This window comes from Camelus ferus, chromosome 20 (genome assembly GCF_009834535.1).
Source record: "Camelus ferus isolate YT-003-E chromosome 20, BCGSAC_Cfer_1.0, whole genome shotgun sequence".
Lineage (NCBI taxonomy): Eukaryota > Metazoa > Chordata > Mammalia > Artiodactyla > Camelidae > Camelus > Camelus ferus.
In genome coordinates this window covers 25785497-26294505 of record NC_045715.1, presented here as the reverse complement: position 1 = coordinate 26294505, position 509009 = coordinate 25785497, and the positions used below count along the sequence as shown (strand labels likewise).

General features: G+C 41.8%; 6 protein-coding genes and 2 long non-coding RNA genes across 14 annotated transcripts in view; 4 read left to right on the top strand and 4 right to left on the bottom strand.

Moving 5' to 3' along the window:
- Positions 1-1112: 1112 nt before the first annotated feature.
- On the top strand, positions 1113-37661 carry KCNK5 (potassium two pore domain channel subfamily K member 5). Of its 2 annotated transcripts, none has more exons than XM_032462999.1 (5): positions 1113-1688; positions 31066-31177; positions 32185-32351; positions 32638-32806; positions 34917-37661. In XM_032462999.1, exons 1-5 carry the CDS (start codon positions 1503-1505, stop codon positions 35783-35785), a joined length of 1503 nt encoding a protein of 500 aa, XP_032318890.1. In that variant the 5' UTR covers positions 1113-1502; the 3' UTR covers positions 35786-37661. The 2 variants fall into 2 exon arrangements, with proteins under 2 accessions (XP_032318890.1, XP_032318891.1); XM_032463000.1 differs by lacking the exon at positions 1113-1688 and adding an exon at positions 2315-2401.
- On the bottom strand, positions 24989-27684 carry LOC116658267. The gene is made up of 2 exons (XR_004313565.1): positions 25645-27684; positions 24989-25188 (listed from the first exon to the last, which is right to left on the bottom strand). It is a non-coding gene; the product is annotated as an uncharacterized LOC116658267 (long non-coding RNA).
- Positions 36871-92543, bottom strand: LOC106730378. Of its 5 annotated transcripts, none has more exons than XR_001366837.2 (7): positions 92405-92543; positions 77688-77897; positions 56151-56268; positions 53591-53983; positions 50892-50995; positions 43204-43367; positions 36871-37570 (listed from the first exon to the last, which is right to left on the bottom strand). It is a non-coding gene; the product is annotated as an uncharacterized LOC106730378 (long non-coding RNA). The 5 variants fall into 5 exon arrangements; XR_004313563.1 differs by having other exon boundaries at positions 53591-53863; XR_004313562.1 differs by having other exon boundaries at positions 77753-77897.
- SAYSD1 (SAYSVFN motif domain containing 1) lies at positions 92222-98467 on the top strand. Its single transcript, XM_006190620.3, has 2 exons — positions 92222-92516; positions 97733-98467. The coding sequence occupies exons 1-2, from the start codon at positions 92316-92318 to the stop codon at positions 98075-98077; spliced, it is 546 nt and encodes a 181-aa protein (XP_006190682.1). The 5' UTR covers positions 92222-92315; the 3' UTR covers positions 98078-98467.
- An 11358-nt stretch (positions 98468-109825) lies between these two features.
- Positions 109826-141730, bottom strand: GLP1R (glucagon like peptide 1 receptor). Its single transcript, XM_032462998.1, is given in 14 exon segments — positions 109826-115210; positions 116640-116681; positions 117572-117631; positions 117633-117711; positions 118007-118095; positions 118215-118284; positions 118826-118886; positions 123228-123387; positions 123900-124053; positions 127473-127579; positions 127912-128030; positions 133386-133493; positions 134224-134320; positions 141612-141730. Coding segments are annotated over 14 exon segments (1392 nt in total). The 5' UTR covers positions 141690-141730; the 3' UTR covers positions 109826-115042.
- An 18414-nt stretch (positions 141731-160144) lies between these two features.
- DNAH8 (dynein axonemal heavy chain 8) lies at positions 160145-379556 on the bottom strand. The gene is given in 96 exon segments (XM_032462995.1): positions 160145-160566; positions 163518-163639; positions 173483-173672; positions 173764-173916; positions 177547-177703; positions 185309-185469; positions 191272-191373; positions 193212-193328; positions 200737-200892; positions 201266-201418; positions 204095-204168; positions 212023-212225; positions 213815-213933; positions 214186-214307; positions 217812-218002; positions 218103-218355; positions 220012-220117; positions 222222-222404; positions 223893-224048; positions 227945-228100; positions 229604-229775; positions 230572-230699; positions 231866-232003; positions 234977-235192; positions 235708-235875; positions 237599-237775; positions 238902-239005; positions 240662-240780; positions 242604-242830; positions 243926-244090; positions 245340-245493; positions 247338-247468; positions 249329-249451; positions 251322-251514; positions 252753-252772; positions 252774-252917; positions 256856-256918; positions 256920-256966; positions 260553-260766; positions 262749-262871; positions 263620-263754; positions 264221-264363; positions 268408-268645; positions 269943-270083; positions 270172-270413; positions 270543-270789; positions 272838-272999; positions 274468-274602; positions 275454-275561; positions 275655-275741; positions 276972-277159; positions 280387-280565; positions 281935-282107; positions 285230-285454; positions 288232-288393; positions 288739-288843; positions 289797-289899; positions 291061-291224; positions 292623-292776; positions 294876-295075; positions 296610-296850; positions 297014-297151; positions 300355-300455; positions 303933-303995; positions 305256-305369; positions 306349-306453; positions 308442-308677; positions 311251-311377; positions 311934-312130; positions 313596-313791; positions 314750-314825; positions 318851-318957; positions 320858-320973; positions 321794-321929; positions 326109-326228; positions 327042-327158; positions 327549-327629; positions 330338-330525; positions 333548-333683; positions 335006-335125; positions 335745-335844; positions 337241-337317; positions 339036-339233; positions 343721-343867; positions 346994-347095; positions 349633-349740; positions 355466-355579; positions 357594-357770; positions 361704-361867; positions 362366-362555; positions 363317-363468; positions 368583-368667; positions 371130-371264; positions 371375-371870; positions 373806-373834; positions 379418-379556. Coding segments are annotated over 94 exon segments (14196 nt in total). The 5' UTR covers positions 371828-371870; positions 373806-373834; positions 379418-379556; the 3' UTR covers positions 160145-160278.
- Positions 379557-386398: 6842 nt separating this feature from the next.
- Positions 386399-415396, top strand: GLO1 (glyoxalase I). Its single transcript, XM_032462997.1, has 6 exons — positions 386399-386590; positions 405902-405984; positions 408139-408279; positions 409361-409428; positions 410102-410191; positions 413147-415396. Exons 1-6 carry the CDS (start codon positions 386507-386509, stop codon positions 413233-413235), a joined length of 555 nt encoding a protein of 184 aa, XP_032318888.1. The 5' UTR covers positions 386399-386506; the 3' UTR covers positions 413236-415396.
- Positions 415397-431378: 15982 nt separating this feature from the next.
- Positions 431379-509009, top strand: part of BTBD9 (BTB domain containing 9) — a 206959-nt gene continuing 129328 nt past the window's right edge. Inside the window, exons 1-7 of one of the 2 annotated variants that reach the window (XM_032462991.1) lie at positions 431407-431529; positions 444504-444640; positions 458800-459011; positions 462297-462660; positions 463751-464015; positions 471534-471753; positions 474561-474680. In XM_032462991.1, coding sequence (XP_032318882.1) covers positions 458827-459011; positions 462297-462660; positions 463751-464015; positions 471534-471753; positions 474561-474680 — 1154 coding nt within the window. In that variant the 5' untranslated portion in view covers positions 431407-431529; positions 444504-444640; positions 458800-458826. Of the gene's footprint in view, positions 431530-444503; positions 444641-458799; positions 459012-462296; positions 462661-463750; positions 464016-471533; positions 471754-474560; positions 474681-509009 lie in introns of both variants that reach the window. The other variant, XM_032462990.1, reaches the window with a different exon arrangement.

Genomic DNA, 509009 nt, shown 5'->3' with positions numbered 1-509009 from the left:
TGTATTCATTTTGAATCCTGCCCCTTACTAAATTCATTGATTAGTCCTAGCAGTTTTTTGGTGGAGTCTTCAGGGTTTTCTATACATAATACCATGTCATCTGCAAATAGTGACAATTTTGCTTCTGCCCCTCACCCCCCTAGTTTGTATCCCTTTTCTTTCTTTTTCTTGCCTAATTGCTCTAGCTAGGACTTCCATTGGGTGTGTGCTTTTGACAAATTCATAAATTCATTTACTCCATTGCACAAGTGTTTACTATGTAACAGGCACTGGAGATACATCATCCAACAATCCAGACTTTGCCCCCAGCTGGTCATCATTTCAGTGTTATACAGTATATTAGAATTACATAGTATATCCGAAGGAATTTAGTGCTAGGAAGAAAATAAGGCCAATAAGGGGGATAAGGAGTGTGTGTGTGTGTGTGTGTGTGTGTGTGTGTGTGTGTGGTGGTGGTGGTAGTGAGTGTTTGCAATTTTAAATACGCTTGGGAGTATGAAAGAGGTCAAGTGTTTCCTGTAGAGTCGAAGTTGTTTGTGGTTGTGGGGAGGTGTATGAACAGTGAGTGCTGCTTCTGACTGCTCTTTCCCCAATGTGTGTGTGTGTTGCGGGGGGGGGGGGGGGGGTGGTCTCACCAGCGCCAGTGAGAATGGGGTGAGAGGGTGGAGTTAAGCCCTTGTGGCTGGTTTAGTTCCTGATAACCTCTGATTCTCTACAGCCTCTCCAGTCCCTTTCTAATGTCCTTTCCCCAGTCTTACAAGAAGGTGTGTGAGACAGAAAGAGACTGAGAATCAAGCTTTCTTGGCAGAAACATCAGTATGAAAATTGACTTGCAATGAAAGTAACAATATTGATAACTTCCTGACCCCAGTCATTAGGTACACATTCATTTTCGTTAATACACCAGCACTAATAAAAACTCAAGTCTCGGCGACCACAACCCCTGGGACAGGCGGGGCGCGCAGCCTACCCTGGCTGCGGCCGTGGGGAGCTCAGCGAGCCCTGGGCTAGTGCCAGCGCGCACCTAGCGGTGACTCTGTGGCCCGCGGCGGGGTCTGGGTGGGGCGGGGCCTGCACAGGGGCGGGCCCCCAGCGGGCCCCTCCTCCGCCAGCAGAGCGCGCAGGGCTCGGGTTAAAGAGGCGCGCGGAGGCGGGTGCAGCTCATACTGCTGTGGCGCGCGGAGCACTGTCCCACGTGTCGCCCTTGAGTGCGGCTCCGTGTTCCTCCAGTTCCTTTCGCCTCTGCGATCCAGGGTGCCCCTTCGGCCCCCTTGGTGTCTTCCCACCCCTGGCCCACGTGAGAAGGGTCCGCACAGTTCCCCGCACTCAGAGGGCCAACTTGGAGGAGCAACTTTGTCAGTGGAGCGGCGCCGGAGGGTACTGGGCACTGCGCATGCGGAGCTCCAAATTCAAACAGCTGTTTCCAGAGGCTGCAGGGCCCGTGGACCGGGCGCTGCTGGGGTTAAGGGAGGTTTTCTACAGGAGGCGGCCTCTCGAGAACCATGGTGGACCGGGGCCCTCTGCTTACCTCGGCCATTATCTTCTACCTGGCTATCGGGGCGGCGATCTTCGAGGTGCTGGAGGAGCCGCACTGGAAAGAGGCCAAGAAAAACTACTACACACAGAGACTGCATCTGCTCAAGGAGTTCCCGTGCCTGGGCCAGGAGGGCCTAGACAAGATCCTGCAGGTGAGTCTCCGCCACCACCCCTGCATACACCTGAAGCTGGCTGGAGGTTTAGGAGTGCTGAAGGGGAGCCCCTCACAGCTTTGGATGACCCTAAATCCCTGTGGGTGGTCCTGGGGGGTGACGGGAGAGGATGTCTCACCATGAGTATGACTTGGTGAAAATCTGTCCTTCAACGCGTGGACACAGGAGTCACCAGTGAGCACGGAGACTCTTTGGCACCCAATTTGTCCGGAGGGAAGAATTTAATTTAGCTTTGACCCTCGGTGAACCAAGCCCCGTGGCTCGGTGTGGGTGTGCGGGTACCTCTCTGGTTGGAGGAGGCTGTGGGGCTGATAAAGGCGTTATCTTTCCTTGGAGACGCTCTTAGAGTTCGGAAGCCCTGCGTGGTGCCAACCCCTCGCGTCTCCACCTCCCTTCTCCGGGGCACCCGGCCGGCTTCTTTCTTGTTTTCTTCACCAGCCCCGAGGACTTGCGCGAGGCTCCCCCTACCCCGCAGGGCTCAGAACCTGGGTCCCGGACTCTGTCTGGCCTGAGACCCTGCGATGGGGGCTGGTGGCTGGAATGCTGGGGACGCGCGCAGACTTCCGGGAAGGCTTATCTCGCGGAGACATCCCCGAAGGGCTTGGAGTTAAACTGTGAAAATAACAGGCTGAACAAAAGAACAAAACCCGAGGATGGGGGCGTGGGGAAGGAGAGGTTGTGCAGAATGGAAGGTGGGTACATGTTGGCATTGGTTCATATACCCTATGGGTGGCTTTGGCTTCACTTGGATAAACTGTGGGGCTGACCTTGGGCCAGTTTGGCGACCGAGGTCCTCTATGTCAGTTTCTAGGAGGCTCTTGGCCTCAGCCATCCTCCCTTCTTGGCTTGCACTAACCGCCTCTCTCCAGGGGAACGACCAGACCCCAGGTAAGAGCAGTTGAAGGCTCTAGCTTGTGAGGTGGAGTAGCAGTAAATTGTCCAAGGTATTACATTTCTCTTGGGGTAAAAGATGCCAGAAAGGAGGTTTAAATGAGGAACAATATTTAATCTACGGCAGTTCCCCAATACCTTATGGCTGGGTAGTTGTCTCTAATTTTCCTGGCCTCAATTTCCCTATGTGTAAAATGGGAACGAACCCGTCTTCGTCTTCATCTCTCTTTCTTGCCCTGGACTGTTAGAAGCATTGGAAAACGTGAAGGCATCTTATCTGTGGTATTCCCTTTCTGCCCCCAAATTGATATACATTCCAACAGGTGAGCATATAGGTGCCTATTGGCAGCCAAGCAAATAAAAGACTTGTTCTCTCTGGGGCCAGTGGAAGGGGAGATTTAGGCCCACAGGTAGGGTGTTAGTGGGGAGTCTCCTGTCTGGGAGCAGTTCCCGGGATACAGGCGCGCGTGCGTGCGTGCGTGTGTGTGTGTGTGTGTGTGTGTGTGTTTGGGAGGGGGGATCATTTTATAATTTCCCTTGAGGAAACAATTCCTCTGGAGAACGAGCTGTTGTTTAGTTTGCTCCAGGGCTTTGTTTACAGGGGAAGAAGGCAGGTGGCGATGATAAAGAATCTGAGCTGCCCTCGAAGTGTTTCCCTCTCTGCTGCTCCTCCGCCACTGCGGGGGAAGGAAGGAAAGAATTCAAGGCTGAATGTGGGAAAATAAACTTCAAAACATGAGGAGAAGGGAAAAGGAGGGGGGTTGGGGTGAGGCAGCCGGGTGCAGCTGGTGGTTATAGCTTTGGAGATTAGACAGCTTTCTTAAGGTGTTGGAGCATGCAAGACACTTGGTATTTTGAGGTCCTGTTAAACCCGCCAATGATTACCACCCCCCTCACCTCTGAGCCGGCAGGTAACTTTAGGAAAAGGATTTGGGCATCAGGCCAGTCTGATTTGGAGATGTTTATGGACAGGCCTGTCCCCATCTCCGGCCAAAAAAACTCTCAAGCCATCTCCAACGTGGTGAGTCCCCTCCTTTCATAGGAAAAACCCCCAGAAATGAAAACGGAACAGTGGAGGCATTTTGCTAGCATCATTTTCAGTCTGCAGAAACCTGCCTTGCTCTGCTTTTTGATCTGCGACTTGGAGGCGCTCAGGAAATTGGTTTAAGGAAAAACAAAAACTCAAAAATCTTCTTTCCCATCTGGCTACTCTGGCATTTTCCACCTGAGGTTCTGTGTTTTATCAGGTTCTGAATCACCTTTGTAATTCTAAAAGGGTCCTTATTAGGAATTCCTGGGGCGGGAGCCAGTTCCTGGGAAGGGCTGTTGGAACGGAGGAGGGTGCAGTATAGTTTGGGGTTTTTCTTAGAGTGGAAATTATGTGCCTGCTCTCAAAGGCATGAGAAAGGGAGTTAAGACACCTTTCTTTAGCTCTTTGGAAATAGTCCCTGAGTTGTCAGGTGCTTCCTTCTTGTTCTTGCTGTGGTTGATCAGAGGCGGAGGCTGACTTTCAAGCGCTCAGTGCTCCACCGGCCTCGGACCACATGGTCACCCTCCTTCCTGCCTTCAGAACCATCTTGAACCCTTGCTCTCAAGGCTGCTTCTCCCGGTTCAGTGCCCTGCTCCCCTAGTCTCTTCCTAAATAGCAGAGGCTCCCCTGAGGAAAGTTGGCATTGACTGAGTGCCTGGCAAGTTGGGCGGGCGGTAATCTGCATTTTATGACAGAGGCCACAGGCTGCTTTTGCCATTTACGGATCAAGCCATCAACTTTGCTTCTTTTTCCTCATCAGCAAAATGAGGGTCTGTAAATGAGGGTCAAGTAAAGTGGAAGCACTGGGCAGGTGTGACTGAGGAGGGCCAGCCCATCTCCCCTGGTGCACACACTGAGGACACGTTGACCGGGACAACTTGCTAAGTGTTGCACCTGCATTCATCAGGTACTCTTTACAGCAACCCTCGGTGTTCAGATAAGGAAACTGAAGCTCAGGGAAGTTAACAGGAGGGTACAGTCTGGGTGGGACCTGGGCAGTCTGCCTCCAGAGCCTGTTCCTTGTACACCCTTGCCTTCCTCCTTGGCCATGTGAAATTGTTGAATGGTTGGTCTGTCAGTGAACTTAGTAAATTGGTTCAGCTGGACTCTGGTCTGCTGGGAAATTCTATTTTCTATTTCCCCTGGAACAGGCACGGGCACGCAGGCGTCTCCTGTGTTGTGCCTGGCTGAGCCAGCGCCTCCTCCCTCCAGAAGTCCACCCCACCCTGCTTCTCATTTGGAAGCACAAAAAAGCAGAGGGTTGGGATGGAGGAGAACTATGAACCTTTCTCAACCTTCACCTCTGGTGTGCCGGGATCAGAAATGGGAAGGATTTGAGGGCTCCAGGTCTGCCAGAACTTTGAATAAGCACTTTCCATACATTCTTTAATTTAGCCTTGCTTACAACACCCTTTTATAGATGAGGACAGTGAGGCTCAGAAAGGTAATATAATTTGCCCAGGATCTTACAGGGCAGGGTCAGGTTTCAAACTGAAGTGTGTTATATTCCAAAGTAGATGGGAATTCGCCAACAAGCGTTTATTTAGCACCTGCTGTGTGCTGGACAGCGGGCAAGGCATTGCAAAGCTGAATTAGTGGAAGAAAGGAAAGGGGAGAGGATCCTAGCAGAGGGTGGGGAGGGACACTGCAGGCTTCATACTGCGTCTCTTCAGTCCTTTGTCTCCTGGGGGTGCAGTAGGGGTCACCCTAGGCCCTGCCTTTCCCTGGGGTACCTTATCCCTAACTGAGTTTTCTTAGACTGCTCACATAGCTGACCAGTTCCCAGAAGGCTCTTGGATCCCGCGGGCCTCCTTCACCTAAGCCCCAAACTGCGTTATCCTACAGGTTTTCCGTGTGTGCCAAATCTCTCTCCTTTTATTTTCTGGACCCTTCGTACTGCCCCACACATACTCCAGTCTATAGTAGTAAGGCTAATCACAATTTTGAGGTTCTGACATTCTGTTATTAACACCAATCCTCCTCCTAAATTTAAAAAATACGACTGTGGGTCATATAGTAGAATTACATCCGACCAGAATGCTCAGAACAGGCACGTGACTTGACTGTTTTGGAGAACTGAGGGTTAACGTGAGAACCCCTTTTGTTTCCAGCCTTGTTGGAAATTGTAAAGCCCACTGGTCCGCTTAACAGCCTTTGTAAGTAAAAGGAACACAATAGATCTTTTGATTATCCAGGATCATGGAGGCCTCTGGGTCATTCGTTAGAAACTGAACTCTCACTGTCAAGGACTGCAGAAGTGGAAAGTGGAGAAGCTGGGTTTTTGAGAGGGAATGGAGGAAAGAGCTTCCCTCCTAAAGGCTTATTTTCTTACTTAAGTTCTGCTCAAAGTTGAAAGCAGCCAACCAAAAAAAAAAAAAAAAATCTCAAATCAATATATCTGCTTTAGTTAACTACTCCGGTTAGAGGTTTAACAGTGAAGGTGAATTTTTATTGAATCGTTTTGAGAGTTTTACTGGGGCCCTTAGGACGGTTACAGATGGCATGGTAATAGAGACTTACTGGGGGTAGAGATTAGCAAGTGTTGAAGGGTTCTAGTGAGGGTGGGGGAGTCCTATAGGAGGGGTGCAAGGGAGGTGATGACGGCTGCTTCTAAGTATTTTCCTGGGGGTTTGCCCTATTTACATTCAGGCGTTTAAAAGAAACACAGCCCTCTGGTTTGGGATGCTGCGCTTGGCTGGCTCTGACCTCAGGCCAAAAGCTTTCATCTTGAACTTAGTTGTTTGCTGTTAGATTGGCCTCAGCCTCTGAACTCTGCCTGTGTGGTGGGGGAAGACGGGGAGGGGGGTGGTTGTGGAGGGCAGGGGGCAGGGAAGTACAAGGCTTTGGGGAGCAGGAAAGCCGGGTTCCTGAGATAAGCCCCCAAGAGAGTCTTTGTACAGGTGGAGATGCTTGATCCAAGTGGTTGACAGGAACTGAGTGTCCTGATCTGAGGTGATAGTGAGGTAGGTGAATCTAGGAATGCATGTGAAATAGGTTCACGTCCCGATGTTCCTTTTGGGGAGTGGAGAAGTTGGAGGAGAAGTTCCCTGGAGATTTCACAAGGGTCCCCTGGTCCCTGGTCATAAGATGCAGGAGTCCTGGTCTGTCTGTCCTCCCCAAGGATGAGTTGACATGGATAAGAGGACATTCCTCCCTCAGCAGGGATCTTTCTCCAAGTGCCACTTGACTCACCACTGCAGGCCCCTTGCTGTTGCTGAGTTACCATCCGAGCAGTATATCGGATGGCCGCTATGGGTGGCCTCTGAAGACATGCCGTAATATCACCCTCATAGGTTGCTTGGAATAGTGCCTGGCATATAGTAAGTGCTCATGAAGCATTAGCTGCTGCTGCCACTGACCTCTTCTTAGATGGCCTACTATGTGATGGGGCCATCCATGCCCAAGTGTAGTGGGCATAGAATGGGGAAGACCTTGTGAGAGCAGAAGAAATGACTTTCCTTTTTTGATCATAGTAAAAAATAATAACAAAGTTTACCATCTTCGCCTTTTCTGAGTGCTGTTCGGTAGCATTAAGTATATTCATCTTATTGTGAAACAGATCTCCAGAATTTTTTCATCTTGCCAAACTGCAACTCTACTAGACTCATTAAACAGCCCCCCACCCCCACCCCCCATCCCTGGTAACTACCGTTCTTTCTGTTCCTGTGCGTTTGACTACTTTAGACACCTTACAGTATTTGCCTTTTTGTGTAAAGTGGTGCAACCACCACGGAAAACACATCAAAATGGGAACGACCATAGGATCCAGTAGTCCCGCTCCTGGGTCTGTATCATGCAGATTTGTAAAAAGCTAGACAAAGAAGGGACGGTGGTGGATCTTTCTTGGTCACAGCCCTCAGGGAGGTGTAAAACTGCCTGATGGTCCTGGGCTGCAGCCGCAGAGCAGAGGGGTGAGGGTCAGACGATGAAGCTCTCTGGGTTTAGCCAAAGAATTTGAACTCACCAGATTTTTGCAATTTTCATGTAGGGGAGTGAACACATTTCATAACATTTTCTCTTATTTCACAGCTGTTTGCAACTTAAAAGAAGTGGAATATTCTACTCTAAATTAACGGCATTTCTGTGGGCTGATCCTGTTACCCCTGGGTGTTTTGATAAGGGTGCCTCCTCCCTTTCCCCTTCCGATGTGATGGAGTGGGGGTTTTTCCGCCAAAGCCCACACATCTCACAGCCCCCCAAAAAGCCCATCCACACTCCCTCACACCCATCTTCCAGTCAGGGCACCTCTCTTCCTTCCATGAGCCCCATTTGGAGGTCCAGGTATGGGTCCCCTCCATTTGATGACCTTCCCAGATTGTACCTTAGTTGCCCCTTTAGGTAACAGTGGGGACGGTGTACTCCAGCTCTGCACAGCTGCCTGAGGCTTCTCCGCTTGTTGTGAGCAGTTAATCTGGTTCCCGAATCTCAGAGACCTGGGCAAAGTTAGGGGCTCAGAGAGGGTCCTTCTCTGTCAGCTGTCATTTCTGTGTGTGCTGAAGCCTCAGAAACCAGATGGGGTTTTAGTCCTGGGGAGCTCAGTCTAGCTGGGGAGAGAAACGGGGCCATGGTGGTGAAATGAGGGGAAATACAGTCCTGGTGCTGAGTGCTGAGTTGCAGATGGTGAGGCTGGTGAGACGGACGAGGGTCAGAGGGCCTCAGAGGATTCAGTTCCTGTTTGCTGAGGCTTGTAGAACTCCTTGGCCTGTAGGGGATCTGGCTCTGAACAAAACATAGCCCCTGCCCTCAGGGAGCCCCTAATCTCAGAAGGGAAAGGTAGGGAGCTTGCTACCTGAGTGATGTTGGTAGGTACACCTGGAGGTTCCAAGCGAGTACCACTGAGAGATTAATTTCTGCTCTTGAACTTAAAGAAGCGGGGATCTGAGCCAGGCTGGAGGGACAAGCGGCCTGAACAGCAGTCCCTGTGAGCTCTCTTCTCATACCTCCTGGGTGCCAGGCGTTGTGCTAGTTCTTTATCTGCATCTCATTGAACCAGTCCTGTGTGTTAGGTGTTATTGCTCTTCCTGTTGTCTAGGAAACTGGAGGCCAGGGGCCTGGGGCTACATGGCTTTCTAGAGGCTTAGATCCCCTCCCCCAAACACACACAGTCCCCACCGCCTTGCTGACTTTAGAGCTTGGAGCCTGATCATGAATGGAGATAGAGCCAGGAGGTGGATGTGATGGGAGTGGGCTGGGATTGGGGGCCAGGGTAGGGGTGATTCCAGCTACAGTTACTGAGCACTTGCTCATTCACAGGCAGAGGGAACCAATTACGTGTATCATCTCATCATCCTCACAGCAACCCTCTGCTTCAGGGACTCTTAGCGGCACTGCACTGCCGGCTGGGGAGCGACAGAGTAGACCATACAAGTTCAGTCATTTGCCCAAGGCTGCAGAGTAGAAGAATGGGGGTTTGAACATTCTGCTCTAAGTGAGGTGGAAAGATGGAAAAAACAAGGAGCAAGGGCCTAGAGATGGGAAATTACAGGGCATGTGTGGTATCTTCAGAACCTTGGGGTACATCGGGTGGATCTTGGGATGATTAATTAGCTGTTATGACCTTGAGCAAGTCAGTCTCCTTGTCTGTGAAGTGGGGCAGTAGCACAGTATTGCCCTCCTGCCTGCAGAATCTATATAAACACAGTTGACCGAATGCCTGGCACATGCAGCTGGTGATCTGCTGTGTGTTAGCTACTGTCCCAGTACCCTGTCTCTCGAGGGGGGGGGGGGGCGGGCTGTTCCTGACACCCACTTCAGGCCTCACCACACATTGAGCTCCCAATCTGGAGATGGAGACTCATGATAAAACCCACCGGAGTCACCCACCATTTTCCATATCCTGCAAGTTCACCCATCACCCTCCCCTCAAAAGAGTTAATGGTCAGCACCAGAAAACTGGGAAGGTGTATTTCCTCTTCCCTTCCAGCAGAGCCCTGCTCCCTCCCTTCCCCTGGAGAAGAGAGCAAGGCTTTGTGTGCTCTGTCCTGCTTGGCCTTGGTTAAACCTTTTCCCTTCTGGAAGATTCTTGGGTCTGGATGGTCTCACGGGTGTCCTCCCCTGGAGGGTGGTCACTCAGGATGTGGGGTCAGAGTTGTGCCCTCCTTGGGGGCAGACACCCCCCATCTCCCCTTTCAGTGGGCCCTTGGTAGCCAGGTCACTTTGATTGGCTTTGAAGTGTCCATTCTGTTTTTCCCCTCCTCTATCTAAATATTTGGGTTTCCTGCTGAAATATTTAGGCAGGATTGTGTACTTCTGGCTGTTGTCACCTCCCATGGCGCACTGTAATCTGGCCACAGCTGCCTCGCCGGCCCCTCCCATTAGGGAGAGGCTTGCCCCCAGGCTAGATGAGAAACTGTGGAGGGGGGTAACCTAGGGGGCAGGGCCAGCTTGTCTGTTCCTGTAGCCTGGTGGCTGGCCCTGTGGGGCCCAAGTAGGGAGGACACAGTGGAGTCCCTCCCTTTGTGTGACTGCTGCTTGGGGCTGGAGCTGGGGCCGGGACCCCCTTCTGTCAACCGCTGTGGGGGGAACAGCTGACTCTAACTGGGCTCTGATTCTCCCCACAGTCTGGTTTGTGCTGTGTGACCCTGGTCACATTTCACCTCTTCATACACCACTTCCTTGGAGTAAATTCGTCCATTCATTCCAGAAGGCTTGGATGACCTGTTAAGTTAGGCCCAGCCAGACTGCGGGAGCTCTGCGTGGGCGGGGCCCATCTCCCCAGCCTTGGCTCTGCACTCCCAGTTCTTAGCTCAGTAAGCGGCTTGCTCAGAATATGTCAGTTGGCCTCCAGTGCCCAGCGGTGTGCCTGGCTCTGGGCGGGGATGCCAAGAGCCACATGGACCTTTGGGTTGGAAGTCTATTCAGGAGGGGCCTAGCAAGGCCAAGGTGGTTACCTGGGTGAACTGAGCCAGGTCAGGCTCTGGCCCCAGAGAGCAGAACGCCTTAGCAAAATTTACTCCTATTTCCCTTCCAGCGGTTGGGGGTTGGGGGGTGGGGAGCCAAGTTGCCAGGTGGTCAAGGACAGGTTTTCAAGTCACACTGCCTTAGCAAGCTGTGCAACCAAGAGCATGTGGCTTCATCAGCAAGTTGGAGCAATGATGCCCATCTCACTGGGCATGGAGATGGCAGGAGAACACGCGTGGAGGGCACATTTGCCATGGCTTCCAGCTCTTGAGTTACTCTTTAAGACCAGCTCACTGTTATCTTCTCCTTTTGGAGTGACTTTACAAAACAAGCAGCTTCCTCTCTGGGTCTGTTTATCTCCAGGAATCCCCTTTCCTCCTTTCCCCTGGGAATAACGTGTAGCAGGCCTGTCTTTCCCCAGAGTAGGTGGTTTCTGCTTCCAAGGAACTTGAGACATAGCAGAGGTCCAGTCCTTCTCCAGATATTTTCCAAGCACATCCTATATTCCAAGGCATGTGTGAAACCTGCTGCAGAGAGAATGAGCCATCCCTGTCTTTGAGGGAATGTCTTCAGACCACACACTGCAGAAACCACCAGGGCATGGGGATGTGCTGGGGGAGGGAAGCAACACCCCGCCTGCCCCTTCCTTGTGGGAACTGTCGTTTGATCTTCAGAGCATTCTGAGGAGGAGGAGGAGGAAGGCTGGGCTGTTTGCAGGGGATTAGGGCGTGTCCCTAGCCCTTTGGCGAGACCAGAGCCTGCCTTGGGCCTTGTTGGCCTCAGGGGATGGAGCTGGGGTGTTGCACAGTGTTGCCTGCAGCACCTGGGTGATCTCTAAGAAGCTTGCAGATTCACAGGCTTTGCACCCTCCCCAAATCCCCACCCTCGGCCTTGCCATGGGTCTCTGCAGACCCATTCACCTGGGGCACCTTCCTATGACCTCTGTGAGGTCTGGTATTGAAATGTCATCCCATTTGCTAGATGGGAAAACTGAGGCCTGATGAGAAGCTGGGAAGGACTATGTCTAGAACCAAGCTCAGGTTAAACTAGTTCTGCTTGCCCAGGCACAGAGCCTTTCTTCACCGCACCGTTTGTCACCCCACCTCTAATTCCCTTTTGAATGGCCTTTAAATCAAAACCGTGATGTGCACAGCGCTTACTCTATGCTTGCGCTGACCTGGCCTGCCTGATTTCTGCAACACCCAGCTCACCCTTTCCTTGAGACCTGACTTCCCCACCCACTGGTGAGTTTTTCTGGGAAAAGAAGCAAAGATTGAAATTGTGGTGAATGCTAGGCTTAGAAAGGAGGGTTTTTGGGGGGCCATCCAGAGCCTGGGGCAGAAGTGATCTGATGGTTCCCCAGGGAGTTTCTCCATCACAGGACCCTGCTCCCAAGTGTTTGAGCCCAAGGAGCTGTTGTTGGCTGGTTTCTTGGGAGCCCAGAGCCCAGCCACGTTGGAGGCTGGCAAGGGTGGCTGATGGGGGAGGAGGGTCAGGCTCTGGGCACCACTCCTGGCAGCAAATCATAAAATGTGAGGCTGGAGGGAGCTTAGTGGTTATCTAACTGGCCTCCCTTTACAGCTCTGGAGCCAAGGCCCAGACCTTGGGAGGTTATATAACTTTCCCAAGGTTACTCTGCTCACCAGGATGGGGAAGTACAATAAAGGAGTAGGTAGAGCTAATTGGGGCAAGTAGGGAAGGCTTCTTGGAAGCAGTGGCCACAGGAGGTGGAAGGTGTTCACTGCCGCAGCAGTCAGGGATCCCAGTGGAGTCAGATTAGGACCCCTGACTCAGAAATCCCTCCATGGCTTCTCCCCCAGATGGAGCCAGTCCTTGCAGTGGCCCAAGTGATTTGGACTCTGCTCCCTGTGCAGTCTCGGCTCTTTCTGAAGCCCTACCCTTGACCCCAGTCAGCTACTGTACAGACTGGAGGCCCTCCCCTGAGGGTGAGGAGGCATTTTAAACCCCTGCATGCTCATAGCAAGTTTCAACTTTTACCAAGACTCAGGGCTAGGTCCACTGATAAATTACCCTGCGAGTGGTGGCAGAGGGAGGCGTTCCAGCAGTCACACAACAGCAGTGACCCTGGCTGGCACCTGGTGAAGGGGAGGCAGGCAGGAATCATTGCCACACCATGTGGACTCCCAACAGTGGGAAGATAGGCATTGAAGGGAAACTCATTTTGCAGATAAAGCAACTGAGGCCGAGAGATTAAATAAATTATTCATGGTCACACCTATGCTTCGTGGCCTGAACCCAGGCCTTCCGAGTCCGGCAGTAGAGCCCTGCAGAGTTGCCCCATGTAGACTCCCTGGTGTCCTCAATCAGCATCTGCCTGACAGTACTAGGCCACCAGCCCCTCCTTGAGACTTGATCTTCTCCTTGGGCCCCCTTGGCCCCAGCTCCTCGGAAGTGCTCCGTGCATGCTTGCTGGCTGAGCCCTGCTCTCTTCAGCCTTTGTGGGTTCTAGCACTATTTCCTGACCGTATTGACCATATATAGTTTGGTTTGCCATTTTCAGCATGAAAAGTTTTAAAGCAGGAAAATCTGGGTTAGGTAAGTAGGTGGCACAGCTCAGAGTAGGGGCTGTCACTTCCATCCCTGTCCCCCAGACCCGCTCCCCTGTCATCCTTACAGACCTATCATACCCTGAGCCTTCACTGCAGGATTTGTGAGTCAGGGAACCAAGGGACCAAGCCCTCAAGAAAGAATCAGGGAGCTGGAGGGGGAGGCGCAATTTGCCCCTTGGCTATGGGGTTCCTGTCTGAGTCCCCACATTACCTGCCGCCTCCCTGGCAGCTAAGCCTACGCTTGTGACACTTCCTCGCCTGGCTTCCCCAGGGCTGACCCCTAGTAGGACTGCGGTCTGCACCTTGGTAGGAAGCCACTTTCATCTCGCCTTGCTCCTGAGGTGTAAGCGCCGCTCAGCTTGGCCCGCAGGACTGGGACAGAGAGTCTGGCTCTTTTGCAGCATGCCGGGCCCCGGGGACCCTGGGGCAGGCCCTTCTTGGAATTGAACGTTTATTTTGGCTTGGGTGCCCCTGGTGTCAAATGCAAGGTTCTTGTTCCTCCCGTGCCCTCAGGTTCAGGATGGCACCTGTTCATAGAACCTCTGGAGGAGAAGGAACGGCAGCCCCATTCCCTCCCCATAGCTCCTGTTCAAATAAAGCTCTCGCCTCCTGGGTAGTGGAATGCATCCTGACAGTGTTAGCTTTGGAAGGGTGCCATCCCGCCCCCTTTGGAATAGTGGTGGAAGGGCTGCCTTTGGCCCAGGGAGAGTGCTGAGTACGCTAAGCTGATTCAGTCATGTCTTGTCAGCACCCCCTGGGGAGCAGGAAAAGGGAGGGTGTCCTGATTATCAGCTTTTCAACACCCCACCTCCACCTCCCGGACTCTAGCCGCAGCCCTGAGATCTACTGATGAGTGGTCCAGTGACTGGGGACTAGAAGACAGCCCAGGTCTTGGGCCTGGCTCAGCTGACTTGCTGTGTGACTAGGACAGGTCACTGTCCTTCTCTGAGCTAAGGATTTGCTCACTAAGGCCAATTAAGATTCTTACTGAGCTCCAGCTGTGTGCCCAGTGCTGGATGAAGGGTTGTGGGGATTGTGAGAAGAATTTGACATTTTCCTTGTCTTTGAGGTTGGGGTGGGGCCCTGCAGAGTAGATTAAGGATTAGTATTAAGTAGGGCTGCGCCATGTTGTAGGGGCTTAGGTGCTAAAAGGTAGAAATGTCATAAGCTGGGGCTATCAGGGAAGGCTCCCCTGATCCTAGGGGTTGCTTTGCTTTGAGCCCCATCATTCTCTGGGCACTTCCTTCCCCCTAGTGTTGCACTGGGGATTTTTCCTTGTCTGCACTCCTCTTCCCTCCCTGCCACCGGGCCCTCAGCTGTGCCCCACTGGATCCCAAACCTAGCACTGTGTAAGAGGGTAATGATTAATAAACGTCCCACACCATGAAGCTGTATCTCTCTCCTCTGGCCTCTATCCCACCAGCCCCCAAAACCCAAAGGTAGGACTATCACAGTTCACCTCCAATCTGGAAAACTCCTGTCCCTAACCCTTCCAGTGGGGGCCATGCCCTCACCCTGCTGCCCACCATGTGCCCAGTGCCCCATTACCTGGGGACACTCTGTCCTCTGTTGGGACAGATCGATGGGTTCTCTGGGGAGGCACACCTGCCTGGACCCAGGGCTGTCTCCTCGCCACCACGCCAGGGCGACCTCTGAGTCATGGGTTGGGGTGGGGGCACTTTTGGGTCCTGTTCTAGAAAGTTCCTGTCTCCACTGAGCCAGGGTTTCAGAGTTCACAGGTCGCAGTTTTGGCACGCCCTCTCTTTTTGGAATGCCTCAGGGCTCAGAGCTGCCTGTGGTCAGATCCACTGCCTGTTTTCACCTGCTCTGTTGGGGTCGTTGTGTACATGCCTTTAAATCTCCCCTTCCCTAAGCCGGTTTCCGTCTTGGTACATGCACTTCACTCCCTCCACCGCCCCCCGCTGCTCTGCACACAGTTTAATCCCCGTTTATTGACTGATCTGCTTGGTGGGCTGTGTCTGGCCTGTGGAATGGGAGACCCTCAGACAGACCAACAGGGCACCTGCTGCCAGGCCCTGGGGTGAGGGTGGGTTCTCAGTGCTTCAGTTTGGAGTTTCTCTTTGAAGTTTCTCGGTGGGGCTGAGCCATGAGCCAGACAGACTGCAAGTGAGACAAAAACAAGACGGGGGCTGGGGCAGTGGGAGACTCTGGTTTCACGGGTGGTGCTGCGTTAGCGTTGAATCATAGAAACTCGATGTAAAAACAGAAGGCAGGCAGCACTGAGTTGGAGGCAGAGTTATTGATGCCTTTTTCTTCCTCTGCCTCCCCAGTTTTCTGAAATGCTGTTATATTGCTTTTAAAACAAAGAAATCGAGTTTTCTGAAAGGGTAAGATATACGCGTATAGCACCAGCCATAAAATACTGGATATTTTTAATGTTTGAGGCACACAAAGCACAAATAAATGTGGTTTTAACGGAGCATACTCTGAAAACTGGAATCATTTCTGAAATTGCTCAGCAGTACACTATTATTATTTTTAAACTTAACTGCAGGAGAGGTGACTTCCTGGGCAGCAGTGCTGTTGAACACTTTGAGGGGAAGGGTCTCCGAGACTGGGGAAACCAGGCGGGCTTTCAGTCTGCAGACCAAGAAGTCGGAGATTGGACATGATATGACAGTCACCAGGAAGAGAGTGTGGCTCCCCGGGAGAGGCCTGGCAGAGCTGGGGGAGCTCCAGGGCTGCCCCTAGTGTTGGGGTCAGCGTCCCCTACAAGGGAGGGGGTCCTTCAGAGACCCACGGACAAGTATTGTCTTGGCCTCTGTGTGCACTCCGCTCTTCCAGTTCCCACGGGGGCCCAAGAAGACATGCTTTGTCTCTTGGCTTAACAAAAAATGCAAGCACACGTAAGATTTGGGACAGCCCAGGACTGTGCATGTAATTCAGAGTCAAGAGGCTGCTGCTGACCCCGGCCCAAGGCTTGGGTGAACCCGAGGGTCAGAGGTGGGGTGGGGGCAGGGAGGCAGACCCTGCCTAGGTAGGATGTGTTGTGTTTGACTGCATCAGTATGGTGCTTACCACCCACGGGTCGCTAATTCATTTTATTTTAACATGATGTTACTGTTGTGGTTGTTTAATTTTTAATTAAAATTAATAAAATTAGAGTTTAGTTCCTCAGTCACACTAGCCACACTCCAAGGGCTCAGAAGCCACAAGGGACTGTTCTGTTATAGAACATTCCATCAGCACAGAGAGTTCTATTGCGCAGCGCTGGAGTGGTGATGGGATCTGTTGAGGCTTCTGACGCTACAGCAGCTTCTCTGGGTGTCTAGTCAAGTTCCATTCCTGCTCTGGAGTGGGTGAGGGTAGAGCTGGCCGGCAGCCTTGGAGCAGGGAGGGTGGTGCGCTAAGAACCTGCAGGAGGGGTTTCCCCGTCCCACCCAGTCCCGCCCACTGGGAAGCTTGCAGGCTCCTGAGGGAGCATCCCCACCTGTCTGGTTCATAGGAAGCATGGGTCTGCTGGGGTCTTTTGACTGCCCTGCCCGCTCAGTCCCATCAGACAAGGATGAGTGTGTATTTATTTGATGGGAGTTGATTCCTAGTGTCCCATGTCCTGCAGCACTGGTCAGCCTTGCCTTTCTTGGAGCTGGGGCCAGGCTGTAGAAAGTGGGTCATTTTTTCATGCATCTCCAATTGTCGGTCAGAGTCTCAGGTCCTTATAAGTGCCTGTTCTGACTCCAGCCCCTCAGCCCACCCCAATCCCCTGGAGGAAAGCCTGTTCCTTAAGGTTCAGGGTCACCGATCTGATGAATCTGTGGACCACATGGGCACATCTCCTTTGGGGTGAAAACTGAATATATCATCCTGCCATAAATCTAGAAACAGTGGGAGGAGGGGTGACTGATGAAATCTGTGGGTTACTTCTAGGGTTACATGGTGGGGGTCCCAGGCCAGGGAAGGTAGAAGACCCAGGAGTCGGGGTAGGGAGGAGGGGTGGGCAGTTTTCAGAGCAGGGGAGCATCTGACTGGGAGGTTGCTCTGGTCTAGTGTGTTAGTGTCTTTGAGCCTCCATTTCTCCACCTGTGTTTGGGTTTCTTGTCCTGCTTCGTGCCCAGTTACCTGAACTTGAAAGGGGGCATGGCACAGACCCCGAGACTGTCCTGGCCTCACCATTGGCTTGTCTGCTGCTTTCTTGTGCTGTCTTCCTCTGTAGTGTAACTCCTCCCAACTGCCTGCATATCGCTTGTTAGGTCCTTCTGGACGGGGCCTGCGCCTTGCCCTCCCTTTGCTTTGCCCACAGCGTCAGGGTACCTGGCCGGTGCCTGGCAAATACCTAAGGAATCAATCTACCTGACTGAGTAGTGGGAGGAGGGCTTGTCCAGGACTCTGGTCCCATCTTTCCTTGGGCTAACTTAGGTCGGGTGGGTGGTTCTGTATGAGGGTTGGTGGCTGATGCCTGGCCAGATGTAGCAGGCAGACATGGACCCAAAGAGGGGAGTGTCCCAAGGTCCTGAGGTGGGAGTGAGGGTGACAGAGCCCTGTTCCCATCTTGTCCTTCTCACCCTGCTCTTCCTGATGCATGGGGAAGAGGGCAGGCTGTGTCCTGGAAGCCCACTGCCAGGTCTCTGGTTTAGCCCTCAGCAGCCCAGATCTGAGGCCATCGTCAGCAGATGTGAGGGTAAATGAACCTCCCTTGACCAGCCTGAGAAGTGGCCACCCCAGCTGCTATTCAGTGTTTCTTGGGAAACTGGGTTCCATGAGGGGACAGGATGCAGCCACTTGAGGAGTGGGTCTCGCTCCCCTGCTGACCCTTGTGTGACTTGGAAATCTGGTGGCATTTGCTTTCCTGTATTTGAGCCTCCCCTGGCCACAAACAGTGCAGTTTTAAGCAAGAAAATGCTCTTGCTTGAAATCCCACCCTGGTGAAGGAGAGCAAGAGAGGACGTGTGTGGAAGGCATGGTCCCGGTTCTGCCTCTAGAGTGTCACCACAGGGCTGTCTCAGAGTCTAGTGTCTCCCTCTGCACCATCAGGAGAGTTTCCATTTCCTGTGGCCCAGCCTGCCCTGGTCCTGGGCCCCAGGCTGAAGGACAGGAGGTTTTTCTAACCCCCACACCCTCCTTCACTTCAGCCCAGCCTGTCTGTGCGAGGAGGTCTGGCGGTACTTTTCCATACCTTCAGCACAGACAGCTCTGTGTTTCCTCACCCTGGTCATGCCCCAGGCAGCCAGGGATGGGAGCTGGGTGGGGAACTGCCCCTCAGGGTGGAAAAGGCAGAGGTGGCTGTGTCTTGGTGCTTTTGTGACAATCTGGGCAGCAAAGGCTGGAGGGGGGCACACATCACACATACCAGGCTCCCTTCCGTTTCCCACACTGTTGGGGACTCCTTTATGTCTCACCTGTATGATCTCCAAATGCGGGCCTTGGCGACCAGAGCCCCTGGTGCAACTGGTATAGTGAGAGATCAGTGTCCAGGAGTCTGGGGCATGGGGAGTCTGCCCTTTAGGGAAAAACCCCTCCTTGCATCTGGCTCAGTGATTTTTCACAGTTGTCAGCATCGTGGTCTTGGCTCTTGTCTCTAATTGTGACTCAGTCTTCCGACAGGATTTGATCTGGGATTGAGGGCCATAGAGGCAGAAGGCTCCCCACTCCGCAGAAAGTACCATCCATCCCAAAATGCCCAGGCCAGTTCACTGGTGGTTTCTTGTACAATTTATTCCAGAGGCGATGGAAGCCAGCTGTTGTCCGTCCCCAGCTGGAGACTGAACCAAAGGAAATGGGCTTGGACTGTAGCCGGAGGGATTTAGGTTAGAGTCAGACAATAAGGAAGGGTTTTGTGACAGGTGGCTGGCCCTCAGGAGGACCCTGCAGGGGACTTTGTGGAGAGATGGGGGTTAGATCATGCTTGGAGGCAGCGGGGCCACGTTTGAGTGGGAATGAGGTGGGTTGTAATAAACAGGCAGGGAGTGGAGAGACTCAGCTGCCACCCCCTCGTGCAGGAGAATTACCACCACCTAGTACCCTTCTGGGTTTGTTTTTAGGGTTTTGTTTTTTTTTTCATTAGTGAAGAGGTTTACAATTTAACCATCTGGTCATCTTAAACAAATTATAATAAATGAGTAGGCTTAATAATCCCTTATCATTGGAACCCTAGCCTTCAAGGATGGGCAGTTACTTATTACCCGGAGCCGCCAGCCACAGGTGAAGGGAGCGGGAAAGGAGGAAGGAGCAGATGAAGAGGCCACTTTCTTGGGGCCCCTGGGTGGGGAGAGTTTGCTGGTGGTCTGGGGTGCAGTCCTCTGCAGGGTGAGGTGAGGATATCGGCCACACCCTTCTCTCAGGCGCACAGGTGTACCTGGGAGGGATGAATGTGGCACAGTCAGGGGCAGGTTTCGTCCCATTGGTGGGGAGCCTAGGGGTGTCGGTTGAGGGAAGCCTTGTCCTCAGGATCCCAGCAAGGGAGCCCAGGGCAGGCAGCTGTGTCTGGAGGGACAGAGCTGTGGTGGCCCCGAGGGCTCAAGAGAACTTCGTGGAACAGAGCATTCTTCCTTCCCACTGCTGGAGGAGCCGCAAAGCAGGGGCATGCCCGGGAGGACCTGTGGCCCTCGACCCTGACATCCCTCCTGGGCCCCCACCCCTCGCCACTCGCCTGCCTCCTTCCTCCAGAACTATGATGGTTCCAAAGTCTGCCATGCAGCTGACTCACCATGTCTAGGACTTCTAGGGGCTCTGGCCTTGCAGACAGATGAGGTGGTGTGAGGTGAATAAAAGACATTGGGGCAGAGAAACACAAAGCCATCAAGCCGGGCTGCCGGCACCTGCCAGGACTGCCCACCTTGTCCAGCCAGAACCCACATTAAATGTAACACCAGTGCCCACCTTTGCGCCCTGGAAGGCATGGTTGTAGACGGCATACATCTCAGAGACTTGGTTCTTCATTTGGCAAATACTGAGTACCTGCTAGTGCCAGGTTCTGTGTGGGGATGAGGGATGAGTGAAATCTCTGCCTTGAGAGCTCCTAGTCTGGGGGAGGTAAATAGTCAGCCAGATAACAGATACCTAATGGCATGTCACGGGGTGGTAAGCACTGTCCCAAGCCCTGATCTTGCTGGTGACAACTAGCCAGTTCTGTGTCCACAGCTCTGGAGGCCCTGTGCCTCCGGCACAAACCTTTGGAACAGAGGTGGCCTCCTCTTCCCACTCTTCTTCCCAGTTCACTTTTCCGCCCAGTGTACACCCTGTTCGCACAGCACTGAGCCGTGCATCGTTTCACGTAATCTGCACCCCAACCCGAGAAAGTCTTGGTACCTTCCACTTTCCAGAGACAGAAAGTGAAGCTCAGAGAGGTGAGAGGACATGTTCCAGGTGACCCACTGGTGGATGGTGGAGCCAGGAGTTGAACTCCCCTGTGAGAGCTGCAAAGCCAGGGCCTTTTCCCCTCTTCCCCTGTGCTGTCCAAGGAGGGTCCCAAACTTGACGTTTGTGATTTTGCAGTGGATAAGCCATCCCAGATTTGTTGTCCAGGCTAATGTGTGGACGAGGGCTCTGGAGGACAGAAAGCAAGCTGGTGCAGCGTGGGGCCACTGAGCTGCTGATGAACCAGATCTCCCTAGGTCATCAGCTGGGATGGAGAGATGACAAGTCAGCAGGCGGCCTCCTTTGTGGCCTGCTTGAGGGCTGTTTTTAGAAATCTTGAGGGGCTGGTGACTTCCCGTGTTTGCTCCTTCCACGCCACTGCCAGGTTGGGGTAAACCTAAGGTTTCTCCAGGGGAGGGGGGTTGGCAGGGTTTACAAGCACACGCTCATCCTAAATCCTAAATAATCTCAAGATTGGATCCATGGGTATGACTGCACACCCGTTTATAGCCTGCATCACCTCACACGTGTCTGCCTGTCTGTTGTCACCCTCCCTGCTCCACTTCAGTTGGCATTTCTTAGCAAGGTCCTTGGAGGGGGGGATGGATGGTCTGTTTGTTTGGTGAAAAGAGCCCTCAACTGTGAGTCTGGCTAATTCTTCTCCGTGCTTTGTCATCAGCTTGCTGTGTGACTCTACTGTATCACTAGCCTTCTCTGATCAGCTTCCTCATCTACAAAATGGGAATAATAATATCCATTTTACCTGCCTTGCCTACAGGGTGTCAAATGAGATTAGGGCCAGAGGAGTTGTAGGTATAAGAGGTGCCTATGGATGAGGTTTTGGCAGGGAGGAGGGAGAGGCTGACTCTGTCATCCTTAGCCTTGTTACAGAGGAGTTGAATGGGGCCCAGAGAGGTTTGCTGGCTTGCCTGGAAAGGAAAAATCCAGGAGGCGAATCCTCTGTAGGGACCTCTCACTCCCTAGTGACCCACCCCCTGTGGGGAACATGCACACCTGGCATGTTCGTGGGGATCCTGGCTGATTACTTTCCTGCCCTTGAGTTGTTGACTCCCTAGTTGGGAGATGTCTCTTGGCATCAGTCAAATCAGAAAGATGTGAGACACTCCAGGACCTGGATTCTGGGGGCAGCTCATGATTCCAGGCCCCAGGCCGAGCATCCCAGACAGGAAAGAGATACCAGCACAGGGCTGTGGGCCGGGCCGCAGCCATCCCAGAGCAGGGCAGTGGCTGTGAATTGAGGGTAGAGAAATTGCAGGTGGTTGAAGGGTGGCCCTCTTGTCATTTTAGCCTCACTGGACGTTCTACCTGTCCCAAGTCCTTCAGAAGATGAGGCAGGGGGTGAATTTTGTGTGTGTTTGCTGGGGAAGGGTCTCTAGCCTGCTCCCCGGGGCCAGCTCTCAGGCAGCAGCGCTGTAGGGCCCTTGACATCCCCTGCATCTGCACGCAGAGGGATTTCCAGTCTAACTCATGGGTTCAGCCCTCCAGGTGCCTGAGAACTGACATCCCATCCTGAGCTCAGACCCCACCAGCCCTTCTCTGTTTGCTTTAGCCAAACCCGCAGCCCTCCCAGGTCAGTCAGTCCCTGCAGGGCGCTGCCCTGGCCTCAGCTCTCATGGGAGGGACTCCCGCTGCCCTGGGGGTTGGGGGGATGTTACCGTCCCAGCTGAGAACAATGGGGGCAGGGTCACCTGCTTTGTTTTCATTGTCCCTCCTGAGTGCAGACAGGGCTCCCGGGCCTGAGAAAGTCGGAAACCCAGAGGTTTCTGCTGAAAAGGCGCTCACCTCTGGCACGGGCTTTCCCCATGAGCGTGAGACCTCGCAGTGCCTCTGAGCTCTGCAAAGACTGCTGAGAGATGGCCCAGGAGGGCCTGCGAGGGGAAGCCCAAGGGTGGACGGGAGGACAGTCGTGTCCACGGCTGCTGTGCTGGCTCCAGTGGCCGGGCTGGGCTAGACTTTCCCCATGACCAGAAGGGAGGGCGGTTTGGGTCTAGGAAAGTGGTTTTGAAATTGGCTGTACAAGGTATTAGTCACCTGGGGCAGCTTAAAAGCATCTTAGTTCTCAGTCCACACCCCAGGCCACTTCTGTCTGAATCCCTGGGGGTAGGACCCAGGCATGATGATTTCCTCCAGCTGCCCCAGATGATCTGCATGTGCAGCCCAGGTTAAGAAGCAGTGGTGTAGTGACCCCTGACGTGTGTGTTGGCGATGGGGGTGGGATACCACTTTCCACCTTGCCTGATGAGGGTGCGTGTGTTTCTGGGGTTGGGGGTTTAATCTAGGTGTGACCGACACTGCAAGGGACTGCATTTTGTACACTCAGGTAGCCTGGCTTGCTGGGGACTCAGGAGGAGCTGGAGCTGGTTGGCCAGTGAGCTGAGTCCTGAGAATGAAAATACATTTTCTCGAATGTGCTGTGGATTCCCCGGGAGCTTGGGAGTTGCTGAACTGGGCCCAGAAGCATGGTCTGGGCAGAGGGAAATGTGAATTGTAGAGAAGTGTCACCTGCCCAGGCAGGGGCCCCGTAGTCACGGGCCAACCTCCTCATTTTACAGAGAAGGCAAGTGGGCAGGGGGGCAGGGCTTCCTGGAGAGCTTAGCAAATTGGCCGAGCTGAGCTGAACCCAGGTCTTCAGTCCCTACATTGACATCCTAGCATACCAACCAGGTCTCCAACAATTTGTCCGTCTTTCTTCTAAAAACATCATAAATATCCGGGTAGGCACTGGCGCCTATCTGAAAATGCAGATAAGCAAAACAGGTTAACAAAGTCCACATGGCAAAAGCCGAGAGGTCTGGTCTTAGCTGAGACGCGGTGAGGCCCTGCCCCCTCTGGTCCCTGCACCTGCCCCGCAGACACCTGCTCCCTGCCTGGGAGAGACGGGGCCCGGGTGAGCCGGGCTGCAGCTGGCACAGGTGTCAGGGTGGTACCATTGGGCCCTCACCAGTGCCGTGCTCATAAACTGGGCCTGCCCTCCAAGCCACACCTGGTTACCTGGGCTGCGGGGAGGGGGCGGGGGAATACCAAGGATGCCTTCTCCTTGCGGGTGCATCCTCCCTCCTGGGTGGATGGGGAGCTGGAAGGCTGAGCCCAACGCCCACACTAGGCAGTGGGTGGCTGAATCACCTGCGGAGCTTGTTAAGGAGCTTGTTAACTGCATGGCGCTCAGGTCACCTGCACGAAACTCCTGTGAGTGGGGCACAGGCAGTGTATTTATTTAAACTCAGGGTGGTTCCATTGGGCAACTGGGACCGAGAGCCCCTGCCTCAGGGGCTAGGTGGTTTCTGAGGTCTCTGAGCCTCAATTTCCTCAGTCTGAAAACAATCCCAACTTCCCTTCCCCACCCCCAGTTAAGGAAGGTTTGAGAAGCTGAGTCAGCCTGAGAGGGAGAGTGAGAGGCAGTGAAGATGACTGAGGGCTTGGCCAATCGTCTTCGTCCTCTAATTTGTCTTGGGAATAAAGAGGTGACAGGTGCTCGCCTTCTCTCCAGGATAAATTTGGATCTGCCAACAGTTCCCCAAAGACGATCAGGTGGAGGGCCAGCCACTAGCCCCCGGGCTCCCCGCTTCCCCCGTCAAACCGCTGCAGGAAGCCCCAGTACCTGGGATCTGGGGTCCTCCCCCTCCCCTCTTTATCTGTTCATCAGTTCGTGGTGTTAAAGAATTTGAAAAAGATGGTTCTAAACAAGCCCCAACTCTAAGTATATATGCTTGAGAAGTGCCTGTGGTATGTTTACTAATCTCCACTTCTGTCTGTTCTGTTCAGAACCACCTCTCTAACTCCCTGTGGGGCCTTGACCCCACCCTTGGCCCCCTGCCCTGAGGGGCTTCTTTCTTAGAGACTAGGTAAACAGACAGACATAGACACACAGGGAGAGCCCAGCCCGGAGACCAGGGGCGGGTGGGCCTTGACTGCATTGTGGGAAGCTGGGAGCAGCGTGGTCGGGGCTTTAGGGCTGGAGTTCAGAGACGCTACCATGCCAGGCCTCAGCCTCACTGGCCAGCACAGTGTGGGAACCAGTGTGTGGCATCCTGCTTTGCTTGGCTCTGCGGAAAACCTGCCAGGGTGGCTGGGAGCCTCTGGCAGGCAGAGGTCAGGGGAGATAGGCCTTCTGAGGGATGGAGTGCCACGTCCTGGGTGTGCCTGTTTCCCTGCCCTCTGCTGCCTCAGAGAGAGCCTTAACACACACCCCGACCCCCAGGCCCCCTGACTCCAACTTTTGGGGCCCGGGAACACCTGCCTGCTGAGCCCCAGTTCCCCTGTACCCCCCATGAATTTTTTTGGTCCTCTCCTGTGGAGAAGTCACCCCCATGCCCTGAGGGAGCAGACCTGATGGTTCAGACTGAGGAGTTGTCCTTGTTAGAATAGGAACAGGTGGGAAGAGGTGAGGAAGCCCTGGGACAGAGTCCCTGTCCTCACCCAGCCTGTCCTCCGGCTGCAGAGAAGTAAACCCTCTGCCCTTTGATTTACCTTTGGGGACGAGTGATTTCCCCCAGGGTCTCAGATTGCCGCTGGGTCTGGTTTCCTGAAGGACACACATAACGAGCAGTCATAACACTGGTTGTAGGTACATTTATTCAGTGTTTACAGCATCCTAGGTACTCTTCATGTGTTTGGAGTAGGGGTTATTTTTGGCAGATGGAGAAACTGAAACTGATAGGCTAAGTTATTTATCCAGAGACTCGATACCAGCAATTGAGAGAGGATCCCCCGCAAGTCACACCCAGGTCAGCCCCACATTTCCATGAGCCTCCACCTGGAAGAGGGACCAGTTTGGTTTGAGAGAGAGCCCTGCTGTCCTCTTCATATTCCTTTTCCTACTCTCTGAACATCCATTGGCCCCTAGGAGAGGTTCCGGAGGGGACAGGCCTCCCCTTCCTGCAGGAAGGACAGTCCCTCCAGTCACCCCAGGGATTCTTCCAGCCCCACTGCCACGCACTCTTGGATGAGGGGGCTTTCACCTTCCTCCCTCACCTCGCCCCTTCCCAGCCCCTAACCCCTAGGACTTTCAGCCCCCTGGCCCTCTGTTCATCTCAGCCTGGTGGACCACCCCCTCCCTCCCCATACCAGTAGGATGCTGGTGGTTCCAGCAGCCCTGCATCCAACCCCTGACCTCGCCAGCTCCACTCTTGCTGGGGTCTGACTCTGCCTCCCACCCTCTTGCTGGATAAAGGCTCGCCCCTCGTTGCTGATGAATTTAAGTTAAACCCACCTGCAGAATAATGCCGGGAAGGTCCTGAAGGAAGGACGTGAGAAGGTGAGTCAGTCGAGGTCAGAGTATTCCCTCATTCATTCAAGTTCATTTACTCACTTATGTGACAAATGTTTTTTGAGCACCTACTATGTGCCAGGCAGTGATCTAGGCTCTGGGAATGCCGCAGATAAACGTCCAGCCCTTGTGGAACTTACCTTCTCAGGTAGTCTGCATTCCTGCAAATCTTTTTCTTGCATTTGCCTGGGAAGTTGTGTTCTAGAGACCTGACTTCACTCCTGTAGCTGAGAAGCCCACCCTGCAGTGCCCACCTCTCCCCAGCTATGGACAGCACAGGGGTTAAGAGCCAGGCTACCTGGGTTCACCCCCTGGCCCCAGCACTGCCAAGCAGTTTACTTCATGAGTCTCTGTGCCTCATTTTCCTCAGCTGTAAATGGGCTAATAGAACCTACACTACAAGGTTGTAAAGACTCAACAAGCTGAGCGATTTAAATGCTCTGACGGGTGCCTGTTGTAAAATAAATGCTCAAATATCAGCTCCTATCCAAATATGAGCTGTCACCAGCTATGACATGAGGAGTAATAAACCATGCCCCACCCACTCTCAAGGTGGCTGGGAAGGTCAGGTGAGGAAGGATAAAGGTTTTTCCTAGGCTGCCTCGCACCGTGCACACTCCACGATTGGCCTCGTTTCCCTTCAAGACCAGAGGGACCAAGTGAGTGGAGGTGGGATGTGTAAGGGGTGGATGCAGCCGGGATGGCGAGGAATGTCTCTAACACACCAGGGGTCCAGTGAAGGCTGGCATCCCAGAGCATCCTTGAGGCCGCATCCTATGTAGCAAGAAGGGGCTCTGTGATCCAAGTGTGAGGTCTGACCCAGGAGCTGGAGGCAGGGCAGGGAGTAGCCCTGTGCGTGCCACTCAGCTGCAGTCCCCAGGCAAGGCCACCACCCTGACTGGTTTGCCCCACCCAACCTGATGAAGGACAAGGCTGGACCTCAGCCCCACTGCCCATGTCTGCAGGTGGGCACCAGGTCCTGGATGTGCCCTCTCTGGAACCGCCCACTGGGTGGGATGAACCTCCAGGGAGGGGAGGCCTGGCAGCTGTCTCTGCACAGGAAACCCCGGGTCCCCTGGAGATGAGGTGCCCTGGTCAGGGCAGCCCCTGAAGCCAAGGCCGGGGCATGAATGTTGCCTCCTGGAAGGCTCGAGTCCTAGTGGATGGACTGGTTTTAGGGCACTGTTTTTCTAGCTGGTGCAAGGGGGTGGAGGTGTGAACTGGCCTCCTTCCTGCAGCCTGTGTGGGGCAGGGGTAGGGTAATAGCTGCCAGGACCCAGATGGGCCCAGGCCCCGCTCCTGGCGTCCTCACTTAACGTCCTGACCTATGGCTACTTACTTAACCTTTCAACCTTAAATCCTTGTTTGCAAAGTGGAAAAAATTATGGTGTCTTCCCAGCATTAAATGAGCTGAAGGCATATAAAGTGCTCAGCACATCTGGTGCATAGTAAGCCCTCAGTAAATCACAGCTGCTTTTCTATGAGAGTGAAAGGCGGGGAGCTCTGTTCCATCCCCAAACAAAAGCCGGGCTGTGTGTGGGATCCCCCTCTCCCGTCACTCTCCAGGGTTATGTGGAAAGTGAAAATACTGTCATGTGTGAATTGGGGAGCCAAGGTAAAGAACCCTGTGAACAGGGCCACCTCCTCCCGAGAAAGCTGTTTCCCTAACCCCCGGGGGAAGACAGGATGCTGTATCTAACGGTTCTCCATGACTGTTCCCCTCACCCAGGGTGACCTCAGTCCTGGGTTACCCCTTTATTCTGGAAGACCTCCTTCTCGACTGGCGGGACCCTGCACCTGACCGTAACCTATGTGGCGTCCTAACCAGAGCCACAAGCTACATGGGGTGGGAGCAGGGAGCAGGCAGCCCAAGTTCATTCACTTCCAGACCTCTGCTCCCCAAGCCTAGCTTTCTTCATCTGTCAAGTGACTTCTGCCAGTATCGCATGAAGAGCCAGTTAGAAGATACGTGCAAAAGCCCTGGCAAGAAATGTCTGACTTACAGCGGCCCTGAAATCCTGCATCTCTCCCCAGCACTGGGATGGAGCCAAGCCGATTCCCAGGCCAGCTGTTTGGGACCCATAGGTAGTGAGAAGGGTCCTGGGGGCGTCCGGGGCAAGGAAAGCAGTGGAGGGAGGGAGGTGGAGAACTGTGCTGACTTGCAAGGAACAGTCTAGAACCCAACCCAGTTCTCCCACTTAACCTCTCAGCCTCAGTCTCCTGACCCGACAGGACGTGACTACAGCCGCTGGACTGCTGTCAGGGCAAGTGGTGCTTCTGGTCTGGGGGGCTTGGGGCTCTTCAGAATGCCCCCTTCGCCTGTCTCTCTCTGCGTGACCACAGAGAGATGATGGAGATCAAGAGGACAGTGCACGACAAGTCACAGATCGCCTTTGGCAAGCCAGTGTGTGTCGGTGGGAGCATTGCGGCATGGCGGATGGGGCTGCCCTGTGAAGTGCAGGGCATTTCGCCTCTCTGGTCCCCGCCCACTTAATGCCAGCGGCACCGCCATCAACCACCAGAGTCGATGTGTGGGAGGACAGGGATTTCGTCACTTCACTGCTCTATCCCTGGTGCCTGGAACAGTGCCCGGCACTATGAGGCTCCCCATCAAGAGAGCATTTCAAAACACTTCCGGAGGGAGCTGCCACCCTAGTTGAGAACCCCTGTTCCACTCTCACCTTCCACAGCCCTGATGTGTGCTGTTCACCTTGGGCCTAAACACTGCATTATCGGGAACAGATGCCTGCCAAGGGCAGTCCATTCAGAGGTAGCTTGATACCAAAAAAGCCACCCGGTCCCCTCTTGGATCTTGGCCCACTGGTTAAATATCACGAAGCCGACACCCAGAGTGAACACACTGCCTCATGTGTGCCGACCTGCAGAGGACAATGAGCTCCTTGCCTCCCGGCCCTGAACAGATAAGGTTTTGACACTGAGACTGTATTTACTTTTCTTTCGGCAGCAACCCTAGTATTTGTTGTTTTGTGGTCAGCTGAAACCCAAGGACTTTACCCTTTGACCCTGTACTGGTTGATCTCTTCTGACCCAAAGTGTAAGACATGAAAAATGTAAAAGACCTTAGCCATATCTTGTTAGTTTGGGCCCATTTTTCCAGTCCAGATGAGTCCCAAACTGCCATTGCAGTGTGTTTGCTATTGTCCCATCCCAGCCTTGTCACAATTTTAAATCCTGTGCAGATCAGATTGGTCATCCATCTGCATCCATTAAAATGAGGCCTAGGCTTTGGCATGATAATGGAGACCTCAGGCCAGGTGGATAGTGATCAGTACTTCTTGGGGTTGTTTGTTTGTCTTTCTGCAGACCAAGCTCCACCCAACGTTTCTCTGTCTGGTCATGTGAATATCTTTAAGCCCATCTGCTCGGCCTCCTTGCTGCTATCCAGATTGACTGCATTCCACCAAACTTCAAGGCTTTGCAGCCTCTTTGGAGGGGGAGATGCACTTCGCTGAGCATGACTTGCTCTGGTGAACCTGTGCTAGTAGCTTTCAGTGCCCTCCACTTCCTCTTGGGATGCGCCAGACATTCTGCTGTCTCCAAAGGGGAGTCAGCAAGAGTTCAGGTTTGAGCTCCCTTTGTAGGAGAAGGAGGGCAACCTGCCTTCCAACATCTTTCTGTCCCCCGAGATTCCACAGGGACGATCAGGGTGGTGCCCTGGTCATATCATTCCTCTGTCTGGGGCCACACACCCTGACGACCCTTCTCTACCCTTTCCCCCTCGAAGATGGATGTCCGAAATAACAAAGGCGGAGGCCAAAGGGAGCTGAGCAGGCCTGCTTTCCCTGCCATCTGTTTAACATTAACACCCGGGGCCCTGGGACTTTTCATTCTCCTGCTTTGAACATAAATTTCATGTTGTAGAAAACCTTTGGGGTGGACCTTCAGCAGCAGACCTGTAGGCCTCTTCATAGCTGAACGTCCTGGTGCTTTGGCCAGCTCGACGGCCGCGCTCTGAGGGCAGGTGGAGGCGGGGCAGTGAGCCGTGTGGTCTGACGGCCTGTCAGAGGAGCACGGTCATGGAAAATTCTTGACAGTCGAGTCTGCAGATCCGTTTACATGGCCTGCTGCTGCCGCTGCGAACTGCACATTCCTTCACAGCAACCCCCCTTCCCTCTTTTCCCACCAAACTTCAATCAGGCCACAAGGAGTTCAGAACTGCTTTTTCCTTCTCCCTCCTGCTTCCATCCGTCACTCCTCTGTCTTTCCTTGGGCCTAGGCTTGAGATTTAGAGGGGATTTGGCTGAGTTCCTGGTTTCTGGGCTGGATGGCCCATCCTGGGCTCTCCTTGGGGGCAGGGGGACCCCAGATTTAGAGTCCCTTCTGGTCCCTCCTTGGGAGCCTTCTTCTGAGGTCTGGGCCCTGCCATTAGTGGGTGGGTTGAACAGAGGCAGCACCAAAGGATAGGGTAGAGGCAGGGTCTGGCCAGGTGCAAACAGGTTTGGCAGCTGTCAGTGTTCCTGGAACAGATAAGGAAGGCCTCCCCAGGGCCGCCTTGGTAACCTCTCACCTGCTGCCCACAGTTGCTGGGAGCTCTGTGGGGACCAACAACACGGTTTTGAGTCACTCTGAGAAGTACACACCACCTTCTGATGATCTGTCCTGGCCCAGACGTGAAGTTGCTCAGCCCAGGGCAGAGAGAAAGAGTGCCAGAGAAGGGAGGGAAGGGGGAGCCTGTAGAGGGAGAGGATAGAGTCCCAGGCATGGGAGCAAGGAGTCCAGCTGATGTGTCTGCCCTGGGACGGCAGATGCAAGAGCTCACTGAGCTGACCTTAGCAGGCATCCTGGCTGAGAGTGAAAGGCATGTGGGGGTCCCTCCTACACCAACCGTGCAGTAGAACACTTCTCTATGGAGGTCCTCCTGGGTGTGTGCCTTCACATCTGCCTTCTTTCAAAGGCAGAATAGTCTAGTGCAGTGGTTCTCAAAGTGTGGTCCCTGGACCGTAACATCAGTGTCACCTGGAAACTCATTAGAAATGCACATTCTCTGATCCTTCCCAGACCTACTGAATCAAATTCTGGAGGGGTTGGGGTGGGCAGCAGGCTGTATTTAATAAGCTCTCCAGGTGATTCTAGTAAGTTTGAGAAGCACTGGCTCAGTAAGAGAAGGGACTTTGGAGCCAGGTTGCCGGGGTTCATATTCTTATCAGCTGTGTGCCCTCGGGCCAATCAGTTAATCCTTCTGATCCTCTATAAAATGTTTCATCGCCTATACATCAGAGACAGTAACTGCAGCTTTGTTATTGTTATTGTAACGATTAAATAAGAATGTTTATGAGGAGGCTCATAAGGTGCTGCCGGTTAGAAAGCATCTGTAGGTCTGACCTTCACTGTGTCTCCTTTTAGATAGTATCTGATGCTGCAGGACAGGGCGTGGCCATCACAGGGAACCAGACCTTCAACAACTGGAACTGGCCCAACGCCATGATTTTTGCAGCCACGGTCATCACCACCATCGGTAAGTCTTCTGGGACCTTTAGCACACCCACTTCCATGCCCTAGCTCCCCAGAACCTTGTAAGAGTCCAGCTCTGGTCACATGGCCTTGTTGAGATGAAAATCAGGCCAGTTGCACTCTGTCCTTTTGACACTTCCCTGGGGATTTAGTAAGTCCTTGGTAACTGGCTGTCCTTGGGAGACTGTTTTCCAGAAGTCCTGACCTGGGCTCTTGGAGTAGAAACAATACAGCTTGATAGCCAGAGCCGTGCAGGTAGCTGAACAGGTTGCTCACTGCACAAACCCAGCCAGTGCTTGCTCACCAACCCAGGTGTCTGTATTCTGGTTATCTGTGGCCGCATAACTAACCACCCCAGAAGTTAGTGGCTGAAAACACAGCTTATAGTCATTCGCCATTGTGTGGGTTGACTGGGTTCAGCCAGCTGGTTCTTGTTTAAGGTCTCTAATGTGGCCGTCAGGGTGGCTGGGGTTGTGGGCATCCAAAAGCCCAGTTGGCTGGACGTCCAGGATGGCCTCTTCTATGTTTGATAGTTGATGCTGGCAGTTGGCTGGGCGCTTAGCTGGGGATGAAAACACAGTGGCTTGGGCACCTCACAGTATGGCAGCTGGGCTCCCAGAGGCACAATCCCCAAAGTAAGCATTGCACAAAATCAGTTAGTACTTAGCAAGCACTGACTTGGGCCTTCTAAGTTGCACAGTGGTTCCATGTGGACTCATGGAGAACTTGCTAGCGGTGGAGGCTTAGTCCACTTCAGGGAGCTCCCAGTCTGATAGAGGACATAGCCCACACCATCATAATTGCTACTAATGATCATGATCATACTGCGGTCAAGGGAAATTTCATTTATTGTGTTGATAGTAGATCAATGTCAAATGATCTCAGAGAATGGGCTCTTCTCAAGCCGGGTGTCTGTGTGCATGTGCGTGTGTGTGGTGAGGCAGGGGCCACTCCAAGTCTGGGTCCATCACCCCTGCCGTGGCCTGTTGGCCTCACTCTTCTTCTCCTCAGGGTATGGCAACGTGGCCCCCAAGACCCCCGCTGGGCGCCTCTTCTGTGTCTTCTATGGGCTCTTTGGGGTGCCGCTCTGTCTGACATGGATCAGTGCCTTGGGCAAGTTCTTCGGGGGACGTGCCAAGCGGCTGGGCCAGTTCCTCACCAAGAGAGGCGTGAGCCTGGTATGTCTCTAAGCATAGGTGCTGGGCAGAGAGGGGGAACCCTGGCAGGTGATGGGAGGGTGGGAGGAATCCAGGAATTGGACAGAGGTGTCAGAATGGAGGGCGAGAAGGCAGCCCGTTTCAGAGCGCCCTGCCCTCCTGGGCGAGGCTGGGAACGTCGCTCACTCCCTATGCATTGAGCCTCCTTCCAGTCTCGGTGCCCGGCCAGCCTCCCCTCTGGGTGCCCCTGCTGGGTTCCCCTGGTCTCCCCCACCGTCTGACGTGGTCTCCCCACCCACCCCTGCAGCGCAAGGCGCAGATCACGTGCACGGCCATCTTCATCTTGTGGGGCGTGCTGGTCCACCTGGTGATCCCACCCTTCGTGTTCATGGTGACGGAGGAGTGGAACTACATCGAGGGCCTCTACTACTCCTTCATCACCATCTCCACCATCGGCTTCGGCGACTTTGTGGCCGGTGAGTCCTGCGCCTGGCCTCTGCCCACCCTCTCTTCCTCTGCTTCTCCTGCTGTTTTAGGTCAGCTGACCTTCACTGGGGACCCTGCTAGGCATTCAGGATTCTGGGACTCCACCCAGCAGGGTCCTTACCCAGCCCTGCCAGTTGCAAGAGGAAGCCAAGGCACAGAGCAATTGCAGAAGTTGTCTATTTTCCTTTCTTGGAACTTGGCTTTTTCCTCCTCCTCCTTCATGTTTGGTATACGCTCCCTTCCTCTCTTCTCCTCTGTCTCCCGAGCTTAGTGCTTAGGTGCACTGGGGGCTGGGGGCGAGGCCTTCTGCCTGCAGGGTTTGTGCCTGTTGCCCCGAGAGTCCCTGGGCCGAGCCAGGCCCGCACCCACCCCCATGTCCCCAGTGCCTGCCTTCCATCACTCACAGTCGCTGAGAGAGCCATCATGGACGCTTGGCTCAGAGGCCCGAAACTGCTCTTGCCACAGGCAGCTTAAGGACAGGAGAGGCCTGCTCCCAAGCTCCTCCCTCCCACTCTTCCCCTACTTAATCCAGGCGGGTGATAAGATTCTTTGGGCCCTTTGTACTCATGCACTTGGGCCTTTTGTCTGTACTCACGTGCCGTGCTGTGGCCCGCACAATGTCTTGGTTCTTAATCTTCTCAACACCTCGTTTGGTTGCATTGACGCAGTGTTTGCTCTCTCATGCCTGCTGCCCTGCCCAGCTGACCTCAACCTCTGCTCCAGGACCTCTGCTCTCTCCCCCTCCCCCTTCGTAGGGGGCAGAGCCAGGTCACTCCCCTCCTGCTCCAATGTAAGTGCAGACTCAGAACACTGGGATGGGGCAGCCAACTGGGTGGGAGGAGCAGGAAAGAGAGGCCTGAACACTTTACTGACCCTGGCCGATCTGAGTCTGCTGTCCTGGGAGATAAATTTAGACGGAGGCACAACCCTGCCATTGTCCAGCCACTGGGGCCTAGAGCAGGCTAAAGGGAAGCCTTTGTGTAGGAGAAGCACAGAAGCATGTTTAATCGTACTTTCTCAGCTCCAGGAAGACACCAAAGTGCTGCCTCAGTTTCCTCATCTGTAAAATTGGTTTAAAAAAAAAAGTGATGGTGCCTTCCTCCGAGGGTGGTGGACCATCAAATGAGTTGCTGTTCATGAGTGTTAACAGCAGGGCCGGGCCAGATGAGTGTGCACCCTGACTGTCATGGTAACCTGCTTATGAACAGACTGACAGCAGGATGGCCTTCGGGGAACCTCCAATCTGATGAGGGAGGTATAGTCCTTGCCCTAAGGGAGCCCCATTCTGGAAGTGGCCCCCTTCCTCCAGTTCCTTTTCCAAGTTGCTCCCAGTCTTAGGCAGGAAGGGGGACACAGGATACATAATAATACAGGTCAACAGGACTGGAAGTGTCAAGTTAAATCGCAGTGATCCTGGAGGGCAGGGGAGCGGCCAGAGCTGTGCAGGGTGACCCAGGATGGCTCCCTGGAGCAGGTGTCAGAAGCCTGGCTGCGGAGGAAGGGGGCGAGCAGAGGGCAGAGCTCTCCAGACCGTGGGAGGAACCAGCTGGAGGAAGGCAGGAACACGAATGTCAGGAGGCAGGTCAGATGTTACCAGAAGGAGAATCAAGGCTGCCCAGGATATTTCTTGCCAGGAGCAGTGCTCTCAGACACCTCAGCCCCACCGCCTGCCTCATTTATATTAAATCAGTGAGACCCAGCAGTGAGGATGCCAGCCGCCCCCTCATTTAACTGAACTGTAACATCTGTACCCCGGAGGTACACAAAGCAGCCAGGTGTTGGGGTCAGTAAATAATTGAAAGGCCAATACTTATGGCTTAGTTCCTGGCCTGAGTGCTGGCTCTGTTACCAGCCACTCTCCTGACCTTTGACAGTTGAGGGTCTGGGACAGGCACACGAGTGACAGAGCCAAGGTCCTTCAGGATAAAGGGGTGTCCGGGTTCTAGCATAGGCCTCCTTTCTTTCTTGGTACGTCCCTGTTGCTGCTTTGTGTTCCAGTGCTGTGCCCACACTCGGGCGACACAGCTTTGGCCTTTGTGTGTTTCTGGGTCCCCGCTGACCCCTGTTCCTGATCCCCTGGGCTTCCTGACCTGCCCTCAGGTGTGAACCCCAGTGCCAACTACCACGCTCTGTACCGCTACTTCGTGGAGCTCTGGATCTACCTGGGGCTGGCCTGGCTGTCCCTCTTCGTCAACTGGAAGGTGAGCATGTTTGTGGAGGTGCACAAGGCCATTAAGAAGCGGCGGCGGCGGCGGAAAGAGTCCTTCGAGAGCTCCCCACACTCCAGGAAGGCCCTGCAGGTGGCGGGGAGCGCGGGGTCCAAGGACGTCAACATCTTCAGCTTTTTGTCCAAAAAGGAGGAGACTTACAATGACCTCATCAAGCAGATCGGGAAGAAGGCGATGAAGACCAGCGGGGGTGGGGAGCGGGTCCCGGGACCGGGGCTGGGGCCCCGGGGGGGTGGGCTGCCAGCCCTGCCCACCTCCCTGGCCCCCCTAGTGGTCTACTCCAAAAGCCGGGTGCCCAGCTTGGAAGAGGTGTCCCAGACACTGAGGAGCAAAGGCCACATGGCGCGGCCCCCTGATGAGGAGGTCGAGGCGGGGCCCACTGAGCAGGGCTCCCCCACCTCTGAGGTGTTCATTAACCAGCTGGACCGCATCAGCGAGGAGGGCGAGCTGTGGAATGCCCAGGACTACCACCCGCTCATCTTCCAGGACACCAACATCACCTTTGTGAACGAGGAGGCTGGCGTCTCAGACGAGGAGACGTCCAAGTCCTCGCTTGAGGACAACCTGGCTGGGGAGGAGAGGCCCCAGGAGGGGGCCACGGCCGAGGCACCCCTGAACCTGGGCGAGTTCCCCTCGTCGGACGAGTCCACCTTCACCACCAGCACCGAGTCGGAGCTCTCCGTGCCTTATGAACAGCTCATGAACGAGTACAATAAGGCAAACTGCCCCAAAGGCACATGAGGCAGGCCCGGCTCCCCACCCCACCTTCGATGGCTTCTGTTCTCAACCTGGGCGTCCTGCTGTGGCTGGGATGCCTGGCCCCTGGTGGGGGGCAGCCCTGGAACTGGGAGTGGGGGGCCAGGGGCCTTCCTCACCTCCATCCCCTGCAGCTAGACGCTACCAGTCAGACATGGCGTGCCCAGGACAGGGCTCTGTTCTCCAGCTGTGAACGGGCATCCTGGCAGTTGGGGGCGTCTGTCCTGAGCATGGCTGGTGTATCTGATGGTTCAAAGACACACGTGGGTTGGCAGGACTGATCCCGGGGAGGCCTGCACCTGTGCGGGTCTCCACCCTGTCATTCGGTTAAGAATGTCACACGGTTCTCTGAGGCTGAGGGACTTCAGTCATTTGTGTTCACCAGTATTAATGCAGTCCTTCTGTGTGCCTGGCACTGAAGGCAGCATTTTGGAGAGAAGGTGGAGGCGATATAAGACCCCAAGGACAGTGGTGATGTGAGGTGCTGGGCACATCAGTGCCTCAGCAGTTGCAGGGTCCTCCTGGGGCATGAATTTAACCATCTCCCAGTCCCACCTCATCTGCCTGTCACCCCTACTGCAAACCTCAGTAGGGAAGAGGCCATCAAGGGGGAGGGGAGGGGAGCTGATGGGCAGGTGCTGAAACACTCCTGATATGAGGGACCCCAAGCAATTTCCATGTGTGGTCCAGGGTCCCAGTCCTTCCTGTGGACTCACTGGGGTGGAGCCCAGCCCAGAGCCCGGTTCCCTGTCCCAGACACCTTTTGGCCAAGCAATGGCAGGTGCCTTTCTGCCTCCCAGGAAGTGGTGGGAGAGAGGCTGGCAGGCCGGGGCCATGGAGGCTGGGGTTCCTGGAGCTGGCAGCTGGGGGGCTGCAGGAGTGGGATCAGCTCCAGCTCATTCAGCCTCCCCTCCCGGCCCGCTGACTTCTCGCTCCCTGGGCCCAGAATAAGGACCTCACCACTCCCCAGCTCTCTCTTGGCTCACAAGCAGGGACTGGCCAAATATGTGAATCACGCTCCTCCCTCTTGTTTGCTGCTGTTCATTTGTGTGTGTGTGTGTCTGTCTGTCTGTCTGTCTGTCTCTGTCTAAGAAAGGAAAGGATTTGCCATGGGGGGAGCAAAAGATAATGTGAAACTGTACACAGACCGTTTCTGGTGAGGGGCAGGCAGGGTTCTTGGGTTCTCCGTGGTGTGCAGCCCAGGGCCGGCCCACTCTGCCCTGCATGTTTTGTCTTGTTCTTTTTCAAGTGAACTGCTGTTTTTAATAGACCCGGCAGTCTGCTGTTAGCTTCAGAGCTGCAGGGGAGGACAGGTGAAAAGAGCAGTGTCCCAAGGATCGGGATGTCTCGTGTCCACTCTCCTACCCGCCCCCCAGCCCAGCTGGGCCTTTCTCGGTGACCTCGGCCAAGGTCACCGTGTCAGAGAGGGGCAGGGGGCGTGGATCAGCAGGCAAGCACAGTCCAGGAGGGGCCTCCGTTGCAGGCTACTGGATGCTGGGCAGGTGAGCGACCACCTCGACCCAAACACCTCTCTGCCTGTCAGCCCCCTCCTCAGTACTGTGGGGCCAAAGAAGGCCAGAACCCCACCCACCCCCAGCAGTGAAGATGGTGATGGGCGCGGGTATCCATACCTCTGCTCATCCTGTGACCCAGGGGTCTGCAGGTCCGGCAGTGGGCTGGGAAGGACTGGCCTTCTGTTTTTCTGTGAAATATTTTAAGGAGCTCGTCTTAGTTTCCTCATCCCACCTGGCTGGGGTGTGTCTGGCTGTCCTGGAATCACAAACACTGTATGTACATACTGGCAATGATGCCAAATGTAATTTATTTTCACATTTTTTACAATAAAACATGAGATAGACAAGCCAGTCTGATGTGTGCTGGAAGTGAAGGGAGGGAGATAAGGTGGGGGGGGCAGTCTGGGAGGATCTGAGGATGGCCTGAGGGTCAAGGGGAGAATGGAGTGGTCTGGAAGGGAGAAAAAAATGAAAGAGGTGAGGTGGAGAAGGGGCAGGCTACTAAAGATGTGGTCATGGCGGGTCCTTTAAGGGCCTCCCTTTAAGGGGAGGATTTGTCAGGCTTCATGGTCGCCACACTTTGAGATTAACCTCTTCCATGGCAGTGTCAGGGTCCCCTTCCCATACCACACAGGACATTGGTTCAAATTTTGAGTCCACGAGGGAAAAAGTAAAGTTCTGTGATTTCAGAAATGAAGCGTATTTTTCATGAGGGTGTGGCTGTGTTTACAAGGGATCACTAACTGATTAAAATACTAACTGATTCTGTAATGACTTGGTCCCATCCCTTGCTTTGCTAAAACATCCCCGCACACACTGGTCCAAGCTTCTGGTTTTACTCTGGCCCCTTCCAGCTCCCCAGGTAGCCCATTCTATTCACTATCTTTGTTTAGCACTTGACTATCTCACAAAGCCCTCTGACAGGCATGGCTCGGAGCTCTGGGTGGCCCAGGGCACTTGGCCCCCTGTGACGGCTGGGAGGGCATGACTTTCCCACGCACAGCGTCTTGGGGCTGCGCTCCTGGATGACAAGGCACCACCCAGAGGCCCGGGGTAGAGGAGCTTTGGTCCTGGGCCACTGTGGTTGAGATGAGTCAGGAGCTTTGGAGTGAAAGTTCTGGAAAGGGAAGGGTGGGACAGCAGCTGGAGCAGAGGAAGGGGTGCCACAGAGAGGGGCATGGTGAGCCCTCATGTCACTGTCACTGCCCATCACTCACTGTGCCCGTGAGCTCTTGGGGGATGGCAGGTAGAGGAGGTGGTTTGGAAGTCCAGGTAGAGGGCCCTGGCAGGGAATCCCTGCTGTTGAGCCGGGTCAGAGAGACCTGCGGGGGTTGCACTGTTGAACCTCAGAGTTCCATGACTTCTGAGGTGGACACACCCACTCAGGCGGGCTGCTCCCCACAGCCCTCCAGCCCCACATCCTTCCCAGCTACCTCCTAGAAGCCTTCCTGCCCTAGCAGTGAACTGGCACCTGCTCTCCACTGTCGCCATTCAGTCTCCCCATTTATTCCTTCAGCTGATGTTCACTGAGCACCCACTGTGGACCAGGCTCTGTCCCAGGCCCTTGGAAAACTACAGCGTGTAAAATGGACCAAAGTCCCATTGGTGGCGCCTACAGCTTGCTCTCATTTCTGTTTTTCATGGTCTGCTCAGTATTTATGTCCTGTCCATATCCCCAAGGCTCTTTTAATTTTGTCTCTCCTAGCTTACGTCTTTCAATCCTCACAACAGATAATGTTACTATTAACCCCACTTTACAGATGAAGAGACTTGAGGCAAATACAGGATTTTCACAAATTCAAACAGGTATTAAATAACAGCAAAACAGCTTCCCTGACTCACATTTCCATCCCTCATTCTACCCTCCAGAAGTTCCTAGTCTGATGGGGGACACATCCTGAGAAAAGCCAGTCTGATGGAGGAGACAATTCCTACACTCAGAGTCTGCAGTCTGAGGGGCAGAGGAGCACAAGAATAGAAAATAAGGGGGCTGAGCCAAGATGGCTGAGTAGAGAGACTCACAGCTTGCCCTCCCACAAATACACCAAGAATTACATCTACAAACCCATTAAATCACACAGAACACCTACTGAACTCTGGCAGGGTAACTTGCTTCGCAGTACAGAAGGATTCTCACAAAATCTGATAAACAACAAGTTCATACTGTACAGCACAGAGAACTATATTCAATATCTTGCAGTAGCTCCTGGCAAAAAATAATATGAAAATGAATATATATATATATATATATATATATATATATATATATATATATATATATATGTTCCTATATGACTGAAACATTATGCTGCATGCCAGAAATTGACACAACATTGTAGACTGACTACACTTCAACAACAACAAAAAAGAAATAGAAAATAAGCACGAACTCTGGGTCCCAGCTGGGCCTCTGCCTCCTCCGTGCCAGGGCTGATTAAAAGAAACTGGGATGTTTGGGTCTCACTCCCTAACTGGAAAGGTTATCCTCATCATCGAAACATGGGGCAGAGGCAACGGGAGGAAGGCAGCAGGCTGGGCTGCACTGCTCTGGGTGGGGGTCCCCAGGAATGGCCGCCCCTCTGTGGGGGCCCCTGAGGCTTGGACGGACTCAGCCCTGCCAGTCAGCTGTCCACCCCTGAAATAGCAAGTCCCCAATTTCCAAATCCATGCACAACTGATCCAGGATCCAGATGCTGGTTTGTGAACTGCCAGGATGTGTGTAACTAACGTGAGAGCGCCTCCCCAAATCTCTGCCCCTGCTACCAGCCAGGGCACCACAGCCCCTCCCCTGGATCCCCACAACAGCACAGGGCCTGGCACCTGGCAGGGCTCCACGGAGCCCTTGTCTGTTGAATGAATGAATGAATGAATGAATGAACGAGCTCCCCTTAGCTGGTCTCCTTCCACCTGGCCATCACTGCAAGCAGTAGGCTGAAGCCCAGACTCAGATGTGACCCCCTTTATCTCCTGCTTTAAACTCCTCCCAGGGCTCACACTGCTCCTCCTGGTGTAGCCTCTCTCTCCAGCCTCATCTGCCACCCCTCCCCCCACCTCTCTGGGCTCCAGACACAGCGAAGCTTCCTAAATGAGCCAGGCCACCCCATCTTTGCCCATGCCGTTTCCTCTGCTCGGGATGCCCTTCCTCTCTTCCGGCTAGTCTCAAGACCTGGTGAGATTTTTTTTTTTTTTTTGGTGGGGGGAGGTAATTAGGTTTATTTATGTATTTCTGGAGGAGGTACTGGGGATTGAACCCAGGACCTGCATGCTATGCACGCACTCTACCACTTGAGCAATACCCTCCCCGCTAAGACCTGGTGGGATTAAAGATAGACATCAGCTTCTCCTGGAAGAGTTCCATAGTTACTGGCCCCCCTCCTGGATTTGGGTCAGATGTCCCTCCCCTGGGCTGGGAGCCCCTCCCTCAGCCAGCTGGCTGCTTCCACGCTGTTCAAGTTGCCTGTCTCCTGGTCTGGAGCCTCCAGGAGAGCAGGCAGTGGCTTGTTCACCTTGGATCCACACCAGGGGGCCCAGGCCAGCGTGGAGAAGGGCCCGCTTTTCAGTGATTATTGACTGGAGGGTGAGCAAACCAGAGTCCTGTTCCCTCCCATTGTAATTCAGTCCCTCTCTTCCCCAGGCAGAGGCCAAATTAGGAGGCGGGCTTATTCCACGAGGGCAAGTCCCTGCAAAGCTGGGCGGATGATCTTGAGGGGCCTTGTCCCAGGCTGCATTGGCCTGGTGAGTCACCTAATTGTGCCCAGTCATCTGAATCTGGGAGGCAGGTCAGGGACACAGTGCTCCTTACTTTGCACTCCAGGAATCTCCTGTCTAAATCCTCTTTCCCCTTTCCCGACACCTTTCTGTCCTCACCTCTCATTGTCCCCAGAGCAGCAGCGTCCCTTCTGGTCACCACTCCCTCATGATAGCGGGGTGGGGTGGGGCCAGGCACACCCCCTCAGCAGCCCCCAAGTCCCTGTGCTTCCCTGGGGACTACCTGTGCTTACAGTGACCCCTCACCTCGGTTCTGGGCAGCCCAGTTTACAAAGCCCTTTCACATCCATTCTTGTGGGATTACTCAACTACCTGGGAACCACGTGCAATATTTTATTGCCCGATTTAAGGGTTTTTTTCCAAATGAGGAAACTGAGTGTTTGGGTTTGGTTTCCTAGGAGAGCAAGGCCAAAGCCCAGAACTGGGAGATGATTGGAGGAAGCAGCAGAAAGGGAGAGGAAAATACAGGTGGGGACAGAGCATGTGGTAATTAAGGGAGAACCAGTGAGCTAGTTCCATTGTGGGCAACTGGGGCTCAATCCTGCTGGTACCCCCCGAAGAGCCTGTTGAATACACCTCAGAGAGGCAGGAAACCTGCATCTGTCCACCAATTTCCCCCTCGGTGGTGAAGGATGGCCCCAGGGACACAAATCCCCACCCACCTCCCATACAGGCTGGATGTGGTGGACTGTATCGTCCAAAGATGGCCGTGACAACACTCCCATCCCACAGACTCCTTGGCAAAGTGACCTTGCCTCTCCCCGAGCAATCCAGGGAGTCTATTCCCCCTGCACGTGGGCTGCTGGCCCTGGGACTGTTTAGATCAACAGAATACTGTGGAAGTAAGCTTCTGTGATTTCTGAAGCCATGTGTTAAGAGGCCTGGCAGCTTCCCATTTTATGCTCTTGGAGAACCTTGCTGCAAGGTAAGAAATCCACGTCCCCGGAGCCCCACGCTACGGAGGGAATCTGCCCAGCCAAGGAGTCGTCTCGGGAGCTCCAGCCCCAGCTGAGGCTATGTGAAGAGCCCAGATACCCCCCAGATCGCAGAACTGTGAGCCAATAAATGGTTGGTGTTGTTCTAAGCCTCTAAGTTTTGGAGTGGATGGTTACACAGCAACAGCTCATGGGAACACTGGCTGGGCTTACCCTAAGCTAAGTGACCTTCCACTAGATTCCAGAGAAAGATCGGGGGCAGAAAATCAGCGAGGCAGTAAGGTACTCTGAAGAGGGGCTTGGGCAGGATGCACGGGACTGTCCACTGCAGCCACACTGACATCTGAAGCTGCCCGAGGGCTTGGGACATGGGGCCCAACAGCACCTACTGCCCTGAGACTAAACCCCTTTGAAGGGGCAGATTGAGGCCACAGGCCATCAGGCCTTCCAACGCCTTACCAGAACTCCTTTCCTCAAAGATCAGAGATTTTTTTTGTTTGTTCGTTTGTTTGCCTGCTTCAAGACGTCAAAGTCCCTTCTACTTTGGGCTCTCTAGTCCTCTCTGCTGTGTTTGAACAGCACTGGGAGGCTGGGGTCTGCTACCATCCAGCCGTGTGCCCTACGCAGCCATCTCTGCCGTTTATGGGATCCTTGCCGCATGCTGCCTGCAGGCTACGTCATGCCCGCGATCGCAGACCTTATTTAATCCCCACCACACTGGAGTAGTATTATTATCCCCTTTTGGAATCTGAGGCACAGAGTGGTTATGTAACTTGCCCGAAGTCACACAGCTAGAAGCGGAGCCTAGGTTCAAACCTGAGAACCCGGGGCCTATGCTAGTAACACCACAGAAGCCTAAGGGAGCAGGGCTGTCCTGCTCCAGGACCAGGGGCCCAGCCAGGGCGCCCTGGCTGCAACTCCCAGCTAACTCTCCTCTGCAGGACCAGTGAGGTGAACCAGTCAGTACATCCAGCCCTGCGGTGACTATGCAGGAGTCACCAGGGGATTCCTGAGCTCTTTCTCAAGAGATCCTGATTCAGCAGGTCTAGGGTAAAGCCCAGAAATAACCAGGTTCTGGAAATGCCTGGCTGGAGCTCTCAGAGGGCCAGTCTGATCTGGGTTTCTGGCATCTCCTGCCAATCCATCCTTGCCTGTGTTTTCATTCTGCATTGAAATTTGTGTTTACCTGCAGTTATGTTAAACTTCCTCCTCGTTCTTAGATTCCTTCACCTGCAGCTCTGGCCAGCTGAGCTGCTCCGTCTGGGGTGTTGACATCACGATCCATTCAATTCAAATTACCTGTCTTTGCTGAGTCTCTCGTAGGCTGCCTGGAACACCTGATGTTGGTGACTGAGGAGGAAGGGAAAGGAGGAACAAGCAATTACCAACCAGGCGGTCAGGCCCTCTTTCTATCTCTCTATCTGCTCACATTCCCACCCCCAGTGGTTCACTTCAGGGGAAAGGTTCTGACCCTGTTCATGCCAGCTCATGAGAGCCACTGGTTAAAGTTTCAGACATTTTACAAGCTGGCTGCATTAAAAATTAAATTATATGACCATACAGTTACATTGTTTTCAGAGCAAAGGTAATGAATACTCCAAACATCACTTCCTAGTTACTTTACGTGCCACTGTTCATGCTTTTGAGGTTATTGACATCTGTTGGAGGTACATGGTGGAAATATCACATACATCTGTTGGAGGTACATGGTGGAAATATCACGTACAACTATTGGAGGTACATGGTGGAAATATCACGCCACTGCGTTTCTCTTCCCAACTTCACTTTTGTGACATCACGTTGTAGCTTAAAATAGCCCTAGTGGGAGTATTTACACCACAAAAATGAGCAAACACTAGAGAGCCAGATGTTAAACATTTACCAGCACATCACTGCACTGACCTCCTTCTGGATGGGATGTGGGGACTGGGTGGGTGGGAGACAGTGAGGTTTTGCCCACCTTGAAAAGGAGCAAAGCAATGTCTGTGTTTCAGGGGGAACGTAATTCATAAAGTGTTCCCTGCGATCCTGTGGGCCCCTCAGACCATTGCTGAGTAGGGGTGAGGATTCAAGGCCATGGGAGCTAAGGGTAGTGGGTGGGCAGGTTACTCAGGTACCTGCCCCACATATGTACACGGAAGCTCTTGGGTCACGCTCCGAACCGGAGGCAGAAAGGGGAACACAAACCTTGTGCATAGGCATTTCTGCCTACAGCTGGAGTTCTCAGACTGCCCAGAGCCCAGTCCGGGGGATACATTACACTCTCCCAACTGCACTGTGGTTTCAGCCAAGTCCCCATCCCCTGGGCATCCTTAAAATTAAAGGGGAGACCCTCTTGGCAAACACTAGGTCTGCTAACTGGACTAGGGCTATTAGGTGGGTTGGGATCCAGTCTAAGGCTGCAAGGGTCGTACTGCTGAGCAAAAACACCACTGACATACAGGATCCTGCGCCTTTTTTAAGTCAACACAGGAAGGAGTCTAAGGCCTTTCAGAAATTCCCCGCCCCCAGTGCAGGGGAGGAGGTGACTCCATGCAGGATGTCCAGGGCCCCAGTCAGAAGTGGATGCTGCAGTCCAGTGCCCCCAGCCCCACCCCAGAATCCTCCCAGCAGCTGTCCTCGGTGAGCCAGCCATGGTCCGGTCCCCGCTCAGGGCAGGCATTGTCCATGGCCCCCAGGCATGCTCAGGCTTTTGAGCCATGTGTGGTTCTGTCCCTCTAACCACCACCACTTTTTATTGACTGCTTGCTTTGGGACAGGCTCTGTGCTGGGACTTGACAAGAGGGCCCAGGGAAAAGGTTCCTCTTCCTTTGTTTTATTCCACGCCCATCCTCAGCAGGTGTGTTGGTGACAGGAGGTAAAAGGAGAGGTCAGTAGGGTTGGAATGGGGGGATCCACACAGAACAGCAGTCTGTGAGTCCACCTTCTCCAAGAAGCAGATACCACAGCTGGGTTAAACCAGAAAGGATGGTGTTAGGGGAAGGCACCTGTGAGAGGCTGACTCAGATGCAAGTCCCATTCCAAGGGACCAAGAGGGAGGGGAGGTTGGGTGGGAGTGGCCTCAACTGCCACGCAGGCTAAGGGAGGTTAGGCTAGGTTTGGACAACTCCTAGGTCTCCGGAGAACGGACCCACCTTGGTACCCTGCTCAGTTCAGTCACTGGTTGGAACAGTGCATGGCCTGGGCACAAACTTTAGGTCTTTGGTCAATTACCTCCCTGTAGTTAGAGGTCTGCAGGGTGTACTTTCATGGTCACCACCACAATTATGGGGGAGCAGAAAGTATGCTCACATAGAAGTCAGACAGCAGAGAGAGGAGAATGGAGCAGACACACAGAGGAAGGCAGAGGGGCATGTGTGTGTGTGTGTGGTGTGTACATGCGCAGTATGAAGCCAGACAGATGCAGAGAAAGAAGGACTGAGGGAAACAGAAAGACAGAGAAAGAGAGAAGAACAAACACTACAGAGAAGACAGCTGTCTAGCTCCAGCTCTGGACTCTGTAAGGAGACGCTGGTCCCACCTCTGGTCCCTTTGAGACGGCCTGTTGAATCCTGACCACAAACTCCTCTTTCCGTGGGCTAGCTAATGTGGTCTCTGGTTCTCACCATGAAAAGAGCCCTCTCTGTAACATCCTCAATGCTCAACCCGAAGACCTTGGCCTGTCGTCCCAGGAGAAGCACCCCAAGATGTTAGTTAGTGAGAAGTTACCGCTTCACTCCCCTCCACGACTGGCTGGCCTGGTTCTACACTAACCTTCTAGGAGGATTCTCTTAGCAGTCTCTGCCTCTCCCAGGTTTTCTGCTCTGCTCTTTTCCACCTGGCAGGTAACTTCACATTTGTGGCTGCTGGCTTGTTTTCTAGATGTTTCACAGGTGTCTGTCCCATCTTCCCAATGAGAGGGCAGGGCAGGGACTGTTCTTGGGCTGCTTCAAATTCCAGGCTCAGCCCTCCCCTAGCTGCCCGACATTGAGCAAGTCACTTAACCTGTCTGGGCCTCTCTGTTAGTTCTTAGGAAACCTGGGAACTATGACCTACTTCAAACTTTAGCATGTGAGGCCCGCAGCCTTTCTCCATGTTACCGTCCATAGTGGTAGCAGGTACATCCCTATTCATTTGATCACCCTAGGAAATGCTTAACAATAACCCACTGAAGTTCCAGGGATATGAGAGACTGGACACCTCTCATTTTCCAGGTCAGATCTGACTATTTAGTGCCCTCTATTTACTGCTCCCTCGGGGAGATTTCAGGCAGTGACAACCTGAGTTTTACCTGAGATTAGGCCTCATATAAAAAATTACCTACATTCCAATTCTTTGTCTTCCTTAATCCTCTCTCATCAGCCTAATGAAAGAAAACCCTATATTGCTGTTTTACATGTGAAAATCTGGTGGTTCATTGACTGGCTTGAGGTCGCAGGGCTGTTGAGGGGAGGATCCCTACCTCAGGGCAGCCCCCCAGCCTCTGGGCCCCCACAGCAGCAGCAGTGCCAAGTGAGTCAGAGAACCCAGCTCGGTCTGCCTTCAAAGGACCATTCCTGAGATTCCTCCTTAACTGGCAGTGCCCCTTCCACCAGGGTCTTTCTGCCCCTGGTTCTGAGCAAATTCTTTAAGTTTGGTTCCCCTAGAGCTCTCCAGTACCCCAAAACCTACCTCTCAACTCAGAACAGAATGTTACAGCCGATGGGAATTCATTCCTTCAAGGATCTATTGAGCACCTACTGTAAGCCAAGTACCATTTTAGCCACTGAATATTAGTGACAACCTGATGATTAGATTTTAATCCAACCCTGGTTGCTTTTAGAATCACTGGGGCCTTTTTGAAGTGTTACCCGGATCTTACTCCAACCAGTGAAGTCAGAATCTTTGCGGAGGGTGGGGGATGAGGCCAGCTCTCAGAATTTTATTTAAAAACTCCCTAAATGATTCTAATGTTCTCTCAGGGTTAAGAACCTCCGATCTAGGTGAAACATAGCCTCCCTCACGTTACAGAAGAGGGAACTTAGACCCATACATGAGCAGTGCTTTGCCCAAAGTCACAGATCTGAGCCTGGTTCCTCCACCTTCAAACCCCTAGTAACTCGGTCTGAAGTTAATTAGTTAAGTATTTGCTGAAGGCGCCCGTGGATGAATGTGGGGTGAGAGGCAGAGAAAGGTGGTGAGTGCAGTGGATACATATGAGATGCTTTCATTATCCACTGTTCTTCCTGAAGACGAACAGCCCAGGCAGCCAACCACGTGACTTGCCTCCGTAAAGCTGATTGGACGAGGAGAGGAAACCCGAACTAAGATCAACCAATGAGATGACCCTGGCTTGGCATCTAAAATCAGGACATCAAGGGACTGAGACAGGGAGCTGCTGGGAGCTGATCCCAGAGGTCATGGGGGCTTGGGCGTGGTGGCAGGCATTTGGGGTCATGTGAGCCAGTGGGCAGGGAGAGGAAGAAGGTGTGCAGAGAGAAGTAGGACAGAGAAGACACAAATCGAGAGAGGTAGAGACAGGGACTGGGCAGGTCTTGTTTCCCCTGAGAGCTGTACCCTTTCACTGAACCTCATCTTTCATAACTACTGGGCTCCTTGAAACTCAAAGGGCCTTGACCAATATAAGCACGGGGGATGGTTCACACAAAAGCCTATAGGAACCAAAGATGCTTATGTGCCCTTGACTTTGCCCACAACCCCTAACTGTGTCCCTCTGAAGCACTGAGATCCCTGTCATTCAAAGCACTCAGGCAAAGGGTTGGTGTCCACCTCTTGGAGACATTGGTAAGTTGATCTCATAGGTCCTGCTTAACCACATGATTCTGAATTTCCACAATGGGCAGGCAGAGAGGTATTTTAAGATTGTTTATTCTCCTTTTCGGCACCCAGTGCCCTGTGCCTGACACCTGGTCCCTGGCAAGGAAGCCTGTACCCCTGGGGATGGGAGTGGGGCACCCAGTAAACAAAGAACACAGAAAGTTCCTCCGGTCCCTGCCCCCCACATCACACACACATCCCTGTGGTGGGACAGTGGCAGGGGTGTGGAGACAATGGGAACCTATGAGTCACGGGGGTAGGCAGGATAATGTTTCTCCAAAAAGGCTCCCTCTGGCCATGTCCGGAGTTGCTGACGTAGGCAGCTGCCAGGCAGTGACACCTGGAATGACCCTTAGTTCTGGGCAGTTGCTCGCCCTGCCCTGGATGACCTGGGTTTTCTTTTTATCTTTTAATTCAACTTTTATTTTTAGCAAAGTGATATATGCATATAAATACTTTTTAAAAAGCCAAATAATACTACACAGACTGTAAAGGAAAACAGCAATTGCCTGCCTCACCCTTCCCCATCCCCAGTCCCCAGAGGCAACTTCTTTTAGACTTTCCAGCCCTTTCTTCCTATTTTTCTTCTAATTCTTTAAATAACATATAACTAACTTTTAATCCCATGAGTATTTTTTATTATCCTACTTTAGCTGGTAGATTATCTTTCCACTACAAAAGGTGAAGATTAGCTCCATTCCATCCCCAACACACATACTTTTCCCCCATCCCCCCAATATAGTTAGATCTCAATTCGATGTTAACATTTTAACTATGTAAATAGTCATAATGTACCTGGGTTATACCTTTTTTTCTTGTGTAACATTTTGTTTTTCATGCTTTTTGTTTGTTTGCTTAATTTTGTATGTTCCCGTCACTAATTAACTCCCAAGCCCCCTGCTATAATTGTAAAACTTCTTTCAGAAGAATCATCTATCAGTCCCATTTGTTTTTTCTAGGTGAATTGCCTTTAGAGCCAAACATCTTTCTGCTCCTGGCTGGATGGGTACTCTCTGAGAGGATTGCTGCATGGTTAGCATCCTGAAGTGTCCCTTTACCGTTGATTGGGAATTCCCTTTGCTGTCTTCCTACATCAGATTCCCTGCTTTCTGAATCCAATGCCTTCTACCTTTATTTCTTCTTTTGCTGGTGCACTTCCTTCAATAGCTTTCAGAGAAATGGTGCAAGGGAGGTAAAATTTTTGAGACTTTGTATGTCTAAAAATATCTTTATCCTACCTTCATCTTGATTGATAGCTTGGCTGGGTATCTGATTCTAGGTTGGAAATTTTTTCCTTCAGAGTTTCAAGAGTTATTTCCCTTTGTCTTCTAGTTTCCTGGCTGGTTATGGAGTAGTTCAGTGACAGTCTAATTCCTAGGTCTTTATATGTGATCTGTATTTTTTTTCCTCTGGAAACTTTTTAGAATTTCTTTATTTTCCAGTGCACTGGTTGGTGTGTTTTTTCATTCACAGAGCTGAGTCCTCAGGCTCCCCTTTAATCTAGAAGCTCATGCCCTTTGGTTCCTTTCTGTGTTTATTATGTTCTGTCTTTTTGACATGGGCCTCTTAGCTTGGTTCTCTGATTTTCTAATCTTTACTTTTTGTCACCTTACTTTCAAGAGGATTTTGGTCTCTAACCCTTCTACTGATTGAAAAGAAAGTCTTCTACTTTATTTTTATTTTGTTTCTTTTTCTTCCTTTTTATTCAGAGAATTGCAAATTTTCAGAGAAGTTGAAAAAATAGTATACCTAACACTCTTTTCCCTACCATCTAGGTCAGTGCTAGAAGTACAATGTGAGCCACATACCTAATTTTAAGCTTTCCAGTAGCCACATTAAAAAGGTTAAAAGAAACAGATAAAATGAACTTTAATGTTTTACTTATTTTAAAATATTTCTATATGCAGTCAATATAAAAATTGTTAATAAGATATATTTCATTCCTTTTTTTGGTGCTAAGTCTTTGGAATTCGGTGTGTGCTTGTTCACCACCGAATTCACAGCATATCTCAATCTGAATGATGTCAAGTGCTTAGAAGCTACATGTGACAATTAGCTACTGTATTAGATAGTGCAGGACTACACTGAACAATTATTATACGTCTACCTACGAACTGCCTGTATATTTTGGCAGAATCATTTGAAAGAAATTTGTAGACCATGTTAATGGTTGATTTTTAAGTACTTTCACCTGCAGATCCTAAAATCAAGGCTATTCTGCTACATAACCACATCACCATTTTCACATCTAAGAAAGTTAACAATAATTCCCTAATATCTTTAATGTCTTGTCCATGTTCAAATTTCCCCAACTGTGCTCAAATTTTCTTTTATACTGAGATCACATCTAGAGTCATTCGGTTGCTGGGTCTCCTTAGTCTTTTTCAACATCTATAATAGTTTTCCCTACATGGCCATTTTCAGTATCTAGGCAAGTTGTCCTGTAGAATGGCCTGCATTCTGGGTTTGTCTGATTGGTTCTTCATGATGTCATTCAATTTTATTCCTCTACCTCTTGCATTTACTGGAGCCTGGAAGTCAGATTGCGGTAAAATTCAGATTAAATATTTTTAGCAAGGATACTACATAGCTTGCTATCATGTTTTTAATTTTCAAGAGCTATTGCTTATTCTGTGACCATCACTTCCATATAGCATCCTACTCTTGTTTCAAAGGTCACAGTATTTCTCTAGTCTCTGAGAATATTAATTATCTCAAAGAGGCAGAAAGGATTCTGCTTTCTGCATCATCTCTGAGTTAAGGTTGTTTTTGTTTTTTTTTTCCTTATTTGCTTACTCTGGGTTCTCTTTTTATAATGACGCCTCTCTTGTAATGCCCAGTGATTGTTGGTTGTCTATGCATACTTAAGACTAAGGCTCTGATTATGTGAACAGGGCTTGTGCCTAGAAGATTTGGTGACAAGCTAACTTTTTCATTGAGAAACCTTTAAACGTCAATATCTGTAGGACTCTTCTCTTGGGACAATTTCCCTAGAGAGAATCCCTGGAATTTGCTGGGGGATATAAACCTGTTTCCAATGTTCTGATGCTGAATGGGGAAGAGCTCATGGAAACTTACCGTTCAGTGTTCAGACTTGCACTTAATCCCCTGCCTCAGCTGTGTAATCCTCTCTGTTGGTAAGCCAGCCCATTCTCTGCCAGGGTGGAGAAGGCAGTGTCCAGCTGTGCAAGAAGTGGAGGGGGGGATCTGGGGTTATCACAGCTCCTTAATCCACTTCCAACCAGTCCTCTTCAGTTCTCACCCCCAGCACCACCCCTCCCCCCTTTTAGAGAGATCTGGCGTTTCCAGGTGCTGAGACGTTCAAGATACCCACAGCCTGAAGCAGTGGCTTCTTTCTGTTATCCTGCCCATCCTCTCACCCCCACCCCCAACCCCAGGCAGTTAAGGTGCAGTTTCTGCCAGGCTAAGTGATTGTCCATCCCTTTAGAGCTTCCAGAATCTTCCTGACTACTGCACACCTTCACTCTTCTTGTCCTTGTGGGCTATGCCTCATCAGGATCATCTCGGTGGGGTTTAGGAGATTGCAAAGATAAAAAGTGCTCAGTCCTACAGGCTTTCTGTTCAGCAGTGGCCCATTTTCTAGAGGTAAAAATTGAGGCCCAGAGAAATCTGAGGAGGTCCCACACCCAAATTCCAACCACACTAAGAGAGCAGCATGGCCAGAGACCTGGCAGAAGCTTCACCCCTAAAAATCTCTGTTCCGTGGCCTGGCTTCTGCGGTGCAGGGAAGCCAGGACCTTGGTTTTGACCATGATATTAGCATTCTGAAGTGGTTCCTCTACCCCAGTTACATCTCCAGACTCCAACCTTTGGGTCTGCCTACCTGCTTGCTCCCCACTGCCTTCCAGGGCCTGGCCCTCACTCTGTGTCTCTAAACTTCTCTCTTTTGCTGCTTTTATTTCTTTTCTCTTTTTATCTCACTTTCTTATTCTCAGTATCTTTTTTTTCCTTCTTTTTTTCTCTCTCTCCTGTTTCTCTCTTTTCCTCCCCCACCCCAACTCTCTCTCTCCCTCTCTCTCTCTCCATCCATCCCTGACTTCTTCCTTTGGTAAATAAGGACTTTTCAATCTACACCAGCAGTTCTCAGTCAGGGCTGAGTTTCCCAGCTCCCCCAGGAAACACCTGCAGCTGTGGAGGGGGCTGGTGCTGACACCTGGTGGGTAGAGGCCAGGGGTGCTGCCAAACATCCTACGATGCACAGGGCGGCCTGAACGACAAAGGATCATCCAGCCCAAAATGTCAGTAGTGCTGAGGATGAGAAAGCCTGGTCCCCTGTAACCTCTACTGCACACATCATCTCTAGTTCCTCTCAGAGAAAACAGCAGTGGAGAACAGAGGCCCGAGAGGGAGCCACTGCCAGCAGCCGGCTGTGATGAGCAGCCCAGGCTGTGGGCGGGATGCAGCCTTGGGAATCTGGTGTCGGTTTTGGCCTTGTCAGGGTCAGTCAGGGTCAGTCTGGTGGGAAAGCTCTCCTTAGTCCCTTCAGGTGCTGCCGCCAGGTGTTTACCTGACTGCGGGACCACCCTGGTCCTGGCTCAGGAGCAAGTAATGAAAACACAGTCGGCCCACTGCCCACTCCAGACTGGCCTCTCACCACCGCTGTGAAGGAGGGGTAGCTCCTTCTCCTTCTCCTTCCTCCTGGGCCTGTTCTACAGGCATGCCAGAAACCCTCCGAGAATCAGTGTGCCATGTGATGGAGGGGGCAGGGGGACAGGCAAGGGCCGGCTGCCTTCCCTGCCTGTAACCCTACACTACCAGAGCCTCCACAGGCTGTGTCTATTCCCTGAAGTTGGTAGAAATAGGGGAGGGTTGTGGGGCAGGACTGGGGGGATCCTGAGAGTCTGCATTTCTGAGAAGTTCCCATGTCGTGCTGCTGTCCGTGAACCGCGCTTTGAGTGGCTTTGAGGCTCTAGGGGGCCTCAGAGTCCCTCTAGGAGTCCATCTGTCCACTCTCCTGTTCTGTCTGCATGTGGCCCCAGAGCCTGGCTCCTTAATCCAGGAAGGCAGGTCCTTTTTCCTTGCAGCCTCCCAGGACAGCATCCAAGATCAAGGCCCAGTTCATCCCAGAGGCGCCACATTACAAACCTGGCAACTGTGCCCTGTATGCCCTGTCCCTGCCGCCAGCCACCACCTCCTTCCGTCCTGGGCCGATTCTCCATCTTGGCATTGGCGGCTGCTGTGACGCCCTTGGACTAGAGCCACCCCTTGAACTCTGTGTTTTGCCAGAGTTAATTGACTTTAAAACACAAAAGCTGTGTGTGTGTAGGGGGTGCTCCCTGGGCGGGTGTGTTTAGGAAGGTTATGTCATAAAAGTGAACACAGCCTTGTCTGCAGGGGTCTCCTTGTTGTATGGTGTGTGTATATGTGTGTGTGTGTGTCTGTCCATCCTCCGGTCCTTTGGTGTTGATGTTCGGGTGTGCATGGCAGGGCCTCCAACAGCCGCGCGATGCTGTGTGTGTGTGTGTGTGTGGAATGGGGATGGAAAGGCAGGAAGGAAAGGCCAAGGCACCGGCAGCTTCATCCCTGGGCCTCCCCTTTCTCCTGCACTGGATAAACATCTTGTTTGTCCACCGGATAGTAGCCCTGAGGCTTACACTCCTCCTCCTGCCCCACTCCCTACCCCCAGGGCTCAGGACTGGCTAGACCTGCACAGGAAGTCTGGCTGAACCGTAATCCGGCATGGAAAATGCCAAGAAGGAAGGCGCCATGCCAGGCCTGTTGACGGACTGGGCGGGCAGCACCGAGACCAGATGTACCTTCATAGCTTGGAGGCTCAGACCGCAGCCTCCTCACCGCGCTGCTCCCACCTCCGTGGCGCCACCCGGAGCACAATGGGGCCATTTCAGAGTAAAATCTCAGTGAAATCCGTCTGCCCAGGAGGAGTTCTCAAACTCAGCCGGGAAGGCTCTGGGGCTTCTAGCAAAGTGGAACTCTAGTGCCCCATCTTCTCTGCCAGGGTCTGTGGTGACCAGGTGGAGGGCAGGGGACACAGCAGCCTCACAGTTCGAATCCCTTCCCATCAGAGACATCTAGCAAAGGCAGGGGCAAAAGAGAGTGAGCTCCGTTGCTGGAGATGTGACCTGTTCACTTCGAGCTGCTGAGGTTACATATGTCAAACTCTTCATTCCTCTGCCTCCAGGCTGACTGAACTGCGAAGAAAACAAATGCTCCTAGTTTAAAGAGTCCTAGAAAAGTCAACTTTGCAGCTTCTCCACATCCCCAGCTCAGTCAGGACTTCCCTTCCTCTGTCTCTCATTTGGACAGTGATAATTCCTGGGCATAGCTTCTAGTTTCCATGTTTATGAACGAATAGGAGGTGGCTTTTGTCTGTTCCTGGAACAGACAGTGACTAAGGTCATGCAAGTGACAGAAGGGTGTTTTCCAAATGTTATTGGAATTGAACCCCATTCAGGGTCCCTTCCTGCCCACCCCTTGGCCCTCCCCAGCATGGAGGCCCCTAGGGCTCAAACAGGGGCCATGGGACACATCCAGGAAGATGCCAAAGCCTGTTCTCTCTCTCCCTGTCTGGGAGTCAAGACAGTTGTGTGTGTTGGCGGGTGAGGGGCAATGATCCTCTGCTTCTTGGCCTGTGGGCTGGAACATCTGGCAGTCAGCCCCAATTCTCCCCTCTCCCCTGGCCCTCTGGTGTCTTCAGTCACTGTATGCATTCCTAGTCCTGCCAGTTCCTGCTCCCTTGGTAGCCAGACATGGATCAGGGCCTGTGAGGCTGAGAAGAAACAGTGCCAAGGGGGTGGGGCTCACTCCCTGTCCTGGTTACCAAAGAGGACACAACCCCTGGTGAGGCTGTCACCCCGATAGCCTCAGAGGGCACAGCAGGACCAAGCCTCTGAGTCAGGTGAAGTCTGGAGCCCAACCAGACCTCACCTGGCAGCTCAACCCCAAGGTCTTTCCTGACTCATCGCTGAGTCTGGGTCTCCACGGTCCTTGGAGTTTGGACTGTGTTTTTGGCATTTATTGAGATTTGGTCTTGAATGTTTTTAAGACTTCCTCTGAATGCACATGGATGTCTCCCTGCATGTGTTTCTGCACGTGCACACACATAACAGAGAGAGAGAAATGCAGAGAGGGAGAGAAACGAATAGAGGCAGCAAGACAGTGGCAGGGACGCAGGGAGACATGGATACCCTAGCAGAGATCCCCGGAGAAGAAAAACTGTTTTTCCCCCTCAGACTGTATCTCTCCCCTCAGCAGGGCTGTGTCTCCCCTCAGACCAGGGCTCCCTGAGGACAGGGCTGTGTCTCCCCTCAGACTGGGGTCCCTGAGGACGGGGCTGTGTCTCCCCATTCAGACTGGGGCTCCCTGAGGACAGGGCTGTGTCTCCCCCTCAGACTGGGGTCCCTGAGGACGGGGCTGTGTCTCCCCCTCAGGCAGGGCCTCCCTGAGAAGCTGGCCCACTCTGGAATGAGGAACCACAAGCACTCCCTGTATGGATACCATGAGTGTGTGGTGAGCCTACTTTCCCTAAGTCCTCAGAGGCTTCTGCAGTAACGCCCAGGGAATGCTCCTTGTTTCTAGGCCGGAGTTCAGGGAAGTCCAGTCCGGGTCTCCTCATTAACAGAGACAATTTGGATGGACTCGAGGCCTGGGACTCCCCACAGGCCCGCCTGGCCCTGGCCCGCTACCTCCTGCCCTTCCTCCTCTTCCTTCCCTCTTCCCCTCCCTCTGCTGTGGGCAGAGAGGGTTGGAATCAGATCTGCAGCCCAAGGCAGCACCCAACAGAGCAGTCCTCCTCCTGGGGTGTCAGCAAACCCAACTCCCAGGCACCAGCGATGGGCGCGAGGGGCGGCCTGCCTGGCCTCCCAGGTAAACAGCCTCCCTGTGCTCACTGGACCTATGTGGATGCAGAAGGGCAGGCCCCTCCTTGCCTGTCAATGATGCCTCCTTGGAGGAGGATGAGGAAGACGGATCCAGGAATCAGGAAAGATATGGATGAGAAAGACAAGGGGTATGAAGGAAACAGAGGACAAATCATGAGAAGGATGGTATATCGGCACAGCAACTATAAAATTGGATGAAGTGGGCTTTTAATCATCTGTCTTGCCATTTTTGCTTTATCACAGGATGAACAGAACGCCCACTAGAATTTCAGTTTCTTGAAGGCTGGGCGCTAAGCTTTGTTGGCTGTTGCATCCTGTGTATCTAGATGCCTGGCACATAGTAGGTGCTCAATTAATATTTGTTGATTGAGTGACAGATCCTCAGCTGGTGTGGTTTCATGGACTTCGGCCCCTTGTATCATGTTGCTGACAGTTACCGGAGTTTCCTCTGCTCTCCACCCCTACCCGACTCACTCACCCCAGGCGCTGTGTAGGGTGGGCCTGGCGGCCATGAGACCTGCATTCCAGAGCTGACTCTGCTTCTCTCGAGGTGTGTGATTATGTAAGTCTCTGCTCCCCCGTCTCAGTTTTTCCATCTGTGAAATGAGGAGAATGGATTAGTGTAGTGTCTTTCAAAGACCTTTCCTCTAGCCGCTCAAGCAGTGGAGCCCTTTCTTCAAAAGAAATCTTAAGAGAAAGGATTAGCAGACACTAACTACTACATATAAAATAGATAAATAGCAATGCCTCACTGTACAGCACAGGGAACTATATTCAATATCTTGTAATGGCCTAGAATGAAAAAGAATATGAGAAGGAATATGTATGTATGTATGTGTATAACTGAATCACTGTGCTGTACACTAGAAATTAACACAACATTGTTCAATTTAAGAAAAATTTTTTTAAAAAGAAAAAGCTCAAAATATAGAAGAGCTGATTCTAGAAGGTCTCTAAAGGAGGAGGGGAGAGAGGAGCTGGACGCCAGTCCCCTTCCTTCGCACCCTTCTCCTCACAGGTTCCCTGGAGCCCCCTCTAGGGACCCAATAAGCCCTGCTGAGCCCAGTTTGAGAACCCCTGAAGGGCTGTTTTCTCAGAATTCTAAGATCCTGAGGAAGGAGAGAGGAGAAAGCCCAAAAGGTTGGGGCTGACCGTGTCTGCCCACAGGGCCCAGGGGAGTCAGGGTGGATTTCATCGTAACTCAGTCCCCAGGGAGGCCAGAGTGAGGGGCTCCAGTGATTCTGAGGTGGGGCCGAATGTGGGTGTTTGTGGTGGGAGATGGGGGGGCTCCTTCAGCATCAAGCCCAGCCCCAGCTCAGGAAACCCAGGAACAACCAGTTTCAGTCAAAGTTACATACCCTGAAAGCAGACAAACCTCTCTGTGGAGGAGGGAGTCTGGGAGGGTCCTGGCAGCCGGGAGCTCTGAGAAGTCTGGGGAGGTGGACCCCCTCTCCACCTCTGCAGACCTCAAGCTCCAACCTGCCAGCAGATCATCACATGGGTGCCACCGCCCCCTTGTGGTCATGCCCACAGCTGCGCTGAAACATCTGTCCCTCAGGGATGCTCCAAGTGCCTTGGAGATGAACACCCCCCAAAGGCCAGATTCTCTCAGGCTGGGGTCTGGCCTGGGGAACTCCGGGTATCTCTGCCTCTGGCTTCACTTTTTCACTCAGGCTGAGCTTCCCAGAAAACGAAACACCAAAAACCAAAGCCATGTGGTATGTTGTACCCACCTCGGGGCTGGGAATCTAAAGATGAGACTGGGGCTTGAATACTGTGGCCTCCAAAATGCTGTGTGACCTGGGGGAGTCAGATAACCTCTCTGAGCCTCTGCATACTTGTCTATAAAATGAGAATAGTAGTTCCTGCCCTGCGAGCCTAGGAGCTATCGTGAGGGTTTGTGAAACACCCTTTGCATAAAGCTCTGGGCACATACAAAGGGTCCAAAACAGAGAGTCATGGTCAAGAGGGGAGCAGAAAGGGGTGGGGCTGGGAGGGACTAGTCTAGAGAAAGCAGTGCTGGGAGGTTTGCAGGAGACAACTGTGAAAAGAAGAGCGGGAAGGAGAAACACAACCCCGGGTGCCCAGAGAGAGGCCCCAGGATTCCCTACCCCTTTGCCTTGAACAAACTCATCTTGTCTGCAGAGCTCCTTATAGCCCTCAATTCCCCCAGGAGCCTCGGCCTGTGCCTCCAGTCCTTCCTGGGGAGCCTCACACTGACCCCACAGCAGGACACTGTCATGGAGCCTCCGAGCCCTCACATTTGCTGAACAATTGATACACAGGTGCCATTGCGTTTATCCTTCCCAGCCCTGAGGTACATAGAATGAAGATGGCCTTTCCTCTAGTTTCCAATGACAGGTTCCTCATTTCCATCGGACACCACACCTTGAACATTTATATTTCTAGCAACAGTCTCTTCCATGGCAATCTAGGCTCTCTTCAAACTCTCCCAGCCACTACCATTCATTACCCAATTCCAAAGCCATGTCCACATTTTTGGGTACCTGTTGCAGCAGCACCCCAGGACCACCAGAAGCGAGGGGAGGGCCACAGATTCTCCCTCACAGCCCTCGACCCTGCCCATACGCACTCTCAGACTCATTTCTGTGGTTTTAAGCCACCAGTTCATGGTTACCATGTTACAGAAGCCCTAGCAAATGAATACACACCATTGCATCCTCTCCCTGGTTCTGCTCCGGCCCCAGGACAGCCCCTCCCCGCATGCTCTGCCCCAACTCTCTTCTTCCATCTCTCCAGCTGCCTCCATTTCCTCCTGTGACCTCCCTCCTTGCATCTCTGCAGTGGTCCTAAATAGATTCTCAGTCCCCTCAAGGCTGCATGAGTCGGGTCCCATTGGTCTCTTGACAGTAACAATCATAGCTCGCATGTCCCGCCCTTATCATGTGGCAGGCTAGGGGTTAGACGCCTTACGTGCACTCTCTCATTGAATCCCCACATGAGGTAAGTACCAACATTATCCTAGTTTTCCAGGGGGAACTGACCTTCAGAGAGGCTAAGTAACCTGCCAAAGTCACACAGCAGGAACACTGGACCCGGGCAGGTCTCAGTGGAAAGTCCATGCTGGTAACTCCTGTACTTCCTGGCTTCCCACACGTCCTGCTTCTCTCAGAGTCATCATTTCCACTTGAATAGCCTGAGGTCTCTTCAAGTTCACAGTATCTAGAACAAGCTTGACATCCCCGCCCCAGCAACCCTCCCCTTTTACCCCACCTGCCAACACACATAGCAGTTCTTCCTGCCACTTCCTGTAATGGGCTCAGAATCCCCTGGGCTGGAGACATGGCTTCTCCCCAGCCTTGCTCCAAGGTCTCCTAGGGTTTGGAAAAGACAACGGTGATTTTTCCTCTAGGGGATCCCTGTACTTTTTTAATTTTTAAATTTTACTTACTGATTGATTTTTTAAATTTTAAAACAGTAGTATTCACTTTTTTTGGTGTACAGTTTTATGAATTTTAACACATGCCTAGATTCTTAATTTTTTATTGAGGTGTAATTGACATATAACATTATATAAGCTTCACGTGTACATGATAATTTAGTATGTATGTAAATTGCAAAATGATCACCATAGAAAGTCTAGTTAACATCTGTAACCGTACATAGTTACAAAATTTTTTTTCTTATGAGAACTTGTAAGATCTACTCTCTTAGCAACTTTCACATATGCAACACAGTTTTATTAACAATAGTCACCATGCTATACATTACATCCCCAGGACTTTATTTTATAACTGAAAGTTTGTACCTTTTGACCCCTTCACCCATGTCACCCACTCTCCACCCCCTGCCTCTGGCAACCACCAGTCTGTTCTCTGTATCTATGAGCCTGGTTTTTTTTTTGAAAAAAAATTTCCTTTTTTGGTTTTGTTTTGTTTTTAGATTCCACATATAAATGATATCATCCTTTTTTTTTCCTTCTGTAACTTATTTCACTTAGCACGATGCCCTCAAGGTCCATCTATATTGTCATAAATGGAAATTTTCCTTTTTTTAATAGTTGAATAATATTCTTTGTGTATATACCGCATTTTCTTTATCCATTCATCCATCAATAGACACTTAAGTTGTTTCCATAGCTTGGTTATTTAAATAATACTTCAATGAACATGGGGATGCATATATCTTTTCAAGTTAGTGTTTTTGTTTCCTTCAGAAAAGACGTGGTCTTGCAGGGTCTTTTGTAAGTTTTTTGAAAAACATCCACACTGCTTACTATAGTGGCTGCACCAATTTACATTCCTACCAACAGGGCATAAGGGCTCCCTTTTCACCACATCTTTGCCAGCACTTGTTGCTTCTTGTCTTTTTGACAATAGCTATTCTGACAGGTGTGAGGTGATATATCACTGTGGTTTTGATTTGCATTTCCCTGCTGATTAGTGATGTTGAGCTTTTTCTTGTTTCAACCTTTTCATGTTGGCCATCTGTATGTTTTCTTTGGAGTAATGTCTACTGAGATCCTCTGCTCATTTTTTAGTTGGATTGCTAGTTTGTTCATTTTTTGCTATTGAGTTGTATGAATTCTTTATATATTTTTGGATATTAATGTCTTATAAGGTATAAGATTTGCAAATATCTTCTCCCATTCAGTAGGTTGCCTTTTCATTTTGTTGATGGTTTCCTTTGCTGTGTGGAAGCTTTTTAGTTTGATGTAGTCCCACTTTATTTTTGCTTTTATTGCCTTGGCTTTTGGTGTCAAATCCAAAATACCCCATTATATTAATGTCAGAGAGCTTACCACTTATGGTTTTCTTCTAGGAATTTTATGGGTTCAGGTCTCCCATTCAAGCCTTTAACCCATTTTGAGATAATGTTTGTGTGTGGTATGAGATACAGTCCAGCTTTATTCTTTTGCATGTGGTTGTCCAGCTTTCCCAACACCTTTTATTGAAGAGATTGTCTTTCTTGTATATTCTTGGCCCCTTTGTTGTAAATTAATTGACCATATATAAGTGGGTTTATTTCTGGGCTCTCTACTCTGTTCTGTTGATTTTGCTCTAGGATTCTGTTTCATGATTTTATGCCGATATCGTATTATTTTGGTTACTTTTGTAGTTATTTTGATAGCTTCGTAATACAGTTTGAAATCAAGGAGTGTGATGCCTCTAATCTTTCTCAAGATTGCTTGGCCCATTTGGGGTCTTTTATGGATCCATACAAATTTTAGGATTGTTTGTTCTATTTCTACGAAAAAATGCTGTTGGCATTTTGATAGGGATCGCACTGAATCTGTAAATTGCTTTGGGTAGTATGGACATTTCAATCTTAATTCTTTCAACCCATGAACATGAAATATCCTTCCATTTGCTTGTGTCTTCTTCAGTTTCCTTCATCAGTGTCATGGTTTTCAGCATACAGGTCTTTTACTTCCTTGGTTAAAATTTTTTCCCAGGTATTTTATTCTTTTCGATACAATTGTAAATGGAGTTTTTTCTTAATTTCTCTTTCTGACAGTTTGTTATTAGTGTATAGAAACACTACTGTTTATTGATTTTGTATCCTGCAACTATACCGAATTCACTTATTAGATCTAACAGTTTTTTTGGGTGGAGTCTTAAGGGTTTTCTGTGTATAATATCACATCATCTGCAAACAGGGACAGTTTTACTTCTCCCTTTCCAATTTGAATGCCTTTTTTTGCTTGCTTAATGCTCCAGCTAGGACTTTCAATACTATGTTGAATGAAAGTAGTGGGAGTGAGCATTCTTGTCTTGTTCCTGATCTTAGAGGAAAAGCTTTCAGCTTTTCACGGCTGTATAAGATGTTAGCTATAGGCTTGTCATAGACGGCCTTTATTATGTTGAGATGCATTCCCTCTACACCCACTTTGTTGAAAGTCTTTATCATAAATGGATATCTAATTTTGTCAAATGCTTTTCCTGTATCTATTGAAATGATCATATGAATGTCTACGTTTTGTAATCATCACCTTAAACAGGATACAGGATAATTTCAATGTCCTAAAGAACGCTCACCTCTGGAAACCACTGATCTGTTTTCAGTCCTTCATTTGTTCCCTGTGGCTGCTATAACAAATCACCACAAACTTGGTGGCTTAATGCAACAGAAACCTATTCTCTCCCAGTTCTAGAGGCCAGAAGTCCATAATCAGTATCACTGGGCTGAAATCAAGGTGCTAGCAGGGCTGCCTTCCTTCTGGAGGCTCCAGGGGAGACTCTCTGCTTCTTGCTTCTTCAAGCTTCTGATGGCTGCCAGCATCCCTTGGCTGCAGCCACATTAATCCAATCTTCAAGGCCAGCATCATCCAATCTCCCTCTGTTCCACCTTCATATAGTGTTTTAGTCTATGTGAAACCTCCTTCTGCCTCTCTTTGATTGCATTTAGGGCTCACTTGGATAATCCAGGATCATCACCCCATATCAGGAACTTTAACTTAATCACATCTGCAAAATACTTTTTTGCTGGGTGAGTTAACATTCACAGGTGCCAGGGATTAGGCGGTGGCTGGCTACCTTTTAGGAGTGCCACAGCCTAGCCTACCACATATCCCTACCATCCATTCCAGAGGTCGTATACAGTCGTGTAACCTTTTGAGACTAGCTTCTGTCACTTGGCATAATGCCTTTGAGATCCAGCCAATTTGTTGCATTCATCAATAGTTCATTCTTTTTTATTGGTGAGTAGCATTCCATCGTATGGATAGATCAGAGTTTGTTTATCTGTTCACCAGCTGAAGAACATTTGGATTATTTCCAATCTGGGTGATTATGATTGTGCTACTATAAATATCCGTGGATAGGCTTTTTTTATAGAAACACACATTTTCATTTCACTAGAGAATATCTCTAGGAGTAGGATTGCTAGGTTATGTGGTAAATGTATGTGTAACTAAGAGAAAGTGACAAACCATTTTCTGGAGGAACTGTACCGTCTGGCATTCCCATCAGCAGTGCAGGAGAGTTCCAGTCGCTCCACATCCTTGCCAGCACTTGGTATTTCTAGTATTAACATTTTTAAACCATTTTAATATATAATGATATGTCATTGTGGTTTTAATTTTGTATTTTCCTAATGACTAAGAATGTTGAGCATCTTTTCGTGTGTGTGTGTTTCCTATCTGTGTATTTTCTTTGGTGAAGTGTCTGCTCAAACTATTTTGTCTGTTTTTAAAATTAGGTTGTCTTAATGTTGAGTTTTGAGGATTCTTTATATATTCTTGATACAAGTCCTTTGTCAGATATATGGTTGCCATATATTTTCTCTCATTCTGTGGCTTAATTTTCATTCTTCTTACTTTGTCCTTACCAGAGCAAAAGTTTTAAATTTCACTGAAGGTAAATTTATCTTTTTCTTTTTGAATCATGCTTTTGGTGTCATACCTAAGAACTCTTGCCAAACTCAAAATCACAAAGATTGTCTCTTTTCTTATAAGAATTTTGTTGCTCTACATTTTATATTTGGGCCCATGGGTCATTCTAGGTTAATTTTTATATACAGTATGAGCATACAGATTGAGTTTTTTAAAAAAAATAAAATGGAGTTCCAGTTGTCCCAGCACCATTTGTTGAAAATATACCACTGAATTGTTCTTACATCTTTGTCAAAAATCAATTGATCATATTTGTGTGAGTCTCTTTTGGACTCTCTGTTTTGCTCCACTGAGCTATATGTCTATTCTTTCCCCAGTACCACACTATCTTGATTAATTTAGTTTACAGTATGTCTTAAAATAATGTAATGCAAATCCTGTGATTTTGATTTTTTCATTTCAAAATTGTTTTGGCAATTCAAATTTCTTTACCTTCCCGTATAAGTTTTGGAATCAACTTGTCTGTATCTACAAAGAATCTTGTTTGTGTCTTTCCAATTGTATATTCAAATTCATCTGGAGATAATATCAGAAGTTAACATCAGAAGTTTACAACTTGATATTCTTTTGAATGAGAGTCTTGACCCTAAATCCAGCACTACATCTCCTTATGGCCCCATGTCACTGTCTTTGGCAACACCTTGTGCAGTCACCAGGTCCTATTAATTCATTCTTCCATTAACCATCTCTTGAGTGGACTTGAGTCACCCTTCACGGTCACTGTCAAGGGTTTGCACACCAGGATCCAGACCCTTCATGATCTCACCCCAGAATGGGTGTAGTGGGTTCCTGCTGGTCCTTCCTTAGCCCACACCGCCCCTTCTGCATCTTCCTGAAAACTTCTTTACCTGGAATGCTTCACTGGCTCCACTTTGCCCACTGAACCAAGTCCAGAATCTTTAGGTTGACATTCAAGTTCCCTTTGGTCTGTCTGCTCCCTGCCTCCCAGTCTTCTCTCTTTCTCCACCTTTGAGACACCTTCTTCGTGGTTGCACTGGGAGGAGTCGCCCTTCCCTGTGAGGGCCTTAAGATTTCCCACCTGGGTGTTCTTGTATGTGCTCAGCACAACCCCCTCCCTCACAACCCTTCTCTGACTGTTCACATCCTGCCTGACTGGTATATCCAACCAATGTTATTTCCTGAGCATTTCACTAAAGATGCCCTGGCAGATGGAAACACATCCTGCAGGACATGATAGGTACACAAGTAGCTGAAATGCTAGGTAATTTATGATAAATGCCAGATCATAAGGACTTGAGAATTCAGAGAAGGAAAAACAAATACTTTAAGAGATAATCAGAGAAAGCTTCCTTCAAGGCTTAAACTGAACTCAGCTTCCGCACAGAAGCAGACCTACCTTCCAGTGGCCTAAAGAACGGTGTGTGTGTGTGTGTGTGTGTGTGTGTTAGAGATGGGTGGGCAGGGAGCATCTAGGAACAACACTTCTAGGTTATGAAGAAAGCGTAGTGAACTCCTTGGTGACTAGTAATACTTCTTCATCTGTATAATAGGTAGCTGGCTTAATAAATAATTCTTGCTTTGTTATTCAGAGAATAGAGACTACATCCTCTCAGAATTCAAGAAATTCAGAGAAAGAAGAAAAAAAAAACCAGGCATAGCCCCCCAAAATTTTGTGAAATTAAAAGGAAAGGTATACAGGTAATCACTATTCGATTCTGAAAGGGAAAATGGTTGAAAGAGTTTCAGGAATGAAAATCTAGCCACACAATGGCCAATTACTGCTGCAGGAAGTAAAAAGAGTAAAATGTAAAGACCCTGATGTAGCTCCCTTATCTTTGCATCCCCAATACCTAGAGAAGCAGTAGAGGCGAGTATTTGACTCTCTGTATTTGCTCTTGAGTGATCAAAAAATTCGAATGGAAAATTGATTTGATTTTGGAACCCAGAAATATGCCCACGCAGGCTTATTTGGAAGAAGAGCCATACGACTTCAGCACCGCCACCTTGTGGCAGCATGGATATATTACAAGCTAAACTTCCACAAAGACCTAACTTCCTGAATGTTGAAGTGTCCCTTTACAAAGGCTAGGCTAGCACTTCCCTGCCAGGTTCTCCCCTTCTCCCCAGGGTCTCAGCTAGCAGGGCCCCGATCAAAGCTTCTAAGATGGTTCGTTTCCCAGCTGCCGCTCCTAACGTTGTTGAGGCCTTCAAACTCATTCAAATGCAAAATGGCTTTATCATTTAAGTCTCTAGAGCCCTCTCCAAAATGATTTGCCTTCCAGGCTCTAAACAAGTGTTTTTAACTTGGGATCCAAGGATGGGCTTTAGGGGATGCGTGAATTCTTTGAAATTGCCTGTCGAAGTGTGTAGACATATGCATATGTCTTTTCTTGGGGCAGGGCAGGGTGGTGTCCATATCCTCTGACCAGATTTTCAACGGGATCTGTGACTCTGAAAAGATGACAAAATCCTTGCTCTGGGGTGACCCAGGCCAAGCTGACTCTTAAAAAGAGGACAGGGACTTGCTGTCTAAATAAATGAGGCAGAGAGACAAGACATTATTGAACTACTGAACATAATGAAGGATTTGATCTCCTGCCTCTTCTCCACCTCTCCGCTCTCTACACCCCCGCCCCACCCCTCCTCTCTACCCCTACCATGGGGAGTAAGGAGGGGTTCAAACTTCACTTGCAGATGAGTGATCATCTATCCTTCCAAAGGTTTATGGAGGAAAGGAAGAATTTTATAGCTTCCTGAGGAGATACATTAATCCAAGTTAGCTTAAGGCAACAGAATCAGGCTATTCAAGATAACAGCATTAAAAAAAAAAACAAACACCCTCCTCCCCCTTATTTGTCTCCAGATCAGGTGTCTGAGCCCTGCACAGGAAGCTGACAAATGATTTAGTTATGTTTTCCGTTTGGGGAAAGCGCCTGCTTTTATCTCTCTGATTGCTTTTTTATTTGGCAACTCACAAACTTATGTTTTCCCTAATATAACTGCCTGGCCCCTCTCAGCAGTGCACGGCAATGTCAGCAGGGCTATCTTTCCATTCTCCTCTGGAGTTTAATATTGTTTAAGCAAACTAATTGGACTCGACTTCATTTTGCTGCATTTTCATGTGCTAGATAGACCTAGCAAGCCGCCATTTGGGTTCTGCTTGTTTTGTTCCTTCACAAAGTTTCACTTGTGAAGTTCCCAAGGATACGGTATTGCTCCTTCTCCCCCCTCCCTTCTTTCCTTATGTAAACATTTCTCTTCCTCCTGTATTGGGACAGCACAGCTCTCAATGAGGCGGGATTTATGGAGGTAAATAAGGCTCAGGTCACGTCCTCAGGGACAAATTTTGCACTTCCCTAGCCAGAGCTGCCAGTGAAAGTCATGAAGGTTGTTCACTGTACAAGGGTGCCCGGCCAAGCAGCCAGTGGGGGCTGAAATCCAGCTGCCACTCTGCATGCCAAGCCACGCACCCTGGAGCAGAGCTGTGCCCGTGGGGAGGAAGGGAGGCCTCTCCTTACATGCAAAAAGGCACCATATGGCCTACAAGCAGCCCTTCTTCTAGTATATAGTTGTTCCGTACTAGAATAAAATATATCGACATCCTGGATACCCAAGTAGAAGTCTAGAAACCCAAGCTTGGTCCTGAATATTCAGGACCTTCTCTCTGAGCCTCAGTTGCCCCATCTGTATAATGAGGGTGTTGGACTCAAAGATCTGTGGGGGCGCTTTCACTTCGAACACTCTAACACTATTACCCATCAAATTTAACTAAAGTGATTCCGTCCATCCATCCATCTATCCATCCATCCATCTATCCATGCCATCCATTTCAAGCATATGGACATCCAAGGGGAGGAATGGGGTTAAGGCATTGTAGGAAAGAGATGTGATCTGGTGAGACTTTTCCAGTGTAAGATAAAATTCATATCTTATGGCAAGACAAGAAAAATTTAAACATAAAAAAAAATGTTCTCTGCTCTTTGGCCTCCTCTCTCCCCCCACTGTGCACTGTGTATCTGCACTGTACGTCAACCAGACCTCCCCTATCGGCAGAAATACCTGCTCAACCATAAAGAGCAACATTCTCCAAGCATCAGCAAGACAACTCCTTAAAGATAACATTCCGTCTTGATCTAGTAAGGGGTCACCATGGTGCTTAGATCTGGATTTTGTACACTGTCAACAATACGTCATTTAACGTACAGTCCTCTTTCTCAAAAAACTGATACAACTGTGCACTGACTTCTAATGGGCGGAACAGTTCTCAGAGCTTTCTGAATTGCTGTTCCTGAGTTAGAGTCCTCAAATTTGGCTCAAATCAAAGTTTCCATTTCTTTCATAGATTGACTATTGATTAATTTCATCGACACCACCAAAGTGTACTCTCATGATCTCGAGGGCACATTTCTGCCTGTGACAATGATCCTTTTCCTCCCATCTGAGTCAAGGTATGTCCCACTCCAGGGAGTAGCCATCCTGTCATTAGAGATGCAGTCAATACAGTCAGCCATGCAGTGGGGAAAGCCTGGAGCGTGTGTGGGCTGATCCACCCTCTGGGCCGACAAGACTAAAGAACTTCTCCCTCCCAACCCCTGACCCCATGAGGGGTGGTGGGTGATTTTACAATCAAAGCACCAGCAGCCCAAATGAGAGGCAACACACAATTATAAATACTGGATTGATTTGACCTTGGGCGCCTGCGGAGGGCACAGAGCCACAGCCAAGCATTAAAGGAGGAGGGTATAGGTGGGGTGCTGAGACAGGAAGTGAGAGATGGCTCTGCCAGGGGTTGGGGTAGGGAGGCCCCATCCTGGATACTAGAGCAGGCTGGCCAGGGGTTTTCTGCTCCATTGGAACTCCCTGCTTCCATCTGCCTAATTGATTTTCTCTTTCAAACCCAGCCCTCTGCCAAAGAGGATTTGCAATGGCTGGCAACAAAGACACCTAAAAGTAAACTTAAAATGAGCTGGAAAGCTTTACAGCCTCACTGTAGGGAGTCGCCATTCATTCATTCATTCATTCGGCAGTCTACTTGCGGAAATAACAGTTCTCTACATCACACCCTGCACTGTGCTGGACACTCAATTTGGCTCTTATGGTCCGGGTCATGTAGGAGTTTACAAGGTGATTGATGCTCAAGATTGTATATTAAGAAATTGCAGGAACAAGGCTTCCTGGTGTAGGGACTAAGGAAGGCCTAAGAGAGAAAAGGTCTGGCTTTTAGTCCCCACTCCCCTGCTCCTGACCTAGGTAACCTTCACTTCCTCAGCTGTAAAATGGGTGGTAGAACTAGGTCAGTGGCTTTTCAAATTTCAGTGGGCAGGTGCCTGAGATTCGCAGAGATTCAGCTCTCAAACACGTGCTCAGGAGGCTCAAGTCAGCACTTTAATAGTTCCCAGACCCCCATTCTTGGGGCGGGGTTCTGATGTCGGGGGTCTCTGGACATATTTTGAAAAACTCTGGGCTAAATATTCTAACTAAAGGTTATTCTCTGGGGGTTTTATTATTTACTTAATATTTAATATTTATCATTATAAATATTGTTTATTTAATATTTATTATTAAATTAAAACTCTAATAGCCCAGTGGTAGGCAGGGGTAATCAGACGAAAAAATAAAAGAGCCAAAGGAGATCAGGTAATTTCAGTGTGTAGGGGCTCCTTAGAGGAGCTGAGACTCAAACCATCTCCTTCAAGGTGTGTGAGGCTTGGCTGTCATGGTGGTTCCACCCTCCTTTTACTCCCCAGGGAGAGGAGATGTGCTTTTTAGCTACTGGTGACACTTTGAAGAGCAGGAATACAGCAAGCAGGACACAGACGTTTGGGGATTATTATTTGGATTCACCAGGAGAGTCATCTCTTACCATTAGGAATGGGACCAGTTTTTTGGAATTTGGAAAAGAAAAAGTATTTAAACATATTATATTTTCATAACACTTAGAAGCATGTATCGATTACCCAAACTACAGGAACTAAAACTAAAACAGGTATGTAGTAGGATAATGCTTAAGAGGTGATCTTTAGTTGAATACACACACTTTTTTGTTTCCCAACTGGAAAACTCAAGGTTGAATTGCTTGGTGAGGTTAAGGCAGGAAAGAACTTTAAAAATGGAAAGCACAAGTCTAATATTCAAAGGAAATGCATATTTCATTTTGAAGCATATGAAATGTTCCAAAAATTCCATTCAGTGACTCAGGCTGGAAGTCCTAGACAAGCCCCTGGATTGTTCTGTGTGTGACACTTGTGAAGGCAAGTGTGTATGCGAGGCAGTGCCTTTGCAGAGCTTGGAGACCACTCCTTGGATGGCAGTGGGACTGTGAGTGGTAGAAGAAAACCAGAAGGCATGTATGATTTTACCAAAAACTAAGGATCCAGAAGATGGATATCTATGAACTAGTTGAAGGACCTTTATTCCTGATGACAGTCTAGGGAATCCTCTCCTGGTCTGCAATCTGACAAGGAACATGGATGCAGGCCCCCTACGTGGCTGGCCGCAGGTTAGGAGGTGGTCCAATCCCCCAGGGCTGAGATCGTGCTGGCACTCCTGGGATAGCTTCAGCTATGTCATCATGGTTGAGGGAGAGAGGATTCTAGAACTGCGTAGAGGCAATCAACAGTCACAAGTTCCCTTCTAGATCCAGATCTTCAAGAGAGAAGGATTCACTCAGGAAGCAAATCATGATTTGGGAGACAGAGTACGGACTGGCTTTGTGGGCAGGCCAGTTGTGCAGTTGCACAGAACCTGATGTTCAGACAGGCCCCAGGCTTGGTTTTATGTTCTGCTGCTGCCATCCTGAAATTCTTAATACTGTTCTCTTGGAACCTGTGTTTTGGCTTCATGAGCCCAGGACTCCAGGGGAACCATGATGTGTGGGTTTTGAGTGAGATAAGGTATAAAGCAAGGTACAAGGTACAAGGTACTCTCCAAGAGAACAAGAACAAGAACTTGCTTCAAATGTAGAAAGCAAGCAGTGATGTTCTAAGAACCATGAACGACCAAGGAACTCCAGCATACCCCTTCTTACTCGTGCTATTTCCCTGTAGTCACCAACTACTTACATCAAATTCAATGACACAGAATGAAGGGAAGATAGGGTAACTCAATAGTTCCTTTTCCCATCAGTCCTTCCTTACTCATCAGTAAGGCAAAGGCAGAGAGTGTTTTAGAATGTGCATGAATCAAGAAGCAAAAAATTTACAAAACTATAATGAGGTATCATCTCTCACTAGTCAGAATGGTCATCATCAAAAAGACTATAAATAATAAATGCTGGAGAGGGTGTGGGGAAAAGGGACGCCTCTTACACTGTTGGTGGGACTATAAATTGGTGCAGCCATTATGGAGAACACTATGGAGGTTCCTTAAAAAACTAAAAATAGAGTTATCATATGATCCAGCAATCCCATTCCTGGGCATATATCCAGAAAAGACAAAAGCTCTAATTTGGAAAGATAACAAGCACCCAATGTTCATAGCAGCACTATTTCCAATAGCCAAGACATAGAAGCAACCTAAATGTCCATTGACAGATGAACAGATAAAGAAGATGTGGTATTATACACAATGAAATATTACTCAGCCATAAAAAAGAATGAAATAATGCCATCTGCATCAACATGGATGTACCTTAGATTATCATACTAAGTAAAGTAAGTCAGACAGAGAAAGACAAATATCATATGATATTATTTATATGTGGAATCTAAAAAAATGATACAAATGAACTTATTTACAAAACAGAAACAGACTCACAGACAGAAAACAAACTTACAGTTACCAAAGTGAAAGGGGTAGGGAGGGATAAATTGACTATGGAAAGAAAAAAAAAGAAGCAAAAAACTTAAGGAATGTAGTTAGTTTTGTGCGGCATTTCCACTGTTCTATGCATAAGCTACAAAATGAGAATTGTGTAATTTTGGTGATTCTGCATATGAGATAAATGCTCTTATTTTTGCTTTTAAAACTGCCATAGGATAAAGTAAAGATGAATGGTTAAATTCATGCTAATAATGAAAAAAGTTAATTTTTCTTTGCCTAGATTGACATTAAATAACAAATAAAATACATCATGCCATGTCAAGATATCCCAAAAGGAAAAAGGTATGTATTTTAGTAACTTTGATGGCATTTTTTTCCCGGCTATTTTTTTTTTAATTGAAGTATAGTCAGTTTACAATGTTGTGTCAATTTCTGGTATACAGCATAATAGTTCAGTCGTACATATACATTCATATATTGGTTTTCATATTCTTTTTCATTATAGGTTATTACAAGATATTGAATATAGTTCCCTGTGCTATACAATATAACTCTGCTTTTTGATCAAGGGAACTGTATTTTCATTTTGCACTGAACCCAGACAATTACGTAGTTGGCCCTGGATAGAGGAGACTGACAGGTCCGGGTGGGCCAGAAGAGCAGTCTGGGCTCGGAGGACCTCTCTGTAGTAAGACTTGATGAGCGTGTCTTCCTGGAGTTATCAGTCCCTGGTGGTTGAAACATCGGTGACTTGGTTTTACTTACGTTAATTTCTTTCCCCAGCTGGCAGTTTGCCCCTTCTCTCCAACAAGAGCTCTTTCTGCACCACCCACGATGTACTGGCTGTCACAGACTTTTTGATCAAAAAGAGCAGTTCTGGTTTTATTACATTTTATTCCCCCCACCTCACCCCCATAATTCATGTTCTTAAATTCTCTGCTTATAAGCTTTCACTTCCTCTGCACTGAAGGACCTCCCTCTCCTGCTCCCAATTTATCCTTCTGCAGAGCCGTGCCTCTCTGCATGTCCAGGTCATTAAGAACTTGGGCTTCGGCTGCAAGGCTGTGCTTGCATTTTCCAGTTGAGCACTGATGGAACGCTGTGTCCAAGCGTCATTGTCCAGCTTTTTGGTGCTTCCAGTTTGTGCCTAGCTGACACCTCATCACGCAGTCTGGATTGGAAACGGGCTCGCTGTTTTCCAGCCACGCTTCATTTTGTCCAGGAGGTAGGTGCTGGCTGTCCTCTCTGACTTTTTATCATCTCACTCTGGTCTTCAGGTGTTCCAGCAGCCCAGTGCAATTATTCCAAATGAGAGTTTCATCCACTCTGTACACTAGAGCTTCTTCTGAGGGCTTGGTAAGATTTCTGATAGGCTTTGATTCATTGACTGAACTCAGTATTTCATACACTCCAGTCTTCTCTTGCTCAAGCAATAATAGTTCCCTGCCAAGTGAAGTCTGGAATTCTTTTTCTAGAACATAACAGTGTACAAGCGCTGTCTTCACTTTATTTAGACAATCTTTATTAGGGATTCTTTCCCGACTCTGGAAGTTTATAAAATTAGTAGTGAAAATGTATGACCTTTCCACAGAGTCCCAGCTTTCCAATGAATTCTTCATATTCTTTCTCAGTTCCCAAAACAGCACATTTCCTGTGCATTTGAATTATTTCTTCAAGTCATCTGATTGTATCTTTAAGGCCAGATACTTCCTTAGGGATGTGGGGTTTTTTTGGGGGGGGGGGTCTTGATTCCTCTAAAAGATAATCTTCACTGCCTTGATGTTCTGTTCTTAACTGGATAACTTTTTATTTTGGAAATTTCACAGCTACCGAAAAATTGAGAGATCAGTGCACAAAACACCCCACGTACTCCTCACCAAGATTCACTAATTGTTAACATTTTACCATGTTTTCTTTTTCTTTATGTATGATATATGCTTTTTCCCTCAATAATTTGGAAGCAAATCACAGATATGACACTCTACCCCTAAATATTTCAGAATAAATCTCCTGTAAATAATATTTTCCTACATTAACCATAATACCATTCTCACATCTCAGAAAATTAACAATAATTCCCAAATCTAAAATACAACTCTTATTAAAGTCTCCTTATTTCTCCCAAAAATGAATCTGACAACTTTTAAATCATTTCTTTTAATTCTACCAAGATCATTTGAAACTACTGTGCAATCTGTTATTCCATCACTTTACATCTACTCTTCATGGAAATGAGTGTTTCCCCTAGAAGAAACTGGCAAATGCACCACCCCCAAGAAGACAGTAAAAATTCCATGTTCCCAGGGCACGTTATAAAAACCCAGACTGGCCTAAGTCCCTCAGGCAGAGTGGCCAGTAGCGTCTTGGCATATCAATAAACTCAGGAATTCTTCAACTTCCCGGCCATTAGACAAGGCTGCTTTCCTGCATTTATTTTTCAGTCATATTCTGAAACATCGATACTTCCAAGCTCATTTACCATTAAGCTCCCCGACTCTTTCAACAAATTTAAGTCCTTTTCAGGCATTTTCTTTCTAACAATGGACTCAGTTTCTCTATCACAGATGTCCCTTGTGTAATCTCTCACTATCTTCCATTCTGAGTGTCATTCGGGTTTCTTCAGGAAGAGTTCATAAGGATAATCTTTCCTAAATTCTTGCATGTTCAAAAATGTTTGATTTTGTATTTTGCAAGCTGATAGCTGGGCATAACAATGGTAGATCATACTTGCTTTCCTTTTGAGGAATTTTAGGGTTTGTGCCCCTGTCTTCTAGCATTGAATGTTGACTTAAATAAGTCTGAAGTCATCAAGTCACCTATTTTGGTCTTTTTGCCTGATTGCCCAAAAGAATCTTTATCTCTGAAGTCCAGTAATTTTGCTAGGATATGTCTTAGTGATGAGAATCCTTATTAATTTTTTTTCTGGACTCAGCGGTCCCATTTTGATAGCTAGACTCAAGACTTCCTGGGTTTTTGAAAGTTTTGATGATATCTTTAAATATTTGTTCAACTAATTGTCCAATTTGTTCAAGATTTAAAATTTGATCAGTTTTCTTGGTTTTTCTTACTCTTTTTTGGTAGTATTTTCATATTTTTATTGTGGTATAACTATATACAAGGAGTGGCACAGATTTAAGGGTACAATTTGATGGATAAGTTTTAACATATGTATACATCCATGAAACCATTGCCACAGTCAAACAGTGAACATACTCATCTCCCCAAAGAGCTTCCCTGTACCCTTTATAATCCATCCCTGTGTCCCTTCTCATTGCCTTCTCCATTCCTACGTACCACTGATCTGCTTTCTGCCACTTTAGATTAGTTTGCATTTTCTAAAATTTTATATAAGTGGTATCATACAGTGCATACTTTTTTTTCTTCTTCTTCTACTTTGGGGGGTGGGTCTGGCCTTTAACTCAGTATGCCTATTGAAATTCATCCACGTTGCGGCATGGATCAGTAGAAGTGGTGAGCAGGGGGTTCTTTCCCCATCTCCAAACCCCTCCCCCATCTCCTCTGGTGGTTTCCTCATATGCGTGCATTTCTCAGAATTCAGCTGAAGACTCAAGAGGGCCCTCAACACATCCCTGGCTCTCTCCCCCTCTGAAGTTCCTTTCTCTCTGAAAGCTTTCCCTGGAAACTCTAATCCCCTTAGCTTCTCAGGTCTTCCAGCATCTTCTACTGAAACCAGTTAGGAAAATAACAAGTTTAAAATATTCTCGGTTAATCAAAACAAAACAGGCTGGATGTTTCGTCTGTTTGTTTTTACTGTAGGACTTATGGGAGCCTTTAACATGTTATTATAACTGGTGGAGAGATAAGACTACTGAGAGATGGCCAGGGAGGAAGAAGAAAGAGTCTTGTTTTCACACACGATTCATAGATAGATCAATACAATCGCAATTACCTAAAAAGTGTTCTACATCCAACCTCAGACAAAATACCAACTGGAATGGAGAGAAATTTGTGTGTCCAACGGTGGATAGCTTGAGTGCAGGCAAGAATAAATACGTGCATACAGTGAACAGACCACACACTGGGGAGAGACATCTCGACTAAAGTGGTTATCATTAGGTGGAGTTACGCCAAAGTGCTTGTAATTTGTGTTTATTTTTATTTTCTATCCTTATGATAGAAACATCTGCTGGTTTTTATACTGCTGCAGACAGAGCTGGCTACGTAATTTGTAAGGCCCAAAGCAAAATGAAAATGCAGGGCTCCTTATAAAAAGCAGGAACACTTGCTGTTAAATGTACAAAAATAGAGAGTTTTTTTCTTTCTTCTTTGGTTTCTCAACTAATCATGCTTGGTTTTTATCTGCTATTTAAAGGTCATTCTAAGTAAAGAAAAAAAATAAGGTTTTAAATTATGAGCATGAATTTTACTGTTCTTCACATTGTGCAATGCCAGTTTTAAATGCAGACTATGAAACCAAGAGCCGGGTCCTCTGAGCACAGGACTCTGGGTGACTGTGCAGGTCGTGTGCCCACAAAGCCAGTTTTGGCTGCTCAAAAGGAAGAAGCACGTCTGTTCTACAATTTTCAGGCCGCTGATTTTATGCACTTCAGACAGCACTATTAGGTTTCTGACATTTACAGTGTTTCTCCTGTGGGAAGTTACGGCACATTTTTGACTGACGGAATCCACATTTTAAAGACGATAATGGCCACTTCATTAGAGAGAGAGAGGAGTCAACAAGAAAAATGTTTCCCTTGCACTTCTCGAAGCTGTAAATGTCACTGCTCATTGTAAGGAAATGTTCCTGGGTCCAGGGCTGATAAACCAATCAGGCAGGCTCAGGTTAAGGCATTTCAGAAATGTGTTTGAAACTTGCCTGGCAGCTTCAGGGCTGAATGGACTGCATGAGAGGCTGAGAAATGGTTTCCCTGGAAAGGAACAAAGACACTCTGCCAGCTAGCGGGGCAGGGGAACTCAGGACATCACCTGGGAGAGCCTGGTCCTTGTAGATGCCACACTGGGACAGAGTTAAGGTTGCTTGTCCATCGCATCTTGGACAGATGAGATGCTGGGCTGTGTTTAATAAACCTGTGGGTTTCAGGCACTCAAGCCCAGCTCCTATCTCTTGTTAGTTGGGAGCACCAGGGTGACTAACCTGTGGTATCTGAGCACCCACAGAGGGTGCTATGGGTCTGCTGAGGGCAGGACTTGTTTCTTCCAGTTTGGTGTTCTCTGCTGATGGCTCTTTCTGCTGCCTCTACTCAGACCTGTTTCCTATGTGAAGGCCCCAGCTGCCCCCTGGGGCCATCTGCCAACACTTGCTCTCCCAGAATCTTTAATTTTTTCCGGCTGCATCTGTGGCAGGGATGGAAGTGCTGAGGCCCATCTACCTGGTGAAGGATCTCTTACTGTTTCTGAATCTTTGCTTCCACCCCTCCCTGGCTGATGACCCTGGGCCCTCCTTTTAAAAAAACAGAAAAATACCTTATTAAAATGCCCCCTGGGAACCAGAGAGCCCCAAAAGGGCTCATATGGCTAAAAACCCCATGTGGGAAACTCAGACCTTAGCCTTTCGTTTGTTTGAGCTTTTCTAAGTGCCTCTGCAGAAGCTTCTGGCTCGAGTCTCTGGAGGTGGAGCTGATCAGGTTCTGGATGTCTACATCACACTGCTTCACCAGGTGGTTGCCATGGGCTTTTGTATCATATTCTTGGGCAGCTGTTGAACATGGCCCAGAGTGGCTGTCCACCAGGCCACCACTGAGAGGGCTGTGCTCTGAACCTGGTCCTCAGGCATCACCTGATCCCCCACACCCACCTAGAGGACCTCCACTGATAGGAAGAGCAACCCCATGTTTCCCGGCCACATAGGACATGGTGCAAGTGTGTCGATGTCTGACGCCTTACACAGACCTAACTTCCCACCCACTGGTGCTTCCTTTTTGCTCATGCACAAAACTAGCACTTACGACCCTCATAACATCTTGTTGATAAAAAAAAAAGTAATCATGGCTACAAAGCAATGAGATGATTTTCTAATTTGGCTTCAAGAACTAGCTCTGCAGACAATTTTAAACCAATGAATCTGAAAACATTTGGGAAATGGCAGCATCATTATAATAAAACCAAAGTTCTCAAGAAGACCAGTATTATGGGAACAAACACCGCACTTGCCTACCTCTGCATGATTTTTAAGTCAGAGAATTTACTAGTCACACCTCAGTTACAGTTCTTTAGAATCCAGGATCTTGGCACTAGAATGAACCTGGGAGACCTCCATCAGCACCCTTGTTCCGGGCTGGTGAAGCTCAGCTCCACAGACAGGAGTTACCTGTTCACATTCATGTGGTGAATTTAGGCCAGACCCCTGATGAACACCCAGGTGCTTGACACGTAGACCTGTTTCCCCACAGCTCACTGCTTCCTCCCCTGTCCCCACCCCTCACTGATACACCTCTCTAACAACAATAGTTAACGTTAAAAGACAAACAAACAAACAAACTTTGTGTCAGATACTAAAAGTGCATTATCTTAATAAGCCTTCAAAGAAACCTAATGGTGAGAAGTATCATTCCCATTTCACAGACAGCAAACGAAGGCCCAGAGAAGTTAAATAATAGGGCTAAGCTACAGAATTAGGAAATAGAGGCCCCAGGATCTGAACCCAGGACTGCCCATCTCTGGGCCCCCTGCGTTTTAACAACACTGCCTCCTTTCGTCCCAGTTCCTTCTCCCTCTTCCTCTGGTGTCCCTTAGGAGCTAGGATAAGGCACATTCCACTAAAGATCACCCTCCCTCCAGCCAGTCACTTCCCTTCTTTTTGTGTTTATCAACACAAATAGCTGGTCCTCTCACACGTTTGTTTTGTTGGAGGCCTGCCTTATTCCCTGGGAACCCTGGGAACAATGAGCTGCTGCCCCAGCCCTCCGGGGCCCGCCCCCATCCTGGACGGCTTCCTCAGCTTCCCCCACTCATGCTCACCCCCAGCAGAGACTGCATGGCGGCCCCTCCAGCTTGTCTACAAAGTGCGTCAATCACTTGTTTACTTGCTTTTCCTGCCTGGCCCTGGGGGATCCGCTGGCTATTTCTTCCTTCTGGAGGTTCTCTTGAGGTGAGCTTTGATCTTCAGAGGGGAAGGGGCAACAGGAAGATGGTGAGAGATCCTAGGAGTCTGTCAGCAACTGACTCATTCTGTGAAAAAAGAAAAAATAAATGTTCTCTCTTAAAGCAACGTGAGGATGCTGGTGAGAACTGGGCATCCCTGCCAGTGCCTGGATGGAGGTCCTCCTTTTCTCTGGGACACAGTTTGAAAAGAACTAAAAAATTCCACAAGTCAGAAGCAAATCCCCCCAGGCTGGTCTATACTTAGCTAGCAGTATAATTCGTTGAATAATAAACCAGTGTACAATCTTTCCACAAAAAGCCACAGCTGCAGACCCCTCACTGGAGGGAGATGTTTTTAGATGCGTATCTTCCCTTGGACAAGGCTGCTTGTAAAAACAACCTGCGACACAGTCTGATCTGAGAGCTGACATGGGAACTCCTGTGGAATACCGCCTGGAATTCCACCCCATTAGACAGCTACTTGTTTGGGCTTCTGAGGACTTTTTGGTTCTCAAAATCCATATTAATATGAAAATGTACCACTGGTCAGGGGCACTGAAATATTTAAATAGTCAGGGTTCCAGCTGGAAACAGAAGGGACACTCAAAAATGTTCTCTGACGGTTACCAGTTAGCTCAAGCTACACAATTTCATTGCTTCACAGGGTGGCTTTGCTTGCTAGGTAAATTTTTACTATGAAGTATATTATATGTATCAAAGAATATTTTAAATAGAGTTGAAAATATAGTACATTTAACACCTATGTACTTACCACAAAAATTGAGAAATAGAACACTAACTGGTAACTTACAAGTTCTCCAAATGCTCCTCTCTAAGTAAAACCTCCAACCTCTTCTTCAGAAATAACCACCATGTTGATTTTTGTGTTAATCATTCTCTTGATTTTTTTCATAGTTTTACTACCTAGGTATATATTCCTAAACAATGTTTATTGAGTAGAAGCAAAAATCTAGCTGAGGATGAAAGGGCAATGTTGCCCCTGTTTGACAAAGGTGTCTGGGAGAGAGATACACTGAACAGAGTCTCTGGGTCAGTCCAGTTTCAGTTTCCCCAAGAGTTTACAAGAGCCCCTTCTGGGGAAGTAGGTGGACAAGGTCATGAGTGGGTCTTGAGAAACCAGAGTTGGACATGTGGTAGGGCTGCAGTGGGGGCCAGGCACTGGGTAGCCAGAAGAAATGTGGTCCAGAGTGTGGGCTGCTCTGGGTGTTCTGCTTCACTAGGGTCTACCTGCAGCTCCTGAATGACACCAAAACAGAACACTTCCGTGGGGTGAAATGAGCATCTGCAGTTGACCCAGAAAACAGGCTATGCTGTGGGAAAAGCACCAACCTCCTCAGAAATAATTAAGGCAAGTCAAAAACAGATCATCTCAGTTAGACTCACCCAGGAATTCTACCCTCAATTAAAAAAAAAAAAAAAAAGAACCCACAGCAGTGGAGATCTTGGTGATGACAACTCTCTACAGACCTATCTTTTGAGGCATTCTATTCTAATCTGGACTGGTTGTCCTCCATGCCTGGTACACAACTGTCAATCTGAGGCCACTGCTTACCACCCTTTTGGGTATTTCTTTCACTCTTCTCCAGTGTTGGAGCTCATGCCTTCTGTATTCAATGTCTTTCTCCTTCCTGGCTTACTATCTATTTTGTGTGTGTGTGTGTGTGTGGTGTCTATACTCTAGTAATTCCCCAAGGAAGGACGCATGGGAAGAGAAATTTGTGAAGACTGTACAAGTCTAGAAACGTTTTTATTCTATAGTGCTTTATTCATAGTTGGGCTGAGTATAGAATTCCAGATGGGGGATAATTTCCTTCAGTATTTTGAGGGTGTTTCTCCATTGTTCTCTTGCTTTACGTATTGCTATTGAGAAATCTAAAGCCATTCTGACTCCAGAACTTTGGTATGTATATATATATATACCAAATATATATATACATATATATTTCCTCTGGTAATTTGTAGATTTTCTTCTTTGTCCCCTCTGATCTGAAATTTTACAATGATGTTATGTGCCTTGTGCGCTGCTTCTTTCATTAATTAGACTGCACAATTAGTGGCTCCTTTCCATCTGTTTTGGGAAATTTCCTGCATTATTTCTAAGAGAATAGCCTACTTTTCCCCATTTTCTCTGTTCTTTGTTTTTAGAACTGATATAATTCTCATGTTGGGCATTCATGATGGTCCTCCTTCTTTTTAGTCTGTTTTCTCTTATTTTCCTTCTGTGTATGTTTGCTCTTTTGTGGGGGGGGAGTGAGAGATGAAATTTCCTCAATAGTACCTTAATACCCAGTTATAGTTTTTCATTTTTGCCACCAGGTTTCTCATTTCCAAGAGCTTTTTAAGAGGTCCTTGGATTTTTTTTAAAAATAGCATCCTGTTCTTGTTTCATGGAAGTTCTTTTATTTCTCAAAGTACATTATTGAACTATTTGTGGTATTTCCCTGTATAGTTTTTATTTCCTCCAAATTGCTTTTTTTATTTGTTTGTTTTTTTCTGTTTGTTTTTCTTTTTTATCTCTATCTTCCATATTAGAGCCTTAGATGTAAAACTTCTTCTATGCTCATGATAGAGTGGGAAGGTTAAAACAAGGCTAATTGGAAGTTCTGAGCAGCAGGGGGACATGAGAACTTTGAGCTTTGGAGTAAGGTGATCTGGCTCAGCTGTTTGTTGGAAGAACACCAAATTCTTTAGGCATTTACTTTTCAGACAGTCACATTACCCAGGGAATAGTCTTCTAGAATCCTGCCATGAGGGTGAGGGTCTAGATGCTAATGTACTGAGAGCCAGGTGTGGAAATAACACATAATTATGCTCAGAGTTAGTCCCATTTCAGAGTTCTGTTCTAATGAAGGCCTCAAGAATGGGAAGAATGTCCATACCTACAAAACCTGTTGCCTACCTTGTTACACACCAGGCTTCCTCTTGCTGTAGCAGAAAACTGAGCAGCAAGTGGTGGGGTAGGAAATAAACAAGCACTTGCTAAATGTTTCTCTTATTTAAGCAACATGGTAGGTAGTAGGTACATGTGCTTGAGCTCATTTAAGACCCATAAGAAATCTGCGTTGTAGGCATTGGGGAATTACTGAAGGTTTGTCCCTTGCTTTCCTTCTTGCAGCTGAGTTAACAATGACTACTGAGGATTAAATTACTTGACATGAGGTCAGACAGCTGTGAAGTGACAGAGTTAGGATTCACATCCCAATCCTTTGATTCCAAATCTCTTTTTTATTTTAGTTTAAATGATATTTTTCAGGGAAATGCATGCTGTCATAGGTATCTTAAAAATACATAAAATTCCAAATAAATAATAAAAAAAATAAGGCCACCAAAGCACTGTGCAATACTCATACGGACACAGCATAATTTACCATTTATAATAATAATTTATAATTTTTTGTCTGTTTCTTAATTTGAATCATTTGAGCTGGTAAACCTATTCTGTTTCCACTACATGGCATCAGCCAAGGGCAGCAGGCATGGGCAGGAGTCAGGGTCTGAAAGGAGCAGGGTTCTATACAGACAGTTGCTGTTCAGATTGATATGGTTCAGTACCTTGGAGAGCTCCAAGGTAGTAACACTCTATTGGAGACTCAGCAGAACAGTGGCTGGGAGTTCTTTATAGTTTTGAACGCCTTCCCAAGAATAGAATGTTAAAAGAGACCATACACAGCTGGGATGGTCTCTGTCGGATTCATCCCCACGTCTCCCCAATTCAATGCTTTTTGTGAGAGTAGGTCATTATTCTTACCATTATGCCTTTTCTCAGGCTGTCTCCCCAGCTAGGAATGCCTGGCTAATTTCTACTCATCCTTTAATGTTCCATTTAATCATTCATTTCTCCAAAAAGCTTTCTGAGCTCCCTCTGCCTCCCACCTCAACCACACCCTCTCCCCTCGCTTTCTTCCTTCTCAATCTCTCTTGATCGTTACATATGCCACACTAGATTATAATTGTCTGTCCTCCTAACTAGACTGTTTCTTGAGGACAGGGGCTGTGTCTCAGTTAGCTTTGGTCTTAGTAAATACTCTATAAATATTACATATGTAATAAATTAGTGCATTTTCTATTTGATAATAGAGAGTTATTGAAGATTCTCAACAACTTTGCCGCTCAAAGGATATTTGCAATGTCTGGAAATAATTTTTGTTGTTGCAACTCAGGGTGGGGTGCTACTGGCATATAATTGGTAAAGACCATGGACACTTCCTGACATCCTAGGTGCACAGGACAGCCCCCACAACAAAGAATAATCTGGCCCAAAATGTTATTCGTGCTGAGGTTGGGAAATCCTGTTTTAGAATAATGAAATGGATTTAATCAAACTCTTCTTTAATCAATTTAAGAGTCTCCAGAGAGCAGTGAGTCCAACTGGTTCATTTTACAGACAAAAAACCAAGCTAGTTGGTTGTAGGGCCAGGGCAAGAACTTGTACTGTGGCACCCTTTCCACACAGTTGCACTTGGCTTAATGTTATTTTTTAGCCATCCAGTACTCTGAGTGGGGAAGGGACAGAATGGTTTTCTTAATGCCCACTGTCCTGGGCTCATCAATAGGTTTGGGGGACAAGGATGAGACTGTTTAGACTGGAGAAAAATTTTTGGAGTCACAAAACAGGCCCAGCTAGCTTCATTCCACCCAATCCCCACATCAGCCTTTTTTTTTTTTTTTCTAGAAATATGTGCCACAAATCTAGGGCTGAATGAGAAGAGTTCTTTCAATGGCTCATTTCTGAACAATTCAATCTGCTCCGGGAAATGAGAGATTAGCCTGTGGAAGAGTGAATTATTTTAAGCCACTCTACATTAGAACCAATTAAAGCTCTGGAGGGCTCAGTCTGCCCCAGGAGAATTCACTCTAATTGCTACAAACCAAGGGGATCCAGTATAATTTTTCTCCCATCAGCAAATAGTAGCATTTGGGGAGATGAACTCAATCTCCAAGGGAAGCTTTGAACCAAATGGGATGGTTATCTCCCTCTTCAAGTGCTCAGATTTAGAAAGCTCTTGATCCCAAAGAGTGCTCCAACCATACTTCTCATGAGGCAAATCTGCCATTTTCCCAGCAGTAATCTGCATTTCTTCCATTCAGCTCTGTTGAGTTATAAAAGCCAAATGATTCAGACACAATACACAGTGAATCAGCAAAGGAAGGAAATATAGAAAGAAGAATACACATGTCATCTTGAATAAAAGTGATTTCCAATAAATTTTGTGAATTGTCTTCAAGGGAATCAGCTGAATGTGTTAATCATTTATTGTATATCATAACTGTCTGGCGCATATGTGATTAGCTGGAAATGATATTTGTGGGTCCACTGAGGCTCTGAAATGATGCAGAAGGGTAGCTTGTTTCTGCAGAAACAGCTCAACTTACTTTGCTGAAGTTTGTCTTGGAGCATCAAAGGCTGTTCCTGTGTTGGCTGCTACTGGCATGAGAACGCGATGGTGGGTGGGGACAGAAAAGCGTAACAGGCAGCAGGTCCCAACAAGAAAAAGCTGTCTTTCCACCTCGATTCCTCGTCCTCTTCCTCCCCCCTGCCCCCCACCACACATGAACACCATGGGGAGGAGTAGTTCAGTAACTCAGAATTTGGATTCAAGTAGATCTAGGTTTGAATGACAGCTCTGCTTCTTTTCTGAGCCTCAGATTCTTTACCTATAAATTGGAACTAATAATGCTAATATCCCCAGCTTGTCAAGGGGGCTTACTCGAGATGATGTATATAAAACATACGACTCATGAAGGCACTAAAGAAGGGTTCTATTATCATCACTGGGCTTAGCCTCTGTCTAGGTAATTTTCTAAAGGCAGATAGCTAGGTCCGGGGGATTAGTGAGATGGGAATCATGGGATATGGACTGTCAAATGTAAGAAAAAATATCTGCATCAGGGGTCCACTTTAAGTTTTGAGGTCTAGTGATTTTTCAAAACTCTTTACAAGATGTAAAATGGTTGGAGTTGTGGTTAATCAAATGTTTGAATTACTCAGCTCTGTATTTAAGTTTTTAGAGAACAGGTTTGTCACTGAGCAGGCCTGCACAAAGTCCAAAACTTGCAGTAACCTAGAGTTACAGTTCAGAGAGAACATCAAACAAGAATCACCCTGCTATGGGTTCAAAGAGAGATCATTGCTTCTGCCATGAAAGAAAAAGGGGTTCAGCTGGTGAATCTTCAGTTAGAGTAAATATAGGGTTGGTGATGGGTGTCCTAAGTGCAAAGGTGCCCAAAGGCAGCTCACCATCAGAATCTCTGGGAGAACATTACAAAAATAATATGGGTTGCTATAGGGGATGCACTTGGTGTTACGAGAGCATACCTGAGGGAACCAAACCCTACCTGAGAGGCAAAGCCTAAGAAGCTTCCTAGAGGAGATACTTCAGTCAGGTCCGTGAGATGAGTGGCACTTAGGTAGGTGAAGAAGGGAGGAAAGGATGCCCCAGATAAAAAGTGTGAGCAAAGTTACAGAGGCAGGAAACGACATGGGATGTTTGGGAAATCGTAGTTTAGCATAGCTAAAGAGTAGGGTTTGAATGGGCAGTGGGGAGTAATGAAGCTGGGTCTTGGGAGTAGATTTTGCATAGGAAAAGAAGATGATGCGGTGACACGATGAAAACTCCAATCAGAGAATCACTCACCATGGAAACTCTCTGTCTTTGGCAGCTCCTGGTGGGAAAGGAGACTGAAAGCCAAGGATAAGTACTGTATGGTTTCCCCTATTATTTGCTTCCTCATGGAGATTCCAGATTTATAGAGGGGCTCAGTCCATTGTCCCTAGCAGCTGAATTTCTTATGAGACAGACTAGAATCCCCGATGGCTCCTACAAACAGACTATGGGAGGCTGGCTAATTGATAGGCCTATCAATACTGCATCACAGCAACCTCACAGTGAGGTCAATGGCTGAATAAATTGAACCAAAGCCTATCAAAGCAATGGGAGAAAGAGTTTATTTTGCTGTAAATAAGCTCTGGAGAGTGACTGGAATCAGGAAGAACCTAGGAGGAAAACTTACATGTCAGTTTTTCTGACAGGGAACAATTTTTTTTTTTTTGAATGACATGGAAACAATTTCAATTCAACCATCTCTGATGAATAGTATCTTCCTTAGTGCAAAAACCTACCAAAGTACCAATTCTTCACATGCATTCCAATCTGTCTGGGTTAAGAAGGTCTCCTTTTGCTCCATCTGTTTCTCTCCAGGCCTTTGCTTGCCCACCAAATATGGGCCATGCTGGTTTCATACTCTTATTTGCCCATGTTGACTAAGGATCCACACTGAGCCAGGTACTGGTAGGCACTCCCTATCAGCTCACCTTATCCTGTTATCTGCCTGTGAGATATTATTCCAATTTACAGATGAAGAAACAGAGGGACAAGTGCCTTGCCCAAGGCAAAATAAAAATTAGAAGCTATGTGTTTTTTATTTACTTCTACAGCTCAATGGATTATCACAGAAATTACTCATGGAACCACCACTTAAGTCAAGAGAGAACTTTGTCAACATTCCTTTCCCCTCAAATCACTACCTTCCCTCTACTTCTCTGAAGCCTTTTCTGGTTCCAAACTTCTGCTTTCTCCCTGAGTCCATACCACCTCCCTTAGCCTCTCTCTTTATAGTAAAAGAAACGGATCAATAAAGAGAATGAGGGACTTTCCTATGACTGCATAAATGTCAGAGCTGGGACTTGAACCCATGTGTTTGAAGTCCTTTGTATCTTGGTCAATACCCTCCTCTCAGCTTACCTAAGTACGTTCCATCTTTCAAGGCTGGTCAAATGCTGTGCTCCTCAATGGAGACTTCTGGAGCACCCCTGTCCTCAAGGGTCTTTTCCTCTTCCTGGTCAGTTCCTACCTATCTGTCCCACAGATAAGACACTTAGCAGATAGTATCTGGCATTATTTAGCGTTTCATCTTCCCTATGAGTTTGTAAGTTTTTTGGAGGCCAGGTATCACAACTTACACCTGTTTGTATTCATAGAACCCTGAAAGTGGTCTGCAGAATAAGTGGATTCCTGGGCTCTGGAGTCAGACTCAGGTTCAAATCCTGGTCCTGCTAGTGGTGTGACACTGAATTCTTAATCTCTGTCCAAATGCCTTCCTGAAGGGTTGTTGAGAAAATTAAAGTACATAATGATTTTCAGGGTGTAGCATAGTGCCTGGCACACATTAATCATTCCACAAAGGTCAACCATTTTTGGAATCCAACAAGTATTTACTGTTGACAGTGAATTAGTCAACCGGTTCTCAACGTTAAAAAAAATTTTTTTTAAAGAGAGAACTAAGATAGAAAGTCTCCTTTCCATAGGATACAAGTCTAGAAAAGCAACACACAAGTTAGAAGGAGGCCAGATATTGAGTCGGAATAGCCTCACTCCCCCTCTATCACGTCCATCTTACTACAGAAGCAATAATGGCCCCCCAGCGTGCAGAGCACTGGAATGACTAACAGCTGAGCAGGCGACAACCTAGCAGAGTTAGGGGCCCTGGCTGTGTTCCTGCTGCTAAGTCATGCAGAAGAGGCACCTCTGAGCCTTGGCAGCACCTAATGCTGTTAGAATGAAAGATGAGTCCATTTGGGCCCCAAACTTTGGTGTTCAGGCACTCTAGAAGATCAATGGCTGGAGAGAAATGCGAGGGCTGAAGCAGGAGTTTCCAGGGAAGAGGCTGAGCACCTGTCAAGAATCAGGAAATATACCACTCTGGGTGCATGTGCATATTTTAACCAAACGGTCCATTTCTTAAAAGGACTTTAAAGGGCAAAAGCTTGCCTTCCTTCCAACTTTCCTTCCACACATAACCACACAGGAGCAAGCTCCTCTGAAACACACAACCTATTGCCTTCTTCGTGCCCATTCTCAACTTGCAAAGAGATTCTTCTCCAAATACTTTCAGAAAAAAATTAAGGAGAGTTTTGGGATGGGATTTACATACTGATTATCTTCCGCTGTCATTCTGTGGGCTTTGTCTGATTATCTGCCCTGCAAGGTGCAGGAGGCATTTCTCTGAGCATCAGTGCTAAGCACAAAAGAACTCAAAACAAAACAATGTGAGGCACATCAGGTGGGTGGGTAACTGTCATAACAGATTTTGGAAGCTGAAAGGCATTAAGGAGAAGCAGAAGAGGGTAATGAGGAAGCTTTCAGATAATGGGACCAGGAAGGACTGACTAGGAAAAACAGTAGACACTTCCAAAACACAAGATCCCTATAGTTGGGTGGGGGTTGGGAGGGCACAAAAAAGCAAAACTCAAACCACCAGTAGCTGTCAGGTAAAAGCAAGTTGTGATCATCAAGCCAAGAGCAGGTAGGGGCAAGGGAGTCATGTGGCAACACTTTCCAATGCAAATACAAAAGATAGTGCTATAAAAAAAATGGACTATCACCAGAAACATTTATTGTCCACAGCAATGTCCAGGAATTATACAACCTTATCAGCTTTTCTTCTCTGGCCTCAGTTTCCCCATATTTAATCCAAAGAAGTCATACTATACCCCAATCTGAGTTAGTGACCCTCCTCTGCTCCCTCAGATTTCCATGTGTAACTGTCTATTAATGAGTCTGTCTCCCCAGCTAGACCTTAAATTCCAAGGGCTGGGATTGTATTTTACTCCTCTCTGCATCATCAAAGCCTGGCACAGGGCCTGGCTTATAGCAGGTGTTCAGTCAACATTTACTGATTGAATGGTCCCTAAAGTCCTTGGAGGACAGACTCATGGAATGACTGGATCAGTTGTTCTGATTCTGTCCTCTACAGAGCTCAACAGGAAGAGTGGTCCAGATCACCCTCCCCACCCCCTGGGAGCTGTCCTGATCAGGCTGCTTCTGTGGAAACACTGTGGCCCTCCCCAAGCCTTCTTCTTTTCTTAACTTCTATATTCCCATCTTCAAACATCATTCTCCTTGGTCTGTGCCAGTCTAAAGCTGTTTCACTTGCTTCAAACTTCAGGACAAAGGTCTCTCATTTACTCCCCTTTCTGCAACCAAATCCACAGAGCCTGCTTAGGTCTTTCGTAGGTCTTACCTTAGATTCTCTTCGAGGAAGAACCTGATAATGATTTGAATGGGAGAAGTTTACTAGGGAAGTGATTCCAGGGATCATGGATGGTGGAGCAGGGAAGTGAGACAGGAAATGGAAGCAAGGTGACACAGGATGCTCTAATGAGTAGGTACTGCTGCAAGCAACTGAGGCTCATTCCTCCTGAAGACCCCTTGGAGACTCTGTGGAACATACCTCAGAGTCATCCTGATGAGGAGTGTGGGAGCTGGGGGATTTATCCACCAACTCCCATCCAAAACTGGTTCAAAGTTAATGCCCCACCACTGCTAGTCTGCCTCATGCACTAGCTAAACACAGTCTTGCAGCCAGAGAAGGTCTCCAGGGGCTTGTATAAACAAGCCATCAGACGTACAGCAACAGTGAGATCTGAGCGGATCCGGACAGCAGCACCAACACCTTATGTGACACCTTCTGGCCTGACACCCTAAAGGCTTCCACTTTCTCCTCCCAGTTTGCTCTGCTTGGATTAAAACATAAAGTTCTCCAGTTGGAAGAGACTTCGCAATCATCTACATTAACCAAATCCCTCTTCAGTTCAGAACCCCCTCCACAACATTCCTGACAAGCAGTTAGCCTCTACTTGAATGCTGCTAGTGTCAGGGAACTCACGGCACCCAAATTATTTCAAGTAACTCGCTATTTCTGGAATAACTGAGTTGCTGAGAAATTCTTTTTCAAAGATTCCACATGTCACCTTGTAATTTCCAACTGTTGGCCTTAGTTCTGCCTTTTGAAGCCCCACAAAATGATTCTCCTCCCCCATTTGCAATAGCTCTTTTAATAGTTTCTACAACTAACCAAAGGCTATGTTTTCACTATGACTGTTCTTCTCCAGCCCAAATCATCCACTGCCTTTCCCATTCTTACTAAAATATGGTCTTTAGACTAGTCATTCTCAACCGGGGACAAATTTTCCTCCAGAGGGGACAGTTGGCACTGTCTGGAGACATTTTTAGCAGTTATAACCACCAGGGGGTGCTACTGGCAAGTATGGGTTGTGGCCAGGGATGTTGCTAAGAATCCTAGAAGACACAGGACTGCCCCAACAACAAAGAATTATCTGGCCCTAAATGTCTAAAGTACCAAGGCCGAGAAACCCTGCTCTAGAAACACCATTATCCAGGTCACTCTCCTCTGGATATTCCTAGGGCTTGTCATACACAGCACAGTGCTCAGAACATGACATGTGGCACCTGCAGGAATAGGACCAAAGAGAGCATGACAGCATGGTGGGGGGCCTCTTGCTCTGACAATGGGATTGACTACAGCAGCCGAAGCACCCGCCACATACGACCCTCCTTCCGAGTCTGGGGTCAGGGAAAAGCTCCAAGTACTACTGAGACAAACTGCTCTCAAACCAATGATTAGGAAATAAAAACAAAGATGTAAAAACATACATGCAAATCTAGGAGGCAGAGTTCCTGCTGAGCATTGCCACAACTCTTTAATTATGATAAACTGAATCAAATTCGTTTCAGTTTATTTTTTTACCATAAAGATGTAATTGTAGATCTTTCTATCAAATTTTTGTCACCTGAAATATGATAAATTGTCTTTTATATTTTCATCCATGCCACTCCTAAAAAATCAAATAGGACACACTGATGTTGATCCATTTCTTAACACTTTTTGGATAAGGCTGGGTTGACCAGCTATGAATCCACTTAATTGTAGCTTACATTTATTTATCAGATCTAAGAAAACACCAGGTCTAGATGGTTTTACTACTAATTCTTATCAAATATTCAAGAATCAGTTAATTCCTATTTTATTCAAACTGTTCTAGGAAATGCAGGGGGTGAGGGTGAGATGGAGACTTCAGCTTATTTCATAAAGCTAGTATAATCCTAAAACCAAAACCTTTCAAGAACAGTACATGAAAAAAATTACAGGAAAATCTCATTAATGAACATAGATACAAAATTCCTTAAAAATTACCAAATTGGATCTAGCTTTGAATTCTATATTTTATAAAGTGGCTGAGTTTTGTTTATTCCAGGAATGTAGGATGGTTTAACAGAAAGTCTATTAATAAAACTCACTACATTAATAGACTGAAGAGGTGGGAAGGAGTCAGGGATGGACCACAGGCACACAGAGGAATGTCTTTTTTTTTTTTTTTTCTTTTTTGAGTAGCTTTTTCTGAGTAACAAAACCCACAAAATTTCTGTGATATAAAATAGCACTCTTTTTTCATACATCTTGGGTAAGCCAGGGGCAGCTATTTTAGGCTGGGCTCAGCTGGTTAGTGGATCAGCTGGGCGACCATATCCACAAAACTCTCATTATTCTTGGACCAGCTGTCTAGCTGTTGCAAGTTCACCTCATGGCAGTGCAGAGTACTAAGAGGGCACACTCAATAGGACAAACACACTTCAAGCTCCACTACTTGTATAATGTCTGCCATCAGCCATTTGGCAAAAACAACTTGCATGATTGAGTTCAAAGTCAAAGAATGGGAAAGCACACTCTCCATGGCATGGATACTAGGAGTGAAGAATTCAGGCCAAATACTTAATATATCACAGGGCACATGGGTATTTTATTACTTAAAATTTACAGATTATGATATATACATACACATTACATAAATGTTTATTATGTGTGTGTGTATATATATATGAAACTTGGTATGTGCAACATATTTTTAAAGTTTGGGGGGGAGTTGGGGGGTATTTATTTATTTTAATGAAGGTACTGGGGATTGAACCCAGGTCCTCGTGCATGCTAAGCACATACTCTACCACTGAGCTATACCCTTCCCCCACAAATATTTCATAATAAAACTTAAATTCACACAATAAGTACACTTTGGAATACTTCTTATGTACTAGTCTGATACTCTTATCCAAAAAGGAAATGAAGCTAGTTTGGCAGGATGTATTCTTCACGATCATCTCATTCATCTTTACTTTATCCCATTTTTTCAACCTCTTCAAAAAAGAATTTGAAGAGGTTTACAAAGCACTGAGACAAAAATAAATTGATACTAAATCAGAAAACAAAGCAAAGGGAAAATAAGGTCACCAAAGCAAGATGGAGCCATACATGCCATTAGCACTTGGCATTAGATATTCTCCTTTTTCTCCTCTCATCCTCATCCCACTCTTCTCTACCTGTTTAAGGGCCCCTGGTCTCGGGCTTCTCCTGTAGGGCCCCACCTCCAGCAGTCAGTGTGATCCTTTAAAGATATGTCATATCATGTCATCTCCTACCTAAAATCCTCCAGTTGCTAACTATCACACACAGAACAGAGTATAAAGGCACTTGCTGTTTCCTATGATGGAAACACTCTTCTCCAGATATCTACTTGCCTCCACCGGTCATTTCATTTACATTTAGGCCTCTGCTCAAATGACAACGTGTCAGAGAAGTCTTCCCTGGTTTTTAGCTGTAAATAGCCCCACCAACCCTATTCCTTATTTTACTTTTCTTCATAGCACTGATCAGTACCCGGCATTACATTAAATATAAACATGTAATTATGCATTTCTCTTTCCAATCTAGAATGTTAAGTGCTACGAAACAAGGGGTTTTTTTCACCCCAGTGTCCCTGGTACCATACATGACACATAGCAGGCTCTTGATAAATATTTGCTAAATGAATGAAAGACTCCATTCTAGTTCATCTAGTTTCTTGACTCAAACTCAGCAAGATCCAAGAAATAGTTGCATCTCAATTATGTGAGTGGCATTTAGCTAGATGCTTAGAGTTTTAAAATCTTACAGTCCCTGACCTGAATTATGACCTTTGGGTGAGTGTGACTGGAAGAGAGCACAAGGGAGCCCCCAGCGTACTAGAAACGTTATCTGGGTAGTAGTTATGTAGGTGTACGCATAAATATAAACCTATTGAGCCAAACACTTAAGATACGTATATTTTAAGTTGCACCCCAATAAAAGTTTTGTCTTAAGTTTCTGGCCTATCTAGACACATCAACAGGTAGTTTCCAATGTGGCAGAGCAATGAGAGGTCTGCACAGCCTGCCTGCCATGTTATCCGTTAGAATGCCACCCTCCAAAGGGCAAAGACTGGCGCACCGTTAAAAGGAAAAGGGTAAGCTGTATCCTGCCTTCCTTTTGACGCCAGAACCTCCCACAGATCATGGGCCTTCTTCAAGGTCTGGATCACGGCAGAGCTTCCCTCAGAGGAGCCTGGGCCGAGAGGGGGAACAATGAGACAACCTTTATGCTTTAGATTCTTAACCACGTAGCTTGAGGAGGTGGACACAGCGTCCATACGTTTGTAGGGGACAACTCGCTGTACACACAGCCTACGGAACTTCACAAACAGCGCACGACGGGCCCCGGGCCCTCAGTGCGCACGCGCAGCAGAAAGGGGCCGCTACGCAGGCGCACTGCAGCCTGGCGCCGGGCAAACCGGGTACCGACGCCCCTTGGGCGAGCGCGCCCTCCCCGGCGCGTGCCATGGAGCAGCGGTTAGCTGAGTTCCGGGCGTCCCGGAAACGAGCGGGGCTGGCAGCCGAACCTAGCACTTCGAGCCAGAGAGCACCAACCTCGGGAGAGAAGGCGGAAGCAGCTGCGACTCCAAAAGCAGCCCCAGGCTGGCTAAAACGGTTCCTGGTATGGATACCTGCGAGTGGCCAGGCCCAGCCCAGCTTTACTCAGGTGAGAAGAGGGAGGTCTCGCCTCCGAGAAACTTGCTTCAGGGCCGCCGACGTGGCCTCTCACGTAACTCCGGCCGAGGCCCCGCCCCCGCCAGCAGGTGGTGGCCTACAGGCCCCGCCCCCTTGGGGGAGCGGCCCGGCCCGCAGGCCGCGCCCCCTCCGCTGGTTCCCGGCCCGGTCTTCGCTGGCGGGGCGGGGCTGTTGGCACCGTCCTTCAGCTCTGGGGCGGGGCCTCGCGTCTCCTGCCGCAAGTCTGGGCTCTGATAAGTGGCTTTGACGTTTTCTTTCCAGCCCGCGACCCACGCAGCTCCTGATTCCAGGCGGGAAGCGAGGGTCTGGGGTCCTGGAAGAAAGCTCCTCTGCTCTTGAGTTATTCACAGAGAGTTGAGTTATCGTTGTGCCTCTCCGTGGCTTTGGGAAATCTCTCCACAACCGTGTTGAGCCACAAGCCTCTGCTAATGGCGGGTAAAAGGTCTAATTGTGTACTGATAAAACGTGGCAGTAATTAAGGCGTCTTTTGATTTCGCACCTGGGCCACATTGCATCTAGTCACCCAAATAGCCTGCGCGATTGTATAAAAATGGTATTTGAATACAAAACTCGCGGAAGTGTGGTAACGAACTGCCAGTGGTGGCATGTACTTGTGCATCGCTATTAAACTGGAGAAGTCTGTTCAAGTTCAACAATGAATGTTCAAGGCAAAAACAGTATGTAGATTAGCATGATAGCTTTTCGATAATCTCTTATTCACATCTCTTTGTATCTTCATTGCTTTTGCTCATGAGTAAAGTGGCAAGGTGAGTTGCATGTGAAATTGGAGTATCTCTGTGGGAATACAGGACAAATCATCAAGGGGAAATCTGTAAGGCAATCTGTGACAAGGCCTTTGTACCTCCTAAATGCAAGAAGAGCCAAAAATTCCTTTTGAAAATTAAATGTGCTGGAGCAGAAGTGCACCTTACTCCTCTTAAGAACATTCCTCTTAAGTTCATTTATCATTTCGCCTGCCACATCTGTTTTTAAGGAAATTTTTTTTATTTATTTATTTATTTATTTATTTATTTATTTGTTGGTTGGTTGGTTGGTTGGTTGGTATTGTTTTTGTTTGGGGGGGTAGTAATTAGATTTATTTACTTATTTTAATGGAGGTACTGGGATTGAACCCAGGACCTCATATATGCTAAGCTACACTCTACCACTGAGCTATACCCTTCCCCTCCCCGATTTTTTTTTCTTTTTTAATCAAGGAGAACTTACTGTTACTCAGTTTGGATTAGATATTATTCTCCATGACACATAGAAAGAGAGTGCAGCAGAGTTCAAACAATCCATTTCCTTGCATGCAGTTTGTCCCAGGATGACTTTATCGTTAATTAAAATTCACTGAGCACAATTGCTTAGGATTTTAGAATCCATTTCCTCTACCTTTTTCCTCCCCACAGTTAAAAATAGCATCTAACCCACACAATGAGATTTTAACTGTATGTCTCATTTCCAAAGGTATATGAGATCATTGAATTGGACCCAATGAAACTGAACTTTGAGAAAGTTTCCATTATTAAAAACCCAAAAGCTGATGGCTTGACAAAAGCATGAGAGGAAGTTCTGGACCTCCAGTGCTTATTAATTACTCTGTTTTTCATAAGGGACTCTGTGTTAAGCTCATTTTCATTGACTCGGTTATCATTCCTGGGTTTGCTCTGGTGTGAAATTCTCATTAAATTTTTTTCTCTAATCTACCGCCTATCTCTACCTAATAATATTGGCGGCTCACAGTGTTTTGTCAGAGATTTCTTTAGCCTTCTATTTGTAATTGCTTCTTTTTGCTAGCTATTGATAAGGAAGCATCCACCTCCTCCTTCCCTCACTCTCGAATTTAGCCTGGGGAGAAGCAGTCTCTCCAAATAAAATAGTTCAGTCTGACGTGATTCTGCCACATTAGGACAAAAATACCTATGTGTGTATATATATATTTAAATATATATATATGTATTTAAATCCTGCTGAAACCCCCATCTCCCTCCTCAGACATATCCCATGCCAGCCCCCAGTGCTATTGTCTAGCCTCAAGGTCCATTGCCCACACTCACCCTGCAGTGCCTCCCCTCCAAGCCTTGGCTCAGGTGGGCCCACTGCTCAAATGCTCTCCTTCTTTGGCGTCACCTGCCCAAGCGCAGCCTTTGCATCACCTCCTCAAATCCAGGAGTCATCTTTTCATTTCTCCCTTTTCCTCACCATTATTCATTCATTCAGTAAAATCCTAGCATGTGCTTACTATGTCCCAGCTACTGTCCTTTATCCTGGGAGCCAGTGTTGTAAAGATGAAGCCCCTCTCTCAAAGAGCTGGCCTCTGAGCTGGGGAGCCTGGGGATGGCATGCCATAAAGGAAAAAACAGAATGAAGAATGCTATAGAAGGGGAAAGAAACCCAGGGTGCTGTGATAGTGAATTGGAGGTGAGGGTGTAGAGTGCTACTTTAAATTGGTTGGGCAGGGAGGACCTCAGTGAGAAGGTGATCTCACCATTTTCATGAGAAGGAACCACTCTTGCAGATACCTGGAGACAAGGCCAAGAGCACACGTGGTGATGTTTCTGCTGAGGTTTGTAGAAGAGGGGACGGGGCTTTCCTCTCAGAGGGAACCACAAGTGCAAAGGCCCTGAGGTGGGGAGCAGCTTGGTATTTGAGGCATGAAGTACCTTCCCTAAAATGCGCCATATGTGCTGTGATGACCACAAATGCTTCCACACACAACTTTTACAGCAGCAGGTACACTGGTATTAAAACAAATGCCAAACGAGGCAGAGGGATTTCCCTGTGCCACCTCTCCCTTGTTTGTTCCCTTTGCCAGTTTGGATAACACCCCCACCCTACCCCATCTAACCCTTCCCCTTATCATCCCCCTTAAAGGTCCCTAATTAAGTAAAGGGCTTTGGAGGGAGACCATCCTAGGATCCTAGACCAGCTTCATTTCTGCTCATGACTAGCTGTGTGACTTTAGGGGAGTTACTTAACATCTTAGCATTTCTTTATCAGTAAATTGGGAATAATAATGCCTGCCTTCTGGATTATAGGAGATCAGGCATCTTGAAGGCACTCAGTAAATGGTGGCATAGTCATTATTCTTGTTATACTCCCTCAATAATAAAGTAAATTCAGCTTACTGTGAATTTCAAGTCATACACTTTCAAAATGTATTCTGTAGCCATCAATCCATCATTTCTCTCTGACTTCTGTGTCACCAGCCTAATCTCTGCGTGCTTTCTTGTTGGGCCTCCTGCATGAGCTACTAACAATTTCCCTGCTTCTACTCTTGCAGCACATTCTCTGCCTGGCAACCAGAGTAGTCTGAAATATTAATCGGATTATATTAGTTCCCTGCTAAGACCTTTAGTGATTTCCCTATTGTGCACACTAGTCAAATCTGAAAGGGACATTTATTTAATAAATGTGCGTGTGTATGTGGTGGGGGTTGTTGCTGATGATATGTTAAGGGCCTTTCCAATCTAATTTAAAAGATAATCATTACAATGTTGGTGCCAAAAAATATATAGTTTCTGACAATATAGTTTCTATACAATATAGAATTTCTGAAGCAACAGAAATCAGATGACCTGTATTTTTTATCGAGACTAAATAATATTTGTGGTCCCTTTTAAGTTGCCATGTAAAGAATAAGGGATATAACTGAATAAATGAACTAGAAGTTCTGCTGTGAACTGAGAACCTGTGTGTGGGGTGCTGTATTTGGCTCTGGAGACACCAAAAGATACTCAGTGGCAGCACGTGGCCTCGTGGTAACAACCTAGGGAAACTGTGTGACCTATATGAAAAGAGACACCCTTGAGTGACAAACAGTTTGGTGCTCCATGAGAAAAAGAGCTGGTTAGAGCTCTGGGAGGCAGAGGGAGGCCCCCTCCATGATGGCCCAGGAAGTCAGGCATGCATGGTTCGCCCAGCGTGCTTGCTTGGAGGAGGCCAGGAGCTGAGGAATGGTGAGGAAGCAGAGGTATTCCGGGCCACAGAGGGGCAGTGTCTCTGGCAGTAAGACCAGTTGAACTGGGGCAGAGGGTTCACTTATAGAGCAATTGATTATGGGATCATGTTGTACAGGAAACTTTTTAGACTACTGTTTTAAAAACTGCAAGTCATGACTCACTAGTGGGTGGTGATGTCAATTTAGAGGATCTAGTCCTCTGTTAAAACTAAATTTAAAAAATAGAATAGAAAAGTAGAACTTCATATGTAATGAAGGTATTTGTTGATTTGTGAAAGTTTTTTTCCTTTTATTTATATGTGTGTTTGTGTATATATTTTTATATACATATATATGCTGGGTTGCAGTATAAAATGTATTTCTTATTGGGTCATACCCAAAAAAGTTTGGAAAATAACTGGACTGGAGATGAAGCTCCCTAAAGCTCCCTGAATACCTGTGTCTCCCATTAGCACCCAGAGCAGGGGCCTGTGTTCCGGCATTTCTGTCTGCTGAGTGAAAGCAAGGCCTTGGATTCCAGCCCAAGGAGTTTAAAATTTAACTAGCAGGCAATAAAAATTTGCCTAAGGTTTATGAGCAAGAGGTTGATGGGTGTTTTAGGAGATCCACTTAGCAACTCTAGGTAGGATGGTTTGGAGAGGAAAGAGTTAGGAGGTGGGGAGTCCAGTTAGGAGACCCTGCCTTGGTCTGGGGGGTGTGTAGGATGGTCACAGGGGATGGAAATGTTGTGGCTGTAACAGTGATTTTTTTTTTTTGTCAATATGTGGAAGAGGGTTTTGTTTCCTGTTTCTGGTATAGCCCTCATTTTAGAATCATGTCACTCACAAAAATTTAGCTCATCTAATCAAATCAACAAACATGGATTCTGTATACCGGATCCCCATCGACTGCATTGTCAATTACCCGGGAGTTTCCTTATAGAGCTCATATTAGCTCCTGTTAGCAGCAGACTAATCTGAGGAAATGTCTCCCTCAGATGGGAGGGAATCCATCTGAACGCTGTAAGGTTTTCTTCGGATCACATCTTAACAAGTGCTGATCAGTTTTGAATCAGTCAGAGCACACGAGCTCCTTGGAGACAGTTGTTTTAGAGAGTGGGGCAAGAAAATAGAAACCCACAAGCTGGAAGCCTTCCCGAGCTAGGACAGCTGCCTCTACAGATCGGTTTTGCCTGTCTGGCCCCATTATCTTGATTCTCACCTTGGTTTGTTTGTGTGTCCTAGGGAGCTGCTGAGCCTGGGAGCCGAGCATCCCAGCCACGGCGGAATGCAGTCGCGCCTCCGCCGCCCCCGCGGGACCAGTCTTTCCTGACTAACATCACCTTCCTGAAGGTGCTCCTCTGGTTGGTCCTGCTGGGACTGTTTGTGGAATTGGAATTTGGCCTGGCCTATTTTGTCCTGTCCCTGTTCTACTGGATGTATGTGGGGACACGAGGCCCCGAGGAGAAGACGGAGGGGGAGAAGAGCGCCTACTCGGTGTTCAACCCAGGCTGCGAGGCCATCCAGGGCACCCTGACTGCAGAGCAGCTGGAGCGCGAGCTGCAGTTCAGACCCCTGGTTGGAAGATAGGACCCAGCCGTGCTGTCAGCTAGCCTCCCAGGGCCCTCTTCCCTCCGCGGGGCGTGGACTTGTAGGTTTGATTTCAGGTTCCCAAGACTAAGGACAAACTAAGGACCCCGCAATTCTCCATTCTTTCCCTGGTCTCCTGCTGCAGTTTTATATCAGAACTTCTTTTCGCTTTTGGTGAAACTCCCGGAAAGATACTCACAGTGGGTCTAATGCAGTTTATAAAAATTTACATACTCAAGAAGGGAGACCTGTCTCTCTTTATTTGATAGAGGTGACTTTCAGAGCACTAGAAGTATGTTGGGGAGATAACTGTTTAAAATATCCACCTCTTTGAAGTAATGGCTTGGTGTATCAGGACTACACATTAAATGTTCTCTGTAAGTATTTTCATATCATATTTATAGCATTTTTTTCCAGGAAAGTGTAAGTTGCAAATTTTTGGTGGTAATTTGGGGTGTGTGTGTGTGTGTGTGTGTGTGTGTGTGTGTGTGTGTTTTCCTGCCTTATGTCTTGCTTTTAATGGTTGTGGAAACATCTGCTTCTCAGAAACAGATCCCCATTGCCCATCACCATATCCCACACACCTCGGTTATCCTGCCTCCACTCAGTGAGGGCAGATAAGAGAAGACAAAGTTCTAAGTTCCAGGTGCAGGGAGAAGATTACACAAAGTCAATATTGGTAGATTTGATAAATGGTTATTAATGATGAATTCATCAAGAAAAAATTCTTCAGTACGTATAAAAGTGTTCTGGAGGTGGAATGCTAGACTTACTTACTGGCTGCTTGGGTTATTTCTTATGTTCTGATGGCTTTAGGGTAAGCAGTGCCTTTGACCAGGGGCCTCTGGGGAGAAATTATGTAAACAGTGGTAATCGGCCACACTTTGTGTTCCTTGCTCTTCCAGCACAAAGTTAGAGTGTGGGCTCATTAAAATTGGGCAAAGCAAGCCATTAAATACTTTTATTTTTTTACAAATCAAACTGATTAGTAAGAGTTTTTTAGTTTTTAAAGCAATAGTTTTCTCCAAACTTCAGATTCTAAGACATGAATGATTCTTCAGTAGTTTTTCAACTTCAGAATTCAGTTATTAATTCTTACATGGTGAAAGTAACTTTAATATTTATGAGACAGGACTAAACAATGGAGATCTATTGTTAATTCTTTTTCCATTCTTGCATGATTTACTTACAAAAATCTTAATTTAAATTTAACTTTCATTCCTTGAATGTCAACACTCTACTAGGTACTTGAGATATGATGATGAAAAAAGTAGGCATTTTCCCAGTTCTCAGAGCATATAATGTAACTGGGAATGGGGTGGTGGACAGAATAAAACAAGCAGTGCCAGCAATAGAGTGAGAGAAGTTTTAGTTGTTGGAGGAGCACAGAGGGGATGTGCTCATGAGTCATGCTTTGTGGCCCTTGTTGAAAGTTCTTCTGACTTGCTTTGCTCCTCTCTCCAGCCCTTTGCTGATTGGGAGTTTGCTGTCCCTGAGAGTCATCCATTGAGCAGAAGTTCCCTTTAGTTCATAAGGAAGTCTTTTCCATGAGTCCTGTCTGAGCTGGACTGGTGGAAAGTACGGGAAACAGAAGAATCCCTACTAAACTTGCAGGTTTCGATTGTATTTAAGATACATGATTTTGTTTCCTGATTTATTTTCTTAAGGCCTTCTTCATCTCCTTGTTATTTTACTTGGTCTTTTCCATTTCACAAAAGCCAAATACAAAGAAGAAATATCCCTCCCTGATCAAAGATTCACTGCATTGCCCCGGGCAATAAGTGAGCATTGTTTTAGGAAAGAATTCATTAGCATTTTAAAAATGTATAATTCAAGCTTTTACCTAAAACAAATTACCTGTGACTCTGAATTAGGAATATTTGGTCCAGTTAGCAATCCCAGCAAAGTAGAGACTTCTCTTAAGCATGGAAGAGACTTAACTTTAGAGTGGACCTCACTAGCATTGTTTGAAAATATAGCCGTTTATAATGACATGGAGCCTGGAGTGCCTTAAACCCACCTTTTGTGGGATTTGCTGTGAGCATTTTGCCACTTTCCCTTGCTCCCGTCTTCCCAAAGCTTGCAGGTGATGACAGCATTAACTTCTAGGAAAAGTGGGACGTGAGCCAATTAAATGCCTAGCAGGGAAGACAGGAAAGGATGGTATGTATTTGCTGTTCTTATTAGCCATTAAGCTCTAGGCGCAGTCTTGATTTCCTGAATTTAGAAAGGCCTATTGATCTCAGAATTTCCACTCAGGGCCTGACCATTAGCCCAGCAAGCAGCTTCCATTAAAGGCTGCTTCTGTCATCAGGGAACTTGAAATCCCAGGGATGTGTTCAGACCCTGTGATAGCTGTGTGCAAGGATGAGGTCGTTTTTGTCCGAGTCTTACAAGCAATTTGGTCTTTGCTTTTATTCACATTATCGCATCTTGCCTATTCACAGGGACTGTTAAAGGAGCCTCTACTTGCAGGGCTGGAAGAGACCCCAGAATGCCATCAGATGTATCCCCCTGCCTTGGGCTGGGCTGCATTTATTCCTGACTAAAATTTTTTTCCTAGTGGTCCAGAAAGAAGAATAATCCAGGTACAAGATTCAGGCACATCTTAGGAAGTCCTTTACGAAAGAACTTGAGCCACCCCAGGGTATTTCTTCTTATTCTAATCTCAGTGGACACAGAGCATCGTCCAGACTGGTAAACCATTAGTCAGTCCTCTTAGTCTTCTCTGTTATTTGGGCTAAATCATCCGAACTGTACCTCTGGGACAGTCACTTTCACACGAGTCCTGACCCATTCTGAGGGCACAAGGTCTGGACAGTGGTGAATGTCCAGTTGGTGGGCTGGGATGCCACGGAGCATCTTGCCACCAGGGGGTAGCATAGAGCTGCCACTATAAATCCTGGGTCCCTTCACATCACAGTTAATGTAATGTGGAAAAGCCACTAGGATGTTTATCTGAACCACTTGTGCCGCTTTTTCAGGCATTCTTTTCACTTTAAGATTTAGAGAGGAAAGGGCTCATCAGAGGTCCTGGGAAAGGCACAGAAAACTACAAGAGTGATTTATACACATATTTTAAAATAAAACAGTCCCTCTCTAGACTTAGCAGGCAGTCCTGCTGTCGAGGGGTTAGCTCTGAGCCCCGTAGGGGGAAAAAGACTAGGAACTTACACAGCTGGCAGAGAAATTTGATCCCTAAGCCAAAGAAAGTAAAATTTGAACTGTATGCTTTGGTTTCTGTCACACATACTTTTATTTCACAACATTGGGGCACTGGGCTGGATAAAGACTTGGACCTCACTCTCAGAAAGCTAGAGAGAAGACAAGGTGAGTGCACAAAGAACCAGACTATAAGACATATAGCAAAATACAGAGGCCTGTAAATGTATAAGTAGCGTGTGTGTATGTGTGTGTGTGTGTATTGGGGGAAGAGTCATCAGGAGAGACCATTTTCAAATCTGACTGTTACGCTATGTAGAATTGTCACTTTCCTATGAAAAGCACTGTTTCTTCATGCCATGAATTAATATTTTAAAAGGTGTGGTCTAGGACTACCTGCATTGGAATCTCCTGAGATAATATTAAAATGCAGATTCCACCCAGACTCATGACTCAGAATGTCTGTGGGCAGGACCATGAGAATTTGCATTTTAATAACCTCCCCGGGGTAAACTCCAGCTCACTAAAGATCAAGAACCAATGATATAAATCATAAATGTTAAAATAGGAAGAAAACTTAGTGATTATTAGAAACAAGCAAAGACAGATGGGTGTGTATTTTTAAAGGAGGCAACAAGGTTGCTGTTTTTCAAACTGTTTATTGGAAAGCAAAGCTAGAGAAAAACACACATACGGCTTTTTTTTTTTCACACATATAGCTTTTAAACAATTAGGAATTAACTCCAAAGACTGTATAATAATTAAAGATGCTTTATTTTTTGAAGTCTTAAGAACAATTATTACAAAAAGAAGCACATGCTCATTTTAGAACATTTTGGGAATGTAAGAAAGAATAAAGTATTTTATTTTTATAGTTTTTTGAGGGTGAGGTAATTAGGTTTCCTCATTGATTTCCACTTGGAAGATTTACTGGGGATTAAACCCAGGACCTCACTGCATGCTGAGCATGTGCTCTACCACTTGAGCTATACCCTTCCCCCTTTATTTTTATAGTTGATGCATATATTCTAGAGTTCAAGATGTCCATAGGATATACACTGAGAAAGTCTCCCTCCCACCGTCCTGTTTGTTCTTTCTCAAGTCCACACATGACAGCATGCTATACAAATCCCTTTGCTTTCTTTTTTAGGAATTTAGGCTTTATTAACGTGCATTTGAAGTTTTCATAAGAGAATACCATGATCCAATTTCCATTTTTAAAAGGTCACATGTGGAGACAGGCATTCTCTGTGTCATCCATCCATCCATCCATTCATTTATGGAGCAGTTAATCTTTTTCTCCCCCATTGGTGAAAATGTTTACATATTTTTTATTCAGCTATCTTTTAAGATTTTGTTAACACATACTGACATTATGGCAAAATTGTTGGCTTATGAAGTATGTTCATACATTCTACTTTTTATATTAAAGTAGAAGGTTTTCATTGGGGTAAACCAATAATATTAACGATCATGATAATTAAAAACTAAAGGATAATAATATCCTAAAAGTCAACACAACAAAATTTACAAATATTTTAGAAAAGGAACCAAATAAACTCTGTATCCATTTGTTTTTAGAACGAATACATTTATGCATTCATCAACTTGACAGTTTTGGATAGCACTTTACCAAATACATTTTTTATACCAAATTCATTCTTTCATCAATGAAAGAATTACAGTCCGTAAAGGTCACAAATGAGGCCTAGTAAACTACTAACCAGCACCTACTTTTTCAACTTATTTGACTCTATCATGCCTCTCCCAATCTATTTATCCATCTGTCCTTCTATTATCCTTTTAGCTGTCTTCATGTCATGATTTCTTACGAAAAGAACCAAAAGCCTAACATAGTGTCTGCTGTGGACTTTGACGGAACACCTCATCTTTGCCAGGCCTGGTGCTGGCCTCTGAGCGCGCGGAGATAATGCAGACAAAGTTTCTTTTCTCAAGGATCTTACAGTCAGATTGGGGAAGGCAGCTAATAATCTGACAGTGACAGTACCATGTAGTGAGCCCTTTGACAAACAAGGGCCAGAGCACAGAAAGGGGATATCAAAACACTTACAGAGTCAGGGAGGGCTTCCTGGAGGTGGTGACAGGTCAGTGAATTTGAAGGCACATCAGGTACTTCCCAGGAAAGAAGGCAGGGCAAAGGAAGTAGCATTTCGCTCATAAGAAACCACTTGGGGAAAAGGCGATAATCATGAAAGGGAATAGCATGCATGGGGAAAACAACTGAGGACTTCCATTATTTCTTCCAACTAGTTGTGACATACATATGAAGACTGTTCATTGGTGTATTGATTTTGTACCAGCTCTTGCTCTTTACTGAATTGTCTTACTAATTATAATGGTTTTCTGTTGATTCTCCTGGACTTTCCATATAGGCAATTATTTTCTCTTCAGATAGTGTGAAATTTAGCACCTCTTTCTCCAATTTTTACACTTCTTGTTTTTTTCTCTTTGTTGAATGACATTGGCTAGAACATCCAGAAAAATGTTAAATCAGAATAATAGTGAATAATATCTTTTTTGTGTTCTTGACTTTAATGAGTATGCTGTAGTATTTTCCCCTTACACATGGCTTTGGGGTAAATAGATGGATGGACATATATCTCAAGGAATTATTCATCTGTACTTATTAAATGGTGTTTTTTCCTCTTAAGAATGGATGTTGAATTTCAGGAAATTCAGTGCAGTGGAGATTTGATTATGTGATTTTTTTCCTCTTTGATCAATTAATGTAATCAATTATGTTGCAGATTTACTCATACTGAACCATCCTTTTACTCCTGGAATAAAAGATCCTTGATTGAAATGAACTATTCTTTTAATATACTTATAGGATTGTTTGCTAATATTTTACTTTATTTTTGTGAGATGTTAAGTAATTTTCATGAGATTATAGTATTTTTGAGCAGTTTCTGAGATTTTTAAGCAATTTTCCAAAATTCAGATTTTGGAATACATAAAAGCTTATTTTTATGTCTTTATTATAGATTGTCCCCTTTTGTCATTATAAAAAAAAATCTTATTTTTATTATTGCTTTCTGCCTTGAATTTCTCCTTATCTGATATTAAGATTTGGTCACCTGCTTTTTTGTTTGCATTTGCCAAGTATGCCTCTGTCCACACTTGGTTTTTCAGCCTGAGTTATTTTTAGTAGGTGTGTTGCTTGTATATATGGAATAATTGGGTTTTGCTTTATCATCCATTATGAAAATTTTTTTTAATAATTGAGTTTAGCTCATTTATATTTATTGAAATCTTATTTATATCCTCACAATTTATGTTATGTTTTCTGTTTATATTGCTTCTTTTACTGTCTGATTTCCCTGTTTTGTTTCCTTTTACATGCGTGTTTCTCTTGATAATTTGGAAAGTTTCATCACTTTCAATATATCGTGCCACTCTTTTCTGGCCTGTAGAGTTTCTGCTGAAAAATCAGCTGATAACCTTATGAGAGTTCCCTTGGATGTTATTTGTTGCTTTTCTCTTGCTGATTTTAATATTTTCTCCTTATCCTTAATTTTTGTCAGTTTGATTAGTATGTGCCTCAGTGTGTTCCTCTTTGTGTTGATACTGTGTAGAACTCTCTGCTTCCTGGACTTGGGTGACTGTTTCCTTTCCCAAGTTAGGGAAGTTTTCAGTTATTAACTCTTTAAAATTTTTCTTGGGTTCTTTCTCTCTCTCTTTTCTCTTTCTGGGACCCCTATAATGTGAATATTAGTGTCCTTTGTGTTGTCCCAGAGTTCTCTTAAACTATCCTCATTTCTTTTCATTCTTGTTCCTTCTTTTCTGTTCTACAGTAGTTATTTCCACTAATCTGTCTTCTAGCTCACTGATTCATTCTGCCTCATTTAGTCTATTCTTTGATCCTTCTAGTGTGTTATTCATTTCAGTATATTCTTCAACTCTGTTTGGGTATTCTTTATAATTTCCAGCTCCTTGCTAAAAACTTCCTCCTGTGCATCTGTACTCCTTCTGAGTTCTCTGAACATCTTCACCATCATTGCTCTAAACTCTTTCTTGGATAGATTGCCTTGTGGTTCCCTCTTTATATTTACTGTTGAAGAAGATCTTTTTTGCTAGATTCCAGTTTGTTTGTTTTTTTTTTTTTTGATAGTTGTGTAGCAGTCAGTTGTGGTTTTGTTATAGTTGCGAGGAGAGGTGAGCTCATGGTCCTACTACTCTGCCATCTTGACCGGAAATCCTGAATACATTTTATATCAGTGGAATTTTGTTGAATGAAAAAAATGCTAGAAAACATAATCTGTAGCAGTCATTCTAATTTTGTCTTGTCACATACTCTAAAATATTAGGTTTGTATCAAAGTAATTTGTAACAAATCATTATTTGTGAATGTTCCTTTTGCAATTTTATTAGTGCACCTACAAGTTTACCCTTGTGCTGTAAATCTCCTCACTTGCCTGGGTCTATCGTGGATGTGTTCACAGGAGCCTTTCAGGTGTGCACATCAATGTCACAAGGGAAAAGTCTGAGAACCTGGGGACTGGCAATAAAGCAGAGGTCACATGGACACCCTGGAGCATGTCCGTGAAGAGGAGCCTTTGAACCCCAATTTGTAAATGATATCTGCACTCCTAAACCTTGGAGACATGTCTTTGTTTGGTCAGTGGTGGTTTAGGTGGTTTTACCCTACCAGGCCATAAGTGGTCTGGCCCCTGCCTGCCTCTCCCAGTTACATTCACCTCATTCATGTTCATTCGACATGGGGGTTTGGCATACTTTTTCTGTAAAGGACTAGATAGTAAATAGTCTTCGTTGGCATACTGCCTTTATCATGACTACTCAGCTTGCCATTGTAGAGCAAAAGCAGCCATAGAACATATGTGAACAAATAAGTGTGTCAATAAAACTTTATTTATAAAACCAGGTGGTGGGCCATGGTTTGCTGACTCCTGTTCTAACACCCCAAATAAGCTTTTGCTTTAGGGTCTTTGCTTAGAACTCACTTTCCCAGATGATCCTAGGACTTGGTCCCTTACTCCGTTCAGGTGTCTCAGATGTCTTGTCATCAGAAAGACTCTGTGACCACCCAATCTAAAATAGAACCATACTCCCATATCTCCATTTTTTTTTCCCTTCTCTCCTGTGGTAAATGCTTCATTTAGTTGCTTTATTAATAATATTGATCATGTTTTGGTAAATTCTAGAGAAAAGCATACATGTTTATAGACAGAATATTTTTTATACATGTAGTAGTCCATTTACAGTGGACTTTACAGTAGCTTTGTTATGCAGAGTTTGTTTTTTATTGTATTCCTCTAATGACTGAGACTTAGACTGAGTTTGGCAGTGCCAAACATATATGGTTAATTGGCATGCGGTGATAGGAAAGAATTGCTTTGTTTAGATCCTCATCAACGAAAAAAAATGTTTTTGGCTATTTTGGCTCTTCTTATAGATTATAAGTTCTGCCCCATATGTAATTTTCGAAGAACTATTTATGGAAAGAGGAGAATTTTCTAGACAATTTTTGCATGTTTCCCAGAAGCAGAGGAAGCCTTCAGGTTGGTCCATGCAAGATGACTAGGGGAACTGGGAGATGGTCAGATAGGAAATTCATGTCAGGACCTGATAGCTTTGGAGGATGCAGCTCCAAGGAGGAGAGAGAGATCAGATCCTGAGGAGTCCACACAAGGTGTCCGTGACCTTGCTGCTGCAGACTTAGGAAGTCTACGTCAGTGCACCGCTTGGAGCTGAGCAGAGTCTCTCCATGTGGGTGGCTGACACAGAGGGTGTGTGCTGCATGTTATGGAGGCAACTCCAGGACTGGAGTCTGGGTGGCCTGGCGTGTTCTCAAGGGGTCTGCACCATGGCCGCAAAGCATCTTAAGAGCTGTTGCATTTCTAATGTGAGGAGTGACACTAAAACTAACCCAGTGAAAGAGCCTGAGAGGCAAAGGACCCCTCCTGCTAGAAGAGGGGCTGTATCTGAGAAGCGCACAGGGTTCAAGGCCAGGAGAATGTGGGAGAACTGTGTTTGCAGCTAATGCTAAGACTCCATGGATGTGGCATCTTTTCTGGACTTGTGGCCCCATCATGCTTTGATTGGCAGGTTGATGGTCTTTACTAGTTTCTAAAAGGTGTAAGTACCCTATGTAAAGTGTGTGTGTTATGGATGTTTTTCTTGTTTACTAATAAATTGTACTGAAGGATTATATTGAGTTCTTAATGTAACATGATTCTATCATGTAGTATGAATGCACATAAGATGTCCTTTCATCTGTATTTTTAACTGTAACTTTCCAAAGGATGCTGTTGGAAAGACATTGGTTTAGCTTAACCAGAGTGAGATGTCTTTACTTGGGTGTATGTCTCCTGCAGTTTGGTTCTCTACTTTCTGCTTCCCATACCAGGATTTGAAAGTAAAACACTTGTTTCTTTAAGCCAGAAATGTACATAAATGTTTATAGATTGTTGAACACTGAACCTAAAAGGTAAAATAACCGTGGCCTTTTTGTTGTAGCTATTAAATGTGTGTAGTTATGTTCCCCAGTCCTGAACCGTGTTTCTAATTGCACCTTAGGTCATTGGAACTGAAAAGGCTTCTGTAAACATTTATTATTTCAAGTCCTTGCTCTTTCCCCCTAGAGATATGGAAAGTTTTTTAAAAAAAAAATTGCTTGCCAATCCCCTCCATGTATTACCAGCCTGCTTCAGCCCCAAGGAGCTTCCCATCTCTTGGCATGGGACTGCTCAGTGTTTATTATTCTCAGCTATTGATTTTATTCTTGGAGGTTGTAACACCAATAAATTCTGAAGTCTACTGGTCATACATGAGGAAGAACCACAGTAATTCATTCTAACGCTGGTGCCCTGTATCAGTGGGGGGGAAAATTGCTGAATTTACTCTAGGCTGTGGGTCTTTTTCTCTTTCTAAAATCATTATGTTAGTTAAAATGAGCCTCTGCACCAAAGAAAATAATCTATCACAGCTTGGGATTAGAGAACTCTACAGGGAAAGAGCTCGGATTTATGGAAGGAGGAGCTAATAACATTGGCTAGAGATGGGGCTCCCAGCTTGGCTCGCTGTAGCTTGCCTCTTGTAATTCTCATTCTTTTTTCTACCTCTGCAATTTCCTCCTCGCTTTTACTACGGCTCTTTTTCACATTTAAACAGCCTGCTGTTTTTCATTATTTACTTTCTTATGTTCTGGCCTCTTCATCATCTCTTTCCCACCTAACCTTCCCACCTTTGGGGGACACTCAATTTCTACTTCCTTGTCCCAGTATTGAATCTATTTTCCTATCTTCTCCAACAATCTGGCTAAATTTGTTATCCATTCCAGTTTGTACTGCTGGATTCCCCCCACTATTTCTGAAAGAGAAAGAAAGGCTTTAGAGAGGATAGTGACAGAAGATTTTGGGTTGTGGGGAGATTCCCACCCCTTGGGAACGTCGACACACATGGCACATGAGCTAGATCCTTCACCAATTCTCTGTGGAACTCAGTTCTCCCCACCCATGGGGCATCGGTCACTGGAATGAGGCTTTGTGCTGCATGTGAACGTGGGTGACGCTGGAAGCCAGCAATTCTCATTGATTTCCACCATGGCTGGGCCTCAGCAGAGCAGGCTGCTCCCCTTACCCTTTCTTCAGGCTGGGGTTAAGCCCTGTGAAGCCACAGTGCACCCTTTTCCCTGAGGCTGAATCTGTCTGACTCATACCTCCTACCAATGGGGCGGTCATGATGGGTTTGGGCAGATGTTTTCCTGGGGGTTGAGATGGGAGGAAAACCTCCTGGTTCCATCTTGCTCTGACCAAGTGGCAAAGTGAAGACCCAGAAAAGTGAGACTATCAACAGGGGCGTGAATGAAGTTGCAGGCAGGATTGGGGCAGACAAACCGAAGTGCAGACGGTCTGTCTGCAGGTCTCAGGAACTGGCTGTATTTGTAGTTTGCTCTCTGAGTAAGAATTATGAACATTATGTCTGAAAGGGACAATTCCCACAGCTTGTCTAAAATAAGAGGTTTAAGGAGACCTTCAGATAAGTACACTGATCTTCAAACAAGGGTTACTGAAATGGTGGAGGGATTAGGGACAATCTACCATTCCTCTGCTCTTCTGTAAGAGTGAGTTGCAAATCTGGAGAGCAAGCGATTATTAAAATTAGACAAAAGTTCATTTTTCCAAAGATGAATCTCTTAACAGCAGCTCCATTCAAATTCTGCAGCTGCTTTGCAAACAAGACTCATGCTTTTATGGCATTTTTTTTTTTTAGAAATGGATTTAATGGACTGAGTTCATTTAGACAGGAGATGAAATGAATGAGTGGAATTAGAATACACATCCATTTGGCTGCCAGTCATTGTGTAAGCCACTCGACCACCCAACTTCTCTAATTAAATGACATCGCAGTCCCTGCATAAAGGCTGCGATGGATATATTAGTACTTGGTTAGTACTTTGAAGATGAAAATCACGAGATGAGTAATGAGCAAAGATTTTTCTTCTTGTGGGCTGGAAACAGCATCTTTTGTGTTTTCCCACTGTACCATGGGTCACCTAGGTCGACATTGCAGAAAAACTCCTCCCCGTCAAGGAAGAATGAGAGACACAGTAAGGACAGGCTTTATTTAACTTACAAGGCAAATTAGGAAGGAGCCTTAATCCATTCACATCTGTACAAGGAATTATATACACCATGCACGTTGGCTACCTGTTGACGTAGGTCATATTTTACATGAATTTATACATTAAGAAATCACATGAAAATTATCTTGTTTAAACATTCATGAAGCACAAACATCCCCCGAGTGCACTGAAGAGAGAAATTCAGCTTTGCCCCTCAAAGAAGCTCAGCTCACCTCTCTCTTGGTGCTTCTAAGCTCTGCATCAAACCCCCTCCAAAGCTAATATTGAGGTTTATCTGTGTTGAGGGTGTGATTATTTTTAGTGGGAGGAGGAGGAGCTTAGAAGAACTGTAGATTTGGAAGTAAAGCATGAACTTTTGGCAAGATCCGGCCCTGTCTGCTTTGAACTTTGCCCCTTCCTGACCCCACTGGCTCCCCTGCAGAGAAGCCTAGAACCTAACTTGTTATATGTTCCAAACTTTGCTGGGAGCTCTTTTTCCACCACTTCCAAACATTCTCATTTATATACGTTTTTCTTCTCCCAGGTTGCCTGACATAGAGATAATTAGTCATGCTAGATTGTCCGGGTTGACTAATTACTGATGGTTTTGACAGGCCTGGTTAGAAAGGTTGCATAACCCCAGTGTAAGTTAGGATCCAAGCTGCTGGCTGCAGCACTCCTCCCGTGCCAGAGTGTGGTACTTGGTACATCACTGCCAGCTGCACCCCTAAATTGGTCACGGCTGAGAGAACGGCACTCCCAGCACAACTAGAAGGGTCACCTCTTACTGAGGCGGCAGGGGGAGAAGTGCAGGATGCTCCCTGCAGGGATGGGGGGTGGGTACACGTGGGACTAGGGAGGAGGCTGGATGCATCAAGGGGAAAAGGCCCGCTGCCAGATGGGGTCCTGAAAAACTGGCTCAAGTGGCAGAAGGGGAAGAGAAAACTCTGCTCCGATACATTCAGATGTAGGCGAAGTCCAAGGGACTTCGGGGAGTTCATTGGAAAACAGGTTTGCTTATCTGTGTCCACCAACAGAGCAGGAGTAATTACAGATACCGTGGACACAGTGTGGCATTAAGTGTTTGAAATTATACTGCTTAACAACGCTTCCAGATTTGGCCCTGGGCGTGGGGCCAGAGAGCTGGTTTGAGCTGGCAGGTAACACTGTAGGGCATGGTGGTGTTGCCTGCAGAAGTGTCCCACATTGTGCCATTTTCCCCCCTCAAGAAGACTCATTTCAGCCATGGAAAGGAAAAAAAAAAAGGTTGATACTAATTTGGTTTCTGTTGAATATTTATCATGACATTCACATAGCTGTCTTAGCAGAGTAAGCTGACATATTTTATTTGCGAGTTTTTATAGCGTTTGGCTCCTCGTAGGAGCCAAAAGCAGGGTCAGCACGGTAGATTAGAATCAATTCAGTGGAGGGAAAATAAACCTTTGGAGTATATTTTGCCTTCCCTGAGCACGTCGCAGGCATTAGCTATAATGGGAGCCCTGTCTGCGCATGGAGAGGAAGCATCTATCGCTCAGGCTCCCACCCATCCTCGCCCTGGGCTGTGCGGTCCCCTGACCTTCACAGTGGGTGGGATGCTTTCAGATTCATCATCTCCTAACTTTATGCTGCTACGCATAGGACAAACACACCACACACACACACAGAGTGTTCTCTGCTTCTAGAGAAGAAAGAGATGGAGGAGGGAATGGGGACAGGAGCTGCTGAAACATGGCCCACACCGATGAGGTGACCAAGCCTTTTGGGACGTGGATGTGAACTGACTCTGTCTGCCCTCAGTGGTGGCTGTGCCATCTTTGCTAGGCTGAAGTTGCCCAGTTTGCTAGTCTTCTCCAACTTCAGAGCGTGCTAGAGAGGCAAAACGGAGGGTCAGGTTTTCTAGGTTCTTTTACTCCACTCTGTGTGGCTATCAGTACAACTTCTTAAACAAGCACAGCTGCATCAGAGAAACGTTAAGCCAACCCACTAAAAGAGACTGGACCTGCTGTCCGAAATGGCTCGCTTGCTGTTTCTGTGTATTCACGTGCTCTGATACATTCCATTTCTTAAAGACAAGGATGAATGTGGTACTACAGTAGGTAGTAGAGCATGCCCCCCTCTTCATCTCACCAGTATAAATCATTGAGGAGGTGGCACCTGTACCATCCGATGTGTCTATTTTTGCTGCTGTGTTTCTCTTTAACAGAAACTCCAGATAACACTGCCAACTTTCACTTAGCATATCCTGAATGGCCATTTATGTTTTTCATCTGTCCTTTCCAGAGGCTTCACTGGACTGGGAGGTGGGAGTTGGCCAGGGTCCTAGCCCATTTCAGCCATCATCTAGCACTGTGACCTTGGGCAAATCACCTCTGCAAGCTTCCCTCCTCAAGTCTCTAGATCAGGGCAGAGAGATCTCCAAGGTCTTTCCCTGCTCTGAGTCTCTGAGAACTCCACCGCATAAATTGCATTGAGGCAATAAGCAAATCATGCCTGCAATCTGGAAAGTTGTTTTAAAGGGAAGGCAGCTTTGCAATGTAAGAGGTTTGTTTCAGTTCTGTGATTTAGCTACTCCAAAGATTCAAGTGAAAAGATGAGTTGTCATGATTTAAGCCCCTCACAAGTTCGGGGGGAGCTGGCCAGAGTGCTGAACTCAGCTTCTGTTCATGACAGTCATCAGACCTGGCTGTACAACTCACATACACAGCACCTAACCCTGCTGGTGAGCGATAGTACCTCCAGGACAGAGGCAGGCAAGAGTGTTCTCAGCAAGCTCCAGACTTAGGGCATCAGGCATGTAAACAGCTGGTGGAATTTCGGAGTACATTGCATTCGATAGTTCCCAGATCTGTTAGAACTATATTTAGCTTAGGAGAGTTTGGGAATAGCTTTGGACGGAGTGCACTGCCACTCAAATGAATATTAATAGTGTGGGTCGTGGAGCAAAGAAAATATTTCTTCATTCAGCATCTGGTATGTATCTGAGAAGGAAAAAGTTCCTCAGTATTAAAAGGCTTGGGGTATGGGGGTGTGATGAGCATTCTGAAATCAGGAATCAGGAGTGCTAGTTGGGAAAAGAACTCTGCTTAAAGTGTAAACCAAACTGTCTGAGCTTCCCAAGTGCCTAACTAAACACTTTCTCCCCACAGTTCTTCCCCTCAACAATTTATTTCTTGAAGATAATATCAATCTGACTCTTCCTTTGTTGCTAGTGTATTAATGAATCTCAAAAATCTTGGTTTATCCAAAATGGAAACACTCGCACCAGAGCTTTATCCCACCAATCAGTCTACCAGCACTTGCCCCCAACCCACTCCAAAAAAGAAACCACATGCATGATGCCTATTGGGAAGTTTGCCCTTATTCTGGGGAGGCAGGAATGTCCCCCCCCCCAACCTCCCTACACTTTCTCAGGCAAGGAGGCAGTCTGCACAATTTCTTTCTTTAGCTTGAGGTTCAACTTCCCTATTAACATAGACACAACACTTCACTGACACTGAAGTCTAGAAATTTTCTGCTTGACTGTGTTTTATGTCCCATTATTATTTTCCCCGCACATCACAATCCTCTCTGAGGGGCAGAGGAGGAATATGTCTGGTACAAGACTTTGGGGGAGGGTACCCCATCACTCATAAAGGAGGAGGGAAAGATCAATTCATAAAGGAATTCATCCGAACACTCCCTCTGCCCTCCCAGGAGGCCTAGACTCCCAAGAGTTCTCTTCTGCTCTGGAAACTTCTTTCACATCCGTGAACTCAACTGCCAGCCTCTGTGGAATGGCTGTTTCCCTTTTGTCTAGGTCTCTGCATTGGTGCTACATGCCTTTTCACCAAGCATGGGGCAGGATTGATAGGTTTTCCCAGTTCTAGCCTCCTCTGCCACTCATTATTTATGGGATGAGACTGGAGGCAGGGCAAACATTAAATAGCTCTAAGCATGGATGGATCAAATTAATAACTACCCCACTCCCCCAAACCACATCACAACCACCACAGTGATCTTGTTTCCATCAGGTGGAGAGAAATCAGAACTGCACATTGGCAGTATAGACTATTCACAGCAATAGAAAAAAGTGAATAAAGTATATACAAGCTCCCAAGTGGGGGAATTTGAAGGGAAGAAACGAAGGGCAGGGGAAGCCTGTCTCCATGGTAACAGTAGGGACCAGTGGTTTCCCCAGGAGAGGTTCTTCTCAGTCACATGACCTAAAGTTAGAGGGCACACCCAAACCCATGCAGGGTACATAATCTGGTCACAAATAGAAAGTATTTCTATGGAGAGGTGGAGGCAGCCTCTCTCGGCCCTCTGGGTTCCCAACAGTAGCAGGTAATCTACAACTCCAGTGTGGACCTTCCTCAAGTCCCCCAGATGAACCCCAGCACATTCTTGAGCATCTCTAGAATAGAATTCAGAGCGCATACCAAGGGCTGGACCCCTTGGCAGTGGGCCAGCAATAAAGCAACTCAAACACCCAGGGGAGAAGAGGGGACCAGAAAAGGAAACCTTTGGGTACCTTCTCAGTGTTCATCCTCAACACCACCCACAGCCATTTCTAGAAATTGCTGCCAGGAGTGGCCCAAACAAAGCATCCTAAAGAGAAACTAGGTGGTGATATTGGGGGGGGGCGCGTGGTAGATGAGGGAAACAAGCAACACTGACATGTGTCCAGTGTCCCTTAATGAGGCAGCAGATGGGGGTGGTGACCCCGACTGGAGGTGGCTCGCGTTACCCAAGCTCTGTGTTCAGCTGAGGTTATATCCGCCTCTTTCAGAACCACGTCCTCTTGCAAGCCCCAATCCCACTAATAAGCCATTGACCTTGAGTTTGAGTCTGGGGCTGATCTGCCGCTGTCTGGGGGAACCCCAGGGGCCTTGTGGCTTAACAAGAAGAAATCCTCCTTATTTTAGCAGCAATTGTTTTTTCCTCTCCTCCCGCCGCAGTGATCAAATTAACAGGCTGCTTCTCCTCGGAGAAAATGTGTCCACGGGTCCCAGGAGGCACTGCCCATTTGCCTGTCTGATGGGTTTGGGAAGGGAAAGCGTGGAAGTGTGTGTGTGTGTGTGTGTGTGTGTGTGTGTGTGTGTGTGTGTGCGTGTGCGTGTGCGCGCGCACACGCGCACCTGTGTCACTCCCTCACCCCACCCCGGTCCCCGGGGACAGTCTCTCCCACCTGGGATGGCCACCAGGGAGATCACGTCGAGTCAGCTGCAGGAGGCCTGGCAGGAGGCTGCATACACACTGCTCCCCACAGTGCCCCCGCAGCTCAGGCTGCTGGTGGGACACTTGAAGGGCTTCATGCTGCTGTCCCTCTGGGTGTGCAGGTGCTCAAGCCGCCAACGCTCCCAGCTCTTACGAAACTCCATCTGGACCTTCCATGGGAAAAGGAGGGGAGCAAAAGTCATCATGCAAAGCAACTGCCCACAGAATGGCCCCATTATTACATTAGTAGGGAAGGGAAAAAATCCACTGCATTATATTAAGAGATACAAGGCAAGGCCTTTAGGCACCTAAATTAATATCCCAATAAAATTGTTTATTGTTGTCTCCTATTTTCTGCCTCTTCTCGGGAGAGACTCTGGCTTGATGATCTAATTGGTCTCTTCCATCTCTAAACTCTGTGACGCAGCTGAGTACCTTCCACAGTCCATCACTTTCTTATTTAATGGAAGAGAAGGAGTGACAGAGAGATGCAGGGGAGATGGAAGATGGGTGAGAGAAGAAGAGAGTCTTGACTTTAGAGAACTCCCAATTTCAGCTTGGACCACTGAGAAGAGGGACAGCACACCCCTCATAGTGTCCACACAAGACCCTTCTAAAGTCCCCAAGGGCTTTGGCCCAGACCCCAGTGCCTCATGTGGGAAGAAGAGGGGAAGGGGAGAATGAAGCTGAACTAGTAGCAGCGGTGAGGAGGAGACTGCAGACCAAGGCTTCTCAGCCTGGATTTGAACTAATCCCATCCAGGAACTGGTCCCAACCCACAGTGGGTATGGCCCTAGTGAGTTCAGCCATCCAGAATCCCGGCTATGATGGGCTCAGCCCTCCCCAGCAGGAAAAGCCCTCTCAAGAGGGCTGATGCTTGGGGACCAGTTTGCTGGGGCAGAAAGATGCAAATCCAAGTAACACTGCAGAGCCCCAGTCACTTGAGGGCTTGTGGCAGTGCTGTGTGAGCTGGCATGCGATTCTGGTCCCCTAGATGGGCTGCTAGAACCTGCACAGCCAGCCTAGGGTGTTGGGAGTGCTCTTCCAGGAGGTGTTACCACACACTTGCTTCCCAGAGCTTATCTGATGCCCCCAACCCCTGCCCCCAGGCCTCTCCATGCCAGAGTGTCTGGGGCCTGGGCTCTCACTCCCAAGACTGCCAGCTGCTGTAGGTAGTCGGCTCACTGCCAATGCCCCATCCATCCCTGTGCAAACACCCCTCTTCTCCTGCAGAGCTGTCATCCATCTAGCTAAGCCCAGCAAGATGCCTGGCATGGCCACATGCCATCCCTTAAAAGAACTTTCTCTGCACTGAGTGAAGCTGAGATGGCCTGGAGCCTACCTGCCAGGATGGCCCCCAAGCTCATATATGGTTAGGGCATGCCTGCACACGTGTGTGTGTGTGAGAGAGAGAGAGAGAGATGGAGAGACCCACACACAGGAAACAATACATGGATAAGATGCCTTCTCAACTCAAGTGTGTCAGTGGGTGGGTTGGGGTTTCAGCTGAAAAGACTGCTGGGAATCCTCACTGCACAATTCCAGAATGGCCAATGGTAGTGGCCCACCAGGGCCCCCACATCCCTCCTCAGGCCTTACCTCATTGTTGACAAAGCAGTACAGGATGGCCACCATCAGCCCCTGGAAACAAGAGACACGTCAGCAGGAGGAAGCGGGAGGCAGGCACCCTGCAGGCAGGCCCTAGTCTGAAGCCCCTACAGGCTGTAACGCCAACATCCCCTTCCTTAGACTGAGCAGCCCAGGCAGACCCAGAAATGCGGGTGGTGGGTTTTTTCTCCTTTCCTTTCTAGAGGAACAAGAAGGCACCTCGCTCAGAAACTGCAGAAGCTCTTCAACCACCCTCTCCTGACCCGAGAAAGGACACCACCTCTGATCACAGGGAATTTTCCCTGCCCAGCCCTACTGGTTCACTCAGCAGCCCGGTGCTCCAGAACTGGGATGTGTGGGTGTGTGCGCGTGCGCACATGCTCGTGGCCATTCCATAAGCCTCTCCAGGAGCTGGGGCCAGTTTCTCACATTTTCACACCTCCACTGACACTCGCCCTGCTCAGCATCATCTAACACTAGTGGATTCAGTCTTGGCTTTGGAAACAATGTGACCTGGCCAGTCTCATTTTTCCATCTCAGAGCCTCAGTTTCCCCCTCTGTATAATGGGGTAACCTTGCACACCTCCTGGGATTCTAAGAGGATTAACTACACAATGGGTGTAAAGCATCTGGCAGGGTACCCATCACCCGGTAGCAGCCCAGTGGACAGCAGTTGCAATGCCAGGCTGGGTGCCCATGGTGACGTGCAGGAAGGCTTCTTGTCCAAGATGTTTACAGAGAAGACTGGCTTGGGTGTCGGGACACCTGGGACTCTAGCTCTGGCTGTTCTCCCACCACATAACTTCCCCCCAGGCCTCAGGCTGCCCATCTGCCTGGTACAGGCTGGTCTCTCCCCAACCCCAACTCTGGGACTTCTTTGTCCCAGAGGGACAAGGGAGAGAGGTCCCAGCAGCAAGGATTACCTGGAAGGAGGTGAAGGAGAGCTCTGTGAACAGCTTGACGAAGCGCAGCATCCCCCGGGCAGTGCTCATCCATCACAAAGGCAAAGATGACCTCATGGGTCCCCAGCAGGGGGATAAGCGTCAGCGTGGACTTGGCAAGCCTGAGGGGTGAGGTAGAGATGTCATTCTGGACCCCTCCCACGGACTTTTCTCCTTTCTGTGCTCCCAACCCCTGCCAAGGCCTGGCATCTGGGTCACAGACCCCCTCCCCCAGCAAGTACCCCGGCACAGGCTGCCCAGAGAGGAGGAGGTAGACATGGAGGCCCCAGAATCCCAGGAGTTGCTCAGGTCTGGGGCTGAGGGGAGGGCTTGGGGTCCAAGACCAGCACCCCAGGATCTGCCTCTGCTAGAGAGAGGAACTGGGGGTGCCCAGCAAAGGCAGCTCAGTTACATCACCTGCACTTGGTGTCCGTCTTGCACATGAGATTGGCCTTCAGTTTAGACACCACAATGCAGATGACCCGGACAAAGATGAGGAAGTTCACCTGTGGGGCAGATGCGGGAGGGTGGCTGGGGGCCCTCTCAAGATACCCACTTTCCCCCTGCCCTTCCCCCAGCGCCATTCGGGGCCCACCGTAAGTCCCACCCCCACCGTGTCACTCACCCCGATGGCGAAGAGAATGGGCAGCCGGATGATGAGCCAGTAGTTCATGTTTGAGTTCCTGGTCCAGCAGCTGGAGCGGGACGAGAGACATACACAGGTGCCTGGTTGGCCCCTCAGAGCCCCCAGTTCCCAGTATAGGCACAGGGACACACAGGTACATATGGGCACACAGAGTGATACACACCGAGCCACACAAACACTGCCACCAGGAGCTACCCAACAACCAGTCCCAGGAGTCTCACACACACACAGTCCTAAATATACAAACACACTCAGAGTGATGCACACAGCCCCTCCATGAACCTACAGTCACAGTCACTGGTTGTGTGTGCTCAGCATCATACACAAAGTAACAAGCATTTCACTCATAGTTACTATAGAAAAACCCACAGGAGCTCACCACGTACCCCACAGACCCAGCACCCTTGTCATCATACCATCCAGCAAGGGAGGAGGATTAGAGAACTAAATTTGTAAATTAAGCTCCCAGTCCCTCAGTTTATTCTCTGAACAGGTGGTAGCCGCACAGCCTGGGGGCCCAGGAATCGGCATGGGGTTTGAGGATGGGGCCCTCAGCACATCCCCTCAGCCCCTTAGAGCAGGACACTCACCCCTCATCCTCGTAGAGGTACTTGACAATGCCCCAGGGGATGACAAACAGCAGGGGGACACCTGAGAGGAGAGAGGGAAATGGAGAGAGGGGAGGGGCTGGCAGACCAGAGACACTGCACGCACACCTGGAGGCTTCCTTACCTGGGGACTCTCCCGCCTCCAGCCCCTCTCCTTCCCTGGCTCAAACCACCCTTTCTAAGAGGTAAAGAGCTAGACTGGTCTAGGTGCTTGGGAGAATGAGGCAGGAACACCCATCCCAGTCCCCAGCCTCATCCTCAGAGAGGGCTGCCCACCGCACTGGGGCTACGGGACAGCCCTCACAGCCCCCTCTCCTGTGGGCCGGGCACTCTGCCAGGGCTAGGCCCCCACGCCGGATGAGGCTGGCTATCTGATGCCACCCACCTGGCCGAGATCCACATGCCCCTCTCAGTCAACGCCTTCAGGTCCTAGAAGCCCCTTCAGGCACCCTTCCCTAACCCCCACACCTGCACGCAGCTGGGCAGAAGCCTGGAGCAGGGACAAGGGCCCTGTCCTGACACTGACTGCCCAGCTAACTGCACAGTAACAATGGCTACAGTAACACTTCCCGCTTGGCTGAGGCTTGGTGGTGTGGTTGGCAGCCTCCAGGACGGCCTCCCACCATCCCCACCCCTGGTATTCACACCCTGGTGCGGTCCACGTTCTATCCAGATTGGTCTGTGTGACCACTAAGGCACAGTGGAAGTGATGGCGTGTCACTTCGGAGATTAGGTTATAAAAGGCTTGTCTTCGGTGCTCTCTCAATCTGATCACTTGCTCTGGGGGGACACCAGCTGTGACATGAGGGCACTCAGAGCACCCACAGAGAGACCCCAGTGACGAGGAATGGAGGCCCCTGGCCGACAGCCAGCCTGGACCTGAGCTTCCCGTCAACAACCTCGAGAGTGAGTTTGGAAGTGGCCTCTCCAACCCATTACGCCCTGAGATGACAGCAACCCTGGTCGACAGCTGGACTGCCCCCTCTCTCAGAGGTCCTGAGCCCGAGGCACACCACTCAGCTGAACTCAGAATCCTGACCACAGAAACTGCGAGATATAATTGTTGTTTTAAGCCACTATGTGTGGGATCGTTTGATATGAAACAGCAATGGTTTCCAGTTCCTTGAGGGTAGAGCCTCATTCGTCTTCAGAGCCTCAGCGCCCAGCTCTCCCCGAGAGCTCAGTGCATGTTGGCTGACTTAGCATTGGATCGTCCATCCTCACGTGACAGACGAGGAGATGGATCAGCAGCTCAGGAGGACATAGGTGGGACTAGAATGCAGGACCACAACCCCAAACCCATGCGCACCACCCTCAATGGCTTTCTGCACCAGCTCTTTCCCTGCCTGTCTCTATTGGTGCCTCTCTTAGGGTTAGAGACACATGTGTCTGAGAACGGTCGAGAGTGTGCAAATTAAGGGGTGTGGACACAATGTGTGTGTGGTTGTGGTGGTGGGGTCCACGCGTATGCATGTGTAGCTTTGGGGGTCTCCCCCAGGAGCACATTTCCAGGGCAGAACCCATTCCATTGCCTTTCCTGTCACCATCGTCCACATCCTCAACACATGGATGTCCACCCAATATCAGGTACCGAGCAGCTCGGATGCCTGAGCTACTGTGCTCGACGGTGCAGACAGGCATGGAGGAAGCAGAGCAGCTCACAGCTGACCAGCATTTTTCATCAGATCTCTCTCACCTTGGCCACTGAATTGACACAAACCTGACCTCTCAGCATCTATGATGCTTTAGTAACAGACTTTCATGAGACTGGACAAGGGACAAGTGGCCTCTAAAAGCCCCAGCACATAGCACAGAGCCTGCCACAGAGAAGATGCCCAGTGAGAACGGAACGAATGAATGAATAAGTCAATGTGAGAGTGAGAGAAGGCAAGCTGTCCAGGCAAGAACATGCCATTCCCTGAGCCACACACATGGCTAGAAATCTCTGTCTTGGACATCCCCAGCCAGCTGCTGTCCTTTCTCTGAGGCCCCGCTCCAGGACAGGGGAGCTCACTCATGTTATCGGCTGGACTTGGCGAACTTCATCCTTTCATCAGCATCTCCTTAACAAAGTCTTTAAAAATGCAGGCACAGCTCTGCTGCATGCAAACATTACACACTCCCTGCTGGCTTCATCTTTCTCCCATTTAGAAAATCAACAAGACAGGCTGGAGGAAAAAAGCTTCCAATAAGATACACAGAACTGGCTCCAAGAAGTAATGATTCCCTCGTCCATCACTTGCCTCCTTCCTGTGCAAGGGAGGTTGTGGTGGGTTACGGGGGCACCCGCTGCCCGTGAGCTGCAGCAGAAGCTGACGTGCCTTTTGGGGACTCCCTCATGTGTCAGAGTTCTAATTTTAATTCTTACGTTTGCATATGAAGTTGAAAGGTTTTTTCCCCAAGCATCCCAACTTGGGCTCAGCCTCCTGGCATCACAACAGAGTCCTGGGCTCTCTGTGAATCTCTCTCTCTCTGTCCTTCTGTCTCTCTCTGGATCTCCCCATCCCAATTCCTCAAGAAAAGGATGTTCAGATTGCGAAGGGGGCAGTCCCCCAGGTCCTGCCCTTCTGCCCTCTCAGATTCTGAGCCCTGAGTTGAGGCAGGAGGTGATGGGAAAGGGCTGGCACCCCCTTCCCCATTTCCCACTCGGAGACCTCCAGGACACTGGGTGACCCACCCCCACAACCCTCCACTAACTACCCACGCTCCTCTGTACACACCACACCATGTCTTTGATTGTTCCTGCCCTCAGGTCACCATGGTGACAACACTACCGCACTGATGCTATTTCCCAGAATGGACAGAGTCCCCCACCCAGATGACTGCATTCCCAGAGCTCCCCTTGAGGGCCTATCTCCACCCCCACCCCTAGTTAGCTGCAGGGCTCTCCAGCTGCCCACAGCCGGTTTGACAGCCCCTAGGAGGATGAAGAGGCCTGGGAGGGGAGGCAGGCCAAGAAGGGAGGGGTTGGGCCCTGGGGGAGGAGGGAGGAAGGGTGGGAGCGGGGAGCTGTGTGCAGAGGCCAGGCCCACCTGCCTACTTGTGCAGAGGCCTGAACTTGCTTGGCGGGCCCTCGGGGACTAAAGAGACACAGTGCAGGCCTGAGAACTGTGCAGGGTGGGCAACGGGGCCCAGAGCCTGGGAGGCAGGAGGGCTCATTCCAGTGTCTGCTCTCTGTAAGGCCCTGCCCTCTCTGGGCCTCAGTGCCCTCGAGACACTGATCTGACTAAAGCCCCTTTAAAGGTACTTTTCCACAATAGGGCTACATGGAAGGAAGTAGCTGAGGAGCACCAACAAAAAGGGATGAAGTGTGAGGACAGGGACAGGGAGGCTGAGAGGGCAGGACAGAGCACAGAGCCAGGGGCCAGGCAACCTGAGGCCACTTCCCAAGCAGGCGGGCAGGCCCAGGACAGCCTTGCAAAGGCTCAGGGGCGGGAGCCAGCAGGGGAAGGGGCGCCTCAAGGGAGGAGCATAGCGGTGACTGAGGCAGGAAGTCCCCCTAGGTCAGGGGCAGCCCGAGGCAGGGGAATGTAGGTATGAGAGGAGTGAATGAGTGAGCAGGAGGCCCAGAGGCAGGGCCTGCTCCTCCACCCCAGGGGACACCTCTGTGGGCCCCTCTAGAGGCAGCGCTGTTGCCTCAGTTTCCGGAGTGGCAGGGTGGATTCGAGGGCTGCTGGGGTGGGGTGGGGGGGTCTCAGTCCCTGCCCCATCCCACCCCTGTTCTCATTAGAATCCCTTGTGGCGAAAGGCAGAAGCACAACCAGAAGTGTTCCAGCAAAAAAAAAAGACACATGGTTCTTGGCAAACTTTTTTGGCTAGAACATTTCCAGCTGGGCTCCAGGCACATCCGGGGTCCACCCTTTCCTCAGCTGGCTTCCCGGCAACTGCCTCCCCACCCCACTCCGCTCTCCTCTGAGCCCCCCTCTTCATCATCACGTGACAGAGCTACAGGTCCTTAACCCCCATGCCCAGGGATTCCCTCACCCCCAACCTGGGGCCCGGGACCCTCCATTTCCAGGTGTGGGGCTCTATCTCCAAAGGGTCTTAGGAGCAGGGGTCTTTGAGGACAGTGTCATGATGGCCAATGGTGTGTGTGGTGTATTTGGCCAGATAGAGTGAAGGCCTCTGCTTCTATTAAGGGAGGAGAGTGATGCAAAGGTAGGGGGTTGGACAATGACCTGACAGCCCCAAGGGCAGTGAGGCCTGTCCCCAGGAGGGGGTTCCCTGGTGGCCTCGCCCCTTGGCTCAGCAGTGGGCTCTGAGTACCAAGTTGGACCCCTGGGGGTAGCCTGAAGGCTGCAGTTCCAAGGGAGGGGGTTAGGGTCTCCCATCCCCCATGCCACAGGTCGGGGTGCTGGGAGAGAGGAAGCACAATGGGCCTTACCCCAGCCTATGCTCAGGTAGAGCCTGAAGACGCGCTGCTCGGAGAAGACGGACAGGGCCAGCAGCGTGTACAGGTACACGCCCTCCACCAGCAGCCAGAAGTAATTGGCGGCCACGCAGTACTGCATGAGCAGGAAGACCAGGCGGCAGCCCAGAGAGTCCTGGGGGCAGAGGAAAGGTCTCCAGGGGACAACGGCTCCCTGCTTCTGCCTCTCTCCACTCCCCCCCTGGCCCTGCCTCAGCTGCTAGCCTGCCGTGGTGCATATAGGATGAGAGAGCTAACACCACCCAGCTGCGGCCAGGGCCAAGAATTTGACCTGCTTTAGCTTGTTGAATCCTCACTATCCTGGGTGGAAAAAAACAAACATCATCACCTTAGAGGTGGGAAACCTGAAGCCCAGAGAAGTTAAACGATTCGCCTAAAATTTAGCTAGTAAGTGGCAGAGCTGGGATTCATACCAGGTCTGTTTGCGAAAACCACTCCCCTGAGTCATACTGAGATCTCCCTAAAGGCAGGGCAGTGTCTCTCTCTTAGACTGGGGGCTCCCTGGAGTGGGCTGCCTCTCCCATCAGCCAGGGAGCTCCCTGAGAACCAGCCAGGCCTGGGTGGGGCGAGGGAGCCCGGCCTTCACCATCCATCCCTCCTCGGGCCCTCCCTGGACACACCACACACCTGGTAGGAGAGAAGACCATCCCACTGGTGCTGCTGGGCGGCCGTGCTGTACATCCACTTGAGGGCTGCGTCCTTGATGAAGACGGACAATGCTCGGAGGATGAAGGAGGCAAACAGGTTCAGGTGGATGTAGTTCCGGGTACAGTGCAGGTGTCTGGGGAGAGAGCAGAACCTTCCCTGGCACCATGGCCCACGGTTCTGCTCCACCACCCCTGGTTCTCAGGCTAAAGCACACCTCAGGCATGTGTCCAGCTCTGGGACTGGGCTTCTGTCTTTTTTCCTCTGAGAGTACACTTCTTCCCCATAGCCTTGAAAATCCTTTGGGTCCAGCTCAAGTCCTGCCTGTCCATGAAGCCATCAGCTGTGCGGTTACTGCCACCCCCACCCCCACCCACATTCTGTCCTTTTCTCTGCTGCATCTTCTTTTCTACAAAGTCATGTGCAACCCAAGGGATTCGTGTGAGGACTGCTTTCCCCACTGGGGACTTGTTTGGTTTCTTGATGACAGGCCACATCTAACATGCCTCTGGGCTGCCTTACAGGGGCAGACTACGGTTAAGCGCATGGTAGGAATTCAAAGTATTGGATTCAACTTCAGTATCCTCTCATGCAAAAACATGTAGCAAACTGGAACTATGAGGGCTTTTCTTAACCCAATAAGGGCTATCTACCCAAACAAGGAGCAAACATCATTCTTAACTGAGAAATTTTAGAAGGATTCCCTTTAAAACCAGGAACAAAATAAGGATTATCTAGTCTTAAAGGCTATCACATGTGTTCAACATTGTACTACAGATCTTAGCCACTGTAAGAAGGCAAAGGAAAAATGAATATGAATGAATTGGAAATAAAGACACAAAATTGTCATTATTCGTAGATGATCTTCACAGGAAATCCAAGAGAATCAACACAAATTATTAGAACTAATCAGAGTTCATTCAACAAGGTTGATGATGCATATGTTTATGTACATCAGCAACAATCAAAAAGTAAATTTCAAATGTGCACTATTTTTAACAGGCTACCTAGAAATAAGTCTAACAGAAGATGGGCATGATTTCTATGGCGAACATAGTAAAACTTGCTTAAAATTATTAAAGAAGACTCAAATGACTCAAATTAATGGAATTCACACCAGATTCATGGATAGAAAGACTCACTATCTTGAAACTGTCAATTATCCTCACATTAATTGATACATTCAATATAGCTATAATAAAAATTCCAATAGTGTTGGGTCTTTTTTTTTTTTTTTTTTTTTGATGGAACTTTAAAAAACTTATAAAGAAGAGCCAAGGGCCAAGAATAATCCAGCTACTCCTAAAGAACCACAATGTAGGGGCCCTGGCTATAAGAGAACCAAGATTTTTAAAGAATCTAGAGTAATCAAGGCACCACGGTACTGGTAAAGGGACAGATAACTAGAGCAATGGAAAAAAACCCAGACAACAGAAACGCACCCAGGTACAGATGACCCTTGCCGCACAGCAGAGTAGGCACTGCAAACCGAGGGAGAAAGAAAGGGTGGGCCGTCGATTAACGGTCCTGATGCAATTAATTGTATGTATATATGGAAAAAGGAAATTAAATCTCTTGTTTCCACTAGAAACAAAAATAAATTCCAGATTCACCAAAAAGCCATAAGGGATGTGCAAAACTTATGACCTTCGGATAAGGAGAGTTTTCTTAAACAAGACCATAAAGAAATTTGGCCTTTGGAAAAGAAATTGATAAATTTTTTAATCAGTTGATAACAATGAATTTTTATCAACTGATAACACTTATTGGTAAATTTTATCAATAAAGTCAGACACATTGATGTATTTTATTCCATTAAAATTAAGGACGTCTGTGCATAAAAGACACCATAAAGTGGAAAAAATAAACCACAGACTGGGATGCTATATCCTGAGTTACTATCCAGAATATATAAGGAATGCCTAAAGCAAAAAAGAAAAAGCCAAAAAGCCAATAAAAAAGTAAGCAAAGGTTACAAACAAGCACTTCACAAAATGACACATAAAAAAGCACTAGATCTCTCTAGGAATCGGAGAGATGCAAGTTAAAATCGTAATGAGATATTTTACACACTTCAGATTAGCAACAGTTAGGTCTGAAAATATGAAATATTGGTGAGGATGTTAAGCGAAGGGAACTCTCATGTATTAATGATGAAAAGGCAAACTGGTATGACCACTTTGGAGAGCAACTTCACAACACCTAATACATTTGCAATAGCACATGGTGTTCAGACCAGGCAATTCTACTCAGAGGCACGCGCCCCTGGAGAAATGCACAAGGGGTCATGGGTAAGAGTGTTCTTCATGGCAAAGTTTATAATTCAGAGAAGAAAAAAAAAAAAGAGAAACACTTCAAATGTCCATTAAAAGGATAACAAGTAAATAAATTATAATATATCATACAACATAAACATAAAATCATACAGCATACAACTAAAATGGCCAGGAAAGGGAGGGGACTAGCTTAGTGGTAGAATACATGCTTAGCACTCACGATGTCCTTGCAGGACCTCCATTAAAAAAATTATATGTGTGTGTGTATGTGTGTGTGTATATATATATAAAGAGAGAGAGAGAGAAAGGGAGGCTTTTTTTAAATGAATGAAACAGAACCACCTACACCAACATGAATGAACCTCACAAAAACAACATGGGGCCAAAAATAACATTGTGGAAAAACACGTCCAACACACCAATAAAAACACGCAAAACTCACACTACATACTTTTATAGATACAAATGTGGTATAAGTATAGAGAGATGCATGGGAATTATAAGCAGCCCCTCAGGGTTCCCTCTGGTGGGTGGGCAGGGAGGGTTACCCAGGGAAGCTTAACCATGTGGTAGGCTTTAGTTTGTGTACACAGGTGATTGTAGAATCAGGCACTGGATTTTCAGATCTCTGAATGCTTCCTAATAAAAGGGGAGAATGTTCATCGAGTGAATACGTTTACTGAGCACTGACTGTGTGCCCAGCCCTGACTGTGCCAGGAGCTATGGGGACCGCAGGAGGAATGTCACCTCTGCTGTTCCTGCTGGCTGGTGTCCTGAGCTCCCTGCCTTTAGAATCCCTCCTGCCCTTAAACCCAGCCCTCCCGGACCACAGTGCAGAGGGAGGGGGGAGAGCCTGGTACTCTGGAAAGAATGGCTCATCTAGGTTAGACTTAGGGAAGAACTTGCCCATGGGGGCTGACAAGCTCCAAAGAGGGCAGATTCTCTAAACCCTTGAGGTCTTGTCTAAAACCAGACTGAATTTCCAATTAAGATACACGTGCGCACTGGAGAGGATGTCCCATATTCCTACCATCCATTGTTAAGGTGTGGGGCATGTGCTGCGTGTGTGTGGGGGTGGTGGTGGTGTTTGCTTTTCCTTTTTTGCAGGATTATACACACACATTTAGACAGTAGAGATTAGACTAAGTACACAGTGCCACAGCCTGTGTTTTCAGTCTCACAGCCTACGGTATGGGCTCCCTGGATATCTCTTAGGAGAGGAACCTGCTGCATTGTTGCCTTGGTTTGCTGCCCCCTCCTCTAAAAGCAGCCCCCTTACCTGAAGCCCAGGAGGATGGCCGAGGCGATGACCAGCGCGGAGAAGGAGAGCGCATAGCCCACTGTGTAGATGACGTAAAGGGACAGAAGATGCTCCTCCGGAGAGCTCTGTGTGCACACAGGGGAGACACTGTCCAGGGGCACCAGGGGCGGCCCACAACCCTCCTCTCCCACATCCTTCTTTCCCATGGGGCAGGGGCAGAGGTGGGGCCCCAGCTCAGCCCCACTGGGGATCCCAGAACTAAGAAAGAGAATAACCTATGGCTATGGTCCTTGGATTTCCAGGGCCCTGTTCTAAGGCCGGAGAGGTGAACACACGCCACCTCTGTCTGGAAAGCATGGTTTGCAAAGCCCCCAGAGGCAGGGTGATGGGCAGATGGCCACAAACCAACTCGCCAGATGCCCAGGTCCCTGCTTTCCCTGAGAACCCCTCAACTCACTCGGTCCCCTCGCTTGGACTCCTCGCACTCGGACAGGTCCCTCCAGGGCCGGCTAGAGTTGTCCTTGTGCAGCCACAGGCCATCAGCGGTGCAGAACCGGTACACATGACCCTGCAGCACTGGGGCAGAGGGACCAGGAGCTGAGCCAAGGCCACCTGCCCCTCATTCCTCTCCACCCAACGGGTCACCCTGCTGCCCTAAAATGGACCCCTCAGAGTTAGCAACACCTGCTCCCCTACACACACACACACACACACACACACACACACACACACACACACTCGGGCCTCCCTCCCCTGCCAGATGCCTGTTTGGCCCAGGGACAGGGTCACAAAGGTGACCTGCCAGGCCCATCCTCAGCCTTTTCTCTTCGCCACCCTGGGATGCAGTTTGATGAATTCCTGCTTTGAGGTGAGAACACTAGCCCATTTCCATAAAGCTCCTGAGAGAGACACAGCCCTGCCCTCAGGGACCCCAGTCTGAGGGAGACAGCCCCACCCTGGCTGGCAGTGGCTGCTCACAAGTTTCCAGGTGGAGAGGCAGCTGTAAGGGCAGGTCTGTGGAAGAAGCTCAGTACATGGGTGCCTGAGGGGAGAATTGCCAGCCCCAGGGCTTACCCCCCAGGGCCGAGGAGGGACGTGCCATCTGAGATGGGCTGTATTTTACAGTTCACAGACTGTCAACTCATCCACTGCTGTTATGTCCCTTTACTTCAGGGACCCGTGACAGCCCTCTGCCCTCAGGGTCAGGCATCGGCAGGGCCTGGCAGTGGGACCCTGGTCCTTCCTGAGCCGGCCCCCGTATCCCAACACAGCCTCCCCGCTAACTCTCTCCTTTCTCCGGCTCCCTGTCACAAACCCTGACCCAGGTCCCGCTTTGGGAGATAGAAGTTATCTGGTAATACCATGGGATAAATCAGCTTGCAGCATCACTGCTTCTAGAAGAAACTGCATTTGAAGAGACTTCTCCAGGAAGAGAAACAAAAACCTGAAAATCTAATGGCGGGACTTCCGGCAGTGGGAGGAGCAGTGTCCCAACAGCCCCCGATGTGTTTACGAACATGATCAGGAAAAGAAAAGGCAGAGAAGGGGAGGCACAAGGTCTGATTTTAGCAACCCGAAGGGCCCCCGAATGCCTCTCATCTGCTGCATTGGTGCCTGGAATTCTTCACCGGGGGCTGGGTCCTCTGAAAGGAGGCCAAGACCAGTTTTCAGAGATAGATGACCCCAGAGCAGTAATGGGGACCTGGGCTGACTCCATGGGGAGTGAGACAGATGTCAGAACCTTCTCTGGCAGCCTGTTTGGATGTGAGGAAGTGGAAGACAAGAGGAGGCAGAGGGGCCAGGGGAGGGGAGAGGACACACAGATGGGGCCCAAACCTTCAAAGTGCCATTTCTCCAGGACTCAGCCCGCAGAGCATGACCTTAATAATAGCCACCTGCCACAGCTGGCTCAGGGCCTGGCAAAGAGGAAGCACTCAAACTGCTGATTCCCTTCCCACATGCCCCTTACATACCCTCTTTGTAAGCTGCAGACCCACAGAATTGGGTTTTGAACACCTGTTGTATGCCTGACATCACAACCATCTTACAAGGTAGGCACGGTTAATCCCATTCTACAGATGAAGAAACTGAGCCTCTGAGAGGCCAAGTGACTTGCCCAAGATCATCTAGCCAGGAAGTGGCAGAATCAGGATTCAATCCCCCAGCTCTCTGCCTCCAGAGGTCAAAAGTTAGCAGCTAAACTCCCTGCTAACAGTCATCAATGACGAAGTGCCATTTCTCTGCCCTTCCTCTAGGCTTGGATTTGCCAACAACCAGTGTCCTCCTAGCAGTTCCTCTTGCCAGTGTGGACCCCAGCAGTGCATGCCAGTCTCAGGCTCTCCGTTCAGGGCCAGCTGTGAGGCCAGGGAGGCAGTGTGTGCACAGATGTGTGTGTTACTGGCACAGTGTCAAGGGATCATTGTGTCCCTGAGCTCAGTGAGCCTATGTGAGTGTGTCTGTCAATTACCCTTCATTAGCAGCAAATAGTAAAAGTCAAGGCTGGTTCCTGACCGGGCCTGTGGTCCCCAGATGCCCATCTTGGCTGGACGTGGGGTGGGCCTGGGCACAGCCCAGCTCATCAGCCCAGCTTTATCTGGCCCAGGAGCTGCTTAGTAAATCACAGCCAGGGGCTTGGCTCCGGTCTTGTCAACACCAGGAGGCAGCAGGCCACATGCCAGGAGGCCCAGGGATATTTCATTAAGTCAGACCCTGGTGCTGGAAATAAAACCCCCAATTAAACACTTCCCCTCCCGGAAACTGCAGCGGCGTCTGTAATCAAGCTAACAGCCGCCCTTCCACGTGGATGCGGGCACTCAGAGCTGTGGAGAGCCGCTCATGAATCCATTAACTCCTGCACCTGGCAACAGCAAAGGCCGGCAAGGACTCCTGGGCCCCCATCTCCCAGACCAGGAAGCTGAGATTTGGAGAGGGTGGTCCCAGGCCCTCCCCAGAGTGCTGGAATGAGGGTCAAAGGCAGGGCTCCAACTGAAGGCATCAGCTGGGGGTGGGAGTGAGGGGTAGTGCATCACGTCACAAACCAGAAGGAGCTCAGGTTCTGAACTACAGACTTGAGTTCAAATCCTGGCTCTGCCCTCAACCAGCTATGGGACCTCCCCAGGTCTCAGTTTTCTCATCTGTAAAATGAGAACCATGATAACTTCCTAGGTCTGTGGTGTGAGGATTAGGAGATAAGACAGGTGTTAGGTCTTCAAAACAGGATCACGATGGAAGCCCTGCGGCTGCCCAACCCCGATTCCTCAAAAGGGCACCCCGTCACTGGGGTGGGGCTGGAGCTTAGGACCCCACCTCAGCTGGAACTCCTACGGGGCCACCCCGGCCTCCTGTGAAAGCTTCCAGGCTCAACAGTACTCAAAGGAGGCACCTGTCTGAGTTTCTAAGAATTGTGAGTTATAGGCTATTTTAAAAACATTTTATGGATCTCCTAAAATTAGAACCAAGCTAACAAACAAGTTGGGATCAGGAGGAGGTGCAGCTAATGAGACTGGAATGATTTGTAATAAACAGATCAGTTGTTTGTGGGTAAACAAGGCTGTTGGAGGGCCCGCAGGCAGCAGCAAGCTCTCTGAAGTCACTTCAGCCTTCTGGTTTACACAGAAAATCTTGTGGATGAGAGGCATCTCCTTGGAACACCTTCCTTCCTTGACTCATCAGCTTTCACCATCTCCGTGCAATCCCCAAATCTGAATCAGAGGGGTCAGAATTTAAGGACTTGGCCAGTTTCCCTGGGACATTGTACAGCTCTGAGGCCTGAGGCCTAGCCCCATCTCCAAGGTGGTGCCTGGATGTCCTCCCTCCTTGGAGGGCCCTCCTTCCTCCTCTCCATCTGCCTGTTCTCTCAGGCCTGGCTCCCATGTCACCTCCTTTTGGTAGCCTTCCCGATGCCACACCCCATGCAGAAGAGGGGGCTCTGACCTCCCTTAGCACCCCCTGGGGCCCCGAGCTGACCTCTTCAGCCCCATGGTGAGGGTCACCCCTTCTCCCCAGTGCACACACACTCACACACCCCTAAGGTCTTACTGACAACACTCGCTCCTGACACAATCCAAGCCAGGTGTCTGGTAACTGCTTTGAACTTAATTATTTAATTAATTAGTCCCGCACTCCTCCGCCCTGCTCTGCAAACCCAGGAGGCTGACCCCTGTGGACAGCATCGCTTGGGCTCCCTGCCCTCTGCTGGGTTTGGCCAATGGGAGACACCGGCAGAAGGTAGGAGGGTGGAAGGAGAGAGAGGCCAGGGTATTTCTCTCTTGCTCCCTTCTTGCTTTGATTCTGAGGTTCTGGCAGTGGCTTTGCCCCTCTGTGGCCACAGTCCTGCCCTGCTGGTGACCTCTCTACCACCATGACCTCCGGTGTCATGAGGGCTCCATAACACCGTTCCCGCCCCACTCCGGTCTGGGGATGTTAAAGTTCCCCACTGTTGCAGTCCTTGGTGCTTTACCTACCTCACTGGCCCCTTAACCCCACCCAGCCTCTGTAAGTGGCCCCTCCATCAAAGCCTTTTCAAATTCCCAGCTGAGTGTGTTTTCTGCTGTGACCCTGCCTGAGACCCGTCCCCCTCCTCCTTCTCCCCAACCCTAACTCCCACTGTGTGGTTCTTCCACAGGCTACTCCCTTGATCAGGCCAAGGCAGTTCCAGAACTGCCCCCTCCCCGCTCCCCATGCCCTGAGAGGGGTGAGGGAAGCCGCCGGTGCCAGCCTCAGCCAGGATATGCCAGAAACAGCAGTTATCCTGCAGGAGTCCGGGGTGGTTGTCTCTGCAGGGAGAGGGGAGAGGGAAGCAGAGTCTGTGATCTTGAGTGTCAAAAAAAGGGAGTGAATTAGCTTGGTGAATCCAGGGAGGGGGCGGAGGCGGCGGAGGCTGGCAGGGGGCCTGCGCAGTGGCCGTTATCTTCATGGAGAAAGCAATAAAACCATGTTCACTCATAAACGGGCACCACCAGGACCTATTTCCTGCTCAAATAAAATTAAAGGTGATGGATGGAGCCGCAAGCGGCAGGCAAGCTGGGGGCGGCTTAGTGCTGAGTGATGGGCCCTGTCCTGCACCTGGCTCCCTGGGGTCTAGAGGCCCGGCCCAGGCTGGCCAGGCAACCAGTCCCAAACCTTTGAGGGGCAGGGAAAGTGTGTGTATCGGGAAAGTGGGGGAGGTAAGTCAGGTGGGTGAAAGAAATTAACAGCAACCAATCCTGACACCCCCAATCACCTGGCTTCATCCCATCTCCCACATGGCCAGCAAAGGCAGAGGAACGTCTAGAAATTCACTCAAGCTCACACAGCCACTTAGAACACCAGCAAGCAAAACTATGACTGTAGGACTCAACTTTTTCATCTACGGGGAGAGGGCAGGCAGCTCAGACAGGAGCAAGCTGGGGAGGGCCTGGGGGACAACCCCACCAAGGCTCTGATCACTACTCCCATCTGGGTTCATTGGAGCAGTGAACCCCTGAAGAGTCTGCAGGGGCTCTGTGCCACCACCAGGTAGTGGCACCTACAAACACACATCACACATACACACACACACGTGCGTGCGGGCGCATCAGAGCAATGACACCTCAGGGTAACCCCACCTCCACCCCAAGGCCCCAGGATCTGTTCCTTCCTGACTCCTTTCCTGACTACTAGATGCAGGAGTGCTCACAATTCTCTCTTAAGTCAGACCGCACACTTTCCACACAGACCCCACTTGCCAGCACAGGCCTCAGGCTCAGGTTACACCTAATCCCACCTCCCCGCACCCCACCCTCAAGGACAGACAGACAGACCACCATTAGGAGGCCTAAAGACCCTCTGGGGTGGGGAGGGCTAAGTCTCAGCAGAAAGAAAGTAGCGTGCAGCCCGCCCCAACTCCACCCCAGCTCTCTGGTCTCCTAGACACAGGGGAGGGGAGGTTCATATGCGGAAAAGGGAACTCACCGCTGCTGGCCCAGGGCAGGTACCAGGGGCAGCTGACATTCACGAAGGAGCCCGGTGGCCCATCTGGCCAGCAGGCATAGTCGTCAAAGGTCCGGTTGCAGAACAGTCCTGTTGTGGGGCGATGGTGTCTGAGTCCCAGCCTGGCTGGGGTGCTTTCCCCTACTTTGCCCATTCCCCACCTGGGAGGCTGGTGAGCAGACCTGGGCCAGGCCAGCCTCAGCAGAGGCTTCCTACCTGCCCAGCTACGCAAGGGGACTGGGTCACTTAGCAGCAGTGGAACTTTGAGCAAAGTACTTAAGGTCTCTGTTTCCTTACCTGTAAAATGGGGGTGATCTCTGAACCACAGCGCTTTGTAGGGACAAATGGTATGTGCAGTGTAGATTTCCGAGCATAGGAGGTGCTCAGTAAACCATCCGCATGGGCCAGGTCTTAAATTACAGACCACAGATGAGGGGGATGGTAGCTCACCAGGCCAAGAGAACCTTCATCAGGTCACTGGTGACCGCAGGTCAGAACTGGACCCCAGGCCTAGCTGGCTCCATCCTCTCCTCTTTAAACCACCCCACAAACTCCCCCAAACATATATTCCTATACCTAGGAATAAGTGGGTTAGGCCTCCCACCCCTGCACAGGCCAGGAAGTGCAGAGGAGGATCCAGAATGGCAGGCCAGGGCCCGGCTCCTGCCGGCTCCAGCCAAGGGCGAGGGGGAATATGGCAGCAACCAGACGACACCCCAAGGCACAGAGCAGATGTGGCATCCTAGGGAGGCAAAGGCTGCCCAGCCAGGCTTGGGGGCCTCCCGGGAACAGGCTGGGCAAGGGCCCCACCTGGACTCACCTGTGGCTGGGAGCGGAGCCTCACTCAGGAAGCGCTGGCACTGGCGCCGGTATTCTCGCCATTTCTGCACTGTCTCTGAGAGGGACACAGTGGCACCCTGGGGAGAAGAAAGAAATGGGGGCCCCTTGGGTCCAGCCAACGTCCCTTTTACCTCCTATCCCCACGCACACTTGGTTTCTTGATCTCCAGGGGACCTCTGGGCCCCAAACTCCACCAGGCACTGGCCATCTCTGAAAGGGGGTGACAACCTGAACAGGGGCTCCAGGTGGGTGTTTTCCATCTCCATCCTGAAGGGCACCAGTGCATAGCTTGATGTGTAGTAAGTGGCAGTGAGTGACTACGGAAAGGATGCTATGGGGGTGAGTGGGTGGAGGGGGAGGGAGAGTGTGTGTCTCACTCAGTGTCCCATCTGCCCTCACCCACGAGAGAGAGCTCCTGAGGGCCCTGGGTTCGTGACTGCCATGGGCTCCTTTCCAGCGCCCAGTCAGCCTGCCTGTGAAGTTCTCACACTTTCATCCACCATTCTAGAAGGGGACATGTAGGCCCAGAGTGGGAGAGAGGCTCAGGCAAGGTCACACAGGGCCCCAGGAGCAGAGCTAAGGCTGGGACCCAGAGTGCCCCAGATAGGTGACTTGGTGGAGTACTGGAGGGTGCAGGCCGCAGTGGGATTCAGTGCTGCAGAGCCTGGTAACGCTTCCCTCCAGCTTCCATCCTACAGAATGCAATCACGTTATCTGGGAGGCAAACACGACCTCCGTCGGTCTCCCCCTCACATAACAACACAGATCAAATATTCACTCCAGCTTCTATCAACGAGAAGTTCTAAGGACATGGGGTGAAGGGGTCAGAAAAATCCCAGAACATGGAGATCATTTTCCTGCAATGGGAGGGGTCCCGCTATCTCTGAGTAGGGGGATATGAACCTCAATGTTCAGATAATGTAACAGAATAGGCTTTTTAGCAGAGACCCAAACAGACCCACCCAAATGAGAATTCTCCATTTCCACACATTTTAGTGCACTTCCTTTACATATGTCTTGGGACTGTGTTTCTTTTTCATTTGTATTTTTTCCTGAACAGGCTTAAGATTATAAATATTCCTCATTTAGAGGCTGCAGATACTAAAATGACCAGGCAGCCCCTTGTATAAAATTTAAGACTTATTCATAATTTAAAACAAAATTTCACTTTTTGAAATTACAATAATATACACGTGTGCTGAAATCAAAGTAGCTTCTTTTTGGAAGCCTGCATCCTTGACGGGTGGTGCCCTAAGCACACACTGGATCTGGTTTCTGGATAATCCTGCCCGGATTTGAGCTGAGTGGTGGCTATGAGATACTTCTCATAAAGACACAGGTTGTCATATGCCCATCCCTGGCCGCACAGGAAGCCCCAGCCACATTCTTGGAGTAAGTGTGCAGAGGCCAAGGCAGGAATGCCCGAAGGACAGTGGTCTTCTGAGGGCAAAGGTCAACTGTATTTGTTTTTAAACAAATGAACAAACAAACAAGGAATCAAACAAGCAGCGAAGGCAGGGTCCTGATTTTTGCTACAGCTGAGGGGCTGCAACAGTTTTCATTAGGGCCAGTCCTGGTGGATCACCTCCCCGCCACCACCACACCCCCTTCCCTCCTCCTCCTGTCCCTGAATGCAGCAGCTGCTGGTGGTCAGAGCAGAAGGACTGGGGAGAAACCCTCCCTGATCTCTCTTTCTAGGAAGAAAGTAGGCTGGAAGCAAGGTCACTGCTGGGAATTGGGGCAGAAGGTGTGTCTGGGGCAAGGGAGTAAGGACAAGGAAGCATGGAAACTAGAAGTCTCGATGGGATTGGGGATGGGGGTGGGGGAGTGGGGCTCAAGGCTAAGGACAGCACCGTGAAGGCCAATCTGGCCGCCAACACCCCAGGGAGCTTCCAGATACAGGCAGCCCTGACACCTGCTCTGAGCAGAGCTTCCAACATGAAACTATATGCAGACTGGGGCTCCCCGAGGGCAGGGCTGCGTCTCCCTCAGAAAGAGAGCTTCCTGACACATGGGTCCTCTGTCTTCTTCCTGTACCAGCACAAGTTCTCTAAACACTGCTCACCACACCCCCTCTCCAGACACACATAACACCAACTACCAGGACCTCTGGCCTCTCCCCACTTGGTGTTTATGGAAGTTAATTGTGCCAGGCTCTGGGTGGTGGGGAGGGATGGGGGAACACAGGGAACATAAAGATGAATGGCAGAGCCCTGGCCTAAGACAGCACCATGTCCTCAGGTGGGGTGGGGTCAAATGCTCTGCAGGACACAGCAGAGAAGGCAGGGGATGAAAGTGCTCAGGGAGTGGTTGGGACAGGGCTCAGCGCAGACTCGGGAGCCCCAGGGGACTCCAAGGACTGTGAGCTGGGGGTTAAACAGGGGTGTGTCGGGGAGAGACTGAGCTAGCAAGGGCAGAGGGTGGGCATTTCATCAGGGCAGGGCCAGCAGGAACAGAGATGCAGAGACAGGGACATCAGTGCTCCGGCAAGCAGAGGAAAGCCTTGCACTGAGGTTCAGGAGGATTTTCTGGGCCAGAGAGAGAGCAGTGAACAAATGCGAGGCTCTGGTCTGGGTCAAGGCTGGGGCCACCTGGTACAGCAGGGCTCAGGAGCTCAGGAGAACACAGTTACACAGAGAAGGGTGAATAGCTCTGGCTTTGGGCTCAGAGCCAGACCTGATCCTGGCTCTCCCATAAATTAAGTTTGTGACCTTGTGCAAGAGTTTCAACTTCTAGCCCCAGCTTACCCCTGTGCAAATTGGGGATAATAATAGTCCCCATCTGCCCCGGATTGTTGTGAGCATTAAGTGAGCTGATGCTTAGAATGGCTCCTGGTACATGGAAAACTCGCAGTCAACAGCAGCCGTCCCATGTATGGCGAAAGGGCAGAGTGGAATGGGCAGCTGGGTTTCCCGGGAGTCAGGGTCCCATCCCTCCCTCATTTCAGGATCAACAAACTCCTAACAGGAGGAAATGAGCATACTTTCACGCCAAGGACTGATCGATCATTTTGCTTAATTTGAAACATCTTCCAGCAGCAAACATAGCCGGTAGCAAAGCCCAGTGAGGATGCCCAGGCCTCCAGGCCCACAGGCAGGAAACTGAGGCGGGCACAGCCTCCCACCACCCCACTTCCCCCGTCCCATTTTATCCTCCTATGATGTGAGTCCCTGTCCAGGCCTGGTGAGGAGGCGCTGGGGGTGCTGCATGGAGGAGAGGATGCGGTGGTGGATGCCCCTGCCCTTCAGAGGCAGCAGAGCTGGCCTGGAAAACAGCAGCAGTTGGGGGCTGTGGGGCCAGGGTGAGGGCAGGCTGGCAGTTTTTAGAATCAGGATTTGCCAGGCTTCATGGGGTCTCTCTGATGGGGGCATGGGAAGGCAAATGGGATGATGCTCAGAGGGGAGGTTACAGTAAGGAAGGGGCATCTCTCAGATTCAGGAGTTTGGGGAGGAAGCAGGAGATGAGAAAGAGGACCCCAGGAAGGAGTGGTGTGCAGGATAGAGCACGGGACAGAGTCACGAGTTCTCGGTTTAAATTCCAGCTCTGTCTGTTAATGTGGGACGGATGGGCCACACATTAGTCTTTTGGGGCCTCAGGTTCCTCATCTGTGAAATGGGCATATCATTCTTCTCAAAGACTTTCTGTACAGACCAACAAGATAAAGTAAGTGAAAGCCTTTAGGAAATATCCACCCCAGTACAAGTGGGTGGTGTTTGGAGGAAGAAGAGTAGGAAGACAAGGATGTGGAAAGAGTGGTCACTGTCGAGGGGAAGGGCTTCCCAACACCCTGGGAAGGCACTCCTCCGAATGCTGGCTGCTACCCTGAAAAATCCCTCCAGTTTCATTTCTCAGTGTGAAGAAGAAATCAGATTCTTTCCTTTTTGGGGAACCTTTTTGATTGAGGGGAAGGAGGAATAAGAGGCCACCGAGGTGGGAAAAATGGGAGAGGGCCTCCCCAAAAGAGAAAGAGGGCTCCAATGACACCTCTGAGGCCTCCCGACTGATGCAGCCCTGCACCTTCTCCAGATCCCAGCCTCCTTCCTCTCTGCCTGCCTCCCAGAGCCCAACCATCCCTGATGGCCTCGGGGACCTGGAGGGGTGGCTCTTGGCCTCATTTTTTTTTTCTCAAAGTCTCCCTGAGCCGAAGGGCAGGGAAAGAAAACCACACACACATTCTCACATGCACCAGACCCCTCGCATGTTTACACTGTCACGCACATGTTTACACACTGAGACATGATACAGAGTCTCTAACACGAACACACAGACTGTCAGGCACACGCTGGCATGCGGAGACACTGCTCCCCAACACACACACACCTTGACTGATATACATTCAGTCACACTGTTACACACAGTCACCACTTCTGTCACAAGCATTCGCTCATCCACACACACACACACACACACACACACACTGGCAGACACCCATTCACACACTAAGATGTCTCTCTCTCTCTCACACACACACACACACATCTTCCAATAGACAGTATCACACTTGGGGTCACAAACACGTAGACACATACTGTCAGGCACACAAGGACATGCTGAGACATTTCACACACCAGCAGACTGTCACACACAGGGTCACGTACAAATACAGAGCCCACACCGCTCTCCCGGGGCCATCTCTCTCTCTGTGTCTCTCTCTCGCTATGTATCTTTGTATCTCTATATCTCTGTATCTCTCTATCGCACGTGCACACGTACACACACAAAGGAATCTGCCCAGGGGCAGGCTGCAGCTAAGGAAGGGCCTGTTTTTCCTCAGAGCAATGCACCCGAGGGCAGGATGTGGTTTCTTGGTTGCTCCTGCCCCAGCCCCTACTGGAGTCCATGCCTGGGAGGGAGCCCAGCTCAGAACAAAGTCCATGCTGACCACCGCACACTCTGGACGCCATCCACCCGTCACTAGGGCGCAGAGGCACGGGGCCTCCAACAGCCCCCCTCCAAGCCCTGTTCTGCTGCCCAGGAAAAGTCTTCCAGATTCCCGAAGACAAATGGGTCAGTTCCTCTGAGTGACTAAAGCTGCCATTTCAGGGTGCCAGTGTCTCAATCCTCTCTATAACCCAATGAGGAGAGCTTGTGACCCCTATTCAAGATGAGGAAAAAGGTCCAGGATGGTCAAGTGTCCACCCAAGATCACCAGGTAACTTCAGAGCTGATATTTGAACCCCGTTTTGTCTGGTTCTAATTTTGGATGTCAAGGCTTGCCTGGCTCCTCCTCCAGTAGACCAGCTACCTCACAAGGGTCTTAATGGGGGGGGGGGTCCTTCCCAGAGACAATAAAGGAGTGGCCTAGGTCCCCTTCTTCAGAGGTCAGTTCAGTTACCCCACCCCCACTGCCTGCACCCCCAGCCCCGCCAGCCCAACAGCGGGCGGCTCACCCCTCATCCTCCCTTCAGCCCCACCTGGGTGGGCAGGTATTAGGCACCAGCCCAGCCCGGCACCCCTTTCTCCCCTCTGTGCTGCAACCACTGGGTCACCTTACACAGAAAACCTTCCCTTTCTGAGATTTGCCCTCCCGTCAGTGACACGGAGTGAGTAAACCTAGTCTTGCTGATCTCATGAACAGAAAATAAAACACTACATTCACCATTGTTTAGAGTCTTATACTCGGGCATGAGGTTGTGTCGCAATCACTGCAGTCTGACCTCAACACCCATCACTCAGATCTCCATGCGCCAGGGATGCTCAGGCCCCCCGATGGGGCACTGCCCAAAGTTCCCCATCTCTGCTCAGAGGCTGGCTCATCCTGCCCATCTCTGCCACCCCAGGACTGTTACAGCCCCAGGATATTCGACTTTTGCCCTCGGCCCAGGGCTGAGGAATGATGGGTCAGAAGAAAGGGCAGGTTCAAGGAGCCAGACTCCTCTGGGCAAAGGAACTTTGGAGAGAAGACAGGCAGCCTCCAGAACCTCTCCTCTTCCCTTAATCCAAACCAGGTCTGCAAACTCGGCCTGGAGCAGGATGGAACCAGGCAGCAGAGCCCTCCACCCTCACCCTGTCCCAGCCAGAGGAAGAGGTAAAGATGAGAGAGAAGCAGGTACTGGGTCTGCAGCCCTGGCTCCCCAAAGATCCCAAGTACACCAGGGAAGCCAAGGCCTGGCTGAGGGGGTGGGGGAAAGTGCCGGGGAGGGAGGTGTCTCCTAAAGCAGAGGCAGCAGTTGGGCTGGAGGACAGGGAGAGGGAGGGAAGGAGTCCAGGGGGAAAAATACGTGGGCTGAAGAAGGGCTGGCACTTTAGCCAGGAGGCACATCTGTCCACTTCAGGGTTCTCAGGCAGGTGTGGAGTCGGCCCTCACCAGAGACCCCTCCTCCTGCCTCCCACCTATGCTGGGACAAATTTCAAGCCCACTTCCCAAAGCTCTTGGTTCTTCATGTCTGGGGGTAAGAGTAGGAGGTCACGGGAAGAGACAGATCCCTGGCACAGACAGGCCACCCAAGCCTGTGCCTCCTCGTTACTCAGGCAACTCACAGCATTTTTGGACAACCCTCCTCTCCCAAAGCAGGCTGACCAAAGCCCCCAGCCAAGGAACCTGGAGGCAAGGAAGGCAGAGAGGGGGTGGAAGGGGTCCACCTGTGCTCAGCTCTCCAAGGGTATCTGGGAGACCAAGGTGTCTCCGCATGTCCCAGTATGAGCTCTGGTGTATGTTGACAACCAAGGGGGTCAAAATGGGGGCGTCAGGTGATTGTGTGAGGGGGCCCTGCCTGCTTCCAGAGGAGCAAGGTGCCTTCTACGTGTTTGCTGCAGGGGCGGGGGGGCGGGGCACTCAAGTTCCATCTGGGAGGTCAGGAGGAAGGACAAGCTGCCACTGCAGGGTCCCTGGGGCGATGAGTCAAAGGCTGTGGTGGGGGGCTGGTGAGGGGGTGAATGGAGCTGGGTGTCCACACCCTGGCCTCTCTGCCTTCCCTGAGGGTCTCTGACAGGTAGCGGGGCGGGTGAGGGGCAGGAACGGAGGGGAGGGGTCCGGGTTATGGTGGGAGAGGGGAGTCGGGGTGCTCGGGCTGTAGCCGGGCCGCCAGCACGGTCTGGGGGAGATGGAGTTGGGAAAGTGCTCTGGGGAGATGCGGCGCAGAAGTCAGCGCAGGGCGGCCGCGGGGCAGCTGGTGGCCGGGCGGAGGGGCCGGGGCGGCCAGGAAAGAGGCGCCTCGCCAGGGCTGGGGGAGTCGTCAGCTGTCCAAGCCGCAACCTCGGCCACCCAGCCCAGGGCGCCCAACTCTCCAGGCCCTACTCCCCCGAGGCTTGGGTTCCCGCCGCCCGCGGTCGCGGAGTTTCGCTCAAGTCGTGGCTGCCGCTGCCCCGACTCCGCGCCCGCAGCCCGCACGGCCGCCTCCCGGGTCCCCGGGTCCCCGCGGGTCTCACCTGGGGGCGGGGGCCGGCCCTGCCCACCGCCCCGAGCAGCAGCAGCGCCAGGCGGAGCGGCCAGGGGGCGCCGGCCATGGCGGGGTGCTCAGGACTGGGCCATCGCTGCCACCTGCGGCGCGGCGCGGTCACTGAGCCCGGGCGGCGCGGGCGCCGGGGGAGGAGCCGGCGCGGGGCCGCCCCGCCCGCAGGAGGGGCCGGGCGGGTCCCTGGCTTTCCGTCCCCGCCGGCCGAGGCCCCTAGGCCAGCCCGTCCGGGGCCGGGCAGGAGGTCCCGGACACTGCGCTCCCGGCGGGCGCCGCTCGGGCTCGGGAAGCTCAGGAGTCGGGCCGCCGGCTTCCAGAGCCGCCCCGACCCCGCACTCGGACCTCCTCCCGGGTTCCCCGGTAAGGGAAGCCAAACCATCCCCAGCTGTCCAGGGTACCCCAAAGGAAACTGAGGCCAGAGGGGCGCACGGGACTTGGCCAAGGTCACACCGCCCGTCAGACCCCTTCTGGAAAGTGTAAATCCAAGAGCTGCGAGTGACTAGTCAGAAAGACATACCGGCGGGGTTACCCTGTCCCCAAGTCCTCTCCTCTTTCCCAGGCTCTGTCCTGAACGCAGTCCTGGGACAGCCAAGGTTGAGGGGCAACGACAAATGGGTCAATGGAGCCCTACCGGCGGGTGCGGGTGTGTGTGTGTGTGTTTGTGTGTGTGTGTGTCTAGAGGTTCCCCCCACTCTCGCAGCCCCCATGGCCCCGGCTCTGAATCTCTGGGCTCTTATAACCTCTGCATCTGTGTGCCCAAGGCTGTCCTATGTGCCTGCTGCATCTTTTGTCTCTCCGCTTCGTGGGGACGCTGTATTTTACTTGCCTTCCTATCCACCCCCACCCCAACACAGTGCAGACCAGGGAGCAGGTATGGTTGGGACACAGATTCACCCTCAACCAGGCTGTGGGAAACAGTGCTAAGAAGGTACTGATTTTGTGTTCCCTAAAGGATTGAGGAGTCCCAATAGGAAAAGGGAATTACCACTACCCCCCCGTCCCCCCCCCCCAAAAAAAAAACGAAGTTTGATGTCACTGTTGGGAAGGAGGATGGCAGCAGTACTCAGGCCTGGATCTACCATGGGGCATGTCTGAACCATTCCAAAGGGAAAGGGAGTCTGTTGGAGCAGCTGCTCCTCAGGGAGAGAACAGAACTTTTCAGAACCCAGAGAGAGGTGGGATGTCTACAGGGAGGGGAGAGGGGGAGGTGGGACGAGGCCTCTAGTGGGAGGAACCAGGGGCTCCCACTCAGCAAGAGAGATCTTCCTCTCCAGCAGCTCTACCTCCACTACCTAAGAGTCATTTATTCCCTCCTCTAACCAGAAGCCAGCCTACCAGTCACCTTATGTGCCACTTAGGATTAGCTTGTTCAGCTGCGAGTGACAGAAAATCCCTAATAACAGTGGCATAACCAAGGGCTCTGTCATGTAAAGCAAGGCTGGAGGTTCATCCCAGGGCTAGAGCAGAGGCTCCCTGACCATCAGGGGGCTCTGGCTCTTCCAGCTTCCACCATTCTCATAGTTCAAGGATTCTACCTAATGATCCAAGGTAGCTGTTCCTGCTATGGCCATGATTTTCAAATTCCAGCCAGCAGGAAGGAGGAAAGGCAAGATGAGTGCACCTCCACCCAATGGAGGCATCCTGAGAGAGGCACTTTTCAGTTCCACATCCAATGGTCAGCACTCAGACACATAGGTACACTTAGCTTTGAAGGAGGTTGGGGAGAGTATACTTTATTCCAAACAGTCACTGGCAAGGTTAAATATTAGGGCTTTTATTACTCTGGCAGAAGGCAAGCTATGATAGATGATAGATGATAGATAGATAGATAGATAGATAGATAGATAGATAGATAGATGTATGTATGTATGTATGTATGTCAGGCAAACACCTTGCAGGCTCTGCTACATCAGGGTTGAGGGTTGGAAAGAGGAAAATAAGAGGCTAGAGAAAGTATCCAGACAGAACTGATCCTTTACCATGAACTTATCAACCTCCAAATTACATTTACTCTATAAAAAAAATCTATAAAAAATTGAACACTTGCCGTGAGCCACACACTGAACTAGGTCCTGGGGATAAAGTGATGATGCAGTCTCTGTCATCAGAGGGTTTACATTCTAATGCAGGAAGGAGACATTAAACAAGTAATTATTGGAGCCATTCGTATTACAATTACAGTTGTGATCAGCACTCTTGGGATAAGCAGATGCTGTTGAGGTCCTGCCTCAGTACTTGAAAGACCACTTTCTCTCTGTTGGAGGCAGGGGCAGGAGGATGGCCTTCTCTGTCTGGGGGGAGATTTTTGTGTTCAGTTAGTGCAGGGTGGGTACCTTTTGCATGGATGGGTGGGAGTGGATGGATAAATACCCTAGCTTCTCACCCCTTGGGTGGGACAACTCAGAGGCATGTATCACAGTCTCCCAGAGGTCCCAGTGTGGTGGAGCCCCAGTTTTCCAGAGCAGTAACCTGCTCACTAATGCACCCACTTCCCTGGCCTGTCTCACTTTCCAACAGCAGGGGACTAGTGCCTCCCCGGGGGCACCTCCCAAATAAAACAAACTACTCGTGCTTAAACCCTTGCTGGGAGAGCACAGCTGAAGACAGTAGACAGATGAGGGTACCCAGGGATGGGGCCAGACCCTGAGCCCAGAGGCATTTGGGTGGCAGACTACTTACCTCCCCTTTGAACACGGGGTCCAAAACCTCTGGGTTTGCTCTGATTCTACATCTCATCTCAGCATGTACCATCGTGGATTCTGTCTCCTCATCAGGTGTTCAGCTTTGGCAGATGCCTCCCCCATCCCCCAAGTACTGTCTCTGGGTGTGATGGATGACATTGGGTGCTGTGCTCTGGTGCTTCCATGCATGTGCCCTGCAGCTGCTGGAAGGTTGTGTATTAGACGAGGGGAGGATTTGTCTCCTCATCTTGTGAGGTACGTTAAGTTTCAGAGTAGGTCCAAAGTCCGATTCCCTTTTTTTTTTTTAAACAACTTCTCTCCCTCCTGCCTTATCCAGTCCCCTAGAGAATTAGCTTTCTCAAACCCTTATCTGACCTCATCCCTGAGCCCATCCATTGGGTTTCCCATCACCCAGGACCAAGTCCTCCAAACTTGTTAGCATCTAAGAAAGCTGTTTGGACTGCCTTCAGCTTACCTCTCAACAGGACCTCTTGCAAGTGCTTCCTTCCACCTCTTTGCTTTTGCACAAGCAGTCCCCTCAGTCTGAAGTGTCCTCACCCACCTCACCTGCCTGAGCTCCTACTCATGCTGCAGGACCCAGCTCAGGCAGCCTCGTCTTAGAAAACTCCCTGCATCACCCCGGCCCCTCAACATCCCTTCAAGGCAGCATAGATCCTCTTATCAGCAGTAAGAGCCTTGGAAGTCCCCCCTAAACACGGCTGTCCTCTAGGATTCCCCAATTTCTGCCCACCCTTTGAGCTTCAGTGAAGAAGTCACCCCACCTGGAAACTTTCTATGATTGCCACCCCCACCCCAGTTCCGCAGTCCCTCGGTCACTTGTGCCATCTGGGCACTTGGGAACCCTCTTGAAAGTTGCTGGTTAATTTCTCGGTTTCCCCATGGACTCTGAGCCCCTTGAGGACAGGGGTCTCGTTCCACTCATCTCTATACCCACAGCACCCTGTGTAGTGCTTGGCTCACACTAGGTGCTCAGTGACTCTGGCTTAAAATAACAAATGAAATGTATTGTAGCACTCACCATGTTCTGTCACTGTCTTTATGACTTTCCCTCATTAGACTGTGAGCTAGCTCCCTGAGGGAAGGGAAGTTTCCTCATTCATCTCTGGACAAGCAGTGGCAGCACAGTACCCGGCACATAGTAGGTAAAATATAATGTTTATTGCAATTGAAACACATCAATCCAAGTGCCCATACATTGTAGGTGCTCAAAACCTTATCATAAGAAGGATGGGCTGGGAGAGAGGACAGATGATGTCCAAGGAGTACCATCCTCTCCTCTCCCCACACTGTTATTAGGGTCCCTCGCTCAGGCCTTTCAACTGTCTGAATGTCTGTGTTCCTTCAAATTCATATGTTGAAATCCTGCCCTTCAAGGTGATGATATTTAGAGGGGGGCCTTTGGGAACTGATTAGGTGATGATAGCAGAGCCCTAGTGATTGGCATCGATGCCCTTATAAAAGAGACCCCAGAGGACTCCCTCCTCCCTTCTACCATGTGGGGACACACAGAAAAAAATTGTCATCGATGAACGGGGAAACGGGCTCCCACCAGACACCAAATCTACTGGTGTCAGGATCTTGGACTTTAAGTCTCCAGAACTGAGAAATAAATGTTTGTTTATAAGCCACCATGTCTCTGATACTTTGTTACAGCAGCCCAGTGGACCAAGACAAGTCCCCTAGATCAGAGGGCAGGAAGAGCTCCCCAGGAACCAGGAGCTGAGGGGATGGAACACTGCTTGCTAGACTAACACTAACCATGAACCAAAAAAAAAGCTACCACGTACTGAGCTCCCACTCTGGGCCACGTGCTGGCATTCATCCCAGGTCCACCGGCCCCCAAGGCTGGTGCAGGAGAGGGTACAGGCTTCCTCCGCAGCCCAGAGTTCTGGGTCTGGCTCCTTACCCTCATGCCCAAAGCTTTTCCTGTGGCCGTAAAGTGGGGTACCCTCAGCTTCCACTAAGAAAACTTGGCTTTCAGATCATCTTCAGAAATGGGACTGGGAGTAACTGATGTAAGCACCGGAGGAAACGATGCTGCAAGGCCCCGAACCTATGGAGGCAGATCCCAGAGCAGGCCACCCTACTCCTTTGTCCCTGGCTGCGGGGAACCTCTCCTTGGTAGGAAGACCTGGCCAGTGGGCAGAACAGAGTCTTTCAATGTGGAGGAGGGGGAGGAGGAGAGGAGGGAGGGGAGCACAGAAAAGAGGAGAGGTGGGGAGAGGAGAAAGAGCTGCTAAAAAGGACAGGTATCTCTTGTCTATATAGTTCAGGTTCCTTCCCAAGCTCCAAGTTCCTAAGAAGCTTATTTGTTTTCCAAAGCTCAAGACCATATCCCTCTTATGAGGGACCAGCTGAGGAAAGAGCCAATGTCTTCTAGCCTAGTATAAATACACATGTACACACACACACACACACACACACACACACACACACACACGCAAGCACACAGCTACGCCCAGATCTTAGGCTCTGTCAGTCTTGGGTTCAGATCCAGCTCAGTCACTCACGGAACATTTCTGAGCCTTGGTCTCACAATCCGTAAAATGGGGATAATAATAAAGGCCAACATTTACTACGCACTTGCCTTGAGCCAGGCAGTGTTCCAGGAGCCATGTGAGTGTTTTTCCATTTAATGCTCACCATTGCTGTTGCCTGGTCGTCGCCAGGAGAGTCTGAAGACCTGCTGCTGGGGTAAGGCAGAGAACGCAGGAGTGGGCCCTGGAATCCCTCTTCCGCCTGGAGCCGGGGGAACGTGGCTGCCAGCAGTTCTCAGTGGTGGAGGAGTGTGGTGGGGGGATGTCCCTGGGGCCAAGGGCTCCACCCCTCTGCCTCCTGCTTTTCTTATCAGTCCCTGCCCTCTGCCCCCTGACCCAGCACTTCTGGGAGCAACTCTGGGTTGTGAAGTGGGATCATTTTTATCTCTATTTTATAAATGAAAATCCCAAAGAGTAAAGCAGTGAAGGAACTAGCACAAGATAGGTCTAGAGAGCCCAAGAGAGCTTGGATGTGACCCACCCAGACCCGCACACTGATGGCACAACCCACAGTCACACCAGCAGGACTGTTGGACAATCAGAAGCAGCACTCACCCAGAATCTGGCACTAATAAGTCCTCGGTAGGTGGCAGCGTTAACACCACTGTTATTCTCCAGGGCCCTCCATCTTCCTGGTTGTCATTGCATCAGCTGTGCCAAGTCTCAGCAAGGCAGCAGGTACAGCTGCTAATTCCCAGGGGCTCCAGCTCAGTCCACCCCTTCCTGGTCCAGGTGGCTCCAGCCCAGTCCCCCAGGTCTGGGGAAGGGAGGAGGCTGGCTGGACAAAAGAGACCCTTCCCCCTGTGCAGTGCCACGATCGCTGCCCACACCTCCCCACCTCCAGTCCAGCTAGTTTCCCAAGTGCTGGGGCCTGTTTAGCTCCGGGCAGTCAGCTGGGGAGGATTTATAGCCTCTTGAGCTACAGTGATTATTGCTCTCTTGGGCGGATGCAGCTCCAAGTGTCACAGCATCGTTCTCCTAACTGACCCCTCTGTTGAAAGAGAAGTCAATGGGGATCACTCCCACTTTACAGGGAGGGGAACTGAATCCCACCAGAGTCAGAGGATTTGCTTGAGGTCACTTAGCAAAGTGCTGGCAGGTTCTGTGCACCCGTGGAGCAAGGAAGAGAAAACAGTGAGGTGAAAACAGCAAAATCGGTCTCTCTTCTCCACTTGGGGATTCTGGCCAGAAATGACTGGGCCTCCCTCCACCTCCCCTGGGAGGGATTAGTGTCAGCAGTGGGGACGAGGTGAGAGAAAACCCTGGGGAGGGAGAGAGCCGTGGGGAGAGGGACTTGGTCTGAGAGGTAGGTAGAACCAGCGAGAGGGCAGGCGTTGCCCTAAGAGCCATCTGCTCTCTTTCTTTTAACAAGAAGATTGTGTGGCAGAGCTGGCTAAATGCTCCCCAAATCTGAGCATAGTGTGTGTTAGCTCCTGGGGCTGCTGTAACAAAGCACCACAAACTATAGGCTTCAACAACAGAAATGTATTATCTCACAGTTCCAGAGGCGAGAAGTCTGAAATCAAGGTGTCGGCAGTGTTGGTACCTTCTGAGGGTTCCACGACTCTCTCTGAGCTTCTGGTAGCCTCAGGCGTCCTTGGCTTGTAGATAGATGGCATTGTCCCTGTGTCTTCACATCCCCTTCCCTCTGTGCCTGTCTCTCTGTGTCCAAGTTTCCCTTTTGTATAAGGATGTCAGTCATACTGGATTAGGGCCCACCCTTATGACTTCATTTTCAGTTGATTACCTCTGTAAAGACCCTACTTCCAAACAAGGTCACATTCTAGGGTACTGAGAGTTAGGACTTGAAGATATCTTTTTTGGGGGGGCACAATTCAACCCTTAACATACAGAGACCACATTTCCCAGCCTCCCTTGATGTTTAGTTTGGCCGGTGGATCATGGAGGAAAGTGGTATAGGCCCCCTCCGGGCTTGGTCCGTAAGACCTCCCACACAATCCTCGACACCCTCCCCTCCTCCACTTGCCAGTCAGACACAGATGATCCAGTGGAGAACTCCCAGCCCTGCGACTGGAACCACAGGACAGAAGGAGCCTGGATCCCTGAATGACTGTGGGGAGCAGAGTTTCCTGCTGACCTGCACTGGACTGTCTCTAGTTAAGCCACTGAGATTAAGGAGCTATCTGTCCCTGCAGTTAGTCTACCCTGCCAGACACAGCTGGTGTGTGCCCCTGGGGGCAGAGGGCTTCTGAAGGTCCCCTCTGTCGCTGCCTGAGAGTAAGTGACTGAGACCCCTCCTTCTGGGCCCGTCTCCTCCTCCCCTTTGTCGGGGTGGTGATCCCCTTCACCCCTGGCTGTTCCCACCTGTTTGCCTTTTCTCTGGAGAGAAGGTGGTTAGGACCGAACCCACACTGCCCCTTCACAGAATTAAAGCTCTGCAGTCAAAGAGGAAACGTGCCACATTTCACACGTTTGGAAACCAGGTGAAAAGGAGGCATCATGCAGGTCTTCTCATTGTGGTCTTTCAGTGCCTCGAGGTGGCTGATAAACCCACTGTGACCAAGATGAAAAATGAAACCATCAACCGAAGTCTAAAATAAAAGGTGTCCCCAGAGTTACACGCTGACCGCCCACCTGCAACAGCCTCTGTCTTAGAAAATCTCCCCAGCCGCACCCCCACCCTTCCCCCCAGCTGTAGCATCCTTCAGACAGGCCAGGGCAGGAAATGCTCTGCCGAGGAGCCTGCAGGACCCCAGAAGTTCTCTCCAAAAAGAATGGCTCTGAGCCGGGGTGGGGAAGCTGTCCCTGGCTTTCAGGAGCCCAGATCACCTCCATGGCTGAGTCAAGGTCACTGTAAAACCTGTCAGAGTCCCCCAAGGCAGGGAAGGACGGATGGGATCCTGGCAATGGCCTGACTCTTGCCCGGAGCCTTCTAAATTGCACTGTCTCTGACACACTCAGGCTGGACAAAACCATCTCCCTAGGGTCCTCATAAAAGGAATGTGGGACCCACTCACTCCCTTCTCTTGAATAATAGAAAACAAATGCAAAATGGAAAATCTGAAAGTTTCTGGGCCAGCTCCTCCCAGCAACCTGCACCACCACGCCCCACTCTTGGAATGCAGACTCAAGGGTAAGCTGCAGCCACCCTGGACCTCACTGGTCACACCTGGCATCCAGCCTGAAGAGGCAGCAGCCATCGAGGCCTGCAGGTACTGTGAGTTGTCTCCTGCATCTCCACCGGATCATAGCCTAGCAGTTTCCACTCCCTTCTCTGGTCATTTCTCTCAGCCCCGTCTGACTAGTGATTTGGTAACACTTCAGAATTTGAGACTGGCCTGTGGTTGGGGAGAGCTCAGGGTCTCCCTCTGTTGTTGTGGCCTGACCTCTAGCCCTGATCTCAAGTGGACCCGCAGCTGTGCCCAGCAGGGGACATTTTCCAGGGACCCAGTCTATTTCATTATTTCCCCTCCCAAGGCCAACCAAGAGTCACTTCCTTCCCTGTCCTGAAAGCTCTCACCCTCTATGCACTCAGTGATGCTCTGGTTTCTGGCTCATTTGCCAAACAGGATGGCAAACAAAGCTGATGAACCGACTGGGCACCTGATGGCACAGCTCTCCAGCCCCCAGCCAGCCAGGTGCTCTCAGGGGGAGCTCCTCAGGGGAGTGGGCTCACAGAGTGGATTTCAAGAATGACCGTTTTGCCATATAAAAAGGCACAAACACTTCTCGGAGACAAAAGCTGATGCTGGTGCTGTGAGAGGGGCTGGAGGCCCCAGGGGTCCTGGAACAGGAGGCCGTGGAGGCTCTGGCAGCAGCTGGGCTGAGCTCTCAGCTATGGTCAATACCAGGGCTGAGGCCCCAGAACTCGTGGAGGCAAACTGAGGACAGGAGTGTGTCCCCATCATCAAGCCAGGTTGCTCGGGTCCAGGACGGGAAGATCAAGTCTCTCCTCTCTGCCCATCAAGGGGATTGAGATCATTAACAGTTTTCTAGGGATGCCCTCCTCAAGGACGAGGTTCTGAAGATCATGCCTGTGCAAAAGCAGACCTAGGCGGGCCAGCAGACCAGGTCCAAGGCGATTGTAGCCATCAGGGACTGCAGCAGTTGTGTCGGCCTGGATGTCAAACGGCACAAGGAGGTACCCACCATCATCCGCAGAGTCTTCACCCTGCCCGCAGTCTTGGTAATCCTGGTGCGGTGGGACTTGCAGTGGGACCCCCGGTGGAACGAGATCAGCAAGCCCTGCATGGTTAACACAACACTGTGGCTCGGTGCTAATGTGCCTCATCCCTGCCTGCCTGCCAGCCCGGGCACTGCATCCATCCCTGTCTGCCAGCTCTGCCAGCTCTGCCGAGGCCACTTCCAAGACCCATAGCTCTGACCTCTGGAAAGACACTGTTCCCCACATCTCCCCATCCGGAACTCACTGACCCACACCAGAGTATCCGAGGGTGGCCACCACAGGGTGCTTTGATACAAGAAAAAAAAATCAGTGAATTAAACATGAAAGCAAATCAACAAACAGAAATTTCACAGATATACAGGATGGTCCTAAGGAGCAAGTTCTCTTGCAGGCTCCCCACTACTACCTGGTTGAGGAGAAAGGCCCCGCTCAGGTGTGGGAATACCCGGGCTGTCTCCCTGGTTCTTCGGCTATTTTCCTTTGCCCCTCAAAGCAGATCGCCTCAACGTTCTGAGCCGCAGTTTCCTCACCTGTGTAATAATCCCTACCATTGCCTGACTACAGGACTGCTGGGAAAACCACGTGAGAGGGTGCATGTGGAAGAGCTCTGGAAACGGCCAAGCTCGGACATGAGGAGACTTCAAGGTCATTCCGACAACATTCCTGATGCTCCCCGGTCTTTCCAGCTCTCCTCCTCAAGTGTCCTGTGCTGCAGTCGATCCAGATTTGTTGTCATGGTGGCTGCTGTCATGCTGTCGGCCTGCCTTCGTGCACATCTGGCCTTTACTCCTGCTGTGCCCTCCTCTTGAAATGCTCTTCTCCTTTGTTTCCTTGGGTCAAATCCCATCTATCCTTCATGGCTCGACCGGAATTCTACTTCCTCCAAGGGTGTTGCCCGACCCTCCCAAAGAAGAGGCAAGTCTCTCTCCTCTGCGCTCCTACACCCACTTCATCTTCAACAATGGTCACTCTCTGACCTGCATTGTGGCTATTCTGGTGCAGTCTGTGTCCTCTGCTACAGCACTCGCCTGAGGGTGGGGTCCCTCTTGCCTCTCACCTGAGAGTTAGCCCGGAGCTTGTGCACAAAAGGTGCTCAAAGCCATCAGACTGATTTGCAATGAGTTGGAAAGGACCTCAAGAGGTAATCAATGTCTTTGGGGCCTGGAGGCAGAAGACGAGAGGCCAGGCTCCAGGGAGCAGGTCCATAAACATCTTTTGACAGAAAAGCCTGACTTCCAAGCCTGGCAGTTTTAGAGTATATTTACATGGGAGGCTTTTAAAATAGCAAAACTTTAGATTTATATCTCTGTGAACAGATGTGGAAGGAAAAATCAATTCCTCATAGGATTGGCTTATTTGTTTTTTTATCGCAGTGCTAAATATTATGAACCAAAGTGACAAATTAATACATAAATTGACCTAGAGACACACACTCCAACAACCCAGGACGAGAGTGGAATGAGGACCTTCAGGACCTACTCACGGCTGGATATGGCAGATGCCTGCACGTGATGTGTCCATCAAGCTATAGAGTTTCCTAAAAGATGCGGGAGGCCAAGACAACTCTAAAAAAGCCCAGCCTTTTCCCCAGGAGAGGGGAAACGTTCACATCCTTTGTTTCAGGGGACACAGGGTACGGAAGGCTGGTGCCACCTTGCCGTTGGCTCTGGAGCCTTTCCGGGGCTGTTAGAAGAGGTCAGGAGAAAGGCCTGGCAGCACCCTGGCCCCTTCCTACCCAGGCCCCCTCCAGGACAGAGAACACCACAGACTGGCCCAGAAAGCAGTGCCCTCTGGGGCTGGCGGGGCCCCAGAGCAGGTAACTTTGAGCAAACAGAGTGTGAGCACCACCTCCCTCCTGCTAGAGTCAGGCCCTGTCTTCCAAGGAGCACGCGAAAGGCCAGGGCAGGGCCAGACGAGGAAACGCATCTGCTCATCCCTCAGGCCAGCCATCCCATAGGTTCAGAGGGCCAAGGAGGGACCTGAGGATGGCGCGGGGTGTGGGATTAACCAGGGAACACCACAGCTGACTGCCCGTGGCCAGGCAGAAAGAGCAAGCCTATTCTAAAAGAATTCCATTAATGTGGAAAAAAACTAAAAGTGATGGCTCTCCCCAGGAGAGGGGATGACACATAACCACAAAGCTTCTGATGTGGTCCAGTTAACCGCAGTTGGTTCTTAGCTCTGGGGAGAGAGAGGACTACAGAGTGTTTCCTATTCGCCTGGCAACCTCTCATTCAGTTTCTCTCCGTGATAGACACTGGATGTCCTTTGGGGGGCCAATAGAAGAGGAACAACAGGAAGGGGGAGGATTTGCATCACCAGTAAGGAAGATGAGAACCTGCACCTGACAGATGGGCGTCCTTATCCCCTCAGACACAGGCTGAAGTCCCCAGTCACATGCCTGGGGAGCCTGGGGTCCCAGTGACAGAAACACTCATGACTCCGTCAGCTGGGAGACAGGAAAAGAGCCCCACGGTCATAAACACCATCTTGAAGAGGCTGTGAAGGTGCCAGGAAATTACAGGCTTGTGTGTTGAACACCTGCACAGGGTCATATGAGGGTTTTGCCTGGAAATGGAGAGGAGGTGCCTTAATAATCAGCCCCGGCCTGAGAGAAAAGAAGAGGAGACACTGCTGCTGTGAGGAAAGGCAGGGAGCGGCCAGCGAGCACAGCATGGGTGTGATGCGAAGAGACCACCCCCTGCTCCCTGACGACACCTGTTCGGTTTAAACTGCTTATAAAGAAACAACCGTAATACGGTCAGCTAAGGAGGGCAGCTGTGCGGGCTCCCTGGCTCCTTTTGGGGAGAATGGAACAGATTAGGAGAATCTGCTATAAAACAACAGCTTCTAAGGAACTGGTATGGATTCAGGGCAGATGAAGAACATTTTCATTTCTTGAGCATGACTCCAAAGTATTTATATGCATCTCAGAAGGTTGTATGTAAATCAAGACTTGAGTGTTCAAAGAATGCGGTTCCTTTTCTGCAGTCAAAGCCAGATGCTGGGAGACAGAAGCAACCAAGAGGACTCACTTTTCCCCTGGTGCTGAAAGTACAAAAGTCGCTTCTTTCCTAAGACTAAATACAGCTCTCTCTTTCAAAACTTCTTAGGAATCTGAGGCTGTGAGAAAAATAATCATTAAGAATGGATGCTTTCATATTTCAGTTGCTTTTGTGTTTTGAGGGCTTTTCAATATCTGTCCTGTGGCTCCACACAGCCCCAGGAGGCTCCCTCCCCTCCGGCAGGGACCCTCCTCTTCCTCAGTCACTTGGAATGGACAGAAATCAAACCCTCTCAGGTCTTTCCCATCACTTGGGGCACTGGAGAAGCTCCCTGCATTTCAAGGATGTGGAGTCTGCGCGCAGATGTCAGAATACTCTCGCTGAAGTTGTTAAGGTCCTCGAAGGAGACCATAAAGAGGAAGCAAGAGAAAACATGTTCATGATTTGTTTTCAAATCAAAGCAGTTGGAGAAAGAGGACAAGAGGAGAAAAGGAGGTGTGTGGAGGAGGGAAGGTACTCCGTGGACGCTGTGTGCTGCCCAGGCTCCCCCTCAGGCCCCATGCTCTCCTCCCCCAGCTGCCAAGGGTATTGGCTGCAATGCTCACATCTGCCCAGCCCCTTGGCCCCTCGGCTCAGGTGGGGCGGCCTGCAGGGCCACCCCTGCTCCACAGCTCCCATGGGGTGGCTGGGGCCTTTGCTGCCACTGCATCGCCGATCCTGCCTCCTTCACTCCCCTGCACGTGCTGCTCCCGAGAGCTCATCCCAGGACACCTGCACTCAGAGCTCCAGCTCAGTCTGTTTTCAGAGAATCTGACCTAAGATCAGGGAGGGAGCAACATGTTTAGTGTTTTTAATGCGTGGATAACTTTTTATCAAATACAGAAAAAGCTCATAGGTCAATGTCTCTCCAGCCCCGGATAACCCTTGGTGGATTCCTTATCCATTCAATATGAGGCATGTTTTTGGATGTATGCTGTAGGTCCTAACTTTCCCCCAAGTGCTGTCCTGTGATGTTTTTGTATCTAAAGCAGGATCATTTTTTAAAACCTTAAAAAAAAAAACCCTGGAGATTCTATTAGACACCTAGGATTAAGTCACCGAGTTACTTTAACTGCAAGTGGCTTTTTGGCTCTTATTTTTCACACTTTTGCTCCTTTTTACCTTTTGCTGAAGTGTGTTCTGTAAGATAACATCTTAGTTACTTTCCCTCCTTTTTGCATGTGGAGAAGGAAGCCACCCAACAGGCCAGGGCCAGACCTCGTGTCTTCTCCCTTGGAGTCTAGAGCTAATTCCCCCAGCTCCTTCCTGTTAACAATGCACCTCCTGGTCTAGAATTTTCCAGAAAGCCCAGAAGGAGCATGTTAAATGAACCTACTAATTTCCTTCAAAATTCCTGAATTTTAAATGTGCATTTGTCTGCATGCTATACAAATGCTGACATTTGCCTGACAGTGTCTCTTCCATGCATGCTTTACTTTTTAAAAAAAAAAAAATTTTTTTTAAGCCAGCATTTTAATTCATTTGGGTTTTTTCTGTTTGTTTTTGGTGTGTGTATGTGGGAGGAGGTAATTAGATTTACTTATTTTTAGAGGAGGTACTGAGGATTGAACCCAGGACCTTGTGCATGCTAAACATACACTCCAATGCTTGAGCTATACCCTCCCCTCTGTGTTTTCCTTTCCATCCAAATAACAAAAGCTCCTCAAATTAACGAGTCAGAGAAACATGGACGCACTATTTTCTGTGCACAATTATGAATTTTAGAGGTTTATGCCATTAGACTCTGGCTTTAAAAAAAATCCAATATTGCCTTGCAAAATTCATCAGAGCATAGACTGGAACCATTCAGCATGGGTTCAAATCCCAGCTCTATCACTTACTAGCTGGGAAAACTTGGGTGAAATATTTAGCTGCTCTGGGCCTCAGTTTCCTCATCTGTGAAATGGAGATTATATCAGACCTCATAGGCTTGGTATAAAGGTTGCAAAATTCAATTCATCTCACGTGTTTAGACCAGTGCCTGGCACATCTTATGACTGCAAAAAACTTATACTTTTAATTCAATAAAAGACTTGAAAATTTAAAAAAAAAAAAAGCAAGTAACATGGTGTTTTTAAGTCACAGACCTCATCGTGAGCAATGCTGAGCACACAGATCTTTGAGTCTTTCTTCAGAGACCCTGGCAGTTATTTATAAACATTTGGCTAACAACACAGCTCTTTCTCCCAAATTGTAATGACAGAAGAAACATCCAACTAGACTCACCAGGCTGTAAACTGCTGTATGTTTCAACTCCTCCTGCTTATTATTCACCTCATCAAGGTTGCGTCTGAATCCCCTAGCTTTGCCTCCATACCATCTTTCACACGACTTGCTTTACTTCCAATCTAGTGGTCTTCTCTCTCACTCCAGCACCCACTTCAACCTTGCTGGGTGTAGAGCAATAGCCTCATTGCTGACCGGCTCACTTCCATTCCTGTATCAGCCCGGAACCATCGGCGGTTCCCCACCGTCCTTCCATCATGTTCACAACATGGCCCCTGCCTGACACACCCTCCTTCCCCATCACTAGTCTACACTTACTAGTGAAACGGGCTTACTTGCTGTTCATTCCTTCTTTCATTCAGTCAACACTTGTTGGGGTGCCAAAAAGCCAGACTGTGCTTTCAATAAGCTGGCTATAGAGTGAGGAGACAGACACATGTTATTAATTCCTAGGATGAAAATTGCTAAATTCAGTTGCAACCAAGAAGCAGGAGGAGCAATAAATCCTACCTAGGGGTGGGGGTGGGGGTCATGGAAGTCCTCACTGAGGGTCAAAAACGGATCAGGTGCTGTAGGGAGAACGTTTCTTTACAGCTTCATTGAGGTATAACTGAAGTACAAGAAGCTACGCACGTTCAATGTGTACAATTCGGCATTTTTAGACACTTGTGAAACCATCACCACAATTAAGAGAATGAACACATCTGCCACCCCCTAAAGTTTCCTCCTGCTCCTCTGCAATCTCTTTCTCTTGCCTGCTCCCCGCCCCCCGGCCCCAGGCAACCACAGATCTGTTGTCATTGTAGGTTAGTTTGCATTTTCTAGAATTTTGTATATAAATGGAACTATACTTTATGCACTCTTTTGTCTGGCTTCTTTCACTCCGCGTAATTATTTTGAGATTCATCCATGTCTGTTCATCAACAGCTTGTTTCATTTTGCTGCTGATCAGTATTCTATAGAATGGGTGTACCACAGTTAATCCACCCAGCTGTGGATGGACACTTGAGTCGTTTCCAGTTGTTGGCTATTACAAATAAAGTTTCTATGAACCTTCAGTGGGTAAGTCTTTGCAGGCACAATGCTTTTGTTTCTCTTGGGTAAACGTCTCTTGGGTAAATGTCTAGGGTCATATGGAAGCTATATTTTCAACTTTTAAGAAACCGTCCAGCTGTTTTCCAGAATGGTTGTACCATTTTACATCCGCCTCCAGCAGTGTATGAAAATTCCAGTTATTCTATATGGGAAAGTTTTCCTTGATAAGGGAACAATGTAAGGATGAAAATATGTGTGACGTTCAGGGAACATCACATAGTCCTAACAGCAGAAGCAACTGAGCAAGTTGAGTGATAGGATGGGCAAAAAGGCAGGTCAGCTCATGGCATGGCTCGGTACCTGGAGTACATGTTCCAGGAGATGCAAATTCACTGAAGGCTCTTGTAGAGGGGTTTACACGGTCTGGTCTCTGTCTCTGGAGGTTCCATGTAGTTTCTTATTTTCATACTGGTCTTTCCCTCACACTGTTCCTTTCCTTGGAATATATACATCTATTGTCTTGGTACCATCTATGGAAAGGCCAAGAATGCAACAGAAATGCTACCTTGTGTTCAAGTCCATCCCCCACACTGAGCTTCTTTAACCATCGTACTTCACCCATGGCCCAGAGTCACATTCACATGATAGGTGAGCCCCCTATTCGCCTGAAGTCTCCTTGACAGAAGACAGTGGGGCTTGTTCATGCGACATTACCCTCAAGACCAGCCCCTTTTACAAGACGTATCTTTAGACACTTCTCTTTTGGTCTTATTTTTATGCAAAGTCCAAACTAAAATAACATTTTAAATCAACAAAGGTATAAATCTCGTTGCTCATTTTGCCGAGACCAAAATGAGAGTATGTGGACTGATTCCAAGGAGGAAAAAAATTAACTTTTCTCTCTCCCAGCTTCAGTTGGCTTAACCATCTAGTCCCTGATCCTTTGCTCTTTTATGCTCACCAGGTCTCCCTCACTCAAGTGTGGCAAATGATGTAATTAGTAAAAGAGCAACAATTTTTCTCAGAAAATGGTTATGTGCTTATGCAAGTTCAATGGCTCAAAACGTCTAAGGAAACCATTTAGTAAGCCTAGAGAAAGCTAGCAGAACTGGGCCCCCAGCAGCTCTGCAAAACTATGGAGAGCCAAGAAGTACCCACCATGGAGACGAATATTTTTTGGAGGCACTGTTGGATGCCAGGTGCCCCTCGAACGCTCAGGAAGCCTCAGTACCCATGCCCCTCTCCTCTGTGTTGACACAGAGCAACATAATCAGCAACAGTGGAGAGTTCCCAGGATATGGTATGTGTGTGGCTTTAAAACAGTCTGATCCGTGATCTCTGCTAGATTCACACCTTTCCTATCTCTTTCCCAAGTTTCCCAGAGGACATTCAAGTCATCAGAAAACATCGACAGCAACTGTTATTCTCTCAAAACCTACCATGACATCCAGGAGTTTAGACTATGCAATCTGCCTTCAATAATTTTAGCAACTGGATGGGAACATGAATAAAACGTGCGTGTTTTATTTGGGGGCCTGCAGTTCTGTTTGCTATAATGTGTTTCGCTTCCTCTGTACTCACCCAGACAGGCAGTTGCTTCCTGATTTGAGCTTCAGTCCAGGAGGACGTTTTCCAGAGGATGCTGTCCTTTACTTTGGTGTGCCTATATGCCGAGGGAAGTGCCAAAACACGTGGGCCAGGGGCTCAGTTACTTTATTTTTTAAACTGCTCTGGAAAGTTCTAAGGCTTTGGCATGGATTCAGTATCAGGAGCACACCACAGGCCACTGCCACGATCTGCATTCTAGAATACGTTTTCTCCTGGTGGAAAGCACACTGGACTGCAGCGGAATATCTTCTGGGTTCTTCCCTGGACACCTCGCCTGGGCTATGGCTTGGCCACCTTTGATGAGGGTGACAGAAGGATGAGAGGGGAGCAAGACAACTGGAACAGACAGAGGGAAGGAAGCTTATGGATTTAGCTGCGGGCAGGCAGGAGGAGTCTAGATGGGAAGACCAGTAGCGACACTTTTTCACTATCTAGAAGCTGCATGAGCATTTAATATACGACCTCATCTGTTTTGTTAAATTGACAATTTCCTTTAGCAGGAAATAAAGGTTCATACTGAGTTTCAGACTAGCTACACAGAGTAAGAAATAGCTTCACTTTTAAAGACTTTGCTTTTTAAGGCATTCAGTATGTAACCTAATTTCATTTGATGGAGTTTGTTTTTCCTTCTCCATTTGCTGCCTAGAAATGTGTGCTTCATTATCTCCTGCAGAGTTGGGGCTGGGAGCAGAAAGCTGGAGACTCAGAGCTCTCTGGGTCTCAAAAGCACTTAAAAAATAAAATAATACTAAATAAAATTAAAATAAATTACAAGAGCAGCCATCCCAGTGGATTTTCTGTCTCAAATGCCTCACACCACACAGCTGTAACTCTTAAGGGGTACTGACTAGACCCCTCCAGCTTCCATTTCACAAACTCGAGAAAGAAGACCAAACTCAAAGGAGCAAAGGATAACACGTTAGCATAAACTCAGACATGGGTCGAGTTTATTCAAGAGGAGAGTGGTTTTTCACTTGAGAGAAAAGTTTGCATCTCCTAGACTCCTTTTAGGATGCAACAAATAGACACTTTTAGTTTTTAAAAATTCAATCCTTCCGAAGTGTTCTAATATGAAGACAGGACTTTCTCTTAAAAAAAAAAAAAGAAAGAATTATAATGGAATATGATTGCCTGGAATAAAAAGCATCACTTTAGGATTGTCTTTTTAAATATCAATATGAGGGAAAACACACACACACACAAGCAACTGCAGGACATCAACTGTTTAATTTAGAAAGAGTAATCAAGCAATTGTCAGGGAGAAAAGACACCCATCGCCCAGTCTCTTAACAGCACCGGCTGCCCACATGGCTCCTGGCGCCCTTGGCAAGTGGAAATGAACTTACTTGATGTCACACAGAAGGGCCACACCTCTCAGGATCCAGTGATCTGGGGACAGGACGGTTCGCAGATAGACCACGGTGATGAAGGTCAAGTCCGTTCGCCTGGGTTTCTTGTAAATAGGGCACACGTACAGCTTGGGGTCCTTGGGCGCCGTGGAGTTAATGGCAAAGATGTGCAGCACGGGCAGCTGTGTGAAAAGCACCTTGGGGGTGGATTCTGTGAGCTTCCCGTTCCGTCTGTCCCAGGCTGCTCCGTCCATGTAGAGCCCGTAAATATACACGCCTTCCTGGAAGAGTCAGGCATTAAAGTAACAGGAAATTTTAAAAAACGTAGGTGCTGTGAGATGGGCATCCATAATTTGGAAAGAAAACATATACCAATCTTAAAACGCTACACCCCTTGGCACATTCCATTAGCAAAATGCTGAGTCCAGTGTTCCCCTGTGGCATAGCTTGAGGCCGTGAGCTCCTATTAGTGGTAACTTGAGCCTGGAGGTGGCCTGCCTGGGGCTACAGATTTAGCCAGCAGCACCAAATCACCTCTGCAGGGAGAAGAAAGTCTCCAACAGGTGTGGTCTGGGTCGGTGTAGGATGGGAGCCCGGAGCAGAACTGGGTGCCATGCAGGATTTCAGCCTGCGCTGGACAAGTCAACATGAGGCTCTAACTTTATCTCAGTCAAAAGAACCAGTGAGATTTGTGCGGCCAGGTCTGGTGAGCAGGAGTCTGAGCGCCCCCAGGGGTGGGTGCGGCAGAGCGCAGGAGCGGGTGTGATGGGCGGTGGATGGGTGGAGGGGGACGATGGATGGACAGACTGGTCCAACAGTGGCTGACCTCATCCTGTGTCTCTCTTTCACACAGCAGGACCTGCCCTCAAGGTCCTTACCATTAAATCAGGAGATAGGACACACACACACACAGAACAAGATGTAAAAGACAGGACTTGAGTACCAGCACACACTTGTTAGAGGGGCTGCAGGATGAACAGCACCAGCGGAGGCTGAGTGCAGTGACTTGAGGTGAGAGTCATGTGGGCTGGAGTGCTCGGGGGTCTTGGTGGAGAAGATGGCCTTGAATCGGGGCCTTGAAGGGTGGCTGTGTTCGGAAAGATGGAGGAGAGAGGGTGGGCATCCCAGGCAGAAGCAATACTACAAAGAAAGGCAGGATGGGGATGGGCAGGAAAGCCTGAGCATTTTATTTAGCAGAGGGTTCAATGGTTATAGAGTAAGTGAGGGCTCAACCCTGGAAGAGTCTAGACGCCAGACTGAAGAGCTTGAACTTTATCTCGTGGGCAGCAGGGAGCCGTAGAACACGTATTCAGTAAGAAAAAAAGTCTGAAGGGAATCATGGCGGAGACTCCAATGATCATGTAAGCTCGTAAGATATACTTATATAGGAGACAGTGACCATTTTTCCATTTCCAGTGAGGATCAGCTAAGAGGAAGAAAATGTAGATTATAATAGAAGAGAGGGAGATTAGCGGCACAGTGTTTTCCGGCACCCCATTGTGGCCCAACAGTACAAGAGCCGTACTTTTTGAACCCAAACCTGAAGTACATGATTTGACAGTAAAATCAGGGGCAATCCCAGAAATCAGGTCCTACGATTACCATCGTTATGTCAGCAGGTAACAACTATTACACAAACAGTGCAACTACTCAGGCATCCTCCGACAATAAACTGGATCCCTCCTGGGCTCCTTTCAATCTCAGAACTTTACAAAGCCATAGTTAGAAGGTGCAGTGGATTAAACAGTGTCTCTCAAAGACTCATGTCCACCTGCAGCCTCGGCACGTGACTATTTGGAAATGGAACCTTTGCAGATGTAATTAAGGTCACAGAGGATTAGGGTGGGCCCTGACATCCAATATGACTGCTGTCCTTACAAGAAGAGGAGAGGCCACAAAGAGACACACATAGGGAAGGAGGCCACGTGATGAGGGAGGCGGAGACTGGAGGGCTGCAGTTACAAGTTAGGGAACTCCGAGGACTGACAGCAACCACCAGGAACAGAGACAGAGGCATGGGACAGGTTCTCCCTCAGGGCCTTTAGAAGAAACCAGCCTTGCCGATGCCTTGATTCTGGACTTCTGGCCTCCTGAACTTTGAGAAAATAAATTTCTGTTGTTTTAGGTTACCCAGCTTGTGGTACTTTGTTACAGCAGCCTTAGGAGACGAATACAGATCTCGGTACCGGGAGACGGGAAGCTGCTGTAATAAATGCCTGAACACATGGACGTGACTTTGGAGTTGCATGATGGGAAAAAGCCGAAAGAATTTTGAGGGGCATGATTGAAAGAGCCTGGGTTGCCTTGAATCTAAAGATGTTGGTGGAAATATGAATTTTTAAAAAAGTGGGATTTCTGGGGATTGAACCTGAGACCTCATACATGCCAAGCACACCGTCTACCACTGAGTCATTACCCTCCCCTGAAACACAGAGATGCTTCTGGTGTGATCTCAGACAGAAATAAGGACCATGCGACTGGAAACTGGAAGAAAGGCAGTTCTTGTTACAAAGTGGCAGAAAGGGCCAGACCTGGGAAACTGTCTGGTCCAACTCCCTGCTTTGACAATTGAGGGAATGAAAATCAAAGAAAGAGAAAAGGCGACTAAGATGTTTTGGGCACCTATGTGGGGTCCACCAAGGCCAAATGATCCCACTGAATTCTCACAGACATCTTTACTGAGGTTGAATTACCATCCACATTTTACAGATGAAGAGGTTGAGGCCCAAAAGTTAAAGAACTAGCCTGAGTTCAGAGGGCAGCTAAGTGTCCACCCAGTGGCTCCCAGTGGTGTCTGCCTATCTCAGCGCCCCTGCCCTTCCCCCAGCCAGGCATCCTTCCCCCCCTCCCCGGGGTCCCGCAGCTGGTGGGGACCCTGCTGGAACTGGCCTCAGAGCTCAGGACTGCTAGTCCTGTTAGTGTCTTCTGCCCTGGACACTTGTCAGTTCTGCGAATACCCCAGAGACCTGTGGAAAACCCTTTTCAGCAAACACAAGGATAACTTGTAACTACAAAGACATGCAGTCTGGGGAGTTCTCAGTGCTTGTCATTCATTCCCACTCTGGCAAATGGAAGAGGCTTTAGCACTGAGGTCTCCTGGTTACAACCGAGGACACCCTTGCTGCAAAGCCGGAGGACCTTAACGGAGACCCTCATAGGTCAGTGTTCAGCGGGACCTGAACTTTGAGCCCCCGCTCCAGAGCGGTGCCTGCTCTGGCCCAGTGGCACGTACCGCAGGGGGCGACGTGATCTCCTCCTTGGTCTGCCGCAGAACCTCGTTGTGGATGGTCACAGTGTCCAGGGCCCAGCCTTTGTGGGCGCGGGTCACTTCTTGCCTCATTGCTGTGAGGAAGCCTTAAAAGAAAGAAAGAAAAGAAATGATTCTGATGCCCTGGACCATTCTAGGAACAAGAAGGGGAGTGGTGTTGTTAGCTGCTAATCAGTCTTCAAATGTGTGCCCATCTGAGAAGAGCTGAGATCAAACCTCAGGGGGCACATTTCTTTCAGTGTTTTGTTTCAGTGAGCTAAATACTTCCTGCCAGCTGACAGCGAGACAGCAGCACCGCCTCAGACAAGGTCTTGGTTTAAAATTCTCCTGGGGTTTCAAGGACTCAAGTCTTCTAAGGGCTGTAATCCAGTCCCAGCTCACAGTTCCTATCTGAAGATACAGTGTCTGGGAATAATACTGGAATGGTAAAAATATTTTGAGAACAGCATCCCAATTAAAACTTGAAATCAAACCGTTATCAAGCGTCTGTTTGCTATCACGAAACAATTTCATTTAGTCTAAGGAAATAAGGCATAATACCAAAACAGAACGCCCGACTTTCAATTTGATCAAACGAAGCAATCACCCCGGAAAGGAAAGCTACATGTTTTAATGTGTGTAATACAGTTATTTTAAGACAAATACACGGTTCTGTATATTGTGGCTTCTCTTTAAACTTAATATCTGCAAACCATGCCATTCAATTCTTCAAGAGAAATCTTTCTTGGAGAGTAGCATCTGATGCTTAAAAACTGTACCTTAAATTTCAAAATGGACTTCAAAAATCTTAGGAAAATTTATCTGTGGCCGACATATTCCATTTTGGCCTCAGTGTCCATATTGGAAATCATGAGGTGCTTTACTCACAATCACAAGTAAGTTTTGGAATGTGTATGTCCCTACTACTCCTAGACGGGTGAACTCTGAGGACTTTTATGTACAAACCAACACATGAGTGATAATATTTTATCAGGTTTGAATGGGAGTGGGAAGACTAGGGGGAGCTGTGAGGCTTAATGGCAGGGAGCGAGTTAATATCCCCTAGAACTGGAAGGAAAGAATAGGCCCCTAGTGAGAGAGTCGCGTTCTCTCCCTTCTCAAGTCCCACCCTCATTATTAAATTAGACACTTGGGGAGGCACTCATTCATTCATTCATTCGTTAAGTTTCTTATGAGTGGCCACCATGTACCAGGCACTGCTCTAGATGAGATGACACGAAGATGAAGAGGCAGTCCATGGACCCTGCGCTCAAGGACCTAAGTTTAGAGGGAACGTGGAGGGAGGCAGGACACACAACACACCCATGAGCAGAGAGGTGAGAACAAAGTGGACCAGTTAGGAAGGCAGCTCGGGGAAGGCTGAACTGAAAAGATGAAGTTTCAGGTGAGTCTTGAAAGGGTTACGTGGGAGTTTTCCAGATGGGACAATTCCAGTGAGAGGAAGAGCATGTGCAAAGGCACGGAGGTCTAGGCTAAAGGTTGGGCAATGATGGCAGATCACGTTAGAACAAAGGTAGAGGCGGGATTGTTCACGGTCAGCATTTGGACTTGACTTTGTGGAGGGCAGGAGGCCACTGAATATTTGAAGTCGGCAAATAATCTGGTTGTCTTGGCATCTTAAAAGTTTACTCAGAGCTCTCATGAAAACAGGATTTGGAGTGCTTGCATTAATCCAAAGAAAAGTTGGTCAACCTAATCAGAGTAGCTGATTAAAGGACTTTTATAAATGATTCTTATAAAGCTATAGTTTCATGAAACCGAGAGTGCCTAGTAGGAAAGGATGATTTTATGACCCAAAATGCTAACTACAGGGAGTCGGAAACATTGTAGAAGTCTGCCTGGGAGCAACTGTGGGGCAATGCCCATCCCTACTTCATGTGTGGCGTCACTTGAGATGACCCCATCAGCATGTGATTATGCTGACCTCCGTTTTAAAAACTGGAGTTCCTATTATTTAGCAGTAAACATTTTGTGTGTCTGGTAGTCAATGGTGTATATGACCACAATAATAAAATCCAATTCTCCCTTCTAAGTCACTCCATAAAAATGTCATTTTCATCATTCAACATTAAGCCTGCATCCACATGGGGCATCAGACACCGTGCAACCAAGTAGAGTACTTGGAATGAAACTGACCCTATTTTATGATATCAGTGATCTATGAATCTACAAGGTCATAATGCACAAGAAATGAATCCTCGTCTTAACCATCCATCTGCATAAGTCAAAAAATTGGATTTTTCTATAATATTTTAAGTTCCAAACAAGTTAGAAACTTGACCTCACTCCATATGGCAGTCAGGACAAAGCCACGGGTGCCAGGTGAGGGATGAGGACTCTCTCACATAACACGCCTGTGACAAAGACGGTAGTCATTGGTGGAGAGCCCTGAAAAGCTCTAGTGCAATTAAGGGAACCATCTCTCTTCTCCCTACTTGGGAAAAGGTGTGATGCTGTCTCGCTGACTTCAACAGCAAGCCTCCTAATGTTTAGGAAGCACATGCCAGTAGGCGGAATCTAGAATAGCCACTACCTTGAGCTATTAAGAAAGGAAAATGTTAAACAAATAATTTGAGGCCTGAGAGTGGAGGGTAGGAAACTTTCATGGGCCATTCCCACTCAGAACATGGAGAAGACATGTATTTTTTTCAAGTCTTGATAGCTTTGCTTTGGCTTCCTAAAAAGAACATGATTTTGCAGAATTCAAACTGCAGTGAATCCTATGAATTGTTCATTATTGAATCTAAAAAAGGAATGACCACCTTTCTTGTAGACATAGCAAGTCTAATGGAATCAAAATCTGTTTTCTGAAGCCTATATAATTTTAAAAGACTACTGATAAACTTTTCTTTATAAAAACTTGGAAAGCAGTACTTTTGTCTTGGTACCCATTTAATTTTAATAATTCATAAACTAAGTTTCAATCATCAGTGGTGGGAAAAGTGATTCAGACGTTCATATCTGACTCTGAAGTGAGAAACAAAAAGTTGGGGAAAGTCCTCAACCAAAATAACCTCCTATTCTTCGTGAGATTTAACCACCCACGTGAAAAATGGGCAATTTGACTATTCAAACATTTGAGTGACATGTGGTCTAAATAAGGTGCTTTAAAAACGTTTTCCCCCCTTCCAACTCATACAGTGTAAATGAGTTCTTAAGACACTTGTCAACCTTGTTCTTTTTTTAAAAAATGCACTTTTAAGCTAGGGTTATACTTTGGAAACTTGGGTCTAAAACAACACTTGTTATGTCTTGATTTCTGTAACAGTTGTGACCCAACAGTTCGGCAGGCCAGTTACTGCTGTTTGAGCCGTGCAATCAGTTGGCTTGAAGAAAGCCTTAGAGTGCTTTCAGTATCAACTCAAACAAGGTCTTGGAAGAGATGAAAGAAATAACTAATCAGGAAGGTCGCTCTTCTTGATTTTAAGTTGTATTCTGTAATGATGGTCCTATAGGCAGCTTTTTTTTTTGTTCCTTAATAAATGAACTAGTCCTTATGTAATGGGGCTTAGGTTGGACAGTATTTCCTGTCTTATCAGCTAATAAGCCTCTCACTAGCATCCTGGATGATGAGGAGAAATGATGTTCCTGCCATAAGTTTATGACAGGCAGTTTTTCCCTCAAATGAGAGGCAAATGGAGCTCATTGGTAAGTTAAATAAAAGGTCAGAAATCATTAAACAAAGATGGGGTTGATGCACCCGGTTGAATAAAAATGCACTGGGCACCTTTCCCGATGCTTTGCTTGATGCTGTAAGGCAGGGATCTTAAACCTGGCTGAAAATGAGAAATATCTGGGAAGACTTTAAAACTCCCGATTCCCAGGCCATAGTCCAGGACAATAAAATCAGAATCTCTAGGGGTGGGACGTAGGCATCAGTCCTGTTTTAAGGCAGGCTTCTTAAACGTTAATGTTTTTAGGTATCACTTGGGCAAGGAGCGTTTAGCAAAACACTGGTTCTGATTTGGTAGGTAGGTCAAGGGAGGGGCCTGAGGATTTGCATTTCTATCAAGCTCCCAAGAGATGTCGCTGCTGCTGGCTGGTGGACCACACACCAGGTAGCAATGGTCTAAGGTCCTGCTATCACTGGTCTGTATTAAAAGTTCCCCAGGTGATTCTCTGTGCACACAGGGCTGAAAGCCTCTGCTCTGTAAAAAGGTCTGGATGACAGGCCATGGAGAGATCACTGACCCACATCTGTTTTCAAAACAAATCTTGACAAGTAAGAAGAGAAATGCCCTGTGATGCAAGCCAAATATTAGGAAGGCTGTCAGTAATTCAAGCTGACTCTTTCCAGAGTCCCCTGAGACGTGTGTGTTCTCTGAGATGATCCAGGACACGACTGGCTCTGGGAAAACCTGAGTACAAGCCGGAGAGCCGGGGGCTGATTCTCTCCAGGTTGGGATCAGCTAACCCCGCCACGTCTCACGTGCCTAATATACCTCCCCGCACTGCTCTACCGTCTCCGTGTGCCCTTTACGCTCCCTCTCCCTCCACCCAGCCTCGCACCCCTCCCCTCCCCCCCAAACCTTTCCACTGTTCCCTCTGGAGTGGTTCTGAGGTTAACAAACTCTCCCATATTTTCCACCTCTTCACAGAACATTCTCTCTAACCGTCTCCTTGTTGATAAAGCCATTTTTGGCCCTATCTTACTTGACTTCTGGCAGCATCTGTGAGTCCTTCCTACCCTCCCCTCTCATCTTCCATCACACTGTGCATTCCTGGTTTCCCTCTTCCAAGCTGTTTGGATGTGCGGGGACTATTCACAAGAGTTGGCGTGATCTGGAGGATGGTGATACACAAGCAAGTAGAGCAGAATCCCAGTGAGGATGTGGTTTGGGATGGACAGATGGTAGTACTGGTGAGGTTCGCGGAGGATGGGACAGTCTACGCTGGCAGTTGGAAGCAAGAATCAGAAGCTAACACTGGGATTTCAGATGAGCTGGTCGTTAGCAGAGAGGAACAGCTGTATCTGTGAGAATGGCTGAGGTCAACGGAGGGACCAGAGCCAAGGGCAGAACCTGCCTGGGAAGAGTCCACAAAGTGGGCTGTCAAGCAGCCCTCTGAGAGGTAGGAGCACCAAGGAAGGTAATGGATGGAAGCCAAGGTATGAATGAGTTTCCAGAACTGGCACCCTCCTATAGTCGAGGGAGGGGAATGACGTTAGCGGGAGGGTCACTAGATTTGGTGGCCTCGGAGAGAGCAGTTTCAGTATAGTGAGGAGGCTGCCAGCTTATGAGGGACTAGTGGGTTGGTAAGGAAGGTAACCACGTGCAGAGGCTAGAATTACAAGGGATGTGGTTGTGACTGAAGCTGGTGCGTCTAAGCCCCTTACACACAAAGGCAAGAAGGATAGGCTGTTATTCACTTTGGAGGCATTTCTAAGGTGTCCAGCATAGTCCTTCTATTGTTCTGTGGTTGGGGACACGGCAGGTGAGCGCTAACGTCTAGACTGAGAACCCTGAGGTCCCTTCGCCCAGATTCCCTCAGACATTAGGGGCAGCTCTGGTTCAGCAGCAGTATCTCTGGGGCGTGCTTAGGATTGTCGCGAGGTTAGAAGAAATCCCCCAGTCCCTTCCAGTCCTAAAGTTCTACTAACCCTGGTGCACTTTTCTACCCAACAAACATCCGGCTTTTACAACTATTCTCAAGACAGGCATTCAGAAATTGCCGATAGCTGCCGGTGCTGCCCTGAAAACACACAGGCAAGAGGTTGCAGGTGATTTTCACACGGACAAAAGTGACCCATCTCCTTGCTTCAGCAAAGTCCCCTCTAACTGAAAATCTTGATTTGTATTAGTGAGTAAAAAGCAGTCGCTGATATCTGCTACAACAGACTGGCGTGACTTGTCAAGACACTGAGGAAAACAAAAAACAAGACAGAAAAACTAGCACAGTTTGGCATCCAAATGGCATCAAGCCCAAGACTGAGCTAATAAACATTTGGAAAATAATGATACAGCATGGTTCAGTCTGACACAGAGGTGTGACACCCGGGGAGCACGTCCAGCCTCTGCCTTCCTTTCATTAGCAGCGCCTGTGAGTCATACCGAACGTCAAATGGCAAAGCAAGTCTATCAGTTAAGAGGGTCTGAGAGCCAGGCAATCCCCTGGCTTGAAGTCAGGCTCATTACCACTCATCATCTTTTGAGTTTAAACACATCCTTACCTATGAGACAGACAGACATACAGACACACACACACACACACGTGCACACACACACACACACACACACACACACACATCAGATTCTAAATTACATGGTGCTCTGGGAAAGATACACCTGTGGGAACAAGAGGCCAAATAAATCCTCTGAGAACCCTCAGCAGCACAATCTTAAACAACATGTGTTCCCATGACTGCTAGGAAAGCCCAGTGGGGCACAGAGGTTCTCCCGGGTCCGAGTACTCCCCTGGGAGGCAGATCCAGGCACTGCCCAAAGCTGTGCCACTGAACAAACACTATAGGGTCATGGGTACAGAGAGCCCAACCACTTCACTAATCAAACCTAACTGCCACATGGTTGAGCTCATCAACTGCTACAGAAAGGACTGTGAAGTGGGCTGAGAATACTAGGTTAGGTCCAAGGTGGCTGGCTGACTCAGCGTCTTCAATGTGATGAAACTCCAGGCCACCAAGAGGCGACAGAGCAGGGCACCGACAGCATGAGCTCAGACACAGCGGAGGGGCAAACAAAGCCTGTCAGCTGTCCCTGTGGCACCGCGAACCACAAAGCCACTTGGGCCTTGAGGGGCCCTCACTGGAGGCACGACGGGAAACCCAGCAGACAGTAGTGGACGTCATGTGACATTGTAAGAATACAAAACAAATGGTCACAGGTGAAAAGAACATTTTCGAGTATTTTATATTTTAGGTGATTTTGACTACACGTCTGTGACAAAACTATGGCCTCTTTGCAAACTGTACTGTTTTACTTAAACATGGTTTTTTAATTTAAAAAATCTACTTAAATGTTTTTGAGCCCCTAAAATTACTTCACTGAAGGGGACTGAGTTAGAAGATACAAAGCCCAGAAGATAGATTCATGCTGAGAAATCAAGTGCTGATGTCAAATGGGCACCAGGGAGGCTTCCAACTGGAAAGGACTTAATCTGCTTGCACACCGCCTATGAACATGCATGGGGGTGCTGGAATCTTGATGTTTTCCAGATTTGGCCAGGTGATATGGAACAGAAAGTAATTCGTCTCTCACATCGAGAGAAGGAAAAGGAAGCAGAGAGGTTAGATTAGTATGCAGGGAAAGTTGCCCTCCACTCTTCTGTGCTACAAACGGAAAGCAATCACAGATAAGAGTGTGAGCCTGTTTGCATGCGTATAAAGATGACATGCTTGAGTCAGTCCAGGGCCTTTCAGGACAGGGAGAGCCATGAGAGAAAGAACCGGAGTTCAACTGAAAACAGAAATGAAGGAAAGAGAAAGGATTAGTATTATTAACTAGTAAAGAAAGTAAGAAAACGGAAGTGTACATCTGTATTTCTATTTCTTTAATTGCTTTTCTGGTTTGTAGTATTTTCTTAACAAATAAGAACAATTAAAAATTAGCTTATATTAACATTTTGATATTTTAAATTAAAAAAAAAAAGCCATCACTGAAAGAGATTGTGTGCTGTGATACAGAACTCATTCATGTGTCTCTACGGAAAGCCAGGGATGAACCAACCCCACTTCCTTGGTTTCTAAATATCAAAAATACACTTAACGATCTCATGCTTTTAAAAATCACTGATCCTCACCCCTCCCCCGAACGCCAAGTCTGCGAACACACCTCTCCACCTGGATGTCCTAGCAGCACAAGCCGGCAGATCCAGGGCTCCTTGCCTTTCCTCCCAGCCTGTCCCTCTTCCAGTGCTTCCGTCCCTGATGCTGCCTTCAGCCTCAGTCACTGCCACTGCCCGCTCTGGCACCTCCTCTGCACCTGGGTAAGGCCCCTGGCTCTTTCCCTGGGACCTGGAAAGGGGATCTCATTGCTCTGGATGCCCTTATTCCAGTCGACCCTTTACATCCTCCTGGGATTATCTTCTGATCTTTGGTGATTTGGGTCCGTCGCCTTTATGGTGCAGCCCAAATTTGCCTGGAAGGCTTCATACCCCAGCCTTACTCCCCACCACCTTTGCTCCTGCTTCCTGAGCTCAGGCCACACTGGTCTTCTTTCCCTGGAGATGCTTTGTCTTTGCTCAGGCCTCTACCTGGAATGCTCTTATCTCCAGTCCCTGCCTCTGCAAATCCAACTCACTGCTTCCCATGTGAAGCTCTTTTCAAGCCCTGCCTCGGCAAAATTGATCCCTCTGTCCTCTGTGCTAGTGTGGTGCTTAGTTCTCACTTGGTGGAGCACTTATCACATTAGGTTAGAGTTGCTAATGTGTCTGTCCTACCAACCAGATTACAGGCTCCTTTAGGGCAGGAATCGGGTGCCAACTCTCTCTCTGTTGAAAGCATCTAGCAGAGGCGCTGGCAGATGAAAGGTGGTTGACAATCCTAATCAGGTTAAATGTTATTTCTTCAGGCTCCCAAGCCAGGAATTACCTGGTGACAACCCACTCAAATTGAGGGCTGGTAAGGAGGAAGGAGACTCGTAAGAAGACACACAAAACAAAATCTGAGAACTGTAATAAAAAAATTTTCCTCCCCAAATTCAATGGAAATTCTAGGAGAAAAGTAGATAAGTGAAATCTGGGGGCTGTCCTTTACAAATCTAATGTCTATTGGCATAGTAAGATGCCATGTATAATTTGTTAAGCTCATAAAAACCACCATGGGTAGTGTTTTAAATTTAGAAAATGTTAAGGCATTTGAAAATGCATGAAGTGAATGAATGTATGTATACAGAGGACAAATAAATGTATACTATTTGTTTAAGTATTATTTATGTAAAGAAAAGTGCACAAATCATAAGTTTACAGCTTGATGAATTTTCACCAAAGGAATACAGCCATGCAATCAATATCTAGATCAAGAAGCAGAACATCCCCATACCCCCCGAAGCCCCCTTGTGCCCTTTTGCAATCACTACCTTCTTCCACAAGGGCAACCACTATCCTGACTTTTAACACTGTGGCTCTGCTTTGCCTGTTTTGATTCTTTGTGTAAATGGAATCACACAATAGATATACATTACAATGTGTTCTATTTGACTTTTCCCACTTAATATTACTTTATGAGATTCAAACATATTGCTGCAAATAGCAATAACACACCTTAATCTGTAAGTGTGAATGCTTCCTAAATCATATCACTGATGGAGCTGTGAGGGGCTCAACTGTCAGGAACCCATCATCTCTTCACTGTGGCCAGGAATTACTTGAAGTCAAACTATGCATGTTGTGGTAAGACAAAAAACTGTCCTGTTTCTGAACTTTATGAACCCTATAACTTATTCAGTAAATATTTCTAGAACGAAAAGATAAAGGCAATGGAATCACAAGGCACTTTTTCAGGGGAGGAAAAAAAAACTGAGCAGGGACAGACTCTGGAATTTCATGGAATTAAACTTTTGCCACATGATCGTTTTTGAAATCAGTCTAATTTTCTGAACTTTAGGAAGATTTTGGCATATTTCAGTGCTTCATTTTTGTCATTTTCATAAACATTTAAAGACTAAGGTTTGAACAAAACATTTTTACTATTTCACATTGTCCTAACCACAGACTGATAGGTCGCTGAGTGGGTGAGAAGAAAAGCAGAAGGTTTTGTGCCATATCATGGAAGTGATGTGGCAGAAAGAATTTCAGAACAAATTTGTAAAACAAATACAGAAGGATCATCCGTGGTCTCTAGTCCTGAAAGCACGTGTTCAGCATGCAGCAGGCTGTACCTCTATGTTATTTTATATAACATACATTTATCACACAGGGCTACTATACAACCACCCACATCTTCCAAGTTTGCCTAATATCCCACAAGCACATACCTTGGGGATTAAAGAAACCAGTCATCCAAAACACATTGGGCCTCCCTTCAAATATCCAGGTGGAAAATTGAGCGTTTCTTTCCAAAAGTTCAGTAAACCAGAAGCCCAGTGTGGATGAATCCCAGGACACTCTTTTCCAGATCTGGGGTATACGAGCATCATACATGTTATCCAGAGCATCTCTCAAGTTCTGGAAAAACAAAAAGGTACAGTTAAAATCTAAGAATAAGAAAAAAAATCAAAAAAAGAGGGAAATGACTACTGAGATAATAACAGCTCACCTCACTCATAATGATCGTTCCTTCAATGGCCAATTTTAGATCACTCAGGCTGCTGCGAAGTATTGAGATGACTTTTTGCATCCTGTCAATTTCTTGTCTAAGAAATATGTTCATTGAGTTAAGATGCCCCATCTTTATCAAACGAGCTTTCACCTAAAGCAAAGCATACAGTATGAGGAGATTTTTTAAAAAATCATCTGTTACTTCTCTTCCAATGACCTCTCCCTTCTCTATTCTTTTTCTTCCTCTGGATGTATCTCTACAAGCCCAAATGAACTCTAAAATATCTCTTGCGGAACCGAATTTGCCATTAAATTCCCCATTTGCTGGGCTTCAAAAACTACTGTTCAACTAAAATGATTTATATTTCCTACTGATTGTACTTAGTTGATAATTGGAAATGTACTTTGAAAAGCTGAAATAAAATTGTATGTACCTTTTTTCCCCCCGTTCAGATGATTAAGCACTAAGTGTCAGTTAAATATCCTTTTGCAGTCTAACCCTCATCAGAGTACAGCTTGGAAGACTTCTTTTCCCATAGTGCTTGCAGAGTCGCTGTTAGAAATGTCACAGAAAGTTAACACAGCCGAAATCTTTACAGAACAGTTACCAATAAATATGATTGGCTGCACTTTCCTAAGATCACTGTTGCCCTGGCTAGGGTGACTTAAGGAGAGCCTTTCCTAATCTAATCAATGGAAATATTTGACTTTGTGGGAGAGCCATTAAGCACCTGTCATTTGTTCCTTTTAATATATAATTTATTGACCATTTTGAAGAAATCGATATAAAAGCATCTGGTTGTGAGAACAATAAAATATAACAATTATTGGGAAATAAGCCAATACATACACACAATTCAATTTAGTGACATATGCCCAAGAAAAGATTGACTACAAATACTGGCAAGAACTCATAAGAGATTTGAACTTTCTGCTGGTCACAGTCGAAGAGTTGCCAGAATAGAAGGGGTAAGGATAGACACATGGAGTGGGAGAAAATTCAGAGTGAGGTACCAGTCCAAAGAATCCCCAGAAAGCCGGTAAATGGTAGCATTCCCTGCTGGAGACACCCACTGCCCCTTCTTGAGTCCTGGGATGTTAGAGACAGATGGGCTTCTGGCTCATCCGGACCATCCTCCTCGTTTGACATAACAGGTTTCCTGGCACACTGCAGTGGATGCCTCCAGTGAGTGAGGGATGAGAGGAAAGCAGTGATATAAAACTGAACACCTGGACAGGATGACCTGTGCAGGCAGAGCAAGTGATATTGAAACCTGAGTGAAACATGCCAGTGGAGGTCCCCATCCCATTCCGCACACCAACCTTCAGGTATTTGCCTAAATTCCTGGTTCTAGAACTTCTATTTTTTGCAGGCTCCACTGCCCTGTTCTCATCTCAAGCCCTTCATCCTCCAGTGGCTAAATGGCATGTATCTCATTCCCTTTAAATCATGACTACTCTGGAAATTCACACCTTAAGGAAAAGGGAAATTATGGAAATGCTTGTGTAACACCCACGAGTGAGACATTAAGCCCACACACTGGCTATAATGTCAAATCAATAGACAGGTAGCTTTCAGTATGCTAACAGCCCCAAACAAATCACCTTGCCCTACCTCGGGTTTTAAAAGAGAGACTTTTCTTGCAATAGATACATGCTTAGGAAAAAATTAAGACTCTAGAAAATCTAATTTTAGTACCAATTTTATTTTGAGTATGATTATTATTCCAGCCTAAAATCATCTTTTTATTAATAAGTGAAAGCTCTGCTGTAGTCTTACACAGAATTTTTATTATGTTTCTGAAACCAAGTAGTCTTTTCTACAGTTATGCAGCTCTGCTTTGAAGTACAATTATATTTCAATTATTAAAATTCACTTTACAGACACATTTTTAAGAACACATCTCTTCTGTAAAATAAAAGACACTAAAGAGTAAGTGATCTTGGAAGAGGAAATTCTTTGAGATGTCTCCTAGGACGAACTCCCTCCATCTACCAATCCACTTAGTGACGTCCCTCACACTCAGTCCCTGCTGGGATGTTGCTAGAACAGAGGTCTAGGTGAAGTGGCCCCGACTAACTCTGAACAGCTCAAATTATCCCAAGGTCTTGAAATCCTCCTCTAGTAGTACCAACCTGTGCTCTAGTCATAGACTAAATTTTATTTCACTTTCACATACCAATTTTTAAAATCTTTGAAGGCAGGTATTATGCCTCGTCTGTCTTCTGAAGACCATTTACAATGAATCATAGAAAGCATGTACTTTAATGTTTATCCACTTAAAGAATATTTTTCTCCTCTTACTATAACTATCTCTATGTGAAGTCACCGATTTCAGCATCTTGGCCAAACGCCTTGGTAACCATCTACACAAAGGAAGCAATAATTGTTTTAAGAAGCGAGAAAACTTTTTTTTTTTTTTTTTTTTTTTTATTGTTGGAGGCACTCACTGCAGATGCGGGGCGGTGCTGTAGCCCAGGCAGCCTAGGGGCTCCCAGCTGACAAGTGCATCCTTCCCAGACGCGGAGACACAGGACAGGGTAGACACAGGACCACAGTTACACCTGCATCAGGGCATCAGCCTCTCACTTTTTGGTTGTAAAGCTAAACTTGCTCTAGCCAAGTCTAGGACTCAGATGAAGCACTGACCGTCAGCAGTGAGGGATGGAGGCTGAGAACAGAAGAGAGGAGGCCCTGGATGGCCAGAAGGCACAATCCTGTGTTCTTGCATGAAGGAGGCGGCCAAGTTGGAGGCTGTCTTACAGAACTTTTAGATGGTCCAGAAATTTTACCACAATTAAAGATTTATTTAGATCAGCAGTTCTCAAAGTGTGGTCTGGGGCCCCTGAAAGTCCCTGAGCTCCTATTAGGGGGTCCACAAGGTTAAATTTTTTTCATAGTAATACTAAGACATAACTTGACTTTATACTCCCCTTCTCTGAGGAGTGTACGGTGGAGTTCTCCAGAGGCTACGTGACCCTGGTATCACAACAGATCCAATGCAGAAGCAGATAAGAGGATCTAGCTGCCTTCTAGTAAACTGGATGTTAAAGAGATTTACAAAAATATAAAACAATCCCATTTTTCCCTTTGAATATTTTGTTGTTGAAAGTATACTTATTTCAAAATATGTTATGTTAACATGTAACGGGTTTATTAATGATATTTTACAATAAATTAATATTTTTGAAAAATTTGTTTAAATTTCTAACATATTAAATGTCAGTAGATATGATCCATATAAAGAAGCTATTTGGGGTGCTCAGTCATTTTGTAAAGGAGTCGAGATTAAAAAACTTTGAGAAAAACTGATATTAACAAGCCAACACCTGGGAGGTTCAAGCAGTAGAAAGCTATTGCCATCCAAACTGGGGAGTGAATTCACGTAAACAGCTCACTTTCTGTTACCTGGCTGAGAGGACTAAGAGAATGAAAAGGATGGAGGGCAGGAGACAAAAACAAGGCATCAATTTAAAGAACAGGCAAAGCAGGCTTGAGTAAGAGAGGTGGGGAGAGGTTTCCAGCCTGGAGACCCAAAGACAGAAGTATCCAAAGACAGGAAAAGGGTCTAGAAAAGGCAATTGAGAGAGAAAGCAGAGAAGAAAGGAAAAGTGCAGATCATAATCTGCAACACGCTTGAGCACGGGTGAAGAAGAGAAGACCAGAAAGTAAAAAAAGATTGAGCAGAGAGGAAGGGACTGGAACACACTGTCCCAGGACTGTGCTCAGCTCCGTGGAACACAAAGATGGCCCTGTGCAGCAGGGGGACCGGGGACTTACCTCATGTGGAATGTAGTCAGGAGGCAGCTTGCTCAGCATATCTTCAGATAACCTGTACACAATGGCTTCCCGGGTCTCTCCCATGCCCCCTCCGCTCTCTTTGGGTTGAATGTTGGTAATTGTTTCAAGAACAGCAGAAGCAGTGTTACTCTGATACCTGACAGAGAGAGCGAACTGTTCAGAACTAGCAGGGAAATGCACCTTCAGAGATAATTATCAACACTAAGATGAAATGATGAATCACTTAAATCAAATCCAGCCCAAAATAAAGAAAAAATAAAAAGGAAACTTTACCAGCAACCTACAGGAATGAAAAAACTATAGAGGTCTACTCCACTGCCTCCTGTTGGGACATCGAGAACACCACAGAAGTGAAAGCTCTCCATCTTCAGGGAAAGAGAGCCCACCAGTGTCCATAACATCCAAAGCAGTGCTGTCCAGTCTTGCTCAGAGCTAACTGAAACACTGCATGCTGGACAAGCCCACCTCTTTCATTCTCACCTGCTTCTGGACTGGTTGTAAGAATCTACCATTAAACGATTATTTGTGAGATCAAAGAGCAGCACTCATATTTCTTCACTGAACTATAAATAATTAAAATTTATTTGATCTTTTCTATCTCATTTTTTCACCTTTTCAGGTGTTTTATGGTTTCCAAAGTGATCTGTTGGCATCTATCTACTCCACTTGTCTAGGTGCAGCAACAGTTCTTTAAAAATTCACATATTCAATAAAGATTTACTATGTACCAGGCTCTGAGCTAGGTGCCAGTTACAGTTATGGTAGGTGACTGTCTCATGAATTCGTGTATCTACATTTTCATTGACTCCTGGGGCTGTTTCTTGAGTCAAACAAACCCCAAGTCTAGCTCATTGTTTTATTGCTCCTTTCCCCTCCCCTGACCCGTTTCCTGCCCCATTTCCTTTAACGGCATCAATGTTTGGGCCCAGGTGCCCACCCTACAGATTCAGAGAGAGTGCCTCCTCCTGATGTCATAGTCCCCAGCACTTCTTGGTTTCCAAGTCATTTCTAGCATCTACCTAGAAATTTCCGGCATCTTTATCCCCAGCACCTTCAAATTGTCACAAACTCTTTCGCGTGACGCCCTGAATCTTTGAAAGCCAGTGCGCGTTTGTATCAGCCTCCTGATCAGGTTAGCCCCACTTCAGGCCCCTCCCCTACCATGCTCTAGGCACATCAGACTCAGTTCCCCTGACAAATCCCACCTTTTAATATCTTCATGCCGCTCCTTGAATTGTCCCTTCGTGGGTGTGCCCTAATGTGTGCCTTTTTTCTCTCACCAAGCTGAAGGGTTTCATTTATTTAACTGTTGGTATTTAAGGTGTACAACTCGATGATTGGATAGACATATACACACACACCCCTCCTGCTCACTGTCTTCCTCTTTCCGTGCACTCCGCCCTTCCTGCCCTTCTCCCCACACTGCAGTCACCCCCTCCCCGCCTTCTCTCCAGCCTGAGAACTCCTGCACATCCTTTAAGGCACAGCTCAGATGTGGCTCGTCTCACTAGTTTACTCTGATCCCTAAATTGGAATTTATTGCCTCTTTGCCTTTGTCCTTACAGCAATGTGTATAACACCTCCTGATTTTAGAGTTTACCTTGTCGTACTGTGTAACTACTTCCCTAATAGATGAGGAGCTCCGGGGGCCAGGACTACGTCTCCCTAATTTCTGTGTCCCCAAGCTGGCTGGAGACTACGTTCTCAATAAATACTTGTTTACTGAATTGAGGCCAACTGGCTTGGATTTTATGAAACCTCAGATATAAAAGAGAGCAATTCTCCCATATTTAAAGGGCATGAAAATTTAATTATTTGTTTCTTCTTATGGTAAAAGTATAGTATATTATCATTACTATCTGGTTCCTGGCATCCTCCCATAGACAAAGGGAAATATATGTGTATGTACTCCTCAAAACACAGGAGAATCGGATAGATATAATTTAAATATTAATATATTTAAACACAGAGCTTTAAAATTTAAAGAGAAGAAAATGACAGTAAATTTCCATTCGTACTAAGAAACTCAGAGTTCATTCTTGCTACCTGTTCTAGCCACAAACAAAAAGGGGGAAAGACCCCGTATCTGGGACTCTCAGGAGCTCTCTCTGCTCACCTCCAGCTTGAATCCTCTCTGGAAACATGCTCTGCACCAGTGGCTGGGTGCCAACAGCACACACCAGTGCGGACACAACCTGCCCGCTCTTGGCTGGCGCTGGCCACGTTCACCAGCGCTCCAGGGAAGGACCGATGGGTTTCACCTAAGAAATCACTTTCATGGTGGGTGATTTTATTTTTTTATGAGGTGATCTGAAAATAGTCCTCAGGCTCTGGATGTGAGGACGAAGCCCTGAAAAGCTGACCCATTTTGCGTAAGAGCTGGACAAGCTCTCCAGATCACGTCCCCACCACACCTTTTATTAGGCACAGAATGCTGGGGCTGTACAGGTTCCATTTCTTTTTCTACAAGGTAACTTCATGTTTTGCAAAGGTAGGAAAGGCAGAAGGCTAGTTAGCTAGCTGTAATGGAGAACTGTATCTCTATATGCCTCAAAGCCCAAGGGCTTTCAGGAAAACTATCCCCATAAATGCCATGAGATGAAGAATAAGAAGTCTAATAGTCCATGAGCTTTGGTCTCAAGTTACTTCTAGAAGAAAATTTCTCTTTGGGGTAAATGTGAGAAGCAACTTGTACTGATCTTGTAGCTTTGTGGTTTGGGGGAGATTTCTAGGTCATCTCCGTCAGGTGGTTGAGTCAGGGTCGTGGATAATAGAAATGCAAAACAGCTGAAAAACAGAACGGTCTATAAAATAAACAACCATCTAAAGAGATACTGGTGCACTATCACATCCAAACCAGCCTAAATTTATATACATCTTTGCACGTGAAATGTCAATGAGCATAAATTGTTTAATAAAAATCTGAAACTCAGAAGTCAGCTCATTCTAAAAGGAATACAATTAAATTCATCCTGCATAGAAATGAGTATGAAAGATGTGTTAAGATATTGGATAAATTTCAAAAGGTAGAAAAGAAAGCATAACTGCTAATGAGTGAAAGAGTGAAAATAACTGTTTTTGACATTGAGAGTGTTGAATCTGCAGACTCCTTGGTACCTTGTAAGTCTAGATAATAAAATGTGAATAAACTATGCATTTTTATGGTTCCTGTCACCAAGGCATCTAAGGTCTTGGGAGAGATTTTCCTTATTTTACAGCATTTATTCAGCTGGATTTCCCCCCTCTACTTTAGGGATTCTGCTTTCTCAAGCAAGGATTGAGGAGAAAGACTCATGGCCCCCTTTCCCAAATTTCCCTCCTCCCTCAAATGCATGGATGCTAACTTCAGACTTAGCAGAGTTAGCAGATTTCGATAAGCAGAGACATAGGGTTCTCCACCACAGTCCATTTACAGCCAGTAAGCCTACCTGGAAGCCAGGGTGCTGTTGTATGGGGTGGACAGTCAGGCGGGTTAAATAATTTAGGGTTCCTCTAGCCGAGGACATCCACACAGACTCAGCCAGTGAATCCTAGAGTCCACCCCTCCTCTGGCTAACTGTTGTCTCTGCACAAATGCACTCAAACCTCTCACCTGGGCTCCAGTCCACATGATACACTCTCTCCCCACTCAGGTACATCCCACTGTCTTTCCCAATTCAACACACCCAAACCCAACTCTGTAATTCCCCCTGAAGTGCACTCCTGCTCCAACTCCTCCAACATCCCAGCTCCCAACCAGAAATAACAGGTAACCCTTTACTTCTTTTGTTTCACACAGAACTTGGAGTCACTTCTCAATGGAGTGGGAAGGGTGGCTGGGAGACCAGAGGTAGGTTTTAGCTGGGGAGCTTCGTCCGCTATTGCTTACTGCCTTCTAGTGGCTGGTGGGGGAACAGCGAGCGGTTGGAGCGCAGCCCTCCAGAAGGTTGGCTCAGTTACCAGGAAGAGGGAGGTTGGGGTTACAGTCACCATGTATTTCAGAGACCAGAGAAGAGAAGAATCAAGCCTAGGACAAAGCTCACACAGGGACCGAGAAAACAACCAAACGTGGAGCTTCCGAACAGAGCCTACTGCCTGAGCAGGAGCCAGAAACGGGCCAGGGTCCCTGGAAAGCAGAGGAGGCTAGGGAAGACCCAAGGATGAAGGGGGAAGTGAAGAATGAAGAGAGAAGAGAGTGGGGCCACAGACCTTACGGCCAGCTGGTTGCCTCCAGCAGAAACAAGCCTCCATTTGAGGCAGAGCTACAGCACGTTGTACCCGACCTCACTCAGTGTGACGAGGGACTGCGAGGTCCTGACAGTCCACTCCAGCAGGCCTGCCAGTGATGGCACGGAAGCCTCTGTGCAGAGTTGTGAAGACAGACTTGACAGAAAACAAAGAAGGCTCGCCCTTGTGAGAGTGTGAGATGTCTCTAAGAACACCTTATTATCTAGTTGTGACTTTTGAGCCGTGTTCATGTTTCACGTGTTTAAAACAATCAGCAAAAATGAAAAAAAAAAACCTAAAGTGTAATACAAACAAATGAATGTACCTATATATCACTTGGCAGCATAACCACACAGAAACAACAGCCTGAGCGACTTGAACATAGTGCTCTGTCTACCCTCAGGGGGAAATATTCTGAGGACAAAAAGAACCGCAAAGAAATCTTCACCTCCACTTAGTACGTTTGTTGTTGGTCGTGGTGCTGGTGGAGTAATCTGGAGCAAATGAGTCAACATACTGAAGTTGCTGGGAACCAGAGTGATCCTTATGGGAGAAAGGAGACAGCAACAGGGAAGGAGGGAGGACGAGGACAAGCCCTAATGCGTACAGTTGATACTGGAGTTACTAGTACTAGCTCATGAGGTTTTTAAAAGTACATATTCCTGACCTCTGTCCACTCGGAGGGTCTGCAAGCGCGCGCACACACACACACACACACACACACACGGAGAGAGAGAGAGAGACAGACAGACAGAGAGAATTAGATGTGGTTATATTTGGCTATAGCTGTAGATATATAAATATACAGATATAAATATCAAACATGAAAAAGCAAATGGAACAAGATGTTCACAATTGGTGAACCTGGGTGAAGGGCATATGGGTTTTCACTATACTTGTAGCTTTTCTGACGGCTTATAATAGTTCAAAATAAAAAGTCAAGAGAGAAAAATAGTTTGTCTTTATTATTGCCTCCTATCTGGATTACAATTTGGTTGCCCTTCTCTGAACTTTTTCTAGCTCTGGTTTCTCTCTCTTGAGAGCTGGTGACCAAAACTGCCTGCGGTAATCCAGGCACAGGAATGCCATCCTTATAAGTCAGGGTGAGATGCTTTCACCTCTGTTTTATATACTCCTTGGTAGGATCCTGGAGTACCCACCAGGATCAGATTCTCTGGGTACCAGCTATCAGGACTCCTTGGGTTCTGGCTAAGGATGGAATCAAAGTTTAGAGTCTTCCCATGTGAACAACTTCAATTACTAATTTGTAAGTGCATTAAAACTTATTAGCTATTTTTCTGCCCACTTGCATGAACTCATGAATCTTTCTATAAACCATCCTCATTAGAGGAGGATACTAGGAGAATTTAGTATTGCCCACACAGTCAACAAATATTCCCTGAGCATCAGACGCAGTAGAGCACTGGAGGCACAGTAGTAAAAGTAGACAAAAGTTTCAGACATAATGGAGCTTATGTTAACGATGGCAGATTGACGACTACAGATAAATAAGTAAAAACAGAGTATGTCAGCGCGTGACACAATCTATAGGAAGAAAGGAGGCGAGGAGGATGGAGTCAGGGGTGAGGGGTGGTTGGGGAGTGGCATGCAATTTTAAAATAAGGCAGCCAAGGAAGGCATCAGTGAAAAGGTGACATTTAAACAAAGACCAGAAGAGGTGGAAAGGTGAGCCACAATGATATCTAGGGGGAAGGATGTTCCAGGAAGTGTAGGTATCCTGTGGTGGGAGCCATCTGGACTGAGTGACAGGAAGCTAGCGGAAGCTGGAGCTGAGTGGCACGAGTGAGGGAGAAGGCAGGAGGAGATCCGGCCAAGAGGCAGGAGGCAGATGGGCCTCATAGGTCACCTGTTGGTCATTGTCAGCCTGTGACCTTGACCTGGAGTGAGACAGGAGCTTTATCATTTCCTTCCAATGTGAGACAGTGTTCTGGGCAGAGAGGTGACGTGGTTTGACTCACATTTCTAAAGTCTTAGCTAAAGTGAAAATCCTCTGTGTGCTCTCCTTCAGATACTGTTTAAGTTGATTCTCAAACAGGTCTCAGAGGAAACCTTTTTATTTCTCCACTTCTTTCTTGCCTCCTGCTAACTTATGACAGCCTCTTCAGATAACAGCGAAAGCCACCACCAAAGAGTCACTGTGGTTCTGTCACAGCGTCAGAAATGAGTGTTGGCCATCCGTGGGTCTCTGGGGTCCCATGCCCATGTCTTTGAAGATGAAAAGAGCTGTGGGAGAGATTAGAAGCCACGGAGAAGTGAGAATGAATGTGGGTGACAAAGAGGCCAGGAGGCCACGCCTTGTGCTGGGGTAGGGTGCAAGCTCAGGGTGGAGAGACAATGCAGTGGGAGCAAATGGGACTCTGGGATGCCTGGTAAGGGCTGAAAACCAGAAGGTGGAAATGTCTGCGCCCATCGCAGAGCTGTCAGAAGTGCCACAGCAGGTGGGTGACCAGCAGAGGGGCACAGGGTACTCCTCCCAGGCATCACGGCTTGGGGGCTGCCCCAGGACTCCCGTCGCTTCCATTTCCTGAAACCACTCTGCTGGACATAACTTTGCGGTCTTAGGTTGATGAGCCAGAGTCATGACCACCCAGAGGAGGCTCTCAGCTGGTGCTTCATGGAGCTCTCTCTGCAGAGGTGAGTGGTCTTCTTTTCAGGTACAGGTCTCTGGAGGGATGGGGGTGAGACCTCATCCAAAGAATGTGTTTGAGAAGAGGCATTTCTTATCTCTTCACTCACTGCCTCTTCCCGCCGTGGCCAGAGCAGGGGCCTCACCCTGAGCTGAGACCCCCAGCCTCTCCTCCTGGACTCTGCATCTGTGTCCTGTGTTCCTGTGCTGGCTGCACTGTGCCCACCACAAACAGTTATTTACAGAAGGATGTAGGTGGGCAAGTAAGGGGAAACGGGTGATAAAGGAGAGGATCAAGCAGAAATACAATTCCTCCTCCTCCTCTCTCTTCCCTTCTGGCCCTTTTAGATTCTGTTCATGACCATTTTTTTTCGGAGGGGGGAGGTAATTAGGTATATATATGTGTGTGTGTGTATATATGTACACAAACATATGTATGTTTTAATGGAGGTACTGGGGATTGAACCTAGGACCTCATGCATGCTAAGCATGCTCTACCACTGAGCTATACCCTCCCCAACTATGACCATTATTTTTAATGGAATTTTTGAGGTAAAAGGCAAAGAGCTGGGAGGCTACTGTCCTACCAGTGGAGAGCATCAATACCAATAATACCAACTGGTTTTATGACACGACAGAGGAGAAGGAATTGATGCATAAATTAGAGCTTTAACATTGTCATAAACTCTGGAGCATCAGGATTTAGTGATGGGAGAGCAGGCCAAGATATGACAAAACTGTAACTGGGAGACAGGAAGCAACACTATTTTTCACAGTAAAATAAAAAGAAGGGAAAGGAGACAGATTAAGAGAGAAAATGAAATGCATAGTCTTCGCCAGGCTGGGTTACAAACGATCCTTTCAAATTAAAAAATGCCAGGAACTTACGTGATATCAGCATTAGGGTGAAGCCCAAAGACTTCGGGGTTATCTAGGGATGGCAATGACTGGATATATTCAAAATACTGGTCCAAGGTTTTGCACAAGGGGATTTTATATCCCGTATAAAAACAGAACGATGGTTCAAACATCTTCTCACTGAACCAGACCTATATGGAAGAGAAAACAGGAGGAATAAAATTGATGAACGTCTAAATGAAAACCAAAAATTGCCACTATCGAGGTGATGGGGTCTTCTTATTTCCATTTTAATTGCTTTTTATATTGGGTTTGAAAGTACCTCAACAAAACCACTATAATTATATATGTATTAAGTATAATTTTACATATATTAACCAAAGAGAGAGGCCACAACAAAAAAAAAATAACAAACCTGGGTCTCTGTTTAACACCAAAGAAGATACTTGCTAAGGGTGAAGAGGAGAGAGCCAGCGTGCAAACCCACTATCTGCACCATAATTTGATGACCTTAGAGCCCACTTTTGAAGAGGAGTGGGAAAGTACTGCAGAGCAGGTGAGGCAATAACTACACACAGGAGAGCATGACTGGCATTTTCACTGCCTCCTTTCTCCCCCAAACAGGGCTCATGCTGGGTGCAGGGGCAGTGAGGGGGGGGGTGGCTATGCTCATGCTCAGCGTGGCTATGAGTGCCATACACGGCCAGGAAAACTTCTTGCAGACATCTCCCCTCCCACCGAGCTGGAGCACTCCTTCTGTTAATTAAGTTATGTCCCTGGCCACCAAGCAAATATATCTAACCATCTTATTGTTTGCCTTAAGACATCCCTTTCTCATTCCATATGAGTTGATTATCTGTAAGGTAACAGCAAGAGAGCAAATATATACTTGGTGTGCAGACTTATTCTGAAGAGGGGAAAAAAAATAATGCTGAATGCCCGTGAGCCTGATTTGAGGCAACGACTTCGTGTCAATTGGAGTGATTCTCTGAGTAGCGAGGGAAGTACTGGGATGATGGGAGGAGCAGAACTGCAGGCAGGATGTCCGAGTCACTCAGAGGACTCCAAGTGAAAAGAGATGGGGATTGTGCCTTCCTTTGGGTGGTCACACTTTCTCTAGTGTCCTCCCTCCATTTCCTTCTTCCAGCTTAATTTAGGTCCAGTGATTGCTCTGAAATACCCTGTGTACTGGTTCTCCCTTCCCTTACTCACTGCAGTTCTACCCTATTCAACTCCTGTGCACCAGGCACTGCACTGAGAACAGGAACAGAATGCAAAGATGAGACACACACAGTCCTTTCCTTCAAGGAGCTTGTGACCCAGTAGAGGGATAAGCCAATCACATAATAACCATGATACAAAGTGCGCTAAGTTAAGAGCCAGAGGAAATAAAAATAAGCAAAGTTCCCACGGAGGCTTAAAGCAAGAAGAAAAAATAGCCAGATGGATGTCAGGTAAAGCTTAATCTAGGAGGTGATTTTGGAGATAAGCCTTGTAGGATAGGATTTTGTCAAAGGAACTTGCAACTAGGGAGACCCCACAAGCAAAGGCATAGAATGATGCAAAAATGTGAGGCACATTGGGTAAGTGATGAAATCATTATATTTAAGAGGTAGGACAGGAAAGGTGAAGTGAGGTCATATTATGGATGCCTATGGATGTCAAGGTGAGGACTGGTGTTTAACTTAAGAAATGGGGAGCAGTTGAAAGTTATTAAAAAAAACTGCTATGATTAGGGTCATTATTTACAAAGATTGGGTTTTTAGTGATGTGGATGACTAGGAAGGCAAAGGCCATGGGGTCTTCAGCACACAGACAACAAATGATCACACTGAATTCTGTGTTGCCAGATGACATATGTCTATAAAAGCAAAATGAAGTTTCTTCTTATTTTTCCATTACCTTATTTATATAAATACAAATAGCTGGATTCGAAAACACAAAAACAGTTGAGTCTCACCAAATTTGGAAGACATTTTTGGAATAATTAAAATATAGAAGATGAAGTCTACATGGAATTACTTTGGGAGACTCTAGAAGGTAACCTACGAAGATAAGCAGTCATCCTCCAAGGACAATGAATAAGGTTCTACAATCACTGGCTTTAAGGGAGACACACTGTAAGATGCTGAGAACAGAGAAAACAAACAGGGTTCAAAGATAAGCCCCAAACTGAAAGTTATAGGGACAGAGGATCCGATTTGAAGGCACTGCTTTACAACTGAAGTGATTTTCATTCAGGCAACTCTGGGCAACATGGTCAGGGCAAAGTGGCAGTGGTTAGGAGGTAAGACTGAGGCTGAGATTGAGATAAGGCAGGATACGGGGTCCACGGTGCTTTTCTGCAGCCTTCCTCAAGAAGGTTTCTGCTGCCAAGTTCACACAGTGACTTCATGTCGAAACTCACCTCTCTGGTTACTGAAGGGCCATCTGCAACAGGTCCAAGCTAGACAGGAATGAATGACTGAAGAGAATGAACAGGTGAGGCAGGAGGCTGGAAAGGGTGGAGGATGAAATGCAGATTCAGCGGGAATAAGGGAATGGTGCAGCTCAAAGCACTGAAGGTGGAGCAACTCTAAGGAAAGTGGGGACGGGAAGGGGAGAAGAAGAGAGAAGAGAAGAGGGGGAGATGGAATAAGCCTGGGGGAGCTGTCTAGGGGTAAAAGAATAGAAAGACAGTGGGATGAACTTTTCATTTAGGGCAGTAATTGCTGAGAACAGAGCTCAGAGGAGCCAGAATCGGGTGGCATAAGAGAGAAATACCCAGGTGGAGAGGGAGCCGCTGTTACTCAGGCGCAGCCAATGCACTGGGGCCCGATGAGAACTCTGTGCTTCCAGACCAGAAGGGCCGCAGGACCAAGACGATCGTCCCGCCTTCCCCCAGGACGGGCTCAGGCCCAGAGGATGGAGAATTCTAGGCTTCCAAGATGGGGGTTGGGGTCCGCTGACTAGTCTTATTGGGGTACACAGAAGAAGTCGAGGAGGAGGAGACACAGGTTAGGGTCAGGCGGAGGACCTGCCCAGCATGAGATCTGGAAGATGAAGCAGTCTGAGTGGCAGATGCTTCTTCCTCTCCTCCCCTTTGCCCAGGCTCAGCCATCTGCCTTGAGTGACCAATTAACCACAGGCAGCTCTCAGCTCTGATCCAGACAGCAGGCTCTGGTAGGAGAGCAAAGAGGTCTCTTAGAAATTTCTTTCACTTTGCCAGCCAACAGCAGGGTTCTTGCCACTTCTGGGTAAGGCAGTTTCAATAAAACAGACAAATCGACTAAGACAGTTGGCTAATTAGGACTTTTCTTGAATCCTACTTTTTAGAAAATGAGTTGAAGCTGATATAAAGGGTTGTAAAAAAAAAATTATACCTAATTTTCAGGCTGCGCTCTGAGGTCAGTAAAAATTCAATCCAATCTATGCTATTTTAGATGACATTAACCCGGGGCACATGAAATTCTCAATCTGCTGAGATTAAATTACGTGAATCATCCACAAATACGTATTGAGTGTACCCTAGGCACTGGAGAGACCTGGACGACTTGTTTCTTATTTCAGTGAGTTTACAGTCTAGCGGAGGAGGCAGAACACATGTGTGAGGATTACAAATTCCCTCTCCCACTCATCGAGGCAACCTTCTCCAGTCTCTTCAAATGTCCCAAACTTGCCCTCCCCTCCCCTCAGCTGATGACCTGCATCCCCTCGGCCAGAGATGCTTCTAATTTCACTCTGAACACGGAGACAGCCAGAAGAAAACGACCTCATCTTCCCCTGTCAAATCTACCAGTCTCTGCACCCACGTCCTTCTCCCATCACAAGGCATGGGCTGCCCTCCTCCTATCAACAGGAGAGGAGGGCAATGTAAGGATGGTTTGCAAAACAACCAGTACACGTGTTTGGTAAATCTAAATCAGCACTGGCTGTAAAAACTATCAAAATGAGTAAGCGGGGTAAGGGATGAAAATAAGGTGGAACCAAAATGCCTAGAACAGTAATATGGAAGATGACGGTCAGAGGGCTCAGAATTAAACCCTGTAAGATATGGTTAAATTTAACTTAATTGTTGTGTTAGAAACGTAAGGGCTAGAAATAAAACACGTAATTTTCAAGCCAGTAAAGAGAAGTAAAAATACACTGAAAAAAAAGAGAGCAAGAAAGATGGGGGGAAAAGGCCAAGAAAAGTATGCTTAATGAAAACCACAAAGTAACATAGAAGAAATAAATCAAAACACAGCAGTAATCATAACAACAGTGAAATGATTAATTTGCTCATTAAAATACAAAGACCACCCCCCCAGATTGGATATTAAAAATTCTAGCTATTTACTATTTGTAAGAAATAAATTAAAAACATAATGACACAGAAAAGTTGAAGTAAAAGAAAAAGAATGATGATATAGCAGGTATATTAAAATTAAGTATTTCTAATCATCAAAAGATCAATAAGAGAGTAAAAAGGCAAGGCATAGAAGAACGGAAAAAGTTATTTGCAACCACATAATCAACAAAGAACTTGTATCCAGAATATGCAAGAAACTTCTTACACCACTTCCACCCCCTCCCCTTTTTTTTAAATGGAGGTACTGGGCATTGAACCCAAGACCTCATGCATGCCAAGCACAAACTCTGTCACTGAGCTATGCTCTCACTCTGTAAACCATTTTTTTAAAAAAAACAGCCCAAGAGAAATAGCAGCAAGAATATAAAGCAAGTCACAAACAAGAAAATAAAAACAGTAAATAAGCATGTGAGGGTGTCAAACTCCATTAGTATTTAGAGAAATAAAAATTAAAACCAAATTAAGATACCATTATACCCACTGGAATGGGTAACACTAAAGAGACTAATATCCAGTGTTAGTGAGGATGTGGAGAAACAGGATATCTCATACCTCAATTTGGAAGCCAGATTGACGTGATCAACTAAAATAGGAAAAACACAAACTCTGTAACTTAGCAATTCCATTCCTAATAGAAAGATATATTCATGTGCGCCAAGACACTTGTAAAAAAAAAAATGATCCCAGTAGCATCATTTATAATAGCTCCAAATGGCAACAATCCTAATTTCCACCAATACAATCCAGTGGAATACTATACAGTAAGGGAAATGAGTACATTGCTGCAACATAGATGAGCCCCAAAACATCATATTGAGAAAATGAAAGCAGACACAAAGAAAACACACTCTATGATCCCATTTATATAAAAGTTTAAGAGATGGCAAAATCAAACTACATTATAAGAAGTACATACCTAGATGGTAAAAGTATAGTGAGAAAGAAATAGTTTCTATAAAACTGTGGTTACACTGAGGGAATAAGAAATTGTGATGGAAAAGGGGCATGCATGAGTCTTGGGGAGATGGAAACATTTTAAGCCTATTGAGGGATGTATATTGCTTCTTTAACACATAAAAATTTTAAGAGTAATTTGAGTCTAGTAAATGTACTTATACTATTCATCCTTGCTGTGAAAGCCACAGTTACAAGAGGTAATATTGTCTAGAAAATGTTTATCAATGTGATATGCAGGTCTCACTGGGCACAGAGAAACAAATGAACACTTCATCAATTTTCAATTGTCTGTCCTAATGGAAAGAGATGAGAAAAGTCAACTTTTGGCTTATTCTCCAATCATTTATCTCGGGGCCCCAAAACACCATGAGACTTGTGCTCAGAGGAAGAGCCAGAGATATTACACCTAGTGTTTTTGTAGACGAGGAGGTGGGGAGATACCATGCACGTGAGCAGCTAATCTATACAGGAGAGGATTCATGGATCATTGACAGCTGACTTTTGCTCTGTTCTGGACCACAAGTAGATTGCTAGTTAGTTTGGTTTTGGTTTGGTTTGGTTGGCTGATCCTTTTCAGCAGCTCTGTTCTAGATTTTTTTCTCCTTAAGTTTGGCTTACGTATTACAAACCAAAAATATTCTTGTTTAATAGAAAGATGCAACGAGATGTGTCTCCATTCTTTTTTTTTCTCTCTAAATTGACTTACTCTAGCAAAGCAATTGAGCAGACGTTTATCGAAGTCATCGGTGACTCTGCCTCCATATTGTACTTCTCCAATCATGTACCGAACAGTACTCCACGACACACCCTTTATTAAAAATAAAAAAGGATTATTCATTGTCAATCCAAACAAATAATTCTAAACATTTCTGGTCTTTCCCTGGAAGAAAGCTCTGGAAAAGGAAGCACTAGCTAGACTGCATTTAAAATTACTCATTATCTTATATTAATAATTCTTTTGCTCTTTCATGACTGGAACTGCTATGGTTTGTTCACCAAAGAAAAATCTACAAGACTAAACATTGGTGAATATATTGCTCACTGATTATTTAAAATGGGGGGGGGGAGGCTATTTTTCAGTCTGTGGATATAATTACCTATAATACTCATTACAATGATGCCAAACTGCTAGAGAACAGAAAGTCACGTTTAGTGAAGAAAGGAGAAAAATCAGGTAATCAACATTTTAATATGCTTTCTTAGTAATATATTTTCTGAACAACTGAATATATATTTTCTGAGAACTAGGAAATTATTCATTCACAAGATTTTCCTACAGTGCAATCCTTTCCTGTCTCATTATATGAGCTCTGACTACATCAAAGTATTCATTAATTTCCATAGCAATCTTATACTAGCAACACATTTCTGATAGTAGTTTTTTATTAAAAAAAAAAGTTTCAACACATTTGGGATAGGAGACGTAACGATGCTTGACTTTTATTTACTTTCTTTTGGTTAAAATGTTATTTATCAGCTTCATCGCCTTTCAAAGCAACTATTTCAAGGTAACTGTCGTCTGTATATACCTAAATGATAAATAATCACAGAATATGAACCTATATAATTTTTCATCAAAAGGTCATACTCAATTTAATATCCCTTTGTAATTTCTGGGGAAAATGATGGTCTGATTCTAGATTCCCCCCCTACTAAGATAGAAATCCATCATGTCCCACCATCATCAAACTGATAACTGCAGTATCTAGGATTATCTTCAAGATGTACCATGAGAAGGAAGAGAGGGAGACATGCCAGGAAACTTGTATTTACTGAGCCCTTACTAAGCACCGTACGCTGTGCTTTCACAAATGCTGACTCATTTACTCCTCATGGAAACCATGGCCATGTTATAGATGAGGAAACGGGCCCTGAGAGGCTCATGCACTTGCTCAAGATCATAGAAGAAAACAGATTTCCAACTTCTTACGACACACGTGTGAAAGGGCAGCTGGGAGTGTGCTCTTGCGTGCTTAGCTGAGGAAGTCCCTTGTCCTCTCTTGTCTAGTACCTCATCAGTAAAATGGGGATACTAGTAATGCCTTCTGTATCCACCTCACCGAGTTGTGGAAATAAAAATGAGACCCCGCACACATGAGCGCTTTGAAAACGGTGAAGTGCTACACACGGACCAGTGGCCGTTGTTAGAAATTATTGCTCTTTATCTGCATGAGCTTAACTGTCTGTTAAGATGAGACTTCAGGTTCAAAAGAACTTTCACGAGGACTGGGAGGTAATATTCTCACTTCTGAGGATTCTGAGGAAGCGTGAGTGAGATGAAGGAAGGCATGCTTGATTTAAGGTGTACATTCTCTTGGGGTGCACTGAGGCGCTTGGGTGTGATACGAGGGAGGCTGTGGGGTTTCTCACCAGTGCTCTGCCTCTGTTGTGCAGGTGCAAAGCAGAGCGAGAAGGGTGGGGCGGGGGACACAGTGTGAGATGGAGGGTCCCAGTGCACTCCCATGGACAACAGGGGTGTGAGTGGAAATGGCTGGACCAGTAAACAGGTGACTGGAATGAGCAGTCCCTTTTGGGGAGGTGGGGGGGACCTCAGCAGGGTCACTGCATATCACAGACTGGGAATATCTGTAGAACCTTGATGTAAGGACAGCAATAAAAATAGAAGAAAGAAACAATTTCACTCACTTTTTTAATATCACATTCATCAAGGTGATTCTGAATAAACTGAACACTGGCTGTAAAGTCAGCAGAATTGAATTCGTAGGGAATATTCCATCCTAACGGACCAAATTTGCGTCGCTCCTTAAAAACACCGAAGAAAAAGTACTGAGTGAGATTTTAAGATTGTATACAGCTGATTCTTTTTGAAAAATTATTATTAAGACATAAGGTACAGCACAATTAAGGTATGGTATCGAAATAAGTTGATGTCATAAGACAACAGTATAGGATTTTGGATATATTAACCATTAGGAATATTATTCCATGGCTCTAGAGCCAGATGGCTTAAAGAACAAATGTCCAAATCCTTGCCAAATTGTAATTATTTAGTTCAAAAAAGTCTAGGTCTCCACTGCCAGCTCCAAAAAAGTACAGTAGGTGCTCAATAATTATCTGTCGAATGAATTCATTTATTCTAAATTGGACTCTCGAAAGTTTCAAGTGTTAAACATAAGGGTTTGAACTTTTATTTTTCAAGCTGAATAACTTACAGCACTCAAGAGCACTTAGACTCCCTGCTAGTTTCCCTGTGTAATGTTGCAGTTTCAGATTTTGAAAACTAAAAATTTTCTGCTTAAAACATGACACATCTGTCTTAAAACTTTCATAGTGCCCTCATTTGTTCTCTCCTACTAAACAGTGACTAACTGTTTCAAATTGCCAGATTCCCCATAAATAATCAAACTGGGCTTGTGTCCAAAGATTCAACTGCCTTGACATTCTGGAGACCATTTTAAAGGTATGTATGTGTTAGACCTGACAAGTCCAGACCCTGCTCATCTAGCAAATTATATAGACTAACCCAAATGCTACCATATCATCAGCTTTCCCTGCCTCAGCACACAATCAGACTCTGAGGAAGGTCCAATTGCTTATTCGGGGTTAGCTCCTAGACCTCTTTGACCCTAGTGCCTCTCCATGTGGAGCGTAGAATCCAAATACATTTATGGGAAGATATAATTCTACTTCCCTATCTTTAAATGCATACTAACTTTTCTTTCTCTTTTACTTTTCCCAACCCAAAACACACACAGACACACAGAGTTTTCATGGTCATTCCAACACTTCTCACTCACTGCAGCTGTTTCATGCTTTAGATCCTGACTAATACTACCATTTAAAGGAAACTAAATGAATTTTAGTTTGGATAAATTCATGGACAGGTCAGAGAAGAAACTGAGAAAGTGATGTTTAATTACTGATTTTTAGGATATGCTTTTACGATATTAAGTAAACTGTCAAAATTAATTTGGGTCCAGACGTTCTGGCCCTGGGAGAGCAGACTGAGAGCATACAACCCTTCAAAAATGCAAACTAGTATCATTACTTCTAGACCTGTTCTTCTTTAGGTTAGGTTGTCATGTATTAGACATTTGTATGATGTGCCTCCCACCCCTACCCCTTAGCTAATTAGATCAAAGGTGGATAACCAGTCCAAGAAGAGCCAGCAATATCCCTTCTCCCAAGGATTTGGACTCAGGGTTCAGAATTGCTACCCTGAGCTTATCCTAGTCACAGCTTAATCTACACAGACTTGTGAACTCAGGAGCTACGAAGCACCGTCTTCTACCCTGAACACAGAAGATGAGAAGGAGCAGAGGGCTGGCCTTGACAGGAGGAGAGACAGGTGGTGTCATCCTCGGTGCAAGAAGGGGAACCTTAGCTCATAAAGATGTCAGCTTCTCTGGACGGCTTCCTGCCTCCTTGGCTCAGCATTCACGTTTGCCTTGATGTGTTTTTCTAGTTGTTTCACATTGAAGCATTTGGTTCTGGTACCAGATTTTGAAACTTGACAGTGAAAAACATTATCTCCCACTTTTGTCTCCCCTTTTGCACCTGCACCTTGGGAAGAGGATCATGATTATCTAATAAACATCAGTTGATTATTATCAGAATGAAAGGCACCCTCCCTCTCACTCTCTGGATGTGGGGGTGTAAATTCTGAGGCTGACACAGGGTTTTGAATTTCTTGAGTGGATCCCGAAAACAATTGAGTTGAGCCTCCTCCAGGTTAATGTAGGAGCAAGTGTGGGTTGGTGGCTGTTAACATAAAAATGCATTCAGCTAACCCTTGAGTCCCTGGAATTCCTTCCATTTTTAGGACTTCAAAGAGAAGAATGCTAACCATTTATGAATAAAATGCAAACGTTTTTCCATCTTTTAAAAATGGGAATCAACTCTAAAATATTTTTACCTATTTTTGACTTAGTTTTTAAAATTTTCTGTTCAACTAGACAAAAGACAGAATGAAGAACAAGTCTTCCTTCCCAATCACTGAAGCTGCTTAAATTGGCTCTATGGAAACACACCCATTTACACGCTCCTTAAAATGTGATCTTTGAAAATTGCCCTAATGCTGAGATTTGCTTCATTTTATGGCATTTACTATCAATTTTTATTAAAACATTCACTTTTTAGGTTGGTTTGCTAAAGTCATAGACTGTTTATCTCCTTTTGGGGAAAAAGGATAAAATCTTTGTGGGTGCCTTTTCTTTCACAAATGAGGTCGTTTTACTCCTTGTGGGTTTTTTTGTTTTGTTTTGTTTTGGTACTCACTGATCCCTATAAGTGACAAAACAAAAACAAAAACAGAAACACACCCCGAAGTATCACCCTGGAATAATATCAAGTGAGACTTAAACCACTGGCACCTAAGAACTCATTTGGAAGCTCAAAAGCAGGGAGCTTTGCTAGAATTTGGAATATCTGGAATATTGAAAATCTTCAGCCCAGTTAGTATTTTTGAAACTGCAGGACGAGTCCTATGTGATATAATGGAAAAATACTAGAATCAGTGTATTTTCAAGAAGTTTTAACCTAGTTGAGAAAAGAAGACTTGGAAACAAGAACAACATGATAGTAAATATAATTAACTGTCAAAATTTAACAGGTGATAAGCTTGGAGGAGACTTTCAATCAGAGGCTCCTAGGAAGAATGAAACTGAAGCTGGTTCTTTGAAAAGAAGGGAGAAAAGAACCCCGGGCTTGGCGACGGTCACGAGCAACCAGGAATGCAAAGCTCAGGATTCACCCAGAAGGAGGCTGCAGGACTGGGTGCTGCAGCAGAGGAGAACCTCGGGTGAGCGGCTGGACCACACACCTGCGTGATGATTCAGGGATGGAACGTGGACAGATCTGAATGTCAGGAGAAAGAGCTAAAACCCAACTCAACGGAAGGGAGTGATTATCCATTATTAAGTTGGAGAGTGATGATTTTAGGACTAGTCTACTCCCTGCTGAATTTAACCAACAAGGAGCCTTCTTTTTACTCCAGAGAATATATAGAACACAGAACTACTAGTGAAATATGGAAAGCTTAAAATCCTCCTTAGGATACTGAGGAAAACTTGTTCAATGGAGTCATCATTTTAATGATGTCAAAGCTATTTCCAGTTTTATGTTAGCATCTACCGCAGCCCAGCGGTCCTCCCCTCCCACAGTATGGTGCAGAATCACGTCAGTCCCACCTTCAAAACAAGGCTCTCTTTGGGGCATCACACCCTAGTTACCTAATAGCGGGAGCTAACACAGAATGAAAAATACAATCTATACTAGACAATATAAGGGAAACTTTGATAAGTAAAATTAACAGAAATGGTCAGAACCACTGGGAAACACTATAGAGGCAAGTGTAAAAGATCTTTTAGAAAATCTGTATCATGTTATTGTAATTATTCCAAAGAGATTTGTGCTAAGAACTTTATAATCACGCCTCCCCAAAGCAAGAATTGTATATAGACTATTCAATCTGAAGGAAGTGTTTGTCAAGGTTTAAACTTGAGAAAAAAATGTCAGCGAAGTAAATGTTTTTCTGAATGAGGAACTGCTAACGGTGGCATTCCCTGAGCCCTGCAGATATGGCCATTTTTATTTAATATTAAAACATTTTTAAGAGCCATGGTAAAATTTCCAAGTTTGCAGCTGCCACTGGGCCCTGAGAGCTCCTAAACAATGACTCTTGCAATGAACCTCACAAAGTTGTGTAAAGGCTGTTAGAAAACCCCCAAATGTGGGCCTCAGTGTAGGGTCACCAGCCAGGGTGAGGAGGAGAAATATCCACACCAGAAAAGGACATAAAAATGACTAAAGACACCTCCCTTAAGGGCAGTGGCTCTTTGGAGGTTATTTTCAATTCTCATTGCTTACTACAATCACTTGGGAAGTTTTTAAAAGGACTGAGCGCCCCACCCCACTGCCTCCTCCGGGGGACTTGAGGGCCCAGGCACTGGCTGAGAACCACTGCTTAAGACGTTCACGGGTCCAGTGTGCTGCACTAACAGCGATCATCAACAGGAAAAAACCAGAAAACGTTATCGTGACCTTCTGCAGGAGGTGTTGGGAGGAAACTGCAAATGGAATGGTTGAGTTTCAAGGGACCAAGACTTTGGAAGAAGATATATTTAAAATTAGAATCCTGAAGGGTGAGTGGAGGCTTGCTCTGAAGCCCAGAATGGTGCTATACTGGAGTTTCTTGGAAGCCACAGAGACAGAATACTGGGGCCAGAGGGAAGCTTCCCTCAAGAGTCATCGTCAAGAGAATGCAGAAATGGAAGCAGTGGACAAGTAAGCAGAGGCAGGCACCAGGTGCTGGGAACGACAGGCTCCCACGGGGAGGGCAGGAGGGCTGGCTGGCCAAGGAGGACACATCACCCGACTGCAGTGAGAGCAGCCGCTGCTGTGGCAACTTCCTGGCCAATGTGGGTGTTCAGTCCTGGAGGAGAGGGGAGGGAGGCCAGGGGGGTTGGAGCCAGCAGAACTTAGCGCAGCGCTGGCTGGTGGGTCTATGCAAATTCCCATGGCGGCACTCGGGGCTCCCCCTCCTACTGGGTAAGCCTGCTTCCATCCCAACGACACCCTCCACCACTCTCCTACCCAAGAAAGCTGTCCTTGACCAGCCAAATCTACTTCCCCTTCTCATGGGAAAGGAGAGGTGATCATTTTGTCCTCTGCAACAGGAGGAGGGTCCACAAGACACATGATGCCCTTGAACTGGGGTGAGTTGATGGCATGATGCCGAACCATGCTTCAGTGAGAGAAGTACACGGGAGGGCAGGCGGGGGCTGGTTCTTTGACCACTAGTTTCTGCATTCTAATGTGTGATGAACTCCAGCAAGAACCCCTCCCAGAAGACAGACACTTCAGATTATGTGACATGAACCAATGTACCCCCTTCTTTTTTTTCAGTCTCTGCAAGGACGAAGGTATATACATCATGTGTGTATAAAGCAAGGGATATCTGAGTTAATTTGGAGGGATCAATTACTCAATCAACAAATCAGGTTTTTGGCTATCATGCCCAACACTAGAAAAATACATCACGATCTGTCAAATTCAGAACGGTCCTTCCCATAGCAGTTGTGTCTTGAACTCTAATGTGCACACGAATCACTTGGGCGTCTTATTACAATGCAGATTCTGATTCAGCAGGTCTGGGGTGGGGCCTGAGATACATCGCTTACAAGTTCCCAGGTGATATGGATGCTGCTGACCCAGGACCACAAGCCCCTAAAGAATTCTGGATTTTTCTATCAAATTGGCTCTGTCCTAACCAAGAAAAGAATACATGTAGGCACTACCACAGAAAACATCTCTGAAATTGAAGAAAACACAACAGGGGAAAACATGCTTGAATGATCTATATTCCCTGTGTAGTCACAGAATTGGATAACAGAATTTTAGAAATGGGAAAAATCTTGGAAGATCACCTCTTTCTGCCTCTAAACACGCCGAAGGGGAAACAGAGGTCCTGAGAGGGACATAACTTGACCAACCTTACGTAGCTAGTTGATTTCACAGCAAGTCTCAAGTCCAGGCCTCCTGACTCTCCATGAAGTGCTCTTTCTAACACACTACAGTGGGATTTTAAGAGCTCTTCAGCCTTTTTTTTTTTTTTTTCCATAGACATGCCACTGTTAGCTTCACAGCATTAACAGTGGAAATTTTTTTTTTTCTGTTTTAACCCCAATACAAGTCCTGTAAGTGCAAGCACGCTTTGGCCCCACGAATGGACCATGGTCCTGTTGTTCTTTTTTTTTAGCACTTGGATAATGGCCATTAAAAACACAGGTTGCCATGTTGACCATACGGAAAATACCCCCAATTGTCTCTCCATAATAAGCACAGTGGAAGAGTTGAATCATCACTACTAGGAAAAGAATCATAAAATATATTATTTGTGAATTGGGCATTAAATAGCAGAGTTAAAACAATATTTGTATTAGAGTGTGATAAGGTCTAGCAAAGCCAACAATTCCCAGATAAGGATGTATGAAATTGGCTTCGGGACTTGAAAGCTGTAATTTACAATGCAAAGGCCACAATGGAACTTAGTAAAAATAACCACCTGCAAAGTGTTTGGCCTGATTTTAACTCTCTGAGGGTTGGGGGACAGATAAAATACCAGCTGTCCCCTCTACACAGTCTTCTCTGTTGAGCAGCATGGACCCTGGTAAAATGATTGGGACAATGAACCTGATGGTAAATATGTCCAGAATTTTCTGGGTTGGGCACCAATTTCCTCTCTACTTTTGGGCAGGGCAGGGAAAGACGAGACCAAGCTCTGCTGGCCAATGTGCACAGTTAAGCATGACTCCTGGTTCCAGCCAGTTAATTCATTTTTATCCTCACTCCATCCTCAGGGAAAGAAGAAATGTAGGAAAGAGTTAAGGGAGCCCCTTCACCTCTCTGTGAAATCAAGGAGTGAATCAAGTACATGAAAATTCTATAGCTTTCAGACACAGAACAAAATATAAAATTCAACTATAGAACAAAACAATACCAAAATGAAGAAAACGCCCATAGAGACGTTGCTAGGCAGCCATAAAATTATTAAATGACTATATAAATATACGGTAAAAGCAACAAATTTTTTTTTTTAAAGAAAACAACCTGAAAAACACAGGTGACCCCTGTGATTTCTCTTCCTGCCACCACCACCACCGCCATGTTCACTAGAGGGGAGACGGTCAAAACATACTTCCCTCTGAGGCAGGCAGGCTGGCACTCAACTCCTACCTAGGCTTCCCAAGTGAACTGGACCTCTCTGAGTCTCAGTCTCCTCCCTTTAAAAATGGTGATAAATCCTACCTGGAAAGGTGGTTGTTAGTACTACATGAGATGGTGTACATAACATTCCTGGTCAGCACAGGCATTTTCAAGACCAAGCTCCTATCGTAATAATCCGTTTGCTCATCCCACAAATATTTACTGAGCTCTTACCATGCCCCAGCTGCTGCTGTGATGGGGGAGATCCAGCTATCACAAAAAGTCGCTGTCCTGGAGAATCTTACAGCTCTAGTGGCCAGGGTGGGGGTCAGGGGGCAGGGGGACACGTTAAATACATGAACAAATGTGTGTATCCTGTGCCAGGTGGCGAAAAGTGCCATGAAGGAAACAAAAAAGCAAGGTGAGGAGAGCAGACAGCGCAGCGGAGAGGCCAACGTAACGTTATCAGCATCCTCTAAACGTGCAAACTGCTCTCAGAAGTTACCTGCACAGTGGAGTGTAAAAAGGCTACAGTGTAGAGCATTGGCTTCCACATGGGTAAATTACTGACATCCAGAAGGTCTTGGTTAATCCCGGCAAAAGTTCTTTTCAAACCTGCGCGAACTCCTTGGGGTGGCTCGTTAGTGAATTTGAGAGAGGTCTGGCATAAAAAGCAAACAGTAGTTTTGTTTCTGTAAATTACTGTTAAGGATAAAATAGAAATTACAATACATCAGACAACAAAATTGTTGGTTACGGTACATAAAATGGGCACCGTGTAAGCTAACTGCATTGATCAGAGCTGAAACCCAATAAATTAATAATGAGTCTTAAAACTCTTCTGTGGGAATATTTACTATTATAATCTTGATAATTACAGTCAAGATTTTGATGATAATGGTATAAGGTTTTGCAATGCAGACTCTACTGGACCAAAAAGATGTTAACGTTTTCCAACATTTCAATAATGCCAGTTAGGCCATCTTTATTTGTATAACTCTCAAGGAATAGACACTGGTCTCACAGTAACAAACCTGAAGCAATGTAATCGGAAACCGATCGTGGGGCTCAGTAGTTATCCACACTCGGAAAGTGTCATCACTGGCTTCCGTCGTAGTTAATGTCTCTAGCAACTCTTCCATGAATTCTAGGCCAAGGTGACAATTTTGCAGTAATACCCAGCCACCCTGTATTCAAAAATGATTTCATATTAATTTCTTGTAACTTTTCTTGCTACAGTTTTAATAAAACAAAATGTACAAACAAAATTTTTTAAACTTTTGCTCAGGGCATGAGAATACTCTGTTTCAAGCACATATTTTCAATAAAATTATTGTATGTCAATACAATCATTGTTTTTCTGCCACTGGTAAAACTGGTTATTTGGAATCTAATGGGTTCAAAATGATCATATTCTGCCACCCCTGGTTCAGAAGGGAACAGAAGTTAAAACCTGAAGTTAGATTTGTTTAAGCACAGTGTGTGCACCATCTAATGGTGGGAATGGGTATCTTGGAATTTGTAACAGGTCATTCTGACTAAGGTAAATCAAAAGGGACTCACCCCAAAACCAAGACATCCACTGTTATAAAAAGAGATACACATTATCTCCTAAAAGGTGGAGGTATTGACAAAAATTCAGTTAACAATTAACTTAGGAAGAAAAGAGAGAATTTTACTTGAGCGAAACAGGATTATAACCTGGGAGACAGACTCAGAAGCTCTGAGAACTGTTCCGCCTGTTAGAAGTCGAAGGCACAGTCATATACAATTTTGAGACAAAGGATCATACATCAAAGTGACATGCTGACATTTTACACAAAGTTCACCAAAGACACACAGTTCAGAGTATGCACAAAGCGAACAAGTCACCGTGACCCTCTACTGAGTTGGGAAAGAATGCCAATCTTTTAAGAAGCTACACTGCTAGCATCAGAAGAAAGGGGCAAAAAAATGATCTCTGCGGTTGAGCAGGCATTCCCACCTTCAAGGAGGTCTGGTTAATATATAACACAGATGCACACTAAAAGGGGAGAGAGGAGGCCCAAATGGGCAGAGAAGAGAGAACTTTATGTTTAAATTTTCTTCTCCTACCTTAAAATATAAATTTTATTTCACCAGAGGCAATGCATTTGGTGACATTTACTACCATAACACTAAACTTTATTCTGTCGTCACTCCTCCCATACATCCTTGGAACCACAAAACTTACTAACCACTTTCTAAATATTTGATAAAGCTTTCTTTAACAATATAAGTCACACAACCGTCCCTGCTCTATAAGAACATAGATTATTATCCAGACAAGATTTTGATATCCTCATATAAATGAGATCACATAAGTACGATTACCAAGTATTGAGCGCTCTCTCTCTCTCTCTCTCTCTCTCTCTCTCTCTCTCTCTCTATATATATATATATATATACAATTAACTTAGGAAGAAAAGAGAGAATTTTATATATATATATATATACAGAGAGAGAGAGAGAGAAAGGCTTGTATGTTATGCCTTCTACCGCAGGAGAAAATACAGCTCAGACTGGCCTAAGCAGCAAAGAGGACTTGTTGGTTTAGACAGCTGGGGTGCCTAGAGGAAGACAAACTTCATGGTTGGTCTGTATCATCATGGATCCAGTTACTTTCTGGTTCCCTGCTCTGCATTCTACAACATCAGCTTTATCCTAAATCTGGTGTCTTTCAAGTGGCAATGCGGCTGTACCTGTTCATGGGTTATTGTTTTTTTTTTCTGATAATGCCATTATTATCAATATTTATCCCACCTTAAGAAACAGAATATGGAAGTTATAAAAAAGCTAGAATTCCAAATAAGGTTAATGTGAATGCTATATTCACATGAAAAAGTTTCTCACTCATGGGAACTAAAGACATTATTTAAGGCCCAAAGTTAAACTGTCAAATCACTCAACAGAGTGAATCATTTGATCTGAATAAAAGCAATTATGTAATTGCTTAAAAATAAATATATAATTGCATATATATATATATATATATATATATATAAATTAAATACAATCTATTATTGAATTTAATTAAGTGATAAAGATTAAGGCTTAGGGCATTTGAGAATTAATGACTAGCCTGAAAATTTGATGACCCAAGCAGATTTTTAGACCATTAACCCTCTCTAGTCATTAATTTCCAGAGAAAAGCTATACCAAAGTTGCTATGGACATTATGAGATCAAAAGCTTAAAAATAAACCAAGATCTTATTTTATTTTTATAAATGGTGCAATTTCCTATTGCTGCTGAAATTGCGATCTACCAAGCATTTCTCGAAAATTAATGTCCTGTGTATTTATTAGATGTGATGGAAAATATTTCTCAACATTCCATCAAGCTTGCAATTTTCAATAAAAACCATTATCAATATTTAAACATAATATCCTCAAATATTTCTTATTTGCCTGAAACTATCCATTAATGAAAAATGAAACTCTTACTTTAACCGAAAATTGAAATTTGATTGTCTCAATCTGTCACTTCTTAAGCACTATCTATTAATATTGATGGTGACATTCCAAGACTGCTAGAGCTGCATCCTTAGGAACCAGAAAGTGTGTCCACCAAATTGTCAAAAAAAAAAAAAAAAAAAGTAGTGAAGAGAAAATGGAGCATATACTATAGAAAATGGAACAAGTATTTTGTGGGGATATCAGGGCAAACCAGCTGGGAGGTTTAAAATTCATTGGTAACCAAAGTTGATTAAATATACATTTAAAAAAAAAAAGAAAAATAATTATCACAGGCAGAATGCTTCACTCATCACTGTGGTAGCAAGAGGTAGACCAGATGGCCAGAGGAATGAAACTGTTGCATGAAGAATTGTCTGTTGCTATGTACCTGCTGCATTGACATCTGAATCAGCTTTCGAGCATGTATTTCTTGTCCCTGCCCCATGGAGATAGTTCTGCATTCTGTAAAATAGAAGGATCACTATGATAAAATGTAAATTCTATAATAGGGTTGGGACAAAAAATTAATTTTTGAATGGTCATAGCCTCCCTCCCTCCATGGCTTCTAAGGAGATTTTGTTATGCAAACAAGTCTGGCTTTTGGTTGTGTTGATGAGAGAAATGAGTGGAGCAGAAACTGGAGGCACCACCTGGAAAGGGAAGGGCAAGCAGAGAGAGACAAAAGGCACAACATTGGGCTTTTAGAGAGATTTGGGGTTTCTGGAGATAACAAGAGAAATATTGATGGGGAAGAGGCAGCTACAATGATATCGTAGGTATTTAGAGGGAAAGAGGATTTTTGAGGTTAGCTCTGTGTTTTGATTAGAATCTTTGGTGTTTGAGCAGATGCTTCAGTAAGGATTTAAATGGCTTTTTATTCTTATAGGATGCTAAGCTTGCAGTGTTTTCTGTCTGTCTGTTTGGGTTTTGTTTGCGTATTTGTCCATTTTCTGAGATGGAACTCGTGGCAGTTCAACCCTATGAGGGTTACATTCAGAGGCAACTGCTTCTTGGGATTAAATCACCATCTTGAAACTGAGCATGAAGAAAAAGTGGAGACCACTCCACGGTTAGAGATGTGATTATAATTCAGCAGAATATACACTATTTAGGCTCATTAGTGAATTTGATGTCCCAGGCAGAGAACCACACATGTGCCCTGTCATATGAATTCACTAAACTGAAGAAGTCTCTGAATCATGCTTGTGAAACTGGATTGGAAATTAACTTTTTAAGCAAGACTTTGCAGACTTTTAGACTTTGCAGAGTTTTAGAGGCATGATCTTTAAACCTCTAGGGGCACAGGGAAAGGGGGTCAATGGGGACACTGTGAAAGCAGTGCATGCTTTTGCCCCATTCCACTGAATCCTCAGAAAAACGAGCTGCTGTGGTTGGGCAAATAACGAGGCTGGCTTGGGAACTGCTGGTAGAGGTTACAGAGGATGGGAGAAATTTATGGAGCAGGGAGGGAAATACTTCATTCTTTTGAAAGTAGTTACTAATTTTTCCATTAATTTTACCATTTGTTGAAGAGATTGTCCTTTCCCCCAAAAAATGGTCTGGCACCCTTGTTGTAAATTGACCATAAATGAGGGGTTATTTCTGAACCTTCAATTCTATTCCATTGATATATATGCCTATCTTTATGACAGTATCATTCTGGTTTTGTTTTTTTAATGGAGGAACTGGAGATTGAACCCAGGACGTTGCACACGCTAAGCACACGCTCTACTACTGAGCTATATCCCCTCCCTCTCCATCATTCTGTCTTGATTATTGTAGCTTTGCAGCGGGTTTTGAAATCAGGAAGTGTGAGTCCTGCATTTTTGTTCTTTTTCAAGGTTGTTTTGGCTATTCTGGGTCTCACGTATTTCCAGACGTATTTTAGAGTCAGCTTGTCAATTTCCAAGAAAAAAAGCAGCTGGAATTTTGAAAGGGGTTGCTTTAAATGTATAGATCAACTTGGAGAGTATTTTCATCTTACCAATATTAAATCATCCTATCCATAAACATGGGATACCTATTTTTTATTGTTATAATCATCATCATTACTGCTGCATTTTCTCTAATTTTTTTAACTACATTTTGTAGTTTTCAATATACAAGTTTTGCACTTCTTTGTTAAATTTATCCCTAAGTATTTTTATAATACTGTAAATGGAATTACAATTAAATTCCGCTCACATTTTAAAAATCATAATTCCATTTATAATATATTTTTTTAATTTTAAAAATTGTAATTCCATTTATAATAATTTTTTTAAATTTCATTTTTGGTTTGTTCTTGCTAGTGTATAGAAAACCAGTGGGCTTTTAAATATTGATCTTATACTCTGTAATCTTACTGAACTTGTTTATTAGCCCTAGTAGTTTTTGGTGGTCTTCTTAGGATTGTCTATATGCAAAACCCTATCATTTGCAAAGTGAGATGGTTTTACTTCTTCTTTTCCAGTGTGGATGGCTTTTATTTCTTTTTCTGATCTAATTGTCCCGTCTAAAACCTCCAATACAGTGCTGAGTAGAAGTGTGAGAAGACATCCTTCTCTTCCCCCTGATCTTTGGGGGAAAATATTCATTCTTTCAACATTAAGAAAGATGTTCTCAGTGGGGTTTTGTAGGTGTCCTCATCATGTTGAAAAAGTCCCTTCCACTCCTAGTTTGCTGAATGTTTTCATCATGAAAGAGCATTGGATTTTTCCAGTGTTTTTCTGCAACTATTGAGAGAATCACACAGTTTTTGCCCTTTATTCTATTTAATATGGTGTATTACACTGATTAATTTTCATATGTTTCACCACCCATATATTCTTGGGTTAGATCCACTTGGTCATGGTATATAATCCTTTTTTTTTCTCTCTTTTTTTATACATAATCCTTTTTATATGGTGCTGGATTTGGTTTGATAATATTTTGTTGAGGATTCCTGCTTCTAAATTCACAAGGGATACTGGCTTCCTTTTCTTGTAATGTCTTTGTCCGGACAGTAGTTGTCTCTAATAATTTGTCCATTTCATCTAGGTTATCTAATTTGTTGGCATAGTTGTTCACAGTATTACGTTATGATTTTTTAAAAAATTTTGTCAGGTCAATGGTGATGTTCCCTGTTTCATTCCTGATTTTAGTTATCTTAGTCTTCTCTCCTTTATTCTTGGCCAGTCAAGCCAAAAGTTTGTCAATTTTGTTTATCTTTTCAAAGATGATTTTGGTTTGTCAATTCTCTTTTATATTCTCTCTTGTCTTTTTTTTTTTTTTTTTTTTTTTTTTTTGCTCAAACATTTACTATTTCCTTCCTTTTGATTGCTGTGGGTCTAGTTTGCTCTTCTTTTCCTAATTTCTTAAGATGGAAGGTTATTCATTTGCAATTTTTCTTCATTTTTAACATAGGTCAATAAATATTTGATACATTTTCTGAATGGTCCAGAGAAACTGGATTAATTGACATTAGAAAAGTGAGGAAGCTTTGCACTTGGGAAAGGAGAGGATCCCAAAGGACAGAGGCCATTGAGATAAGAGGCAGTGCAGGCTGAACTTCCAGAGAGGGTGAGGAAAGCTGCTCAGACATCATGATGGGGACTCTCAAGAGAAGGACGGATGCAGAGAGTGTTGTAGGAAGTGTTGTTTCGGCTAATGCAGCATAATTATTCTTCAGTGGATTGGGATTTGTTTTTTGTTTTTGTTTTTTTGTTTGCTTGTTTGGTTGGTTGGTTGGTTTTTTTGGCTTGTTGGTTATATTTGAGAGACTTTAGTAAGATTTCAGTTGTTTTTCTATTCCTTTCCAAAATTAGGCTTGAGTCTCTTTTACTTTTCCTTTTTCTTTTTTAAAAAAACTTCAAAAAATCTAATTAAGTAATACATGTTTATAGTGAAAGCTTTGGAAGATACAGGAGAGTCTAAAGAAGAAAATGAAGATCACCAATATTCCTCCTTAGAGGTCTTCATTCTAACCTTTTTCGTATGCACAATCTGCAGTCACTTACCCGCATTTCAAAATTCAAAACATTCTGAAAACTCACAGTTTTGCTACAAAATCATTTTGGTGGCAAAAGCTGACCTGAATGGATAAGAGGCTATTTACAGTCTCTATTTATCCCTATCTTTATGAATATTAATAATTTCATCTGCAGTGTATTATATATGAAATACTATCTTTCTAAAAGCTGGAAAATTCTAATTTCTACAATGTATCTGACCCAAGGGCTTTGAATAAAAGATGTAGGCCTATCGATATTAAAAAATTATATATGTATAAGAATGCATATACATGTCATTTTATAGCTCTACTTTGAAAAAGTATGTTGTGACTATTTTATTGTCATTAAATACTATTGGGAAAAGTTTTTAATGGCGGCACAATGTTCCATCATGCTGATGCATTCCTGTCCATTCAGACACTACCCTTCTGTATATTTAAAACATTTTCAATCTTTCAATATTATAAATAGTACTAGATTGAACATCCTTGTATATGTATCTTGATGTGTATTTCTCAATTTGTTTTTATGAGAAATTTGTACATGTAGAATGGTTGGGACAAAGCACACAAATATTTTAAAGATTCATTATATATATATATATATATATACACACACACATATTCCTGGATTCCTAGAACTCCACCCTGTTACCTAATCACCAACCAATCGGAAGAAAGTCACACACCTTGCAGTCCTCAACCCAAATTTTGCCTTTAAAAACTCTTGCCCACAAAATCGTTGGGGAGTTTGGGTCTTCTGAGGATGAGCCTCCCATATTCCTAACCTGACCCTTGCAGTAAACCTTTCTCCCTTGCAATAAACTTTTCTTTGCTCCAAACTCCGGTGTTTCGGTTGGTTTGGACTCACTGTGTGATGGGCCCAGGAACTTGGATTCGACAACAGTTTGTGCTTTAATTTTATTTATGATGCTTTTGACACACAGAAGTTTTAAAACTTCATCCAGTCAAACAATCTTTTCCTCTGGCTTTGGGCTCTAGTATTATGATTAAGAAAATCTTAGCTACCTCAATAGTATCAATATATTCTTCTTATTCTTTTATAGTTTAGTTTAAATCATTAAAATGTATGTTAGAGTTTAATGTGAGGTAAAATTCTTTCTTTTTTTCTAAAGTTGACCTGCTATCCCAGCACTGTTTACTGACTAATCCATTTTCTTCCACTGATTTGAAATGTGAATCTTATCGCAGGCTAAGCTATTGTATATGCTAGAGTCTAACTTGGGGCCTTTCATTTTTCTTTATTGATCTGTTTACTCTGAGCTAGTCTACACTGACTAAATTATTGCCATTTGATAAAGTTTAAAAAATCTGATGGTGCCTGTTCCCATTATTCTTTTTCCTTTTCAAGCTTTCTTGGTTATTCTTGTCCATTTATTGTTCTAGATGATCTAAGATCTCTCTATTAACCAATTAGGGAAAAGATGCTGTTGGAATTTCCATTAGACTTGCATTCAATTTATAGATTAATTTAGAGACTATTGACATCTTTACAATATTGAATCTTTATACTGAGGCATGTGGTTTTAACTCTCCATTTATTCTATCCTACTTTCATGTCTCTAGGAAAGTTTTATAGTTCTCTTCTAATAGTTATTTTAAAGATTGTTTCTCAGTTTTACTTTTATTGCTACAGTGAATGAGATTTTTACATTTTACTTTCTAAGAATGTTCCACTGATTTTTTTAAAAAATTTATTCTTATTGGACTATCTTGTTAAATCTAATAGTTTTTCAGTTGATTCATTTGTGTTCGTTAGTTAGACAATTACACTGAGAGTAATGATAATTTTTGTCCCTCCTTACCAGTAGTTTCCATTTTTTATAATTCTTACAATACATTAGCTAGACCCTCCACAGCAATACTAAGTGAGAGTGGTGACAGCAGAATCTTTATCTTGTTTCTGACTTTAACGGGCATGTCTCTAGTTGTTCACCAGGAAGCATAATGTTGTTTGAAGTTCATATTCATTACCATATTGATATAATATTCTTCTAGTCCCACTTTTTAAAAGCCAAATACAAATGGTGAATTTTTATAAAATGCCTTTTTAGCACTTATCAAGGTAATTATATGAAATAACTTATGGAAATGTCTTTCACTTATTGCTATGATGAGATTTCTTAATACTGTCTCTTTCTCAGATGTATCCATGCATCCTACTTTGTCAAGGCACATTATTATTTTTTGCATGTTATTTTAATGTTACACTGAATTCTTCTTGCTTGCATTTTGGTTAAGGTCCTTATATTTATATCAGTAAGTAGGATCAATCTGTGGTTTTCTTTCTTTTTTACAGTGACTATCTTGGTCTGTTTTTGATATCAAGATAATGCTGTTCCCTTAAAGGGAAAACGTACCTCTTTTCTATGCTCTGGAATGGAATATAGCATGCAAAGGACTTACCAAAAAAATCATCCAAGCCCAGAGCCTTCGCTGAGGTAGTAACTTTAAAAACTTCTGGCTTCTGATTTTTCTCATCTTAATTATTGGTCTATTCAGGTTTTTCAACCTTTTCTGAGAAATTTTTATAAATTTGTATTTTTCTACAATGTTATCCATTTCAAAGAGATTTTAAAGATTAATGCCATCATTATGTACTGTTCTCTTACTACTTAAATTTTTTCACCTGTATACATTGTTATACTCATCTTCTCATTCCTACTTTGTATATTTGTGGGTTTGTATTTTATTTGTTTGTTCTCTTTCATTTGTGTTTGGATTCTGTTTTCAAACCCATCCTTCCTCCAGGACCCCTTTCTCACTTCACCCGGGCTCCTAGTAGGGTTTTCTCATGCTAAATCTATCTCTTTTCTCCCTCTTTCCCAGGCACTCAGTGCTTTTGTGCAGAATTTATTTGCTCCAAATTTTTCATTGCAGAGTCTGACAAGTTCCATAGTGAGAAGTTCTCCTTCTCTTTTCTACAAACATTTACTTGATCCAGTCCTACTCCTCAAGTCGCTGTCAGGTAACTGGTTAATTCATCCACTAAAGGCAGTGAGTGGGAATGAAAGAGAAAAACACTGAAGGTGGTTAATGAGACTTAACCATGAGCACCTGCCAATGGAATCTAGTAGCTCTTTGCATTGGGTATCAGTGTTCAGACAGAAGAAAGCGGCCATTCTAACTGAGTCATAAAGGACACAAATCGGTGTAGAGACAATTAACAGATCAAAGTCAGATAAGAAAGACAGAGTGAACACAGACCATGCTAACATCAGCTAAGGGTTTACAGTAACTTCTTAGTGCAGAGGGACATGCAGCAAATACTGGAAGATAATTAAATTGATTTACATCATGTTTATGTTAACTAGATATAAAACTCAAGTTTTATTTCATAGAGTAGATTTAGTGATTCATAATCAATCACTTTTATAATCTTTATAAAGACATAAGTGATTAACCCTATGAGGCATGGATATAGAGATCTGAACCTGGAAGACTGCAAATGGCAATTCTAGTAACATTCAGATTTTCAGAGGATGAAGAGTAAACCGCCCTCCTGTAAACAGCCATCCTATCAGAGATGGATGCTCTCCGCATCAGGCGAGTCCTTGTCCTTCAGTCCTGCTGACTCAGCCATTGCTCTCACAACTTATGTGTTTATAACTCCTCGCCCTGCCTCCTCCTCCTAGAATAACTTTCCTTCTCTCTCCCACAATTCCACCTGTAAAATGTTATCTATTTCTCAGATCCTACTCAACATATTAGCAATGTGGTGCTTTCCCCTAGATCCTGTGCAGTTTGAGTAGCTCTGGATCTTGTCATCGGGTGTGACTACATAACTCTGTTACAGCTGCTGTCATGGTGTCTTCTATTACCTGTTTACACGTCTGTCTTTCCCAGCTACTTTGTAGCTATCTCTCAGCTCCCTGAATCTAGCACACTGCTTGTACTAAGGGGTTATAGAATGAAAGCATGAATGGATAAATCCCTAAATTACTATGCATTACAATAAAATGGTTACAGTTTTCCAATTTGTGACAAAATAGACTTTGCTGTAATTTTGTATAGACACGGCAATAAAATTTGCTCCCGTATGTTCATTCTTGCTAGTCCACTATCTGTGTAGTACGGAAATCTGCTTACAACTTAAAAAAAAATCAGTATATAGTAGATGAGTGTGTTCCTCTCTGCACAAAGATATTTATATCATACTCTCATTCTAGGAGAAATGAAAAGGGAAGAAAGAGGAAGCAGTTTGATATTTTTCTAACTCAGTTTTGTGCGTATATTTATAATAATCAGCTAAAAAAAACTATGAAAGGCAAAATCTGAAGCAAAAGTACAGAGGTTTGCTAAATTTCATAGATTGCTGATCATACCCAGCTTCAGTTTCTTGGCCAACGCGTCGATCTGAATTGTGGGATCGGATCCCATGGACAGTAAACATATCAGAGGTGTCCGTGTATCACTTTCTTCCCAGGTTTTCTCCAGATTTAAGATAACTGGTTCTGTGTACTTTTCTTCCAAAGACTCTGCAATGTATTTTCTTGCCTGAAAAACAGTACGGTCTGGGCACCAAGACCTAGAAATGCACATAAGTTAGAGGAAATAAACTCAGGGTTTTTTTTTTTTAATTCTATCTAATTCTAGGCACATAAAGAACATGGAGTTAATTAACACAGAGGTAACAAGCTAATCCTCCTTTAGGCAGAGGCATAAGAGGGATGGCAAGGTTTTCTATCCCTGGGGGAGTGTAAGTTTAATCATGTGGTTTTGACGCACTGGCAAGGAGCAGGACAGAGCCAGTCTAGGCAGTTGACTTAGAAGTCAACTGATCCAAGTGTTTCATTTTCAGAAGTAGCAGCAACTACTCTATAGCTTTAACTAATTTTCTTTTTTCTTTTAAACAATGATTATCCTTAGTAACTAGGCTATCAGCCTCATGTAAGCAATTCCTCATTCAAACTAACACACAGGAACACATTCATTCTTTGACAATCATTTACAGAGTGACTCCTTCACGTTGGTCCCACTCTTGGTGCAGGGCACTCAGCAGGGACACAAGGGAGAGGTGGCCTCTGTCAGCTCCAATACATGATGGGGGCCGACCTGCTGCACACTCTGGGGTTCTGCAGTCTCCAGGGGGACATCAGCGCGCCAAAGGTGTCAGAAGGAGCTTGATCAGCAAGAATTTATTGAATCCCATCTGTGTAGCCTGCACTGTAGCACATTCTATACACCAGGACATGAAATAAATGTCGTTTGATACTTTTAGATCACAGACAAGCTCTGCAGATTCTTACTTGCTAGCAGATTACACTATTCATTTGACATAGATTAATTTTTAAATGATGGATAAGAGATAAGAGACATCTGTTCCAATAAAAACAAGTAGCTCTTTCCCTACTCACTGGGTCACGAGGCCCCAGTCGCTGATCGCTCTGATTGCTCTCCAAGAGTTAGAGCATGCAGGAAACAACTTCTTCTAAGAAAAAACTCACGGATATCACATTAAGGGAAGACAAAAACTACTCCAAAATAATCCTACATCTTTTTGTTATCCTTTTGGTGGTTTCATCTCACCCAACTGCATCCTCCTGCCTTGCCCACCAAACACATACCCACCCCCGCTCATACACACTATCTTCCAGTACAGAAGCCCTCTTTGAGCTATTGCAACCTGAGAAAATGTGAAAGGTGAGAAGGAAAAGAAAAGAAAAGGAAGAATGCTCTTCCTCAATATCAATTTCAAACTTCTGCTTCCATTTTAACAGCCAAAACAACACTTATACAACATTTCAATAGCACAGTATTCTTGGTTTTAGCTTAAAAACAAATTGCTTTGTAATTTTGTGAGATCCATTCTTTTTAACAAGTAAATTCAACAATTAATGATTCACTCAATGGTAAATGAGCCAAGTGAATTGTAAAAGTATATCTTTCTCTGTTTTGCTAAAAGCACTATCACTAATACGTTGTCAAAATATACCCTTCACCATTTCATTTGCTTGTTAAGGAACCAAAGAATTGCCATCCAAAACTTCAAACTGGAAGCACACATATTTATTACAGTAACTACTGGGACATAGTGAAGTAAACTCACTGAGGTGGAATCTGTAATTTGACACTACGATGAGTGATGCTTCTAGTTCTGATAACACCTATTCTCACCTGATAAGTAAAAGTTTGCGGCAGGTATCTAGCGAGTCGTTGTATCCGTCAGGGATGATTTCCTCCTCTGGAGCATCTTTATCAAACCAGCTTTTCCATCCCTTCTCATTACGAGATATCTAAAGCAAACACGCTAATTAGCAAGCCTCAGGAATATATCCAATTAAAATTGAATAACCTAAGAAGGTTATTCTTTATAAGGCAGATAACTTTTTAAACATAACCACAGTGTTTACATTTAGAGCCTAAAGCTACCCTACTGTGGTGACTTCTTTGGGTGAAGGATTTGTCACCAGGAGGCCCCAGTTTAAAAGGCCCAGGTAGGTGTGCTTGGGTTTACAGGTCTGTACTCTTTCCCAGCCCTTTATTACCTGGTTCATAATTTCTGCAAATTGCGGAAGTTTACTCAGTTCCACAAGATTCAGCCAGGTCATATCGAGGATCCAGCGGAATGGTTTGGGAGGGCAGGCTTTCAGATCCAGGGCTGCTCCCCCTGAGGAAAGGCATCAGTGGGAATCAGGTCAGTTTGTGCTCGGTTTTTCAGAAATTTATTTTCCAAATAATAAAATGAGATAAGCATATTATAGGGAAAAAGTGGGAAAATTGGAAAATAATCACATTACAGAAAATGAGGTTATCTTTTTTTGGTACGGTTTCTTCCAGTCTTAGTGATTTATATCATCTTATACAGATAGTAACTCCCTGTCATTTTTCCCTGCAAAGAATTTTTCTCTGGTGGTTGCAGATGTTTGCTTTTTATTGTTTTTTTTAACCATCTGAAATTTACAATTTTGATATCAATGAATATAGGTTGATCTTTTCACGTATGATTTTAAAAATCACTTCTCAGTCATCACTCCTCCAGAAGTTTAATATTTAATACTATTTTTTACCAGGTTAAAAAGATGGATAGATGGGTAGGGGGAGGGAGGGAGGGAAAGAGAAGAGCAGTATAACACATCGGTGGGTTTTTAAAGGGGTAATCAATGCTCAAACCATTTGTTCACTCATTTACTCAACAAATATTCTCTGAGCCACCTCTATCCAGCGTATTCCAGGCACTGGGGATAAAGCAGAGGAAACCGAACAAGTGGAGGATGTGAGTGATAGCACTTGTTTGTATTTTGAAGCAGATCACAAGTCAAATGAGCACATCCAAGACATGTGATTATATCTTGAATTTCAAAATTCCTCTGCTGCATGTCTTTCTTTAGTAATGTTTTATCATAATAATGCCAGCTCTGTAGTTTAATTCAGATGTATGCAAAACAGCGGTTCTTGACCTTTTAAGTCTCATAATCCTCCTGAAGAACTCATCAAATCCCTCCGCTTCACCTATCAACCCTTGGGCACAAACGGAGATGGTGAGGGGATGGAGGGGATGCAGGTCTCTGCTCTCCCCTCCAGCGTCTTCCTGAGAAGGTGAACAAGCCAAGGTCCTCCTTTCATGTCAACCCTTTAGCTCCACCATGGGGTCAGGGGCTTTCAGTGCCACAATGCTTTTAGAAGGTGTAAACCTTCTTCCACCAACACCACGCACCACCCTTTACCCCCAGCAACCCTAGGAAAGAGAAAGCCTTATTCTAGCACCATTTCTGCTAACACTGAGTTTACTGTGGGAGAGGCAAGGCCTAGAGAAAGTCACCTGCAGATTTAAGGGATTCTGTTCCTCTAACACAGAGACAGACTCGTCCCTTTTCTTCTTGGTTGTTTCCAGAAAAGAAAAATGATTTCACGTGACCATACACTTCAAAGACATCAGGAGAGGCCATTTAACCTACATCAGTGTTTCCAACGCATCATGCACCTAAACTAACCCAGAACAGTCACAGCCCACCCTACTCCTCCATATATCCTGGCTCTGCCATTTGCTAGCTGCACAAACCTGGACAAAGAACTCAATTTCTCTCAGTTCCCTTTCCTGTCAAATGGGTGTAATAATAGAATCCATTGGCTGTGGACTGTGGCTATGAAGATTAAATGAATTAATGTATGTAGAAAGCTAACAACAGTCTTGGCCCACAATAGGAGCTATGTAATCATTAGCTCTTATTTTGACATTAACTCCCTTGTTTTGGAAGACTCGGGTCCAATCCAACCTGTAAGGCAAGAGAAGACCCCCTAAGGTGTCTTTTTGTCCATGGTTTATGACAAAAGAAAGATGGTATCTTTCTAAAATAACCAGGCAGGGGAAATAGGTATATCAATTACTCTATAACACAGGAGTGCCCCTGGTATCTGTTTCATTTTTCAAAGTGTTCTGACATTCTTGCTTGAAGAAGAAAGTCAAAGGCACCTTCCATATATTGCAGAAAATAAGCAGAAATTGATACAGAGGGAGTCACTCTTGGGAAATCAAACATTTCTGTTATGATAAATAAGTCTTTCTTCTTTCTCCCTTAACTATTGAGTTCAAAATGATAAAAAAAAAATCTAAGGGCCATATTTGTTAACTTTATAAAAAACATTAAAAACAAAGTCTTATCATCTTTAAAAAAATAGTTTGGTCAAAATGTAAGCCAGTTCAAAACTAATATAAACTGTACAATAAATCAGCTTTGATTTTTTAAAAACCTTTTACTGCTGTGCTGACTGTACTTCTGACAATCAACCTATCGTAAAATTCCAAATTAATCTTCTAAAGCATTGCTCTGCTCATGCTACTTCCCTGCTCATAAAGCATTCAATGGCTCCCTATTGCCAACAAAATTAAATCCAAACTCCTGACTGACCCTCCTAAACCTATACAATCTGGTTCTCCCTGACTCTCCAGTTTTATGAAATGGGGTCATAGATGTGCTCTAACCACAACCCAGATGTGCAGCCTTCTTTATTTTCTGTGACAAATCAAATCCTCCTCATAAATTCCCTCCCCACAGTGTTGCTGTGTTTCTCAGTCTCCTCTGATTTACACACTTTCTCTCAAAGCATCCAGTCTCTTTCAGGGAATAGCTCTGGCTTGGCTAGGTGTGCTGGGTGAGGAGAGGGGTGGGGTGGGTTTGTGACTTGATGGGGATGATGACTCAGATCTGCAGGCTGCCCCCTATCCCCTACTTGTCTCAGTCCCAGGCTGGGATCCTCTGAGCTATGACCAATCCTACCTGAACTACCAGGGCCTTGGGTTGCTATCCACAGAGGCTGGTCCTTTGTCTCTAGTTACAGAGTTCCCTTGCCTTACAGCTTCTTAGTTTGGACCCCAGGCCCTCGCTGTGCACCAGCCCTCTCAGCATTTCCATATCCACACTCCTGCCTGCCCAATTTATCCATCTACCCACCCCCGTCTGCCAGTGCTGCAATGCAGATTCCATGCTGGATGTGGCTCTGAGCAGAACGCAGGGGAAGCTCCTACCTGGTTGAGTGCCCGGAACCCTCTTCCATCCGCCCTTCTTTTCCCCAGTTATCTTCATCTGCATTAGGAGATTGTTATTTCTCTTAAAACAATGTCTGGTTTATCCGTGTATCCCAAACACTGCTAGTATGGTGGGTTTGCACAGTATGTGCTCAGTAAGTACTTGTTTACTTGAATTGAATGAAAATACCACACTTCTGTCTTCTTAATTACACTTTTAACATGGAGATAAGCAATGAACAGGATTAACTTCAAACATGACACAAGAGTGTGCCTTTTCTACAGTCTTCAATGTCATTATAATCCCTTGCTCGAGGAACTGCTCCCTCGCAGTAGAAAGCACATCACCCAGATCCTTCCCTTTGGCATTCAGGTCTCCTACTCACGAGCAGCAATGCTCAAACTGAATCTAATTATATAACTGAAAATCGCAGAGTTAACACAGACCTGAGAAATCATCTTGAGTTAACCAGAGCAAAATGAATGGAAGTCAGGAGAAAGAAAAAAAAAAAGAGGTATAGACAAAGAACTTCACTTCCATCAGAATTGAATTCCTCTCTGCATTACAAGAATGGGTCTACCGTACATCAAAGAGCTTATCAAAAGCAATCTCCTTTACACAGCACATCCATCTCCCAAACCCTTCACCTTTAATGAGAGCTTGAAACTCTTTATGCTTCACTGTTTCTCTCTGAAGATCGATCTTTAAGGTCATGAGCAGCACAAAGAGGAACTTGTGGTTCTCGTACAGGCCCCTGACAGAGTACGTGAAAACTTCATACGTCAGATACTCGATAATATTTGTAATTCTCTTTTGAGGTAGCGGAGACTTCTCAGATCTGCAATATGTTTTAAAAATCAAAGGAGTATGAATCCATTTCTAAGAGACTCGGAATACACACAAACCCTGGGGGCAGGGGGGAGACAGCGAGGCCCCACCTGGCCATGGACTGGTCAAACAACTTCAAGAACTGGGCCAGTGAGGTCTGGTACATGATGTTGACCATGCTCATCTCTGTGATGAGGAAGTAGAGGATGCTGCCGCGGGTGGCGGCGGGCCGGAACTCCTCCTGAGCCATGTTAATCTTGATCTCCGTTTCCGCGGCCACGTGTAGCTTTTCACTGACTTCCGCGGCTGTCTGCTTGGTGGTGCGCAGGACGCCGATGAGAGATTCGTCATCGACCAAGGAACCTAAGAACCAAACAGGAGAACTCCAGAACACAAGATGGGAAAGACGCAAAGTGAGATGCATCACTTCTGCCATCACCCCGTGAATTTCCAGCTGGACTTCTTAAAAGCCCACAGGGTGGAAGGGCAGAAACGTGAGACACCAAAAGGCTCCTTGTCCAACGACCATCCGAGACCTGAACCCTTCTAAACATTCCTGCCCAGGGGTTACTCCCTACTCTGCCTGAGAGTCTGAGAAAGGCAGTTCTCAAGGCAGCCCTCAAGACTGGTCTTCAGACGTCTGAGGAACACTTCCGTCTTCCGCTGTTTGTTCTGTGCGGAGGCTCTTGCCTGCCTCCGTTATCATCTTGGTGGCTCCCCTCACGGGGTCACGAGCTCTTCCTTCCCGCCTGTCTTACAGCCCAGCTTGCAGGGAAGTCGTACATTCTTTACTCCTGCCTTAGTACAGCCATCCTTGCCACTGAGAACTCTGGTCCTTCTGTGTCTCTAACGAGTATATTGGGAGATTGCATTAGTGTTTGCCCAGGAAGAAAAATCCTGATTTTTTTTTTTTTGAGTTTTACCCTTCATTATTGTTTTTAATAGAATGGCATGTCTGTGCCAATAAACTCAATTTTAATATACAGAAAGACGCTTTGGACGTGCTGAGCTAACAGTCACCATGTCTGCAGGGAGCAGTGAGTGCTCCAGCCTACCCTAGAAGTCTGGAGGGCAGGTGAGTGCTACGCAAGGTGCTGAGTTACTCTGTCCGGCATGCTAGGTCCCTATGGAAGATGTGATTAACCTCACAGGAGAGGGTTGTGGATCCAGAACACTCTTGGCTGGATCATAGGAGGAGCCCTCTGTCAGTCCTCTTTAGTAATATTTAGCATGCCCAGAGACATCCACATGGTTGGGAGATGTCACGGATCAAGAGGCAAACTTCACCAGCACAAGCAGTGCAATTAAGGCAGATAAAAGGGCTTTTCCCTGAGGTCACCTTAAAGTGCTAGAGAGTATTGTGAGAGTAACACTTAAGATTTTTTTTTTTGTATCCAAGGGTTAAAGTGCTGTTGGGAAAAATTCATTATTAGATTTCTAATGAATGGTAGAATTTAGGTTGCTATAATTTGCCTACTATAGAGCCATACATCCCCAAATCAGGAAATCAGGAGGTCATATGATGACCTGACTGTCCAGAGGAGAGCCTATCTCTGACTTCTAGGTGGGAGGTCTAAGACAAGTCCAGAGTGACTGGGCCTTGGCTGCTCAAGTGTCTCTGACAGGATGACACACATCATAACTGATGTGGCAATTGCATTTCAACACCAAATGACAAAGTCAATCTAAAAAAACAAAAAAATAGATTGAGCACATTAGTTTTCTTCGGGCTAGGCAAATTAGCCTATTATGAGTTACCAAGCTCTATTGGGAGCCCTTATTTTTCTCAGGAGAGAGCAATTATATCAAGAAAACTGTGCTATTATCAAATGCTCAGACTCCAGTTGCTAATTCAAAAATCAGATTCTCTTTAATGTCTAGATGGAAATTGCCTCGCTTGTTTCTGCATTGATAACTCAACTGTTTCTTAACATCTGTAATCATGAGGGCATTGAAAAGAGGGTACAAGAAATCCTTATTCAGAATCCATCATGTGATTACTTCTTAATAACACAATACCTTTTGTGGCACTTAATTTGTAGAGGAGGTTATCTTCAAGTTCTTTCATCTTCCGCTTATTAAAAGTCACATCTTCCAAAAGTTTAACCCTCTCAGACTCTAACTCCTGTTATTAAAAAACAAATAACACCAGAACTGTAATTACCAGTTATTATGGTAAATCCAACTTACCAGTGTTTGTTATTCCTTTTTAAAAGTTTAAACCAAAGTGCCTTTCAAATGACAAGAAATTATCATTGTTAGTTAAATCTGTCTATCTGTATTTTTGTTTCTCTTTTGTTTTAAAAGTTATGCCCACTAGCATTAAGTTTCCATTGAGATAACTGCTAAAATAATTTTGCTTAGCTCTCTTCTCAGCTCTAAACTTATTTAAATTAGAGTATCCCATTCTCTTGGCCTTGTTCCCACACACTGCCTTAGTGCAGATAAATGCTAACTTGCAGTCAGAAGTAGTAGAAACAAAGAGGCATTAATGGCAAGAAACCGAGAAGCTACTGAAGCCAAGTGGAGGCCCTGGGTTGGGACCTGACTAGAGGGACACCACATACCCAGTGTGACACAGCAGGTTGCCAATACAAACCCATTTTCCATTGCTTTGCATCTCCTTCTACCAGATGGGCTATATTGGATGTATGGAAGGTATGTATTTTTCTACATAATGATGTATTTTCAAAATTATACTTTCAAAAAGTTCCAAACTATCAGAAAACTCACAAGACTGGTACAATGGACTTTCATGTACCCTTCCCCTAGATTCTTCAAATAACACTTTGCAGAATTAAATCAGTCCTCCTGCAGATTAAGTGTGTCATTTGTTTTTTTCTAGCAAGGTTGGTGTGAGCATTGTAGTGCATCTCTCGAGGAGGAAGCTGAGGCCTAGGAGAGTGGGTGTGGGGGGCTCTGGGGACATGGAGGGTAGTCTACCTTAGACAGTGCTGTGGCCTGCCTTCCAGAAGTTAGTGTAGCCTGTACGGGGGATCTGGACCAGTGAGGCATCCTCTCGAACAGACCTACAGCAGCAGGTAGACCATGAAGGAAGGACTAATCTTCAACAGTTGACACCATGTGGCCCTAAGAGGTTATGGAGGGGGCCCATGCTCTCTGCCTGACTGTGGAAGTGAGATGATGCCCAGATTGTAGAAGCCGTAGGAGTTTGTTAGAAACTATTATCAAATAGTTAATGAGAGTGGAAGCAGGGCCTGGGCCTCTTCACTCCACCAGACTGGCCTGGCCGCCTTTCAAGGGCCTGCCCCAAGTTAGCCATCTCTTAACCAGGTAGGATTTTACTTCTCATTTTACTGAGTCCTCTATTTCTTTGGTGTCAGTATCATTTCTCTTTCCCTTTTTGAATGTCTTTCCTCTGTATTTGTAGCCATGTGTCCATATCTCTTCCTTTCCTCCTTTCCTTGTCAAGTCCTCTACTATTCTTTTCCGCAACCTCCCATTTTATGCCTCTCTGGTCTCTGTATTTCTAACCTTGCCTTTTCCTTGAGCCATTAATACTAAAATCAGTGGTATTTAAGCAATTATAAACTTTCTCAGTTTCTATGGAAATGTATTTTATACAATGCAAGTATATAAACATTTTATATGTAACATTCAATGTTTTCTGAGCTTTATCTTAAAACTTAACCTTCTATCAGTCTCTTAAAATCTTCCAGCCTTAAGTTGTTCTTTGCTTTATTAGAATCCTCAATTATTCTTAATTTCCCTGCTTCAGTGCAAATTTATTTAATTAAAAGTATGGTTCCCTATATCATGAGATTATCAAGTTGCAGTACTATCAATTCCAATCAAGTATTATCAATTACTATTGTAGCGTAGTAGTTGAAACTACTACAATGGTAATAACACTCATTCAGAGCGATTTCTTTTTCTCTAGGTTCATTGTTTTATTGAAATTTTCGGGTGTACCCAAGACTATGCATTCATAGGGCTATAGATATGAAAGTCAATGTACCCAAAGCTTTAAAGTCAGAAGTAGAAAGAGTGGTGTGTGTGTACATGTGTGCTTTTGGGGTTGAAGAAGAGGTGAGTTACATGATTTCTTAATAGGAATTAAGACTACAAAACAAATAGCTATGCTAACAAAGGTAAATGTGATTTGCTTAATTTTTTCTTTTCCATATACTCAACAATTTCCCAATACATTTTAAACGTTTATTATAATTTATTATAAGTAGAAGTTCTTTACCTTGAGAAATTATTACCTGTTTCTCTGTTAGAATTACCCTCCTTAGTAACTGATTCTCAAGTCCTTTCATGGTAACAGTAAAATCAATGACTGATGTTTTAGCATTGATCTCAGGGGTAAAGGCAGGGTTTGGTAACTTTGTTGTTATATAAAGTTTAAATGTATCCATGATATCACATTCCTTATCACCGACTTTCACCTATATCAATTCAAATATTAAATTAAAAGCAGCATAAAGGACAAGACAAGGAATTTGGGTTCATTTTAGTAGAGAATTTACCAAAGGTCAGTGCTGTAAAAATTAAATGAATTGCAAAAATCAAGTTGTAAAATTATAATCACTTATCTTAAATAATAAACCTATTCCTGTAGAATAATTTAGATTTGTGTCCTGCCTGAAAATATTTTTAGCCATAACACCAAGCAAATTAAATGAAAAAATTTACCCAAAACATATGTTGAATAAAGGAAAACTCAGATGCATCTAAAAATCTGTTTTTCCCCACCTGAGGAAATTGTTTCCTACTATGGAAATTTGTTGTGTTTATAAGAAGTGTTCTTTTTTTTTTTTTTTTTTTTTTTGCATTTTACAGACATAGCTGAAGCACATTTCACAACAGAAGGGGTTCATGATATTTAGAGAAAAAGATGCCAATTTTTTTTTTTTCCAGAAAGACAGCACTTATCTTAAACACTACAATTTGCAGTATATTAAAAACAACCCGGTTTGCCATCTAAAACTCAGGTGGAAATTATAACATTTTTAAATGATATAGATTTTTAATTAATTTTAATTCTGTATGTGATTGACAACCACGTAACTAAGGCACTAATTCTCAGGCACCATGGCCCTCACATGGAAAATAAGAATCCGGGGTCTTTTAAAAGATCTTTAGGAGCGAAGATACTACAACCATGCTTGGCATATTAAATATGGTATGCAAAAGAATTCACATTATGAAGAAAATTTTTCTAAATAAATATATCTTTGTTTAATGAGCAATTTGGCATTCTTTACTTATTCACTGATATTCTTGAAATTTCGTTGTCCAAGGCAAAAAAATCTCAATCAGAAGTGCTGTCACTCATCAAGAAATAAAACCAAAGAAGCTAAAAGAATGAAAGCAATTAAAAAAGAAACACTTATATTGAAAACAATTCATGTTATCACTAATGATTGGGAACGATACTCCACTGCTCCCAGCAAAGTCCATGAGTTTGGATTGAAAGCTAATAAAGAGAGAAATAAAATCGATGTCCGTAGACTGTACTAAAATGCCATTTCTCCAGTGAGGAAATGCAGGTTTTATTGTATAGATGTATATATAGCTTGAAAACCAACTTTCTCAGACCTGCTAAAATATACATAATTTATGTGTAACACTAATATATTATTATTGTAACCAACCATGCCTTTCCTTAATATGTTATTTAGTTTCAGCTAAATGGCTATGGTTACCAAGGTATTGTTCTCCCTCTGTATTTCTTATACACAATTTTTTTAAAAAAGGAAGCACTGAATATGAGTTTGGAAATAATTTTTTCCAGCATGTCAAATACTATCACCTGAAAGAAACTGTCTTGGCTGCTGTGCTCAGAAAGATAAGTAGATGTCACCATTGTTCTTTTCTTTTTTTCCTTCCCTTCCCTTTTTTTTTTTTTCTTCCTTTCTTTTTTCGAAGCTCACCTTGAAAGTGGTGCCTGATTTAATGAAATTCTTTTCTAACACATTATCTAGGGCTGGATCCAGCTCTTCGCGAATGTCCTCAATGAGAAGGGGTCGGCCCAAGGAAAGACTGTCCTCCAAGTGTGTGCGGAAGTATTTATGGTTCAGAGATGTCACCTAAAAATAAAGAGTTCATTGCTATATAAATGTTACAAAGAATGTAACATTCCTAAGTGGAAACCAGGAGATACATTGGACAAGTGACTAAGAACTGTAAGGGCTGTACAGGAAGCCTTACTTATAAAAATGGAAGTAATGAACAAAAATTAATTTTCAAAACTTGATGGGTCATGACTTTGTAGAGCCTTGAGCGTGTAACGTGGGTCCCTCCGATCAAACGAGGAGAATCAAGTGATATTCCTTAAGTGGATGTCAGAGCTCTGCTCCTTCACATGGAAGAGAAGCAATCAAGGATTAATTAATCCTTTTAAACTTCCATAACTACAATCACTCAGAGAAAGGAAAGTAACTTAACTTATTTGTGATATTCATTTATCTTCTCAGGACACCTATGAGATGAATAAGTGATTTTAAAAATAAGTGTAGGAGTTTCAGAAGTGATACACTGAGTCAAACCAAGGGTACACCCATGTATTCTGTCTCTAACAGTGGCATAACATAAGAATGCGAAACTTTGCACAAAATCAACCTAAAAGACTATACATTCACTTTTGTATTCTCACATTTTCAAAAAAATTTAGAATTCTGAATGCCTGCTGGGCGTCTCCCATTTTTAGATCAATGTTTGTGATTAGTTAAAATAGACACATTGGGCCAGCTGATCTTTGCATCAGCCAATTGGTTTTGAAACTCTTACTTCTCCAGTGACCCCTCCCCTGCCCAAGTCTGAGGATTCCCAAAGGTCCAGTCCTCCACTCTACCTGCTTATCCTCTAGTCTCTGAATTCAAATGCTGCCTTTGTGCTACTGTGAGTGCTGATCTTCAAAGGCAAGGAAGACCTACTGGGACAGCGGGCGATCAGGAGAGTGAAATTGAAAAATACTATCTCTCGCTTGCAATGAAAAAAGATGTGGAATTGAAAAATTAAATAAGTCTGTCTTTGTCCTGTTTTGGTTTAAAAGGAAATAACTGAAACAAAAAATCCTGCACACGAAGGAATTTTTCCCCCAGGGTGGGTCGCTTTATTTACATAAATGGTGTGCTGTGAAAGACCTTACTATGAGTTGATAAGGTAAATGAATCTAAACAAAGAGCTCTAACTAGCTTATTTAAACAAGATGAAACAAGGACCCAAGAGACTAAATGTAATTGTCCTGCTCTATTCCCCAAGAAGCAAACTCTGCTTTTATCATGCCCTTCCCAAGTGTGATGGTTAATTTTATGTGTCAACTTGACTGGGCTAAGGGGTGTCCAGATAGCTGGCAAACATTATTTCAAGGTGTGTCTGTGAAGGTGTTTCTAGAAGAGATTAGCACGTGAATCTGTAGACTGAGTAAAGAAGATGGCCCTCACCCAAGTGAGTGGGCATCATCCAATCCATCGAGGGCCTGAACAGAACAAAAAAGGTGGAGGAAGGGCAAATTTGCTTTCTGCTTAGGCTGAGACATGCATCTTCTCCTGCCCTTGGACATCAGCTCCTAACTCCTGCGACTTCAGACTTGGACTGGGACTTCCACCATTGGCTCCCATGGTTCTCAGGCCTTCAGGGTTTGGACTGGAACTACACCACTGCCTTTCCTGGGTCTCCAGCTTGTAGATGGCAGCTCCTGGGACTTCTCAGCCTCCATAATCCCATGAGCCAGTCCCTCACAACAAATCTCTATGCATCATCTACGTCCTTATCTACATCTAGATATCCTTTCTGTTCTGTTTCTCTGAGAACACTGACAAGTACATCAAGTAAAGAGGTACTAACTTTTAAATTGTCAGTGTATTAAAGATTACCTTTAACCATCTTCGGTATCTTCTGTAAACTTGAAATAATACCTTGAGGAGTCAGAACTTCAGGTTTACTTCACTTGACTTTTCTCGTGTGGAGATGCTACGTGGTAGCCACCACAAGAGCCCGTATCACCTGCACAGGTACGCTGGAGCTGGATGCACTTTACAAGGTGGTCAGTGAACTCTTTATAGGGGAGTTTAGTGAATACAAATACATTCTCCTTCCAGAAGTCACGGCTGTAGGTCCTAGAGATGGCCTTGGCAAAGCTGCCAAGGTGGAATGCAGCCCTGGACATAAAAATCATGTTTTGCTTTTCATTTATGAAGTGTTTCGCTTTTCATTTGGTCTTCCTTCCCAGGCAAAGAAATAATACTTTTGTTTCATTCTGTTTTCATTTATGTGTGTTTGTGCATGTGCTTATCTGCCTATTCAGAAAAACAGTTTTCTGAGGAAAAAGGCTACAATTCAGTTTGCTTGCATCCCAGCAGTTGATGTATTTTAAAACAAGGACGTGTCTCTGGCTCATTTCTGTTACTTCCTCAGGAAGGTTCTTGGGACTGGGTTGCATCAGGAAGGATGCTGACCGAAGGCTGTCAATGAGTTTAACGTGAAAATGGAGAGACAAAGCTGTGATCAGGAAAAATAAGAACAAGCATAATTGGCCAGGGAAGGCCAGAGGAATGAGGAATGAGGACAAGTTACAGCTGAGCCAGATCCGGGAAGCTAAGTCCAGGAGCAGGAGTGCTCCATACTCACCACTCACGCACTTGTGTGTGTGCAGGTCCTCGGAAGCCGCACTCCCACTAACTCCATTTCCCTTAACTCTTCCCCTCCACTTACACTCTCTGATCCTTTCCAGGATTTCTCTGGGATGTCTAAGTTAACACAGACCGGAGTAGTAACGAGGTAGGAGTATCCTGGGGTGCTCCTGAGTGCTAGGCAGTGTCCACCTGCCTGCAAAGCCCTGATCTCAGAAGGAAATCTTTCAACATTTCACTATTAAGTATGGTGTTGGCTTTTTGTAAATACTCTTTATCTAATTAAGGAAGATCTCTCCTAATCTTAGTTTGCCGGACATTTTATCATGAACATGAAAAAACCAAGTGCTTTTTTTGCATTTATCAAGGTGACCACCTGATTTTTCTGGGTTTGTTTTTTCCCCCCTATAATGATGACACACTTTGATTAAGTCAATTCAATAAATATCAGAATGACTACCCTATTTAAAGAAACGTGCAGAAAATACAAAGATGTTGTAAAACCACAAACCTGGCTAACAAGACCTTTATGGTACAGTCAAGATAAAAGACAAACATGCAAAGAACAATAATTTAACACAGACTCTTAAGTCCACAATGGAAGTACAAGTTGTGTAAGAGTCAGGACAGGCTATATTAAGCTGGGGACTCAGATAAGCCTTGATGAAAGTCACACTGGATGTGGACTTTGGAGAATGTTTAAGATTTTTATTGCAGATGTAAGTAAAGTGAGCACTAGGGTGGAGAGGACACTCTGGTTAGTAGACATAGTACAAGCAAAATATGGATCCAGAAGACATAGAACTGGGAACAGTGTCTAGGAAACAATGAACGGTCCAGTCCATATTGGTAGCTGAACTGAAATATCAATGTAACAAGATCCCTAAAGGGGCCAGGGATTTTGGAACCCTGTCCTCGTCCATCTCCACCTTAAGATGAACACCTGGGTAGACTCCAAGTCCAACACTGGACTCTAGTATGCTACGCAGTAGTACTACCAAGTGCCAAGCTAGGCTGGCACAGACAGCCTTAAACCGAGGAATCAAGTCCTATTTTTGTTGTTTTACTATAAGCCCAAACCCAAGGCCCAGAATAAAAGCCACATCCAACAATGGCAAATGCAACAGAACCAGGGAAAAGGACAGAGAGAAGGAGAGTGAGATCAAGAGAGAGCACAAAAGAGAGAAAATAATTAGAGCCTTGGCCTCAAATCAGTGTTTCAAAACTCAAGGGTATAAATTAGCAAACAACTATCATAGAGATGACAACTTTATGACTGACAGATTCAATTGAAACTTTGGGAAAACTTCATAATTTCAAGATTACTTTCCCATGCACCAAATGGCACATACCTGCAAGTCATTTTCTTTTTCCTTTGATTTAATCCAAGTTTTGCCTTGAGTTTGTGGATCTATGAGGAGTGGGTATCTGGTGGCCTTTGTCACAATGATGCCATTCTGAATTGAGAGGTCATCTCCTGGTAATCCCTGCAGCCCCCACTCACCAATCTGACAGGAAATGGATGTGGCCATTCAGAGGAAAACAAGAAGGCTTTCGTTAGTAATTAACAGTGCCATGATATAAAAGAATCTAAAATTTGGACATTTTTTTTCCACTGAGGATAGGTAACAAATACCTAGGAAAAGAAACTAAACTTGTAAATGTGAGCCAAGTAATATTAAATTAAAAGAAACAAATTTATCATCTAATAAATCCTTTCTCTAGAAACCCAAGGCTAGGTTAAACCTTTTACATTGTGTTTTCATACTTATGAGGAAATACTGTAAACTGACTGTATGTTAAACCTGATTTGAAGATTTTAAAGCATGGTTGCTGAACATTAGGAGAACACAGGGACTTGAAATATGGTGAGGCTGGATGGGTGGTGGGATCCAGATGGACTAGAGGTAGCAGAGATAATGAATACACTGAGAAGACAGAGAAGGTAAGCCCTAAGGGTTAAGCCTCTGAAACTTCCCCTTCCTGCTCTTTGGTTCTGCTTACATGGGGGAAGGGGGACCGCACAGCTGGAGGCAGAGAAATCAGGGGAGAGGAGATATTATACTGGCAGGAACTCATCGATGACATGTTTCTTAATATTTCCTTTCAAAATCAAGAGGGAACTGCCAGCCTGGCTCCAAGTGGTCAATAAAACCCAAGATCCAATGAACCAACCAGCCTCCACCTTCATTAAATTATCCCAGTTCCCTGACAGGCCATAATCAATAAAGAATATCCTGGTCCACTTTGCCTCGCCTGTTCCCAGTGCATCTCCAGTACGTCAGCTAGTCCCTGTAAGGACCAGGTGAACATTGTTTAAATGGAAAAGATTATTTTTTAACTTTAAATAGAGATAACTTGAAATTAGTAGCATGGCTTCCCTAAAGAAACTGCAACTAGGGACCATATTTACATATCAAAAAGCAGCTCATGAATACAAATTGCCTGGAAAGCACCTAATACCGCAGGAGCTCTGTTAAGATATACCGAAAATTGACAGTGGCATCAAATTCCCAGCAAGGAAGGTTAGTGTAGCAGCCAGCGTGAGCTATTAACTCAGTGATGACAGAATGTGCTATTGTGTTATGCTGTTGAACATTATAAAAAAATGGTTAATGACCGGAAGAAAGTTAACAATACCAGTACTTTCGGCCGAGCTAAAGCCTACATTTTCCTAGAATGTTTGTAAGAGAGAGTGACTTAATAGGACTGGTGTAAACAGTGGTGGCTTTTAAGAAGAGTTCAGTATTAACAAGCCTGTAACTCATAAATGATCTTTTAATTTATAGTGATGCAACCGGTATTAATTTGAAAGCAAGATTTCCTAAAATGCAAAGCAACTTTTATATCACAAAGGAAAAAAAATTCTTGTAATGCTTTAGCTTTTTCAAAACAATCCTTTCAATTAAATGAAAAAATAAAAAATCAGGTGTCAAATTACCTTGATTTCCTAGTAGGTCAGAAACAAAATGAGGCTGAAATTCAAACAATATAAGGAGAGTAACACTTACCGTTGGAGGATCCACCAACATTGAAATAAGATTCAGGTTTTCAGTGAAAGGAATCTTCCGTGCTTTCAACTCTACCTCCCACTGATCTTTAAGCAAATAGTTCCTAAATATCTGATTAAAAGGACCAAGGTAGGAAAGGAATCCAGTGCACAGCAGAATATCACCTACAAGTCTGTTAAGAAAAAACACAAAGTGACTTTTAAGCTCTCCCAGCAGGAGTTTGAAAGGCCACGGGGCAGTTTTCTTACTACGTGAAATCTTTCTTTGTTCCCTGCTCCACCCTTGGCAGCAGACATGGAAGGATCATGGAAAAAGGAACCCAGAAGCGCAAAAGGGGACAGGAGTGGCCTCATTCTGGGTAAGTCAGGGAGCAAGAGAGAAGGTTCCTTCCTGAAGCCTACAGGTCCTGAGGCTTGGCTTCCAGAAGAGGAAAGCATCCTTTTCCCATCCCATCCCATGCCCTGGTCCTGTTCAGATTCACTATTGATTAAATTACTTTTTCTTCTTCTTTGCCTTCCTTCTTTTTTTTTCTTCTTTTTTTTTTTTTTTTGCCATTCTCCTACTCCCCTCTTATTCCCTCTCTTCAAGTTTTCTGAAGACACACCAGAAGACCTCAGCACAAGATACCCTTCCATTTAAAACTGTTGATCCACACTTTCAAAATCCCTGAGGTGAAGAGTATAGACCTGGAGCCAGTATCTAGATGGTTCTGGCAAATCCAAATAATGTCAGAAGTACTCTCGCACCAAAACCCCACATTTCTGAACCTAAACTGAGATTTAAAATGTTTCACAAAGTTTTCTTCCCTCTCAGTTCTACTGAGTGTATGTGGTTCTGAGATGGAGATAAGGAAGTGGAGAAAAGCACTGCAGGGAAAAGGACTTTATGTTCTCTCTTGTCACAAAGTGATGGCCTTTGGGGTGATGACTAAGAAGGATGGCAATTATAACAAAGACCAAAATGTATACCTATTAATCTGAACTTTGAACTGTTTGCTTTGCTGAGTCCATCGGACCTTTTCCCCACTCAGCCCATCGATGAGGGTGGAAGCTGCCTGCATCTTTTTCCGGCACATATCAGCATCATTAAGCAGATCCTACATTCATAAAGGGAGAATGTCTCAGAGAGCTCTTTAAATTGCTTAATCAAACATCCATTATGTTCACATGCAAAAATACATGGAGGAATTTCTTAATTTGCAAAATTAGTATAATCTGAAAATACAATGAGAATTTTACATATTAAATCATGTATTTCATTCATAATAGTTATTTTACCTTGAAAAATTTCAAGGAGAGCCATTTTGTAAGAGAGACTCCAAATCACATAATTTACATAGTGTTTCTGTTAAAGATTTTCAAAACATAATCAAATCAGTAAAATACACCATTTTAAGTCTTGGATTTAGTAATAACTATGAGTTCTTTGCAGTTTACTAAGGATTTTTCCCCAGAAATATCCTACATGACTATAGTCTGATACAGCCAGCTTATATCAGCTCACAAGAGTCAACTGTTAAATTTTGAGACAAGTTGTGAGCTGGTGTTAAACACAACCATTACTAAAAAATAAATTATATAAACTTATAATTAAACAAATTATATTGAAAGGAAGGGTAATAATAAAAACTCATCAATTCGTAATTATTTACTACATTTTTCCATAATCTATACTCTTGAGTATGTTTAAGTTCATCGTATCTGCATGGTGGAAATAGCATATACAGTGTGCTGTATCTTTTTCCAAATCTGCATTGTGTTGTCACATTGATAGCTTAAAATTGATGGTGGCGGGGGTACCTAGACCACAGAGATCAGCCAACACTGTAAACCAAGGCTTTCTTCTCCCCCAAGCCCTTGCCCCCTACAAGCCGATTGTTAAACGTTTACCCGACCACCAGTGCTTACAACCTACACCATGAGGTTGTGTGAGGCTGTCCATTTGACAGATAACGCTGGTCGATTGCCTGCAATGGCACAATTCATCAGTGCCTGAGCTGGATCTCAAACCCAGTTTTCTGACTCCAAAGTCAGTACTCTTTGCGTATGACATCACAGCTTCCTCTTATAGAAAACAATCACTAAAAACAGAAAAAAGATTTTGGGGTGTTGAAGACCTAAAATAAGTAGACACTGCCAGTGAGTAAGGGCATTTGGATAAATATTTTTTCTTCATAAACATCTGCCTGATTTCTAAATACAACACATGCTTGTGCAACATTTCAGTACGTTGCACTGGTGATTGTTGCGCACTTAATCTCACCATTTTCTCATTCATTGCTGCGTCAAATTTTGCTTGCACTTTATCCAGCTCTCCTTGTTTCTCATCAAGCAGTGCCTGAGCCTTCCCCAGTTCAGCATTAGCAACTGATAAACGGCCCTCTTGCTTGGCCAGGTTAGCCTTCAAAGGAAGAAGATGTGGTTAGTGTAGAGCTGTATTAGTGCTACGAAACATTCATTTCAGTTGGTAACTAATAACATAAATTACTACATAATTTTTGCCCTCTTTGGAAGTCATCTGTTTTGGTGTCTTCAGCTGCGGAAGCAGAGAAATTTCATTAAAGTTGATTTTCTTCCTTGTACCTGTTAATGTTCATATGAAAAATGCCAAAATATATGAGGACGAGTGAAAAAATTACTCATGATTTTACCCAGAGATAGTCTGTAAGTATTGTGTCAAGAAGTTGATAACTAGCATTTTGATTTTTTTCACTTAAAATAGTACAATCATTTCCCCCACATCCTTAAATACTTTTTTCATGAATATTAGTTATATGGCTGCACAATATCCCATAATTTGGATGTATCATAATTTATTTAACCTTTGCCCTACTTTTAAACATTTCTCCCCTACCCCAAATTTTAAAGTATTATAAAGAATGCTATATAATAAATCCTATTGGGTATGTAAACATTTTGGTTTCCTTGGTAAAGATTTTTGAAGTGAAATTACTGTAACAAGAGTTTTTCATCTTTTTCTAAGTCCTACGGCATGGTAATTATCTGTTTCTTATAAATTTAAAGTAATTAATCAGTAAAGAAATAGAGCCCTAGAGCCTTCTAGGGTAGAAGTTCCTTGGTAACTTTCTCACTTTCTTTCTCGATATTTGGTTTTTTGAAATTAGCTCTTTTTCTCAGTAAGTTTTTATTTCATTTAGATGTTCTAATGTATTTACATATAACTATGTAATATCTGCTGTTTATTTATTTAAATCTACACATCTGTGATTATATGCATTTACCTTTTGATATTCATTTGTTTTTGTGTATTTTCTTCTTGATTAGATTTTCCAAGAACACATCTCTTACATACATATATTTTTGCAGAGCACCAATTCTTTAATTCTACTACTTTTCTCTGTTATTTTATTAGCTTTATTCTACTTTCCTCAAATTGCGTGTGTGTGTGTGTGTGTGTGTAAGCTTACAGGTGAGTATTTATACATACTGGAGTGTTTAGTTTCTTTGATTCACTTAAGGGCTAGGAAAGTAGCATTTCTGGCCACATCACAGAAGCTTTGGTAACTAGCTTTTTACCATCATTTTCTAAATAGAAGTGACTGGCTTTTTTTTTTTTTTAATATAAACATTCTAATTTTGTTGCTTATAATCAGAGAATGAGGCCTCAGCAATTTTTGCTTTGGGGAACTGAATCAAAGCCTTCTTTTAGAATTGAGTATGATCAATTTTTGTCCATGTGTCTTGGACACTAGACATAATCTCATAGTCTTTGTTCATACTGAAGAAAGTTCAATGTAGTTATTCAACCTTAAAAATAATATAGTGTGTGTAGCACAGGGAACTATATTCAGTATCTTGTAGTAACTTGGGTGACAAAGAATATGAAAACAAATATATGTCTGTTCATGTAGGACTGAAGCATTATGCTGTACACCAGAAACTGACACACTGTAAACTGACTATACTTCAATAAAAATACATATATTTAAAAAAATAATAATAATATAGTATAAAATCTATAATTAATTTATGCCTATTCAGGACTGGCTACATAAAATTGCAAAGAGGAAATGCAGGGACCCTTGTTTAAAAAGTATTAAGGACTTCGAGAGGGGACAGCAGAGCATTAAGCCAAGCATAGTCCCTTCGACAGCTGGCTCTTTACCTACCAGACCTGTCGCAGGTTAATGGTGTATGCCACAATCTCAAATCACAGTATTATCTTTGTTAATTTCCACTTAAAATATTAATGGACTTTACCTTATGTAATGTGATGCTATTTTATTTATTGCATAAGGCATTATTACAATGAAGTCTCACTGTGGATCATGATTCTTATCAATAAAAATAACTGCTCTTATAAGTACTTTTTTTCTTGAATTCTACATTTATAGTAACATCTCTCTCTTGGTATCTTTTTGTTTGGGTGTACTTGCTATATTTGCTCACCATTTCTCTTTGCTAAAACTTTTAAATTTATTTTCTGTTTTACTCAAAGTTACCTATAGGCAAAGTTTAAAGAGGCAGCTATTTCTATGAGGCTTATTGTGAAAAACAGTATGCTTCTGCTTGCCTGTGTACCATTTTCCATTCCACAGAGCAACCTCTTTCAACTTTTTTAGCTTTAAGGTGCTGAGAGGATGGAATGGGGGTAGTATGTGTCTGGGTGGTATACTTTATGAATCCTTTGCATGACTGAGAATGTATTTTTGTTCCCTCAGAGATAAAAGACAATCTAGCCCAGTATAGATGGTGTGGGTGTGGGTGTGTGTTTATCCCTCAATACTTAAATTGCATCCTTAAGAATGTCTTTTTGTTCCCTCATATGTTAAGAGCAGCTTGGCCAGTTGAATTCTTAGACCCCAGTAATTTCCTACTCAGCACTCTGCATGTGTTTTTCCACTAATTTCTAGTATTTTGGGCTGTGGGAAGTCTGTGACATCCTGATTTCTCTTCTTTTGTAAACAACCTTTTAAATTTTGTTTCTTAGAGAACCTCTATAAGGTTCTCTTTGTGTCTTTGAAGTTGAAGACATTTCTCGGTGTTGGTCCTAATTTTTATAAATTTTGTTCAGAATACGGTAATCAAACTTAGTCTCCAAATGTAATCTCAAATCTCTAAAGATATGGCCAGTTTCCTTTCATAATAGTTTGATTATTATTCCCAATAAGTTCACTTCCTGTTTCAGTTAACAAGTTGGTTTTGGTTTCTTGTCTGCAATGACAAGAAACATGTAACAGATGTAAAAAGAATGAGAAACTGAGAGAACATACAGAAAAAAAAGAAAAATTTAGTAATGGAGAAACTTAACTTTATTAGTCCAAATTATGCTTTGTCTTTTAACAGCAGTAATACTGATGATGACTGATTTTATTAAACATTGATTTACTGGGAAAAGGAAGGAAACTTTTACCTTCAGAGGCAACACTTCTCTGTTGATACCATAAAATGTTGCCATTGCAAGTGTCCAAGACAGCAGACCTGCCACATTCCCACAGACTTTTTTGGCACTTTCAAAATTGTAATCATCCATATTAAAATACGGCTGTAGTAACTCAACAGTCTCTTCATTTATAGTGTCCTTGGGGAACTGCTGGAGGCTCCACAGGAACCCTGTTGCACTCATCAACTGAAAAACAGTATTACAACCTTTAAGCTCCGGGAGAAAATATGCACTTTCTTCTTGGGTTAGCATGTACTTCTAAATTGAATTTTTTTCAAAGAAGTAACAATTGATTTGCTGTACACATACAAATCAAGACTGTGGCAGTAGTCAACCTAAAGCTATAAATTGCAAGCTGTCTTCCTGTTTCCATGGTGAAAAGTAAAGAAGAAAAGCAAGGTAAGTTTCCTGTCTAGTGAGTGCATCGAAATGCCACCAACCACACAAGCTCCTATGATGTTGGGCTGACATCAAGACTGTGCCAATACAGCTACTGATTTCAAGACAGATTTTATAAAAAGAGGGCATCTGGCTTTAAATTTTTTTCCCTACTTACATTTTGGGAGATGCAGTTTAAGATAAACTCTTCAATGCACAATGATCAATTATTGCCTGCCAGCTGGTCTGGTCTATATTAAGCATCCTGAGATGCAGACACCTGGTACACCCCATAGGACTTAACAGAAATTGATTTTACTTACTTTTAATGACTCTCCCCATGATGGCTTGCAGCAGGGTTTTTCTGGATCCATAGTGACAGGGTCAATTTTCTTTTGAAATAGTAACAGAACACAGTCCATGATTCTCATAATAAGATGAGGGGGCTTTGCAAGTTTCCTGACTGTGGCAATATCATTTGGCTTGATAGTCTGTATTTGGGGTTAGGGATCAAAAATTTTTTTGTTGAGTACTATTCCTAGTTGTATGGAAAGCTAATACTTTTAAATAATTAAAGTAGAAAACTTTAAAACATATTTTCTCCCAAATCCTTGATATTATCTCCTCAAGGCTTTGCATTCCAAGTTTTCTGCATAATGGCTCTTTCATTGTCACTTTGGGATTTCTGTCTCTTTGTTTTCATTTTTTACCCCTTGTAGCCCTCAAATGCCCACCACCCCATTCCTCTGTTAGTAATAACCACCATTTATGTGTAACATTTAGATAGCTTCCATCTTCAAAGCATAGAGTCTTTATTACATACGGATAATAAAAGAGGAGCAAGGCCCTGAATATTAGAAACCTCACCTTCAGTTTTCATTTTGAGGGCTGCCCTGTCTGTGGAAGGGAGAGGCATTTGAAGGAGACAAGAGAAGTTATTATAACATATAACTCATTAAAGTATTTTTGAAAGTATCAGTGAGCTGGGTTTGAAACAAGACATTACCTGACATTCAAGTCAAGAAGGACTGGGACATCATGTGATCAATGAAAACACCTAAGACTTGTTTGGTTCAGGGCTCACTGTCTCGTATGTTATCACAGGAGCCATAAAGGGTGTGAGGGTAGAGAATGTGTCCTGGTCATTGTCACAATTTTATTAAATGATGATAATAAATCTATTCATCTGTTTAGCAAATACAGGCATTCTCCCAGATAAAACAAAAACAAACAGTAATAGCTCTGTCCTCAGAATCTTCTAAGGAAGAGAGGGAAGACACAGTTACCCTAAACTAGGATTATCTGCCATGACAGGAGTATAGGAAATCAAGAGGTCCAGAAGAATCAAAACCTTTCTGGAAGGCGTGAGATCTGAGCCTGGTCTTGGGGAATGACTTTTATTAGCCAGTGAAGGTGAGGAAAAGCACTCCTGGCAGAGGAAGAGACTCATTTAAAGGGGACAGACCATGATTATTGCCAAGCCTGTAGGTGTTCCTGCATGGCTGGGTCATGTTCTGTGTAGGGACAAGACAAGAGATAGAGTTCAAGGGGTAGACAGGAGCTAGACTATCATAGCAATAGCACCAGTATTTACTGAGCACTTCCTATGCACACAGCCAACTGTTCATTACTTCTAATGCTTACATTTGTCCTTCAAGGATCAACGAAGAACTGAATCCTGATAGAGACCCAAGGAAGTTAAGTAAATTTTCCTCCAGATTATCGTCTAAGAAGTGGTCATGAGAGTAAATGCAGATCTGCTGGTCTCTGAAGCTGCCCCTTCCTGCCTCACAGCTGCAGATGCCTTGCTTGAGACTGTAACCCAAAGAGCAATGGGAACCACAAGGGGATTTTAAAAGGGTGCATGACACAATCTAGTTAAGATGCTGGAAGAACTGAGAAGGCTCTCTATATAATCTGAATCCCTTAGGCTGCAGTTTAAGCCAATAACCACAGCATTATTCCTCAGCTAATGGAAGACTGATTTATGAAATAAAAATGTTATGGGAAGTGAAGCCTTAAAAAAAATAGAACTTTGAAAATACATAATCAGCAGAAATATTTGTTTCAAATGTTTCAAAACTCGGGGATTATAAATCACTGTAAGAATTCAATTCAGTTTTCTGATGACAGAAATCACACGGATAACTTCATGCAGTGAAGCGCGGTGCCTGCTAGAACTTTTGTTGGGAGGGACAGCAACGCACTGCTCACGTTTAGGGCGGCTTCTGCTTCTTCCAGTGCAGGTCTAGCCGCCTCCAGCTTGGTCTCAGCTTTTACTTTTTCACTATCAATTTCATCCACTATTTTTTGGGCTTTGTCTTTGACTTCCTGCACTTCATTTTTTACTTTGGCTGAAGCCTGAGCACTTATTGTGACTTCTGCTAATACCTGTTAAATTGAGGAAACACACGAGGGTAAATAGAAACCTTTCAAGGAAAATGTACAGATTCACGTAGTTAGATAATGTTTATTCAATATAATATAAAAGAAGACTAAGAGCAAATGTATTTCCCATCTAAGCTGTCTATATTTTAAATGTACTAAAGTATCTCCTTCAAGCAGTTTTGCAGTCTTCTATTTCCTAAGCTTTCTCTCAGGCACGGAATGTATAAAAATAAATTTTAAGCTTTCATAAAAATGATATTTCTACTTTATGTAATTTCTAGAAAATTAAATCAATTCAAGTAAACTGCAATAGAATAAGGTGAGAAACCATACTAAGTCTCGTGTAATAATAATATAATAGCTAATGTTTGTTGAGTGCCCACGACACGTCAGGTTTATGCTAAGTGCCTCACCTATGCTAACTCTCGTTTCAGTAACTGGCTAACGGTCAAGACTTAAGTGTCTATTCTTAACTGACTCTCAGTGAGTGGAAGCTAAAAGCAGGTTGAGACTGCTGGGTCATCGATAAAGAAGCAGCACACAGATAACCCTGTCACCTTAGGAGGAGTATCTTATTATTTTTTTTTCCAACTCAACCAACTCTTCCTTTTATCCTTTTTCTTCCCCAACACAAACTTCAGATAGGACTTGGTTGAGCTATCCTAGAAAGCTAGAGCATGCACAGACCTTAAAGAGAAGACCAAATATAACTTATAATCAAGCAGAACTTTCCTAAACAGATGACAGAAAACAAAAGAAACAGATAGATCCAGAGAAGAAAAAAATAATCTTAGACCAAGCAGAGGACATAATAGTTTAGGTATGTTTTGGTATAAGTTAAATAAAACAATCTCTTGGTCTTTGTAAACATTATCTTACCAGAAATAGTCTGTAGGTTTACATTCTGTTTACTTTTTAAATAACATTTTTAAAGAATGCTTTTTTTTTCGGTGGGGTTAGGTAATTAGGTTTATTTATTTTCAGAGGAGGTACTGGAGATTGAACCCAGGACCTTGTGTATGCTAAGCATGCGCTTTACCACTTGAGCTATACCCTCCCCTCAAGAACGCTTTTTTTTTAATATGAAAAAGTACTCCTCACACTAGTAACAAAATAAATGCAGACTCACTTCATCTGCTTTTATGGAAGCCACTGCCAATTCCTTCTCCTTTACTGCAAGATCCTGAGAGAGTTTTGCAACAGATTCACTTGCCTCCATCAGCTTATCAAGACCTTTACAAACACACACACACACACTTTAGCTAAGCATATGACGATCCTCTCAACAAATATTTACTTAATATTTACTACTGACAAGGTATCATAATATGTGCTATAACACAAACAAAATAGTAATTATGGACAAAAGCTTTAAAAAACACACAGTTTAGGAGCAACAATACTAACTATATTTCTGAGAGTTTCAGCAAGGGATGAAGAAAATTGCTCTGGTTGGAGAATACCATCTAGCTACATTTAAGGGAAAGTCACATTGCTACACTGAGTAAGATTAATTTAGTCAGGAAACTTATTGGACAAACTTATGCTCTCCTTGGCTTTGCAAATGGTTTGCAACTACCATTTTTTTGCCTTTGAATCATACTGTGGCTGAGATGGCAAACAAGACAGATGATATGTTAACGCTTTTTTGTGTGTATGATTCCCTTTGCTATAAAAATGAAAATAAATGCTAAAACTTATGCAGTTGGCTACAGGACTTACAGGGCTCTGAAGCTAAATAACTGGCTAACTGAATTTCTCACATTCCAACTGGGTTCTACACAGAGGCAGGTGTATTGGTAAATATTTAGCATCTGGATCTGGGGTAGGGGCACTCATCTGTATGATTTCCAATTTCCATGGTGTAAATACTCCCACCATGTCTGATTCCAAGCTTCTGAGAGATTCTCAGTAACACACCACTACATATTTCTACCTACAAGTAGAATAGAGATAAATAATCTCCAGAACATTAATAATGGCAAAATAAAGTAAAAAACAACTCAGAAGTAATGCGTTTTGGGTATTCATTGCCTTCAATTTTAACATCATTTATTTAACTGTAAGTTTATATTTGTTAATTTTTAATAAAGGCTGTTTTTTAGCAACCAGATCATAAAATTCCTGAAAGCTGAACCATCATTTCTCATGAGCCAGCACAAGCAGCTTCAGGGCACCACTGACCCTAGAGCATCGTATGGAAAAGCTGCAAGCAGATGAGCCATGGAGCTGTGAGAAAGACAGCAGAAGAATGTTCCCTTCACAGCGTTCCCATCACCACTGTAACTTCCCAGACCTTTGTGCTTTGTGACCACGTTTTGTGCAGAAGTGAAAAGACAGGGCTAAGGTGGTTTTGGATTGCTTGGACCAAATGCTTTCCGGACATAAAATTCGTTCCCAGTTACACTTTTCCTACTTAGACTACATACACTGGACAGAGAAAAATCATTGTTCCCGTAAAATCTTTTTGTTTTTATTTGTTTGTTTCTGTTTCTGTCTTGCCTTTCCCTTTGTTAGAAATCAGAGTCATTAAACATGGCAAAGTTTACACAGATTGAGGGAAACTGTAATGAAACCAGAAACTGAAATTGTGGTCAGTTTCCAAGAGCTGGCTTCTCCCCGTCTGCTCGGTGCCCTGAACAGGGTGGACCCAAAGTTGAAAGAGCTGGAAGAAATGGTTCTGGAGAAAAAAGGAGGCCACCTCTGTTTAGATTTCTTCTGCCCAGACTTTGTTGACAAGTCCAAAGACCCACAAGGGCATCCCTCAAAATCATCTATTACTCACAACAAAATCAGTATTTCATTTTCAAACGCATCAATATCCACCACAGAAAATACTGGGATCCCTATCAGACAAGCCCTGGAAAGATGAGATTCATTTCCACTTACCAATATTCATACGTTCAGCTTGTTCATTAATATATTTCACCTTCTCGGTATAAATGTTTTTATAACCATTTATAAAGGAGAGATAAGACTTGGGAGTCACATGTGCCCTTCGGCGGTATCTGAAAGCAGAAGACAGAAATGAGCTTCACGGCTATCATTCTGGTGTACTCCCCTAACGTGTCAACACAGACGCTTTTCCCACACTGAAGCCAGTGGGATCCCAGAGAGCCAGCGAGTCACAAGCAAGAGGGCAGGAATTGTGAATGGTTTCCCTAGAGGTGAGGCGGAAAGAAGACTAAACCTCTAGCGGATGTTTTGACTTGACCCTTATCCCTATTCTGGGCTTCTGTTTCCTAGTCTGGAAAACTGAGAAAAGAATCACTGTCCTCCACCTCCCAGAATTTTGTGAAGATCAAGAAATAAAACGGCATATGTAAACACACTTGGTAAACTTTAAGGTTCTGTGCAAACACTACAGTAAGTGGCTGCAACGAGTTTGTGCCGAGATTTGTTCTCATTCACCTGGTGTTTGCAACACACCCCTTCACCGCTAAGAACCCAGCTGAGTAGGCTTACAAAGGTGAAAAACCAGTCTCCCTCCTGATTCACTGGACCATCCTTAAAATCAAGGCACACTTGATTCAAACATTCAACTCTCTATGGGCTTTAGTACAACAATTACAGTTAACAATAGACATAAATAAAAGGAGTAATTTTATACAGGAGAAACTCAAATCAAAGAAGAGATTTCCACACACTATAAAATTATTTCTACCTTTCAAATTTTCATTTCTGGAGTTCTGAAGATTTTTAACATTAAAAAATATTTTAGGGACTTTGGCATATACGTGACTATTGTTAAAGCATTATATGAATACTGCATTCAGAGTACACTACAACTTAAGAAGATTCGAACATTTTTGGAAAATAACACCAAAACTTTAAAAAATAAAGACGTAGGTTTTTGTAGCTGTACAAAGGTAAACATTCCTCTCCACAGTTGACGGTAGTAGGGGTAGTATTCAAGGTAAGTAGAAGGAAAATCTTCCCAGTACAGAGAATTAATACACCCGGATTTACTGAGAGAATCTAGGAGATTATTTAAAATTATTTAAGAGGATGGTCCAGGCATAGTTTTAAGTAAGAAAATAATCTAGGCTAAACAAACTTTCGTGAGGTAGGGACCCAGCAGAAAAATCAATGAAAGTGTTACTCAAGACTCCCTGTGCAGAAAAACAGACACAGTCTTTCTGGGAGGCCCTGCACTCTCTGAAGCCCACCCATGAACCCTAAGGGGTTCACTGCCCACTGATCTAGAGACCCACATTGGCCCACCTTTATTCACATCAACTGTACACAGTGACTGTCATGCTGTGGGAAACTGTCAACACCAGCTTTCACATCATGAACACCACTGCTGCTTTTAGGGACTGGACTCTTCTACAGCCAATTAAAATTTAGTTTCATAATTATTTAGTGTGAAAACATGGGTAAGACTACGTGATGCAAGTATAAAACCTAAACGTTCTCTTGGCATAAGGCAATAATGAAACTTTAGAACAGTATACTTCTTTAATCAAAATAAACAATGCATTTGAATAAGAAACTAATCTTAAGCAGTTTATAATGAATTAAGTCATTTCCAAAAAAAATAATAATAAATTAAGCAAATGAAATAAAGCAATTCATTAAGCATCTGTTACTTTGAGGCCTGGAGGGAAAGAGGTAGTTAAGTATGGATGCTAGTTAATTTTTAAATCTTCCTTATTTATCATTGTTTCAATGCATAATCTCTAGAAAATCAAAGCAAGAAAAAATTTAAGGGCAGCCAGGCTTCCGCCCTGAATCACCATGACCAGCCTTTCACTAGATGCTACATTTAAGTCCTCTTTGGAGTGAACTTCATGTTTCTGTAGCTATCACGCTAGGTAATGTCACTTACCTTTGGAAATAACTTTCACAGCTCTCTGAAACCATGTCGTGAAAGAGGCCCATTGTTTCTACAACTTGTCTTTTAGTGTCACTAGAGCAGACAATACTATAGCCTGAAAGGAAATAGGAGGCCACAGCCACCAGAGCCTCCTTTGGCCAGCGGCTGAACCAGTCCATGGTGCACCCTGATATCAAGCCAGGAAATTTCAAAGATCGGGCACGGAACTTCTCACCAACCTATCAACAGCAAAGTCAAAAAGTATTAGAAACACAGAGGGACCAGAAAACGGCCAGAGAGAGGTTTATATATTCTGAGCCAATAAATAGCATGACATCACAACTAAAAAAAAAAAAAAAAACCTTCCCAGGCTGCATTAACATGTAAATTAAGTGTCCAAATAAAAGGAGCTAACATTTCCACACTCCTCCTGTCCTAAGACTACATCTGTTCGATTCTAGGAGCTACCTTTTAAGAGGAAAATGACAAACTAGATCTCTTCTAGAGAGAGATGACCAGGACAGTGAAAGGCGTGGATACTAGGACACGTGAGAACAGCAGAAGGAACAGCAGGTGTTTGGTCTAAAAAGGACTTAGGGAGTTTGCAAAAACTTTCTCCAAATATCTGAAGAACTGTGTGGGGGACAGGGATCAGGCTCATTTTACAGGACAATACCAGAATCACAGAGGAAAAGAGACACAAAATTCCAGTGATTGTGAAGAAGACCTTTCTGGACAGTAGACTACCTAAAAATTAAGCAGGCGGTCTTGTAATTTAGTGAGACCTCCCCCAGAGCAGAGCTGCCCAAAAGAATTTTCCATGATGATGGAAATGTTCTATCTGTGTGCTTTCCAGGATGGTAGCCACTAGTCACATACAGCCATTAGCACTAGTGGGACTAAGAAATTGGATTTTTATTTTTACCTAATTTTAATCAAAACTGAAGTCCCCACACATGGCTAATGGTTACTAAACTGGACAAGCACAGTGAGCTAGAGATACTCAGATCTTTACCAGGGACATTTGAGACAACAATATATTGGAGGCAGAGCTGGACAAGACTCCATCACCAAATCCCTTACAAATCAATCTATGTTTCTAGGTAATGAAAGTTGTAGACTTTGCAACAATTGCTGGCAAGATGAATATTTTAAATTATCACACTTTGGTATGAGATTTTGGTCAGTGGAGATTAGTGGCAGTAAAGAGTTAATTTTCATTCAATGTAACAAATGCGAGTTTCTGAGCAAAATATCTCATCAGAGAAGGCGAACTAAGTACATTCAAAGGAATAACCCCTCCTACATAGATGTAAATAGAAATAACAGCTCACTGGAGAAAAGCAGAGAACAACGTGCAAGTTCTTCCTGGATCTGGAGATGAAGTACTCGTACAGGTTATCAAAGGTGGGAGGGTGGCGAGGTAGCTCTCTTTTCATCACCGATATGAGCCCTTGGGTGATTTCATCCATCTCATCCCGGGCAAACAAACTGGAGATCTTTGAGAAATGGACAAGAAAGTGTTTGGTATTTTAAGAGTTCTCCACAGCCAATTCACTGCCAAAGTCTGGTCCTTCTTTACCCTCTACATGTCATCTTTTTTCTTTCTTTCTTTTTCTGCATCTAGTTTGCCAGAGATTACCAAGAATGCAATTTTTTATTAAGCAGCTTAATCAGGAGCAAATTGTGTCTCCTTTTGCACAACTTGCTATGACCAAAAAGCCATCTCCTCTACCATTCCAGTCATCTCCTCAAAAGTCCAGGGATGCTCTCTGTTCTGACCCACAGACAGTCTCAAGTCTGACTCCAAAGGAGCTGACTGGATCATAAACAGTAAGCACCACTGGGAAGGGAGGAGTTACCGCGGCAGGCCTGATCTTGAGAAGGGTGTGCTTGCAGGGCTGCTCCTTGGCCTGGCATGTGGGAACTTGGCTTTTGGCATGTCTCCTCCACCACTAATTGATAACTGTGTTCCATTGTACCTAGACTACTTACACAAACATGGGGATATTTGGTGAACCTCTGCTTTCCTTCTGAGAGTCTGGGATTTTGGCAGTTGCGGCTACGCAGACAGCGCTACATGACCTGCCTCCAACAAAACCATTGAGTTCAGAGTCTCAAATAGGCTTCCCTGGACAGAAACAGTGCATGTGTTTCCACACTTCACTACTGGAGGGGAAGCACGTTCTGCACGGACCCTTTGGTGAGAACATGGGAAGCATGCATATGGATTTCCCCCATCTCCCCTGGCTGTATCTTTTCCTTTACTGATCCAGATGTGAATCTTTACTGCGTTGCTGCAATATATCTCAGCCATGATTCCAGCCAGCTGTATGCTGAGTCCCATGTGTCGTTGTAATGAAGTACCAAGCATGTGTGTGGTCACAGAAGTGCTGATATAAGTGGCGTCAGATTATTAGATAAATAAATGATTATTACATAATATTATTAGATAAATAAATGATAGGTAACTTTGCCTCTCCTGAAATAAACTGTAGGATCAAATTGAAGATTAAAGATACAAGTAAGGAACCATATTTAAAATGGAAGAAAGATAAAGTATCTGGTGGTGGACAGCATTAATTTCACAGAAACTTCAAAAAAAAAAATCTACTAAATCTCGTCAGTCAATCATTTCTAAAGAGAAAAATGTGTAACTAAATGGCCTCACATCTGAAGCGTTGTTGTCTTTTCTACTCGGATACACATCTTAAAAGTATAAGCTCTTTCTCCACTTTTGAGACCTACCTCCCCTGAAGACAGCAGGTTGTTGAGATATTCTAGAAACGCTTCATCTTTTATTTCATTGTCAGTAAAAATAAAGGTGATGCCTTTGCCATCAGCACCAGCAACTTTGTACAAACCTTTTAAATCCTCTGTTAGATTATTCACATTATAGGACCTAAAAAGAGAAGTGGTAGGAAATTTTAAATTAAAAATATATATAATCAAAATTTATCTCAAAACACAATCTGTGATAATTAGAGCATAATCTGCACCTGCTCCAATAGATACTAAGTAACAATGCCTGCTAGGAAACACAGAGCTAAATAGCTATATGTTAGCACACAAAATAAATGCATTTAGCTTGAGAAGTGAGAAACGGGGAATTTACCAGAAGTGACTTGAAGCATAACTGGGAACAGGAAAGTGAACTTTTAGTCCCTACAATCTGATGGTCCTCAGCACCAGATTTTTTTTTTTTTTTGCCCAAGTGAATATATGTATAGTATTTAAAACTAGTCTGAAATATGGATGAGCTTGGATGAGTAAGAAAGTAGAAATTAAATTATAAATAAAATCAGTGGTAAATTATAGATAGTGGTAATTTGCACATCTCACTAAGTGGCTAGAATCAGAGAAAGCTGTCAGGAAAAGCTGCATTATGCAATGTGACATAAATAATAGAAATGTTATAATTATGTGGTTACAGATTATGGAAAGAGAAGATCTTGATCTTCATTTTCTGTTTATTCTGTTTCCTACTAAATGTATGTGCTATCAGAAGCAATGTGATGTGTAAAAATAAAGCAGACTTTTTCTGAAGTATTGTATATAAATCCCCATGAGTAGATCCATGAAATGGACTATAAAGAGACCCTTATTTGAGGGAGGTTTTAAAGTAGCAATTAATAGGGAGTTTAGTGTGAGACATCGGGTCTAATGGAAAGACTACGGGCATTGAAACCAGAAAGACCTGGGGGTAAACAAAAAAAATTTTTTTTAACAGAATATAAAGAGAGCACTAAAATAAAGGGAACAAATTGAAAACCTAGGTTTCATTAGAATTAAGATCTGCTGAGAGTGGAAAGGCAAGCCAATGATTGTGAAAAGGTATTTACAATGCACACTCTGACAAAGAAATTACATCCAAAATGCAAAAAGAAATCCTAAAAACCAACAAGAGAAAGAATCACCCTCCAACAGAGGAAAAAAAAAAAAAACAGGCAATGGACTTAAACAGGTATTTCACAAAAGAGGCTGTAAAAATGGCCAATAAGAGATGAAAATATGTGCGACACTACTGACCATCTGGGAACTGCAAATTGAAACTCCAGTGCTCTCACGGACTGCTGGGGGAAGTGTGCTCTGGTAGAACCACTTTGGAAAACTACTCTGCAGCTCTGCCAAAGCTGAATATTTGCCCAGTCACACCCAGAGATTCTATCTCTAGGAGTATACTCCAACATGTACAAGAATATTCATAATAGCTATATTGGCAAAAAGAAAACCCCACAAACGTTTGTTAATAGTAGTACAACGGATAAACAAATCCTGGCCATATGTGATAAAGTGGAAGACCCTACAGCAATAAAGATGAGCAACCCACTGCGACACCTAGCGTCGTGGGTCAATCTCACAAACACAGTGCAAGCAACAGAAACTGGACACAAAACAGTAAATCTACTATGATTTGACTGACAAAGTTCAAAAATAGGCAAAAATCACTCAATGGGCTTAGAAGTAAGAATAGGGTTCCCCAGGGGAGGGCAGTCACTGGGACAGGACCTGCGGGGTACTTCTGGGTGCTAGTGATGTTTCACTTCCTCGTCTGTGAGCTAGCTACCTAGGTGTCCTTACTTTGTGACTCCCATGATTTGTGTCCATTCTTTATGTATGATGCACTTAAAAATTTACTTAAAAAGAAATATACCAAATTGTTGTAATTTTTAAAAGTAAACATTTTACTCCAGTGAAATTAACCATAGAAAGAAAAACATATTGGCATATTTTACTTTATCTTACCTGGTTAGTGTTATCTGGAATATTTGATATCCAGCTATAAAAGAGGCCAATCTTGAAAGACTTTGCTTTCCCGAACCACCAACGCCCACCAGTAATGCATTTCCACATGATGTTCGAATTATTCGTGAGATCTGTTTTGAAATAAAATAGTATACATTTGAAAATAGAATTCAACTGTCTTGATTGGCTTGCAGTAAATGGGTCCAAGGTTTGACCATATGCTTCTAGACTACATTAGACTTTTTCCTTTTATGCAGAGAGTTTCATATTGATTTATTCAATTCCAATTCTTTCCTTGCCCATCTATATTTACATCATGAAAAAGAGAACAAATTGGCTTTCCTAGTTCCTGTTTCAAAACTATTTTCTGTGTGTGTGTGTGTGTGTGTGTAATTTTATTATTTTCAGACTCAACAGGTAATGGAGCTGCTCTTCCCAATCGGCAGAAAGTTTAGAATAATTTGCTTATTACCAACAGTCCAACATGCTGACTTCTGTAGACACCTAGTTCTACAACAAATAATACGTCTATCATATCTCTGCCAATGAAGATTTTTTTCAAAGTACCAAAAGTCTACTTCAAATGGGGGCAGGAAGACATTTGTAGGAAAAGACTTAGAGAAACAGCCTTTAGCCTTTTTAGCCTTGTGTTGCTCTTCTGTGGTTGATTCCCTCAGGGAGGATGAGGCTCAGACTGTGGTTCAATTCTTACACAAACCAATCGGAGATATTGCTAAAAAAAAGCTAACTTTTACATTACTACAAAGAATTTTTTTAATGCAAGTTTTACAGATGGCAGACACCTTGATATGTATCAATTCTATTTTAAATCAATTATATTTTTAAAATGTTAACCATTTGTGTGGTTTTGCACTTAGAACAGGGTCCAGGGCCCCAAGACCCAGCCACAGTGGGTACTCAATGATTACTTGTTGAACAGATGAATGTGAAACAGTCCTAGAACATCTGGAAATTCACCAGTTTTGCAGAAGACAATTGTATAATAAATACAGAGTTAACTGCCTCCTTTTTATGAAACCACTGTGAACGAAAAATACTGCAAACCACTTCAGTAAATAAAGAATGCTGAAGCCATCAAGTCATCAGCGGCTGCAGCCACCCACCAGTGGGGACAGGCCTGCAGCCCAGCCTCTGCAGCCACTCACAATGGTGCACCCTGAGGGGACTCAGATTCTAAGAAAAGACAGGATACTGGCCCCAGATAGCTAGATGCTTGTCAAAGGAATGAATTCAGTGAGCCCAAATGTTTGCCCCCTCCCATACATAGAAAAGCACTAAATTCTTGAACTTGAGATGCCTGGTTTTCTTTAGTCAACAAGTAAGCTTTTAATGTTCCAATTACCTGGTCTTTGTTGTAAAACTCCTAAATATCCTAGCTCCTCCCCTACCTCCTCGGAGCAGTCCCTCAGAACGATCTGAGAGGCTGTCATCCTGGCTCAAAGGGGTTCGAGTCCTCAGAAACGTCCGCCAAATAAAACATAACTCTCAACTTTTAGGCTGTGCACTTATTTCAGTCGACACCTCCCTACTCCCATGTTCTGACTTCCTGGAGAAACTCCTTTTTGATCTGTAAGCCAATCGTGAAACTGACATTCTTAAAAGCAACAACTTCTCCATGGAGAACAGGATTCCCATTATATCAAAATATAATTTGAGGAAAGGGGTTATTTTTTTCAGGGTTCTCCAGCTTACGTTCTAGGAAGGTTATAATCTTTAACTCAGAATGTCAAAAGCTCTGAACACAAACTTCATCAATTTGCCCTTGAAAAACATTTGCTGTTACACAGGTGGATTCAAACAAGGGGTTCCTGATTAAGCCTTTGTTTTGTGAGACAGTGTACTGAGTCAATCCACGAACTCTTCTATACACTACCTGATACTATAAATTTACTCTCTGAAAAAGTTTATCTGTGAAATTTATTAAGCTTCTATATGATCTATTTGTATCAGTGAATAGTCATAGTTAGAACCTTAATAAGATGAGTCATTGCATCTTTAAAAAACACCAGATCAAGAGATGTTCCTCTAATGATTTCATTGAACTGTCTCTGGTAGAATTGGAGTTTTTCAGACAGAAATTCAAAGGATGGTACCTATGGGTAGGGAGAGAGAGAGAAAAATAATATTTAAGATTCATAATTTAGGAAAGCAGCAATTGTAGAGATTTTCAAAAGTAATTCTCAATTTTCTTTTAACCTAATGGATTTCTAAAAATTTGTCATGAATTAGTTGACTTTTGGTTATTTCCATTTTCAGAGGCCTGAAATCTAACTGGTTGGTCTCCAATATGAAATCGTTCCTGAACTTTTCCTTCAAGAACCTCAGCACCAACTCCTATCCATGGTAATTAAGGTTGGAATATAACAAACACATTTCTCACTTTTTATTTCCTTCTTAATATTGCTTATGGAGCTTTAAAAATGCACAGAACCTTTACACTGTTTATGTAGTCAAATTATTCTGAAGTCAGTACTCACATATTGTGAAGGAAAAACCGGGCTGGTCTAACAAGATAACTCACAAGTCTAGGAATGTGAAGGAGAGGCTGGGCTGGGCTAACAAGATAACTCACAAGTCTAAGTATTGGAATACCGATCTGAGTTCTGCTAGACTAACTTGTAAATCTAGGCTAATTAGTGTTGGTTTGCTGTTCAGGTTTTTTGCTAGCCAGCTGAGTTTTCAAAGATACATATCTGGCTTTGGAATGTTGGTTTGCTGCCTCCCTGCCTCCACTTTTGTGATGATAATGCTGCTAAAGCTGTTCCATGCCTATTGGCCGAATACCCCAAGCTTGTACTTTACCCTATGAAACCTCATGCGCACGTCTTGGAGGTGCTCAGAGCTTCGGAGCAGAAGCCCTCTGAGCCCGCCAGCGTAATACATATGAGTACTCCAACCCTCCGAGTGGTGCTTGTTTCTTGACTGGCCTGTTGTTTCTGTAACAGTATTTGTTTGATAAACTGCTTCTCCCCATTTAATTCTTTGACCTACATGTGCTTCAGAATTACTGTGTTATGTGACTCTGTTTAAAAAATCTCTTTGGAGTCTTGTTTCAAGCTTCACTAAACCTGTACATTCATTTAGGGAAAATGATGTTTTGTCATTTAACCAAGTAAAGTTTTATCATGTTTATTCCTAGATATTTTACCGATTTGTTGCTGTTGAATGAAATAATTTCATGTTGTCTTTCCTATCTTGGGACTGTTGGCAAGAGGACAATCTTTTTCTGTAAAGGGCAAAGTAGTAAGTATTTTAGTCTTTGTGGCCCTTATAGCCTTGGTCACAGCTGTACAACTCCACCACTGTAGTGCAAAAGCAGTTACAGACAATGTAGCAACTAATGGGCTTGGCTGTGTTCCAATACTCAGGAACACTGAGATTTGAATTCTATATAATTTTCACATGTCACACAATATTATTACTCTTTTGATTTTTTTCCTACTCATTTAAAAATGTAAAAGCCCTTCTTCGCTCATGAATCTAACAAAAAACAGACAGTAGGCTGGATCTGGTCCATTGACTGCAACTTGCCAACTTCTAATACAGCAGGACATTACTCAGTTTTACATTTATATCATTCGTGCTCAGCTAACTGGACTCTTAGTAGTTGAAACAGATTTTAAATTCTCTTGGATTATATTGAGATAATCATATCATCTGCAAATAATGATACATTTTTTCCTCTCTGATAATTACATCTATTTTCTATTTGTCATTTTGTTTTATTGCCTAGAATGTTCAATGCAATATTAAATAATAGTAATAATTGTATGTATACTTATCTTACATCTGACTTTAATGGGATTGCTGCTAAATTTCATTGAAGTAACTATTTTACTTGGTATATGATGACATGAATCATAACAGAACTATCGTAGAAGTTAGGGCAACTCCATGGTGTGACTCTGGTGCAGGGAGAAATATCGAGTTAGGCGAGTAATCTAAAGAGCTGAAAATAAATACCAATTCATAGATTTTGGGCACTTCGAACACAGAGTCTTCAGGTTCATCACCAGTGGGTTCGGGCATCTCACGGAGAAAATCTACAAAATATGGTTCAGGGAGAATATATGATGCCACATCTGGGCTAATGTTTTCTTCAAGTGCATGAATAAGATGTGCATTAAACCACTGCTCATCATCAGGAGTTACAAATCTGAAACAGAAATACAGGATTAAAATTCAAAACAGGAAGGCATCTTTTCTAACTGAACAGTGGTTTCAACCTCTCTCCACCTCCTCTCACCCCCCATCCTGCACCTCCGTTACCTCATGACGTGGAAACGATACGTTCTGCCTTGTGACCAGAGGCAGTCATGACCCCATCCAAGAGAGTTATAGCACTGACAGTACCACTTATAAAAAACACTGACAAGGAGTCTCCCCTTGGCCAAACTTAGGCTCCTCTGAACCTGCTTCCCAACCAGAACTCAACTTCTGGACTTCCGTGTCCTTCTCTGCATCACCCAATTTTAGCAAGAACCCCTGTTAGATCGCTTTAGCCAGAGTCCTCTCTTACTCCTCTTATTTCCTCTTAGTAATTTCCCATCTACCAAACTTCCCCATTCTGTTCCTTAGTTATTTTAAATTCCCACTTTTTCCTTGCTGAATTCGGAGCTGAGCCCAATTTCTCACCCCTACTGCAAAACTCCATTGTACAGTCCCTGTACCCATCGCCAGAGTCCTCAAGAAAGCCTGAGCATCTTATTGTTTCAACAAGTGTCATGAATAATTTTTTTTTTTCTTTAACAATACAGATGAGTCCCTTGGGTGAGGTCAAGGTTCCCTAAAACTTGCAACAGAAAAGCAGAATCGACAGTCAGTAGTGGGTGAGCATCCTCCTTCTGGCTTTGTGGGCACACAGTATACGAGGGTCCTTTTCAGAGTTATAACATCAGAGGGGTAGGGAGGAAGGAGGGGGACTACCACTGGACAAGTACCCCCTATGGGAGACACTGTGGTAGGTCCCTTACAGCTCTGTCAGACCAGCATTACCATCTACATCTTACAGAGGAGGGAAAGGACGCTCAGAAAGATGACTGAGATTAAGTACAGATCTCACCATGCAAAAGAGCTCTCTCGCCATACAAAGCTCCAATTTTTTAGAAACTGTGCATAACTGAAACTTGCCTCTGAATGTTACCAATTCTCTGATAATGCGGTTATTTTAAAAAAAGGTCCTGTTGAAATACTACTCAAGTAAATTTGCAGACAGCTTTGTCTTTTTTTTTTAAGGTGACCAGCAGGTGGGAAATAACATCAATGCTTCACAAGTCCCAGAGCAATTTAAGATGATGCGCCTCATTCGACTTATTAGAGTAGACAATGCACGAATTATTCTAACAGTATAAACTACTTAGAGAATACATCAGAACCCAAGAGCTTAATATACACCTGTCTGCGATCACTCTGCTTGCACTCGTGTTTGAAAAGTGACAGGAGAACAGGAATCGAATCGCACTCCTCAGCTTTTATGGTTAACATTCCTTGCCAAATTCTGGAAAGATCTCGAAGATTGAAAATGTAATGAAACTTAGAAGGAGTGGGCAGCATCTTCACCTAGAGTTGGGGGAAAATGTAATATTCTCAATTTGCTTTCCAGGTAAGACTAAAAGCACAGCTGCTTTTTAGAACTGGTTTTCTTCACAAATCCAATTTTAAACAAAATAGGCTGAGTGAGTCGGCCAAGGCTAAGTTTATGTTTATGTCACAGTACTGATGGAGAAAACACATCATAGATAAACCAGCATAGAATTTAAAAGACACTAAGAACTTGAATTGGGTAGATTCAAGAAGGATGCAGCGGATGCAGATTCCACCTCTTGTTCTACCACTATTAGTTAGTTGGCTTTGAACAAACCACTGTCCCGAGTTCTCAAAAACTATGTGAGTTGTAGGAATAAGCATTTCTAATCACCATGAACCTCATTAGTGTATATGGAAATACGTCGTAACAAAAAACTGAATGTGAGCTGACAGTTAAGAACAATGAATGTTCACCTCTAAAGTCAACAATGACCATCGTCTATAGATTGCTTTTGATTAAGGTCCTGAGTGCATTTGGGTTTCCACAAGTATATTTGTTCATCATAATCTAGATTTCACTTAGGGATCCAAACTTAGTCAATATGCTTTCATATATCTGTTTATCTACAATAAATTGGCAGACAAGTCTGACATGCAGCTATAATTACTTGATGGTTTTTGTGGGGTTTGCTTGTTTGTTTGAACACTCATTTACTTATTTCTACCAACTTTTAGAATCCAAACAGGCAAAGCTATCACAGCAACACAGTGCACATTCTTATACAGAGAGGTACCAGTAAAGGGCTAAACCCGAGGTGTACTAGGTGTGGGGAGCACTGCTGGCCAAATGCAAAGATGGAAGCGACACCATCAGCATCTTTTGAAAGTGAAACAATGTCAACTCTGGAGGTACAAAGCAAACTCTCCACACGATTAATGCAGGAAAGCAAATGCTTTCTTTAGTTATCTATTCATGGAATATGCTCTTTCTATATTGAAAAAGTACCCTATTGAGTTTGTAGAGTAATTTCTACAGGCTAATTCACAGTGCAAGTTAAAAACAGCGGGTAGCAAGGGAAGACAGAATAAAGAGACATGTTATTTTAGCAATCACCTTTCAGTTTCCCCCCTTGCTCTCAGTTCCATTCCAAGCTAAAAATGTTCATACTACTCATCAAAATGTAAAGCATACACTTATATTACAAATATGCAAAAATAAAGGGATAAGGCAATGTGAATACTGTTTTTTCCCCCTATGCTGTAGAAGACTGTAGCTAGGACGGCAGCCTTTGGCAATTGAAGCAATCATTAAAGAGAAATAAGTTCTTTCTTTCCCTTTTCCTCTCACATATCAACCTGCTTCTTTCCTTCTCTTCCAATGATTCCTTTAATTTTTGTCAATTTCTTTCTTTTCTCACCTGCTTCTGTTTTAAAGCTACGTGAAAGAATATAAAGTGATATACAAGGCACGAATGGATTAAAAGAGTGCTCGATGAAAATGAGAAATTTGAAGAAAAGATACAAGGAAGGCTGCTTATTTGGGGATGGGGAGAGGAGGAAGATTCCTTCATTTTTTTATGACTGTTTCTGAGCACCTCCCACTGCTTTTACGAAGATTCCATGGTAAACAGGACAGCTAAATCTGGGACCTTCCACTGTAATGTGGGAGCCTGACAATAAACAGGAAACAAATATACTGATAAGTAAACAAGCACACAATAATGATAAAAGTCACGGTTAGAAAAAATAAAGTAAGGTCAGGAGACAGCTAATGCCTCTGACAGGGCCACAGGGAGGGATTTTAGAGAAAAACGATCTGAGAAAGCCCCTCTGAACGTAAGAAAAATGAGAATGAGTCAAACCGCACAGAATGGCCCAGAGACATGAAAACTCAGCGTGTTCAAGGAGCGGTGAGAAGGGGAGCACAGCTGGAGCAGAACGACGGGCTGGAAGCCGGGGGCGGGGGGTGGGGGCAGGTCCAGGTCCACGGGCCAGAGCCAGGCACTGTGTTTCCTTATAAGTGTAACTGGGAAACTACTGGTGGTTTTAAGGAGGAGTGATGATTTCTGCTGTACTTTTTAAAAAGCATTTTAGGACTGTGTAAAGAACAGATTCTAGGAGGGCAAGACGAAAGCAAGGAGACTGATTAAGTCACTGCATGGTCCAGAAGGCAGGAGATGGGAGGGTCTATGAGGGTGATCACAAGGAGATGGAAATAAGTCCTCAGCTTCGGGATATATTTGGAAAGCCTGGTTACTAAGACTTGCCGATGGATTGGATGTAGCGGGTGAGAGGTATGAATCAAGGATGGAGCCCCGTATTTTAGCCTGAGAAGCAGGATAACTGGCGTCACTGATATTAAGATACAAAAGTCTGAGGGAGGGTCATATTTAAGGATGTGTTAACTTTGAGATGGTTATTAGACATCAGAGTGGTGATGTCCATTAAGCTGTTTGAAACAAGTCTGGAGTCAGGCAGAGAGGCCCGGGATGGAGGTATTGACTTTGAAGCCATCAGCACAGAGATGGTGTTTAAAGCTGGATGAGACCACCTGGGTGAGAACAGAGGTAGAGACAAGGTCCTAGCATGGAGATCAGGTGCACTACAGTATTTAGAGGAGAGAAAGAAGAGTGGGGACTTAAAAAAAGGTAGCCAGTGAGGTAGAAAGAAAACTAAGAGCCTGAGGCCCCCTCTGAAGCCAAGTAAAGAAAATGTTTAGAGGGATCATTCATGTCAAATCCCGCTTAAGAGTTACATCAGAGGAAGAAGAAATCAACCTTTGGATTTGGCAAAACTGGTGACCTTGAGGAGAGCAGTGGAAACGACAACTTGTGCAAAACTGGTTTAAAAGGTAAAGAAAGGTGAGGAAGTGGAGCTGATAAATATTCATAAAACAAAAAAGCTCTGATGGAAAGTCACCAGGAAGGCCAAAGCTTTCCAGAAAAACACATCTGCAGGCACATTAAATTGAACAATAGCCCCACAGGAAAACAGATGGATCTTACCACAGAAAATCATCTCAGACACTCAGATCTTGCCATTCATTCTGGAGTTTCCTTAAGAGAGACAGAACAGCATGTGCAAAGGCCCCGTGTTGGCAGGGAGCAGGCCCCATGCAAGGAACTGATCATAAGAAACACCCAATTCCTCTTCTGGTAATTCTGCACCTTCAGGTCCCCTAGTCCACTCTGGAATCTGAAAGTCTGGCACACTCAGGAAACCTAGGATTCCCCAAGACACAAGCTTCTGCCCAGATGTGTGACTGGCCTGATGAGTGTATACTGAACTACGACGACTAACCCTTATCGCATTCACCATTTTTTAGCAAATATATCCACCTTGGGATTTTTTGTTTGCTTGTCTTCTCTCAGACGTACCCTTAACTGCTTTTTCATGAGTCTGCCTTCAGTCTGGTGACAGCTTGCTTGCTGAGTTTTACTTTGGGCACTGACCTGTGTACTAAAATGCAGCCTATTTTGTTGAATATACCCTATTTTACTAATTCACACTCCACCCCAGAGAAACCCCAAGTTAGACTTAAAGTCGTGGTTAGCTAAGAATATGTGGAAATCCATGTATGTATGTTCACTCAGCCAGCGAACATTTGAGTGTCTGAAATAGTTTGGTTGTCTGGCGCGGGGAGGGGGAGACAGACATACAAAGAGTTACAAATCACAGTAACAAGGGGAAAAGCAGTGTTCTCATTTCAGCAAAATTCTACTTTATCTTGGATGTCGTGTCTGGTTTCCAGTAATATCTCATACATATGGAAGGCATCAGTCAGTCAGAATATTCGCTCCCTGGAAGGAGAAGGTGTCATAAATCTATTTGAGCACCTAATTTGTCTTTTCCGGAAAAACATTACTACCCATGATGTGATGATAACTTCGTGAGCCATGAGGTGAGGACTAGGCTGAATAATAGTTGACTTTTTTTTTTTCCCTGATTACTGACAACAGACGATTCTGTACCTTAGTCCACTGCCACAGCACTCTGCCTGCTGAGACTAAATTCACAATCATCTCACATATCTCCTGGTTTGAACTTTCTGCAAGGATCAAAATACCCACAGCCAATAATTCCTGAAAAATAAACAAGATTGAAGGTACGAGCTTACTAAAAGATCACAAGGTACATGTTTATCCCAGTGAATAAATGATTACAAGACTGACTCAGCTAGGTGATGTTAAGAACTTCTCTCAGGGAATCAGCTAAGACTGGGAGTTCAGCAGTGGGGCCAGCAAAGCTCAGTAGGCAGTGATAAGCATTTTATATGTATTAACTCCTTTAATCCTTCCAACATCCTATGAGAAAGAATCTGAGGTAGATGTTATTATTACTCCCATTTTACTTATTTATTTTTATTGCAGTATAGTTGACATACCATATTATTGTATTTTCAGGAGTGCAACACAGTGATTCAACATTTAAATGCAGCATGAAATGATCACTATGGTAAGTCTAATAACCATCTGCCACCAAGCAAACTGTTACAGTGTTACTGACTATATTCCTTATTCTGTATATTAGATCCCTGTGACTTATTTATTTTATAACTGGATGTTTATACTTCTTAATCCCCTGCACCTATTTCACTCAATCTGCCCTTTCTCCTCCCCTCTGGCAACCACTAGTTTGTTCTCTGTGTCTGTGAGTCTGTTTCTATTTTGTTTGTTCGTTTGTTTTGTTTTCCAGATTCAATATGTAAGTGAGGTCATAGGTAGCTGTCCTTCCCTGAGTTAACTTGCCATTTGCAACAACACGGGTGGACACAGAGGGTATTATTATTCCCATTTTAATATGAGTCTAGTAAGTTGCCCAAGGTCATGCATCTTGTGTGTGGGCAAATCTGAGGTCTGGACCCAGGCAGCCTGGCTCTGGCTAAAACGGCCTTCACTCCGAAGAGTACAAGGGCTGGAAAAGAACTTAGAGGCTACTTCCTCATCTCACAGATAAGCAGACCAGGCCCACACAGGGAAAGCAACATGTTCAAGGTCAGGTGGACTGGCTGTTGATAGAAGTGGAATCAGGACCCCCACCTCCTGACCTGGAGTCATTCAATACCCTGGTTCCCAGGGTACAACCAGCACAGTGAGAGCTGACACAATCACCCCAGGAAGGGCTGGGGTGTAGGGTTACAGAATGTTCTTCAAGTCTCAAAATGTTTTTGGTGTTAGATGGCAAAAATAGATTTACTCTACGTTGCTCCAGCGAGATTACGTGTTGCGTTCTGAACTTGGTATTTTCAGAGGCAGATGAGTATGAATATCCGCTCAAAGAACACGGCAGGTTTATGAAGGGTGGAGCAGCTGAAGAAACTGGGCTTCATTCACACAGGAGATGAGTAGCCTGAGGGGGACAGAAAATTGTCCTCCAAAGTTGTGGCCGGTTTTGCTGGATGCCCTTTTGCATCCTGAAATCCTATGATTCTAGATCTCCAGCTTCCTATGGGACAGAGGTGCTACCTGAGAAGCATGGGATCAGAGTTGGCATCACACCTCTGCCACGCGCTAGCTAAATGGCCTCAATCAGACACTTATTTCACTTCTCTGAGCCTCAGCTTCTAGTTTGTTTCCATATTTAATTTTCAATATTAATCATATCAAAGAGTATTTAAGGGGGGAGGGTATAGCTCAGTGGTAGAGTACATGCTTGGCATGCACGAGGTCATGGGTTCAATCCCCAGTACCTCCATTAAATAAAATAATAAATAAATAAACATAATTACCTACCCCCCCAATAGGAAACCTAATAATCTTATAACTGCATTAAAAGAAATTAAATAATTTTTAAAAAGAATATTTAAAATAATTTAACAAAAAGCAAACACCCCAGTACGAACCACTAGACTGAGAAACACAACACTGCCCCAGTGCATCCAATCCCTTCCTTCCTCCGGAGGTAGCCTCTGCTCTCACTTGGTGAGAATCAGAAACTCGCTGGTCTAGAGAAAAGCTTTGCCACTTAGGTTCTTGAACTTTAACCTTTTTCTTTTAACTTTTTGAAATTTAACAGAATCGTGCTATATATCCTCTGTGATTTGCTTTTTCCACTCAACATGGTATTTCTGAGCTCCACCCACGCTGAAGCATGAGCTAGGTTTGTTCACACTCACTGCTGCACAGCGTTACACTGTGCGCCTCTGCCACAATTCACTTATCCAATTTTACTGTCAATACATATTTGGGTTGTTGCAAGGTTTTGGCTGCGGTGAACCCCATTCTATGAACCTTCTTGTATTAAGTCTTCTGGCGCACCTGTGCAAATCAGCTCCAGGTGGATTGAGGACCCAAATACGGAAGGCAAAACTACATGCTGTTTGAGGAACGCTTAGGCGAGTATCTATACGGCCTCCTGGTAGGAAAGGACTCCTTCAGTAAGACTCACAACCATAAAGGAAGTAAATGAACTGGTTTATACTTTGAAGTGGAACTGCCGTGGGTGTGCATATGTTCTACTGCCAATAATAATGTCTAGTCATTATCCAAAGGCCTGTAGCAATTTATACTCCCACCAGCAGGGGGAGGGTCTCAGTTGCTTCACATTCTCACCAATGCTTGCTTTTTGTTTTGGGTTTTTTTTTTTTTGGTCAGAATTTTCCCATTTTTGCAAATCTAGTGGGTACAAAATGGGTTTTCCCTGATGTTTTAAATTTGCATAATCCTGAATTCTAATGTTTATCATCTTTATATTTGTTTATTAGTCATTTGGTTTCCTCTTAAAGTACCCGGTTTTTTGTCCATTTTTGTATTAGGATGTTTGCTTTTCTCTCATTGATCCATTGGATTTCTTGAAGTATTCCGATTACTAATTTTTTTGCTTTGTTACATGTGTTAAAATTTTTTTTTCCACTTTGGACTTGTCTATTTTTACTTTTTTAATGTTGCTTTCTGAGTGAACAGAAGCTCTTAATTTTAATGTAGTCAAATTTGTCATTTTCTTCCTTTATGGACTATGCTTTCTGCAGTTCATTTTAAGTTCTTTCTTACCCAGAGGTCATTCAGATATTTTCCCATATTTCCTTCCAAACGTTTTATAGCTTTGCCTTCCATATTTAAATCTTTAATCTCTCTGTATTGATTTTATGCTTGGTGTGAGGTAGGGGTCCAAGTTCAATTATTTTCACCTAAGAATTTCTAAATATCCCAGTACCATTTATTGAAAGACTGATTTTCCCTTCTGCTCTACAGTACTTGCTGTGTCAAACAATTAATGACCATATATGCATGCGTCAGTTTCTCTTGTAAGTCTTCAGTACATAATTTTAATGGAACAGTTTATGTGAACCTAAATTTGGTGTCAAAAGTATCATTTTCATCAGCATATCAAAGTGCTAATTTGACTTGATAAATCATATTGTTAACCTATGACTGATTTATTGTCATTCATTAGCCCAAATTTCTTAGATTAATCATGTCAAAACCAAAACACCAAAGTCTGCTTACCTCTAAAGCCAACCTTCAACCAAACTATTTCTAAATACTCCTGATCTTAAAATAGGCTATAAACATGAACCTTTGTGTATTTACTCCCTGGTACTTAGCTCTTCATTCCAGATACTTAGTCCCTACTTCAGACAGAGCCTTTTTTATCTCTTAAATAAGGTTTTGCATGGTTTATGTCCATTAAATAATGCAATAAAAAATTAAATCCCAAGAATGGTCATACCAAAAATTTTGTCTATTGAAGCATTTGAAGGCAACGTGCAATTAAACACAGTGAATTGTCTCTTTAAACGTTGTGGAATATCGTTTCGACCACCTCCAGGGTGGATCATTGCTGCTATGAGCTGTACATCAACAATCGTAGTGAAATCTCCCGGCTTATCCAAGCTGTACATTCCTTCCATTTCCATCATTTGTCGCACAATCTCGTTAGTTATCTGAAAGTTTAAACAATAATACTTCAGTAACATTATCCCTAAAATTTTCCTCCATAGCTCCTATAACATAGTACAGGTGACATTAGAACAAAATGCTCAGCTCTCATAAGTGAAGTATTTGTGAATGCTGACTATCACCTTCAAGGCAATTTGACTTAAATGGTACCACCCATGAACTCTAAACCATAAGTTAAAAATGTCTGGTGCAAATCCCATGTCCTCTTCACAACACTGATAAGTTTAGATAGAAGAATTGTAGAATATTTGGTACAGTTACGAGACCACTCAGAGTTACAAGTTTTACTATAGGTATCTTCCACACTCAACATTCAACTCTTCAAAATATCTTAAATCACATGTGGGATAGTTTTACACCTGAATGTTTTGGTTTTGGGTTTTACATCCTCAGCTTTCTTCTCTGTAACCTCTGCCACTGCTAACATTCTTTCTTTATTGAAAATATTTCCTCTCTTGGTTATAGAGGCTCAGTTCTTGCCAGGCTCATCCCATGACTCTGGATCATTTCCCAGGCCACTCTTTCTCCAGCCATCCCTCAACTGCAGCTGTTTAATGGGCTCTCTTCTCTTCTGTTTCAGGCGATGCCATCTCAACTCTATACCCTAAGAATCTCAACTCTGTAACCAGAGCTTCAGACTCCCGTCTCAACTCCACACCTGTATACATCTATTGATAAGACAAGTCATGTAGGACATTACTGCATGAATAAGTAATTCAGACGGGGCAGAAGACACAATCACTGGAGGAGACAAGTTTGAGGAACTAAGACGCCAAGATCATGTATGTAAATACTGGCTGGCATCCTCGAGAACTATGACAAGCAGGACTGGCTGCATCATTTTTGGGGCCTAGGACAAAATGAAAATGCAAGTGTCTGTGTTCAAAAAGTATTATTAAGAATTTCAAGACTGTGACAGCAGAGTGTGAAACCATGTGCAAGGCCTTTTGAAGGGCGAGTCCCTGTGGATGGCACAGCGTGCACACCATGAAGCTGGCCCTGGTGACTGGGGCAGCACTGGAGAGAGTGACAGTGATCCGGCGACTGATATCTTCAGGGAAGGAGGGGAAAGTGACCTGAGGGTCCAAGATGACTGCAAGAGCATGTGGGGTATGAGGTCAGACTGACAGGTTTCCAGGGAAGAGAGCAATGAGAATCGAGAAGGCCACCTCCCTCGCCTCCAGGTAGAAGTCTGCAAAGAAAGCAGCATCCTGGCTTTCCATTACAGCAGAAGGGTGAGGGAACGCTCAGAGAAGAAGGTGCATTCACAGGGAATTCTGTGGATGAACTGTGGCTTCCATGGGCACACAGGAAGTTTTCAGGAGCAGGGAGAGTAGGAGATGGGGTCAAAGAAAGGCCACCCAGAACTGCTGGGGATTAGTCTCAGGGTGAGCATGGCCCTGGGAGTCCTGACCTCCTGATGATGTCTGAGGTGAACTGGGTTAGAGGGCGGGAGGGACAGGATAGGTCCCGGTGGAGTCCAGGAAGATGCTGTAGATGAGACAGTGGCCGGGGTGGGAGGAGGTGTTAGGGATCCCACCAGGAACATGTAGAACCCTGACCGTATCAGTGAGGTCCCCTAAGGGGAGTGAGTTGGGGTTGACAGATGACCACACCTGGGAGAGTGGTGTGTGGCAAGGTTATTTAAAAAAAAAAAAAGTTTTCTAACATGAGGTACTCTTGGCAGAGAGTATGTAGAGTGAGAAATGAGAAAGCAGAGAGAAAATCCTGGGGAAGGGAAGAAAGAAGTCAGAAAGCACATGGAAATCAAGCAGCCAGAGAGACAGAAGGGCATGTTGGGGAAAAGCATACAGGGATTTCAAGGAGTGATGTCATTTATAACCAAGAAGTCAAAAAAGACTGAGAATTGTGACTAGACTTAATATGGTGACGGTCATAGACCTTTTCACACGTGTAACTAAGAATACTGATTAAATATCATCTATATGTGATATTTCAGTCATACCTGATCTCCCCACTCATTAATCACAGGCATATTAATATCATCAATAAATATAGTCATTTTTCTGCCTCCAGGTGGCCCGTACGTGCTTCCCATCCGCTTATCCACATAGCTTTCAACTGTTCGCTAGAGAAAAGGAAATGGTTTGTCTTGTGCATTAGATTTCAATCCGTTTCTAAAAATGATGAGTGTGCTTTTCAGAGTAGAATATAATTTACTTATTTATTTACTATGTGTAATTATTATTATTAAAATAAATACTGTGAAGTTTTACAAAAAGTAAGTTACTGGAATGTTAATCATTGATTCATATTAAAAGACACTCCAAAATTCTGCTTCAGCCTCAATAGGAGGCCACAATATGCTATTTGGATTTGGCTTCAGTGTCAGCCTTAGGAAGGTTAAATAGCTGAATGTTAACCGCAGCACCATTTCTTCTGAGGTATCTGTACAGTCAGCCCTTCATATCCATGGGCTCTAACCACCTTTCATAAAAAATATTTGGAAAAAAACTTCCAGAAAGTTCCAAAAAGCAAAACTTAAACTTGCCTCACACTGGCAAGTATTTACGTAGCACTTACCTTGTATTTACAACTATCTATGTAGTTACATTATATCAGGCTTTATAAGTAATCTAGACATGATTTAAAGTATACAGGAGGATGCACACAGGTTATATGCAAACACTACCCATTTTATGTAAGGGACTAGAGCACCCACAGATTTCGGTACCCGCAGGGGTCCTGGAACCAATCCCCCACGGAGACTGAGGGACAACTGTGTACGTCAATGTTTTAGTTGTATACACATTTTATTGTACCCACCACTGAATATATTCAATATGTTAATGACTACAGCAAGTGCTGAGCTTTACCTGGAACATCATTGGTTCTGTGGCAGATGAAAAGTTCAGACTTTTAGATAACTGTACTTCGGGATCATATTTTTTCAAATAGGCCTTAATCATTACAGTTTTTGCAGTTCCCTGTTCTCCTGTGAGTAAGACAGCCTGCAATCATAGAATAATCATGTTAAAAGGTACTATAAAACATTGTTTTAAATATAATAAGGTGCTAGTAGCCATTCTTTCATTCTATAAATTAATACAATTATTTTTAATTCCTTTTAAGAATTAGACCTGTATTACAATAAATCCTAGTTGAATTAAAGGTTTAAGTGCAAAGTGTATGCTATGAAAGTGCTGGAAGAAAATGTGGGTGAGTATTTATTTGACCATGGGAAGAACTTTCTAAGCAGATACCACCTTTCTTAGCAAGCTGGAAGTCAGCAGTTCAGGGAAGACTGAGTTGGAAAGTATCCTGCCTGGGACCTAGAGTTCATTTGTCAAACAGGTTTCCCTGAAATGACACTATCTCCAGTCCCTTGTACTGCAATTTAATTTTTCTATTTGTAGTTGTGAAAATGGATGTGTTTCATATGTGGTTTACAATCATCTAAGAAACTATTAAACTTACTTTATATTGTTTTGCAATGGTGTCTATCAAAAAATTTGTTCTGACATTGTCAACATTTGGAACCAAAATTGATGAATATTCTGGAATACTGTCAGTTGGATAATAATATGGCTGAAGTTTCTTATTCCAATGCTCCCAATCACCTATACAATAATTAAAATTGATCTTAATGAAACTTCATTCTTTGAAAGTTATCACAGAAGAAAAAAATACAAGTGCTATAAACAATCAACAGAAATATGCACACATTTAAAATATTTCCATAAAACACATTAACATATCTGCTTATCTAATGTACGTGTCATTTGATAACTTAAATTTGTTTTTGCCTCTTTACAAAGTCAGTTTTAAATTGCTAATTACTTATCTAGAGAGATCTGGCCCGAAATGGAATTAAAACCAATGACATGCTCCGTATCTAGTAGGAAAGCCACATCAACTGAAAGGATGAGACTCGACATAGGACATTTGCCATGAGAAATGGTAAAAATAAACCAGGTCCTGAAACTAGTGTAATAGAGTGTCCAGATTCCTGACTTACAGTAACTACTACTTTACTGACTGAAATTATTGTTATACTAATTATTGTAACTGCATTTCATCAACTCCTAGAAAAATATTTCATCTACATTTTAGCATCTCTGGAATGCACCTTTCAATCTATGATGTCTCAGAACTGCTGTTGACTATGCAAACTTGATCAGACATGTTCATACTGTTGCCATTTAGACGGAATCACTTGCATTGTTGGTATTGCATTCTTGAGTTTAACTGCCATTTTAAATGTCTTCCAAAAGATTACACTATGATTTAGAATTGTACCAAAAAAGTTACCATGCACACAGAATGCAGGGAAAGAGAGCAGAGAAGCACACAGTAGCAAAGCAAATATTCACTGTTGGAGGAATAACCTCAACTTCAACTTTCCTTGCAAATTACGAAGTCATATGGTAAGTGTATGTTTAACTTTTAGGAAACTGCCAAACTGTTTTCCACAGTGGCTGTATATTGTGTACCATTGTGTAGTTTCCAAAGTGGCTATATCATTGTGTAGCATGTGAGAGCTCCAGCTGTCCCACATCCTTGCCAATATTTGGTATCATTAACCTTTTAATTTTTGCCATTAAATTAATTATTCTAGTGGCAGTGTAATTTTAATCTGCATTTCCCTGATGACCAATGGTGGTGAATATCTTTTCATGTGCTTTTTTTCACCACTCATAAATCTTTTGGGGGAAGCATCTATATAAATTTGTTGCCCATTTAAAAATTTTGGATTGGCTGCCTACTTGTTATTACTGAATGCAAGAGTTCTTTCTGTATTGTGGATAAAATTCCTTTTATCAGATATGTATTTTCAAATATTTCTTCACATTCTGTGGCTGGAATGGGACCTTTTATTTTCACAGTTTTAAAAAGATTTTAATTTTAATGAAAGCAGGTCATGTGAGTACTCCAACATTTAAAAAATTTGATTTGGTTATTCTAAGTCCTTTGCACTTCCATAAAATTTTATAGTTTATTTCTAAATTTCAACTTAAAAAGACTGTTGGGATTTTTACTATGACTGCGCTGAATCTACAGATCAATTCAGAGAAAAAAAATCTTAACAGTGTTGAGTTTCCAGATTTACAAACATGATTTATCTTTCCATTTATTCAGGGCTCCTTTAATTTTTCTCAGCTGTTCTGTAGTTGTCAGTATACAGATCTTACACATATTTTGTTAAATTTATCCCTACACATTTCTTTTTGTGGATGCTATTTTAAATGGTATATTAAAATTTCAATTTCCAATTCTTTGTTGTGGGCATACAGAAATATAACTTATTATTATATATTGTACTTTCATTCTGTGACTTTGCTAAACTCATTTACTAGTTCTAATAATTTTTTCAAGGATGGGTTATATCACCTGCAAATAAAGAGAGGTTTACTTGTTCTTTTTAAACTATAGATATTTTGTTTGCTTGTGCATTTATTTACTTACTGCCTTATTGCACTGGCTAGAACCTCCAGTATAATGTTGATTAGAAGTGTGAGAAAGAATATTCTTGTCTTGTTTCTGATCTTGAGAAGGAAGTATTCAGTCTTTCATCACTGAGTATAAAGTCAGCTTTTTTTGTAGATGTTCTTTACCAGAATGATAAAGTTCCTATTACTAGTGTACTGAGAATTTCATCATGAAAGGATATTGTCAGATGCTCTTTTTGTACCTATTCAATTAGATGACTATATAGTTTATTTGGTTTTTAGTTTATTAATATGGTGAATTTTATTAACCAATTTTTAAATGTTAATCCAACCTTCCATCCCTAGAATAAATGCCCACTGGGACTTAATATGTTATCCTTTTTACACACTATTAGATTTAATTTGTTAAAATTGTATTGAGAAATGTGTGTCAATATTCCTGAGGGATAATGGTCTATAGTTTTCTTTTCTTGTAACGTCTTCTCTGTGTTTGGTATCAGGATAATACCGTCCTTATAAAGTGGGATGGGAAGTATTTCTTTCTTACATTTTATACATTTTGGAAGGGTTTATGTAGAATTGGTATTATTTCTTCCTTAAGTATTTGGTACAATTCAGTGGTGAAGTCATCTGGGCCTGGAATTTCCTTTGTGGGAAGGTTTTAAACTATAAATCAAAAAATTTTAGTAGAGATGGGGATATTTAAGATATCTATTTCTTCTAAATGAGGTTTGGTTGTTTGTGTCTTTCACAGAATTTATCCATTTCATCTGCGCTGTCAAATGTATTTTTATGACATTGTTTCTAATATTCTGTTCTTACTTTTTAATGTCTGTAGGGTCTTTAGTAATGTTCCCTCTTTCATTCTGGACCATGGTAATTTATGTCTTCTCTTTTTTTCCCTGATATCTCGGGTAAGGGATTTATCAATTTTATTGATCTTTTCAAAGAACTGTCTTTTGTTTGGCTTTGGATTCTAAAAGAATTCATATCTAGATTTAAGGATGCATTTAATTGTTAGTTTGCATTTTGAGTTAGAGCTCCCTTTTATCATTCCAAATCTTTAACAACATCTAATCACATGCTGTAGAATTACTGGTCACTCTGGTTAAACATGGTCAGCTGAAAAAAATATATTTACCTCAGTATCTTTATAAAAGCCCTTTAAAACACAGACTTTCACTTCATCCCCATTTTCAGAATGATTCTCCTCCCCTCAAATGTGCCACGTCCCTCAAGTCTAGGCAAACCTAGGTTTCACATTCTCTAAACAGTAATACTTCAGTCTCTGGCCCGTGTGAGGTAGATGCTGTTGTCCAGCTCTGGAACAACCCTGAGGTCTGTTTCTTAAAAGACTCACAAGCAGCCCTCTGGTTTTCACCTCCACCTCCACCCCAGTTCCCACTGCCTGAGCCCTTCAAAGTTTCTCTTCGTCCTGCCGATTTAGGATTTACTTTGCCCAGTGTGCTAAACTGACTGCCACTTATCTTTCTGCTTTCTTGATTTCAAAATGTTGTTGACGCTGTTTATCTTTTTTTTTTTAATTTATGCATTAAAACAGCAACAAAAATGCCTTTGCTGTTTTGGGGTTTCAGGACAAAGCAAAGTTAAGTATAGTATTTCGGAAGCACGATTTCTTCTTCTCCGGGGCTTAGAAGAATTGGGAGGTAGGCTCTGGATAAAGGCACCAAGCTCTAGGGCATTTCTTTTAGGGAGAGGTGAGCTGGGCCCTGCCGCACATGGGAAGCCGGGGGGCTGAGGTGACAGCTCTGGACTTTGCCAGGTCTGCTGTGTGTAAGTGGGACCCCATCTGCTTGGTTCACTCTCTACTTTTTCCGACATTTCCAACAGAGAAGTTGTCAGACAAGTCTGTCATGTGCTGATATCACCATGCTCTGCATCATGAAGAATCTGTGTTCTCTACACTGCTACCCTTCCTCTTCAAATATCAGAGAACAGATGATGTAAGAGGTACTGCTCCCTTACTTACTTACACCTCTGCAAAAGGAGAAGTCAAGAGTCTCTTTTACAGTTTCCAGCACAGCCAATATGCAAAACCCTACTATTCTTTGCATATATGCCCTTTAAAAATGGTATTAGCGATTACATTATTCATGATTGGTTTAATATTTCCCCAGAGAAGAGTTTATGGAAGTTTATATTTTTCTCATAAAAAAATGTCATTTCATTTCAGGTATAAGTCACTGTGCTTACCATAATCGGTAACATAAAACTCATACATGGTTTGATTCGTGCCCTTAGGTATTTCTGGTAAGTTTAACTTGCTTTCGTGATTTCGTAAAAAGGCTTCAAGCTTGTCTCTGCTTTCCAATTCCAGAAGGGCTCCTAAACTCCACATTAGACCGAACACAAATAACTTATGAAGATGTTCGACACATGAAATGCCACCTTCTTCTTTGGAGGGAATTAACCCTTCCAGAAGATTGAGAGACTGAAAATATTTAAAGTACCATAAAATAAATATTTAGATTTTCTTAAATAAACATTTTAAAATGATAAATTTAAAAGAAGGAAAGAAAGAGAGAAGAAAATAAATCCATCTCCAGATACTGCTTGATCAGTGTCCTACAGCCAACAGCATTTAGAAGAGAGGCCATCCTGCTGTAGGCCGGCTGCATGGTCTAACAGGAAGGACCCCAAGATGGGAGTCTGGAGGTTTCTATCCCCAACTCATGCCACTAACCTCTTCGAGTCTCAGTTTCCTGATTTGAAAAGCAAAAGACCTAGACTAGATGTTTCCTAAAATAGTTTCTGGTTCTAAAATTTGGTTACTCCAAATTTTCTAGATCAAAGATTTTATTTATTTTTAACATGCTGCAAGGCTCAGCAAAAAAAAAGTTTTACTGAAACATAGTCACATTCGTTGTGTCTGGCCACTTCTGCAATACCACAGCAGAGCTCAGGGGCTGTGACAGAGAGCTGTGCAAAGCCTAAAATATTTACTATCTGCCCTTTAAGAAAAAGTGTGCTGACCCCACATGGCATCAGAAAGAAATGTATCAACAGTAAGACACTCTCCGTCTTTCAAAGCAAAATTATTTCAAGATAAGATGTTCACTTTTATTTGGGCCTCATGTATTATTTGTAACACACCCACCCTCCCTGACTGATGTCCCTCACACCAAGACAGAATCAAAGCACTAGAATGGATAATGAGTGACCACCATAGCCTAGAATCAGGAGAGCCTTCGAAAATCTATGATTAGTTCTGTTTCTTCCAAAGACTAATAAGGAAAACCGAGTAGTGGCGGAGTCAGGGTGGGGAGAATAATGCTACAAACCACTAGGAGAATTGTTTCAAGGTTTCCCTACCTGATATATACTAAGTCTGCAAAGCCAAGATTGCCACCCAAGTTTTCCCGCTTGCCACCAGCTCCTTGTTGTGGTTTTCTACAGAACTGCCAGTTTTATTTATTTGTTTTGTCTACTCTCATTGTTGGACACACTTTCTGGGAAGGTTACTAAGCTTGACAGTGGGAAAGACAGTTCATTCCTCTTCCCCTAACAACACCGCCCTGGGAGGTGAAACTCATGTAAAGGTGGCAGTGAGAGCACTAATGAAATCTTTAATGGGAAACAAAGGAGCCTTCACCACCACATTACAGAAAGATTTCTATGGGCTGCGTGAACTTTCCATCTCAGGTGCCTCTAAACTGCCACTGGGGGAAGCAGGCGGTGGGGAACATCTCAAGTCTAAGTAAGTAGTGAATGAACCAAAAGACTCTTACTTGCACAATATAGTTGCACTCCAGGAGTTGCATTTTTGGATTGAGGTTCAGTTTCATATATGTGTATATATCCTCAAATATTTTATCGTACAGAGTCAGGAATACAGAAGCTTCCTGTGCAGTACGCTTCTTCAACCATGCCTGCAGCAAAGAAACAGAATCTCTCTTTACGAAGAGCATGGAGCATGGAGAAATGCAGGACTTGCTTCTGTGGGCCTCTCGAGCTCACCTGCAATATGGGCCTCCAGCTGAGAGCAGAGCTGCTGATGTAGACCATGCCCATCCTAGACACCGTGGCCGGAGAGGCGTTCTCAATATTGTGGACCTCAAACAAAAGCTTGCAGTTAGGGGCCATGGGGATGCGATCTCCATTAGCTAACGTTAGAGTTTTATTGTCGTCCAACACGGAATTTAAGTTCTCGATCCAAATGGCATCAACAGGGCCATCTAAAATGAGGAAAATGTTTTCGCCTGCCAATAATCAAAATACAAAATCACTTTTCGCTTGCAGATAATCAAGACAGAGAATTAAACAAATATTGTGTTTATTAATAAACTGGTTGGGGAAAGGAATGATCGCAGGGAAGTCTTCATGTGTACCTTTTTTAGCTTTTAACGTTTTTCTCCACAGAGTGGAAAAAATCCCATCTGTCCAGTCGTTGGTAGCTGTGTCCAGTCTGCCAAACATCTGAGGTGCAGTGATAGCTTTTGGATTCATGCGCATTTCTCGATGAGGCCTCCCGCACTCTGTCAATGCCTTCATCAGGATTGTTATGACGGTCGTCTTCCCAGAACCACTGGGCCCAAGAGTCATCAGCCCATGACGTACCAGAGATGTCTCGTACAACTACACCATGAAACAGTCAATCGAAAAATGTAACTCATGAGTCTCTTGCTGACATTCATAGAAATAGTGTGCGGAAATTGAAAAAGATTTATTTTTTATTTTTTTTAACTTTTTAAAATTGAGTTATAGTCAGTTTACCCAAAAAGCTTTAAAAAGGATTTTCATTAAAGTCACTAGTTCACTATTTAAAAGATGAGAACATGCCCCTCCCCCAAAAATGTTTTTTCACTTTACTAGAAGTGGATAGCAAATCAGCACTACGTTACAAAATGATATAAGTGATAAAGTAATGACAATGTGGAACTTTAATTACATTTTTGGATAATTAATTAATTGAGGATCTATCTTTTGCTTCTCAAACTACTATTCCTTGTGATTTGTTTGCTGATTCGTAAGGAACAGTTTTTCCACACACAAGCTCTCTCTGCAGCCACTGTGATGATATCGCCTCCTGGTGGTGGCAAGCAGCAACAAACGGTCACAGACCAAGACCCAAGTGGCACATCCCCCTTTTTGTTCCCCGCAGTAACACAGCTTGAGATGAGGATTCCTGTGCAAGCGAGTGTGCCTGGGAAAAACTGGTAAGGGAGTAGAGAAAGTGGGACAGGAATGGGGAGAGGTCAACCAAAGTGTGACTGAGGACAAAATCCTGCAGAAGGCCAACTTCAGAGTGGCCCTGCGGGGCACTCTGGAACGAAAGTTACACCTCTGTGTTTTTCCACCTGGAAGCAAGAGACCTTGACTTTCCTGCTCCATCACTCACGAGTCCTTAACTGAGGAGGGGTCGCTCTTGGAGTGCGGGAGAAATAAACTCCCAGGCACTGCCTGAGCTTTGTGCCTGCCAAAAAAGTGGGACCAATCTTCCTGCAGGGAGTGGTGAAGGCAGGACTGGAATCACAGAGGAGCTGGAGAATGGGCACAGAGATGTGGTAAAAGACGTTCAAGGAGACATTCTAAGAACATGGAGTATCTGTTACAACATCCTGTCTATTGTTTTCTTAATAAAGGTAAGTCGAAAGTCTCCCAGCTGATCAGAGGAATTTGAGTTATTCTCCTAACATTTCAGATAGAAATGTACCACCTCTGTAATCCATTGTTTAAATGCAACAGAGGCAGTGGCCATAACATTCTATTCAAGAGTAAGGTTACTGACATTAAATAAGAATACAACATTCTGGTCCCCCACTCACTGAGAAGACTAGGATTTCAGCACTCAGTACACTGAATGCATGTGTCTAAAATTATGTTTTCCCAGAAATTAAAAAAAAAGTTTCATGGTTTCCAATACATGTGTGATGAAAAATACTTCAAAATTTCCCCATACATTTCCTTGTAAGATTTAGATCTGTATGTCTCATAGTCTTGCACTGCTTATAATCGGGCAAGAACAGTAAGATAAAGTAAGAATCGTCATTTTTCAAATCCTGTTTTTAACACTCTCCACAATTTCAGCTCCTTCATTTTCCAAAAGCCCTGGAAAAAAAACCCAGCACATCAAGCTCATAGGGATTTAAGTCAGCGTCTCTGCTACAGCTTCTTGACTCTGCTTGATAAAATGGTCGGCAGGTTGTTAACAAGGATGAAGTGTGATGGACAGAAAGACACCAAGAGACACAGACAAAGGATTTAGTGCAGGTGTGAACACACCCACACACAAAGTAGCACTCCCAGATTCCTCGGGCCCCATGCCCCATGAAGGCCCCCAGCTTTGGGCGATGCTTCCAGACTCACACAAGAAGCCAGCTGGGTCATGTCAGCTCCCTGCGTTTTTATAACCTATCCCCTCCCAACTGTTCTTGAGATTCTGGTTACTGCCTAATCTCATCAGGTGTAAGTAACCTCAGTAAATGAAGGCTTGATTAGGGTGAGGCAGGGTAAATCCATCCTAAACCACCCCCCAGCCGAGGACTTTTCTTGCAGTGATGTGTTTTAATTCAGTCTCCACGTTGACAGCAAGTAAGACTAATCTCCCGAGCTCTTCTCTTCAAATGGCAGTCTTTGACAACACACATTTATCACCATATGATAACAGATTTAAAATGTTGTACCTGCACAAGTTTGAGATTCCAGGGCGGATGGTTAATCAAACCTTCCAGTTGAACCTGGTTGGCTACTGCAGCCTGCAGTTCCACGTAAGTATTACTATCCAGCTGTAATCCGGGAAACAGGTCATTGATTAAGCTGAGGAACAGGGGCTCATCTTCATCAACCTGAGGTGACAGAGAATAAATTTACTCATTCAGTCAACAACAAAGCTCACAGAGGAAGCTCACAGCACTTATCATTTCATGCCCAAACAACCATCTGTTACTCTGCTAACCAGACTCCAGCGCTCCGGCTCTGTCTCCTGACCACCACCACTGAATCCACATCACCTGCAGCACTGCACCCAAAGTTCCCCGGCATTCAGCGTCCTCCAATCTACTGCTCCCAGGTCTGATCTCATTACTTCTTCTTCCCACAGACAGGTACATGAATTAACCTTAAAGACATGCAAGTAATAGTCCCAACCCTATGAGAGTAGAGTATTATTATTTCACGCAAATTAGGAAAATATCCGTAAGCATGCACGACTGGCTCACTCTACATTGTCTGGAAAACTCCATCAGAGCCATATTCTGCCTTTTTTTTAAGCAGTAGGTTTGAGTAAGTGGACTCTAATCCTCATTTACCAGATCTTGAACACCTAGATCACCCCATTCCCAGCTGCTGACTCTCTGAATTTTTCCTTATTCCCTGGGGTTGTGGGGGTCCCCTGATGCTTTCTGAAACTCTTGTCTAGAAGTTTCAAGAATATCATTACTAAGGAGGCAGTGAGGTGTACTGGACAGAGCAGAGTTTTTAGCATCAGAAAGTCCTGTGGATTTTTGTTCCAGCTCTCAACTGACTGTGATTGTGGGTGAGTCCTACCAACGTGGGCCCTTCACAAGGAAGATGGTGCGAAGCACATCCACATCCCCCAGGGCTGCTGTGAGACTCCAACCACACAAAAACCCTGGAAAGATTTTATAAAAATAATGAACTACACAGTGGTTAGTTGCTAATTTTGTAGCAAGAATGTGAGCTACCTGAGGTCCATTTCTTCCTCAGCCTTGTACTCCCAGGGCACAGACACAGCACGGAGCACACAGAAGCCCCTGCACAGAAACCACATGAGCCTGCCCATCAGCCGGTTCAAACTCTCCCGGCTGTAACTGTGACACAGATGACAGCACTGAAATAATTATCATCATCACCACAGCAAACTTTTAGTGCACATTTGGAAAACAGAAATGGGACTGATGTTTTGGGAGAGACATAGCTTATAGCTTAAGCTGTCACATACAGAGAAAGCAGAAAGTGATTGTGGTTCCCTATGAATCCAGATTTTTATGTTTAGAATGTGTGTTACATTATGAATAATGGTAGAAGGTTGGACTGAAGTTTGGGGGCTGGAGCCCACTGATGAAGCCTGTTTTGTGGCACACAACTGACGAAAAAGGATGCATTTCCAGCCCTGTCGGTCCTACAAGGTCATGGAGGTTGTGGGGGGTTTTGCCTTCTTCCAGAAGCACAGTGGTCACTCCACATACCCACTGTCCCTACAATTATTAATGTTAATAGCTTTACACGAGCCAACTCCCACTTGTCAGCCAGATCAAATCCTGAAAGAGAAATTAATTCAGAGAAGAAAGATACCAATTTAGAAAGGTTCATATCTCTTAGTCCTCTCATGACCGTGCTTAATTCACTATCTTCTGGTCTGGCTCTTTTTTGAGATCCAAGTGTCCGTAATACAGACAGAATATTTCTCAGCCCAAAGTCATAATGAACCTACAGATGAGAAAAGAAAGAGAAAGGATTATTCAACTGAAAAACTTCTAAGTGTTGACTCACTATGTACAGACAGACAGATATTCTGATACTTATATACTGTCATTTTGGAGTGGCTGAGCTGCAGAGTTTTATTAGCTCAATTCTCCTGCTTTTCCTTTGACTGAAAAATGATCATTCCATTGGAAAGGTCAAGCTGTATGATACATTGTTTACACTTCAAATAGCTTTTGAGAATAATATGGCCTGCTAGTCTGAGAGGCAGCCGTTTAAAATGCATAACCAACAGGTTACATACTATGGGATTCCATTATATAACACTGTTGAAGTCACAAAATGATAGAGATGTAGAAAAGATCAGCTCGGCACGGGGCTAGGGATTCGGGAGAGGTGGGTGTGGCTACAAAGGGGTGGCAGGAGGGAACCTGGTGCTGATAAACGGTTCTGTATGCTGACTGTGGTGGTGGTTACATGAATCTATACATGTGACATAACTGCATAGAGTATGTGAAAAACTGGTGAGGTCTGAGTAATCTCCGTTTGTTGTACCAATGTCGATGCTCAGGTTTTGTTATTGCACTACAGTTACAGGACGTCAACACTGCGAGCAGCAGAGTGGAGAGCGCACAGGGCCTTTTACACACTTCTTTGCAGCTTCCTGTGAATCTATCATTATTTCAAAATAAGAAAGTTTTAAAAATACAGAATCAAGAGGTCAAATTAATTTTGAATATATTTTAGAAAAGAGTTAATGTTTTTTTTTTAAAACTCCCTAATTAGCACTTATTAAGGTAAAACTGCAAAGTTAAAAAGCAAGTCCTACAGCTGGGGGAAAACAGATACACAGTTACCTGTTTAGTTAGCTGCTCTTCACAGAGTTTGTAAAGAACGTAAAACTTCTGAGCCAAGATAACATTTTCAAGAAAACCACAGCTCGCAAGTTTAACTCGCATAATGATCTGAAAATTAATACAGTGAGATTTTTCAACAACTTTGGTGAAAAGCAGGTAAAGAACAAAAACTGTATTATGCGTTTAAATCCTGATGCATACCTGTCTATCAGGAACCATCATAGCAACAGTTCTAAACTGAATTTTTAAGTTTTCTGGTAGTTCCTGGCGCCCAGCATATCCAGGGTTCTAAAAGTTAAAATCATTTAATATTTAATTGTTGATATAATTTTCATTTCATGAATACAAATACATTTCAAATCCCTAATTGAGATTCTAAGATGGTATTGTAAAAAAACATTGGATTCATAAAATGTCCTTCTTTTCTCAAAAATATGTATTGGGCCATCCATATTTATTAATGTCACCTTGTCACATCACTGCCTCTACATACTGCCATTTCCATTTCTACTCTGTGCTCTGGGAAAACTGGCAGAAGAGGCCTTCAGACAGTTAGATATTTTCATGAGAAGATTTTATGAGCCCAAATTCTTGCATCTCCTCATATCTAGAAAAGCACTGAAATCATTAACAGTGACAAATCTGCTCCTCATGACTAGCAGCAGCCTCTGTCTAAATGAGTGCTTGACTGAATGTACCCCCTTTTCACTAAAGCCATATATAATACTGAGTTTCCCCTGCCTCTTCGGTAAAGTTCCCCAGAGCTATCTGAGATGCTATCTCCAGGGCTATAGTCCTCATTTTGCCCCAAGTAAAACTTCACCCACTAACTCTCATGTTGTGTGATTTTCAGTCGACAACATCTTTCTCTAACTGGCTGTGTGACCTGAGCCAAGTTTTTCCATTTCCCTGAGCCTCTGGTGCCTCAGTTATAAAATATACACCATACAAAACGCAGCACAGGATCATACTTCCCTGACCCTTTGAAGTCAGGTGTGGCCACAAAAGTTGCTTTAACCGATGCTTGTGACTTGTCACTTTTGGACAGAAACCGTAAGAACCAGAGCACAATTCTTCATGTTCTCTTTTTCCACTGCTACAGCGACCGGTGGCCACTGAGACAGTACCAGAGTAAAGACACATAAAGGAGACCCCGCCCTCAGCACCCCGACACCACCCACCCCCAGTGGACGTGTGCCCTGAGAGAGAAATAAACCTGTGAGGTTGTAAGCCTCTGAAGTTTGGGGATTGTTACTGCAGCTACCCTGTCTGATACTACACATAAAACGTTTAGCCCACCACCTTACACAAAATTAGTTGCTCAGTAAATAGTAGCTATGTTTATCATTAACATCTCACTATTTTCTATTTTATCTGGACTATTTTTACTACTCAAAAAAATGATACAGGAGGGAATAGCTCCTGAACCCTCAGTCATTTACCCATAATACATGCTTTCTTTTATTTAAGTCTATAACAATCAAACAAATAAGTTGCATTTAAAACCTATGTTCTCACCATTGTTAAGAAGATTCCAAATTCTGGATTTAAATCAACACAATCGCCATCAGAAAAAATGAACTGTTTTTTCCTCTCTTTTCTTGCCGTCAAAACGATGTAAATTTGTTGGGCGGCCACTGATAAAACGGGCAACTCAATTCTGTTAAACTCATCGAAACAGCCCCAAGAACCTGATTGTGCAAGACCTGGTATGGAAAGCAGTTAATTTACTTTGTAATATACCTTCTTGATAGCAATCACTTCTCAAAAGGGGTCTCAAACAATCATATACTGAAATACAATTTATATAAAGTTTCACATCTGGCTGTTTATAAAGACATTTAATTCCAGTGATATGGAGAGGTTTAATTATTTGTACATCATCACCAAAACAACGAAAATAGTACATTGCCAAAATGAAAGTACAGACACATCATTACACCCAGGGATGCGGAAGGGATGATAAAATTTGATTCAGTCTGGATGCATCACCTCCAGGGGGGATGAGGGTGAAGGAGTTACAATGTTTGGGGAATTTGACAAAATAAGGGATGCCCCATCTGGGTCAGATCACTCTGTTCCTTTCTTGTTGCAATGAGAGAAATGCCAGGAAGCTGGGTGAGATAGAGGACGGTCAAAGGGATTTTTATTTATTCCTTATGAAACCCAGCACAAAGACCTGGATATTGGGAACATTGCTTCTGTCTAATCCCCGAGGACGAAAACCTTCATTACCTTCAGCTGCACTGAGATGCTCTTCTTTCTTTTAATATTGCTTCCCTGCTATCTAGCCCCACTTCTTGTCTCTCCTTTGGGAATTTCCATTATATGGATACTGGAACTTATATATTTATCCCTATGACCCTTAAGTTTTTCTGTCAAACTTTCCATTTCTTTTTGCAATGTATTCTCTTGGCTAGATATTCCAACTCAAGAGAGGTTTTTTTGTTTTGTTTTGTTTTTTCCAATTCACATGTTCAATCTCTCGTGATTCCAGTTGCTATTCCTTCCACAGCAGCCTATTTTTTCTTTAATTGGTTGTATGTGATGACTTCTTGAATCTCTCTGAAGCTGTTAATTTTATTTGCTTTTGTGTTTTGTTTCCTCTGTTAATCAGTTAAGTGGTCAGTAGGTTCTTTGCTCTTTGGGGTGCCTCCTTAATTCCTTCAAATATCTTGTGAGACTTGGTATCTCTGCATATGTGTGTACTGCCTCATTCCAAATGCAAATTCTGTTTGCAGGGTGCATGGCTGCCTCTGGTGATTTAGGGGAAGGGATGGGAGGAGCAGAGGAGCCTACCCTCTGGGTCTAGCACTTGCCCCAGGTGGGGTCTGGCACAAGCCCCTACTTGGCATTGATCTCGCCAGGACTCCCACTTAGGAGCTTTTACAAGTTACAGCTTTTACATGAGGAAAAGTACTGGAGAAAGCCACTTTTTTTTCTCTCTGCTTTCTGCTATAGTTTTTGCATTCTCTGATTTACCTTGTGCTCTAGTCTGCTTCTCTCAACCATCTCCAACCTTCAAGCCAGGAGTGATCCACAGAAGAACTTTTCTCGTGGATTAGAAAATGATTTTTTGGCTTTAAACTTTTTTTTTAACAGGCAATTTTATAAAGAGAATAATATAAGGAATACTCATGTACCACCTACGAAATGTTAACAATTTTGCTTCTGATTTCATTCTACAGAATAAGACACTAGAACCACAGTTGCAGTCCATGCATGTCCCTCTTGGATCCACACTCCCTCCTTCTCCAGAGGTAACCTCTGTCTTGAATTTGGTTTCAATGGTTCCTTTGAACGCTTTTAAACTACTGCCCTTATGCATGTATTCATGGACACAGTATACTCTGCTGGTTCAAAATTTGTTATGTGTGTATCTATTTATTTTTCTATATATCTACAAAATATTGCACATATCCTCCAGAAATCTGATTTATTTGCTCAATAATATTTTTCTCAGTTTTATCCATGCTGATAATAGAGGCCTAATTCATTATTTTAAAATGCTCTATTGTACAGTATTCCATTGCATCAATATACTAGTTTAAAAATCCTTTCTGCTCTCAGTTGGCAGGAGTGAGAATGGTATCCCACCACTGTTTTGTGTTTCTTAATGACCTGAAGAAAATCTTTCTTAATCCTGGATATTAATCTTTTTGTCAGCTGTGCATGTTACATGTTAAAATATCTTCTCCTAGTCTGCAGCTCATTATTTTTTTCTCCTTCTTAAATGGAGAAATATCACAAAAGACTGTAAAGTTACATATATATAATGTATCTCATATATATATATATGTGTATGTGTGTGTGTGTGTGTATACACACAACTGACCCTTGAACAACACAGAGGCTAGGGGCACCAACACTCCATGCAGTCAAAAACTGCGGAAGAATGTCCATGATCTGACTCACAATTAGGAGGACCCTAGTGGCGCTGTATTGAGACTAGAACGCGGAGCCTGAGGGTAAGCACAGGGAGACCAGTTACGAAGCTTGCTGGAGTAGCTCAGTTGAGAGATGAGGACTGCACGGAACCAGGATGACAGCGGAGTGGGGTGAGGTGGCTGGTGCTGAGTGCATTCTGAAGGTAGAGCCAGTGGTGTCTGCTGAGTCTGGATGTGAGTAGGAGACAGGGGCGTAAAGGACAAGTCAGGGATGTCTGTGTAGCAGCATCTGGAAGAACAGAGTGGCTCATCAGCATGTCGGGGAAGGCTGAGGAAGGAGCAGATACGGGGAGGGAGGATCAGGAGTTTGGTTTTGGAGACAGTGAATCTGGACCTGTTAGGTATCTAAGTGGCGATGCCAAGCAGTAGGTATCAGTGAGTCCAGAGTTTCAAGGAGAAGTCCGAGCTAAAGACATAAATTTGATCATTTAGATAGTATTTAAAGCTTAGGTCTGCACAAGATCAACCGAGAGAAGACCACCAAGGGCTGAGTTCTAAGACTGAAGTGCTGTCTGATCTTTCTTCCTTTGTCCATTTGAAAACCCCTTCTACCTATCTGTTAGGATTTCCTCAACACTTCCCGTCTGCTGGTGGCCCCAGTTCTTGTCTTCCAGTGTTGCTATGCTTTTTAAAAGGCTTCATTTTAGTGGGATTTAACACAGGGAGGGAAACCACATGTGTCATTGGTTTGCTCTCTTCATCTTTTCCCCTCCACCATTGTTTAAGGCAGTGATAAATTGATTCCATTGTCATAATCCAATACACATTCAACTCACGGACTGTAATGCCAGCAATAGTATTGAACAATATTAAATCGATGATATCCAGCCATTTTTGACCCAGAAAAATGGCAATATCACATGCACCAACCTACACTAATTTTGGTTCTGTGGGATACTATCACTTTGGATTTCCATAAGAAAATGGCATTTAATTGCAATAAAAATAAATTCACCAAGAATAACTTAACAGTGTTTGACACTTGCCTTTAAAAATCCTTCCCAGCCCTCTGAAATCCATTTGATCTGAGCAGTTGAACACGACCACGTATTTTCCCAAACACCTTCCCATGTCTTTCGTAGTTTCTGTTTTGCCAGTGCCCGCAGGTCCTGCGGGAGCCCCTCCCATGTTCATTCCCAAAGCCTGTGCCAAAGTGATATAGCATCTGCAAATGTGAATCAGACAAAGCACGGTCAACACTGGATAACACATGCTACAGTAAAGCACAAGCAAAAGTCCGATGGGACTGGCATAAGCCTGTTTGCTATAGAATTTGAGCAGCCCACATTAAAGAGACAAGCAACCAAACGAGGCCGGAGTAGCAGACATTCACGAGAAGTAGCAGAGTGAGACAGACATCTAAACCCCTCAACCCTGACTTAAAACTTGCAGGCCTTCCTTCCATTGTGATCAGGATAAACCCTAAGTCAGAGAACCAAATAAGCACTGCTATGCTAGCAGATGTTTAACAACTGGCTTCCCAAGGGGAGGAAAAAAAAAGCTGATTTTCATGTCTGCTGATTTCTGTGGTATAAATACTTCTACCATGGCTGATGACAAGCTACCAATGCAATATCACAAAACTAGGAGGAGATGCATGTGGTTAGTTGTCTCTTGCAAGTTGGCACACGCAACTCTAGCACACCATAGCAAATAAATCGTTTCACTATGAAATGTTTCACTCATTCAGATGAGTGTAAAACATAATATAATGAATCTCCTTGTATCTATGACCCAGCTTCAGTTATACTTGTTTCAGATCTAAGCAAACTTTAATGAAGCTTCATGAGACATGAAGCTTTGCATGTAAATATCCATGGCAGAGAAAATACTGACAAATTTAGGCGGCGGTGGGTCTGGGCATATAAAAGGGAGGTTGGATGAATCAAGAGGAGGCTGAAGACATACTCTGACTGTCATAATTTTATCTGGAGGCAGCCCTATTTAAAGTAACAGCAGAATTAATTGTTCTATGACCCAGTTTAAGTCAATTCTTACAAACATTTGTCTTCTAAGCACAGCATCTTGAACTGGGTGTTGTGGGACACACAAAGATGGAAAAGACCCAGTTCTTGTCTAGTGTCTCGCACTGGAAAGAACGGTGAGGGCATCTGCCAGTGACTGATTATTCAGACCTGGCCAAGAAACCTCACTTTAGGTAACAATTCCCACATTTGAAAAACCAGGAGACTACAGTAGACCATCTGCAAGGTCCCTTCCTTCTTTGCAATTCTAATGACTCCTTCCTGTGGTTCTAGAGACATTTGTCCATCTTGCAATCTAAATGTCATCATTAAACTACTCAGAGTCAACATTCAAGCATGTTTTTATTATTTTATCCTTTTCTGCTTCATAAAAATTTAACGTACATGTGCACTTAAGTAACAACGATGGCTATTTCATTGTTAGACTTTGATGAGCCAGCAGAGACCTGACAAGACCAATGTGCTTTTGTTAATATTTCAAATGCAATTTCAAAACAATTTTAAGCACATTAATTACATAATTGGAGTAACAAAATTAGAGTCCCCTACCTGTCTGTTAACGGAGTGATAACAAGACGATCGGTACAGCCCAGAAATTCATTTTGGTAAATAAAATCAACATCTGTAATAGACACCACTGTTTGATCCAAATCTTCCTTAAAGTAAAATCTACTCTGTTTTAGCCATTCAAAATCAGTAACTGACTTGATGTGCATTTTTACCTTAAAAACACGAAATACAAGAGATTACATACTGAATTGCAATGGCATAAAACACAAGCATATGGGCAGTTTTTATTCGCTCATTCATACACTGATCCTCATTCATTTAACATATATTTAGTGAGTCCTTCCTTGGACCTGGCACTGTGCTTAGGTGAACAGTGACAGACATGGTTCCTGTCTTCTGGAGCCGACAGAAAAGGACAAAAGACAAACAGAAGAAACAAGTAATTCCAATAAAGTATGAGAAGAAAATCAGGGTAATGAAAATATGCAGCAAGAGAACCTCATCTATTCTAGGGGGTCTGAGGGGGACACTCAGAGAAAGAAACATCTAAAACTAAAACCTGGATAAATAGTAGGAATTAGCCAGGGAAATGAAACAGAAAGGGTGATGGAGGTGTGGGCAGGGAAAATGTTCTAGGTGAAGACCCAGATCTGGTTGACAACGCTCAAGAAACTGAAAGGAATTCAGTGCAGCTGAGGCATCCAGGACTCTGGAGAAAGAGCGAGAGCTGAGGTTTCACAGGGCTGGGAATGGGGTTAGGCACTGTTCTCATGGTAACAGGAAGCCACCAAGGGATTAAGCAGGGGGGGTGCATACTCATATATGCACACATGCTTTCTTACACCAGCACTGTGGCCAAACCAATCTGCCCAGTCATGAGCTATATGTATGGGCAAGAGGTCCTGGGCTCCCTCAGCCATGGATACAAGAGATAGAAAGCAGGTAAGCATGTTGAGGAATAACATCTCACACCCCAGCCACATCCTGGGGTGCTTCATGACCCTCCATCAGCAAGCCTGGAGAAACTCCAGTCCTGCTCACTCAGGGGAATCAGCATAGGAAGTGACAAGTTGTCCCACTGCTCTTAGCCCCGTAGCCCACTTCCAGGTCATTCAGCTGACACTACAAAATGGACTCTGGCAACTGTACAAGGCTCAGAACTCTAGCTAATCAAGTCTCCATGCTATTTACAATCATGCTTTTTATTGTTGTTGTTCTGCTGTTTATGATCTTGTGCCCTCCTCCAGTTAAGAATTCTGGCTTCCCTCCTAAAGCGCAGTTTGTATGCATCACCTTAAAAGAGCTACTTGCAGGTAATACAGTCCAGTGCCAACCCCAGGGACTCTGCTCTCTAACACAGAACCCACAGCCATGGAGACGCAGTCAGCTAGCTACTTTCAACAATCTGATAAGATGGTAAGGAGGAGGCGGAGGAGGAAAAAGAGAAGATGAATAGTTAATATTTATTGAGTTGTTACTGTATGTCAGGCTGTTCTACGCATTATCCATGGAAAAATAAAATGCACATATGCTGGCTATAGATCTCATTTTACCTGAATGCAAACTGGCCATGAGTTCAATAGTGACTATGACAAAAAGAAAACAGTTTCATAGTTTCAATTGTGTGTAAATTTTCTTTTAAAAAAAATCCATTCTGTATAGGAATTAGAGCTTTGCAGTGGCACTTTAATTTTAAAAAGAAATTTCTTTCATGAAACTTCAGCTTTAAGAGTCAGTGAGAGGTAAATATAGATGTGCTCAATAGTACTCAAAGCAGATACAGTAATGGATTCCATATGAGTGTTTCTTGCAGGTGGATTTCAACAAAAGTCAAACTATAACAGTAACTGAAATTCAGTGAAAGCAGAACTGTAGAAGGCCAAAGCAGTATGGTCTAAGTACATGGTTCTCTGATAGTCAGCTTGATGCAGAGATTAATCCTAGAGCAGTGTTTCTCATACTTTAATATGTATATGGATCACCTGGGAATCTTACTGAAATGCAGAGTCTGATTCAGCAGGTCTGGAGAGGGTGGAGGGGTGGAGGCTGGAGATTCTGCTTTTCTGTCAAGTTCCTAGGTGATGCCAATGCAACTGGTCATGATACAATACTTCAAGAAGCAAGGATCTAGATTCCAGGGGAACAGATGGACTACATGTCTTTCAGTTTTCAATAACTATAACTTATCTGTTTAGAACTTTTGATACAAGTTTGAAACAAACTGTCTGTGACCAACAGCCTCTTCAAAAGGTCCCCAAGTTGTGTGAATTATGTGTCTCTAATGAAGGAAAAAGATACTTTTAAGATGGATCAAAACAAGTAGAATAAAGCAGTGGTAGTTAAAGATGAAGCTAGTCAAATGGTAGAATATCAAAACTGCCTGGGGCCCCTATCTCGTAATAGAAAACCACTACTTTGGGAGAACTTGATCGTGCTCAAGATCACTGGTTAGGGTTCTATTTCCAAAGGAAATTCAAATACCATTCCTCTTACTCCACCCTACAGAACCTTGCCTAAGTCAAGACCATGATGCCTCACTGGACACCATCAACAGCCATGAGACATGAGACATGAGAGTCCTCTGAAACTTGGTTCTATTCAATCTGGACTTCCCCTTTCCCAACCGACTCATCTGTTGGAAGAGGTCATTGACAAAACACAACTGCAGGTTGACCCGCGAGCTGGATGCACCTGGGCAGTCAGAGGCTCCTCACCCTCTTCCCTGTCCTTAGAATGTATGTTCTGCCCACTGTTCCCACAGTGGGAGCTGTTTTCAAGGATGCAGCCTTAAGAGAGCAACGTCTTTATTGAGACCATCTGGATGGCATACGTGACTGAACTCAGTGAAGGCCTCTATATAAATGTTCAAGATTCCAGCAGAAACATGCAAAGATCCATTCCTCTTGTGGCTGCCCTGGACAAGCCTCATAAGTAAATGTCCTTGCCTATAAAAATTGCCACCTCCTTCTCTGGGCCCTCCTTGCCCTCTATGTGTAGGGGCCAGGTTGTGAACAAACATCATAACCAAGCCCACCTAAATTCTATCACATCTCCGGTTACTGGTTTAATGGAACAATTAGTTCACGTCACATCTGTTGGCTCCAGACTCTCAGAATGCCAAACTTAATTTACATATATGGTTGTTTACCAAATAGAGATATTTGTAGGCATTGTATAGGCAAAGACATCGTGAAAAAGGACCAAGCAGACAGAAGGTTCACATTAAGTTAGGAAATACATATAATACTTAACTTTAACTGTTCACTATAAGGAGCACTAAGTTTTTAATTAATACAGTAAATTACTTTAAATCAAGGAAAAAAAGATACTTTACCAAGTCATCAAAAATATCTCTCTGATGCACATGGATGGTAATTAGAGTTTCAAATTTCACTCTATCAAACTTGCTTAGGTCATGTGTTGTCTGACTAATTAGAGTATTTAGAATATCCAAAAATTTCTGATTGGTCACATGCATGATTTTCCTGTCATCTTTTGCGTTATGTAAAGCCTCTTCTGAATCATGTGTCCACAGCATCTGAATTCCCAAAAGGCCAACCTACAAATCCAAGAGACAAATTAATTTGCCAAATATTTAAAGCACGTCTGCAACAAAATTTAGTAGTCACTTATTCACATAAAGGTGAAGAGAGTCTTACTCGTTTTAAACTAAAAAAAGAGACACATTTATTTTTCCACTCCCAACAGGGAAAAAAAAATTTCTATTGATATTTTAATTATTTCAATATAGGTAAATAATAATGAAAACAATGGCTATAATTTATGGAACTATATGTGTATTATGGAAGATGCCTGGGAAATTTTTCTATAGAGGGCACGAGACCACCAGATACCTCCATATGGTGATTTTTCTTTCTCAGGAAAAGCAAGTGGAATTAATAGACTATTGTGTATTTTTCTTCAGCAAAATTTTCCAAAGGTCTCTAAAAAGGATGTGCCACCTATCTCTTTTCTTGATCTCAAGCTGTCTCTAATATTCATACCTTTTATCTATTTCTACTTCTCTGTCTATATATTTATCTTTAGGAGAGAGACAGACAGAACATGAGAAGGGGAGAAGCTTGTCCTCTGTCTCCTGATGAACATAAGGAAATTGTGAGTGGATGTCACCATTACCTACAATTTCTGCCCTAGGAAAGGGAATGAAAGTGGCCAGAACATGCCCTACCCTCACCCCCTTGCTGTAACACTTGTGCCTTTGGGAACTTTTGTTCATCCCCAGAGTCAAGCAACAGATCCAATATCATTTGGACCAAAAATGAACTCCACATTTGGCAGAGGACTGAAAGCGTGTGAGTAGCATGTGGATATTGCCAGGCATGGCGTGTGATATGGGAAAAGCAGGAATAAAACCCTTTCCTTATCCCTGCTTCCTCTGGAACTTCAGTATTTTCCCTGCTAGAGCAGTGACCCATCCTGGGGTCTGCAGGTGAAGGCAAATGAAGCACCTGGCTGAGAGGAGCAACAGGATGTGGAGGAAATAGCGGCTGTCAGGAAGCTCCCCAAAAATAGCAAGCAGATTCTGACCCTGGCAGCAGCAGAAGACACCACAAAGCAGAGAGAAGTGATGCAGAAACGGCAGTGGAAGGCTGTCTGATTCAAAGACCAAGCAAACTTGCAGACCCTGAAAAATCATTGCATGGCGGTACATTCTAAAAACTGATCTCTAAAATGACTATCCCGAGTCACCAGGAAAAGTTTACATTATGAGTTACATGCAGCGTTAAGAAGGCAGGAGACTTCATGGTGAAAACTGGAGGACGTTTCATTACAATTAAAAAAAAAAACAATGCTCATTCTCATCAATATTATTGGATGCCTATAATAAACACATTAAAAATAATGAAAGAGAATACACTAAAATATTAACAGCTATCATTTCCAGGTGGTAGAAATATGGGAAATTTAATTTTCACTTTTATATTTTTCAAATTTTTCCAAATGTTTGCAACAAGGATCCATTGCAATCATGATCTTAAAAATGTGTTTGAGAAGAAAGCAGAAGTGAAATTTTAAGCAAGTTTAGATAAAAATTGAACACTGTAGTGGGCAAATTTATTTGAGAAAACTGCTTTTTAAAACAATTTAAAGAGATACATATATATTGAATGAGTATATACTGAATGAATAACATATAGAGGATAAATATATATTAATTTCTCTTTAAAGAAATTCTCCCAGAAAACTGAAATTTTCCCACTACAATGTTAAGATTTTTATCTGAAAATCTCTGTGTGTGTGTGTGTGTGTGTGTGTGTGTGTATACATTAAAGAAAGTTCTGAAAGTCTGTGAACTTTGCTACTGTATCACTGCTGCTTTGAATTTGCTTTTCAAGTCTTCCACCTTTAATGTTATATAAACAGGATGATCATCCTTTCCTGGGAGAGCAAAAATGTGTTGATTTAGCCTAAGGAGCTATTTTTCTCAGCTTATCAAATAAAGTATTTTATAAAGCTTCATCACAAAGGTAATAACGATAATAAGAATATTAAAGTTTGCCAAGGACATTATACAATCTAAAAACAATATTAAAATATTATCTCCAGTGAAGGTTGACTTGATATCTGTACTTGCGTCATTTGAATAAAATAATTTCGTATCATTTCAGCTGTCTCTGCTGTGTGTGCAGTAGTTCTGGATTTGGAGTTCGGGTTGGGAAGAGAAGTTGGGGAAGCGAAAACTGCCTATATTTTCCTTGGATATCTCTTGCCTTCTGTCCCACACTATCTCTGACAAATCATTACTTTTCATTTATCTTGAAAATGTAATGAAACTGTTGGCTCTTCATAGTCTATGTCAGTGTTAATAATACCTGGCACGTGACAGCGCACTTCAAAGGGCCACAAGACAGGAGAGCTGTTCAAGAGAACACGTGCTCCAGGCCTCTCCAAGGTCTTCTCTCTTTTAAAAGTTAGTTGTGTGAGAAGGCCTCCTTTAACAGATTAAGCCAATTTTTAATTACTTGAAGGGAAAATAAACAGGCAGGATGGGTTTCATTTCATGAAAAGACACGCTCATTCCTTTTATATATGTCCAAATCTGTATCTATTTATATCTACCTACGTGTGGATATAGTTTTTTTTATACATAGATGCACGTATTTTATATTGAAGATGAAATTTCCTGTTAGTGGTTTCAGTCTCAGTGTGCATCCTCAATGCTGGGAGAACAACGGCAAATCCTCTTCTGGGAGATGGGACAGGCTGGCCTCCCTAACCTCAACAAAGCTACAACAGCCACCACATCATGAGGCCAACTGCCTCCTGAGTAGCCTTCCCCCTTATTTTCATTATTTAAAAGTTGTGCATTCTCACCTGTGCTGGAAAGTGACTGAGGAAAGGCAAGAGTTGAAATCCCGAATCACTGATTTGATAGAACGCAGATCTAATTATATTATGTAATGAGGACATCTGCATTTTCAACAGTTCCAGAAGCCAAATCTCCACAGGACCTTTGGCCATAACAGGGTTATCCAACTAAAAAATACATTACAAATGTATTAGAAATTGATAGTAATTTGGCATCATGGGGCCTCAACGCAAACAATTTTACAAAACATTATTCAAAAACATGAGCAAAATCAACTAATACTATAGGTGGAAGGCAGTATAAAGGTCATCTGGTCTAGAACTTTCACTGTATAGATGATAAAATGAGTCTCAGAGAAGTTAGATGAGTTATCCAAATTAGTCTGTAACAAAGCCATGACTACAGAACTAGAACCCAACTCCACCCCCTCCTCTTTTTCATGAGTACTGCATTCTCAACTGAATTTTTTTTTTAAAAATCCTAATAACAGAATTTTAACCAAGTTAAATTACAATGATTTTTTCTCCTTCTCTTGATATGACGGCCATGATACGATCGTAGTCTTTTGCATGAAATGTCACCTCATTTATGTTGTCTGATACTGCGGGGAGATGTGGCTATAAGAAAGCACAAGACAGAGCAAGCACATCGTACATGAGGTTAAATGGAAAAGCCATTGAGGTGTTTTTAAAAGCCTTACTTATTTTAAATTTGTAAAAGATTAAGAATTCATTGCCTCAAAAAAAAAAAAAAAAAGACTCTGCTTTGACCCTGGAGTGATTTGGAGGCCCACTTTTCAAATAGAGTATTTCCTTGAAGACCTACAAAGGCCCCTCTTTTACTATGGAGACTGCCTTCCTGCCCAGAGACAGCTCAGTCCTGCCTTCCCTCTTGGCTCTCTGTCTGCCTTACACCGTTTTTACTTCCATCTGTCTTTTCTCTTCCCCCGTCCCTCTGGAAACCAACAGAAAGATATTATTAGCTGTTTCCCAGATTCCCAAACCAGAAATGGCCCTGGTGGGGTGTTTCCGTGCCTCCCACACCTGGTTCTTTGTAGCTTTTCTCTCCCTCCTAGAAGTATACTGCCCTTGGAAATAGCTAAAAGCATTTGAGAAGCATTCTGGACAGAAAAAAAAAAAAGGACAAATCCAAACCACAATCCCTATTTGATCTAAGAATATTTAGACTGAAATACTCATAGTAATGAATTACATTTAGTGAGCACATACTGTGTGTCACGCACTTTCCAGTGCATTATCTTGCATCATCCTTATAACAATCCTATGCAGCGGGAAAAATTAAGATCCTGATTTTACAGGCAAGGAAACTGAGGCCCAGGAAAATCAAGAGGCTAGCCAAGGTCACCCAGCTGGTGAGTTGTATGATCGGTGACTCTTGCCTCAGGTTGATGGGTTCCGAATATAAAGAAAATGATAGACATTTTAAAACCACCATAATTAATACTCTTCTTTCCTGACTGCACTTGCAATATGTTAACTTCATTTTTATTTTTTATTACAATAGGCTGTGGCAAAAAAGGATTGAGGTAACAGATATTTGGACTATATACCTGTATGGTATGGGAATCACTGGCTTGTCCAAGAATTTCCAAGAGAACTGGATCAGATACAAAGAAGAATCTTGGAAATAGTAATCGCTTCTTCTCTAAATACCTTAAAATATTAAAGTCATGTTACCAAAATATTTTTTTTCTGAATTATTAATTTTGGGTTTTTTTTAAAAGCCAAGATACAATCACTAACATCTTCAATAAGACAGTAGCAAACATCTATAGTTATTTCCCATTTGCATCTGAAATGTTTATAACCAAAGTCCTGTTCCACCAGGGATGGCACTTAGGAAAACAGGTGGAAATAAGAAAGTGATTCAGAGCAAGTCTGCCCCACTGTCTGTTGTCTTCTTTCTCATCAAGAGCCCTCCTGTGAACCTTCTGGGAGTACTGTGAACCTCACGGCTTAAACCTAGGGTGAACACATAATTTATCTCCAAACCAGGATATTTTGAGACTGAAGTGAGGAAGGAAACAACCAACCATTAAGCCAGGACAGAGGCATAAACTTGGACAAACCAGAATATATTGTTACCCTATTTCAAATAGAAATGGAGAATGAACTACCTTTTAAGACAATTACCTGTGACTCTGTCTGGCTAATTCTTCTCTGAGTGCACATATCTACTCTATGCCTGTAGTGTATTGAATGGTAGCCCCCCAAAAGGTATGTCCACATCTTATTCCCTGGAATCTGTGAATGTGGCCTTATTTGGGAGAAGGGTCTTTGCAGATGTACTGAAGTTAAGGATCTTAAAAAGAGAAGAGATAATCTTGGATTACCCAGATAAACCCTAAATCCAATAACAAGTGTCCTCATAAGAAACACACAGGAAGAAGAGAAGGACGTGTGAAGACAGAGATAGATACTGGAGTTTATGTAGCCATAAGCCAAGGAAGTCTGAGAACCAACAGAAGCTGGAAGACGCAAGGAAGGATTCTCAGAAGGTATGGACACCTTGATTTCAGAACTCTGGCCTCCAGAACTGTGAGAAAGTAAATTTCTATTGTTTAAAGCCACCTTGTTTGTGGTAATTTGTTACAGCAGCCCTACAAAACTAATACAATGCCTTAAACTCACCCACCCTCAATTGGAAGGTGTACTTTTTTTTTTTTAGAAAAATTAAATTTACTTGAAATGTTAAATTCCTATCACCACTTCAACCATCACTACCAAACCAAAGAGGCAGTCAATTGTTGATTTGTTTGGGATAAAACACCATCCCATATAAAATGATAGGTAATTTAAAAATTAAACTCTTACCCTGTAAGTGACTTCTGACATAATTCCAACTGTTCGTGTAAGTGAGGTAAAAGTTGCCCCATGGTTTCATCTCCAACACAGCAACTAATCACATTGGGATTCTCGTGAGCTCGCTGCATTATCTTTATCCATGACTTGTCAATATTCTGAAAACGTTTTGCTTCCTAAAAACAAATCTGTAGTCAGTAAAAGTTGGCATTTGGATAATTGAATAAAAGCAAAGTCTTTGTTTTGGAATGTCCTGCAGTTCTTCAAACCAGCCTATTAGTCTCAGGCTACATGATTTAAAGGGGCATTTTTTTTTCATGTGAATTAACTCTGAACAACAAAAACCCAAAGTCATAAAACTTCTTATTGAAATACTGCTTTAGCACAATAGGGTTTATTGCTCATTTGTTTCCTTACATTTAATACATTTTTCAAAGTGCCACATGATTAACTTTCAGAGCTCTCAACTTCAATCGCAAATCTAGTCTTTCAGCACCCCAGGTGTTTTGGCTTGATGAGCATACTGAAGAAGAATGAAAATAATTTGATCTCAGGATCTTTGGAATAATGAAAGCTTAACAGTATCCCAGGAAAAAGCAAAAGCAAAAAGAGAACAGTAAAAATACAAAACAAAGCTTCATTTACATTTTTGCAAATGAAAATTTTTTGTTTACTATGGATGATATTAAGTTTTGCACTCCATTGCAAAAACACCTTTTGAAATTGGCATAATCTTGCCTCTATTAAAACTTTAAAGAGCACTTTAAAAAAAATACAACTTTCTAATTAAAAAAGGAAAGATTTATGTTCTAAAAAAGTGTTACAAAGGGAAATCAGCCATTTTCAAAATGCTTTTATCCTTGATTTTTAATCCATAGAGATCCCCTAGGTAAGGAAATTCAACAGTGCAGGCCTAATTTTATAACAGGTAAGTTATCTTCATAGAATAGAGCTATTAGTTCATGGCATTAATGTAAAAGGTCCCAAAAAAGCTGTTTTAAAAAAATTTGTCACAGGCTTCAAAGGCTAAGTTTCCTTGCCCCATGTTTCTAATCTACTATTAGTTGACTTACTAATAGTTAATTTGTGCTTATAGAATACAGATTATTTTAAATTCTACTCTCAGAGAAATATAAGTTTAACTCTGAGCAGAAATGACTACTATAATTTAATAGTCCCCCAGTTGAATGTACCTCATATACTCAGACAACCTGGAGATTTGAAAATATGTGTTTCTTCTTTCTTCTAATGTAAATCAAAGGTCAGCACTTTTCAAAAAAAATTTTTTATAAAGGGCCAGATAGTAAATATTACAGGCTTTGTAGGGTCTCTGCTACAACTATTCAACTCTGCCGTTGTACTGGTAAAGCAGCCATAGACAGAACATAAACGAATGGATATGGCTGTATTCCAATAAAATTTTATTTACAAAAACAGGTGAGTGGGCCATAGTTTGTAAACCCCTAGTGCAAATAATCAAGACATGACTTTATGTCTTCGTGGAGTGTTTTACAGAGACATACAGACAACACACACTAAACTATTCTATCCACAGTTACAAACACCATAGTTACCTGAGGGAGCTGTTTGGCAATATCTCCACCTACAAAGACAGCTTCAAGATAAACCCAAAGGTTCTGGACTATTAGCCATTCTTCAATTATATCTGAGGAAGTGGACAATTTATACACCCAATTCTGGATATTTTTTTTAAATGGAGCATTATATCTAAAAAGTAGGAATGGAAAAACATTACATTTTTAAAAAGATTCAGAAAATAGTATGGCTTAACAAAGTAAATTATAGGAGAAAGATTCCTTTGACAATGAACATTTTTTTCCTCAAAGGCAGTTCCTATTAAATTTCATAAGTTAATGAGATGTTTGCATTTTTATTAACAAAACTCTTATAATTACAGTGACTTCAATTATTGTTTCCATGTATTAGTGATAAACTAGGAAATTTGCCAAGTTTCAAGCCACAGAGGTCCAGCAAAGGAATTGTGCTGGTTGCTCCTCGGAGTAAAGGGAAAACAAGGAATAGGATGGCTTTCCAAGACTTCCGTGAATCAAATCCAAGTGGGGATTGCCTGTGATAATAACACGCCGAGCACTGTTAGTTACTGGTGTGTGGAACTACTGCCACAAGGCCAGGGTTAAGCTTGAGCTCTGATGTCCTCTACAGATGTGCTCTTCCCACCCATAGACTACTAATTCCACCAGACACTGAGCCTAGGTTCTGCAGTGTTAAAGATCCACAACTGCTAGCCAGAAAAGCCTAGTTCCTGCTTTTTCAGCAGCAGGGGTAGCTGAAGGATTCATAAGAATTCGCAGTGTCCAGAAAGCTGGGCACAACTAAAAAAGACAGAAAATAGAGTGGATGCCAGAAGGAAGTGATGGGAAGATACCAGGTAAAGACCTAATTACCTATGGTTGGATTCAGAAGCTACTTCAGTTTGTGGTAATGGCAAGTCTCTTTGAAGTGGTGTGGTGGCATTTCCTGGTGTGGCACTTGTTGAGTACAGTCTTAAAACATTTCTTGATCCAGGACAGGGTGATTTGAAGGTACTCACACATAGAATGGGGCTCTTCTGGGTAGAGTCTGATGCCTGAGAGTCACCTTTCATTTCTATGGAAGCCTAAGTTATACATGGAGATATAAAGGGGTGGTACAAAAATTGCCCCAAGGAGGTAGATGAGTTGTTCAGGCAGCAAGAGGCATTTTTCTTAACACCCAATTTATACTGTCCATCTGGCCATTAGTCTACTGCTAAAAGGCAGTCAGTATGCCAAAAGCACCTTCGGAATCAATACATGCACACCAAGACGATATGGATGGGTATTTTAGGAAGTTGAAGCACCTAGGTATTTGGAGCCAAAAATAGGATTATTCACATTCCCTGAAGCAGAGGATGCACCCTAAGAGTTTAACCCCAGCAACTTCAACCCAGAACTCCCAGAACTAGAAGCTTTCTAAGTTAGTACATTACTCAAATACAAGACTGCTTCTGGGCCAGAGGTCATGCAGGATATCATTCATTAAACAAGAATCCCAACCTGGAGATAGGGTATTAGAATCCCCATGCACCCTGGACACTGACTTCTTTTAGTGACCTCTGAAATAATGTGATATATTTCTAGACGTGTCAGGGTGAAGATCAGTTAAGAATTACTGGATGGTCAGGAAGGGGATTAGAGGTTGCTAATGCCCAGACCAAGACGGAACAGTATATTTAATCTGACTGAGTCCCACTTCCTAAAGCTGCACTTGAGATCACAATCACTTTAGAGCTGGTTCAGTAGTCCAGTGATGGACAGGTTGCCTCATTTAGGCTGCAGTGAACCCAGCACAGGTATAGCCACTTTTCACCATAAAAAATACAAGGGTGTAAGTGTCAAGTCCTTAACGGTTATGTTTCTTCAAGTGTTGCCAGCATACTGTTCCTGCGCCATTGGGTGAACACTTGAGCAGGTTCAGTCAAGGAGGGCAATGATGAAAAATCAGAGAATGAAAGAGAAAGAAGACAAAATGAAGCGGTCATCTTGGTGGGGAGTCATGATGTTCAGGAGATGAACTGACAATCTGGGGGAGAATAATTATGTTGAGGTCCACCAAGAAAAATAGAAAGGGGAGGCAAGTATAATAAAAGAAGAGATGGAGGCATGATTATTAGGGAAAACAGGTAGTTCATATGTAAGGTCAGACAAGAGTCGGCACTCTAGGTCAGAATCTAGTGTTGTTTCACAGCTACAAAACTGGGCTTTTATTCAAAATTATACACCTCTAAATACCAAATCAAAAATTTCCCCTGCAAATTATAAAATTACCTGTTGCTTAGTAAGGAACCTAAGACCATTAAACTATCCTCCATCAAGGTGATAATTTCTCCTGATTCAGTTCCTTTGAGCAGGAGCTCTCCCTTTCCCTTAAATGCTGCAAAACTCAGGTTCTGGTTGGTCCAGTTCTCAATCACCTGAGTCAGCTTGGCTTCAATATCCTTCTCCTTAGTGGCAGATATGCAAATATCCTTGAGAGGGAAATCAAAGAATATGTCATGATGTTTTTTAATTACAAATTAAGTGCATTGTAAAACCATATAACATTTTTAGCTTGGCCCTAGAAGTCAATGAGTCATTTCACAGCCAAGAAAACTGAGGCTCAAGATCACTGTGTTGCAAGAATCTTTGATACGAAAGTCTCACAAGGCAAATAAAAGTAAATTATCTTCCCCAACATGTCTCAATTGATTTTCATATTTAACATCACAGAATCTCAGAGATGGGAAGGAATATAAAGGTTCAAGAAATTCTCACAAGTGATTATAATACAAATTAGGGAGTAATAAGTGCACATTGTTGTTGGGAATGTAAATTGGTGCAGCCACTATGGAAGACAGTATGGAGGCTCCCCCCAAAACTAAAAATTGAACTGCCATCTTATCCTTAATTCCACTTCTGGGTATTTATCTGAAGAAAGCAAAAACGCTAACTCAAAAAGATTTATGCATCCACATGTTCACTGCAGCATTATTTACAATAGTGAAGGCATGGAAACAACCTAAGTGCCCATTAGTGGGTGAATGGATAAGGAAAATGTGGTATATTTATACATAATGGAACATTATTTAGCCATAAAAAGAAGGAAATCCTGCCATTTGTGACAACATGTATGGACAGACTTTGAGTGGTAAGTGAAATGAGTCAGACAGAAAAAGGCAAATGCCACATGATCCCATTTATACGTAAAACCTAAACAAAAACAAAAAACCAGAAACACAGCTATTTAGGACACCCAAAGGCAGGGTGCAGAGTGGGTGAAACAGATGAAGGTGATCAAAGAGTACAAGCATCCAGTTATAAAATAAGTAAGTCCTGGGGATGTAATGTATAGCATGGTGACTATAGTTAATGATACTGCATTGCATTTGAAAGTTGCTAAGAGAGTTGATCTTAAAATTTCTCATCATAGGAAAAAAATCTGTAAGTATGTGTGATGATAAATGTTAACCAGACATATTTTTGTGATCATTCTACAATATATATATATATATCGAGTTATTATGCTGTTCATCTGAAACTAGTATGTTATAAGTCAGCTATATCTCATTAAAAAAGAGATCTCATGCAAATACTAAGCATAAAAAAAGAAAACAAACCAATTAAAAGTCTTGGAAAAGAAAAATATAATAATTTAAAATATTTAATAGACTAATAGTAAAAAAATGTGTAGAATTAGAAATCTGGAAAATGTTCTGAGGAACTCACCAAGAACACAATACAGAAATAAACAGAATTTTTTAAATGGAGGTATAGTTAAGGGACAAGGAGGATACACTGACAAGCTGCAAAACTAAATATTTCAAATAATTATCTCATCTCCTTGAGATACAGCATTATTTTGCAAAACCAAGGAATGTTCAGGATCATTCCAAATTTTGAGGGTGTATTACATAGCGCAACTAATACATCCTTGAATAGAACATTTATTTATCCAATTTTCAGAAAAGAAAAGGGAGACATTCTTTAAATAGGCCATTTGTAAGATCTTATAATCTGATGTACCTCAATGTCATCCTTATTTTTAAGGAGTGGTGCTTCCATAATATTTCTAAGACAGAAAGAATCAGATTCCACATCAAATGGGGTTCCAGTTAACTCAGAGATTCGATCCCAGTGTCTCTGTTTCATTGCCTTATTGGTCATCATTTCTAGTAGAGGACATGACTCACTGAAATCATCAATTCTTTTTTTCAGATCCAAAAAAGCTTGCCAATCTTTAAGTCCTTTTGGCAGTTTACGATATCTTTCAGAAAAAAAGAAAAAATTATTTCATTTACACATAGTTTGAAGAAGGTATTATGAATATACAGCACTATATCAGAAGATAAATTCTTTTATGAAATACTTATAGGATCCTAGGAAGATAGGCACTATAAAAAGGTACATTTAATTCAGTTGAAACTCACCTATTTTGAAATTCCTGCAGTTCTGCATTAATTTTTTCAATGTCTACATCTCCCCAAAGTATTTCATAATAACCACTAATATTGCCCATTACAGTGTCATACAGTCCATACAGCTTCTGCAGCAAGTTGAGTTCCTTTCTGGGAAACCAAATAAATTAAGTCATTACAAAACATATATTTAAAAAATAAATTCCATTATTGGATAGGCAGAATTCATCTAATCAAATATTTCATACATTATGTGTATAATGTCTTATAACCTATGCATACAACCCTGTTGGTTTCCAAACAAACACTTTATTAAAGCTCCATCAATTAGGTCAAGTTTATAGCTCTCAAATATCCCAAATTATATTATATTATACTATGATGTGACATTAACAAATGTTGATTATTAATACCATACTAATCACTGCAAATAATGTGACCAAAACTTGGTAACAAGATCAAAGCTAAAGCAAAGGTTTTGTTTGATTTTTTTTCTTTCAAACTCAGGCTAGATTTTTATCATGATGTCTGTCTTTAAGTCTGATTTTAAATATCACTTTCCTACCAAAAGCTTTCTCTCATGTGTCCAAATGGAGTTCTATCGAAAACAAGAATAAAAGGAGGGATTCCAGGTGTCGGTAAAGGAAAGCTTCTTTATTGTATAAAAGAACAAAAATTGACCACTCAACAGAGTTGTGAATTCTCCCAGGAATTCCTCAACTCTTAGCACACCATGAGGGTCCACTGAATCTAATTTTAGTTTTTGAGATTATTTCTTGAGTAGTTCTAATTATTTGTAAGGATTGAGAGTCACAACTTTTATTATTTATTACAGATAATCAGAGACCAAAAATAAATTTTGCTTATGTTTTCAATGGAGTAAAACTCATTCTATCTTGTGTTGACCAAAAACAAACAGACTGCCAGTAATTTCTCCAGCAAAAAATGGGTTTACTCGTGATCAGCAGAGCCATATGCAAGTCCCTGAATGCCAAGGGAAGGAAAACTCTTTTATAGAGGAGAACTGGAAGTTGGGAAGGCTATAGTAAGCAAAGAGTCCATGGCTTTTCATTGGCTGAGCTGTTGCCAAGAAAGGAGTCTCTTCTTGTTGGGCTCTGTTCATGTTGCAGGGCATGCGAGCATCCCCCTTCTAGTCTCCCAACTCTATTTAACTAAGGTTTCTGTTTATTAATTTTTTACACTTGCAATCATCATATGGGTGCACTGGACCCTTTTATAAATCTAAGATACATTCTGGAATCTTTTATCTTTTTTTCCAACTATTGTTTCATTTTTCAAATTCATCATCCTAGAAATTATTTCAATGTTAATCACTGATTATTCACAATTATACTAAAAGTGACTAAAATAATAAGAAAAATGAATGATGAAATCTCCTATAAGGATGATGCAACAGTGGGAAAAATCACTATTGCATCATCCTTCAAATTTCTTATTGTGTTGCTAAAATAGTGCATCATCTTTCAGGAAAGTATAAAAAAGGAACTCTGGGACACCATTTTTATAGTCTTTTGGCTTCTGTTTAATTTAGCTTTCACTTAATACAGTTAAGAATTTGGTACTTTTCATTTTCTATAGAAAAAAGCAAAAGAAGAAAGTTGACAAAGAAAGGTGCTTCCCAAGTATTAAACAATAAAGAGACAGAAAGCAGCACTCTGGACTCTAATTTTGATAGTGAAACTGTGTAAGTGAAATCTCAGACTTTCATGTCTTTAGATGATGATAATCTAGATCGATTTTTTAAACTTAATAATGTATGAGTGAAAAATATATTTCAATAGAGGCAAGGGCTTCATCATGCAATATTTTGCAACAAGAACCTAGACCATCCTATTTTGTGAAAAACGTGACAGGGTTCTTTCATTATTTATGATGTTTTTGTAAATTGTGTTTCCTACATTCTGCAAGTAGACAAATGTGAAAGCAGATGTATGTTCAAAGGAAACAGATGATGCAAAAATGAAAAACGTTAATTGAATTGATCATTCAAATTTAAAAGTAATAAAGAGTTTTGCATTTATAGTGCAAAGAAGATGGTGATCCTCCTCTCTTCAACAAAATTATGAGGGTCCAATTTTCAACAGTCTTGAGTTTTAACAAAGCAAGTGCAAGAAAAACCATAAGTAAGGATAAGCTCGACGCTACTGGAGATAGGCTTGAAATCTAGACTCAGTGTTTACAGGATGGGTATGCTCAGGGTTCATGCACAACAGCTGATGAGCTGCAGTGAAAATTTGGTCTCCGTTTCTTGTATATAAATCTTCAAACCAGGAACATTATGGAGTGAAGTTTGGGTTTTCTCTGCTTAAATTCCTGTTAAATTTTCTAATAAAACTGCCTTTCACCATTCCTTTAATCTTACTTCTGAAAATTATTCATAATTCCTTAAAAATATAAAAAATTTAAAGGGTCCACTGGTCCAGATGGTAAATGGGGATGATTAGTTTTCCTAGAATACTGAGGGTTAAAATAAAACATTGATTCTCAGACTGAGTATGCAAAAGAATTAACTAGAGAGTTTATAAAAGTGCAGATTTCCTGCGACCCAATCTTAGAGATTCTGATTCAATAAGTCAGGGGAAAGGACCAGGCAACAGCAATTCTAACACAAGTGGTCACTGGGTTTGGGCTTGGAAAACAACTGTTTTAGAAAAAGAATACAAACTATCTACCCTAAATGGCTGAAGAATTCATTTATCTTCAGACAATTTTAAGTCTATTCTGCCATAACATTTTCATGCTGGGACTCTGAAACAAGTCAACGTAAAATTTTAAAACCAAGATTCTAACAAGCTAATACCACTGTTTTCATTTTGCCTTTGAGGAAAGTTAAATTTCAAATTCTATTAAAATACACTTGTTTAAATCCTAGATCCACTGTTTAAAATCAATTAAATTTCTTGGCCAATCTCAATAAATTCTAAGTCTACTCAGTGGGGAAAAGCACTTAGCACAAATACAGTTAAGAAGGAATTGAGAGCTGAGGATGGCTATTCCTCTAAAGAAACAAAAGTTATCTGGAACTGCAGTGCTTCTGCACAATCACTGACACTATTCAAAAATTGTGAAAAGAAAAAAATAAAGCACAGGCTAAATATAGGCCACAAATGCCCAGAATTTTTGCAATATATTTTCTACTGCCCTATAGCATGTCTTTTGTATGTGGAAACTGTGTATCAATGGGTCAGGAATAGCCAAGAATGAGGGGACTGTTTAGGAGTTTTCCAAGCCAGACTCTTCTTTGCATGATGAAGGAACTAGTGGTGACATGATTCTTCTAATGGACAGTGTCAATTATTTGCTTGTAACACTTGTCCCACTTTTAAACTTACCTGGTTTTGTGTAAAACCTCATAGTCAGTCACAGGCAACCCAAAAAGTTGTTCACCAGATGAATATGTAACAAATTTCCTCCACAGATCATCGAAATTAGCCTATAAAAAGGTTTTCAAATTATGGTAATATGTAATTAATTCAGATCCCATTAAAGTAGAATTTATTATAATCAGAATAAAAACTACACTGAGGTTTATTTAATAATATCTATAAAACAAGGATTTGTGAAGCAAATTTATACTGATACCAAGTTATCAGAGGAAAAGTTAACCACTTAGGAAAATTAGCTTTCAAGCGTTCTGAAAGTATCTATTCTATATGAAATTATTTCGTTAATTAATTGATTCCCGGACATATATTACAAGTTCCCATAAATACATCTGAAGGTAATGAAACTGCCTTTTAAAAATTCCATAATTTAGACTTTTTCACTATTTCAGATGGGTCATCTCTCTTACAGGGTTCAAATAAGTGAAGCATTAGAATAATTCATTCAACCCTGTTTTCTCTACAAGCAACAAAAAGTCTATAAAGTAAAGAATTTCATTTTAACACCATTTGAAATATGTGAAAAACTCTAACAATTTAAATGAACAAAGTTAATGCACAGGTCTTTTGAATTGGAATTTGAATCTCCTATAGTTAGAATACTAAGTATTAGCAGTGTTTAAAGCACAAGAGCAAACAGAAATAATTCACTTGTGACAAGATATGTGTGCTTCTCATAATGGCATAACATATTAATAAGAATCCTAAATTTCCAGTGCTGGAAATTATCTGGCATCAGACCTCACAATGTTCAGATAATGATACCAATCTGACAGATAGATAACCTCAGCACATTTTACAGGAGTCAAATCAGGAAAGTGTCAAGACCCAAGAGCAACTCCAATAAACTCTTAATTGCTAGATGGAAAGAGTTATTTTGTATTTTTTATACTTCTTGGTGGTTGGTATGGTGGTTACTCAATAGATTTACTGAATGAAAAATCCATGGGACTATGTGGACATTAGGAAAGGAGAAACGAAAACTTCAAAGTTAGCGTACATTTAAATGATGACATTTAAAATCTTGTTAATGTGGTGAAAACTACTGATGAATGTCAGTCACTCACCCCTTTTTCCACTCAGGTCCCAAATAATATAAAAAGACTCGTAGCACCAGCCAAACGGGGAACAAGACGTCAGCTTGGCCAGCAGGCCAGCCAAGTACCCCATAACTCCCCAAGCTGGAGTAAAGTTGCATGAGAAAGCACCACTGGGACCTGAGGCCCAGTGTGAGATGAGGCTCCTTCTTCTTCCCCAGATCTAGATCTTGGTACCTGCTTTTATTGGGGAGGGGGGCAGGGTACAGGGGGAACCTGCATTTGAGAAGAGTTAGGTCTGCAAGTCTGACCTAGAGTCACATATTTAGCCAGATGCCTGGAAAACAGGCAGCTCAGCTTACAAGCCCAGGCACGGGCAGAACAGAAGGTACAAGAAGGCAAGAGATGGGCTCTACATTGTCTTTTCAATGAAGTGACCACACCCCTGATAAACGGGTGGCTCATTAAAGTCCCAGTTACTGACCAATGAGTTGGTAACTCCTGAGGGAAAGACAAGGAAGTGAGTCTACCTTCAAAACATACTCAGCTCCAACCCCTTACCTAGGTCTCTACTCAAATGTCACCTCTTAAGGAAGCTTTCCCTGGAGGCCCTATTTTAAATTTCACATCCACTTTACATACACAGAGCCCAGCACTGTATGCGTCTTCCAGGCTTTTTTTTCCCTTGGCATTTATCACCATGCAACATTACTATCCATTTCATTATTCATCTTGCTCTTATTGCTGAGAGGTTTCTCTTGGCTCACCGGGCAGCCTCCAGGTCAGTCTTACTTCTGGCTCCTCCAGAGAGGGAGGCCTCTCCCTGGGACTCTGGCTCCAAACCTGAGGACTTCAGGTAGTAAAGGATCAGAGTCTCCTCCAGGGTTCAGCACAAAGGGGGCTGGCAAGGGTAATGGGAGGAGCTGGTTTCAGTCCAAGAGTGACCACAATAGTTCGAGAGAGAGAAGAACCCTGACCATAACAAGGGACTAGACTTTTTATCTGAGGACAACATGTTTAAGTGAAAGGTTTGTGCCTGCTGTATCCCATGAAAACCCCTGCCAGCACACTCACCGTATCTGACAGAAATCCATAAGAGCTACTAAGCTAGACCTGCCCTCCTGTAACCAAGTGGCAGAGACACTGGGCTCTGGGACAGATGATTCATCTGGCTTGCACAAGTTTATCCCACTAAGGACTAGCTGCAATTCCTGGTTGCTCTAATTATCCTAGAGAAACACTTTTCTTATCAGGGTATGAATTTTAAAAACACTCAAATCAAGGGAGATACCTGAAAATTAAATGTCATATGAAAATTCCACTTAGTTATGATGAGAAAAGGCTGAACTACCCCTATCAATTCTCAGGAGAACCTGCAATTTAAGAGGCTTCTTTCAACCTGACTGAACTTTTTGGGCAAAAGAGTTCATGGAACCAGCCTCAACCATCCATAGAACATACATATAAAGCAACAAGAATAAGATTTCTGACTCTACGTCTTCATTTATTTGCTTTGGGGCAAAAACCCAATCATTAAGTGACATGAAGTAACCTCCAACATGGGTAAAGGGATATTTAAAATATCTCATCAGTATGTGGCAAAGTTAAGGTATAAACTACAGAAAGCCTTTCATCTGTTTCCATAACACAAGTTCTCATACCTAGATCACAGCGGTCACCACATGGTTTTGCAATTATCTATCTAGCTCTCTTGTCTCCCTCCCATATCTTAGCAGCTTAGAAGTAAGAACCATTTCTTAATCATCCTTCTGTTAACCAAGACACCCAGTAGGTATCTGATAAATATTTTTTTTAACAACTGAGAATGCAGGTGGGGACATAAAGTGATCTAGTACAGCCACTATAGAAAACAGGATAGAGAAGGGGAACAAATAGAATTGCCTGACGCTCCTGGGAGACTAGTTTACATAAAAATCCATGAATCTGCAAAACATTAATCCAAGGGGGTGTGTGACTTTTCTCTAGATGTGCTCAGCAATCTGGCTCTAGAAAAAGATGGGGAATGGTTGGCCTGGTCCAGTGAGTTTTGTATGGTCTGAAGCAGGACAAAGGAGCTGGAAGTTTAAAGTGATGGATACAGAAGAAGGAAAAATAATGGATACAGAGGAAAGACAGGGAAACCATTTGTCAATATTTGATATCCTATTTTGATATAGTTTATTATTCTATGAATTTTTAAATCACTTTACAAACAAATGAAATGTCTGGAACTAGAATAAGGTATATGCTTAAGTTCAAAATCAAAGTCTTGTTCTCTAAAAACACACAGAGATTCTCTGTGCAGAAGAGCATGAAGGGATATGAGAGAAGGAATCAATTACATTACTTAGCAGATTAGAATACTATTAAAATCTGTAGGCACTTGAAACATTAAGTTTTCTATTGTAAGTTAAATGCATAAATTTCCCTCTAAAATCACTTTAAAGAATGACAACACATCAATGTAACAAAAAAAAAATGTAGTATTACCTGAAATATCTGTAGCCTGTTGCTAGCTTCTTGTGGTGGTATATTTGGAACCATGGGTCCTTCCTGTAAAATATAATATAATCTCCCTTTTAATTCTTAATCAGATGTACTTATCAATTTATTAGGTTTATCTATTATCTCCTTTTAAACAAATAAACACGATTTTTAATTTAAGTGGTCTAATTTTGTCCTGTACATGAATATTTCATTTTTTTTGTAATTCACATATTATACAATCCACTTCACTTAAAATGTATAATTGAATAGATTTTATTATATTTACAGAATTGTGTAACTATGATCACAATTTTAGTACATTTGCATCACTCTAACTTCCATTCATTTTTAAAGGACCTTGACAGAGCTAATAAAAAAATGTGACTAAATTACATCCTATATCAAAAGTTCCTAACACGAGAGCTCTGTTTCACTTCATTTATGATTATAAATGATAATGCTGTGGTTGTACTTTGGAATAACTGATACACAGTTCTGAGAACAACCTCTTTTCACTAATAGTTCAGCCTAATATGGAAACAGAGACATACATAGGTTGAATACTTGGAAGAAGCAGAAGGCTGTCTGTGGTGGCCATGAGCTAGAAAAAGCTGCAAAAGAGACCCCAGATGGTCTGTACAATCGTGAATATCATGGATATGCTAAATAAAAGACCAGACTGCCAGTATAATAGAATAACAGGGCAATTAAATGTTGACTAATCTAACCTAAAAGAGATAAGTTTTATAGTAGCACTAAGGACTTTAATCAGCTTATGAATTCAGATCTCTTGACCATTAAAGAAAGTAGAATTTGTTGGGACTATATCCAACTTCTGAGTTTAATTTCGAAGTTGTGGACAATTATCATTCATTGTAACAGGTTGAGAAGTCTGTGGGATTTACCAAGGATGATTTTCAGTGATCCTTTTAGTTCTCTAAGAGTCAGTGAAAAAGAAAATTAGTTGCACAATCCCCTGGCATTAAGGTATTATGCAAAATCAGTTGCATAACACCCTGAGATTAGGGCATTTATAGTTTTTTACAGCCTTCCAACAACTGTATTATACTTTCAACTATGAGAATTCTGGCCCTGAGAAAGGACAAAAAGTTGTTGCTCCTTTTATCAGTTACATCTTCTTTCTTCCTCCATAAAACATGCTTAACGGACTAACTATCCCCCCTTTTTGATAGCTGTAAATATGCAAACATAGCCTCTGACATACAGTTACAAATCACAGTGCATTTCTTAGGGTTCATCACTTTCATTTTATATTAAATATACCACCAAACATCTTAACACACAGCATGCAAGGACTTAAATTACCTTCTCATATGCTTCTGCAAAATTCATTACATCCTCACAGAAAACTTCCACAGACTCAAGTAGACTACTTTTAAACTTTGGCTGCAGTTGAACTAGTTCGTCCTGTACGGAAACCTAGAATAAAAAAGAACACTCAATGTGAGAGTGAAACTAATGTATTTAAATGAAAACTACAATTCTATTCCAGCAACTTTGTCATCTCACAGATGTACTGTGTGACCAAAGATGTCTCTGAACGTTATTTGTTAAAAAAAAAAAAAAACCCACAGAAATGAACAATCCATATGCACCAACAGGAGGCTCAAATCCTAGTTCATGACGCAAGAGGCAAAGCTAACTAACTGCAGTTAGGAAAAAGTTTTCCAGCTAACCTAGTTCAGGTCATGGCTATGGCCAAGGAAACAGTTACTACTATGGACCCAGTCTGGGTCATGTGCTGTCTCTAGGACCAGGCCACTGGATGGAATTAGTAATTTCTAGTAGGTTTACAGGACTGCAATAATTGGAATAGTTCCCAATAAGAAAAAGATATTACTCGAGGTGTAAAAGAAAAACAGTAATGCCCTCCACAGTGGTCGTCAAAGCTTCTGCTTAAACCTGCAGTCATAATAGCTAGCACTTAATTCCTGCCTTCTATCTGCTACACTCTTTACATATGTTAACTCATTTAATCCTCACAACCACCCTGTGTAGTGAATACTAATATTATACCCATTTTACGAGTGATAAAACTGAGGCACAGAGAGACTAAGTAACTTCTTCAAGGTCCCAGCACTAGCATGAGACAAGGTCAAAGTCAAGATTCAGAATCTGGCAGTGTGGTTCCAAGGTTCCTCCTCTTAACCACTGTCAACAGCAGCATCTTTCTGGGTTGGAACACATACAGCTTTACTCTTAACGGTGACTGTAGTAAAGGGTGGGTCAGTAGGTTAAACACTAACAGACAGATGAGAGAAAAACCCAAGTCAACCATTTTCACTGAACAATAATAAAGCTATTAAGATAATATATATAAAGCTTTTTAAAAGCTTGAAATGTATTTGTTTCTGGAGATAGTGACTTAATAAAAAATAAGAATTAAATCCGTACTTACAGCTTTGCTCTGCAATTTATTGAAAGAATATCTCAAGGTATCAACTGCTTCTGATTCTTCTTTGGTTACTTCAACTTCAAATCTGTTTAAAATAGCATAGGCTTCCTGCGGAATGGGGGTAGAGTTCAGAAGCATCACAAGGAAGGGAACTGCCAGATGACTTAGACGCCTCCTAGAAGCACACTTCTATGTCTTAAAAGAGGAGAAGAGTGGTTCCCCAAATTAAACGTGTATAAATACCTCCTCTAGATTCCCACTGATATCAGATATTGACTCCAGATCCCTGGCCCTGAAATCTGAATTTAATAAGCCCCTAGGTGATTCCAGTGGAGAGTAAGCAGATCACTTTGAGATACTATCCTAGGAAAAACATCCCTAGAATAATTTCCTGCCTCTCTCTCCTCCTTGATCCTGTGTCAACGCCATGCAAAATGTTTTCTCATACTCTATTAAAATACAGGTTGGAATATGGAATAAAATGATGATGTGAAAGATATCCTGAAGAGAAGAAACGGATGAACAAACAAACCAAAACAAAAACAAACTCATAGATACAGAGAACAGATTGGTGGCTGCCAAAGGGGAAGGGGGTTGGAGGGGAGGTGTGAAATGGGTGAAGGTGATCAACTGTATGGTGATGGACCGTAACTAGTTTGTGGTGGTGATCACTTTGTAGTGTATACAAATACTAAATTATAATGTTGTGCACCTGGAACCTGCATAATATTATATGCCAATTTTATCTACTTTTTTTTAAAGTGATGAATTGGCAACTGGCTTTACCAGAAGAATGTACGCTGAAAAACTGAGCTTCTACAGTCAGGAAAAAATGATATGATTATTTGTTACATCTTAAGAAGCCAGTGATGATCATTCAAAATTCCCAAATAATAAGATCTAAAGAAGTAGTAAAGACATAAAGTTCACAAGTTACCAAAGAGTATAAACTCTAAATGAGTTCAAGACAGCAATGCTCAGTCATGAACACTGGGTGCCAAAAGTAAGCAGCGGGAGTGCCGATTCTCCAGGAACTGCAGGCAATAAGGGAGTGCACTGTCCACAGAGAATTTGAAAAACAGGAATGAAATAAGTCTGATTTTTTATCATCACCATGAGCCAGAAATTTTACATATTGGTCATAAACACTTGCGGTAGACAGAACAATAACCTCCCAAATGTTACCCACGCCCTAATCCCTGGAACCTGCGACTATGTTACCTTACATGGCAAAAGGGACTTTGTAGGTGTGATTCAGTTAAAGAATCTGAGATGAGGAGAGCATCCCAGATTAACCAGGTTGGCCCAACGTAATCACAAAGGTCTATTTAAAGGAAAGAGGGAGGCGGGAGATTCAGAGTCAGAGAAGATGTGATGACAGAAGCTGGGGTAGGAGTGACGCCACGGCTAGATGGGAGCCATGAGCCAACAAATGCAAGCAGCTTCTAGAAGCTGGACAAGGCAAGGAAAGGATTCTTCCCTAGAGCCCCTGATGACATGTTGATTTTAACCCCAGAAGACCCATATTCAGACTTCTGACCTCAGGAAGCATAAAATAAAAAACTTGTGTTGTTTTAAGCCATAAAGTTTATGGTAATTTGCTACAGCAGCAACAGGAAACTAAAACAGTACTCTTCCCTAAAAACATCTATTGTTGATTTAAATTCCAACAGTTTACTTACAGTGCCTAAGTGGACCACTCCCACCATCTGCCCATGGTATGCCACTGGTCTATGAGTGAGACCCATAACGGGTTTCTAAGGAAAGCCGAAGATAAGGGGGAAACTTGTCTAGCATGTCAGAATTGACGTGAAAGAGTATAACCATTCTTTTCTAAAATGTAGATGCCAGCATAAAAACCTGAACACTGCCTTCGACCAGTACAGCATTATTAATATATTAATATTCTTTTGCAAACTGTTTACTGTTGATGATTATCAAAATCCTTCCCAGGACATCAACATCAGAGAGGAAAAACAGGCAGAATGTGCCATAAAATAGATGAATACATTAACAGCATCAAAACAACATCAATTTTTTAGTGTTTCTTTTTTTTAAATGGTATTTCAGGAAACAAAAATGCAATCATCTCTTACTTCAATTGGTCCCAAAGTCATGTCCATTTGAATTTCATTATCACGGATACAAGACAAGGCTTCCATTGCAAACCTGACATCATCTAAATCACGAATAGGTCTGGATAACTTTTTCAAGTATTCATTGATAAATGCTATCATGTCTGACATTTTCTTTTTGTATTCTTCATTCAAATAGCGACACAGTAACATCTTCCATGCCTTAGCCTCAATTGATAAGGCCAATTTCATTGGCTCTGGGGAAGACAAGAATAAGGTCAAAATAGAATACAGCTGACATTCTGAAACAATTTACTTTTGTGTCATCTGAGCATCTATAACTCCACAGTCCTAGTTGATAGCCACTAGGCACACTGAGCACTTAAAATATAGTTAGTCTGAATTAAACGTGCTGCAAGGTTACTAGACACTGAAGACTTAATTCCTGTTCCCATGGAGTATGTTAAGCTGTTCACAAGAAGCAACCAAAGTCTATGGAGAAGAATTTTGTAAATTAGTTCCAACACCATCCAATGTGAACCTTGCTCCATTTCTGGCCATCCCATTAGCAGCCCTCACTCATTCCCCCAGTTTTCTCCAGGTAACCCCACACAGTGAAGTGTAATATATTTTTTTGTCTGCCAGATCTGCCCCAGTCTTCCTGTTTTTCCACTCCCCCATCATCCACATGGTTAGAGGATATGTATAACCAGACCTTGTACTTAGGCCTAGTTGATTGTCACAGTAAACCCTTAACTTTTATGAGCCAATCAGAATCTTTTCTTGAAGGGAGAGGATATAGCTCAGTGGTAGAGCAGTGCTGAGTATGCACGAGGTCCTGGATTCAATTTCCAGTACCACCATTAAACAAACAAACAAACCTAATAACTTCCCCACCCAAAAAAAACCCCAGCAAAACAAAAAAATTAATAATAATAATAGTAATAAAGAATCCTTTCTTGAGAGTTTAGAATGAGACTTGACGGGGAACCATGTGGCCTGAGAAGCAGAAAAAGTCGTACAGAGAGGGAAGAAGAAATGAGGGGCAGAGAGAAAGGATTTCCTCGGTTTCCCAGACTGTTCCTGGTTCTGGTTCATTCCTAAGGCCCAAGTGCACTTTGGATTCTGGGATATACATTTTCTCCCTGAACGAATCTCAAGTAGGTTTCTGTTCCTTGAAAACAAAACAGCTCTAACTAGCCAACTCTGCCTTAAGCATCTTCACCCATTCTTCTTCCCCTCTCGGTATCCCTACACTGCCAGCCCTGCCAACCTTGAAAAGTGGTTGCTCCCCTCCCAACTCCCACAGTAAGAGGACTAGGGAGCTGAGGCAATTGTAGCCTGAGAAGAGACACAGCAAGCTTGCTGACTGGGGCTGTGAGATCCTGTCTCCTGAGGTCCACCCCTCATGAACCTCTTTTCTCCTTTTCCTGTGGCCTCAAGGATTCAGCCCACCTCCCCCTTTCTTTATCATTGGAGCCAGCTATTCCATTTTTTTCTTTCTTCTCTCTCTCTCTCAAATCAAGCACCCGGCTAACTCTCAAAACAGGGCTACAGTTGATTTTTGTATTCAGAATCATAGTGCTAACCACTATGAGGAAACAAATAGGAAATTTATATGATAATAAGAATAACAACAACAACAATAATAATAATAATAGGTAAAGTACAGTTTCCAAAACTCTACAGTTCTTGTAATTATTGCCCCCGATGCATGGCTTCTGATTTCTAGCTAAATAATCCCCTCAAGTACTTGCGATTCTTCCCCAAATTAAATCCCTTCTTGATAGATATAACACTACTTATCATTCACTGAACAACAACTACTTGCCAGTACTATGCTAAGTGTCTCAAATAAAGTAACTAGGTGGTCACTGTCATTATCACCAGCAGAAGACATGGAACTTAAAGAGGTCAAGTAACCTCGATATTCAAATTTGAGAGTAACAGTTACACTGACTCCTTGAGGACAGATCTGAACATCTACTTAAAAGTGGATAGTTGACGTAGGTCACTCAAATATCTTCTGAGAATAAAATTTCATAAATTTAGGACTAGACTGATTGTACCTTTGTAACCGTGGCAATTAAGGTAGTCACCACTAGTTTTAAATCCAAACCACACACCAAATCACCTCAGTTCACATACCTTTTAAAAGCAATCAGTATTAGCCCCACCCTTCTGAATGTCAACCAGTTGGCAGGGACATACTCAATAAGCCCGCCTCTGAGTGCCAATCAACCAACAACAGTCTCACCTGAGCACGCATCCTTCTGCAGATGATGTTAACCTGTTTATGCCCAGCAATCCTTGGACTCCATGCTGCCCAGACACCCAATCTGAGGTGAACAGTCTGCACTACTGGCAGCACTGTGCCTGTCCCGCATAGCTCTCCCTCACTCTAGTCAGCAATAGAGTCCACTTGGGGTTTTTTTTTTTTTTTACATTACGTGGATATCTCATTATCCTTTGATACTCTAACTCCAACTGGAGTAACTTCTCAGGAGACCTCAAACTGTTTGACTCTTATCTCAGGTACACAACCCTCTCCTCACAGCAACCTGTAGGTCCACCTATAGTTTTAGTTGTGTGAGTGCCAGCTGAGGAACTGTGCAGTGTATTAAGTGCACTAAGCCACGCTGGTATAATATTATGTGAACACAACATATGATAATATATAATATTTATAACATATATATGAACAATATTGGTGGTCTAGAAATACTTAATATTTATAATATTGTACCAATGTAGCTCAATAACTGCTTTCTAAATAAAGTAACATCTCATATGAAAATACAGATAACTTTACATAATATTTTCTGAATACCTGTGTGCAATTCAAGTGCTCCTACAACTATAACAGGCTTCAGCTCGTCAATCTCCTGTTCAAAAGTAGCGTAGTATAGAATTTCAGATCTGATTTCAGTCAGAGAGGGGTTGTTAGACAAGAACTCCTGTAGCAAGGAAAGAATCAATGTTTTCTTCAGCTTTTTGACCATATAAATCTTACACTTCTAATAGCTGAGTTAGACAACTGCATCTGCTTATATATTTTTCCACTTGAATGTGCTATCAGGCCAGTGGCTCAGTAAAGAAAAGGAGGAACAGGCAGTGACAGAAGAGGGGGCTAAGTGGGGGAATTTCACAGTTCTGAACGGTTATTCAGAGTTCAAAGTCTCATTGAGTCTCTAACCAAAAATACAGCTGAGTCTATGTAAGTAAATGTGACACCCTCGAACACCTGGCCTCTGGACATGCCTGGAACATAACTGGCACTCAGCTGCTTAAAGGAACCAAACAAAATCTGCCTGAGCCTCCTTATGGTCAACTTCCCCAGTCGTCACTGTGAGAATCACACAAGACATCATGTGTTGGATGCTTGGCATTTACAGGTTCTCGGTCTCTGTTTCTGAGTTCTCATCAGCATTACTGATATTTTCCTAGTCCTCCCACATGAGTTAGATACAAACAATTAAAACCCAAACTGCGTCACAAGTAATGGAAACACACCTTCACTTTCACGTCTCGGTCCTCTGTCCAGAGCGTCTTGTACTTTTGAAAGTCCTGCAGGGCCTCATGAGCCACCTTTCTGAGAGAATTCACAGAGGAAGAAAGGAGGAGCACCAACTTGGAAATATCCTTGTGCTCTGCTACACCTGGATAAAAATTCTTCAGCTTCCTCGCAGGAATAATTTCTTCAAAAGATTCTGAAAACAGACATTTTTATCCTATAGGTAACTCCTACATTCAACTTCAAACATTATCGATTTTAATATTTATAGACTTTCTTCAAACTTTATTTTCTTAATGACCATCCCCCTCCAAATAATTAAGACCTATTCTCTTGCTAGCTACATTTATTAAACTATTGTGTCCAATTTCAAGGTCTAAATTTCTTTAAAGTGAGAAAACTGTTATTCAGGGGAGAGAACTGAAAGATACTGATTAACCACTCCCCACACCGAAAAAAAATGTCCTCCAAGGAAATATCAAGAGTTTTTGCTACCCTACAGCACAGCATGGTGAGGCACCACATTTATTATCCAAATGACCTCAAGCCAGTCATTTAATCTTCATGGAAATACTTACGAGAATTAAATAAGACAACATATGCTTGTCTTCAACTCAGCATCACTATTCACCACCACTATAAACATCTCTCGCCAAAACTTGGTCATGTCACTGCCTTGTTTGAAATTCTCGAGTATTCTCCATCAAGCAGAGACCATACAGATATTTTGTTTGGTCCAAACAGTACCTTACTTTTTTTTTTAACATTTTTTATTGATTTATAATCATTTTACAATGTTGTGTCAAATTCCAGTGTTCAGCACAATTTTTCAGTTATTCATGGACATATACACACTCATTGTCACATTTTTTTCTCTGTGAGTTATCATAACATTTTGTGTATATTTCCCTGTGCTATACAGTGTAATCTTGTTTATCTATTCTACAATTTTGAAATCCCAGTCTATCCCTTCCCACCCTCCACCCCCCTGGTAACCACAAGTCTGTATTCTCTGTCTGTGAGTCTATTTCTGTCCTTTATTTACGCTTTGTTTTTGTTTGTTTGTTTGTTTTTGTTTTTGTTTTTTAGATTCCACATATGAGCGATCTCATATGGTATTTTTCTTTCTCTTTCTGGCTTACTTCACTTAGAATGACATTCTCCAGGAGCATCCATGTTGCTGCAAATGGCATTATGTTGTTGGTTTTTATGGCTGAGTAGTATTCCATTGTATAAATATACCACATCTTCTTTATCCAGTCACCTGTTGATGGACATTTAGGCTGTTTCCATGTTTTGGCTATTGTAAATAGTGCTGCTATGAACATTGGGGTGTAGGTGTCATCCTGAAGTAGATTTCCTTCTGGATACAAGCCCAGGAGTGATGGCTAAGTGACACTACTTACTTACCACAGTCACCTCCAAAGTAGAATTAGCACTAAGGTTTACTGTCATTTTTAACTTTGAATCTAAGGTGATGATAGTAAAAGACCGGTAAGTGTCCTTGCTCACTCATGACCAAAATCTGGAGGGAAATGTCTATGTGTTATGTTTAAGATGGGAGATGGAGAACACATACCCAGGGAGAATCAGAAAGACCATTTGCTCATCGTTACAATTCTAAGGTTCTCCTCATCTAAGATTTATTTGAACATTCTTACTGTCTTCCTTCTTCAGCTGTTTTCCCGTGCTCGGATGGCTCATGTCAGCAGTGGTGCGGGAGGGACTGCCGATGACAGACTTGATGTGACGGCTTTGCTGCTGCCCCCAGTGAGCCACCCCTCTGCTGACCTCCAGGGTTAAGTGGATCATACGGTTGATGGCTTGTTGAATGTCATCCAAACTAGGAACCATTACCTGTGGGAAGAAGAAACAAGCATCTGGTGCCGCCAGTACATACAGTCCATCCCTCCAATTTGCACCACCCCCATTCCCCACCAAGGGGGAAGCCTCTGCTGCCCAAGTGCAAGGCTGGTTTGAGCAGAGGGACGTCAGAGGAAGGTAGGCTTCAGACTTAATCCATCTTCAGGTTTTCCCATTCTACCCACTCCTGCAGGCAGAAAGGTCAAACATAGCACTTCTCATCCTTTCCCTGTGAGGGTGACTGGATGCAGCCAAATACTGTGGGCATGTGTTGCATGTCCATGAGGCAGAATAACTGAGGAAGTTATACTGCCAAGATTCTGACCTCAGTCCTGTGAAATATGCCAAATAAGCAAAGAAGCTGTTCCCCAGGAGGCCAGACCATGTAGATGTGGTGTCAGGTGAGCCATAGATTGTTCCTGCCTGACCTTATCCCTGAGCCCATCACAGAATGACCCTCAGTCATCCTGTGTGGCTTGCTATTCCAGATGCCAATAAGCAGCTGGGGTGGTAGAAGAGAGAAGTGTCATGACAAGGCATGGGGGGTTCCATGGTGCTCAGGGCACAGGCTCTCTCTTCCTCCCTCCCTCCCTCTCTCTCTCTCTTTCTTTCTTTCTATTCTGCCATGGGTTGCCTCACAGTTGGGTGTTCAGGGTAGGGATTTAGACTTCTAAGATGGTCTTATTTAAATAATTTAATGTCTGAAGTAAGAGAAAACAAGACAGACACTTACCTCTTACTCCAACCTGCAATACACCACAAGCTATGCAGAAGTAATTTTTTACAGTAGATATAAATAATACATTTTGATTTTTGCTAAATACTGAGATGAAGTCAAAAAATACATAGGACCACGAGGTTACCCTATGTAAAAGTTCAGTTCTAATGCTATACTTCTTTAATACATTACCAGAATATCATGGTATTAACCTGAATGTTTAATAATACTTACCACATTAGGAATTGCAAGATGTACTTCACATTTTATAAAGGAAATAACATCTTCTGACTGCTTCCGTCCATACGAGCTGTAATAAGATGATGTTTAACTTATAAAACTTAACCTAAAATTTCATAAATAGCTTGATTATGCTGCAACTTTCAATCCTAAAAATAAAGATCATTTCAAAATATAAATTACATGAAGAGAATGTTATTTACAATGGAATCATAAAATTTATAAACTAGTTCATAAACTAAGACAACTTAATGATTTAATATTATCCAAAGTGAAACATTAGTCTCCTGTGCATTTTCTTGTATTTTTATGATGCTTTCTTTCAGTAGTAACCACTTAATAATGTTTACTAAAAGCATCCCCTTTTCCCAACCCTACAACAGATGCTGGAAAAGATCACCAAGAAAAAAAAAAAAAGCATATTAACTTCACATACTTCTTTGCAAGGTTAAACAAGAGGTTTCTAGCCAAAGTCTTCCCCAGACTGCCTTTTTAAACAATATCAGTCGTGCTCAGACAGAAATACAAGCATAGAGATAGATACACGAGTGCAAGTAATGAAGTGACACACATCAGGGCTGCAAATTAATTAGATTATCTCTCTCTGCCTGACAGACACTAAAGTGATGTCCTCCCACATATAAGAGAGGCAAAACAACAACATGATAAAGTCTGTCAGCCTACTGCCTGCAGCTGTCGCTTTTCCAGAAAACGTGGGCCTGGGGTGACAGAAGCAAACCCACAGCAACCCCAGTAAGCGTGCAAGCCGGGCCACTTGTGAGTTCCCCATCTAAACCTGTCACATCCCAGCAACTCTTCAGAGGGCAGTAACTGCGAACTAAAGGGAAGTAAATACGACCCAGTTCTGCACTCAGGGTACCAAAGGTCGTGTGGAGGCAAAAGTGAAACTCCTAGATAAGGGGGGAAAGAAGAGAGAAACACACAGAAACTAAAAAACCTCTCACAAAGAGCGCCTATAAACTAAAGCCTCAATATGCAAAAGCAAGTCTAACAGTAAGAAAGAAGACGAAAGAAATTAATAATCAAAACAAAAGCTTACTGCAGACATAGTTTGATGTATAGAAGTATGACAAACTCTAAAATGAGTATATTGAGAATGTTCAAAGAGATAAGTGAATGGTACCTTCCAGAAAGACAATGAATTGCTAAACTAAAAAGGCAGAAATGATACAATATCTGGAGGATAAGGAGAAAGTATTAATTGAAATGCTTAAGATGCAATAGATGAGATCACCTTTCAGCTCAATACAGAGATACTTACTCACAATGTAGCCCAGAAAGACAGAAAGACGAAATAGATGACAGACTAGTTAGGAGACAGGAAAGACAGACTGAGATGCCCCAACATTGGAGATGGCCATTGGCCGAGGGAGCCCAGGACAGTGCTCGGGTTCAGTCCGTCCTGACACTTCATCTGGACAGTGCCTCTTCACTCAAAAGAGTGTCCTAGATGGAACAATAAATTACGAGGTCAGTCTATTCAACATTCAGCTACTAGAAGTTCCACAGCAAGAGAATGAAGGGAATGTCTCAGAAGCAACAACTGAATAGGAAACTGCTGAGAATTTTCCAGGGTTAAGGAACACAGTAAGCTCTCATTATAGAAAGCACACTCTGAGAACAAAGCAGGATTAAATACAGACAAATCCACACTGCTGGAGAAAACTGCAGAACATCAAGGATAAAAAACAAGTTTCAGTTAGACTCACCGCAGAATGCTCATCAGCAGCAACACAGGTCAGAAAAAAATGAAGAAATACTTTCAAAGTGCTGAGAAGCAAGCAAAAGTTTTTTATCCAGCTAAAGGGCCATGAAAGTTTGAGGGCAAAATAAGGGGCATTTTTCAGACTTAAAACGAAGACAGAAAGTTTACCCCTCACTAAGGGATCTGTGGGATACAATAAATACACAGGAATCTGAAGATTTTTAATAAAATATGCCAGTAAATAACTTACTTTCGAGTGTTCAAGAAAAGGTGAATGTGAAACATCAAACAACAGTGATGAAGTAGGTACAGTTCATGCCGAGGCCCTTATAGTTAGAAGACTAGAAAACTGGAAAACCAGAGACTACTTTTTAAAAACTGGAGCTAAATATATACATATACATATTCTAAATTTAAAGGTGACTACTTAAAGAACTGAAGTATAGGAAAGAGAATAAAAGGGAAAAAGTATCCAACCCAAAGACAACAGAGATAATAACATAAACCAAAAAGAAAGGACAGTAAGAAGAAACCACAAAATAAACTGTCATAAACTAAGTATAATTACATAAAAAAAAATCACAAAAAAAGTAAGCAGATTAAACTCTATTAAAAAGCAGAGACAATCAGGTCAAATAAAAATAATCAGGTATATGATACTTTTAGGAGGTAAAACAAAAAACTGGACAGAAAAGCTTAAATGTAGAGATAGAAAAAGATATACCAAAAAAGCCAGGAAAGTAATGACAGACTAAAAAGAATTTGAGAAATCAGGATTAATATGGATAAAGAGTTCACCAAATAAAAATGAAAGAAACAGTGTTCTAAGCAGATTTAACTACTGTGACTTCCCATGCATCTAACAATGTAGACTTAAAAGATGTAAAACAAGAACTGACCAAAACAGAAGGAAAATTTGACTTCACAATCACACTGGGAGATTTTAAGAGTGCAATTAAATTAAAATTCAGCAGTGAATAATCAAGGAATAGCCCTAACAAATAACAAAAACGTGCAAGACTTTTGCACAGGGAATTATAAAACTTCATTGAGAAATATCAAAGAAGACAGATAGATAGAGAGTCAATCCATGATCCTGAATGGAAGACTCAACAGTGTAAGGATGCTCTCCAAATTTATCTATAGATTCAATGTAATTTAAATAACCATCCCAAAAGAAAGATCAATTTTACAACAACTTTTGCTTGATTAACTAATTAACCGTATGGAAAAATATATACTACTTTCCTACCTCACACTAATCACAAAAATCAATACCATGTGGATTAAATCCCTAAATGTAAAAGATAAAACTATAAAAATTTTAGAAGACATTATGAAGTAGGGAGAGAATTCTTTTAAAAGACATAAAAAACCACAAATTACTAAAGAAAAGACTGATATATCTGAGTATGTTTAAACTCAGCAAAGAATATCATAAAGAGAATAAAAAGGCACAACTGAGAGAAGTTATTTCCTAAATTTCCATCAACAAAGTACTATATTGAGAATACCCATGAATAAATTTAATCCAATAGAAAAACAAGCAGAAAGAAAGGAAGGAAGGAGGGAAAAAGAAAGGGAAAGGCAAGGCAAAATTTTAAAAAAGAGAAACGACAAATGGCTCATAAACATGAAAATGTGTTCAACCTCATCAGCAACCAGGAACAAAATAATTTAAGTCCCAATGAGATGCCATTTCACACCCCAACGCTGGCAGGAATTTTTCAGTTGAACAACACCAACTGTGTGCAAGGATGTCACGCCATGGGTGCTCTCAGGCTAGGCACTGCCTGGTAAACTGAGGCGTGCACACAGCCCAGGGCCCAGCCATTCCACTCCAGCAGGTGCAGGAGGAGACAGGTACAAGAATGTTCACAATGGCCCACACTGGAAACAACCCAAATGACCATCACCGGTAGGAAAGATAGACAGTGTGTACACTCCAGTTACACAGAAGTGAAAATAAATTATTATTAGCACAGATGAATCTTAAAGACAATACTGAACACAGTTCAAATACAGGTAAAATTAAACGACACATTGATTAGGGGTACAAACGCATGTTGAACGGTAAGGAAAACCAAGACAATGATAAACACCAAGTTCAGGACAGCAGTTACCTTTGGGTGAGCAGACAGAGGACCAGTAAGGGGACTGGTAGTGCTCAGTGTTCCTTGTCTTGGCCTGAGTGCTAGGAACATGGTTGTTTGTTTTTCACCGTTCTTGCAGTATTACAAATACGTTTTCATACAGTTTTTTCATAAATGCTATGTTTTAAATTTTATAATTTTTAAAATTAATACAAATAAGAGGTACTATTAGCATGATGTTAATACTGAGTCATATTTAGCATATTTTCAACTTGCCTTGCAACAAATATTCTTCTTTTCATTGTGTCCAAAGATAATCGTGTAGCTTTTTGAAGACTGTCTAGTAATTGATGAGAGAAAAAAACATACACCTCTTTACATTCCTGTAATGAGAAATCATATTAAATTTGGTACAAAAAATAAAAACTCTTAACACCCCCAAAGCAATAATACAATATTAGAAGTGATATGAGAAAGCTGAAAAATAATAAACTATACAATTTCAATTATATTGTAGAAATAAATTCAATCGTAAATTACTTGTTGATTTTTTAAACAAATAAGAATATATGAAACGTGTGCTTTCATGAACACCCTAGCAAATTATAAGGCCTTACTCAAAAGCTAAAATTCAAAACTAGCTTATTGAAAGTAATCCTGGTTTGCTCAAAATTGAATAATTCACTCAACAAAACTGAAGCACGTAAGTGTGGTGCACTTCTCAATGCTTAGGGGTGGGGCACAAGAGGACATTTAGTTTTCAACCTCAGAAAGCTCAGCTTGGTGGATAACTGTATTTTTAAATGTATGATACAAAAATATATAAGATGAAACTTCCACCATCCTGGAACCACGGTCTACCCCTCTGTCCAAGCCCTTCTTCCCCTCCAGAGAAGTAGCCAAGTTTATTGATCAATAATCAAGCCCAGGATAAATACTGAGCCTGGGCAGAGATCTGGTCACCACATCTTGCCTGCACAGTGTGTCACACATCCAGGGCCAGGCTCTGGCCATACAGTCCCTCCCTACTCTACTCTCTGCCCCTCTGAGACTGTGTGGGCCAGTAGGGAGGGTTATCAGGTATGAACAAAGAGGAATACAATCAGGTTGGGTCAATTACGAGGCTAAAGCACAGGCATGATACAGACTTTTATGTTAGACAGACCGTGCTGGCAGCAATGTGGAAGATGGATTTGAGAGGCAGAGGCTGGTTAGGAGATGCCTACACTGATGTATCTCCATGTGTTCCCCAGTTCGAGAAGCTCTGATGGCACTCAGTCTTGCTCTAAGGACTCCTGTCAGTGTCAAAGGGAATGCAACTGGAAAATAAGGACTGCTGACACGGGAATACACTTCCTTTCTCCGGCTGACTCCCACAGATGCATAGTGACTGCCTGGTGTGTGGTACTGATGGATAGTGACTGCCTGGGGCGTGGTACTGAGAAGCAACCAAGATCTAGACTCGGAAGGAAGGTGTTTCCCAATCAACTGGTGGTATCACCCTTGAGCCAGAAGGCAAAAGTGGAACAAATACGTGCTGTTTATTTCCAAAGCCTTATTAGAGTGTGTGTGAGAGAGTGAAAAAGAACGTAAAATGGAGAAAGAATGAAAAGATGAGTGCGAGGAATTAAAAGAAAACTGACAGGAGCAGGAGAAAGCAGGAATTAGTACAAATGTGGGGGTGGCATTCAGAGCTGCTGCACAACCAGAAGGGTGAGGCCTAAGAAGGAGAAATAAACCCTGTGCCTCCTCTTCAGCTTTCATGCTCAGCACACCTCAGTGTAACGTGAACATCTGCCCACCGAGGGTTTCTCCTGTGGGAGAGTCCGCAGGCTATCCATGGTGCTAATAAAAATGCAGATTCCTGGGCCCCGAGGGAATCAAAATCTGGTCTTGCAATGTAGGTAACTCTATTAAAAATAGTAACTGAGAACAAGGTTCTCCACTCTGAGTCAAATGGATGGTCACCACAATCCCAGATGTGACGTTTACTATATAAGAAAACACGGTCAGTCACGATGTGGGGAGATAACTATATAAACTATAGTTGACAGAATCACATTAAAAGCTGACGGAGAAAAACTGGGAAAAACTGTAAGGACTGCTGTGTCTTGTCAGATCCTACAGTGTAGAATTCGATTTTGTTATAAATCCAGTTGGTTATAAACCCACGCAGATTGGTTGCAGAAAACTGCCTGGAAATAAAAGCATCATTTGGGGTTATCTGTAATCCTAGGAGTCATAGTTCTGTGAAACTGCATAAAGTTGTTTTACAATAAATACCTTTTTAAATTCATCTTCTTTATTATTAACATCAACCTCAGACACAATATGAGTCTCATAATCAGTGTTCTCACCCTCTTCCATTTCACTTCCAAAAGCAACATGCTTCCTCTGTTCTATAGATAAAAGACAAAACAAAAATATAACATTTAATACTCAGCGTTTGGCTTACTCTATATGGTCAAACCTTCTTAGGAAGCTCCTTTTTAAAAAATTCTTAATTTAAAAATTAAAAATTTCTTCCTGTAGGAATCATCCTTGAATTCACTATAAATCGCCCACCTCAACAGAATTGACATTCTACTAGGAAATACTCCCTTTAAATACACTCTGTCTTAGTATATAGAATTAATAAACATTTAAACAGGGTTTTACATGTTATCTTTCTAAAATATCTATTTACCTTTGAGTTTGCTGGTGTGTGCTTATTTTTGTACTTCTGATGGAAACTACTTACACTATGTGGGGAAACCGCTAAGAGAAAAGAAGGCATGTTGTGGGTCCTTATTTAAGTTTGGAGTTTCTCAACCTCAGCACTACTGACAGTCTTTACTGGGAAACAGAGCATGTTCAGCAGCATCCCTGGTCTCTACTCCCTAGATGCCAACAGCACCCCACTAGTGTGGTAGAATGCTGCACCAAAAAAACCACAGTTAACACAGCAGGCCAGAGACTGCTATCCACAGAAAGGCCTGCTTGCAAAGCTGGTCCTCAGTTTGTGTCTGGGAACATGGATTTCAGAAGGGTGCTCACCATTCTCTAACTCATAAAAGGGGCTCACGGTGCCTAAATACTTTGTGCAAACAGTGTGGTTTACGTTGAGTGCCAGCTTTCCTTCTGGGAGTCTGGAATTCCGGTACTTGCCAAGCAGAAGGTGCCTACTGGAGAATGCTTCTTTAACTCTTATGACTCGCACATTATAACTAGCCACATTACCTGGTAACTGTTTTGCTGATTTTCCACTGTACTTAACTTCATAAATAGTTTCGAAGATTGAAATAAGTTCTTTGACAGCTTCTTCTACATGCTTACTTTTGTGGTTTAGGACCTCTGCCCATTCTTTTGTGTATGTCTATTAAACAAAGAAATGACTATTAATTTCCAGATACTTAAAACTACCGTGAAATGTATTAATATGACTTCAATTTACCAAACTAGAATTAATGCCACTTAAAAACTCCTAGAGAGTTGCCAATAGCATAATGATTCAGACCCAAAATGTCAACGCTAAAAGCAGCTTGAGGCAGCCTCTACGTCTCAGGCAAAGAAAAGGAGAAGAAAGAAGAAACATTCAGTCTTTGACCTTTATCTGACTCAATCACATGTAGCTATCTATATCCACATTCATAAGGGTAAAAAGAAAGAAGCCTGAAAGAGTAGAGATGATGATGTCAAAAGTTGAAAATGAGAATAGTTTTAAAAAAGGACAATCCAAAGTGTTGTTCTGAGATTCAAAAGACATAAGGTTTTAAAAAGTAAGCATAGTGTTATATGCCAGGTATCAATTTAAGAGGGATATGTGTATGAACTCATTTAATTAAACAACAACCTCTTGGGATAGGTAACATTACTGTCCCCATTTCACAGATGAGAAAATTGAGTCTCAGAAAGAATTAAAAATTTGCCAAGGTCACACGGTAGTGGTAAGAATAGGGGTTTGACACCAACTTTCCGTGATTCTAAAAGGCTTTGCTTTGCCTTTCTGAACTTTTCTAATAGTCAGCAAAAGCTTTAGGAAAAGTCAAGAAATAGTCACATTCAGAAAAGAAAACTGGCTTATAAAATTGAATAGGCCTTTTGACATACTCACAATGTTCATGCATTTTAGGAAAGAGGAAAGTAAATGGTAGCAGCCAACTTGGGCCTTCAAAAGCAGTTCTGCAAAGGAACTTAAGTCTATCTATGCAAACGTCTCCCCAGACAAGTCTTGGGAGGTCCCATTTTCTCCACGTACTGCCCTCATGTGTTCCTTTCTTGACTACTAGATTGAGAGAGAGACGTAATCTGCCCCCTCATTTACACCACCTCATCTGTGTCTGAACCCATCTTCATCTTTTCTAGTCTCAAAGGAAACAGTGTTCCTTCTCTGACCTGAAGACAGTCTCTGATCCTCCCCACCCCCACCATCTTTTCTAACCTTGCCCCATCATTCATTCATTCTATCCTTTCTAGTTTTTCAACACAGTGTTAAAATGTTGGGAATGACAATGGTGGCTGAGAGATACTTCAGTCTAGCAGGGAAAACAAGTGTTAGGCAAGTGGACACTTACAGGTGACCTGGGAAAACTGGACACATGTGTTTACATACACACCCACCTCTACCTACTTTGAAATCCCCTAAGAAAGGAAACAGACCACTAGTTAAACATGATAGATTAAACACATACATTTACCTCCGTACTCCCCTGATATCTCTGGAAACCAAGACAAAATAACATAAAGTGATTTTTTTTTATGTTAAAATGACATACCCACAAGAATAAATGGGAGGATGCCACACAAATTCTTCTACATGTTTCCATTACTATATAATAATAAAGTTACTGGTATTCGACCATTGGTGCTAAGAAAACTGAGTATCAACTTAACAAAAGAATGAAATTGGATCCTTTCCTTACACCACACCCAAAAGTTAACTTAAAATGAATCATAGATCTACGTGTAACAGTGAAAACTATAAAGCTCTTTAAAGAAAACACAGGCAACAGGCAAATCTTCATGATCTTGCATTAGGCAAAGTTTTCTTAGATATGACACCAGTGCAGAGCAACAAAAGAAAAAACAGATAACTTGAACATCATCAAAATTTAAAACATTTGGGCTTCAAAGGAGATCATCAAGAAAGTGAAAAGAGAACTCATAGAAGGGGAGAAAAGGTTTGCAATCTGATAAGGAACCAGTATCTAGAATATAGAAAGAATTATTCCAACTAAAAAATAAGAGGACAGATAACCCAATTTTAAAATGAACGTAGAATTTGAACAGACATTTCTAAAAGAAGAAAGGTATATAAAAGGTTTATAAGCACGTGAAAAAGTGCTCGATATCACTAGCCATTAGGGAAATACAGATTTAAGCCACAGCGAGATACCACTTCATACCTACCAGGAAGGCTATCATCAAGAAGACAAATAACAGGTGTTGGCAAGGATGTAGAGAAAATGGAACTCTCATATACTGCCGATGGGAGTGTAAAATAATGCAGCCACTTTGGGAAAGTCAGACTTTTCTTCAAAAGGTTAAATATGAAGTTAACATACGACCCAGTAACTTCACTTAGTGAAGAACAGACTGCAAGGCCGAGGAGTAGGCCAGGGACAGGCCGGAAGGCAGCCAAAATATTAAAAAACCTGAAGACACAAGCCATCCTGAGCAAGATCTGGCAGAAACAGCAAAGAGCAGAATTAGACCCTCCAATTTCTTCAGATAATGGGATTGTTATAAAATATATTTTAAATATCTAAATGAAAAAATTGAATTAAAAAAAAGAAAGGAGCAAGATCATATAAAAAACCAGATATATTTGAAAAAAAATAGAAAGTAACTTCAAGAAACAGATAAGTACATTCAAGTAAATAGAAAATTCAAAGTAAGAAAGTAGAGAGTAGAAGTGTGTCCAAATATATTGATAGAATAAATGTGAATGGGCTAAAATTACCAGTTTTTAAAAATCAGAGATTTTTCATAGTATATTAAAAACAAAATCCAGCTAAATGGTCTTTACAAGAGAAAATCTAAAATACGAGAACCCAGAAAAGTTGAAAATGACAGAATAGAAAACGATATATCTGGACAATAACAACCAAAAAAGGCTGGTGTAACTATATTAAGATCAAACAAAATAGACTTTAAGGATAAAAAGCTTAACACTAATAAAAAGGGGCAAATGGCCAGGAAGACATAATCATTTTAAAGTTGCATGCTCTAAGCACAGGATGTGGAAATTGGTCAGTTAGTGTTGTCTCCATTACAGCCAAGGTCCCAAGGCTGAAAACAAATGATGTTAAGATCCTACATACTATGAAAAAAGTAGTTCTTAAAAGGTAGCAGGGGACCTTGAGGTTATAGAGAGGACGTTTGATCATTGGTAGAGATTTGGTAGAAATAAGAGAAGGGAACTTCAAAAGAACTACTCAGAGACCCTGATCCACGACTCCTGGGGCTCGCGGATGGAGGGGCTGACCCAGGCCTAAGCAGTCCTGAAGCAAGAGGCTGGCTGGCTATTCTAACCCTAAAAGGCAAGGGAAGGTGTCCTGGGAAGAAGCAGTCACATTTCCATAGAAAGAGGAGCAAAAGTCCCTGTTTCCCATGGGCCAGATTAGATCCCCTGAGATGGAGCCATCCTTGGTTGTCTTGAAAAGGACACTAGCAAGGTGACCCAAACCAGCAGGGTGGGTATGGCTGAAGCACAAAGCAGGTAAGTAAGAAAAAAAAAAGAGTTCAGTTCAAGACATAAAGGGAGTGCTTTTGAGAGAGATTGTGCTATGTGCTGGGCCTCAAAAATGATAAGACAGGGTTCCTGTCTTTGCATGTTTGAGCCAATGGAAGATAAATAGGTATTCAAATATGTTTAATATAATATGATGCTGAGGAGGTTAGTTAGGTTTTATCCTGTATGGTGTGGGTGCCACTGCCCTTGAAGGATTTAGGCTGTGGAGAGGTTCACAATCAGATTTGGTGGCGATGTGGAGGGTGGATACGATGGCGCGAAATACAGAGGCAGAGAAACAAGTCGGGTCACAACATCGAATGCTGAACTCAAAATGAGCATTAAAAGCCTGACCTAAGAAAGGGTAGCAGGTATGGAAAAATTAGGTAATTCAAGCAGAATCTTAGTAAGAGGTAAAACCTGGCTAAGCCTTAAAAGACCGACTGGGTTTGGGGATGGGAGGGAAGAAAGGAGTCCAGATGATGTCCAGGTGACTAAAGGGGAAAGTATGCAGTAGTTAAAACCATGAGTGTAGATACTGCCCTGGGAGCATACACAGAGGAAGAAGAGCAGTCAACACTGACAGGACCCCAGGGAACTCCAGCATGAGGTTGAGAACATTGTCAAAATAATGTCTAGGGTGTGACCATGGGCTTGAGCTGTTGACACCTTGTAAGTCTTCAGCGCTGAACATGTCCCCAAAAAGAACAGAATGTCTAAATGCCACTGACACAGATTTCTACTTTTAGATTGCAAATTCACACTTCAGGTTTCTGAGCCAGGATTGCTATGAACAAAATATAATACATAAATTGAGCATACCTCATTGAGTGTCAACATATCTTCTACTTTGGTAGCACTGCTTTCGGGCAGGGAAATTAACACCGTTTTGGCTATCTCCTTTAGAACTGTATCAATATGCATTTCACACAAGTCACTGATCTACCAACAAAAAATAACATGTGGAAGAAAACTCTTCTTTCATCCAAAATGCACCGGAGTTATAAACTAATTTACAGAGCTATATCCAGAAACTTGAATCCTAGCCAGGCATAACTTGGTGGGAATTTTAGGAGCACATCTGCAAAGGAAGCTTGATGTGAAACTGAAGTTTTATCGAGCAGCAATGTGTGCCACAGCCTCATATGCGTTATTTCCTTCAGTCTTCATTCCAGCCCATGACTCTACTATCCCAGTTTTATAGCTAGAGAAACCAAGGCTCAGAGATGTCAAGTAACCTGGGGAGGAACACACAGCTGGTGAAAGTGAAAGAATCCTACCTAGGTCTGTCTGACTCTCAGACCTCTGGGTTTTGTCTGTTAGACCATGCTGCCACCACAGACAGACTAGCACATCTAAAAAGATATGCATGTCTCATGTAGCAAACATGTCAGAAACCAACAGACAGTCTCCAATCGGATGACCGCCTCATCTAATTAACATTAGCTGCATTAAAATTTAAGTACTCCACTCTGCTATCTTCTGCAGCCTATAATTATCTCATTTCCTAAACTACACTGGAGTTGAACCATCATTTTCACATATTAAAGGCAAGGTAATTCAGGAACAAGAACAAAACAATCCTAAATCAAAAGGCCTCAAATCAGTTAAAGAAACATAGGGTTTTTTAAAAAACTTAATGGATGTCCTTTTAGTTAAAAGTCACATCTTTTAAAGAGCTGTCATAGGTAATCTAACTATTACTCACAGTCTGAGTATTAATGTATGTAGTTTAAAAAACATTATCTCTCATACCTTCTTTAAGAGTTGACTGAACATATCCAAAACTAAGTCCACTTCTTGAAAAAAGCTTTCTAGTGTCAAAGACGACCATGTTAATATTGTGAGCCCTTGCCGCAATACAGATTCCACCTAGAAAAAGAAAAAACAGTTTCCATTATAATTAAGGAGCATCTGCATTTATATTTTTTTTTAAAAAGGCTACCTTTTATTACCTGGAAATATTACAGGTTGTATTTCCCCTCCATTATACCTAGTAAAGGTGACTTTTTGTTTTTAATCATCTTTGGCTGTCCATGAAGCAATCATGGATTCTTTAAAAGTGCTCATTATTCCGATTTATTTGTTTTTCAAAAGCAACAACACTTACACAAGAAATCATTCTGTAGAAAACTAGAGCTATAAAGTTGAACCAGAAAGAGGGTCTGGACAAGAATACATGTTCTCAAATCCATAATTTATAGAACTGGAATCTAATTTTACACAACAGGGAAAGCAATATAAACCCTCAACATTACCAACCTTTTTCATTTTAGGAGTCATCAGATTGACAAACACAGAAGGCACTTCCTGACATAACTCATCATAATACTGCAGAAGCCCCTGTTAAAAGTCAAAATGACATGTTTTACTTTAATTTATTTTAAAGCAACAGTCATATTTTGATTCATACCAGGAAGGTTTCATTATACCTGTTTCCTCATAGCCCTGCCAAGATGGAGGCTGCTTATTTATACCAATTTGCTGCTCTCTTTCCTCACCTGTAAATTACCTGAGCCTTCCCCCTTAAACGGCAAGTCTTTGGAGCGTTCTAGACTTGCATTTTTCATAATCATTATTTAATTGTCTTTCTAGATTTATGCTATTTTAAATGGCTTGGACAATTATCTTTTTGTGATGTCTGTCATACTACATTTTCCCCCTTTCTGTTCCTTGTCTGCTGACATATTACAGTATACTTATGGAAGCCACACTTGTTTTCCTGAATCAAAATAAATACAGACCCAATCAGAATTAATAAGTTTTATATTTTCTTTTAGATATTTTTTAGAGATGAACCATAATGATCAATTTTTGACCATTTTGTAACTTACTGTGCTGTGTGATGGGAGACGTGGATTCAAGTTAATTCTTCCCAAAATTAATAATATTAAACTGTTTCAATGTCTACTTCATAGTTTCAGAGTTATTAATTCCTTCCCTTCTTTTCTGTTACTTGTAGTTGAACTTTTATGTACACTTGACATTTGGCAAAGGACTGTGACCCTCATAATAGTATTCGATACTAACTAAACTGTAAGATGCAGTGCATATCTTAATATTGATACTAATCTCAATTTATAACAGTACTTTGACACACTATCCTCTGAAGTCACAACTGGCCAGTATGAAAGATTAGGGCTTCTGATGTTGAAGCCAAAGTTTCCACAATGCCAATGCTCCTCTTAAGATTTTTTTGAATATATGTAACAAAATTTTGGTAAGAGCTAAGATTACGAAACTAGAACAAAGCATATGCATAAATCTTTTTGATCTTGGCTTAGGCAACAGTATCTTAGATATGACACTAGAAACACAAGGGATAAAAGAAGTAGATAAGACGGACTTCATCGAAATTAAAAATTGGCTGTACTTCAAAGGATACTATCAAGAAAATGAAAAGATGAAGTGAGTCAGAAATAGCCATAGGATATCACTTATGTGTGGGATCTAAAAAAATGACACAAAGAAACTTATTTACAAAACAGAACAAGATTCACAACATAGAAAACAAACTTACAGTTACCAAAGGAGAAAGAGGGGAAGGAATAAATTAGGAGTTTGGGATTTACAGATATAACCTATATATAAAACAGGTAAACAAAAAGGTCCTACTGTATACTACAGGAAACTATATTAAATGTCTTGTAATAACCTATAATGAAAAAGAATAAATATAAATTTATAACTAAATCACTATGCCATACATCAGAAACTAACATATTGTAAATCAACAATAATTCAATAAAAAAGAAAACGAAAAGACAACCACACAACAGGAGGAGAAAATATTTGCAAATCATGTATCTGATTAGGGATTTATATCCAGAATGTATGATGAATTCTTACAACTCAATTATAAAAAAGACAAATAACTCAATTTTTAAATGGGCGAAGGACTTAAATAGGCACTCCTCCAAAGATCTACAAACGGTAGATACACACAAGAAAAGATCCTCATCATCAATAGCCATAAAGAAAATGCAAATCAAAACCACCTGGAAAAACCACTTCACATCCAAATGTTCAAATAAAAAAGGCAGATAGTAATAAGTGTTGGCAAGGATGTGGAGAAAGTGGAATCATCATTCACTGCTGATGGGAATATAATATAAGGCAGCATTTTTGGAAAACAGAGTGTGTCAGTTATTCAAAAGGTTATACATAGAGTTACCAAGTTGCTAAAACCCAAAACAGTATGGAGTTCCCTCAAAAAACTAAAATAGAACTACCATATGATCCAACAATTCCACTTCTGGGTATTTATCCAGAGAATACAAAAACACTAATTTGAAGAGATATAATGCACCCCTGTGTTCACTGCAGCATTACTCACAATAGCCAAAACATGGAAACAACCCAAAGTGTCCATCAATGGATGGAGGGATAAAGAAGAGGTGCTATATACACAATGGAATATTATTCGACCATAAGAAAGAAGGACATCCTGTCATTTGTGACAACATGGGTGGACCTTGAGGGCATTGTTAAGTGAAATAATCTCAGACAGAGAAAGACAAATACTATCACTTATATGTGGAATCCAAAAAAGCCAAACTCATGAAAACAGAACATAGAAAAGTAGTTGTCAGGGGCTGTAGGCTAGGGAAAATAGATAAATGTTAGTAAAACTTTCAGCTATAAGATAAACAAGGTCTGAGGATCTAATGTATAACATGATGACTGTAGTGGATAACTCTGTATCATATAACTGAAATTTGCTAAGAAAGTAGAACTTAAATGTTCATATATATATATATGCATACACACACACACATATAGTGATGGATGTGTTTGTTAGTTAATTAACTAGATGGGAGGAATCCTGTCACAATATATATGTATATCAAATCATCATGATGTAAACTTTAAATACTTTATAATCTTATTTGTCAATTATACCTCAATAAAGCTGAAAAATTAAAAGAATCAACATAATAATAAATTTCCCCCAATTTCATATCAGCACAACTGCAAAGATAACTTTTTCTTTAAAAAAATACAATAAAAAAACCTCTTTCAAAACAACTAGAAAATAGAATTTATCTTACCTGCAAACGCAATTTATCCCCTTTCAATTTGCTTTCCAATTTTAGCAGTCTCTTTGCCTCTTCTGGTACTTCCAGCTTCATTTTTAACATGCACTTAGTTTCCCGAACAATTTCTAAAATTTTGGGATCAAAATTAACCAGCAACTTCCCGGATTCTGGATGTCGCACAAACAGTGTGGCTTGCAAAGCTACGAATAAACAATTGCTGACATTACTTGTTGTAGATTTCTGCTTCCAGCCCTGTTTACATGCTTGTCTTCCCCACTGGACTACTGACTTCTTAAGAGCAGAATAACAGTTCTGGATATTCCAGGTGCTAGGACACAGTATCTGACACATGGTCAGTGCTCAAAACTTAGATAAATGAATGATGAGTGTCTGCAAACCATAAAATCAGATCCCAAGAGATAAAAATACATCAGGAATTCCAGTTAGCCTTTGTGCTATGAATTGCAATACTTTCCTGAGTGGGTCTAAGAGAGCTACAATACGATGTTAGTTTATTTTTATGGGTTGTGGTTTAACCTCTGGGAGAGAGAATTGGAAGATGTGCCCAATTACAAAATACGACCTACCTCATAGATTTCAAACCCTTTTCCACACCTAACCCCAAACTGGCTTCTTTAAGAAGGTTTAGCTGCATTAAATCAATAACTAGGCTCACTATCGGTAAGAAACATTTACTAAACACCACTGAGCTGTGAACTCCTAAAATATAGAGGAAGATTTTTTTTCCCTACATTTGAGTTACTACAAGAACATCATTCATAAAAATAGGCACTTTCAGATATGCTTTATTAAGAATTGAAATATATAATAATCCCAAACATTTCATGTTGAATAGCCTTAGATCATGTTATCCTAACATGACTTACTTCTAGAGGCATAAAAATAACACACTTATAAACTAGTTGTGCTAACTTGAGCTTCATCATATATTAACAAACACTGCTAATATGAGAATTTTAGATGTATCTTCCAGGCTTCACCTTACTTCACAGAATATGGCTGCATCAAATTTCTAGTAAAACTAGTCTGTATATTCCTTTGAAGCTAGTTGACTTTTACTCAACATACAAAATTAGTCTTGATATGATCCTTAATAATGTTTCATGAGGATTTCAATTAAAAACTTAACTGAATTCATTTGAAATCTTTTAAAAATTTGGCTAGAAATCATTCATCCTCCCATATGAATTCCAAAATAAGCTCTGAATATTCATTTCACGTAATCTGTCTTCCTTAAGTCAGTACTGAGCTTTCTTGAAAGGACAAAATAATCAGCAAGACTTCTAAGAATACTGAAGCCAGGAAGTCTGCTCCAGGACTGAGTGAACATTTTGTTCTATGTAAATCATCATCAGCGAAACTTTATGGACCAATCAAAAGAGGCTGATACTAGGTCCCCAATTATTATTCCAAGTTAATATATATAGTTAAATATATATATTTATAAATATAACGCATCAATGTAACAACGACATGCCTTCCATAGCAATTCATTTCCACCAGCCTGCGTTCACATGAAAGGCAGGTTTGAATCCCAGCTCTGCCACTTCCTAGCTCTGTGATCTTGGGCAAGCCCGTGATCTTCTCAGTACCTCAGTTTCCTCATCTGTAAAATGAGGATAATAATTGTTCCTCATAGGATTGCCATGAGGATTAAAGGAAGTTGTAAATGCAAAGTGCTTAGACAAAGCCTGGCACATGGTAAGCACTATATAAATGTTAGCTATGACTGTTATTTAAAGGACACAAAGATGAAACAGACATAGAGAGTATTCCTGGAATGTGTAGGGGACATAAGACAGATGTATAAAGCAAGAAATGTCATGGTTAAGTATGTGGAGGACTCTGGAGGAGGAAGACATTATTATCTGCCCAGAAGAATAAGGAAGGGCTTTATGGATCAGGTGACTGTTGAACCTGCTATGGAACATGTGCAGATAAGAGGAAAAACCAACAGGACAGAAAAAAAAAAAAACCCAGAAAATTGCACAGTATTATAGAAGCAAAACAGTACATGCTTCATATTTCAGTGCTATAATTCTCTTTGCTTTTTTTCATAATGTCAATTTTAACCTTTTCTTGATGCTTTTTTGAGTGTTGCTCAGTTAGCAGGCTTTCATTAGGATCCACAGGATCCTACCGTGCACATTAACCGGAAACAGTTGGCCTGATAGAAATGTCGTATTAAAGGCTTAACTAAGTTGTCAGTTGGGAAGACATCTTGCAGGGTTGGAGCCCTGCCCTCCAGGATGCAGTCAAGCAGTGAATCAATGACCTGTATACAGTACTGTCCCCAACAGCTAAAATATATGAGTCTGGAACCAAGAGGCAGAACTTGGAGTGGCCCCTCTCACCATCACTCCCAGTGACCCAACCTCCAAATTTGTGCTTCCTATGTCTGCAATTCTGTGCTCTGTTGACGTGGAAATCCTGGTGTGGGAGGGAGAAATGTTTCTACCAGGGACACAGTGAGGGTTCCAGCAAGGTTATGGATAAGAGATTCAGGTTAATATGGGACAAACCAGGAACCTGAACTGACCAACAATTCAGCCCACACAATAACAACACCCCAGATGATGCCAGCAAGGATGGGTGATGGCTTAAAATCATCCATCCCCTGCCTCACACTTAACTCTGCCCAACACCTCTGCACCCCTCAGAGGTATTCAGACACAGCCCCAGTACTCTTAATTTACTGGAGCTCAAAATTGAAATCAAATTTGGTTATAGGAAAAGAAAGGGGAGGAGGGGAGGAAGAGAAGAGGGAAAAAAGGACGGACAAGAAGAAGGGAGGAAGGAAGGAAGAAGGGAGCGAGAAGAAGGAAGAAAAAGAAGCACGCTGCAGTTCTTTTTCCCCTGACTGGGACTGAGATTTGAATCTATAACATGATAAAAACTGAACATAAAAACCTTCCCAAATCTATGGAGAAATATCAGTAAAGAGTCTTGATATTTACTTTTAAATACTGTTTTTCAGGGGAAAGTCATAATCTTAGCATATCAATTTTAAGGTCATGACAATTCCTGCTTATAAAATCAGAATATTATTAATTGTAAAGACACAACTGTATCACCCCCAAATCTAAATTTCACCATCATTAAAGTCATATAAGAAAGATGTAAAAATGCTCCAGAACCAGGAACTCATTCAGAAGCACCTAACACCCCATCTGTAGCACCACCACATAGTCCTGCACACACCGTACTGCAACTGCGAGATCTCTCTGACCCAGGCTGTGTGATAGACAACCTCGAATTCCACCAGGACGTAGGAAATTTTATTATACTGACGAATGACAGCTTTGCCTTCTGCACTTGACAAAATTTCCGAGTTTTTCTGTATTTTTAAAGGAAAAAGAAAGATTTATTTTTAAAAGTCTGCTGATTGTTTTCATATGCAAATCAAGAGCTGTTTACATTTTAAATGACATCAAATAATGATGCTAACCATCTAGATTTTGCCTCAGAGTAAATCAGGGGTGAGGAAGGCCAGACAAGCTAGAGAAGGAAGTAGGGAAACATTACCAGTAGTAAGGGGAAACTGGGGAAGGAAATAAAGGATTTAAAAAGAGCAGTCTCCATGCATATAGCTGGCTCCAGGCACTGAGAGTCTCCACTTCCAATTTTATGTCCCCTTCCCACTTTTTTGGGCAAGATACAATGGACTAATATTCCTTGAACTATATGAATATTAGGGAAAATTCCTAAATTCCAGCACCAAAAAAATAAAGAAATGTATATCCAAAAAAATCCAAATTTCTTTACATAAAAATGGAAAGTTTTATGTTTTGACTTACATATATCAAAAATTGGGCAATCTCTTCTCTGTCACTAAAAAGTCAGTAAACAACTGAGTCCCCATCCTGGCCTCTTGCCTAAGGCCAGCGTTTTAAATTTTTTTTTTAATACTGAGAATGGTAAAATAAATGATAGCAGTGAAACAGAGACAACAAACACTTAATATTTAATGATGCTTTAATAATAAAATTACTTGCAAGACTATTATTTTGTAGTTATTTTATTCTATATTTAGACATAAGACACAACAGTAAGCAAACCAATCCTGCTTTGCTATTCTGTCTCTATAAGACATAAAGCACAGAAAGCAAAACAAAACAAAAACAAAAAGAAGACAAACTGGCAGTTTCAGAATGCCAGCAAGGCCTAAGACTATCATCCTGGTGTTTTTCAGAAATCTAATAATCCTCAGGACACAGAGGATGAATGTGCTGTTACACTGTGCTTGTGGTCCCAGCCCTTCACAGGAATGTACTCTGAGTGCATCTTCACCCTCACTAATATATATCAGTGACCTATCTGTCCACACATGGAAGTAAGTTTCAGCACTAGGTCTGTCCTCTATTGTTTCCAAAATAATTATTTTTCAAAAGCCTTTATAAAATGTCTTGTATTACTTAAAGTCATAAAGTCCTAAGATTCACCCCCTTAGAGACTAGCTTTAATTAAACAGGCTTATCTAACAAACATGAAAGAATTGGTTTAGTCTCCCTCAAGCATATTTGTAAACAATATTTTCTTTGCCCAGTAAAAGAATTAGCTCTCGCTACTCTATTGGACACAAATGTTGTAGGATAAAATATATTTCTTGTGTTAAAACCCACCACAATCCACATAATGTAAATTTAACCATTGGCTTACAAAGAAATAGTTGATGGGCTCACTTATCCGGCGATACAGCTGCCTCACCCAAAGGATTTTTCCTGCTACAGGGGGCATGTTGCGAGCAAGAGGGGGGTCATCTTTCTGAGAATGATAAAGCTGTAATTAAAGGTCTGGCATTAATGTCTGAAATTCAATACAGTGGAAAAAGCCAAAAAAAATAGTTATATTTGTATTGATGTTTTACCATTATTCACATGTTTTATACACAAGAGGTAGCAATAAAGATGTAAATGCATTCCAGAGATATCAACCTGAGGCTGAAAACTGTGATGTTTATGATGTATGACCCTTAATTCTCTCTTAACCCTTACTTCTAATTACGTGTATTTTTTTTCTGCCTTTTATCACCAATTTTAAGCATTTATTCAAAAGCGATTCAAAAGCGGGAGCACAGAGCTACATTCTATCTGTCATAATATTCTCTCCAGAGCCCATATTTTGACACACAAAAATATGAACTTAAACAGTCTTTCCCATAAACACATGAATGCTGTCTTTAAAAAAAAGACAGTTCTTAAGAGCAAAAGGGTGTAAATCTGGCTGTTCAGGGACACAGACTGTCAGCACCTTCCCCAACAGTGAGAGAAGCATCAAAGATACTTAGCAGTGGAAGGATGGGTCTGGAAAGCCTGGCCCAAGATAATGATGGCAAATGCTGTCAGAATATTTTCTTTTTGTACTGAAGTACCATTCTGGTTATAACCATGATACCTGCCTTCTTAGTAGCTTCAAGTTCGGCCACATAATACTGAAGAATACGCTCAACTGTGTGGTTTATTTCTAACTGAAGACAGGGAATGTTCAGTTTCTGGAATCTAAAAGCAATTGAGGGTGAATAATTAAAAAAATAAATGAGAAACATATTTAAGAATTGCTGCAGTCCTAAAAATCCATTCACTTATTTGACAAATATTCACACCAGGCCTCATGCATTGCGCTAGGACACAGTGATGAACAAGACAGATGTGGTTCCAGCCCTCTTGGAGCCAACAATTATCTTATGGAAAAGGGAGAGATGGGTGGAGAGTGACATAAATAATTATTTAAATTAAAATGGCGCCAGAGCTCACACAGGAACCTCTCGTCTGTGTGGCCTGCTGTTGTCTATGGCAGCGTAACTTAATAAACTCTCTATTCTCAAAAAATAAAAAAAGGTGTCAGAAATGTATGCAACTGGGGAACCCAGCCAAGTTTGAGGAGTCAAGAAAGAATTCCCTGAGAAAGCGATTTCCAAACTGAGCTTAAAAAGATGAGTGGGGAGTTGGCTTAGCAAAGATGGAGGGGAGCACCCTGACTGCCCCTCTGCCAATATTAATGCTCATATCACTCCAAATAGCCATAATGATAGTAATAATTTTGTCAGACAAATACCACTTCCACTGAGAGACTAAGTGAAACACAGGAAGTACTAGAACCCTTAAGGTTCTGATTATAAAATGAGTTGACACCAGCATCCTACAGGTAAAACAAGACAGAGATAGAGAAATTGCCAAGAAAATGATATGATATTCATTTCAGTCTGTACAGTACTGTCACTCATCAAAATCATTTTATGTCTGTTTTGACTCTTACGGTGGTCTCATGAGGTGAGGTTTCACAGTGTATGATCCATCGTTAGAGAGATGTGGAACTATGGCAAAGTCAGACCCAAATGCAGATCCCCTGGCTCTCAGGGGAGAGTTCCAAAAGTGTCCCTGACTGGGTGTGAGCCCTCCCTGAGCCAGAAAAAAAAAGGCCTCTAGTCCAGCCCGTCCCTCTGAGCCAGGCTTTCCTGTCCTTTAGGGGAGCTCTGCTGTCAAGAGTGGTGGGAAAGGCAGCTGCAGGAGGACTCAGGAGGGAAAACAGAAAGTCTGGGAACCTACAACTCTTAGATAATTTCACTTTTTGAAATCTTTTCCAGGATGTAGAATTAAACATTATTTGTTCTTTTTCCAATAATACTTATGAAATTAGCTTTAACATATGGTATTGCTGGGGGGAAAATGTGAAATCGTTTCATTTTTTTACTGACTTTCTACTACAAAAAAATGCAATGAAAAATGTCATACCATTTTCAAACTTTCACCAGTCTATTTAATGGTAATTGAAAGATGAATGTTTATAAGTTTTAATGTTTAGATAGGAGAGATCTGCAAAATGTTTTGAAATTATTATTTTCAGATATAAAGTTATCCCACCTAGAACGTGTACTACTTAATGCATTATAAATACCTTTGAAGCAGCTGAAGAGCCTGCTGAGAAGATAAGATTTTTCCAAAAGTACTGTTCATAAATGCCTGTATTTGTACCTAAAATACAATATTAATATTTAAGTAATTTTTTGAATGATTAGTTTTGCTTAACAACAATTAATGATTCTCCTACAATCAAACAGAATCAAAATAGCCTTAAACACATCTACCACTTAAGCATCTAGAACTGCACTGTCCAGTACAGTTGCCACTGGCCACACATTGCTACTGAGCACTTGAAATGTCACTACTTGGAAGTGAGATGTGCTGTAAATACAAAACACACACTAGATTTCAAAGACTTAGTAAAAAAAAAAGAATATAAAATATCTCATGATGTTTATATGAATGACATGTAAAAATGATAATATTTTGAATACTGTTGGGTTGAATAAAGTATTTTATTAAAATTAATTTCACCAGCTTCTATTTACTATTAAAAAAATTAAAATCACATAAATGGTTTGCATTTGCCATTCATTATTTATTGGATATTGACCTAGAGAATTTATGAAAGAAGTGAATGGCCCTTACTGAGCATATTTCTTTGGGAGATTTAGAATTTCTAAAGCATGTTGGTAGAGCAATGTAATGACACTATAGACACTCAGGGTCAACAGGTGTCATTTTCCATCACTGCTGCTCTCAGAAATCTCTTTGTCATGCTAAGGAGAAGTAAGAAGAGGAAATATTCTTCCAAGACTCCCATCATCCAAACTCCTGGTGCCCAACTGATAGAACTGAAGCTCTATGCAAATTACTTTCACTTATAGATTATATTGGTACTGTCTACAGATATATACCACATCCACTAATCAAACATTGGAAAAGGAAGGAAAGTGAAAATACAGACACCACTTTTTAAATACTAAATAGTTAATATGGCCTCTAAATTTACTGACAGCTAAACTTGTATTTAAGACTACAGTAAAGGCTTTACAACATGTAATCTTCATTAAGAAATCATAAAAATATTTCAAGCAATAAGTTTTTTTAAAAAACACAAATTCTCATTGCTGTAAAGACAAAGATACAACTCACAAAGCCAAGCACTAAAAATAATAACTAACATATACCTTAATATCAAAGTGCCTAACTTCGAAAAACTGAAAGGAAATCTGGACCAAAAAAAAAAAGTGTTACAGTTAGAACTTTAGGATCTTTTTCATTACTATTGCCCAGATTACATGTAACGTAGTTTTTAAAGAGTCTTTTAAAAATAAACAAGGAAAATAATATATGGTTTTCCTCACCTTCTTGGCAAAGAATTTAAGACTAAGGAAGTGGACAGAGTACATTCCTGCCCCTGTCTGTGTCTCCAGGACATTTTGCAGCAAAGAGAAGACCACTCCCCAGGGCTAAATCTGGGTTTACAGTGGTTTTCAGTAAGAGAGTAACTGAGGTCATATAAGCCCAAAAGATGAGAGAGAAATGTATCATAGTCTCATCCCTCCAGAGTCCCTTCAGCTGGAAAAGTGACATCTGCTCCACGGCACAACAAAAAACGAATACAATTTTTCATGTAAATTAAAAATAAACTCTAAAAATAAGCCCTTTGAGCTTCTGGTTAGTCACTGATATCTTTTATTGAATATGCTCATTTTTCATTTAAAAAAAAGAAAGTATTTTGCGGATGAGTTAGAAAATTATTCACACTGGCAAATAGTTCTGATTAATTTGCAAGAGTAATGTATAATAAATGGTAAATATGTGAATTTCAGTATTATTGATTATATTTTAGCTTTAATAAAGTGAAATTACATATAATTACATACCTCTAAACCATTTATTTTTGCCACGAAATCTAAGAAATCTGTGTCAAATTCTGTCCTTCTTGGATCCAGAATGTCATATTGCTTTTTCTTAACCCCTTGATATATATTTTTAAATTTTATTGCCATAATGTCTATCCCCTCTACGGTAGAATTGCTCAAGGCTGAATATGTTTGCACAACAGTTATCATTTCTGTAATCTTAAAAAGAACAGTGTTATTTTACTTTAAAAATTAGAAATTAACACCCTTACCTAGAATAAGCTCTTAATGAATCATTGATTTTTTTTTAAATCAATAAACAGGCCCTGGAATCATTTAGCTAAAACCAACCAGAGGAGATAAAATAGAAGATAAATCTCTGTTCCAGTTATTACTACTCTTAAGACTATTTAAGACAGACAGGTTCTGTCATAAGCAGAGAGAATTTACAATCTTTCTCAGAATTTGATCACTTTGTCTTTCAGGAGGTGGGGGTGAGTAAAAGCCCTTGCAGATGTCTAAACAGATTGACTCTTTTGTTCTTGAAAATTTTCTGAAAATCATTTCATTGGATCACTGGTTTCAAAGCCCTACCATTCTTCTTGGCCCTTGCTGTAGTTCTGATATGTTACACTAGCATAAATTCACATCTGTTCTCTCTTTGCACCCGCATTCAGGTAAAGGAAAGGCCCCACAATCCTGAAGGATGACTGCAGTCACTTCTAACCCCTAAAGGACCCTGGGAAATCCTCATAGGGAACTTTATTTCAGAAACGGCTGGCTCCATCGCTCAATGTACCAAAACCACTTACCTCACCAGAAAAATCTTTCATGTCCACAGGCTAATCAGTTCCTTAATCTTCAGCACCCACTTCCCATTTTGATCCCTGATCTGGAGAACAATGCTCAAAGCTCTCCAGGGCTGGTACATTCATCCAATGGTCAAACAGAATAAACCTGTTTTCATGGAAGTCCTCCAAATCCCACACACCATGAAAACAACACTACGGGTCCCCCTAACACAGCCTGCAGAATCCACGTAAGTTCCTACACATGTCAACCAGAATGACTACTTTCAGAGTAACTGTCACTCTCATTCCTCTATTTCCGTACACTTCCCCAAACCACTGTCATCCTAGAAGCCAACCCAAACCTGGAGGAAATAAGAACACCTGGAATTGACAGCAAGCTATATATGCTCCATATAAACACGAGAATATCTGGGTCTCCTAATACTCCACTCACTCTAGAAACAAAAACAAACGAACAAAACCAAGAACAAACTTTAAAAAACAAAAACAATTATTCTAACCTGCTAAGACTCTGTCTTTACCCCTTACATTAACACCTGGCTCCCAAAGGGATGAACTTGGGATGAAATTCCTGTCACTAACATGCCCTCTATTTTGTCCATGGGTGAATGAGGAGAGAGACATCAAGAGGCAGAGACACCAGTTAAGCCCATGCTTGGCCCTTCAGACTTAGCCGGAACATCCTCCACCACCCGCCACAGAGCAGTAATATCAAAGCCAGTCATGGTCATCAATCATGACCATGCTCTTCTTGCTTGTTTGTCCTGACCGTGGCTTTTTCACAAGCTCTTTATCAACTTTTGACCCCCTCAGTATTGACAGCCAAGTTACAGTCATTTCTTTGTGCACCAACCATGGCATCCTTTGCAGTTTTCAACTTCCTATCTCCGTGTTACTGTGAATAAAGACCCTATACCACTCACCAGATGCAATTCCTTCAACCTCCTCCCAGAAATACCAGTTTTCCACCTCACTTCTTCTCTCCCACAAATGTGCAGAGTGAGAAGAAAATAAAACTAAAGACAGAGCTCTGGGAAATACCAATATCCACCAAAATTTACACAGCGGGAAAAGAAGAAACAAAGTATACTGTACACAAAATTCTAGGTCTTTAGGACAGAGTAACACTCAAGGCACCATCAAGTCTCCACCTACCAAAGAAAGGTGCATTTCAGGCACCCTAACCGGCACACTGGAATCTTTGTCTCTTGTTCCTTAAAGATCCTCAACATCTCTGTCTAATTCTGAGGTCTTGGCTCTCCAACCACAAGCTCTGTTGAAGAGGGGTGGTCCAACAGCGGTCCCTGCTGTGCCCCACTCATCAGGGGAAGCCCACCAAGGCAGCTCAGTAACCACCTCTAGAGGATTATAAAGAAATTCAGGCCCCCTTTCAGGGTAACTTTCATGCCCCATCTTTGAGAATCTGGATATCCACTAATTACACCTGGGAGAGATGCCAGTCAGTCAAAAGATTCTTAGCACAGAGGAGTTGGGATAACTTGGTAACCAGAATGCACTTCAAGTAACGCCTCTAGGGGGCACTGCATTAGCTCTGCTTGCTGAGCTTTGGTAGCATGAAGTTGTACCCTTAAGATGACAGGCAGCACTTCTTCAGTGGTAGGGCAGGGGGAGTAGCTAATGCAGCTGGCCATTACCACTCACTTCATCTAGCATCAGGAATGCCTGGGCTGCTCATTATGTCCAGCATTAGACTTGCCACCAAAGATCTTTACAGCAAATGGGCTAACCATGAAGGTCCAGACTTGAAACTCTACCAAGCGTAAAATTGCACCCAAGATGGCGAGGGTCCTGGTTCCTGGAAAAATTAAAGGTAACCAGGACTCACCTCCAGGTTTACATCCTAGTGGTTTGAGAACTGTTAAACATCTCTGTGGAACAGGCCTTGACCAATGGGGCTTACTTATTATTTTAACCCATGCCAGTATCATTCTAATTGGACATTTCCCCCAAGAAATCCCTACTGTTCACAAAGCAGCCTCATACAACATCTTCCTACATGCAGCACCAAAAGCACAAGCAACAAAGGAAAAACTTGATAAACTGGACTTTACCAAAATTAAAAAACTATCGTGCTTCAAAGAACACAATCAAGAAAGTGAAAAGAAAACCCACAGAAAGAGAGAAAATATTTGCAAATCACATCTGATAAGAAACTTATACCCAGAATATATAAAGAACTCTTATAACTCAACAAAAAGTACAAGTAATTAAATTTAAAATGTGAAAAGAATTTGATTTCTCCAAAGAAGAAATACAAATGGACAATAAGTACTTGAAAAGATGCTCAGTACCATCAGTCATCAGGGAAGCGCAAATCAAAACCACAATGAGATACCATTTCACACCCACTAGGCTGGCTGAATTCAAAAAGACAGATAATAACAAGTGTTGATAAGGATGTAGAGACATTGGAACCCTCATACAGAGCTTATGAGAATGTAAAATGATGCAACTACTTTGAAAAGTAGTTTAGCACTTTCTCAAAAAAGGTAAACAAGGAGTTATTACAAGACCCAGCAATTCTACTCCTATGCATATATTCAAGAGAAATGACAACATATGTCCATACAAAAACACATACACAAGTGTTCATAGCAGCATTATTCATAATAGCCAAAAAGTAGAAAAACTCAAACGTCTATCAACTAATCAATGCATAATAAATATGGTACATCCACACAATGGCATATTTTTCAGCAATACAAAGGAATGCTACCTGACAGATGAACCTTGAAAACATTATGCTAAGTGAAAGAAGCCAGTCACGAAAGACCATATATTATATGAATCTGCTTATGTGAAATGTCCAGAATAGGCAAGTTTATAGAAACAGAACATAGATTAACAGTTGCTTAGGGCTGGGTAGAGGGGAGAATGCAGTATCACTGCTAATGGACACAGGGTTTCTTTTAGTGGGAATGAAAATGTTCTAAAATTAGATAGTAGTAATGGTTGCACAACCCTTTGAATATATTAGAAAATACTGACTTGTACACTGTAAGTGAATAAATTATATGGTATGTGAATTATAGCTCAGTAAAGCTGCTAAAGAAATAAACAGAAAAACAGCCCCAAAGAAGTAAGTATGAAGGACCACCCCATACACACACACTCAGGGATTTGGTCTCTTCATCACTCATACTTTCCTACCCTGACATGTCTAGGAAATGCCCTTCAACTTGTGTAATCCCCCCACCAATTTCCAACAAATAATGAGCAGGCTCCTAACTACTACCAGGACCTAGGGAGTTAACAGAACGGTGGGGCTATGGGAACTGTCGCACCTAGATGATATCTTTACAGGCTTTCCAAAGGTTGGCTCCAAGAAGCCTCTGGTATAAGTGCCCTATTCCTCCTGAAAAAGCATCACTCCTCTCCAGTCACTCCTAATTGATGAATGAATCAAAGGTGCAGAAGTTTCTAACCTACGTCCACCCAACAGAAACATCACCTTTACAATGTCTATGTATAGACCACATCAGCTAGCCAGGAAAGACAAGGTGCCCACATGTCCAGATAGGACACAACTACCAGGTTCTGCCAGGAATCACAGATACGTCAGCACACACCTTTTCTCAGCCTGATACAATGGTTAAGAGCAGAGTCTTTAAGTTCAAGCTCCAAGGTGGAAGTAGAATTGAGGTCTCAGGAGAAGTGAAAGTGTGCAAGAGCTTTTGTGAGACTGGCAGAAGACAGTAATCAGAAATGAAAAAAGTTACAATAAAATGCAGTGATCTGTGAGCAATATTGGATGAGATGAATAAATGGTGACACAAGAGATTTGACATAGTAATTCTCAATGGCACTACATAAAGCATGAAATAACTGGAAAGGTGTGGTTGGTGGCAGGAACTGTGGCTGCACAATGCCTACCTTCTCCAGTCTTTTGCAGAAAGCCTCAAATTTTCCAAATATATACATTTCTGAAACCTCAAAGGATTTCTCCCCCGAGGATTCTAAAATCTGTTTCCTTGTTTTGTGAAAAGATGTCTGGTATTCCTTGAATAGAAAAATGCAGTCCTATGAGAGAATTAAAAGGGGGATAATATGTAGTGAGACATTTGTTCAGAAGTGAAAAATTCAAAGATTCTATTCTCACGCAGAACTGATCACATCAGCCCCTCAACAGGGGCTGCTGCTATTAACATTAAAAATGCAAGGTCTCTGCCTACATAAAGGCCTGTGAAAATCGATAGAGTTTTTAAAATTTTTACAACGTGCTTTCATCTTCTTCTTTCCCATTATTTCCTCTTAACTCTTATCCTTATCAAAGTATGACATACACTATTTGTTGTCACATTTTCATGGCTAATTAGAGCTCCCAAGAGACCAAACATTATCTACCGATTCTGTCCTCTATTATCAATTATCTATCTACTCGGTTGGCATCTTTTAATCATCATTATTTACATACAGGTATAAAAAGCATTAAGTCTCCATAATACTAATTTATCATCCAACTGTCATTTTTCTACAAGGAAATCATAAAGTCTTTGATGAGCACATTGATGAAATTCTCATATTTGACTACAGCTATACCATTGGCTAGTGAACCTATAAGAGTTTAAAAAAAAAAAAAGGACATTGTCACTAGGCCCCAGTAGGAATTCACTGTCATGTCAGGCTAACCAAACCATCAAAAAAAAATGTTAAACTTTTTCAAAGCCACCAATGGTCAGTCAAATTTTAACATAATGCCAGCTCCCTGTTTCTGATTCTTTATCTCCCTTTTCACTATGTAAGGATCTTTGTGATTACAATGGGCCCAGTTGGATAATTCAGGATAATCTCTCCAACCCAAGGTCAGTTAATTAGCAACCTTCATTCCCCCTGACATTTAATAGAACATATTCATAAGTTGCAGGATTGGGATGTGGATATTTTTACTCTTCCTACCTCAGCCACTAAATCAGAATTTCTATGGGTGAGTTTCAGGAATCCATGTTTTTAACATGTTCCCCAGATGATTCCTATAAACATTCAAGTTTATATAACTAGTCTTATTCCTACTTCTAACTATGACCCATCTTCCCTTCTCTATCTCAGTCTCCAAAACAACATCATCACTCTCTTTGAGGTCAGCTGATCGTTTTTCACTTATTCAACAAAAGTTTATCAGTGCCTAGAATGTGTTAGGAACTCGTTGAGATGCTAGGAATACAAATAAGATCCCTGCCCTCATGGAATGTGCCATCTAATAGGAATTCATATTACTTCCTCTTTGCCAACCAATTCTTCATATTAGACAGATAAGGCCCTGAATAACAATTCTTCTCATTGCTTTCTCCAGCTCATCTGAAAATTACTCCTAAAAATTATACAACAAAAGTTTCCTTAAAAATATTCAGATGTAATAGAAATTGGGTTAAACTAGAACACAGAAAACCAAGCTTCCACTTCTAACTCAGTAAGTAAATGGCTAGTGACTTGAAGGATATTAAAAGAACCATGAGAATAAATTGTTCAGTTCTATATAAAGAGTTCTGGTTCTTGCCAACTAGTGAATTTTGGGGGAATGATTTCTGACTCCCACTCCCAAAATTAACCCGGGAGAAACAAGAGAGGGAAAAATGGAATCCAGCAAATAACAATAACAACAACAACAGAAGTGATAAACTCCTGGGAGGATGGTGGGTTGTTTTGAATCTGAGGATGAAGTGAGCAAGAATTATTAAGGAAACAGAGAGAAAAGATAAGTATTAGTAACAAATAAGGGGATATATTACATAATAAGGCAAAGATTAGTAAGAGAATATTATCAACATTATGCCAATAAATTACAAATTTTAGACAAATTGAAGAAACCCCTCAAAAATAAAAATTTATCAAAACTGACTCAAGATGAAATAGAAAGAATAGACAAATAACTAGTTTTTTTTTAATGAAGCAATAATACATATTTCTGAAACATATGTATAAGGGATTAATATCTAGAATATATGAAGAACTCCAACAACTCAACAAAAGTAAAACAAACAACCCAGCTCAAAAATGAGTGCAGGATTTGAATAGACATTTCTCCGGAGAAGATATATAAATAGCCAATAAGCACATGAAAAAGATGCTCAACCATCAATAGCCATCAGGGAAATGCAAATCAAAACACAATGAGATATCACATCACATGCACTAGGATAGCTATTATCTAAAAAAAGAGAGGGAGAGAGAGAGAAAATAAAAAGCATTAGTGCGGATGTAGAGAAACTGGATTTCTCGGGCATTGCTGGTAAAAATGTGGAATAGAACAGCCGCTATGGAAGAGCTTGGCAGTTCCTCAAAAAGTTAAGCGCAGAATTAACATATGATTCCACTTCTACATATACACCCAAACTAATTGAAAGCATAGACTCAAAGAGATCATTGCACAGCTATGTTCATGGCAGCATTATTCACGATAGTCAAAAGGTGGTCACAAGGAGAAAGGTCCCCCTTCAAAAACTCCTAAAGGAAATTGTAGCAAAGTGAATTTATGAATTTTTTAAAAAAGCTAATTACACTATGACTAAGTTGAGTTTATCCTAGGGATATCAGAATAGTTTCATTTTAGAAAACCTAAAAATGTCATCTATTACAGTAGCAGATTGAGGAGGAAAATCTTATAAGCTCTTCAATAAATACGTGCAGAAAAAAATTTTTTCAAAACCCGTTCATAACTTTTAATAGTATCTTCTAGTACTAAAACTAGGAATAAAACTTCCTTAAATCTAATCAATGATGTATTAAAGTATCAAACTAAATGGGGAAATGTTAGAAGCATTTTCTTCCCAAAGAAGATCAGAATCTGATGCCAACTATCACCAAGTCTATTTAAGGATGTATAGCAGTCCTAGTCAATGCAGAAAGGCAAGGAAATGAAATTAACAGGGGCTGGAGTAAGAGGTGGGGGCCAGAGTCTATGCAATAGCACATAAGAGGTGTCTGGTATACACAGCCGTGGGGAAGATGAGGATTAAATTGTGCCCTAAAAGGAGCACTAAATACAAAAGGAAGTAGATAATTTTAGTGAAGTTCTTTTTTAACAGTCTCATACTACTATGTACAATGTTTTTTTTCAGAGTTAATATGCTTTTCCAGTGAAGAAAGTAAACAAAAATGGGTCAGATGATAAAAGCTTTACTTTAGAAAAATAAAAATACTTATACAAACCTGAATTTTCTTTAGTACAACTGGTGTTTCCTGATCCCATACATGGTTAGTTCCTCCATCAGTAATATATGCTTTACACGCTGTCACCATTTGATTTGTTACCTAAAATAAATATAAGTCCAAAATAACTATAGGTAAAGAAAGAAATAAAATTTAAGTTTTTTAAAACAAGCATAAAAATAAGATAAATAGCAAACTTATAGAATGAATTAATCACAGAATAAAAAAAACAAAGAAATATACATTCAGCCAAAACAAAGAAAACCCAAAATCACATTTACCAATTGTATTTAAGTCAATGTCACTGGGGCCATAAATTTCAAAAACAACTATATTTTCCCCTTGTCTGTTTCTCCTGTAATTAGGTCTTGATCCAATCCAAGTGTGCTTCTTCACCATCCTTCAACATGCAAACTAAATACTAAGTTAACCATCTCTCACATACTCTAAAATAGTGAAGGGAAAAAAAAGCAAGATTGCCATTTAAATGGTCAGGAGGTTAGATCAAGATGACAGGCTGACACACAGAAATTTTAGAGGATTCCTAAAATATGGAAAGTACATGGGATCAAACCTACAGGGGAAAAAAGAAAAAAGACTAGAGAAAGCTAGAACCCAATTCTGGAGAAGGTTACTATGAAGGTGGAAGAGTTGTGGGAAATTTTTCAAGATGGGAGACAAGTGAGGTGACCCTTAGTTGTAATCCAGCACAATTGTACAGCAGGCAACAGTGACCTGTGCTGAAAGGCCAAAGCTATGAGTGTGAACCACAGTCTTGGAGAGGTGTGGCCCAGGCAGATACTGCACACCCAATAGGACATCTCAGAGAGGAAGCTATTCACACTCCTCTCCCAACGGTAAGTCATGCCACTTACTCACAAGGGACAGACTACAATAAACAACAGGGAGGCAAACTGGCAGTTGCAAATACAAAGATGGACAGATAACCAAGAGCCAACAAGCAACTGAAGAAAACAAACATGGTAACAGAAGCATCACATTCAACAGAGAGAGGAAATACAGAAAAGATATATGTAAAATCTTTTAAAATATCTTTTATTAACTAAATTATTCAAGAGAAAGATAGGAGAGGATTTTATATGACAAAAAGAAAACAACTAGAGAATTTGGAAATTGAAATTTTTATTGATGAACTGACCAGAAATTGCGACATAAATGAAGAGCCAAAGAGTGAGCTGAAAGGTCAAAGGACAAAGATGAACTGAAAAAAAAATAGTTAAGGAAAATGGAAATTAGATTCAAAGAGAGAGAATAAATTGAATAGGTGGATAAGAAATAATCAGAGGTAAAGAAAATTTCCCAGGAATGAAGCGAGATGAAAGTCTTTAGAATGAAATAACCAAGAAAGTATAGAATAAGACAAATGTAAAACAACCAAAAAGAAAACCAAAAAAAAAAAAAAAAAAAAAAAAAAACCACCACATCACTTTGAAATTTTAGAAGTTTAAGAATAATGAAAAAAAAAATCCTAAAAGCTTCCTGGGAGAATAAAATAGGTTTCCTACAAAGGAGATCAATCAGATTAGCATCAACTTTCTTATCAACAATAGTGAATGGTAGACAACTGTATCTTCAAAGTTCCAGGAAAAAATTATATTGAACTTAAGAATCTCAGTCAAACTATTTGAATGTCATTTTTTATTTAATTGTTTTATTTTGGCGCGGTTGGGGGAGGTAATTAGGTACTTATTTTTAGAGGAGGTACTGGGGATTGAACCTAGGACCTCATGCATGCTAAGCATGTGCTCTACCACTTGAGCTATACCCTCCCTCCGAACTATTATTTGAGTAGTAGGACAAAATGAAACTATTTTCAGACATGCAGGAATTCTGGGAGTTCACTATAGAGACTCTCTCTAAAAGAACTACTTGAGAATTTTTTCAGCAGAAGAAATAATAAATCCAAGACAGAGGAAGATGTGGCAGTCACAAAACAGAGGTGATCAAAGAAACTAGCAATACTTAGATTTTCATCTGAATATTTGTTGATTCATAATGTTGAAAAAAATAGTAACAATAACACGGTACTAGAAAACTCAACGCGGGACACATAGCAAGAAGAAGGGAAACGAGTGACAGGGAAGACTCCTAAGGTTTTTGCCTTGTTTAGGACATAGATAATTATTAAATCTATCCTTTGATTAAAAAAAAAAGGTTTAAATGTGACTTATGTTCTGCTTGAATCATTTACCAAGAAACTCTATTCATGTGTTTCTTGGATGATTTTTCCAATTATTTAAAATCATTAATCGGATGGCACTACATGGGAAGATTTTACATAAACCATAGCACAAATAGAGTGGTTAAAGAAGCACTATTACTAGTGGACACAATTCTCAGCTCTTGAACAAAACTATTTGGAATGAATAAATTAGAAAATCACCAGCTACATTTAAACAAAAAACTGGGGGCTTACATCTGACAGGGAGAAAGGTCCTCCCCTTCAACTAAGTACAGCTGACTCCAGTCAACACCTTTCTTTTCTTGTCCACATGGGATGAAAATCCAGAACTCTGAGGGGCACCCAAACTTCCCATTTCCCCTCCCTGGCTCAGAGGGAAAGGACTGTTAACTTTCTCACAGGGTCATGTGAGTGATTTCTTCCCTTAGAAACTTACCTTGATAAACAATGAGGTCATTCTCTTTGAAGTATTATAATACCTTGACACACTGTGAATCATTCTGATGGCATTAATCAAGTTTTGTATTCCATGTGCCATGGAAACCTAAAATTGAAATATATTAAGTGAATTCCATCGTATGTTTATACTTTTAATAACCAGTATCCTATAATATTCAGAACTTTAAACATACATAGGATAATGTAACATTTTAATCTTAAAGTCAAATTTTACTAGACATATCCTCAGCTTAACTATCTACACATAGTGTTCAGACATTTTATATATAGAATACATAATAGAAGATAATGCCTACAACACAATTCCAGGATGATAAAATGAAACACTAAACAGAAAATTCATAAAATTTTATCAGTAAGAAATGGAAGCATGAGTCCTCTACACTTCTGCTGAAATGACAGTTACAAACTAAACAGCAATTGTTGGTTGCTTTCAATGAAAATAAAGAAAATGAGAAAAAAAGAATTTTTTAAACTACAGAAATAGTGGGTATAGGAGGGGGAAGAAATTATTTGACTCAATACTGTTAGTACTTACCTAACTTCAAAAGATAATGTTCAAAACATTCCTACATCAGAGAATGTTAAAAGCTCAATAATAATAAAATGATAATAATAAGGTAATCTGTGGCTAGCATAATTGAACAAAGTTTTTTAAATTACTTAGATGAAAAGAATACCAAAACTAAAAGATCTGAAAATTATATGAATTTAAACAAGTCCTTTAAAACAAGAAGCTGAAGTTAGTACACCTTAAAATTTAAAGGTCTTGATAACAATAAAAAGCACTGTATCTTTCTTCCAAGTTTACTTTTTATAGTGAAAAGCTTTAAATATATAAAGTACAATGTACAGAAAATATTATAATGACCACCTACATCCATTCCCAGATTTGACAAATGTTAACATTTTGCTATATTCACTCCATCTATTATTTTTTTACACTACGAGGTACTTGTTGGCAGGCATTCTAGAGTAGGCTTTAGGTATATGTGTATTTAATATGTGCATCTTCAACTCTTGTGAGTAACCCCAGATGCCCATGGTATATGATAATTCTACTTTTTCTTAAGACACAAATTTTAATTGCACATGTTGTAAAGCTAGGAAATCAAATCACTGAGCTCCTAAGTGAAACAAGCAATGACAGTATTTCTCTATCATGGTATTATTTGGTTTTCTTTACTCATGGTCATATACACAGAAACACCTAAGAAATAATATAAAATGTTCTTATGAAAGACAGATTTTAAGGTTCCCAACAGAAGTCCAGTTGCTGATAGTAGGGGTAGAAGTCAATATCGAATGAGGTTTAAGAAAAGTCAGAATTCTCTGCAAACAAGAACAATACAAATATGTTGTAAGTTAAAGTCCACCATCTCTTTATGGAATCAATTAAAAGACTGCTTCTGAGAAGTCGTCTTATTCTTTCTCATGGTGCTTCCTGATGGATGATGGATTCCCACATGGCAGTAAGAATTTCACCTGCCCTGGACTCTCAATCCTACATCTTTCCCTCCGCACCTGTATTGAACTCTTTGGCTCCCAATGCCCTCCTGGGATGGGTATGAACTGCTCCTACACATCACTCTTCTGCAAATCTAAGTGATACGGGACATAAACTCTGCCCCTTTCACTGCCTCTAGGATGAAAGCAGCATTTATTCTGCCCCCAAAAGATTGGCCAATCAAGCTGTTTGGCCAATGGTGCCATCTATGTGGAGGATGTAACTGTCTCTACAAAAACGAGAATGCAGTATGCTGAACATGTGTAACAGACACTAATATAAATTATTTTGAGAGCTTTATAGCTTAGAGAATACCTTGAAAAAGCAGCATAGTAAAGTGGGAAAAAAACAATCCATAATGCCAAAGAGTACTGGATTCAAACTCAGTCCCATCACTTATGGCTGTAGAAATGCTCAAACTTGGATTTCTAATCTTTAAAATGAGCATCGTTGTGCATACAGAGTGAAAATGTATGAAAAGTATGTAGTAGAATGCCTACCAAAAAAAGGCCAGAGGTTCTCAAGACGCAGACATCTTTAAAAATAGAACTGTCTGGGCAACTCTTGCCTAAAAGTGATTCACAAAAAAAGGCAACACCCAGTCAAAACTGGGAAACACTGCCCCGAAGTTCTCAACAAATAGTTTCCTTGATTTCCCCTATCTAAAGAAAGGATAGGGCGTTTTCTTTAATTTTTGTATTTCATATGAGACATTATGAAACATCAGTAAGTTATAAATCAAAAACTAATATGAACTTTAAAAAATAGTAATTGAAAGTACTAATATGTCCTCTAAAGGAACTCTATCGATATGAATATTCTGAGAAAAGTAGGTTAGAAACTAGAAGATGGGTCCTGTGCTGCCTTACTGATTTGCAGAGTGACAATGGCAAAGTCACTATGCCATCATGAGTTTTGGTTTCCTAATTCGTAAACTGGGAACTATCCACCGTGGTAGGCAGCCTCTAAGATGACCCCAACGATGTTCACCCTCACGGTATTCACACCCACCTATAATCCCCCTTCCCCTGGGTGTACACTAGGCTTCCTGACTTGCTTCTAACAGAATACAGCAGAAGCGAAAGGATGTCACTTTGAGATTAGGTTATAAAAAGGCAGTGGCTTCCAACTTCAGTATTCTCTCTTTTTTAAAGTCAATATTATTTTATTTAGTATCAATTTCCTTGGTTCCTAGCATTTAAAAAAAATCTCAGAGTTCCTAACAAATAGTTAAAAGTAGCCTTTTTAATATTTATTCTTTCTAATATTAGAAGATAATCTCCCAATTACCTTCTCTTTTTTCCAGTTTTATTGAGATATAGTTGACATATAAATTTAAGGTGTACAACATGATGATCTAATTACACACATAAATTATGAAATAATTACATAAAGTTAACACCTTTATGACTGCACATAATTACTTTTGTGTGTGTGTGTAGTAGGAACATTTAAGATGACACTCTTAGCAACTTTCAAGTATATAATATGGTATTGTTAGCTACAATCACCATGCTGTATATTAGATCTCAGAATTTATTCAACTTATAACAGGAAGTTTGTACCTGTTGACCAAAATTTCCCAATTTCCCCTTCCCCCAGCCCCTGGCAACTAACATTTTACTCTCTGTTTCCATGAGCACATATACACACATACACATAAGCATAAAAATAGAGAGAGAGAGAGAGGGAGAGAGAGAAAGAGATGGACACCAGACAGCTGGCTGCCTGCCGCCCCACCTTGGTTATTGTGAATAATGAACATGGTAGTGCAGGTATCTTTTCAAGACCCTAACTTCATTTACTTTGGATACAGACCCAGAGGTAGGACTGCTGGATCACATGGTAGTTCTATTTTTAATTTTTTGGGGAAACTTCATACTGTTTTCCGGAGTGGCTGCACCCATTTACATTCCCAAAAACACTGCACAAGAATTTCCTTTTCTCCATATCCTAGTTTACTAACACTTGTTATCTCTTGTGTTTTTGATGACAGCCATTCTAACAGGTATGAAGTGATAGATAATTGTAGTTTTTATTTGCATTTCTTTGATGATTAGTGATATCAAGCATCTTTTCATGTAGTTGTTAGCCATTCAAATGACTCCTATGGAAAAATGTCTATTCAATTTCTCTGTTTTTTATTGCTTTGTTTCTTTTTTGGTTATTGAGTTATATGAGTTCTTTATATATTTTGGATATTAGCCCCTTAACTAATATATAGTTTGCAAATATTTTCTCCCATTCCATAAGTTGCCTTCTTATTTTTTAATTGTTTCTTTCACTGTGCATAAGCTTTTTAGTTTGATGATTTTTTTTTTGTTTATTTTTGCTTCTACTGATTGTGGGTTTTGCCTCGTATCTTAAAAGATCATTGCCAAGACTGATGACAATGTTTTCTTCTAGGAGTTTTATGGATTCAGGTCTTACGTTTAAGTCTTTAGTCCATTTCCAGATAATTTTTGTGAGTGCTATAAGACAGAGATCCAATTTCATTCTTCTGCATGTGATTATCTGGTTTTCCCAACATCATTTATTGAAGTGATTATCCTTTTCCCATTGAGTATTTTTGGCTCCCTTGTCAAATTTTAGTTTACTGTATACTCAAGGATTTATTTCTGATCTCTCAATTCCACCTCATTGGTTTATGTGTCTGTTTTTACACCAGTTCCATACTATTTACTACAGCTTTGCTGTAGAGCTTGAAATCAGAAAGATTTGTTCTTTCTTGGGATTGCTTTTGACTATTCAGGGTCTTCTGTGGTTCTACACAAATTTTTTTTTCTATTACTGGGGAAAATGTCATTGGAATTTTGATAGGGATTTCACTGAATCTACAGATGGCTTTGGGAAGTATGGAAATTTTAACAATATTCATTCTTTCAATTCATGAACATGGGATATCTTTCTATATATTTGTGTCATCTTCAGTTTCTTTCATCAGTCTTACTGTTTTCAGTATACAAACCTTTCACCTACTTGGTTAAATTTATTACTAAGTATTTTGTTGATGCTATTGTATATGAAATTGTCTCCTTAATTTCTTTTTCATCTGTTTTGTTGTCAGTGTATAGAACTGCTACTGATTTCTGTACGTTAATTTTATGTCCTGCAACTTTACTGAATTCATTTATTAGTTCTAACAGTTTTTTGGTGGTGTCTTTTGGGTTTTCTACATATAATATCATATTTACCTGCAAGCAAAGAGAGTTTTACTTCTTCCCTTCCAATTTGATGCTTTTTATTTATTTTTCTTGCTTGACTGCTCTGGCTAGGACTTCTAGTTACTTCATTTAATAAAAGTTTTGAGTGGTTATCCTTGTATTGTTCCTAATCTTAGAGAAAAATCTTTCAGTTTTTCACCATTGACTATGATGTTAGCTGTGGGCTTGTCATATATAGTATTTTATTATGTTGAGGTATATTCCCTTTATACCCAAACTGTTGAGAGTTTTTATAGTGAAAGGATGTTATATTTTGCCAAATCCTTTCCCTGCATCTATTGAAATAATCATATGATTTTTATCTTTAATTTTATTACTGTGGTGTATCACATTTATTGATTTGCATATGTTGAACCATCTTTGCTTCCCAGGAATAAACCCCACTTGGTCATGGTGTGTGATCTTTTTTAATGTGCTGTGGAAATTGGTTTGCTAGTATTTTGTTGAGAACTTCTGCATCTATATTCATCAGGGATATTGACCTATAATTTTATTTTCTTGTAGTGTCCTTCTCTGGCTTTGGTATCAGGTTAATGCTGGTTGGGCACACTCTCTTGCTCACTCTTGGATCATTCACTCTAGGGGAAGTGAGTTGTCATGTGCAAAGACCCATGTGGTGTGCAACTGAGGCCTGCCAACAACCACGCGAGTGAGCTTAGAAATCAACCCTCCACCAGTCAACCTTCCCTTCAGAAGATACCGTATTTCCAGCCAGCAGCTTGTCTGCAGCCTTATAAGAAACCTCATAAGAAGCAGAGGCACTCAGCTATGCTGTGCCTGGATTCCTGATCTACAAAACCTGTGGTATAATAAATGCTTATTTGTTTTAAGCCACTCAATTCTGGAGTAATTTGTTATGAAGCAATGAATAACCAATATATTTGTCTTGCTCAATTCACAAATGACGTCATACTTATGATAATACTATATATTTAAATGTGGGTTAAAATATAGTTCATTATAGATACATAATAGGAAAAGACATCTTTTAAATAACTTTCTGCAGTACATGTTTTTCCCAATACACACATATCAAAATGCATTAATTTTAGAAACTACACTTTAAAAAGCATACTTACTAGATCATAGTTATAGAGAGGTTGACATACTTTTTCTAGAGTGTATAAATATTTGACATTATCTTTTGATTCATTTGCTGTATCTGTGATTCTTGCGTCCAAATCACGCCAATTCTAAGGAAAAAAAAGTATAAGAATCCTATGAAACAGCCAAATATACCAGTGTGCTAAGGCTTAATAAAGAAATTCAAGCTATCTTCCCTAATCATACATGTACTAAAATAGTATACACTTAAATGTGAATGATATATCTTTTTCTTACATATATTTAAGACTTAAAGTTATTATAAACACCTTAAGTGATTTACTAACACTGAAGACTCTGTTTATAATTAACACCCTGTTTGTAGGCTTAAATTGGACCTGCTTCTGCCTGGAGTGGCTTTTCTAGGTTAGTTGTTTGTGACATTACATTATTCCGGGTCTTCAAGAATGGGCTAAGTTATTAAAACAGAGCATTATTCCAAGAAAATATTCCCTTCAGCAAAGTGAACTTTCCATATTCAGCAAGAATGTGCAGAGATGCTCAGGGACCACAGTGGGTTGCCTCATACAATGTATATAACAGATGATTAATAGCCATAGTAATAAAGGACTACTAAAGTCAGTACAAAATAATATCTGGAATTTTTTAAATGGGGGAAAGATATCAACAGACAATTCATAGGAGAGTAAATGCAAATAGCCAATAAACTTTAAAAGATGTACAATTTCACTATTAATAAGGAAAGGCAAAACACAACAAGCCATTTTCCACATGTCAGACTGGCCAAAAAAAAATTTTTTTAAACTGATAGTAAGTACTAACAAAGTTGTGGCGTATATACCCTGGGAAAATACTTGCTTGTATGCATATAGAAGCTTTAACTGTAGTAATGTTTGTGAACACATAGAGAAGGAAATATTTCCCTCAAAAAGTTAAACATGGAGTTACCATTTGACCCAGAAATTCCATTGTTAGGTATATACCTAAGAAAAATAACAACATATGTCCATGCAAGAATGTGTGCAGCAATGTTCACAGCAGCATTACTCATAACGGCCAAAAAGTAGAGACAACACAAATATCCATAAATGGATAAAATGTGGTATTATCTATACAATGGAATATTATCCAGCTATGAAAAGGAATAAATACTGATCCATGTTACAACACAGATAAACCTTGAAAACACTATGCTAAGTGAAAGAAGCCAATAGGAAAAGACCACATAGTATATGAAATGTCCAAAATAGGCAAATTTACAGAGATAAAAAGTAGATTGGTGGTTACTTAGGGCTAACGTATGAGAAGGGATACAGGTAGAGACAGGAGATGATAGCTAAACGGTGGCAGGGTATCTACCTGAGGTGAAGGAAATGTTCTAAAATTGATTGTGATGATGGTTGTACAACTCTGTGAATATACTAAAAACCATTGGATTTTACTCTTTAAATGGGAGAAATGAATAGTATGTGAATTTTATCTCAAGCCTGTTGAAAAGAAGAAAGGAGACAATTTTTCTAAAAGCAGGAAAATGACTAGATAAAACCTGGTGCATTAACATTCTGGAAAACTACACAGCTTGATCTGACAGGCATAACTCTCCAATGTATGCTTTTCGGGGGAGAGAAGCTGAAGAGAAACAGAGTATGACACTAAGTAATTTTTAAAAATTAGAAACACAAAACAGACATATATTTTTAAAGGAAGAATGAAGAAACAGAAAAGGACCTGGAAAGAATCAAGCCAAACTGTTAATAAATATGACCTCTAGGAAAGGACGTGGACTAGTGGGGATGAGATGTACATTCTCAGAGGTCATTTTTGCTTTTGACTTTCCATGTAGTTCTTTATTGCAATGAACCTCTATTGACTACAATTTCAAACACAATTTAAAAATAAATGGCAATCACCCCACGGTAGTATTGTCAAAATTGGTGTGCAAAATATTGAGAAATAAATCTTCATTTCTATGCTTCCTTTTCCTCTCCTGGAAGTAATTAAGGTATATGAGATGGCCTTACTCAAAGTTCAACACTTCTAAATATGTGATTTGAAGCATGTGACGTGACGAAGCAGTTCAAGGATAATTTTCCAGTTGGTTGTTCTGAAGTATACCAAACTTTAAAATACAAGGCCTTGTACCTTTAAGAGTTTGGAGTGTGCAATATTAAGCACATTTATGACAGCCTTACAACTTGGCCCTTTAATCTGTTCAATGATGTAATTGAATTTGGCTGACATGCGTTTCCAGTGCTCTAATTCGGTGAGTGGACCTGAGTCATCAGCTTCTTTTCTCATCTGCTCGCTCTCAATGAGTATCTGCAACCAAAAACGTTCAGATTACAGAAATGTTTCTTCTGTTAAAACCTCATTATTTGCACCTTTTCAAAGAAACTTAAAAGTATAAATGACATCCAACACTGAACAGTATTTTTAAAAATCTTAGAAAACTAAGACTAGAAGGGAATTTCTTTACCATAATAATTAGTGTCAACCAAAAATCTATAGCAAACATCATACTTAAGGATGAAATTTTAGAAAATATCACTTTAAAACCAAGGACAAGACAATTCTGCCACTATCATCACCCACTTCTATTCAGCGTGGTCATAGAGATCATACAAGAAGACAAGTAAAATAAAATATATAAGAATTGGAAATGAAAAAACAAACATGCCATAATCACAGATGGAGTGGTTGGCCACAGTTCAAAAATATGAGACTATCTAAAGACAAACTTTTAGAATTAATAAAAGTGAACAATCCAGTAAGGTTTTGTGTATAAATATCAGTAGCATTTCTTTACAAGTCATCTAGCAATCTAAAAATGAAATTTCCAGAAGGACAGCATTTGCTACAACAAGTAATAACAATGATAAGATATCTAGAGATAAACAAAAGAAGTGCAAGATCATTTTGGAGAAAATCAGAAAACTTACTTTCAGCACACGAAAGGAAACCTAACTAAATGGAAAGACACTCCATGCTTGTGGATGGAAAAGCTCAATAATATAAAGATGGTGATTTTCTCTAGATTAGTGCATACATTCAATGAATTTCCAATCAAAATCTCAACAAGATTTTTTTTCTCATGATACTTAACAAACCAGTCTTAAAATTTATGTGGAAAAACAATTAACCAGAAATAATCAATGCAATTTTAAGGAAAAATACTGAAAGAGCTGCCATACCAAATGCTGATTCAGCAAAAAGCTACAGAAATTAAAGCAGCATGGTACGAGTGCACAAAATAATTAGACCAACAGGCTAGACAAAGGGATCTAGAAACTCAATAGATATTACACGCTTGTTTGGGAAGAATGGACTATTAACACGTTGATCACCATGTCACCTAAATCTGGGTGACAGTTGTGTTTCCTCAGAGGCACCCGACCCACAATGGGTGATTAACATATTAAACAGTTCTGGGACAACTGGCTAACCATATGGGGAAAAAAGCACAATTAGATTCCTACCTCACCTTATACATACATATAAAAATAATTCTGGACAGATTAAAAAGCTAAATGTTAAAAACAAAATGATGAAGCTTTTAATGAAAATGTAAGAGGTGGGGGTAAAACTATAAAGAAAAGCATGGAACTGAACATCATAAAAGTCAAGAAAATGCTTACCAGTAGAGAGAACAAAAGGGAGTTAAAACTGGTAAGAGAAATGCATGGAGATTGCACGGTGCTGGTTATGTTCTATTTCTTAATTTGTGCAAAGGTTACACAGGTGTTCATTTTATAGTAATGTGCTCATTTTATTATTAATTTTATTACTCATTTATTATTCATTTTTGTATGTTTCAATATCTAAAATAAATTATTTAGGAGAATATGTTCATAACACTAGAGTAAGAAAGTGTTTCCTGAGTAAAATACAAAAAAGCACAAAGTTTCTAGTCACTGGAGATAGCTAAATTGAGGCTGGATTACCATTTGTAACTAATATATTTACATTAAAATGTAAAATTTCCACATGACTAAATATATCATACCAAATGAAAATTCAGGACACAATGGGGACTAACAAAAGATTAACTTTCAGAAAATATTATTTAAACTCCAACAATTCAGAAAGATATCATTGAACAACCTGAAAGAAAACTAGGTAAAGGATATGAATAGGCAATTCAACAAAGAGGAAATCAAAATAGCCATTAAACATGCTCAGCCTCAATAGTGTTCAGGGTAATTCAAAAGAAATCAAGATACCAGTTCACACCCAACATACTGGCAACCATTAAAAACCTGACAATCCCAAGTGTAAGGAAAGATATGAAGACCCAGAAACTCTCATTTACTTCTGTAAAAATGCACAAGTTAATATAACCACTATTTGGAGGGCTTTGCAATACCCAGTAAAATATCTATATACCACTGCTCTCAGCAATTCCCTGGGAAACTCTTGAACACATGCAAACAAGACTTGAACAAGATATTCACTGAAAATGTATTATTATTGTTTTTAATTGAAAAAAAAGTAGAAACAATCATCTTTTTGAGGGAACGGATGAATAGACTTCTCTACCTCTTTAAACAGAGGATACTAGACATAGTTTAAATGTCTCCTAAATGTCTGGAAATCTATATAATAAACTAATTTGTTCACAGAGGAATACCAGACAATAGTTAAGTGAATGAATTAAATTTACTTGTACCAACATGGATGAAAGAGGATGTTAAATGAGGGAAAAAAAAAACTGTAAAAGGGATTATAATGCTATTATACCATTTATGTGTAAAGATTTTAAACACAAATCCATATTTTGCATTTTATATATATAACAGTGATTTCTGCCATATGGCAGTTACTTTAAAAGATGTTTATGTAGTCAGATATGTCAGTTTTTTCTTTCATGGCTTCTGGGTTTTATATCTTTCTTAAAAAGATATTAATATAATCCTACATTATATTCTGGTTCATGTATAGTTTTTGTTTTATTTTTTACATTGTATTTTTAAGGTTGGACTTATTCCTTCAACATGTTTTTGAGATTCATTAATGTTCTATTTTTTTTAGTTTTAGCTTTCATATTTATGTCTATGATCCATCTTGAATTAATTTTTGTGTATGACAGATTAGGGTTAATTTTAAATGTAATTTTTGAAAGATCTCTCCCATTTCTTGCACTGATTCTGCTTAATTGGAGGTCATTTGCTACAACTGCCCAACTTGACTTTCTTATTTCAAGTTGCTAAATCTCCTTACGTCAAGCTATTTTCTTTTGCTTGCTCATTATGAAAGAAGATCTATACTGACTGATCATAATAATTGGAGAAAATCTCCTCGGCCATTGTGTAGGACACAGCTTGATTTCCACAATGGGTTACAACTCCCCCTTCCTCCGGTGGCCTAGCAGGTGGCTGCAGGAATCCTCTGCTGGGCAATCATCCAGTGGCACCTGGAAGCAAATTCGGTGGCCAGCACTCCAGGCTTTGGTGGAGTTTCCAAGGTCTTCCAATTTTTCTACTCCAACTGCCATCTCCCTCCTTCTAACAGTTCTAAGAGAGGTAAAATCAGAAATGCTTTCCTCTAACTGTTGCTTGCTCAAGATTTTTCTCCCCTAGTCCTCATTCAGCTGAAGATTTTCTTCTCTAGTTCCGTTGTCCTACGCTCATGAACTAGAGATCTGTGAGTTGGCTTCTTTCTGTTTAAAGCAATTACATAGTATCCAGTTTTGGGCAGCGTTTGTAGTGGAAGTTGGCATCTCTTAGAATGTTGACACATACCACATTCCTGTCAATGCTTTTCTTACTGACAGAGAAAATGTATTTGGCCAGAGAACTGCACACTTGCCTCTGTAGTACTGATGTGAATGAGCCTAGTTTGAACCTCTCTGTCAACACAGACAAGTTGACAATTCCACTGGTCAACCCAGATGTATTTATTAAGTGTCTGGCAGTGCAGCTATATTCTCTTCACTGTGTCCCTTTCCTCTCTCATGAAGAGCATGAACAATATATAAAGTATTGGAGCTAAATGCTGGCTATTCTTTATTCTTCATAATTTCATTTTCAACCCATATTGTTACTACGATTTCCTCCTTGAAGTAAGAAATGTCTTAAAATTGATTTTACATGGTCCATAGGGAACAATGATCTTGCACTAGAGCCAAGAACAGGCTGAGTCTTACAATAGAATCTGGAAGACTCCTCTTCCCTTTAGTTTTAGGGACAAACTGCAGTGAGCAGGACAAATGAGAACTACGACTCACGTCTGATGAAATAACTCAAGTCGGCTTACCTGTTCGATCTGTTTATACCATATCATCAGGGCGTCCTCTAGCTGACGAACAGTTTCTGAATTGCTAGCTGCAGCTGTCACTTCTTCAAAGGTATGCAGTTTGGAAAAATCAACATTGTCTATCTTCTTTAACTTAACTGTTCCCTCAATACTTAATCTAGCACCTAAAAGGGAAAAAATTATATTTAAGAAGTGTTTAATGTCAACGTATTAAATGTCAAAGTGTAGTTTCAAGTTGTAATTACTAAAATGTTAGGGATCTAATACTTTATAGAAATACAATTCTAATTGATCATTAGATTGTGACTGGGTGATCTGTTAATGAAATGTGTGTTTTAACAATATGAAATAATACAATTACATATTTTTTAAAAGTTTATAATAAAAAATATATTTTTAAATATGGTAAAAAGTTTTCACAGATAATATAGAAAGAGAATCCTCCTTTTACAATGGAAAATAAAAAAGAAAACATATCTTACTCCTGCTAAGATCCCTGGAAAGAGAGATTCTAATGATCTGATAGCTTATCTCTAGGTCTCATAATTACTTTGACATCTTTTAAAATGAAAAATTTTCTCTAATGCTTATTTTTTAGTAACATATCTTATAGTTAATTTACTCATTTTTAAAATTTATTTAACATTAAATGTTATACTTACCATCTAAAAATGAAAGGTACCTGTTGATGGTTTCAGTGAAAATATGTTTTTCAGATTCTCCTTGCTTGGACTGGTTTAAAGCACCCCAATTATTTGTTGCAAGAATAGCTGGTAGAAATATATTTGCCAGCATATTCCTAATCCCAACTAGGAGTCCCTTTGATGCATCCAAAACAGTAAATAGCACATCCTGAAAGGGTGGTGTTCAAAGGTTATTTTATATGCTGACCCCATTAGAGAACTGAAAATCATAACCTATTTGTATTGTTAATACAATAAGCATAGATAACACAACTTATAAACTACTAGGAAAACTTAAGAGGTTGTGAATATTGTTGAGTTCTAAAATCAACACACTTATATTCTGCCGCCGTTTAATCATTCACATGCTTGCTCATCAAGTGAGCACTTTCCCAGGTGCTTTATTTTCTGCACAGGGAAGGAGATAGGAGTCTGGAGTCTAAACTATGTGAAGGAAATAAAACTTAGCCGCCAGCATAAAGAAAGTTCTCAGTTGAAAGTTGCCCTGCCCATGAAAAGGGGACCAGAAAAATTCATGTCAGTCCCAGGAAAGAGCAACGCAACTAGCCCTCTACCCAGAAATTTGGATGGAAAAAAAGATTGCTCAGAGTATACAAACTCTCAGCTATAAGATGAATAAGTTCTGGAGAATCTGTACAGAATGGTGAATATAGTTAGCAATACTGTACTATGTACTCAAAAGCTGCTAAGACAGTAGATCTTAAATACCATTAACCAAAAAAGGGGAAAAAACGGTAATTATGTTAGGTGATGGAGGTGTTAGCTATGGTGGTAACCATATTGCAGTATATGTGTGCATTAAATCAATTCTTCATACACTGTAAACTTACATAATGTTACACATTAATTATATCTCAAATATAGCTGGCAAAAATGTTTAACTATATATGAAAAAAATTTTAAATATACCTCATGAATATTTTTAATATTTATAGCAACATCATTGTGACAGCGAACAAAAAATACACACAGTCCTTTTAGTTTCTCTGGGGCTGCGTTGTCTACATATAATCTCATCATTTTTGCTCCTTTGGTTGCTCCAGCAATAGTTCGACCACATTCTGAAAACAAAAGTCAAGAACTTAGCCTATGATCATGTAACTGATCAAATGTGATAAATCACTGTGGATCTTACAGCTTTGTTCTCTGCTTTACTTTACTATAAGAAGTTTTCAATACGATTGTAGAATAAATTTTTTTTTGTCTGCAAAAAGATGCCAATAATTGCAAATCTTAAACTGCAGCCTCCTCTGGTGCCTTTCCCTGAGTTCTGCACTTTGCTTCTTTTGGCCTAGCCTCAGGCGGGGCCTTCATGCAAACTCTTCTCCTATTCTATCCTCAACCCTTTGCTTCCCTAATTCCTACTAATCTTTCAGATCTCAGCTGAAATGTCACCACTCAGGGAAATCTTCACTAACCCACCCAAGAAGATCCTGTCCTCTACTAAACACATTCACAGCACTGAACTTATTTTAAATCCTTCCTTGAAATAATTTCAATGCAAATTTATCGTTTAATTAGAAATATTTCTCAATGTTTAAAAACTATTAAAAATATGAGAATTCTGTTAAATGGCTGGTTCCAATTTTAAAGATACAAAAATCAACAATCTTTCCATTCACAACCAGTAACCAACTGAAAGTACGATAAAAGAAAATTTTAAGTTCCCATCACAAAACCACAAACATCTTTTGTGTGCCCAGCCCTCCTTCCTTTGGGTTTAGGGGATTTCTCCTGCTCTGTGATTCCGGAGGACACCAGTGTCAGAGCCCTGCAAGGGTGGGCATGTGAAAACTAGGCTAATTAGACTCTCTGCAAGAATATAAACCTTGAATGCAGACGCACAAAGGTAACAGGGGATTTGAGAGATGTCAATCTACTGATGAATCCTAAAGAAACTGCCCTGAAACCCATGGAAATGATCTATTCCTGTTTTTCCCAAGGCCTAGTAGTTCAAATAGCTCTGAATTTTGTGAACTACCCAAACATTTTAAATTTTTTGCTTACATAAGCCACAGTCTGTTTCTGTTGCTTGCAGCCAAAGAACCCTGAGACATGGTATGTAGCAATGTGAAGCTCAAATGCTCATTCATGGAGGTCTGCACAGAGCTACCTTTACCCTTAATATCGTCCCCTTTTTCCTGGATAAGAGAACCTGAACTTGTCCCATTCAGCAGTGTGTACATACACTCCCAGGGAGACAACTGCTTCTCTCAGCCTCCCTAGCCTGTAGGGTAGTCATGGGACAGAATTCTGGCCAATAAGACATAAACAGCTTGAGCTTTCCTAATAAAGGGGAGAAGCGTGACTAGCAGAGCCCTCTCCTGCCTATGCCTTGAGCCTGAACATGATGTCTAGAGCTTCATCTTGTAACCACGTAGGGCAAACATGAACACAAAGCAACATGTTAAGAATGGCAGAATAGAAAGAAAAAAGCATCTGGGCTTCTGATGGCACTGCGGAGCACTTGAACCATTGCTAGCCACTGCCTACCTTGTTATGAGAGCAAAATAGACTCTGTTTTTTTAAGCCACTATTAGGATTTCCACTACTCACAGCTGAACATATTCCTGGCTGATGGAGTCATCATAGGAAAATGGCTTCTAAAACCCCAAATGCAGCTGTACTATGGAATACTATACAGCATCTTTTAAATGAGGCAAATCTACATTTAATGACATAAAAAATGTCTAGGCTATACTGTCACATCCAAAAAGTAAATTAAGAATAAAATGTGTTATATAAGTATATTTTGAAAATGATAGTGTTTATATTTGCATGCATATAAGAAAGACATGTTGAAGAATATTTACGAAGTTGATAAATGTATTATTTTTAGAAGTAGCAAAAACAATAATTAAAAGTATGTATATCCTTTCTTCTGGCAATTCCTCTCCTGAGAATTCTTCCTAAAAAGTCTTCTTAATCAACACAGAATTAACTTTAATGATATTCATTGATGCATTGTTTAAAGGAGCAAAAAGTTGTAAACAACCTAAATTCTAATAATAAGTTTTGAAAATAATAGTTACATCAGCTTAATGAAATACAGTGCAACTGTTTAAAATTTAACTGTAGAAGTATATCAGTGACATGGAAAAGAGAACACTACTAATTTTTAAAAGCTACCACAGAATAATATGTAGAGTTGGATCTCATTTTTATAATGCATCTATAAACTATTTTTGTTTTTTAGTTTAAATAAACTGAAAAAACAAAGAGGAGGCATATCTCAGGTAAGATGGTCCCAAAATAGGAAATATAATGTTTTTGCAAATAATTGAGAGAAGGCTGAACAAACTCTCATGGCTATTGAGTTCCTTTTTCTTTCTGAAACTGGACTATAATCTTGATGGATAAGACTTCTAGGGAGTGAGGCAAAGTTTATATGGCACTTGCCCTGAGCCTGGCACATACCATGGTCTTCTCAATCCCATGAAGTAGGATCCACTTACAGATGAGGAAACCAAGGCCTGGAGAGGTTAAATAACTTTCCCAGTGTGACCCAGTGAGTCAAGAGTTGACCACCTCACTTCTGACCACCTCTAGAACCAAGCTTTAAACCAGTGTGTGGCACAGTGTCGACCTGTGATCCCCTCCTCCCTCCAGGCCCAGGGTCTGCACACCTTGGATGGAGGGTGTGATAAGCATTTTAAGAAAACAACTCCTGGTCTGGGGTAATCCTGCACATATGCCAGACAGGACATCCTGTGTAAAAGACATGGAAACTTTCATGTTCTGTTGCTACTGCCGTGAAATCCACCCTGAGCTCCAAACTTGGACTAAGGCTATTTAGAAAGATAATTAGGGCAACAGGGTGTTGGAATCCCGCAGGGCACTGAGTATGGGGGAAGTGGCTTCCTTCTCAGGCCTACCTTGGCCTCTTAAAATCCCATTCAGTACCCAACTACTCCCATGATGCTTTGCCTCCTCGGGACCCTGAGGGCTGGGGTCTGAGTGAATAAGCCATAGGCATAGGCACTGCCTGGAGAAACAAGTCATTGGGCTGCTGAAGTCTGCAGTAACCAGCATGATCCCAGGAAGGTCAGCAGTTTGCAGTTACTTCCAGCTGAAGAATGCACTTCCCCCTTCTCATCTGTCTTGTGCTTTCATAAATTTTGACAAAGATCTATGAACAACCCAAAACACCAGAGTGGGTACAAGGTCAGCCAACCACAAAGCAGTCCCAGCTCCCAGCACATCTGGAATACGTCAGATGCCACTTACGAGCCACCTTGGTGGTTCAATGCAGCAGGAATGCCAAAAGTCGTGGAAAGGTGGAGGCAGAGGGAGCCTGTCTCAGATCCACCTTGTCACTCGAGAGCATCTTGGAGAGCTCTGTGTGTTTGGTGTTCTAATCTCAGCACAAAAGGAGGGGTCTCACTAGCTCTACATTCTTGGATTTGGCTCAAGATGAATGAAAATTATACATTCTCTTTTTGTTCAAGCTTGAGAGTTTCATTATTATTATTTATATTATACCCTTCCAAAGAATATTTGAGGCAATTTATAATAACAACAAATGCCAGGTACTGAATGTCTGCCCCCAATTTTTAAAAATTACAATGCATTGTATATAAATTGCAAAATAGGGTCCAATTCTACAAATTATATATCCAGCTCTGGATGTCAAGGAGTCAATGAACCTTGAATATGTCTTAGACTGGCAGCAATATTTGTAATTTGGGTCATTAAAAACATTTAAATTAGTGATCAAAAGATAAAACTATATACATAGTGGTGTACACAGTGTATGTATATGTATGTACACATATCATACATACTGCATATACACATGTGAAAAACATACATGTAGGTATACATATATATACATAAAACAGAAGTTATAGAAGGATATTCACCAAGGAGTTAACAGTGATTATTCTAAGTGAGTGGGAATGTGGGTGGAGGTTTTAATCTTTCTTCTAATTACAGACATTTTCTTATCTTTCTATAATTTTCAGCTACTGTTTTAATTTATAATGTGTTATGAAAATCTGGACCATACAATAATGTCCCAGGATAAGAATTGTGAGAGTCAGAAAATCCAGAGAGCAGATCCAGCCACCAATTATGAGTTTACATATTTTGTTGGTGAAGAATTAAATATATTAAATAATCTGGTAGAAATAGGAGAATTTAATCAACAGCTGTGTTTTACAACGCAAACTTTAAATAAGACAGGAGTTTGGAGAAGAGTGATGGATGTGATCTGGAACACTAGGAAAGCTCTACAGAGGATGCATGAGGTAATGAAGAGGAGGGACAGGATTTGGCTGGGGGGAGAGAAGAAAGGCACTTGGAGACAGTTTGGGAGGGTGGAGAAAAGGGTACAGAGATGACTTGGGTATATACAGAAAGCAATGAAGAGACCAGCTTAGACGGACCAGCAAATTCATACCTAACAGAATAGGAGACCAGACTAAACAAGTTCTGTGTGTCCAGGTTACAAAAGGCCTTAAGGGAATAAATAAAGAGTTTGGACCCAATTCAAAAGCAGGACAATAAAAATTTACTTGGTGGTAGTGAGTAGTGTGGATGTCAGAGAGGGACTTTGATAACAGAGGTACTGGTTTTCTGGAATACTAGGGCAAGCATGAGGTAGGAGCCTAGCCTAAAGGCAGCAGAGGAGAAAAGCAAGAAAAGAACCAACAGAAGGGACACAGTGAAGGTAAAATCTGCAGGATTTAGGAGGTAAGTAGTCTAAAACTAAAGGATGGTCCATATACCTAGTTATTAAGACAAAAGTTTAATACCCTGATAAAGTATCATTCTCTGGAATAACTGAACAGTAGGGGAAGTGAGATATTCCAACTGCCAGCTGCAGCAGACACCAGATGCTGACCCAGGACCAGTGCTGACCCAGGACTACAGGGAGCAGCTGCTGAGCTTTCTGGTGGTTTCACTATTTCTAGTCATCTGACACATGTGTACACAATGGCACCACCTGTTTCAGGGAAAATGTAATTAAACTCTAGGGAAAATGTGTCTTCCCAGGAGAGGTCAATGACTTCTTTAAAGATACTTTCTCCTTAAATCATTACAGTAATGCTGTAAGCTCCTGGTAAATTTTCTTTATAAATACAGGATTGTCCATGTATAAGAGAAAAGATAAGCTGCACTTAAACATTCATTAATGAATAGCTGGCACATTACCCTTGCAAAGCATCCTTACCAAGACCAGGTACATCTCCTTCTTGGTACAAAAATTTCAATGTCTTACAACCATCTTTCATAAAAAAAACATTAAATGCCTCCAGCTGTTAAATAAAAGAGAAAATGATCATCAATAAAATGACTAGGAAATAATAAAATGAACCAAGCCCTGTGCTAGGCATTTTACATACCTTAGTCCTCATCATTTTGTAAATAAAATGAGGCTCAAAGAGGCAGGATTAGAATCAGAGGCAGGATTAGAATTCAAATTAATTTAACTCCAAAATTACCTGGAACATAGGGTGAATTCTATTTCCAAACCTTCATTAATGATCTACATATATAAGTGTGAAGCCACTTGAGTGACCCTGCCTCACAGAATCTTTCAGGGGTAAACGGATGAGTCAACTGGAGGTAAACATAAAGAATTATTACTAAGAGAAATTATTTTTAAAAGCTGACTCGTGGAACAGCAAAACTTGCGTTATTAGCTAAATGTTTTGTTTGACTAAATATTTGAGTAATTACGTTTTCAGCCAATGTAATTTGACCCATACTATAGCCAAACTAATATAAAAACAAATTATTATAATGAGTCTTCCATATTTATGAGCATGAATTTAATTACTTACAAGTCAGCATAATCATCTTAAGTCAGTAGAAAACTAGGCCACATAAACAAAAACCCTCACATATCACTTGGGAAACACTAAGTTACTAAACCGCCTGCACCTAGTCCTGCTGATTTCATACACAAATGTCTCTCTTGGGCAGTGGGTTTCCCTTAACTTACTGACCACTTACTGCAGGAAGCATCTCAGGTCTGGCAAAGCCTCTTCCCCAAGGACAATAGTCCTCAAACTTCAGTATGCATCAGTGAGGCACCTAGGGAACCTCTTAAAAATACAGAATACTGGGCCTGGGAATCTGCATTTCTAAAAAGTTCCAGGTGATGCTGCTGCTGCTGGTCCTGGGACCACGTTTGGATACCATCAACCTGGGAGATGAAATGGAGCTACAGACATTTGCAAAATTCTAGTCCTTAATTTTCTACTCCTCCATCTCACACATAAACTTGACTCTCTTGCAGAGCTACAATCTGAAAGATATAAAAGCTGCCGGCACAGCTATTCTTGTCCAGCTCCATACTTTCATGCTCTATCTGACTTTTATGACCCATCAGCTTTGAATGCATCCAAATTCTCAAAAGTAGACCATATGATTGTGATAAAAAGACATCTCAACATCAAATATAACTAATTCTGGTTTTTTAGGCACATTGTACTCCTGAGACCAGCAGAGTGAAGTTGTCATGGGCAAAAATCCTGACTGCAGAGTAAAAATTCACTTACAATACTTAACATTTTACAAATAGTTCATCTGAGCTTCACCACAATCTTGCATTCAGCTTAGGTGGAATTACTATGACCCTTTTGAAGAAAAGAAAACTAAAGCTAAAAAGAATTTGTGTGAAGGACCCAAAGACACATAACCACAAGTGAAGAACCTGTAATTGGACACCAGCCTTCAGCCTCCAGGTCTGTGCTCTTTCCACAAAACTGTGCTGTGCCCATCTTGACTTTGGAAAAGACTGTCGTGTAAGCCAGGAGAGCAATCCCAGTGGCTACTGTGAGCAGCGCTGAATGAAGGGAGCAGTAAAATGGGGAGCAGCAGAAGCCTGAATGCCAATGCAGCAGAAACGTCTGTATTGGTCAGGGTTCTGGGAAGCAAAGGAGTCACAACAAAGGAGTTCTGAAGGAACTTTATAATAATGAAGCGATTCCAGAGGCCAGAGCGGGTTTAAGGGAAGCTCTGGCACTAGAAGCAACTACAGGACTAGCAACAGAGGAAAACCAGTACCACCCCAAGGCCTAGAAGCGCGAGCATGGGGGAGCAGTGGGGTAGCTGGAAGCAGGCTGAGAGCTGGAGCTGGGGGATAGGGACTGCTCAGGAGGAGCAGCAGTTAAGGGAAGACGCGGTCACGGCCAGAAATGTGACAAAAGTCAGTTTGCCATATATTACTATAGTTAGGTTGACCATATAAGTTCATCATCCAACACTGGGGCCCTTTTAGGAGTGAAAGGAGGAACTGTTAATAATTACGCCAGAAAAGTAGGCATAATCCAGGACTGTCCCTGGCACACAGAGACATATGGTAATCACCTCGTTGTTTTTGACTAGATTCATGCAGTAGTCCCTGTTCCCTAGTTCTATTTATGCAGTTTGTTTTTCCATCCAAATGATCTACACATGTACTTTACATAACCTGTACGTTTAAAATGTCACTCTATCTGGGCTTCACTATTCCTCTAACTTCTGAAGCCATTTTGAGTTAGAACCTTAGCTCAATCCTAGTTGCTAATTCTCCTCTTTTCTTTCTCCACAATAGTAGAACAAAACTAGAAATATCACCCAATAAGCTATAATTATTTAAAATAAAGCTTCTCTAGTCAGTTAAATTCCAACCTTCTCTTCCTAAATGTTTTGTTCACAACAATTCAGGTTTCTTAATTCAATCACTTATCAAAAAGCAATTAAAAAATAATGATAAAACAGACAAACTTACAGATGGGCAATCCAAAATCAATTCTTCAACAGTTGTTAAGTCCAGACCAAGCGTTACTGATAGAATTTCAAATATATATTTATATGAAGGGTCAATTTTCATTTTTCGGCTTTCTCTTGCATCTCTAAATCTTGCCTAAAGGATGAAAACCACGTGTAAAAGAATTGTTACTATGAAGGTAGATCACCAAATATTTCATTTGAAATAAAAGTGACACATATGAAAAATGGTATTATAAGCAAAACCTGTCTCTCTTTCAATGTTTCCTGCAGACTTGGAATGCCGCTCATACTTCGGCGATATCTGGATGAACTGCGCGAAGACTGCGAGAGCACATCAGACAACATTGACTGGACTATTCGGGGCGGAGGCCTAGATCGAACCCTATGTGGATAGGCCTCATCATCGTCTGGAATAACTATCCTTTCATCAGAAGAAATGAGGTTCATATAATCACTTAAAGAGTAAGTAGGACCTTTCTCAAAAAGAGAGGCATTGTCTTCCTCAAAGGATGCTCCTTCTGGAAAAGGTGGAGCCTCTTCACTGGAAGGAGGAGGAGCCTCTTCTTCTGGAGGGGGCGGGGCCTCGTTTCCTGGATCCGAAGGGGCAGCACCTTCTGAATATGGAGGTGCTGCATCTCCTGACGAGGGAGGTGCTTCTTCTTCCGGAGGGGGTGGGTCACCTTCTTCAGCACTCATTTGTCCACTCCTTCCACCTGCAGAGCCCCTTAAACTTCAAAACCTACGGATTATAAAATGTTTTCTTTTAAAACTGTTCAATAAATTGAGTGTTGTGTGTTAATTTACCCCTCCTCTGGAAGCCAGACAGGTAGCAAAACTGTCTGTTTCTCCCATACTGCATCATCTAAAGAAACTGAGTTTACAGGACTAGAGAATTTTTTTTAAGTGGACCAGCACACGCACACGCTCTACATGCTCTACATACACCTCTGGGAGCTTTTTCAAAGTGTGAGTGCTCCTCCTGATTATGATATAACCCTAGGGGACTGCGCTCCACACACATCCCAGCCCTGTCATAGTAACCACTGCAACTGATGGGAGGGCCCCTGTCTTCAGGTATGTAAAAAGGGCTACAATCTAGCGTCTATCTTCTTCACATAAGAGTAAATTTACTTGGATAGTAAGTAAAAACCTCTGAGTTATTATTGGACACAACAAAGATCTAAAATACCCAGGAGCTGTGTGTGCATTACATCCTTACATTTGAAACTGTCCTGGAGGAGTTAGTCATGCCATCTATAATCACTCAGGAAGGAGTATGATGATATATATTAGTGAAGTCATGTCAATGACCTGTCACTCTGCTCAAATTTATGCTTTTGAATTCTGCAAAACAATTCATTTTACTCAGTAAAAGAATCATGCCTTCTCTCAATAGGCACTGTCTAGTTTCTGAAACCAAAGCAAAATTTACTTTAACTTTAATAAATGGTAAAATACATGTACTGACTGAGCTTAGTCAGGCTAGAGGGCTTCTCCATGGGCAATCAGTGCTATTTCTAGAGCCACGCAGTAACTTAAGCCATTACAGAGCCACTATTACTTAAGCCATCAAGGAAGTGCTCAAATTGAATCATGATATTTTGTTCAAGTAATCAAGAAAGTATGCAATAAATCTTAATGAGTTTTCCATCTAAAAATGGCTACTGTTTAAGTGTTGGCACAGATAAAATTTTCAGAAAATGTTATTATCCAACACAATTCATTCCCTGGGGATTCCAGATAGTTAAGATTCATGGCACATAATTTCAGAACTAGAAAATAAACCTTAGAAATCATCTAGTTTGACTCTCCCTTTTTACTGATAATGAGACTAAGATCCAGAGAAGTTACAGGTCTCACCCAGTTACACAGCCAAGAATGGTCTTTCTAAACTGCAGACCATACCATATCACGGCCCTATTTGAAGTCCAGCTTTGGATGCCAAACACAAACACTTTCTTATGTCCTCCAGGGCTTTCCTGACTTGGTTCCAATCTCTCTCTTCAGTTTCCTCTATTGCCTTTGCACTCCGTGCTGCCTGCAGTCACAGCTATGCTAGCAGTTCCTGAAGTAAGTACTGTTCTCTCACCTCTAGGAGCTGGCAAGGAGTGCACAGCCTACGAAGGGAGGTAAACACACTAACAAACACTTATAATTTTATTAGAACCAGTCAGTCTGCACAAACACCTGTAGCATCAGAGGAGAAAGTGCAGGAAGAAAATCTCTAAGAAGAAGCTGTCATTTAAGACGAGTCCTGGTAGGATACATGAGTTCTGTGCAGAAGACTGGGGAAGTAATATCAATTGTCAGCAATTAAATGCCCAGTTCCGTGCTTGATGAGATATATAACTGTGCTTGATAAATAAATATGGAGAAAGAAGGTAAATAATATTATATTAGTATTTACCATACTTAATACATTTAATATGCAACATATATATTTGATGACAAATTGGAATTACAAGGGAGTAATCATAGCACTCCTAGATCATGTCTGAAAAATCTCCTAATCAAGAATTCCTCAAGTTTATAATAAAATACACTGAAAGAGGTCATTGTGAGTTACTCTGCTCATAGAGTAATCTAATAAACATAGTCTATAGCCTCAATTCAGGTAAAGATATTTAAATATAACATATATATATACTTTCCACCTCTATGTGAGTCTCCTTACCTCAGGTTCCTTGGGATTTTAATGTAAAGCTGTTCAAGGAAAGAAAAAAAATGCATTTAATTTCTGAAACTTATTAGAATACGCCTCCCAAAATACATGTTCTATGTAAAGAGCTCAATTTGTGCTCTATGAATTGAAGGCTGACATATATATTTCAAGCTAAGGACAGGATAAACTCCTGCTTTGTGAACATGAAGAATCTTTATGGTTACGGGTAGTTGCCTGTGAACACCTGACTAGAATTAAGCTAATAATCAGGTATTAATTACCGTCATGACTGAGAAACAAATTCTAAATAACTTGTTCTGGTTTAATTTTTTTTAAGTAAATCATATATCTGAGGGATTTGCGGTCAAGATGGTGGAGTGGTAGGACCACGAGTTTGTCTCTCCTCGTGACTACAGTGAAACCACAACTGAATGCTAAACAACCATAGAAAAAAAAAGTGGAACCTAGCAAAAAAGACCTTCTACAACTGGAAACATAAAGAGGGAACCACAGCAGGATGGTAGGAGGGGCATGCTCACGATATGATTGGGCCCCATACCCCCCAGGTGGGCTACCCATAAGCTGAAGATTTGTTAAGTCGCAGAGGCTCTCCCACAGGAGTGAGTGCTCTAAGCCCCACACCAGGCTCCCCAGCTCGGGTCCTGGCATTGGGAAGAGCAGACCCCAGGACATCTGGTTTTGAAGGCCAGGGGGTCTTGACTCTGGGAGCCTCATGGGACTGAGGGAAACGGAGACTCCATTCACTAAAGAAGTGTACATGGAAACTCACGTGCACCAGATCCAAGGGCAGAGGCAGTGATTTCATAGGAACCTGGGCCAGACCTGCCTGCTAGATTTGGACGGTCTCCTGGGGATGTGGGGGATGGCTGCAGCTCACTCAGGGGACATAAAAGCTGGTGGTGGACATTCCAGGAGTGTTCATCTATATGAGCTTTCCTGGAGGCTGACATCTTGATTGGATCTTTAGCACCAAGACCTAGCCCCACCCAACAGCCTGTAGGGAAGCATCAGGCCAAACATCATACAGGGTGGGAGCACAGCCACACCCATCATCAGACTTCCTAAGCCACAAAGGCCTCTAGACACAGCCCTACCCACCAGAGGTCCAGACCAAGCTTCACCCAACAGTGGGCAGGGACTGGCTCCTCCTGCCAGGAAACCTGCATAAGCCTCTAGTCCAGCCTCATCCACCAGGGGCAGATACAGGAAATAAGAAAACAATAATCCCAAAGCCTGTGGAAGGAATCCACAAACACATAGAAAGACAGACAATATGAGGCAGCAAAGGAGTATCTCCCAGGCCAAGGCACAAGATAAAATCCTAAAAGAAGAAATAAGTGATGAGGAGATAGATAATTTATCTGAAAAAGTTTAAAGTAATGATGGCCAATATGTTCAGAGAACTCAAGAGGAGTATAGATGCACAGAGTGAAGTTTTTAGCAAAGAGTAGGAAAATATAAAGAATACCCAAACAGAGCTGAAGAATAAAATCACTGAAATGAACAATACACTAGAAGGAACCAAGAATAGACTAAATGAGGCAGAAGAACGGATTAGTGAGCTAGAAGACAAATTATTGGCAATCACTACTTCAGAACAGAAAAGAGAAAAAAGAATAAAAAGGAATGAGGATAGTTTAAGAGAACTCTGGGACAACATGAAGCACTCTAACATTCGCATTATAGGGGTCCCAGAAAGAGGAGAGAGAGAGAAAGGACCTGAGAAAAATCTCTGGAGAGATAATAACCAAAAACTTCCCCAACTTGGGAAAGAAAACAGTCACCCAAGTCCTGGAAGCACAGAGAGTACCACGTAAAATCAACCCAAAGAGGAAAACACCAAGGTGCATAGTCATCAAATTGACAACAATTAAGGATAAGGAGAAAATACTAAAATTAGCAAGAAAAAAGCAATGAATAACATACAAGGGATCTCCCATAAAGTTATCAGCTGATTTTTCAGCAGAAACTCTACAGGCCAGAAGGGAGTGGCACGATGTAGTTAAAGTGATGCAAGGGGGAAACTTACAACCAAGAATATTCTATCCAGCAAGGCTCTTGTGCAGACTTGATGGAGAAATCGAAAGCTTCACAGATAAACAAAAGCTAAAAGATTTCAGCACCACCTAACCAGCTTTACAACTAATGTTAAAGGACCTTCTCTAGTCATCAAACCGTAAGAAGAGAGAAAAAAAAAAACAGACCTACAAAAGACTGCTTTGGCTGTTAGGGGTCTTTTGTCGTTCCTTATAAATTTTGGAATTGTTTGTTCTAGTTCCGTGAAGAATGTCACAAGTATTTTGATGGGGGTTGCGTTGGGTCTGTGGATTGCTTTGGGTAGTGTGGCCATTTTGATAGTGTTGATTCTTCCAATCCAAGAGCACAAGAAATCTTTCCATTTCTTTGTGTCATTTAGGTTTTCAGAGTACAGGTAACCTCCTTGGTTAGGTTTATTTCTAGGTATTTTGTTGTTTTTGATGTAATGGAAATGTCTCTGCCAGTTATAAAATCCTGGTTTTTGAAATGAAAACAAAAAAGTGAATGAAGGGCTGCAAATGGCAAAATATCCTTCTTTTTTATGGGTGAATTGTATTCCATTATATATATATATATATATATATATATATGCTGCGTCTCCATTATCTATTCAACTATTGATGTGCACTTAGGATGCTTCCATATCTTGGCAATTATAAATAATGTTGCTGTTAATTGCAGGGTGTATGTATCTTTTTGAGTTAATTCTTATTTTGTGATTGGCTTTATTCCTTTGATAACTATGTAAGTTTAAAAAGCTAAAGCTCTCAATGTTTAGAAACAATGAACAGTGTATCTATGTAAATTTAAAAATATATGTGCAGTTAAAAAAAAAAAGATCTATCAAGCCATAAAAGACATAGAAGAAACTCAAAAGACATACTACTAAATTAAAGAAGCCAGTCTGAAAAGGCTACAAACTGTACGATTTCAACCAAATGACATTCTGGAAAAGGAACAGCTACAGAAACAATAAAAAGATTGTGGTTTCCAGGGATTTGGAGAGAGGGAGGGAGGAAGGAATGAATAGATGGAGCACAAGGGATTTTTAGGGCAATGAAATTATTCTGTATGATACTATAGTGGCTACATGTCATTATGCATTTGTCAAAACCCAAAGAATGTACAACATCAAGAGTAAACCCTAATGTAAACTATGAATTTTGGTTGATAATAATGTGCCCATGTTGGTTCATCGATTGTACCAAATATGCCACACTGATGAGTGATGTTGGGGGTAGGGGAGCATATATGTGTGGGTGGGGAAGACTATGTGGGAAGTTCGTATTTTCTGCTCAATTCTGTTGTGAACCTGAAACTGATCTAAAAGAATAAAGTCTATTAAAAAATTTTTTTAATCATGTATCTGAGATTCTCAAAATAAATCACTGCCATTTTGCAAAGATTTTGCTTAGAGAAGGTGTAGAATTCTTCCTCTAGTGAAATAATTTGAGATGCATTTTCTACATGGTTTTCAAATGTCAAATTGTACTTGGCACACAATGAACTCTAAATATAAAATATCAGCTTACCACTTCCAAAGGCTGATGCAAGTATTTAACTGTAAGTTAGAAAATGTCCACAACTACTTTATTTCGCTAAAAATTGTAGCAAATTTTTTAACAGATTACATATTTGAAATAGAAAAATCTTCGTAAATATAAATTAGCTTCCTATATATATACACATTTGTATGTCTGTATGTATGCAAGTGTTTGCAATAGAAAAAGAGGAAAACAAACACACTTCCTGGAAACAACCAAAATGTTCCTTAATAAAGGACCCAGTAATTATACTGCAGTACTCTGTTCAATAAAGTTTTAATGTAGATATTAGAAATAAAAGTAATGAAGTAGAGTTGTATATACAGATCTCCAGAAAGATCTCCAACATATATTGTCACATGGAAAAAAAAAAGGCAAGGTAGTACAGTGCATTGCATAGAGATACCAACTGTATAAATGTTTTAAAGTGTATGTATGCGTATATATACTATTTCATCTATTCTGAGATGCACACTTTTAAAAGGTTTAATTGGCAACTTTTTTTCTTCCTCACATTTTTTTACTTTATGCAGTTATATACGATACATAATTTCTATTTATGTAATTGCATAAAATTATAATCAATAATTATTTACATTTGTTCAGATGCATTAAAAGCCTTCCAGGGAGGACACACAATAAATTATTAACAATGATCACCTTGAGTGAGAAAAGCTGGAGGAGGGAAGTTGGATAAGAGTTGTATTTTTCCATTTGATAACTCTGTATGGTTCTTTAAAAATACAATTATGTGCATACCTTACTTGTATTATGTCTATATTATATACAGTAACACATACTATGTGTTTATATTTCTCCCCTATATATCTTAGGACTTAAAATTTAGAACTTCAATTCCTCTACGAATTTTAGGATTTAGCAAGATTACTTCTGCAGTGAAGAGTCAGGTCTTCACTCCAAATATTCACATCATAAGAGCACAGAAGGAATGCAGGATAAACACTTTTTCGTCTTCTCCTTCCTCTTCTCCCATGTCCCCCCACTCCCCAAACGACTTGCTGCCACATGCAATCGTTTTAAATTCCCACCACCTCTTCTAAATACAATTTGGAGGTTCATTGGACGTCCACAAAGTCATCCCTAGTCATTCTCACTGGGAGTAATATGTGGATGTTAGACTCCTGCACGTACAGGAATAATGAAGAAAGCAAGTTACACGCTTGTGTGCTAAGTGTGCAGCCACTTCAACCACACCCCTTTCTCGTGCCCATTTCTGTAACTCCATCCCTTCACGCATTAGTTCATTCCTGATTATTGAGGGTGTTAGGCATGCTTGGCTGCTGTGGCGACCTGTAAAACTAAGAAGCCCTCTCCAAAGCAAAACGCACGTGGGGGGAGGGGCATACAGGGAGGTCAACTTCAAGAAAACGTGAGTTAACAAACAGCTGAGAGAGGCTGGCAGGAAAATAAACTTCTGGGGAAAAAAAAAACTTGGGGGGGAGGATAATAGATCAATGGTAGAGTGCATGCTTAGCATGCATGAGGTCCTGGGTTCAATCCCCAGTACCTCCATTTAAAAACAAACAAAGAAACCAAAAAACTTTACAGAGACGATGATGACATTTGAGTTGGGTCTGAAGAGCTCCGTGAGAAGACGGGAGAGTATTGTAGCCAGAAGATGGGGTTAGTGGGGTGCAAACGCAAGAAAGCAGCGAAGGCACAGCCTGCTTGGGAAAATTGGCAAATTTAGCGATGAGATTTTCGCGGTGAAGGGGAGAGAGGAGCAGAAAGTAAGTCTGAAGGAACAGACATTTTGTCAGTCTTACTTTTGAACTCTTAAAAGAGGTGTGAAGTCACTCAGAAGTCCAGCATAGAGACTGGGACTCACAAACGGCGGGGAATCAGCTGTGGGTTGCGGCCGGTGGGGAACTGGGCAGGTCGGGAGGAGCAGTTGGGAGGTGGGGTGCTCTCACTCCGGTTCCCCCATGAGGGAGGAAAGCCGGCGGGGCCTCGGCCGGGCCGGGAATCCAGCTCAACGCGCGTCCCCGACGGCACACTCACCCGCCGCTCCGCTCAGCTCCGCCGGACGGCCCCGGTGCTGCTCCTGCGTGGCCTCCGCGGCCACCGATGCCGGCCGTTGGGAGTCCAAAACCGGTTCTTTCCGCGGCGTCCCGCGCAGGCTACCGCGGGCGCTGCTCCCGCGGCCCAGGTTCCTCCCCCCCCCCCCCGCCACGCCTTCGGCCCGCGGTCCCCGCCCCCACGCACTCACGGTCTGGGAACTCTTGTCCCACGGGCCCGAGAAGTGAAACATTGTTTAGAGGCCCCAGGCTGCTGAAGGCGCAGCTGCGTATAGATGGAAATTTCGAGGAGTGGGGCCTTGGGAGGATTCCAAGGTATGCTTTGAGGGGACTGACACGGAAATGCGTAAATATATAAAATACCTATGACTTTTCTAAGACCATTATATTTTCTGAAGTTATAATAGTGTCTCCCTAGAGAAAATCAAATGTTTTCTTTTTTTAATTTTTAAAATTATTATTATTTTTCCTGGTAATCCAGAGCTTCCTCATCCTCCACCTTCTGGCAACTTGGCGTGGTAGGCTTGCCCTTTGCCAAGAACACGTTCACGTACCCCGGCTCCTATCGTTAGATGAGTCTACACGCTTTTCAGTCTGTTTTCAGTCTCCAATGTTGAAATCTTCTGCTCGGAAACCTATGACTGGTACTGTAGGAAACAGAAAGACTCTGAAGAAAACGGACTACTTTTCAAAGTCCACCTCCTCCCTTTTCCAGTACGTTTCTCTTTTTCCTGTACCCATCTGACATGGCGTGATGGGTCTCCATTTTAAAAAAAGGTGTTAAAGTCAATCTTTGAATGTAGAGAAGATCAATCTAAAGTGAGGACTGGAAGATATGCCAAGTGAAAGAAATACATATATAATATATATATCACAAGTAAAGTTAAATAAACCATGGTCCATTTATATTAATAGATTATATGGTATGGCGTTATGGGAGGAGGCAGTCCCTGTGGGCCTAAGGGACTCTGCCATCTTGCTGAGAATGCCAAATTGCAAGACCTGCCCTTTGACCCCCTTGACCCTGTTTCCTTACTGTATAGGCAATTAAGTGGGTGACAGCACCCATGGTTTGCCTAAGGAGCAACTGCTCACTTCCCAGGGGCTAGGGGACTAACTTGTTTACTGCTTGCTACAAAAGATGCTGGGCTCTTATCCCTAAATTCTCAGCTCAAAGCTCACTGCCTGCATCTGGGCTCATACTCTTGCCTAGCAGGCCTTGGGGCCAGAACTGGCCTCCCACATGATACTCCTGTTGTTTGCTGGGCTGTGAGTAACAAAGAGTCTCTCAGGTCTATCCTTGTCTCATCATCTAGTTTTGACACTTACGGAGTTGTTTATCTTTGCCAGGCTTAATCCTTGCCATCTTTCCAGTCAGAGGTATATCTATATATTCTGATGTAGTAAGAAACAAATTACAGACTATCACATCCCTTAAACGGGCCTTAAAGATAATCTATATGGCTTAACCTACAAATTCCTCTTCTGAAAATATATTCTAAAAAGATAATACTAAACATGGACAGACCTTTTGTTCTAAAGATATGCATTGCAATATTAGGTTTGTTAGCACCATAATCCATGCAATAGTTTCATTAACTCTGGGAGAAAATTAGGTTCATGGAATATTGACAAATGATAGCACTCCTGAGGATGCCTGAGATACGGGAAAAGTACACCTTCCACAGTTTTCTTGAGGCTTAATAGAAAGAAAATACCATGTAGCATATATAAAACATTGAATGGTTATACTGCCCAAGACCCTGAGAATTAAGTGTCCCTGAAAATACAATGAAAGAATGTATATAAAAACACTTAGCACAGTGGTACATGGTAATGTCTTAATCAATGCTAGTTATTAGTCGTAGTAGAAGGGGATGTAGTAAAGAAAAAAAAATACTGAACTGGTAATCAGGGGACCTGAATTTTAGTCCTGGGATTATGCTATGCAATAACTAATTAGTTTTGAAACCCAGATTGTCAAACTGCTCTAGTGCTTGGTGTTATCATTTGTAAAATGAAGTACAGGAGATGAGATTATGTCAAAGTTCCCTTCCTGTTCCAAAAATCTGTAACTCCGTGTTGTCTGATTTCAAGCTCCATCAACTGAGAGAAAGATGATACTATTCACAGAAATAAAAACATCTAGACAACCAACTATGAATGTTTCGATGTTGTAAGAAATGTGCAATTAAAGTACACACATTATAAATATTTGTTATAATTGTCCTAACGTAGCCACATGATATTATCAAATAACAATAAGTAGCCAATCATTCAAGTAAAATACATATATAATTATTGAATAACTATCCACAATTCAGTATCTTGAGCTTTTCTTCCAGGATTATTGGTTTATGGCTGAAGCAGAACACTCATGCTGTGTTTAGTTGTCCATTCTATTTGGTTAAAAAAAAAAGAATACCAATGTAGAAATCTAAACATCTACCAAGAGGAACCTAGGAAACTAATAAAACAATGTTAATTAAGGAAAATTGACTCTTTCCTAAAAGTATACTCTGAGTAGATTTCCTAATCTTAATTTTACTAACAAAAAAAAGAAAAAACATGTATATGCCCCTTGAAGTAGGATGAATTGTGTCCCCCCCAAGATATGTCCAAATATGTCTGTGAATGTGACCTTATTTGGAAACTGTCTTTGGAGATGTAGTTAAGGGTCTCAATGTGAGATCATCCTGGATCTACAGTGGGCTCTTAATCCTGTGGCTAGTGGCCTAGAAGAACAGGGGAGAGGGATTTCAGACACAGGTAAAAAGGCTATGTGAAGACCCAGGCAGAGATTGGAGTTACACTGCCACAAACCAAGGAACACGTGGAGCCACCCAAAGCTGGAAGAGGCAGGGAAGGATTCTCCCTTAGAGCCATTGAAGGGAGTTTAGCCCTGCTCACAACTTGATTTCACACTTCTAGCTTTCAGAATTATGAAAGAGTCAATTTCTGTTGTTTTAAACCACCTAAGTTTTTGGTAAGTTGTTAACATCAGTTCTAGGAAATGAATACCCTTTCTGCCGAAAAAGGAAACACTTGTAAACTCTATTTGGAATTTGTGTCTTCTCAAATAGTGACTGTTCTAAACTATTCATTCCTCACTACTGCTGTCTTACCTTTTGTTTCTGATTATGGTGCTTATTACTTTTAAGCTTCTTAAAAGTATATTATACAATAGTTGAGATATATAGAGAGGTACAAATAATACAACAACAATCCATTTACCCAACATCCAGCTTAAATTATAAAACAATGTCAAAACATTTAAATTGCCAGTATATCCCTCCCCTTTGGCTTCCTCTGTTGCTGCCTAAAGGAAATCACGTTCCTGCATTTGGAGTTGTTTATCCCCAGGCACTTCCTGATGCCATTACTGGATGTGTATTTAGCCCTAAGCAGTACATTATACTGTTGCATAGTTTAAAACTTTGCAAAAATTGTACTGTGTCATATGAATTCTTCTACAACTTTTAATTATTTCATTTCTATTTAAGAGATTTATCCATATTGGAATATGTTCCTCAGATTCATTCATTTTCACTTATGAATATTATTCCACTGTATAAAAATAACACAATCTGTCTTGAATATTTAGGTTTTATCAATTTTTTTTTTATATTCAAACCTTGTCTCTTATACTTAGAGTGTAGGCATAATAATCCTCTGGGACATGTACTTAGTAGCGGGTACTAGGGTGTATTATCTTTAATTCACTAGGTACTGTCATGTTATTTTCCAAAGTGTTTATAACTTAGGTTTCCACCAGTAAATGTTGCTCCTTGTTCACACCAACACTTGATAGTGATAGACTTTGAATTTTTAAGTTTTTGTCAAACAGAAGAGCATGAAAGGGACCTCATTTTTATATTAAATTGCATTCCTTGTGAAATGACTATAACTCAATAAAAAAAAAGTAAAAAAAAAATTGCATTCCCTGTTTACCAGTGGGTTGGAGCATTTTCTCATGTGCATATTAGCTATTTGTGTTTCCTCTTTCGTAAACTGCCTGTTTTTCTCTTTTGCCATTTTCTTCTTTTGGGTTACCTTTTTCTCATTGATTTGTAAGAGTTTTTACATATTATGGATGCTGATCTTTTTGTTGGCTTTGTGTGTTGCCCATATCTTCTCTCACTGTGGTTTGTCTTTTTACTTTTTTATGGTGTATTTCAGTTAAAATACTTTTTTATTTTATATTTGGTGCTTTTACATCTCACTAAGAAATTTCTACCATGATTTCAAAAGGATACTGTCTGATATTTTATTCTTTATGTTTTTAAGCTTTGCCTTTTCACTTTTATATCTTTAGTACACTTGGACTTTGTTTTTTCTTTATGGTATGAAATGGAGAAATATGATTTTTTTTCCCATATAGGTAAATGATGGTGTCCTAGCACCATTCATTGAAAAAGTCATCTTTTCCCCACTGATCTGCAGTAATAGCTCTGATCTTTATCAAGTTTGCATGTGTATGTGTGTGTGTGTGTTAGTTGTGTATTCCTGCACAACAAATTACTCCAAAACTTAGCAGCTAAAAACAACAAACATTTATTATCTCATAGTTTCTGTGAGTTAGGAATCTGAGAGTGATCTAGCCAGGTAGTTCTAGCTCAAGGTTTCTCACAAAATCAAAATTAAGGGATCAACCATGGCAGCAGTAATCTCAAAGTTCTCCTAGGAGAGGAGCCACTTCCAAGCTTACTCACATGGCTGCTGGCAAGCCTCAGGTCTTCACTGGATGTTGACAAAAGACACGTGAGTCTCTCCATAGTGTTGCTCACAACGGGACACTTGCTCACCCTCTGAGTGAGATATTGGAGAAAAAGAAAATAAGAGAGAGCTCTCAAGACAATAATCACAGTTTTTATATAGTCTAACTCAGAAGTGATATCCCATCACTTCTGCCATACTCTGTTCCTTAGAAGTGAGTCACTAAATCCACACTCAAAGGAGGGGGATAACACAAGAGCATAAATACCAGGAGGTGGGGGTCATTGGAGCCATCTTAGAGCTGCTTATCGCAGTTTTCATTTATTGGTCTGTACCAGTGCCACATTACCATTACCATTACCACATTATCCTACTGTAGCCTTGTACTAAGTCTTGTTATCTGGATGGGTAGGTTCCCTACTTATTTATTCTTCAAATGTGTCTGATCTATTTAGGGCTCTGAAAACAGAATCTAGAATCTAGCTTACTCAGTTCATTGAAAAACCTGTCAGGATTTTTATTGGAATTGCATTACATTAATGGACTACTTTATAAGTGAATCAGTATTTTATGATGTTGAGTCTTCCTATCGATTTACATGGTTTATCTTGCACATATTCTAGTAAGTTCACCAGAGGTGTTAGAGTGAAAACCCAGTTTGGAATGTCTTTTCAATAAAATATCTCTGACAAAATTTATTTTGTCTGGGCCTCCTATGCAAAAACTCAGTGGCAATGCACAGTGTATGGCATGCACAGAGGATTAATGTATTGCCTCAATTCCTGGGTTTAGCAGCTTCAAGGTCTGTCCCCATGTCCAAGTTCTGTACTTCTAGTACATTGAGTTTTGATGACTTATTTCTCAGTAAGGTAGTACCAGGTATGCACAAAATTTCTATTGAAATTCTTATAATGCCTACATTTTTGCACTGGACATGTATGGCTCAGTTTGCCCAGCAACTCTCTTTTCTTATCAGGACAGCATCCCTTTTCTTTTGGAGAACTGCTTTGCCTTCCACCTCCAACCAGGTGGTTCTAATCCAGGTTGTCAATCACAGTGCCCTGACCACCGGAGTAAGCACAGGTCCCATTGTAGGCCAATCATAGGCTCCTCCCTGGATTTTATCAAAATTGGAATTCAGGAAAAATTTTCACTTCCTCTCTGTTGATAGGCTGAGAGCTCCAGGTTTCTAGACTTGCAGAGAAAGTGTGTCTGACAAAATAAAGCTGAGATGAAGAAGGAAGATGAGATGAAAGATGGAGACATCTTGGTGGTGGCTAGGTGCCTGGAGCTAGAAGCATGGTGCCAGCTTCATCCCTGCCCTGCTTTAGTTGGATTAGGTGAGCCAATAAATTCCCATTTTTGCCCATCCCCCGAAACCAAAATTCCTGACATCCATCTGTCTTCTTGCTGATTTACGGAGACCCTCCTAGTCACTTAAAAACTATCAAATCTCATTCCTCATTCATTTATTAACATAAAGTCCTTTTCTAAATTATGTTTACACTAATCATGATTATTTAGTCTTTTAAAAACAAGTAGTATTTATTCAGAATCTACTATGTGCCAGTCATCAAAGAACAGAATGATGACTAAGTCTTCCAATGAACACAGTTAAAATATGTGCCTTAGCAAAGTTAACGTAAAACATACTGCAAGTTAGAGATATTTGGATAAATAGTAAAACCATGACTTAAATCTCATTTGATTCTCACCAAAGTGCTGCAAGAGAGCTCAGAGAAGGGTCAGTAATTATTCCAAGATTTTGCAGCTAATAAATAATGGAACCAAAACTTGAACCTAGGTTTTTAACTAAGTCAGAGTTGTTTTAATTATCCTGTGCTACTTAAATTGAGAAAACAAAGACTTTCGGATCCTTATCATTTAAAAATTGTAACTCTCAATTCTCTTTCCATCAGATTTCTACTTCCTACGACGTTGAAGCCCTGCAGTTACTGAACTCTAACAGTGAACCACCAAGTAACAGAGAGAAACCACGCTTTCCAGCTGGCAGGGTTTTTCGGTGAGTTTTTTTTTTTTTTCTTTTTTTCTTTTTCTTTTTCTTTCTTTCTTTTTATTTTTCGCTCAAGCGATCCTCCATTATACGCAAAGCACCTTGGGAGTTGTAGTCGTCACCTTAGAGCCTTGTGGCCGGAGGCGCTGACTCACTGGGACCCAATCCGCAGAGAGCCAACTTGCTGTCCGCGCAGTGATTGGCTGGGAGGCAGCGGCCGTCTGCCCCCGCGGCGCCGACCCGCCGTCTCGCCGTCGCTAGTCAGGGAGCTTGGTGGCCCGGCTGAGCGCGGGTGTTGCAGCGTCTCCGGGCTTCCGACGTTCGTGATACGGCAGTGTAGCCATGGCAGAACCGCAGCCGGCGTCCGGCGGCCTTACCGACGAGGCCGCCCTCAGCTGCTGCTCCGACCCGGACCCTAGCACCAAGGTGGGCGCAGAACCTAATTCTGCCGGTTCGGGCCTCTGCGTGGCGTAGCTGGGGCCCCCGGAGGGAGCTGATTCCCCGGCGCAGCCAAGCTTGGCTTGGGCTGGATGATTAGAACTCTGGCCTCTGCTTGTAGCTCCTCCCGCCTTGGGCGAGCCAGAGTGGGTTGGGACGCGGGCCAGTGGTGTGGGATTTGTGAGGGGATCCATTTCTTCAAGTTTGAAAGACTTCGACCCCACTTGCGTTAACTTTGATTTGGGACGGTATCTGGAAACCTCGGCCAGCCTAGGGTCAGAGCCCTTGTCTGTGGGAGTGCGTGTTCCCTCAGAGCAATAGTCGTGACGGGTAAGAAGAGCATTTTGAGAGGTTCTAAAGCCTTTGTACATGTGCCGGCTCCTCCCAGCCTGGGTCATTTTTCTGTAACTGCCCTGGCTCCGGGTTTAACCTCTCCAAATCAATTTGATTGCATTTGACTTTAAACGCGCCCAGAATTTCGCTTTGGGTTGACTGTTACACGGTCGCTCACGGCACACTTCTGCCCCCCGGTCCCCATGCTTGATGGCCCCAGAAAAGATGACAGAATCTTGGATCTTAGTTCCGAGGGGAATCTTAGAAATTCCTTCCTTCTCATTGCGGCTGATAGCCAATAAGGGGAATGACTGGTTGCGTATGAAGGCTTTCATCCCTTCAGCTTGCTTAACGTGTCTGTACTGAGAGTCAGCTTAACTCACTCAGGTGTGGTGCTTCTGTGCGTTGTCAAGATTAGACACAGCAGCCGAGGAGGGTGGAGGTGGCGGGGGGGCGGGGGATTACTCCAGTGTACTCATCACTGTCAGTAAACGCCTTTGTATTTATTCATTTGACTGGGGAAGTTCTGAATTTCTTGAAGACTGAGTATGTGCTTTATACAGACCTCCAAGACAAGTGGATGACTTTGGTCCCTAGTCTTTACTTGCTCTTTGCCTTCAGGGTGAAGAGTCAGCACTTATAATTACTAAAGCCTTTGACTAGGATCTGGTAGTACTTAGCTTAAGAAAATGTTAGTCACTGCAGAATTAAGATAGAAGAAATAAATAAATATGTACATTTCCTCTCACATTCTTGCTTTTATACTCGCTAATGTTTATACAAGTTGTTTCACATAATATAGATTGAGTCACTTAGTATAAATTGATTTCACAGATAATTGGGAATTTTATGTACTAGATTATTAAAAAGCATTTCAAGGAGAGCTTTATAAAATTGATTGAATATAGTTTCTTGCATTCTTAATTTGCACTATGCACAATCTTAATTTCTCTTGATTTGGCATTTCAAGGAGAGCTTTATAAAATTGATTGAATATAGTTTCTTGCATTCTTAATTTGCACTGTGCACAATCTTAATTTCTCTTGATTTGGAGTAATAAATACTTTTTTGAGATTAGTCATTTTGGGCCTTTGATGCACCATGTGGGGGACATTAAATGAAATATGTAATAACAGCTGGCATATGTTGAGTGTGCCAGGCCCTGTTTTTTTATTTTAAGTACTTAATCCTCACAACCCCATGTGAGGAAGGCATAATTATCTCCATTTTACATATAAGGAGACAGTGGCACAGAGGTGTTGAGTAATTTGCCAAGGGAAGTGCACACACTCCCAGCCTCCACCCTATTCTGCTTCCAGAGTACTGACTACAGCAGTGATTTTGGAGCTTAACATGAAGGAAGGTTAAAAAAAAAAAAGCTTAAGTGAGTTAATTCAGCCTGATCACTGATCACCTGCTTTATGGAAAGAGCATGGTGGGTACCTTGGGGGATATTGGGATGAACAAGATGAAGTTCCTCTCTTCACCAGACATACACCAACTCTAACATAAGATAGAACTGGGATTATGTGCTACTGAAATTATAAAACACCGTGGGAGCACAGGAGGTAGAGATTTTCAAAGGTGGCATCTGTGGTAAAGTACGCGCAGGGTATTTGGAGTCTGAAGACCTACGTTTGAATCCCCAGTTCTATCGTTGGCTGCAGTGATCTTAGCAGGGCACTTGGGCTTAGTTTGTAAAAGCAGCATAAAGAGAGCTGCTATAAGGATAAAATGTATCATCGATCTCTCAACTATGAAAAGCAATATAATTTAAGGTTGTATTTCAACTGTGAGGATCAGGGAATGCATCAAGCAGAAGGTAGGGGTGAGCCCAGACCTTGAAAAATGGATGGGATCCCAGCATCACATGGGAGGGCATTCTAGATGGAGGAAACATCTGAGCAAAAATGTGATGGGATGGCAGAAAGGTGCAGTGTGCAGCGTGTTCTAGAGAGATGAGTGATGTGTTTTTGGTTCAACTTCAGTTTATCTGAGCAGTGGAGCAGTGGTGGAAAAGACTAGAATGGTAGGTTGGAGTCAGATCATGGAGAGAGTTTTGAATATCACTTCTAAGAAAGTTGGATTTTGTATAGTTAGTGAGGAACCATTCCGGATTTCAAACCACTCAATAGAGTAGATTGGAGGGATCCAAGCCTGGAGGTGATGAGGACATCTAAAAGGCCCTTCTAGAAGGTGAGATAAATGATGAGGGCCTGGTTTAGAAGGGAGAGAACAGCTGTGATAGAAAGTCAACTTGCTTGTTGATCACTGGCATCTTTGTCATAAAGGCAGACCAGAAAATGTACAGCTGCACCACATCCTGGGCAGTCTTACCTCGTTAACGTTCTTCAAAAATCCAAATACTTCTTTTCCCAACTAGTGATCCCCTGAAATTCATTCTTTTTTACTGCCTCTATCAGTGTCCTTTTATACAGTTATTTGGAGTTCCTTCCCATCTGAATCGTAGTTGATGGAATCAGAGAAAACTTTCAGTGTTGGTGACCCTTCAGCTGAGTTTTACCAAATGTAGGGGAGGTAGCTAGGTAGAGCTGGGTGCAGGGATTGGGGAAAGAAAGAATGGAAAGGAGGAAGGAAGAAGGACAGTGGCCAGATGGATGAGTAACTGTTTTAGGCAGAGAGAATCATCGTATACATAAAAGCATAGTGACATCAGAGAACTGATGAAGGGACCTACAGGTATACAGTGAGACTGAAGTTATAGGCAGTGGGAGTTCAGGGATTGTTGTCCCAAAACAATCATCAGGAGCTCGAAGAAAATATGAGCATTCCCATTGTGTTTGTTTTTCTCATCCTGTGAAGATTTCTATTTGGTAAGTGTATTTGATAATATGTATGTTTTAACAGTATAGTTTTATGTGTATATTATTAAAATAAATATACATTTATGGGAGGGCGCAGGCTTTTTTAAAAATTTTAACTGATAAGGGAATGAAATCAGAACTATTTAAGATGACCAGTTTAGTGGACTGGTGACAAAAGATGGAGTTAGAGAAATATGCAGCAACCATACATGCTTACTTTTGGGACTTTGTCTTAAAAGTTGTGAGGCACCACTGAAGGATTGATTTTTAACCCAAAAATGACACAATTGGGTTTCCATTATAGAAAGACCAGTCTGGGAGCATTATAGGAAGGTCACTCTGGGTTGCATTTGGGTAAGACTGCAAGAAGTAGACCAGCAAGGCTTTGACAGTCGTCCAGTCAGGAAGTAGTGAGGATATTGGGAAAGCAAGGAGAAAGAGTCCAGAGGGACTCACCAGTCAGGTTGATCGGACATTTGGACTGGATTGCAAAGAGAGTAGGGAGGGATCTAGGAAGACTCCAGATGTCTGACTTGGGCTAGCAAGAGATTCTAGAGTCATTCCCTATTTGGGGATTAGGATAGAGTGTTTATTTGGGCTGTGATTAATTTGATATTTGACCCAGGTGGAAGTGTTGAGCAGGCTGATGGAGATGTAAATCTAGAGCTGAGATTAGAGGTGTGGGCTGGGGAATGCAGATTTGGGAATCAAAAGCTATAGTTGGTAGTAGAAACTCTGCATGTATTTTATACTAACAACAACAGGAGCAATAATAAGCAGAGTAGCTTCCTCTGGGATAGGTACTATGCTAAGCACTTTCATGCATTATCCCTTTTATTTTTCAGCTCAGTCCTAAGAGCTAAGAACTGTAATTATCCCCATTCTAAAGATGTGAAAGCTGAGGTTCAAGAAAACTTATGATTTACTCAAGATAAACGTGGTAGAGCTAGCATTTGAACCATATTGCCTCTGAAGAATTATTTCTCTCACACTTGTGTTTTTTCTCCCTTTGCATGAGATTTGAAAGGCCTCATGATACTGTGGGCTTCTAGAATTTCACTGTTTCTCTTATCTGTTGTAAGAGTAGTCTGGCAGGTGTGATTACTAATACCATAGGTAATTTTTAAAATACAAAAAATTTCCTTTGTGTCTCCCTTATCTATAGGATAAGTATGCTTGAAGCATGTTGTTGGCTGTTGAGTTATAGACTGGGAAGAAGGAAAGAACCGCATAAAACCAATTGTAGATAAGGTAGAATAAATACGGAAGGAGTGATTGAATTGTTTTCTGACATAGGTTGTGTCAGGGAAGTAATACTAGAAAAAAGATAGTAAAGAAGAAAATACATCACACTGTATTGTACATCATGTGCTTCAGCTGTCACGTAGTCAAGTAATCTTGTTCCCCTCAGATATGCTGCTTCTTCCAAAATGATCTTTTACTGAAGGCAATTGTGATTTTTAAAAGTTAAGAACTATCGAAGCTTTATCAATTTCTGTTTTATAGGAGATATGACACCTAGGGATGAAGAGTTGAGCTCTTTTTCCCTTAGATGAGAATCTGACCTTTGGCAAACTCTCTCTGTTTCCCAGGAAACAATTAAAAATGGTGTTTGTTACTTGACAGTATTGCTTATGTACATGTAACTTGATTGGTAAGCTGCATCTGCAAAGGCAAGATTATAAATATCTATTAGGAAGCCATAGCTTTGGGCTTCCCTGAATGCAGCGACTCTTGTAACTGTCCCGTATGAAGATTCTGGAAGCTATACCTGTGGGGTTGCTACTAGAGATACTGACTCCTGTGGTTCACAGGGCTTCTATGCCAGGGTGGGTCCCACTCCTACCAAAGTGGATTTTCTCCCAGCACCTGGGCTATATAGACTCCTTTACGGACTCCTGCTGAGGAGGGACACCTAACATGGCTCTGTTGGCAAGCTGTGTTTTCCTGACAGATAGCCTTTTAGCCTCTGGTTATCTTGTGAGTCTGAATGTTTAGTTGAGCCTTAAGAAGACCCTCTGCTGGAGGTGGTGCAACACCTTTGAAAATTCACTGGGAGAGAGTTGATGGGCTCCAAAGAGAGTTGGCCTGGCAGTCGTTCAGACCAAAATTCTGAGAAGTTGGATAATACAAGTTTGAAACTTCCCTCTGCTAAAGACTGAGGTGACAGAGGCAATGGAGATTTTGATTTTGAGTAAAATGGAATATCTAAAGCTGCTTAATAACATTTCTAGAGAAATGAGTAAGAGAATTTGAGATGTAGAAAACACAAAGCCAAGCAACTTCTTTGCCATTTTTATAGCTTTTTGATAAGTTTTGATTTATCCTGAAAACAGACATATAGTGACCAAATATATCCCACTGTTGGGGGCAATTGTATAAAATTCATTTGGAGACTTCTGGGAAGATGAAGTACACATACTCTTCCCTACTCCTCCTGCTAAATACATCTGAAAACTGGACATTATATACAGATATATCTCGGAGATACTACGGTTTCAATTCCAGACCACTACAACAAAGTGAATATTGTAATAAAGTCACACAAAATTTTTGGTTTCCCAGTGCACTGTAAAAGTTATGTTTATACTATACCATAGTCTTAAATGTGCACTAGAGTTGTCAAAAAATTGCACATACCTTCATTTAAAAATACTTTATTGTTAAAAAATTCTAACCTCCATTTGAGCCTTCAATGGAGGGGCTTGCCTTAATTTTGAGGGCTGCTGGCTGATCAGAATGGTGGTTGCTGGAAGTGGAGGTGGCTGTGGCAATTTCTCAAAACAAGACAACACTGAAGTTCTGCCACATTGATTGACTCTTCCTTTCACAGACGATTTCTCTGTAGCATGCAATGCTGTTTGATAGCATTTTGCCCACAGTAGAAATTCTTTCAAAAGTGGAGTCAGTCCTCTTAAACCCTGCCATTGCTTTATCAACTAAGTTTATGTAATACTCTAAATCCTTTGTTGTCATTTCAATAATCTTCACAGAATCTTCACCAGGAGTAGATGCCATCTCAAAAAACCACTTTCTTTACTTATCCATCAAAAGCAACTCTGCAGCAGTTAAAGTTTTATCATGAGTTTGCAGTAATTCATTCACATCTTCAGGCTCCACTTCTCATTCTAGTTCTCTTGCTAATCCTACCAAATCTGCAGTTACTTCCTCCACTGAAGTCTTGAACCCCTCGCAATCATCCATGAGGGCTGGAATAACTTCTTCCAAACTCCTGTTAATGTTAATATTCTGACCACTTCCTGTGACTCACAGATGTTCTGAATGGCATCTAGAATGGTGAGTCCTTTCCAGAGGTTTTCAATTTACTTTGCTTAGATCCATCAGAGGGTTACCATCTGCGGCAGCTATAGCTTTATGAAATGTATTTCTTAAATAATAAGACTTTAAAATCAAAATTTCTTCTCGATCCATGGGCTACAAAATGGAAGCTGTGTTAGCAGGCATGAAAACGACATTAAACTCATTGTTCATTTCCATCAGAGCTCTTAGGTGACCAGGTGCATTGTCAGTGAAATGTACTGTTTTGAAAGAAATCTTCTAAGCAGTACGTCTCAACAGTGGGTTTAAAATATTCAGTAAACCATATTGTAAACAGATGTGCTGACATCCTGGCTTTGTTGTTCATTTATAGAACACAGGCAGAGTAGATTCAGTATAATTAAGAACCCTCGGATTTTCAGAATGGTCAATAAGCATCATCTTCAACTTCAATCACCAATTGCATTAGCTCCTAACAGGAGAGTCAGCCTGTCCTTTGAATCTTTGAAGTCAGTATTGGCTTCTCTAACTATGAAAGTCCTAGATGACATCTTCTTCCAACATAAGGCTGTTTCGTCTACTTTGAAAATCTGTTCTTTAGTGGAACCACCTACGCTCATTATCTTAGCTACCTGGACAACTTGCTGCAGCTTCTACATCAGCATTTGCTGCTTCCCGTGCACTTTCCTGTTATGGAGACAAGCTTCCTTCCTTAAACTTCATGAAGCAACCTCTGCTAGCTTCAGACTTTTCTTCTGCAGCTTCATCACCTCTCTCAGCCTTCATAGAGTTGAAGAGAGTTAGAACCTTGCTCTGAATTAGATTTAGGCTTAAGGAAATGTTGTGGCTGTTTTGATCTTCTATCTAGATCACTAAAACTTTCTGCACGTCAGCAATAAGGCTGTTTCACTTTCTTACCCTTTGTGTATTCCCTGGAGTAGCAGTTTTCATTTCCTTCAAGAACTTTTCCTTTGTACTCACAACTTGGCTAATTGGTGCAAGAGGCCTAGCTTTCAGCCTGTCTCAGCTTCCAACATGCCTTCCTTGCTGAGCTTAATCATTTCTAGCTTTTGATGTAAAGTTGAGAGATGTGTGACTCTTCCTTTCACTTGAACACTTAGTGGCCACTGTAGGGTTATTAATTAACCTAATTTCAATATTGTTGTGTCTCAGGAGTGGAAGAGAGATGGGGGAATGGCGAGTCTGTGGAGCAGTCAGAACACGGTCCATGTTTATTAAGTTCATCTCACATGGGGATGGTTCATGGCACTTGGAAACAATTACAGTAGTAACGCAAAGATCATGGATCACAGATCACCATAGCAAATAAAATAATAATGGAAAAGTTTGAAATATTGTGAGAATTACAAAAATGTGACACAGAGACATGATGTGAGTAAATGCTGTTTGGAAAATGGCATTGATAGACTTGCTGGATGCAGAGTTGCCACAAACCTTCAATTTGCAAGAAACCCCAATATCTGTAGCTCCCAATAAAGTGCAATAAAACGAGATATGCTGTATAAAACAAAAATAGGAAGACTCTGAAAAGTGGAGAGGAGAAGGCAGACTGGCTAGGACCCTCAAGACCCTAGGAACAACATGGCAGTAAGTTTCCTGGGCTTTCTCTTTGCCTCATGTAGCCCATACTTGGATCTAAAGAAGCTAGCAACCTGGAAATGCCAATGGGTCCGCACAGAAAAACCCAATGAAAGCCTACTCTCTCTAGCCACAGGTCCAGGAAAGAGATAGTATTTCCTGATAAGACAGAAAACTTTTAGACAAAAACTGCTCTACTACAACCAAACACCACAGGAAAAACTGGCCACAGCCACACCTATGCCAGTAAAGGCTGAGTGGGGAGCCTAGTCTTCTGCCCAGTGGACTGTAATGAGGTGCCCAGCCTATCCTGGTGGTATCGGAGAAGACTAAGTATGGAGCCAGAACTTTCATCTTGCCAGGCAGTAACAAGCTTTCCCTCATTGTATCACTGGAGAAACACAGGAAGCCTCAAATTCCATCTCAATCCAGCAGTAGAAATATTTTAAGACAGTTATAAATGGAAGAGAGTAAAGCGATGTAAAGAAAGGTAAGTTTCCTATTCTTCACTCAAACTGATAAAATGATGACACGAAGGGACTGATATGTTACTTATATATATATGGAACACCTAGAGCAGTCACTTAAAAAAGCTATGCAAAAAATGCATACAAAAGCACTAAATAAATCAAAATGGAATTATTAAAAAAGTTCCAGTGACCCATAGGAAGGCAAAGATAAAAAGGATAAACAGAAAACAAAATAAAAATAAATAAAATGGCTAACTTAAGCCCTAATATTTCAATAATTACATTAGATGTAAAATATACCAATTAAGATAGATTGGCAGAGTGGATTTAAAAGCATGCCCCAACTTATCTATATATGCAGTGATGGATGTTAACTAAACTTATTGTGGTAATCACTTCTCAACATATATATGTTAAGTCAAGTCATACTGTACCCCTTAACCTTATATAGTATTGTGTGTCAATTGGATCTCAGTAAAACTGAAAGAAAATTTAAAAAATTAAAATGTGCCCCAGCTGTATGCTCTCTACAAGAAACTCACTTCAAATGTAATGACAGAGGCAAGTTAAAAGTAAAAGGATGGAAAAAGATATACAACATTTACCAAGAGAAAGCAGGAATGGCTGTATTATTTCAAATAAAGTAGACTCTAGAGCAAAGAAAATCAGTACAGAGAAGTACATTATATAATGATAAAAGGGTAAATTGACCAGGAAGACAGCGATCCGCAATGTGTGTGTACCAAACAACAGAACTGCAAAAATATGTGAAGCAAAAACTGATATATAATAGGTGAAATAAGACAAATCTACAATTATAGTTGGAGACTTCAGTACTCCTGTCTCAACAATTGAGTAGGACTAGACAGAAAATTAGCAGGGATATAGACAAGCTGAGCAACACCATCAACAGACAAGATCTAATCAAGATTTATGGAGCACTACACCCAATAATAGCTGAACACAGTCACGCCTTGTTTTTATTGCACTCTGCTTTATTGTACTTTGCAGATATTAGGTTTTTTACAAATTGAAGTTTTGTGGCAGCCCTGCATGAAGGTTACTGGTGCCATTTTTCTAATTAGCATTTGCTTTCCTCTGTGTCACATTTTGGTAATTCTCACAATACTTAAGACATTTTAATTATTACTATATTTGTTATGGCGCTCTGTGATCAGTAATCTTTACAGCTCACTGAAGGCTTACATGATGGTTAGCCTTTTTTAGCAATAAAGTATATTTACTTAAGGTATCTAAGATTGTTTTTTAGACATAATGCTATTGCACAATTAATAGACTGCAGTATAGTGTAAATGTATATATGCACTAGGAAACCAAAAAATTCCTGCAACTTGCTTTATTGTGATATTCACTTTATTGCAGTGGTACCAAACCCACGATATCTCTGAAGTATGCCTGTACATTTTTTTCCAAATGCCTACAGGAGATATGCCAAGATAGACCATATCATGGACCCTAAAACTAACTTCAACAAATTTAAAATAATTGAAATTATACAGTGTCTTCTCTGACCACAATAGAATCAAACTAGAAATCAGTATCAGAAACATGACAGGAAAACCTTCAAATGCTTGGAAACTACATAACACATTTCTAAATAGTCCATGGATCAGAGGAAGTCTCAAGGGAAACTTAAAAAATACATTGAACTGAATTAGATGAAAAAGGAATCTCAGGTAAGACAGTTCTAAGAGGAAAATTTATTGTATTACATGCATACATTAGAAAAGCAGAAAAGTCTCAAATCAGTCATTTAAGTTCCTTCCTCAAAAACCTAGAAAAAGAAGAGCAAAATTACCCAAAGGAAGCAGAAGGATAGAAATAAAGAAATCAATGAAATTGAAAACAAATTAGAGAAAATGAATGAAACAGAGCTGGTTCTGTGAAAAAAAACAATAGAATTAACAAACTTACGTTGACTGGCAAGAAAAGAGAGAAGACAGAAATTACCAATATCAGGAATGAAATAGGTGATACCACTACAGACTGACATCAGAAAGATAATAAGAGAATATGAAAAACAACTCTGTATAAATTTGACAACTTACATGAAGTGGACCAATTCCTAGCAAAACACCAACTACCATAATTTACCCAATATGAAATAAATAATTTGAATAGCTCTATAACATAAGGAAATTTAATTCATAATTAATAATCTTTTAAAAAGATATTCTCCAGGCCCCAATGATTTCATTGGAGAATTCTTCCGAACATTAAAGAATTAACATCAATTCTACGCAGTACCTTCAAGAAAACTAGAAGGAAGGAATATCTCCCAATTCATTTTTTAAATCTAGTATTACCCTAATACCAACACTAGATGAAGACAGTACAAAAAATGGGAATTACAGACCAATATCCTTCATGAATATAGAAGGAAAAATCCTTGACAAAATATTAGCACATAGAATTCAGTGGCATATAAAAAAAACTACATACCATGACTAAGTGGGATTTACTCTAGGTATACAAGGCTGATTCTTTATTACAAAATCAGTCACAGTATCCCACCATATTAGGAAGCTAAACAAGAAAAATCACATGATCACATCAGTTGTTACAGAAAAAGCATTAGACAAAATTCAACACCATTCATGATTTAAATTTTTTTTCCACAAAAAATAGGAATGGAAAGGAACTTCTTCAACTTGGTAAAGAGCATCTATAAAAAACTTAGAGCTAGCATTTTACTAAATGGTGATGCTTTCTCCCTCATTTGGGGGAAACAAGGCAAGGATATCTGCTCTCATCACTGTTACTTGACATAGTGCTGGAAGTTCTAGCCAGTGCAGTAAGGCAGAAAGGGAAATAATAGACAGATTGGAAGGAAGAAATAAAATTGTCCCTATTTGCAAATGACATGATCGTCAACATAGAAAATCTTAAGGAATCTAAAAAAAAAAAAAATTCATGAACTAGTGAGTTCAGTAAGGTTGCAGGATACAAGATAAAACATTACAGTCAATTGAATTTTTATATAAAAGCAAAGCACACATAAACACCAAGGTTAAAAATACAGTACCATTTATAATTGCTCAACAGAATTAAGTATGTAGGTATAGGTATATCAAACACGTATAGGATTTGTTTGCTGAAAATTACACAGTGCTGATAAAGAAATCAAAGATCTAAGTAAATGGAGAAAGAGTGTGTTCATGATTGGAAGAATCAGCATAGCAAAGATGTCAATTCTCCACAAATTGATATACATGTTTAACACAATTCCTATCAAATCTGTTTTTAGATATAGTCAAGATTATTCTAAAATTTATATGAAAGACAAAGAGACCGGATTAACTAAATCTTGAGAAGAATGAGGTGGAAGGAATCAGTCAATCTACCTGATTTCAAGACTTAATATATAGCTGCAGTAGTATTGGCAGAGAGATAGACATTAGAGAACCCAGAAATAGACTCACACTATTAAGCCCAACAGATTTTTCACAAAGGTGCAGTTCAGTGGAGAAAGGATAGTTTTTTCAACAAATGTGCTGGAACAATTGGATATCCATATGTAAAAAAAGGAAGCTTTATCTAACCTCACATCTTATACAAAAAAATCCATTTAGAGGTGCTCAAAGGGACTTGACCCTTTGGTTCACATCCCTGCCCCACTTTTCTAGTTTTGTCAGGATTATATTACAGGCACATAGTACATGTACTAGAAACATCCTTGATTATAACTTTAAAGTTTATTTCATAGTAGTTTTGAATTACATTTGGAGAATCCTCCCCCCCCTAAAAAAAACCCACTGATTATTTCTATTATCTTCCTTTTTATAAAGCAAAGGAGCAAATCTTTGTTCCTGGGTAATCATCCCAGAAAACGCAAAGATAATTTGGGCATAAAAGACATCTTTTATTGTTCTAAACTTATTGTTACCGGGGGGTAAAATGGGTGGGAAGGGATAATTTGGGAATTCAAGATTTGTACCTCTTGGAGAGAGATGGAAATGTTAGCTATCTTGATTGTGGTGGTGGGTTTCATTGATGTATACATCTATCAAAATTCATCAAATTGGAGAGACAGAAGCAAGATGGTGGAGTAGAAGGATGCTTGTAGCTCACCCTCTCCCACAAATACACCAAAACTCACATCTATGGACCCACTCAGCCAACCAGAGCACCTGCCAAACTCCGACAGAACATCACCCTCTTCGAAAGACAAAGACACCAAAAATCTGGTAGGAAAAAAGAAAGAAGAAAAAGCAAAACACTGTGGGATGATCCCGCGGGGAGGGAGCAGCAAAGGAGGACTGATGCTGGTTCGCTGGGTCTCCCCTCTCCAATGGAGAGGCCAGCGGGACGGAGAGGGAGCCTCAGAGGCTCAGATCTGCCTCGAGCACCCCTTGACTGACAGAACTGAGTTAAACGGGCACAAAGGGTCCCCGCGACACTCAGCCCTAGACGCGAGCAGGCAGCTGGGGCCGGGACAGGCTGCCCAGGCTGGGACAGGCTGCCCAAGCCGGGCGGAGGACTGGGGTGGCTGCACTAAGGCGGCCCTGGGGGACTGCAGGGGGCTGTGCGCCGTGGCTGGGAGGGGATACAGAACAGAACAACCTTGGTCCCCCATAAATTGCAAAACAAGCAAAGCAACACGGCTGGTGTGCCCTGGGGGGAGGGGCACCATAGTCTTTGTCTCCTCAGACCTGCACCTCCATTACTGGCACTTCTCAAGAGAGGCGGGGCTCATCTATGGCCGCCATATTCTCCTGTGCGCAGGGCACGGGCGGGGATGGGGCCAAGAACTGAATCTGCACCCGGAGGCTCCGCAACCTCCTAGGCAGGACTGAGACTTGTTTACAGCCTGAGGCAGATAGGAGCTTTCTGATCTGGCACCTCAGAGAACTCGTGCTGCCAAGACAAACAAGGAGCTGAGATTTGGCACGGAGCAGAGGTGGGGCAGTTCCGCGGTCTTCCCCGAGCCCGCCTTCGGAACACCGACCCAAGGTGGAGCCGACAGCTGCACAGATCAGCGGAGCAACTGGTGCCGGGAAAGGGCGGGCGGCAACCTGCTTTCCTGGCAGGAACGCAGCACCTGACCCAGTGTTAGGAGGGGGCGTGATCTGCTAGCCGACAGCCACTGGGAGCAGTACAGACAAGGGCGCCAACAGAGGGCCTCTGGAAACAGCAAGCTGAGTTTGCGAAACAGGGCAAAGACACAAAGACCTCTCAATAAAATCATTAAGAGCACAGCATCTCCAGGAGAACTAGATAACTGATACTCCTTAAGCCACAGTGCCAGAGAGATACGAGCAATATGAAGAAGCAGAGGAACCACTCCCAGTTAAAAGATCAAGAGAAATCCCCTGAAAGCACAATCAAGGAAATAGACTTTGATGGCTACTAGATCAAGATTTCAAAAAAGGAGTGATCAAAGTACTGAAGGAACTAAAAGAGATAGTGTTTAGAGACATAAAATATGTCAAAAATGAAATAGAAGCTATAAAGAAGAACCAAGTAGAATTAGTAAACTCATTTGCTGAGATGAAAGCTGACCTAAAGGCTGTACAAAACAGGCTAGATAATGCAGAGGAATGATTAAGTGACCTAGAAGACAGGACAACAGAAAGCACCCAATCAGAACAGCTGAGAGAAAAACAAATAAAAACCAATGAAAACAATATAAGGGACCTATGGGATAATATAAAGCGTGCCAATCTATGCATAATAGGGGTTCCAGAAGGGGAAGACAGAACAAAGGGAATTGAAAAGGTATTTGAAGAAATCATGACTGAAAACTTCCCAAACCTAAAGGAATCAGATATCCAAGTACAGGAGGCTCAGAGAGTTCCAAACAGAAAGAACGCAAACAGACCCACACCAAGACGTATTATAATCAAGATGGCCAGAGTCAAGGATAAAGAAATGATCCTAAAGGCAGCAAGAGAAAAACAAAGAATGAGTTACAAGGGAACCCGCATAAGGCTCTCAGCCGATTTCTCTACACAAACAGTACAGGCCAGAAGGGAGTGGCAAGATAAATTTAAAGTCAATGAAAAAAAGATGCAGCCTTGGATACTCTATCCAGCAAGGCTATCCTTTAGAATAGAAGGAGAGATAAAGAACTTCACAGACAAGCAAAAACTAAAAGAGTTTAGCAACACTAAACCCATGCTAAAAGAAATATTGACAGGTCTACTCTAAATAAAAAAGAAGCAGGATGCTACAAAAAATGAGAAACTCATAAGTGGAAAGGAGATAACTGCCACAAATTACAAAAAGAATAAACACAAAATTGTAAAAGAAGACATTTAAATCATTAAGAATGGGAGAGGGAAGCAAGGAAAGCCATTGTGGAAAACAGTATGGAGATTCCTCAAAAGACTAGGAATAGACTTACCATATGGCCCAGGAATCCCGCTCCTGGTCATAAATCCAGAAGGAACCCTACTTCAAAATGACACCTGCACCCCAATGTTCATAGCAGCACTATTTACAATAGCCAAGAAATGGAAACATTTTAAGTGTCCATCAACAGATGACTGAGTAAAGAAGTTGTGGTATATTTATATGATGGGATACTATTCAGCCATAAAAACCGACAACATAATGCCATTTGCAGGAATATGGATGTTCATGGAGAATGTCATTCTAAGTGAAGTAAGCCAGAAAGAGAAAGAAAAATGCCATATGAGATCTCTCTTATGAGGAATCTTCAAAACAAAACAAAACAAAACATAAATACAAAACAGAAACAGACTCATAGACATAGAATACAAACTTGTGGTTGCCAAGGGGGCGGGGGTGGGAAGGGAAAGACTGGGATTTTAAAATGCAGAATAGATAAACAAGATTATACTGTATAGCACAGGGATATATAAACAAGATCTTGTAGCTCATAGCAAAAAAAAAAATGTGACAATGAATATATATATGTTCATATATAACTGAAAAATTGTGCTTTACACTAGAATTTGACACAACATTGTAAAATGACTATTACTCAATAAAATAATGTTAAAAAATTCATCAAATTGTATGCCTGAAATATGTATAATTTACTGTACAGGAGTCATACCATAATAAAGGTGTTAAAAAAGACATTATTTATTGTTCTGAATTTAAAGCATAAGGGAAAGACAAAGTTAAGAACTGTGATGGAACAAGACATCAACATAACTCTTACTTTTTTAAACACAAGGTATATTTATTTTAAATAATATTTTAGAACCATAACAATAAATAGTGATTTTTAGTAACTTTTTAAGAGAGGAACTTTTTTCCAAGATAATTCAAGTGTTTATCAGAAGTAACGGAGAGGTGTTCTGTTACAAAGAGGTAACAGAATATTCTAGTAATAAAAACTGTTATCCGAGTATAGAGTAACTTGATCATTTTATAAAAAGCAAGCCCTGCTTGTGTTTTATATCATCCAAATAATACTTTGGCAGCAAAGGATTTTTAAGCCTCTATTTTTTATGAATAAATCTACTAACATTGAATATACTTTTTTCTTCCTTGGAGAATTGCTTCTTTAGGTCTTTTGCCCATTTTTGGATTGGGTTGTTTATTTTTTTCTTATTAAGTCGTATGGGCTGCTTATATATTCTGGAGATCAAGCCTTTGTCGGTTTCATTTTCAAAAATTTTCTCCCATTCCGTAGGTTGTCGTTTTGTTTTACTTATGGTTTTCTTTGCTGTGCAGAAGCTTGTAAGTTTCATAGGTCCCATTTGTTTATTCTTGCTTTTATTTCTATTGCTTGGGTAGACTGGCCTAGGAGAACATTTTTTAGACATATGTCAGATAATGTTTTGCCTATATTTTCTTTTAGGAGGTTTATTGTATCTTGTCTTATGTTTAAGTCTTTGATCCATCTTGAGTTGATTTTTGTGTGTGGTGTAAGGGAGTGTTCTGGCTTCATTGATTTACATGCTGCTGTCCAGTTTTCCCATTACCATTTGCTGAAGAGACTGTCTATTCCATTGTATATTCTTGCCTCCTTTGTCGAAGATTAGTTGACCAAAAGTTTGTGGATTCATTTCTGGGCTCTCTATTCTGTTTCATTGGTCTATATATCTGTTTTTGTACCAATACCATGCTGTCTTGATGACTGTAGCTCTATAGTATTGTCTGAAGTCTGGGAGATTTATTCCTCCAGCTCTTTCTTTCTCTTCAGTAATGTTTTGGCAATTCTAGGTCTTCTGTGGTTCCATGTAAATTTTATTATGACTTGTTCTAGTTCTGTGAAATATGTCCTGGGTAATTTGATAGGGATTGCAGTAAATCTATAGATTGCCTTGGGCAGTATGACCATTTTAACAATATTGATGCTTCCAATCCAGGAGCATGGGGTATCTTTCCATTTTTTAAAGTCTTCTTTAATTTCCTTCATCAATGGTTTATAGTCTTCTGTGTATAATTCTTTCACCTCCTTGGTTAGATTTACTCCTAGGTATTTTATTACTTTGGGTGCTATTTTAAAAGGGGATTGTTTCTTTACTTTCTTTTTCTGTTGATTCATCTTTAGTGTAAAGAAATGCAATTGACTTTAGAATGTTAATCTTGTAACCTGGTACCTTGCTGAATTCTTTGATCAGCTCTAGTAGTTTTTGTGTGGACCTTTTAGGGTTTTCTATATATAGTAACATGTCATCGGCATATAGTGACACTTTTACCTCTTCTTTTCCAATTTGGATCCTTTTTATTTCTCTCTCTTTCCTGATTGCTGTGGCTAGGACTACAAATGATCAATAGGCACATGAAAAAATGCTCAATATCACTAATTATCAGAGAAATGCAAATCAAAACTACAATGAGTTATCACCTCACACCAGTCAGAATGGCCATCATTCAAAAATTCACAAATGACTAATGCTGGAGAGGCTGTGGAGAAAAGGGAACCCTCCTACAGTGCTGGTGGGAATGCAGTTTGGTGCAGCCACTGTGGAAAACAGTATGGAGATTCCTCAAAAGACTAGGAATAGACTTACCATATGACCCAGGAATCCCGCTCCTGGGCATATATCCAGAGGGAACCCTACTTCAGGATGACACCTGTACCCCAATGTTCATAGCAGCACTATTTACAATAGCCAAGACATGGAAACAGCCTAAATGTCCATCAACAGATGACTGGATAAAGAAGAGGTGGTATATTTATACAATGGAATACTATTCAGCCATAAAAACCGACAACATAACGCCATTTGCAGCAACATGGATGTTCCTGGAGAATGTCATTCTAAGGGAAGTAAGCCCAAAAGAGAAAAAAAAAGAAAAAAACCCATAAATACAAAGCAGAAACAGACTCATAGACATAGAATACAAACTTGTGGTTGCCAAGGGGGTGGGGGGTGGGAAGGGACAGACTGGGATTTCAAAATGTAGAATAGATAAACAAGATTATACTGTATAGCACCAGGAAATAGATACAAGACCTTATGGTAGCTCACAGAGAAAAAAATGTGACAATATATATATGTTCATGTATAACTGAAAAATAGTGCTCTACACTGGAATTTGACAAAAATTGTAAAACGATTATAACTCAATAAAAAAATGTTAAAAATATATGCTTCTTTCTTTTTGCCATGTATAGACTTTTTGTAAGGGTTAAAAATAGTGTTAGAGTCTGTATCTGTATGTTTTCTTGGAAATAATGTTTATTGTATTGAGTCTTCTCAATTGGAAAAGTAATGTATCTTTCTTTTTTTTAAACTATTTTTTCCAGCTTTATTGCAATAAAATTGACATATAACTTGTAAGTTTAGGGGGTAGAACATGGATTTGATATATGTACATATTGCAAAATGACTGCCACAGTAAGTTTAGTTAATGCATATATCACCTCACATAGTTATTTTTTGTGTATATGTGATAACTCTCTTAGCAACTCTCAAGTGTACAATACAGTGTTGGTAACAATGTATAGACTTTTAAAAGTTAATTTTAATATCCTTTTATATGTGTATATTTATACAGCTATAACACATGTCTGCGCTAACAGACAATAAATTTAAAGGCTTTAACTTTACTTTCAAGATGTCATTAATCTTAATAGCGTATTACAGAAAATGTGTCTATATATGTATTCTGCTTTTTAAACTTAATATACCATGTGCATATCCCCATGCTTCTAAAGCAGCATTTTTAATGTCTTCATAATATTCTATTATATTTGCATCATAATTTATCTAACTATTCCTTCATTGTTAGAGACAGTTTAGTAAGGTGGTTGAAGCAAAGACTTTGGAACAAAATTGCATGGGCTGGAGTTTTTTCTCTGCCACTTACTGTCTCAGCAGCAAAATGGGGGTGGTATAATACATATCTCATAGAGTTGTTGTAAAGATTATATAACTTAATTTCTGTTAATTATTTAGAGTATCTGGCACACAGAGTGTAAATGTGATGAATATCTTTATACATAAATCTTTGTCGGTTTCTAATTATTTCCTTAAATTTTTAGAAGAGGAACATCTTGGTCAATGAGTATGAACTCTTTAAGACTCCTGAGATCCAAATTGCTTTTTAGAAAGATTGTAGGATAGGTATAAGGATAGGCTAGGATAAAGGTAAGGGATACTTCTTTCACAGCAACTACAGGAAAAAAAAATCTGTGCCTAAAGTACATGAATTTGAGTGTAGCCTTTATGGGCTGAATAGAAGTAATAATAAAGCCATGATAGACTGAAAGGGACAAAATTGCTTTCTTCCTGAACGATGTGTTAACAATGGTAGACTGTATCTTGTTATTGAAAGCACAATTAATGTTGGTAACAAGTGGTAAAAGTTAAAGGTACTTAATATATACTGTTTCTCCTTAGGATTTTCTGCTGCAGCAGACCATGCTGAGGATTAAGGATCCTAAGAAGTCACTGGATTTTTATACTAGAATTCTTGGAATGACGTAAGTAAACTGTTGGTGCCTGTGATGTTTAAAAACATATCTTTGCAAATATAGGGAATGTTTTCAGATCCATTTAAAAAAAGATTAAAGTTTGCTTCAAAGGTCACAAAAGTCCTTTTGGACAGGAGTCTGGAACTCAGCTTGACTGGCCAGGGCATCTGTCGGGCCCCTCTCCTCTATCCCATCCAGGCTCACTGGGCAACAAGATATGAATACTTGGATTTTCTCTAACTTCCTTCTCTATGAGAGCTGCCAGTTAAATCGTTGATGAATCAAGACCATTTTGATGTTATGGCCACTTTTAACCTCTTGTTTAGTACTTCAGAAGAAATACAGCTACAAAGACATATCTAAAACTGGAGATCTGTCCCATTTTTGTAGGATGTATTCTCTATTGCTGAGTAGGTTATATCTACTGATTTTGTAATCTTTAAGATATATTTGTTTATTTTTCTTGATTTGTTTCCCTAAATAACAATGAGTTTTTTTGTCTGTTTTTGGTAATGTAGATTATATATAAAGAATAAATGATCTTTAATATACTGCCTAGATAACCTCTATTGACATTGATCTGACCAGTTCTGAAAAATACAAAATGAAAAGTGACAGCCTCTCTCTCCCAGTCTTTCTTTTCAAAGATAACTGCTGTTAACAATTTCTTATAATTCTTTCCAGAAAAAGTAATTTTGCTTATTTCAAAGTAATTATGACATATTCAAAGGACAGAATGAAAACAGATTTATTGAACACTTGCTATTTGCCAGGCACTTTATGTGTTATTTCATTCAGTCTTCACAGTAGGCTTATGAAATAGCTTATATCCCCATTTTACATGGAAAGAGTAAACCAAATGGACTCCAGTGTTGATCTTGTTTTTAAAGAGCCCCCAAATAGGGTACAACTTGACATTACACTGAAAGGTACGCTCAGCTGAGAAAAGAAAGTTACAACAGGTCCAGTTCCCATCTGATTGGTCTGTAAGGCTTATGCAGTCCGCTTTGGTAGGTGCAGAGATAGTTTTTCATAATTAGAGTATTTGAGATGTTTGATCCTTATTATAAACAATCTATTTGTGATAAGCCAATGCATAGATCTTAGTGGGCCAAGGCATATTACATAGCAGTGATAATCAAAAGATTTGGAATAGAACTCTAGAAACTTTCCATTTGCTATGCTTCAACCATTCCCTGTTAATGATTTTGAATGAGGTTATCTTTGACCATTTAATCCTCAGTAATCTGAAGAAAATTGTGTTGTATGCATCTTCATTCTACCCTACTTCTTACAAAATAATCTTGCACTCTTTAGACTCACTTTAGAGGCCACAATTGCAATGAATCTTCTTCAAAACCTCAGGATGAATAATTCGTTCATTTACTTATAATCAGTCCCTCGTTTTCCACTGCTCTTTCCCCTCAGCCTACAAAAAAGCTTAAGCCTTTTCTGCTCTAGGATAATTCTTGCCCTCTGCTCTCTTGCCATCCTTCCCATCATCATGACCACCTACATGGGTAGACCATACTTGCTGTTTTACTTGCTCACCTCCGTTCTCCAGCTTCTAGTGCCCCATGCTGCTGAAACTGCCCTCACAGGACCTTTCCATATCTACTGACCTCTTCTCAGACTTAATCCTGTTTGACCTTTCTGCAGTATTTGATACTGTTAACCACTTTACCGTTGACATTCATGTCTTCTGTGATAGTAATCTGCCCTCTCTTAACACCTATTGTCAATTTCTTACCCTAAGAGTTTTGGCATTACTTAGTAAGAACTCAGTAAATTTATTTTATTTAACTGATGCCATATATCTGAAAGAACAGTAAGGTATAATCCATTCTATTTTTCACTAAACATGAACAGTTTTCTTTTGAAGATATCTTTTGCGTGCCATAAATCCAGCTAAATTTCTGAAAGAATCGATGAGTTACAAAAGTTTGTTATTTTTTAAAAAAACTTTTTATTTCTCTGATATTTACAAATGAATAAGTTTTTTAAATGAGACTTTTTCATTGATTTTTTTTGTCCCTTGCTTTTTCTATCAAAACAGCCTCACTATGTACAGCTCTTATTCTTTGTAGAATATTGCCATGTTGATTTTAGTATGAATCAACTTTTCCTGTTAATTGATTCAGGCTTTTTGTTGTTTAATTTTAGGCTACTCCAAAAATTAGATTTTCCCACTATGAAATTTTCACTCTATTTCTTGGCTTACGAGGATAAAAATGACATCCCAAAAGACAGAGATGAGAAAGTAGCGTGGGCATTCTCCAGAAAAGCTACACTTGAACTGACGCAGTGAGTATGAGTTTTCACCTTTTTATATATTCTACATTTTTTAAAACTTAACTCTTTTAAACTCCCCCCCCCATATCAGCCTAATTTAAACCAGGTCTGCTTAATCACTCTGTATTTGTAACAATATGTTTGAGTATTTTTTCATGTAGCTTATGGTCTTTGCATTGTTCTTTTGGTGTAGGTAGGGCAGGTGAGATCATTTGCCTTTTAGATAGTGTAAGACTGAAATGGCAAGATATTTGTTAAACTGAGGCTAATACATGTTTAGGTACTACAAGTAAGGACTTCATAACTTCACATTTAAAAATGTTTAAAAATGTTGAAATAAGCATTCCCCTTCTTTTTTTACTCTTCATGCTGTTTCTGTGCGCCCTTTAACAACTAACAAAAGAACGTTTGTTTCAGCATGTGTGTCCCCAATTGCATTCTCATTTGTAAAATGGGAGTACTCAAGTATATCCCTTGGAGCTGTTTTGAGGATTTAATGAAATATAAAGTATTAGTATAATAAATGATAGTTGCTACTGTTATCATTATTGTTCTTATCCAGATGCCTGGTTTTACTGTCTCCTTAGTCTAGTTAAAATTTTGCCCTTATGCTAAGTAAAATAGACAGAGAAAGACAAATACTGCGTGGTATCACTTATATGTGGAATCTAGAAGATAGAACAAACTAGCGAAAGAAGCAGACTTACAGATACAGAGAACAGACTAGTGGTTACCAGTGGGGAGACAGAAGGGGAAGGGCACGATAGGGGTGGGGAAGTGGGAGACACCAACTGTTGGGTATAAGATAGGCTACAGGGGTGTAATGTACAACACAGAATATAGCGAATTTTTTGTGATAACTGTGAATAGAGTGAACGTTTCAAAACTGTATAAAGTTTTTTAATTTTAAAAATAATTCTTTGCCCATTTGTAGTTTCTATAGTTGAAAATTTAATATTTATAGTAGCAGAGATTAGACCAAGTATATTAAGTAGCATATAAAAGTGGTAAGATTTCAAAGATTGTTGTAACTTTCTTTTCAGAATATCTGTTCTACAGGTCATTTGTAATTATGATTTCCCTCCTTTTGTAGCAATTGGGGCACTGAAGACGATGAGACCCAGAGTTACCACAGTGGCAATTCAGACCCTCGGGGATTTGGTATGTTTGCCTGTTTGTATGTAATGTGCATTGTGTACCTATTTATGATTGTAATCAATCTGAAACATTAAGTATTATCAGTTTATTATGAGTATGGTTATTTTCATTTTCCACAAATTGTTTTACTTAGGAGCTGTTTAATTTCATTATCTCAGTCTAAATTTTACGTTTACTCTCTCACAATGATTTTACTTTTCAGTCTCAGTATTAATATTTCCCGTAGAGTTTTCAATTTAAAAAACAAAAACGATGGTTAATAATAATCCTGCTTTCTGCTAGCTAACTTCTGCCTTGGTCTGAAATCTCAGAATTACAGCTTAAGTTGGCTGCTCTATAGTCAATGTCAACAACAAGACTATTAAGCATGAGTAAATGGTTACTCTGTTTTGTTGTAGGTTATCCTTAACAGATTGAACTATACATCAGCCAATATTGGGCTTATTTAAAATAATTTATAATTCAGAGCAACTAATTAATTTGTTATACCCAGCTAGTTAGACTTAGATTCTTGTTCTTTAATATATTATATGTTTTGAACTACTTGATTCAGTCTGTTTTTGGGCACCGTATATTTTGAAATCCACTAGTTTTGGAAGCCACTTGTGGCACACGGATGTCCTGTTGTAATTGTTTCTTCTTTCTCTCTGCCGTGTTTTGGGGGTGATTACCTAAGGTCACATTGGAATTGCTGTTCCTGATGTTCACGGGGCTTGTAAAAGATTTGAAGAACTGGGAGTCAAATTTGTGAAGAAACCTGAAGATGGTGAGTCTGCTACTTGTTTTCTTCAGGCTCCTCTTTATTTATATAGCGTTTAATACGCCCCCACAGAGGGCACTGTTGTAGTAAAATCCTTTTCGTTACAAGTAACTTTGAAGCCTACTCCAGCCAGCTTAAGGAAAGAAGGGAAATTATTGGAAGAATACCTAGTTAAAAGACAGCACCTAGGGTGGCTTCACGAGGGATGAGTCACAGGGTCTGGAGAACCATCAAAGACCTAGGTTCTCTCTCCCACCCTCGATCCTACCACATTCCTCAGTGTCCATCAGCTTTCACTATCTTGGGTATATCTAGCTACCTAAGTAAGTTCCTTAAAGTCTATTTCATCTGCTGTTAATGTAACTACACTAACTCTCTTCAGTTGATAACTGCCTGGTATTTCTTTTTCACTCTTTTATAACCTTTGCATGTCCTTATGTTTTAAGGATGTATCTTAAAGTACTATATATCTGGGTTTTGGTGGATTTACATGTATTGTAATTATTTTATTTAGATTTGTTTTTGCCATCATAACTTACTATTTCAATTTTTGTTTGAAATATTTCACTGTTTCAATCCTTTCTTTTCTTTTTTGCAGTTAAGAGATTTGATATCCAAATATCCTCCTCCCCAATAAGAAAAGAGCTTGCTCCTCTTCATCCTCATTAAGTTACTATTACCCAGGCTGATATATTATTGATTTATTTTTCCTTTTTCTTTGGCCTTGGCTTTTTTCCCCTTAAAGATAATAAATATGTCAAGGTATATATATTTTCTCCACATGTCTCTTGTAGCATCTTTTGAATTTTTTGGTCCATTTATTAAGTACCTCAACCAAAACTGTTTTCAAAGGTTTTTGTGAAGCAAAACTCTTGAGGCTTTGTATGCCCAAGAGCCACGCCTTTATATATGAAGACAGTTTTGTTCCTGTAAAATCTTAGGTTGATTTTCCTTCAATCTTGAAAATACATCTTGGGCGGGAGGTGGGAAGGGACAGACTGGGATTTCAAAATGTAGAATATATAAAAAAGATTATACTATATAGCACAGGGAAATATATACAAGATCTTATAGTAGCTCACAGCAAAAAAAAATGTGACAGTGAATATGTATATGCTCATATATAACTGAAAAATTGTGCTCTACACTGGAATTTGACACAACATTGTAAAACGATTATAACTCAATAAAAAAATGTTTTAAAAAAGTCACAGCAAAAAAAAAAAAAAAGAAAATACATCTCTGTGGTCTTAATTTCCCATGCAGTGTTGTTGTTGAAAAATCTGCTGATTTGTGTTTCTTTGTATATTATCTTCTGTTTTGTTCTAGAAGCTTTTTACGTTTATCTCTTTGTCCTTGCCTTCCTTCCGAGAGAGTTCTTCAAACTGGTATATCAGTTAGCTAATTTTTCCTCAGATGTATCTGTTCTGATATTCATCTTTTGTATTCTCATCTATTGTGTTATTAATTTTGGCTATTATAATTTTGATCCCTGATTTTTGCTGGGTTCCTTTAATATTTTCTTGTTCCTATTTCACATTGGCTATATTTATTATTCTGTATCACTTTTACGTATTTTAATAGGTCTTGGCCCGTTGGTCTAATACTTATTCTTATGTTTGAATCTGTAATCCATTGTTTGTTTTATGGTTATGTTCCTCAAATTCTTGTTATTTTGGCCTCAAGGGGTTTTTGTTTGTTTTGTTTTGTTTTGTTTTGTTCTGTTTTGTTTTGTTTTGTTTCCTACTGAAACTATAAGTTTTTGCAACCATCAGGCAATGTGAATGGGGAGGATCAGACCTCAGTACTTAAAAACCCAAATGATCTCAGGGAGATGGGCTGGGCAGAGAGAGAAAATAAGAGTTAAATGCTTCACATTCTGTGGGACACCTCTCAGGTCAGGTCCTCTCTCCCCTTTGTCCCTGAGGGAGAAGTAGTATTAGTAGGAGACACTTCTGGGATTGTCTGGTTGTATGGAAAGTGAATGCTGGGGGGAACAGTTGGTGCCACCTGCTTTTCTCAGTTCCTCAACAGGCACAGGGCTTCTTTACTGCCCTTGTCTACTCCTGAGGACATGTGGACCTGGAGGGGTAGGTGCCGGTGCCCAAGGCACTGAGAGGAGCAAGAGCCAAACTGACAAAACTCCCTGTTTATTCTCCCACAGCCATGGTGGACTGCCTTCTTCCACCCTCTTCCACACAAAGCAGGTTAAAACAATCACCACCCCATCCCTACCATTTCTCTCCCCAGCCATCACCCCAGAGGCATCATACTTTTCTTTTTTTTTTTTTTTCCCCAATTTTCCATCTGTGTTCCTCTGAGGTTGTTCTTGGGGAAAGGAGCCAGAAATAGGAGTCAAACTGATTTAGCATCTTGGTTCCAAAATAAATTTCTGAGGTCACATTTTTCCATTTAAGCAAACACCTCTACTACTAGACATGCTAACCAGTTAATCCTATAACTCAATCCCAGTTATGAATTCCTGGGAGAAAAAAATCTGCCTGGCAGAGCTTGGGTTACATAGAATAAATAGTGTTTAAAGGATTTGCATGACCTAGTCATCTGGGTCTTTTGGCTGTGTAGATAAGCCATGCTACCTGCTTCCTTGAGCACCTACCTGTTTTCTCTTCTTTAAAATAAGACAATTTCTGTGACTATTCAGCTGGTATCATGAAGTGATACTGTGAAGATGAAGTAAATACCTGAGACCTAAAAGATGCAGCCTGTCCCACAGTTTATTTCAGCACAGTTTGTTTACAGCTATGTGTAGAAGATAAAATGTGTCACTCTGAAAATCATGCATCTGGGCAATGCTGACAATAGAATTTTTTAAAGTCAAAACTATAAACGAAATAATGTAATTAAAGTGCAAATTAAAATTGTTATTAATAAAAAGTGGATTTTAAATTTTTAAGTTTTTTTTAAAGCCTTTTCAATAATAAAAATCATCTTGTTTTACAGGTAAAATGAAAGGCCTGGCATTTATTCAAGATCCTGATGGCTACTGGATAGAAATTTTGAATCCTAACAAAATGATAACTATTATTTAGTTCTGTGAGAATACTACTTTGAGATTTCAGTGAAGACATTGTGGAAGGTAAAAAAGTAATCAGTGTGATTCAGGATACTCAGATAAGAGATATGTCATTGTCCCAATTCAGATTTATTCTTAGGTCCATTTCCCTTTCCTGTTTCAGCTAAGTTTTTCACCTAACTGTTCAGTCATTCTGGTTTTAAAGTAGTGCTTTGTCTTATGTCCTTGAATGTAGTGTAAAACTTTACTTTTTTAGTCAATAATCAGAACAATTCCCTTCAGAGTCTGCATTTGCCTTCTGTCTCCTAAAGAGATATAAGTCCACAAGTCTGCCTTTGGATCATCATTTTAAAAAAAAAATTAACATGTTTTTGTTGTGGTTACCTTGTGGGGTTTCAGTTCCTCAGAAGTAACTTTTCACAAAGGAAAGTAAAGAATACTGAACAAAAAGGAAACTTCATGTATATTTCAAATAGTATAAAGTTTATTTTGCAAAAGAGAAGTTACTCTTGGGATAAATTCAGAATCATGCTGACAAGGATGCTGATAGAAAAACTAATTTCTTCTTCTTTACAAAGTACTTTCAAAGTTCAAGGACTAACCTCTTTACTTTGGGATGGAGAGGAGGATGGGAATATTCTCTACTGGGTATGCAGACACTGGACTAGGCTGTCACATACTTTATCTCACTTAATCCTCCTCACCATCCTGTGAGATAGAAAGCAGGTTAGACATGCAAAATAACTTTAATGAATCCAAGGCAATATAAACGGGCTCAAGTACTCAAGATGTCATCATTTTTAGTATTTAGATTGTACCTCAAAAATCAGTACATCACAATACCTCCTCCACTAGTCTTCCTTGTAAAAATCTTCAGTGAGTTTGAGCATTGTGCTCTCAGCTCTTGGGCCTGAGTACCACAGTGAGGGAAGAAGCAGTGGAGGAAGTCAGGAGCACACGACTGTTCTGGGGATGCTCGATTGTTCCTGTGCGAGTGGTGCTTATATTACTTGCAAAGAGTCCCCTACCCCAAGGTCTTCCGGTTGCCAGTAATCATTTAGGATAAATTACGTTCAGTGATAACATAACTTAGTAATCAGAAGTCAGCTCAGTGATCTTCCCTGCTGTGATTGACATTTGGTTTTTAAAAACCAAACTGATTTAAAAAAAAAAACTGAATTTGAAAATCTCTTATGGCCCAGATAATAAGAACATCAAGTTTGTGGTTTAACTACATTTAGATTGATTTATAGACTTTTGTAGAAGACCTTTAGATAGGCCGTGCCAACTGTACTTACACTAGAGGCACTTTACGTTTCCTTTTTGGATGGAATGGATTCATGTGAGCAGTTCAAACAAATAACAGTACTTATAGACTGAAATAAAGTCAAATTTTAGATAAGACTATATTAATTTGCAAACTTCTGTCTAGCACGTTCTTTGGAAAAAAGGAAAAAGATTGCCTTCTGGGAGTTCTGCAAGGATTTGAAAGGGCTTGCAAGGCTCATTCAGAACTGGGAATAGTTGTAATTCTAAGGATAGGGAAGGGTAGGGAATGTGGGAGGAGGAGAGTAAATAAGGAATAAAGAATTGTGGTAGGAAAAATGCAGAGAAGAAGAAAGGGCAAATATCAAAAGTGAGTTGTGGGAAGTACGAGTGTTACCAAGTTGGACAGTTATCATAAATTCAGTCGTTCAAACCTTATTTCCACAGGAAGAAGCCTTCTCTACTTGCTAAGTAAAACTTGCCAAAAGATAGCCCTTGCTTATTTTTTTAAGTTCATCCCTATATGCATTGAAGGAATATACATTGTATCACCAGGCTTTGCTAGAGATTAGGGCAATTCACTTACTTCTAAATAAACTTACCTGAGAAATGGTGATATGAAAGGGTGAAATAGAGCACAAGAAGCTTTCTTATTTTCCATGATTGGACAGCAAGACTGTAGCCTACTGTCAGTGTAAAATAAATTAGTCTCACGAACCCTACACCACTGAGCCTGGGACTCAGTTATAATACGGGTGGTCTGAATTAATTGCTGATGCCTTAGAATCACGCGTGGCTTCCCCACATCACATTCTGACTAGGATTGCGTACAATGTATATAAATCTTCCTTAGTAACACAACTGTTTGTGAAGAGGGTTATATCAGTAAAGATGCATGCTGCTTATAATGAGAAAAGACCCAATTCTTTGTGTGTGTGTGTGTGTGTGTGTTGAATTGTTGTTGCTAATTTATTGATAATAGCTCAGTGACTGTGAATGGTACCAGAGCAAAGTATACCAAAATACTCTGACATTCTAAAAATAACTAATACGTGTTCAACATTTTGCACAGCATTATTGCAGTGGCTGATAAAACTGTAAAACAAGCTTTATTATAATTCTCATTTTATGGATAAGGAGACCAAGGTTAAGAAAGGCTCTTTGACTTTTCAAAATCACTCAGCCAGGAAAGAAAGGCAGGTAAATAGCATAAAAAAAATAACAGAACCTGGGACCCCTCAAATTTAGGAATAAGTAGGCACAAAGACCAAATATGCTAGCAGTAAATCAAGCCAGCAGGAGACAGTAAAAGCAAGGAATAGACGTCTATCTATTGATGCAAAACCTGAAAGAACCAAGGTGATCTGGCTGCCAGAATTTAGCCTCAGCTGTATCACTGTTAAATATATATTTAAAAATTACCTTTAATTGCTAGAAAATAAAAGACAAAGAACACATGCTTAGTTTAAAATTGTTTTAGCAGTGGGGAAGCAGTGGGTGTAAGGGCCGGGGCAAAGGGACTGCTGCTTGAAAAGTAATCTCAGATCACTAATAGGTTCACAAGAATATGTGAGATCCAAGACGTCTTGGGAACCAGGGTCCAGGTTTTCAATGGATTGGTCTTCCTGGTTGGAGTTTTAGGGCTTTACTTGGGTATGGTGTATCCAGCTGGCAATCCCAGGAACTGTGAACTGGGAATCTCTAATCTGATTGGAGTGATCTCCTTTTAGTTTAGCAGGTGGCTGATCACCCAGGAGGAAGAAAGCTGCTTGACCAGGATAGCACAGCCCTTTATGCTGGCCGCTGGTGTTCCACTGGCCTCATGGAGGGGGAAGGCGGTAGGAGAGATTAGGCTAGAATGTAGAGAAGCTAAGATAATGGGGAATCCGAGTCATTGCACCAAAAGATGTTACCCCCAATAAAGGAAAAGTCCCCAGTCCTTGTCTTAGCCAAAAGACAAGATTATAGACAGGAGATGGAGTATGTTATGTAGCAAGAGATTTTAAAGGATTTAATTAGAAAAGGAAAAATACGCCTCAAAGGCGGGCTAATCCAAGGGAGGAAAAAGCCTATTGTAGTACCATTTATAGTAGCCAAGATACGGAAGCAACCTAGGTGTCCATCAACAGACAAATGGATAAAGATGTGGTGTACATATATACATATATATATATATATATATATAGAGAGAGAGAGAGAGAGAGAGAGAGAGAGAGAGAGAAAATATTGGCCATTAAAAAATGGAATCTTTCCATTTGGAACAACATTGATGGATCTAGAGGATATTACGCTATGAAACAAGTCAAAGAAAGACAGATACCATATGATCTCACTTATATGTGGAATCTAAAAAAGAAAACAAAACAAGAACAGGCTAATAGATAAAGAGAACAAAGGAGTGGTTGCCAGAAGCGGGGGATGTTGGGGCGTAAGTGAAATAGGTGAAGGGGATTAAACCTCCAGTTATATAATAAATAAGCCATGTGATGTAATATGCAGCATAAAGAATATGGCCAATAATGTAATAACTTTATATGAGGACAGACGGTTACTTAATGTATGCAAATGTCAAATCATTATTTAGTACACCTGAAACTAACATAATATTCTATGTCAACTGTATTTCCATTAAAAAAAAAGAAAAAAGATTTAGTCTCTTAGCAACTTTGGAGCTTATAATATAATATTATTGTCTAAAATCACTATGCTGTGCATTAGATCTCCAGGACTTAATTTACCTAGTTGCAAGTTTCACTTTACAATTTTTAAAAATGTTAGGTTAGTTTTAGATATACAGGAATGTTGCAGAGATAGTACAGAGAGTTCCCATATACCCCAGACCCAGTTTCCCTTATATTTAAAATCTTACGTTAGTATAAACATTTGTCACCAGTACTAAACCTGTATTAATCCATTATTAATAACTTAAGTCTATACTTTATTCAGATTTCCTTAGTTTTTACCTACTTTTTCTGTTACAGGATCCTATCCAAAATACCACATTGCATTGAGTCATCATGTCTCTGTAGGCTCTTCTAGAAGGTGATAGTTTTTCAGACTTAATTTATTTTTAATTACTTTGACAGCGTTGAGGAGTACTAGTCAGATACTTTGTACAATGTTTCCCAGTTGGGATTTTATGGATTTTTTTTCTCATGATGAATCTGGAGTTACGGGTTTGTAGGAGAAAAACTGCAGAGGTAAAGTGCCCTTCTCACCACATCTTATCAAGGGTACTCACTATCAGCATGATGTATTACTGGTGATGTTAAACCTTGATCACCTGGCAGAGGTGGTGTTTGTCAACTGTCTCTACTGTCATGTTATTCTCCACTCACCCACTTCCCATACTGTGCGCCTTGGAAGGCAGTCAATGTGCAAAGCCCAAACTTAAGGTTTGGGGAGTTATGCTCCCTCCTTGAGGGGAAAAGCAGGCATTTCACTTATATGAATTCTCAGTGAGACTTTCCAAAGCTGTGCAGGCCTTTACAGGATGTCTTACATCCCTGTCCCTAGTCCACTAAATACCAATAGTGACACCCAACAGAAAATGCCCCTCAAGTTTCCAAAACAAACCCTAGGGGTCAGTACTGCCCTGTTGAGAACCACTGGCCTAAGATTACTGATTCTAGTATCTGTAAATTGGAGTGTGAACTTAAAGCATTTACAAAGGAATCTGAGTTCCAAATCCAAAGTTTTGCTTTCCTCCTAATTTGCATGTTTTGCCACAAATTCACAGCAATTTTATTTTTTTAATTAAAAAATTTAAAAATTTTTATACAATTTTTAAAGGTCACTTTTCATTTACAGTTATTACAAAATATTGGCTCTATTCCCCATGTTGTACGGTACATCCTTGAGCCTGTCTTATACCCAGTAGTTTGGACCTTCCCCTCCCCAACCCCTTTACTGCCCCCTCCAAACCCCCTGGTAACCACTAATAGCAACAATTTATTTTAGTTATTTGCTTTTGAGAGTTCTTCAGAGCATTCAACTTTCCTTTTATATAAACTCACTTTATTGTTTTTTGTAGTATTTCATTAAATAATAGGTTTATAATTAGGAACATAACTGGCTCGAACATGTTGGTAACGGGCACAGCTGATTTGATAAGTATACAACTCATCAGGGAAGCAGAAGTGCACAGGTATTCCAGAGAGTAGCCAACTAGTTACAGTTAATCAGCTTGCCAGGGCATCAGTTCTTTACTGAGAAAATGGTGAGTCAGTTTAATCCAATAGTTAATGAAGTGGAAATTGGTGAAGAGAACTTTGACTGTAAATTTGTTGATTTGAGTCCTGTCCACTTTAGCAAAGATTATAGAAGATTTTTAAAATGCCAATTCCAGGCAGGAGCTGCTATAGTTGTAATGAAATAGGCGCTTCCATAGACTTCACCCAAACTATTGACATACCAATTTTGCAATAGGTTTCAAGAGCCATTAAAGATTTTAAAATGTCTGAGTCCTTTAAACTGGTACGTTGCAATATTCTGGGAATTCTGTGTCCTAGAAAATAATCAGATTTTAGCTTAAAAATCATATACAATTTGTTGCTTTCATAATTATTCATTATAGCAAAAAATTAGAAAATTTAAATGTCTAAAAATGGGGAAATGGTTAACTATTACAGCACCCACATTTGATGGAATATTTATCTATTTAACACCATTAAATTGTATTTTCAAAGAACATTTAAAGGTGTGGAGAAATGCTCATGAGATATTATGTGGAAAAAGTAGTATACAGACATGTGCATTATGTTCTCAATTTTGTTAAAAAAAAAAAAGGAACAAGTCACAAAGAAATGACTAGAAGGAAATATACAAAATTGTGATTGTCCCTGGCTGCTGGGATTGCCAATAATTTTATTTCCTTCCTTATATTTTTCTGTATTCTCCAAAATCTCTAAAATGAGTATGATCATTTTTATAATCTGGAAAAATAAATGAGAAATTGCTGAGAATGAGAAGTTGCTTCATTTGCTAACATTTTCTTTTTTCACCTTTTTGAGTAAAATGAGGTATTTTAACAAACATGTCTCCTACCTAAACTTCTATTCAGAATGGTAACTTATATTACAGATTAGAATATACTTGTATATTAAGTTATTTAAAACATTATACGTGGTTAAAAAGACTTAAAATTCTAAATGAGCAACGTTTTTTCAATGACACTCAAAATTTCAGTCATTTAGAAATAATGTTTAATTAGTTTCTTAAAAATTGAAATAGGTGATAACCCATGAACGACATTAGTTTTTTTTGTCTTCATATCCTGCTCTTAGTTGACTGATTCTGAATTAACTTTCTTTGTTGCTTATATTCATTTTGTATTTTAAGCTGCAGTCTAAAATTGTAGCAAAATCGATGGTGCAGTTCAAGCACAAAAAAACACCACCGTGTGTTTGTTTAAAAAAGTGCCAGCCACTGTGTACTGAAAACGACGTAGTGTATGTAGTCATCTTACCAGCATTTTGAATAGCCTTGCTACTCCAGAGGTCGTCCCCGTACCAGCCACTGAATCACCTGAGAGCTGGTTAAAAATAAGACTTTCAGGTATTCGTGCAGACCTACCGAGTCAGAATCTTGAGTATTTTCAAAGGATCCCTAGGTGATTTGTGGATACGGTAAAGTTTGAGAAGCATTGTTGAACAGATTGCTTTTTAAAGTCATTAATATCAGAGAAGTATATCTGTGTGATATCAAATAATATGAATTATTTTCTCCCATTGTTAAAATATAGTGAAATACTCATTATTTGCTGCAATGAATATAAGGGATATGTATCTAATCTACAAACTCAGGGGTATAAGAGGTGAAATTTTTATTCTACTTGCACATAATTTAAAGCCTGAGGAGGTAGTTAGAAACTGAATCTCAGTAATTTCAGGATCTCTTGTGCTGCTTTTCTCTGAGGTTAAGTCTTAAGTTCCTCTGATGTCTGGAAAGTTGTCAACATCCTATTTGGTCCTTTGTTGTAAATCTATGTAGCTTGCTGTTAGTCTGTCATTCACTCTTATCATTGAGACTACTTCAGGTCTGGCACCTTCCTGGCTACTTAATTCTATTTCCACACTGTCAGACTACTAGGAAGCCTCTGGGGCTAAGACTTCTCCACATTATTTACCCAGGGAGCATTGAATCATTCTGGGGCACTTACATCAAATGAGACCATGAGGAACGTACTCTATGTGTATGAAGTCCTGATTGACACACTTCTATCTTTCCTCCCCTAATTTCTTAGTTTATCTTGTTCTTTTTCCTCACTTCTTAAGTGGAGTGATTATTTTGCTTATTGACACTATTTTTAAATCTCAAAAGTGCATTTAAAAAATTTTTTTTTCCTCAGAATTGTTTTGGCTACATACCAACAGCTTTTGCTATGTAGGCTCTCATTGCTATTCTTTTACAATTTTTTTTTGGTAATTGCAGTTTTGATTTCCTCTTTAACTCAATAAGAAATTTTACTTTGCTTTCCTTTTGATGGTAATTGTAGTTTATTGCATTGTGGCTGGTGAATATGGATTGTCTCATTTCTTTCTGAAATTTATTGTAGTTTTCTTTGTGAATAAGCATATGCTTGTTTTTGTGAATGCTTTTTGGACAAAAACAGTATATATCTTCTGCCATGGGGTACTAAGTTCTATTTAACACTGTTAGCTCAAAGTTGCTGAGAGTTTAATTAAAATCCTCCACAGCAGCTGCTATCGCCTCCCCCTCCCTCTTCTCCTTCCCCTTCTTCTCCTCTCTTCTTCCTCTTCTTCCCCCTCCCTCCTTGAATTCCATATACTGAAATTAATATTACTACCTCTGCTTTCTTTTTACTTGCATTTGTCTGAAACTTGCTCTTCTTCTCTTTTAAAAATTTTCTATTTTATTATTTTTAGCAAGTCAAACATAATATAGAGGAAAAAAGTTAATAGTTTCCTTCTCCCCCAATCACATGATCCTAAAGAAACTTATTTTGAAAAGTTGGTGTATATCTGTCCTTCAGCATCATTCTCTAAGTTTATAAATCAGTATAAACATGTTGTGGTAGGCTGAAAAATGACACATTCTTGTTTTGCTCACATTTTACTCTCCCAAACTAGTCATATGGCCACGCTTGAGTTCACTAGAGCAAGGAAATGAAATTCTTCTACAAGGCAAGTCCCTGAATATCTATGAAGAGTTGGTCAAGTCTATGATGACACACACTGATATGTGCAGGCAATAGAAAAATCGCAAGTCATATGGGAGCATTAAATGGCTTGAAGGAGGTAAACCAAGACCAACTGAAACAGAACAGGCAACTCCTGCTGTCAGTGGGATAAATGGCTTCTCCCAGAGCTGCCTTTATCCTTCTACTGAGGTACACACAGGGCCCTTCAGGCAGCCACTGGACTGAACATTCTTCTCCCCAGGTTCAGAAAGAGGCAGGACTTCTCCAAGTCTTTGGCATAGTAACATCAGTACACGTATGTGTCCTGGGCTTCTGCCATAATGGTCTACACTGGTCTCTCAAGAAAGACCCTGAAGTCTCAGAAAATGTCCCTTTCAGGATCAGATGTCTCTCTGGAAGAAAGGTAACCAAGGATGTTTGTTCAGAAAACACTACCTCATCATTTGGTTCTTGGTCATTTTATCTTGGCTTCTTTCTCCAAGCCAAGAATTTTTCTAAAAGTTCATCCTAGTCCTTTACATCTTGGCCATCCACCTCCCCACTGTGTGCTTCTGCAGGTCTCATCTCTCTTGCAGCTTGATCGCTATGTTTTGTTTACCACCACTGGGATAATCATTAACGTTGCTCACTGATGTCTGGTTCTCCTCTCCTCTGGATACATAGTAGGATCCACTTCCTGGCTCCCATAAGGTTGGTTCTGTGACTGGTTCTGGCATGAATTGTGAGTAGAAATGGGGTTTGTCATTTCTGGACCAGAAAATTTGTTAGTGTGAGCCCTCCAGAGTTCTCTCTTTTCCTTCTGGAAAAAGCCACTGATATTTTGGGCTTATTTTTTTACTGTTGCATAACCTAGCCTGTCTTGACTGAAACTTTCACATACCTTTTCCAGGTATTTAAAATATACATGACAAATTAGAGGCACTTATAGTAATATTTTATAAGTCTAAAGACACACAATGGATAGAAAATGTTCCATAACTCTCAAGGTACAGTTACAGTCCCAGCACTCTTTTCTCTCCAAGTCATATTTAAATTGGCTCAAGCACCCAGATGCCAGTTAGGAAGGAAATTCAGAATCACTCTATTTAGCAATTCCCACTTACTCTACATTGATTTTTCTCAATGTAGTTTACACATCTTCTGTATTACACTCACCCAAGGTGTATGTCAGAAACAGACTCCAATAGTAGCCCTCAAATCAGAATCTCTGGTGGAACTGATATGCCCCCACATCATACTTATGCACACATTACGTGTGATCTTTTTTAGTCTGAAATTACCTTGCTCTACATTGTCTGAGTCCCACATGACTTCTAGACTAGCATTAGCCAACAGAACTTTCTGCATTGATAGAAATGTTCTATACATGTCCTGATCAATTCAGTAGCCACTAGCCACACTAGTAGTTATTGAACTCACGAAGCGTGACTAGTGTGACTGAGGAATTGAATTTTAAATCTAGTTTAATTTAAATAGCCACATGTCATCAGAGGCTACCATATTGGACAGTGCGATTCCAGACTGACTGTTACTCCTTGAGAGCAAAAATTATATCTTCAATTTATATACCCGCTCTGTGCCTGACCCAGAGTAACCCAGTAAATAAAAACTGAAATAGGAAATAGTCTTGCACTACTTCCATTTTTTGAGGTTCCTGGTATATTAAGAAAGGAAATTCCAAAACAGGATTACAAAAAGTGTTTTCCAGACAAGCATTTTAAATCTTTACCTTACACTTACAAAGCAACCCTATTGTCCTATTCTCAAGATAAATAGAGGATTAAAATATTAAATCATAGACACATTGGTGTCTGATGACAATACCTAATAGTCATGGGGCACTCAATTACCTACCTTTGATTTAGCAAATATAAAAGATGTATTAAGACAATGATGAACCCTACTTAGGCTCTTTCCATGTACCTTCAGTTAAAATGTATATGTGTGAATGTATACTCCAGTATATACAAATCAGATCACTAGTACATGAGGTAGAAAGGGGTTTAAAGCAAAAAATATGATTTAGATTAGATATAGGAAAACTAATTCTTCATAATGTGGTCACTGAGAGAGTTATGAGGAAAAGGTTCGGAGAATTTGAGACTTGAAGTTTTCCATTTATGTTTACCAGCCATTACTTTACCTATCTACCTCCCCCAGGAGAAAAAAGCAAAGTTAAAAGTGGCATTCTGTAGATATGCAATACCATTAAAAGTTATTTGAAAATAAATCATTGTTTAGCCAGTATAAAACCCTGGAGACGTTATAACCTAAGCATTCTTATCAGCATGGAAGGATTCGTAAGTTTTAACTCTTGCCTGAAGTGAGGGTAATGGACTATCTATAAGGTAGTCATCATTAAACATTTATTACTCACTCCCTTAGCTTTCCCAAAATCAACCTGAAGTGGCTACTGCAATTATACACATGATGTAAAAATTATAAATAAGTCCAAGCAAGAGAAAACTCAAATTTAAATAGAAGGTTAGAAACGGAATAAATTAGGATGCAGATATGCAGTCCACAGATTCCTATGCAAGCACTAAAGCTGAGCTAAAAATTGACTCAGAGTTTCTTGACAGCCAAAGGGAAAAGGGCAACACATGTAGTTACATAATCTACTTGTCTGTAAGGAAGGCACATCAGTTACTTAAGGGTAGCCAAGCTTTTCATGACACTTGGCTCTGAAAGAAAATTCTCCGATGGGATCTTCCATAAGGAACATAAAACATGACAACTCTACAGCAAATGCACTAGTGTGCTCTGTGGTGCTGTCTCTTGTAGAATCCCTTAATGTATACAGAGGACAACATTCAAAAGACAAGTCAGTAAAACATTCCTGATAGCGGGTGAGAATGGTTTCTGTGTGTATGAGCTCGGACAGTGTGGTCAGGTATGCAGTTTTCTGAGGGACCAGCTAATATTCTGGCTGACTGGAGGCAGATACAGATTGTCTAGAATTCGGTAATCTGATGAGCAGATGGTAGGTGGTTGACAGCCTTTTGTGAAGAGTGAGTCGTCCCACAGAGATTCTCTCCCGAATACGAACATTTCTCTCTACATGGTGGTGGAAAGAGGGAGCATCTGCAGGCAACACAGACTTTTCCTTAAAAAAAAAAAAAAAAAAGTCAACAGTAAGAAAAATGAAATGTTCAAGTGTGTGAAGTTCTAAGCAGTAGAGCAGATGGTCTGCAAACACACAAACAAGTCATGTATTTTAAACAAAGTTCACATTAGTTAATTAGTTACCACTATTTAGAAATCAATAGATTTTGAATCTGGCAACCCCTGACGCTCACATTCCACTTGGCAATGATCTGCTGGCTGATTATAGAGCACTTGCCCATCCTTTAGGCAACTGAATGCCCTGTAAGAGAATGAAGATTTGGGTTGAACAAAAAATGGAATAAAGACAGTCTCTTCAGTGAATGGTATTGGGAAAACCAGACAGCAGCTTGTAAATCAATGAAGCTAGAACACTCCCTTACACCATACACAAAAATAAACTCAAAATGGATCAAAGACTTAAACATAAGACAAGATACAGTAAACCTCCTAGAAGAAAACATAGGCAAAAAATTATCTCACATACATTTCAAAAATGTTCTCCTAGGGCAGTCTACCCAAGCAATAGAAATAAAAGCAAGAATAAACAAATGATACCTAATTAAATAGAAGCTTCTGCACAGCAAAGGAAACCATAAGCAAAACAAAATGACAACCTATGGAATGGGAGAAAATTTTTGCAAAAGACAAAACCAACAAAGGCTTGATCTCCAGAATATATAAGCAGCTCATACGACTTAAGAAAAAAAATACCCAGTCCAAAAATGGGCAGAAGACCTAAACAAGCAATTCTCCAATGAAGAAATACAAATGATCAATAGGCACATGAAAAAATGCTCAATATCACTAATTATCAGGGAAATGCAAATCAAAACTATGAGGTATCGCCTCACACCAGTCAGAATGGCCATTCAAAAGTCCACAAATGACAAATGCTGGAGGGGCTGTGGAGAAAAGGGAACCCACATACACTGCTGGTGTGAATGCAGTTTGGTGCAGCCACTGTGGAAAGCAGTATGGCGATTCCTCAAAAGATGAGGAATAGACTTACCATGTGACCCAGAAATCCCACTCCTGGGCATATATCCAGAGGGAACCCTACTTCAAAATGACACCTGCACCCCAATGTTCATAGCAGCACTATTTACAATAGCCAAGACACGGAAACAGCCTAAATGTCCGTCAACAGATGACTGGTTAAAGAAGAGGTGGTATATTTATACAATGGAATACTATTCAGCCATAAAAATGACAACATAACGCCATTTGCAGCAACATGGGATGTCCCTGGAGAATGTCATGGTAAGTGAAGTAAGCCAGAAAAAGAAAGAAAAATACCATATGAGATCGCTCATATGTGGAATCTAAAAAAAAAAAAAATAGAAGAAGAAAGAAAGAAAAAGACAAATGAACATAAATACAAAACAGAAACAGACTCATAGACATAGAATACAAACTTGTGGTTGCCAGTGGGGAGGGGAGTGGGAAGGGACAGAGTGGGAGTTCGAAATTTGTAGATACTGACAGGCATATGTAGAATAGATAAACAAGATTATACTGTATAGCACAGGGAAATATACACAAGATCTTGTGGTAGCTCACAGTGAAAAAGAATGCGACAATGTATATATGTATGTTCATGTATAACTGAAAAATTGTACTCTACACTGGAAATTGACAAAACATTGTAAACTGATTATAACTCAATTTTTAAAAAAAGATTTGGGTTGAAAATTTTTCAAAGAAGAACTTATCAGTTGTTCACTCCGGCTGTAGAAAAATCTGAATAATGCTCCCATAAAATATATGGCTTTTAGCAAGGTGACTGGCCAGTAAATCTACCTGGAAGAATTACTTGCAAAACATACCCTTAAACAAAAAAATGAATCTGGTACTGAGTTACTGGATCTAAGCCAATTAAATTTCAGGACATGTAACTAAAATAATTATTTTAGTTTTGGAACAGGTGACCTTTATCCATTCTTTCTGACAAATGCTGAACCACAAAATCAACTGTACATTAAAGTTAATTATAATAAAATATCATCAGCATTAAGGAAGATGATTGACTTTATTATCTCTGAAGAAAGGCAGCATATATTCAAATAGTCTAAAAGTGATTTCAAATTTACATGTTGGTTAAAAATAAGGTGGGCCACACTTGCCTGCTTTATGCTACCTGAAGTTCTTTCTGATCTGTCTGAAAACAAATTATATTGTTCTGGATTTTCAAGGTCACAGAAGTCCTGGTTTTATAGGAACTAGGATTCTTTATTGAACTCATGGAACCTAAGCTGAAACTAGTTCTTGTCCACTGGGTCAAAGCATGAGAAATGCAAAACTGCAAACTTTCTTTTAAAAACAAAGTTTACTTTTTCTAATTATAAAACAAATATACAATGACAACAATTTAAAAAGTAAAGAAGATTTTATTCTCTCTCCCCACACTTTTTATTTTGAAAATTTTCCAACCAACCGAATACAGATATGCAGGCCAAGAGTCCTCTCAATTACTAATGCTGAGCCACAAATTTCTCAGAGCTTCTTGGCTCCAAGTGAAAGGAGAAAACAGCCAGTTATGTAATTCACATTGCCTATGAGGAGAGAACACATCAGTTATTCAAGGGTGGCCAAGTGTTTCATAGCAATTGGCGAAAAGAGAAAATTTATCTTGTGTTCATTTAATAAGGAATACAAAGCCATACCATGCACAACAACCCTAGAGTAATTGCCCTGGTGAGTTCTGAAAATGATGTTACTTAGAATCTCTCAATGTTATCAGAGAGTAAGTGAAGGCAGCAGCCTGGGGCATAAAAGCATGGACTCTAGAACCCGACTACCTGACCTTAATTCCTGGCTCCATCACTTTAATTGTGTGACCTTGGGTAAATTACTTAAACTTCCTGTGCCTTAGTTTCCTGATTTATAAAGTATTGTGATTAATAATATCACCTAACTCAAAGGGCTATTATGAGACTTAAATGAGTTAATGCCTGGAATGTACCTGAAACAGTACCTGGCACATAGTAAGCATCATCATTATTACAGTAAATGCTAAAATAAAGGTGTGCACATGATGTAGTAGTACAAAGGAAGGTCACTTAGACCAAATGGGGCCTGAGGGAAGGTTTCCTAGAAAGAGGATGCCTTGCCTACTACTTAACTGCTGTTGGTATGACCTTGGCCAAATTGCTTAAACTTTGTATCCCGCGCTGCAAAAACAGCGATATAATGTCAGTTATTGATACAGTAAGTTGATGTTTGTTAAATTAAATGAGATAATATATGAAGATTAGATGAGCAAATGTAGCAGGTAATAAATGTTTCCTCATGGATCTGGTGGAAAAAAATTACTCTTGCATTCAATTTTTATGTGTCTATTTTTCCCAATTGAATAGTGTACTTAATTTAGAAGTAGCTGTGCATAAACAGTCATTCAGATCACAACAGTTATCTAGAAATAATGTTAAATGATCAGCATTGGCTTAGTACAACTCCCTGGTTTTTTTTTCTTTTTTTCTTTTAGTCACCTTGGAAATGCCTTGGTATAGATACGTCTATTTTTGAGGCACATTTTGCCCACTCAGAGAATAGGTAAATATAATACCTTGATTTACATTTGGCAAAAAATGATTGTATCTTCATCTGTTTCACTTTATACATCCCTCATGTCACTTCACACAGAATTCTATTATAGTATGTAGTATATTGTTACAGTCACAGTTCATTCAATATATACCTTGCTTTGTTTAAAAAAGAGCTATGGCAAGTAGTTACATACTTACATATTTATCCAAACATATCCTTCCAAAACTGAGTTTCTTGAGTAATTGTATCCTATCCATATCCATAGTATCTGGACATAAGCTGGCACATAATACACTGACTCTCACCGTTTGGAGAAATGAGTCGGATTTGAACGTGCTGTTATAAGCAAATGAGTCTAATATAAAATTAGGGAGATTCTAGGAATTTATGTGAAAATCATATACAGCCTGATCCTTTCTCCTTTAGAAAAAAGCAAAGCATGGACTAGTTAAGTGATTTGCCCAAGCTAGTTAGTGACCAGAACCAAGGCTAGAACCTCAAACTCCCATCAACCAGTCCAGACGCCAATCCACTATACTGACCTACATTTCAGACCCAAGTAATTTGATGTCTATCTCTATAGCATCACTAAAGTTGCTATTGTTGGTCACCACTTTTGTGTTGCTAAATCCAGTCAATGCTATTCAGCCCTTATGCCTGACCTATCTGTGGTCTCTGACTCCTGCTGACCACCTCTCCATCCTGCAGTTCTTTCCTACCTTGGCTTCAGAGGTATTATGATCATCTAGTTCTTTTATCTCTTTGGCCATTGTTGCTCAGACTTCTTTGTAGGCTTCTGTTCATCTGCCACTGCCTTTTTAAACATACTTCCTCTTTATTGTTTCTTCTTTATTTTCTGATTGATCTCATCCATGTCTAGGACTTAAATTACCAGTTACAAGTTAATGCCCTCTAAATCTATTTTATTTTAACTCAACTTCTCTCCTCATTCAGACCTGTGTAACTCAACTGCTTATTGGATATTTCCTTCTGGATGTGAAGTTTCCCTCTATCAATCACACTGCAGTAGTCTTTGAGGGAGCCCAATAAACTGCACCCTTTTTTTTCCAGATAGAGGAGAATGCAGCAGGAGACCAACTATCATCTTTATTACTGAATGTATTAGTTTCCTATTACTGTATAACAAATTACCACAAACTTAGTGGCTTAAAACGACACAAGTTTATTATTTTACAGTTCAGGAGATCAGAAACCTTAAATTAAGGGCCTTGGCAGGGCTACATTCTTTCTGGGGTGCTAGTGGAGAATCTGTTTCCTTGCATTTTCCAGGTTCTAGATGATGCTTGCATTCCTAAAGCCAGATATGCAGATTCCTAAAATCCTTCTCTCTGTCCTCTGCTTTCTTCTCTAACTCTGATCCTTCTGCTTCCAGCTCAGCCAAGATAATTCAAGATAATCTCCCCATCTCAAGATCCTTAATTTAACACACCTGCAAAGTCTCTTTTGCCATGTAAGGTAATGTTGACAGGTTCTGGAGATTAGGACATGAACATCTTTCAGGGGCCATAATTCTGTATACTACTGACAGAGTTGGTATTGGCTATTACCTGTGGATAGAGAGCTCCCTGATGCTAAACTCTGGAATTAAATAGGTTTATTAACTTTGTAGCCCTGGACTAGGCACCCTCAATCCCACCCCCAGGCCCTGCTCCTGGTGTATCAGAGAAGAACAGCAAGGCCGTTCCCTGGTGCAGCTTTCTTTTAGGAAGAAAAAAAATGGGATGGGCTACATGTGGGCAGTTTCTCTTTTTAAATTTACCACTGCTCCAGAGAGGGGTGAGCTGGAGGTGGGTGCAGTGAGAGGCCAGGTGTATTATATTAATGGATGTCACTCCTTATGGAGGGAGATATCATGAGTGGAGAATAAGTGTTTCCCCAACAAACATATCCATATTTGAACTCATCGTCATATGCCACAGATCCGATTATCTTCCTGGGATAGTAACCACCACTATCTAGTAACTTAGATCAGAAACTTGTGGATAACCCAGGCTCATCATTCTTCACATCTTGCTAAATGTTTCCACCATCTACCCCAGCACTCATGCTAGAAACTTGGTCTACTCATTTATCCCTCACTCAGTGCTGTCAAGTCTACCACCTTAACAGTGGTATATATCCCTTCTATCCCTTCCTCTGCATTCCCACAGCCAATGTTTTGGTTAAGACTCTGATCCCCTCTCATCTAGAGTACAGCAACGGCCTCATAATTGGTTTCCTTGCCTCAGGCCTTGCTCTTCCTATTTTCACTTCCATTCCTTTACTCACGAAGCTTCCATTGCCTGGAGTTATGTCCTTTCCAGTACTCTCTCCAAACCCCGACTACCCCGGACCTCCAGTTTGCTCAAGGGTAAATAACTGACTGTCCAACATCCAGGATCAGACTTGAATCTAGGTTTTTCTGACTCCAAAGTCCGTGCTTTTAACTGTTTTAGCTCGACTGTCTTTTCTTCCAATACATTTTAAAGTACAACGGGCTTTATGCTTTACAAAGCACTTTTGCATGCTTCGCTCCCTTTTAGCCTCACAACTCTCCAACTTGGCAGGATGGATATTGTTATCCTCATTTATAAAAATGAGGAAACAGTCAGAGGAATCAAGGTTTGGTCCATCACACACTGCTGCTGAGTTATCGAGTGTTACTTAGCAGTCTTCCACATTAACCGCACACTCAGCCTCTTCTGGTCCCAGTCCTTGGAGAACCTTTCTGCATCTGGCAGAAGTGGCCGATGGGTTCACGCCAGTCTAGACGAGGCCACTGTTCTTTCCACCACAGGTGCCCCGGCAATCTCGGCGGGGACTTTCCATTTGCAGTGACGCCACACAGTGACGTATAGTGACGTGACTTATTCGGAGCCAGGTCCCAGTAGGGCAGCCACACCCAGAGGCCCCCTGCTCAGGAGGGCAGAGGGTCGGGAGGGTGGGGGAAAGCGGCAAAGCCCGCGGGACACGACCTCCGGCCCTAAGCCCTGGGATCCCGCCCATCCGCCGCGGACCAGTTGCTAGGTGACGCCAGAGCGCAGAGGCGCGTGCGCGGCCACGGCGGTGTGCGTGAGGGCGGGCGCGCGCCGCGGCGGCGGCGGCGGCGGCGGCGGCGAGGACGGCGGCGTCGGCTGCGGCCGAGGGGGCGGTGGCTACGAGCGGGGCGCGGAGCAGGCGGAAGAGGCGTCTGTGCCGGCGGCTAGGTCGCAGAGGAACATCGTCGGGGTGAGTAGCTCCGGCCTCGTCGGTGAGGTGGGGCCTGGCCGCACCTGCTACTCGGGCCCGGGGTGCGGTGACGCGCGCCCCTCCACGCCCCTCGGCCGTTTTCTCCGAGGGCGGGGAAGGAACAGGGACGGGGGCTGACGAGGGTCAGTTTCTGGGCGCGGGCGCCCCGGGAAGCGGCAGTGAGGGGCAGGCGAGAGCGCTCTAGTCCTAGAAGTTGTCGTGGGAAGGAGGCGTCTGGGGGTCTCGGCGTGGCTCTGTCAGGCCCCCGGACGGAGGAGTCGGGATCCGGAGAAGCTAGGGTTCCCAGAGCAGTCTCGCGTCCTGCCTGAGACGAGGCTGCGCGAGACTGAGACGAGGCGGAACCGGGGACGCCGTGGTTGGGGTTGGGAAAGTTTGGCACTGCTGGGGCCTTCAACGCCCCTGCCCTGGCGGGGCTCCGAGGAGGTGCCGGTTGTTATGGAGAGGGTTGTGAATCAGTGCCTGTGTGCGGCGTCAGACACACCCACGACCTGGGGAAGGCGGTCTCTCAGTGTAGAGAGGGGGCGACCAACCTGTTGCCTAGAACTTCCAACTTCACGTGTGTGTGTGTGCACGTGCTTAATGCACGCACAAAACTTTGTTGGCCCTAAGCATTTTATCGCATCGTTGCTACAGATTTTGAGGCGGAGAGGCGGATAGTCATCCTCAGCTTTTCCTCATAAACTCAAATCAGCTGTTTAATTTCCCCCAAACCACGTTGTGCTTCTGTCATTATTAGGGCCAAGGAAGAACGGAGGCACTGGTTCTTATTTTCCCTTAAAGTAGTACAGGCTTGTTCTTTACTAGGCAGAAAATGCAGATTCTGTTCAACGAATTGATAATGGGACACACCTGAATGTAGAAGTGCAGCATATCATCAGCCCAGTGCTTTCTCAGTGCGGTGGACTCCCTCGTGGGTAGATGTATGGTGGTTGCAGCGACCATCCTTGGGAGAAGGGAGTATTGGAAGTAGGAAAGAAGTTAGTCTTTTCTGATCGTTGATGAAGGCAGTGCCTAGAACTGGTAGATAGACTATACTGAAATTTCATCATGATTTGCGCAAGACAATTTTTCATTCAGCTCTAAAACTCTGTGATTTAGTTTCATAACTGAGGATCTGTAAAGTATGTTGCTTGAGGTTCTTACATCTTGGAACCAGTAATAACTTTGCTCAGTAACTTTAGAATACTCGAAATTCACTATCTCTGGACTATAATAGCTTTTAGGACAGGAATCATGTTTGTTTTCTTCAGGGCCATATCTCCAGCACCTACAAAAGTCTTGTCACAGAGGAGGCACGCAATAGATATTTATTACATACGACACTGTGGAAAAGCCGTGTCAGTGTATAGCAAGCATTTAGTTCACTCCTTCAAGTAGTTAATGCATGTGCCCCCCATGCCCAATATTATGTTACATATTGGAGGGGGATTGTGGGATTACAAATGATATAAGAGACCTGGATTTTTTCCTTTAAGAGCAGTCTAGCTGTGAATATAAAGCATATTATATAAAACAGTTATGAAACCAAATGAGGTGGTATGTAAACAGGTGCTATGTGAGGTGCTGTACTTTAGTACTAGAAATTTAGAAAAGATAAGACTTGTGGGCACTGTTAGTGAACCCTTTGGAAGAGGTAAGATTTGATCTGGTCTTCGAAAGAAGTGTAAAATTTCTATTGGAGAAAAGTCATGTTGAGAAAATAGAGTGAATTTGGTCATTGGGGGGTCGAGGGTTATATTGAGGAGACTTAACAGGCCCCATGAATAAAGCATAAAGTCGGGAAAATTGGAGAGTGAAGGATTAGCAGGTTAAGAAGGGTGAGTGTTAAGACTAAGACAGACTAATCAGCATCCTACTGATAACAGCTGCTTGTTAGGAGGGATGGAGTTGTGTTACTCAGAGTAGAGTCTTAAACAGAAGTGTCATCCTTACTGAAAATGAAATGAGATTATATTTGAACCAGAATCAGGTGGTTGTATACCTCTGATTTCAGTTACTAATTTGAACAAATGCCTCACTAATGTGTGTTTATCTTATGTATTTAGTCAGCAGCGCATGTCCTCATTTCTAAAATCTACTTGATGTGCTTGGGCTGTTCCATTGGAAATTTGCTGAAATAATGTACTCAAAGCAATTATCCAGCCACTCTCAGCGACACAGTTTTGCTTGGGATTATCTCTTATACTGGTCTGTGAGGTTTATAGTTACTGCTCTTCCTGTAAAATATACAAATAATACTAGCTGGGAAAGGAGTCTATTTGAAGAGGGGTACTCAAAAATATTAACAAAAAGGTTTGAGGAAGTTAAAGATGCTGCTGCTGAATATTGAACCTTTAGTCTTTATCTTTTGTTGTTATGTGAGCATTCTTTTGAGTGTTGCATAAACCTGAAGTTGAATTGCTAACCTGTGTAGTGTTGCAATACCAAGTGTTGCATTATTTAACAGCTCAGCAAATATTTATTGGGTGCTGGCTCTAGTAAGCACTGTGTTGGGTGCCGGAAAGACAAATAAGACACATTATATTTGAGATACTAAGTGTTCAGCAGAGGAGATAAATCACTAATCATAATGTTATAAGAGTTCACCACTTTTGGAATAAATAAAATGCTAAAGATTACTTTGGCTGGGGAAGAAATTGGTAGAGTCAGGGAAAACTTTAAAGAGAAGAGGGTGTAAATTAGCCCTGAAAGTTAAGTAGTATTTTGCCACATGTAAAACGGAAAACAGTCATTCCAGACAGAGGGGAGAGCATAAACAAAGTTGCCAAAGATTAAAATTGAAAGAGATTTTTGGAAAACTGTGAATTGTTTCTTTTACGCTTATTGTATGGCAGAAGTGATGAGACAGGAAAGGTATGGTAGGCGCCAAATTATGAGGCGGTCTTCTATTCCATTCTAAAAATCCTAGACTCCCTCCTTCCAGTCCTATCCCCATGTTGGCCATGGAGAGCACTGGAAGGTAGAATCAGACCAGAAAGTCAACTGGCAGTTCATATGCAGAATTGCATTAGAGTAGAGAGGCAAGGACACCAGTTAGGATGTAGGTGAGAGATGCTGGGAGCCTGAAAAGGGACAATGGGAATGGATGGATTGTAGAAATATTTTAGATGTTAAAATCTTTCAATGTTATGAACAGCTAGAGGTGAGAGAGAGTGAGAAGTCAAGGGTGACATGTCTAGTTTGAATAACTGGTGATTATGAGGACATTAAATTAGAAAACACAAAAGGAGGAACAGATTTACAGTGGAGGGAAGAAATGATGGTATGTCAATTTTAAGGCCCCTGTGTGGAGTTTAGAGAGGTCCATTAGGTAATTGGAAATTCTACTCCAGAGTTCATGAGATGTTTAGGAATAATTGTAATGTAACTGACAGCCCCCAAGGGTATGGAAGTAGTACCATTCTAGGAGTTAGTATAGTAGTTAATGCTGTGGATTTTGGAGTTAGGAAAACCTGATGTCACATCTCCGTTATGCCACTCTATTATTGGTTGGGTTGGGTGACCTTGGGCAAGTTATTTAGCATCTCTAAATCTAAGTTTCTTTTGAAAAGTGGGGTTAATAATACTTTTAAGAATTGTGGAGATTAAGATAGAATGTGAATAATCAGAATGGTGACTGATAAATGCTTAATAAATGACAGCTGTTGCTATTGTAAATTATGTTGTAGAGGTAGTAGAAGAAGATATTCCAGAAAAGTAAAGGGTGAGAACTGGAAGGACAAGGAGTAGAACTTTTGGAAATCAGTACTTAGACCAAACTTAGATGGGCTTTCAAACTTGAGCATGCATCAAGAATAACCTAGAGGCTTCGGTAAAACACAACTTTCTGAGCCCCTCTCCCAAAGTTTCTGATTCAGTAGGTCTGGGTGGAGCTCGAGAATCTGCCTTTTGAGCAAATTCTCAGGTGATGCTGATGCTGTTACTCCAGGACCACACTTTGAGAACCACTGATTTAGAGGGTATATGAAAGAAGAGGAACCAGCATAGAGGCTGGCAAAGAGATTGAGGATGATGGAGAACCAAGAGAGAGTTTGGAGACGGATGAGAAAGTAATAGCCTACAGACTCTCTAGATCTGCCAGTCTGCTTTCCAATTCGTGCACCTCATCTCATGCTTATTTCTCTCTTCTCCAGAATTTGGTATATTGCTTGGCATATAGCATTGTTTGAATGAACCTTTGAAGTTTCTTATTACCATCCTTGTGCATGACTGCATGTACTCATACACAGATTTGAAATTCATCCTTTTAGATCTCTGCTGGGTCACAGAGAAGGTACTGTTTCTAATTTTACACACACACACACATACACACACAAACACAATAACTGCAGAAAATTTCTTTCCAATAGCTTTCAAATAGGTGCTTTGACTTTGTGTTAGATATTCTGCCTCCCTTTGTTTTTTTTTTTTTTAATGTCAGGGAGTCCATTTTGCAAAATAATTGTCAATACAAGTGTCAAATTACAATCTTTGGATCTTACATGTCTCATATACTGAGGACTTTTGGCATGTAGCACAAATGTTAGTCCTAATTTCTGATAGGAAGTGATTAGGGAGTTCTGCTGTACAAGGAAATCAAACAATAGTTGTACAAAGATATAAACACATTGTAAAGAGATCTCAGGAGTGAAGCTGTAGCTTGATGACAGACTAGTTAATTACCCACCACGTTTCTTGGGCTCTTGTTCTCTCTCATTTATTCTTTCAGCTAACATTAAGTATTTACTCTGTGCCAGAAACTGTACAGAGTGATGCACATAGAGAAATGATCATTGCTCCGGGTACCTAACACTGGCTTTAGTTAGGGCTGGATACTGTGTGAGTAAGTGTGCACATATCTTGTCAGGTAAAGATCTGATGCCTGAATTTTACAATCTTAAGGCTATATTGATATGAGTAGACACCAAGGACTTGAAGATAAATTCACTCAGCCTTATGCATGTAAGGGGCCATGATAAAAGATAGAGGTATAAAGAAAGTTTTTTAAAGCAGTCAGAGGATATGTAGCTTGGTAGAGGAGAAAAACATTTACTACACAGAATATGTATAACTTAATATGTAGACTATAATAAGTGCTATATGAATATTGATCACAGTCTAGATTCTCCAATACTTGTTGAGTACCTGAGTGTTCGATTTTGGTATCAACTCACAAGCTATTATAATGTTCCAGAAATTATAACATGTCATAAATCCACATTAATCTCCTGGGCTACCTTTTAGATCTTTATATGATAGCAAAAATATTCTGGCAGTCTGTGTCCTTGTTTTTTTTTGGTTTGGGAAATGTAGTGCATATAAGCAAAAAGGTCATTTGACAGCTAGATACAGTATATTGAGTGGCTACATTATAGTAGGCCTTTTTTTTTGAATGTCATTTAATCCTTATAATAACAACCTTGTAAATGGTGTATTATCTTCATTTTACTGATAAGGCAGCTGGGCTTCTGAGGGGGGAGCACAGTCGGCCTGTGGTTTGTGGCCAGTATGCCAGGGCAGGGCTTCAGCTCCAGGCTTGGTCTCCAGAGCCGATGCTCTTCATGTCAGTTCCTGGTGTCAGCATGAGGACCTGGCATGCAGGTGTCCAAAAGGAGAGATCCTATCTTGTTTTTGCTCATTTGGGGAAGGTTGCTGGAGAAGTTAGAATTTTAATAATTACCTGAATGGGGACAATTTGATAATATTGTTAAGGGTAGAGGGAAAAGGAGGTAGACAATTAAAGGTGCCAATGCTGATTCTCCTGTGAAAATATGCTATATTTGACCCCAAATTTTTTAGTTCACTGAGAAGTTATTTTACATAAACATTCAGATTTCCCATTCTCTGTGTATAGGTATATTCTTCTAGAGGAAGAATTGTAGTTTTCCAAGCTAATGACATTTAAAGTAAATCCAGAACTCCTTTTTAAATCACTTAGTGAAAAATATCTTGCTGCTCAATGTAAACTATGTACTTGAGATTTCCCAGCTAATTTCCTCTTCACACCACTTTTTCTTTCACCCATCCAAGTGTTTGTTTTTCAATCTTTTACAAGCTAAATACTTGTATGTATATTCTACTTAGGGTTTAATGTTCTTATTCTGATTTAATTTATCTCTTTGGATCCTATTTTATACATTGATTGCAGTTATCTTTGTAAAGCATAGTCGATTTCATCTAATTCCACAATAAATTTAAAAAGATTATAATTATACAGATGTCTAAATATTAAACCTTATATTAGTTACCTATTGCTATGTAACAAATTACCCCCCCAAATTTAGCACCTTAAAACTACAAACATTTCTTATCTAACAATATTTTTGGGTCAGGAATTCATTTGCAGCTTAACTGGGTGGTTCTGGCCCAGAATCTCTGGTGGGTTGCAGTCAAGCTGTGACCAGCCCTGCAGCAGTCGTCTGAAGGCCTGATTGGGGCTGGAGGATCTGCTTCCAGGATGGCTGCCTCACATGGCTGTTGGCACAGAGGCCTTAGGTCTTTCTAAGGCTGTTTGAGTGTCCTCACAATGTGTCAGCTGGCTTCACCGAGAGCAAATGATGCAAGAGAGAGCAGGGAGGAAAGCACATGCCTCACGTGTCCTACCTTGACTATACACACTGCCGCTTCGATATATTCTATTTGTAATAAGTGAGTCACTTAGTTCAGCCCACATTCAAGGGAAGGCTGTTAGGCTCCACGTTTTTGGGGGGATGTCAAGGAATTTATAGACATATTTTAAAACAACCGTAAATCCTTTGTCTTTGTATAAAGTCATTTCCTTGGCTGAAATTGTCTCTTTTGTAGCACATGCTGTAATTTTTCTGGCTTGTGTATTCACAGTATTTTCTGGAATGCTCTGAAGAAAAGGTAGTGAGTGGTTTTTAAAATATAAAGCAAGTTTTCATAAGTTACAGATTTGTTGGTGATTTCTTAAAGTTTTGCATCTATTTCATTAGCTTTAGTTCCAGTACAGCTGGAATCTTTTCACTTTTATTCTATTTTATGCATTTATCCTTATATAACTTCATTTACATTTATTTAATAGTTTTCATAATTAACCTCAAATAAAATCAACCATTTCTAGATAAATTAATTTATCTTCCAAACTATTAGAAGGAAGTACTTGCCTAATCAGTGTCTAAAGGCACACATTGTAACTTCCATAGAGCACAGACTTGGGGTTACATGATAAGTAACAGATAAGTCTGTTAACTTATATTAAAGTTCTCTGGGTACTTTAGAAACTCTTCTTGAATAAGGTCCTAAAGTAGGTCCATTTAATTCCAAATCTCATTCTTTGAAAGGTGTATATAGAAGATAACTGATTTAGTCAGGTAACCTTGTCAGAACATGTCACAGTTTGGTTCATATTTTGAGACTTTGTTTCTTTAGATGTTAACTAAATCTGGAATTCACCACCCCTACCCTCAACAAGTATTAATTATCTGCTTACTTTTTTCTTCTAACTTTTTCTTTTAACCTAACTTTAGACAAAAGAATTCTCATATAACCTTCACCATATTCCCCCCAATATTAACATTCTTATATATCTTTTCAGAAATACACCCTGTGTATATGGCATATGCCCATGTTCTCAAATATAAATGTCACCCACCATATTACTGTACTGCGGCTTGCTTTTTTCTCATACCTTGGAGGCTATTCCATGTCAGTACACGAAAAGGTGCCTCATTCTCTTTAGCAGCTGCGTAATATTCCATTGTATGGTTGTTGTCAAGGAAAATTGTGAAAAACTATGAAATGGGCGCAGAAGATTACTGACTGTCCTATCTATTGCACTCTTCTAGGTCATCTGCACCTTTCATTGTCTTTGAGCTATTTTATAACTTTGTAAGTTGCAGAAAACTGATTGTAATGCAGATTAGTCTTGTCCATAGAAATACAAGTGAATTTGTTGAGTGGAATGTAATTGAGTATTGTCCTGGAGATGCTGAGCATCTATTTGTAAAGCAGTTTCAGCATTCCAGATAGCCTGTGTACATGTACGTGTGTTCTTTGACTTCTCTTTTGAACTGATTGTATTATCTTACTGGCTGCTTCATTAATTGATGAGTTAAAATCTTTGACATGTTTTATATTTGTATGATTTTACTTTTTTAAAAGTGGCCTTTTAACAGATATAGCAAGTCTCTTTTTGATGGGCATTTTATTTCTTTATAAAGCAGCTCATTCCAATTTTAGACAGTTGTAATCACTAGAAAAATCTGTGCTCTCCTAGAGCAGTACTTTGTGATGATTTGCCAAGGAGATTAATGGATGAGGCAGTTTTGATAATTTTCCCATCAAATATTATGACTGTCTTCAAGGAGTTTGTAGCCTACTGGAGGAGGAGTAAAAGTAATATCAGGTGATTAATAGCAGGGATGTTGTGTAATCTCCAAAGGAGAGCAAAGTTTAACTTCCCCTAGGGGAACTTGCATGGACTTGCTTTCCTTACAACTTGTGTTTTTTCCCATAGACACCTCGTCTGTGCTAGCTGAAGCAGAACCAGACATTTCTCTCCTTGGGAAGCTGGGTTCCAGTGTTTCTGTTTTTAATGCTGACTGTGGAATCAGTCAAGTCTTGGAGACTCAAATGGAAACCCATGGCTCCAGTTACCAGCAGATGGTGGCATTAGCAAGAGAATATAGTGGAGTCACATAGCTGGGGTGATGGTGGGGTTAGTGGTGGTATTCTAAAGTCAAGACAGAGTGTAAAAATCAAGTACTGTCAAAATTTTCTTTGGAAGATCCTTAAATGCCTCCAAAGTACCATGTCATGGTTTTCTTAATACATGCACATCCCAACATAAGCTAATTTGGATTATGAGAATTTAATTTCACTAGAAGTTTGATTTGACATTCCTAATTTTTCTTAACAACACCTCACTTCATGAGTGCCACCATTACTAAGCAATTCCTGACCTGCCTCAGAAGTCCCTCTATGAAGCTATTTTTGCAGTTAAGTAATTGGTGGCTTGGTATAGTTCTCTCTGATACTTGTTTTGCTGTTGTGTAGTAGTCATAATCTTGTGTATATTTGTGTTGTGTTCACTGATTTCTTCACTCTCTCTGTGGTCTGTCATACCTCCATCACACATTTAATCACCTAAACCTTAACAAATATACACTTTGTTAACTACTGAAGTAATTGTGTACCATTTATTTCAGGGGTTATCAAACTGTTTTGACGTGTAGAAATCACCTATTGAGTTTTTAAAGGAAAGTTTAATGGTTAATTCTCCTAGGCAGGATAACTCTATTCTGCCACTTTTCTACCTCTCTTGTCTCTAGAGCCTTCAATTAATTCTTCGCCGCCTCCACACATGTGTCAGTAGTTGAGAGACTTCTAAAGTCACTCTTACCTTCTGTTTCAGGCTTGATTATAGCAAGGAGCATACAGTCATTGAGTGGAGTGATGGGGAGCTCTCACTGTTCCTAACTCCTCCTTCTGGGAACACAGTTGAATTCACATAAGTTAAATTTGAGTATGTGGTGACTCCTTTGTGGCAAGAATTGGCCTAATTCAAGTGGAATTGGGGAAGAGATTCCCAGGTGACTTTCTTTCCTCTGTCTATCTAATACACCTGGGGAGACATTTTAATAAGCTCTGATGTTCAGAGAAGGCTTCCTGGTGAATGTAACACTTCTCATTAGGCCTGAAGAAAAAGGCCTTACTTATGCTGGGAGTGAAAGGAATATGTATTTTTGACTAAGTGTGTCACAGTAAGTAGTTACTAAATTCAGCGTTGCTGAAGCATAAAGTTAAGAGGCAGGGCATTCTTATAGAGGAGCCTGGAGTGGTAAGCAAGGGTCAATTCAAGGAAGGACCATGTATGCACTGTGAACTTGTATACCAGCCCGGTGATCATTACAAGTTTATTAATATGATCACTAATAACTACCATTTGTTAAGCACTTACTGTATACCAGGAACTGTATTACGTGCTTTATAGTTGTTTTCTCGCTTAATCCTCTGGGATATTCACAAATAAAAATATGGAGGTACAGAGAAGTTGAGTGACTGTTTCAAGGCCATGTCTGATGAGTACAGAGAGTGGATCCCAAAGTGCAGAGATCTGATTCCAGGGCCTTTTAATGGGAGAATTATTTAAAAAGTGTTCAGCAGGAGAGTAGTGTGATTATATATTTATTTTAGATTGACTATTCTGTAAGCCGGGTGAAGGTGAAATTGAGTGGAGGGGGAGAGAGTGGGAGGCGGGGAGATAGTTGGGAAGCTGTTGAAGTAATCTGGGTAAGAGATTGATACCTGAACTAGAATAGAAGTTATTAAATAGGTACAGCAGAGATGAATTAGAGGGATATTTAGGAGGTAAAATTAGAAGATCTAACCACTTGATTAGATATGATGGGATCAGGGAGAGGAAGGAGTCAAGGAAGATTTGCAGGTTTTTAGCATGGGTACTGTGTGGTGCTACCACATATTAAGATAAAGGACAGTGGAGGAGGATGTGCATTAAGAGAAGGTTAGTTAAGAAAAAAAGGTTATTTTTGTTTTTAGTATGTTGATTTGAGGTGTCAGTAGGGACATGCAGTATCATATTGTGACATATGACTGTACAAATCTGAAATTCAGAGGAGTGCTCTGGGCTAGAGACAGAGATTTGGAAACTAGTAGGTGGTGGTTGAAACCAGGAGGGTAGATAGATAAAGGAAGCATGGCCCTGGGAAACACATCTCTTAAGGAGACAGTAGTTAAAGAAGAGACACATGGAGATAAAAGCAGAACCAGAAGAGACTGTCACAGAGACTAAGGGCGTAGCATTTCAAGAAGGGTGTGTTCAAGAGTGTCATGTGCTGCAGAGAGATCCAGGAAGGTAAGGATGGAAAAGTGAACCTCAGGAATTCCAAGGAAGAGGTTATTAATGGCCTTGCTAAGAACAGTTTAAGGAGAGTGGTGGGCTGATAGTGAGACTTGAGTGAATTAGAGGTTAGAAAAAGGAGGCCAGGGTATAGATAATCTCGTGAAGTGTTTGAATAAAAACTGGAAAAGGGATTAGAAAGCATGTGTGAAGCACAGGGTTGGAAAAACTGGCCCTAAACTCTGCGTACTGTCAACCTTGGGGAAGGTGATGTCGGCGCAGTCCGACAAATTGAAAGTCTTTGAAACCTTTGAGAACGTAGAAACAGGTCCTAAGGGTTGGAGTCAGCTGCTTCCTCTGTAGCCTCCCAGTAAGCCCTTCAGTTCCAGAATGGACTCTATCTTTCCTCAGTTTGTTGTCAATGCAGTATACATGTCAGAAAATCATCACCAGTTTACACCATCCTAAATGATATTTTGGTTAAAAAAAAAAATGGTGGGAGAAATTGGTGGAGGATACTCCGGGGAGGAAAGTGATAGTTATGGAGTGGCTGTTAAGTGTCAAGCATGTACTATGTCCTTCATGTGTTCAATTTTGTATTATTTCATTGCATCCTCATAACTACCTACCAAGGGTGTGGTTATGCCCATTTTCTGAATGAGGAGATTGAGAACCCATAGCCTTACCTCTCCTTATCTTATCCTGGGTTCTGCCACTGATGGCTGTGAGCTTGGATAGGCTTCTCAGTTTGCTCATCTGTGAAAAGCCAGGGCTGTGACCCTTAAGTCCTTTCCAGCTCTAGAGTTCTAGGAATCTGTAAATGGTTACTAATAGTGTTGCTATTTGGGCATTGAAAAAAGGCCATTTGGGGAGTTTCCCCCTCACAGTGAATTAATGACTTAATAGTAGCACTGTCAGGTCGTCCAGACTAAATAATTTATTTCCCCATCACACAGTGAATACTCATCATATATGTGGCCTTAGAAGGTTACTGTAAAATAAATCAAGTAAATAGGTTTGGTGACAGGCTCTCCATCAGTTGTTCCTAGCCTTGGGCATGTGGGCAGATAGCTACCTGCAAGACTGTGTGATGATTTTAAAGTGTGTTATAGGTTAAGCACTAAGTATTTTTATTAATTTAGGAGGTCCTTTGGCATGTGGCCTTTAAAAATTACATTATTATATTTCATAAATCTTGATTAAGGCTACAAAGCGTATTTACTATGGCCAGCTTCACAGCTGGGGTAAAATATTTTATAGTGTGTGTAATGAGCCACTAGATGATGGTGATTCTTTGTTCACATCTGAAAAATGAGAGCTAGGAAATAAATTAGAAGCTTTAAAAGTCTATTTAATTGTGAAAATTAATTTTAAGGAGCAGTATCCTGTGCCCAGTGAGTACTTAATAATTGAGGAGGAGGAGGGAAGAAAGAAAATTATGAGGCTTTCAAACCTTTTTAAGTCCATTTTGGAAAAAGAATAAAAATACAATGCAAGTATGATTTTCAAAGGCATCCTTTACAACATGATTCATAGAGAAATAAAATTAGCAAGTAATAAGCATTTTAATATTACATATTCTCCCAATTTGGAGCCAGTGTGTTCTAGATACACTGATCCTGGCAAGCAGAGATTATGGTTATGGAATCTCCTCCCCTTGGAAAGCATTGTGAAAATTTATAAGGGGAATTTTGTTTTCTAATTTGGTTGAGATGCATATTATTTTATTATAAATTATTTTAAAAAGCCCTTCCTTATAGCTATTGTATTTTTATGTGATTAGTAGGTTCTAAATCTATGAATTTTATTATAGTACAGTAGGTAACATAACAGGACTGTTTAGAAAAAAAAGTGGGCATTGGGTCTGATAGAATTGATGACCACTATATTTGTTCTCTATTGATGTACCACAAACTTATAGCTTAAAACAATAGCCTTTCATTATCTCACAGCTTCTGCAGATCAGAAGTCCAAGCATTATATAGCTCTATTCTTTGCTCTGGGTCTTACCAGGCTGAAATTGAAGTGTCTCTGGGGGTTATAATCTCATCAGAGGCTTGAAGTCCTCTACCAAGCTCATTGGTTCTTGGCAGAATTCAATTCCTTGTGATTATATGACCAAGGTCCTCATTTTCTTGCTTGCTGTCAGCAGGGGTCCCTCTCAGCAACTAGAGGCCACCCTCAGGTCCTAACCACGTGACCTGCTCACAACCTGACAACTTACTTCTTCAGTGCCAGCAGAGGTATCTCTCCAGTCAACTACATTGAGTGACTAGTCCATATTCACAGGTACTGCCCACACTCGAGGGGAGGGGATTATACAGAGTACATGGGGAGGAGGAGGATCTTAGAGGAGCATCTTAGAATTCTGCCACAACCGCTAGTATCAGATCTTCATACCTGTATCTCTTATCTATGTCAGTGGAGTTCAGTTGTGCTTAGCTCGCTTCGTTTCAATGTAATACTTGTTTATTGAATGCTGTCCTTGTGGGACACTAGGGAGAAAGACTTAGCCACTGCCCTCCAGGAATTTGTGTTTTGGCTCATTTTTAGCTAATTGTTACTTACTTAAAAAAACTATTCCCATCAGTGTTTGCTCATTTCTCCTCAAATTGCTTCTCAATAAAGTGCAACAAGTCAGAGATCATCTATATCAGTGTTTTCATCTTTTTGTTTAAAAACAAAAGCCTCCTTTTGATAAATTTAAATATTTCATCACTTGTTTCTGCTTCTTAAATTTTTTTGAAATATTTAAATAAAAGATAAATCAATTCTTGTTTTAAAAGAAGGAAACACTCCAGAAGTACGTTGAGTTTAAACATAAACCTTTCCATTCACTCCCTCTGCCCCCTCCCCCCAGCCTCTCCCTGTAGATTATACTGTTAACAGTTGATGTATGGCCTTGCAGTCTTTTTTTCCTGTATGTATTTACTTAATTAGCTCAGTCAAGTGCCTTCTTAAATATGTATATACACACACGTATACACACACACATATATTTATATTTACATAATTAGATCCTATTGGACTGAAGGCCTGCTCTCTTCACTGTGTTTTAGAGATTCAGATCAGTTCCATTCTCATTAATGGCTGCATTGTATGAATGCATTGTAATTTATTTCTAAATTTTGCCATCTTGATGAATATTTAATCCCCCTGCCCCAGCTTTTTGCTATTACAAGCAGTGCTAAAATTAATTATCCTGGAAACACAATTGCTGGATTATAGAAAATGTGTGTTTAAAAATTTGACAGATTGTGCTAAACTAACCTCCAAAAAGCTAAACCAATTTATACTTCCAACAGTAATATGAGATCATTGTTTCCTACATGTATGACTTAGTTGTAAAGATTTTGAACTTGAAGGGACCACAGAATGTGTCCTCACCCCTTTTCTAAGGTAGAAAAATGAATCCCAAGGACTTGAAATAATTTGCCCAGATCTTACCCAGCAGAACTATAAGTACTTCTCAGTCTCTGATCTTTGTTCCTATGAAAGCATCTTGGCTTAGACACATTTTACAGTGCAAGATTCTACCGTACTGTTTACCTGTTTCTGTCTCTTCTCTGTTGTTACTCAAAACAAACTTCCATTTTAGTTTCACATTTTCTGACAGTGCTCTGTGACTCCTACCTTTGCCATCTTGTCTGCATGGAACATCTTTCATTTAATATCCTTAAAAGAGCTGCCTTCTTCGATTATTTAAACACCTCCTTATCCATAGGGTATAATGGGTTACTTTACCTCTAGATACAACACAGAAAAGGAAGTATTTTATGAATCTTCCTCATCAGCAGCTGACCCCACCCCTCTTGGCCAAATAAAACATAAGCTTCTTTTATAAACTTGGAGAAGAAAATAGACTGCAGGCATTTGTCTATTACAGCACTTCTACATTTGATTGTTTTATGTTTGTCAAATGATGTGATGGCATTTCAGCAAAATGAACTCCAACTTAATAACATTAAAAATTTTATTAATAACAATTTTTCTCTCTTAGACATAACCTTGACAAAGCAGTCTGCTTATAAAGTATAAATAGTCTCCTCTGCTTGTGTCAGTGTATTTATTCCTGAAGTGTCTGCATTGTAGACTTGTTTCTCTTATAAAGGCATGGTCTCGGTATCTTTTCTTGATGGATTATGAGAATTTGTGTCAGTGACATCCCAAGTTGGTGCTGTACCTGAGTTGATCACATATCAAGATTATGACTAGGTAAAGAATCAACCCATAAAATTCTAGGGAACAGAGATCAACCTTGATGCATATTTTGATCATGATAAAAGAGATAGAATTCAGTATTAGATGTGAATAAATTTGGTCCATGAATTTTGTTCAGAACTGAGGACAGCAGTCTAATCATAAGCTCATCAATTATTCAGTAGCATCTTGAGGGTATTAGTGCATACATAGAATACAGAGAACCCATCCACTGCCCTTTAGAGGCTTTGTTCTAAAACAGAAGGAAAAAAACATACATTATTCTCTTTTTTAATGGTTTTTACTTTCCCACAGTGTAAGTGAAGTTTGTATGTTCACCAGAAGAGTGCACATATAGGCAGGCCACATATTTGCTTATTTGTGGGATGTGGAAGATTTGGGATAAGACTAAGTTTTGAAACATGAAAGGATAACAGTTTTAAAGGAAAGGTCCATTTTCCTAATCCTAAGAGACATGGACTTCTTGAACTTTTTGCCCAAGTGTTTTGTTCCTAAAATGAAAGTTATTTGCTTGACATGTGCTGTTTATCCCCTTATTCTTGTGTTCACACTATAGATTTGGATTTGGCTATAGATTTGGTCTTAGCCATTGAGGGTCAGTGGCTCTCATTTTGGACAGTAACTGCTAGACTACATGAGGATAATTATCTTTGAGTTTTCTTCTTTTCTTCTTTCTTTTCTATTGAGTAGAGAATGGTATGTTGGAGGAATAAAACAATGCTCATAAAACCAAAGGGAAGAGATTATATAGGGGAAAAAAAGAACAAAAGGAGACTAGTATAATTTGTGAACACTTCCTTTAGGTTATGTTCTAGAATAGCAACAAATAAATTTATAAAATAAGATTTTAGGTGAACTGATTTCTCAGAGTTGACCTTTTTTATTTCACAATTTCACAGAAAGTAGCCAAGATAGTGGGGTTTACAAACTGCATCAGAGTATGCTCAGTGGTATATTTTTATAACATCTACAAATGAAAAGCCAATTTCCTTTACACAGACAGTAATGCAAATGTTCACAGTAGTTTTGCTGCAAAGAAATTAAACTGTTGTAATTGATGATTCCACTGCTTTAATGGGAGTTCATGCTATAATAACCTTTATTAATTAGGAAAATATCATATAATTTAAATCTGGGCAAGAATATTACAGACTCGTAAGTTGCCACTGAAGAAATTAAAAAGAAATGGCTGCCCTGTATTTTCAAATATTATTACAACTAATAACCTCTGCACTCATCATGAATTTTTCATTGGTTTTTGGCTTTTGGTGCGTGTATTTTTCTGCTCCTAGCGTACAGTTCATATAGTTTTCAATAGACTTGGGACCAGCAAGGCTGATAACCCAAAAAAGGATCATTAGATAAAATTGAGCTCTATAAAGGATAGCCACTTGTTAGAGTTATAGGGAGTCTGTGCCTTATAGGGGATTACACAGTGGAACAAACAGGAGCTGAGAGACCAGGGGTAGGTTGGTGTCTGGATGATGTAGGTCCTTGGGTAATAGGTTAATAAAATCTGGTGATAAGTTTCTGTACCTTATCCCTTTCTGAAGCATAAGCTCAAGAAGGTTATGCTTTAGGGAACAAAGAAGAAGCAGCAAGCTTTAGTATTTGGGGAAACTTTAAAACATAATATAATGATACTCACTTGGGTCATTTGATATTTATTTTGTTGTAGGATACCTGATTTGAATGCTTTTGTTTGTTTGAAGGTATTTGCAAAAGATTGTTTTAATTAGAGATTGGATCCAGAGAAACTGAAGAAGGATTGAATTGGATAGAAAATAAAAATAATGCTGCAAATTACATATTGGTCTGTTTTTGCCTTGGGAGTCTCGGATATTTTGTGATTGAATAATAGAGTAGCTTTTCCCAGCCACCGTAGAATAAGATGTCATTGCCAAACTGAGGCAGGAGCATTGCCTACTCTAGGATAATACTTCTCACAAGATGGCCTAAGGCCGCTTGGTGAGCCCTCATCAAAAAATGCTGGGAGATGTCAGGCGATCTCAGGGTCTTTCATTTGTATGTGTACTTTGGCAGCGTACTAATAATCATATGAAGCATTAAGGATATGTAAAGTGTGGCATTCATAAATCCATATTAGCACAATACTAGAGTTTATAAAGGATTCTGATTTAGTTATCTGCTAAGAAGTCTGGCTACTGTGAAACCTGTAGCAGCATTGCAAAGCTTTTATTCCACATATGAATGGGCATAAATTAGAATTATTTTACATTTTTGAAAGATATGTATCAGTGTTATGTAGAGTTGGTTGTGCTTTTTAGTTGTTTCTATTATTTTTTTTAATTACAGATTGCTATTTTGCTTTATCTTCATCAATTTAATTTGTTACAGGTTGTTCAGTTAACCCTATACTGTATATTTGTATTAATACTCTTAATCTGTAATTTTTCAGTAGCTAGTTTACATTGTAGTTAAAATGTGAAGTATTCTCCCCATATTAACAAAGCAAATGTATTTGTAATCTCCAAAAGTTGAAATGAAAAGTGGCACTTCATTTTTATCGCCCATGGCATATTTTATCTGGTCTGCATAGGTTGAGTGAAAAAAGTTGGAAAACTGCTGGTCTGAGAAACAAATTGGCTGGACTAGGAGTCAGAGTCAGAATCATTTCTGATTTTCTCCATATTACTACAGCATAGCTCTTATAAGTTCAGGACCTTGACAGATCTTGGTTTAAATCTGTTTATTATCTGTGTCCTTGGACAAGTTGCTTAATCTTGTCTGTCTCTCTATTTCCTATCTTCAAAATAGGACAAAAATCTACCTACGTAATCTAGTTCTTTGAATATTAGGTAAGATGGTGTATGTAAAATGCTTGGAGCTCTGCTTGGCTGGTTAAGCCCTCAATAATAGTAACCATTATTATCAGGTGAGAAGTACTTTCTGTGTCCCTATGGTTATTTTGCTATTAGATTGTAATTTTGTTTTAAGCTTCTTTCTGGGTTAAAATGTCCAACCATATTTATCATTCAATATATGTTTTAATGCCTTTCTTACAGAGGTTCATTGTTAATAATAATGTATGTTTCATGATCTTGACAATTTCAAATTTGGGGGTCACTTTTTATTGAAATGTGTTTAATATATAACTGTAAATTTAAGGTGTACAACATGTTAATTTGCTACATTTATATATTGTAATGTGGTTGTCATTGTACAATAATTAGCTTCTCTATCATGTTACATAATCATTTCTTTTTAGTGGTTGGAATAATTAATTTCTAGTCTTAGCAAGTTTGATGATTATAATGTGTTTATATTCACTATACTGTGCATTAGCTCTCTAGGACTTATTGGGGGAGGGGACACTTTCATGTGAAATCTGATTACTAGGAGTAGAGTTGTCACAATGGCCATTTTCTTGTCTGCTTGTGTTGGCAATGTTACATTATCTTCAATCAGTGGCTTCCTTGGAAGAACCTTTTAAAATTCACTTGTCATTTTATGAGGAGTAATTTAATTTAATTTACCTTTGGTAAATTCAAGTAAACTGGCCTTAGTAAACCTGATACTTCCCTTTAATAAAAGAGAACATCACCTTCAGCCCAGCTTCTTTGTGGAATTCCCAGCCTTCTCTCAAGACCCTACTTATCTTATGGGACAAGTGACTGTTTTTGACATGTGGATCATGAGGGGAAGGCAATGTTCATCCACATATTGAATACTACGAAAGCTTATATTTTCTCATTTTTCTAGGTTAAAAATACATAGCAATAGAAGTGTTAAGATTTTCTTCCCAAATTCTTGTGGTTTCTATTCCACTCTTCCTAGGATGTGACTACCCCATTTTAGACAGCAAGTAACTAATTATTTGAATATTAACTCTTATTCTGATACAGGGGTATAATAGATAATTTTCTGAGTTCTTGTTCATTTAATGTTCTGTTTAGCAAAGATATAGTCATTTTGGTATAGTACTTATGGAAAATAGCTGTATCTGACTTTCTCCAAATCATAAAATCATGGCCTGCTGGTTCTAGAATTGACATTATTTGTCATCTGTTCCGACCGTCCTCAGTGGACAGTGAGTTCTTCAAAGGTAGCAACTTTATCTTTTATTAATCTTTATGTTTCTGTCATCTAGCACTGGGCCTGCATCATAGAGCTCAACAAATCTCTTATCAAATAAATTATATACAGATTCAGAAACTAATTGTCTCTTGGCAAAGAAGTGGAGAATCAACATAATGATTGGTAAATGGAGTTACAGACACTCTCTGTAAAGTAATCTCATCAAATATTTGTATAGTGCAGTTCCTTGGTGTTCCAAGCTGAGCATATCTATAAGCATTTATTTACAGATATAAAATCATAGAATGATAAGAATTTGGAGCTGGACTGGACATTCGAATTCATTTAATCTTTCCCAAAGAAAGACATTTCAGGAATCCCAAGACCAGAAAATACCCCTGAACTCCAGTCATGTTTCTCACTGTAGCACTTTTCTGCCCAGTGATATTACTGTTCTGCAAGATTTAGAATTGGATTGTAGAATATCAGAATCAAGGTTACACCTAACAGTATGGTTAGTCTACATCTGTTTATTCAGACTTTTGGATGACAAGAGGGGAATATATATCAAAAGAAGTGAGGGATCCTTCCCATGAGAAAGTAGAATGTGATTTTTTTTTCTGAGTGTTTAAGATGCAGACAGGACATCATTATCTCCCCAAGCGGTATTAATTTAAAGTTTAAGGAATACTACTTCAAATTATACACCTCATGGGTACCAAGAGCAGAAAGAAATTGCTAAACCATATGCTTGTAAATGCCATCTCTTTTCCCAAGAGAAAGATCATTCATATTTTGCAATTAAAGAGCAGAAGGTCTTTTTTCGCATAAAGTTCTTTCAGTCAGGAAATATGCAAGGCAGAGAGGGCTTCCCAGGGAAGATTTATACAGCATTCAAGGACTCATTGGTGTCTCCACCTGGTGGAACTTTGCTCTTTGTCTATGTCCTGATTAAACTCTGGAGAGTGTACTTTAGTTCTAAAAAATGTGGTAAGCCCTTGTCAAAGAAAAATTTGTAAACAGTTCTGCTGGAAGTGAACTTTAAGTAAAGAAATTGATATTTAGGTTAACTTGGTTTTTTCAAACTCCTTAAGAGGCAATTGTAACATTATAACATTGTGAACTACATGTGGTGCTCTCACTTTATTGATGGATATTGTTTATTTTGGTTAGAGCAAATGGGTGTGAGTTTCTTATTGCATAATAAACAGTCAGTAACCCTGAGAATTTAGTACTGCTGCTTTAGTCTTCTTTTTTTCCTGATGCATTTGAATCCAAGAGAATCAACTAACCACACACACACACACACACACACACACACAGCGCAGTTTCAATACCACCATATCTGGTAAATAAATTCATAGGAAGTCTAGAATCCTCAACTGAAAATTATATATGATAATAATGAACGGTACCATTCCCTCTCTTAGTGTAAGTCCCTGCTCCCCCTGCCTTCCTACTCTTCTCCTTTCTCTTGCCTTGAAGGAACAGCTTGAGTGAATAGATTGCCTTTGCCCTATCCTGTCAATGTCAGCAAGTTTAGACTCTGGGACTGTCAACAGGAGCAACTCTCAGAGCACTGTTTGCATCTGAGAAAATCTGCTGTAAGTTTAGAAAGTCTTACTGAAAATCTCTAAGGTGAAGATTTTACTTGTGATGTGTCAGATAGAGTGTCCTAGTAGGCCATGCTACCCAGGTGTCTGATATTCGTTGCTTTTTGCCTGTCTTAGTGTAATGAACTTTTTGTCCTTGCCTTTAAGTTGTTAATTAATTTTTACCTGTGGAGACAATACATAGTCCCTTTGCTTACCATTCTGTCTTGGTCACTAAATCAGGTCCTGCTGGATGTAGCGATTTAAAACACTTGCTGTCTTATATACAAATTGATTTTTTTTTGTTATTTTATTTTGTAATTTTAGTGACCAGTGTTATGAGATAGTTGTATATAGTTTTATTACAAATAAAGCATGCTTGTTATGAAAATTTTAAACATTGCAGGAATTTGTAGTGCACTATGTAAAAATTTTTCCTACAACCCCCTTGTTAACAATTTGGTTTTTGCTTTTTATTTATTTAACAAAGTGAGACTTTATTATAATATTATTGTACAGCCTTTTTGCATGTAAAGACATGTTTAAGATTTTTTCAATGTCAGTAAAGTAACTTTATTCTTTTTAAATCATTATTATCATATTGCATTGTGTAGGCTTACCATTATTTGTTTATCCAATTCCCATTAAATGGACATTTCAGGGTTTAAATTTTTTTTTAATTTTCTTTTCTTTTTTTTAAAGTGTTACAGAAAGTGCTGAAGATCCAACTTTTTTCATAATGACTGACCAACATTTTTAATTGAAGAAAACCAATATTTTCTCTCACTGTATTGAAATGCTACATTTATGTATACTATACTGAGTTCCTATGTATATTTGGCTTTATTTCTAGACTAATATGTCTCAGTGATCTGTCTCTCAAACATGACATTGTTTTAATTGCCCTAGTTTATGATTTGCTTTCTCATCCAGTAAACTGTCCCCCTCTCATTGTACTTTTTCAGAATATATATGAAATCTCATGTTTATTCTTTCAAATGAATTTTATCCCAATTTACTTTAAAAACTCTGTTGTGATTCTGATCAGGATTAATTTAATTCCTGTATTTAGAACTGTCTCTCTCAACTTAAAAATCCCCTTGATAAATACGAAATTCTCATTTCTCATTCTTAGTTTTCTGGTATGTCTGCCCGTTTTTCAGATTGATTGTTTTTTAACTGTATAACCCTGCCAAGCATGCTTTGTTGAATTTTGCTTTCTTTTACTAAGGCATTGTTTTTGTTCACAGTATGAAGTACAGTAAAATATCAAACATGCTTTTTTCATATGGTGATTTAGAGATGATTGGTCTCTTAACAACATTGGCTCTTTCTATCTCCAATGTGTATCTCTTCATTTATTTTTCATAAATCCCTCAACAGAGTTTTATAATTTCCTTTACATGCTCTATGAGTTTATTCCTAGGTATTACATGTGTTTTGCAATTATAAATTGCAGTTCTTTTCCCTCATATATTCTAGCTGATCGTTTTGGACATGAAAGGATACTACGTATTTTCATTTATAGTTGACCCTTGAACAACGCAGGGATTGGGGCACCTACCCTCTGCACAGTTGAAAATTCAGATATAACTTAGTCAGCTGTCTGTATCTGAGGTTCCTCTGTATCTCCAGTTCCTCCACATCTGAGATTCTAACCAACCGTGGATTGTGTAGTACTGTGGCATTTACGATTGAAAGAAATGTGCATCTAAGTGGAACTACATGGTTCAAGCCCATGTTCAGGGGTCAGCTGTAATAATTTTGTGTGGTCATCTTAGTGGACCTATCTTATTTTGTCATATTTTTTCAGTTGGTTCTCATGGATTTTTCATGTGGCAATCAGATTATCAGGAAATAGCGATTATTTCCCTATTTGTTTCCTAATCCATTTCCCTTTAACTTGGTTTTCTTACTTGTATTGTCTTTTGTTTCTAAAAGATGATGATAGTTACGAATTGAAATTCTTGTCTTATTTTTGAACTTTCTAGGAATGTTTTAGTGTTTTATTAACTAGATGCTTCTGTCTATTATAGATAGCTATGTATATATGTAACAAGTTAAGGAAGTATTCTTTTATTCCTATTCAATTAAAACTTTCAAAATAAGCTTGTTAATGATTCTTTAAAAAGGGATTTTAGCGTTTATTGAGCTAAGTATATGATTTTTTTCTCCTTTAACCCTTTAATTTGATGACAGTTATTTTTCCTAATATTCATATGCCCTTCTAGGAATTGATCAACTTTGTCATGAATCTTTCTGCTTAATTCTATTTTCCAATATTTACATAGCTTTTTTTTTTCATTTATACTGATTTTTGAGTGAATGAGTATGGTCACATCTTCATGTCAGGGTTATATTGGCTTCATAAGAAGCAGGAAACTTTGTTTTTCATGTGCACAGGAATAGTTTAAATCACATTGTAATTATCTGATCCTTGAAGTTTTAAAGAAACCTGTTCATGAAATTTTTGAATCTGGCATATTGGGAGGTCAGGGGTCAGGAATACATTTGGGCAGATGGGGTAGGTTATTTTCTTAGTATCCCTTTCTCTTATCTAAATCTGAGATTTATATGTGTCAGATAGGTTTTTAGGGTTCTTGTTTTCAGTGCTTTTGCTAACCTTATTAGATACTCTGGTTGTTTCTGGAACTACACGGGAAAGAGAACATAACAGGACTGAACCACTATCTTTAGAAAGGTTTGCTTGCAAGGTTGACCCTTGTCTGGCATCTGGGAACTTAGATTTTTAGAAGGCTTTCTGCCATTAATTGATAATACTGGCTCACTTAAACTGCTTATACAAATAGTATGGCTTCTGTTGAACGTTGCTTTCTTCAAGAGTCTGGAATTTGGATATATGCCAGGCAAGGGCTGCCTATGCAAACAGCCCTCATTAAACACCCTGGGCATTGAGTCCCTAACAGGCTTCCTGGTTGACAACATTTAAATGTGCTGTCACAACTTGCTAGGGGAATTAAGCACACTCGATGTAACTCCATTGGGAGAGGACCCTTGGAAGCTTGTGTCTGGTTTGCCCAACTCTTTGCCCTTTGTGCTTTTTGAAAACCTTTGCTGATTTTGCTTTGATTCTTTTGCTATAATAAATCACAGTCGAGTCCAGCTATATGCTGTCATGAGAGTCCTTTTCATATGACAGGACTAAACAGTGGTATTAAAAGGCAGTGGAAGAGTTGTAAAACATAATTTTAAAAATGTAATGTAACTTTATCATTATAGCTATGGAAATAATCTCATGGAAATTAGAACATTTGTCAAAGGCCCTGTGTCTTTAGTGGCTGAATAATAAATTTTAAAGCTTATGAAACAAGTCAATAAATAGTTTTACTCATGTACTTTACATTTTTTTCCCCAGTTTTATTTATTAAATTAAAATTGATGGTTTAAAGTTTTAACTGTATTGGTGTGTGGTTTCTAAAATGTGCTTTTTTCTTAGTTTCCTAAACTGTTTATTAAAACATTAAAATTTTTCATAAAAGTTTATCTGTAAAGAGTGTTAGCTTTCAGATAGACTGGCCAGCCAAATTAAAAACACAAGAATTTAAAGGAAAAAATTCAAAAGTTGCCAAGGTCACCAAATCAACTGTTTATAATAGAAAACAGTGACAACCACATGAGAATCATATTCACAAAGGTCACATCAGATTTTAAAATATGCTTTTTTAATGCAAGTAGATGGACCCAAACTATCATTTAGTTGAAAAGCTAGGGCATAAGATAAAGATATTTTCTGCATACATGCTGCGGCATTGAAAACTTTGTTAGCACCTTTTGCCTCTTTGCGGTAAGATTAAAAATGGAGTCATATCTTAAATGAATTTTCTTAGCAGCTATTTTGTTTGTATATTTATGCTCCCGAATAGGGGATGTGAATCTAAAACAGCAGAGTGTAGATCAGTGGCTGTTTTCTAGTCTTCTCATTAGAATCACTTCAGAATAAGTGATTCCACATTCCAGACCAATTAAATCAATTTCTGATGAGTGGGGCTCAAGCATCTTTTTTCTTTTTTTGAGCTCCTTGTGTGATTCCAATGTGTGCCAAGTTCATTGAGAATCACTGGTCTAATTAAAATTATTTCTCTGTGCCAATAAAAATTGTGTTTATTGCATACTACATGACTATTTTGTATTCTCAACAATATTCGCTTTATGTCTCCAGTTGGAAAAGTGTAATCAGAATGTAAATTTAGCAAAATGAAATTGTGTATCTGAAAAAAAGTGCAGATATGGAGAACCTATTAAGATACATATTTATATGTGTAGTATTAATGTTATGTATCAGTTGAAGAATTAGAAATTTACCATTGAACTAGTTAACCAAAAATCTGTCATTATCCATCAAGAGTCATTAGTTAATAATTTGAGTCTTACCCATGTTCTGGATAAAATTTTAAGATAGTATGATACCAGGGAACATATTCAGTGTGTATATGCCTTGCATCCTTTCAGCCTGGGAAATTGTTTATTTTGTTTGGAGTCATGCACCATCATTGAAGTATTGGATAGTGACGTGAGAGTTCATGTTGAAGGAGAATGGGATTTTGAAATCAGGTACCAGTAGCTTTCAGAATTTCATGGCTGACATAGGAAATGACATGTTATTTTGAACATCATTTGGGTAACCCAGCCAGAAACCAGAACAAAAAGCAAAACCAGTCTGACCCTTAGTGCCTAGAGTACAGTTAATCCCTAATCATATGTTAGAGCAGGGATGGCAAACTATAGCCTGAGGGTTAAATCTAGCCCTTTTCTATAGTTTTTTGGGAACAAAGCCATGCTCATTTATTTACTTATTGTCTGTGGCTGTCTTTTAGGCTCCCAGCGAGAGTTGAATAGTTACGACAGAGACCGTATGGCTTGCTTGCTCTCACGTGCGCGCGCGCGCGCTCTCGCTCTCGCGCGCTCTCTCGCTCTCTCGCTCTCGCTCTCGCTCTCGCTCTCTCGCTCTCTCGCTCTCTCGCTCTCTCGCTCTCTCTCTCTCTCTCTCTCTCTCTCTCTCTCTCTCTCTCTCGCTCTCGACGCGCGCGTGCACACACACACACACACACACACTCCAATCCTTTGCAGAAAGTTTGCCAGTCCATTGTTAGACTGTTGTATCAGTCTAGATACAGAGTTTCTCGTGACCTGCTGACACTCCTAAATGCACTCCTAAATGCATCCTCTTAAGCTGAATTTGGTCTTTCACACACAGGTGACTGGAGATGATTCAGTTTTTAGGGCTTTCAAATGCAGTTTGCAGTTGAGGACGAGGGATTTGCTTGGCAATGAGAGGAGAATGCTGGTAGCTCTCTGATGGTTGTACTGTAGGGGGCCAGGAACTTGTTTACTTACCTCAGGTGAGTGTCTCCTGGCCTGACTCACCTTCCATGTTCCTTTACATTGTATTCCCTGCTGTTGCTCCCTCGGTTGGGGTGGGAGTGGAATAGCGGGGAACTGAGGAGACTGGACCGTGAGGGAGTAAAGACAGTTTTCACATACCTTGTTAGTAATGGATCTGGATGTCAAAGTTTAAAGATTAGGACAACTTAACCTTTAATCCTGGTACCAGTGAAGAATTCAAGGTGTGGAGGTCTAGTGAAAAGAGCATATCTGTCTCAATTCCCTCAGTTTCTGGTGCAATGGAAGGGTAGCTGGGTCATGTATCTTCACTTCAGGCACCTGCATGCTAGTCGGGGCTCTCATCTACTTGCTGGGTTACTTACACCTGAAAAAGTACTACCGCAAATGCAGTAGAGATTTAAGAGTATCAACATTTTTAGCTTTCAAAGGGCATAACTCCTCTTTCTAACATGTGAATCTGTTAATCAAGTTTTAGCCCTTTGATTTTCAGTTACCTTTGTAGAAAGGAATTGCATACAAAAGGAAGTGCCTGTAAATGAGATTAATTTGAGGATATTCTGGTAAACAAAGGCAACCTGATCATCAGAGCTGCAAGTTTGGATACAGCCTTGAGAAAATTATTGGGGTTATTCTTTCTTTGAGGGGGCTTAGAATACTTACTGTAAAATTTCATTAATAAGTGTCCAGTTACTTTTGCAACTTCAGAAGATTAAATTTTTTAATAAAATATTTAAGATAATTTCAGACCAAAACCTCTGAAATTATTTGAAATCTGATGATTTAGTTTATTCTGTTTGTGATTTAGTTCTAGATCTAGGCTGAATGAGTTTTCTACTGGGTCTAGTTAGTTATACCCACCTTATTAAATATATCCACGCTAAAAGAAGAGCTCTTCTGGTTGTTGATATTCCTTTTCCTGAGATACTGAAAAATAAGGGACCTGTATTTTGGGCACAGTTTTCTGGTTTGTGATGGCTCCAAGTGCTGTTAGTGTTTGAAGACCCTGACTTTCCCAGTGTGATAAGGTAGTGAAGACAGTGGAGTTAATGGAAAAAGGCTGAATTACTTCCCAGAATAAATGGGTTAATATAGATACCAGTAATGATGAAATCTCTCTTTTATGACTTTTTTTTAAAAGCACTTTAAATTTTAACTTAGTTCTGTTTCTGGTATGTGACTTTTGACGTGTACTTCTCTACCCTCACTAACTCTCACCCCTTCTTTGTACAATAGATCTGTGACTATCATCTGTTCTACAAGATGAGTAACAGCCACCCTCTTCGCCCCTTTACTGCAGTGGGGGAAATTGATCATGTGCACATTTTGTCTGAACATATTGGTGCCTTGTTGATTGGGGAAGAATATGGCGACGTCACATTTGTTGTGGAAAAGAAACGTTTTCCTGCCCACAGGGTAATTTTAGCAGCAAGGTGCCAATATTTTCGGTAAGTGTATACTACTTTTTGAAGATTCAAGTCACTTGTAGAAAACATTGGTATTTTCCACTCTGTGAAGAATATGAAACCATACAAAGCATACAGATAAATTCTAGCAGTCCTTCAATTCAACATCTGTAAGCATTTCATCTTTGTTGACTTTTTTTTTTTTTAACCACCTTTTTCTTTTAGGAGCTATCTTAGAACCATAGGAATAGAAGGCTTCTCAGGCTAGACTGTACACAATCAACCACTGTTCAAGGTCTCAACAATATTTCTCAGGCTGAGTCTTTGTTGCCCTTATCTTCTCCTCACAGTTGATGGCTAATAAGCCTCTTGTATAGATAGACTGACTTCTGGGCTTGCCAATGGACATGTATTCCTTGTAGTTTCAGACTCCTAAGGTCCAGGACTTGCAGGTAGCCCGACAGACCTGTCTCTAAGACATGCAGTTTGACAACCTCCAATTAAAGGAAACTTAAGTATTTATTGAGACTAAGTTTCATAGTTATATTAGAACTAAAACTAAACAGGTATTTAATTAATGTAAAAATTCTGCATATACATAGCTATTGTCTGTTACTTAGACCCTTAATTTCCAGGGTTATAAATGTTAAACTGAGGTCTAATTACTCTGCATTTTACCTAATGTTAGCTAAAATGGAATTTTCACTGAATTATTGATTGAGTGATCATTTATCCTGGATAAACCCATATAGTCCATAGAGTCCTTATCTGTAAAATCATGGATTTGCCTGTGAAACTTGATATCTAAAAATTGAGGTGACAAAGGCTTAGAGAAAATTTCAGTTACCTTCTAGTGAAAACTGCAGTCTGATTTTTACCATCAGAATTAACTGAGACAGCAAAACCAGTAGAGTCACATACATTATAGTATAGTGTATTTCTTGAAAATATTTGCTGTTTAGCTAGAACTCTTATAGTACTTTGTAAACATTTTTGGAGTGTTCTATCTCCATATAAAATGCCATTGTAGATGCAGCCAGGAGCTTAGAAAAGAGAGGAGTCTATTAACAGTTCTAGTTAACACGCTCCTATCAAGGCAAGGCAGCTGGCCTTGGTCTAGTCATGATTTTTTACCAGCCTCTGTCCTCTGCACACTTTTGTGTTCCTTTCCCTTTTCTTTCTTCCACTCAATCTATTCTTTGTTAAGTTAGAACTTTTCAGCCTTATGTTTAATATTTGTTAACATTATATACCTTCCTGTTTTCAAAAACAATTTGAGACAACTGTATTTGGGTATCTTTTAGGTGATCAGTATATTCTTAAACAGACCCAAGTACTTTTAGAAGTTTGAAGGTCATATTGAGTGAATGGAATATACTCCCCTCACTTATTATTGACCTTGTTCTTGATGTCTCTTCCTGGGTATTGAACCTTTATAATACCTGATGGCTCACTAGGCTGAACTCAGAGTCATTGTCATTGCTTACCGATTCTCATTGCTGACACTGTTCACATGCAAAGGAAAGTTAACTGTCAGTAGTCAGGAGAGACCTTCACAAGTATTGTCACAGAACCTATCAATTTCCAGAGAAGGATAAGCCAACTGTACAGGAGAGAACCTCCCACAAGTTGAGGGTTCATAGTTAGAGTTCCAAGGAGTCCTCATCCAAACCGCTTTTAAGGTGTTGAGAATCCAAGTAAGTACCATGGATTACACTGGAGTGGAAATAGGTCTTGGCAAGATCTCCCCAGGAAGGTGTTTGTTAGTCTAGTAACTTTAAGATCATGGTTGGATGCCCTCTGGATTAATGGAAACCTTCACAGTTGTTTTTAGGCAGAGTATAACCCAGTGAAGAGGTATGCTCAGAATATTTGTGAATCTTTTGCTGGGTAGTTTCAGCTATTTCCTTGAAGCAAGCAGGAATGTCCTGTCATAGGGGAGGGTAGAAAGCGTTCTAGGCAAGCGTGGAGGGAAACTGAAATGCTAGTCCTGCTCTGAGAGTCTTAGAAGCAGGGGAATTTCATTTTGCCCCTTTATTCTCTTGCTGTCACTTTTACATGTTTTCTTTCTCACTTGTTACTCTTCCTTTTCTGCATGGCTCCCTTGTTCTCCCCTGACCACCCGTTCTCTCCTGATGGTTGGAAACTTTAATTGGCTCATACAGTTTCTCCTAGAGTAATAGAGGTAGATATTCAAATTCATTACCTGGCTGGATTACTTGTCTAGTTTTCACTTTTTAGATGAGCACATAAGCAATAATGTGGGGATGTTTTTTAATCTGAAAAATACTGAAAGACAAAATTAAAAAGTCAAATCATCCATAATCCCATCATCAATTTCATTTTTAATTTATAAAGTAACAAATGAAGATCCTTCCCTCCCAGCCATCTAATCCTACTCCCTAGGGACAACCACTGTTAATAGTTTAATATGAATTTCCCTCAATTTTTCTCAGTATAAGTAGATACATCTGTATATACCTATGTGCATACAAATATAGTTATGTGGTACACACTTTTTCCCATGCAACACATAGAGATCTGCAACCTGACTACCTACTGTATCCTAGACATCTTTCCAAGACAGTATATATTGATCTCCCTTGGTCTTTCTAAAGGCTGCACAGAATGTGTGTATTACAGTTTTTCCAACCATGTTCCTATTGATGGACACTGAAGATTTTTTCTGTTGTTTCAATACATCTTCTTATACATTTATGTTTACCTTGCTGTATTATTGAGTCCTAAAAGTGAGATTACTGAGTTGAAGGGTATGCACAGTTTAAATGTGAATAGATATTACTTAAATTACTTTCTGAAAAGGGGTACCCCTTCATACTCCCAAAGCAGTGCATGAGAGAACCTGTTTTTCCATTGCTTTTGCAGCATGAATATTAACAAGCTTTTTAATTTCTGCCAGTGTGACAGGGGAGAATGGCACCTGGTTGGTTTAATATTTTTATCTGATTATGTCATTTCCTATAGAGCTTTACTTTTTAAACTACCTTCTTGACCTTTAACAAGTTTTTATTGATTTCCCTATTCCTTTCAAAATGGCACTTTCATCTTTCTATTTAATGAATATTATATCTCTTGAGCTCTTAGGGTATTTCATTAGTTCAGTTGTTTGTAGAATTAAATCAAAGTAGTTTTTCTTTTTCTTACTTTCTTTAGAGAACTATTTAAAATGATTACTATGCATTTCTTCATCTGAATCTTTGTGTCATTAAACAAATTTGTTTTTATAATGTTGTTAACTGTTGTTTCATAATTTTGTAGCAAATCCTGTTTGAAGTTTTCCTCATGTGTTTCATCTCTGATGTGCAGAGCATTACTGTATGGTGGAATGCGAGAGTCTCAGCCTGAAGCCGAAATCCCTCTCCAAGATACCACTGCAGAAGCGTTCACAATGCTACTTAAATACATCTACACTGGGCGGGCGACGCTGACAGATGAGAAGGAGGAGGTGCTGCTGGACTTTTTGAGCCTGGCTCATAAATATGGATTTCCAGAGCTGGAGGATTCTACCTCTGAGTATCTCTGCACCATACTTAACATTCAGAATGTCTGTATGACTTTTGATGTTGCCAGTCTCTACTCACTTCCCAAGTTAACTTGCATGTGCTGCATGTTTATGGACAGAAATGCTCAGGAGGTGCTTTCAAGTGAAGGCTTCCTCTCCCTTTCCAAGGTGTGTCATTTCTTACAAGTAATTTACTGGCATGCATTGTTTTATTTATAGCTGTACAGTAGAAATATAGCAGTGGACTAAGAATAAAAAAATAAAAACCATTGGTGTGGAAGAGGTTGTCTGGCCAGTCACCTGCCTCTGGCTACTGAGACTCTAGGTTATATAAAAGGGAGGTAGATTTCTGCTGTTTTCTTTTAAGGGTCTTCTGGAGTTCTATCTGCAAAAGAGACTGTGCTGCTGGGTGATTGTTTTCAATGTGATGACAGTCAAATAGTCTTTTTTGTGGTGCTGCATACTATTTTTAGTTTTGTGTTTTCCCTGACAGAGAGTGCAACTAGTAATTCACTATTACAAGAAGGAAAATTCGTAAAGGAGATCTGATGTCTCATTGGATGTCTTTAAGTCACTGCTTTTTTTTTTTTTTTGGCTCAAAATTCACTATTGTACAATATTTTATACCATATAGTAGCTAGAATAAAACTATTTTTCTCAAATCTTTTTCTGAACCCTAGTAGTTATCTTTCCTTTCTCTTTCTGTGTCCCTCCTAGAACCTGAATATTTCAAATGAGAAAAACCTATTTGAAAAGCTACACAACTTGATTTGAGTGTAAACTATGATTTTTATTATCCTACTGAATTTTTAGAGGCAAGGATCTTAGAGGGTTGCCCCAGTGTTGCTGGAGATCAGTTTAGAAACCCAAGAACCAAACATTTGGTGGTGCAGTACTAGTGGGGAAAGAAAGATTTTGAATTTTAAATGTGAGTTGTGTCTTAGTGATTTGTAAGTGTAAACTCTTCTGAAGAAGCTCTACGGAATGACGGCTCCTCACATTGCCATTTTCTTGTTATTTTATTAAAGATGGGTGGAGATGTACTAGAAAGACTAGGTACAAGATGCCTACAGCTGTTCACACAGCCATAATGGGCAAGAGAGTATATGGCACAAAGAACAAGGGAAGAAGATGATCAAGAGGAGTTGATTGGTTAAATATAAGTGATACTTGCAGTTCTGTAAAGTTTCACTGATTATTCATGAACATGGTTGAGCTACATAATAACTGGAACTTTTTTCTTTTTTATCCTTTTCAGACAGCACTTTTAAACATCGTATTAAGAGATTCATTTGCAGCTCCTGAAAAAGATATTTTCCTAGCCTTATTAAACTGGTGTAAGCACAATTCAAAGGAGAATCATGCTGAAATCATGCAGGCTGTGCGTTTGCCTCTAATGAGCCTCACTGAACTTCTGAATGTTGTGAGGCCTTCAGGCCTGTTGTCTCCTGATGCCATTCTGGATGCTATTAAAGTTCGATCAGAGAGCCGGGATATGGACCTCAATTATAGAGGCATGCTCAGTAAGTACCTGTTTATGCTGATCTCACCAAGAAGTTTTGTTTGCATCTTATGACAGTGTCAGATACAAAACTCTAGTCCTGGTGTACATGGTATATGTGAGTCCAAGAACATATAGCTCTGCTTCCTGTGGAATCCCTTTCCCTGTTCTTCCCTTCTTAATTCCTCCGGAGACTGCTTAGCCTTTGTAGACCCCAAAATAGATATTTCTTGCTATTCCTGGACAACTTTCTCCAGCTGCTCCCTGGAATGTCAGAAATTAGATACTTTCCTGAGAAGTTTCTTCTCACATTAAGACCTTTCCTCCCTCCTTCCATCAAATCAGTACTGAGTACATGCTATATACTTATTATTATTTTAGGTACCATGAACATGGAGCTTCTAAATAACAACAATAATAGCTAACACTTATATAGCATTTCTAATACTTACATGGTGTTTTTCTTATTAATAAAAATAATAGCAGTGAATACTTATGATATGTATACTTATCGATACATATAAGCATATGAATCAGTAACAGTCCTATATGGTCATTTAATTCTCCCAACTACCCTCTGAAACAACAACCCATTATTGGCTCCATTTTACATATGAGGAAAGTGAAGCACAGAGAGGTTAAGTAACTTGCCCAAGGTCACACGGATGTGGAGCTGAGTAATTAACCACTAAACTATGCTGCAAAAGTGTAAAATATAGTCTTTGCCTTTGACCCTTTTAATTTCATTGTGGAGATAAGGTATACTCCCATGACAAGTTAAACACAACAATATTCAAGTTGAGTACATGCTGTGAACTTCAGAAGAGGGTGTGGCTTGGAATGACTGAGGGAGAAGGAAATGTGTGTCTTAGAATTAATGAAATATGGTAGTTCTTAGAAGAAGATGCTGAACTTGTTCTTAGGCTTATTGAGTTTGAGGGTTTCTGGGACGTCTAAATTCTAAGTTCTGTCTCATGTTAGTCATTTCCCTGAGTGGTCTTTTCCTTGACCATGGCTTCAGACACTTTCTAAATACTGATTGATCTTAAATAGATGTCCTCAGCACTGGACTTCTCTCCTGACTCATCAGATTTACATTTCTTTTCATTGGGCATAGAAGAAAAAGCATAGGTTTTAGAGTCAAATTTGACTTCAAGTCCTGAATTAGTCATTTACTAGTTGTATGACCTGGTATTAAATTATATAAGGAATTTTACTTTAGTTTGATATCTCTGCGTGTTGTTACAAGGATTAAATAATGTGTGTAAGCTCAGTACTGTAGGAAGCCATTGTTTTTTGTGTTCTTCCTCATCTCTGTGTGTCTGTGTAGGAATTATCACATTGATCACGTTGTTCAAACATTTTTATTGTCTTTGGTATTTGAAGGCACACTGATCTTTGTATCTTCAACATTTAACACACTGAATAACATTTAGCAGCCACTTGGTGAGTTAATGCAAGGAGAAGTGTCTAAAGGCAGTGGAAGCATATTACTGGTATTTAGGAAGCAGTCAAAGCTGGGAACAAAAGAGGTGGAACCTGGGCTGGAGTATAGAGAAAGAAGTGAAAATCAAAGTCTGAGGCTTGGAGGAGACCTACAGCCAGGATGCTGAAGGTAGAGAAGTAAGAATTAGAGAGGTAGGAAGAAAACTGGGATAGGGCTATAGAAGCCAACAGAGGAGAGAGCGTTTATATGGAGAAGGGTGGTCACTGGTATCTAGTGATGCTGAGAGGGCAAGAAGAATGAGAATTGAGAGAAAACTTTTGGATATAAATTGTGGTGAGTTGGTTAATAGTCTAGACAGAAGCTTGACTAAGCAGGGAATTAGGCCATGGGTTTGAAAAAATAGTAAATACAATAGGTTGATCGTCTGATGTGTGAATTGGAGTAAAGGTGGTAGAAAACTAGTATGGTAGCTAGAGGGAACAGGTTGGGAGAGGTCTGGGAAGAGATTAGAGGTGCTAGAGAGTGGAACTAATTGAAAGTCAGCCTTAGATAAAGTGTGGGAGGATGCAGAAGGGAGAAGTAACAAGATGAGTAGTATAGTTTTAGTCTTTGTAAATCTTCATTGCTGGATCCTTTCTTATATAAGCTCCTTTCCCCACTCTTGCCCTACTTTTGATTCAAAGTGTTGGTAGGGCCCCAGGACTGGTTTCACTGTTGCGATAGGCTTGGGACATTGCTGCAGAAGTGAGGAGATGCTTTGGACATATGATATAGTTAACTGGTAGCTAGGAATTGATCAGCTGGTCGTATAGTATAGGTGTCAAATGTGGGTTCTAATAGACCGATGAAATGACTGTGAAAGGGACTAATCAAGGAGAGGTGTACTCAGTTCCATAATGATGTACTTACTGTAATTACTGCTCACAGATGTTAACTTCTTCATTTTGGAGTAATTCAGTGGGAGTTCAGGTAGATCAAGGAAGAGATTATGCATGTTTGGGAATTTTTTATCTAACTTCTAAACTTGAGAAATGATTAAGTAGCAGACTTTTTCTGACTTTTGAATTATATGAATAGTAAATCAATAATAGAAATACTAAGGAAGCATATTACTTTTCCTCTCAGACCCTACAAAATAGATTATTTGCTAAGTAAATGTTATCCAAACATTCATACCATTTTTTAAAAAGAATCAAGTTTCTTCACTGTTAAGGAAAAAGGGGTCTAAAATTTCAGAACTGTCCCTGAGCTGATGATCTGGAAAGATAGTTCTGTTTATTTAGAAATTATTGATCAAATTTGTTTGTTTCTTTGTTCATCTCTGGGAGTGGTTCTGAGTCTTTGCGGACTTTTCATGAAATGTAGAGAGGTTCTATCTTGGGACTAGGGATTGGTATCTAGTCCCTAGATACTAATACTAAATATTTTTCTTTCAGTTTATTAATAGTAGTTACTGGAAGGTTTAATTATTGGAGCTGTATATCCTGAGGCTTTTTAACCAAATTATAGTGATTCCCCTCCCTCTCCCAAAAAAAAGGGGATCCAAAGGATGTTTTTAACTTACCAGTGGTGGTTAGTCTTTTTGAGAATGTGGTTTATATATAGTTTTGTACATTTATAATGATGAGCATTTGTCCATATGCCCAGGGAAAGGGAATTATTCTTTTAATGAAATTTTTTTTCCTTAGAATATTTGAACTACTTGTATTCAGACCATTCCTTAATATTTAGTTTTGTCTTAGCTGTAGAGCTATTTCTGCCTTGAAGGTTAGTGCTTTTCTATTCAAGCTGAGTTACACTTTGTATTGTGTATCTCAGATTTTAGACTTTGGGAAAGAGAATAGTAATTTCTTGTTTCTTCATGTTTTATACCAGATAGCACATCACAACTTCCATCCTCAAGATTTCTTTATTGGCTCAAAGTTGATCTATTTCTAGGCTTGTTAAGTTACTGGCTGGGGTGTGTGTGTGTAAATCTGTGCTATAGGTACTTGGTACCATGTCTATTCCTGTAGTTTCCAATAACTAGGCCTGGGGCCTTGCCACTGTGACATAATTGTTCCTTACACTCCTACTTGAACTGAGCTTCTTGAGGACTGTAATTAAGTCTTCTCCCCTGTGTTTTTCCAGCACCTAGCACAGTACCTGAATCTAGACTTTTCCAAATAAGTGAGTTACTGAATGAATCTATCCCTTCTAAACTAGAATTTAAAATTTGTCTCACTTAACACATAAAGAGAGTACTAACAACAATGAACCTTTAATACTTTTAAAACTCTTTGACTTCTATTAGTATTCTGTCTTCCCAACTGTAATTTTCAGTATCTTTATCTGTAAACTAGGGGGTTCACAAGTCATCTCTACTGAAGATACCTCCATGGAGGCGTTTTGTGTCTGATATGCACTCTTGTCTCCATCAGACGGTGAGCTGCTGGAGGGCCAAGCCCAGCACACTGAATAAACACACCAGAGACAGCTTAGGATTTTTTTTTTCTTTGAATAAGTAAGATGAAGATCCCTTTCAGCTCTTACATGTTTTCATTCTGTGATCTGTATGAGTAACTTGCTTAGAGTTAGAGGGAAATCGATGCTGAGCTGGAACTAAAGTGCTGATCTGACTCTGGAGGCCAGTGCTTGTTGATAGAGTTTCCTGCCTGGGCTGTTTTCTATTTCTGTTTTGTGGTGTGTTTGAGTACCAGCACTGTCAGATGTGGAAGGGAGGCCTGCAGAGAGTGGAGATAACAAGGGAGGTTGAGGCAAGACAAGAGTGGTCAAGTCATGTGTACTGCCTCACTTGTTGACAGGAAGGTTCCACACACTCTTCAAGGAAGTCAGGTTGGGGAGTAGAAGATGATTTAGGGAACAGAATTGGGTAAAGAGATTGCAGAGGGCAGAGAACTAAGTGTGGATCCAAATGGTTAACAGCCATCTCAGCCTAGGTGTAATAGGGGGTTCAATAAAGAATGGTTAAGAACATAAAGCAACTAAAGAAAAACACAAGATAGTTAACCCAACACCACTCAGATTTTGGACCTGTGTAGCTAGGGACAGGTCCTGCTCCATTTCTCCTTAGTTTTTCTTTCTAATAATTGGCTTTTTTCTGCCTAGATATGGAACTTCAATGCTTGATTTTCCTTTCTTAATGTTTGTAAAATGCATCAAAAATTACAAATATAAAGAAAACTATTATTGCTGTCTACAGTCTTGTTTAATCCCTACCACCCTATGTTTTTTGAGAGCTCTTCTATCTATGGATAGACATAGACAAAGGCAGTATGAATATTTAAGGCTTGAATGATTTTATTATGACTTGAATTTTTTCATGATTACTTTCCCTCTTAAATTCATCATTTAACTACAGATTTTGAAAAAAAAATTGGAGTTGTATTTTTATCCTGTGAGATACTCAAGATTACAGTTACTATGAGAGAATTTCCACTTGTATAAATGTTCTCCGTTTTGATTGAAAGACACACTCAGGGAATCTATATCAGGAACAGTTTGATAAGTTCTCAAGTCCTCTTGAGATAAACTTCAAAAGAATTCTTAGAATTGTGGTAGAAATTTGATTTCCATTTTAGACTTTTAGCTACAGCCACTTGAAACTCTTGTGCCTAGTGTTATTCCTCTCTTGATATGTTTTAGAGGTGAAGAGGCTTATGTTAGAGAAAATCAAAGAATAACAGCAATCTCGAAGTCTGAAAGCTTAGATGCCCCCTCTTTTTGCATGGTCTTGACTAGTGCTGTCAGATCCCGAGGAGTTAGTTCCACTGGTCAGCAGCTGCAGACTTTGGGCATCCATACTCTGTTCAGCAGTACGGGAACAAATGTTTGTTTTTACCAAGTGATGACATATCATTAATCCCTGAAAAGCACAAATTTGAAACTTTTATTTGCTTGCTTTATAAAATGCTTCATCTCTAGATCAGAGGCATCAGAAGGGCAGGGCCTGTCTGTGTAGTTCACTGAGGTATTCCCAATGCCTCACATGGTGCCTGGTACAGAATGAGTCCTCAGTAAATGTTTTTTTGACTAATTGAATGCTTATACTTACAGTACTTTAGCGTATATTATTTATAGTATAAATATTACAGTAGCTCTATGGGTAAAATATTATTCTTTTTAGAGGAGAAAACAGATTCAGAGAGACTAAGAGGCCTCGTTCAAGGGTAGTGGGTGATAGAGCCTGAGTCTCAAGCTTAGGTTTCTCGTTTTAAGTCCAACTTTTTTTTGAACTTTTTCATATCAGACTGTTTCTTTCCTTTGGGTCTAAGTAGCCTTAGAAGGAAGGGGCTAGTATGAGAAGTCAAGTATGGTCTTCCCATCAGAAACCCTTCATGAGGGAGGTAGCAGAGCAGGGCCCCTAGAGACAAACTGCCTGGGTTCTGAGAGCACCTCTGCTTCTTGCTGGCTGTATGACCTTGGGCAGCAAAGTCCATTTAACCTTTCTGTGTCCCGACTTCCCCATCAGTGAAATGGATGCATAGTAGTACTACACTCAAGGGATTATTATGAGTAAGTCAAAGAAATTAATAAAGTGTGTTAAATAAATGAAAAGTAAATATGAAAAATATGTATGATTTCCATGAACTTATACAACTTAGGAAGTTATAAATCTGTAGTACTTAAGCTTCTGGTGATAAGAAGTTGATTATGACCAGATTTTCGTTTGATTTGGTTTGGTTTCTGAGCTGCTTTAGTCTTTTAAAGGTTAACTAAACCTACCCTAGCCCCTATTTTTCAGCTGCATTTATTATTGTCAGCTGGAGCTACTCTCCTTACCTGTCTTCATTTGAAAAAAAGATTTAAACCCACATTTTCCAAGAAATCTGCTATGATGAATTACTCACTCCTTTTCCCTCAGAGCCTCATTATAGCTCACACTTTCCCCTATTCAGATCACACAGCCAAGATGTGTAGGTACTGTGAGAATTCAGCATTTACAGTCTGTAAACTTGCTTAGTTATCTTATTGTGTGCTATTTTTGTATGTTTCATAATAGTAATGGCAATCTTTTTTAGAGCTTATTCTGTGCTTTGTAAACATCATCTCATTTAATCCTTAAAACAAATAAACAAAATACCTGAGGGGTAGACATTGCCCTGTTGAGAAATTGAAGTTTGGAGAAGGTGGCATCCCCAAAGTGATACACCTGGTTTAAGGTGGTGCCATTATTTAAACTCTGACTTTGAAGCTCAGCCTCTTAACATCTACTTTATGTTGCCTCTTGTCTCTCCATGAAGAGAGTGTCGATTTGGAATGTTAGAACCTGGAAGACAGGTTCCAGACCTGGGAAGCAAAATTTCCATAGAGGACTCCAGAATCCCAGGAACCACTGATTCTTAATCAATTCTTAATAAATCTTGGAGAAGGGAGGGGGTTTAATTATAACCATAATATTGATTTTGATGAGAGACTGTCTGAATTTTTTTTTTTTCTTAGTGGAAATACTGGAATTCAACCCAAGAACTTTGTGCATGCTAAGCATGTGCTCTACTACTGAGCTAGCTATACCCACCTCCTGAATTTTTATTTTAAAAAATACTCCAGTAAAGTAAAAAATATGTCTTCTTTCAAACATTCTTGTTTTTTAACTAGATTAATTGATTCAGCATGTCCATGTATGACCAACAGCTTTGCTGTATTGGAACCTTTTTCTTTCTGTTGTTTTATCAGATGTCTGACATGTCTGCTTTGCTTTATATTTTGTGCTCAGTCCAGATGGCAGGTACAAGTCATTTTCATGCTGTTTTGTATAGTAGATATTAAATTAAAGCTATTAATACTATGAACTCAGCAGAGCTGATTTGTTTGCCCTAGTACATGCTTTTTCCGGTATTAACAGCTTTTTCTTAGTAACATTAGTCCCAGGCACTTTGTGGTTGTGATGGTGTCATTAAATTTAAACTGTGATGGTATCTTAATCCTCACAGACATTCTATATTTCCTTTCTTCATAGACTTGTCTCTGCCATTTTAAAAATAAATACATATACTGGAATCAACTGGAATGCTAAAATTTTATCTTTTTCTCCCAAATATGGAAAATTTAGTAAGTAACCATTAACCTTGCTTTTTCTATTTTTAACTATAGTACCAGAAGAAAACATTGCAACTATGAAGTATGGAGCCCAGGTGGTAAAAGGGGAGCTGAAGTCTGCCTTATTAGATGGTGACACTCAAAATTATGATTTGGATCATGGATTTTCTAGGCACCCAATTGACGATGACTGCCGTTCTGGCATTGAGATTAAGCTAGGTCAGCCGTCCATTATCAATCATATACGGATCCTCCTGTGGGACCGAGATAGCCGGTGAGTCATTAGCATGACTTGGAGAGAAACTGACGTGTTTGATTGAGATGGCCTAACTTTGTGGTCATCTGCTTCGGTTTTAAAGGTTTGATAGTTTATATCTTTGCCATCAGTTATTTCTCTTGAAGTTTAATTTTTGGGAAAAAGTTAAAAGATGTATTCCTTAAACATTTTTTTGATTTTTTTCTACTTAATAAAGTAGTGAATATGCGTTTATTGTGGAAAACATTGAAAGTACAAAAGCACAAAGAAGAAAATAAAAATTGCTAGTAACCTCACTGCCTATTATTAATTTTTGTATATATCTAACCAGTGTTTTTTTGTTAGGCATAGTCACACACACACACACACACACACCCCAAAAATTTGTAAAACCATAGTTTATATGTGGAATCCAAAAAATACAACAAACTAGTGAATATAACAAAAAAGAAGCAGACTCACAGATACAGAGAACAAACTAGTGGTTACCAGTGGTAGGGGAGAGGGGCAGTATAGGGGTGGGAGAGTGGCAGGTATAAAACATCTGGATGTAAGGATAGACTTAAGGATGTCCTGTACAACACAGGGAACATAGCCAGTATTTTGTAATAACTGTAAATGGAAAGCTACCTTTAAAAATTATATAAAGTTAAAAAACAAAAATAGAAAAAAACACCCATAGTTTTACAAAATAAAAATCAGATGTACAAAAAGTAACTTCACTTTTTACTTAATACATTGTGAACATTCTACTTCTTTCAAAAATATTTCTCTAAAATGTTACTTTTAATGGTTGTCTTACCATTATTTGATTCCTCAAATTTGGATATTATTATAACTTTTAAAATACATTTTTATGCTATGGATAAAGAAAAATAGTGTGGATAAATATCAGTATCAAAACAAGAAATTTGTGAAAAAATTTTGGTGGGCTTCAGCCTAAGAATCCACCAGTTCCATAGTGGCTTCAAGATTCTGCCTCCTATGCTTTACAGTGGAATTTGACACAACATTGTAAAATGATTGTAACTCGATAAAAAATGTTTGAAAAAAAAGATTCTGTCTCCTTTTCTAGCCATGCTGATGTTTTCACCCACTGTGGTTTCTAGGATTTAGCCATGATGGCAGAGAGTACCAGGTCAGTAGGGTGACCACCACCTGAACAGTCTCCTTTGCTTGTCATTAACCTAAATCCTACATACCCAGACACTGGTGTATGGTCTCCTAGACCCTACTCAGTGCCTTTTTGAGTCTGGGCATGAAGGGCTTAATTGTAATGGTGATGACACCCTGTGAATCTTGCTGGTTAGGTCACTTCTCTGGTTAGCACTGCTGGCCACCACCCTGTCCTTTCAGGCCATTTGAGCCAAGTATGAGGGAAGCTTTATGAAGTGGGAGTCAGCATCTCCCATGTGCCTGGGTATTGGAGGTTATCTCCAGGCTATCTCTATCTGTTTCTTTTTTATTAAGAATATATTTCCTGATACGTATCTTGTTGGATACAATATGATGGTTAGTTGGCAAAATGGAACTGATTCATGTGTTATTTCCAAGAGTCTCTGATAAATAATAATAGTAGACATTGTTCTAAAAGCTTTACATGTATTTACTCATTTAATTAATAATGAAATTAGTATAAAAATAAGAAAAGTTTAGTACATTTGGAACTAAAAGTAGTTATCATTTCCAAGATGTTAAATATTTATAGGCCATTTTATTTTAGTATGTCCATTACTTTCACAGGGAACTTAACTTTACCATGTACCAGTTCTTTTCTCACTGAATTATCATTCTAAGCAAAGGTGAAAAATTCAGGATCTTAAGCCAAAAAGATTCTGACATGTGATGTAAAATTATATCCTGCATTGCTGATAACCCAAAGAGGTTCAATAAAAGGTTATAACCAGTCTGAGACTGAGCAATAAAATGAATGGGAGTGAGGGGACAGCAGAAAATGAGGAGATGACACAAAATAAGCTGACCTTTTCTGGTCACAACTGTTGGTTGCAGGCTGACATTTATGGTCACCTAAATCTTCTGAGATTGTTCCTGTTGATATTACAGTACAAGTAATAACTGCATCTCAAATTTAAATTTGGCTTATGACAGGGGAATATAGATTTGTTCAGTATGAGACCAGCATGTAATGGTCCAGGGTAGCTGACCAGGGGAGGATGATAGGCTGTTTTCATTACTGCCAGATTATTAGCTGCCAGATTTTAAGTTGTACCCAAAAGAAACACGTATTATCTCTCTGCCCATGTCATTTATTTTTCCGCAGGCTGCGTCTGTGTGTGGGATGGTAGGAGACTGGGAGGAAGAGAGAGATAAGCGGGCCTCTACAAGGAACCAGTATGAGTTGGCTTCCTTCCTGAGAGAGCAGCGCTGAGCACCTAGGCCAGCGAAAGTAAAGGGCGAAGGCACACTTCTCTGTTCTCTGTCTTCTCTCTGTCATGGCTTTATTAATCTGCTAATACGGTGTGTGCAAGGCATTCTGGTCCTGTTATATCTTCCATGCCTGGTATGTGCCAAGCACCATCCTAAACCCTGGATATATGCAAATAAATGTGGCCTGGTCCTTGTTCTTAAGCAGCTTGTGACCTAATAAGGCAGACAGACATGCAGAGGGATAATTTCAATACATTTTGGTGAATGCTGTATTAAAGGGATCTATACAGATTTCATCATCAATTTGGGTGTTACGAAGAAGATGTAATTCATGAATAGTGTATTTTTTGTACCTCTTAACACTTTATTAAGATACAACTTTGTACTGTCATTTTTAACATGGTACCTTTTTCTGCCTTTTTCCTTTTGATTCATAGGTCTTATTCATACTTCATTGAAGTGTCAATGGATGAACTTGATTGGATCAGAGTGATTGATCATTCACAATATCTGTGTCGTTCTTGGCAAAAGTTATATTTTCCAGCCCGTGTCTGCAGGTTAGTCCTCGTGGCTTATAAATGATTTTGATATTTGTTTAAAGAGATTTGGATGTAGAGAAACAGACTAGGTTTTTCTGTCTCATGGAAGAAGAGTTTTTTTAGGATATCAGCTACCAAATGCATCTCAACTAAAACATTTAGGGAAACTATGGAAAATTAAGCATCTTAGTATTTAGAGTGTACTGTGGAGCTGTTTATCCAAAGTGTTTGGTATCATATTTATGTGGTAGTCATGTAAATGAACAAGAAGGGACAGGGCACACTGAGAAGTGGAAATGCTTTTTAAACTCCATGTTGTACCTTGAAAACAGAGTTTTTGTTGGGGGCTGCGTTCTTTCCATAGAAGCCATGAGAGATATTTCTGGAGACTTTCCTGGAAATCATCAGGGCCAGGGGATTTTTGGATGCTGTTGTGCACGTTCTGAATACCTGTGTTCTTTTTGTAGGTCAGTGGGTGTTTAGTGGAGTTTGACAGAGCCGGTGTTTATAGTGGGATTGGGTTTGGGGCAAGGGAGGCTGAGCTGGTGGGGCTGCAGGCTTACACCCTCACTTTAACCAGATCATCTTTGCTTTTATTGTGTTTTATGTTGCAGCTCCATGTAAGTTTGTTTTTAAAAAGTATTGGTAAGCTGTTGTTCTAAAATACCATGTTCTTACTTAGGTATAAGCCGTCTTTTAAGCTTTCTTTCTGAAATTCTGAAAAACCAATATGAATAATGAATCTGGGAGTTGGGAAAGGTGGATAAAGCCCCCTGAAACTCTGTTGTGCTTTTTCTATTGTGATTTTCCCTTTGGAAGTTTCCCTTACATATTCTTTATTTTAAAGCCAGAAGATCAAAGGCAGAAAGTGATTGGTTTGTTTAGTTAGGTGTGGCAAGAGAAGGGAAAGGGGTATGGTGGGCGTAAGCCAGGGAGCATGTGAGGCTGGCGCCTTACCCACTCCCTTCCACACCCTTACCCGTGACCCCACTGACATCCCGGTGTGACCGAGTTGAGCGGATGGGGATGCCCCCCAGCACTTACTCTTTTGGTCAGAAGACACTCTTATACCTATTAAATGCATGGTCTAACAGCATCAGGCTGAATTCTTATTTCCACTACAGGAACTCCACAAAACCTTTCAGCCTTTGGGACAGTAAAGAATGTTGCCTCTGTTTTTTTTATTATGGGTATGACCAGACACAATATTGTTACCCAGGGATCCTCTTGTGTGGAAATGAAGAAAATCAATTTCATTTCCCCAAAGAAGGTCTAAAGTGTCTCAAGTCTGGCTGTTGCTCTTTTATCAGAGGAGTTTTGAGTGGATTTAAAAGAGAGGGACAAGAAATTGAGTGAAGATTCTGTATCTCAGAACTGCGTAGGGATACTTGGAGAGTGAAAGAGGAGCCCCGAAGTGGAGGAGGGGATTGAGTCTGCATCAACTCAGGTTATTATGGTTGTATCGGATTAAAACATAAGCAGCATAATGACCAAAATGTCTGATGTTGGCCCGTGAACTGTGTGTTTGTATTTAATTTGAAGCACTAGGAGCATGACTCCCAGAACAAATTATCATGACTGTAATACCAGCTATGACAGAAGCTTGCCCACCTTAACACTACTGTGAAGAGGGAGACGTACCCTCAGTCATGATGTCTGGCTTTCAGGAAATATAATTTCTCTTATTTATTAATGGGTATTATTTGTACTCCCCTTTGCTTATTTAGTCTCCCCTGTGTGACCTTGCCTTTGTTGATGTTGCTTTTATGTGTTGTAGAGCCTGGATGTATTCATGAGGCTGGTTTTTGTCTTGGTATAGCCAGCCCCCAACTCTGCTCAAGGAAAACTGGGCAAAGGTGATATGTGATAACCAGAAAAGGAAGGAGTCTTGATAACCATTTTAGTGAAAAAGAAATTTAAGATTTATAACAACTTTACTTATTGTATTAATTACTACATTCCTTCATAAACTCTGCCTTTTGAAATAGATTGGAATTTTGGTAGTATTTGAAAATGAACTTAATAAGTCCCTATTGATTATCCAAGGATGTCTTAGCTTTGCGTTTCTTCACAATCATTTATTGACTACCTAAACAGTGTTCTGAATACACTTCTTCCAGGAACTTCACTGGGCACATATAAATTCTTTATTTCCTTATCACATAAGCAGTCATTTTGCATTAGGTTCATTAATTTGCACATTTGTATGTCACCTTTGTTCTTCAGTGTCCTTTGTGTGTTTGTCTTGCCTCTGATACTGAAATTACAAGCTCTTGGAAGCAAGGAGTATGGATTCTAATCTTCTAGTATTCTTGCATGGTACTCAGGCTATGACCTTGTATACAGTAGGTACTCTAAAATGTTTGCATAGGTTTGGGGTCAAGGCATTGACCAGGTAATGAAGAGAGATTGGTTCAATATTAATATGTATATATATTCAGTGGTGCTTTTTATCCAAGTATTTGTTAAAATGTGTATCAGTGCTGGAAAACTCTCTGGAATAGTAAATAAATGGTTCTGTACTGTTTGCAAAGGTTACTTTCTGTTTTTTTCTTCGGGAAACTGAATTTTGAGGTTAATCCTGAAGGATGTGTCATGCATTGATGAAAGATTACATCAAATATATTCACAAAAGAAGAGATGCTCTGTGAATTGAGAGGTGTGAGATTATCCAGCCTTCTCTCTGAGTCTAGGCTGAACTGTGTGTAAATCAGCATCGTGCAGTAGAAAAACCATGGGCTGCGGAATTAAAGCTCTTCTCGAATCCTGGTTTCATCTAGCAGTGACGTTGTAATCTTAGTAAAGCTGTGCCTCTCCGAGCCCTCATTTCTACGCCAGTGAAAAGCAGGAATAAAACTGCCCTTCCTGGGGTCTGCTGTGGAGGGTTAGATGACAGAGCGTGTGTACAAGTACTGAGCACAGTGCTGGGCCCAAAGTACAGGCCCAGTACATAGTTGTTTTTATGATTTTTTCCTACATTCTGAGACTGTGAACTGGTGGTTGGCCTTCAGAGAAACAGCAATCCCTGCCATCCTCTGCGGCCATGGTGGCTCCCAGTATGACAAAACTGTTCCTTATCTCAGGAGCGTGGTCTGTTCAGCACTTTTCCGTATTGCCAGTCTACACACATGCCTTACATGGTTCCTTTGTCTTGATAACCTTCCCCTTTGTATGATTCCAGCAGTTTTCATGTATTTTTGCTTTGGTAAACCATTTTTTATTGTTGTAAAAATATATATATAACATAAAACTTGCCATTTATATATCCTTTGGAATGTAATCTGGTCAGCATTTCCCCTCACCAAGATAGTGGACTTGATCTAGTGGCAGTAAGGATAACTCCAGGCTTCAAAGCCAGAGTGATTGTTACAACCACAGTAACAACGGTCAGGAAATGGTCATTTCTTTCTGGGCCCTTATTAGGGATAATGCATTGTGGGTTAAGTAGGAACTGCTCTATGTAGCCAGAAGCTTAGACTAATAACAACCCTCTAGCCCCCAACTATGGATGAAAAAAAGTGACTTGCCAGTTTTGGTACAATTTTTCATATGGTACTCAGAACCATTTTATGTCTCATCAGCTTTGTCTTTTTCAGGAAATGGCAATTTCTGCTTTACTCATAAACTCCCCAACCTTTATGCTGTCTTCTTGGCTGTCTAGTAAACTCTCTTCAAGTCCTTCCATGGCTTTCTTGGATGGTAGAGCCTAGGACTGAACAAAAACACTAATAAAGATGGAAATATTGAGTGACCTGAGAGTGTTAAAATTTTTTCTGGCTTTTTCTCGTATCGTGCTGATAATTTGGCAGTTGTATAATATTGCTGAAATATGAGATGACTTGACAACATGGATGTGAATGGGTAAAAAGATAGCTTGTATGTGGCTGGTAGCTGGAATTACAAAAGTGATCTTAGTGTAAAAACTGGGAGTTGAGGGAGAAGAATAGCAGGCCTAAAAGCAACATCCGTAAGGATATACCTATTGAGAGAAGGAAGGAAAGAGTAGATGGCATGGGCTGGTCTGAGAGATCAAAGGAGAATCAGGAGGAGCACAGTTTACTGAAGACGAGGCCAGAGAGGATAATGAGAAAGGGGCGACTTTATGGTTCAGAACGTGGCGCACCACAGGGGGGATGTACTCAGCACAAAACTGAGCTGCTTTCTTCCTTTCCTTTTGTTTTTAATTATCAAAATGGAAATGTCTTTTTATGACATTTTTATTGTAAAATTATAATGTAGTATATATTTTTAATATTGATAAAGCTTGCTCTCTGGTAAGGCTATACCGAGTTTCTACCAGTAGCACATAGAAACGCCCCTTCTGCCAACCCCACCAACACAGGCATTGTCAACATTTTGCCAGTGTGACTTATGATTCATAAAGAATTGTCTTATTTTAATTTGGATTTCTTTTTATCATCAGTGAAGTAGAGTATCTTACAATACTTGCCATTTGCTGTCTCTCATTTATAAAAAGTCTATCTTTGTCTTCTGCATGTTTTCTTTCTGGGCTGATTATATTTTTGTTTTTGGCTTGTGAGAACTTCGTATTGGTATGTACATCTTTATTTATATATATAAATGTCATATATATGTGTGTACGTATACAGATAGGTATATGTATATGTATATATGATTATCTTTTTGCCTATCATGTATTGTGTTTTTAGTGCTATCATGTATTGTGTTTTTAGTGCTCTATTGATACTTTTTACCATATAGAATTTTATGTTTGAATGAGGTCCAATTTGTTAGTCTTTTTTATGGTTTCTGGTGGTCTGATACCATGTTTAGAAAGGTATTCCCCACTCTGTTAAAGAGTGTTAGACTTTTATAAATTTTTTTCTTCCTTGCTATTTTTATGTTTATATGTAAATATTTAATCCAGCCAGAATATTTTTCATGTATATTTTCAGATAGGGATAATCAGTTGACTGAGATCACTTATTTAATAATTGTTCCTTATCACACTAATGAGAGCCGCCGTATTTATCATGTGCTAAATTTTAGCATATACTCTATTCCATTGATTTCTTGATGACTCTTAGTGAAAGTGTTTTAATTATTGTAGTTTCCCTTCCCTCCTCCTTCTTCTTCTCTTAGATGAGAAAGTATAATGTGACAATTTGTCCTGAAGAAAAGGGAGTTGTGGAGCATCTGCTGGTCTGTCTTCTGGTCTCAGTGGTCACGTTAGAGGTCATAAATGATGATAAACATCTCACTTGAACAGTTCTCCTTTCAGTTATAACAAGAAACTTAAATGTGCTTTACCAGCTAAGAAAATAGATTTTTCTTCATTTATTCATCTGTTTATTCATTCATTACTCTTTTCACAAATAAGCTCCTAATTGTGCTATGCATTTTACTTGATACTGAGGCAGTAACACCGAAGAAAACTGCCAAGGTTTTTGCTGTCATAGAATTTGGAAGAAACAGATGTAAATAAACAATAAGAGCATATCAGGTAATTGTAAGTGTTGAAAATGGTACTGTGATAGTGACCAGGGTCAAGAGGCGAAAAGTGCTTGTTTAAAATAGGTGATCTTTGAAGGCCTGAGAGGGCACCTGGGTGTTTTAAGCTGAGATGAAGAGAGTGATATTCTCTGGCCATTGTTTTAGATATTTAGGCTTTCTTTGGTGTACACTGAGTGTTATTCAGGAGTAACTGGTCTACCGTAGGAGGCCTCATTAGATGAATACTAAAACTGTACTTTTTTTTGGAATAGGGCACTTTAATCTCTTTTATTGCTGCTGTACATTCCAGGTCCTCTCTCGTCCCTGCCATTATTAGATGCAGCATAATTTTTTTTTTTACCCATTTTCATTAAATTGTAGTACCTAACAGTGCTATAGATCTACAAGACATAAAACAAATGAGAAAATAAACATTGCTATTTATGGAAGCATTCTTTCTCTACGATATTAACATTGTACAAGAGCATGTGTGTCTTCTATCTTTTCTCTTTTGTTCTCCCCCTGATCCCATATTTGGGCATTGATTTATTTGTTTACTTTTAAAGGCAGGCACTTTTACATTATTCAGTGGTTTACCAGGATGATTTAGAATCATAACTAGAATTATGCTGAGCTTTTACTTTCCTTATATGATTGATGTCTTCAGAATTCAAGAAATTCCTTATTCAGATGTAGAGGAAGAAGGAACAGTTGCACTTTTAAAAAGTAATCATTTTAGTTCGTACTTAGTTTGAATTGTATCCCCACCTACAACTTTGATATCATAATTGAACTAACACAGAGCAACCTGCAGACAGAGCGTTTTTTTCTAAGAGTGCAAAGCAAAATGTAGCCACATGGTGTCACTAAATCATAACAGTTTTACATGGGGCTAAAGAGCGGTTGAAATTGCTTTTTTTAAATATAAAATCATATTTAAATATAAATTGTTCTGAATACTGTAGTTTGTGAAATAATATGTGAAACTATTTGTACTTTTTTAAGTCTTTCTACTCATGTGGGGCATTAATTATGCCTGAAGTTCATAGAAGTCTATTCAGGTGCTGGCCAGCCCTTGACAGTCATCTGCCAAGAATCACAGATACGTGGGATTCTGTAGTACAGTTATTCAGTTTCATACAATAAAGTTCTTTTTTTTTTAAATCTTCCTTTGGAATTTTGAAATAAATAGGAAAGTAACTCAAAGGAGATAGAGCCATTAAATATTTATAAGGAATCAGGGAGCAGAAGAAAGGAGGAATGAGGAAAAAAGAGAGGGTTTCAGGACCTCAGAGGAGAGACAGGAAGGGAACAGTTTAACATCTATTGAGTATCTCCTGTGGGCCAGGCATAGGTTGTTCCCTTATATGATTCTCACAATAGCTCTGGGAGAGAAATACCACTAACTACCTTAATTTGACAAACAAGAAAACTGAACTTTGGAGAAGATAAGGTCTATCTGACTACAGAGTTAACGTCACAGTCCTGCGTTCCCTCTGCAGGCTGTGTGTGAGGTGAAGAAATATCTCTGCTTTAGAGCAGGGGGAGACGTGGAGCCTGGAGAAGCTCTTGCTGCCTCTTTGGCAGGAGCAGTTTCCAGGAATGAAACAGAGCCCCTCCCAGTGTGGCCATACTCTGCTTGTGCTGGGCAGAGCCACCTGGATGATGAGGATACTGAGGAGGAGGAGGAGAATAAACAACTGGGGAAGTTTTCTCTTTTAAAATGCTTCAAAGGGGTTGTGGCAATCCTTTCTGTAGGTATGGTTTGTCAGTTTGTCAGTAGAGCTTTGAACTTTCCTGCCTCTTAGTTCCCCATTAGATCACTTTAGACTATATTATTACCGAGTGAACTTTATGTTCTTAACTCCTGATTTGTTTTGCTTCACTTGTGTTTAGAAACAAGTTTCTTATATTGGGGAATTTCTCTTCACATGATCCCTTTACATCTTGAATTACTTTTTTTTTTAGTTGAGGAATTTTCTATTTATTATTTTCACCTAGAATTCTCTCAATAGGCCAAAAAAAAAATCTACTGTGTTTTATATTCAGTAAGACCTTTGAGACATGGCTGTTTGTGTTTAAGTTATTCAGTTGAATCCAGGCTTTTTAATTTTATTTTGTTTAAAGGATAATAACATGTTGAGCTGCTTTTGTGTGTAGTGAAGGAATTGGAACATAAGAAAATAGAACAGAGTTGTCCTTTTCCTTTGCATTTTATTTTACAATTTTAGAATATAAATTAGTATCCTTTAATAAATGTGAGATGATGTTATTAACACTAATGACCTGTTATTACTGCCACAAACAGCCATTGTCTGTTTTTCATTCTGGAAGGGCAAGAGCTATATTTGGTGGTGGTAACAGTTGCTTTCCAAGCGATTAGTTCCAGGATTAAGTTCAGATAGTAACTCCCTAGTTGATCATCAAACATCCTTTTTCCCCTTTCTCTTTCTCCGCTACTACCCTGCTACTTACAGACTTATTTATTCATACATTCATTCAACAAACAGATATTTATTGAATACTGGCTATATTGCAGGCACTTAGTTTAGGTGCCAGGCATAAAAGGGTGAACAAGACACAGTTGCTCCTCTCAAGAATTTCATGATATAATAGGAGTGCCAAATTTCAAAACATAGATAAAGTAAAATAAGTGCAATAATGAAGATCTGTGTAGGGTATGCCAGAGCAGAGTTACAGGAGGTCCTGCTGAAGAGAGGATTTGAACTGAATCTTAAGGGACCAAGGGGTTGAGCAGGCAAAATAAGAGAGGAAGGATGCTCTGTATTCTCTTCCCAAAGGCAGAATCTGCAGTGGACGTGGCCAAATCTAAACTCTTCACCCATAGCTCTCCATCATTGGGTCTTTTCTCTAGCTTCATCTTTTGTTCTTATCAAAAATACTCTGGTCTCACCAGTCAAAATCGTCTACTTACCAACTATCTGCCCATACTTCCTACCTATGTCCCTAAGCTCAGAGACTGTATGTGATTGACAGTTCTCTCTTTGTTTTACCCTGTAAAACTGTTTCAGGTATCTGGGGATTGGTTTTAGTTAAAGTTACATGTTTTTTTAAACTTCTTTCAACAAGACTAGATTCCCTGTGAAGAACCATAAATTAGGTTAATTTTCACAAATAATATTCAGAGAATAGTAAAAGTTCCCAAGAAGTGAAGAAAAAAAAAATCCCTCATTTGGGAGCCAGGATTTGAGTCATGTGTCTTTTGCATAGAAAAATAATACATTTTTGTTGGTACTTCATTGTTGGGTACATGCTGCCTGTAAGGAAATTAACATCAGTATATCTGTTTCCTATTCAAGATCTCCTTTCAGAATCTGTTTTGACACTGCACCTCTCCCAACCGTTATTTGGGACTTAAGAAATCCTGAACCAGAAAGCCAGGTACTGAACTATTGGTCATGGGACTGTGGGTCCATCAAGTAGAAAGCAAGGAGTAGAACACAAAGCCATCTGGGGCTCCAGGCTCCTTAATATGAGCCATGGGCCTTCAGCATAGGGAGCAGAGGCAAAGGTGAGCTATGGAACTGGGACCAGGAACCCAGTAATTAGTGGAAATGGTGCTGGAGCTTCCAGGACCACAGAGATCCCAGCTTCTGGAGTGAATAACAAGATTACATCAGTGGAGTAAAGCTTCACTGACTTTGCTTTTTAGAAGACTGAGAGGAAGGAAGGACTACTAGATCTTGGAGGTATAAAACAAATAAACACAAAACTTGGACACAGATTTATTTGTGAATTACATAGTTATTTTCCAATCCTGTTAATTTTGAAAATGGTTTAATCTAAAAAGATACTGGCTAAGTAGTTAATAATTCTCTCAGTGGAGAGTTAGGCCTATGTATATTCAAATTTTACCCCACACTGCGTAGCATTGATTGCTCTGACCTTTCATAATATTTACGTCTTGAATCACCCAATTTAGCCATTAGTTACATAATATATCTTGTATACCTCTCTAATTATTTTGTGGTTCCCAGACCTCACTTTATACTTCTTTGATAGTAGGTGCTCATTAGATATCTTGTTGTATCTCTTTAACCCTCCAACATCCCTGAAGGCAGGTGCCTGGATAATAATCACTTTTTCCTGAAAAAATCCTTTTAACACTGCTGTTATTTCCAATGTTAGAAGGAGATACTAGGAAATAGGAATATTTTATTCTCTCCACAGAAAATATGCTTCAAGAGAACTGTATGTACAAGTCCCATGGTTAATAAAATCATCAGAGCTTTCTCAGCCATCATTATAAATGGTATAAGTTCCCTAGATCAGAGTGCTTTCTGTAGATACAAGGTTAGCTCAGGCGACAGTGGACCAGAAGTAAAACCAGATTGCTTGTTGGCTGCCAGGAATTCTGGGCAGAGTGCCAGACTTGGTTCACCTTTAAAAATTTATCTCCCAGTATGAAAATAGAGGGCTCGATCCCTGCAAGGAATGGTGGTAGCATGAACACTTGGACTTCCTTTGGTCCAAAGTATTTTTATTGATGTGAGGAAAGGTGGAGGAACCGATCGATGTGGACCAGCAGTTTTGACCTCATTTAAGAGTTGCAGTATTTTCTCTAGCAGCGTTACTTCATTATGTTTCAAATTACAATTTCATAAGTTAGTAATTATTCTTCAATATAATGTGGGTCGTATATACACATGAATATATTCTGCCTGATAGGAAGCTGTAGGTTTAATTTCTAATAGTCATAGAAATTCTATGCACATTATGAAGCTATTAGGATGTAACAGCTGTTTTAGTTCATTTCACCCTGCAAAAGAAATGTGATGCAGGCTAAAATGATCAGTAATTATGTATTTTGAAAGCTAAACCTCCAGTTATAGAAAGAGCTAATTTACACATTAGATACTGATAAAACTACAGTAAGCTGTGAGTTTCAAAGTTAGTGTTATCTCCTGCCTAAGACTATAAAAGAGAATCTGTACTAAAAGACATTTTTTTTCTCTTTGAAATCCTCTTTTGCATTGCCTATTGTAATTTTGAAGTTGCAAATCAACAGTAATGAAGAACTGCTTGATATCTTTCTAAAGAAAAAATTAGAAGGAATGTTAGGGGGAGCAGGATTTAGAAGGATTTCACTTTATTTCTGTTGATCAGTGCCTACCATCTGCCTTCCATTTAATGTTGTAGAAGCATGCATGCGTTTCCCAGTTTTGAACAGATGATGTGCATGGTTTGTTGAAATATATGTGTGTTCTGGATGTGTGTGTGTACATATACCTATGGTGCTTAAAATCGCACTTGAAGTGTAAAACAGATAATGAGTCTCCATTTTGGGCTAATTTGCATAATCAGCTTTTGTACACAAAACGGAAGTCTACAGTGACACTGATTTTCTTTTCTACTTTAGAATCAGCACTAACCAGCTGTCAGCAAATATTTTGATTAAACACTTTTCTTTATTGGGGAACTTTGGGGAACATTCTTTGTATAAACACTGTGTTCTTTGATTTCAAGGGGCATATTTTCAGTATGATTCATGGGTGCATCACACCGGTAAGCTGCAATGCACAAAAATATATTTTTCTCTGTAAACTTCCTTTTTACCATTTGATTTCTCCAGGGTAAAAATGGCTCAGAACAGAATATTCCAACTCAGAATATTTGCCTGAAATAAAGGTAGTAAATAAATATATAAGCCTGCCTTAAGTAAATTGAGAAATTTAAAGTGTGGATTCATAAGCTAGACTTTCCCAAGAGATTTTAAAAGAAGATTGAACAGTTCCTTTTATACATTTAAAATATGATGGGGATATAGAAATTGTGTTAATATTTTGACACACATTTGTCTAGTCTTTCCTGTGTGTAAACATACATAAACATGTTATTTATAAAAATGGTTTCATATACTACACATTATTTTGAAACCTTGCACATACGTATATTCATTATGGCTGTTGTTCCATGTCAGTACACAAATATCTGCTTTATCCTTTTTGACAATAGCACAATATTCTAAATATATTGATGTTTACCTAACTAGTCCCCTATTGCGGGACTTTTAGAATGTTTCCGGTTTTATTATTATAGAACAGTCGTATAAATATGTCTTTGCACAGGTATCTGATTCTCTCTTCATATAAGTAGAGTGAAAATGTAAGATCGTATTCAAGTGTGAAACAATGGTAAATGCCAAAGAAAGCGTGTACCGGTTTATTCCCATCTGCAGATTATGATAGTACTTTTCCCCCACATCCTTGTCAACAGTGGGCGTTATCATTATTTCTTAATCTTTTGTCAAACTGGTAAGTAAACCATGGTCTCTCATCTGTTTTATTGGCAAATTTTTGATTATTTGTAAAGTAAAACAACTGTTCATCTGTTTGTTGATAAGCATCCATGTTTTCATAGAAAATGAAATTTGAGTTGACCTGAAAGGATGGGTTGAATTTTGATTGGGTAATTTTAGAGGGCTTTTCCTGTGGGGTCATCTGGGAAACTGATTCTCAACCAGGGGTGGTTTTGCTCCCCAGGAAGACATTTGGCAATGTCTGAAGACATTTGTGGCAGTCACAGTCAAGAGTGCTACTGGCCTCTAGTGGGTAGAAGCCAAGGGTGCTGCTAACCATCCTGCAGTGTACAGGACAGCCCCCTACAACAAACAGTGAATCATCCAGCTGAAAATGTCAGTAGTGCCAACGGTGAGAAACCTTGATTTAAGAGAAGGTTGTAGTAACTCCATATGTGAAGGGGGCTTGAATTAGGATATCTGGTTAAAATGGAGAAAAAGAATAGCTGTGAAAGACATTTCAAAGGAAAAACCAGTCAAACTTGGTAAATGATTGAATAAGGGGGGGTGAAAGAGAGCTTCAAAGTTTAGAACCTAGGAGGCTGGGAAGTGGATGACATTGGTGGAGAGAAGGTGTGAGGGAGCCAGTTTGAGTTAGTTGCAGAATTATTACTTAAGAAATAAATGGTGACATTTTGCTATTTCATCTGCTTCACTTTTCTCTAGTGAGATTTTTATCTTACACTTGGTGCCAGAATTGTTTTGGATTTTGAATTACAACATCTCTAACTAGTACCAAACATTTGGTTGCAAACAATTTCCTCTTTCTGAAATGTTCTTTGATCTCTACTGCTGAAATCTTGTCCCTTCATTTAGTAAGCTAAAAAGCCATTTCCTCCAGGAAATCTTCCTTGATCTTCCCAAATGAAATAAAAGTATTTTTTCTTTGTTTATTCAGCGAATACTCATCATATGTCTGCTACATGACAGGCACCATGCTGGGTACTGGAGCTGCAGTGGAGAGCTTTAAACATACATCCCCTCCCTTTTTGAAGTTTATAGCTTAGTAGGAGAGTCAGATGTTAAACAAAATAATGACAAGTAGAGGAAGAATCATAGGCTATGATAAATACAAAGAAGGAGAAATAAAAGTGAGCATTAGTGCCAAAGCAGAACGCAGTTTCAGTCGGACAAGCCAGGGGAGGTCTTTGAGGGAAGTGATGTTTAAGTAGAGACCTAAGTGATGATTAGAAATTAAGTAGGTAAAGACAAAAGGGGAAAGTATTTGGAGCAGAAACAAATAGGAAAGCACTGAGAAGGGAAAGAGCTTGGCCTGTGTAAGGAAATAAAAAGAAGTCAGTGTGGCTGGAGAACAGTGGTGAGGTAGAGGAGGAGGTGGGTAATTACCAGGTTGTTCAGGACCCCGGGGGGCCACATTAAAGAGGTTGTAGTTTATTGAAAGTGCAGTCCCTGGGAAGGTGCTAAGCAAGCATGTGACATGATCTGATACAAGTTTTTAAAAGACCTTGTCTTTTTTGTGGGGACTGCATTGAGGTGGTGGGAGTAGAAGCAGGGAGATCAGTAGGGAAGTTGAAGAGGGAAATAAAAAGATAGTCAAAGAAATAAGGGATGCCTTAATTTTGTGTGGAAGGAGGAAAGAAAGAGAAGACTAATCCCATTCCAGACTGGAGTGCCAGTGTGATGGCTTCTCTTTTCTTTAGGATGAATGGAACAAAATCCTCAGCTGAGCGTGAGAGGGAAGTTGGAGGTTTGAGTGGCTTGGAGAAAGGTAGGAAATAGGTGTTGCAGACAGTGGGAGAACGTGCTTTTGGGGAAACTGTATCATGCAGGCCAGGATGACTGAGACTGGTCAGCATGATCTGTCAGTAGTGAGGCCATCTGCCTGGTGTGGTTTTCCCTGGTGAAATTCAGTTGCTTAGGTTCAGAGAAATAAGTGGTTGAGGGGTGAGTGGGTGTTGGGCTAGTCCTGTGCATTAGAAGATGGGAGGGGCAAGAAAGTGAAGACTGCAAAGACCCAAAAGAGGAGTGTAGAGAAAACTGCTCCTGGACAGTAATAATAATTGCTCACATCCAGGTACTGTTTTCTGCTTTTTGTTTTTGTCTTATGTTGGCACCACTGCCTTGACCACCACTGCCATTTTAAAATGGATGTGAAAACAGCTTTTTTGACATGACTATTAACTATGAACAAGATGTAGCTATTTTCTGACTCTCGTACAGTTCTTGAAAACAGATCCTAGGGCTTATCTTTAAATATAAAAGTTACGTAAACCTATGTGTGTGCCCAGAATCTAGAAAGAAAGCAAACTAAGAAAAAGCAGTAGGTTTAATTGAAACAGAATATGGCCCAGATGGTGCTTATTGCCATTGCCCACATCCTATCTAGAAGGATGATGCAATGTTTGCAGACTTGTCAGTTGCTTGGTCATTGGAGAGATTATTTTGAACATTGTCATTGAACAGTACTCATTATTTGACTGTTATCCCATTGAGTTCATCGGTTTGTTATTTATGTTGTCATCTTTGAGAAGAAATGACCAATAGATATGACATCTTAGGAACAGACCTTTGGAATGTGTTTTATTGCTGTCATAATGTGTTTTAAAACATACCCTGCAGAATCTGAGTCGGTCTGAAGGTCTCTGAATCACATATTGATCCTTGAAACATTTTGGGTTTGTTTTTTTAAAATACAAATTGTAGATGTCTTATTTTTAAAATGACATTATCTGTGGAGTGTTGGTGATAAGATGGATGCCTTCTGAGTACTAGGTACTTTTACATAAATTGTTTTATGTTCTTAAACAGCTTAAAGAACAAGATTAAGTTCTTAAAACAGCTCTTGAAGATAGGTTTGATTATTATCTTTTTACAGAGCTTTACAGATCTCTGCTTTGCCAGAGATCTCAAAACCAGAAAGATCTAGGATTTTAACACATGTATGTCTAGCTTCAAAGACAGTAATATCATATGTCACTGGGAAAGAACCCATTGATATATCTAAGTAACATCTTCCCTCTTAGATGTAAGGCTTGGCAGATATGTGCTTGGGTGTGTGACATCATTGCTTCTTAGAAGTTTTGTATATAATTCTGTCTTTATCAAGGGATTCTAACAAAGTCCACATAATGATATCATAACCTTGTTTTGATAGACAGATGAAGCCTCATCAGAGACTTTTGGAAGCTTATATACTGTCATAATGCCTGGAAGAAGGAGGAAAGTTGTTGTTTATTAGCTTAGATATGATTTGTAGCATAGGTAATACCCTCAATTTCCCAGACACTTTAAGTATTTCATTTGGTCTTACCTGGGAACTAAGCATTATTGTCCAGCTATTGTATTTAACAAATGAGAAAAGTGAGACTTGGAGAGCGTAATGAACTTACAATTTCACAGCTAGATGGCAACATCTGGGATTGAAGCCCAGGTCTGTTTGACTCTAAAGGTTTTTTAAAACACAGTAATACTGTCCTTTCCATCTCTATCAAGTTGTGGCATTATCTTTGTTTTTTTGTGAATCTTCAAAGATTTTTAAAAAATTGTTTTATTCTGGACTTCAGAATAGCTTTTACTGCAGGATGATCAAAACACACACACACTTCATAGGATAATGTCCATATGCTACATATTTTTTTAATCTTTTAAAAGCACTTAGTTCCCTCAGTAGATCCAGATCCTGGCAGCTGCCAGATATAAATTTGGATGCTTAAATTAATAAGTCAAGATTTCAATTTTGCTGTTATGCTTAGTGAGTGGTGCCAGATTAAAATCATTTCCAAAGGGTGAGATGCGTACTAGGTATCATTTTATTCAGTCTGTTTATACTGTGCTGATGGGATATGCAGGCAGGCAATATTAAAATGTAGAATGTTAGTATGTGCTTCTGGGATATGCTTCTAGTCCCCTGAGAAACTTTTCTAGTTCCTGAAGACAGAAGTATTTCTGTGATGACTGTGGCCTTTTATATATGGGTACCCTTGTTATCTGACTATTTATCATCTCATACCATGTGGGCACAAAGGTTGCTGAGGGAAACAGAAGTCGTCATAATATAAAAATGTTCACTGTTGAACTGTCCACATGTAAAATTTGTTCCCACTCAAACATTCATCCCTGATGAATACTATTCATGCCCATCCTTTTAGTTATAATGTTTCACTGATTGTTGGAAAGATATAAAATCATCGTACTTGATTGCAAAGTCAAATGGCAGATTTTGCAAAAATACAGGAGATAAAAATTTAATAAAACCAAAAAGAGTGATGTTGAAGAACTGCTGCCAGACTTGCACACAGAGCCATTGGCAATGAAATTCTGGCAGCGTTGACCAGTGAACAACTGAAGAAGAGAAAATCCACCAAAATAATGACATGTTAGGCATTTCAAGAGAAGGATCTGACTATTAAAAATTAAGGGAAATTTCATGATATTCAGGTATTTTTGGAAGAATCTCTTTCACTATAATTATGCCAGGGAAGTTAGAAAATGTTTGAAAAACTGTATCAAAAGATATGTAACAATTGTTTACTACTGCTGTCACCACTACTGCTACTACTTTGGTTTGTATGTAGTTGCACTTATTATTCAAATTTTGTTACATAGAAGATAAAATACACTTATATTTGATCTCTTAATTTTTTAACTTAATGAAAACCCTTTTTCCCACATTCAGTGTGAAATTTTGATCTCTATTTTAAGTGAATTGATTTAAAAAGTCCTTTTTAGATAACTGTTGTCCTTGAATAATGAGGACATCCTGTAATGCTTATATATGTGTTTCATGTATCTATATGCCATTCCTCTCCGCTTATGCTGGTAATGAACAGCAGCAACAAAAACTGGTGTGGTGAGTTAGACGTAGGGGTGTCATCCTTAGTAAAATTGTCTTTTGACCAGTAATGCAAAGAAACAGAACTTTGATAAGCAATAGTCTCTTTTAAAAGAATGGCTAACCAGCAGATTATACTTCTGTCTTGGAGAAAGGACTTCACATCACTCATTAAATCAAATCAATTACATAAGTAAAGATTCCCAGTTTGGGGTGGTTGAGGGGAATGCAGTAGTATTGTTTTTGAAGTCTTTGTTCCTATTTAGTAGCACTGCCCATAGCTTTAATGTTACTCAGACTTCAAGATGAATATATTTTGGAGGCTCCTAATCCTTTTGAAAAGAAAAACATATTTGTAACTTTACCAGCCTTAATTTGGCCCACTGACAGACTTGGCAGGCCCAGCTGCAGCAGCAAGAGTGGAGTCTAATGTGCCCTGCTGGCTGCTTTCACTAAAGTCAAGGTTCTGGATGCCCATTATTTCTGGAGATGTTCATTTTTGGATTTTTTTTTTTAAAGTCTTGAAGTCTGTGGAATACCCCAGGGTAGTGTCAGTGTGAGAGAGAATTCAGTATTGTCTTGGTTTTGAAATATATGTAAAGAAGGTGTATCAATTGAAATTACAATGCATAGTTGATTTTCTAGTAACTTCCAACAACATGTAAGCCCTGTTCTTAGCAAAATCAGAAGATTTTTTTTTTTTGAGACCTGCAAAGTAATGTATTTATCTTAAAGCTATTCTCCAAATAGAGCTCATTCATTAGGATCCCCATTTACATTCATGCTTCCCTTGAACTTAGGCCAGAATATTTATCTGTGCAATTTAAGTAGCAACACGTTAGTTAAGTGCTTGATTTAAAGTAGCTGGCATTTCATTTATTTTTCTTTTATTGGAAAAGTTCGTCCCTTTGAGAGGGGTTGAATTAGTCATTGTGTGGTTTAGATAAGTTCCTTGGCCTGGGGAAAAAACATTGCAGGATTTGTGGAGTTGTCTATAGTACCTGTGTGAGAGACATGTCATGAATCTCTTAATAGTTGTGGGATTGCTTTTCACTGAAAAGTCTGACACGTGGGACTGGCTCCTTCTCCTCTTTATGGCAAATCATGTAGCTCATATATCATGCTAACCATAAATCTTAATTCATATTTGTCCAAGGATTTTACTCTGAGATTCACCTTCTTAGAGCTGAAAAGGTTCAATGCCATATGGTTTCTTTTTATTAGTATGATTAAGAATGTATTTTCATCAAGCTGTACCATCTGTTATAAGAAGAAAACAGGTAGATACAGTGATGTATTTTCTTCAGTTTTTTTTAACCTCCATCCAATTAACTTATAAGTATAAAGCTCTTAGATTGGATTATTTAGACAATTTTTAAATGTATGTATTGGAGCACTCGCTCTTTCAGGGCAGAGCTTGGCCATCTTTTTGTCCCACGTACACCTTGTATTGTGTCACATATATAGTAGTTTCAGGAAGCGTGTTGAAATGAAGTTATCTGTAACTGCAATGTGTTATGTAATATTATAAAATTACAGAAGTATATCATCTGTTTGGAATTACATTTAGCAGACTGAATAATTGATGGTTTCCCATTCCTAGTCCAGTGTCTGGCCCAGAGTTGGCATTCAGTGACTGTTTCTTGACTTAGCTCATTAATTAATTGATTGATTCTTGGGATAATTTAATCTGATGACTAAAGAAGATTTACAAACAGTCATGTAACCTTTATTATAATAATGTATTTTAATTATCCTGAAAGAACAGAATTTGAAAAAAGTTTCCGTTGTTGTAAGTTTACAGTATTTATAAGGGTATGAAATATTATTAAGAACATAATTTGTTTTTAATTTACTATTTAACCTCCTATTGAGTTTTGCTTTTTTTGTTATTCCTTCCATTGAAGCTCATAGGTAATATTCTTCTTGCCTAGATCTGTGTTTTTAAGTGAGCCTTTAAGGGTCTAGTTTATATATGTGTAGCCCAGGGGTCATTTGGAGTCTTCCGGTCCATGCAGTCCAGGTAAGAGTACCTCAGATCTCCCAATTCCATGGTTTTGGAAGTTCAAAACTTCTCCCAGGCTATCTGAGAAATCCCAGTCCCAGGACTTAATTCTTCATAGCTCTTCTGGCCTCTGATCTCTTTTCTCTTTAAATGCCAAAGTTGTGTTGTATCATGTTGTCCCAGATACGAAACTCAAGACACCGTCTGATTCCTCCAATAAAGTCCTCTCCAACAGAAGTATTAGAGACTGATGTAGACTTTTCTGAGGCTCTCACTGGGAGAGAGAAGGAAAGGTTTAACATTATCCATCCATTATTAATGCCTTTAAAAATCTGTATTAGATATTATTTTTCATTTATTCATTGAAAAATATTTAATGAGTCAGGCACTGTGCTGGGTGCTGGGTAGTCACAGATGAGTAAGAAATAGGCAGGTTCCCATTTTCGTGGGGTGTATAGACCAGTAGGGGTGCCAGGTAATTAAGTAGGCACACAAATTGTTGTAAAATTCTAATGTGATAAGTGCTATAAAGAAGGTATAAGTATTGGAGAATATTTAATAGAGAGCTTTGACCTTTTTCAGGGATGGGAGCTGGTGAAGATTAAGAGGAATTATCTGGCCAGGGAGGGTGTGGCAGTGGAGGAGGGAGAAGCACAAGCAGGTTCCTGGCCTTCCCTGCAGTGCTGCTGTCTGTATTTTCCTCTTGGACAATTCCAACTCTAAGAGCCCAGGCTTGTTGGCTACCTTCTTCTCCAGAATTTCCCCTTAGAACTTCCAAATTCTTCTCCCTCTGTTAGGCAGAGCAGTTCTGCTAATCTCCAGGTCCTATCCAAAACTTAATCAATATTTATAAAATATTCCATGTTCCTACTAAGATTTCACCCCTAGATCAAGGGAACTATTCTGAGCCGCATATTGGCAACATCATTCATTCATTCAACAACTATTTGTTGGACTCTTGTTTTATGCAATTTGCCTTCTAGGAGCTGGGAATATACTCCTCAAGGAATGTATGGTCCAGTTAGGGGAGCACTCAGTTAAACTCCTTACAAGACAGTTGGGTTTATGAAAAGCAAAAATACTCTTTTGTGACATATGAAACAGTTACATATGTATGAAATATCCAAAAAAGTGACTTTGAACCTGAAGTAGAAGTTTAAAAGTTGAAAGTTGCATATGATTTAATTTTCTATTTTATCAAATTACCAAATTAAATACTATGTAAATCTTTTAAAATTTATGCGTCAACAGAATTGTTTTAAAGCAGACTTTGTTGTTGTAGTTCTATCATTTCTGCCCAAATGAATTCTAAAGGAAATAATGTCAGATATGTGGGTTTTTGGCATAATTGGAGGAGTTTTTTACATTTTTGTGTTCTCTGTGTATTTGTTAGTAAAGCCTCATTTTGTTTAGTATAATATATTTTTAAAGACAAGTAGGCTGTATTGAAATCATTAATTTTCTGTGATCAAAAGATACACTTCCTTGGATAGGATATAGCTCAAGTGTTAGAGTGCATGCTTAGCATGCATGAGGTCCTGGGTTCAATCCCCAGTACCTCCATCAAAAAACTAACTAAATAAATAAATAAACCTAAATACCTCCTCTCTGGAAAAAAAAAAAGTACACTTCCTTGATAAGACTAATGGGCTTTTCTTGAGGGATTATTTGGTATGAGGGGTGGGGAGGGGTAAGCCTCTTAAGCAGAAGAATTGACACTAAGAAGACTAAACCAGTAAAGAGTATATTTTGTTGAATGTCTTCCATATGCCTAGTATTAGAAATAGTCTAGAAATCCACTGAACTTAGAACGCTCTCTTCCCCGTAGCTTAGTAGTCAGTCTTAGGTCTTTTAAGTTGTGTCATTTAGCTGGATTACTAATGGGAAGTCTTGCTATTATCTCTGTTTTTTTTCAACTGTTGAAGGATTATTATCTGCTAGTACATATACCACGCAGTATTTGCATTGTCTAGAACCTTTGTAAAAGTTTTTTTGCCCTTGATCTTCTAGAGAGGCCACGTGTCCCACCTGTTACCTAATATTAGGAACTGAAGTATAACGTCTATCCAGTTTTTTTCTTTTCCAACACTCAAAATTCTCAACCTTAAAGATGCTAGAATTCAGTTGAAGCTTCCAGAGGTGACAGCTTTTTTCTTGGATCTGTTTCAGTGACCAGCCTGCCCCCTCCAGATGTATTTGATATTGGATGAAAATTATAGTCCCCTCATCACTGTCTTGGAGTTAACTAGACTTTCAGATTGACAGACCATGATATGGTGATCCTGTTTGTCTTTTAACCCTTCATTTTCATCACACTTAGTGGATGGTGGCTTTTTCTAATGTATCGATAGTATGCTCATCTTAGTGGCTGGAATCTAGGACATTGGCTATATTTATCAGTGAGTGAGGTTGGTGGATAGTAAATAATCATGCAGCCATAATGTCTTCTTTCATTTCCTTTATCTTTGGACTCGGGCTGGCCTTGCCATCTTGTTCTCCCTCTTGAGGATTTCCTGCCTCCATGGGTAGTTCTGCTATCATGTTCTCTTTCTAGGCCTCTTTCTGGTCCTCCTTCCATATTATAAGTTACATCACATCACTTCATGTAACCCAGGCACTCACCTCATGATCATCACATTGTCATTCTCTCTTGTTCTCCCTGTACGTGAGCCTGAGTGTGCTGGACACTGCTTTAGGTTTCTGTACTTGTGGTTGGTCTGAAGATGGGAAAATCTCAAGATGTAGAACTGAATTTAAGGAAAGATAGAGGCCCTTCATTACTTCTTGATCCTAAGCCAAATACTCTAGTCCAGCATTAGTAGGTTTGTGGTGCTTGGGTGCTAAACTAATGATAGAATAATACTTTTGATTTTCATTCATTTTTTATTTCTTCTTTTTTAAAATGTAAATGTATTTGGAGAGAATGGTAAATGGCAGAGCAGGAGTTCGTATGTCTTCAGTCACACCACTATCAAAACTCCTAGTTTCTACGTTTTGAGTGTTTTTAGAATCTGTTCTCCTTCTCCCTACTCCCTGAATCCTGCCTTCAACATCTCTAGCTTAGACCTTGCTTATTCTCTTGGCCTTTTGCTAGTCCATTCTTTAAGCTGCTGTAAGTCATCTTTCTAAAATGCAAACTCATTATGTTATTCCTCAGCATAAAACCTTTTAGTGGTTTCTCTGTCTACCACAAAATGAAACCCAAGATCCTTTGCACAAAGTCAGTATAGTACAATGGTTAGAGTCAGTCTGCCTGGCTTTAAATTTGCCTTCCATTTATTAGCTGAGTGACTTTGGCTGAGTCATTTAACCTCTCTGTTCTCAGATTACACACCTCTATTATGGCGATAACAATAGTGGCACCTTTGTAGAAGAAGGATTGCTATGATGAATTAAATTGCTTAGAAACAGTATAAATGAATGCCTGGCATATAATAAATGTTTAGTAAGTGTTAGACTTCTGCCTGTTTTTCTAGTCTCACTTCCTGTTGAAACCATAAGCCAACTAAAACCAAACTACTTAGATTCCAAATGTATACTATATTACTTCATTATTCTGTTTCTTTAAACATAATATATCCTTTCCCTGGAATGAACTTCATCCCATGTGATGGATGCCTAAGCATTGCCTTCCCTATGAAGATTTCCCAGACTACTTTGAACAGCCTGAGTATTGTAGGCATTAAGGATTCAGCAAAGTACAGATTGTGCAAAAATGCCTGTCTTAATAGAGATTATGTTCTAATGGGAAGAGGCAGACAATAAACAAATAAATGAGTAAAACAGGGAAGAGGGACTAAGGTATTTATGGGATGGGATTTGTAACTTCAAACAGGCAAAGCCTCTTTATAAAGGTGACATCTGCGGAATGACCTAAAGAAAATTAGGGAACAAGCCATTGTGGTCAAAGAGTGTTCCAGGCTGCCAGAATTGCAGCTGGCCCTGATGCGGGAACATACCTGGTGTCTCCACAAATGGGAAAGAGGCCACTTGAGCTAGAGCAGAAGGGAAAGTAGTATGAGACAGTGTCTGAGAGGAAATGGGCCCAGACTGTGTGGGGCTTGGTTGATGAGATGGGGTGCCAGTGGTGGGTACTGAGCAGAGGAATCATGTGATCTGATCCATCTAACTGTGGGTGGGGGATAGGCTGCAGAGGGGCAAGGATAGCAAGAATAATTAAGGCAAAAGATGGTGGCAGTGGCTTGGATGAGGGTAGAAGCAGTGAAGGTAGGGAAAAATGCTTGGGGGTCTGATATATTTTGAAGGTAAAGCTTGTGGCATTGGCTGATAGGTTTGATGTGGGCTAAGAAAGAAAGGATCAAGGGTGACCCCCAAGGTCTTTTACCTGAACAACTGAAAGGATGGAATTGCAGTAAGTGAGATAAAGGACTATGAAGAGTATGTTTCAGAGTAGCTCAGTTTGAACGTTTAAGATATGAGATGCCTTTTAGATGTCCAGGTGAAAATGTTGAATAGGCAGTTGAATATGTACCTGAAGTCTAAGGGAGAAGTCTGGGTCGGATATATAAATTTAGGAGTTACCAGCATACAATGCTTCTTAAAGCTGAAACCGGATGAGATCACCAGTGTTAAGAGGTTGAGGTTAGAAGAAGGACCCAGCACCCAGCACCCAGCACCCAAGACCAAGAAAGAAATGCTGGTGAGGTGGGAGCAGAGTCAGGGAAAGATAGTGTTTTGCAAGCCAAGAAACGGAGTGACCCACTGTGTTGTGCTGCTGAGAGATCACGTTAGATGAGACCTGATGATGGACGACTGGATTTGGCAACATGGAGTTTGTAAATGCCCTTGTGAAGTTTTAGATGTGTGGTGGGAAGAAAGCCTGATTGGAGTAAGTTCAAAAGAGAAGAGAAGAATTGGGAACAGGATGTATAAACAACATTTGAGAAGTTTAACTGTGAAAGAAATAGGGCTGTGTTTCCGTACTTTCTGGAGGCTTAGCTCCATAGTCACTTCTGATATCAGCTGTCTGGGAAAAGTTACTTTTGCCAAAACCTACTTATTACCCTAAGATTTTTTTCCCCCTCTCCTGACAGCTGTCATTTTGGGTTTCTTTCATCCTTTACTTTGACAGTGCCTAAGTTAGGACCTATTAAAATCTTGCTTTCTTTCTGATGCTCAAATAGGATGCAGAAATACTGAGCCAGCCTCTGTTTGGGACCAAAGATACTATCCTCCACAGCAGGTTAATAAGAGGGTCAGTTTGGAGACACGACATTTCCTAGGACTTGAGGCAGCGCCATGTGCACAAAGAAGATTAGCTCACATTTTCAAGTGCTTCTCTGTGCCATCACAGTCTGGGTGTTTTACATCATTATCCATTTAACCATAATAGCTACTTGAGGTGACAGAGCTTCATAAAATCTTACAGGTAAATAACTGGGATTTGTGACAACCCTCTTTGCATTGTGTTTTATCTTACCAACTTTGATAGCTCATTGGAATACCCAGGGATGTTTTATGAATGACTGTGAAGTGCCAGGCACATTTATGGCACGAAGCATTAAAAGGAGTCACTTTGTGGGTTACTTCTAAAAAATATTATGAACTTCTGATTAAAAAGATAACTTTCTCTCTTTTTTTAACTGAGAGGCTAGATTTTTGGAAAAACAGCCCAATCCAATGAAAATCTTCCAAAAGATCTTAAATCCTTAGAATTTACAGGTCCCTTTTACCCATGGGTTCTGTTGTCCTTTTCTGCAGTTATTGATTTTTCCTGGTGCCATTTCTATAATGTCTGCCTGGCCATATCCATTCCTTATGGATTTATTGCTCATCTTTTTACCCTGATCTCTTTAGAGGAATACTATATCAAACTTTTATCCCTTTCAGCAGGTTACAACAATTTAAAGGTAGATTGTGCTCCTGGCCTAAACATGTTGGCAATGACCCTTAACAGTATTTGAATTATGGTGTAGTTTTCAGGTAGACATCTTAGTGTACCGTTTTCTTTTTATGTATGGACCTTGCTTCTTTACTCATTTACATATCTCTAGGGAAAGATAAACCCCAGAATGGGGCAAAAAAGAAATTTGGCTTTGAAACTGCACTATTCTTTTTTTTAAAGTGTCATCTCAGAATGCATTATTTAAAATTTTTGAACTTTGTAGGCATATTTTCATTTTAAAAGAAAAAGGAAGATGACTTTAAAAAAAATGTGTTGGAAAAACCTGAGAAGAATGCTCTAAAAAAAAGGACTATAGTCTGACAAGAGAAAAGGAAGAAATGATTACTGATGATTTCAATTTCCAGTAAATTACAAAGCATACGTAATAGGCTTCGAAGAGAGATGATTCCTAAGGCATACTTCATGCTGCCTTCACAGATAAGTGTGTAAATTAAAGGGAAATGAATTGTTTCAGCCTGGAAAATCTATACCATTTTTGTGGAGTGAAAATGAGTGAAATTGAAATAATTCTGTAACTCCTTACTAAAAATAAAACATAAATGTTTTCTATGTGTTTCTAGAGGCCACTATGCTTGTGGATTTGTTGCAAAGAAACAATACTGAATCAGAGGTAACTAAATAATTATCAAAAAATAGGAATATAACAGTATTTTATATAATTTATACTGCAAAATTTGAAAATTTGAAATACTACTTTGTGGCTGAGAAGAATTCTTCTAAACTTCTTAGAACTTAGCACATTTTTCACAATGGAAAAAAACTTCATTCATGTATTCATTTAACAAATATTTATTGAAAGTCTATGATGTACCACATAATAGTAATAAAACAGAAAAAGTCCCTGATATTAAGGAGCTCATATTCTGAAGGTGACTGACAATAAACAATCACATAGATAATTGTATCATTTTACTTGTCACAACATAAGGGCAGTGAAGGAAAAGAGGTCCTCCCCGAGGAAATGATGTTTAAGTTTAGACCTGAGGAATGATAACAAAAAGGTAACCAGGAATAGGGAGAGGGAAAAGGCTTCAAAGAACTGAGAAAGGCAGAGTCAGGCAGTGCAGGTAGAGCAGTGGACAAGGGGAAGGAGCACAGGGGTGAAGCTGGGGTAGGGAGCTCGGAATAGGTTACACAGGGCCTTGTAGGTCATGTGGATTTTGAACTTCATTCGAGAACAAGGAGATGCTCTGAAAGAATTTTTACTGGGTTTGCATTTTCAGAAGATCACCCTGGGCAAAGGACTTGAACAGACATGTTTCCAAAGAATGTATACAAATGGCCAGTAAAAGATACTCAGCATCATTAGGGAAATGTGAATCAAAACCACAACGAGATAACATTTCACGCCCAATAGGATAGCTGTTTTCAAAAGCAAACAAACAAACAGAAAAAAGGAAAATAGCAATTATTGTCAAGGATGTGTAGAAATTGGAACCCTTGTGCGTTGCTGGTGGGAATGTAAAATGGTGCAAGTGCCATGGAAATAGTTTGGCAGTTCCTTAAAAAGTTAAACACATAGAAATTTTTATTTAAAAACTTTGGTTTAAAAATATGTACAAAAATTTAAACAAACAATAAAATGTTAAACTCTGTAATCCAGCAATTCTACTTCTAAGTATATACTCAAAATAGCAGAGACTCAGACACCTGTGAACAATGGTGCTGTGAACGTTAGTGTACAGTAGGTAAGAGGTGAAAACAACTCAAGTATCTGTCAACAGATGAATGGATAAATGAAATATAGTCTGTTCATACAATGGAATACTGTTACACCTTAAAAAGTAATGAAGTTGAGATACATGTTACTGTTTTTAAAGTTCATCCATGTTGTATTTTGAGTGAAATAAGTCAAACACAGAAGGAAAATATTGTATTATTCCACTTAGAGTGAAGTACTTGGAATAGGCAAATTCATAGAGACAGAAAGTAGAGCTTAGGAGGGCCTCAATGTGGTTGTGCATGGGGGAGTTATTGTTTAATGAGTATAGATTTTCTCTTTGTGATAATGGGAAAGGTTCTGGAAGTAGGTAGCAGTGATGATTGTATAATCTAGTGAATATACTTAATGCCACTGAATTATATACTTAAAAATGGTCAAAATGGTAAAAACAAAACATAGTGTATTTTTTAAAAGATTACTATGTATCTCAGTTAAGAATGCATTTTAGTGCGAATCACAGGAAGCCCTACTAACCATAGCTTAAATAATCAGGGTGCTTACTCTTCTTGTATAGTACATCTGGAGGTTGGCAGTCTGGTGTACAATACATTAATGCCTCTGGAGCCAAGCTATTTCTTCCTTTCCATACTGATATTCTTCATATGTTGGCATTGCCCTCATGCTTATCTCCAAATGATGTCTCCAAATCTCAGACACCAGATGTCTGTTCAACCTTCAGGCCCTTGTCAGTATTGCAGGCAGGAAGGAGCAGCACCCGTATCACCTGTGTCAGGAAAACTCTTTGGCTAGAACTTTGTGTCACTTTGCATTTCTTTTTCTTATGTACCATGTCTAATCCATCAGTAAATCCTGTTGGTCCTGTCTTCAAAATATATCCCTGTGAATTGGAATCACTCTTCACTCAACCTGCTGCATCTGCCCTGATCCAAACTACCACCGTCTCCTAGATTATTATAGTGGCCTAATCCCTCATCTCCCTGCTTCCACTCTTGTGCTCCTATACTCTATTCTTAGCCCCTAGAGAGCTCTTTTTTTTTAAATTATTAAGACATAAATCACATATCTCTAAATTCACCCTTTTAAAAAGTGTACAATTCAGTGATTTTTAGTCTATTAATAAGGTTGTGCAACCATCACTATTATCTAATAAGCCCAGAGAAGTGTACCTTTTTAAACATAAGTCAAAATCTTCTCAGAACCTTCCAGTAAATCCTCATCTCATTCAGAGTAAAACCCAAAGTTCCTGAGAGGTCTGCAAGGCTCTATGGGATCTGGCTCCCCCCACATCCCAGATCCCACCTCCTGCAACTCTCTCCCCTTGTCACTCTGCCTCTCCCACACTGGCCTTCTTGCTGGCCCACACCAGACGAGGTCCTACTTCAGGACTTGTGCACTTGCTGTTCCCTGTACCTGGAATGCTCCCTTCTTCACCTCCTTCCAGTTTTTCCCAAAACGTTAACCCTTTCAGTAGGCCCCTTTTTTGACCATTCTGTTTAAAATTGCAGCCCACCTCTTTGTCCTCACACAGACACACTGACACACTCACTGACACACATTTACCACACTCCTTATATCCCTTTCCCACAATTTTAAATTCAGTCTTCGGCTCCTTCTAATATACTGTATTATTTACTAACTTATTTTGTTTATTGTCTGACTCTTTCTACTAGATTATCAGCTCCTTGAGGACAGGGTTGTTTTTACTGTTTGATCCCAGTACCTTGAGCAGTTGTAGTACGTATTTATTGAATGACTGAACTGTGTTACGTGGCACTCCAAACTGCAAAATAGGCTAGCCTCTAGATTATGAGAAACGAGAAGGGGGTTGGGAATGGGCGTTGACTGAGCCCATTTAAAGTTGCAAGAGCTATTTTGGTGGTATATTATTCACCTGACAGATATTTATTACTAATGCTAAGTAGTGGAGTTACAATGGCAAATAAGACATTTGTGGTTCCTACTGTGATGGAGTTTACATTCTAGAAGTGTGGTGTATGTAATAGGTAAATAAATAAGCTAGATAATGTTAAAAAGCAATGGTTGCTGTGAAGAATATAAGACAAGGTGACGGAAAATGGAGGTGAGTTATGAGGAGACACTGCTTTATATTCTATAGTTAGAGAAGATCTTTTTAGAAGGGGACATTTGAGCTGAAACCTGAAGGACAAGGAGGAGCCAGCCAGGTGGATGTCTGCAAGAAGAGCCTTCCAAGCTTGGGAATAAGACAGTGAAAGAAGGACAGTACAGATGAAGCATGGTGAGTGAGAGGAGTGGCAGGAGATAAAATTCGGCAGGCTAGATCACACAGGTGATGTGAGGTGAGGGGAAGCATTTAGATTTCTATTTTAAGTCAGTTGGAAGTCATTAGAAAGTTTAACCAGGGAAATAGCATGATCTGATTCATATTTTAAATGGGAAGTTGTAGTGGAATAGGTTCACATACTCATTTGCTTTCAGTGGTCAGGTAGTATAAAAATATGCAGCAGACCCACGTAAACAAAATAATACTGAAACTACACTGATAAAATGGCAACTTTCCTTTGACCTAAGTGTTCGTAGACAGTGAAGAGGTGGCTGGCAGAGAAACCAGAGGGCAGAGGTGTAGCGTCTCCTGAGGCCCACCTAGTGTAGACTAAGTGGAATTATATACCCAGTGTTGCCAGATCTTTTACTTTTCCAGGAGAGGCCAGGAATCTAAATTGTTTTGTTAAACTTTTCAATTTATAAATGTCACCATGAATCCAAATAGTTTATGAAAATACTGTGGGCTAAATGAAACAGCCGTACAGGTAGGATAGGGTCCCATAGATAACACTTGGCAACCTCTAGATAAGGATGATGACGGTGGAGATGCGGAGAAGCAGAAGGGACTGAGACATTCTTGGAAGGTAGTATTAACAACAGACGCGATGACAGAGTGGATGTGCAAGATGCAGGCGGGAGGGCAGAAGAGGGAGGCCTCATTCTTGGCCCTGAATTTCCAGCATGAACAGCTGGGTGAATGGCGGTCAGTTTACTGAGGTGGGGAAATCTGGGGAAAGGCAGCTTGTGCGTGCAGTAAGACTGAGCATTTAGTATTGAGTCTTTTCAGGTTTGAATTGCCCGTGAATTATCCAAATGGAGGTTTCCAGAGAGAGTTGAATATATGGGACTGGCGCATGGAAAACAGATCCTGATTGAGGATAAATTGGGAGCTACTGACTTACAGTTGAGTTGAAGCTATGGGAGTAGATGAGCTCAACTCAGGTGAAGGGTTGAGAGAGTAGAGAAGAGGGTGTATGTCCAGCATTTGAGTCATAACTGTTCCCTTGATAACCGTCTCTGCTCTCCCTCACTGTGCACTCTCGCTCTCTATAAACTTATAGGTTAAACAAATAGTTAAATTTGTATTTCCTACTTGAGGCAATAAATACTAGGAACAGAGGGAGAAAACTGGGCTTTGACTAATTCCAAATAGAGGTTTCAGGGTGGGGGTCAATCCCAGAATGAAAATTTTATAGCTGGCCTTAATGTCCGTGTTTCACTTAAAAAATTCTCTGCTGTTTGAATTCTGCCCTCCTTCCTTTGCTTCCTCCCACCTTCCTCAAATATTTGAGCACCTACAGTATGCAAGGCATTGTATAAGCATAGGTAATACAATACTAAAAACAAGGAAACAAAAAACCTGTGAAACTTTTTATCTATTTTCAGTAATAATATATGTTCAAACATTCTGTTATTCTGACATCCATTTTGTGACTTTTTTCATTCTTTTTATATGGGAGGAGGGAAGTGTGGAGGTCTGAAAATAAAAATAAAATTAAATATGAATAATACACATTTCACTTTAGGAGTCTTTCACCTGAGACTACCAGAAACATTGTCATTAAGTTCCTATTTACTATTTCACCTTTGTCCAACATTAAGACAGCTGTTGTGTTTTCTTGACTTACTGTCTTTCTGATCAAGCTGTGAATGTATGTGAAGGGAAGAAAAGACCTGCTCAATTCAGACCAAGTGAGGGTGATGCTGGTGCAGAGAGTGTCACCATTCTAGCATTTAGCATCATAGAACACAGCAGGAGATACATCACAGCTCTGCTTTGCTTTGGAGTTAAATTCAGAGTAGTGATTTTTTTTTTTTTAATTTGTAGTTAAACCTTTAGGTATCTTAACACTTGCTTCCAGTGAGGCACCACCAAAGCTCTCTTGCTAGTTGGCCCAAGTCTTTAGTGTCCAGAGATAGCAGTGTTTTCTTGAGATAGCCTTTTTATTTTATAAATCTTTATAAAGTTGGCCCTTTGGGTTGACCTTCAGGTATAAGACATACTACTTTTGTTTTAGTGCTTTTAAAAAGAACAAAAGCAAATCTGAACAGAGCCTGGCTTTTTCTTTTAGTTAGAATTTTTGTATTCTGCTTTATACCCTATGAATGCCTGGAGGCATCTTAAGATAGACATGATTTTATTAAATCTTAAATAAAAAATAAATGCTTTTATAGGTTTGGGATTTGCAAGTGTGTAACATGCTGTAAGTCAGTTGAATCGTTGTAATACAATAAGGTTTATTGTAATACAAACCAATTTATCAAAAAATATGGCTCCTGGATACTAGCCTAATCCATTAAATGGGCCCCCACTGTGGAGCATTTCATAGTAATTTATTATACCTCCACTATGTGTATTATTACTTAGAACTTACTAAATGCCAGAAATTTCTTAGGCACTGAACAAAGTCAGAAAATTGAATTTGACCCAAGCCAGAAGGTTTTTGACACACTGGCACAGGGGAGGTAGTGAAAGAAAATCCTGGTTCTCTGTGTGCCTCCTCTCTTGGTGTCTGCGCCCCTACTATACTGTTGACTTCTAAGGGATTTGAGACCCATTTTAAAATTTGGAGCACATGTAGCAATGTACGTGGTCCATGTGTCCTATTCATTATAGGTATTAATAAGGAAACCTGACTTTTCGGAGGAAAGCACCGATAGCTTCAACATCCCTGTCGTTTAGTCTATGAGAAACTTTTAAGACTGGCAGTCCAACTGCCAAGAGGTTTCTAGAAATGTTTATTTCCCTGAGCTTGTGAACTCTAATACAGCACAAAATTTTTCTTTAGTTGCACCTCTGTAAGTGTAATTCCATACAGAGTCTAAAACAGATTTGTGTTTCTAAATATCTTATTTTTAATACCTGCAGTCAAGTCTCATTTATCTCTTATAATCGGTCTGCTTTCCATTTTATTTGTGGTGAATTTTTATACCCACACTGAATTGATCTAGCCACCAGGTGTGCTCCCATCACTTGGCTTGTACCCAGGGAATGCAAGTCATTTTTTATATTATCCTGAGAAAAATATAATCAAATAAATCTCTTTAAAAAATTAACAGATATTTCAAAGCCAACTAGAAGTGATTTGCAGATTGTTTTTGATCATCTGTGCTTCTGCCTTTGGTTAACATAAATAATCAAAGTTGGCTGTGGCACAATATAATTCTTGAATGGAACAGTGGTCATCTGGTTATAAATACTTTCAAGACCAGCCATGTGTCCTAAAGGAATTCAGGCAGCAGAGTCTCAGATTCTTTACTTAACTTCTACCCATCTTGGAAATTAATGTTAGCCCTGAGTTCGTTTGGTTAGAGGAATAAATACATTAAATAAGGCTGATGCTGGTAATATTCAGTTGAATTAGGATATAAATATTAGTTAAAATAATGTTAGTTGTTGACATTAATAGTCAGTATTAGTTAAATATGGTACAAGTGATTAAAGAGAGTTGGTAAACAAAAGGCTGTAGATTCAGTGAATTTAGATTAAAAAACTGATGTAGATATCAGAATTTCTCCTACTTACATATAAGAAATGTTAAAAGAATATTACGTAGATAACACCTGTCACTCCTAAATGTACTTGGATTTCAGAGTTAAAATCACAGTGAATACTTTATCATTTCTCCCACTCCTCCCACTCCCATTTGCTTTTTTACTGTTAGCGTTGACAATACATGTGTTCCTCAGAAAGCCCTTAATTTCCCCAAAGTGAGTTGTAATTTTCTCATCTTTTGGGTTTAATATTATGGACTCAGCCATTGCTTTTTATCTTAAGAAACTAATGAATTCCTAGGCATCAAGTATGTAAAAATAGATTCATACTGGGTGACTTTTCCTGCCAAATTGGTTCCTCAGTGTTATGAAATTACAAAGAGTGGTTATAGGATCACATATGCAGTTCTGATATTTAATTTTATCCATATCTGTGTCAGTAGGGGTACAGATTAAGCTATTGTGTCAGAGAGACACAATGTCTTTGATAAAAATAGGTTATTTTTCTCTCCCTTAACAGTTGAGGGCTGATAAGCAGGTTTTCCCTCATGACCTCATGGAACTCACGCTTGCAAAGTGGCTCTGCCAGCCTTTAGATGTGACTTCCATGGTTCCTCTGGTGGACTCTATGCTGGCAGAGGAGTGTACGCCCAATGTATCAAGACCAAAGGTTGGAAGTGTAATTCATTACTTACATTCACATTCTGTTGGTGAGAACTTAGCTCCTGGCCACACCAGGGAAGCTGGGAAATAATAGTCTCTGTTGGGTAGCCACGTGCCAGCTAAAATTTGTTGAAGAGGAGAGAACAAGTTTTGAAGGCTTGCCACTTCATCTTATATCTAATGTTTTCCTTGTTCAACATAAAATTCAGTGTCAGTTCAAAGTGAAGCACTTTTCTCTAACTCTTCCCCCATTCCCACCTCTCAAAAATAATAAAAATGAAAGGGATATGTTTGCCCTTGTCTTAAAATGGAAGATTAACTTGATACATTAGATCTGCAAAATCAGCAGAAATTGATAGAATTGCTCTTTGCCCTGCGGTAGTCTTTGATAATCTGTGTGTATTTGTATATCTTAAAAAAAAAAGGAAAAAAGTCAGTCAGAAGGCCTGTTGGCCACTTGTGAAAGGATAATAAAAGGAAATTCACTGAGAACAATTCTGAGTGAGAATATCCAAGTACTTATAGGGGAGGGGTTGTTTCTAGTCCCAGCAGTAAGGCTGTTGTAGTCTGATGGCTTTATTCATTTGAAACCTAACTCTCCATTTTGGAATCCAGATTCATTAAACACCTTCCTGATTCCCATGCAATTCTCTGTACATAGAGAGAATGCACCAGTCATGCCATCTGTAGCTATTTCTGGCTTCTGTGAAAGTGATTTCTTATGATTTAAAGAAAAGTAGTTGGAAATCATAGTGATATATTCCCTCCTAATTCTCTAGGAAATTAGTTTCCAATTATGATTTTGACTTCTACTGAAGTGGTTTAACTATACAGGGGTGGAAGATACTGATCATGCCACCATGTATTCTTTTACCCTTGTGACAAAATATTTTTATTGTAAATTAGTAAATCATTCTAGTGACTACTACGGTTTTAATTTTACTAAGAGCAAGTCTGTTTCTAAGGGCTTGATCACCTGGACACTGACAAGATAGCCAGATTCAACTTGCTTGCCCTTGTTTGATACTACTACCCTCTCCAGATAGACAGGAAAGGAGGCAGGGAGGGGAGGAATGAATTATTCTGATCTCTGATGACTCATGCCTCCATCATGAGTCTTAAGAATTTGGGCTGGAGGGCAAAGACTATCTCTTTGTGGTTTTATTTTATAATGTTTATCAAGCAAGAGTAGCTTTAAGAAATAACTGAAATATTTGCCTAAATACTATCAAAATAAGTATCAGCTATGCCAAAACTAAAACTAGTTTCTGAATGGGTAGAACTAAATAACCCCATGTTATTTAGTCAGTGTGTAGAGTTTTCAAAAGATTCATAATGTTAAATTTACTGGAATGTAGCTTTGCATACAAATCATGTTCTGCAGAAGACAACTTAGATACTTTTGTGGTCAAGGTGGCTCATCCATTTATTAAATAAACATTGATTTAAGTCTTGCCGTGCACTTGCACTCACTATTCTAATAATAATCCATTTCTCTATGTTAGGCAAGACTACTTAATTTTTCCTAGGCAATTTTTGCGCTTAGGGATCTAAAGAGAAGAAATTCCTCAGCCTGTCTTATAGCATTTCATAGTATATAATCATTAAAAACTTTCTTGCTATTCCATATTTATGGTTATGTTCTATCATCTGGAGATGGAAACTCAGCCAATAACCAGCTTTTAAAAAACAAACCATCTATACA

What these genes read in the sequence shown, in the direction of transcription:
- KCNK5 (XM_032462999.1), top strand. Translation starts at nt 1,503, where the DNA reads ATGGTGGACCGGGGCCCTCTGCTTACCTCGGCCATTATCTTCTACCTG. An exon ending in GCCTAGACAAGATCCTGCAG is followed by an intron (nt 1,689 to 31,065) that starts GTGAGTCTCCGC and finishes GTCTCCTTTTAG; the next exon opens with ATAGTATCTGATGCTGCAGG. An exon ending in CTTCGGCGACTTTGTGGCCG is followed by an intron (nt 32,807 to 34,916) that starts GTGAGTCCTGCG and finishes ACCTGCCCTCAG; the next exon opens with GTGTGAACCCCAGTGCCAAC.
- SAYSD1 (XM_006190620.3), top strand. Translation starts at nt 92,316, where the DNA reads ATGGAGCAGCGGTTAGCTGAGTTCCGGGCGTCCCGGAAACGAGCGGGG. An exon ending in CCCAGCCCAGCTTTACTCAG is followed by an intron (nt 92,517 to 97,732) that starts GTGAGAAGAGGG and finishes TGTGTGTCCTAG; the next exon opens with GGAGCTGCTGAGCCTGGGAG.
- GLO1 (XM_032462997.1), top strand. Translation starts at nt 386,507, where the DNA reads ATGGCAGAACCGCAGCCGGCGTCCGGCGGCCTTACCGACGAGGCCGCC. An exon ending in TTCAGACCCTCGGGGATTTG is followed by an intron (nt 409,429 to 410,101) that starts GTATGTTTGCCT and finishes TGATTACCTAAG; the next exon opens with GTCACATTGGAATTGCTGTT. An exon ending in TGTGAAGAAACCTGAAGATG is followed by an intron (nt 410,192 to 413,146) that starts GTGAGTCTGCTA and finishes CTTGTTTTACAG; the next exon opens with GTAAAATGAAAGGCCTGGCA.